The sequence below is a fragment of the Pan paniscus genome, chromosome 15 (assembly GCF_029289425.2).
Source record: "Pan paniscus chromosome 15, NHGRI_mPanPan1-v2.0_pri, whole genome shotgun sequence".
Lineage (NCBI taxonomy): Eukaryota > Metazoa > Chordata > Mammalia > Primates > Hominidae > Pan > Pan paniscus.
In genome coordinates, this window is record NC_073264.2 from 23,614,196 (window position 1) to 24,190,855 (window position 576,660).

Sequence of the window (576,660 nt, forward strand, 5' to 3'; positions counted from 1 at the left end):
GGAAAGCTGCCTACGGGAAGTAGTATCTAGGTTAAGATCTGTAAAACAGCTAGCCAAAAATGGAGTCAGAGACAGGGTATTACAGAAAAAGATAAATAGAATGTACAAAGACATGAAGTCAATATTTAGTTTAAGAGAATGACATTAAACTAATTCAGAATGGCCAGAGCATACAACTCAAAATGTATGTCAGTAAGTATAAAACTAAAGCAATAAGCAGAAACCACTTTGTGAAAATAATTAAAAGCCATTATAAGATGTTTGTACATTATATTATCTTGAAGACAATCATGAGCAGTGAAAGAAATCTGCACAAGTAAATAGTATAATGAAATGTCACTGTTTGAAAGATTACTATGAGTTCACATACTTATATATTATATCCATGTGTGGGCATGTATATAAAATACATATATGTAGTAAAACACATATAATACATTTTCCCTTGATACTTCTTTTTTCTCTTAATTCTGGAGTAATTCTTTCTGTAACACAGTATATTGATAGGCCCTTCTTATAGCAAGAAAAAAACCTATCCTGGATGAAAACTTACTCAAGAAAAGCCAAAATCCACAGTTTAATCAACATTCCTCAGTCTGGCCACAGGGGAGAGCTGTTTAAAAAGTATTCTAGGTAGATGCATTTAGTTCTCTGCAGTTAAACTGTTGTGATGTGTCTCTGATTGGTTGCCCCCAAAGTTGCAATATCCTGGAAGCAATTGCAACAGGCCTCATTCTGAGTTCAAAGCAACTCCTGTTAAGGAAGCCTATTCAGAAGCTGACTGGATATTCTGGCAGGCCAAGGATGGAGACTCTCCTGAAAGTGCTTTCAGGCACCTTGTTGTGGCAGTTGGCCTGTGAGTACACGATTCAGTCTGGGAGAGGTTGTGATATGACAGCATCTTAATGACAATAGCTTTCTGTCTTGGGAAGGGCCCTTTTAAGAACCAGACCTAAGAAGTGAGGAAAATGTACCGTAATTATGTGGTGATGCTTAATGTTTTAAATAAGGAAGGAAGGGAGAAAATCACCCTTCCCTTCACGAGATTGAGCATCTCATTCGATTGTCTTTCTGATCAGGGGTGAGAAGCCAACAACCAGTGCAGAGTCCTCAAGCCGTGATCCTCCGAGAAGGGGAAGATGCTGTCATCAACTGCAGTTCCTCCAAGGCTTTATATTCTGTACACTGGTACAGGCAGAAGCATGGTGAAGCACCCGTCTTCCTGATGATGTTACTGAAGGGTGGAGAACAGAAGGGTCATGACAAAATATCTGCTTCATTTAATGAAAAAAAGCAGCAAAGCTCCCTGTACCTTATGGCCTCCCAGCTCAGTTACTCAGGAACCTACTTCTGCGGCGCAGAGACACAGTGATACCCAGGCCTCCAAGACCTGTACTCAAACCTAAAGCTGAGCCACAGGTGCTCCCCTAGCACAGATGCCCACCACAGGAGTATGGGGAACTTACCAGAAGGTTCATCCATGATAAAAGAGAAACCTGAAGGAAATTCATTTGCTTCAACATACAACACAAAAAGTAAGCCATGGCCTTAAGACCATATCTAATTTGGCATTGTTTTCTTGATAATTATTTAATTGCTTGGTTGGTATTATATGATAGATAACTTAGATTCAGAGAAAATTACATAGATTTCAGTTTCAAAAACCGGAGTGAATTCCTATTTGACTGAAGCTATACATATAAACTTCTTTTGGATCTCTGCATTCCTATCTGAAAGTGAAAAGTAACCTCTCTTTCTTCTCCTAGGTACCCACAGCTTGACAATAGGACAGAAAAAAAAAAAAAATTGTCTGGTTCTTTCTTGGACGTGAGGATTGTACACAGTAGGTATTTAGATTGTTAATCTTGTTACCTATCTGGAAAGGTCACTAGCATTATTTTTTCCAAGGTTTTAAATATCTGTTTTGGGGAAATGGCATTTAGAAGTACTTCAATTTTATATTTGCCTTGCCTTCTCTTCTCATTGTGGTTTATTCTGATTGATTTCCAGCTTTGCCCAAGGGACCCTGAGTTATCTTACCAGTTAGCCCAATGGTCAAGATCCTTCCTCAATTGTTCCTTTCACATCAACCCAGCACAACACTGCATGTAGGAAACACTCAACAAGTTTTAATTGAGTCATATGTTGATAAGAATTGAGAATGGCCAGGTGTGGTGGCTCACGTCTATAATCCCAGCACTTTGGAAGGCTGAGGCGGGTGGATCACTTGAGGCCAGGAGTTCAAGACCAGCTTGGCCAACATGGCGAAAGCCTAACTCTACTAAAAATATAAAAATTAGCCAGATGTGGTGACACACACCTGTAATCCCAGCTACTTGAGAGATTGAGGCATGAGAATCACTTGAACCTGGGTGGTGGAGTTTGCAGTGAGCCGAGATCACGCCACTGCACTCCAGCCTGGGTGACAGAGTGAGACCCTGTCTCAAAAAAAAAAAAAAAAAGAAAAAAGAAAAAGAAAAAGAAAGAAAAAACAAACGAAATAATCACACACAGAATTCCTTCCACAAGATCAGTCTTCCACAAACATTCTACAACTTGCTTAAATCTTTAGTCTTGTCCTATCAGTCTACCCTAGAACAAAAATTTAATTTTTCAACTTTCTATATTCATTGAGTTTTATCCATCATTTTTTTACTCAGAAAACTTTAAAATTAACTTTTTACAAACTTAATTTTAAAAAATTAATTTAAAAATATCTCCATGCTGGGAAAAATTACTTTCTCTTTAACAGAAACCAGATTCCCATGCCTTCTTAGAAGCTTTTTATCAAAAACACAAAACAACTTTATACACTTTGCATATATAACTGTTTCTCTTATAGCTAGTAGTTTGTGGTTTTGTTTTGTCTTGTTTTGTTTTTGAGATGGAGTTTCGCTCTTGTCGCCCAGGCTGGAATGCAGTGACGCAATCTCAGCTCACTGCAACCCCCGCCTCCTGGGTTCAAGCAATTCTTGTGCCTCAGCCTCCCAAGCAGCTGGGATTACAGGCACACACTACCAAACTTGGCTAATTTTTTGTATTTTTAGTAGAGATGGGGTTTCACCATGTTGGGCAGGCTGGTCTTGAACTCCTGACCTCAGGTGATCCGGCCGCCTCAACCTCCCAAAGTAATGGGATTACAGGTGTGAGCCACTGCGCCCGGCCATAGCTAGTATAATTATGTACATAAATTGTAATGTTACTTCTTAGTAACTCTTATTCTTAGTGAAAAACTGAGGAAGTAAGTAATTCTAATTAAGCACCAGATACAGAGTCCAAGACAAAGGACAATCCCTGGAGCTAGGCTTCACAATCTCCTAAAGGCCCAAATCCAAAAACATAGTTTATAGACAAGTTAAGTGTCAAAAATTGTCATAAAAACACATTTTATGATTTTAAAACATCTAGCAGAGATAATATCTGAACAATAGGCCAATAGACAGACAAAATGTCTAAATTAAATTCTGAAGAGGTTTCTATTTTATTTTATTTCACCAATAATTTTTAAATTGTCTTTATTTGTTAAAGATTACTAAAGTCACATGAACTTAAAGGTGTTTGAGTTAAGGTTTCTATTTTTCTCGTAAAATATTTAAGTGTTTACTTTTTAAGCCAATTAATTAGAACTTTCACATATTTTGGTTGTGAAACATCACATACACATAACACATATAAATATATAGACACTAGACACGCAGACACACAGACGGAAGCAGATCTTGTAGAACTATATGATTTTTTATTTACCAATTTTAAGTAGTTGTTTTTATTCACAGTTTCAATTACCTATTTTATTGCTCTAGGCAACTGTTAGGCGACCCTAAATTTGCATTTCTAAAGTGATAACTCTCAGGTGAAACAAGATAAAGGATTTGCATCTCAAAATACAGACAGAGACAGGGAATTTAAGCTCTTTAAATTTGGTTGTGTTAGAGGAAGATTGAAAACATGGATGCCAAGTAACACAAAATTATATAAATTTATCACGGGCTTTTATAAGGTGACCAATTTCATTTAAATAGGTGCTTTTAATTTAGTCTCTTTTTTATCTGGACCATTGAATTCAAAGCATAACTCACACTAAATCTTGGGTCCCCCAAAAGAGGTAAACACCATGGGGATTAGGACACTCCATGTTTTCACTGTACATTTCACTGCAAATACATTTCCCCTGAGGCTGGTGGGCAACCCATTGCCAATCAGCCCACTCTGTGATCAGCCCATTCCTTCGCCATTATACACACCAAAGGCAAGCTTTTCACAATAAAAAGAAATTTCTAGTAACTCCAGAAGCAAAAATTTCTGGTAGTGCAATGCAAAGGAGAGAAGAGTTTTAGATCTGAGAAGACACTGTCCATTTTCAACTCTTGGGATTCCCTGAGGAAAAAAATAGCAGTTTCTCCCATAAATGGGTCTGTGGCACATTTTCTGTTTTTTCTTAAGGAATCCCAGGCTGTTAGAATTTGTTGTTGTTGTTTTTTGTTTGTTTGTTTGTTTTTGTCTTCTTATGTGGCACTGAGGGTGGCAAGAGGAAGGAAAGGGCAATAGAAACAGAGAGACAGAGGGAGTGCACATTCCTAGCAGCGGTTTAAGAAGAAATTCAGTTGCCTGAGAAATGTTTACAGAGAGAGAGAGAACAGAGGCCTTAAAGCAGTAAGTAAATACATACATAGCCTAAATATCAGTTTTAATTAAGTCAACTTTTGACTATAGAGCCCTTTAAATAAATCCTTTCAAATCTCTTATTATCAGATTTTAGCTGAGACAAACAGTTGATATTTCTGACTTTTGAACTTCTTTACCAAAAGATATACCCCCAGGTGCCTTAATCAAGGTTATTATATAACCGTGGGTACACAAGCTGTCTCCAAAGAGTTGGCAAGCATTTTTTAACAAGATCCAGAATCACCCCAAAGATCGCTCAGCGAAGGAAAGTTTCATTACCAATAAATGTGGTATAACCCATATTTCTGTCAGGCCATGTTTTTAGAGTCTTACCTTCTCAGCTGACCATATGCACACAAAGGCCCCAAAGCCTCATGTGCCCCCAACAGATGAAAAAAGACAGGAAACAAAAAGCTATGGAAATGGGAAAGGTCAATAATAAAGATCAATAATAAATTGATACCCAACAAAAAAGTCACACAAATATTAAATCAAGAGGGGCTGGATCCCTGACCAGTAATCAGACTCACCCTGTGGATGTGAAAGTGCAGAATTTTAACTATTAGGCCACAGGTGGAGTGGCCTTTGTTTTTCCTTGACCAGAAAGCAAACCCAAGCCTCTGCAGGAATTTTACCTACCAGAACTGTTTTAGGTCAGATTTTTCACTCTTAATTTAGTCAAGAGAATTTTTAAGGCTGGCCATGACACTATTATACGTCCTTTTTAAATGTGATCTCTTTGTTAATTGTTTAGAATAAGAGATCCCTAAAATCTTTAAATTAATTGTCCCGAAAGAAAGGATGGGAAAAGGGTCTTGTTGTGTAAATGAAACTTCTCAGGTAGTCAAATTGTTGACCTTTTTTACCCAGCCAGGGTTTTTAGAAGTGAAAATTGACTTTCTCCAGCTGCAGAGTTTCATTCAACATTAGAGGGGGCCAGGAGTTGGTAAAGTCTAACAGAAGGTGGACCAAAACTGAAAAGAAAAACCAGAAAAAGTGATCACAGAATTCACATATAATTGCGATCTCTCAGCATAAGGGTAAGTTATAGCCAACTGACAATAAACCTTGATTTTCAGCTACCAAATCCCAATATGAAACCAGCTCCTTACCTGGAGATGGACCCAAGCTGAAGACTGCTGTCTGCCATCATGGAAGCAGAAACTACCAGAAAAGGAGTTTTACAGCAGAATAAACCTCAGATCCCAATTGAAAATTTGGGGGAGATCAGGGATCTCTGGAGGGAGAAGTTCCCAGAACTTACATAGCAAATCATCCAATCTGTAAGAGTAATAAAGAGTTCCAGCTGGTACCAGGGCCCCAATAGGAGACTTGCTGGAGGCCAACAGCCAGACTCCACTCGGAGTTCCTTTATGGTCACCAACATGTAAACCAAAAAGTGACTGAGGCAGATCTCTATTGATTAGAGGTTTATTTTGCCAGTCGAGGATATGCCTGGGAAATAGAAACATAAGTCACAGTAGTATCCTTGACCTGTGTTTTTCCAAAGAGGGTTTTGGAAACTTAACTATTTAAGGGGTAAGAGCAAGCAGGAGGGAAAGGGGAAAAAAGGAGGGACAGTAGGCAATGAGACAAGTGGTTACATTCTTATAAGGCTTTGATTAACACTCAATGAATCCACATTTTGTGTGTGAAAAGAAGAGAGTAGAGGAAAAAATCAATTATGCATTCATCTCATCCTCAGTAAATCTACATTTTACATAAGATAGAGTAAGCATGTGAGATTAGAGTTACCTGTTTGGGAACAGAAGGAAGGCAGTGTTTTGTGTGACTCCGTTTCCAACCTTAATTTTCCCCTTGGCATAATAACTTTGTGGTTTTGAGATTTTATTTTTCTTTCCAGATTGAGATTCCCATGACCCCCCATTTGAGTTCAATTAATAATTAATTTGCTAGAACATCTCATAGAACTCAGAGAAACACTTACTTACATTTACTAGTTTATTATAAAGGCATACATATATTACAAAGCATAAGGATGAAGAGATGCAAAGGGCAAGCTATGGGGGAAAAGGGTGCAGAACTTCCTCACCGTCTTAGGGCACACCACTCTCAAGGAACCTCCATGTGTTCAGCTATCTGGAAGCTCTCTGAACCTAGCCCTTTTAGGTTTTTATGGAAGATTCATTAAATAGGCATAATTGATTAAATCATTGGCCATTGGTAGTCAACTTAACCTTCAGACTCTCTCCCCTTCCCAGATATTGGGGATGGAGCTGAAAGTCCCAACTCTCTAATCATGCCTTTGTCTCTCCCATCCCCCATCCTGAAGTTACCCAGGGGCTGCCAGCCGTCAGTTCAGTCAATCATTAGCAAAGACAAGACATCGCTTCAGAGTTTCTAAGTATTTTAGGAGTCGTATGTCAGGAAAAGGGGTCAAAGATTGAATACATACTTCATAATATCACAAGTCATAAAACTGAAGAGTACTTAGCAACCAAAAGAAATAAAGTACTGATTCTTCCATCAATATGGATACATTTTAAAGCATTATTCTGAAAGAAATAAGCTAGACACAAAAGAATACCTACCATATAATTTTATACATACGAAATTTTAGAAAAAAGCAAATCTGATCGATGGTGACAAAAATCAGATCAGTAGTTTCCAGGTATTGGGAATGGAAGAAGGACATTGACAACAGTAAGTCACAAGGGAACTTAAAAGGTGATAAAATATTCTATATGTTGATTAGGATAGTGGTTACACAGATGTAAATGAGGGAAGAGAGAGACCCTCTCGTATTGTTTTATATTGTTTTATACTCAGTACCTGTTTTAAGAAAAAACAACAAGGAAGTAAAATCAAAGACAGGCAGCCTGGCGCCAGGCCTGAAACCAGGTCTGGGCCTGCCTGGCCTAAACCCAGTAGTTAAAAATCAACTCATAACTTAGAAACCGATGTTATTCATAGATTCCAGACATTGTATAGAAGAACACTGTGAAACTCCCTGCCCTGTTCTGTTTCTCTCTGACCACCGGTGCACGCAGCCCCTGTCACATACCGCCTGCTTGCTCAAATCAATCACAACCCTTTCATGTGAAATCTTTAGTGTTGTGAGCCCTTAAAAGGGACAGAAATTGTGCACTCGGGGAGCTCGGATTTTAAGGCAGTAGTGTGCCGATGTTCCCAGCTGAATAAAGCCCTTCCTTCTACAACTTGGTGTCTGAGAGGTTTTGTCTGCAGCTCATCCTACTACATATACATTTTTCAAAAACAGCTTGACTGTTTTGCTTAAAATGTGATATATTATTTCATGTAATTTATATTCAATAAAATTAATCTAAAAAAGATTAATAAAAGGATTTAGATTCTAGATCTCATGATAATCTGTAACACTTCTTTTAACTCAATAGAAGTAATTCCTCTGTTTTAATTTTGGGCAAAAAATAAAAGAAAGAGATAAGATAACAAGAAGTAGGAAAAGGAAGGTAACAAGAGGTAGTATGCAGGAATTAAAATTCATTCTCTTAAATTAGAGGACGATTACATCCCAGGTTCTTCATTTACTGTATCCGTGATCTTGAGCATGTGTCTGAGCCTCTGTCTCCTCTCTGTAATAATTTCTCACAAGATTCAACTGTCTCCCAAGGGGAGGATTAAGTAATAATAAGTATATAATGTTCCTAGAACATGATAAATGTTCAGTGAATTTTATCTAGTATTTTTATTATTAACCAAAGGTGGTCATTTTAAGTAAGCCTAGGTTCTCTAAATCAAATTATGGGTGGTGATCAACATGGTATGGCAGCTCCAGAATATTTTTTTAATCTGGGCAACTTGAGGGGCTAGGGGTAAAAGTAGAGAAAAAAGATAATTGTATTCTTATCTCAGAAACTGTCCAGTAGCCTGGAATCCCAAGTGCTATAGTTTGAATGTTTGTCCCCTTCAAATCTCATGTTGAAATGTGATCCCCAGTGTCAGAATTAGGGTTGAATGGGAGGTGCTTGGGTCATGGAGGCAGATCCCTCTGAATAGATTAATGCTCTGGAGTGGAGAGAATGAGTAAGTTCTCACTCTGTTAGTTCCCAAGAGAACTGGTTGTTGAAAAGAGCCTGGTATGTCCCCCTCTCTATTGCTTCCTCTCTCACTTTGTGATCTCTGCAAACAACAGCTCCCCTTTGCCTTCCACCATGAGTGGAAGGAGCCGGAGGCCCTCACCAGAAGCAGATGCTGGTGCCATTCTTCTTGTATACTCTGCAAAATCATGAGCCAAATAAATTTATTTTCTTTATAAATTACCCAGTCTCAGTATTCCTTTATAGTAACATAAAATGGACTAAGATGATGGGAAATAATATTTTATCAATGGAAGTGATCTTCTATTATAACTGAGCCAAGAGAAATAAAATTGAATAGAATGGAAGTTTTCTTTTGTCTTAACAAAGTTACCAAAATCACACATTAGGAGGATAAGCAGAAGTCTAAGATAATCAGAAAACAGAGTAGACTGCAAAAGAATTGTTTGAAATCATGAATTAAGATGGAAAGGAGGCAGGGAAAATATCATAGTTTCTAGTATCACCCTGAAATTTTGTGTGTAACAATATATATATGCCTATCTACATCCGAGGATACAAAACCACATCTGTATTTCAAAGTAAAATATATTTTCTTCACTCAAAAAAATATATAGGTATCTTTTTAATCTCAGTCTAAATCTGGGAATAAAATTTTGTGGCCCCAAAATGTCTGGAGAATAACTAAGCAAACTTTGTTAGGGAAAGAGCTGTCTTAAACACATCTAGTGGCTCAATTTAGTCTGTGCAAGTATGAGCAGGATATGATTTAACAACTTGTCCCTGCCCCTGCCTTCCCCCCTGTACCACTTTCTTTCCTATTCTGAGACAGATGCATTGCTCACCTCCAATAATTCTAGGTGGAGCTTTTACACAAAACTGAATAAAGTAGGTCTCAGGCTCTGAGCAGGCAGTTTTTTTTCCCTAGAAATAGAGGTGCCAACATGACTCTTGGCAGCATATTACGGGCACTCATGGCCTCTGCCTTCCTTGGTAAGGACAGTAGCTGATAGGCTGAGGACAATCTAGGACTGGGAGAAGACAGTGGGGAGGGAAGAGGGGATGAACAACTGGTCATATGTGACAAACACTCAGGTGTAATAAGAAGGAAGAGGAAAGGAACCAGATTCTGTCTCCTGCCTTTACTGAAGATTTAACTCCTGCCCCAAAAGTTCTTGGAAGCTCTCTTACAGGTCAGCTCAGGGGACCAATCTTGTTATTTCTTCTCATCTACGGCATCCAGCATGTCACAGAGGGTCATTCAATCCCAACCAGCAATATCTACGCAGGAGGGTGAGACCGTGAAACTGGACTGTTCATACAAAACTAATATTGTATGTTACATATTGTATTGGTACAAAAGGTCTCCCAATGGGAAGATTATTTTCCTCATTTATCAGCAAACAGATGCAGAAACCAATGCGACACAGAGTCAATATTCTGTGAGCTTCCAGAAAGCAACTAAAACTATTCAGCTTATCATATCATCGTCACAGCCAGAAGACTCTGCAACATATTTCTGTTGTCTCAAAGAGCCCACTGTGAAGAACATGTTAGAAGAGCCTTACAAAAAGATCGGAACTCAACCTGAGGCAATTGCCTATTCCCACATTCTCAGGAAAAACTCACAAACCTTACCCAGGCATTTGTTAGCAGCTGGTGGTTAGGGTGCATAAGATAAGACCTAGAAAGGAAGTCATTGAGTTCATTCCAGGAAGCACACCCTCACAACTGCCTTAGAAACCACACAGGACCACATGTAAAAGCCATACTGCTCGGATGACGTCACATCTCTATTTCTTCCCATGGAGTATGCCGTTTAAAAAAGCAACATGTGAAACATGGAATTTTAAAGCTTAATTGATTGTACAGGACTTTATATCTGCTGAACCAAATCTCTTGAGGAAAATAGTATGGAAGACACTATGGGGAAAAAACATGCATACAAAATAAAGATTTTTATGGCAGGATCCCTGAAGACTGGCCAGAGAGATGCAATCTTGGTGAGACTATAGACTGGAGTACTTTGGACCATGTAGAACAGCAGCCTATTCTGGACCAGATGCATTTTTCTATCTCCTTGGCTACATTTCACTCTAATCCTGCCAACTCCAGTTTGGCTTACCATGCTTTTTGATTCTCATGTTCCTTGCAGCTGGATCTGCTAGTTGGGTCCTCCCTACAGTCACATGCCTATCACAAGGTTTGGTTAACCACAACAGAGAAAGGAGATATGTGGGGAGACACTGCTACAGATGCTAGGATCTGTAGTTAACCTTGTAGCCACCTAACTAATTCATGGAAACTCCAGAAATGAGACTGCAGTTTCTAAATCCCTATTTCTTTATTCAGTCCCCAAACCCAATTGTTTTGGTCAAGCACATAAGACTAGTCTTCTGACTCTGATGAGTCATTTTTCTTCCCTACAGATTTTCCTAAAAATCCTCTGCTAAGGATGCTAAGTGAACCCTATCACATATGCCTGCAGGCCTGACACAGTGCCTAAGCCTTAACCTTCCTCTTCTCTTAATTCTGTGCTCTCAGCTAAGGTTTTGACAACTTGCCAACACCAAAACTGGAATACACAAAGTATCTGCCCTTTCTTGGTTGTTACCTATTTCAGAGCAAACTGGACGTTCCTCCTCTAAAATTTTATCTATCTGAATTCAAAATAAGATTGCCATACTTGGATTCTCACTCTCATTGGTTCAGTCAATCACTTGTTCATTCAGGAAACGAAAATATGTCCTACGCAAAGCTCTTCAGTTGCTTCTAATTGTTTCAAGAGAAATATCCAAGTTCTCTTGTATGGATTAAAAATTGTTTCTCTCCATATTTTTTTTATTAAGCCCAAGGTAGATAAACATGTGGAGACTGCTCTGTAGATATTCATAATATCCATAATCGCATCTTCAAAATCTATGAAGAGCCCAGAGAAAACCCATCCGAACCAAAGTAAATTGTAATTATCTAATTCCTCAGCCTTGCTATGTTTCTTGGGATTTCTCCTTATTGAGTCCAAATTTACTACCATGACTCACAACCTAACTGAAGCCACAGAATAAATAACTCAGACACTTGCCAATTCTTCCATCAAGCGGCCCAATAAAGACTCTAGTCTCTATGAGACTTTTAACAATTAAATATAAAATTCTCTGAACATTTTTTGAGAAGAGACCTTAGTCTTCTTTTAAAAGAAAATGGAAGGGAAAATGGTGCAGCAGAAGGGAAAACAATGCCCTCCTTCTCAGACTGAATAGGAGGGAGGTATTTCAATTATGATCTGTGATGTACAATGATAATATGATTTGCAATGCTTCTTATGGTTCAGAGAGAATACTGACAAAGGTCTTGCATTTCTGATACCAATATTTCAATTTTAGATGCAATGGAAGATGGCTAGAGTTCCCATTCCTGCTAGAAAAGAGTGTTGCTTCTGCCTCAATAAGTAAAGCTGGATAAATAGAAAAATTGTAACTTTGCTTTAACCCATCAGAGACCTGAGATTACAGGGCAAACAAGTAGGCTGGACTCCAATGGGGAAAAGGCTCCTCCAAGGGAGACAGGCAGCTTATGGACTGGCACAACTGCAGCAGAGCATAGAAAAAGAAATGTTATCTGCCATACAAGCAAGAAAAAGAAACTGGGTAAAAGATTGAGTGAGAGCTATCATCAGAATATAGAACTGCTGGGAGTTGCAGACATAGAAGGAGTTTATATTCACTGGTAGGGCCATTTCACAGATGTTGGAAGAAGTAATTAGGGGCAGGGTGAGACACAGAGAGAGCCCCAGCAAAAGTGTAGGCTTACAAGACATGATCGGCAGTCACTGCAGGAAAGCACAAATCCCAGCATTCTTGCCTAAATCAGCCTCTTGCAGGAGGAAAAGCTTTAAGCTGTTGGGGATGGGGCTAAAGACCTGACAGCGCATTCTGTCACCCCCCAGAGCACAGGTTAAGATCCACAACAGCAAAGAAAAGAGTCAAGGAAAAAAAATCTCTACCTTTGGGTAGAGACAGGAAACCATTCTGAGCTGAAGACCCTATAACAATACCATTCTAATTTTGCCACCTGTAAGAAAGAAGCAGAAAACTCTCTCACACCACACCCACAGAGAAACACAGCAGTGTTTGGCTGCCACAGGGAGGAAAGGTATGAATGCTGAGAAAACCCTAAATCCAAGATCCAAGCACATGGGGCCAGTCTAAGATTGAAGCTGGACCAAGACAACAGAGAAGTCCACCTACCCACACAGCGAGCCTCGTAAGCACTAAATAACAAGCAACGACAAACTATTGCTAGAGGAGTGAGGGGTGAGGAACAGAAAGAGAGATCCTCTTTGTGCTGCAGGAATTCAGGGACAGCTAAAAGCTGAGGTAGAGTACTCTAAAAAATAGAGATTCATAAATCAATAGTAATTCAAGAAGCCAGCTTTTAAGTGGCTCACAAAGCAGTAAGATGGTTTTAGGAAAACTTATGTATTTAAGGATAGTATTCTAGACCTATTTTCAGATCCTTCTACTTCCTACTTTCTATTCCTGGAGACAACATGGTTGGATACCACTATTAGAGCCATATTAGGCTGACTGAACCACCATTGTGACTTGCATTATATTATCTTCTCTCAATTCTTTATCTCCGTGGAGTTTTACCTTAAAAGATGTTCATTCATATACTTTTATTCACTGGGTATAACTATGAGGAATGTTTCTCATTAGTCTTTTGTTTATCTAAAATTTGTTGTAGGTTCTGATACATTAGCAGAATAATATAATCATACTTTGATTCGTTTATCAAATCTATCCAGGTTCATATGCTACCTCTTTGTGTTCTTTAACTTCTTCGAGTCTTTGAGGATTAAATGAAAGAATTGATATCAAATTAAAAGCACAGTGATTGGCATGTGGTAGGCACCAATAAGCCACTTATAACAGCTCTTGAAATACGTCATATCCTTTCATTGCTCCTTTACAACATTGAGTTTATAACAGGGAAAAAAATAAATATTATTGCACAGACTCCAAGAGACTATGGACTGGGACTCGAGTGCATAACATTTTTTACTTGCAATGTACATTGCTGAAATCTAGACACCCCAAACTTCCTGCATCTGCTTAGGCTTTTCAATCATGGAAGACCACTGCACTCTGGCAGGAAAAATATCCAGATGCCTAATTTGGAAAATAAACTAAATTAGGCCATCTTGGGAAATGGCATATAGCCCTTTGGAGGGCAACTTTATATTTACCCTGTCTTCTGATATGTTGAATAAAAGAAGTTTAAATGAGACATCTGCTTTAGTATTTGGCATATTGATATAGGTGAGCTCTTACACTATGGAAGTATATTGGAAAGGATATGACGAAGAATATGCTGCTAAAATCCCTGAAACTCATTAACACTTAAAAGTGGTTGATTTCAATAATAAATTTCAGGCATCTCAGGAACTGATTTCCTCAAAAGTATGATTTATAGCCATCTGATTGTGAAGGCATGAACATCCTCATTCTTTGACATTAAAGGAGAAACTTGGCAATTAGAGGGAGATGCATGGGCTTGATTCTCGTCAGTAAATGGTTCAGGCAGAGACAATGACATTAATCTGGGGCTCTTTATATTGGAAAACACAAGCCAAGAAAGAAGGTGCAAATATCTTTGCCATAATAATGCTGGTGTTATGATTTCACAAGAAGTAGGTGTGAATATGTTTTACTAATGAAAAAAATGCATTCATTCCTCAGATAGACTACAATGATTGGATTATCAAAGGAAAATTAGCTTTTTAAATACTAAGTTGTGTGTTTTCATGTACACATATACACAAGTCCTGGCTGTAGCTTTACTGATACAGAGAAAACAAACTGAAATTGAAGCACTGACAATTTTCACCTACCCTCTACCTTTTTCATGGCAGCAGAGCTCACCGTGTCTTGCAAAGTTGTTAATAGCTCAAGCAAACAAAGACCCCATTGATATCCAATATATGTGCAAGATCCCATTGATATCCAATATATTAAAAAGGGACTTTGATCTGAGCTTTATTATCCTGTAGAATGGAGTGCTAATGTCTTGAAGTACAATGGAGCTAGTATACCAAATATCATGAGCTTAAGAACCAATAAAGAGAGGGAAAAAATGAGACAAGGAAACAAAAATTTTGATGTGTGATGGATTCTATTGGTCTATCCATTGAAGCCTTGCTATATCAAGATAACTTTTAAATTTATACTGTTCAGAACGCATATTGAAACTGTCAGTAAAAAAGATCTCTCTACTCTTCCAACAGAGTCCATTGTATATTTGGTACAAAAATAAAACATCTAAGGTTGTATTCCATTCTTTTGAATGGAAGCTCAGATTAAAGTCCCTTTTAATGTCTTGCACATATATTAGATATCAATGGAATCTTTCTGCCAGCCAGCAGATAATTCCCCAATGCAGATGAAACCTGTTTTAAATAGCACTTCTACTTCAGAAACTAGTTACTAAAAATCTCTTTGGGAAAAAGTCAGGCACATAATTGTGATGTGTGATGGATTTCCTTGTCTCCCAATTTTTTCCCTCCTTATTGGTTCTTAAACCGATGACATTTGGTATACCAGCTCCATGGTACTTCAGGACCATGTACATCAATCCTCTCTACAGGATAATAAAGCTCAGATTAAAGTCTTTTTAAATGTCTTGCACATATATCAGATATCAGTGGGATCTTTCTGCCAGTTAGCAGATAATTCCTCAATGTGGATGAAACCTGTTTTAAATAGCACTTCTACTTGAGCCTGAGAGGCAGAGGTTGCAGTGAGCTGAGATCACACCACTACACTCCAGTCTGGGTGACGGAGTGAGACTCAGTCTCAAAAAAATAAAAAATATATAGCACTCCTACTTCAGAAAGTAGTTATTAAAATCTCTTTGGGACAAAACTAGGCACACTGCTCTGAATACTTCATGAAATAATAATTTTTCCAATGCCTTTCTGAGTCAGGTGTTCCTGGTGTTACTAGAATGTTGGTCAGTTCTGCACAAATTTACCTAATTTACATCCTAAGATGCTCTACCTTTTCTTTGCAATAGCCATCAATTATGCCCCAACTTTTTAAAATAAATCTATTGATAATATCATGGAACTGGATGAGGAATTCTAATATTAAGTCTGCATACCAATTCGTCCAATTACTCAGTAGAGGAAAGCCTTCCAATTGAACTTCATTGTGTGCCTGCTTTTGTGCTTCTTTTATTTAAGCATTTTGAATATATGAGACTACTTTAGCCCTTCTATTCCATTCTCATTTCCTTTTCATCCAGTTAAACTTACTGAGAGCCTAAAATAGAAAATTCAACACAGGCAGTCCTAAATTTCCAAAAGAAGATTTGCAACTAATGGTAGAACAAAGAAGCAACAAATTTTTTTTAGACAGTTTTACATTATTGCCTGGGCTGGAGTGCAATGGCACAATCTTGTCTCACTGCCACTTCCACCTCCCAGGTTCAAGCGATTCTCCTGCCTCAGCCTCCCAAGTAGCTGGGATTACAGGCACCCGCCACCACTCCTGGCTTATTTTTTGTATTTTTTTAGCAGAGATGGGGTTTCACTATGTTGGCCAGGCTGGTCTCAAACTCCTGACCTTGTGATCTGCCCACCTTGGCCTCCCAAAGTGCTGGGAGTACAGGCGTGAGCCACTGCGCCCAGCTGGAAGAAACAATCTTTATAATGTTTCTTAGGAACACCATCTGGGCTGGTCGTGGTGGCTCACCTGTAATCCCAGCCCTTTAGGAGGCTGAGGTAGGTGGATCACTTGAGGTCAGGAGTTCGAAACCAGCCTGGCCAATATGGCGAAACCCCATCTCTACTAAAAAGAAAATAAAAAAATTAGCCAGGTGCGGTGGTGCATGCCTGTAATCCCAGCTACTTGGCAGGCTGAGGCAGAAGAATCGATCGAACCCGGGAAGTGGAGGTTGCGGTGAGCCAAGATCATGCTACTTCACTCCATCCACCCTGGGCAACAGAGCAAAACTCCATTAAAAAACAAAAAAAAACAAAAAAAAACAAAAAAAAAACACCACCATCTGTAAGACAAGGTTGACCAGAAACAGAATAATGCAAGGTTGGCCAACATAGCCAAACTCTTCTAAGCCATGAGCTCTGCCTCTGTCTCATTGATTGGTGCCTAGCTGCTAGAGTTCAGTGATAAAAGTGAAATCAAAGGCTGTACATTATTTATTTTCTTTGACTATGAGTTTATCTTTCCTGGCAGATCCAAAATGACTAATAAAATGAGAGATACAGTCAGTCTAGACTCGAACCAGGAAGAGTCTCTAAAATCCAAATGAGTAACTCTAATGGTCTCTCTGAAGACTCTGCACTGTTGCTTCTTTAAACATAAACATTAAAATAGAAACCCGCATCTCTAATAAAATATTTGTCTTTCCCAGACTTTCTTGAGAGTGAGTCTGGAGTGACCATTTTGTGGTAACAGATCATAATTTGGGGTTATTATTTAAGCACCAGTTCCCTCATATTTGCGCTGTCAGTCACTTCCTCAAACCTTCCCACTCAGTATGTTTTAACTTAAGACTCAGAAGGACACATTGATGATAAGAACTTTCTCAGTGGGTCTGAAGCTTAGCTCCAACACTGCTTGTCTTAGAATAGAGACTTTATCTTACTAGGACACCAAAGACTGTTACTACATGGCATGAATATCTGCTTCTTCTTTATTTAAAAAAAAGTGCAAAAGGCATCAATGGATAACATTCTCTATGTTTTCATTTGAGCCTAGTAGTCTTCTGTTCTTACTTTGTACCGTCAGGCATTTTTTTTTTCCCATATACCTACCTTAAACCCTATAAAGAACTACTACAGAACAGAAACTTTAAATGCAAGATCTGTAACTTAATCACCAGAAATATAAACCAGAAATATGACTTTCTACTAATTTCCTACTTGTGAAGTAAGATGTTCTAAGGGATAGGCAGACATGCCAGCTCTCCTTCTAAAGACAGAATGTGTGTTATACACGTGGCCTTGGCAATTAGAGGTCTGTACACAAGATGGCAGCACTTCATTTTCACATGCAGAGAAATGGAATGTTCAACTCTGTTGGGCAGAACATAGCTTGTCTCCTATTGGCTTATAGCCAGGTTAAGAAAGAGCAAGAACACACTGAGAATAGAATATGTTCTCCTTCCCAGATAGTATAGATCATTGATGATTCTAATGGCAAGAAGAATGGAAAAGTCCCTGGGAGCTTTATTCAAATTCAGCTGAAGCGTAAGTGCAGGGCTTCTGGAGGGGTCCATCACAAGTCTGGGGAAGGAGGGGGGTTCATTTTAGTTCTCCCCAAGTTTCCTGCAGATACTCTGCAAAGAAAACGTACATTCGGAAAATGACCCAGTAACCCATTTTCCTTGTTTCAACGGTGATGAGTGGCCAAGAAAAGGATGTGATACAGAGTTATTCAAATCTAAATGTCTAGGAGAGAGAAATGGCCGTTATTAATGACAGTTATACAGATGGGGCTTTGAATTATTTCTGTTGGTACAAGAAGAAAACGGGGAAGGCCCTAATCTCTTAATGGAGATTCATTCAAATGTGGATAGAAAACAGGACAGAAGGCTCACTGTACTGTTGAATAAAAATGCTAAACATGTCTCCCTGCATATTACAGCCACCCAACCAGGAGACTCATTCCTGTACTTCTGTGCAGTGAGAACACAGAACTCTTCAGGCACCTGCAACCTGTACTCAAACCTGCAACTGGGAGTCGAGTCACATTCTTTGTCTTCGAACAGGTTTTGGGTTAGAATGGTTTACCATAATGTGCTTGTTTCTAAATTGAAATGAATGCAGAAATCTAATAATTGTGATTACAAAATCATTACATTTAAAGTAACTCAAAATGAGCTGGTATACTTTGTACTAACTCCAATGTATTCAAGAGGAGAAGTGGTGTTGTTTTAAATAGATATGTAAATAATAAAGATAACCTCATTGGAATATCTGAGGTTCTTTCATTGAGATCCTACACTTCCATAATAAAACAAGGACACCTAAAACTCTTCTGGGTGGCAATCTGCTGGCCTTCAGAAAAAAAAAGAAGATTCATTTTTGAAAAAATTTAAAAAATTTTAAATCATCATATTTTAAAATCATCACACACTCATTATTTATTATAAGTATTTTCCTTCTAGGTGTGTCTCCATATGCCCTAATTCATACCAACTTAACATATCAAGTATATTTATCATATAACATTTATGTCCATTCTCCTCTGGACATCCACCTTCATAGTACGAGTATTCAGTCATAAAAGTTACAATTCAAATAGCCACCAGAAGAATTCCTGCAAAGATTTTTGTCTTGCAACTGTTCTACATTCAGAAAATATTTACCAACTGCCTACTCTGTGCCAGACATTGTTCTTGGTGTTGAGGATTGAGCAGGATGAACAGAAAGACATGACAAAATTAATTGTATTCTGCTTCTCTCCTCCAATGGATGTCTGCTCACCAGAAATTAACTGGGGAAACATTTTGATGACAGTGTATATCCAGGGATCAATGACACCACCTAGGAGTTTTAGGATTTTGCCCAAATTCACCAATTCCTTCATACCTCATAGGTCTGTATGTACAGTAGCAACAGTGTGATCTTTCTCTTTTTTCCAATGTTCCTTCAAGAAAGGAAGATAATAGTTATTTTAGTCAAACTGGTCAAAATAGAGAAAAAAACCTACCAACTCCCTCATGAGGCAAAAAACATAAACAAAATCTGTAGAGTTAAGAGTAGTGAGGCTGGGCACTGTGGCTCATGCCTTTAATCCTACCACTTTGGGAGGCCGAGGCGGGTAGATCACTTGAGGTCAGGAGTTCGAGACCAAACTTCCCAACATGGTGCAACCCCATCTCTACTGAAAATATAAAAATTAGCTGGGCGTAGTGGTGTGGACCTGTAATCTCAGCTACTCAGGAGGCTGAGGCAGGAGAATCGCTTGAATCTGGAAGGCAGAGGTTGCAGTGAGCCGAGATCCTGCCTCTGCACTCCAGACTGGGTGACAGTGCAAGATTCCATCTCAAAAAAAAAAAAAAAGAGAAAGTATTTTTCATATAAATTATTCTCGGATTTTTGAATAAGTAATAAGTATACATGGTATAAAATAAAAATTATACAAAAAGATATATAGTGAAAAGTAACTTTTCTCTTTACCTCTATCCCCACTATCCCCAACAGCCTAGTATAACCACTGTTACACTGAAATTTTCTTTGAACATTATACATATATACATATATATGATGTGTATATATATATGTATATATAAAAATGATGTATGTATATATGCTTGTGGGTATATATACAACATATATATTAATGTAGCATATCAGTCACACTGTTCTGTTACCATGCTTTCTTACTTAAACTATATCATGGGAAACCATCATTGTCAGTACATGAAGACAGCTACCTTATTATTTTTAATCTAAATTTTCAAACACACACAAACTAGGAAGAATTGTATAATGAACTCCTTTGTATCTTTCATTCAGCTTTAACAACCATCAACTGGCTATCTCCTTCCCTTTAAAGTTTCAAATTTTGTCATTGTGTGACTATACCACATTTTATTTAGTCAATCTCTTGTTGATGGACACAGATTGTGTTCAAATTATTAGTTTTGTTTGTATTGTAGCATAGTTTAGTAAGGTACACAGATCTCAAGAGTACAGTTCAATGAGTTTTGACAAATGTATATGCCATACAACCATCACTGAAACTAAAATATAGAACATTTCCCATAATCCTGAAAACTCTCTCATGATTCCCCCCCAGACAACACTTCCACTAAAGTAAGAATTGTTCTTATTTACATAAAACCACAGAATAGTTCTGTTTATTCTATTTTGATCAATTGAGATATAATTCACATAGCATAAAATCCATGCTTTTGAAGTATACCATTCAGTTATTTTTAATATCGTCACAAATCTGTGCAACCATCACAACTAATTCCTAAACTTTATCATCACTCGCCAAAAAAAAAAATCAAACCTATTATAAGTCACTCTCATCCCCTCCTCAGCACATCTGCCCCAACAACGCCTTAATCTGCTTTCTGTCTCTATGGCCTATCCTAGATATTTCAGACAAATGGAATTGTACAATATGTGACCTATCATGTCACATATTCACATATTTTACTGGCTTTTTCACTTACCATAATAATTTCAAGGCTGAACATTTGTGACCAAGTTTTTGTGTGGACATACATTTTTAGTATTTTGGGTATTATGCATACAAATGGAATTGTGGGTCATATGGTAATTTTATGTTTGACTTTCTGAGGAACTGCCAAACTATTTTTCAATGTGGCTTCACTACTTTACATTACTGTCAGCAGCAAGGGAGGATTCCAATTTTTCCACATTCTCATTTGTTATTGTCCGTCTTTTTAATTAGACCCATCTTAGTAGGCATAAAGTAGTATTGCTCTGTGGTTTTCACTTGCATTTCCCTAATGACTAATAAGGTTAAGCCTATCTTCATGTGCTTAATGGCCATTTGTGTACCTACTTTAGAAAATGTGTGCTCAAGTATTTGGGCTGTTTTTAATTGGGTTGTCTTCTTATTGTTGAGTTGTAAGAATTCTTTATATGTTCTGGATACTAGACTTTTATGAGACATATGATTGACAAATAGATGCTCCCATTCTATAGATTATGGTTTTTTTTGCTTTCTTAATATTGTTTTTTGAAGCAGAAGTGTTCTAAATTTTAATGAAGTCTAATTTATCTATTTTTTCTTTAGTTGCTGGTGCTTTATATGTCATATTTTTAAAAACATTGCCTAATCCAAGGTCACAGATAGTTATATCTATGTTTTCTAAGAGTTTCATAGTTTCAGTTTGTACATTGAGGTTATTGCTCCACTTCAAGTTAATTTTTGAATATGGTGAGAAGTAGGGATGAAAGTTCATACTTTTGCATGTGAATAATAAGACTTTTGGAGTCCCCAACCAAAAGAAAGCTGGGTAGCTATACTAATATCAGATAAAATTGACATTAAACCAGGAATTATTACTAGAGACACAGAGCAACACATCAAAATGATTGAGTACGATCTACCCAGAACAAATCTATTTTTATATATACCTAATGGCGTAGCTTCAAAATATATCAAACATAAATCAGTAGAGTTGACCAGTAGAATTAAATTGGTAGAATTTATTGATTAAAAGATCAATAAATAATTATACAACCATCATGTCAGGCATTAACACACATCTCTCAGTAGAAACGTATTGAAATTATGACCAACACAACTAATATCCTTTACCTCACATACATAGATTGAATACTTTACTTCAAAAGAACAGATTACAGGAGGAATATTTAGCAAAATTGACTATATTCTGAAACACAAAGTAAGCCTTAATCAATTTCAAAGAACTTAAATCATTCAGAATAGTCATAGTCTCTGACCATATGGTATTAAGCAAAAATTCAATAACAAAATGATTATTAAACTTTATTCCTGTACCTTGCTAGATATAAGGTTAATTTTTCAAATGTATTGCCACAGAAAACACCAAGACAAAACAGAGATTTGGGGTAGGGTAGATTTTTCAGTCTCTGAATAGAGCAATGTAACATACTACTTGCACACTTTATTTCCTGTTTGGGGGCAGAAACACTGAACTTCTCCAGGGACTTTGCACTCAGGCACTCAGAGAAGCATTTTGTTTCCAGACTTGAGTAAGGAAGCAAATTTCAACCATAAGAAGAAATTCTACCATGCTCTGCCCTGGCCTGCTGTGGGCATTCGTGGTCCCCTTTGGCTTCAGTACCTATGGGCGGCCCCAAACATGGGACTGCAGCTTCCTCGAGAGCTGGGCTGCACAAATTGGAACTGGTGGAGTATTAAGTAAGAGGTAAGGGAAATGGGGAAATGAAACACTATTTAATTATTTTCTTTGTCCTTTTGCCATAAATTAATCTAGTCCTCATGACCCATCTGAGACATTTAAGGGGACCAACTCTGTTTTCTCCTTTTTCCCACAGGATCCAGCATGGCTCAGAAAGTAACCCAAGTTCAGACCATAGTAACTAGGCAGAAAGGAGTAGCTGTGACCTTGGACTGCATGTATGAAACCAGATAGAATTCGTACACTTTATACTGGTACAAGCAACAAGCAACCTCCCAGTGAAGAGATGGTTTTCCTTATTCATCAGGGTTATTCTAAGTCAAATGCAAAGACTGTGAACTTTGAAAAAAAGAAAAAGTTCACCAACCTCACCATCAATTCCTTAAAACTGACTCAGCCAAGTACTTCTGTGCTCTCAGGAATCCCACAGAAGTAGAAATGACAGTGGAAGATAAACAAAAACCTTAGCACTCCATAAAGGAAGCCACCTGCTCAGGAGCTTAGGGAAAATGCATGAAGCACAGACAGGAAGAAGGCACATTAGTGGCACAGTTGAGACCTTATAATGTAAACATTCCTCTGTAAAAAAAAGTTTCCTTATTGAGTTTGTATATAAAGCAGCATTCTTTCTTGAGATTTCCAAGTATTATGTTTCTATCTTGAGTTAAAGTAAATCACAAAGTGTATTAGTCAGAGTTCTCTAGAGGGACAGAACTAATAGGAGAGTTGTATGTATGAAAGGGAGTTTATTAAGGAGTATTGACTCACACAATCGAAAGGTGAAGTCTCACATTAGGCTGTCTGCAAGCTGAGGAGCAACGAAGATAGTCGGAGTCCCAAAACCTCAAAAGTAGGGAAGCCGACAGTGCAGCCTTCCGTTTGCGGTCAAAGGTCCGAGAGCTCCTGGCAAACCACTGCTGTAAGCCCAAGAGTCCAAAAGCTGAAGAACTTGGAGCCTGATGCTTGAGGGCAAGAAGCATCTGGCATGGGAGAAAGCTGAAGGATGGAAGACTTAACCCGTCAAGTCCTTCCACATTCCTCTGCCTGCTTTTATCCTAGTCGAGTTGGCAACTGATTAGATGGTGCCCACCCAGATTAAGGATGGGTCAGCCTCTCCCAGTGCAGACTCAACTATTAATTTCCTTTGGCGACACCCTCACAGACACACCCAGGAACAATACTTTGCATCCTTCAATCCAACCAAGTTGACACTCAATATTAACTATCACACAAAGTGGTTTTTAAAATCGTTCCTGAACAATAAGATTAAATGAACCTATGTATTTCATGAAATTCAGAAGCAGTTTGCTGATTCTCATCTTAAACTGTTGAATTTTCAGATGTGAAGTAGCACTATAAACCATTTTATCTTCCAATCTCATGTTGATTTTAGCAGTTTTTATAAATATTATCATTTTATTTATTTATATAAACAAATTTCATAAATACATAAATTTACTTTTATGTATTTTAATATATAAATACATGGTTTTTATTGTATTCAGATAGATAAGAAGGCAATTAATGTTTTGAAAGAAATGGATGACCAAAAGAAGCTTTGACTAAAACAAACTATGATTGTTTGAGATACAAAATAATTCTTGGGTGCTTCATAAGCCCAGCAGAAGGTGGGCTGAGAAACCAACTTATCCACCAAGGCAGGCATATTCCTTAATATGTGGTCAAAGGACATAATAGAAAAAGAATATTCCAGAGGCCTGAGCCAGAGAATGTAAAAAACAATGGGCAAAATAACTCCCTGCATAGAGTGCAGTCAGAATCTCATCAAAACAGGGTACAGGTCTTCATAATAATCCAAAATGAACTAGGTGTGTGCAGAAAATAAGTAACAGTTTCGGTAACACACTGAGATTTTGAAGTTGATTATTGTAGCAGGATAACCTAGTTACTCAACTTATTTAAATACAGAGAAAAAATGAGAAAATGTTTTCCCAATTTATTTAACAAGGCCAGCATGATTTTGATACTAAACCTGAATAAAGAAATATTTTTGAAAAATTTATTATGGGATAATCTCACTCAATGAACATAAATTCAAAAATTCTAAACAAACTATTAGTAAAAAGAATTAGCAGCTTATAAAAAAGAGTAATATATCACAACCAAGTTGGGTTTTATATAATCTTTATATAACATCTTAAATGAGTTAAAGTAATAATTCTCATTAATAAAAACATGATTTAATAATCTCAACAGTTACACAAAAGTTTTTAATAAAAAGTAAATATTCCTTCATAATAAACAGATAAATTTATGGCAAATTAGGAATAGAAAAAAAAGTCCTCATTCTGCTAAATTATATGTATTACAACAAAGCAGACCTAAAACTTAATGAAAAATGTTGAATGCTTTATTTCAAGAAAGCCAAAAAAACACTATCCCTATTTAAAAAGTATACTGAAGGTCCTAACCAATATTTAAGAAAAATAAAGAAATAAAAGTTTTAATAATTAGAAACAAGACCATAAATAACATTAGCCGCAGATGGCATGAGTGTGATATATACAATTCCAAATCATTTGTGAATATATATTACATTACTGAGTTTAGCTACGTAGTATTTAAAATTATATTTTATATGAAAGCAATCGGAAATTTTAAATGCACTTTAAAAAAGTATCCTTAAAATAGGTGAGGATGGACTGGGGGTGGAGGGTTACGCCTGTAATCCCAGCACTTTGGGAGGCCGAGGTGGGAGGATCACGTGAGGTCAGGAGTTCAAGACCAGCCTGGCCAACATGGCGAAATCCCATCTCTACTAAAATTACAGAAATTAGCCAGGCATGATGGTGCATGCCTATAATTCTAGCTACTCAGGAGGCTGAGGCAGGAGAATCTCCTGAACCTGGGAGGCGGAGGCTACAGTGAGCTGAGATTATGCCACTGCACTCCAGCCTGGGTGACAGAGCAAGACTCCTTCTCAAAAAATAAAAATAAAAAAATAGGTGGGGGTGACTAATGGGTACAAAAAAACTGCAAAGAACGAATAGGACCTATCATTTGATAGCACAACAGCATGTCTATAGTTAATAATAATTTAATTGTACATTTTAAAATCACTAAAAGAGTACAGTTAGATTATTTGTAACACAAAAGATAAATGCTTGAGGGGATGGATATCTCACTCTCCATGATGTAAACTTTTTTTTTTAAGAAAGTCACACTGCATCACCCAGGCTGGAGTGCAGTGGTGCGACCTTGGCTCACTGCAACCTCCGCCTCCCAGGTTCAAGTGATTCTGGTGCCTGTCTCCTGAGTAGCTGAGATTACAGGCAAGTGCCACCATGCCCGGGTAATTTTTGTATTTTTAGTAGAGACAGGGTTTTATCATGTTGGCTAGGCTGGTCTTGAACTCTGACCTCAAGTGATCCTCCCGCCTCAGCCTCCCAAATTGCTAGGATTACAGGCGTGAGCCACATGCCTGACCTCTATGATGTAATTATGCATTGCATGCCTGTATCAAGACATCTCATGTACCTCATAAATATATACACCTACAATGTACCCACAAAAATTAAAAATTAAAAAATGTAACATGTATATATCCTTAAAATAGCATAAAAATACAAAATACTTAAAAATAAATTTTAAAAGATATTTGCAAGGCCTCAAGACAAAAGGCTATAAAACATTAAAAAAGGAAATTAAAGATCTAAATAAATGGGAGAATTCATCATGTTCATGAATTAGAAGATTTACAATGCAAAGGCATCAATTCTCGCATATTTGGTAAATACATTCAATGAAATCCCCATCAGTATCAAGAGTGTGTGTGTATACAAGTAGATTCTAAAATATATAATTTTTAAAAGTCAAGAATACTCAAAGCACTCCGAGAGAAGAAGAGCAATCGGAGGACTTCCTGTCCCTGACAATAAGCCTATGAAATTTAAAATATGGTATGAAGGAACAGGAGCACACTCAGTTACAGATCTCGTCAGCTGTGTGTGTTCCTTTTTCCTCTCATATCCACTCTCCACCTTTCTCTTCCTTGCTGTTTGTCTCAGGAGGCTGACCTGAATGAACCGCATCAACAAGGCTCCCGTGCCCTCTGGGTTCTAGTGGATTTTTGCCAGTGAGGTGCCCTTTGCCAAAATCTGAAAAAGGTAGCAGAGTAAGGTCAGGGTGTTTGTTCCTTGGTTCTCCTCCTGAGGAATCTCTTCTAGTGGGAAACATCATTTGTTCAAAGATCACAGCTCCTTTCAACTTGGCTCTCTCCACACACCCATCTCCATTCAGGTTTCGATATTCCTCTCTGCCCTCTGGACACAGGGATAGTAAAACTCCACTGGCCTAAAGATAATAAAATTAAAATGCAGATATTTCTCAAAAATCTCATAGAGAAAGAAGTCTGAGGATTCAGGTAAATGGGAATGTGGTAATGGAATTGTCTGATGCAATTTAATCAGATGCTTGCTAACCATACTTCCTGGGAATCCCAGAGGACCCTTCTTTCACCAAGGAATCAGGAAATTCATCATTGAGTGGGTCACCAGAATTCTTAAAATATTTCTTGGAGGCCATCCATCCTCCATACAGTGAAGACAATGGGGACGGGGTAGGCACATTGCCATGTAATTTGCTTTCCTGGATTTCAGTGGGTGTGACTGGATCCTGTTGTGATAGGTAGTGGAGTTTAACAGATAGAGACAAAGATAGAGTTTAACAGATAGAGAAAGAGTATTAATCAGAGTCTTTTAACATTCAGAGATTTTTGGAGAAAGCTAATTAATCATGGAATACCTAGGAAGGAAAGACAGAATCAGCTTCCTAAGGCTCTACTTTATATTATCTAGATTTTTTGAGGAAAAAAATACAGTTTTAGTAGCTATAATGGAGATTAATAGCCCCTTAATCAATCCCAATTGAGAGGCCTAAAACATCTGAACTGAAGGAATGGTTGCATCCATTTGAGAAAGATTATGCCAGACAATATCAAGCGTTGGCAAGGATATGGAACAACCGAAGCTCTTATATATTTATTATGTTGGCGCTAGGAATGTAAAATTGTGCCACCACTTTGAAAAATGGTTTAGCAATTTTTATAAAGTTAAGCATGCATATACTGTATGATCTAATAATTTGCACCCATAGATTGTTAACCAGAAGAAATAAAAAATATATATTCACAGAAGTATTTATGCAGAATATATTTGTGAATAGAAAATATTCACATAATATTGTTTATTTCTTTTGGATAAATATTCAGAGGTGCTTTATTCATTATAGGTCAGAACTGGAAAAAAATAAATAGGAATGAGCAATTTATATATACAATAACATGGATGCATTTTAAAAACATTACATGGAGAAAAATGTCAGATGAAAAGAGCTTATACTGTATGTATCCATTAATTTGAAACTCGAGGAACAGCAAATTTAATCCATATTGAGAGAAAACAGATCAGTGGTTGTCTGGATTCTGCAGTTGGGGAACCCAGACAACCACTGATTGACAGGTAGAGAACACAGAGGAACAATTTAGGGTGAAATAATTGTTCTGTGTCTTGATTTATACAACAGTTACATATTCTATAAATATTTCAAAACTTACCATATTTCAAAGCACTTAAAATGGGTTCATTTTACTGCATGTAATTCATACCTCAATAATGTTGATTTTTTTAAAAGAAATAATAAATATTGCTACATGCCAACCAAAATGTCTAAAATTAAAAAAGAAAGAGCTAAGTAATGAAGAAAATTTGAATCTACTCGAACAAGTAAGAGTGTAAATTGATACCAATACTTAGGAAAATTGTTTAACACTAATTTCTCAATTTGAATCATAACTGATGAAAATTATTTTTTAAAAAGCCAAAGTCTGGGAAATCGTCCTAAGGGCATACCAAAAATGGAGAAGCATTTATTCAAGAAAATCTACTGAATCTACTAAATGTCAGCAAGCAAAAATAAATAGGATGTGATACATATGTATACACACACACATATAATAGAATATTATTCAGCCTAAAAAGGCTGTTTTTATGGATACAGGTTCCTTTTTGGGATGAGGAAAATGTTCTAAAGTTGATTGTGGTGATGGTTGCATAACTCTGTGAATATACTGAAAAACATTGAGTTGTACACTTTAAATGGGTGAATTACATGGTATGTAAATTGTATCTTAATGAAGCTGTTACATAAAAATAAAAAAGCAAAGCAAAAGATACCACAATATTTATTGTTCTTTTCTAGACTCGGTCTGGATTCTCCATACCATTTGAATATTGCAGTAATGAACACTATATGTTTGACTTTTGTATAATATAACTAGATAACATAGAGACATCTACATTTCATATTTCTTTTCACAATCCCAATTTTTTAAACCTATATATTTATACCAGTACTGAATTATTAGTGTCATTTTTAATCTGACACATATATAACATGACACCGTGAATAGCTGTCAAGTGTCACTATATGACTATTGTGTCATATATGGCCATATTCTAATAACCAGTCTTTAGGTATTATAGATTTGTGAATTTTTCTTTTTTGGAGGATGGAGAATAAGGTTTGGTGTGCTATTTGAATTTTGCTCACTGATCTAATCTGGCATTTTCACTTTTACTTTTAGATACTTTTATTCAATTTGTTTTCAAAAAAATTAGAAGCTTTTTGGGGGAACAATTGCAAGAGTCATTCCATATAATTTCTCCCAATAATGTTATGAGTAAATAAAAATTAATATATGCACCCAACAAATTAAGTTCTCAATCCATGCCAAATCCTATGCTATACAATGAGTAACATGAGCTTTGGGAACTGCCTTCAAACATGTGAATAACAAGATACCACAGAAAACAAAAGGAATACATTAATTGAGAAAACATCACATAAATAATGTTTGGGGGGCTTCCTTTATTTTATTTTATTTAAACAATTTTAAATAGGTTTTTGGGGAACAGGTGCTGTTTGGTTACATGAATAAGTTCTTTAGTGGTGATTTCTGAGATTTTGGTGCACCCATCACCCAAGCAGTGTTCACTGTACCCAATGTGTTGTCTTTTATCCCTCACCACTCCCACACTTTCCCCCGAGTCCTCAAAGTCCAATGTACCATCCTCATGCCTTTGTGTCTTAGAGTTTAGCTCCCACATATGAGTGAGAATGTACGATGTTTGGTTTTCCATTCCTGAGCTACTTCATGATATGGTTTGGCTGTGTCCCCATCAAATTCTCATTTTGAATTCCCATGTGTTGTGGGAGAGACCTGGTGGGAGGTAATTGAATGATGCGGGCAGGGCTTTCCCATGCTGTTCTCATGATAGTAAATAAGTCTCATAAGATCTGATGGTTTTAAAAGGTGTTCCCCTGCACAAGCTCTCTCATTTTTTGCCTGCCACCATCCATGCAAGATGTGACTTGCTCTTCCTTGCCTTCTGCCATGATTGTGAGACTTCCCCAGTCAGGTGAAACTCTAAGTCCAATTAAACCTCTTTCTTTTGTAAATTGCCCAGTCTCTGGTATGTCTTTATCAGCAGCATGAAAATGGACTAACATAGCATATTGGTACCAGCAGAGTGGAGCGTTGAAGAAAAGATACCTGAAAATGTGGAAGTGACCTTGGAACTGGGTAACAGGTACAGGCTGGAACAGTTTGGAGGGCTCAGAAGAAGACAGAAAAATGTGGGAAAGTTTGGAGCTTCCTAGAGACTTGTTAAATGGCTTTGACAAACATGCTGATAGTGATATGAACAATATCATTTTCCAGGATGAGGTGGTCTCAGGTGGAGATAAGGAACTTGCTTGGAACTAGAGCAAAGGTGACTTTCTTATGTTTTAGCAAAGAGACTGGTGGCATTTTGCCCCTGCCCTGGAGATTTGTGGAACATTGAACTTGAGAGAGATGATTTACAGTATCTGGCAGAAGAAATTCCTAAGCACCAAAGCATTCAAGAGGTGACTTGGGTGCTGTTAAAAGCATTCAGTTTTATAAGGGAAGCAGAGCATAAAAGTTTGGAAAATTTGCAGCCTGACAATGCAATAGAAAAGGAAATCCCATTTTCTGAGGAGAAATTCAAGCCATAATGAAGAGCCAAATGTTAATCCTCAAGACAAATGGGGAAAACGTCTCCAGGTTATGCCAGAGGTCTTCACGGCAGCCCCTCCCATCACAGGCCTGAAGGCCTTGGAGGAAAACGTGGTTTCATGGGCTGGGCCCAGGGTCCTCATGCTGTGTGCAGCTTAGGAACTTGGTGCTCTGCATTCCAGCTGCTCCAGCCATGGCTGAAAGGGGCCAACATAGAGCTCAGGCCATGGCTTCAGAGGGTGCAAGCCTCAAGCCTTGGCAGCTTCCACTTGATGGTGAGCCTGCAAGTGCACAGAAGTCAAGAATTGAGGTTTGGGAACCTCCACCTAGATTTCAGAAGATGTATGGAAACGCCTGGATGTCCAGGCAGAAGTTTGCTGCAGGGGCAGGGCTCTCATGGAGAACCTCTGCTAGGGCAGTGTTGAAGGGAAATGTGGGATCAGACCCCCACATAGAGCTTCTACTGGAGCACTGCCTAGTGGAGCTGTTAGAAGAGGGCCACCATCCTCCAGACCCCAGAATGGTACATCCACTGACAGTTTACACCACACACTTAGAAAAGCTACAGATACTCTATGCCAGCCTATGAAGGCAGCCAGTAGGGAGGCTGTACCCTGCAAAGCCACAGGGGTGGAGCTGCCTAAGACCATGGGAGCCCACCTCTTACATCAGTGTGACTTGGATGTGAGACATGGAGTCAAGCGAGATCATTTTGGAGCTTTAAGATTTGACTGCATCGCTGGATTTTGGACTCGCATGGGGTCTATAGCCCCTTTGTTTTGGCCAATTTCTCCCATTTGGAATGGCTGTATTTACCCAATGTCTGTACCTTCACTGTATCTAGGAAGTAACAAACCTGCTTTTGATTTTACAGGCTCATAGGTGGAAGGGACTTGCCTTGTCTCGGATGAGACCTTAGACTGTGGACTTTTGAGTTAATGCTGAAATAAGTTAAGACTTTGGGGGACTGTTGGGAAGGTATGATTAATTTTGAAATGCAAGGAAGTGATATTTGGGAAGGGTCGGGGTGGAAGTATATGGTTTGGCTGTGTCCCCACCCAAATCTCATCTTGAATTCCTATGTGTTGTGGGAGGGACCCAGTGGGAGGTAATTGAATAATGCGGGCAAGTCTTTCCCATGCTGTTCTCATGATAGTGAATAAGTCTCACAAGATCTGATGGTTTTAAAAAGAGGCATTCCCCTGCACAAGCTCTCTCTCATTTTTTGCTTGCCACTATCCATGTAAGACATGACTTGCTCTTTCTTGCCTTACGCCATGATTGAGAGGCTTTCCCAGCCATATGGAACTATAAGTCCAATTAAACCTCTTTCTTTGTAAATTGCCCAGTCTCGGGTGTGTCTTTATCAGCACCGTGAAAACAGATGAATACACTTCACTTAGAATAATAATCTCCATTTCTATCTACGTTGCTGCAAATGCCATTATTTTGTTCTTTTTTATGGCTGGGTTGTATTCCATGGTATATATATACCACATTTTCTTTATTCTGTCGTTGATTGATGGGCATTTGGGCTGGTTCCATATTTTTGCAATTGCAAGTTGTGCTGCTATAAACATGCATGTGCAAGTATCTTTTTTGTACAATGACTTATTTTCCTCTGGGTAAATACCTAGTAGTGGGATTGCTGGATCAAACAGTAGATCTACTTTTAGTTCTTTAAGGAATCTCCACACTGTTTTTCATAGTGGTTGTACTAGATTACATTCCCATCAACAGTGTAAAAGTGTTCCCTTTTCACTGCATCCAAACCAATGGGTATTTTTTTAAATTTTTTTATTATGACCATTATTGCAGGAGTGAGGTGGTATCACATTGTGGTTTTGATTTGCATTTCCCTGATAAATAATGATGTTGAGCATTTCCAGATGCTTGTGGGCCATTGGTATATCTTTTCTGAGAATTGTCTAGTCATGCCCTTAGCTCACTTTTTGATGGGATTGTTTGTTTTTTCTTGCTGATTTGAGTCATTGAGTTAGATTCTCGATATTAGTCCTTCATCAGATGTATAGATTGTGAAGATTTTCTCCCACTCTGTGGGTTGTCTGTCAACTCTGCTGATTGTTTCTTTTGCTGTGCAGAAGCTTTTTAGTTTAATTAGGTCCCATCTATATATCTTTGTTCTTGTTACATTTGCGTTTGGGTTCTTGGTCATGAAGTCTTTGCCTAAGCCAGTGTCTAGAAGGGTTTTTCTGATGGTATCTTCTAGAATTTTTATGGTTTTAGGTCTTAGATTTAAGTCCTTGATTCATCTTGAGTTGATTTTTGCATAAGGTGAGAGATGAGGATCCAGTTTCATTCTTCTACATGTGGCTAGCCAATTATCCCAGAACCATTTATTGAATAGGGTGTCCCTTCCCCACATTATGTTTTTGTTTGGTTTGTCAAAGATCAGTTGGCTGTAAGAATTTGGCTTCATTTCTGGCTTCTCTATTCTGTTCCATTGGTCTAGGTGCCTATTTTTATACTAGTACCATGCTGTTTTGGTGACTATGGCATTAGAGCATAGCCTGAAGTCGGGTAATGTGATGCTTCCAGATTTGTTCTTTTTTGGTTAGTCTTGCTTTGGCAATGTGGGCTCTTTTTTGTTTCCTTATGAATTTTAGGAAATAATTCTAAAACCCCAAAGTGACTGAAAATAATTTGACCTTTCTTAGAGAATTATGGTAGGAAGCTCTTTGCTGAGCCTCGTCACTAGAGGGAGGTAGCACATCCAAAATAATCTATCTTTAGACCTGAAACAGAAACCCTGAAAGATTGCTAACTGACTTGGTTCCTAGTTCTATGTAAAGGAGTTCACATATACAGTCACAAGAGGGAGGTGTTACAGCTGCAAATCCAATCTCCTTCCAGGGTGAGCGAGGTTGTCATTGAGTTGTATAAGGAATTTATGTTCATTCTTTTTGCCACCTTGTGCTTTATTATCTCTTTTTGAGTGTGTGCACAGTTTCAAAGACATGGGTAAGCCCCTTCCCAAATGCAGAGCAGAAGTGACCCTGAATGGGAAAAACAGAGAAGTGATTAATACATAGCTCAATTTTAAATGGTGAAATATTTGTTGCTATAATGGACTGACAAGCTTAGTTATTGTAGCAGAGATAATGAGTAATTTTAATTTTATTCCTTCCCATTTCTTTAATAACCACTTTTGAAAATAACTAGAAAAACCCCTTCATAGTTACTTCTACCTCTCTTATCAAATGGCATCATTTGATTTCCCTCTCCAAACCTCTTCCCATTTCTTCCTTTCTCCTTCAATGTATGCCACTCCTAGGCATCATGAAGATGAGAAAGCATATGTTAAAGAGGAGTTCAAGTGGCATAGAAATAGGGGTCATTCAAGCCATTGGCTGCTGTCTCAAAACCAGAGGCACAGGCAATGTCTATCTAGAAGACACTTAGGACATTATTCCAGGAGCCAGTGTGGGAGACCTGAGTACCAGGAAACTTGGCTTTTAACCTGAGTTCTAAATTTTTCTTTCCTTTCACACTTAGCACAGCAATATTATAGAATTATGAAATTACTTTTGTTATATATGTTGCAAATACCTTCTTTCATTGTGTCATTTGATTTTCAATTTTGCTTATGGTAATTTTTTTTACCAAAAAGAAGTTTCTAACTGTTGAAATTAAATTATATGCTACTGCTTCTTCTAAGACTTACTCGCCCTGAAGATGTGGATAGAAATTCCCTTCTTTCCCTTACAGCACAGGGCTCGCATAGACTTCTTGGAATAAAGGGCAGTTCTTACCAGCTCAATGTGTTGTCAAACTACCAATTAATGGTGGGTTTTGTCCTTACCATAATAAGGGATGGGTAATCCCATTTACTTCTTTAGATGTAGCCTACTTGAGTTTCAGCCTTGAAAATGATCTTAATGGAAACTTTCTGAATTAAAGCTAGATTTAAAGAAAATATTCTTCCCCTCTTTTTAAAGTTTTATTTTTTTAATTAACAAATAATAATCGTATTTTATCTTCTTTTAAAATGTATGTTTAAACCTGGGGGTGGGCTAGACCTAACCAGGAAACTGCTCTATCTTTAGCTGACGATTTCTGGGGAGCACTCAAATTGAAACCTGCCTGGTGTGGGATGTGCTGTGGCTGCTGCTTTGTTGCTTGGGACCTCCTCTGACCTAGGATCAGACACAGAGTCTGAGTTCTGGGGCCTGGAACCTCAATGTGCACTTGAACAATGAAGTTGGTGACAAGCATTACTGTACTCCTATCTTTGGGTAAGTGTTCTGGGCCTAAGAAAGCATAGTTTTGTGGCTAATGACAAAAGAGAGTTATCTGCCGTCTCCATGTTTTCTACCATGATTTACCAATTGCGGGAAAGAATTTGTTTCTATGTGTTTCTCGAGGGTGTCTGAGCGTCAGTGTGAGGGGTTGGTCATATCCATTACTCAGAGAAGATTCTCCAGGTCTCACAGCTCTCAAGCTGTAAGGAGTTTTAGGTTCATTGAGCTCAAGGGTCATGGAAGATGGGAAATTTATTTTTGGCCTTGTGGCTCTGCATAGCTCAGGAACAAATAAATACCAGTAATATTTATCTTGTCCTGTGCAACACACATAAAAACACTCAAATATGGAGTAGGGCAGGGAGGACAGTTCTGGAGCAGTGGTGAACCTGACCTTCAGATGCACCAAGAGCTGATGATCCAGAGCTAATCTGCTGTTTTTCAACCCCATAGGTATTATGGGTGATGCTAAGACCACACAGCCAAATTCAATGGAGAGTAACGAAGAAGAGCCTGTTCACTTGCCTTGTAACCACTCCACAATCAGTGGAACTGATTACATACATTGGTATCGACAGCTTCCCTCTCAGCGTCCAGAGTACGTGATTCATGGTCTTACAAGCAATGTGAACAACAGAATGGCCTCTCTGACAATCGCTGAAGACAGAAAGTCCAGTACCTTGATCCTGCACCGTGCTACCTTGAGAGATGCTGCTGTGTACTACTGCATCCTGAGAGACCACAGTGGGACAGATGGTGCTGCAGCTGTGCAATATCTCCCTGGTGGTGAAAGGGAAGGCATCTAACGAGGCCACTGCACAAGAAGGAGCAGAAGTTTAATAGAGGAAGAAGAAAATTTAAAGAAGAAAAGGGAAAAGAAGTAAAGAGGAGGTGGTAAGGAAATCAATGAGAGGATGAGAGGATTAAAGGAATGAAGAAACTGAGAAAGAATAGCTAAGAAGTCCTGAAGAAAGGACTGAGAAGCTTGGCGAAGAGATGAAGAATCACAATTGGAATTCTGCAGTCAGGAAGAAAGGAAATAAGAATTTTCCCGGACGCTTTCTTTTAATCAACTCTTGCTTTCCATGTAGACCTCACTATAAAAGATGAGAACCATCATCTGGTAGTCCCAAAGCATTTCTTCATCTAGCCCCAGGCAAGTGCCTGGGCTTTGAATATTATATCACATTAGTCCTTCCAACCTCTCAATAATCGAAATGAATTTCAGAAATTGATTCATTTGCCCTTACGAAAAATTTGAAATTTTATTTGTTACTCATCCATAGCACATACTCTTGGGATATAGATGATTTCTGGAAGGGAGCAAGAAAGTGGTGGATATGTGAATATTGATTTCATTTTTTAAATCTATGTTGAAATATCTCTATTATTAAACAAAAATACACAAATCTTTTCTCACTCTAAAAGATTCAAACTATTAAGTATGCGAAGTAAAACCTTAGAGGCCCAAACTGACTGTCTCCATCTCCATCCCATTTTCTCTTCAATTCCTACAATAACCCATTTTGACAGTTTGGAGAGTGCCCTGATGATCATACTCCTCTTCATTTACGTGGATACTCCCGTAAATATCTACCCAATTTTATTACATAAGTTGGAACATACCATGTGTATTTGTCTGCAACTTGCTTTTATTTTTATTTAAAAATAGTTTTTTGAGGTGTGTTCATACCGAGATACATGTGTATGCATGTGTGTATAAACTGGCCTTATTCTTTTCAATATCTACAAATGTTCACAGTATGGTTGTATAATAATTTTACTTACCTCACCTATATCATCTCTACATATATAAATATATATGACATATGTGTATGTGTGTGTGTATGTGTGTGTGTGTGTGTGTACATATTCCTTATAGATTCCTAGAAGTGGAATTACTGGATCAAAAGATATGCCTATTTTATATTTTTCTAGATATTGAAAAGTTGCATTCCTAAATGGCTTTAACAGTCTAACCCAAGATCAGGAACATGGCAAAAATGTCTACTCTCACCGTTTCTATTCAACATTATCCTAGAGAATCTAACCAATGCAATGAGACAAAAAGAAAAAGGAAACCAGGCTTTACCTATTACAGATTTGTGAATTTTTCTTTTTTGGAGGATGGAGAATGAGGGCTGGTGTGCTATTTGAATTTTTCCCACAGATCTAATCTGGCATTTGCCTTTACTTTGGATACTTCTGTTCAATTTGTTTTCAAAAAATTGGAAGCTTTTTTGGAATAATTTCAAGAGTCGTTCCACATAACTTCTCCTAATAATGTTATGAGTAAATAGTAATTAATATATTCACCCAACAAATTAAATCTTTAATCTGTGCCAAATCCTATGCTGTACAATGAATGACATGGGCTTTGGGAACTGCCTTCAAACATGGGAAGAACAAGATACCACGGAAAACAAAAGGAATATAATAATTGAGAAAACAACACAGAAATAATTATAAAAGCTCCGAAGTGACTGAAAATAATTCTGTCTTTCTTAGAGAATTGTGGTAGCAAGCTCTTTGCTAAGCCTTGTTCCTAGAGGGAGGTAGCACATCCAAAATAATCTATCTTTAGACCTGAAACACAAAACCCTGAAAGATCGCTAACTGAATTTATGGTAAAGGAAACCATATTTAACTTTTTAAAACGTAACTATCATTTTGCAAACAATAGAATTGTCTGTTTAGCAAATCCTATAGACAAAAAAACTACTGTAACCAATAAATGAGTTAGATAAAATTGCAAGATACAACCTCAATATACAAAATAATGCTGCTTCCATACAGTAACACTAAACAAGCAGAATTGAAATTTATATAGATATGCATATGTATATTTATGCATTTATATATTTATGCATATATATGCATAAAAAACTTTTAACAAAATTTTAGCAGATTGAATCTAACAATATATAAAAAGGATAATACATAATAATGAAGTGGGGTTCGTCTCAAGAATGCAATTTATATGTATATGAATTTCAATTCTGGGCCAGGCACAGTGGCTCATGCCTGTAATCTTGGCACTTTGGGAGGCTGAGGCAGGCAGATAGCTTGAGGCCAGGAATTCAAGACTAGCGTGGCCAACATGGCAAAACCCTGTCTCGACTAAAATTGAAAAATTAGCCAGGTGTGGTGGCACACACCTGTAATCCCAGCTACTCAGGCGGCTGAGGCACGAGAATCACTGGAACCTGGGGGGCAGAGGTTGCAGTAAGCCAAGATTACACCACTGCATTCCAGCCTGGGCAACAGAGTGAGACTCTGTCTCAAATAAATAAATAAATAAATTTCAATTCTGGTGTGTGTGTGTGTGTGTGTGTGTATGAATACATTTGACAAAAGTTGTCTAAGGCCTGTACACTAAAAGATATAAAAAAATTCTGAGATACATTTAAGATCTAAATAAATGGAAAGAGTTATTGTGTTTGCAGATTAGAAGACTCATTAAAATTCTCTCCAAATTGACCTACAGATTCAATGTCATTCAAATCAAAATCCCAACAGAAATTTTCATAGAAATTGACAAGTGGGTCTAAGATTTATATGAAAATGCCAAGGGACTATAACAAAAAAATTCTTTTTAAAAAACACAAATTGAGGAACTTACACTACTGATATGAATACTTTTATAGTTACAATAATCAAGAGACTATGATATTGATATAAAGATAGACAAGTAGAACATTGGAACACAATAAAGGATCCAATAATAGGCCAGCATATACATAGTTGATTTTCAACAAAAATACCACAACAATTTGTTATGAACTGAATATTTGTGATCTCCCCTGCAAATTCATGTGTTGAAATCCTAACCCCCAGTGTAATGGTATTAGGAAGTAGGTCTTTGAGGACGTGATTAGGTCATAAAAGTGTAGCCGTCTTGAATGGGATTAGTTCCATTCAGTGAAACCCTGGAGAACTTTCTTGTTCTTTCTGTCATGTGAGGACACCACAAGAAGACTGCCATCTATGAACCAGGAAGCAGGCCCTCACCAGACATGAAATCTTCCAGCACCTCGATCTTAGACTTCCCAGCCTTCAGAACCATGAGAAATAAATTTCCATTGTTTTAGTCACACAGTCTATGGTATTTTGTTATGGCAGCCCAAGCTAACAAACACAATCTCAAAATAAATATGCTGAAAGAAACCGGACGACAGAAAGCAGATACGGTATGATTCTGTTTACATAAAACTCTAGAAAATCTATAGTAAGAGAAGGCAGACTAGAGATTGCCTGGGGTTGAATAGGCATTGGGATGATATATTGGAAAGGTATACAGAAAGGATTAACAAGGAACACAAGGAATAGAGACACAAGGAAACTTTGGGGAGTGGTGCATATGTTCTTTATCTTGATTGTGATGATGATTTCACATTTGTATGACCATGTCAAAAATTATCATATTGGACCTTGTAAACATGTAATTTATTATATGCAAAGTGTACCTCAGAAAAGTAGTTTTTAAGAAGGCTCAAAACAAAAGTAGACAGAGATAAATATTGAAAAATAATCACTCTGTACTATAGAGAACAGAATTTTTTACTTTCTCTTAATTATGGAGGGTAAACTTTCTCAAGCATGCAAGGGTAACATATGTTATGAGATTATATTTGCTTTATCTCATAAGTGGCATATTTTAATGCAATAAATAGATCTATGTCATATATAAATTAACTCCAGAAAACCTGTCCATTATTCAGCATTTCTCAGTCTGGCCAAAGAGTGGCAGTGTTAAAAAAGTATTTGAGTAAGATTGTACAGTGCTGAACAAACAGGAATCCAGGTATGGCTTCTGATTGGTGCAATCTCCTGCACCAATGAGCAAAGTAACTTCTGCTGGGGAAGCTCATTCAGTAAAATCTGATTTAACTGTGTTTTCTAAGTAGCTAAGGGATGGAGACTGTTCTGCAAGTACTCCTAGGGATATTGGGGTTCCAAGCAGCCTGTGAGTATGTGGTTAGTCTGGGAGAATTGTGAGATGGTGACAGCATCCTGAGGGCAAGAGTCGAGTCATCTTCTGTTCTGGGAAGGCCCATTTGAGAGCCAGATATGTGTTGGAAAAAAAATGACAATACTTTGTTTTAATGTGACAATTCTGCTGCCTAGGGGGAGTGGGGAGGGGGAGAAAAACATCATCCCTACCATGACCATGAAAATATTATGAGGGTCTTCTGTATTTTCTTTACATTGTCTTTTTGAACAGGGGTCAGTAGCCAAGAACTGGAGCAGAGTCCTCAGTCCTTGATCGTCCAAGAGGGAAAGAATCTCACCATAAACTGCACGTCATCAAAGACGTTATATGGCTTATACTGGTATAAGCAAAAGTATGGTGAAGGTCTTATCTTCTTGATGATGCTACAGAAAGGTGGGGAAGAGAAAAGTCATGAAAAGATAACTGCCAAGTTGGATGAGAAAAAGCAGCAAAGTTCCCTGCATATCACAGCCTCCCAGCCCAGCCATGCAGGCATCTACCTCTGTGGAGCAGACACACAGCGATCTTCAGGCCTCTATCAGCTGTCTCCAAACCTGCAGCTGGGCCACATATGCTCTTCTGACATGGGGCTCCTGAGATGTGGCTGGGACCTTTGCCAAGACATGAAGCCTCAGAACGTTGCAATTGTCTTATTGGAAAAATGGGGAGGAGAGTAGGAATGATACAAGGGGGAGCTATATCACTAATCCCAAATTTAATTTGACTTTATTGTCTGGTAGTTATGTTACTTTTTAGTAGATGGAACATCAAATTCGAATGAGAATAGCATGAATTTCAGTGATTTATGCAAGAACTATGCACGAATATTATCTCCCTGTTGTGCCAAGGAACTTCTTTCCCTTCGCTATTTACCCACCTTGTTAATAAAAAGAAATTGTGCATTGTTTGTCAGATTCTTTGTCACAGATTAACATTGTACCAAGAGTGTTAGAATATCCATACTGAGGAGTCATGGGCAATAGTTTTTTCTAAGTTTGTAGTATAGATATAGAAAAAGACAAATGTTTAGACAGATAAATAGGTGATAGATTATAGGAAGCTAGATTATTAGATAGATGATAGGTAGATAGATAGATAGATAATAGGTAGATTAGATAGAGTGAGCTAGAGAGAGGGGAATATATTAATAAATATCTAATGCAGTCTTAGACTGGCCTCCACTTCTCTTCTCATTGTGCTTTCATTCATATTCTAGTCTCAGTATTCTTCTGGCCACTCCAAATTATCAGCTTAAAGAATTGTTTCCCAGTTGTCTCAGTATGAAGTGGAGAAGATCTTACCTTCATCCTCCACTCCACATCAGAATAGTGCTGGCCTACAGTGGGTGTTTACAAGTATTAAACTGATACTGAATAACTGATAAGATCATAGGTTAGAGAGAAATAATTCACATGTTTCTTAAAAGCTATGTGATGTTGACCAACAACTTTAACTTTACAAGTCTTTATTTTCCCTCTGTAAAGTTGATACAATCATATTATTTTATTCATATGTTCTTGTTAGGATGAAGTAAGGTTATAGATTACATACATTAAGTATCTGGTGTATTGCAAGCCCTCAATATTTGAAATAGTGTTTTTACTATTAATCAAACAATGACAATTTCAAGTAAGTCAAAATTCTCAGATAAAAGTAGGGAAGTTGATCAACATGATATGGCTTCAACCTAACTAGGAGATGTTCTATTTTTTAAATTTAGAAAAGAAAGGAGGAATATAATGGTCTCCTGTCATCAGAAACTGCCTAGTGACCTGATTTCAAAAGAAATTGCGTGTAAAATGGGAATGATCATTTATGTTGGCCAAAGTCAGGGAAGATTTTTAAAAATCAAGTCGAATTAGATTATTTTCTGTTTTAAAGAAATGTTACCTATACCACCCACTGGGAGAAAAGTTTGCTAAAATAAACAGGAAAGAGAGAAAAGAGAGAAGCCCATGAAAGAAAACGTTTGGCAATGTGATAAGAGGAAAAGCAGGCAGGAAAGAAGAACATAAGTTTCTGATTTTCATGAAATGTTCCGAGTAAAGTGACACTTACCTATTTGTGTAAATATGCATATACATATACAAATCTCAAACTAAAGAATATTGCATTTTAACATATTTGCATTTTAACCTAAAATCAAATTTTTCTAATTGGGAAATAATATAAAGATATTGTCTCCAGTAGAATGCTGGGAATATTAAGGGTTGAAAGTATGAAGATAAGTAGTCATAAGGATGTTTAGAGATTAACCTGCCATGTCCCACAAGGCTGGTAAATCAATGTTATCAGGAGAAGGAAACTGTTAAATTCACATCAGCGTCTTAGGTCAGCCTAAGCAAATAGGTTATATGACATGCAACTTACCCTTCTCCTCTTTTTTTCTCCCCCATCAAAAGCCAATTTCCTATTCTGAGAAAATAATTCACCTTCTCCAGTGATTCTGCCTCAGAATGTCTAACAAACCGAACAAGGCTGAGCTCCAGACATTGGTTTTGATTCTGGGCAGCAGAAATTTCCCTATGGGACAAGATGCCAGCATGACTTTTCCTAGTGTGCAATGAGCAGTGACCAGCTCTGTCTACCTCCTTAGGGATAGCCCCTGATAGGAATGCTGGGATTGAGCAAGAGGAAGAGTGAGTGATTAGAAGAAAGAAGGCAGGAACCAAGTTTCTTTTCCTCCTGCCTTGAGTGCAAGGTTTAGTTCCTTTTCTAACAGCTCTTGGCAATTCCATTATAAATCAGGTGAAAGAATTAGTCTGATTTTTGTTTGTTTATAGGGTCTAGCATGTCCCAGAAAGCCACTAAATTCTAATCAGGAATATCTGGACAGTAAGGGAGATTGTGAACTTAGTTTTCTTACAGGACATAGGTATTATAATTATTATTGTGGTAAAAATGTCCTCCTAGCAGGAAGATAATTTTTTTGTGTGCTTTGGGAATCACCCGAAAGTTTTCCACTGCAAAAACCAATGGAATAAGAAACCGATATTTTCTAAACCTTCAGTAAGTGGCTAAATCTATCAGGCTTATCTATTCACCCCCATAGTGAGAATTCCTTGCAATATGTGTTTGTGGTATTCTTATAGATACCACAGTCAGAAAAAAAGAGGATGGATTAAAATAAGCAGAAAAAATTTGCTACATTCTGTGCTAACTTTAACCCCATATAAATGCTGTCTTATAAGTAGATCTATTAAATAGGGCCATCCATAGCCACAGCCTTTCATATTTTAAGTAAATATCACAACATAATATTTTCATCAGAAAACCTGTCTCCAATTTCTAGAGCCTTTTGTTACTCTTGGCACTACCTTAGTAGGACTTTAGTGTGCCAGATATGAGCCTGCTAGATTTAAGTCAAATAATTATTTATTCTTATGCCCTCTTCTCAACTGTGTTGATCAAATTCATAAAACAAATCTTAGCCTTAAATTCCTTACTTCACTTCGTTGTCTTCACTTCCTCTGGGACATAGTCTTGTCTAGTCTAGTCTTATGCTGCAGCCTTGACAACTTGCCAGACAAAAAGTTGAGAGTTACGATAGTAGGAAGAAGAGCTACAGAGAATAAACAGAATGAGAAAGTATAAAATATGATTAAATGGAGTTCCAGAAAGAGGAGAGAGGTGAATGAGGCAGAAACAATATATGAAGAGATAATGGATGAACAGTTTTTAAAAAATGGATGAAAGACATCAATTCACAATTCAAGAAGACAAAAACATTCCTGGGCAATTTATATAAAAAGAAGTGTAGTGTGTGTGCATGCATGCGTGCATGTGTGTGTGTGTGTGTGTTCAGAGTAAAACAGCAGAAAATCTTAAATCAAGAAGAAAATCTTAAAAATCAGAAGGGGAGGGTGAAAAAGACTGTTTTCAAAGAAGTAAACTGACAGCTGACTTCTCAAAAATAACAATGGAAACCAACTGAGATTTGAATTATTTTTCAATGTTCAGAAAGAAAATAACTAACATCAAATTTTGTATAAAGCAGAGCAATTCTTAAAATAAGAAATAAAAGCATTTAAAAGAAAATCTGCAGAATTTAACAGTATATTTTCTCTAAAGGAAACTCCACAAGTAGATGGAAAGGATGAGGGCCTGGATTATACGCACCTGCCACCTGTGTGGTTGTGCTCAAAGAACAGAACCTCTTTGGGATGGTTTCTAAATTTCAAAATAAAGATGATGTATTCTCAGCTAGTCTCACTGTATTTTATTAACTGAAACACCACATGTGAAACAGAAGACTCTAATGCAAACGTAAAGAGATTCGTTACTAAAACCTTAGGCCAAGCTTTGGATGTTCTTAAAAGGGCAATGGCAGGAATGAGAATGGGGAAAATGATCTATCCTCAGTGAGTTGTAGGACTTAGAGAAAGCCTCAAGGGCTGTCATGTGTTTTATCATGTCCTGAGAAACAGGTTTACAAATATTAGCACCTCCTTACTGTGCTGGATAATTCTATTCGGTTTCCTCCAGCAGTTTGTGATACCCCCTATGTGTAGAGTGGGTATGTAGGGGGCAAACAAAGGCCTCACCTGTTCTTGCTGCCGGCAAGCTGTAGCCACATCCAGTTGGCTCTCACCTCCCAAATAGCTTCAAAGAGAAGCAAATCATATTCAACAGTTTTTGTGGCAGAACTCATCCTGCAGAATTTTTTAAAAACTTGTTTTATCTTATGGCCTTTGATAAAAGTTCTGAACCCAGAGCCAGTTGTAGCAGAATATGGACATATGAAAAATCTGCCTTTAGTCTCTTGCCATTCCTTCACCATTGCCTCCCACCTATTCTACTGCTCCTGCTTTTTACCCAGCCCCTAGTAGTATTCTATGATGTTTTAATACTGTTAGCCTGCCCAAAGCCTGATATTTCTAGTCACTGAATTGCTCTCCAGAATCTTCTCCTACACTATTGCGTAGATATATATCTCTCTCCACTCAATCTCTAAAATAAAGTGGTTTATAGCCTAACTTACTCTCAATGTAATGTTCTAGGTTAGGTCTCCCTGGACTGTTTGTATTTGAAAAATAGATGTAGAGGAGATTCCAAGAAAGTCTCCTCAAAGATACATTCTCAGTTACGGTGGCAGTAGGATAGAAAAGATGTTTTTATTGTAAAATACTGTTTCCCACACTTCTCAGCCATAGTGTAGGCTGCCAGTGTTTGGTCAGTTCCCATCAGCAGGAACACAGGCAACATACTGTCAGCAATTTTTTTTTTTTTTTTGAGAAGGAGTCTCGCTCTGTCGCCAGGCTGGAGTGCAGTGGTGCCATCTCAGCTCACTGCAATCTCTGCCTCCTGGGTTCAAGCCATTCTCCTGCCTCAGCCTCCTGAGTAGCTGGGATTACAGGCATGTGCCACCACACCCAGCTAATTTTTGTATTTTTAGTAGAGACAGGGTTTCACCATATTGGCCAGGATGGTCTCGATCTCTGTGTCAGCAGTTTTTAAAACATATGTTTTTATTCCAATTATTTTAGAAAGATAACATAATTCAGAGGAAAAAATTAAAGATTCTATTGCTTGACAATACATAGAATAATATTCTATTAACTACACCTTGTCTATGTTTAGATACACAAAGACTCACCATTGTTACAATTACCTAGAGTATTCAGTACAATAACATCCTGTGCAGGTTTGTAGCCCAGGAGCAATAGGCTACACCACATAGCCTATCGTGTAGCAGGCTATACCATCTAGACCAGTATGCTCTTATAATGTTTGCACAATGGCAAAATTGCCTAACGATGGATTTCTCAGAACCCCTGTAGTTGAGCAAGGCATGACTATATCAGTAAAAGTTCTACATGAAAGAATAGGCAGGGGAACTAGTTTGTCTAAGAAGACATTGAAAATTTAACTGTTTCAGAGGCAGCACAGTCAAAAAAGTAAAAGTTTGTAATCTTAGATATCACTCAAATACTAGTCCTCCTACTTCCAAACTGGATAACCTTGGGCATGTGACTGAATCTTTCTGAACTTAGAGTCATCTGAAAAATGAATACCATCTATTTCCTAGAGTGGTAAAGAGTCCCATATGCTATGGGACTTAGGATTGCTTAGGATTGCTAAGGATTGCTTTGGCTATTAAAGCTCTTTTTTGGTCCCATGTTAATTTTAGAATTGTTTTTTCAAATTCTGTAAAAACGAAGTTGGAGATATATGAGATAAACAGTACACATTACCTGCCACATATTAACTAATATATATAACAAACATTACGTAAATGACAAAGAGTACTAGGTACTCCCAGGACCTTTTATGATCCTCAGAATATTTTTTTGAGGCAGGTATTATTATCTTCCTTTTAGTGATGAGTAAACTGATTTTCAGAGAAGTTAAGTAACTTGTTCAAAGTCATGCAATTAAGAAGTGGCAGAGATGTGGTAGTTTTTGTGATAGAATTCTTTTCCTTTCCCTGCCTGTTGAACGGTCTGCATTTAGGCATTTCTTTAAACTATTTTCAGTTTCTTTCCCTTCGTCCCCACAAAGAGCACTAAAGGTCATGGTAAGGTAGGATCATTTGAATCATGTTATGATCTTCCTAACATGAATGACTCCTGGCTTTTCCAGTTAACAGGTAGTGGTCCATTATGCTGTGGTTATATTTTCTGCATGTATGGTGATATAAAGTAACCGGCCAGGCACAGTGGCTCATGCCTGTAATCCCAGCACTTTTGGAGGCCGAGGCAGGCAGATCACCTGAGGTCTGGAGTTCAAGACCAGCCTGAACAACATGGAGAAATGCAGTCTCTACTAAAAATACAAAATTAGCTGGGTGTGGTGGCACATGCCTGTAATCCCAGCTACTTAGGAGGCTAAGGCAGAAGAATTACTTGAACCCTGGAGGTGGAGGTTGTGCTGAGCCAAGATCATACCATTTCACTCCAGCCTGGGCAACAAGGGCAAAACTCTGTCTCAAAAAAAAAAAAAAAGAAAGTAACCAAAAGACTGTCACTTATTTGCCTCATGACCCCTGTTACATAGCCTTTGAACCTCAGTTTCTCATAGAAAAATGAAGAATATAGTATCTTCCATCCTATTGCCCTTTACTGTATTAAATGTTAATGTATATGGTTCTTTAAATGTTATATATTGTTTACATTTACTACAATAATTGTTATGTAAATGAAATCTATCTGATAATAGACACAGCATATTATTCTATTAACTGCATATAGAGCAAAAATACAGTATAGAAGATTTTAAGATAATCTGTGTCTATTTTTGTATCGGTGACATGCTGTTTGGGTTACTATAGCCTTGTAGTACAGTTTGGAGTCAGGTAATGTGACAGCTTTGTTCTTTTTGCTTATGATTGCTTTGGCTATTTGTGCTTTTTTTGTCCCATATTAATTTTAGAATTGTTTTTTTCAAATTCTGTAAAAATGATGCTGGTAATTTGATAGGAATTACATTGTATCTGTATATTGCTTTGGGTAGTAATTTTAATGATATTGATTGTTCCAATCCTTGAGCATGAAACATTTTTTTTATTTGTTGTATCATCTATGATTCCTTTCATCAGTGCTTTGTAGTTCTCCCTGTAGACATCTTTCATCTCTTTGGTTAAATGTATTTTCTAAGTATTTTATTATTTGTATGTGTGGATATCATAAATGGAATTGAGTTCTTGATCTTTTTCTTAGCTTGGTTGTTATTGGTGTATAGAAATGCTACTAATTTTTGTATGTTGATTTTGTATCCTGAAAGTTTACTGAAGTCATTTATCAAGTCTAGGCATCTTTCAGAAGACTGTTTAGGGTTTTCTAGGCATAAGATCATGTCATCAGTGAATAGAGATAATTTTAGTTTCTCTTTTTTAATTTGGATGCCTTTTATTTCTTTCTCTTGCCTGATTGCTCTGCCTAGGACTTCTGATACTATGTTGAATAGAAGTGGTGAGAGTGGACATCCTTGTCTTGTTCCTGTTTAGAGGGAATGCTTTCAAATTTTCCTCATTGGGTATGTTGTCATGGATGACCCTTATTTGTCATAGTTTTTTTTATTATTTTGAGGTATGTTCCTTTGATGCCTAGTTTGTTGAGGGTTTCTATCATAAAAGGATGTTGGGTTTTATTGAATGCTTTTTCTGCATCTATTGAGATGATCACATGGTCTTTGTTTTTAATTCTGTTTACATGGTGAATCACATTTATTGATTTGCATATTTTGAACGTAGACCAATGGAACAAAATGGAGAACCCAGAAATAAAACCATACACCTACAACCAACTGATCTTTGACAAAGTCAACAAAAATACACAATGAGGAAAGGCCATCCAATTCAATAAATGGTGCTGGGAAAACTGGATAGCCATATACCGAAGAATAAAACTGAATGCATATCTCTCACCATATTCAAAAATTAAGTCCAGATAAAATAAAGACTTACATGGAAGACCTGAAACTACAAAAATCCTTGAAGAAAAACTAGGAAAAACTCTTCTAGACATTGACCTAGGCAAAAAAATTTATGACAAGATCTCAAAAGCAAATGCAACAGAAGCAAAAATAGACAAGCAGTACTTAATTAAACTAAATAGCTTCTATACGGCAAAAGAAATAATCAACGGCGTAAATAGACAACCTACAGGATGAGAGAAAATGTTTTCAAACTATCAACCAACAAAGGACTAATAACCTGAATCTATAAAAAAACTCAGACAACTCAACAAGAAAAAAACAAATAACCCCATTAAAAAATGGGCAAGGGACATGAACAGATATTTCTCATAAGAAGACATACAAGCAACCAGCAAACATGTGAGAAAATGCTCAACATCACTAATCATCAGAGAAATGTACATCAAAACCACAATGAGATACCTTCTCACACCAGTAAAAATGGCTATTATTAAAAAGTCAAAACACAAACAGATGTTGGCAAGAATATAGGGAAAAAAAGAATGCTTATACACTCTTGGTGGGAATGTAAATTAGTACATCTATGGAAAACAATATGGAGATTTCTCAAGGGATTACAAATAGAACTACTATTTGACCCAGCAACACCACTGCTACCCAAAGGACTACAAATAGAGCTACCATTCAACCCAGCAACAGCACTACTACCCAAAGGAAACAAAATTGTTAAGCAGAAAGACACCTGCTCTTGTGTATTTATCACAGCACTATTTACAATAGTAAAGTCATGAAATCAACCTAAGTGTCCATCAATGTATTATTGCATAAAGAAAATGTGGTATATATACACCGTGGACTACTACACAGCCATAAAAAAGAATAAAACCATATCTTTTGCAGCAACATGGATTTAGCTTGAGGCCATTATCCTAAGTGGAATCACTCAGAAACAGAAAATAACATACTGCATGGTCTCACTTATAACTGGGAGCTAAACAATGGGCAGTCATGGGCGTATAGAGGGAAATAATAGACAGTGGAAATTCCAAAAGGGGGAATGATGGGAGGGTTGAAAAATTACCTATTCAGTACAATGTTCACCATTCAGGTGATGGGTACACTAGAAGCCCAGACCTCACCATTATGCAACACATCCATATAACAAACCTGCACACAAATGCCCTGCATCTTAGTAACAGTAATAATAAATATCAAAATTATATGCTTGTCTAGGGCACTTACAATGAATGGGGCTTGCAGGACTGGAAGGTGCTCTGTGTAATTCAGCAAGTGAGTAAGAGGTCAGTGAATGTAAAAGCCTAGGACAATATTATACACTGCTGTAAACTTTATAAACACTATATACTTAGGCTACAGTAAATTTATTTAACAATAATTTCATTTTCTCAAGAATAAATTAACCTTACCTTACTGTAGCTTTTTTTACTTTATAAACTTTTAATTTTTTTAACTTTTTGTCTCTTTCATAATAGCTTGAAACACAAACACATTGTACAGCTATACAAAAGGATTTTCTTTTTTATATCCTTATTTATATCCTTTTTTATATCCTTATTCTTTTTTAATTTTTTTTCTATTATTTAAACTTCTGTACTAAAAACTAAGACACAAACACACACATTAGCCTAGGCCTACACAGAGTCAGGATCATCAGTATTGATGTCTTCCACCTGCACATCTTGTCCCACTGGAAGGTCTTCAGGGGCAATAACATGCATCAGCTGTCATCTTCTATGATAGCAATGTCTTTTTCTGGAATACCTCCTGAAGGACCTACCTGAGGCTGTTTTACGGTTCAGTTCTTTATAAGTAGAAGGAATATACTCTAAAATAACTATCAAAAGTATAGTATGGTAAACACACAAACAGGTATTACCGTTTATTATTATCAAGTACTATGAACTGCACATAATTGTATGTACTATACTTTTATATGATTAGCAGTGCAGTAGGTTTGTTTACACCAACAACACCACAAACTTGTGAGTAATGCATTTGTGCTACGATTTTACAATGGCTATAATGTCACTAGGTGATAGCAATTTTTCAGCTCCATTATAATATTATGGGAGCACTGTTATAAATTGTTGATGGAAATACCATTATATGGTGTGTGACTGTATAATAAAACCTGTTGCAGTTTGAACCATTGGCCAGAGACACCAACAGACACAATGTAATCAAGATGTAGACCCCAATGTCAGCCTTCTAGACACAAATGAAACAACACCCAACTTAGCTCAAGAACACTTTCTGAAAGCAGGAGGCTCCAGTTCCCCAATCTGTGGGAACAAGGAGAACCACAGTAAGTGAAGAGGAAAATCATTATCTCTGAACTTGTCAGAAGAAAAATCCCATCAAGGAATGCTTTTGAGAACTTGAATTCTAGGGAAGCCCACTGGAGGCCACAGCCACTACAGAAATATAGAGGCCACAGCTTCCTGACATGCGGTGAGGCCACATCTCCACTCACTTCCTGTCAGTAGGTGTCACTTGAACAAATTTTCTCATGTCCTGGCCAGTCACCTGGAGCCTGGAGGCATGTCTTACTTTGCATACACCTCTGTCAAAATGCGTATCAGACAATTATGTTATAAATTGAATGTCTTAGGTGTTACAGAGTAGGTGTTATGGAATGAATATTTGTGTATCCTCCAAAGCGCACTCTCTCTTTCTCTCACACACACACACATACATACCCCAAGGAAAGGCCATGTGATATCTCGATTTTAAACTTCCAGCCTCCAGAACTGTGAGATAACAAATTTCTCTTCATTAAGCCACCCAGTGAGTGGTATATTGTTATGGCAGCCCAAGTAGACTAATACATTAGGTTATTCTGCTACTGACCCACCTTACTGAGCTAGACGTACTTTGGTCCCCACATGTCTCCCCAGGGACACTGTACGAAGCCTGGAGCTATGTCAGTTTTTCTGTACTCAAAAGTAGTGCCCTCCTATATTTACCTCTTGTTTGTTTTATTGGAGTTCCTGGCAGGTATCTCCCTTCTCTTTGAACTGTAAATAGAAATAATCCTTCTTTTTGAAGTAGGATTTTCTTTCTGAACAAGCTTATTAGAATAATTTCCTACCATTGATCTTCTTGCATGGCAATTTCAATTAAAAAAATCATTTGAATAATTATGTTAGAATACACAACAACTATATTTCTTAGGTTAGTGTAGTTTGCAAACAAAAGGCATATATGTTTTCCTAGTAACCGCAATGTGTGTGTGTGTGTGTGTGTGTGTGTGTGTGTGTGTGTGTGTTTTAATTTCCCTACAAATCACTGCTAACAGCCAAGGAAAGCGAGGCTATATTCTGGAAGGCCTGGGAGATATAGTCCCCTGTATGTGTATGAAATCTGTTTGAAATCTCATGTACTATATTTAAAATTCATTTGTTACTTTCTATTATGTAATATATTCTCATTTGTTTCAACATACAAAAAATACTTTAAATCGATTATTTAAATGTATGTCATGTTCATCCCAGAGCTTAATGTCACCCTTCATACTAGTGTACATACATATTCATAGTAGTGTATGAATATACACTACTACTTGGCTTATTCTTCTTGAGGAGAGAGAAATGTACTGCCAGTATTCTCAATAGGTACACTTTCAAGGCTGAGACAGCAGGGCTCATGAAGAACTGGAACAATATAAACCATTGCCGAGACTGCAACAGCAACCATGATGATCGCAAGGAGGCAACAGATCTAATGGTAATGGGAAAACACACCCTTTAAGAATCAGTGAGCCCCTGCAGCTCCCTGTCATCTCTGTGCCTCCCACATGCCATTAAGAGAATATAGAAGGAATGCATTTTTCATCTGAATTAAGGTGTTTTGCTTTCTGTTTATTGTTTCTTTATTTTCCAAAAATATGTTTTTCAATAAAATCTGGCAGTGATTAAAAAGAAAAAAAGCAACATAAGATTGTATTTTTATTTGGTGGAAAGCAGCAATTCATTTTAGGTAACATGCCACCACATAACAGGAATAGAGAAGGTAAGAAAGGTAAATATACATACAGAAGTAAGTCATAGGCAAACCTAAACAACTAAGAAAAAATTAGCAATGAAATTAAAAGGAGAAAAATGCCCAGGGAGGCAGAAATAGATTTTCCTGCTCTCCTACGTCTAAAGAGCACAACGAGATACAAAACACAAATGCCAGTAGATGGCAGAAGCTATTTACCTAAATCAGGATTGAGGCTATGAGGCATAGCTTAGACACTCAGTCCAGATCCTAGGCATTGAAACTCCAAGTTGCAGAATCAATTTTAATCTTAAAAACCAAACTTCTTCAAAATTCCCTTCTGTAAAAGTGAGGTTTGCTACTATTCAAAGTTTTATTTGCTTCTTAAAGAATAGCCAGAATGTTCCTACCACTGTGTTGATAAGCAAAGGTAACATTGCCTCTATCAGGGGCTTTTTCTCTTTTATTTAAGTCTCTGCCTTTTATGTCAAGGGATTCTTTTAATGTCTAATGATCCTGGGATGCTCATTCATACTTAGTAGGATACAAATCTGAGATTCAAGCAAAGAAAAATGTCTCCAGTTCCTGTTTTTAAATACTTCTTCACTTCACTCTCAACTAAGCCTGATAGCCCAGAATTTCATGTTATTTATTCAATATCTTCAGAAAAATAGTCTTTTTTCCACAAAAGTGGTTGGAAAGGAGTGGACACCTGACTATTCCAGGTCAAATGGGAAATCTGAGAGTATAACTGCAATTTATTCAATTTTACTTTGCATTTTCTCTATAAAGTCTCCTACCCCTACCCTCTCTCTGATCTTCTGAGGTACCAGGTATCCTACTCACTAAGACTTCCGGTGCACCTGAATTTTTGTTGGCATTTGCCTCTGTGGGCCCTTAGAATTTGCCTTTCTTCAGTTCATTTAAGTCAGTTACCACTTGTTCATTCACCTGCATTTTCCAAAACATCTCACATGCTGTTATCCTTTGCCTGTTCTATGTGTCCTTTGGGGTTCATAACTTTTAAAAACATTTTTACTCTCATTTCACCAGGTACTCAGAAAGGAATAGAGAAGTATGTTTCCAATTCACCATACTTAATTATCAGTCTAGCCTTCACTGATATTTCAGAGCAATTATAAGGTGCCCAGGGGCAGAGTTTCCATCTGTCTTGTTCATGTCTCCATATTTCTCTAATATATAGTGAATACTCATTAAGTGTGTTCATCAAGTGAAACGGAGAAATAGGAAGAAACTGAAAAAGTGGCATGAAAGGACAAAAATTTAGCATTTCACCATACGGGGGCAGTGTCTCTATTCATAGCTAACCTTCAAGGTTAGCTCAAAACCCTGGGAAAACATCTGGTAAGAGATCCGATTGGCTGATATCTGGAACAGAGATTTAAATTTCGTGGTAGTGTTTTTAGTGTCACTCTAAGCCCGAGAGAGTTTCTTGAAGCAAAAAAAAAAAAAAAAAAAAAACCCATTCAGGAAATAATTCTTTGCTGATAAGGATGCTCCTTGAACATTTATTAATAATCTTGTGGATGCAGCTGATATGTGAGTCTTGAGAGTTTCTGACTCTTCCATAGTGAATTCTAAAGGGAAGGAAATTCTGTGAGGGCAGGAGGTGAGGCTTTATCAGAGACTATGAAAAGAGGAAAACAGAAGGAAAAAAGCTAGAGAAGGAGGGAGGAAAGGAAAGACACAGATGCAGGGCTGGGAAGTTTGGGGATATAGTGTCCAACACAGCTCTGAAAAAGGTGATCTAAAGATAACCTTAACCACCTTCTTTTCTCTTTCTAAACAGGGGTCAGTGGTCAACAGCTGAATCAGAGTCCTCAATCTATGTTTATCCAGGAAGGAGAGGATGTCTCCATGAACTGCACTTCTTCAAGCATATTTAACACCCGGCTATGGTACAAGCAGGACCCTGGGGAAGGTCCTGTCCTCTTGATAGCCTTATATAAGGCTGGTGAATTGACCTCAAATGGGAGACTGACTGCTCAGTTTGGTATAACCAGAAAGGACAGCTTCCTGAATATCTCAGCATCCATACCTAGTGATGTAGGCATCTACTTCTGTGCCGGGCAGCACAGTGCTCCCCAAACACCTGCAGCCTGTACTCAAACTTGCAGCTGGAACTCTAGTCTCTATGCTGCCTTCAGCTCTTAGTCCTCTTGGCATGAAATGTGATTATGCATGCCATCTTTGCCACTGCCATTCCAGCACCACAAACTCTCCTTTATCCAAGGATTTGTCCTCCAAAGATTGTGCTCTTTGCTTGATGAACTTGCCCCTCTCAATTCATTTTTAACATATGTAATGGATTTTCTTAGTTATTTCTGCCACGATATGAGGAGAATTGATCAACACACAATTACAGTAGAAGATTTTAATAAGTATCTCTTTTAAAATGGATGATATCAATAAAGTAAAAATGAGAGTCCAGAAATAAATCCATAAATCTATAGCCAATTTATTCCAACAAGATCATTCAATGGGAAAAGAACAGTCTTTTCGACAAGTGGTGCTGGGACCACTGGATAGCCACAGTTGGATCTCTACTTCACATATGTACAAAAGTTAACTCAAATGGATTAAAGACCTAAATGTAAGATCTAGAAGTACAAACACTTAGATGAAAACATAGTTGTAAATCTTGGCGACCTTGGACTACGCAACAATCTCTTATATACAACATCAAAAAAAGCAACTGAAGGAAAAATAGATAAATTGGGCATTATCAGAATTTAAATCTTTGTGCATCAAAATTCGCAAAATATTCCACAAAGGAAAATGAAAAGATAACCCACATAATAGAAGAATATATTTGCAAGTTGTGTTTATCTGATAAGGATCTAATATCAAGAATATATATTTTAAACTCTTACAATTTAATAGTAAGACAAATGCCAATTTTAAAACGGTCAAATGATTTAAACCATCATTGCTCCAAAGAAGACACACAAATGGCCAAAAAGCATGAAAAAAAAGATGCTCAACATTATTATTCACTGGGAAAATGCAAATTAAACCACAATGAGCTGCCACATCACACCCTCTAGGATGTTCATAATTTTTTAAAAAGGAAGAATAAGAAAGAGAAATGGAAAATTCTAAGTGTTGGTAAGGACGTGGGGAAATTGGAATCCTCATCCACCACTGGTAGGAGTGTAAAATAGTACAGACACATTAGAAAATAGTTTGGCAGTTTCTCAAATGACTAAACACAGAGTTACCATTTGACCCAGCAATAATAGTCCTAGATATCTACTTAAGAGGTCGAACATGTGATTTATTTCATTGGCCAGAACCACATGATATGGCCAGTACTAATTGCAAGGGAGGTAGAGAAAGGGAGCATTTAATTTGTCTAGCCTCTAAAAAAGACATGAGCATGAAAGATGTCAATTGCAGATAAAAGTGTTGGTTTAACTATCCAAAAACATCTGCCACATCATACTAGGTCCTCATTCCCCAGAAGAGACTCTGATGATACATCTTGATATTCTTATTACTGTTATTACCCTAACAGCATGTGCCAAAGGAAGCTGAAGTCTGTTAAGAGCTCTACAGAGCTCTTCAAATGTAGTATTGTTTTTGCTCCAAAAAATATACTGTAGGTTTTCTTCCTTGCAAGTGTCCCGTGGGAAATCAATATCTCTCAAGAGGCATCAGCTGATGTTTCAGAGGAATGATGGTCCACTGCCCCTGATACTGATATGGGCAGTTCCAGGCAGTTCTTAAAGCTAGTCGCTTTAATGCCTCACAGAGATCATCATGTTCTTAAACATCAATACGGAATTCACTTCCGTCTCCCTAAGAAGCAGTCCCCTGAAGACCCAGCACAATATTTCCGTGGGTCCCACATGTGCATATGACATAACCCTCAAAATCCCAGGGATGTTTTAATTGAGGTAATACTTTTACAGCTATTTATAAGATCTCTAGCACAATTCTTTTCTCAGGAACTTAAAAAATGGGTATTAGCTAACCATGAATAACCATGTTTTCTTCTCCCTTCCCCATTCCCATTCAGCTGTATGTAGGCAAATCTACCATCCCAACTTTCTCGATGTTGAAGTTATGATTTATTTTATAGCAGGCTTTCTATTTTATTTTATTTTTAAACTTTTATTTTAGGTTCAGGAGTACATATGCAAGTTTGTTATGTAGGTAACCTGCATGCCACGGGGGTTTGGTGTACGGATTATTTCATCACCCAGGTAATAAGCATAGTACCTGACATGTTTTTCAATTCTCACCTTCCTCCCACCCTTCATCCTCAAGAAAGCCTGGGTGTCTGTTGTTCCCTTCTTCGTGTCCATGTGTACTCAACGTTTAGCTCCCACATAGAAGTGAGAACATGTGATATTTGGTTTTCTTTCCCGTGTTAATTTGTTTAGAATAATGGCCTTCAGCTCCATCCATGTTGCTGCAAAGGACGTGATCTCATTCTTTCTTATGGCTGTGTAGCATTCCATGGTGTATATGTATCACATTTTCTTTATCCAGTCTACCATTGTTGGGCATTTAGGTTGACTCCATGTCTTCGTTAGTGTGAATAGTGCTGTGATGAACATAGCTGTGCATGTGTCTTTATGGTAGAAAAATTTATATTCCTTTAGGTATATACCCAATAATGAGATTGCTGGGTCAAATAATAATTCTATAGAAGGCTTTTTAAAGTGTGGGCTAGTATTGAAGGTAAAGATTGCCTTATTCAGTTCTGTATGCTCCTCTGTTCCTGGCATAAAGAAGACAGTCAATTAAAAATGTTTACATGAGAGGCCGGGCACAGTGGCTCATGCCTGTAATCCCAGCACTTTGGGAGGCCGAGGCGGGCAGATCACAAGGTCAGGAGTTCAAGACCATCCTGGCCAACATGGTGAAACCCCGTCTCTACTAAAAATATTTTTAAAAAAAATTAGCTGGGCGTGATGATGCGCACCTATAGTCCCAGCTACTTGGGAGACTGAGGCAGGAGAATCACTTGAATCCAGGAGGCAGAGATTGCAGTGAGCCGAGATCACACCACTGCACTCCAGCCTGGTGACAGAGCAAGACTCTGTCTCAAAAAAAAAAAAAAAAAAGTTACATCAATTAAGGGGCAAGATGCTAATTAATTCTCATATCTGTGCCTCTGTGCCACCCAGAAATGCAGAAGGAAGCTTATAAACAAAAAACAGTGGGTTAAATTATCTGACCTTCATGGGGACAGTACAAACTATATTCATAAGCAGTAATAGAACATGGCATTATTTACTTTATTGTGGTGTTGTCACATCATCAGTCTCTTACTTCATGTTTCTGGGTTTTGTTTCTTGCTTAAGATCTAGAGAATTAGGCCACTTTATCATTGTCACAAAAAAGTAGTCTTGGAAACCAAGCGATCCATCACTTCATCTCAACTGGGCAATTCAGCTTTTCTGGAATGCAAATATGTTTGTCTTCACCTTGAGATTTGAACTTTCTAATTAGTAATTCTTTTTCTTAGTGATCATAAAGATCAAGCAAGAAAGTACTAGTCTTCCTAGACTTGAACACTACCTACATAGGTTATATGTATTTTACTAAAAATAGACATTCCTAGACGATGACAAGAAAACTATGTAATAACATTTATGGAATGGAATGCAACCAAAGCTATACTCCAAGTATACTAGCGAAGGCCAAACTATTCTAACAAATATATGCCAAACGTTCAGAGGCTTAATGAACAAAGTTTGTCTTTCTTGTGAAAATCTGGAGCAGATATTCCAGGTCAGCAGATGACTCTGCCTTACATGATCTTTGAGGAACTGAGGTTATTCTCATTTGGGGACTCTGCTATTTCTCAGAGACTTACCATCATATGCAGGGTCATGGCCTGGCTATGCCAGGTTTCACTTAGCAAGGAGATGAACGAGTGGGTATGGAGCAGGCATGACCATTCCCTTAAGAATCATGGACAAGAAATAGTAGAATTACTGACTCCTAAGATTATGGACAGCTTTGGGTAGCCTGTCCTTCAATGGTAAGACAATTTTAGAAGTATCTACCATCTTTCATAAAACATGTGGACACTAGTTTTCAGCTATTCTGCACCAGCTCACAAGATGGCGGTGTTCTATTTTGAATGACTTCCGTGCGTGATTGAGTGGGAGGGATTTGAATTTAAATAGAACCAAATGACACTTTTTTTAATGGTTGGCTGAATTGCCAAATTGCTATTTCCCTTTTTCTGAGTGTGTGTCTGTGTCCGTGTGTGTGCATGTGTGTGTGTGCACGCACGCGCACACAGGCAGACTCTAGGGGTAGAGTGTGATGGTTCAAAAAGAAAAGGAAACGCTTAAAGGTAGTGAATCACGTTTTGCCCAGGAAAACACACTTGATAACTGAAGGATGATGAAGTGTCCACAGGCTTTACTAGCTATCTTTTGGCTTCTACTGAGCTGTAAGTAGGGTTACTACAAAGGGTCAGGGGCAACCTGATCCTCAGAACACTAAGAGGGTAAAGTAGACTTCGTTCTGACTTATTGTCTGGGAGCCCTATGGTTCCAATGGTGAATAATTATCACATTTTTCTACACAGGGGTGAGCAGTGAAGACAAGGTGGTACAAAGCCCTCTATCTCTGGTTGTCCACGAGGGAGACACTGTAACTCTCAACTGCAGTTATGAAGTGACTAACTTTCAAAGCCTACTATGGTACAAGCAGGAAAAGAAAGCTCCCACATTTCTATTTATGCTAACTTCAAGTGGAATTGAAAAGAAGTCAGGAAGACTAAGTAGCATATTAGATAAGAAAGAACTTTTCAGCATCCTGAACATCACAGCCACCCAGACCGGAGACTCGGCCATCTACCTCTGTGCTGTGGAGGCACAGTGCTCCCTAGTCACCTGCAGCCTGTACTCAAATTCTACAGCTGAGGCTCTGCAACTGTAAGATGGGGAACTTGCTATATTGAGCAAGCCCTCAAAAATAAACTATACGGAAAAGCAGTTATTGGTCAAAATCCTTGTGCCTATGTTGACAATTACTTTTGCAGTTTACTGAATCCTAACTCAGAGTCATATCACTGCATTCACCACTTTCTCTGTGAGTTTTCTATGGGATTCAGCATAGCTAATGTTTCTAGAGGGTCACTCAGGATACTAACTCCATTGCCACACCATTATGCTCTGTGGTAGAAAGCAAGCCCTTTTATCAGGATTGTACAGGCAACTGATATGTACACTACACATTAGGGAATCTGCCTAACAGCTATGGATGTTTTAGCTTCTTTCCCAGGACAGGCACATTTATAGGTAAAGTTCTGCCTATAACATTTTTTTTCTGGACCTACTAGCAAAGAACAAAGGGTAGGAACAAGCAGGTATCATTACCTGATTAAAACAAAAGGTTTTCATTCTCAATTGCATTATTCTTACTTACTATCTTCATTTTAGGATTGTTGCCTATGCTAGGTACTTCATTAAAGTGGTGATAGAATTTTTCAAGATATTACACATTAATTTGTATACTTAGAACCTTAAGCAGCCTATGAAAAGAAAGGAGTTAGTTGAAGTAAGTTATGTGAAGCTAACATAAACTTAGCCTACTTATGTTGTGATACACTCTTTCAATGAATTATGTAATCATATATATGGTATTTACAAAGAGCTTGAAATGGAAGCTACCATTTATTGAAAGCAAGTATTATGTACCTTGTATTTTGCAAATATCATCTCATTGAATTCTCAAAATCACTTTGATAAATCATCATTATTACTTTCTGTTAACATATTAGGAAATGCAGACTCAGAAAGATTAAGCCCCCTTCCCCACCTCCTACCCCAGACAAATAACTATAACAGAATCTGAAATCAGGTCTATCTGACTCCAAACTATACTTTGTCTATTACATGTCCCGATGTTAAACATCACTGAGGAAAAAATTTACCCACAGTGTGACCACAATTATGTGTAAAAAATGTACACAAAATATGAAAATCATGTGTTTAACATGTAAATAAAATAACATTTACAATAATATGTGAAGAAAATAACTCCAAAAGTTTGCAACAGTATTAGTTATCTTTGAATACTGGACTTAATACTGTTCATTGTTTTACTCCTTTACAATATTCTTTATTTTTCAAATTATCTACTATGAACTCAATACTATTATTATTTCAGAAAGAAAAATATACATTTTAAAATATCAAAATCCAAGTAGGCTGAACTGCATTATATGATTATTATCTGACACTCACAGTAGCTTAATTACAAAGAGGAATAGACATGACTTTACATAGTCAAATGATACAGCATTAAAATAAGATTTTTGATTGCTAGCTCTTCAAATCACTGTAGACTAGTGCTCTCTTCAATTGGGAATGTTTTAAAATTACAAGAAGACCTATTTCTCCTGAGAATTTATTTGAATGACTGTCCTATGGGTAGAATGCTTTAACATCCCATCTCTGTGTAGGGGAGGACAGGCAGTAAAGGCCACCCGTGCTTGTGAGTTCATTAGACAATTCATTGCAAATTGAGCATGGTTTAGGTTTCACTGTCTGGGAAATGGGGAGATAGCCTGAGAAAAGGGCAGGTAAACATTCAAAGAGGAGGGGAAGAAACAGTATAAAAACTAATAGAATGTATCCTGCCATTTTTAGCCTGCACAGTCTTCTGTCCATTTTCTTTTCTCCTCCTTTCTATCTACATCAAAACCCAGAAATCACACAGTGGATATAAGAGGAAACTCTGACAGTCATTTATTTAAGACTGAAAAATAGAGCGGGAAACCCTATGCAAGATGCCCAGTGTGTCTGGCTCTGCGGTATGAAGAGTTTATGATTTAGAAGCCAGAGATTTAGCTGTCTTTGACGGGAATGTGCAGTTGGAAGGGGGAAGTTTCTTTTTTCACTCTTTATTGTTTCCTATCCTAATGAGAACCAAACAATTTACATCTCAAAAGATCAACCTGTCACCAAAATAACATGTATTTTAATGCTAAGACTAAATATCCATTTGTTATAAAAGAAAAAACAAATTAAAAAAATTTATAACCTCAACCTACAGACATTACCACTATTAACTATTTAGCATTTTGCTTTCCATTTCACCTGTATCAATGAACATGAAAAAATAAGTCTGTAGAGATGTGGGGAATTCAACTTATTTCAAACAAAGAGTGTTTCTCAAAGTCACTGCAAAAATAGGTGTTTCTGTTCCTTAAAAAAATCTACATGGTTAAGATCCTCCCACTTTTGACCTGTGAGTTGTGATAAAAAGCTTCCAGAAAACTCATCTCAGTGACTTGATTATGAAATGCTACCAGTTTGAAGCAGTCACTGAAAAACATAAGGTCATAAATCAGGAATCCAGAAGAAACAATGAATAGCAACTTTATCTTCACTTCACTTCTAGCACTGGCTCTCCAAGGTAACAGCCCTATCCTGTACCCAGAGTGGCCCTTCTGGAGAAGGTGGCTGGTTTGACCTATGACTGTTGAGTGTTTTACATTGCAGGGTCTGGGAGAGCAGACTGGATCAAGCCCCAGGAGACAGAAGTATCTGGAACAGAAGGGAAGACTGTGAACCTACTTTGTAACTATGGTACATCATCGGGGAGCTATCTTGATCTCTACTGGTTTTGACAGTATCCGAGCCAGGCACCAGAATACATTCTCTACAGAGGGTGGGGATATTCTGGAAAAGGAGATGCCAGTTTTGCCATAGGAAAGTTTTATTCAAAGAGTACAGCAAATGCAATAAATGTGTACATTAGAAATCTGGTTCCTGCAGACACTGCCTTATATTACTGTGTACTGAGATGCACAAAAAGAACACTTCCTAGGGGTGTCATACAAAAACACCAGTGCACAGGAGGAAGGAGAGCATTTGTTATAACCACACTGATTTTTTTTTTTTTTTGCAAAGGCGTCATTGTAAGTGGAAGACACTGGATCAGGAGAATTCTGCTTTAATAATAGCTATATATAGTAATTTGTAGGCAAATAGCTTGAGCTTTTAGAGTTTCCATTTCCTGAAATTAGATAGCAATTCTAATTTGTAAGCTTTTATGAGACATGGTTTTAACACTTGGATTAAGTGCCTAGCATGTCCTACATGCTCAGCAAATGGCAAATATCTTTTCTTGCTCTCCCTCTCTGTCTAACTACTTTGACCTCAAAGGACCCTTCTTTCACTATCTGAGAATCTTCTATATACTCCTACTGATAAAATAACAACAACAATAATAATAATAATAATAATAACCCTAAAAACATCCATGCAAGACCTAGATAGAGAAGGCTTCTTTGCCCAGGGATCAATGGTCATTGTGCCAGGATTTTAAAAGTGTATGCTCAGCAAATCCAACAATCAGAGGACAAAAGGACCCCAAGACACTAGCTCCTGAGTTCATAGACCAGGGCAGTTGGGCATTTATCGTGATCTGAACAAGAACAGGAGAGAGTTCCTCACAAGACTAAAGAGAAGAGAAAGACATTTAGCATTAGGTGGGTGGTGGGAGAGAAGAGAGAAATTCTTGGGAAGACTACAGCCATGTTCTGGTGTCAGATCTGACCTCCCTAGATGGAGAAGAGAGGCCAAGTGAGGCAGTGGGTCCTCAGCCCACCTGGTAGAGGAAGAGGGCACCTGCCACTTCCTGCACTGGTTCAAACTACACTCCTAACAGAATCCTATCATTTAATCTGGATGTGAGCAAAGCCTAGCATCTTTGTTTGGACTGGTGATAGATGAAAGGTAAAAGAGGAAGGAAGATTTAATTTAGAGCCTTATTCAATAGTCTGCAGCAGCACTAGCACCTTACTGCTTGCAGGCCGGAAACCTCAAGGTCTAGCAGTTCACAGTGAAGCCTGCACCACACTGGCTGCTGAGTAACTGCCCCAGTCACTAGGAGGGCTTGGAAATCAGACAGCAAATGACACCTTAAACAATATGTATAAGGCCATTCTTGCACTGTTATAAAGAAATACCTGAGACTGTGTAATTTATAAAGAAAAGAGGTTTAATTGGCTCATGGTTCTGCAGGTTTTATAGGAAGCATGGTGCTGGCATCTGGTTGGCTTCTCAGAAGGCCCCAGGAAGCTTATAATCATGGTGGAAGGCAAAGGGGGAGCAGGCATGTCACATGGCCAGAGCAGGAGCAAATGAGGGAGAGTGAGGGGGAAGATGCAACACACTTTATTTAAACCAGATCTTGTGAAAACTCACTCACTAAAGCAAAGACAGCACCAAGCCATAAGGGATCCCACCTCCATGATACAAACACCTCCCCCCAGGCCCCACCTCTAGCACTGAGCAATACAATTCAACATGATTTGGGTGGGGACAAATATCCAAACTATATCATTCTACTCTTGATCCCTCCTAAGTCTCATCTCCTTCTCACATTGCAAAACACAATCATACCTTCCCAATAGTCCTCCAAAGTTTTAACAAATTCCAGAATTAACTCAAAGTCCCAAGTCTCATCTGAGACAAGTCAAGCTTTTCCACCTATGGGTCTGTAAAGTCAAAAACAAGTTATTTACTCCCAAGATATAATGTGAGTATACACAATGGGTGAGCACTCCCATTTCAAAAGGGAGAAATTGGCCAAAAGAAGGGGCTACAGGTCTCATACAAGTTCAAAACCCAGCAAGGCAGCCATTAAATCTTAAAGCTCCAAAATAATCTCCTTTGACTCCATGTCTCACATCCAGGACACACTGGTTCAAGAGGTGGGCTCCCAAGGCCTTGGGCAACTCCACCTCTGTGGCTTTGCAGGGTGCCACCCTCACAGCTTCTCTCATAGGTTGTTGAGTGTCTGGCTTTTCCAGACACAGGGTGCAAGCTGCCAGTGGATGTACTATTCTGGGATCTGGAAGATGGTGACCCCTTTCCCACAGCTCTACTAGGCAGTGCTTCAGTGAGGATTCTGTGTGGGGCCTCCAACTCCTATTTCTCCTCCACACTGCCCTAGTAGAGTTTATTTGTGGGGGCTCTCCCCCTGCAGCAGTCTTCTGCCTTGGCACCCAGGTTTTCTCATACATCCTTTGAATCTAGGTGGAGGCTGCCAAGCCTCTTTCACTCTTGCATTGTATGTGCCTGCAGGCTTAACACCACATGGAAGCTGCCCAGAGTTATGGCTTGCACCCTCCAAAGTGGCAGCCTGAGATGTACCTGGGCCCCTTTGAGTCATAGCCAGAGTGGCCAGGATGTGGGGAGCAGTGTCTTGAGGCTCTGCAGGGCAGCAGAGTCCTGGACCTGGCCCCTGAAACCATTCTCTCCTCCTAGGCCTCAAGGCCTGTGATGGGAGGGGCTGCTGCAAACATCTCTGAAATACCTTTGAAGCCTTTTCCCCATTGTCTTGGCTATTAGCATCTGGCTGTCTTTTAGTTATGCAAATATCTCTGGCAAGCAGTTGCTTTGTGGCTTGCTTGAATTCCTTTCCTAAAAAATCTTTTTCTTTCTCTGCCACATGGCTAGGCTACAAATTTTCCAAACTTTTACACTCTGCTTTTTAAAATACAAGCTCTAGCTTTAAGCCATTTCTTTGCTACTGCATCTGAGCATAGGTTATTAGAAGCAGCCAGGTCACCTCTTGAATGCTTCACTGCTTAGAAATTGCTTCCACCAGATATACTAAATTATCGCTCTGAAGTTCAAACTTCCACAAATCCCTAGGGCAGGGGCACAATGCAGCCAAGTTTGTTGCTAAGGAATAGCATGGGTGACATTCGCTCCAATTGCCAATAAGTTCCTCATTTCCATCTGAAATTTCATCAGCCTGGCCTTCATTGCCCATATCACTATCAGCATTTTGGTCATAATCATTTAACCAGTCTCTAAGAGGTTCCAAATTTTCACTCATCTTCCTGTCTTCTGAGCCCTCCAAATTTCTCAAAACTCTGCCTGTTACCTGGTTCCAAAGCTGCTTCCACATTTTCAGATATCTTTATAGTAATGCCTGACTTCTCAGTACCAATTTGCTTTATTAGGCCTTTCATGCACCACTATAAAGAAATACCTGAAACTGGGTAATTTATTAAAAAGAAAGGTTTAATTGGCTCATGGCTCTTCAGGCTTTACAGGAAGCATGGTGCTGGCATCTGGGGAGGCCTAAGGAAGCTTTCAATCATGACAGAAGGCAAAAGGGGAGCAGGCATGTCACATGGCCAGAGCAGATGCAAGACAGAGAGAGTGAGGGGGAGGAGCCACACGCTTTTAAATGACCAGATCTTGTGAGAACTCACTCACTATTGCAAAGACAGCACCAAGTCATGAGGGATCTGCCCTCATGATCCACATATTTTCCCCCAGGCCCCACCTCCACCATTGGGGATTATAATTCAACATAAGATGTGGGTTGGGACAAATATACAAATAATATCAGAATAATTTCTTTTATAAAAAAGTGAAAAATACTTTTATTAGAGAATAATTTTCAAAGATCTGTTTAAAACTAACTTTTAAAAACAATGACTATGGGAAACATTCACTAATGCATAAAATAAAATATGTAATCTTTTTCATTTTCAGTTTGTGCAAAGTCATTTTCACACCCTGTTGGTAGCAACACAATATATTGGTACAATCTTTTACACAGTGAATTACTTGGAAAGGGATTTTGAGATTCATTAAACAGTTCATGCCTTTGAACTGTTTGAAACTGAATGAACACCTTTGATCCATTTCTCAGAATTTATATTAAAGATGGATTTTAAGTAGAAAAAACCCTCTAGGCAAGAAAATAGTAAAAATTTCTCAACCAGTTAGAGGAATTTGGATGGCAACTTGACTGAATACTTTACAACTATTTAATGACCTAATAATACTAAAAACATAGTAATGCTCTTGACATACAGTTAGATAAAACATAGAGTTCATATAATAACCATATGCTCACACTAATATCGAATGAATGAAGCACATAGATAAAAACTGGAAGTTTTGATGCAAAACTGAAAGTATGAAATTTTTTAGTGTCTGTACTTGCAATATTTTAATTTTTATTTTTTCATGGAATAACTATGAACTTGTGCCTACAATAAATAACATTTTAAAAATTCTCTTGACTCCAAATGTTGTAGCTAGTGGAAAAACAAACAAACAAACAAGGATCTCAACCCCAGCTCTGTGCCCTTGGCTGTTTCTCCTTTCTTCAACTCTGGGGCATCACTTTTCTGGTTCCCTTCCCTTAACTAAGTCCTCTCCTTCATTATTCCCCAAGACCTGCTGACAGAAACTCCGCTGAAATATTATTTGTGTCTCAAACCTATCTTTGATATGGGCAAATAAGGAGAAAACTATTTTCAGTTCTTTTCTATTTTCTCTGCAGTAGACTCAGTAGCTAGAAGATTGAGCTGATTGTACCAAAAATTAAGAATTCTTCATTGACATCACATGGGAAAACCATCTCCGGTTTTCCAAAAAGGAAGATTAGGTAAGGCTATATACCATGTCATTTTTTTAAGTTGGAACATTAAAGATAAAGCTTAAGTCCTCTCTGCTCATGTTTTCATCTGTTCTCTTTTCCCAGAGCTAAATGTTGCTCTGGGTTTGTGAAAGGAAATTAAATCTTGGGACCCCAAACTCATTGAGCCAAAGGGAAAAGTTAAGCTGGGAACTGGGCCATGCAAACCTGCCTCGCCCTTTCAGTTCCTACATAAGATGGCTACAAGATGAAAAGCTACATGACTCCACCATATTTTGCCCACAAGGAAATTCCTAGTGAGCTGCAAGATCTTTACCCTATGGTGTCTCTGTTAAAATTTCACCTTGGAAGGCCAGGCGCGGTGGCTCACCCCTGTAATCCCAGCACTTTGGGAGGCCGAGGTGGGTGGATCACAAGGTCAGGAGACTGAGACCATCCTGGTTAACATGGTGAAACCCCATCTCTACTGGAAATACAAAAAATTAGCCAGGCATGTGGCGGGTGCCTGTAGTCCCAGCTACTCAGGGGCTGAGGCAGGAGAATGGTGTGAACCCGGGAGGCGGAGCTTGCAGTGAGCCAAGATCGCACCACTGCACTCCAGCCTGGGCAGCAGAGCGAGACTCTATCTCAAAAAAAAACAAAAAACAAAAAACAATTTCACCTTGGCAATGTAAACTGATAACTTATTATCTTTACAGGTGCAGTCAACCCCCTGTCCACCAGACATAAATACATATCTGATTGTTCCCCTGCCCCATTTTGCCTATGTTATCTTGTGTAAAAACGCAAATTCCCCGCATTTTTCCTCTGCCCCATTTGTCTATGTCATCTTATCCAAAAAAAAAAAAAAGCAGATTCACTAAGCCAGACAAAGGCATGAATAACTATTTTTCCCTAACCTTCTCTTACCTAAAAATTGTATACTTCTCAATATCCCACCCTTTCCCCTTTAAATCTGGAGCCCTCAAAATCATCTTCAGAGAAAGTCATAGACCTGTCTCCTGGGCACACATCCTTAAATTTGGCAAACAAACCTAAAATGATTGAGACTTGTCTCACCATTTTTCTCAATCGACAGGTTTATAATTTACATTTTAAACTCTTTATCATTATTAATATGCACATATAAATGTACATACTCATGGGAAATATAAACTATGATTTTATGGCATTTTTAACTAAATGTTACACATGATACGTTTTTCTCCACAATTTCCTTTCATTTTACTCAACAAAATAGACTTGAAGACTAGCCAGGTTGATAGATAGAGATCATCTCATTTCCTTTTAATTCATGTAAAGTAAATCATTCTATCAATACACTATATTTAATAATACTGATAGTAATAATATTATTTCTCCACAAAGTAGACAACTAAGGTTCAGAAAGATTAATTTGCCAAGGTCACATAATTAGTAAGTGGCAGAATGAAAGACAAATGAAATCTTCTGACTTTAGAAAGTTCTTCTGTCTTTCTCATTTCCAACATGTTTAGTGGCAAGAGAAGGGTTTTCTTCACAGAAACCTAATATCCCAAGCAAATTTGTATATAGGATTTCTCTTGCAAATTACCTCTCACTTGGCTCTGTTCTTATGGCTATTAGGCAATAAATAATAATAATAAAAATAAAAATAACAAAAACCCCTCTCTCCCATATTTTGAAAATTTTTCAATGCAACACAATGGTCAATGTTGTTCATTTTTTCCCTCATTTCTTTGTCTCCAACCAAAGAAGCATATCTCTATTTTAATTACTCTACAGTGGGGAATCAAACTGATTGGGATATAAACCTAGGCATTTGAGCTGGCAATGGCTACCCTCTTTGGGTCCCCTCCTTTTGTATGGGAGCTCTGTTTTTACTCTATTTCCCTTTATTAAATCTTGCAACTGCATTCTTCTGGTCCATGTTTGTTACGGCTGGAGCTGAGCTTTTGCTCGCCATCCACCACTGCTGTTTGCCACCATCACAGACCTGCTGCTGACTTCCATCCCTCCAGATCTGGCAGGGTGTCTGCTGTGCTCCTGATCCATCGAGGCACCCATTGCCACTCCCGATTGGGCTAAAGGCTTGCCATTGTTCCTGCACAGCTAAGTGTCTGGGTTCATCCTAATCGAGCTGAACAGTAGTCACTGGGTTCCACGGTTCTCTTCCATGACCCACGGCTTCTAATAGAGCTATAACACTCACTGCATGGCCCAAGATTCCATTCCTTGGAATCCGTGAGGCCAAGAACCCCAGGTCAGAGAACACGAGGCTTGCCACCATCTTGGAAGTGGCCCACGACCATCTTGGGAGCTCTAGAAGCAAGGACCCCCGGTAACATTTTGGTGACCATGAAGGGACCTCCAAAGTAGTGAGTAATATTGGACCACTTTCACTCACTGTTCTGTCCTATCCTTCCTTAGAATTGGAGGAAAATACTGTGCACCTGTCAGCCAGTTAAAAATGGTTAGCGTGGCCACTGGACTCAAGATTCAGGTGTGAGGCTCTCTGGGGAAGAGCTTTCTAACAACCCCCAACCCTTCTGGGTTGGGGACGTTGGTCTGCCTGGAGCCATCTTCCACTTTCAACTTTCTTGGGGAAGTGGAGGGCTGACTAGAGGCAGAAAGCTCTCATCCAGAACTCCCAGCAGTAGCCGGTTGAGACCATGGCACAGCCAGAAGTCTCTACTCAACAGTCGTCCATACCTCCTGGGTCCTGACCAAGACTTTCTTGAAAGTGTAGCCCCAAAATTCTCCTTACCTCTGAATCTACTTCCTCTGATCCCTGCCTCCTAGGTACTAATGGTTCAGACTTTCATTTCCTCTAGAAAGTTGTATCTCCAAAGGGATCTAAGGAAGCTCTACACTGTGTCCTTAGGCACTTAGGCTATAACCCAGGGAGTCTTATCCCTGGTGTCCCTCCCAATTTAGGTATACAGCTCTCAACATGGGCAGTTATGTGGGACCCATTCCCCACCACCCTTGCCAGGGCCCCAAGTTTGTAATGGCTAAGAGAGAGAGACAGAGAGAAGACACACACAGAGAGAGAGAGAGAGATGGAGAGAGAGAGAGAGATGGAGAGAGAGAGAGAGAGAGAGAGACGGAGAGAGAGGCAAAGAGGGAGTCAAAGAGAAAAAGATAGAAATAGAAAAAGAAAAGTGTGCCCTGTTCCTTTAAAAGCCAGGGTAAATTTAAAACCTGTAATTGATAATTGAAGGTCTTGTCCATGACCCTGTAACACTCCAATACTTTTTTATTTACACTTTGTTGTCAGTGTAAATAAGGGCTTAGCCCAAAAGCACTGAGGCCACTGACAACCCGTAGCTTTCCTATCAAAAATCCTTAGCCAGTAACCCACAGATGGGCCAAATGCATTCAGTCAGTACCGGCAACTGCTTTGCTAAAAGCAGAAAAGTAACTTTTAGAGGAAACCTCATTGTGAGCACACCTCAACAGTTCAGAATTATTCTAAGTCAAAAAAGTGAAAAGGTAGCTTACTAACTCAAAAATCTTAAAGTATGGGGCTATTCTGTTAGAAAAGGGTAATGTAACTCCAACCGCTGATAATTCCCTTAACCTAGCAGATTTCCTAACAGGGGATTTAAATCTTAATTACCATAGAAAGGTCCGACCAGACCTAGAAAGAACTCCCTTCAGGACAGGACGATAGATGGTTCCTCCCAAGTGACTGAGGAAAAAACCACAATAGGTATTCAGTAATTGATAAGGAGACTCTTGTGGAAGCAGAGTTAGAAAAATTGCCCAATAGTTGGTCTCCTCAAATGTGCGAGCTGTTTGCACTCAGCCAAGCCTTAAAGTACTTACAGAATCAAAAGACTATCTCAATCCTGACTCAAAAGGTTACCTACACCCTCTCTGAAATGAATTTGCATAAGAACTGTTGTTTATGGGAATGTATCTTGATGGGGCAACTGGGTTGTTATGAAATACTCAGGAAACCAGCCCAGATCTAGGACTCACCCCTGAGAGCAAAGGCAATGTTGGGCATGCTGGTAAAGGACCGCTAGAATCCAGCAGCCGGGACCCCTTTCTTTGTGGTCAAGAAAGGTGGGAAAACAGGTGCAGGACTGCTACATTGGTGAGCGTAACTAATTCGGTAAGCAGAGGTCCATGGGTGGTTACACACCCTGGAAAGGAATAAGCATTAGGACTATAAAGGACACTCTAGGACTAATGCTCATCGGAAAATGACTACGGGTACTGGCATCCCTATGTTCTATTTTCAGATGGGAAACGTTTCCCCCAAGGCAAAAATGCCCCTAAGATGTATTCTGGAGAAATGGGACCAATCTGACCATCAGACGCTAAGAAAGAAATGACTTATATTCTTCTGCAGTACCGCCTGGCCATGATATCTTCTTCAAGGGGGAGAAACCTGGCCTCCTAAGGGAAGTATAAATTATAACACCATCTTACAGCTAGACCTCTTTTGTAGAAAAGAAGGCAAATGGAGTGAAGTGCCATATGTACAAACTTTCTTTTCATTAAGAGACAGCTTGCAATTATGTAAAAAGTGTGATTTATGCCCTACAGGAAGCCCTCAGAGTCTACCTCCCTACCCCAGCAAGCCCCCAACTCCTTCTCCAACTAATAAGGACCCCCCTTCAACCCAAGTGGTCCAAAAGGAGATAGACAAAGGGGTAAACAATGAACCAAAGAGTGCCAATATTACCCGATTATGCCCGCTCTAAGCAGTGGGAGGAGAATTCGGCCCAGCCAGAGTGCATGTACCTTTTTCTCTCTCAGACTTAAAGCAAATTATAATAGACCTAGGTAAATTCTCAGATAACCCTGATGGCTATATTGATGTTTTACAAGGGTTAGGACAATCCTTTGATCTGACATGGAGAGATATAATGTTACTGCTAAATCAGACACTAACCCCAAATGAAAAAAGTGCCGCCATAATGGCAGCCTGAGAGTTTGGTGATCTCTGGTATCTCAGTCAGGTCAATGATAGGATGACAACAGATGAAAGAGAATGATTCCCCACAGGCCAGCAGGCAGCTCCCAGTGTAGACCCTCATTAGGACACAGAATCAGAACTTGGAGATTGGTGCCACAGACATTTGCTAACTTGCGTGCTAGAAGGACTAAGGAAAACTAGGAAGAAGCCCATGAATTATTCAATGATGTCCCCTATAACACAGGGAAAGGAAGAAAATCCTACTGCCTTTCTGGAGAGACTAAGGGAAGGATTGAGGAAGCATAACCTCCCTGTCACCTGACCCTATTAAAGGCCAACTAATCTTAAAGGATAAGTTTATCACTCAGTCAGCTGCAGACATTAAGAAAAAACTTCAAAAGTATGCCTTAGGCCCAGAGCAAAACTTAGAAACCCTATTGAACTTGGCAACCTCAGTTTTTCATAATAGAGATCAGGAAGAGCAGGTGGAACGGGACAAATGGGATAAAAAAAAAAAAGGTGACTGCTTTAGTCATGGCCCTCAGGCAAATGGACTTTGGAGACTCCAGAAAAGGGAAAAGCTGAGCAAATTGAATGCCTAATAGGGCTTGCTTCTAGTGTGGTCTACAAGGACACTTTAAAAAAGATTGTCCAGGTAGAAACAAGCTGCCCCCTTGTCCATGCCCCTTATGTCAAGGGAATCACTGGAAGGCCCACTGCCCCAGGAGATGAAGGTCCTCTGAGTCAGAAGCCACTAACCAGATAATCCAGCAGCAGGACTGAGGGTGCCCAGGGCAAGCGCCAGCCCATGCCATCACCCTCACAGAGCCCTGGGTATGTTTGACCATTGAGGGCCAGGAGGTTCACTGTCTCTTGGACACTGGTGTGGCCTTCTCAGTCTTACTCTCCTGTCCTGGACAACTGTCCTTCAGATCCGAGGGGTCCTAGGACAGCCAGTCACTAGATACTTCTCCTAGCCACTGAGTTGTGACTGGGGAACTTTACTCTTTTCACATGCTTTTCTAATTATGCGTGAAAGCCCCACTCCCTTGTTAGGGAGAGACATTCTAGCAAAAGCATGGGCCATTATACACCTGAACATAGCAGAAGGAACACCCATTTGTTGTCCCCTGCTTGAGAAAGGAATTAATCCTGAAGTCTAAGCAACAGAAGGACAATATAGATGACCAAAGAATGCCCATCCTGTTCAAGTTAAACTAAAGGATTCCACCTCCTTTCCCTACCAAAGGCAGTATCCCCTTAGACCCAAGGCCCAACAAGGACTCCAAAAAACTGTTAAGGACCTAAAAGCCCAAGGCCTAGTAAAACCATGCAGTAGCCCCTGCAATACTCCAATTTTAGGAGTACAGAAACCCAACGGACAGTGGAGGTTAGTGCAAGATCTCAGGATTGTCAATGAGACTGTTTTTCCTCTATACCCAGCTGTACCTAACCCTTATACTCTGCTTTCCCAAATACCAGAGGAAGCAGAGTGGTTTACAGTCCTGGACCTTAGGGATGCCTTTTTCTGCATCCCTGTACATCCTGATTCTCAATTCCTGTTTGCCTTTGAAGATCCTTCAAACTCAACGTCTCAACTCACCTGGGCTGTTTTACGCCAAGGGTTCAGGGATAGCCCCCATCTATTTGGCCAGGCATTAGCCCAAGATTTGAGCCAATTCTCACACCTGGACACTCTTGTCCTTTGGTACATGGATGATTTACTTTTAGCCACCTGTTCAGAAACATTGTGCCATCAAGCCACCCAAGTGCTCTTAAATTTCCTCACCACCGGTGGCTACAAGGTTTCCAAACCAAAGGCTCAGCTCTGCTCACAGCAGGTTAAATACTTAGGGCTAAAATTATCCAAAGACATGGGGGCCCTCAGTGAGGAACACATCCAGCCTATACTGGCTTATCCTCATCCCAAAACCCTAAAGGAACTAAGAGGGTTCCTTGGCATAACAGGTTTCTACCAAATGTGGATTCCCAGGTACAGCAAAATAGCCAGATCATTATATACACTAATTAAAGAAACTCAGAAAGCCAATACCCATTTAGTAAGATGGACACCTGAAGTGGAAGCAGCTTTCCAGGCCCTAAAGAGGGCCCTAACCCAAGCCCCAGTGTTAAGCTTGCCAAGGGGCAAGACTTTTCTTTATATGTCACAGAAAAAACAGGAATATCTCTAGGAGCCATTACACAAGTCTGAGGGACTAGCTTGCAACCCGTGGCATACCTGAGTAAAGAAATTGATGTAGTAGCAAAGGATTGGCCTCATTGTTTACAGGTAGTGGTGGCAGTAACAGTCTTAGTGTCTGAAGTGGTTAAAATGATACAGGGAAGAGATCTTACTGTGTGGACATCTCATGATGTGAATGCCATACTCACTGCTAAAGGAGACTTGTGGCTGTCAGACAACCGTTTACTTAAATATCAGGCTCTATTACTTGAAGGGCCAGTGCTGCAACTGCGCACTTGTGTAACTCTTAACCCAGTCACATTTCTTCCAGACAATGAAGAAAAGATAGAACATAACTGCCAACAAGTAATTGCTCAAACCTATGCCACTCGAGGGGACTTTTTAGAGGTTACCTTGACTGATCCCCACCTCAACATGTATACTGATGGAAGTTCCTCTGTAGAAAAATGACTTCAAAAAGTGAGGTATGCAGTGGTCAGTGATAATGGAATACTTGAAAGTAATCCCCTCAATCCAGGAACTAGTGCTCAGCTGGCAGAACTAATAGCCCTCACTCGGGCACTAGAATTAGGAGAAGGAAAAAGGGTAAATATATATACAGACTCTAAGTGTGCTTACCTAGTCCTCCATGCCCATGCAGCAATATGGAGAGAAAGGGAATTCCTAACTTCCGAGGGAACACCTATCAAACATCAGGAAGCCATTAGGAAATTATTATTGGCTGTACAGAAACCTAAAGAGGTGGCAGTTTTACACTGCCGGGGTCATCAGAAAGGAAAGGAAAGGGAAATAGAAGGGAGCCACCAAGTGGATATTGAAGTCAAAAGAGCCACAAGGCTGGACCCTCCATTAGAAATGCTTATAGGAGGACTCCTAGTATGGGGTAATCCCCTCCGGGAAACCAAGCCCCAGTACTCAGCAGGAGAAATAGAATAGGGAACCTCATGAGGACATACTTCATTCCCCTCCAGATGGCTAGCCACCGATAAAGGAAAAATACTTTTGCCTGCAGCTAACCAATAGAAATTACTTAAAACCCTTCATCAAACCTTCCACTTAGGCATTGATAGCACCCATCATATGGCCAAATTATTATTTACTGGACCAGGCCTTTTCAAAACTATCAAGCAGATAGTCAGGGCCTGTAAAGTGTGCCAAAGAAATAATCTCCTGCACTGCAGACCATACATTTCAATCCCTGTATCTTTAACCTCCTTGTTAAATTTGTCTCTTCCAGAATCAAAGCTGTAAAATTACAAATAGTTCTTCAAATGGAGCTGCAGATGCAGTCCATGACTAAGATCCACCACAGACCCCTGGACCAGCCTGCTAGCCCACGCTCCAATGTTAATGACATTGAAGGCACCCCTCCCGAGGAAATCTCAACTGCACAACCCCTACTATGCCCCAATTCAGCGGAAAGCAGTTAGAGTGGTCATCAGCCAACCTCCCCATCAGCACTTGGGTTTTCCTGAGAGAGAGGACTAGCTGGATTTCCTAGACTGACTAACAATCCCTAAGCCTAGCTGGGAAGGTGACCGCTTCCACCTTTAAACATGGGACTTGCAACTTAGCTCACACCTGACCAATCAGGTAGGAAAGAGAGCTCACTAAAATGCTAATTAGGCTAAAACAGGAGGTAAAGAAATAGCCAATCATCTATCACCTGAGAACACAATGGGAGGGACAATGATCAGGATATAAACCCAGGCATTCGAGCTGGCAACGGCTACCCTCTTTGGGTCCCCTCCCTTTGTATGGGAGCTCTGTTTTTACTCCATTTCACTCTATTAAATCTTGCAACTGCACTCTTCTGGTCCATGTTTGTTAGGGCTGGAGCTGAGCTTTCGCTCGCCATCCACCACTGCTGTTTGCCGCCGTCGCAGACCCGCCGCTGACTTCCATCCCTCCAGATCCGGCAGGGTGTCTGCTGTGCTCCTGATCTAGTGAGGCGCCCGTTGCTACTCCCGATCAGGCTAAAGGCTTGCCATTGTTCCTGCATGGCTAAGTGCCTGGGTTCATCCTAATCGAGCTGAACAGTAGTCACTGGGTTCCACGGTTCTCTTCCGTGACCCATGGCTTCTAATAGAGCTATAACACTCACCACATGGCCCAAGATTCCATTCCTTGGAATCCGTGAGGCCAAGAACCCCAGGTCAGAGAACACGAGGCTTACCACCATCTTGGAAGTGGCCCACCGCCATTTTGGAAGCGGCTTGCCACCATCTTCGGAGCTCTGGGAGCAAGGAACCCCTGGTAACAAAACCTGATGTTTGTTCTCTACTAAGGAATAAAACAGGCATACATGTCAGATAACTATAAAGAGTCAGGACATGATAGAGGTCTGCACACTATACCCAGAAGCCCTGTTTCCAGCTCTGTGGCTGCAGCATCACACAACTCCAGTGCTCTGCCTGAGGCTGGCTGTGCATGCAGGGCTGAGCCCTAGGTTTTGGCAGGACAGGACATGTTTTATTCAGGGAGATGAGAAGGCCTGTCAACATGTACTGCCCCACCTGCTGTGGCCAACTGTGGCCTCCATCTTCCCCAGTAGGCAGTGATGGACTGAGGGAGGAAAGACACCTGGGGCACATCTGAAAGATGCTTTGGGCCGGGGACAAAAAAGAAGTGATAGAAACCAGGCTGTGCTTTTTATTGCTGTCAGGACAATTTTCTTAGGACATGGGGGTTTCTTTTTTTTTTTTTGAGACGGAGTCTCACTCTGTCGCCCAGGCTGGAGTGCAGTGGCGCGATCTCGGCTAACTGCAAGCTCCACCTCCTGGGTTCACGCCATTCTCCTGGCTTAGCCTCCCGAGTAGCTGGGACTACAGGCGCCCACCACCATGCCCGGCTAGTTTTTTGTATTTTTTAGTAGAGATGGGGTTTCACTGTGTTAGCCAGGATGGTCTCGATCTCCTGACCTCATGATCCACCAACCTCGGCCTCCCAAAGTTCTGGGATTACAGGCATGAGCCACCGCGCCCGGACAGGACATGGGGGTTTCTAAACAAGGCTCTTCAGTATCAGCTCATTGTGAGTCACAGATCAGATCTGCCCAGTTCTCTTTTGCTGTTGACATTGTTGTTTCCTCTGCAGGATTCAGCAGTACTGAAAGTGTTATTCAGTCCCAACATGGGATCTTTACACAAGAAGGGGAGCTTGTGAAATGCAAGTACTTTGCAAATAGCTCAACTTATTTTCTTTCTTGTTTTGGGCAGCATTCCAGTGAGGAAATATTTCACCTGATTTCTCAGAGTTCAGGAGCATCCAGGAACACAAGGAATAAAAAATGTTCTGTGAACCTGCAAATAGCTGCCAACGCTGTCATTCTCACCATTTCAGTTATGAGACCAAAAGACTCAGGAAACAGTTTCTGTGCACTCAAGACATCTACAGTAAGAGGAACAATAAAAGTTGTAGTTAAAAAAAACAAAAAACAAAATACTCAGAGCTTGTACCCCAGACTCATCTGCCACAGGGACTGGGAGAGATCCACGGGCCCTAAACTGAAAAAATGTGAGCCTGTGGACAGCATTCATGAAGTATGGACAGGAAACAGGTAACTGTTGCAAGAAAAACCCTCTCAAACTGCATTCATTGAGCAGTGCTTTCAATCCACAGTCCTTAAATTGACTTTCTCCTTCAAATTTTAGCAGGTAACAAAACAGTACTTTATTTTAATCTAATTATTTTTTTTCTTTAACTTTTTATTTGATATATTTCAAAATATAAAATAATACTGCTTATTGTAATAGATGAATAAAAAGTTTTATAAAGAAAAAGTTAATTCTCACTCATCTGCTCCCTACTGAAGTAAATAACATTAATAACCTGATAAGTGTCCTTTCCCACTATTCTTTCTGCTTATATAAATATAGGCAAAAATCCCTCCTAGTGGAACAAATCTGTTTGGGGTTTTTTTTGTTTTGGTTTGGTTTGGTTTTCTGAGACGGAGTCTCGCTCTGTTGCCCAGGCTGGAGTGCAGTGGCATGATCTCGGCTCACTGCAACCTCTGCCTCCTGGGTTCCCACCATTCTCCTGCCTCAGCCTCCCAAGTAGCTGGGACTACAGGTGCCCGTCACCACGCTCAGCTAATTTTTTGTAGTTTTAGTAGAGACGGGGTTTCACCTTGTTAGCCAGGATGGTCTTGATCTCCTGACCTTGTGATCCGCCCGCCTTGGAGTCCCAAAGTGCTGGGATTACAGGCATGAGCCACCACTCCCGGCCACAAATCTGTTAATAAATGTGTGACCAATTGGAATTTTTCCTCTGAATCGCCTTTTACATATTTGTCCATTTTTCTTTTAGGTTATATATTTCTCACTTAAAAATGCATGCTAGAGATGTCAAAAACTTTTTTCATTTCTCCAGTCTATTGTTTGTCTTCTGATTTTGTTTATAGCACGTAGCATGGTATCCTTTGCCTCTAAATATACTCTAAACTGTATATAGTTAAATGTGCCTGTCTTCTTTATATCTTCTGCATTTCTACCATACTTAAAAATAGTACAGGTTTATATAAATATTCCCAGATTCTTAGACAACAGTTTTATCATTTTGCTTTTTACAATAAAATCTTTCAACCATCTGGAAATTGTTTTTATATATGAAATCTGTTTTCCATTATTGAAATGTCTTTGTCATATTTTATGTTTCTTAAACATAATCAAATTATATACATCCATATTAAGAACTTTACCAGTATCCAAACATTACAGAATAATGTAAGAATCACAGTGGAACTGGGTGCTGGTGAAAATAATCACTGAATTCTCCAGTGCCAGTTTGAAAGGAGAAATTATTAGCCATTCCACTGGGGTGAGAAAGGCCAATGAGTTTGACTGATGTTAACCAAAGAGAGATTAAAGGATGGACTAAAAGTATAAAGGGGTGACATCTTGGGGAAATGCAATTCTTGTGCACAGAGAGGAAGATGTTTAACTTATCCTACTCAACTCCTTTCCTATATGACCGGAGGTGCCTAGTCCAGCTTCCACCCACTCCACTAAGTTGAGGAATAGCTATCATCACATGTCTGGAAGATAATCAGCTTCTGAACTGGCAGAGCATCTCTGGTTCTTGTGGCAAAGACATAAAATGTGGGAGAAAGTAGAGAAAAAGAAGGTGTGGTAGCCTGCATTCCCATCTTTTATTGAGGCAATTTTTCATGTACTAGTGGTTTTAATGAATCTGTATAGGTCTGAACCAACTTGAACCTGAACCTACCCTGCCTCCAAACAGCTGTCACTTCGGGGAAGGCTCTAGCACAAGAGGCTGTGGATTGACCCATGTGTGAGCTGGAGGAGGAGGAGGTTGAGCTTGAGAACGATCACCACTCCAGGAAATCAAGCAGATGAAGGGCCCTGTAGCCCCCTGAAGAAAACACTAGCACACTGTTGTGAGAAAGCACACATTTGGATTTCTGCCACCAAGAGGGAATCCATGGCCAGGCAGAGATAAGAACCAACAGGAAGGAGAAGGAACCTCTCCATCAGAACCCTGAGAAATTCACATAAGGAAACAGCATCTGAGCAACCAAGAAGACAAGGCCCCTCAGCCCAGGAGAAGCTGAAAAGAGAGTCCTTTATTTCTCCCACCACTCTGCCCAACAGCTGAGGGTTGACATGGGGTGAAGTCTGAAAGAATAGCACATCTACCTGTCAGTGGAGCTCCCAGAGTCTTCCTGCTGGGTGTGGGTGGAGGGTAGAGCTTTGACTCTAAAATACTAATTAAGTTCAAAATGAATACACACATAGTTGGAACAAAACTGCTTTAGTAACTAAAAGAGAAAGGATAACCTGTTTCCCAGTGGAAAAGAGATGATTGATAAGTGAAAAAAAAATGAAAACAATTTCACACTCACATTTGTCTCATGACTTGAAATGCTCCAGTCAGCACAGTAATATCTGGATCTCTTTGGGTATTTTCTATTAAATGTTCTGCTTATTGGCTTAATCCTTCACTTATATCATATTGTTTTGTTTAGAGTAGTTTAGAGTAAGTTTTTATGTCATAAAAAAAACTGATCTTAATATTCCTTCTCAAGAATGCAGTTGAAAGTTCCTAGATATTTGTTCTCTCTTATGCATTTCATCTTGTTCAAACAAATGGCATTCTGATTGTAACTACTTTGGAAAGTTTAACATTTTCGGACATTATATTTTTCCACAAAAGAAAAATCCATCTATTTAGGTCTTATTTTAAAAGTAAATTTTGCATGTTTGTTTGTTTCTTACATACCTTCCACTTTCTTTTTTTTTTTTTTTTTTTTTTGAGACAGGATCTTGCTCTGCAGCCTAGGCTGGAGTGCAGTGGTACAATCGTGGCTCACTGCAGTGCAGACCTCCCAGGCTCAAATGATCCTCCCACTTCAGCCTCTAAAGTAGCTGGGATTATAGGCATCCACCATGCCTGACTAATTTTGTTTTTTAGAGATGGGGTCTCACTGTGTTGCCCAGGCTGGTCTTGAACTCCTGGCCTCAAGCAATTCTCCTGCCTTGACCTTCCAAAGTGCAGGGATTACAGGTGTGAGCCACTGCACCTGGCCAGATTTCTGCTTTTCTTATTAAATCAATTGCTAAATATTGTATCATCTGTGTTGCATTATTACTGAAATTTTTCTTCATTTAGAGAAATTTATTCCATATAGGGAAAAATTACTAATTTTTAACATTTGCTTAATAGCCAACAATTTTTGTTACTTGTTGATTTTTAGAAGTACTATGACCAAAGTGGCACATGTACATGTTTATTTTTTAAATTCCTAAATAGTACAGAAAAGTCTGTATTGCAAATCTGGTTTCTTATTTCTCTCCAACTTTCAATCCTTGTCCATAAATATTTACACTTTTAAGTCTGGATCTTCTAGCAGTGAGCTCCATATTTCTAAATAATATGTTTTAACTACTTGCAACATACATTTTATTCTTTTATTTTATTTACTTATTTTTTTAGATGGAGTCTCACACTTTCGCCCTGGCTGGAGTGCAATGGCATGATCTCAGCTCACTGCAATCTCTGTCTCCGGGGTTCAAGCGATTCTCCTGCCTCAGCCTCCCGAGTAGCTGGGATTATAGGCAGGTGCCGCCACATCCAGCTCATTTTTGTATTTTTAGTAGAGACGGGGTTTCGCCTCAATGGCCAGGTTTGTCTCGAACTCCTAGCCCCAACTGATCCACCCGCCTTGGCTGCCCAGAGTGTTGGGATTACAGGCATGAGCCACTGTGACTGGCTGCAACATGAAATATAGGTGTTACCTGTTGACTTTTGTTTTGTTTTTTTAAATAGACTTAATTTTTTAAAGCAATTTTAGGTTCACAGAAAAATTAAGCAGAAAGTAGAGAGTTTCCCGTACACTTCCAGGCCTCACATATACACAGGCTCCCATGCTATGGACATCTTCCTCCAGAGTGATAACATTTGTTCCACTGATGAAGCTACATTGACGTATTATTATTACCCACAGTCCATAGATTACATTAGGGTTCTCTAGTGGTGTTGTACATTACATGGGTCTGGACAAATATATAATGACGTGTAGCCGCCATTACAGTCTCATACAGGTTGTTTCACTGCCCCAAAATCCTCTGTGCTCTGCCCGTTCACTCCTCCCTCCCCCCAGCTCCTGACAACCACTGATCTTGTTACTGTTTCCATGGTGTTGACTATTCCAAAATGTCATATACTTAGAATCATAACAGTATATAGCCTTTTTAGATTGGCGTCTTTCACTTAGCAATAGGCATTTCAGATTTTTCCATGTGTTTCATGGCTTGATACCTCATGTCTTTTGAGTGCTAAATAATATTCTGTTGTCTGGATGTACCACAGTTTATTTACCTATTGAAGGACATCTTGGCCACTTCGAAGTTTGGGCAATTATGAAGGAAGCTGCTATAAATTCATGCACATTTTGAACTCATTTGCTTAAATAAGAAAGAGCATAATTTCTGGATCATATGCTAAGAATATGTTTAGCTTTGTGAGAAACTGCCAGTTTTCTTCCAAAATGGCTGTACCATTTTGCATTCCCACTAGCAAGGAATGAGAATTCCTGTTTCTCCACACCCTCACTGGCATTTGGTATCGTCCGTGCTTTGGATTTTTGCCATTCTATTAGGTGTGGAGAGGTCGCTCATTGTTGTAATTTGCAATTCCCTAGTGACATTTGCATGGAGGGTATCTTTTCATGTGCTTATTTGTCATTTATATACATTTTTAACACGTTTCACTTTGGGGGTCATTTAGCCTTCACCTGGCAAAACAAACAAATGAAAATTTACACATAATTCTGTGAATTAATTTTTAAAAACTTCATAAACCTCGCCTTTATCCACTTTTATTCTTACTTATATTTACCTAGTCAGACTTTTCAGAACTTTTTCCAAGTTGTCAGAACATATTTAAAATAATAAAATTAAAATAGGAGGAATTTTTGCCTGTCACCTTTGCTCTTCTCTCTTTTCCCTCATCCACTCCCACGCCTTTTCTTCTTTAGTTTCCTTCCCCAACCGTTCCAAACACTCATTATGCCCAAGCCTCTTTGGACACTTCGATCAAAATTTTCTCCTCTATATCATCCGGAGGAAATGCACTGTTTGCTCAGGGACACTTAGCTCACCTGCTTCCCACATTTTCTCTCGGTCTCCACTTGTGTCTGGACTGAGTGTTGCTGACCACCACAGCATCAAAGAGCCTGTGAGACCACTGGATGCAGTCTGGGGGTCAGTGACCTCAGAGGAAATACCTTCAGTGTCCCACGGGCTCTGCAGGTCCGTGCACTCAGAGTGAGCTTCCTCACACTTTGCTGGGGAAAGTGTCCAGTAGCTTCAATAATCTCATGACCAAAAGACTGAAGAGAGGGGAGAAGACATCCGAGTTCACATTTTCAGGCAATAGTAGCTGACATTTCCTGAATGATCACTGTGTGTCAGGCACCTTAGGTCCGTTCATGACTTACCACATGTTTCTGTATGACAGCACCATGGGGAAGCTTCTGTAATTAATTCCTATTGGATAGGTTGCTGCTGATGGAAGTGGGGTCTCCAAATCCTCTATCCCAGAGTCTGTGCTGTTCTGCAGACTGAATATGCTTTCTCCCCACCCCTTCCTCAGGCTTTGGCAAAGGAGACCTCTGAAAAATGGCACTCACTTAGTATATTATTGACTTTTGTTTTTTAATTGGCTTTTGGACTAATGAGGTCAGTAAAATGTGTGAAACCAAACTAGAAGGCAGTGCTGGTAAGTTTGTTGAGTCTCTGACAAATATTTGGATTCTAAGCAATCCAAACATCCAGGCAACTTTAAAAGGTCTTCTTCCTCTGAGACTCATAGTGACTTATACAAATAAAAATAAAAGATTAGTAATAATAGTAGTTCATCAAACACTGCATTTACTTATATTTTCTCAAATACTATTTTCTTTTTTTTGAGGCAGAGTCACTCTGTTGCCCAGGCTGGATTGCAGTGATGCAATCTTGACTCACTGCAACCTCTGCCTCTTGGGTTCAAGCGATTCTCCTGCCTCAATCTCCTGAGTAGCTGGGATTATAGGCATCCGCCACCAGGCCTGGCTAATTTTTGTATTTTTAGTAGAGACAGGGTTTCACCCTGTTGTCCAGGCTGGTCTTGAACTCCTGTGATCACCCACCTCAGCCTCCCAAAGTGCTCAAGTGATCACCCACCTCGGCCTCCCAAAGTGCTGGGATTTCAGGCGTCAGCCACCATGCCCAGCTTCGAATACTATTTTCTACCATACCATTTAAACGTCATTCAAATTTAATATTTTCAACAAATTTTGAAAGAAGGCAATCAGGCAAATTTCATCTCAGTCAAATAATCCCTAAGTTACACATGCTGTGGCTGTGCCTTTCTCAACTTTGTTTCCCTTCATCCAGTTAAGACTTGGTTGTGCAGAGTTAGGGGCTCCGCAGGTGATGACATGATCAAAGGCCCTGACCCTTGTCACAAGAGTACTCACTAAGAATAAAAGTGTTTGACATCCTCTCAGCAACTCTGATGTGTAATCCCACTAGCAATTAGTGTTTTTCTTTCTCCGCGTTGATTACAGATAGTTTGCTTTTCCCTGTATGACTGCAAAGGTGTGTACATTTGAATGTATGTCTGTATGTTGTTTGGGTTGCAGGGAAGGAAGGAGTAGAAAAAGGAATGAGAGGTGGCTGTGATTGGCTGGTCGTTCTGAATGCAAATAACTCTATGCTTTTCACCTTTAGTGAATATATAAATGTCTCAGGATGGGAGCGATAATAAATAATGCCAAAGATCTTCCTTAGTGGTCCTGTGGCTTCATTGAAGGCATACATTGAAATGTTTCTAGCCATGTGCGGTGGCTTACACCTGTAATCCCAGCACTTTGGGAGGCCGAGGCAGGTGGATCACAAGGTCAGGAGTTCAAGACCAGCCTGGCCAAGATGGTGAAACCCCAACTCTACTAAAAATACAAAAAATTAGCCGGGCAAGGTGGCACGTGCCTGTAATCCCAGCTACTCCAGAGGCTGAGACAGAGAATTGCTTAAACCTGGAGAGGCGGAGGTTGCAGTGAGCCGAGATCGTGCCACTGCACTCCAGCCTGGGTGACAGAGCGAGACTCCGTCTCAAAAAAAAGAAAGAAAGAAAGAAAGAAATGTTTCTGAACAGGGGAAAAGCCAAATGCAATGGGCATTCCCAAAAGACTGAAGAAAGAATACGTGCAAGTTGATTCTTCTGGGGTTTCCAGGAAAGTTGGGAAAAGAAAATGAATCATTTAAAAAGTGGAGAGCTGATGCCTGGCCCTCTGTACTTGTTTCTCTCAGGGAAGAAAGGCAGCAGAAAGTAGAGCAGTGTCCCAGTCCACACGTGTCCAGGGAAGAGAGGCTTCTATTTTTAACTGCAGTTACACAAGACTGTTGGCTTTTATGTTTCAGACGCAGTGCTGTGAAAGACCATGTCCTTGTAGTTTTCATTATTTCAGAGGTAAAAGGAAAGCAGGAGTAAGAGCCCCAATCATTAAGAACACGGCTTAGCTCTCTGCAGATCACAGACTCAGCCACCAACTCCTGCCCTGTAACCATGGAGATGCCCCCACTTCAGTCTGTACACAACCCCACAAGAGGAACCACTTACTCGCTTCCTTTTCTAATCAGCATGAAATAATATTTTTCATAATTATTATCTGAGGCTTTTCTATTTCCTCCTCTTTACCTACTTTGACAACATAAAAATATATTAGGGCCTGGTCGTGGTGGCTCACACCTGCAATCCCATCACTTTAGGAGGCTGAGGTGGGAGGATCACTTGAGCCCAGGAGGTCGAGGCTGCAGTGAGTCATGATCATGCCAATGCACTCAGCCTGGGCAACAGAGTGAGACCCTGTCTCAAAATATATATATATATATATATATACATATGTATTAGGTATTATGCTGTACACAAAGAGCTTATTATCTAATACACATGATAATATCTGTCACTAGATGTAAGCTTTATAGAGATACTAATTTTTTTATCCAATAACAACTAACCAAACAATGATCAAATAAATAAATGGCTGGTTATATTTATACCGATGTGTAAAGGCAAATTTATGGCCAATGGTTAAAATTTACTGAAAACAAATTTCAGCTCACTATAAAAAAGAACTAGCAATCAGAGTTTTCCCAAAAAGAAACAGACAGCTTTAAGGCATAAAATATTCCTTTCTACAGGAAATATTCAAAGAAAAGTAGAATGCCCATTTCCAGTGATGTTGCAGAATTACAAAATGATATGATTTTGTGCAAAACTAAAACATGTAAGTTTTGTATGGGGGAAAATAGCATCGAAGAACAGAACAACCAAACAGCTTGTAAAATGCATCATGAATAAAAAAGCTACTTCCAGCTTAATGGAAATTGGATTTTGGATTTGTATTTGAAGCATGTGTAGGATTTAAAATGAGAGAGATGGTAAGAGAATACATGCCAGGCAGGATAATCTTATCCAGGGCAATGATCAAGAAATAACAGAGAGAAAGGTTTAGGAAATTAGAAGTTTCCAAATATGACTGAAAGAACCAATTTTTATTGGAAAATGCTGTGAGATAAGAGGGAATCTTGGCTCGAGACAATTGTTAGTGTAAGAGGACTGCACACAGCCCAGAACTGTGTTTCTTTCCAGACAAAGAGAAAATGGGATGAGATTATCCATCCTTACCATAAACAACATTAAGGAATATCTTGAAATCGTTTTTCAGAAAGAGCTAATATTAACCTAAATTTAAACTGTTAAATAACATCAAAGATTTACTTTACAAGCACATTTCTAAATGTACTGAAAAACTATATTTCCATAATAATTGATTCAATGGACAGATAAATTTCCTTTTCCCTGAGTAGTTCTATCATCAACTAATAGCCCTTATTGCAGGAAACGAAAAATCTAAACACTTTTCCGAAAGTGTCGCGATTCCCCGATCACTTTCCAGCGTGAATTTTCTTAGGGGTGAGGATGGGAGCCCTAATAGTTTCTCTGCACTCAGGAACCTCATAAAGGACAAACGTTTAAATCAAATAATACAGACCAAATAAAACAGAGCTACATCTTGCTTTGCTTTACACTTCGTTCTCTTCCTTGTCTGTCTGCAAAAACCTTTGCATGATTTTCATTGAAAATAACTCCTGAATTGATGCGAGATTTTACTTACCCTGGGACCTACCCAGGCCTGGTTTAGATATGTTCCCATAGTCTTCCCTGCTTTTCGGGGTGCTGAGTTACCATAAGGATAAACCAGGCAGACAGTTCTTAGACATTAGGGCTAATTTCTAATTTACCCCCCTGTGTCTTTCTTTTATCATCACAAACATGTTTGGTGTCTAATTTGGTTTACTCTTAGGAAAGGATGGTTTGGAGTACATAAAACAGAATGGTTCTTCAGGCAGCAATATGCTACAGTTTTAGAGATCTTGTAGCTCTATTTTTCTATTAATTGATGCAGGTTTTGAGAATCAACAAGCACGTTAAAAATAGACATCAACACTACAGTAAAATTAAAACAGTTATTCTGTCTTTTGTTGTTTCCACATTATTCAGAAAGAGAAAAGTACTCTTTAAAATTAGAAATGGAGAACAACAAGGAAGAGAAATCTATTTTGTTGCAAAACAGCTTTTGGTAATATTATTCAGTGAAAGATGAAGTGACAGACGTGGAAACTTCTAGTCAAAGTTTGCAGCTTTTATTTGCATTGAATATCTATCCAAGATGAATCATCCTAGAAAAGCAGCCAGTGGACTTGGAATAATCTCACTCACCACGGTTTCTGCCAAGGAAGGATTTTCTTGGCGCAGAATGTTGGGTATTTATTTGGGGTCTTGAATGGGTGAAAGAGACAAAGAACAATTTAGGAGAAAGAAAGGAGAAGAAGGAATGGATCCATGGACAGAAAAGATTTGTCCTCAAGGGTACATCCAAGATTTGCTTTAATCTGTCATATAATGGAAATTTGAAACAGTTATTAGCACAGGTTCACAGCTTCTCAAAACTAAAAACCATTGTGGAAAAGAGGCTAAGCACAAAGATGTAAGCACTAAATGAGTATAACTGCTTTGCAGACAGTTTCATGTCAGTGGACATGTGCCATTTTTCTTCTTTTTTTTTTTTCTGCCCAGAGCAGCTGCCACATATTATTCAATGCACGACTTTACAGGGCATCATTCACATCTTAGTAAGACATGGAGAAAGACAATGCTGAGATAAAGAAAAGCAGATTTCCGAGAGCATCATCAGAGCCTATAAATTCAGCTCTGCCTGGAGCTGCAAAAGTCAAAATATTCTTTTTGGGGATCAAGCCAGCATGAACTGAGGTTCTGTCATTTACAGCCAATGGATTCATAATTCTCATAGCCAAAAGGGAGAGGTATACTTTTGGTTCTCTGCTATTTTATGAGCTGAATTTATGGTCCACAGAAGCATTTTCTACTCAAAATAACTAGAGTTATGTAAAGACAAATAATCATTGGTCTACTCTCATTATGGGAAATAAGAGCCATAATAACCCTATGTGTGTTTTATGAATTTCAAATGGGAAAAATTTTGAAAACTACTAAAAATTCATAACTCTACATTATAAACATAAGAACTCTTACTTTTTCTATTTTTACTTTTTAATTTCCACTTTTTTCTATTTTTACTTATTTTCCTTGTTTCCATTTTTGCACATGAGGAAATCATATTGTAAGAATAATTTTATGAAATTGTATTCTCATTTTTAGAATTAAAAATGCCTTGGATTTATAGTTTGAATTGGCCACTATTTCACACTGTAGATATACCATACTTTATAATTTTCCTGATAGGGGATATTTTTATTATTTATTTCCAATTTTTATTATTTTAAATAGCATTGTGGTAAACATCTTTAAATATACATTTTATTTTATTTTTTTTTATTATACTTTAAGTTCTAGGGTACATGTGCACACGTGCAGGTTTGTTACATATGTGTACATGTGCCATGTTGGTGTGCTGCACCCATTAACTCGTCATTTAACATTAGGTATATCTCCTAATGCTATCCCTCCCCCCTCCCCCCACCCCACAACAGGCCGCGGTGTGTGATCTTCCCCTTCCTGTGTCCAAGTGTTCTCATTGTTCAATTCCCACCTATGAGTGAGAATATGCGGTGTTTGGTTTTTTGTCCTTGTGATAGTTTGCTGAGAATGATGGTTTCCAGCTTCGTCCATGTCCCTACAAAGGACATGAACTCATCATTTTTTATGGCTGCATAGTATTCCATGGTGTATATGTGCCACATTTTCTTAATCCAGTCTATCATTGACGGACATTTGGGTTGGTTCCAAGTCTTTGCTATTGTGAATAGTGCCACAATAAACATACGTGTGCATGTGTCTTTATAGCAGCATGATTTATAATCCTTTGGGTACATACCCAGTAATGGGATGGCTGGGTCAAATGCTGTTGCTAGTTCTAGATCCCTGAGGAATTGCCACACTGTCTTCCACAATGGTTGAACTAGTTTACAGTCCCACCAACAGTGTAAAATCGTTCTTATTTCTCCACATCCTCTCTGGCATCTGTTGTTTCCTGACTTTTTAATGATCGTCATTCTAACTGGTGTGAGATGGTATCTCATTGTGGTTTTAATTTGCATTTCTCTGATGGCCAGTGATGAGCATTTTTTCATGTGTCTGTTGGCTGCATAAATGTCTTCTTTGGAGAAGCGTCTGTTCATATCCTTCGCCCACTTTTTGATGGGGTTCTTTGTTTTTTTCTTGTAAATTTGTTTGAGTTCTTTGTAGATTCTGGATATTAGCCCTTTGTCAGATGAGTAGGTTGCAAAAATTTTCTCCCATTCCGTAGGTTGCCTGTTCACTCTGATGGTAGTTTCTTTTGCTGTGCAGAAGCTCTTGAGTTTAATTAGATCCCATTTGTCAATTTTGGATTTTGTTGCCATTGCTTTTGGTGTTTTAGACATGAAGTCATTGCCCATGCCTATGTCCTGAATGGTATTGCCTAGGTTTTCTTCTACGGTTTTTATGGTTTTAGGTCTAACATTTACGTCTTTAATCCATCTTGAATTAATTTGTGTATAAGGTGTAAGGAAGGGATCCAGTTTCAGCTTTCTACATATGGCTAGCCAGTTTTCCCAGCACCATTTATTAAATAGGGAATCATTTCCCCATTGCTTGTTTTTGTCAGGTTTATCAAAGATCAGATGGTTGTAGATGTGTGGTATTATTTCTGAGGGCTCTGTTCTGTTCAATTGATCTATATCTCTGTTTTGGTACCAGTACCATGCTGTTTTGGTTACTGTAGCCTTGTAGTATAGTTTGAATACAGGTAGAGTGATGCCTCCAGCTTTGTTCTTTTGGTTTAGGATTGACTTGGCAATGTGGGCTCTTTTTTGGTTCCATATGAACTTTAAAGTAGTTTTTTCCAATTCTGTGAAGAAAGTCATTGGTAGCTTGATGGAGATGGCATTAAATCTATAAATTACCTTGGGCAGTATGGCCATTTTCATGATATTGATTATTCCTATCCATGAGCGTGGAACGTTCTTCCATTTGTTTGTATCCTCTTTTATTTCGTTGAGCAGTGGTTTGTAGGTCTCCTTGCAGAGGTCCTTCACATCCCTTATAAGTTGGATTCCTAGGTATTTTATTCTCTTTGAAGCAATTGTGAATGGGAGTTCACTCATGATTTGGTTCTCTGTTTGTCTGTTATTGGTGTATAGGAATGCTTGTGATTTTTGCACATTGATTTTGTATCCTGAGACTTTGCTGAAGTTGCTTATCAGCTTAAGGAGATTTTGGGCTGAGACAATGGGGTTTTCTAGATATACAATCATGTCATCTGCAAACAGGGACAATTTGACTTTCTCTTTTCCTAATTGAATACCCTTTATTTCTTTCTCCTGCCTGATTGTCCTGGCCAGAACTTCCAACACTATGTTGAATAGGAGTGGTGAGAGAGGGCATCCCTGTCTTGTGCCAGTTTTCAAAGGGAATGCTTCCAGTTTTTGCCCATTCAGTATGATATTGGCTGTGGGTTTGTCATAGATAGCTCTTATTATTTTGAGATATGTCCCATCGATACCTAATTTATTCAGAGGTTTTAGCAAGAAGGTTGTTGAATTTTGTCAAAGGCCTTTTCTGCATCTATTGAGGTAGTCATTGGTTTTTGTCTTTGGTTCTGTTTATATGTTGGATTATGTTTAATGATTTGCGTATATTGAACCAGCCTTGCATCCCAGGGATGAAGCCCACTTGATCATGGTGGATAAGCTTTTGGACGTGCTGCTGGATTCAGTTTGCCAGTATTTTATTGAGGATTTTTGCATTGATGTTCATCAGGGATATTGGACTAAGATTCTCTTTTTTTTGTTGTGTCTCTGCCAGGCTTTGGTATCAGGATGATGCTGGCCTCATAAAATGAGTTAGTGAGGATTCCCTCTTTTTCTATTTATTGGAATAGTTTCAGAAGGAATGGTACCAGTTCCTACTTGTACCTCTGGTAGAATTTGGCTGTGAATCGTCTGGTCCTGGACTTTTTTTGGTTGCTAAGCTATTAATTATTGCCTCAATTTCAGAGCCTGTTATTGGTCTATTCAGGGATTCAACTTCTTCCTGGTTTAGTCTCGGGAGGGTGTATGTGTCGAGGAATTTATCCATTTCTTCTAGATTTTCTAGTTTATTTGTGTAGAGGTGTTTATAATATTCTCTGATGGTAGTTTGTATTTCTGTGGGATCGGTGGTGAGATCCCCTTTATCATTTTTTATTGCGTCTATTTGATTCTTCTCTCTTTTCCTATTAGTCTTGCTAGCAGTCTATCCATTTTGTTGATCTTTTCAAAAAACCAGCTCCTGGATTCGTTCATTTTTTGAAGGGTTTTTTGTGTCTCTATCTCTTTCAGTTCTGCTCTGATCTTAGTTATTTCTTGCCTTCTGCTAGCTTTTGAATGTGTTTGCCCTGCTTCTCTAGTTCTTTTAATTGCGATGTCAGGGTGTCAATTTTAAATCTTTCCTGCTTTCTCTTGTGGGCATTTAGTGCTATAAATTTCCCTCTACACACTGCTTTAAATGTGTCCCAGAGATTCTGGTATGTTGTGTCTTTGTTCTCGTTGGTTTCAAAGAACATCTTCATTTCTGCCTTCATTTCATTATGTACCCAGGAGTCATTCAGGAGCAGGTTGTTGTTCAGTTTCCATGTAGCTGAGCAGTTTTGAATGAGTTTCTTAATCCTGAGTTCTAGTTTGATTGCTCTGTGGCCTAAGAGAAAGTTTGTTATAATTTCTGTTCTTTTACATTTGCTGAGGAGTGCTTTACTTCCAACTATGTGGTCAATTTTGGAATAAGTGCAATGTGTTGCTGAGAAGAATGTATATTCTGTTGATTTGGGGTGGAGAGTTCTGTAGATATCTATTAGGTCTCCTTGGTGCAGAGCTGAATTCAGTTCCTGGAAATCATTGTTAACTTTCTGTCTCATTGATCTGTCTAATGTTGACAGTGGGGTGTTAAAGTCTCCCATTATTATTGTGTGGGAGTCTAAGTCTCTTTGTAGGTCTCTAAGGACTTGCTTTATGAATCTGGGTGCTCCTGTATTGGGTGCATATATATTTAGGATAGGAGAATTGATCCCTTTACCATTATGTAATGGCCATCTTTGTCTCTTTTGATCTTTGTTGGTTTAAAGTCTGTTTTATCAGAGACTAGGATTGCAACCCCTGCCTTTTTTTGTTTTCCATTTACTTGGTAGATCTTACTCCATCCCTTTATTTTGAGCCTATGTGTGTCTCTGCATGTGACATGGGTTTCCTAAATACAGCACACTGATGGGTCTTGTCTCTTTGTCCAATTTGGCAGTCTATGTCTTTTAATTGGAGCATTTAGCCCATTTACATTTAAGGTTAATATTGTTATGTGTGAATTTGATCCTGTCATTATGATGTTAGCTGGTTATTTTGCTCGTTAGTTGATGCAGTTTCTTCCTAGCATCGATGGTCTTTACAATCTGGCATGTTTTTGCCACGGCTGGTGCTGGTTGTTCCTTTCCATGTTTAGTGCTTCCTTCAGGAGCTCTTTTAGGGCAGGCCTGGTGGTGACAAAATCTCTCAGCATTTGCTTGTCTGTAAAGGATTTTATTTCTCCTTCACTTATGAAACTTAGTTTGGCTGAATATGAAATTCTGGGTTGAAAATTCTTTTCTTTAAGAATGTTGAATATTGGCCCCCACTCTCTTCTGGCTTGTAGAGTTTCTGCCGAGAGATCCGCTGTTAGTCTGATGGGCTTCCCTTTGAGGGTAACCCGACCTTTTTCTCTGGCTGCCCTTAACATTTTTTCCTTCATTTCAACTTTGGTGAATCTGACAGTTACGTGTCTCGTCCACTCCAGACCCTGTTTTCCTGGGTATCAGCAGCAGAGGCTGCAGAACAGTGAATATTGCTGAACAGCAAATGTTGCTGCCTGATCATTCCTCTGGAAGTTTCATCTCAGAGGGATACCTGGCCGTGTGAGGTGTCAGTCTGTCCCTACTGGGGTTTGCCTCCCAGTTAGGCTACTTGGGGTCAGGGACCCACTTGAGGAGGCTGTCTGTCCATTCTCAGATCTCAAACTCTATGCTGGGAGAACCACTATTCTCTTCAAAGCTGTCAGACAGGGACATTGAAGTCTGCAGAGGTTTCTGCTGCCTTTTGTTCAGCTAGGCCCTGCCTCCCGAGGTGGAGTCTACAGAGGCAGGCAGGCCTCCTTGACCTTCGGTGGGCTCCACCCAGTTCGAGCTTCCCGGCTACTTTGTTTACCTACTCAAGCCTCAGCAATGGTGGGTGCCCTTCCCCCAGCCTTGCTGCTGCCTTGCAGTTCCATCTCAGACTGCTGTGCTGGCAATGAGCGAGGCTCCGTGGGTGTGGGACCCTCCAAGCCAGGCACAGGATATAATCTCCTGGTATGCCCTTTGCTAAGACCATTGGAAAAGTGCAGTATTAGGGTGGAAGTGTCCCGATTTTCCAGGTGCCATCTGACACAGCTTTGCTTGGCTAGGAAAGGGAATTTGCTGACCTCTTGCGCTTCCCGGATGAGGCGATGCCTCGCCCTGCTTCAGCTCATGCTCAGTGCACTGCACCTACTGTCCTGCACCCACTGTCCAACAAGCCCCAGTGAGATGAACCCAGTACCTCAGTTGGAAATGCAGAAATCACCCATCTTCTGCGTCGCTCATGCTGGGATCTGTAGACTGGAGCTCCTTCTATTTGGCCATCTTGGATCCACCCCTAAATATACATTTTAATTTAACTTTTTATCGTTTCATTAAGACAGCATCCTCAAACTGGAATTAGTGGTTCAATGGGCAAAACAGCTTTATAGCCTGTTGGTTCCTTGTCTGTCTTAATAGCATAACACCTTTTAAAAGCTTTCTAAATTCATTATCTCTACTCCCTAACCCCTTTCTTACTCAAAACCCAGTCCAGGCAGATTTTTATCCCTATCCTTGTATCAGAATTACTTTGTTAAGGTCACAATGGGTTTCATAGCCTCAAATCCAATGATCCATTACCATGTTTTATCTTACTGAATTTCTCAGAATAATTTGACAGTTTGGTTATTCTCTCCTTGAAACATTATCTTTGCTTGAATTTGGGGATTCCACACTTTCCTGGTTTGCTTTCAACCTCACAAGCCACTCCTCCTCAGCCTCCTTTTCTAGCTCACCTTCCTCTTGCTGACCTCTAGATACTGTGTTTTCTCAGGACTCAGTCCTCAAACATATATGCCGTCTACATGCACTCTCTAAGTGATTTCATCCAGGAATATGGCTTTAATTACCACCCATACATTGATGACTCCCAGGTTTATACCTCCATCCAACCCCTCTCTGTTGAAAGCCAGGCTCATATATACTATAATCTATATAACATCTATGCCAGATGTCTGTCTGGCATCTAAAATCTAAGATATCCACAACATGCCTTATTCCCTCCCTTACGCTCATCCCTCACTCTTCCCCATCTCAAGAAAACAGTGATGTAATTCACCCACTCGCTATAGCCAAAAATACTGGAATCTTCTTTAATTCTTCTCTTTCCCCCATACTCCACATTGTCAACAAACTGGCCACATAAGATGTATTTTCTGTCAGAAAAAAAAGCCTGACTTCATTTTTTAATTCGAATAAGAATGTTACATGATGGGTTCCAGTGACAACCCAGTCATTTCGTAATTCTAATTCTAAAGTAGGTAGATGAATATGGTAAGGAACCTTGCATTGAGGCTGTCGCCAGTTGAAATATATTCCTGTTTTGCAATATTTCTTGCTTAGCTTTTAAGGGCTCTCCCTCAGATTCCAGAAGCTAATAAATTGTCTCTTTATTTGGCAGCTTGGGAATTTTTTTTTAGCACCCTGGACCAATGCACCATTCCGGATGGTTGAGATGTATACTTTTTCTTTAAGGGGTAGGAGGTAAGGGTGATGTTGGAAAGAGAAATGGGAAAGAAGCAGCAGCTTAACATTTGGACCCTGAAGCATGTTCTAGAGCAGGCTGGTTTTAAGAAAGTCCTCATTTGCCTCAAGGTACATGACCCCAGTTTAATGACTATAGGCCTAAATGGGACAGAATCACAATCACATTTGTCACCAGCAGACTCATATCTAGGAGGCATACAAGTTGTTCCTGTTAGAACAGTGACTTACTGGAAAGTCATTTCCCACCACTGATTTGAGTCACTGTTATTATCATACATGAATTTCCATATACAATTAGGCCATATTACAGATTTGCTATTCCATTTAACTAACCTGTCTGCCTACCCTTAATTTTCACTTAAGAATTTTCTTTCTCTTTCTTTTCACTTCTGTGCAATAGAAAATGTGCTCTTTTCTTCTACATTTTCTTCTGTTTTTTTTTTGTTTTGGCATAAGAATGACAGGAATTTTTTAAATGTTTATATTGTAGCCAATCTTTTGCTAGTGGTCTTTGTTCTCCTTTAGGTTTTCTGATGTACAGTCGTTTTATCTACTTACATGTAGATGATGTTTTATCTCTTCCTTTCCAATTCTTATGCTTCTTATTGTTTCTCTGGGCTGACTGCATTAGCAAGTAGCTTCAACACAATCTTAGATAGCAGTAGTGGTAATGAACATCTTTTTCCTTCACCTACTTTAATAGGAAAGCCTCTAGCACTTTCCCATAAGTTGGTGCTGGTTTGGGATTATGGCGTGTGCAAGTTTTATGTGATATGTTAAAGAATTAGTTATTAGTTTTTATTTTTCAATGTTTTAACATGAATCTGTGTTGTATTTTGTCAAATTCCTTTTCTGCATCAATAAAGATAATCACATGATTTTTCTTCTTGGCTCTTGTATCAGTTATTAAGCTACTAACTCTTACCTACAATTGCTTAGCTCCTATACCTCGCTTCTAGAGTAGTAACTGCTGATGTCAATCATGCACTGGCCCCTAGAGCTAGTTGACTTTTTAGGTGTGTTTTTCTTCTCTCTCCAACTGGATAATTAGCATATTCTATTTTGTACATTTTATTAAATGTCTCCACAGGGTTAAGTGAATTTGTTGAGGTAGTGACACTCAACATTTATTGTTTACCTGCCACAACCCCTGTCCATCATTGCTCAGTAAAATTGTTAATCATCTATAGCTAGATATATACCTGCTGGTACCTACCTAGAATGTTGAAATCACATACCTGAGACAAGAGAGAAGAAAAATTCCAAGGAGAACTCTCATGTAAATGCTACTTCCTCCAAGCAACTAAAACAGCTCCTCTATTCTTTCTAGGAAAAAAAATCCCTTCTTTGAGGTCATTCCTGGTAAGTATCCTCATCAATAGAAAAAAAATTTTACAAAGAGAACTAAAGTTTTGCTAGCATTTCTGTGGTTTCAGACTTAATGTGATGTGGGGATGCTCTGATTGGGAAAAAGAAAGATCATAAGGTTTCTAGGGAAGTGTACCAGTTTACAAATAGCCAGATTCTCCAGTGACCACCTCATGTGTCTATTGTTTTTTTCTCAAGCAGAAATGTGAAAACAGGAGAAGGTAGAGTCCAGTCTTACCCAAACCCTGCATGTCCAGGAGAAAGCTAACTCTAGTCTAAGCTACAAAAAAAGAAAAAAAAAAGTCTCCTTGTTTTACATAATTTCATACACAAAAAAGAATGGAAGAGTAATATCCACAATTAACATCAAAGATCCTCTTATTCTTCATAGACTCAGTGTAGAGGCTCAGACACTTATGTCATGACCACAGAAAGAAATGAAGGAAGAAAAGAATGAGGATAGATTTGCTAGGGCCAGGGCTTTACCCAAGAAATATAGCTGAGAAAATGTGGGAGGGTAATAGGTAGGCACCTATGCTCCACAGGATGAGAACTGGATGCAAAGAACAGATGAGAGCTTTCTTCCCTATTCTCTCCTCATCTTGAGTCCCTAGTCATTGCTGCAAGTACAGGAAACCATAAAACAGAGTTTCAGAAAACTAATATGTAAAACATGAGAAATTACCAGTGTGCAGAGGTGCCCAGAGCTAAATATAAAGCACTTGGATATTTGCAAAAGCACTAGCATGCTCAGAGTTAGCCAGTTACTAGACTGCTTTCTCACACCTGAAAACATCCTAAAAGAAAGGATACTACATTTTCCTCCTTTGTCTTTTTAACGAGAATTTGGAAAAGGTCTAACTCTTTTAACTTATTTAAAGCTGCTGAGATTGAGACATACAATACAGCTCTGGTAGAAAAATAATCAATTAAGGGAAATAATCAGATCTTCTCTCAACCTATTCCTACCCCCCTCAAAATGTACTACAGTGCCATAGAGGCAAAGAACCTGCATATTTCTTTAAAGGTGAGGGGAGTGAGGAAGTTTCAGGTGTAAAGGATTTTCAGACAGTCATAACTGGAGAAACTTTCCTTTTAACACTGTTTGCTTTCTTTCTTTTTTGTTTGCTCCTCACCTCTCTGTATGTTCTGTCTACCTTTCATTTCAACATAATGAGTTACTTTATATTAAGGGGGAAATGAAAAAACAATTTTTTTGAGTTCAGACCACCTGGGGGCAGTGCTTCCTTTGACAGAGGCACTGCCAGAAACTAGAACAAGGGGAAGGGAACAGCAGGAGGAGGGCATTCAATGATGTGTGTGATGTAACAGTGAGGTTTTGATTGTCCGTAAAAACAGAATGAAGATTCCCCAAAGGCTACCCAACCAACAGAACCAGAAGACTCTAGAACAGTGAACTAGGCCCAGTGAACACGGCCAAATCTAGGTCTCCAAACTGAATCCACAGAGGCTCCAGGAAAAGGAAAGAATGGAAACTCCACTGAGCACTCTGCTGCTGCTCCTCTGTGTGCAGCTGACCTGTGAATCAGGGGAGTCATGAGGAGGGGAGGAATCAAGTAGGGGCAGCCAGGGCATTGAAATTTAGAAAGATCCCGGGGACAATCTTGGGTCTAGTCTCAGGAATGTAAAACAAATAATGAAACTGATGAACAAACACATTATATCTATGAAAATGTTTCATTCCTCCTAAGCAGGGTCAAATGGACAACTGCCGGTGGAACAGAATGCTCCTTCCCTGAAAGTCAAGGAAGGTGACAGCGTCACACTGAACTGCAGTTACAGAGACAGCCCTTCAGATTTCTTCAGTGGTTCAGGCAGGATCCTGAGGAAGGCCTCATTTCCCTGATACAAATGCTATCAACTGTGAGAGAGAAGATCAGTGGAAGATTCACAGCCAGGCTTAAAAAAGGAGACCAGCACATTTCCCTGCACATACAGGATTCCCAGCTCCATGACTCAACCACATTCTTCTGTGCAGCAAGCACACAGTGCCCACAGTCACCTGCACCCGGTACCTAAAGCTTGCTGAGGGGCCTGGGCACACCTCCTTTTATAAGGGCCCTGGGGCACTGACAGAGTTATAACTCTGCTGCATACAAAGGGAAATATGAGGGACTGTTTTATAACATAATATCAAACATTTCATTTGAAGACCATGTGAGGAAGGATAGTGTTTTCAAATACCACCTAAAGTACTTTGTTTCTCAGTGTGAGGCCCTTCCTTTGTGAAAACTAGCCCAAAAACTAGAGGCTAAATATCAAAAAGGAGAGAGCACTAAAGAACAAAGAAAGAACAGGGTAAAATTCTTGTCTTTGAGCTTCTTTGTAGACTTTTACAAAGATATAGAAAATACAAAATCTTGAAAGCCATGACCATCAAATTCAGTAGTGAAAGAAAAAATATTTTGACATGCCAAAAAGATTGGCTTAGAAGATCAAGTACCAAAATCTGAGGGAAAATTGTACAAAGCATTTAAAGGAAAAGAGAACACAACATGGTAGAAAAGCTGTCTTCTCCTTAAAAGGGATAAAATGCCAACCAGCTAGCTAGAAAGGAAGTCAATGATGTGAGGAGAGGTCATAAACAGTGAGTCCAGCATCCTGCTCTTTTCTAGGGTCAGAGCTCTGAGCAGGTAGGGTGGGAGGAGGGTGAGTCACATTTAGCAATGACTCTGAACTGAAGGAACAGTGAATTTTGGCAAAAACTGTTTTGATCATTGTGTCTTATATCAATACTCACAAGAAAACGCCCATTACAGAGGAAGCATTAAACAACCATGTGGACAAGACGGTCGGTCCAAAGCATGTCAGCCAGCCAGAGAATGTCTGTGCTTGTCAATTTCTTGAACAATAGACCCACGAATAGATTAGCTGAGGTGACAGATTGAGTTTCTTTATAAGCCCAGAAGCATGGGTTTTCTCCCACCAAGACAGATTTAGCTACTTCTGCTGCTGTCACAGGACTTTTCCTTAGTTCAAAGACAGGGTTCTTTTCCCATGGGCACGAAAATTCAGGCTCGCAAACAATTTGAATGGTGAGTAAGACACGGTTTTATTGGGTGAAGAGGAAGAAAAGGGGGAAACAGGGACTCTTACAAGGCCAGAGTCCCTGCTAGAGCACTTCCCACCCCGCAGTTCGAATCCCAGGTTCCACACAGGAAGAGGAGGAGCCTGGCTCCTCCCCACTGCAAAGGACGCCAACTTCTGCGGCTCCACCCCAGTGCACAGGCTGCTTGGAATTTCTCTAGGGACCCCCTCCCACCTGGCTGTCTCACTACCAAATGTCCACCCTGTCAGCAGTAAATACAACACTGAGCCTTCGATGTGGAATCATCCTTCAAAGGAACCAGCCACACACTAGTTGGCAAGTTGATTACATTGGACCACTTCCACCCTGGAGGTATCAGGAATTTTTTTTCTTCTTAATACATATTCTGGGTGTGAATCTGCGGTCTCCTCCAAAGTGCCACACATAGTTGCATGAACTGATGGCTCAGAGTGTCTCATTGATCATTCTGATCATCAAAGGATTTCACATCCCTTGCATCAACAGACCCACTTTATATCAAGGGCGTGTGACAGTAGTCATGTCATATAGCATATAGCTTCATCATACAGCATTAGCCATGAACCACTAGCCTGATAGAACTTTGGAATGACCACTTAAGGGCCCAGCTAAAGCACCAGCTTAGGGACAGCACCCTGAGGGGCTGAAAAGCTATTCTTTGAGATAGTGTTGTGTCCCTGTTACATAAAATACATGGACCTGGGTAGCAAGGGATGGAAGTAGGACTATCACCCCATCAACCACCACTTTCAGTAACCCACTTTTGTGCTTCCTGTTCTTATAACTATAGGTTCTGCTGGACTAGGGATTCTGGTTCCCTTTGAGGGGGAAAAGGGAGGATGCTGCTTCTACGAGGGAAATAGGATTTTACCAAACCCAAGATAACATATACTACCTCATAATTTGGGGATCTTCATGCCAGTCCTGGAGGCCAAGAAAGGAGTTACTACTGTCATGGACAAGTTGATCCTGATTATCATGAAGCTAAACCCCATGGCGGAACTGGGGATATATGTCTACAACTCAGGGAATTCACTGGGATGACTTTTAGCACTTTCATGTCAGTGATTATTGTAAATAGGCAACTGTAGCAACTACAGCCTGACAAGAGCAGACTAACCAGGGGCTTATACCCCTTGGTCATGAAGGTCTAGGTTACCTCCCTGGAAAAGAAATCTAGAGCAGTAGAAAAAAATGCTAGCCGAAGGTGGGGAGAATCAAGAATAAGTAGTATAGAAGGTAGATGGAGGAGATAATAAATATGAGTTGCAGTCATGCAACTAACTATAGCAAACGTAACTTGTCCCAGTAACCCTCTTGTTGTCAAAACAACAAAGAAAACAAAAACTGGTGATCTACATGGATTTAACACACAGCACAAGTGGATCTGAGCAAGGCAAGGAGTGAACTGTATAGATACTGTTGGTTCCCTACCCATATCTCCTAGGCAGTCACGCCAACATGCTGGACACCACTCGCTGAAAATCCCAGCAACCCTGAAGATGACTTTGACTTTCTGGCCATGAATGTGGAGGCTGTGGAGGACAAGCCAGAAATGCAAAAGAGTTAATGCCCCAAAAGCAGTTCTTAATCAGTGATAGACAGGGAGTTTAGGCATGATTACTCCAGTTTCTTCATGACTCATTTGGCATAGCTCCAAAGAGTATGCTATGCTGTCTCTTAGAGTTATTGTGACAGGTAGTTAGACAGGCATGAATGGGGCACAAGAGAGCTCTCCCCTCCACCCACCAGGAGTCATCAGGTGATTGTTCGGCAGTTATCACATTACCTCTCTAAAAATGATCATTGGCAGCAAATTATCACTGGCAACTTCCCCAACAGATAAAGACACTTAAGATTGGTAATCAGCTTCCAATAAAATCTCAGGAATTGGGTGAGTGAACCCAGCATGCACATTAAGAGACAAAACAGCAGAGTATGACCTTCTGTGGGCACTCCACCAGAAAAAGGAAGAAAGCCTCAGATGGGCATGAGTACAACTTCCTAAACACACTGCTCATGCCCATGTCCCAAGCAGGAAGGAGGGCACTGCACATGCAGGCAGCCCATCCTAAGAGAAGAATCATGGGAAAGGGGCACAAGATGCTGGAGGTAGGTCAGCGTATAAAATCTTAGGATTAAGGTTAAAGGCTGCACTTGTCCTTCCAGTTGTCCGCTTGGGTCTCTTCCAAGTGTACTTTCCTTTCTCTCCTGCTCTAAAGCTCTTTAATAAAATTCCACTCCTGTTCTGAAACTCGCCTTGGTCTTTCATTCTGCCTTATTTCCCTCAGTCAAATTCTTTCTGCTAAAGAGACAAGAATTGAGGTTGCTGCAGACCCATATGGATTCACCACCAGTAACTCAGAACCTTCTACCCCTAACATTATCCAGCTGCAGAAAGCTGCAATTGCCCATCATGGTAACTGCCTTGATGGCACATTCTGTATTGGCTTCCTTCCTTCCCTGATTTACCTCTTACCCATGTTTTGCCAACAAAAAAGAGTTAAACTCTGTAAAATAGTTAAAGAGGTTGATTCTGAGCCAAATATGAGTGACCATGGCCCATGACACAGCCCTCAGGAGGTTCCGAGAACATGTGCCCAAGGTGGTCGCAGTGCAGCTTGGCTTATACATTTTAGGGAGGCATGGGACTTCAATCAAATACATTTAAAAAATACATTGGTTTGATCCAGGAAGGTGGAACAACTCAAAGCAAGGGGCAAGGGGGTCAGTGGGAGTGAGGAGCTTCCAGTTTATAAGTAGATTTATTATTTTTCTGGTTGACAATTGGTTGAGTTTATCTAAAGACCTGGAATTAATAGGAAATGTCTGTATTGTGATAAGAGGTTATGAAGACCAGAGTTTGATCAGGCAGATGAAGCTTCCAAGTAGCAGGTTTCAGAGAGAATGGATTGTAAATGCTTCTTATCAGACTTAAGGTCTGTGTTGATGTTAATGCCACAGAGGTATGATGAAGCATGTCTGACCCCCACTTCCCATTCTGGCCTGAAACAATCTCTCAAGTTGAATTTTAAGAGAGCCCTGGCCAAGAAGGAAGTCCACTCAGATGGTTGCGGGGGGCTGGGGGGCCTTAGAATTTTATTTTTGATCTACAGTTTCCTAGAATCACCTACAATAAACTATTTACCCACAAATTATTGTGTCGAAGCTGACTTTTAGGGATCCAAAACCAAGATACTGGAATTCAAATCATGAGACAAGGGTGAAGATTGAAGAATCTAGAAGAAATGTTGGTGCCCCTTCTCTTATTGCTACCAAGCTGAGCTTTGCGGCACAAGGGATTTTAGCAGCCTCATTCAGGACGGGCCCCAGTGCTTACAAACTCCTTAAGCATCTCTCTGAGTGGGGACACTCAGCCACCTACCTCTGTGACAGAGAACTCATGCTCCTCACACAGCACCCAATACATAACAGGGCCCCCATTCATATGCCCAGTTTGGGGACCCCAACTCAGGAATTACATAAGGATCCCTGATGCTCCCTCTGGAAATGCAAAATTCTAAAGAATCAGAGTAAGGTATTTAAAAAGAGATTTTTTCACAATATTTTTTCAAAATGGAATGAAAATGATAAGAACAATTCTTGATATAAATATAAATTAAGCTGAGGCAATTTAGTGCTGATGAGAACTTCTGCAATAGTTATTTCAGAGCTTCTTGATATAGCATAAACAAGGTGGTTTTGTTTATTTGTTTGTTTGTGTTTGTTTTTTGAGATGGAGTTTCACTCTTGTCGCCCAGGCTGGAGTGTGGTGGCACAATCTCAGCTCACTGCAACCTTTGCCTCTCGGGTTCAAGCGATTCTCTGGCCTCAGCCTCCTAAGTAGCTGGGATTACAGGCATGTACTACCATGCCCAGCTAATTTTTGTATTTTTAATAGAGATGGAGTTTTACCATGTTGCCCAGGATGGTCTCGAACTCCTGACCTCAAGTGATCTGCCCACCTCGGCCTCCCAAAGTGCTGGGATTACAGGTGTGAGCCACCATGCCTGGCCAACAAGATTATTTTTTTAATCCATGTAAAATGTGAACACAATTACACACTACATATTCTGCTTTTACTTATCTCTGAATTTAGTCGATGCTCTTTTCAGCCACAAGCATATATCTTTTTTCTCATTCTTTATTTTGAGACATTATAAAAATGTAAAAAAAATTGAATATAAATAGGCATATTCTTATCACTCAAAATTAAGTGTCCTTATTTCATAAGATTTGCTTTGTAATTTTTTTTAATAAGAAGAAAAATAAAATCACAGTTTGCCATTTGTTATGAATGGAGTCAGAGGCTTCTGCTCACCATTCTGGATCACGCTCTCCTCTCCAAGGTTAGGTCGTATTAAAAACAAACTTGCCAGCTCCATTTTCTCTTTATTTTTCTTCTAGGCTAACTAAAAGCACTCCAGAAATATTTTTTATTTTCATTTGAAATTATAACCAGAGGCCTATTTTCTGAGAGACCAAAAAGTATTCAGAAATATTTCCCTCCTTGAAACCTAGTCACCCACCCACCTATCATAGCATTTCCTGCCCTGAAGGAGAATTCTCACCAAGCACAGAGGAGAACCCAGATCAGAGCAGGAGACTTTTCACTCTGCAGGGGAGCGCTGTCAGCATGACACCTGTTAGCTTGCTGTGGGCAGTCGTGGTCTCCACCTGTCTTGGTAAGGAAGATGTGGGTCTTTCTTTATAAAGGCATCTAATGGGGCTGTGAAGCAGGAGGGATTAACAGAACAGCAACTGCATTGCCTCTTAGAGCCCAGCTACCTGGAGGCAGAAATATGCTGCCTGAGGCTAGAATCACAAAGAAAGGTGTGTGGGAATGGGGAATGGGAATCAGCTTGTGAGTCTGTTTCTCACTCACACGTGATATCCCAGTGAAGTCCTTTCTCTCCTATTTCCCACAGAATCCGGCATGGCCCAGACAGTCACTCAGTCTCAACCAGAGATGTCTGTGCAGGAGGCAGAGACCGTGACCCTGAGCTGCACATATGACACCAGTGAGAGTAATTATTATTTGTTCTGGTACAAGCAGCCTCCCAGCAGGCAGATGATTCTCGTTATTCGCCAAGAAGCTTATAAGCAACAGAATGCAACAGAGAATCGTTTCTCTGTGAACTTCCAGAAAGCAGCCAAATCCTTCAGTCTCAAGATCTGACTCACAGCTGGGGGACACTGCGATGTATTTCTGTGCTTTCATGAAGCACACAATGAGATGAGCAGCAGGGAGAGGTTTACAGAAACGTCAGACCTCAGCATCTGTGCAAAGGTCACAGGGTGAGAGGGAAGTGGTGGGGTAATAGGTATAGAAAATCATTGACTTCTCTTGGAAATAAAAGCTTCTCCTATTTCTTCTCCTATAAGAAACTCAGAGAGATGGCTGTCTGCAAGCTTCAATCCTTAAAGTAACATAAAGATAATGACATGTGCAGTGCATTCCAGTTTTACAAGGTGCCTTCACTAAGGTACTTATTACAGGTCAGATTTCCTAAGCATTTTCTCTGTCCAGAAAATTTTTATAATTTGCCTGGGCATTCTTACCTCCAGGAATTTTAAACCTTTTCCATTTGTTAATTGTTGCTTGTCCTTTTATCTGTCCATCTGGTCCAAAACTGCATCTCCTCCGAATAAGGTACCCATTTTAGAACACAACAGGTGTGACAACGGTGGCATAACCACGAAGGGGACTTGCTGGGCCCACCAGACTTAAGAGATGACCTAGGTCCACTGCAGTAGAACCTAGAAGAATGATGAAAAGGCTTTAAAATGCTCCGCTGAAGGGCCAGCTCGTAGGCGACACCTCAGTGGTTGGAATGCTATGCTTCAGAAAATGATAATATTCGTTAAACCACTGGCTGATACACGGTGTCGTGGCAAAAGTTTAGAAACCAAGAAATAGACATAGAATAGAGTCTTCTCATATCACTCCCTATAACTCATTTTCAGAATTCGTGTTTCCCTTTCCCACAACCCTAGGTTCTGCTAGATTAGAGGTCCTAGTTCCCAAAGAAGGATGCTCCCTTCGGGGATTCAGTAACCTGCAGCTATGGCTGCCACTTTTAGGTCACTCTGAACTCTCTGTGCCAATAGCCCAGCAGGCAAAGAGAGGTAAGACCAGAAGGGGTAATTGACCCTGACTGTCATGAAGCACCAGGTTGTTGTGACACAAGGAGGGTGAGGAGGAATGTGGCTATAATGTAAGTATTTCACATTGGTGTCTCCTGATGTTTCCGTGCCCAATACAAACAGCAAGCGGCAGTTCTTGTAGCAGCAAGGCCTGAAAAGGGCAACGTGACCAAGAACTGAGACTCTTCAGCAATGAAGTTTTCAAGAACAGAAGCTCATGTCATGCAACCTTCCTGTATTAAGGGCGTTGAAGAAATTGCAGTCAGAGGCAACCTGGAAGACACAGTGACACAGTGGAAATAATATAGGGCAAGCATGCATCTGAGTAGTGCAAAGAAAGGACTGTAACTGATATATGTGCCTTGTTGCCCCATCCGAATGTCTGTCTGATTTTAGCTAGAGTTGTAGTAGACAATCACACTCACGTCATGCTGGTAACATCCAGCATTAAGCACACTCTGTGTTTTGTTATGTTTTGTTTTGTTTTGTTTTGTTTTGTTGCTTTCTATCCCAAAGTCTTCTCTAATGTCTCAGGAGATCCCTTAGTTTAAGGGCAAGCACAGCCTGAAATTATAGGGAAACTACCACCCCTGTTGGCAAACACCAACCAATGGGGAAAAAGAGCCAGGGAATAAACGCACTAGCTTTGCGTCCCTTAAATAGACAATTCTGAGCGGCAACCTGTGTGTTTCTTGGGAGATCCTACCAGAACCGAGTCCCACTTGAGTCAGTTATTGCTCCACCCACTTTCTTCTTTTATAACTTATTTTTATAGATCAAGGGAGTACAAGTGCCACTTTTGATACATGGATATATTGTGTAGTGGTGAAGTATGGGTTTTCAGTGTAACCATCACCTGAATAGTGTACATTGTACTCATTAGGTACTTTTCATTCCTCATTCTCCTCCCACACTCCCACCTTTTCAAGTCTCAATGTCTGTTATCTTTGTCCATGTCTATGCATTATTTAGCTCCCATTTATAAGTAAGAAATGTAGTATTTGAATTTCTGTTTCTGAGTTACTTCACTTAAGATAATGGCCTCCAGTTCCATCCGTGTTGCTATAAAAGACATGAGTTTATTCTTTTTATGGCTGAGTAGTATTCCATGGTGTGTGTGTGTGACATTTTCTTTATTTAATCATCCATCCATTGATGAACACTTAGGTTGATTCCATATCTTTTCTATTGTGAATAGTGCTGTGATAAACATAACAGTGAAGTTATATTTTTGATATAATAATTTCTTTTGGGGGGCGTAGATACCCAGTAGTGAGATGCTGGGTTGAAGAGTAGTTCTATTTTTAGTTCTTTGAGAAATCCCTATACTGTTTTCCACACAGGTTGTACTGATTTACATTCCCACCAACAGTGTATAAGTGTTACCAAACATCTGTTGTTTTCTGACTTCTTATTAATAGCCATTCTAACTGATGTGAGACGGTATCTCATTGTGCTTTTAATTTGCATTTATCTGATGATTAGCCATGTTGAGCATTTTCTCATGTTTGCTGACCATTTGTACGTCTTCTTTGAGAAATGTCTGTTCATGTCCTTTGCACACTTTTCAATGGGCTTGTTTCTTGCTTGTTGAGTTGTGTGAGTTCCTTGTAGATTCTGGATATTAGTCCTTTGTTGGATGCATGGTTTGCAAATATTTTCTCTCATTCTGTAGGTTGTCTCTTTACTCTCTTGATTATATATTTTGTGGTACAGAAGCTATTTAGTTTAATTAAGTCCCATTAGTCTATTTTTTGTTTCGTTGCATTTGTTTTAAGATCTCAGTCATAAATTCTTTGCCTAAGCTAAGATCCAGAAGAGTTTTTCCCAGGTTTTCTTACAGAATTTTTATAGTTTCAGGTTTTATATTTAAGTCTTTAATCCATCTTGACTTTATAGTAAGAGAAATGGATCCAGTTTCATTCTTCTGTGTATGGCTAATTTTCCCAGCACTATTTATTGAATAGGGTGTCCTTTCCCCAGTGTATGTCTTTGTCTACTTTGTCAAAGATCAGTTAGTTGTAGGTATGTGGCTTTATTTCTGGGTTCCATATTCTGTTCCATTGATCTGTGTGTCTATTTTTCATACAAGTACCATGCTATATTGATACTATAGCCTTGTAGTATCATTTGAAGTCAGGTGATATGATGCATCAAGATTTTTCTTTTTGCTTAGGATTGCTTTGGCATTCAGACTCTTTTTTTGTTTCATATTGATTTTAGCATTTTTTCCTAATTCTGTGAAAAATAATATTGGTATTTTGATAGGAATTGCATTGAATCCACATATTGCTTTGGGCAATATGGTCATTTTAATAATATTGCTTTTTCCAGTTTATAAGCATGAGATGTTTTTTCATTTATTTGGGTCATCCACAATTTCTTTCATCAGTGTTTTGTAGTTTTCCTACTAGAGATCTTTTACTTTTTTGTTTAAGTGTATTTCTAGGTATTATTTTGTGGCTATTATAAATGGGATTATTTATTTTGTGGCTATTATAAATTTAGTTTGTAGCTTGGTTGTTACTGATGTATAGAAATATTACTTATTCTGTACATTGATTTTGTATCTTGAAACTTTACTAAATTCACTTATCAAACCTGGGAGTCTTTTGGAGGAGCCTTGAGGGTTTTCCAGGTAAAAGACATATCATCAGCAAACAGATAGTTGGACTTTTTCTTTTCCAGTTTGGATGCCTTTTATTTCTTTCTCTTACCAATTGCTCTGGCTAGGACTTCCAGCACTATTTTGAATAAAAGTGGTGAGAGTGGGTATCCTGCTTTACCCATATTCTCACTCCTGCTTCCTGAGATCACTTCCTAAATAAACTACCTGCACCCAAGGTAGTTTCAGGCTCTGTCTTGGGGGGAAATCAAACTAATACAGGGAATCTTTGGAAATCCAAAGATTCTTTGAAAATTTAACAAAGAAAGAACAGAGGAGAGTTCAAGGTGAACCTTACTGGGCTGAGCTAATAAAGGTAAGTGAGTACTTGAGTGAGAAATTGTAAAAAAAAAAAGATGATGAGGCAGATCGCATTTACTAAACTCCAATCTCTGCAGTTATGTGATTACGTCTTTTCAGTGTTCAAAAACTTTACTTTCCAAGTTTAAGCTCTTTCAACTGTCTCTCATTTCCCCTTCCCAAATCTTCTGACCCTTTACTATTTAAACTTCATTCCTAGTTATTCCCAAAATACGTCTCTCTTCTAGTCAGTTTATTCCCCTTACTGGCTCATAAGGACTTAAAGCTCATTGCTGGCTCTAGTATTTCTCTACTGGTTGCTCCACCCACCCAAATTTCCCTTTTGTGTATATTTCAGACTGCTTAAACCATATTAATCTTATAATGACCACCAGAAATCTCTCTTCCCTCTAAGATTTCTTCTCTAATAATCAAAGAATCCTTTAATTCCTTCTCTTCCAAATGTCATACAGTACCAACTGTGGACCAAACAATCCGACCCTTGCTGACATACCTTCCTAAGACATTTGCTGTTGTTTCAAGGTACTCATCTTTCCTCCCCAAATACATTATATTCTCTATGTAGATAGAGTTTGCCTTGTACCCTTCACAATTCCTCACTGCTCTTAGCACAGTACTAAGCACATAATAAGTGCTGATAAGGCACAAATATACTTAAGGTCTAAATTATAATCATGCTATATTTCTGAAAGAATATGAAGGAAAAGAAACAGGTTTCTCTGAGGAGGTAAGATGTGATAGAAGGTGGAATTTAAGAAAGCAGTGATAAAGGAAAGGACAGATACATTTCAAACATCCAAGTCTTTTGATTTAGTGGGAACATAAATCTGAAACTGGTAAAAAGATTACTTTTAGAATACATTTCTTACTAAACCAAGTTCTTGCCATACAGAAAATCCTAGAAACTGCCTCTGTAATTATCTCTTTGATCTGAAGAGGGCACTGTTTGCTCCTGTTGATAGCAGTTACTTACAAAAAAACCGATCTCATTTTGAAGAATCTGCTATTCCTAATACGTACAAAATAACTAGAACAAATCCTATGTTATCCGTAGAGTCTAGGTCAGATTTCCACATTCTGGAATCAAATTTTCCACCAATTAAAAAGGTCAAACCATGGAGGAGCTTTTAGGAACTGTATTTGTGATCTGGTGGCTTTGGCCTGGGTGAGAGCTGAGTGAATTCATGTCATCAGGAACACAGAGGACTCAGAAGGTTCTGAGAACTAGTCTCTATGTTTTACAGAAGGGATTCAAAGAATAAATAAAACATTTAATTTACTCTTTATTTAATTTACCCTTAATTCATCTTTTTAAAGAAAATTTGCTATCAAATGAAGGAAGATGAATGCTCTTCCTGACCATCTGTCCAGAGAGACAGAACCAATCTCTGTTCTCCACAGAGACAGAACCAATAGGATGAATATATAGATATATGAGAGGGGATTTATTAGAAGAATTGGCTCATGCAATTATGGAGGCTGTGGAGTCCCATGACAGACTGTCTGCAAGCTGGAGAACCTGGGATGCTGGTAGTAGTGTGACTAGTCCAAATCCAAAAGCCTGAGAACCCAGGGGGCCACTGGCATAAATCCTACAGTCCATAGGCCAGAGATCCCAGAGTTCTTGTGTCTAAGGGCAAGAGAAAAAGAGTGTATCCCAGCTCCAGGCAAGAGAAAGACCAAGTTGCTTTTCCTAGGTTTCTGTTCTATCCAGGCCTCTAGCAGATTGGATGCCCACACTGAAGATGGATCTTCCCCAGGTATTCCACTAAGACTCACAAGCCAATGTCCTCTAGAAACACCCTCACAAACACACCCAAAAATAATGCTTTACCAGTTCTCTAGGTATTCCTTAATTCCGTCAAGTTGACGCCTAAAATTAACTATCACACCATCCATGAAGGAAAGATGTTTTGTCATCTACTATAATTATTTGAACAATGTTTCAGATCCATGGGACAGAATGAAAAAGATCTAGAATAAATCTGATGTCTTTGTTTCTGTTCTTGTTAACTAGGGTTTTGTAGTGCAGGGGAAGATAAGCAGTCTCCTTCAGTGCTAGTACCAGCTCCACCTCTCCCTGAACCGCAAGACCACCCAGTCGAGGGACTTAGCCATCTATGTCTGTGCTGCAGGGAACCTACATGCCCCTGAAAACACCTAAATGCACCACCCCCTCCACCCTGCATTGGGACCTCCACTCAGGGGTTAGTAAACCATCTTCATCACCTCCTCTGACCAAAAGAATATTGTAAATGAATGTAACAAATCAGAGAAAATCTTTTCTAAAAGACTTTTAGAAAGCTTTTTGTTCACTGTATTATCAGATAAGGAATTCAGAGTCATGAGAACCCTGATCATGAGCTGTCTGAGGTGATTAGGACCAGGGACCCTGAGTGTTCTTTCATCAAGACCCACTCATCTAAGAGGGGCTGTCTCAATGATTGGAGCGGCTTCTCCCACTTGTGCCATTAATTGCTGATATGCCTCAGTTTTTGCATCTGTAAAAATTCTCCCATGAGAACCTGAGAGTAGGCGTGTGATACTCACATATTTTTCTCCTACTTTTTACTTTTTATAGTCTAACTAGCTAACTCCAGTAAGAAATCCCATGATGGTAGTTGCCAGATAGGGTTGATATCCCAAGGGAGCACAGTAGAATTTCTCAGACTGCCCAGAAGGGGTTCTGCTTCCACAAAAAGGCAGCCGTCTGCCCACCCCACCCGTATTTGCCCACTTGCAAGTTCTTTTATATACATCGCTTTATTTGGTCTTCAATGTTCAATAATTTGATTAACTGTGGAAGTTGGAACTGATTGAATGATAAATACAAGATTCTGATTGCATAGGTCCCAGAGGATCACAAAAATGATCTAAAGTGGCAAGATCTATCTATGGCCACACCACCCCAAATGTGCCCAATCTCATCTAAAATGGCAAGATCCATTCAGCATTGCAGCACTGGAATCCCCAGTCAGCATTGCAATTGCAGGCCCAGTGAGCCCAGGCAAGAGGCGGAAAACATTTACTCTTGAGACCCTAATTAGTGAACTCATAGCTGCAGCTGGCCTGAGACTGGGAGAGAAGACAGCCCAATCATCTGGAGCTTCCTGTACAGACTAGAGAGTGGTGGCACACGCCTGTAGTCCCAGCTACTTGGAAAGCTGTGGTGGGAGCATCAGTTGAGCCCAGGAGGTTGAGGCTGCATAATTGCGCCACTGCACTCCAACCTGGGTGACAGAGTGAGACCCTGTCTCAAAAGAAAAAAAAAGAGAGGAGAAGGGGGTAAATTGTAAAATAATAGCATATTTACCAATTTCCTGTGAATTTGTCCAGAAAATAGTAGGTAGTGCAGAAATTTAACACCACGCAAACAAGAAAACTAGACCACCTATGGAAGAAACTCAACATGCTGTACTTTGAGAAGTCCTCTGGAGTTAAGAACAGCTGTGGCAAAATGCCCACTGTTAGCACCATTTCCAAGTGGAAATAATAAATGGGAAGGGAGAGTTAAGACCACCACTCCCTATACGGCAAGTCAGCTTTTAATTTAGTCTTTTATTCTCCTTCTTGTTTTACAGGGGGAAAAGTTTACATAAAGCTGAACTATACAGAAGCCTTATCTAAGATTGGATGACACAAATTAAATAGGGAGAGAAAATTAATGCAAATGAAACTAGTAGTTCTCTGTATTGTGAGTTTTCATTTTTGCTCTGTTGCCTCTTCTATAAAATGCAGACTAATTCCTGACCTTTCCTCCCTCAAAGAAGAATGTGTGCATGAGGAAAAAATCAGATGCCAATGAAAAGCTGTCAGATGTGCAACACAGAATGTTCCCAAATGAATTTTATGTTAATTGTTCTGAGTCTTCTTTCACAAAGCCATTAACAGAAGCTCACAAAAGCCCTTGCCACCAGTATTGTAGAGCTCCTTGACACAGCCAAAATCAGGTATTCTTTTTTTAAAAAAGAAAGTCTTCAGCAAATTACAGTATAATTAGATATCAAAATTCTGGTTTCAATTTTCTCTAGACTATCTGAATGTTATTGTTGTTGTCATTATTTTTCATCATTTCTCAAAGTATTAAAATACAATTTGGTCAAACAATAATATAACCAATACCTGTGTTATCATAACCCAGAGATAATTTTCTGATATTGGCTTCAAGACAGAGGAGGGAAAGAAAAAAAGGAAAGAAGGAAGGAAGAAAAAAAAAAAGGAAAAAAGAGGAGTAAGGGGAAGGGAAAGAGAAGGAAAGACAGGAAGGAAAGAGAGAGAAAGAGAGAGAGGAAAGACAATAAAAGCTTATAGAGAAAACTGAAGTCACAGCATTAGCTTTGCCTGTCTTTTCCCCACCCATCTCATTCTCCTATCCAAATTATGTCTTTAAAAAACAATGTATCAGTTCCCTTTCCTCTTCATGTTTATTCCCAAATAAATTACAGTTCCAACAACATCTTTTTTCGTTAAATATTATGGTCCAAGTTTTATTCTCTGAAGCAAAAGACAAAAAGTATCAAAGAGCTTTCCCTAAGGGAGACATCATAAACAGCCCACCTGACATCCCATTTCCTGTTCTGAAGCAGCTATGGCACCAGTGCAGCTGATACTCAAGGTTCAGATCAGAAGAGGAGGCTTCTCACCCTGCAGCAGGGACCTGTGAGCATGGCATGCCCTGGCTTCCTGTGGGCACTTGTGATCTCCACCTGTCTTGGTAAGGAAGGCGCATGTATTCACCTTAACTAGTATTCAATAGAACAGAGAAGTGGGAAGAAAGATTAATAGTGCAAGAATCTAATCTCTTCACTAGGCCCAGCTATTAGGGGCAAGAAAGCTGATGGATTTTGTCAGAGGTTTGGATCAAGAGGAAGAAAGGTGGGTGGCAATGGGAACAGGCTTGTGAGTCTGTTTCTCTCTCTCACATGGTATCCCAGTGAAGTCCTTTCTCTCCTCTTTCCCACAGAATTCAGCATGGCTCAGACAGTCACTCAGTCTCAACCAGAGATGTCTGTGCAGGAGGCAGAGACCGTGACCCTGAGCTGCACATATGACACCAGTGAGAGTGATTATTATTTATTCTGGTACAAGCAGCCTCCCAGCAGGCAGATGATTCTCGTTATTCGCCAAGAAGCTTATAAGCAACAGAATGCAACAGAGAATCGTTTCTCTGTGAACTTCCAGAAAGCAGCCAAATCCTTCAGTCTCAAGATCTCAGACTCACAGCTGGGGGATGCCGCGATGTATTTCTGTGCTTATAGGAGCGCACAGTGAGACAAGCAACAGGGAGAGGCTTACAGAAACCTCAGACCTCAGCATCTGTGCAAAGGTCAGGGGGAAGGGTTCAGGGTTATAGGAACATAAAGAGGAAATAATTGTCTTCCCTAAAGAAAAAAAAAATGTATCTGACTATAGGAAACACAGAGGGGATGTCTATAAGCTGTAATTTTTGAAACTAATAAAATAATGAATCCACACATGCCTTATAGATTTTCAAAGTACCTGCACATGTTAATCCATTAAACCTGCATAAGCCTGTGTGTTACATAGGTCAGATCAGATATTCTAAGCATCACTGCTATCCAGAGAATCTTAGAGCTTGACCTAAACCTATATTCTTTTAGAATTATATATTTTTGCTTTATTATTTTAATTACTATCTATCTGTACATCCCATGATCATATCAAAGTCAATATATCCAAAACTGAATTTCTTACCATCTCCACAAACCTTTATTTTTTCTTCATTTTTTTCTCCTCAGCCTTGCTCAAGATTCAGGAACACAATAAAAGTTTGCTATTGCTGGGTTTCCAGTTTGGGGAATTTCTTCACCTCGACTTTCCAGCCTGGGCTATCAGATTTTTATGCATACCTTATTACATTCTGATTATAAAATGGTGCAAAAAAACACTACATCATGTCAGTCTCACTGTTTCCCCTCTATCCGTCATTCTTTCTGACTTTAACCTGGCTTAATCCTGTATTTCTTAACGTTCTTTAAGGCATCATTTGTCTTGACATAAGAAAGTAAGGAAAGAAAGCAAACGACTGTCAAGTAGGATTTCATGTACTGCTAGTACTCACCAGCAAATGCTAAAAAAAAAAAAAAAAAAAAGAGGAAGTTAACTTCTGGTAATGCTATAATTGCTTCTGGTAAGGCAACCTAGCAGTTGGTGACAATTTTGATAAACCTGGTCCAACAGGGAGACCAAGCAGCTGCCATGGTCCAAGTCTCCACCCCTATGTCTTCTTAGAATTGGGAGCTGCCTGGACCGTGAGAGGATTCTCCCTTATGCTAAGGGAAAAATTAAAATAAATGAAAAAATAATGCCAACATTTCTTTTTATGCCCACAATTCCCCCAATACATCTCCTTCACTATTAAGCCCCTCGTGGAGCATTTTATTCCATCTGCTCACTGTGGGTGGCGAGAGGGAGTTTGGAATGACAAACAGCCGAAATAATTAAGTCCAATAAGCAGGCTCCAGAGCTTAGGCTGGGGGTCTGTTTGGAATCAGTGGTGAGAGTGACTGGATGTGGAAGAGGGTAAGGGGAGGCCAAGACCAAACTGCGGAATCATAATTCAGATTGCCGAGTCATTTCCCAAACACAGCAGCTTCAGTAACGCCACACCCTAGCCCAGCTTAGCACCCAGGCTTCTGCTTGTCTGAAAAAGTGGGGTAGGCACCAATCAAAATGAAAACCTTTCTCTCACACAAGGAAGACACCTTCAGGCTATTCAGGTTTTGCCCTCCCTTTTACCCCTGAGGCCCATGAGTCACCCAGACTTAGATTCAGGCTAGTTACCAAGTTTCATATCTAAGCTCACTTCTTTCCATCCTTGCTTCTAGTGCTTTCACGCAGCTCCTCTCATTTGAATTAATACATAATCATTAATCTACTCTCTCTACCTTCGATTGTGTCCTCCTTTAATATGGTTTAGCTGTGTCCCCACTCAAATCTCAACTTGAATTGTATCTCCCAGAATTCCCACATGTTGTGGGAGGGAACCAGGGGGAGGTAATGGAAACATGGGGGCTGGTCTTTCCCATGCTATTCTCGTGACAGTGAATTAAGTCTCACAAGATCTGATAGGTTTATCGTGGGTTTCTGCTTTTGCTTCTTCCTCATTTTTCTCTTGCCGCCGCCATGTAAGAAATGCCTTTCACCTCCCACCATGATTCTGAGGCCTCCCCAGCCATGTGTAACTCTAAGTCCAATTAAACCTCTTTTTCTTCCCAGTCTCAGGTATGTCTTTATTGGCAGGGTGAAAACAGACTAAAATACACCCTTCAAACATTGCTTCACATAGCTGTCCCAGTGAGCATCCTGTAATAAAAATCAGATCATGTACACACACCTCTGCCTCAATAAAGCCTCATTTCCCACAGAAAGGCCCAGTGATTATTTAGAATATAAGTCCATCAAAGCGGAGGCCACCACTGTATCTCCAGCACTTACCATGCCTGACAGGGTAAATGGTCAGGGTCATCTACTGATGGATTAATTAGTCTGTCCCCTGCTTAGCAACTCAGCCTCATTTGTTGCCATATTCCCATCCCCCCAAACTGTACACGCCCATCCGCTCGGCAAATGAAATTGTTTCCTGCATCTATGCCCTTGCCAGCATTGTCCCCTCAGCATGGAATGCCCATCCCCAATTAACCACTTGCCTATTATTTGAAAGGTTCGCAAGCCTCCCCTCTTCTCTGAATCCTTGTCCTGACCCTTTTGCACTGGTAGAACTGATCACTTTCTCCTTTATCTCCTAACTGAAACCCTAAGCATATTTCTAACGTGGCAAATCCAACACCTTATGGTGTTTACAGGTATTTTTCACTGTCTCCCCACTAAAATGCAAACTGTTAGTTACCAAGGACACAGTTTTACCCATTTCAATAGCAACTGTGCCTCCAACAATCTTTAATTCACAGAAATGATTTTTAAGTTTTTTGAATGAAGGTAATTAATTGATGGGCATTTTCTCATTAAACATTATAGAGTAAAAGTGGATAAATTTTCTATTTTGCTATCTCCTCCATAGTTGTGTTAACTCAGAATTCTGAGCTAACTCATAGGACTGTAAGGCATGTCAAAAATTAATAGTAACAACAGTATCGTGCTGATAATAAAAATATTAGTAGTAGCTAATAATTATTGAGTATATATATATGTGCCCCATATTCTGAGAGGTGCATGACATGCTTTATTTCATTTAGTAGTCCCAACAAATCCATGCTGTAGCTACTATTGATATCCCAGTTTTATATGAAGAATTAATATAGGTTCAAAGAGGCCAAAATGCCTAGAATCACACAATGTACGACTCCCTAACCACTGGACTTTTTCCCTTCCCAAAGGGTGGCAAACTGCTATAGCATCTCAGTCTTATTACTGTAATAGACACATAGAACATAAGACAGAAATTCATGAAAACAGTGTTGCACCATACATGCACTTGTAGTCCTCACTTTTTCTAGAGTAGTAATTGCAAGATGAGACTTATTTCAAGTACCCTTATTAATAGAAGTTAAATGTAAAAATAACACTATTACCATTATTGTTTACATAGGAAATTTTTGCCTTTTTAACATTAGTTTATAATTATTTGACTTGGGACTATACAATATTTTAAACTTCTTCAGTGCATTTTTCAATAGCGTTTAAGTTTAAAATGCAGTCTTTGGCAGGGGCATTAATAAATGTTTCAAATGTCATTTTGTATAACTCTATAAAGAATACAAGAGTTTAGAAGAAATTTCTAACCTTTCCAAGTTATCCGAATTTCCAAGTTATCATAGGAAGATCCTTCCTTTGTAACTTTTAAAACTTTTTTGTATATGGTTGGGTGTTTCTATGAATGCTGCTTTTCAATTTTTTTTGCTTCAGTGAAAAATTATATATTGTGAAAGCTTTCCCACATAAACAAGCAGTTTTTCTATAGCATGAGTTTCCCATGGCTACAGGATATTATATTTTTGAAATACACCTCATTTTACTCAATAACTTGAGGTTTGTTTTGTTTTTGTTTTTGTTTTTTCAGATGGCGTCTCACTCTGTCGCCCAGGCTGGAGCACAGTGGTGCAATCTCAGCTCACTGCAACCTCCGACACCCAGGTTCAGGTGATTCTCCTGCCTCAGCCTCCCGAGTAGCAGGGATTACAGGTGCGCACCACCATGCACAGCTAATTTTTGTATTTTTAGTGGGGGTTTCCTCATGTTGGCCAGGCTGGTCTCAAACTGCTGACCTCAAGTGATCCGCCCACCTCGGCCTCCTAAAGTGCTGGGTTTGCAGGCATGAGCCTCTGCGCCCGGCCTAACTTGAGTTATTGATCGAGTAAATCAATGAATACAGTAAGCATGATAAGTACATTGTTTCCAAATTGGAGCTATTATAAGTAAAACTGTAATTTTAAAAAGATACTTGTACATAAAATAGTATGCAAGTAAGAGAGAGCCCAGATCCAAGTAATTGAAGCAAAACAAAACAAAAATCTGTTGGCTAATAAAACTGAAAAATCTGGGTTAACTACTTTAGGAAGGACTGGACCAAATGCTCAAATAATGTCACCACAGCGTGTCTCTATCGTTTGGCTCTTGTTTATATTGGCTTTACTCTGAAGAAAGCTCAGGCCCACATGATGGCAAAGATGGCCGCCAGGAGCCTCAGACTTGTGTCCTACTGTGTTAGTTTCCTCCTGCTGTTGTAACAAATTACCACAACATGGTGGCTTAAACAATATTACTTTATTATCCTACAGTTTGGGAGCTCATAAGTCTCACTGCACTAACACAAAGGTGTTGGCAGGGCTGTGTTCCTTCTATAGGCTCTAGGGGAGACTGAGTGAAACCCTGAGCTTCCCTGGCTTCTAGAGGCTGCTGCGTGCCTTGGCTCATGGCCCTCTTCCATCTTCAAAATGAGAAATCGCAGCACTGTGACCTCTACCACCATTGTCACATCTCCTGTCACCCTCACAGCCCTCCTGAGCCTTGATCCTTGAGATTACATTGAGATCCCCCACATATTCCAGAATAATCTTCCTATCTTAAGATTCTTGGTGAATCCCATTTTCTAAATCACATTTTCAAGGACATTTGCCACATAAAGTAACATATTCACAGGTTCTGGGGATAGGTGGTGGACATTCCTATAGACTGAATGTTTGCATCCTCTCAAAATTTGTATGTTGAAGTCCTAATCCCCAAGGTCATGGTATTAAGTGGTAGGACCTCTGAAAGGTGATTAGGTCATCAGGGTGGAGTTCTCATGAGCGAGATTAGTGCTTTTATAAAAGAGGCCCCAGAGAGCTGCCTTGCTCTGTCCACCATGTGAGAGCACAGCAAGAAGGCACCATCTATGAACCAGGAAATGGCCCTCACCAGACATTGAGTCTGCTGCTATCTTGATCTTAGATTTCCCAGCCTTAATTGTCAGAAATAAATGTTGGTTGTTAAAGCCACCCAGTCTATAGCATTTGGAGTATAACTGCCCTAGCGGATGAGAGAGACATCTTTGGAAAGCTACTACTCTCCTTACCTTACTTGCCAAATTAACAACTCCAGCAGAAGAAACAGGCTTCTTTTGTGATATTTCCAGAAAATATCCTGGACTGACTTTGCTTAGACTGATTTCTTCAGATTTGGGAAACAGGCAGAGGTGGTTCCTCAAGGCAAAGCCAAGATGCTACTAGAAGAGGAATGAATAATGGATACGTAAAAATAACAGATGACCCCAATGCTATTAATTTCTTTCAAACTCCTTTTTGCCATCAGAAAGCAGTAATAAGCTCACATATCAATTCCAATAAAATAATTTTTTAAATCGCCCAAACTTACATTTCAACATAGCAAGCAAAAAGCAATGAATAAAATTGCTTCACCAAAATATAGAAGCTCTGTTGACCAGAAATTCAGCATAGACAGTTGTTCAAGATAATTTCAATGTGTTCTGCAGATAAAGGGACAAATAAGGACTCTTTAATGGCAAATTTAGCTAAGGGATGTGTTAAATTGTATATTTGGTAGACTGAAACTAAAGAATAAAAAAAGAGACAGCTTGATATAACTTTCTATGCCAAACCCAATGTTATACTCTAAATCTAAAACTCCAGAAAAAGTTTGAAAGCGACAAATATGAAGTCAGGAAAATCATTCTAAATTACCAACTATTTAGGTATAATCTTGAGTATTTCAGCTGTAGATGAAAGTCCTATTTATTCATATAGATTCTCATATGCTATGAATAATAGTTCATTTGGATGTCTCTTTAAATCAAGGAGGGATAAAGATAGGAAGGAAGAAAGCTGGCAGGCAATAAGAGCCAAAGTAAAGATATTATTTTGATTAAAATATACTCATTGTTGAGGTATTCACAAATATTTGAGAACACATTGAAGAAGTAAGACAGGTCAGAAAATATAAGTATATGATCAGCACTTAGTGAAAACAGTTAAAGAGAAAGAAAGAGCAAAAGAAAAATTGCTTAAAGCAACATAGATATTCAAAGATAAGGAATTAAAGCTGAGATAAATGTGACAGAAATGGAAAGGAAGGAAAATGAAGTTATGAAACATTGGCAAAAATAGCTAAAGAATGCAGAATAAAATGTCCTAGAAAACATTTATCAAAGGGTTATATTTTATTAGCATTCAGTAGTCACAAGGCAAGAAATATTATGATAGCTATAAATAAATACATGAGAATGTTTAAGGTTTTATGATGATCGCGGCTTTACTGTTCAATATATATTAAATAAACCACAAGTTATCTATAACTCAGTTCTGAATAAAATTTAGGAAACGTAGAGTCAGGTACCTCAATATAGAAAAATACAGAAATAATTAACCATAATGCAGACAAAATGACACCCAGTTGTAGAGAGCACTACAAGCATTGAAATATTCAGAATATTATTTGATTAAAAAAAAAACTCATGTAAAGATACCCTAAGCAATACCAAAGATACACACACACACACACACACACACACACACACACACACACACACGACACATACATGCTATATATAGGAAGGAAGAAAGCTTCTTTATTGGGGACACAGTTTACATATTACCTCTTGTTTCTATGAGATGCTATAAGAAAAAATCTCTTAAGATTTACTACATGGGTAATATATTTATATAGTGTCTGTGTGTATGTATAGCAAACTCATATATATATATGGATATCTTACAGTCTTATAGACTTATATGAGAGTGACAGTAAGAGAGAGAAGAGAGGAGTGTATACCTATTTCCTCTCAAAAAGGCCATATTCTGGCAACTCCCTTATTCCCCATTCCCTACTATGCAGTTTGATCTAGCCTTAGATTTCCCAGGAGGTTCTCTTCCAGAAAAATGCCTGTAGCTATAAAATAATCTTCATCCTGGCTGTTTCAATGCAGGATTCCTATTGAGCCAATACCTTACCATTTTCTTTCCTTTGTGGAACTGTGCTTTGTTATAATGCAATAAGTTTTCTATGAAGTATATCATAAACAACAGTCCTACAGAATTCATCATTGGACATAATACAGCTTCTTTATTGGGGACACAGTTTACATATTACCTCATGTTCTATGAGATGCTGTAAGAAAAATTTCTCTTAAGATTTCCTACATGGATAATTTGTACCTACACTTGTAGTTTGTTTTTATCATATGGATGGGGTAATTATCACAGGACTGATTGTTTTCCTTCTTTGCATTGACTGCTAATAAGTTCAGAGCCAATGTTAGCTTAACTCCAACTATAGAGGCTGATTGCATATATTTTAATTCCAAATCTAATTCAAGGTTTATGTTCCTGCCCTTATTTTTTTCTTCTTGATTTTTGTATTTCTTTGCTGTTGTTTTTGTAGATTTTTCTGTGCCTTATACTTTTTTCAAAGATAATTAAAACAGTGTGTGAATTCGGTGGGGTGGATGAATGAATAAGGCATAGAAAAAGGAAATTTACATGGTAGGATAACAAACTCACATAATATGTAGATACATATAAAAAGACACACAAAGAAAAAAATTTCTCTAATATATCTAATCTTCCTTATGAATGATCCCATCTACCAAATAGTCAAGAAACTTAAATTTTGTAAATTGCAATTAACAATGTCTCATTTTATTCAGGTTTAAAGAGTTCCTTTCACTTTAAATATTCAGTTCATTTAAGTTCAATTCCATGTTAAGTCTGATGTAAAGTCTTTCTTAGATGACTCAGTCTCTTTAGGTGATATGTTTGGAATTCAACCACCTTACCCTTTTCTTTCCATGATGAAATTTAGGTGATAAGGTGAGACAGTTGAGTGTCACCTGAGGCAAAAAAAAAAAAAAAAAAAAGGCTTAAATCCATGCATTGCCTTCTGGATCTCTTGGTCTGAGCAGCTGAGCAGCCAATCTACTCTGTTCCCTGTGTAGGTACCTAGTTATATATGGATTTTCCCACCTGGACTTTTGGGATTATGTGTTGACACCACTGCTGAAGCCAATTGTTTCAGCCGCTTGACTCCATCTCAAAGACCCTCATCATGGGCACTTCTTTGTACTTAGCCCAGGACTTTGCCAGGCCACTAGCTCTCTCAATTCTCTGCATCTACTTCCTGGACCCCTGGGGACTTCTGTATTCCCTGCACCTGTAAACAGACCATGGGGATTCTAGAAAGTAGCCTCTGACTCATGTAGCCAAGCCTTGATTTTTCTCCAGCGCCATCTTCCCACAATTTAAGTAAGACTTCCCCCAGAGACATGCAGCCTGCCCCTAGAACACTGTGAGAGGTGCTCTACTACCCAGTACTCTTGTGCTGTTCCCATACTTATCTAAATGCTTCTAGCATTTCCTAACCCAATCAGTGTCCGCCCTTAGCAGACCAGGGGAAAGACCAGAGTCCTGACACCTAAGTTCCTTGTTCTGCCTCCATTTTTCTTCATCCTCTAGGACCCAAAAAACTGACCTCCCTCTCTGTCCTGCACCTTTCTGTCAAACTGATGTAAAACTCTATGATCAAGTCCAGCTGGCCTTACATATAATATGGTAAAGAATACAATAAATAATTAAGAAAAAGTGTTACACCTGAAAAAAACCTTACTTTTAAGGCAGTTCTCTTGTTAAGTAATCAAAGATCCAAATTTAGATGTCAGAGCTGAATATTAATGCTTTCTATTTCCATTCCTCTCAGAATAATCTAATCTGTCCCCACTCAAGACAGATAGATTCCTCAGAAGAATATAGATAAGGTTATGTATCTGAAAATATAAAGGAGAAAAGAATATTAATACATTTCAAAAATATAATCTCAACTACAAGTAGAGGGAGGAAATATTTTATATCACCAAGGGCACTCATTGGAAAATCACCATAGATATTTTCAAAGAAAATAAAAGACTTCCAAAATCATAAGAAATTAAGAAAATGAAGAAAAGACAAGCCACAGACTGGGGGAAAATATTTGCAAAATGCATATGTATTTTTTTAAGTGGTATCCAAAATGTACAAAGTACTCTTAAAACTCAACAATAAGCCAGGCATGGTGGCTCACGCCTGTAATCCCAGCACTTTGGTAAGCCAAGGTAGGCAAATCACCTGAGATCAGGAGTTTGAGACTAGCCTGGCCAACATGGCGAAACCCTGTCTGTACTAAAAATAGAAAAATTATCCAGGCATGGTGGCGGGAGCCTGTAATCCCAGCTACTTGGGAGGCTGAGGCAGGAGAATCACTTGAACCTGGGAGGTGGAGGTTGCAGTGAGCCAAGATTGGGCCATTGCACTCCAGCCTGGGCAACAGAGCAAGACTCTGTCTCAAAAAATAAATAAATAAAATAAAATAAAATAAAATAATAAGAACATTTAAAACCCAATGAAAAAAATGGGCAAATATCTGAACAGACACCTCAGATCTGAACTATCTGAACTATCTGAACAGACTATAAACAAAGTATATAGATGGTAAAGAAGCACATGAAAAGATGCTTAACATCAAATATTACTAGGGACTTGCACATTAAAACAGTGACATATCACTACCTGCCTATCAGAATGACTAAAATCCAAAACACTGAAACCATCAAATTTTGTGAGAATATGGAGCAACAGGAACCCTTATTCATTGCTAGTAGGAATGCCACTTTGGAAGATAGTTTGGCAGTTACTCATAAAACTAAACATTCTCTTACCATATGATTCAGCAATCATGCTCCTTAGTTTTAACTCAAGTGAGTTGAAAACTTCTGTCCCCATAAAAATCTGCATGAAAATGTTTGAAGTAGCTTTATTTATAATTGCTAAATCTTGAAATCAACCAAGATGTCCTTCAACAGGTGAATCTATCAAAAAACTATGGTACATCCATACAATGAAATATTATTCAATGATAAAAAGACATGACCAGGCTGGGTGCAGTGGCTCATGTCTGTAATCCCAGCACTTCAGGAGGCCGAGGTGGGCAGATCACCTGCAGTCAGGAGTTCAAGATCACCCTGGGCAATACGGTGAAACTCCATCTCTACCAAAAATACAAAATTAGCTGGGCGTGGTGGCACATGCCTGTAATCCTAGCTACTCAGGAGGCTGAGGCAGGAGAATCGCTTGAACATGGGAGGCAGAGGATGCGGTGAGCCAAGATTGTGCCATTGCACTCCAGCCTGGGCAACAAGAGTAAATCTCCATCTCACCAAAAAAAAAAAAAAAAAAAAGACATGACCACAAAAAGATATGGAGGAACCGTAACTGTATATTGCTAAGTGAAAGAAACCAATCTGAAAAGACTATATACTGTATCATTCCAACTATATAACATTCTGAACAAAAACAAAACTATGGGGAGTGTACACTGATCAAAGTCTAATGTAAATTATGGGCTTTAGTTAATAATAATATATTAATATTGGCTTATCAATTGTAACACAAGTATGACATTAATGTAAGATGTCAATAATAGGGGAAATGGGGAGGATGAGGGTTGAGGGGGTGTATAAGAGCTCTGTATTTCCACTCAGTAGTAATACATCACATGCTAGTCTTAATCTTAAAAAGGAAAATTTATTCTAGTTGCTGTATTTCACAATGCTATGATCATTCCTTGTCTTACTTAGTTAATTAAAGCTGCCATAACAATCATAGACTAGGTAGCTTATGAACTACAGAAATTTATTCTCAGAGTCTGGAGGCTGGGAATCCCCAGGTCAAGACACCAATGGATTTGGTATCTGGTCTGGTAAAGGCCCATTTCCTGGCTCATAGGTGACATTTTCTCATCATGTCCTCACATAGTGGAAGGACAAGGCAGCTCTCTGGAGCCTCATTTATAAAGGCACCAATCTCATTCATGAGGGCTTTGCCCTCATGACATAGTCACTTCCCAATGGCACCACCTCCTAATATCATCACTTTGGCAATTAGGTTTCAACATATGAATTCCAAGGGGGAAGACAAACATTAAGATTGCAGCAGTCCTTTCCTCTCTATCAAATCCTTGCTTATCCATCTAGATCGCTAGCAAATACAACTTAGACTATATAGCCCATAATGATCTACTTTGCTAATCAACTCACATACAACTTCTTGAGTCTGCCATATGGGGGACTTTTTAAAACAGTGACTTATATTTCTACTTAATCGTGTACAGGTTTATATGTGTCAATATTCAGAACTATGATTTACACACATAGAAACATATAAATTAAGCCACCATCATCACTCCCAGTCATACACACACATGTTCATATACAGCATCCAATAAAGCATCCTATTCAAATTTGGTAATAAATAAATATTTACTTCTTCAAAGATCAACTGGCTAAAGAAAATAATGTATTCTGATTCATCCACTTTCCCAAAGGAGGGTTCTACACAACAATCACTAGTGTGTGCCTTTGGTCACACTTTTAAGTAACAGCAAACAATGAAAAAACAAATAGAAAATGCCAGGCTGCTCTCATCTGCACTCCTGCTTCAGATGTAAATGCTTTCAATTATTCATCTAGCAAACCACATCACAAATGCCTAAAATTTCCTTTTGCCAATTAGAGGTAAACGCAGTCCCCAATTTCTATCCATAGAAGAATTAAAGCAATTCTATTTGCATCCAATGTGACCAAAAGTTGCCTTTCTCAAAAGATACCTATGTGGCCTCAATAATCCAGACAAAAGGCTCACTCGCTCAGTGTGGCTGCTGTACTTCTTGCCTCTTGTCTGTATAATCTACTGAAATTAGGTACCACAGCACTTTCTCTCCAACAAATCCATGGAAAGTAGGAAAACATGTTGAACTACTCCAGGACTCCCAAATTCAGGTTGAAATTTTCTTTCAACATAGAAGTAGAAACTTCTGGTGAAAGATGGTAATAGCTCAGCAGGAAGTCAGCACAAACCTCTAAAGGCAAAGCAGGAGGCCGGAGTCCTCCCCTCTCTCCCTCCCTCATAAGGAGCCCTGCTCTGGAGACTTCCATGCGGACAAGAGAGGAGAAATCATTTTGCTGCTCAGATCCTAGGATTGAGTGACATAGGAATGGAGGGCCCAAAAATTTGAGTAAAATTCCTAGACTTGGTTTCTGAAACTATCCTGACTCTAAGATTAAGCAACTTCTCTTCTTCCATTTCTTCTTATAAATCTCTCCTTGGGGAACGTTCCTGGGTGGATAAAACCTATCGAAGAGGGGAAACAGAGTTGTGGAGATTAAAGTTAAAATAAAAAAATGTCTTTTTGTTTTGTTTTGTTTAATCCTATTTTCTCATTATTTATCTGAGGTAATCAAGATCCAGAGAAGTCCCTCCCTTGCCCTACATGGGATAGCAGGGGGTTCCACAAGGATTCTGTCCTCGCACTGACTCCCACCCCCAGTCTGTGTCTGCTCTTCATACCAAACACTAAATATGTTATTAAATAGGAGAATAAAAGTTGTGAATATCACCCTGGCCTAGACAGAAACACATAATATATACAATACCATACTATAACAGATATTCTACTAGATATGAGAGAGCCGATACAGGCTAATGAAGAAACAAGAGGAAAAGATGAAAAAAATGACATCTAGAGGTATTCATAAAATAAAAATCTAATAGGTAAGTAGGCATGAGTTAATCTGATCTTTCCTCTACCCCAAATTATTTTTCTGCCCCACCATCTAGGCTAGAATGTCTACTTCCTGCTTCTGCGCCTATAGTAATCTTAGTCTTTGTCTAAGAACTTGGTCAAACCAGAACCTTTAGGTATTGTGACTCCATCATTTAATCCCTATGGATATTTTCTTCTTAGTAACATTCTGGGCTAACATTTGTTGACTGCTTTGGTTATTAACAAAACCAACAACATGGAGCTTTAATGCACTCTCTAACTTGAGTTCTTTGTCTTGTCTCTTTTACAGCTGCATTCTCTCTGTGACACCAGGAATCAGCATTTCCATCAAATACAGCAAACTTTAAACTGCTTTTTGACAGGAGGAAACACTTTCTGCTTAATGAAGGGGATGAAGCAGGAAACCCAGAGAGTATCTGCCACACAGACCTCCTCTACAGTAGCTCAGAATTGCACTGTTTGATTATTTCTTACACGTGGCATCTGCAAATTCAGAAAGGTGAGTGATGTCAGATCTAAAGGTCCCTTGTTCCATCTTGGTTCATTCAAATTCAGGTCTAAGAGGAAACATTGAAGAAGCTATGTGAATTTCAACAGGACTGATTACTTTCCACCAAAGGCTGTAGGAGACACAGATTTAAAGAGTGACTAGGGGGTTAAACATAAACATATATTGACAGTAATTCCTGCATTGTCATCAAAGTGTGCTCATGTTTGTAGGCCAACTCTTAGTGGTATTCAGACATTGGAAAACTGTAAAACCTTCATGCATTTTTAAGATGACTTCTAAAATATTTTATTACTAGTTTAAATGTTTAAATAGCTACAAATGTTGTAAATTCCACTGTAATATAAACATTGACATTTTCAAATAAAACTCAGAATAGCTTTTAAACATATCCAGTGAAACCTTAATACCAAAGTGATTTGATACCCATCAACACCCAGTTAAAATTCACAACAAGCTCTTCATTGACAACTGAAGACCTTATATTGCTCTTTTCTTTCCTTGGAATCATATTTCCATTCAACTTCTCCTGCAGAACTTAATTTTAGTATATTTTTGTTTAAAGGCTTTTGTTGATCACCCAAAATGCCTGCAACAAAATCACGTAAAAAATTGAAATTGCTTTTAAATTTTCTCTGACCATACTGCTCTAATTGCTAAAAATTATCTTTCTAGATTGAGTTATAAATATAATTATTGTTGATGTACCTTTTATTAAAACAACAAAAATATATTTCAATTTTAGTTTTAAACTTACAGGCGAAAATTTTTTGGAAATGCATTTCTTAAGAAAATCACTGGGGTCGGCCCGGCACAGTGGCTCATGCCTGTAATCCCAGCACTTGGGGAGGCCAAGGCGGGTGGATCACGAGGTCGGGCGATTGAGACCATCCTGGCTAACACGGTGAAACCCCGTCTCTACTAAAAATACAAAAAATTAGTCGAGCGTGGTTGCACGCGCCTGTAGTCCCAGCTACTCGGGAAGCTGAGGCAGGAGAACGGCGTGAACCTGGGAGGCGGAGCTTGCAGTGAGCCATGATCGCGCCACTGCACTCTGGCCTGGGCGACAGAGCGAGACACTGTCTCAAAAAAAAAAAAAAAAAAAGAAAGTGACTGGGGTCATATTTATGGTTAATTAAAGGAGGCTTCCTTGACACCAATAAATTGTCCCTTTGTTTAATGTTCCAGGGGTGTTTAAACTGCAGGGCAATGCTGCAAAAGGAGATTCCGTCTTGAATAAGGTTGGGGAAGAGCAATTGTGAAATTTGAGATGGGAAACAAGAACCACAGTCAAGCTCTTGAACAGATCACTTTTAGGAAAGGTTACATACAGAAGTTGAAGATCTGGAAATTGATTCCCTTAAAATACATAACTGTTGCCTAGTTTGAAAATCACTGCATTAGATTGCTCTCCACATTACTGATTTCATTCTCAGCCAGACTGCATGAAGTGGTGAGGTTTGAGGAAAATCAGCAAGAGATTTTAATGACAGAGCCTTGAGTTTCAGTAAACCTGATAAATTTCCTAAAACTTATTTGACATTTCTGGCTTGAAAGAATAGCTCCTGATGAATTAGAAAATTATGGGAGATTGAGTTCTTGCATGACACAAAGTCATTTAAACATATATCTTTATCTTGGGAAAGACAGTTTAAATGTCATGGCCATTTATTAATAATATTGTGAAAAAAAGTTATCCCAATCCTGGAAAAAAGAAAAATGATGATTGCTAGTCTTTTTTTTTCTCTATCTGCAAGAGCATTTTCAAGTAAGCAATTATCTGGCATTCTTGGGGATCGTAACTTTGTTGTCAGAGCATATTTACCTAGCAATCCATAACTGAGAAAAGGCTCACATAGTTTACATTCCTGTGGGTTGGAGGTTAACCTACAGAAATGGAAGAGTTTTGCGTTCATAGCCTGGAAAAAAAATTAACCCCAGATTATCATGTCAACCCTAATAGCATTTTATTTTGCTATCTATATAGTTGTATCTTTTTCCTGTAAACATTTGTGGAATTAGCTTTTTTTAGTTAAAGATTAAGAATAGTAACAAAATGTGAACCCAGGCTCACTCCCTATTTGTATTAGTATTTTGTTTTTTGGCACATTTAAGGCCATCCTGGCACTAAATCAGAAAACTACTTCCTGATACCTAAACTATAAAATCCTGGTTTCATATACATCTGAATTAGGCAAAAATGTAGCTGGCTATTATTTATTTAATTTGATGTCTTAACATGTAAAGATTTTCTTTTCAGAAGAAATCTAATGGACCAGATGTCTTGAAACACTCTTAATTATTTTTCAGTAGTACGAATATAGCCATGAAGGCAAAGGAAGGTAGATGATTAATTCATGTTAAGAGTTTCAAATTCCATGGACTAATTTATATCTTTCTCCACAGCCACCTGGCACGTTCTGCCTCTGAACAGATGCTTTACAAAAACATAATCTGTGGACATGGAGATCTTGCATAAAGCAAATTCTCTCTGATCCACAGCTTCACTGAGGGGTTTCAGTTTTCTAGGCCAGAGTGACTGCTGGAGATGAAGAGATTCTATCAAATGTGTGTAAAATTGTCTCTTAGTTAAAATGCCCTCATTGATCTTATCCTGATACCCTTACTACAGAAGTTTATCATGACTCATCTAGGAGATACCAGAGAGTTCACTAGCCAATTCAAGAGCATGACTTCTCAAAATTCTCCACGTTTTCCTCCTTCCTTCCTAGCTAATCCCACTTTCTCCTGCCTTTGAAGGCTATAGCTTCTCTGCCAATTTCTTGAATTATGGGGTTCCTAAGCCCTCTTCTATGTTATCCACAGATTCTAGGCAATCTTACTGGCTCCTGAACCTCAAATACCATTTAACTGCTCTAGACTGACAAACCTGTATCTCTAGCCAAGACTCTCCTTGGCACAGACACACTATTGAGCTCCCTATCTCATCACCCCATAGGTCCACCTTCTCTGTGTCCCCATCCTAGTAAACGAAGCCATCAGTGCTTGTGTTGTTCTCTAAACAACAAACAAACTGTGTCAGAAAAATATAAAGCAAAATTTGTAGGAAATATAAAAATAACTTGATAACATATTCATTATGGGACACTTTAATATCTTTTTCTCAGAGAGAGAAAGAGAGAGAGGATGATGGAAAAAACTTTATATTAAACATATAGCTACAGAATATTTACAAAAAAATGAGCATATAATGTGACTCAAAAAATGAGAATAATATAAGCCACATTGTCTGAACCTAATGCAATAAAGCTAGAAATTAATAATTAAAAGATAGCAAATAAATGAGTAGAAAGAGAACCACTTATAATATTCTAAAACATTTTCAGGTCAAAGAACTAAGAATTAAAATTACACGCCACTAAAAATGAACCCTAATAATGGTACTACATAAAAAAACTATATATTTGTTCAAAGCAATATTCACAAGAAAATGCATCCATCTATTAATAAAAAGTAAAACAAAGGAGCCAAATCTGGCAATTCAAGAAATAAAAAAAGAAATGAGCAAAATAAGCCAAAACAGAGAAGGGGAAAGTTTAATGATAAAAGCAGGAATTAATTGAAATGCAAAGCAATAATTAGAATGTACAAATAAAGACAATATTTCTAGGAAAACTGATAATAAAAAAGAAAACACAAATGTGCAATGTTAAGAACGCGAAAAGTGCTATAACCCCACAAAAAAAAGCAATTTTTCAAATCACTGGTTAATGCCTTGTATACATAGATCTTGATGAAATTGGTGGTGTTTAGAAATATATAACTTTTTAATTTAAACTTCTCTACTTTCTAAAAATTTATACTATTTTACAATTCCAAAGCAATATCAAATTGTAAAGAAAAAAATCCTGAATTCTGCCTCTTCCTTCTTCACATACGCAGCAAATAAATGCTACACATATACCAACTACTATGTCTTGACTCTCCTATGTTTTCATCATTAAAGAAAAAAACATATTGCATTCCTACTATATGCCAATCATTGCACTACACACTGGGAAATCAAAAATGACTATGAGAAATTCCCTGCTTTCAAGGAGTTCATAGTCTAGTGCGAGAAACAGACAGATGTGCATACTGGTTATAATACTATGTGGTACCTGTGATAATGCATAATAATGATAGATGTCTTTATTGAGTTTCTGCTAAGTGTCAAGCACCTTCCATTCAGCTGAGATCTTGTCCTTTACCTCCAACTCTTACCCGGGCATTTTCACATAATAGCTCGTTATCATCTCAATTTCAAAACACTTTTTGTACTCAGATGCTTCTCCAATTTCCCAGTTTCTGTAAATGGCACCACAACCTTTCCTTATTCAGGCTTGAACCTTTTGAGTTTATAGTCAGGTACCAGTGCTTGTCAGTTTTTCCTTTGAAGTGCTATTGAATGTATATTTTGTTTAGAATTCCCATGACTACCACCTTATTCAAGTCCTTAGATTGTTCCCACCAAGTTGAAAGGGGTGTCCTCCTTCCTCTTCATTATTGAAGTCTCTTTCTTGCTCTTCTCCCCTATCCTACCAGCTCCCAACCACCCTCTGACCCTCTGCACCACTGCCACACCCTTCTTTTTAAGATATCTTTTCATCATATTCCTCCACTATTCACAGTCTTACAACAGTTTCTATTTTCTCATGAATATAAGCCCTTTGAAGTAGCTTTCAGTGACTTCCATTATCTGCTCCTCATTTCACCAATTTATCCTCATTCCCAGACACTATTACCCAGACTCTGTTTCCTCTGTTAGCTGGACCATTCTTCACACTTTCTCAAAGACTTGTCTTCCTCACTCCTACCTCTCTATATTTCCTGAAATAGCCTTTAGTGCGCGCTCTCTCTCTCTCTATCTAAACATTATGTGTTTTTTAGGCCTTAGCTCCTCCAAAGAGATTGTACTAAATTCCTATAGCCTTTCATAATTTCCCTCTCTTTTGACCTCACATACAGCATACACAAAAAAAATGCACCCAATGCTATGCTACTGTACAAAGCAGTGTACTGCTTTGCACTGTTAACTTTAACTCTATGTGCATTATTTTAATCTTTCTAACTATCTTACAACTCCATTAAAACCAAGACTAGATACTGTGGAATTATTTAATACCCCCACCCACCTCATCATTTATCACATTACTTGATACTTGGTGAGTACTTGCTGGGTACATTTGAACGTAATGTCTTTTATTTCTTAATGTCTTTCATTTTCTCAAGTGTTGTTAAAGGCAAAAAGCAATGTTGGATGGTTTTACCAGTTATGCAGAGTTCATGCAGGAAAAGAGATTTCAGTGGGACCTTGCTTAAGACAATAGAGAATTTAGTTTAGGATTTAACAGGTCTAGAAATTAATGTAGAAAGCTGTCCCACAAAGATCTATTATCCAGAATATGTAAGGAACCTAAACAATTGAACAAGCAAAAAACAAATAACTCCATTTAAAAATGGGCAAAAGACCTGAACAGACATTTCTCAAAAGAATACATGCAAGCGGCCAACCAACATATGAAAAAATGCTCCATATCACTAATCATCAGAGAAATGCCAATCAAAACCACAATGAGATATCATCTCACACCAGTCAGAATGGCTATTATTAAAAAGTCAAAAAACAACAGATGCTTTCAAGGCTGTGGAAAGAAGGGAAAACTTACACACTGTTGATGGGAAGGTAAATTAGTTCAGCCACTGTGAAAAGTAGTTTGGAGATCTCGCAAAGAACTTAAAACACAACTACTATTCAACCCAGCAATCCCATTATGGGGTAGATATCCAAAAGAAATCAAATAGTTCTACCCCCAAAAGACACATATACTCCCATGTTTATTGCAGCACTATTTACAATAGCAAAGAAATGGAATCAACTTAGGTGCCCAGCAATGGTGAATTGGATTTTAAAAATGTGGTACATGTACACCATGTCATACTATGTAGTCATAAAAAAGAACAAAACCATGTCCTTTGCAGCCGCGTGAATGCAGCTGGAGGCCATTATCCTAAGCAAATTAATGCAGGGACAGAAAAACAAATACCCTGTGTTCTCACTTAGAAGTGGGAGCTAAATATTGGGTAAACATGGTCATAAACATGGCAACAATAGAAACTGGGACTACTAGAGGAAGAAGGAAGGGAGTGGAGCAAGGGCTGAGAAACTAACTTTCAGGCGCTATGCTCGCTGTATTAGTCCCTTTTCATGCTGCTGATAAAAACATGCCAAGACTGGGTAATTTATAAAGAAAAAGAGGTTTAGTAGACTAACAGTTCCATGTGGCTGGGGAGGCTTCACAATCATGGCAGAAGGCAAAAGATACATCTTAAATGGTGGCAGGCAAGAGAGAAATGAGAGCCAAGGGAAAGTGGAAGCCTCTTATAAAACCATCAAATCTCTTAAGACGTATTCACTACCAGGAGAACAGTATGGGGGAAACTGCCCCTATGATTCAATTATCTCTTACTGGGTCTCTCCCACAACACATGGGAATTATAGGAGCTACAATTCGAGATATTTGGGTGGGGACACAGCCAAACCATATCACTCACTATCTGGGTGATGGGATCATTTGTGCCCCAATTGTCAGCATCATGCAATATACCCAGATAACAAACCTGCACTTTTTTACCCCCTGAATCTAAAATAAAAGTTGAAGGGAAAAAAAGAAAGCTGTCCCACATTGATTGCAGTGAGTATAATGGGCAAAAATTACTGCCCCCAACCCGCAGCCCCCAAATCCTAACAGAAATCTGTTACATACACACAGACAAGCACGGATTGAGCATTAGCTCAGTAGACAGGTCGGTTGAATCCCAACTCCATCCCTTTCCAGCTGCATGATCATAAACTTATTGTTTAACCTCTGTAAACCTGTTTATTCTTCTGTAAAATATAGATCTTGTGAGAATTAAATGAGATTATGCATTCACTTAGCATAGTGCCTGGCATACAGTACAGCTCAATACATGTTAGTTATTATTATCATCTTTTGTCCTTTCTTCCACAACTTTGTATAAGAAGTGTTGGAGGAACTGAAGAAACTGTGATGTGTTCAACATGGTACAGAAAAGGTACACCATGGGCAGATGGTCAAGGTGAGTCATAGACTAACCCAGTTCACAGGAGTAGCTACTCATGTTAGAGGAGTCCTAAAGAAATAAAAGCCTTCCTTCCCTCCCACTCTCCCTCCATCAATGGTCCACAGAGTTGAGAGAACACAACTGTGGTAGGCATCTACCATTTTGTTCACTTAGAATGGCAACTCATTCCTGGTAAAATATAAATTCTAACCATGTGTTATGAATGGAGACTGCTATCTTACTTATGAATGGGCTGATGAATCCACCCAGAGGTGGATGCCTGACCCAGCTGAACCAATCATATTATGTATACACCACTCTAGTCACAAATTGCCCCCCTGGAGGGGAACCTGGCTCAGACTGAAGCAATCAAAGCCTTACCTCAATATTTTAAAATCTGGGATCAGAAAGGATCCTCAGTACTTCTTTGGTGGCTACACTGTGAGATGAATCCCAACCAGAAAATGTTTACAATCATGCCTCCTGCTTTGTGGTGGAATCTGGTCTGAGGAATGAAACTAAGACACGAATGAAAGGAAAAGTCTTAAAGGATTAAGTTCCCTGGCACCCTGGATGCCTGAAGTCCAGATACACTTCTGCTCTTGCCAAGGTTATTGGAGTCAGTGCATTTCTCTTCTTGCCTAAGCACATTTGAGTTACATTTCTGTCACTTGTAACATCAATGAGACGTTAAAGAGTTAATTCACTAGGAAATGTTTAGGAACACCTTGCTGGCTTACAAGAAGCATCAATTCTACGAATTACTTTCTCAGGAATTTCTCTAAGTATCCTGAAGAGGGCACTGTTTCCATTCATAACTTCTGTCCAAACCCACCCCCATTCTTTTGTTTTTTTTTAATTTTTCTTTTTATTTCTTTTTTTTCTTTTTCTTTTTTTTTATGAAAGGGAGGGACTGAGTAAATTGCAGGATGTGATTCTAATTGGTTGGAACATCTTTTGAAATCGTGTTTCTGTAGAGAAAGAAAAACTACCATATTTGGATAGCCCTGGCCAACTTTCAAGGCTCCTAAATCTGAGTTTTCAGTGAACTGGACAGAAAAAAAAATGAAGAAGCTACTAGCAGTGATTCTGTGGCTTCAACTAGACCGTGAGCTGGGGGTTCATTGAAAAGGGAGCCATGGGAGGAAAGGAATTGTCCATACAATGTTTGAGGGTAGAGACAAGGTTCAATGCGACTCATTTGGGTTCCCTCGGGAGGAACAGGATTATTGGGGTAACCAGTGAATGCCTCCTTCTGAAATGTTCTCTTTGGACAGGGTTAAGTGGAGAGCTGAAAGTGGAACAAAACCCTCTGTTCCTGAGCACGCAGGAGGGAAAAAACTATACCATCTACTGCAATTATTCAACCACTTCAGACAGACTGTATTGGTACAGGCAGGATCCTGGGAAAAGTCTGGAATCTCTGTTTGTGTTGCTATCAAATGGAGCAGTGAAGCAGGAGGGACAATTAATGGCCTCACTTGATACCAAAGCCCGTCTCAGCACCCTCCACATCACAGCTGCCGTGCATGACCTCTCTGCCACCTACTTCTGTGCCGTGGACACACAGTGCTCCCCTGACGCCACCAGTCTGTACCCAAACCTGCAGCTGGTGGGCCCACTCCTCCTGCAGGAACTATGACTGTGAGGCTTCGTTCACTGTCTGTGCATTTCTTTCTGCAAGGAAAATTCTGAGATGGGTGAAAAAAGATGCTGTTTTATCTTCTTAACTGTGGAATACTTTTTAAAAGGAAAATGTATTCAGGCTGAGGGAAGATTCCTAACCATGTATTTCCTGAGAATATGAGGTCTCATTCTTTACTGCCTCACAGTCAGAATTTGTTAGTCTTCCATTATGGAATAATTTTACATGTAGTGCAACTGTCACAAATAATTCCTATGAAATATGGAATCATTATTTGTTTTATATGTGAATGTAACATATGGCATTTACCAATGAAAGAAAGAATAAATGCTTTATAAAAGAATGGTCTATGTGAGGTTCCTTACCTAGTGTTTCCTGCTAAAATATTGACTACAGTAGTCAGATAATATCCGTGTGATCTAAGTACCTGTTTATCTCAATGTGTGGAGAGTCTCTGGGAAATGTATCCTTTGGCTGGATTTACTCCAAAACTATCTGAGGGTCCTTGCCAACCAGAAGAATATTATATTTTTTCTTGTATTATTTGCCAGTTTCCTCTTCTCCTCCCTCCATCTTTTTTTTGTAATTGTTTTGCTACATGGTAGAATTTATATTAAACTTTATTTGCCCATTGCAGACTAGATAAAATGAATTTCACTTTCAGGAAAATTGTCTTATAAGAAATCCCCAATTTGAATGTTATACAAAAATAATTGAAAATAAGTTTTCCTGTCCCACTAATGAGATAAACAAGCCCTAATCAGTACCTTCAGATATCAATTGCATCATATTTTCATCCCAGACTTCTAGGAAAATCATAAACTTGATTCAGTCAGGCTTTTAAGTGACAATATTTCAGAAATTACCATTACAATGTAAAAGCTGACCTTAACATTTCAACATTTGTATCTTCCTAAGCAACAGCACCTTTAAAAACATTTAAAAACTAAAAACACTGATTTCTCTAAATTGCCCCTAGAGTCTTTACAAGCGAATCAGCTTCTGCAGCAATTTGTTGGCAGATTATGAAAAGTCAGCCACAGCAGTGTACAGACCAAAAGCTCCTGCTACCACTCAGAGCCTCCAGCAGGGACTATAATAACTTCCGTATTTAGATAACATAAAATTTGACATGAAAAACCGACTAGTTCCATCATCCTTTGAGTCAAGCAGAGGTTTCACTCTGACAGAGTAGGCTGAAAAAACTTTGACCTTGTATTTATAAATACTCACAACATATCTTAAATTTCAAGTTTCTTGATCTGTTACCAAAGCAAGTTTCCTTGTCAATGACTGATTGTCGGGAAATTTTTATTTTGCATTGATGATCTTATTTGTTGTGTTGTTACATAATCAGAAAACAGGATGTTACATCAGATTTTCTATAACCTTTCTGGAGCATTTAACAGCATGTCTTCACACACTCATTTCCATGCTGAAAACATTTTTACAAGGAAACTATTCATGACAGGGAAAAAAATATTGTTCAACCCAGTCTAATTAACTGAAGGAACGATATTCACTTAAGTCCCCAAATCTCTTCCTTCTTAGAGAGAACTCTTGGATTCTGAAGATGAACTTTTATATCTTCTTCAGATCAAGAATATAAACAAACCCTAAAACAAATGAATAGAACTGAGGATTTCATTAATTTGATCTTTAGAACATAAAGAACTAAGTTCTTTCCACTTCTCCTTCCCAATTTTCCTGACTCCTTCCCAACTTATAAGTATATAGATTTTTTGCTTTCTTTTCCTAGAATCACTTACTGTCACTGAAAATATATCATTAAACCTTATTCTCGAAGAAACAATACAGACATTCAAAATTGAACCAGTTGACTTTAAGGGTGTGATGGTGTAGTAAGAAAATACTATCGAAGGTGACAATCTCCAATACATTAGAGCATGCTAAGCCAAATATGTTTTCCCCCTGTAGGACCTTTAGGAATGTCTCAGGTAACTCCAAGCTTCCGGCACTTGCTGTCCATGACCAGAGCTTCTACTAACAAGAAGTTCCATAAAATACTTGGATCCATCCTAATCAGATACACCAGTTGCCAAGTCCACTTACCACAGAGATTAGGAAAGGAGACATTTTTCTCAGCTGTGCTATTCATGTCCCAGAAATGGCATTTAAGACAAATAATTCTTTGAATATTTCTTCCACCCTGTCTCATCTGTTTTGGTGTGAACTAGTCTCTTTTTTCACTGCTTTTAACACAGCTGGTTATTTTTTCTTTTAATAGTGTGTCTGCTTCAAGGTTTATCTAGAAGTTGTTTCTTAATATGAAAAAAGTTAACATTTTTTATTTTTACTGAATTATGATCAGAGAATGCACCTGTGTGAGCTGTACTTTTTAAAAACTTTCATTAAGATTTACTTGAAGGCCAAGTACATAATCATAATAATTTTATTGGAAAGCTATGAATTTATATATATGTGTGTATCTATGTATTCAACTTTTTTGATCATATCATTAAATCTTCCTATGTCCTTGTTTCCATTTTCTAAAATCTGTCACATTCTGAAAAAGACTATTGAAATCTTTCACTTATTTTGTCAAGTTCTTGCAAATTGCTTTTGCTTTATCTAGCTGCAATGTTTTTGGTGTATATGGTTTATGACTTACATCTCTTCAGAGAGTCTTTTTAGCATTAATAATGTCCAAGAAATTATCCATCTCTTCTAGATTTTCATCATTATATAAAGTCCCTCATCCTGTGTGGTGCAGCCTGATATTTTTTCCTCAATATCCATTCTGCTGTCTTCCCCTTTTTTACTCTGCCCCAGAATAAAATCTGTGTTGCCCAGACCTCCTTACAGCTAAGTATTGGCATGAACTAAATTCTGGTCCATGAAATCTAAGTGTAAATATGAGGTGCACCTTCCAGGAATTTATCTAAGACTCAGTATGCATGTTCTTCCATCTCTCCCAGCTACCTGGCCTCCCATCCCCTTTCCTGCTGGACTTGTTGATCCTCGGAGACTCAAGTACATCCTTCACTTAGTCTATGCACTATATACCTTCTTCAATGAGGTCCCTGTGTCAGGGACATGGTTCTCAGTTTCCAGCTACTTTCCATGAGCTCCCTCAAGCAAGCAAATATTTTTAGAAGGTATTTTTAGAAGACAACATTTTAAAAGACCATAGTGTCCTTTCTACTCTACTGTGTCTGCAATATGTTGCAGTAGAACATTTCACAAAGCTAGATCTTCTCAGAGCTCCAGATGGGAACCAGGCAAAAAGCTCTCTTTGCAGTGGACAGTCAACCTATCTTGTGGTTTCCATTGTCCGCATTCCTAGCTCAGGGTTTTAGATAGGATTTGTGATTTTTTAAAACTGCCCTGAAACCTCAGGCTCTGCTCTTGACATATAAATTATCAAAAAGAAAAATTACCAAGTACCTGTCTCTTGCAACTCAAAAAAATGCCTTATTTCAGGATACTTTTTCCTCCTAAGACTTTTTAAGTTCATTTTGAATACAAAATCAATAATTTGACCCTTTGATCTCACCGGATCCTTTCACAATCTCCCTTTACTGGACCAATAAGATTCATCCTCAAAATTTGTGGCAAGAGATTTACAGGGGAAAAAATGAATTTTAAAGAAGGAAATTATCATATTTGAAACTGTTAGTCCACTCCATTTAGACTCAGAGATTCTAATAACACAACAGCGTGAACACCAGATTTGGTTATCAGAAAGAATTCCTGAGTATTCAAACTCTTCTACTGTGAGCTCTATGCCCTTAGGCAAGTTTCATAACGTATTTAAGCCTCACTTTTCTCATCAAAAAAATATGGAAAAAATAATAACCACTTTCTAAAGTTTTTATGACATTTAAAATGAGATGGTGTATATGCAAACAGCACACATAACAGATCTTCTAGAACAGTGTTTACTAGAGAAAATTCATAAAGACAAGAGAAAGAGCAGGTGTGTGGTTTCCCCAGAGGCAGCACTCACCCTACATTCTGAAACAGCACACAGCAACCTAGCATGGCCAATGCGAGACCCTAAGAAAGAGAACCCAGTCTTGAGCCATGGAACTTTAAGGCTGCACTGGGGAAGCACCAGGCCTTACTGTAGCATGGGGGCTGGGCTCCAAATTATGTGATTATAGCAAAATCAAGGAAATCTGCAACCTCCAGTCCTGATCTGCCACCTCAGCTCTCTTACAAAATTTATTGCCTCAAGTGCTAGGCTGGGGCTCTATTAGAACCAGTTCCTTCTCTGGAAGGCCACTCTGCAGGGAATCCATTACCCTTACCTCTCAGTATGTGAAATTCACTAGCACAGAGCCTGGCATGTAGTTGGTATAAATGTGGAATGAATGTGTGCAGCCATGGAGGACAATGTCTTCGGTCCCTTTGTAATGCAGAAAGTGTGCTTGTTCTCGGATCAAATAATTAACTTATTGAACAAGTGTTTATGGGTATCTACTAGGTCCAGGCTGTCTTCTAGACACTTGAACTATCTTCTTTTAAAAAATGCACGAAGATATCAGATTTTACAGAAAATACATTCTAGTAAGCATTAACCATAAGTAAATTACTATATGGTTTATGACTTCAGAGAGTCTCTTTAGCGTTAATATATTTTGCATTACAATATATGAGAAGATAAGTCGGATGGGCGCGATAGTTCACGCCTGTCATCCCAGCACTTTGGGAGGCCAAGGCGGGTGGATCACAAGGTCAGGAGATCGAGACCATCATGGCTAACACGGTGAAACCCCGTCTCTACTAAAAAAAAAAAAATATATATATATATATAAATATATATATATATATATAATTAGCCGGGCGTGGTGGTGGGTGCCTATAGTCCCAGCTACTCGGGAGGCTAAGGCAGGAGAATGGTGTGAACCCGGGAGGCAGAGGTTGCAGTGAGCCAAGATTGCGCCACCGCACTCCAGCTTGGGTGACAGAGCGAGACTCAGTCTCAAAAAAAAAAAAAAAAAAAGAAGATAAGTCTATGGAGACAAGAATCAGAGCAAGTTAGGGGATAGGGAATTCTGGAGGGGGCCACAGAAGGGTGGTTCCCTTGTAATTTTAGGTAAAGTGTCAGAGTAGCCTCACTGGAAGGATAACATTTGAGCAAAATTGAAGAAGATGAGAGAGTGAATCTTGCATATACTTGGAGCAAGTTTTCCAATTAGAGGAGAGTCCGGTCCTAAATTAGGAAATGCCTACATGTTCTAGAACTAGGTGGAATGAGAAGCCATAGGAAGGCTTTGAGAAAGGAGTGATAAAATCTGACTTCCATGTAAAAGTCTTACTCTGGCTGCCGTGCTAAGAATAGACTGCAGGTCGTCAAGATGAAAGTGGGGAAAATTGTTGTATTAACATCAAAACCAAAGATATCTGGTGTTACTCTGAGCTCAGAGGCTTCTTCCACCAGAAAAGCTCATTCAAGAGCAGCTGTTGTTACTGCTCCTGCTGATGGAAGAGGGGCTAAAGATATATTTGATAGCCTTTCTGTAGATCGCTTGACTGCAGATGACCTGTGAGTTTAGGGGAAAATGACAGGAAGGAGTCTTAATTTCAGACACAAGAAGGTCTGTTGTGAAGGCATCTTCCAGAAGGCAATATTTGTGCTTTCTTCTGTTGTGTAAGACTCCCTACTCAAATTTAGGCAGTTTAAGGACCTTAGAAAATTGTGCTGTGGTGATAAAGGTAATGGAAGTCGGAGCAGAGGGATAATAAAAATCCATATGCCTCTTTGAAAGCCTGTGTAATAAAGATCTCTGCTGCCTCACCGATCTGAACAGGATTGAATAAGCAACAAATGGACAAGAATGCTCAGCCCCTGAGCTACCAGGAGACATAGGCCTTTAGTGGGGCTGCCTATATAATTTACGGGACCCAGTACAAAATGAAAATGCATAACTTCCTAAGAATTTGAAGACTGCAACAGCAGAGCATTAAAGCATGAGTTCTATGAGACTGTACAGGTCTCATACCCAGGAAGCTGGCCCTGATCACTAGTTTGGAATGCCATCATTATTCAGATATCGATGTTACAGGCAGGAGCATGGGAAAGACCTTACATTAATTTGATAACAATTCAACCTAGTGGCATACAGAATGAGGGCAAACTAACTGAGTAGTTTGGTGTAGAAAAGAAGCACCTCACTTCCTCAAATTACCTCTGAGATGGTGAGATGCCCTGTCCTTTTGACATCTACATATTTAATATAAACTCTTCACCTAGGACCACAGCAGTGGCAGAGATCCAGATGCTCGGAGAGATCTATTTGCACAGGAAAGAATATGCATAAAGAGGTTAGCAGTCAAACCAAATAAGGGGCTGAGTTGTACCGTGAGCTTTTTTACAACTTCAAAGTGGGAAACATTTATTGCCCTTACTCATGGTGCTATCTAAAGAATAACTTTGTACTCTTCTGAACATTTCAGGGTTCTACTCTCATTAGAGAAATTGTACTATTATCATTTTATTTTTAAAATATTTTTAGAAATGGGGGTCTCACTGTGTTGTTCAAACTCTTGAGCTCCAGCCATCCTCCTGCCTCAGCCTCCAGGGGAGCTGGGACTCCAGGTACGCATCACCCCACCCGGCCACTGAGTCACTATTAAAAATCATTTAGCATAGCCAGGCCTGGTGTGGTGGCTCACGCCTGTAATCCCAGCACTTTGGGAGGCTGAGGTGGGTGGATCACCTGAGGTCAGGAGTTCAAGACCAGCCTGACCAATATGGTGAAACCCCGTCTCTACTTAAAAAAAAAAAAAAATTAGCCTGGCATGGTGGCACCCGCCTGAAATCCCAGCTACTCAGGAAGCTAGGGCAGGAGAATCACTTGAACCCAGGAGGCAGAGGTTGCAGTGAGCCGAGATCACACCACTGCACTCTAGCCTGGGTGACAGAGTGAGACTCCATCTCAGAAAAAGAAAAAATCATTTAGCATACCCAGTCTGGGGCTTTCTACTGAGAGCCTTTGTTGACTTCTCTTCTAAGGCAAAGAGCAGGGATATAAAGAAGTAACACTTCGAAAGATGGATGTTCTAGTTACATTTCTAGGCTCTGAAATCAAATACTTAATCCACTTATTGACTGATTAATTTATCCAACAAATATTAAACTTGACCGACCCTTATAGTGTCTGGAGCCTAGTAAATAACTATCGAATAAGCTATGAACAGACAGCCAAGTCCTGCGGACTCAGAGAATAATGAGACAAATCAGATATTGAATCCTGGCTTCACCACTTTTGAGCAGTGTGACCTGGAGCAATTTGTTTATCCTCTCTGATCATCAATTTCCTCATCTATAAAATGGGAACAATAATATTAACACCTATTTTCACAATCGTGTGGATTAATGTATGCAAAGCCTCTGGTTCATCACTCAGCACTCAGTAAATATTAGCTATCATCATCATCATTACTAATTTCTATTGATTTAACTAGACACAGAAAGGGCAGCATGTGTCTCACAAGCCAGAGCTTCCCTCTTCTAACCACTAATTCAAAAAGAATTGTAAGTAATGTTTAGAGTTCACTCCCTAGCCCAAAATACGATGCCACTGTGTTGTGCTTTGTTTTCTTTCTTCCTCCAGTGCTGAAGCACTTGTGTGTTTTGGTTAATCTAAGATTTAAAAGATTCCTACATGTAGTCATGCCAAGTACTTGTATATACCTCTAAGGACCTAGCAGGTCTAGTGATCCTCGAGTCTCACATCTGAAAGAGGAACCAGTACTAAAAGACAAACTTCCCAAAATCTAAAGAAGGGAAGTGCAATCAATGGTATGAGTTAGAAGCCTCAAACCTGGGAGAGACAGCCTGTGCAAGCCAGGAGAAATCATGGGTTCTCCAGTCCCCAGCACTGGAGCAGCCATGATCAGTGCCTCCACTTCAACGCTTGTGAGGCTGTTACTCTCTGGTGAGCAAAATGACAGTTTAAAATTTTGGCTGTTTTATAATTTCTCTTATTTCTCATTTTATTACTTAGATTCAATGTCATTTCCATTCATTCTAATAAGAACCTTGGCTTTCCAGGAAGAACCACTAGAGACTCAGTGACTTAGACACAGGGCTATGTGACACTTTCTTCAGGGACACACCTGACATTGAACTGTACATAGAAAATGGATAGGTACCTTCCTCTTGTGGTATATCCAATATCCCAAAGAGATATCAAAATGCCTTGTCTCTGAGGCATCATGATAAGTGAAAAGGAAGATTTCAGGCCCATTAAGTTAAGATTAAAACCTCTTTCCACTTGCAGAAAACCTCTATCCAAGCACTAGGCACAACTGTGTACTTTTATGTTCCTAATGACACAGTAGGGGAGACTAACAGAGGAGTTGAGTGCAAATTGCAAGGGGCATGAGAGGGGCTGGGTGTGAGCAGTTTCTTTTTCCTATCCAGACAGGGCCCTGGAGTGCAGGAGTGTATGTGGGAAGTTGGACAGTTTCTTGATTTGCTATCCCAGGTTAAGAAGCACATGAGACTGCATCTTAGAAATAGGGAAAGGAAAGATTTGTCAAAACATTGCCCATATCTGTCCTCTAATTTTAGCTCACTGATCAAAACTACAAGCCTAGTAATGTAATGAAGGAAAGTTCTTTGACATCAGTTATTTAAAATATGTACAATGTGATTTTCTGAAATACCTTTGTATTTAAAATGTAATTTAAATTACCCTTAAAATTAAAATAAATCAATAACTGTTTTAGTCCATTTTGTGCTGCTATAATAGAATACCTGAGAATGCATAATTTATGAAGAACAGAGACTTATTTCTTACAGTTTTGGAAGATGGGAAATCCAAGGTCCAGGGGTCTGCATCTGGGGAGGGCCTTCTTGCTGCACCATACTATGGCCAAAGGAGTGCATGCAAGAGGGAGAAACGGATAAAGTGCCAAACTCATTCTTTTATCAGGAACCCACTCCCAAGATATCTAACCCACTCCCATGATAATGTCATTAATCTATTCATGAGGACAGAGCCCTCATGACCTTTTAAAGGTCCCACATCTCAACACTGTTGCATTGGGGATTAAATTTCCAACATATGAACTTTGGGGGGCACATTCAAACCATAACAATAATAAAACATTAATATTCCTGGGGAAAATGAGCAATTCACAAAAAGTAGTACAAATGGCCACTTTATAAAGAGGTATATAATTTCTTTAGTCATCAAAGAAACATTTAAAAAAGTGATTCATTTTTTCCAGCTATCAAAATAGTGAAGGTTACTGAGACACACACACACACACACACACACACACATATATCATGGAATTTTTTTCTGTTACTCCAAGAACCTCCTATGGCACCATGAGTCTTGAGCCATTTACTATGTAACCAGAAATAAAGACTGCAAATACTCAACTGTAAGCCAAGCCACTTCTAGTCTAAGTGCAAGATTGCATATTTGAAGAGAAATATTTCCATTTCTGAGAAACCAGATAAAATTATGCCAGGACTGAGGAAGAAAAAAAGAGAAAAAAAGAGCAGTCAGGAAAAAAAAAACCGTCAAAAAAAAAAAGAACAAAGTTAAGTAGACTTTGCAAAATGACTTCAATTGAATTGCACCATCATTATCAAATAAATCTTCAAGTCCAGATAAAAAAGGAATAAGTGTACCCTCAGCACTACCCTTTTCTAGAAGCGAGAACCAAAAATATCTTGATTCACTACCGTTTTCAGTGAAGAATTTTGCAAATGTGAAAAATGGTAATAACAGGAGCAATCAAACAATAGACAGTCCTGAGAGGTTACTGCTCTTTTACTGTAATGCTAAACTTTGAAATGTGAATGCTAAGTCTTTGTTAACACAATTATAGTAATAATTACATTTTAGATAGAATTTCATATTTATTCTTGTATTTTTGAAGTTAATTCTATTTTTTGATATTCAGATTCAGCTTTAGCTTCGCCCAGATATTGACTTTAACATCTCACCATTCGGCATTTGGTCACAATGTGTGTTCAGTGGACCATGTTTTAAGGAAATAATTAGACGTATGAAGAGGGTTTATGTAAGCATAGATTGATCACAATGTTGTTTGTAAAAACTGAAAATATTGAAACAACTGTCTAAAATACTGACATGTTGTGAGGTCTAAGTTCTAGTGGAAATTATTCTCCCTTAGAATAAGTGTTGTAGCGATAACAGACTTAGGAGTGTGGTGAGTCCCCTTTGCACAAAAAGGCCACCTCACACCCAACATGACTCTTAAGAATGAGGACAGTAGTGAGGACACACGGCAGAACATTGAGAGGCAGATGACGTCTTATAACCTGTTCATTAACTTGCCACGTGGGGGTGCTATTCACCAGTGAAATCATAATTTATGCATGAATTCTGAGTACAACTGTGAACCCTCACTTCAACAGTGATGCCCTCTGCTAGGCCAGAGACACTAACAATGAACTCCTCTCTGGACTTTCTAATTCTGATCTTAATGTTTGGTAAGTACATTTTATTAAAATTGTTTGTATTATTTCAAAATAATAAAAACTTCTCCAAAAGATACAACTCTGGCCAAACCCATAAAATCAGTACTTTTTCCCCCCTACAGGAGGAACCAGCAGCAATTCAGTCAAGCAGACGGGCCAAATAACCGTCTCGGAGGGAGCATCTGTGACTATGAACTGCACATCCGCATCCACGGGGTACCCTACCCCTTTCTGGTATGTCCAATACCCCAGCAAACCTCTGCAACTTCTTCAGAGAGAGACAATGGAAAACAGCAAAAACTTCGGAGGCGGAAATATTAAAGACAAAAACTCCCCCGTTGTGAAATATTCAGTCCAGGTATCAGACTCAGCCGTGTACTACTGTCTTCTGGGAGACACTGTGTTAAAAGCACAGCGGGAGCTATACAAAAACCTCAAAGGCCCAGAGGAAGTATGTAGTGAGGCTGGAAAACCCAGGTTGTAGACCCCTGTTCTCTCTTTCACAGACAGTCCTGTTAAGACATTATTAGAAGATAAGGAAAATCAAAATCAGACATAACTGCCTCTAATTCCAGGGGCACAGGGGTTTCTTTGACAGAAAATGGGGTCAGGGAAGAGGGTCTCAGATGATATCCCTGCTCTCAATTAGGTCAGTTCTCTCTTGTCCTTCAGGTTTTCTTGCATGATGTGTAGGAATTAGAATATGATGACTTGGATGTCAGTCCTGGCTCTACTACTTATTAGCTATGCAAATTTGCCAAGTTAATTGATGTCTCAGAGCTTTAGTTTTTTTCACTTGTGAAGTAGAAATAAAAATAATCACACAAATTTAGCATGGAGATAAAGTGGAAAAAAGGTAGGTTAGAAGGGGCAGATTAGTACTCAAAGCATTTCTGGAACTTGCAAGTCCCACCATAGCAGTTCTGCTCTCTCACAGCAATCTCTCTGCCTAGTGCTGACCATCCTAACACGGCTCGGCATGCCCACTGCTTTGTCACACCACACCACACCCCACGCCACGCCCAGCCCCAGGCCATTATGATCAACATATCATCTTTTCTCTCACAGGCTCCTACTCACATCACACACAAAAATTAACTCAAAGTGGATCATAGACCTAAATGTAAAAACTAAAATTGTAAAACCCTTAGAAGAAAACACAGGAGTAAATTTTCATGATCTTGGGTTAAGCACTGATTTCTTAGATGTGACACCAAAAGCACAAGCAATAAAATAGAACATTGATAAGTTGGACTTCATCAAAATTAAACTTGTTTATGCTTCAAAGGACACCATCAAGAAAATGAAATGATAACCCACAGAATGGGAGAAAACATTTGCAAATCATATGTACTATGTACCCGATGATAAGGGACTTGTATTTAGAAGATATAAGGAACTTTTACAACTCAATAATAAAAAGAAATATAACTCAAGCAGTGAGCACAATATTTAAATAGACATTTCTTCAACAAAGATACAAGAATGTCTAATATGCATATGAAAAGGTACTCATGATTAGTCATGAGACAAATGCAAATCAAAATCACAAGATACCACTTTGCAAAAGTAAAAGGCTATGACTTTTTAAAAAGGACAATAATGAGTCTTATCAAGGATGTGAGAAATTAGAACCCTCATACATTGTTGGTGGGGACGTAAAATGATGCTATCACTTTGGCAAACAGTTTGGCAGCACCTCAAAATGTGAAACATAGAATTACCATATGACCCAGCAATTCCAGCCCGATGTATCTACCCACAATGCATATGTCCCCACAAAAACCTGTGCATGAATGTTCATAACAGCATTGTTTATGGTAGTCAAAAGTGTAAGTAATCCAAATGGACAAACCAGATGTGGTATCTCTATACAATGGAATATTATTCAGCCATAAAAAGGAATAAAGTACTGACACCTACTACAACATGAAGAATCTTGAAAACATTATGCTAAGTGGAAAAATCCAGACACAAAATGGCCATATTGTATATTTCATTTATACGAAATTCCCAGAATAGGCAAATCCAAAGTCAGAAAGCAGTGTGGCTGCCAGAAGCTGAAAGAAGTGGGGAGTGGGGAGGGACTACTTAATAGATGTGTGGGGTTTCTTTTGGGGAAAATATTCTGAACTAGATACTGGTGATGGTTGCGCAACATTGTGAATACACTAAAAGCTACCGTATTATATACTCTAAAGTGATTAAAAGTATGAATTTTATGTTGTGTGACTTTTACCTCAATAAAAAAGAAGACAACCAAAAAATCTAAATGTGATTCTTAATGGGACAAGAAGCTCTAAAAAAATTAAATTCTTACTATTCCATTGCAAACAATTCCAATAAGTATGTGAAATATGGAGCCATCTGATAAAACCTATAGCAGTACGGGAAGGTATACTAACTCAGCTTTTAACTAAAAATTATTAAAATGTTGACTGACACAAAGGCAAAGGAGAATAGCAAAGATGGCATGAGCCTTGAAGGAAATCGTTAAAAAGTGGAAACCTTTTAATGAATACAGTTAAGGCTTAAAGAAAATGTGAAGTGGAACGTAAAAAGCGTTTTAGAACAGTTTGGAGAAATGAAGAGGGTGGGGTGGGGAGGAAGGTTAATTTACATATCGAGGAAAACAGAATAATTTTGGCAGAGAATAAAGAAGAGGTAGGGCACTTCGACCCCTGGTTTCATCCTCTATTCTTCATCAAATACAATAATTTTGGGCCGGGCACAGTGGCTCATCCCTGTAATCCTAGCACTTTGAGAGGCTGAGGCAGGCATATCACCCGAGGTCAGGAGTTTGAGACCAGCCTGGCCAACATGGCAAAAACCCCATCTCTACTAAAAATACACAAATTAGCTGGGGGTGGCAGTGAGCACCTGTAATCCCAGCTACTCTGGAGGCTGAGGCAGGAGAATTGCTTGAACCTGGGAGGCAGAGGTTGCAGTGAGCCAAGATCATGCCATTGTACACCAGCCTGGGCAACAAGAGCAAAACTCTATCTCAAAAAAAAAAAAGAAAAGAAAAGAATAATTTTCAAACTGGAAATGAAGAAATGAAAAATTATGACAGATAAAAAGATACTAAGAGAGAACTTAGATGCTTTGAAAATGATCAATTCTTCTGGGTCTTTTAAACTAATCCCCAACATACAAAAAGAGTTTGCAGGCATGGTTGGCAAGGCATTGGGAGAATTTTTTGAAAACCTATCGGGAATGAAGGAAATCCCCAACTCAGGAACACAGAAATAGTGGATTGATACCCAGCAAAATTCTAGAGCAGATTATTAACAGATAATGTGTGGGCTCTTAGAAAATAATGCAGTGATCAGTACCAAGCCAGAATGAGCTCACTAAAGACATTTTTAAAACAAGTCCTAAATTCAAAGGACTTCCATGGACTTCAAACGTGTCAAATATTTGCAAGACATTTAATAATTTGTTTTTCACTATATCAATGGGAAAAATATATATATATTATCATTTGTTGAGTGTTGTGTTTATCACAGGCCCTGTTGTACTACATATGTAATAAGAACTAACATTTATTTATCAAGGGCTTAATGTGCATGAAGTGTTGTTCTAAATGCTTTGCATACATTAATTCACTTAATCTTCACTACAACCTCATGAAGTAGGTGCAATCCTTATTATAGATAAGGAAACTATCTTTAATACAGAAGAATTAACTAACTTGCCCAAGAACACAGAGTTAGTAAGGGAAGACCTGGCATACAAATACAGTTTGACAAGCCCAAAGCCTGCATTCTTAAATTCTACACTTTGTTACCTCCCAATGTTATCTGTAATCCCCACCACAAAACTACAATTTTGGTATTGTTACACCCATTTTATGAATAAGGAGACTGAGGATTGGAGTATTGAATAGAAAAATCCAGTAGAATCTAGTAAGTAGTAAGACTAAGGCTCAAACCTAAGTTCATTTGGATCTAGATTGTATCCTCTATTCACTTTGTCATTCTGCGTAATGCTAGACTTGGTGAATCCTCAGCTGAAAGAACGGCCATGTATAAATATACAATTTAGAAAAATGTCCCTATTGTTACACCTCATGATTTTATCCTTCACTCTGACCTGTTCACATTGATCTTATGTAAATTCACACAAGGTATGCCCATTAAATGTACAAATAGCAAATTTTGAGACTGGTATATGATGATCATGTCCTAATGATATCCAGCTAATATGTTTATTTAGAGCATAAATTAAAGATTGAAAATCATCTGAACAAACTGGAAAGATAGACTGAAACTGTCAAAATAGAATTTAATGGAGATAACTATATATTTATACAGTAGTTTTATAAAAATGAGTTGTAATGTCTGGAAGAAGGGATCCTGAATTTTTAGTATTTGTTGTGTAACGCACTCAAAGTAATGAAGGAAAAGATTTTCTGAAAGGCTATTAGAGACTCTCATAAAATCAATTTGTGCAAAATACAGCTAGGACTCACAGAAAGAAGAAAATCACCAATTGGCTATGCTTTCTGAATCTACTTTTCTCTGGATGTATGATCTGTTCTCCTCCTGGGAAACCAGATTCCACTGTAAGCCTGTCATATTCTACTCCACAATAACTTCAGTTTGAACATACCCAGCTCTGTTTGCTAAGAGATGAGTCTGGTTTGAATCGCACAGGGCTTTAAAGCTCTAGTTACACTGTCTAACTGCTGTTTCTGTACCTCTAGTTCAAATTAATGAGCGTAGTATCTACCCAGATCCAATAAGCTATTGCCAGAAAAAGGAGGTTATTTGGTACAAGCATGACCTCTATGTCATCTCTTTAGAAAGGAATCCCAAAAGTGGAAAAGGATTACACGCTCAAAATAATTCACCAATGTGATAAACCAACTGAAACTATCATAGATAACAATAAAACAAGTGGAAACCAGATGAGTACAGTAATACTCTGACAGGGCAACAATATTTGAATCACATTTGAAGAGACATGAACAAACTGTAGCAAGTCTAAAAAAAAGAAAGATAAAACTAATAAAGTAGTCTGAAATAATACCATGTGCAGAAAGAAACAAGGATGTCACATAAAGAAACCAGAGATATTTATAAGGACATCTTTACAAAAAAGAACAGATCTGGCCTTGAGTTTTCAAAAGATATAATGTGAAATGCAGCTACTCTACTTCATCTATCATAGCTGGCTGAAGTCAAACAATCATCAAGCTTCTGTTCTCCCACACTACCCTCACCTTGCTTCTAGGACTCCTAATAGGAGGATGCTAAGTTTGGTTCTCTATCTGTATTGTGGGTGAGAGGGGCTGTTTGTTTCTTTGTTTGTTTGTTTGTTTTAGAGACAGGGTCTTGCTCTGTTGCCCAGGCTAGAGTGGAGTAACATGATCATATCTCACTGTATCCTCAAACTCCTGGGCTCAAGCATTTGACCTGCATAATAAATGTCTACGCCTCATGCCACTAGGTGGCAATGTGGGTGTTACACTGAAAAGATCACAGATGGTTCACTTTGCAGGTAAAACTGTAAATGTTCTTAAGTGTGCATTTCTGCTGCTTCTGATGGGCTGAGAATCCCCTTTGATTTCTAAAGTAAATGTAGAGATGTTTTAAAAATAAAGGACTCCTTTGTCCAAGATATATTCCGAAATCCTCCAACAGAGACCTGTGTGAGCTTCTGCTGCAGTAATAATGGTGAAGATCTGGCAATTTTTGTTGGCTATTTTGTGGCTTCAGCTAAGCTGTAAGTTGGGGAGTTTCAGGACATGAGATATTTTTCAAAATTCTGGGGAGGGGAGAGAAGGGACTCCAAGTGGCTAATCTGGAGTGCCCTCCTGAAAATGTGTAAAGAAATGTGTATAAATATTGCAATAATTGTAATATTCTGTATCTGATGATGTCTTTGAGAACAGGTGTAAGTGCCGCCAGAAATGAAGTGGAGCAGAGTCCTCAGGACCTGACTGCCCAGGAAGGAGAATTGATCACAATCAACTGCAGTTACTCGGTAGGAATAAATGCCTTACACTGGCTGCAACAGCATCCAGGAGGAGGCATTGTTTCCTTGTTTATGCTGAGCTCAGGGAAGAAGAAGCATGGAAGATTAATTGCCACAATAAACATACAGGAAAAGCACAGCTCCCTGCACATCACAGCCTCCCATCCCAGAGACTCTGCCATCTACATCTGTGCTGTCAGACACAGTGCTCCCCAGGCACCTGGAGCCCGTACCTAAACTCTAAAGTTCAGGCATCATTTCTTACTTCTGTCTTTCAGACTTGTCTGTCTCTATCCTTGGTCAGATGATGTAAAATGTTTAAGTTTTTAAAATATAATATTCTCCCCTTCTAGACCATCTCTCTTCTCTACAACATCATCACCAATTATGTTAACCAGACAGTATGTGATTTTTATCTTGGAAGTAAAATATACAGGGTATAAAAATCCCGATTCTGCTACTTATTAACTGGATGATCTTGACAAAGTTACTTAACTTCTCTGTGCTTCAGTTTTCCCTCAGCTATAAAAAGGAAACAGTGTTAGCCATAGTACGCAACCCCAATTGTGGGGATTACATGAGGTAATATACACAAAGGGCTTGACACATTTCCTGGCACGTAGTGTTACATAAGGGGTATCAATTATTAGTATTAGTTTTAGATGTACCATGAGTTTGCTAATATTCACTATGGATTAATACCACAGATCATTGAAGAAGTATGTGGAATATAAATAATAAGCACCTTATAATAATTTTAGTTTTTAGATTCTTTCCTAATGATGTCCAGCACTTGGCCTTTTTAATAGTGTTAAGAAAAACAGGGAGTAGCTGTAGAAAACGTAATAGAAGGATGACTCTATGGTTTGGTTTGTGGTGTGGAAATGAAAGACTGTTAAGAGATGTTTCTGAGGAAGCTCAGCTGCTTCTTTGGAAAAAAGGACAGGTTCTAAGTTTTCACGTGGAGATCTCTAATGGAAACTTGCATTTGTGGAAATTCATGAAGCACAATATCAAACCCAGTGTATCTAAATCAACGGTTCTGTATATCCCCCAAGGATTCTTTACATTATTATTCCCAATCCCAGTGGAATTCTTATATCAAAACAAGTTTTATGATTATAATTGTTCTTATTACTCAACAACATCAATCATATATATTAAATTACAGCTACATTCTTTTTTAAAATCAAAGGCTTTTTAAATCAAAATACTACCTGCACATATCTAAAAAGCCAATAGTATTATAAAGGTCTGTTCCTTCCTTAGCCCATCAAGAAAACAGAAATACCATGCTCTACCCCCACCTTCCAATTCAAATCCATTCTAGCAATTTCTAATTAATATGTATATACCCTTGATTTATCATTAAGCATTATCTATTGACTTCCTTCTATGGCAGCATGCAAATACTCTCACCTTCTCAACATAGTTATATATATATCATAAGCTGGGGTTAAATAGACAGTCAGTGCATATATGATTATGATCACATGAATATTGCCACTGTCCAACCAAAATGACAACTATGAGTATATTTCCTTTCTGGTACAACGTATTTTCTTAGTTAATAATTACATTTTTTTCATTTATTCTATGTCAATGTGCTATTCTTTCTAAGTTCTTCCACACAGTCTTAAAAATATTTATTAATAATTTCTCTCAAATGCTTCGAGCACCTTAATTTCTTTTTTTTCCCCTCAAGATTCCCTTTCCCTTGACCTCCATTGTTTCCCTATGTGAACTGATTGCTCTATAAGCATAAATGGGATTCTAGACATTTTAGCACCACTCTCCCAAGTTGGCATTCTTGCATTTTGGGTCTCATATCTTCATTTCCCAAAGACAAATACTAGAGAGAAAAAAGGGAGAGGAAGAAGAAGGAGAAAGAGAAAGGAGAGAGAAACACTCTTGGGCTCACTTTTGAACAATGAGAGAAAGAAATGAATAAATGGTTCCAGCCCTCCCCCATGCCCTGCAGGAGGAAAAGTCTGAGGCATTTTCCAAAAGACTCTTCAGAAGGTCATGTCAGGATCAGGCACCAGTCATGCACATGGTGGCCAGCTCCATTATGCACCATTGCATTGGCTTTCTCCACTACCCAAATTTGCTCCCTTGATCCCTCACTCCTGTTCCATGAGATCACTTCCCAAAAATGCCCTGCATGCAAACCTTTATCTCAGTCTCAACTTTTAAGGGAATATAAGCTAAGACATGCCTTTTCTCCCTGTGAATAGAGAGGACACGGAACCAGAAGACACAACCCTGCCCGTCTGCTCTCAGTAGTGCCTCATCCCCTTCAAAAGCCCTAGATACTGGCCTATGTAGCTGTCCCAGGGACTACTGACCACAGCTTCTCTATCAGTGATACATGTTCCTGGCTTCCTGTTTTTAAGAAGTACTGGACACACCTGTGTCGCTTTCCTGAAAGAAAGAGTGCTGAGATTGGAGGGTCCAAGTGGAATTACAGGCTGAGACAGAGAGAAGATACAGGAGATGCTGGCCCTAACAGAGAGGGAAAACAAAACAAAACAAAAAACTGTTCTTATGAAATAAAATCAAAGTCTTCTTCATCTGAGAGTCCACCAGTCTTTCCTGAAAGCCAAGTCATTTTTCCATCAAATAAATGCACAAGTAAAAATCAAGAAAACATAAACATGGATAAAAGTTTCCTCATAGAGTTGACAAGATTATTCACAGAGACAGACTTCTTGGTCTCAATTTTCTCAGCATCCTCAGAGTTTACTGTGTGGACACTATGATCACAGAAAGAATCTCAGGTGCCAAAGCTAGCAATTCAAGTTGTTTCTGGTGGAAGTCAGTGCCCTCCTGTAGTCAAATGAATGAACTAGTAGAAACCACTGCTTTGGTCAGTTTCCCCTCTCCTGTATCTGGCCTTCAGCACCTCAGTAGGTGCTTAGAGAGCACTTACCAGGCACCAGCTCCCAGTTGATATGGGAACCATTAGAACTCTCCAGAGAAACTCAGTCTGGCCCAGTGTTTCTGGCTTCAAGCCTCATTTCCATGAATCAGTTAGCTGGTGAAATTGATAGACTGCAAACTCCATGAGGGCAGGAACCATGCCTTGGTCATTACAGTGTCCCCAGTACTTAGCATAGTGCCTGGAGCCAGGAGCGTTCTCAATGATCTACGCTGCTTTGTCATCTGCTCTGATAATGAGAGTTTCTTGATGTCAAGGGCTGTGTTTTGTTCATTTTTGTATCCACAAAGGGATTAGCACTGTATTTAACAATAGTAGAAACTGAAGAAAAAAAAATTGTGTGGAATTACATTTCCTCTTTTTCATCAGAAGTGACTTAGTCTTGCTGACTTTCTTTCTATGCCCTTGTGTGTTGCCTCTTTGTTTGCTTACTTGATTTTTTTTGCCTCACGGAGAATGTAAGGTCTGTGAGGACATCAGCTTGTGTTTCTTCATCCCTGATATTTCTTTTGCAACCAGCCCAATTCTGATATCTAGAAGGAGGTCAAGAAGTGGTTTTTGGAAGAATAAGTGAATGCAATAGTTATTTCGGACTTGTGTTAAAAGGCCTCTTTGCACAATTTAGTAGAAAAAGCACTGGAGTCTTAGTCCCAGTTTTGCAGCTAACTGGGTAATGTAACTCTGAAGTCACATCCCCACTTTCGGCTTCAGTTTATAACCTGGAAAATTAGGATAATAATACACACTCTACCTTTATCAAAAAAAATCACGATCTAATCTGAATTAGATCATGAAAATGAATACCTTTTAAAAAGTGAAAAATTTTAAACAAACAAAAATTAATATTATTATCAAGGAATTTTATATGTATATATGGAATTAAATGGACAAGAAATATTATCCTAATATACTCCAAGACAATAGTTTTCACTCCCATACTTATCCGCACTGCTATACAATTCAGTCAGTGCCAAATCACTACCCACACACCTGGTTGTCCTTATTACTGTGGCTTTGCAACCTTCCCATCACTCAGCTTATCTAAATATTCTCCTGTATCTAAAACCAGTTTTTAGAATCTCCAAAGAGCTTGTTTTCCAACATCCCCCAGAAACATGCATTTCTCACCTTACTGAGCCAAACTATTCCCCAGTGTTCATCCTCTCTCCAAGAAAAGTTTTTATTCATTTGGTCATTTGTCAACATTTTTCTCAGCTGTCTATTTCTCAAAATGTATGTTCTATTCTACTATTTTCTTAAACTAATGCTATTTTCACCACTGGCCAAACTTTGTATTTGAATTTGAATCTTATTTGAATTTTACGTTCTACTTTGGCCATATCTTTGTAATCAGAAATACCAGTGATAGTACTCACCATTCGGTGTACAAAGTATATAAAATAGACATGCTCCATATCTATTAAGTGATGAAAATTTTCTAGGTGATTTTATTATAAAATTAAACATTTTTAGAAGAAAATCTTCTTTAGTAGATTGAGAAGAAAATATTCCAGGGAATGACCAACCCAGTGATGTCATCTTACTGTATATATAAATTTTCATACTTGATTACAACTATAATCAACCACAATGTGAACATTTCTTTTGAAGTGCTAATCAGTATGAAATATTCTCTTCAACCTCAGGTTAAATATTCACCCTCAGTCCCCCTCATTTCCCCTGAAATACAATGACATTAAATTGCCTGATCTTTGCATTTTCTGATTTATTTTATTTTTATTTATTTTCCTTTGAGGTGGGCTGGGTACTTGCAATGGCTAATAGTGCAGAGCTGCAATTCTAGGCACTATCAGCAGGTGTTTTAACTAACACATTATGTGGATTATTTAAAAACTTAATTTAAGGTATATGATAATATAGTACTGCTTTGTATTTTTACAAACTCATATTTTAAAGCTCCATTCTTAGCTCAGAGCTGAGCCATTAAAGTTCAATAATGTAAGACAGCAAGAATGCTAAAGCTTGATACTAAACCTATGCAGTAATATGGAACAGAATTTGAGATCAGGAAGGAGGTGGTCCCACAACTGGGAATTATAATCAAAATGGATTTGAGCAGATAAAGCTGCATGTCCAAAGGAAGTTGATGGGAAAACTTGAATCTGCCAGGAATTTTCTGCTAGATTTACTGCAGATCCTGCCAGATTCAAGCCAAGCATAGAAAAATAAGCAGAAAACCTCCTTCATCACTGCCTGTGAAAGAATGTTGAGTCCAAGAGACGAGCAGAGAAAGACCTCTATAGATTAGGACCCATTAATATACACTGACTTGGCAAACCGAGACCTAGAGGCAAGTACAGACCACAGGACCACCAGATGATTTACTCCCTTGGATCCTACTAGTGGCAAAAGCTGCTCCCAGGGTCCACTTCCCTGTACAGAAAACTACCTCATAGAAACTGAAAATTATATGGCAATATACATCAAAGAGTCCTTGCATTCTGAGCCTGTAATTTCACTTCTAGAAATTTCTTCTTTCTTAAAAAAACAATCAAGTATGTACAAAGATTCGTTTTTTAAATGTTGGTGAGAGCTTTATTTAAATGAGTGGAGAAGGAAAAGAAACCCCAATGTCTAACAAAGGAGTTGATTTAAAAACTGGGGGCACATTGGATATAACCATTAAAAATCATTTTATCTAAACTTCTGCTTCCAGCCACGCCGAAATAACAGGGACCAGATTTACCGTTCCACTTGAAACAACAGCAACTGAGAAGGCTGCAGACAAATGACATAAATCAACAATTTCCAAAACACAGTATACCAAGCAATAAATGACCATGATCCTGAGAGATGGGAAACAAATGAGGCGAGCCCTAACATTGCAATAGCTTATTGCCTTGAGAGAGTTTCTAGTCCACACACAAAGAGGGGAAACTAAGGCAGAACCTGGTAGGCTCCCTGAATTGAGGCAACAGAGCTGAGACAAAGACTAAGGCAGCTAAAGTTCATAAGACAGAATGCGCGAGAGGAGAGAGGGGCACAGAGAGGACCTAGAGATCTGCCGAGGGTGCCCTCAAGTATTCAGCAGAACGCTCATCTGCGCACGCGTGTGGAATCTACCCGAGGGTGGGTGGCGGCAGCAGGGAATAACCATTCAAAAAGATTAAAGGAAAGAGGACCTCTTCAAGTATGTCTAGAATTTAGAAAAGAGTTTATTGCTTGGCCATATATTTCTTAATTCTTTAATATTTCATACATTTCATTTTCTCTGGCTCTAGTCACTTATCATTGTTGTCCATTTTCAAACAAAGAATCATTTCACACATTGAGGAAACAATATATGAATAGCCTGTCTGGCTTAGATAAAGAGTAAAGGCAAGAGACCAGGTGTGGTGGCTCACATCTGTAATTCTGGTCCTTTAGGAGGCAGAGGCGGGCAGATTACCTGAGGTCAGGAGTTTGAGACCAGCTTGACCAACATGATGAAACCCTGTCTCTACTAAAACTACAAAAAAGTAGTTGGGTGTGGTGGCACATGCCTGTAATTGCAGCTATTCCAGAGGCTGAGGCGGGAGAATCACTTGAACATGGGAGGCGGAAGTTGCAGTGAGTGGAGATCACGTCACTGCACTCCAGCCTGAGCGACAGAGCAAGACTTCGTCTCAAAAAAAAAAGTAAACACAAGAATAAGTATCACCCATATGGCATGACCAAAGTTTTTGGTAAACCTAGGGTTTTTTTTCTGTTGTCAGTAATAAAATTGCCCTTAAAAACTAGTTTTTATTTCTCATTCCTGAACTCATTTACATATAATGTCAAAGTATGATAAATTCAAACTATGCTGACACCTGTACGAATGTGGCTTTGTATGATAAAAAGTCTTTATACTTTCACCAACTTCAAACCTCAGTTTCTACTGTTATAAAGTTCATTTCACTATCTCTTGTGACCATTTAAATACTTTCACATATTTCATTGCATTTTTCATCTTCTAGGGCTGAGGACTCCTAATTCTTAAGAACATTTCTGTTATCCCTATAATTACTGTCGTGTCTCTCCAGGCATTCTTTTTTAGTGAACAGGTGTCATTAATGACTTCCAGAAAGGATTCAAACACCATCTCTACATTTATCCTTCCAAGTGCTGTGACTACTGCCTTGCTAACTACATTTTCCAGGCTCCCTTGCAGCTAAGGTGCAGATCTGTATTCAGCCAAGTATTTGATTGGGAGATGAGCCATATGAGGAACAGGTTAGGCAGGGGCATCCCTTTTCTTGGTTTAGGGGCAGTGGAGGCCACGTGGTCTGGATTAGGCAGCAGCAGCATCTTCTTGATTGGGCCAGGAGCAGTAACTTCCTGTTTGGGCCCGTTTGGCTGCATATTCTGTTGCTGGCAGCACTGGAGGCAGCTGGCATAGGGATAGGACTGCAGCCTTCTTATGAGGCTGATGAATGGGTGGTTCTGGGCATCACTCCTGGAAGTCGAGCCTAGAATATTTTTCTCCAGTCTGCCCAATGATTCTATGAGCCTTCTGCCTCCCCAAATCCTGATCTGCTTACACTAGGTAAAGCGATTTCCTTTCTTTCTTGTCCATTAGCACACAGATATCTCACAGTGTTAAGTCTGAGACCCACCGCAGCTTTCATTCCAGCATCCTTTAAGCTGAGTATCAGACCTGGTTCACTTTTTCACTGCAGTACACTTGGCTCATTTCAATGAGGATGACTTCATGTTTATAGTGATTTCTGGTTCCTTTGCTTGGAAATCCTAAAAGATAGAAAAGAGCCTCCAGTTGCTGCAGACACAGGCATGAGATATACCGAAAACTCTCCAAAAGTGTCTCTTGGAATGTTTCTTCATTACTTCACTAGGTTTCTTTCTAACCTTCAGAGCTAGTAAGGACCTTGGATTAAAAGGGCCATTGAATTTCTAGTTTAGTTAAGAAATATTTTCCTCATTTCACGGGAGTGGGGAAGCAGTGCAGACTAAACTCAGAGCTCACATCATGTTGTTCTTACCAGTTCAAATCAAATCACGGTTTCCAGTCACTTGGCTAATATTTATCCTTCTTTAAATCTTGATGAAATGTCTCTTCCTCAATGAACACTTCTCTGCCCCTCAATCCAAATTTGTTCCCCTCGTGTTACTGTTTTAAAGAACCCTGTAATTTCTATGTATTTCTGTGTGATTATTTGTATAATATCTGTCCTTCCTATTAACGTCTAAGTTCCACTAAATGCTCTGTGTTCAGAATAGTGCCTGGCACAAAGGAGTATGACAAATAGTGATGAGTGAATGAATCTGAGCCATCAGACATGTATCTTACTTTGTGTTGGGCTGTCCCTCAAGTGTAGATGTTCCTAGTGACAATCCCATTAATTCAAACACTGACTGGAGAGGATTGAAAACATATGAAGCAGTGCTTTTGGAACTGAGGCTGTAGTCCAATACGACTGGAGATAAAAAATGAAGACTTTAAAAACAGAATTCACATAAAACCAGGTATCAACATGGAAAACTGCAGAGGATGCTGTGCCTGTATACACAGTGAGCACAGCAGCAGCATTAGACCAATCACCTCCAAACTTGAGGTTCCAGGCTGAGGTGACAGATCAGAGTGAACCAGGCACCATAAAACAATGGGAACACTTAGATTCCTGACACTGGAATTTGCGGATTCTTCTACTAATGTGTAGCAAGAAATTTAGCCTTACCCAAAGTCAGGTCTGGTCTTTGTCCCAGTTCCTGGGAGATAACCTCTGAAGGCTCGGAATTTCCTGAATTGTTGGCATGTCTTTATAATTGATGGTGGGGTCCTTGGACCACACTTAATAGTTTCTGCTATCAAGATGACTCATTGTGAGGCTGGCCACAATCAATGGTCTCAGGATGGGGGCTGGCCATGCCAGAAAGACCAACCATATAACATAGGGTGGAGGGTTTGTGTCACAACCTAGAGAGTGAGTTCAACCACACAGGCTATCAGTCATCCAATATAATGAAGCCCCAATAAAAACTCTGGACACCAAACCTCAGCTGAGTTTTCCAGACTGGCAATATTCCATGGGTATTGTCACGCCTTGATGCTGGGAGGGTAACTCATCCCTGAGGACAGTGGAAGTTTCACATTTGGAACCCTACCAGACTCTGCCCTATGCATCTCATCCCTTGGCTGCTTTTAATGTATCCTTTCTCTGTAATAAATGAATCACAAGTATACTAGGTTTCAATGAGTTCTATGAGTCTTTCTAGTGAATTATGGAACCTGATTTAGGAAATACCCAACCTTGCCATTGGTGCCAGTAGTGAGAGTGGTCTTGCATGAACTTATCTCCCCTTTGTAGTTGAGTCCTAGCGACTTACAGTTGGGGGCAGAAGTCTTATGTAGATTTAGTCTGGAGGTCTATGCCCTTAACCTTGCAGTTTGGCTAACTATGGGTAGCTACATTTTGTATTGAGCAACTCTATATGAATAAAAGAAGTTTTGTTCATATAATGCCTAAACAGTGAATCAAGTATATCAAGAAAGTTTTTTAAAAGTTAAAAGTAGGCAAGTCTACTGGTAATAAAGTAGGCAAGTCACAAGGTAATTAAATGCTTATGTTTCAATGATTACACGTGTTGCTTAGAACATACGCATATATGAGATCATCACGTTAAAATATTTCTAACACATGGGCTGGCAACACCTAACAATAATAATAATTAGTAATTGTCTGGTTCTTACTACTAACTGGTTTCTGTTCTGAGTGTTCTACATATATTAACTAATTTAATTCTCATAAGAACTCTGGTTATTAGCCAGGTTTGTAGAAGCTGAGGCACAAGGAGGTTAAATACTTTGCCCTATGGCACACTCCCAAAATTTGAATCCAAACCATCCAACTCCATAGCTCATGCTCTTAACCAACGCCCCATATAGCTTCTCAGAAGGCAATCACTTGAAATTTCTCTCTGATCTTATAGAAAGGTGTTAGTAGACTGGTTATCTTAACATCCAATCCTAATCATCTTTGTAGCAAAGTAATATTTTTATATGAATATGTCAGAGGCATTTGAACCAGAGCAACTCCATCTTGAATAGGGGCTGGGCAAAATGAGGCTGAGGCCTACTGGGCTGCATTCCCAGGAGGCTAATGCATTCTTGTTCACAGGATAAGATAGGAGATTGACACAAGATACAGGTAATAAAGACCTTGCTGATAAAACAGGTTGCAGTAAAGAAGCCTGCTAAAATCCACCAAAACCAAGATGGCGACAAGAGTGACCTCTGGTCATCCTTATTGCTACACTCCCACCAGTGCCACGACAGTTTACAAATGCCATGGCAATGTCAGGAAGTTACCCTATCTAAAAAGGGGAGGCATGAATAATCTACCCCTTGTTTAGCATATAATCAAGAAATAACCATAAAAATGGGCAATCAGCAGCCCTCAAGGATGCTCTGTCTATGGAGTAGCCACACTTTTATTCCTCTACTTTCTTAATAAACTTTCTTTCACTTTACTATATGGACTCATCCTGAATTCTTTCTTGCGTGAGATCCAAGAACCCTCTCTTAGGGTCTGGATTGGGACCCCTTTCCAGCAACAAAGAGATGTGTATTTTATTTCTGAAAATACTTTTTTGCTTTGTTATCGTTCTCATGTTAGGCCAGCAGCTCAAGAAGTCCTGGTCTCCTTCCTGTATTGGAAAGGGGAGTTCACAATGAACACAAAAGAAGAAAGGATAAATTTGAAAATTCCTCTGGAGACAATAGAATGGAAAAAAAGGGTTTTGAGTTTGGGTTACGACTTTTGAGTTTAAAAATAAATCTATGCCTCAAAAAGTTCTCTTAGAATATATCTGAATACAAAAACCAATTATGCAACCCTAGATTTAATGCAAATTTCTTAGTTTCTGGGAATTTCTGGGGTGATGGAGACAAAAGCAAGAAAGTAAGACATCAGTGAAGATCTCTGTGCCCATCTCCACATACCCTCCCAGCAGTGGGGTGTGAGGAGGCAATTTTTAGCCCCCAAATAGGATGTTAGGAATCTGAAACTAGAGGAGATTGACAACTAATTCCTCTCAGAAAGACTGAGTGACAATATCCTGCAAATTTCCACCAGGGCAGAGACAGCTGTGCAGTAGTGCCAATAGGCCCAGAGAGCCCAAGGCAGCCCCATTCTGCCAGATTGGAATTAGAGTAGTTGAATTTTTGCATGCACACAAAAAGCATAGAAATTAACAGAGAGAGACTTAGTGGACCTGGATGGGTGTCAATATTATAATAAAAAGGATGCAGAGCATGTAGATTAACAGCCAGAGACCTACAGGGACTCAGACATCAGGACATTAGAAACAATAATGTCCCAGACTGGACCCTAAGCACTGCACCCCAACAGATGCCAGTATGGGCCAGGTGTCCCCAATCAATGCCAGACCACCATTTAAGGCCTCTACATTCCACCCCAAGGATGGCGAGGAGGAAATCTGAACTGATGGAGGACATCCTGAATTGACTTAGAAAGTCATGATTTTACTGAGAAAACCCTGTATTTACTTAAAGCAAGCTTTCTGACACCACGCAAAGTGGTTACCAGAGTTAGAAATTAGGCTGTTATAGAAAATAAAGCTGTCCTGGATTGAACATCTGAGTAAATTACAAAACATTTACCCGCTACATCTCTATTCACCAGATAGCGAACTCAAGCATTCCTCTGCCCCTACATAAATGACAAATGACATTCACGTGTATTACATATCCCCTCAGGCCTAACTAGGGCTGTGTGCCATTTCCAAGACCAAAATGTCACAACTGTAAACCACTCACCTGGATACTTGCTATAAGAAATAGCTTGGATTAGTATGGAACTTGGTGTAACCCTCAAATATGCGAGTTTGTCACTAGAGGTACCAGAGGACCACATTCTCTGTTAGGGGACCTTGATGACAGTATATTACAATGAAGGCAGTGACTGGCAAACAGCAGCTTCAAATAGGCATGCAAACAAACATTGAGAAACAGTAAGCATATAAGATAACTCATTTAGGCACTTTTATATGCAGCATGTATAGGATTTAAAATAACATTCCCAAGTTAAACTGAAACCATTACTATGTAAATGCCACAGCCAAGTCAAATGAAATAGTAAATACCAGCCTTGCAAATTGGTCTCCCTCAAGGGCACTCAAAAGAGTTAGACTGCGTGCTGCTGTCTTAGGAAATGTCCTCCTTTCTATCAATCATTTCTGCTTTGACGTCAAACCCATTGACCAGCATATGTTTTGGAATTTCTGAACAACTGACTTTCAAGGACTCACATTCATTCTGCACTTTCTTAGAAACCTCACAGGAGCCACTGTTGCCAATAAAATAAAATAAAAAAACACAAACATTATACATCTAACCCCAAAATGGGATTGCTTCAAAAGAGAATGGACACCCCACTCCCTACATTGCTTGTACACATCTGTGTTGATTCTCTCGGTGAATTGGCCCATGCAAGCAGGAGATCATCAATCAGTAGGTGTCACCAAGTGCAAGTCAGAATTGCTCAACAGAAAAATTGAGTCTTTTTTTATTCCCTATTGTCACCTACTAAAATGTAAGTTGCTTGTTGATCTCATCATACTGAGCTATGTTTCAGGGAAGTGTTGAAAAGGCCCAGCCTGCACATATTCTTGAAATTTTGAAATAATGGCTCAGTGAACAGATGTATACTTTCTCCCAACAGCTCTTTGTGGAAATGAATTTTTTATGAGCCCAAAGTATCTTTGATTCATCCCTGATTAAAAGTCAAGTTAAAACTAAATACCATATACTTTTTGAAAGACATTTTAGGAAGTTATTGACACAAGGACTTTTGAGACTGAAAATCATGGGTTAACAATAAACCTTTGTTTGGTGAAACAAAAGAACAGTACAGGACAGAGGTGAAAAGCACAGGCTCCAGGGCCAGAGTCCCTGGGTTCAGATTCTTCACATTTCAGCTCTGTGACCTTGAACAAACTACTCCAGTTAATCATAACTTCAGTCTTTTTTAAAAAATGGGATATTAAATAATGGGTATTAAATAATAGGGTTGCCATAGAGGAAAATATAAGGTAATATTTATATGCACATAAAACAGTGCCTGGCACAGAGCCAGTGTTCAATTAGTACTAGCTATTTTTTGGATACATGTAGATAAAAGAAGCATTTAATGAATAGTTACATGCCCATTAACATAAAATGTAAGCCACATCCATATTCTGTAGCTTATGGTGACAAAGTTTTCTGCTCACGTATTAACTAAAAGGAGCGAAGAGCTTCCCTATAATATTGAAAATTTTATCCTAATGGTTCCAAAGGACTGTTTTCTAGGAATGTTTGCTACAGAAACCTCACTGGTTAGATGTTTGTTGGAGCACACTGTGATTATTCATTGTCATTGCGAACTGTGTTTACCACGGGAGGCTGTTCTGACTCACCACTCTGTGACTCACCAATTAGTAAACAGCTAAATGTCGCATTGCTGATTTAGGTGTAATTTACTGCGTCAATATAAAAGGACTCTGCAGATTCCACTAAAATCAAGAATATAGCTAAAGGCATTCTTCATTGTAAAAACGAATTTTAGAAAACAAGATGACTCTACCAGAGTTACTTTAAAATACAATGCAATATGTCTATTTTAAATGACAACAATATCTCCTGTCTGACAGCATGCAACTTACTTTCAGATTTATTCGGTGTTTTCTCAACTTCACAAGCACTTGAAAATCCATAAAGGAGGGAAATATGTCTTGTTTCATTTTCAATAGTTATATCAAGGATACTTTTCAAAAGTATTTCATATTTACCATGTTTTCAGCAAGTAACTCTTAACAATACTCTGACAGTACAATCGTGATGATAGGTAAAAATCAGGATCACTCCCTTTTCATCTTTACCTGTGTAGAGCAATGTAATGTGCCCTTTTCCCAAACCCTCTGACTCCATGAGGGATGAGACACAGAGGGTATGGCTGAGGGCTCCTAGGACCGGGACTCCTTGGCTGATGTCCTGTGGCCTGCAGTCCAAGGCTTGCAGGTGATCAAACAGGAAAGGAGAAATGAGGGAGGCACAGTGCTACGAGCAGGCCTGTGTTTTCACTGGGAATGGTGGTTAGCAGATGCTCAGATGTGTCTCTTCTCCCTCACACTCACCTTTGGCTTGGCTCTTAACTCCTGCCCACCCCTCCCTAAACCCTCTGTGGAGGTCCAGAAGAACTCACAAAGAACTGAGCGAGTCACAGACACCCAGCAAGCAGTCTCCAGAGAGGCCTCTGTGCACGAAGGATGCCCACTCTTCCTACCTGGCCTGGGAACTCAAAATGGGCACAAAAACTGAAGACTGTGAGAGAGGGTCAGCTTACAGGCCAGAAACTGACAATAAGATTGATGTTCAAATAGCTGAATTATTGATTCTTATCCTGAGATCCACTCCTCATTTTCAGTCTTGCGTTAAACCTTAGTGAGGGGTGTTTTGTCTTGTGTTCTATCTGTTGGTGGATGGATCCCAACTCTTCTGAATATGGGGACGTAATTTTTAAAGCCAAAAATTTTGCAGATAGTAATGGATTTTTAACATCCATTGATTAACAAAGTACTATGAAAACAGTAACACTTTTAAATAAATTTGCTTTCAGTTTTTTTCACTAAACATAATACATGCATGTACATATTTAAACCTATCACAGTGCCTGGCACAGTGAAAGCACTCAACAAATATTAGCTATAATTACTGCTATTGCTGTTGTTTACTCAATCTATAGGTAATGCCTGGTATACATGTGGATTCTCAGAGTCCTTATAGAACACAGCAGCACATAAACTATACTAGGCTCTAAATCTTCTCTCCCAGGAACTTCATCTGATGCATATTTCACCAGCAACGGCAGCATTTAGCACTGTCTTGCTGTAGAAAAATTCTTGATAAATTAATTGAATTAAATTTATGTCACGTAAAATGTCATGAAGAGATGGAAGTGTCTTGGTCCTGTATCTTAGCATTTTCAAACCTCTCCATTGTTTTTTTTTAATGTATAGATTTCACCTGTGTAAAAATTAAAAATAAGAAAACTGATCCTAATGCTCTTCATGAAAGGCAAGAAAAGCCTTCTTGGAAAGCAATAGTTATGGGACAGTTCTGCCAGAATTTGTTCTCAGTATGACATGAGAACAATTTTATTCTAGGAACTGGAGGTGCTGAGGACTCAGCTTCTGACCTACCCTAGATCATAAACATCACTGGACTAACGGCCAATTGAGAATAATCTAAGCTCTTGTCCTTTTATAACAGACCTGGTTATGTCCTAAAAAGTAAGAGCATTTATAAATAAATAAGAAAGTTTAACAGTTCAATAGAGCAACGTGAATTTCCATCTCCTCTCTGAACAGGTGACATCTATTTCCCCATCCCTTGAATCTCAGTTGGCCTTGTAACTTATGTGGATCAATAGAATGTGGCAGAAGTTACAGCTGTGCAAGTTCTGAGCCCTCACTTCAAGAGCCTTTGCACTCTGTCACCTGCTCTCTTGGACCTCGGCTTTTTTCCACGTGAATAAATCGAGGCTAACCTTCTGGAAGAAAAGAGACCATATGAAACAGAACCACATCAGCCTGAGGCCCTGGACATGTGAGAAAACTGAAGATCAGCAAAGCTGACCTGAAACTGAGTCACAGTTGACCTCAGATGCATGAGAATCTAACCAAGGCTGAAAACATTTGGTTGAATCCCACCTCAATTTCTGACCCAGAGATAGCAACTAATGTACAATATCATGATTGTTATGCAGTCATTAGAAAGAATATATTAGATAAATGTGTATTGGTCTGGAAAAGGTATCATCTAAGTATGCTTAATGATTATCCATCTTAAAAAAAAATACAGAAATAGGGTTGTAGAACAAGGGTCCTGGTCATACTGAGCTTACACTTCTGTTGATGAAATAAAACACATATGAGATGATGAGGAAATAATTCAACCAACAAGAAAATGCTTTACAATCAAGAGACTTATTAAATAAAATGGGTGCACCTTTTATAATACCAATAAGTATAATAGTACCCTAACACAGTAGACACATTTCTGTTGTCTGTAGTTATCTTTCAGAAAGCCGTCGTGGGAGAACCTTTAAATGACCTCAGAGAGCGAAGGTTTATGTAAATAAAGAATTAAGTCAGTGTGGGTAGAGGTTCAGCACCAGGGTGCAGGAAGTTATGTGAAGATTGTGGTATGAGGCTCATGTCTAGAAACAGAGAGTGGCCCCACGTCAGCCTATGAGGGAGGAGCCAGGCCCCACCTCAAGGGTCTCCTTCAGGAAGATCTCTGTGGGAAAGGAGCAGGGGTTCCAGGTTTTTGGCAAAGCCTGTGCTTGGGCAATCCATCAACACAGTTAGTCCAGGGCCCACAGATAACCTCTGACCCTTCTCACATTTATTTTCTCTGTCTGGTACTTCCTCTAAGGAGCATCCTGCCACTCACCAGCCCCTACCAAACACACACACACACACACACACACACACACACTCTCATACTCTATTTGCTCATAATCTCATAATCATCCATCAGGTTTTAACTTAGATAGTACTTCTTCTGGGAACTTTCTCTGGTGAGAGATCCTCTTATGTGGCTCTTGACCTACCAAACCAGAAGCAGTTGTGCAATTAGTGATCATTATTCTCTTATTTATTAGAGTATCTCCAGCACTTAGCACAATATCTGCAGACAGTGGGCACGCACTGAAAAAAAAATACTTTTTGAATCAATGAATTAAATAGCTAGTTTTCATTCACCCTAAGAAAATACCAAGCATTGGTCTTAATGTCACAGGCCTGAAGGTATAAAGGAGGAAGCAAGGAAACAAAATCAACAGACAGAGCCTTGGCAAAATCTTCTGTTCACCAGTCCTCCCAGAAAATCCATTTCCCATTCTGGGGAAGCAATGCCAAACAGCTCCAGGAACTCTGTACATGGTCTGTCAAGTATCCAAGACAGAAGGGAGACTTTTCAAGAGTGGAAGCCCAGCCTGCTTGCTCCAGTCTGGACTGTGCTGGTCTCTATTTTCCTAGTCAGGGATGGCCCCAACCTGGGACTGTGTCTCCTCTCAGGCTCTGAGGCCTTGGGAATGGAGGAATGTCATATCTGCCAGTGGTTTAGGTCTGTATTGTGAAGAATTAACTTTCCCAAACAGAGATCTGGCCTTCGCCCTCAGCTGCTGGGTGGTGATTCCTAGGCTCCTGGATTGTCCTGCCAGATAGGAGTATCTTTGTTTGCCTGAGGGCTTTGGCCACCAGTCAGTCTAATAACGTGATATATGATGGGGCTTTGGAACATGCCATGTGAATTCTGACCTCTGGAGGAACCAGAGATCATTAGCTAGAACCTCCAGGAGGGGCTGGAGGTTAAAGGTCAGCCACGTGGGCAGCGTGTGATAAAGCTCCAGGAAAAACTCTGGACACCAAAGGCTCAGTTGAGCTCCTATCCTCTGCAACACTCTGTGAGTTCTGTCACACAACATGGCTGGGAGGAGGTAACACACCCAGGTCTCCCTGGGAGAGGACAACCAGAAGCTTCACGTTTAGAACCCTCTCAGATTTCACCCAATGCTTCTCTCCCTTTGGTTGGTTCTGATTTGTACACTTTTGCTGTAATAAACTATGATCATGATCACTTTCCTGAGTTTTGTGTGTTGTTTCATGGAACTATCAAGCCTGAGGGAGCATGGGAACTCCCAGATTTGTAGCCAGCTAGTCAGGATTAAAGGCAGCCTGGGGACCCGGAATTGTGGCTGATGTTTGCACTGAGGGCAGTCCTGTGGAGGACTGTGCCCTTAACCTGTGAAGCATGGCCACCTCCCGGCAGTTGCTGTGAGAACTCATTGCAGGGCCACTCAGGGAAGTGTGGGAAATTGAACCAATGATGCCTGACACCACGGCTTCCTGACTATCCTCTAGGAAGTCTATCAGGAGATGCCCCTGTTCACTTCCCTGTAGGTTCCAGCGAGGCTCAGAGGGTCATCAGTTCTACCAACAATATCTGCGCAGAAGAGAGTAGCTGTGATTTTATTTTAGTCTGAAAGAACACTGTTTGTTGTTGATTAACACCTAAATATTACAAACAGTCTCTCAGTGTGAGAAGATTTATCTTATCCTCCTGTGGTAATTAGAATGATTATTCAACAAATGGATGTTATCTAGCGAACTTCCAGAAAGAAGCCAAATTTATCAACCTCACCAACTCACACATACAGCCAGGGATCTATATTCTTGTGCTCTCAGAGAAGGCATGGAGCTTGGACTGACAGCAAAAGACCAACAAAACACCCAGAAGCCAGTCAAAAATGGCCCAGGCTGCAGGATCCTTGAAAGACCTGAAAACACACGAGGAAAAGGCTGGGAAATAGGAATGGTGAGTGGACCTCTGCGGTCTGGAGAGGAAACTACTGGTTATTTTAGGAAAAACATTCCCATAACGGGGCTCAGGGAAAAAAGAAAGTAATGGTATCCAGGCCTTATTCTCAGAAGCATTCTCCTCCCTGAATCCAGTATCTGAGGTAACTGAGCAGCAGACAAAAATAGCATTTTCTCGAAACAAAGCAAAACATTAAAAAAAAAAAATAGCCTACTCTCTAAGCTTTGTCTCCCAGTGGAACTCAGGAACCAAGCCAGCTTCTCCAGCTGTGCACCTTGGCTGTGTGTCTCAGATGGAACATTTCTGACTTCATTCCCTCCTCCTCCCACGTCACTCGGTAAGGAGGGTGGGCCAGGAAAAGCAGCTCAGACAGCTGTTCCTACAGCTGGCCTTACCACAATCCCCCAGGCCTCACATACATGCACCTCTGGACCCTGCCTGCCTGCACTAAACCATCCGGCCCAGTGCAACAGACCATTCTTTCAAGCTGTGTCTCTCCTACTCACAACCATCCCAGGAGTCCTCTTAAAACTATTTTTTCTGAGAACACATTGTGCTTTGCCACACTGTTCCATTTATCTCTTGGTGGCCATTCCATTTGCCTCAGCAACTCTCTATCCCATTTTTTAGTACTACCCCTGAACGAGAAGGCAATCTTGTTCATCTTGCCAACTCTAAATCCTTATCGCAATTGTGTTGCTTTAGATTGCATTCATGTGTGAATAGGTGTGGATAGCTGTTTGGCACTGTGTTAGATGCCAAAGATACAGTGCTAAGGAAAAAACATACCTGACAACAGATTTTATTATATTCCAACGGGAAAGATAGGATAAACAGATACATAAACAATGTATATGCAGATTAGGATGAGTATCATGAAAGCAATAAATAAGAGGCTGACGGGTTCAATTTAAGCGGGGTGGCCAGAAAATGCTTTTCCTTCTTCTGAGAGAAGTGAGCGAGGGGCACAGAGAAGTCCGAATTGTTACACTAATGAATATTTCTGAGCTTGAAAACACAAAACAAGGGGAGACGAGGTTCCACTCAACAGAGTTATATACACATCAATTACATGACCCAGAAAACCTGATCTGAATCACACCTTGCTGACACTACTCCATAGGGAAGGTCATTTTCACTTGTCCACATCTACCACACCTCCATTTTCACTCTCCCTGAGATAAGAGGATGTGCATTTGCACTGTCTGCCTAGCGAAATTGTACTCTCTGCTGAATAAAGCACAGTTAGTTGATATTCACGAACACCAAGCCTCTCTTTATAATGACTTTAGAGAGCTGTGCTAACTGACCAGCACTCTGGATACTTATGAGCAGATGTCTGGTAGCAATGGAACCTCTCATGACCACCCAGGCTCTAAATGACTGTTCAGCTCAGCAGCTCATTATCACCTTCCTGGAGTTAGAGCTCCAACATAGGAATAAATATCTCCATCTAGAATTATCACTTTTTAAATCAAAATCTATATTCAGCTTGAGAGTATAAATATCAAAATTTCGGGGCATTTTTTCTAACTTTTCTTGGGAGATTTTAGTAAAATTCCAGGGCTGATTGCTGAAAGTACAATCTGGGAACAGAAACTAATATAGTGTCACATCATATGAAGTTAACCTCTTTTTCTTATGCAATTCTAACAAACTTCAAGGAAATTCTTTGGAAATCTGGGCACCACTACATTTAAAACAAAATAGGTCTATCATTAAATGCCTAATAAAGGTTGATCTTACAGTGTGATCGAGGTGCTATGCAGATCTGAGACAGGTGGATTATTCCAAAATGAGAAAGAAACACAGGATGAATAAGTCGCACTAATGGCAATAGCAACTTCTGGGAAACACCATTTTCTGGCAGCTGTTGCTTTCATCAACACTTTCTCAGCAAAATTGCCACAGCCATTTCTGAGAGCTTAGAAGCACTGCTAGGAATCTCTAATAGAAGTCTGTTTAATGGGAATTCCCATTGACTAGAGCCACTTTTGCATATAGGAGATAATGTTGAGCTAAGGGAATCTTTCAATGATTCATTCAAAACATGTTTATCTGCCATGGGATAAACATTATAGTCAGTGCCATAGTATAAACTTGAATAAGGCATAATCCCTGCCCCCAGGGAACTCACATCCTTCTCGACATGCCTAGCACAAAAACACAGAATTATAATAAAAGTTGTCGAGAAGAAGATATGGGTGGCGCATTATGCAAGCAGAGAAAAAGGGACTGCCTTATTCATTTAGAAGCTACTGGCCCTCTCTAGAGATTGTTGGTCCTCCAGTACATCTAAATATTCTTCAGTCATAGAATGCCATGAAGCTAGAAGTACAAAATGCTGTATTATCAGTTAAGCCCCCCTTTTTTTTCTTTTTTTTTTTTTTGAGACAGAGTCTCACTCTGTCACCCAGGCTGGAGTGCAGTGGCACAATCTCACCTCACTGCAACCTCCACCTCCCAGGTTCAAGCAATTCTCCTGTCTTAGCCTCCCGAGTAGCTAGGATTACAGGTGCGTGCCACCATACCCAGCTAATTTTTGTGTGATTAGCAGAGACCGGGTTTCACCATGTTGGCCAGGCTGGTCTTGAGGTCTTGAACTCCTGACCTCAGGTGATCCGCCCGCCTTGGCCTCCCAAAGTGCTGGGATTATGGGATTACAGGTGTGAGCCACCGTGCCCAGCCAGTTAAGCCTCTTAAAGAATGTCTTGAATTATAACAAACACGTGATGCCTATCTTCCCCCATATCTTTATACTGACAAAATTAGGTTCAAAATCAAGGCATGGTCACCAGAAATCAGGTCAGAGGGATCAAGAAAACATGGACAGTGAAGTGATTTCACTTCCATACAGGTGATAAATATTTCCTAAAATACAGGTAGATGTGTGGCACAAAACCTCCAGACTCTGAGCATCAAAGTCCCTCCTAATACCAGAAAGAAAGGACCCAGCATTTGTCATCTCAGTCTCAGACAAATACATACTCAGAGGGCCTCAGGAACATATGTAAACTAAAAAAAAAAAACATGAGAAATTGAGCAGGAGCCCGAGTTTGGGCTTCCTTGGGTGGGTACTGTATTAATTTCCCATAACAAAATACTATGGAATAGTACACAGATGTTTCTTTCCTCACATTTTTGGAGGCAGGAAGTCCATGATTGAGGTGTCAGCAGGCTTGGATTCTCCTGAGGCTTCTCTCCTTGGCTTGTGAATGGTCATCTTCTCTCTCTCTCTCTTCACTTGGTCTTTTCTCTGTGCACAGGCATCCTTTGTATTTCTCCCTCTTCTTATAAGGACATAAATCCTACTGGATTAAGACCTTACCCTTATGACCTCATTTAACCTCAGTTACCTCTTTAAAAGCCATATCTTCAAATACAGTCACATTGGGGGCTAGGGCTTCAGCATATGAATTTTAGGAGGACAGAATTCAATCCATAATAGATGGGGACAGGGCAATTCTCTTCCTAGGTAAGCCTTCCCTTAGGGCCATTTACGGGGAGATAAACAAACCCCAATTTCTACTGAGCAAAAGCTCAGAGACCCTGAAGTAACTGCAGTTAGTAAATGAGAAAGACAGAATATTTTCAAAATCTTCAAGTCTAATACCTAGAAGTGATAGAGGTTTATTCACATTTTCTCCCAGTCATTTTCTTATTCTGTGTTTATACAGCATTTCTGTTAATGACACCATTATTTTCAGAAATCAAAATGAAATCTTAATGTTATCATTGACTCTCCCCCCTTCCTTGCCTTCACTTCAATCATAATTTTCCATGTCTATGTAAGTATTCTTTTGGCTATTTACATATTCATCAGAAACCTATTTCAGCTCTTATTAATTTTCATGAAGATCACTAATGGAAGCCACCTATTGTTCATGCTTTTAGTTCAGGTGCTCCTAATATGGAAACTGTATAGTTTCAGTTGATCTATAACCTTTCACCCCCCCAGGTTTTGTGGTTGTTTTTATATACACTTTCACACATATAAGTGGTAATGTGTTCATTGCTATTATCAGTTGTTCAAAGTGGGTCCCTCACCCACGAACAGGTTAAAAGCCAGAGCTCTCCTCTCTCCTACTACACTTGCTCCTTGTAAAAAAAAATTTAATCTTTGTGATTAACACAATTGTTTATATTCTTCTCCCTACTCAAATACTCCCAGTTACAAACATTTTAACTTGTAGTTTAAAATGGTTCCTGGTCAGCAATCCCTTCTGTAGACTCTTCCAAAAATTACCATGGAATACTTCTTATAATCAATCTCACACCCAAAAGAGGAGATTTTAGAAAGGCATAGACACCAGAAGGCAGGAATATATCTGTCTACCACAGTCCACCGTCTGGCCACCAATGACTCACATTACCCTCACTTGCAAAAATACATTCACATACATCCCCAAAGGTCTCAAGAATCTTATCTCACAGAGCTTCAGCTCAAAGTCAAACTTTTATGCTTTAAATCATAGCTAAGTTCAAACACAGCTCCTGGGCATAATATATGAAGTACAGCTCCTGGGGTATAACTTCTCTCCTTCTGTCAACCTGTAAAACTAAAGAGGCAAGTGATCTGCCCCCAATACACCCGTCATACAATTTTGAAACAGGCATAACTGGTAGGCATGGGATAACAGCTATAGACATATTGGTTCAAAGGGAGGAGGGGAAAAAGATAACAAAGAGTCGTTGGTCCATAGCAGTTCTAAAATCTAGCTGGGCAAATGTTGGGAGTTCAATGCTTAGGTTTTAGAGCCTAAGATTAATCTCGGCTATTGGGGAAACCAGCCCCCAGTATTTCAACGTAGGTTCTTTTCTATTTTCCCTAAGTGTTGGCCAGTCTGAGAAATAAAGAGAAAGAGTACAAAAGAAAGAAATTTTACAGCTGGGTCTCCGGGGTTGACATCACATGTCGGCAGGTTCCGTGATGCCCCCTGAGCCTCAAAACCAGCACGTTTTTATTATGGATTTCAAAAGGAGGGGGGGTGTATGAATAGGGTGTGTGTCACAGAGATCACATATGATCACATGCTTCAAGGGCAATAAAATAGCACAAGGCAGATGGGCAGGGCAAGGTCACAAGGCCAGGGCAAAATTAGAATTACAGATGAGGTTCCCTGTCCCACTGTGCATGTATTGTCATTGATAAACATCTTAACAGGAAACGGGGTTCAAGAGCAGAGAACGGGTCTGACTAGAATTTCGTCAGGCTGGAATTTCCCAATCCTAACAAGCCTAGGGGCGCTGCAGGAGACCAGGGCTTATTTCATACCTTATCTACAACTGCATAAGACAGACACTCCCAGAGCAGCCATTTTAGAGGCCTCCCCCTGGGAGTGCATTCTTTTCCCAGGGCTGTTCCTTGCTGAGAAAAAGAATTCAGTGATATTTCTCTTATTTGCTTTTGCAAGAAGAGAAATATGACTCTGTTCCACCTGGCCCCGCAGGCAGTCAGACTTTATGGTTATCTTCCTTGTTTCCTGAAAATCACTGTTATCCTGTTCCTTTTCTAGGTGCCCAGATTTCATATTTTTCAAACACACATGCTCTACAAACAAGCTGGGCAGATAACACAATCATTACAGGATCCTGAGGCAACATACATCCTCAGTTTACGAAGATGATGGGATTAAGAGATTAAAGTAAAGACAGGCATAGGAAATTATAAGAGTATTGATTGGGGAAGTGAAAAATGTCCTTGAAATTGTCACAGTTTATGTTCTTCTGCCATGGCTTCAGCCGGTCCCTCCGTCCAGGGTCCCTGGCTTCCCACAACACTTGGCTCTACCCTCTTGCCTCTTAGCACCACCCTCTATCATCCTTCTTTTTTAATGTTTGCAGTTGAGTAGTTTTATCAGCCTGCTTCCTGCCAGTAGAAATGTTGGGGTCTGACAGCCTCCTTTCATTTCATTTTGTACTCTTTCTATCCCTTTCAGTCCAAGCCAGTAGTGTTTCTGCTGAAATAATTTTCTCAAGATCTTTGTGCATCTACCATGGATTTCAATGATGTTCTGACCATCAGAAAAAAACACACCCACAGATCTTTTCCAGACAGCACATATTTTTGGCTCCTGCTTGGATGGCTGAGGGGCAACACTCTTAAGCTTTCTGGAGGTCCTACAGTTTGATTGAGTGGATCTAAAAGGCACATTCTTAATCTCCTTGAGGAGTCCTTTGTGCCATTGAATATTCTCACCTTTTAGTCTTTGAGGTTTTTTTAACTTTTATTTTGAGTTCAGGAGTACATGTGTAGGTTTGTTATAAAGGTAAACTTGTGTCATGGGGTTTGTTGTTCAGATTATTTCATCACCCAGGTATTAAGCCTGGGTGTAGACATTAGTTATTTTTCATGATCCTCTCCCTCCTCTCACCCTCCACCCTCAAGTAGGCTCCAGTGTCTGTTGTTCCCCTCTATGTGTCCATGTGTTCTGTGTTATCATTTTGCTCCCACATATAAGTGAGAAAATGCTGAATTTGGTTTTCTCTTTCTGTGTTAATTTGCTAAGGATAACAACCTCCAGCTTCATCAATGTCCCTGCAAAGAGCATGATTTCATTATTTTGTATGGCTGCATAGTATTTCATGGTTTATATCTATCACATTTTCTTTATCCAATCTGCCATTCCTGGCCATTTAGGTTGATTCCATGTCTTTGCTATTGTGAATAGTGCTGCAATGAACATATGCATACATGTGTCTTTATGATAGAACGATTATTATTCCTTTGGGTATATACCCAGTAATGGGATTGCTAAGTCAAATGGTAGTTCTGTTTTTAGGTCTTTGAGGAACAGCCATGCTGTTGCTCCTAATGGTTGAACTAACTTACACTCCCACCAACAGTGTAAGTGTTCCTTTTTCTCCACAACCTCACCAGCACATTATTTTTTGACTTTTTAACAATAGCCATTCTGACTGGTGTGAGATGGTAGCTCGTTGTGGTTTTTATTTGCATTTCTCTAATAATCAGGAATGTTGAGCTTTTTTTCATATGCTTGGTGGCTGTATATGTGTCTTCTTTTGAAAAGTGTCTGTTCGTGTCCTTTGCCCACTTTTTAATGGATTTTTTTTCTTGTAAATTTGTTTAAGTTCCTTATAGATGCTGCATATTAGACCTTTGTCAGATGCATAGTTTGCAAATATTTTCTCCCATTCTGTAAGTTGTCTTTTTAGTCTGCTGATAGTTTCTTTTGCTGTGCAGAAGTTCTTTAGTTTAATTAGATCCCATTTGTCAAATTTTGCTTTTGTTGCAATTGCTTTTGATGTCTTTGCCATAAAATCTTTGCCTATTCCTATGTACAGAGTGGTATTGCCTAGGTTGTCTTCCAGGGTTTTTTTTATAATTTTGGGTCTTTAATCCAGCTTGAGTTGATTTTTTTTGTACATGATGTAAGGAAGGAGTCCAGTTTCAATCATCTGTATATGGCTAGCCAGTTATCCCAGCACCATTTATTGAATAGAGAGTCTTCCCCATTGCTTGTTTTTGCCAGCTTTGTTGAAGATCAGGTAGTTGTAGCCTTATTTCTGTGCTCTCTATTCTGTTTCATTGGTCTATGTGTCTGTTTCTGTACCAGTACCACGCTGTTTTTGTTAGTGTAGCCCTGCAGTATACTTTGAAGTCAGGTAGCATGATGCCTCCAGCTTTGTTCTTTTTGCTTAGGATTGCCTTGGCTATTTGGGCTCTTTTTTTTTTCCATATCAGTTTTAAAATAGTTTTTCTCTAATTCTATGAAGAGTGTCATTGGTAGTTTGATAGGAATAGCATTGAATCTATAAATTGCTTTGGGCAGTATGGCCATTTTAACAATATTGATTCTTCCTGTCCCTGAGCACGGGATATTTTTCCATTTGTCTGTGTCATCTCTCGTTTCTTTGAGCAGTGTTTTGCAGTTCTGCTTGTAGAGATCTTTCACCTCCCTGGTTAGTTGCATTCCTAGGTATTTTATTCTTTTTGTGGCCATTGTGAATGGGATTGGGTTCCTGATTTGGCTCTCGGCTTGACTGTTATTGCTGTATAGAAATGGCAGTGATTTTTTTATGTTGATTTTGTATCCTGAGATTTTGCTGAAGTTGTTTATCAGTTGAAGGAGCTTTGGGGCCAAGTCTAAGGGTTTTTCTAGATATAGAATCATGTCGTCTGCAAAGAAGGATAATTTGACTTTCTCTCTTCCTATTTGGATGCAATTTAATACTTTCTCTTGCTTGATTGCTCTAGCAATCCCTTTGGCCTGAAAGCCCCCTGAGGACAAATACATCAGTCAACTGTTTCTTTGTTTGTTGTTTGTTGTTTCTTTTAAATTATTCTCATTACTTAGCACAGATCATGTACACCATGAGTGTTTAATAATATCAATAGAATATTTGGGAGCAGGAGGTTGTTTTGCTTAGTTTTATGCTTTCACTGTTGTTGTAGAACAGCTGGGCTAGAAGACATTATTAAACATAAATACAACTGGTAAAATATCCCAGCAGAAGAAATGCTTTAAAAATATCTCCAATCACTACAGGAGTTCAGAGAGGCAACAACTCCTCCAGCTTTTGCACATCGAATAATTGGTTTAGTTCACTCCTTCCACATCACTTGGAGCAGTGGGGAGGGTGGGGAAAGCTTAATGACCAGGAAAGCCTTTCATAAAGTCATCATCAATGTTCTTTATAACCTAATGTCACTTCAATAGTCCATGGTTTTCAAATAAATGTCCTATCTGCCCACAGACTGAAATTTTCGCCAAATAAATCCATAAATTTAAACATATTGACAATCAAAATGGTAAAAAGAACTTTTATTTTTAACTTGTAAAAATGGTTTTAGAGGTCATCAGGAAGAATAAATGAGATACATAGCCAAAAAAAATTTAAATACTTGCCACATCAGATATTAGAATGTGTTCTAAAGCTACGCTAATTAAAATAATGAGGTACCAATACAGGAATAGGTAGGTAGAGCAATAGAAGCATTAAGTATAAACTTATAAGAGACTCAAGTTATAAGTTACAAGAATTTGACATATGTTAAAGTTAGCATCTCAAGCCAGAACAGCATGTCAATAAATTGTTGAAAGACACCTGGATAACCATCAGGAAAACAATTAAATTAGATCCCTACCTCAACAACTAAATTCCAAAGGAAAAAGACTCATAACATTTTTAATTAAAAAGCACTGGAAGAATATATAGATGACCTTTTACATAACTTTGAAAAAGGAGAATTATGTTATAAAAATCACAACAAAGGCAGAAATTATAAAAGATAAAATTGACAGATTTGACTAAATACATCTTTAAACATGTGAATATTAAAACACCGTAAAAAATTAAAAGACAAATAAAGTAGAAATTATCTAAAATATATATCAAAGCAAAAGCTGCATTTCTATATACCACTGGTATATAAAAATACTTCCAAATCAGTAAATACAAATTGCACACAAATAGAAAATGATAGAAGAAGCTAACAGGCATTTCACAAAAGAAGATTATAAATGACTGATAAACATATTAAAATGTCTATTACTACATAATTAAAGTAATTCTGAAACCAATAAAGTACTTTTTTCTGCATAATTCTAGGGATTTATGCTTAGGAAAGAATTTGTAATAAAGATCCACACACAAGGATATCTATCAGAATGTAGTATATAACACCACAAATCATAAATGAGTCAGGTATGGTGGCTCATGCCTGTAATCCTAGAACTTTGGGAGGCTGAGGTGGGAGGACCACTTGCAGACAGGAGCGCAAGACCTGCCTGGGCAACATAATGAGATGCTGTCTCAAAAATTTTTTAAAAAGAAACAATTTAGGGGGGCGGTTCCAAGATGGCCAAATAGGAACAGCTCCAGTCTGCAGCTCCCAGCATGAGCGATGCAGAAGACAGGTGATTTCTGCATTTCCAACTGAGGTATCGGGTTCATCTCACTGGGGCTTGTAGGACACTGGGTGCAGGACAGTGGGTGCAGCCTATCGAGCATGAGCCAAAGAAGGGCGAGGCATTGCCTCACCCAGGAAGTGCAAGGGGTCAGGGAATTCCCGTTCCTAGCCAAGGGAAGATGTGACAGATGGCACCTGGAAAATCGGGTCACTCCTACCCTAATACTGCACTTCTCCAATGGTCTCAGCAAATGGCACCCCAGGAGATTACATCCCGCACCTGGCTCGGAGGGTCCCACGCCCACGGAGCCTTGCTCATTGCTAGCACAGCAGTCTGAGATCAAACTGCAAGGCTGCAGCGAGGCTGGGGGAGGGGTGCCTGCCATTGCTGAGGCTTGAGTAGGTAAACAAAGCAGCCAGGAAGCTTGATCTGGGTGGAGCCCACCCCAGCTCAAGGAGGCCTGCCTGCCTCTGTAGACTCCACCTTGGGGGGCAGGGCATAGCAAAACAAAAGGCAGCAGAAACCTCTGCAGACTTAAATGTCCCTGTCTGACAGCTTTGAAGAGAATAGTGGTTCTCCCAGCAAGGAGTTTCAGATCCGAGAATGGACAGACTGCCTCCTCAAGTGGGTCCCTGAGCCCTGAGTAGCCTAACTGGGAGGCATCCACCAGTAGGGGCAGACTGACACCTCACATGGCCGGGTACCCCTCTGAGATGAAGCTTCCAGAGGAACGAGCAGCAGCAACATTCGCTGTTCAGCAATACTCACTGTTCTGCAGCCTCCGCTGCAGATACCCAGGCAAACAGGGTATGGAATGTACCTCCAGCAAAGTCCAACAGACCTGCAGCTGAGGATCCTCACGTTAGAAGGAAAACTAACAAACAGAAAGGACGTCCACACCAAAACCCCATCTGTACATCACCATCATCAAAGACCAAAGGTAGATAAAACCACAAAGATGGGGAAAAAACAGAGTAGAAAACCTGAAAATTCTAAAAATCAGAGGGCCTCTCCCCCTCCAAAGGAATGCAGCTCCTTGCCAGCAACAGAGCAAAGCTGGATGGAGAATGACTTTGACGAGTTGAGAGAAGAAGGTTTCAGATGATCAAACTTCTCTGAGCTAAAGGAGGAAGTTTGAACCCATTGCAAAGAAGCTAAAAACCTTGAAAAAAGATTAGATGAATGGCTAACTAGAATAACCAGTGTAGAGAAGTTCTTAAATGACCTCATGGAACTGAAAACGATAGCACGAGAACTACGTGACAAATGCACTAGCTTCAGTAGCCAATTTGATCAAGTGGAAGAAAGGGTATCAGTGATTGAAGATCATGAAATGAAGCAAGAAGAGAAGTTTAGAGAAAAAAGAGTAAAAAGAAATGAACAAAGCCTCCAAGAAATATGGGACTATGTGAAAAGACAAAATCTACGTCTGATTGGTGTACGTGAAAGTGACAGGGAGAATGGAACCAAGTTGGAAAACACTCTGCAGGATACTATCCAGGAGAACTTCCCCAACCTAGCAAGGCAGGCCAACATTCAAATTCAGGAAATACAGAGAATGCCACAGAGATACTCCTCAAGAAGAGCAACTCCAAGACACATAATTGTCAGATTCACCAAATTGAAATGAAGGAAAAAATGTTAAGGGCAGCCAGAGAGAAATGTCAGGTTACCTACAAAGGGAAGCCCGTCAGACTAACAGCAGATCTCTCAGCAGCAACTCTACAAGCCAGAAGAGAGTGGGGGCCAATATTCAACATTCTTAAAGAAAGGAATTTTCAACCCAGAATTTCATATCCAGACAAACTAAGATTCACAAGTGAAGGAGAAATAAAATCCTTTACAGACAAGCAAATGCTGAGAGATTTTGTCACCACTAGTCCTGCCCTACAAGAGCTCCTGAAGGAAGCACTAAACATGGAAAGGAACAACCAGTACCAGCCACTACAAAAACATGCCAAATCGTAAAGACCATCGATGCTAGGAAGAAACTGCATCAACTAATGAGCAAAATAACCAGCTAAGAACATAATGACAGGATCAAATTCACACAATATTAACCTTAAATGTAAATGGACTAAATGCTCCAATTAAAAGACACAGACTGTATTCAGGAGACCCATGTCACATGCAGAGACACATATAGGCTCAAAATAAAGGAATGGAGGAAGATCTACCAAGCAAATGGAAAACAAAAAAAGGCAGGGGTTGCAATCCTAGTCTCTGATAAAACAGACTTTAAACCAACAAAGATCAAAAGAGACAAAGAAGGCCATTACATAATGGTAAAGGGATCAATTCAACAAGAAGAGCTAACTATCCTAAATATATATGCACCCAATACAGGAGCAGCCAGATTCATAAAGCAAGTCCTTAGAGACCTACAAAGAGACTTAGATTCCCACCCAACAATAATGGGAGACTTTAACACCCCACTGTCAACATTAGACAGATCAACGAGACAGAAAGTTAACAAGGATATCCAGGAATTGAACTCAGCTCTGCACCAAGTGGACCTAATAGACATCTACAGAACTCTCCACCCCAAATCAACAGAATATACATTCTTCTCAGCAACACATTGCACTTATTCCAAAATTGACCACATAGTTGGAAGTAAAGCACTCCTCAGCAAATGTAAAAGAACAGAAATTATAGCAAACTGTCTCTTAGACCACAGTGCAATCAAACTAGAACTCAGGATTAAGAAACTCACTCAAAACCGCTCAACTACATGGAAACTGAACAACCTGCTCCTGAATGACTACTGGGTACATAACGAAATGAAGGCAGAAATAAAGATGTTCTTTGAAACCAACGAGAACAAAGACACAACATGCCAGAATCTTTGGGACACACTTAAAGCAGTGTAAAGCAGTGTGTAGAGGGAAATTTATAGCACTAAATGTCCACAAGAAAAAGCAGAAAGATCTAAAATTGACACCCTAACATCACAATTGAAATAACTAGAGAAGCAAGAGCAAACACATTCAAAAGCTAGCAGAAGGCAAGAAATAACTAAGATCAGAGCAGAAATGAAGGAGATAGAGACACAAAAAACCCTTCAAAAAATCAATGAATCCAGGAGCTGGTTTTTTGAAAAGATCAACACAATTGATAGACCGCTAGCAAGACTAATAAAGAAAAAAAGGAAGAAGAATCAAATAGATGCAATAAAAAATGATAAAGAGGATACCACCACCAATCCCACAGAAATACAAACTGCCATCAGAGAATACTATAAACACCTCTATGCAAATAAACTAGAAAATCTAGAAGAAATTGATAAATTCCTTGACACATACACCCTCCCAAGACTAAACCAGGAAGAAGTTGAATCCCTGAATAGACCAATAATAGGCTCTGAAATTGAGGCACTAATTAATAGCCTACCAACCAAAAAAAGTCCAGGACCAGATGGATTCACAGCCAAATTCTACCAGAGGCACAAGGAGGAACTGGTACCATTCCTTCTGAAACTATTCCAATCAATAGAAAAAGAAGGAATCCTCCCTAACTCATTTTATGAGGCCAGCATCATCCTGATACCAAAGCCTGACAGAGACACAACAAAAAAAGAGAATTTTAGACCAATATCCCTGATGAACATCGATGCAAAAATCCTCAATAAAATACTGGCAAACCGAATCCAGCAGCACATCAAAAGCTTATCCACCATGATCAAGTGGGCTTCATCCCTGGGATGCAAGGCTGGTTCAACATACGCAAATCAATAAATGTAATCCAGCATATAAACAGAACCAAAGACAAAAACCACATGACTTTTGTCTCAATAGATGCAGAAAAGGCCTTTGACAAAATTCAACAGCGCTTCATGCTAAAAACTCTCAGTAAATTAGGTATTGATGGGACATATCTCAAAATAATAAGAGCTATTTATGACAAACCCACAGCCAGTATCATACTGAATGGGCAAAAACTGGAAGCATTCCCTTTGAAAACTGGCACAAGACAGGGATGCCCTCTCTCACCACTCCTATTCAACACAGTGTTGGAAGTTCTGGCCAGGGCAATCAGGCAGGAGAAAGAAATAAAGGGTATTCAATTAGAACAAGAGGAAGTCAAATTGTCCCTGTTTGCAGACGACATGATTGTATATCTAGAAAACCCCATTGTCTCAGCCCAAAATCTCCTTAAGCTCATAAGCAACTTCAGCAAAGTCTCAGGATACAAAATCAATGTGCAAAAATCACAAACATTCTTATACACCAATAACAGACAAACAGAGAGCCAAATCATGAGCGGACTCCCATTCACAATTGCTTCAAAGAGAATAAAATACCTAGGAATCCAACTTACAAGGGATGTGAAGGACCTCTGCAAGGACAACTACCAACCACTGCTCAATGAAATAAAAGAGGACACAAACAAATGGAAGAACATTCCATGCTCATGGATAGGAATAATCAATATCATGAAAATGGCCATACTGCCCAAGGTAATTTATAGATATAATGCCATTCACATCAAGCTACCAATGACTTTCTTCACAGAATTGGAAAAAACTACTCTAAAGTTCATATGGAACCAAAAAAGAGCCCACATTGCCAAGACAATCCTAAGCCAAAAGAACAAAGCTGGAGGCATCACGCTACCTGACTTGAAACTATACTACAAGGCTACAGTAACCAAAACAGCATGGTACTGGTACCAAAACAGAGATATAGACCAATGAAACAGAACAGAGCCCTCAGAAATAATACCACATATCTACAACCATCTGATCTTTGACAAACTTGACAAAAACAAGAAATGGGGAAAGGATTCCCTATTTAATAAATGGTGCTGGGAAAACTGGCTAGCCATATGTAGAAAGCTGAAACTGGATCCCTTCCTTACACCTTATACAAAAATTAATTTAAGATGGATTAAAGACTTAAATATTAGACCTAAAACCATAAAAACCCTAGAAGAAAACCTAGGCAATACCATTCAGGACATAGGCATGGGCAAGGACTTCATGTCTAAAACACCAAAAGCAATGGCAACAAAAGACAAAATTGACAAATGGGATCTAATTAAACTCAAGAGCTTCTGCACAGCAAAAGAAACTACCATCAGAGTGAACAGGCAACCTACAGAATGGGAGAAAATTTTTGCAATCCACTCATCTGACAAGGTCTAATATCCAGAATCTACAATGAACTCAAACAAATTTACAAGAAAAAAGAACAAACAACCCCATCAAAAAGTGGGCAAAGGATATGAACAGACATTTCTCAAAAGAAGACATTTATGCAGCCAATAGACACATGAAAGAATGCTCATCATCACTGGACATCTGAGAAATGCAAATCAAAACCACAATGAGATACCATCTCACACCAGTTAGAATGGCGATCATTAAAAAGTCAGGAAACAACAGGTGCTGGAGAGGATGTGCACTGTTGGTGGGACTGTAAACTGATTCAACCATTGTGGAAGACAGTGTGGCGATTCCTCAAGGATCTAGAACTAGAAATACCATTTGACCCAGTCATCCCATTACTGGGTATATACCCAAAGCATTATAAATCATGATGCTATAAAGACACATGCACATGTATGTTTGTTGTGGCACTATTCACAATAGCAAAGGTTTGGAACCAACCCAAATGTCCATCAATGATAGACTGGATTAAGAAAATGTGGCACATATACACCATGGAATACTATGCAGCCATAAAAAACGATGAGTTCGTGTGCTTTGTAGGGACATGGATGAAGCTGGAAACCATCATTCTCAGCAAACTATCGCAGGGACAAAAAACCAAAGACCACATGTTCTCACTCATAGGTGGGAATTGAACAATGAGAACACTTGGACACAGGAAGGGGAACATCACACACTGTGGCCTGTTGTGGGGTGGGGGGAGGGGAGAGGGATAGCATTAGGAGATATACCTAATGTAAATGATGAGTTAATGGGTGCAGCACACCAACATGGCACATGTATTCATATGTAACAAACCTGCACATTGTGCACATGTACCCTAGAACTTAAAGTATAAAAAAAAATGAAGGAAGGAAAACAAAAAAAGCAAATAAATAAATAAATAAATAAACAGTTTAGGCCAGGCACAGTCGCTCACACCTGTAATCCCAGCACTCTGGGAGGCCGAGGTGGCCAGATCTCCTGAGGTCAAGAGTTGGAGACCAGCCTGGACAACATGGCGAAATGCTGTCTCTACTAAAAAATACAAAAATTAGCTGGGCATGGTGTCATGTGCCTGTAATCCCTGCTATTCAGGAGGCTGAGGCTGGAGAATCACTTGAACTCCGGAGGCAGATGTTGCAGTGAGCTGAGATCATGCCACTGCACTCCAGCTTGGGTGACAGAGCAGGAATCCATCTCAAAAAATAAAAATAGAAAAATTAAAATAAAATTAAAATTAAAAATAAACAGTTTAAACGTCCAACACTAGTGACTTGGTAAAATAAAATTTAGTACATCCACATAATGTAATGCTATTGTCAAATGAAGTTATTTATGGATATTTGTTGACATGAAGAAATGTTTGTGAATCATAATATATTAGTCAGTTGAAAGAAAGTTGCTGACATTGTAAACTGATGTTTGGCTAAATTATAAGTACAGATGCACGCATATAGTACTATGGGTATATACCAGGGTTAGTATATATATATGTATATATGTGTATGTGTGTGTGTGTATATATATATATATAGTGTGTGTGTATATGTATATATATAGTGTATATATACACACATATGTGTGTATATGTATATACATAGTGTATATATACACACATATGTGTGTATATGTATATACATAGTGTATATATACACACATATGTGTGTATATGTATATACATAGTGTATATATACACACATATGTGTGTATATGTATATACATAGTGTATATATACACACATATATGTGTGTATACATAGTGTATATATACACACATATATGTGTGTATACATAGTGTATATATACACACATATATGTGTGTATACATAGTGTATATATACACACATATGTGTGTATACATAGTGTATATATACACACATATATGTGTGTATACATAGTGTATATATACACACATATATGTGTGTATACATAGTGTATATATACACACATATATGTGTGTATACATAGTGTATATATACACACATATATGTGTGTATACATAGTGTATATATACACACATATATGTGTGTATACATAGTGTATATATACACACATATATGTGTGTATACATAGTGTATATATACACACATATGTGTGTATATATAGTGTATATATACACACATATATGTGTGTATATATAGTGTATATATACACACATATATGTGTGTATATATAGTGTATATATACACACATATGTGTGTATATATAGTGTATATACACACATATGTGTGTATATATGTGTATATATACACACATATGTGTGTATATATGTGTATATATACACACATATGTGTGTATATATGTGTATATATACACACATATGTGTGTATATATGTGTATATATACACACATATGTGTGTATATATGTGTATATATATACACACATATGTGTGTATATATAGTGTATATATATACACACATATGTGTGTATATATAGTGTATATATATACACACATATGTGTGTATATATAGTGTATATATATACACACATATGTGTGTATATATGTGTATATATAGTGTATATATATACACATATGTGTATATATAGTGTATATATATACACATATGTGTATATATGTGTATATATATACACACATATGTGTATATATGTGTATATATACACACATATATGAGTGTGTGTGTGTATATATATATATATATATATATGCTTTCTTGCTCTGCCAGCTGAAAAGCAATAACACCCCAGTAGCAACAAGCATGCCTAGGTCCCAGAACTCGCTTTGTAATCCCATTTTCCAAGAAAATAAATCAGAGCTCTCTGGAGAAATGTCTGATTCTAGGGCTGGGACAAGGAATATACAAGATAGGTCTGGAGAAAGTTACAGTGCCAGAAAGTAAGCAAGTGCTCAAAAACAAAGAAAAAAACTCACAATGATGGGAGTATGTAAAAAGGAGGTAAGAGCCAATTGGAAACGTTCCGTTTGGCTGGAGCAATAAAATAAAGTAGTATTGAGTAATAATCCAAGGTGTAAAACAAATATCGTGTGTCAATACTGATATAAATAAATGATTGAATAAATAAATGGGGAGAATAGACAAATCTCCCATGCAGAAGAATTCCAAATAATTTACTTGGAGCATAAAGTGATAGAATGTAACTCCCTCCTCAAGTGTGGGCCATACACAGTGATGTCCTTCCAAAGAGCACAGTATGGAAAGGGGTAAGAAAGAGCAACTTTACAGTGGTAAAATCTGACAAACATGGCCTCAGTCCAGTGATCAAGGTTGACGTCAACAGTAGTAAGTCACGTTGACAGTATGAACCTTGATATGGTGTGAGGAGAAATGGCATGCTACCTATGGCGTCTTCTTCCCAAAAATGTATAACCTCAGTGTAATCATGAGGACATCATCAGACAAATCCCAATTGAGGGAAATTCTACAAAATACTGAAAGGGATCTCTTTAAACTGTTAAGGTCATCAAAAACAAGGAAACTCTGAGAAATTGTCACAACCAAAAGGAGTCTAAAAAGACATAATTAAATGTAATGTGGTATCCTGGCTAGAATTCTGGAACAAAAAAAAAATTAGGTAAAATTGAAGTAAATCTAATATGAACTTTAGTTAATAACAATGTATCGATATTGGTCCATTAACTATGGCAAGTGCTGCTGTAAGAAGTTAATAAGAAGCCACACTGGATAGGGATTTATGAGAACTCTGTGTACTCTCTTCACAACCTGTCCACAAATCCAAACTATTCCAAAATTAAATTTCTTCTTTTAAAACTAAGTTTCATATGACTTGATTTTTGTTAAGGGAGGATTACAATTTTATGTATAGCTGTGTCATTATAGATATAGCTATAGACATAGATATAGATATATAGATATATAGAAATATAGAAAAGCATTTAGCTGTGCTGTCTAATACACAGCCATTACCTAGATATAGCTATTGAACACTTGGATTGTGGCTAATCCAAATTGAGATGTGCTGTAAGTGTGAAATGTACAACAGATTTCAAAGATGTAATATGAAGAAAAGAATATAAACAATATCATTAATGTTGTGTTTTGAGACAGGGTCTCATTCTGTTGTCCAGGCTGAAGTGAAGTAGTGCGATCACAGATCACTACAGCCTCGACCTCCCAGGCTCAAGCAATCCTCCCACCTCAGTCTCCCAAGTAGATGGAACTAAAAGTGTGCACTGCCACACCTAATTTTTCCATTTTTATTTATTTTTTATTTCTAGGTTTACTCAAAAACATTATTACTCAATTCATAAAATATTAATTCAGTTAGCTGGTGCCTAAAGACTGAAAAAATTGTAATTTTCCAGGCATTTACAGTTTGGGGAACAAAAAACATGAGACCTACTTGAAAAAATAGAGGCTAATAAATAATTAAGGATAAGGCTCTAAAAAATAACAGTATTGCAAGCTATTTTTAAAGAGAAAAATTTGATAGCAAAATGTTTCTCTGACTTTGTAAATGCACAAGAAAGATCAACAGTTTTATCACTTGCAGAAAAGGCAATTAATGTAATAGAAAATGTGATGATAAACTTCTAAGAAACTAAGTGTTTATGTCTATTTAACAATAGAAGTTTTACCTATTACCATTTACTATTCATATGTCGACAGCAATCCCCTTCTCTCCCAACTAGGCCTTTCACAATTATGGAATATAGACATAAAATATTATTCCTAGATACATTTTACAAAATAAAAATGAGTAAATGGAAAAAAGGCAAGTTAAAGTAGTTATATATATATATTGAAAAGTGGGTGAATAAACTGAATTACTTTCACTAAAATGACTATACAATAGTTAATGAATTTCTTATTTATACAAGGGGAAAACTGGATATAATATATCTTTAACATTACACAGTCATAGAAAAATGTTAACTTTAACCTGATAAAATCCTTTCCCCACATGTTTTACACTTTGGATTTTCTTTCAATGTTTATTTTGGATCCAGAGGGTACATGTTCATGTTTGTCACATGGGTGTATTGCACGGTGCTGAGGATTGGGGTATGGATAATCCCATCACCCAGGTAGTGAGCATAGTACCCAATGAGTAAATTGTTACCCCATGCCCCACCCCACCCTCTAGGAGTCCCCAATGTCTATTATTCCCATCTTTATGTCCATATGTACTCAGTGTGTAGCTCTCACTTGTAGGTGAGAACATGTGGTATTTGGTTTTCCATTCCTGCATATATTCACTTAGGATAATAACCTCCAGCTGCATCCATGTTACTGATTTTGTTCTTTTTAATAGATGTGTAGTATTCCATGGTGTATATGTACCACTTTTTTCTCTCCAGTGTACCATTGATGGGCCCCTAGGTTGATTCCATGTCTTAGCTATTGTGAATAGTGCTGCAATAAGCATATGAGTACATGTCTCTTTTTGGTATAATGGTTTCTTTTCCTTGGGGCATGTACCTAGGAATGGGACTGCTGGGTGGAATGGTAGTTCTGTTATAAATTATCCAAGCAGAGATCTCCAGACTGCTTTCCACAGTGGCTGAACTAACTTGCATTCCCACCAACAGTGTATAAACATACCATTTTCTATGCAGCCTTACCAGCAGTTGTTATTTCTTGACTTTTTAATAATAGCCATTCTGACTGGTGTGAGATGGTATCTCATTGTGGTTTTGATTTGTGTTTCTCTTACGATTAGCAATGATGGGCATTTTTTCACATGTTTGTTGACTGCTTGTATGTCTTCTTCTAAGAGGTGTCTGTTCATGTCTTTTGCCCATTTCTTAATTGGATTGTTTGGGTTTTTCTTGCTGATTTGTTTAAGTTATTTTTCCTATTCAGATGCCTTTTATTTCTTTCTCTAGCCTGATTGCTCTGGCTAAGACATTCAGTACTGAATGTTGAATAGGAGCGGCAAGAGTAGGCACCCTTATCTTGTTCCAGTTCTCAAGGGGAATGGTTCCAGCTTTTAAACATTGAGTATATTGCTGGCTATAAGTTTGTCATAGATGGCTCTTGTTATTTTGAAGTATGTACCTTCAACGCTTAGTTTTTTGAGGATTTTTATCATGAAGCAATGTTGGATTTTATCAAAAGCTTTTTCTGCATCAACTGAGATGACATATGGTTCTTGTTTTTAATTATGTTTATGTGGTGAATCACATTTATTATTTATATATGTTGAATGTTGAACCAACCTTGCAGCCCATCAATAAAGCCTACTTGATCATAGCGAATTAACTTTTTTATGTCACGCTGGATTCGGTTTGCTATTAACAGTATTTTTTTTTTAGATGGAGTCTCACTCTGTTGGCCAGGCTGGAGTGCAGTGTTGCAATCTCAGCTCACTACAACCTCAGCCTCCTGGGTTCAAGAGATTCTCCTGCCTCATGGAGTACAGTGGCGCAATCTCAGCTCACTACAACCTCTGCCTCCTGGGTTCAAGCAATTCTCCCACCTCAGCCTCCTGGGTAGCTGGGATTACAGGTGCGCACCACCCTGCATGGCTAACTTTTGTATTTTTAATAGAGACAGGGTTTCACCATGTTGGCCAGGCTAGTCTCGAACATCTGACCTCATATGATCCACCCATCTCAGCCTCCCAAAGTGCTGAGATTACAGGTGTGAGCCACCTCACCCAGCCAGCAGTTTGCTAGTATTTTGTTCAGGATTTTTGTGTCTATTTTCATCAGGGATATTGGCCCGAAGTTTTCTTTTTTTGTTATGTCTCTGCCAGATTTTGTTATCAAATTAATGCTACCTTCATAGAATGAGTTAAGGAGAAGCCCTTCCTCCTTGGTTTTTTGGAATAACTTCAGTGGGATTGGTACCAGTTCTTTATATGTCTGGTAGAATTCAGGTGTGAATCCATCTAATCAAGGGCTTTTTTTGTTGTTGGTGGTGGTTTTTTTTTATTACTAATTCAATTTTGGTACTTGTTATTGGTCTATTCAGGCTTTCACTTTCTTCCTGGTTCAATCTTGGGAGTTTGTGTGTTTCCAGGAATTTATCGATTTCCTCTAAATTTTCTAATTTGTGGGCATAGAGGTGTTTGTAATAGTCTCTAAAGATCTTTTGTATTTCTGTGGGATGAGCTGTAATGTCATCTTTGTCATTTCTGATTGCACTTATTTGGATCTTCACCCTTTTACAAATTTCTTAATCTACCTAGAAGTCTATCAATCTTTGTTTATTCTTTCAGAAAATCAACTCTCAGTTTCATTGTTCTTTTGTATAGATTGTATGTCTCAATTTCCTTACGTTCTTCTCGGATTTTAGTTATTTCTATTCTTCTGCTAGCTTTACTGTTGGTTTGTTCTTATTTTTCCAGTTCCTCTAGGTGCAATGTTAGATTGTAAATTTGGGATCTTTCTAGCTTCTTGATGAAGATGGTTAGCACTAGAAACTTTCCTCTTAACACTGCTTTAGCCGCATCCCAAAGATTTTGGTAAGTTGTATCTCTTATTTTCACTAATTTCAAAGATTTTTCAAATTTCTGTCTTAATTTCATTTTTCACCCAAGAGTTATTCAGGAAAAAGTTGTTTGATTTTCATGTTTATGTGTAGTTTTAAGAGATCTTCTTGGTATTGATTTCTATTTTTATTGCATTGCAATCTAAGAGTGTGCTCGGTATGATTTTGATTTTTTTTAATTTATTGAGACTCACTTTGCAACCAAGCATGTGGTTGATCTTAGAATATGTACCTGTGTGGATGAGAAGAATGTCTATTCTGTGGTTGTTAGGTGGAGCATTCTATAGATGTCTACTAGGTCCAATTGGTTTAGTGTCACGTTTACATCCAGAATTTCTTTATTAGTTTTCTGCCTTGATGATCTGTCTAGTGGTGTCAGTAAGGTGTTAAAATACCCCACTATTAGTGTGTAGCTGTCTAAATCTTTTCATAGATCAAGAAGAACTTGTTTTATGAATTTGGGTGCTCCAATGATGACTGCTTATATATATTTAAGATAGCTAAGTATTCTTGTTTAATTGAACCTTTTATCATTATGTAATGCCCTTCTTTATCTTTCCTGAATGTTTTTGGTTTAAACTCTGTTTTATCTGATATAAGAATAGTGACTCCTGCTCTTTTCTGTTCTCCATTTGTGTGGTACATTTTTTCCCATCCCTTTACTTTGAGCATGTGAGTGTAGTTACACGTGAGCTTGGTCTCTTGAAGACATCAGAAAATTGGGTCTTGTGTTTTTATCTAGCTTGTCACTCTGTGTCTATTAAGTGGGGCATTTAGACCATTTTACATACTGAATTAGTATTGATATGTGGGATTTTAATCCTGTCATTGGGTTGATAATTGGTTGTTTTATAAACTTGATTGTGTAATTCCTTTATATTGTCTGTGAGCTATGTGCTTAGTATGTTTTTGTCATAACAGGTATTAATCTCTCATTTCCATGTTTAGCATTCTCTTAAGGACTTCTCATAAGGTTGGTCTGGTGGTAACAAATTCCCTTAGAGTTTCCTTCTGTGTTAAGGATCTTACTTCTCCTTCACTTATGAAGCTTAGTTTGGTGAGATATGAAATTCTTGATTGGAATTTATTTGCTTTGAGGATGCTGAAAATAGGTCCCCAATTTCTTTTGGCTTGTAAACTTTCTGCTGAAAAGTCTGCTGATAGCGTTGTGGGATTCCGGTTATAAGTGACCTGACCTTTCTCTCTAGTTGTCTATAATATTTTTTCTTTTGCATTGACCTTGGTGAATCTGATGACTATGTGCCTTGGGGATGATCATCTTGTATAGTATTTTGCTGGGTTCTCTGTGTTTCTTGAATTTGTATGTCAATCTCTCTAACAAGATTGGGGAAATTTTCATAGATTATGTCCTCAAATATGTTTTCCAAGTTGCTTATTCTCTCTCTTTCTCTCTCAGGAATGCCAATAAATTGTAGACTTGATCTCTTTACACAATCCCATATCTCTCAGAGGTTTTGTTCTTTTTTTAACATTCTTTTTTCTTTATTTTTTTCTGACTGAGTTGATTTAAAGAACAAGTCTTCAAACTCTGAGATTCTCTACTCAGTTTGGTCTATTCTGCTGTTAATGCTTCTGATTGTATGTGGAAATTCTTGTAGTAAATTTTTCAATTCCAGGAGTTCAGTTTAGTTCTTTCTTAAAATGGCTATTTTGTCTTTCAGCTCTTAGATCATTTTACCAGATTCTTTGGATTTCTTGGATTGCATTTCAACTTTTTCCTGGATCTCAATGAGCTTCTCACCATCCAGGTTCTAAATTCTGTACCTATCACTTCAGTCATTTCGGTCTGGTTAAGAACCATTGCTGGGGGCTACTGTGCTCATTTGGAGGTAAGGAGACATCCTGGCTTTTTGAATTGCCAGAGTTCTTATGCTGATTCTTTCTCATCTGAGAGGGCTAGTGTTTCTTTAAGTTGAGTATAGTCAGTTGGCTTCATTTCTGGGTGCTTTCAGAGGGCCAAGGCTCTGTACAGGATCTTTATTTGTAGCTGAATTCTTGTCTTAGGTTTCACAGGCACTGTACATTGGCAAAATATTTTGGCAGTTGTAATTTGAACTGTGATGCAGTAGATGGTGTTTAAGAGTGATGACCAACAGATTCAGCCATGCAGCTCTTTTGTATTTCACCATGTTCTCAATAGTACTCTGTGGTGGGGTAAGGCAGAGAGATAACTCCCTCACCAGGTTCACTCCTGGGCCTTGGAGGAGCCCCCTCCAATCACTGGGGTCATGCCAAAGTTTCCTTTGTTAGGTGTTCTGGGCTGTGGGGCTCCCTCAGATAGAGGTCATGGCTGGCAGACAGGCCACTTCCTTCCCAGACCAGCCCTGTGGAGAGAGGCACACCCCACTTTCATGCTGGTCCATGAACCAGGGCATCTCAACCCTCTCAGTGTTTTGAGAGTGAGAACATTTCCCCCACTCAGGCACCACCAAGCCAGTGAGTCTTGCCTATCTAAGTACAGAAGGACCATGGAGGTCGCATGGTCAGCCATCAGGGTCTCCATTTTTTGTGGGGACAGAATCTTACTATGGTGCTCAGGCTGACTGTATGTTGAAATGATAATATTTTAGGTATATTGGGTTAAGTGAAAATAATTTTATATATTTATTTATGATTTCCTTTAATGTAGTCACTAAACATTGTTAAATTATATATGTGGTTCATATTGTACTTCTACTGATAGCAGTTGTTTAAAAGGATAGACATGAGAATGTTAACAATAGCTATTCCTAGTAGTAAAGTGTAATTTTCAGCTTTTCTTTTTTCTAATTTTTCTTGAATAAATGTGTTCCTTGTGTAATTTTAGAAGTAATAAAGGTAAAAATACACAATGAACTACTGCTGTGAAATATACCACTAACAGAAGTACTAAGCAGAAATGTCAAGTCTTAGAGTCCTAATTATTTATTCATTTAAATACATATATATTAAGTGTCTCATGTGCAAGGCATTTGGACAGTTGCTAGGAAAATAAACACAAAAAAAGATGAGCTATAATTATTTTCTTCAAGGGGTTCACAGTCCATTTTGGAAGTTAGGCTCATGAATAGAATATTAGAGCACAATGCGGTCAGTGATACTATGCTGATTTGTGTTAACTCTCCTCCCCTTCTGCTTTAAATGTTGCTGTTTTTCTGGCTCTAACCTTAGTCTACACAATTGCAACTAACACCTATATACTAATGGCTATGGCTTTAACTTTGACTTTGCTTCAGATCTCTACATCCAACTGTCTTTTGGTCAGATGGCCATTGGGCAACCTAAACTGTATGCCTAAAACCCATCATCTCTTCACCTCCCGTGCTCCAGACTCTTCTACCTCCATAATTCTTGTCTTTGTTAATGATGCCACCATTTAACCAGTTGCCTCATGACTCTGTAAAAAGGAAATTTAGTTACTTTACTTCACTTCTCAAAATTCTTCAGGCTTGGCAGTGCACAAGCCTACATATGCCCTTAGCTACCAATCCAACTTCATCTCCTGGAACACTTCTCATCAGCATTGACACTCTAGAAATACCAAACTACCAAACTCAGGAAACATCACAAGTTATCACCTCTCTTCCTTTCATTGTTGCATGTGTCCTTCCCTCTGCTTGAAGTGTCCAACCTCATCACCACCTCTTCTTCATGGTTCCTAGACATTCCTCTCTGATACCTCCCTTGATCTTCCAGGCAAATTAGGCTCTCTTCTCTCTGGCTCCCCTTGAACTTTGTACATACCTCCAACATAGTGATTTTCCCATTATATTATAATACCAACTTTCTGTATGATACTCTATTCCCTAAGGACAGAGATTGTATCTCATTAACCTTGGTATCCTCAGCGTCACACGGAATGTGACAGACAGAAAACTTTCAAGTTTACTGAATATTTCCTATCTTTCTTTACCTTTTCCACTCTATTGTGGTCACTCTTACCCTAGAATAATCTAGATGTTCCTTGAATACCAACCAGGCTTCACTTCTGGGTCTTTATTCTTGAATGGCCTTACCCCAGATGGTTCTCTCTGATAAATCAATTAGTCACTGCTCAGAAGTCACCTCATCAGAGAGGTTTTTCCTTCAATCCTGTGTAATATAGTGCCTGGCAAGAAAAGGATGCCCTGTCTCACCACTCCTATTCAACATAGTATTGGAAGTTCTCAATCAGGCAAGAGAAAGAATAAAGGGTATTCAAACAGGAAAAGAGTAAGTCAAATTGTCTCTGTTTGCAGATGACATGATTGTATATTTAGAAAACCCCATCGTCTCAGCCCAAAATCTCCTTAAGCTGATAAGCAACATCAGCAAAGTCTCAGGATAGAAAATCAATGTGCAAAAATCACAAGAATTCCTATACACCAATAATAGACAAACAGAGAGCCAAATCCTGAGTGAACTCCCATTCACAATTGCTACAAAGAGAATAAAATACCTAGGAATACAACTTACAAGGGATGTGAAGGACCTCTTCAAGGAGAACTACAAACCACTGCTCAAGGAAATAAGAGAGGACACAAACAAATGGAAAAACATTCCATGCTCATGGATAGGAAGAATCAATATCATAAAAATGAACATACTGCCCAAAGTAATTTATAGATTCAATGCTATTCCCATCAAGCTACCATTGACTTTCTTCACAGAATTAGAAAAAACTACTTTAAATTTCATATAGAACCAAAACAGAGCCCATATAGCCAAGACAATCCTAAGCAAAAAAAAAAAGAAAGAAAGAAACAAAGCTGGAGGCATCACACTACCTGACTTCAAACTACACTACAAGGCCACAGTTACCAAAACAGCATGGTACTGGTACAAAAACAGATATAGAGACCAATGGAACAGAACGGAGGCCTCAGAAATAACACCACACATCTGCAAACATCTTTGACAAACCTGACAAGAACAACCAATGGGGAAAGGATTCCCTATTTAATAAATGGTGTTGGGAAAACTGGCTAGCCATATGTAGAAAGCTGAAACTGGACCCCTTCCTTACAACTTATACAAAAATTAACTCAAGATGGATTAAAGACTTAAATGTAAGACCTAAAACCATAAAACCCTAGAAGAAAACCTAGGCAATACCATTCACGACATAGGCATGGGCAAAGTCTTCATGACTAAAACACCAAAAGCAAGGGCAACAGAAGCCAAAATTGACAAATGGGATCTAACTAAGCTAAAGAGCTTCTGCACAGCAAAAGAAACTATCATCAGAGTGAACAGGCAACCTACAGAATGGGAGAAAGTTTTTGCAATGTATCCATCTGACAAAGGGCTAATATCCAGAATCTACAAAGAACTTAAACAAATTTACAAGAAAAAAACAACCCCATCAAAAAGTGGACGAAGGATATAAACAGACACTTTTCAAAATAAGACATTTATGCAGCCAACAAACATGAAAAAAAGCTCATCATCTCTGGTCATTAGAGAAATACAAATCAGCCAGAGTGAGATACCATCTCCCACAAGTTAGAATGGTGATCATTAAAAAGTCAGGAAACAACAGATGCTGGAGAAGATGTGGAGAAACAGGAATGCTTTTACACTGTTGGTAGAAGTGTAAATTAGTTCAACCATTGCGGAAGACAGTGTGGCAACTCCTCAAGGATCTAGAACTAGAAGTACCATTTGACCCAGCAATCCCATTACTGGGTATATACCCAAAGGATTATAAATCATTCTACTATAAAGACACATGAACACATATGTTTATTGTGGCACTATTCACAATAGCAAAGATTTGGAACCAACCCAAATGTCCATCAATGATAGACTGGATAAAGAAAATTTGCACATATACACGATGGAATACTGTGCAGCTATAAAAAAGGATGAGATCATGTCCTTTGCAGGGACATGAATGAAGCTGGAAACCATCATTCCCAGCAAACTATCACAAGACCAGAAAACCAAATACTACATGTTCTCACTCATAAGTGGGAGTTGAACAAGGAGAACACATGGACACAGGGAGCGGAACATCACACACCGGGGCCTGTCTGGGGGTCAGTGGACTAGGCGAGGGATGGCATTAGGAGAAATACCTAATGTAGGTGACGGGTTGATGGATGCAGCAAACCATCATGGCACGTGTATACCTATGTAACAAAACTGCACGTTCTGCACACGTACCCCAGAACTTAAAGTATATATATATATATATATATATATATATATATGTGTGTGTGTGTGTGTGTGTGTGTGTGTGTGTATTTAAAAAAAAGATACTTTCCTAATTAAAGATAGTTTCCTACCTTGAAAAATCTCTAATGCCAGCTACTAAAGTAACAATTTCTCACTTATCCACAGGGGTTATTTCTGGCCAGTGAGATGATGAATAACTGTTTTATGTTAATTTTTAATTTTATAGTATTCTCATGGGATTAAAATAATTCCGCTAACCACAAAAAAAAAATCAGGAAACAACAGATGCTGGAGAGGATGTGGAGAAACAGGAACAGTTTTACACTGTTGGTGGGAGTGTAAATTAGTTCAACCATTGTGGAAGACGGTGTGGCAATTCTTCAAGGATCTAGAACCAGAAATACCATTTGACCCAGTTATCCCATTATTGGGTAGATATCCAAAGGATTATAAATCATTGTACTATAAAGACACATGCACACGTAAGTTTATTACAGCACTATTCACAATAGCAAAGACTTGGAACCAACTCAAATGCCCATCAGTGATAGACTGGATAAAGATAATGTGGCATATATACATCATGGAATACTATGCAGCCATAAAAAGGAATGAGTTAATGTCCTTTGCAGGGACATGGATGAAGCTGGAAACCATCATTCTCAGCAAACTAACACAAGAACAGAAAACCAAACACCACATGTTCTCACTCATAAGTGAGAGTTGAACAATGAGAATATATCGGCACACGGAGGGAATATCACACACCAGGGCCTGTCGGGGGGTTGGGGGCTGGGGAGGCATAGCATTAGGAGAAATACCTAATGTAGACAAGGGGTTGATGGGTGCAGCAAACCACCGTGGCACACCTATACCTATGTAACAAACCTGCATGTTCTGCACATGTATCCAATAACAAAGTATAATATAAAAATAAATTAAAATATATATTTTATATATAGAAATTATTTATATATTTTGAAATATATTATATATATTTATATATAAAATATATATTTTATATATTCCACCAGAATATAAGCATCAACTGGGATCTAATTAAACTAAAAACTTCTGCACAGCCAAAGAAATAATCAGCAGAGTAAACAGACAACCCACAGAGTGGGAGAAAATATTTACAAACTATGCATCTGACAAAGGACTAACATCCAAAATCTACAGGGAACTCAAACAAATCAGCAAGAAAAAACAAATAATTCCAACCAAAAGTGGGTTAAGGACATGAATAGACAATTCTCAAAAGAAGATATACAAATGGCCAACAAACATATGAAAAAAAATGCTCAATATAACTAATTATCAGGGAAATGCAAATCAAAACCATAATGTGATACCACCTTACTCCTCCTACAATATGGCTATAATTTTTTTTAAAATCCAAAAATCAAAGATGTTGGCATGGATATGGTGAAAGGGAACAATTTTACACTGTTGGTGGGAATGGAAACCTATGGAAAACAGTGTGGAGATTCCTCAAAGAACTAAAAGTAGATCTACCATTTGATCCAGCAAGCCTGCTCCTCAGTATCTACCCAGAGGAAAACAGGTCATTATACAAAAAATACACTTGCGCATGCATGTTTATAGCAGCACAATTCGCAACTGCAAAAATATGGGACCAGCCTAAATGCCCATCAACCAACGAGTGGATAAAGAAAATGTATACACACATATACCATGGAATACTACTCAGCCATAAAAAAGAACGAAATAATGGCATTCACAGCAACCTGGATGAAGCTGGAGACCATCATTCTAAGTGAATTAACTCAGGAATGGAAAACCAAATATTGTATATTCTCACCTATAAAAGTGGGATTTAAGCTATGAGGATACAAAGGCATAAAAATGATATAATGGACTCTGGAGACTCGGGGGAGAACGGGTGCACCAAAATCTCAGAAATCACCCTAAAGAATGGACCCATGTAACAAAAACCTCCTGTTCCCCAAAAAATTATTGAACTAAAATAAAATAAAAGTCATTTTTATAAAAGAATCTAAGTATCAAAAAGCCCAGGACTTTGTCTGAATTATTCAACAAATGAATAAAGATCTGATACATTTATATAAGTAAATGATGTTATTTATCACCTAAATATGACACTGTCTCTCTGACTTTAATTTTCCTTTCATCTGCTTATTTTTCTTCCCAAGCCATGAATATGGGACAAAAAAAAGGGATTAAGACACAAACACCAAGAATTGGCAAGTATAATGAGGCTGAACTTGAAAAATAACAATAGTTCAGGTAACCATATATTAAATTTGTCTCAAGAATTTATTTTATTTTCTCATTCATTTATTCAACAAATATTTACATCACGCCTATTATGAGTTCTTTTTGAAAATGCAATAACTGTCTCTTACATTTGTATCATTGTTTATAGTTTACAAGGTCCTTTCTGATACTTATTTTAACGTATCCTCATAAACAATTCTTTGAGGTAAGCAGGTCTTATGAGGAATGAGTCTTATGAGGAATGAGTTACCAGATTAAGGATCATTGGGTTGTAAAAATCTTGAGCTAGAAAGCATTCCATCGTTTTATTGTTGATACAGCTATATACAGAAGCCCATTATCAATCTATTTATTTCACCACAGAGAGCTATAATACACCCATTGACCATCAGTACCAGTATATTAATTTTCACTTCTGGGATTTCCAGCCTACTCTTAGCTTCAATGTTAGTGTGAATATTTCATGGTAGAATGCACAAACTTTGAGGAAGGTGCAATGCTTTCCCTGTTTCTTCCACTTATGTTCAGGTTCTGCACATACTGTATGTTCTCCATAAATATTTATTGGCAAAGAGAACAGTTATTAATGTAAGAATCTCTCTATTCAGAAAATATCCAAGGCAACTGTGATAGCTGCTGGTTTCCAAAGATGGTCTTCCAATGAACTATGTCTCTCAGTATTCGGAATTTTGCATAATTCCTTCCCCTTGATCTGGACTGGCTCGGTGACTTGATTATAACCAACAGAACATGGTGGTAGGTTAAGCAATACTCATTTCATAGGGGGCATTTCTGGTCACATGATACTTAATGGTCCATGGTCAAATACTAGGATCCAGCAAAGAGCCAAGAGCTGTTTCTCAAAAAAAAAAAGAAAAAGAAAAAGAAAAAAGAAAAAAAAGTTATCTGCAGAGTATGGCATGGCTTTGCTCCCAGATTCTAAAAGTCTGTTCTGGAATTTACCTAAGAGGCCTGCCAAAAGCTCAATAGGCACTTTAAGCACCACTGAATCAGATGTGTCATATGACCAAAGTGGCAGGGAAGCTTGCCACCCTCTCACAAGGGCTTGTCTTTCTCCAGGCCTTATTCAAAACTGGAAGCCTTTCAGATTACTCACTCAACATATAGGTTTAGACTATAACAACACACCCAAATAAGATATGTTGCCTCCAAAATCCAATGAGGCACACCAGAAATTGGGACTCTTTCTTTATGGTACGAGAGACCAGATATAGCATTGAACTTCACCTTGAAAGAGATATCTCAACTTTCCCCAGACCATGAAACCCCAAGAAAGTTCCTGAAGGAGCAAACTTCTAAATTTTTCTGGGATTTATTTCACAACCTCTTGCCTCTATGTGTCTTACCAAGGTGTCTAAAGTAGTTGCGATTTCCTGGTCCACCAGTGTAGAGGATCCATGTGGTGTGTTGTGAAATGAAGAGGCAATCAATTTCCTGTGGAATAGAATAGGCCAGGGTTGGAGAGTTGATATAACCCTGAGGTGAAACAAGGAGGGTACACTGCTAGCCCTTCCAGATGAAAGAAAAATGCTTCTGATAGTCTCTACTAACATGTATATGGAGGAAAAAATGACTTCCCATATCAGTATTCATATATTAGATGTACATATATTGATTTACTATAGCAATGAAACCACATCTGGAACAGCAGCTGTGATTGTACTCACCACCTGATTAAGTTTACAATAATCCTTTGTCATTCTTCAAGATCCATCTGTCTTCTGCACAGGCCAGATAGTTGAGTTGAATGGAGGTGTGGTGAAAATCACCAGCCCTGCATCTTTTAAATCTTTTATAGAGGGACTAATCTCTACAAGTCTCTATAGAATGCAGTGCTGCTGTGGATTTACTAGTTTGGAATACAAAGGCAGTTCTAATGCCTTCTACTTGTCCTCACTCCTCAGATCAGATAATCAATGTAGTTATTCTGCCTTTCCCGAGTGTGCCTCCTTCAGTTAAGCATTCTAGAACTTGGGAAATAACCATGGGGTAAGTTCAGAGCTAACTGGATGCAATATGAGATGGACCTGAGCCAAAATACTATTAATCATTCAGCTTCAATAAACCCCTACTCTGGTAAATAGGCAATAGTAGCATATTGTGTCTCCAAGGACTGGTATCATTTCAGAGCCAATGTCCAGAAATCCCCCAAAGGTCTGGTTATTTACCCTTCCCAAATGCACTATGACCTTGGCAAATGGCTTTAGGTCTTTTCAGGGAAGGAAAGAAAGAGAAATTACAGTCTAAACTTTTGGAATGTAAATATAAATTAGAAAAATCCTGCAGTCCTTTTGGCAGGCATGGTACCTCATCATTTTGTTCCTGCCCTGATACGGCCTGCCAGCTCTGTCCCAATCAAAGCCCTAATTTTAACTGTAAGACCTTGAATTGAATTGATGTTCTAATCTAGCTAGCTGCAGGATCAGTCTTTGGGCTTGGTTTTTTGAAATATCAGATCTTGCAGCTATGAGAGATAAGAGTTTCTTTCAGAGTAGTCACAAAGACTTTTCAGTCCCTTGCCTGCATCTTGAAGTGAACATTCAACACTCTGAGTTTATTTCTTTTTCGCCATATTCTCTGTGACACTTTGAAGCAACCCACAAACTCCAGTCCTCATACTCCCTACTTCCACTACATTGGTCTATGGCAGCAGCTACCTGGTAATCTAACACCTTGCCTTCTATAAGCACTTGATATCAAGGACAACTGTGTCCCATTTACCATTGGCAGTATAGTCACTAATGCTTCATCGAATCAGAGAATCAACACCAAATTCCCATCCTTAAAATTCTATCTCTGGATTCACTTCCAACACCAATAGTTGTATCAGTTAAGAGTCAGTCAGGGAAGCAGAACCACTGTGAATGATACAGAATATAGGAATAGTGGATTCATTGTGGAATCAGACCTTACAAATGTGGGAGAAGCTAGAGAAGGAAAGGTCTGGAAGAAGGAGTCAGAGGATCAGAAAAAGGGTCATTAACCTGTCTATCTTATGCAGTAGCACAGATGGACCAGACAGGCTGGGGCTTGAGGGAAAATCTAGGAAGCTAAACACTTTCAACCACCAAAGTGGGACTGTGAAGGGGAGCTCATGGAGAACTGTATGGAAAGTGGTTACCTGTCTGTAGCAACCACTTCTGTGGGTCCACAGCCAAGTAGTTGGTGATGGGTCTCGAGTCACTGTTGTTCAGCAGAGCCAAGAGTCAGAAAGATTCGCTGGATGCAGAGTGAAGGAAAGCAAGGACTATATGGGACCTACCAAGCATCTCTGCCTCTGTCCATCACTGTATGTGACCACAGTGACTTCCTAAGAGTAATAGTTACCACTTCTGTGTTCTAACTCTTTTCCCATTTCATCTCTTAGCCAATGCTAATACAGAGCGATACTTGAAAGGGGATTCTGAGAAATGCAGTTGTCTGCTTAAGCAAGTTGACCAGCATAATCCAGCACAACTTCTAAATCTCAGAAGATAGCAAATGTGGGCAGAAAGAAAAGTACAGATGCTCCACGGGTTCACTGGTGATCTTTATGGCTGCAACTGACCTAAGATTTGGGAGATGCTTGGAGAGGGACAGAGGGGCACACAGGAACTTTCCTCTCAAATATGAGGATATCAATCTAGATCTACGAGGAGTCCTTTTGGAGATAAAAAGAAATTTATAGGAGATGATGAACAAAAGGCCCAATTTCTATATTAGACTGTCTCCCTGAATGAGGGTGAATACCAAGAGGAGACTGAGCCAAGGCCTCAGCCCTCTGAATTCTAAAATGTAGAGAACTTCATTCTGATCTATTTTATACAAATGGTGCTGGTCTCTCAGACAGGACCTTTTCCGATGAAAGAAAGAGAGAAACGAAGTAGAAGATTCGTAATCCAGCTCAGTAAAGAGGCTTACCTTTGCTCTTTAATCACCATCATTCCCCCGCTCAAAGTCTCAGCTACCTGCCTCTGTGCAATAGCTACACAGTGCTCCTCAAGTATCTGCCTCCTGAACACAGAATTATAACTAACAAGTATTTAAAATTTATGTATTTGGTGCACATCTTTCAGTATGAGCTTTTTGGCACCAACTCTTACTGAATGCCAATATAAAAGTAAACAATTTGAAATTATTTTAAGTGATTATCAAAAATAACAGCATAAATTCTATGATGTGGACTTCAGCCACAGTCCCTTCCAGGGACTCTTCCAGGCAGACCAAAAGAGAAAAGCTGTCTGCAAAAGAAACTCAAAGTTCCCAGGACCAATAGCATACTTGAGTCAGATACAGCTCCTTAAAAGACAAGTAATTTTCAGAGGCCCTAGGGTAAACTAAATTAGTTTTAACATAATACTATTTAAACATGTAGAAACATAATATGATTTATAAACTCTATATGCTTATTGCTCTTATGCCAACAATTTAAAAATATAAATTAAACATTCACAAAGCTTCAAAACCACTACAACTTCAATAAATAATTTTAATTTAATGTAATGATAATACTTGGCTAAAACTAAATCACCAGGTTTTTTTCTTTCCACGTTTTATATTAGGTTTAGGTGGTACAGGTGCAGGTTTGTGGAATGGGTAAATATATGTCATGGGGGTTTGACAAGATACAGATTATTTCGTCACCCAAGTAATAAGCATAGTACCCAATAGGTAATTTTTCAATCTTCACTCTCCTCCTACCTTCCACCTTCAACTGGGCCCTGGTGTCTATTGTTCCCTTCTTTGTGTCCATGTGTACTCAATGTTTAACTCCCACTTATAAGTAAGAACATGCAGCCTTTGGTTTTCTGTTCCTGCATTAATTCACTTAGGATAAGAACTTCCAGCTCCACCCATGTTGCTGCAAAGGATGTGACTTTTTTCTTTTTTATGGCTGAGTAGTATTTCACGGCATATATGTATAAATATATGTACCACATTTTCTTTATCCAGTTCATCATTTAAGTCACCAGTTTTGAGTTTAATAGATGAAAGATATATACGTGGTGTTGAGTTTTGCTTATTAACTTGATTCTTCTCATTTTGTACATAATTTTCATCCTTGTTTTCCTTTATTTGAAACAAATTCATATTGAATTGTTAATTAATTCACTTCATGGGCCAATCAATTTACTGTGCACCAATAGTACAATACTGAAAGAAATATTTTTAACTTTTAATGAAGCATTCTTTACTATTGCTAGTCAACTGTAGCACAGTGATTTATACAAAAGATGAGCTCTACACAGTACAGCCATGTGAATGGGGAATTTAGCACCAATCATTCATTGAGTTCCCCATGCTTACAGCATCTAACTTGTTATGATTCTATTTTCCAATGACTGTTTTATATTCAAATTACTTGACATTATTAGGCCTTCACTTAGTATTAAAGTAACTATTAGTATTAGCAAAGCAGGGCATCAAAATCTTGTGACAGTGTTTGCTTATAGTTGTTCAGCCCCAACGTGAGTCAGTTGTGTTTTATGAGAGGTATGTACTCCTTATAATTTTGCATAATTTAAGGCTTATGTTTCCGTGGGGAACTGGTTCACAGAGCCCAAATACCTACAACTTTGTAGCACATTTCTGTTTTGATGCCGCTCTTTATTTTCTTAGCATTATCTACAATATTTAGCAACTGCTCTTTTCTAAATTAGTGGTAAAACACATCAAGGGAGTTGTTTGGCTTTTTCTGTGGGAGTGAATTATAGCTAACATCTGTGAAAAGTTATGTATCTGAATGCACATTTTCCAGCATGAGCTTTAGTACCAACTCCTAATGAATGCTAATATAAAAAGAAGTAAAACAATTTGAAATTATTTAAGTGATTATTAAACATAATAGCATAAAATAACCAAGATCTCTTATAGAAATTCTCATAAAGCAACAGGTGGAACATACCATACTAACAATGGCTGGTTCTTTTCCATTAAAGCTGAAGTAGCTCCACCATGTGGCAGGAGTAAAAACAATCTACGATTCCTTTAGCGTGTTCACCAACTGAAAGAAATTACGCAAATCTCATTTAAGTTTGGTGAGAACCACAAAATTACCCATTCTTCTCAGAATATATGGGCTATTAATTTTTATATCACATTACTTAAATTTCACATAATTTATGCTGCCCAACTACATGTTTTAGACTACCATTCCATTGAAAACACATTTTTAACTCCATAAAATTATGAAGACCCATGAAAATTCTAGAGATGCATATATTCCAAGTATAATAAATATCACAAATAACTTTTAAATTCAATTTTTAAATAATTCTTGTTACTATTACAATTTCCATACAGGTCTCAGAAGCATCTTAAAAGTAATGATAACTTTTTGTCTCTGTAAAAAGAATACTATTCAAAAAAGGACAAAAAGTTAATAAATGTGGAATACTAACTTTGTAACTAATATATAAAATACATGAGTTTTTTGATTCCTAAATTCTTCCAACAGAAATTCAAATAATGTAAAATATTGGCATCTTTAAGCCGTAACTTATTACCTTGTTAATTTCAAAACAGCATACTAGTAATCTGATCTTTAACATTAGTTGTTACCAAATTATAGTTTTTAAAAAATTTCCTAGGAAAGTATGCCATTTTTTGGGTATTGAACATCTCACCTCATAGGAATACGGTGATTGTTTTCCTTCCACTCTTTTGTATTTTCCAAATTTTCAATGTAATAAGCACATACTAATTTTATGATGAAATGAAATTTGTAAAAGAATAAATGTTAACGTTAGAAGATAATTAACAACTTATCTATCTCGAGTACAATATACAATACAAGGAAATTAATATACCATTTTACCCTGGTGGCGAGGAAAATAGGTGAGATATCTTTCCCATCACAACATAAAAGTATATGTTAGTAAATATTCATATTGGAAAGGAATGTATTCTATGACCTAGCAATTACTGCGTCCCAGTCTTGGCATTACTCTTATTGTAAAAGAAAGCATGAACAAGCAGCAATTTTGGGGCCATAAAAAGTTGGAAATAACATAATCATATAGTAAAAAGTGATATCACAGGTTATAATAAGTCTATGTTCCATATATTAAAAATAATGACATGAATCTATATATAATGAAAAGAGAAGGTTGCCAAAATGCATTATTGATTGAGAATGCAAGTTGCAGAATAATATATACAGTATTATGCTATTTATGTTGATAAAAATATTGTACAGTATAAACCCTAAATATTGCATAGCAAAAGGACTGTAAGTACATTAATGAATTCCCTGTTATTAGTACCTGTGGAAGAGGGAATTATATTGTGGGATAGGAGAACAGTCAGTGGAGAGTTTGGTTTTAATTGCAATGCTTTTATTTTTATAATAAGGATGTATTAGCATATTACTTGCATAATTAAACTTTGTTTTTTAGGTTTTCTTCTTCACCATCGTATATTTGCATGCATATACCTATGCAAATAACAAAGTCCACCTTTATTGGGGATTTGTGACTGGCATTTTTCTAAGCACTTTGTCATGTGTCATACATTGTATCATGTAAACTTATCATTAACCTTATGATGCTAATAATATTTTCCCCATTTCACAGATGACGAAACCAAGCCTCAGAGGAACTGAATACATTGCCCAAATTCACCAAGCCCGTAAGGGTTACAATCAAACTTTGAATTCAGATATCTGTCTCAGAGTCCACAATCTTAACCAAAATATTTTTTTACAAATTCCCTTGTAGAAGTGTGTACATCCACATACAGACGTGCACACACACACATCCCTGCTGTCCAGCCTCTTCTCCCCCTGACACTTGAGTGCACAGGTCATTGGTATCTTCTCTCCATAACTTTCCACCATTGACAGAAATGTGTTTGTTCAAGGGATGAATTGAGGTGAAAACCTTACAACATTAGCTGTTTTGTAAAAAATCTGAGCAGATTTTTTATTTTGTATTTTGTTTTCCTGGTTACGCCTCTCCTTTTAAAGTTTTGAAAGGTGGCATTAATATCTATTTCTTTCCTGACTGCTCCCTTTATTAGTTTCATTAGGATTAGTGAATTCTACTTGGTCTTTCCCCAATCCATTAATATTTTTTCCCTTCACTTAAAAAAAAAAAAAACAACACACACTTGTTTTCCAAATGGCTTTGGGGTGGTAGTAGGATTTGCTGATGGCTAGAGGAAACTCCTCATGGCAGTATCTTGGTTGAGTAATTGGTCCTCGTCTGTATGTTCAAGAAGGTGAATGTTCTTAGTAAACCCAGAGGTGATCAGCCCATCAGAGGTAAGCTTCTGCTATGTAAATTGAGACGAGATTCAGGCTTAACCTCAAATACCAATGCATTTGCTCTTCTGGTCTCTCCCTTCTCCTCCTTATTATCATGATACTTTAAAAGCCAAATTACTGATAAGAAATTTGCTTGCTGAGAACATAGAAAGTTAAATGGCTCGAGAAAGGGGGTTGTACATTTTTCTTTAAATCTAAAAAACCACTATGAAGAATCCCAACCTCCCAACAAAAATTGCCTCTCTGTTAACTGGATTTTACCTGCATCCAGTTTTAACACCTCTCTCCTCTGGACAGTGCTGACACTGTCCTCCTGGGAATTATGACTTCCTTAGACACATAATGCTAGAGTCAAGTTGGAACTTAGATTCTTTTTCTTGCGGAAGTGGGAGGCATTGTGTCTTCTCCCTTCATGCAGTAATTTAATTAGAAAAACATTCACTGTCTCTCACTATCAGCCTACAGATTCTCTATCTTCTCAGCCCTGTAAGAGCCTTATCACACTGAGATAAATGGTTCTCTTTGTTGTACCAAGGGGGTTCCTGAAGCATGGTAATGGGGAGGAGACACCTACAGATCAAAGCAACTAATACAATCAACTCCAATCCAGCCCCAAACCAAGTCTTTCCACCAGCTATTCCTTTCATATCTAAATGTTGTCCTCTTCCTCTACCGCAGGATAGAAAATCAATTTCTAAGTGTAAAGGCAGTAAGCAAAATTTCAGGGATATATATTATATGTAAGTTTGAGTGCATAAAGTTAAAAGATTCCCAAATATCTAAAAATGTTTGAATTAAAAAATCAGTATCAAATTAGTAAAAAAAAAAAAAAAAATTAAAAAGGTACGTGAGCTGTATAACAGTCAAATGTTAATATGCTTAATATATTAAAAGTGTATATAAAAGGATAAGGACAACACTAGCCTGATGGATATATAGGCAAAATTCAGATACAAAAATTGTATATAAATTACTAATGAATATTTGAAAAAAAACACTGAAAATTTTAAAATGCAATGAAGACAGCTATAATTCATATCAAGTTAACAATTATTTTTAAATAATCACAATCTAATGCTGATGAAATTGGGCATATTAAGAGCAATTACATTTATTACTGCTATGATTGCAAATTGATACAGTATAACAGTAGATTATTTGGCATTAGGTATCAACAGCTTTTAAAATAGTCACCCTCTTGACCCAAATATTGGAAATCTATCATTAAAAGGGTCTTCTGAGCAGATTTTATATAAGCAAAATGTTCATTAAATATTTTTCATACTTTCACGTAATTTGAAATAACATAACTATCCAACACTAGAGAAACAGTTAAGCAAATTGAGCAACGTCTACCCAGTAGAATACTATGCCACCATTAAAAATTAGATTTTCAAGAGTTTTAAATTACATGGGGGAAAATAAAGTTAACAGAAAATTGAATGTACAAAACGGCCTCAACAATGTCAGAAAATATACTTAAGACCAAAGACTAAAAGGAAATATGCCAAAATGATGTAGTTATTGTCTCTGGGTAGTGAGATAATAGATTATTTCCTTCTTCCTCTTCTTTTTATAATTGTATGTAAACCACAATTTCTTCTTCAATGACAACATATTTTTATAATGAGAAAAAATGATCTAATAACAGTATCTTTTAAATACAAGATTATGTGCCCTGAAAACATTCCTAGTTTCCCTTAAAGTCATTTGTCTAACATAAGTGAATTTGTCTAAATCTCTCTAGAATACACATTCACATGCTCTACCCCAGGAGCAAGGAGTTCCTAAAATCTACTCCCTGCTATGTAAAATAAAACTGCCTTTAATTTTTTCCTGAATTTGTTTCAGACTTCAAGTAGAGTTCTTTATTATTTCTGTTCAACAGCACAAACTACAAACATAATCTGTTTGGCAAACCATTTTTATTCAAAAGTATAATAATGCCTTGTTTTTAATCCTTCCAGAGGACCTAGTGGAAGAAAATGCCTAACATCAGGGAACAGTAGGAGCAGCCTAAATTGACCACAGAATTGTATTTGGCCACTGTCCTCAAAAAATTCAAGTGGATTCGGTAATCCTGAATACTTATTTACAACAAGCATTCCTACTATAATAGGTCATGAGGATTAAAATGAGGTGAGTTCATTGGTGAGCATGACATGTAGCCATAGCAATTAATCTTAGGTTCCTTCTCCCTTAAAAATGGCTAATAAAACAGAAGAAATGCTGTATGAATAATTTCAGAATAACATGGAATAATTGTAGATATTTCTATAAGATTTGTACCAGATCCACTAGAACAAATCTACCAGTAGCTAAACACTGTAGAGTCTCTAAAAATGTACAAGGAGGAGATGTGACAAAGATGCTCTTTAGGGGAATGAAGTCATCCTAAAAACTGAAGATATTTTCTGCTCTGCCAATCAAGGAATCACTGTTCTTTCCCCAGCAAGAAGGAGAGTGAAAAGGGGACCAAATTGGAGGCCCCAAATTTGCATTTTAATCATAACCCTTCATAGCTAATTATGAGATTTGAGCATTCTCTGGATCTCGGTTTGCCACCCATAAAATGATGGGTGGACTGAAAGATTTCTAAGTTTTCCAGTTCTGACATTGCATGGGTCTATAAGGAGCTCCATCTTGGTTGGCCCCTGAAGGCATCTGGAGACTTTGGTTTTAGGGAACCAAGGAGTCTCAGTGCTGAATGAGGATATAGTTCCCCGGTGTAGAATTTTAGAAACTATGCAAGCACTTGGATCTTTAAAAAAAATTAGTTGGTCCCTGGGCTGTCTCTTACAACTTTAATATTTACACTATGACCAAGTGAAAGTGCTCATTAGTGTTCGAGCCAAAGTAATACCATTCTCTTTATTCATTCCAATGAGCTAATTTTACATGAGCAAGAAAGCACTGGAGAGGTACAGACCCATGGGATATTTGCCTAGCCTAAGTGAGTCTCAGATGGAAATAAATATGAAAAGCGTTAGCATGGGACCTGTGAGAAATTGATTCTTACATCTGGCCTCCAAAGGGTCAAGTCACAAATAAGTGACCTTTGACATGCCCCTTCTCTAGTTCAGCCTGGAGCTGCCCACATTTCCCAGTGGTGCCCAGTCAACTCATTCTCCTGATGCAGGATCATCAGAGAGAATCTGGAGTAATGGCAGCTGCGGGTAAGGGGCTGCCAAATAATAGTGGAACAAAGATCTCTTCCAAGTTTCTATTTCCTCCGAATAGCTCAAATACTTCAACAGTCCAGGTCCCCCTAAAGACTGAATTTTCTTAGCTGCATTCTCTCTAGTTGTGATGAGTGTCTCAAAAAGGAACACCTCTCCTCCTGAGTTTATGATAGTTTATGACCTGCCACTTCATTTCCAGCAGTGTGTCCCAGTTCCTCTTGCAATCCACAAAGGACACTTTTTCTTTCAGTAGCCTGGTGTGAGCTCTTGCCTCTCAGGATTAGCTGTGATCTTACCACTGGGGTGGGAGCACACTTAGCCACAGGGCCCAAAAGAACTACTGTCACTGAAAAGAGCACTTTCCTGTATTTGAGGGCTCTTCCTCTCTTCTGGTACACCCGGGGAAAAACCTGGCAGAGTCCACCCACAGTCTTTGAGGATTAATTCTGTAAGAACTTCTTACACTGAAGGGAATCCTCCTCCAGGGGATGATTCTGCTCTGTGCTTCTGAGCTCTGATGGCAATCACATCAACATCGCCGGGGGCTGTGGCAGAAGAGGAACATCACCCGCTGGAAACCAGGGGCAAGTTGCTCCTCTGTAGTTCCAGGAAATGGCCAGAGACACAGCTCTGCTGTTCCAATTTGCAGTTTTCTCTAACATCAAAAATAAAATGGGATTTGCATTTGAAATTTTACAGAATTCCTCATTTTAGGTCAAGACTGGCCTTACCCATAGGTTAGTGACTTATGTGGTAGGATTTTACACACACACACATACACACACAAATATTATCCATAAAAAGAATTATATTCCCGCCAACCTGCTGTGGCATTCATCAGTGACCCTTTGAAGTTCAGCCATTGAAGGTGCAGGTTAAAATGCAAATTTGTTTCTTGGAGAGGTAGCACATAGAGCTATTATCAATTGTTAATGCTCCAGTATTGCTGGAATGTCAGACTAAGAAGTTTGGGTTAAAAATTAACATATCAGTAAGTGAAGACTGGCTTTATATATTACATATTTAATTTATAAAAATGGTAACATTAAAAGGTGGCACCAAAATGTAAATAGAATCAAGATCACTTTGGATAAATTAACGCATGACACAAGACTTTGATATGTTATTAGTGGAAATGAGTTTGGGGGATCTAATTTAGCCTTTGAGATTAGTGTCAACAAAGAAAGGTATCTCCTCTGGTGCCCATGGCAGAAGCAGAACATTAGTACAATTCACCATAGATCAGGTTCACTTTGTAATTCAGTGTAAGTGGTTTATATGATAGAGAGGGCAGGAAGATCTGGTTTTGACTCTGTCTCTACTACTTACAAGATGCATGAAGCTGCTCAAGTCACTTAAGCAAGGTGAGACTCAGGTTCTTCATCTACAAAAGTGGGATGTCGAAAAGAAGAGTAAATGTAAAATTCCTGTTCAGTAGTTGTCTATTAAAGAATCTCTCCTTCCTTCCTCTATTCACCATCAGGGAGAGGAGTAGGCTGATGGTGCCAGCTAAGGACCTCGGCACTCCTAGACCTATTCCTGAACCATTAATAGCTCTGAATTTGGGACAGGAATGTTACTCTCATGGTTAATTCCTTGCTCACTTGTCTGCTGGTGCTTGTTCACAATGTCAAAGATATGGCAACTTCATGGGAAGGCAGGGTTAACTTTTTGGTGTTTTTGCACTAGACCGTATATCTGTCTACCTTTCATATGAGAACCACCTTGTTGATTCAGACTGGAAGCTTCAAGAGAGAAGTTTCTTTCCATTTAATGCACTGGGGATGGTGCTCAACAGAGAACCACACTCAAATCGGGGCTAAATAATATGTCAATATCATGGTTACAAAAGAAACACCTCCCTCTCTCACCAAATCGCTGAATCCCTTATTCTATAAAAATGAAATTGAACTGCAAACATCACCACCATGACAAGAGGATTTAGGCACACTGATCAACTGATTAAATTCTATTTGTCATCCAGAGTGATCCTGGAGGCCTTCAGAGCCTGGAGGAAACCTCTCTATGACTCTACTCACATCTTTACACACGGAAAATCAAATTAGGCTGAGTATCTACAGCGGCTTCCAGAAGTAAACTGATTGCAGAAGGGCAGCCTGCTGCCTGAGGACTGCAGGGGACGAGGAAGAGGTGGGCCACCTGGAAGGGACCTCTGCCTTCTCAGCACCTGGAGTTGGTTTCCAGATGATCACATAGTTTAACCCTTTTCTTTTATAGACAAGGAAATTGAGGCCCAGAAAGGTTAACAGTCTTGCCCAAGACCTAAGATTAGAAGGCAGAGTCGGGGTTGAGAATTGCTTATGTGAGACTCAGACCCAAAGCAGACGACCATATTTTCAAATTCAGTGAAAACTGGAAAACTCGTATGGGCCTACCCAGCCCGGAAAATCCCCATGTATTACCAATACATAGTAAACGAATCAAAGATTGACAAGTTTACTTGAAAACGAATCAAAGATTGACAAGTTTACTTGAAAACCAATCAGAAGGCCTCTCCCACATGCAAAAATCCCACCCTAATAGAACACTCATCGCCTGTCAGACTGTCTTAACACTTCTTCCTTTTTCTTTCTTTGCAAACCCCTTTGAGCCTGTGCCAGAAGTGACAGTGCCTGCCACCCTCTCTGCAGTCAGTTCTGACCAGTTCTCTGGGGTTTACACCTGTCCTCTGGCCACTCGTCCACTGCACTTCCTGCATCTGCTTGTTTCACCCTGGCCCCAGCTTTACCTGAGGGGTGCTTGGCCTGTGCCTTGAGTTCCAGGGCCTATGTTTACTTCAAAAATATTAATGTCAATTCCTTCAACTTGTTCCAAAGACAACAGAGCCTCTCACAAGCAGGCAAGCCCCGCCACTTGTTACGTAGTTGAGGCTGAGGAGCCTGCAGGTCCCAGCCAACTTTATCACCTCCCTCTTCTGAGGGGTGGAAGTCCCCAACAGCTCAGGGTCCCCTGAGAGTACGGGGATTCCCACATCGGCAAGTACCTGCTTCAGAGAAGCCCATGAGAAACTGGCCCAGAGCAAGCGGGTCCACCCTCCCATTGTGGGAAAGCGAAGGGCAGAAGGAGTCTGGCTGGAGGTCACTCCTGCCACTGATCTTCCTCACTCGGGTCCAGCCTGTCAGAGGATAAAGCGCAGTGGTGGGTGGGGGTATCTGGCTCCCCCCCACCCTCCTTCTCAGGGGTTCAGTAGTCCCTGGGAACAAGATTCAGCTCAGGAATTTCTGGGATGCTGGTCAGTTCTGGCCCTAAGGACACTGGGAGTGACAGCGGGCTGCTGAGGATGTGACAGTGACTGGGCTGTTCCCTTCACATGACTACCAGGGCAAGCCCTGGCCAAATCCCAGCACCTGCTGAAGGTTGAAGCTGACCACTGGAGTGATTAGATTCATGACATGTGGTGGAGGCCTGGGGAGTGGGGCTCTTGGGAAAGGACACAGCTAAGGAATCTCCTCCCTCCCAGCATTGCTTGACCCTTTCACAAAGGCAGTGGTAGGTAGAGGAGGAAGGAGAATTGGCGTACTCCTTCCTTTTCACTGTATATGGTCATAGAAATTGTCAGAACTTTATATGTAGATTCAAGTTCTATCTCTAGTACAATTAGCTCTAAAACTTTGTGAACGTTACTTAACCTCCTAGGTCCTCTTTGTTCATAAAACGGGAACGTAATGCATACCTTGGTTGGCTGTGAAAGTTACATGAGTCAGTGTTGTGGGGAAGTTGAAGGCATGCAGTAGATGCACAAGGAAAATTAAATTCCGTTCCCCAGTTCCTGGCTTGCAAGTTGGGGGTTAAACTCAGTTAAGCTCAGAGAAGACATGACATGACGGGGGATCAAGGGAGATGTGGGAAGCTCACGGGCTGTGGTTCCCACTGATCCACATTAGACGCCAAATGACAACACCCTCACAATCCCATGAAATTGAGCAGAATTTCTCTTCTTTCTTGTGACGTTTCCAGAAATGAAGAGAGAGGGAAGGAAGACACAGACTCTGATCTTTGGCTTCACTTTGGTTCCAAGACCTGGAGCTGATAGTGTATGGAGGGTTGCCTGTTTGTCCAGGCAATATGAATAAGACCAAGGTAACCCAGCCCAACTCTAGGACACAGCTAAGCCAACAAGCAGCTGGATCTTGTGTCTCAGCACTCACAGAAATGTATAAATCATCTGATACCAACTGCTCCCCGGAAGCCTCTGTCTCCAGAATATAAATGCCCAACTACAGGACTGGCAAAGAAACCAAGCCCTGGGCAATACCTACTATGGACCCTTATTTCTTGTGGTTTCCTAAGAAAAAAGTAGGCCCAAGGGAGAGGAGGGGGAAAACCAGGAGGGTCTAAAGTTCTTCTGACTGAAAGAAAAGACCACATCAGAGAGAAAGAAAGGAATCAGTTAAGTGATACGAGGTTGTGAGTTGATTTATCACTCAACTAAACAAATTATCTTCCTACACAAACATTCTGAGGATTAAGTGAACAATATAATACTTTTCTGAGCTCTTTTTGATCAAATGCTTTGCTGTTAAAGGTTATATTCCTGGGGAGTTGATACTGAAGCTTCTTGTTCCTTGTCAGTAAACACAAGGAGAGGCCAACCCTCTGTAAATTTAAATTACATAAAACCTTTCCCCAAACTGTCTGGTCTCCTAACAGCCCCTTTTCACTGAACTCTGTGGTTATGGAACGTAAGTATCTTTATCACAGCAGCACAGACTTTTGAAAATTTGACATAATAGAATTTCTTCCTCACAAGGCATATCAAACACCATTGCAAACTAGTGGGATTTTTTAATCAAGACTAAAGCAGAGGTCTTTTATTTGTTTGTTTGTGCTTAGATTATTTCCACATGACCAATAAAATGTTCTCTCTGACCATCATCCCTGCTGACTAGAAGTACCAGGAACCTTCTCTCACCCTCACCTCCAGAGGTAAGGGTATGAACGGACTGTGAAAAAACACAGCAGAACACTGGGGTCAGCAGAGAGAAAGCGAAAGAACCCCATGGGCAGATAATCTAAAAGCAGCAAAGAATCAACGGGAAACTAACACAAGTGCCTGAAGATGGAGACAGCAATTTTTAGTGATTTTGGCTTGTCTCTGTTCTATGAAGCTCCAACTCAGTGGCAACCTAGTGTGAAAATTTACAAAATATTTTTGGATTTATCTCTGTAATTCCAGGTCTGGCACGGTATAGGTTTCTTGAATGAATAAATGAATGAACATGTCAATCAATGAATGAACAGTAATATTAAGGAGGGGAAGAAAACCATTACAGGTCAATGAATGGGTTCCTAGAAGATTCGCCTGTCTCCCATTGTCTTCCGACTCAGGGAGACAACAGCTGGAGCAGAGTCCCTAGACTTCGGGGGCTTAGGAGGCCACACATCTTAGAGAGCATTTCACCATCAACTGCAATTCCTTTGGCAGTTTGAATTATAATATTTACTTCCATGATACAGTCTTCAGCTGTTGTAACTGCTAGTGACCCTTCTCTGAATCCCTACTTCGTATGTTAGACATTTTTATATGGAGAATTAATACTGCCTTGACTGCTATGCTTCTTTTTTACTTCCATCTCTAATAATAAGATCCTCAAGGGTCGAGACTGTCATACTCTTGTTTTTTGTGTTTACTTCACTGCATATCCTAGAGCTGAGTACATATGGAAGAATGAATCAATTAATGAAATTTATGAACACATGCTGAGGTTTAAAGAGAATATCAACTGCTTGGTTTGATGACAAAAAGCAACATCACTCTGTGTCTAGCACCCAGCCCAGAGGTGCGGGCTCCATCCTCTCGTGTGAGGAGCCCACGGTGATGCATAGGCACCTGCACCCCGTGCCTAAACCCTGCAGCTGGCACGGGCCCTGTCTGCTCTTCATTCACCGTTCTCACGAGTTGCAATGACAAGTTCAGCCCTCCATGTCACACTGTGTTTTCCATCCTGGGGAGTGTTTCACAGCTATCCCAAGCCCCACGCTGACGAACCACGGCCGAAAACACACTCCGATGCCAGCACAGACCACGGAGCAAATGTCAGACAAGATCAGCCTCGGAAAAGTGAGTCCTGAATTGCGATGGAAGTGGGCTTCCTCTCACAAGGACTTTGTGTGGAGATGCGCAGGTGGGCTGTTGGAAAAGACCCATGGAATTCCCTTCCTCTGGGTGCCTTTTCCGTCCCAGCCTCTGGGGATTCCTCAAGAATCGGGGGGATTTCAGCACGGAGTGTGGGACTCTGTCTGCCCCAAGATCAGAGGATTCACCTTGGCTTTTGGAAAGAACTGCCCAGTGTATCAGGTTTTTATGAGTCAGTTTTAGAGTTGGGAATGCGGACAGATTTGTAAGAAAGTCCACAGAGCATATCTCTCCACAGCGGAGAAGGCTCTCGAGCCCCAGAAGGCAATCTCACGGTGGCCTAGGTGGATGTCACGGGGTGAGAATCAACCCTCAGTTACCACGAGGAATCTGAGGAGATCCAGGATTACGGTTTCTATGTAACTGTCTTACCTCTGTTTCACAAGGGCCAAAACTTCAGCCCCGTTATAAAATCAACAAATGCAGAAAAGAGACAAGTGGCCACTAGATGGCAGCAGATGGTAAGAAACGTGAGTTGCAGGCGGGCTGGGCAGAGTCAGGCTGGAAGCCCCTCCATTTTGCTTTACATCTTTAATGAGATATGTGAAGAAAATTAGTCCCTTACATGCCAGACGCAGATGCCACAGCATATGGAGAGATGCCGCACAGCAATATTTCTCTGGTTATTAAACAGGAGGCACCTAACCAGTCATTCACTGCATCATCATGCAGAGTTATCCTTTAGGTCTCCGGATACTGTTGTTGACAAGGTAATAACAGAAGAAAGCAGTTGAGAAGACTGATGTCGAGACGTGGGCCTCTGGGCTCGTGGGACTTCACCATGCCAGGGGATGGGGCACATTGCCAGAAAATGAGGAGCAGCCCACTGGGGCCACTTTTCCGTGGCCAGGGGGACACTGTGGCTTCTGCTGCCGGGCTTAGTCCCAGCAGGCGTCTGCTGCTCTCTGGTCCCCCTGGCAGCCCTCGGGGGCTCATTTATTCAGAAGCCCCATTACCACGAGACAATTCTGTGGTCTGACCTTTCACCACAAATCCCAAATGGGAAAGGGAGCTCTGGGAATTTTAAAGAGCAAACCACACTTGCTTCTCCAGCAAAATTGAAAAGATACAGCATAACTAGAGTGCATTCAGGTGCACATAGATAGGGAAACACGGTTTCCATGCTGCCCCAAACAAAAGGAGGGAGTCCAGTCCTGCCGACTGCAGGAAACAGCCTCACTCGGAAGACACACTTTTTCTTGGGAGAGTGTTCCCAGGTCCAGAGCAGGCAGGGATTGCGCTACTTTAAGACTATATTCTACCCACTTCCCCACTTCTCACACTTTTCTCCAACCCCACCACTCAGTCTGACTATTCCTTTATTTAATTCTTCCACACTCCCAAACCCAGGGGCTTCATAAGGCCTTCAGGGTAGCTGAGGAACAGAGAACAGATTATTCAGTCCAGGCAACTAGTCCCCGTCTCAGGCCCAACAAGAAACTGTTATCTTATTAACCTGAAAGCCCAGAACTCCCAGGACTTCTCAGAGTCACTCATGAAGCCCCTTAACAGTCCTGAAATGAAGATAAATAATACAGCCATTTTTCGTACAGAGAAACTGAGGTGTAAAACTGAGATCAGCTGCAGCTCTCCTGGTCCCCATTGCTTTCCCACAGATTCGACCCTCTGAAGCATCCTCCAGTGAAAATGTAGTAGCAAGATTCACCCTACCAGGATTTCTCTCCCCCTCTTAGAAAATTACTTCCTGCGCTAGAAATCCTCACTTGTCTGTGTGACTTTAGACAACTCGCTTAACCTCTCTGTGCCTCACTTATCATCTGTAATTTGAGGGACTAGAACCAGATGATGACTAAGGCCCATTCCAGCTCACAGTCTTGTGGCTAATATCCCAGTCCGCTGCCAGCCCTCAAAGAGAGTCGTATGGGACACTTTTTCCAGCAACAGCCAAACTCAACAGGAGCAAGCAGAATTTCCTTCTCCAATTGAGAAGCAATGGGGTGGTGGTTGGAGTCTTGTTGATGTCCTTTGTCCTCGGAGTGAGGCAAACAGTGAGGCTTCAGATGTTATTGGCACTAACAGCAGGGCCTGGAGGTGGCCACACTCTTGTGGAAGGACCATGCAGAGCTGTCCCTGTGGGCAGTGTAGGTGCATAGCCAAGACTGAGGGATGTTTTAATAACTACTTCTCAATAAGAAGACCTATTTTATTCTGCACAGGGATGTGGACCCAATCCAGGTCTCCCAGGAGGAATCTACTCTCACCCATAATAGGGGATTGGTTCAGCTCAGCTGCGCTCACAAAGGGCTATACAGCATGCAGCAGTACAGGCAGCTCCCCGCAGCTCCATGTGAAAATGACTCACAGCAGTTATGAACATCAAACCTCCTTTGATGTGTTCCCAGACATGAAGAACAGCCACGGGAGGAGGAGACGGACTCTGGTTGCTAGCTCTGTGGGGTGGTGCACAGAGGGCCTGGACACATCTGGTACCATCCTGAAGCTCCAGGAGAAATTCAGGCTGGGTGATTACCTAGGACTTCCCAGGATAACAGAGCTTCCTTTCATCTATCTCTCTCCCTCCCTCTCACTGTCTTTCTGTCTCCAGCTACAAGGGAATTAGATTCTCCAAGGAATTACAACCTGTTTCTGTACCTTCACCTTTCCCGAGGAGATAACAATTCACATCCCTGAATAAAAGTTGTTTTATTGAGCACAAAATGAATGCACCCCCCTAGCTCAGCATCTGTGCCAATTGCCTTAAAGCTATAGACCTGGCCTCCATCAGCCAAGTGAAAGGATTTTCCTCTGTCATGGCCATTTCCAGACTCTCAGCCTTTTGAGTAGCCACATGGTACCTTGTCCTCCTAATAGGCTCTCAATGATGATTGAATACAAAGGCTCTAATTCTCTGTTGCATTGGCAGCTCCCAAGACTGGGTCGATCACAATCGTCCACAGCAGAAGACAGCGGTGCTGACGGTCAAATGAGCATCAAGGCACACAGCAGAAGGGGAGGGTCAGCCACTGTCCCTTCATGCCCATTTCAACAGAAAGCTTATTTATATGCAAGGGGTGTTCCCCTTCCAGACAGGGTTCAAGAGCACATTGGTACCTGGAAACTTGAGCAAAGTCTTCACGGTTATAGAAGGGAGTGGCAAAGGACATGTAGGAGAGAATCAGTTCCACCCCATGCCTGCACATTTCATTTTCTGAAATGAAAAGCTCTCATACACTCACAGAGATCTGCACATACCCACACATGGAAATAGCATAAACAGCTACTCTTTACTGAGCAGTGACCACGTGTCAGGCACAATGCCTTGGGCTTCACATGCATCATCTCTAATCCTCATCGACGTTCTGGGTGTGGGAGTGAGGGCATCCCTGTTTTATGGATGAGGAACCTAAGGTCAGAAAGGCTAAGAAACTTTCTTAAGATTGAACAACTATGGTAGAAGAGCTAAAATTCTAGATGGTTGGATTCCAAAGCATCATCTCTTAACCACTGTACTATGGGGCAATATGCTTATTAGCAAGTGCTTACTCTGTTGGAGGCACTGGGGTTATGAGATAGTGCAGGAAAGACACAGTTATTCACTTCGCAAAGCTTCATTTTTACCGCACACTCATGCACACAGTGCTACACACACACATGCAGAGTTACTATAACTGTGGTGTCTTCCAAGAGCCCTGTCACTAAGGTATCCTCAGTGTCGTACTCTCAGTCCTCCTGCACTTGAACCACAGTTTGAATTGTGCATAGGGTAAAGACTGAGGTCTTCTACAGAAAGGCCTAAGCTGCTTGAACTTTACAGACAATTGTGTGAGCAATTCAACCTTTTATACATTATGCTGTAGTTACCCAGCTCCTGAACTAGTCATCGGGTATTTTGTTTGTTTTTTAACGTGATCAGGAAGTTTCTCTGACTCATTTCGCTATCTTTGCAGAGGAACAAGGTAGGAGAGCAACAGGGGCAGGAACAGAGAGGATTTCAAGCTTGATGAAGGTTCAGTAAGTCAAGTCATAGGTCAACTAGAAGAAATAAAGCAGGGGAAGATTTGGGGTGGGGCTGAAGCTCCATTGCTTCCATGACACCATAAGATAAGTGGTGATCTAGGTGATCTAGGTGATCTAGGTGTGCAAAGGTGAAACAAAACGAAAGACGCAAACATTGTACTAGTTTCAGGTTTTGCCAAGAGCAGATTGGCTGCCAAGGCTACTTCAGCCTTGACTTCGTATAGATCCATGATCTGGGAGGCAAGACAGCGTCCTGCTGTGCTGGACATCTCAGTGACATTGACCTAACTGGGGGAACTCCCAGAGGTTAAGAAAACCTCCCTCCAAGGCTGAGTTAATGAACTACCTAGATGTAAGACAGGAGACTGAAACCATTTAAGTCCCAGGAAAAATGCAGACTTACCTTCTTATGACCTAGATCTCTTTGCAAATCTAATGAAAAAGGTTTGTTATGCACAAATGTTTCCCTCCAATTTTATTTCAGGAGATTTGTGCTCTTTCCTGGACTGCCCCTGAACCTGGAGGTAATAATTCTAGATCAAAGTCTCCCTAGAACCTTGAAAAGGGTGGACTGAGAAGACTGGATATACAGCTCTAGGCAACCAGTCCTCCACTGCCACCACCATGCTTTCTAATCTCCAGGGGAGTCTGGTCATCTTGCTGGACAATTGCTGTTTCTCCTGACAAAATCCAAGTTAGGAAACTGACAGGGTCTTTGTTTCTATTTCTCTCTATGCCTATCTCTCAAGGTGCCCTGTCATTAATGAATCTTAATCCTCACTTTTATTTCTCAACTCTGGCTCCCAATTTCTGTTTTCCCACCCCTCATCTGGGGGAGCCATCCCGGAACCCCCTCATTAATCCACAGGCAGCCATCTCAGGACTTCATGCTAAGAATTCATTGTTTCCCACTTTCCTGCATTTGAACACTGGAGGGCAATGCTGGACCGGCCAAAGCACTCTAGGTGCTCCGCTCCATCTTTGTCTCAACCTTGCCTGTCATTTCAGGGAGCAGCCTCTGGTTGGAAGCCAAAACCAAGGACCAGTGGAGCGCCCATAGGCTAGCAGAACAGCTAGGTCTATTACAGCAGCTCCCCCACACGGGATCATAGGAATAAAAGGTAGCTCACGGAAAAGCACATCTGGTTTCATGGGTGACACAATCCCCTGGGAAAGAAACTGAGCGGGGTGCTTGCCTAACTGTGTCATTAACCAGAAACAATCTGTCTCTCTGACTAGGGGATGCAGATTCCTACCTGTCTTCACTCACTCAGATGTAAGCCCCTGGAGGGTAATGTCTTAGTAAGGTCTGCACTCCTGTAGCAAGCACAGTGTTTGGCAACAAATCCTTGCTGGATGAATAAATGGATGAATGCGTGTATGGATACATATGTATAAAATGGAACTGGCCATTTTCAGATTTGTTGTTGTTTTCTAGCTCTTATGACACCCAAAGTTTAAATCATTAATCAGTTGCTGAGCATTCTTAGTCTTAAAGACAGCTAAGGATGGTCAGGTGGTTAATTAAATCAGTGGTTGTCATTGTACAAATGTTATTTCAAACACCACTTCAAGAGTTTCAGGTCTCTTATTTTGAGGAAGTCCTTCATTATGTCATCCATGTGTCCTCAGACCTCACCAGCCTGTGGATTACAAAATACAGACACTATTTCATTAATGTTCAATTTACAAGAACCTGCGGGCTCATCATGTGGAATATTGAGTATCCGTGATGTCCCCAAGTGATTTGTGGGCATTTCATGTGCCACAGTGGGTCCCCACGGGGCTTGACAGTTCCACGGAGCCAGAGCTCTTCTTCAGGCCATCTTTCATCATCTTGTGAGACTTTTCTCCAGGCTGCTCTCCCCTCTACCTTCACCACAATGGATCCCATGTCAGGTGGACATGGTCTACTCTCTTAATCATTCAAAGCACTGCTAAATGTTTGAGGAAGAAAGAAGAGCACATTTTGAGACCCAAAACCCAACTTGAGACTCTTTCTACCTCCAGGCAGGCTTACGCATAGCAAAGACCAGCTCAAGGCGCCCGGTAGAAATCTGCAGGCATCTCCATATCTCCAAGTGCAGAGAGCAGAGGAGATTTTTTCTTCTCAGTCCAAGACTAGTTCTTTTCCTGCCCTGGGATGATTGACAGTGAGAAAAAACATTTCCTCCAGGGAAGCGCTCTACCTGCCCCTCCACCTTCTCAGACGGGGCCCGACCTTCATGACCCCGACAAAGCAAACCTGGTGCTCAACTGTCTTATTAGATCTTCTAACACTATGTGTGTGACATCAACAGCCCTAACTAAATTCACACTTGGGAAAAATATGCCCCTCATTCTAACTAAACAGACACCATTTAATTTTCCTAACAGAACACTTACTATTTTGATGCACGACACCTGTTTTCAGCTTTATGATAACTTCATAATCTCCAATACAATGAGTGAGTGTTTATTTGAAATGAGAATAACCTCATTCTCAACTAGTTTTCTCAACAGAAGAAGAGTGCTGAAAGTTCATCTAGGGTCTTTACCTACAGAAATTCAATGCTGTCAGCAATCTTCAAGGAGCAGCTCTGCCAAAGGAAAAAGAAAGAAAGAAAAAAGGAAATCCTGCTTTTATAAGTTATCCCTATTATTAAAATTTCTAACAAATCTCTCCCTACAGTTCAAACCTAGGTCCCCAGAGTATATGGTCCTCATCCTTCTCATAAAAATGCTGTTAAAAAAAAAAGGTGTCCTTTGACACCTTTCCTGAGTGCAAACAGAGATTGAAAAAAATCATTCTAAAATAACATTTTTCTGTCACTGCCCAATGGGAGGTGAGCTGATCATAGGTGAAGCATGTCCTATTAGTATATCTTGCTCAGGATGCCTTTGGTGTGAGTAAGGGATGGGTTTCTAGGGCAAAATCTCTGTTCTATACCCGCAAAAAACAATGTACAGAAATTTCCCTAAGAGAGGAGATTGGCAGTCAATACATAAGACTCCATAGGCAGGAAGTCTCCAGGGTCAGCTCCCTGCATTCAAACACAGACCTGCATCAGGGCTGTGATTTCCAGGTCCAAGGCTCGGTGAGTGGATAATGCCTAAGGCCTGATGCCAGGCCTGATGTCCAGGTTTAACACTGATGGCAGGCCACAGACCCTCCTGTCTTGGGATTCCAAAAAGCCCAGAATCTTTCCCAGTTCCTACTGACACTCACTTTTGCCTGGGCAAGAAGTGTCTGAGATTGCTTCCCTTGAGACCATAGTCCTTTCTTATAATTCCAAAACTAAGCAGCCCTGTTTATGCTGCTGTGGCAGAGCATGGAATCTTGGTTAGTCCTTCCAAACTGCACACATTCGGTTATCCCTGGGGAAATGATCACATTACGCTACTTTGTTGAACACTGAGGACTCCAATAAGGACTGTGAATCCCAACTATTTCTGGTGTGGGAGCCAGGTCTTTCAGGTCATTCACCAGAAATTATCCAACCAGAAAACTTTCTTTCAAGTTCTGTTCAAAGTCCAGCAGTTTGCATACAGGATTCAGATGAGACTTCTAAGAATCATCTGTGTCTTGGATAGAGCACCCTGGCAGCCTCTTGAAAATCAATTCCCTAAGAAACCTATCTTTTAGAAATGGACCTTCACAAAGCCAGTGAGAGAATGGGAGGAGTATGCGTTTTCCAATGGGAGACATATATAGACTTTTATGTCATGAATTTCTGAAGTCAGACCATGACAAATGTTGGTCAGAGTACAATGCACAGTTGCCCAAAGGAGGGGAAATTAGCTTGGTTCAGGAGGACTAGGAACCTCCCCATGGAAGTTTTAGTTAAAGTGACTTAAAGGATGAATGATTTTGACAAATAAGGGATTGGAGAAGGACATGGCGGGCAGAGGGAGTGCAGCTTGAGCAGTGTCCAGGAGGGATATAGAACTGTGCTTGGGGAACAGTGATCACTTGGTGAGAGTTGAGTCTGCCTGAGTTGGGGCAGTGGAGTGGTTGGAGTGGTGGGCTGTGGCTTGACTGAGAAAGCTTTTGTGAATCACACTAAGGGACTAGATTCTGTTATATGGGAAATGGGCAGAAATCACAGGCATATAAGAGGAAATGTGCTTCGAAGAGTGCTTGGAAAGATTACTATGGGTGGGAAGACTGGTTCCAAGACCGGAAACAATGAGATCAGATGTAAAGTTAATACGAAACTGAGGTAGACATTGAGAAGGATCAGAAGGACTTGGAAAGAGAAAACAGATTTAAGAAACACCTCAAAAATAGATAAATGATATGTGGGAATGAAAGAAAAGGGAGAGATTGTCTCTTCCCGACATCCTGGCTATGTACTGGAAGATTCCCTAGTTCCCAAGCCGCAAGGTCTTACCATTAGAAATCAGTCCTTACTCATTTGTCCATTAAGGCTTAAGGTGTCAATCCTTCCAGGAATGCTTTTATGTTTCTATGGTCCAAAGGCTTAATCTCCAGTGGCAGAATGCCAGGTACCAATAGAGGATATTTGGGGGCAGTGGTCTTCTCGGGACCCTCAAAAATCATTACATAGTTGCCCACTCCTCTTATTTATAAAGCTGTTCGTGTGAATAAGCACCCAACTACTTTGTCTGTGCCCATTTGATCACTGATTGAATAAGAAATAAAAGCCAAACATCTATATTCTTTTTCTTCTCTGAATAATCTTTTCCCCTGTCTTCAGATTTGGAACAAGGAAACCCAGATCCAGGGAAAATATTCTAAATCCTTGACCTCCCTATCCAGTTGGCACCCCAGCCCAGTAAAATGGCTTCAAGTACAACATTCCCCCAACAGCAAAGACAGCCTTCCTGGGAGTCTTGGGTAGGCCTGTCCAGGGCCACCATGCAGCACACATACATCTTCCCAACCAGCTCCACTGTCACAAACACCATCCACACTGCCATGGGCAAGCCTCTGGCCACCAATGCCACCCCACCTGCTCTGGTGTGGGCACACCTACAGCCATGCCACCAACACTCCTCGTGCACATGTCTATGGTGTATCTGTGCAGTCACAGTTGTCACCAACTCAATTCTGTGTAACCCTAAGTCCAGGCATCTTGGGGTGAATGTCTCCTTATTCCTTTGTCCATTGTCCTGCTCTCCCTTTAAAATTGTTCATGAGTGTATTTTGCAGAAAGATATGTGATCTTGAAAGACAGAGAAGGAAAGAGATGAAGTAGGAGAGTGGCAGGGGTGGGGGTACAGATTTTGAGAAAGGCAAGAAAAAAGAAAGGATCCTTGACCTCCATCAGTCCCAACTCCCAAAATAAGATTGGCCCTAAAGATAGCTTATTATTTATCCCAAATTAAAATTTTGTGGCTCTGCAATCATTGTGTACACAGTGAAAAGAAAACCATCACACAAAAGATGCAGTTATCCTCACAGTGGGAACAATAGCAGCCAAGCTGATTCTGCTCCAAGAATAGAATAACAGTGCTAAGTCAGGAACTCCAAAACTTTGTCAACAAATAGAATAATTTCTTGGTGGAAAATGGCTATAAAAGAAGGTGGGCAGGAAAGCAACCTTCTGACTCTTGAACTGGGCATGGGTTGCCAGGGAAAATTCCAGCCTGGGTCCCTCCATAGTGAGCTCACAACCAGCTCTGCTGACTGGGGAAAAGTCCTGCCTGAATATGCACAGACTCCAGAAGGCCCTCACCTTACCCTTGCCCAGCATCATATACAGAATCTAACAGGCTGTACCTGCTTCTCTTGCCTAAAGTTATGCATCATTACCAGATTTCCAGCTCCATGATGGCAGAAATTTCAGCTGATTTTTGTTTCCATTGTATCCTCAGCATTCAGCAGAAGGTTTGTATATACTTGGCACTCAATAAACACTTGCTGAATGAACGGTTGATTGATTAATCAATTAATTGATTAATTTAAAATGAGCAAAATACTTTCTCCCTGTCTGGCTTCTGAAGAGTGAGTCTGAGTACTAGAAACTGCCAGATAGGCAATAGAAGCCACAGTCCACTTGGAAAAATGACTGTTTCTACCTTTGCTCATCCTTCTGGGCATCTTAGATTCCTGAAATTCAGGAACAAGGATCCAAGAGATCATGACCCACCAAGTGTCTTTCAACAAAAGACTATTTTCCTGGCTGTTTCCTTTCAGAAAATAAGCCTCCTGGGGCTGATAAGCGAATGGCACCTTATGCTGAAAACACAGGCCCTGAGTGGCAGAGGGCACCAGAGCCTCCTCTGAGGAGCCTGTTGGATTGCAGCCTTTCAACAAATCTGAGTGTGTCTTTTGATAGCATCAGCATCAACCACCCCCAAGGAGCTCTTTCTTTTATTGCTTCAGCAATGAAGCAGCCACATGGCTGTTGTAGATAAGGTGGCCCAAGTGCATTGTGCATGCAATGTAGGCTGCTGGTGCACAGCACTGTGAATCGCAGACATGCCGTGTACCAGCTTCTCTACACTGCGTTGCCCTTCCTCTGTAAGTGGCCCCCAGGTAAACGGGTGTGATTCCCCACCACTTCTCATTTCTCATTTTCTATCATTTTTTCTTTGCCAGATGGCTCCTGCAAGACTGAAATCACACAGCCTTCCAACATGGCCACAATGATTGGGACAGATGTCAAGTTCCAACGCTAATATAACATTCCTGATGGGAATTATGATTCTTTGTGCTGGCATCTGCAGAGAGCTAACCAAAGGTTTACCTATATCTGCCATCCTTTGAAGGCACCCTGGAATCAGAGCATTGCTAGTTGTCTGTGGACAGAAAATTGTTCTCCAGAACCCTAATCCTTAAGCATGTGCAGCCAAGAGACAGAGCCATTTACTGCTGTGCACTGTGGGCACCATGATGCATGCTGGATATCACACTGAACAAACACTGTAAGCCTCAAGCAGCCTCAACACAGAAAATTCAAAAGATCCACCAACAACACACAGGGTGTTTAGAGTCATCTTAAACTTGCATCTTGAATGCATCATCGATTCATTCATTCCAAACTAAAAGTCCCTTAAGGCTTGCAAATTGATGTACTGAGTATTGTGAGGGATACCAACATATATAACAAACAGTTCTGAAATAATAAAATGCATTCAGCAGGTAGAATCTCACTTTTATGTTGCTAAACCATGAGAAATTAAAATTAAATCCTGTATAATTACTTGAATCTTCCAGCTGACAAATAAAAGTAGTCTTTGATACACAGAAGGACAAATGAATTGCACACACATACAAAATTAAGGCCAGCAATTAACATCTTAATGACATACCCTTAACTTACCAACATTTCTAAAAGCCTGAAAAAATATTAAATATCTATGTATACATGTATATGTACAGTAAATTTATAGATAGATGATAGATGAATGGATACATAGACAGGCATGCTGTAAGAAGCATCATAAAAGGACTGAGCTCAAGTTCAGACTTTAAAGCCAGACTTCTTGAGTTTTGAATTCCAGACCTTCCATTTACTGACTCAATAGCTATGTGATCTTGGGCAATTTACTTTTTGCCTTGCTTTCCTCATCTATAAAATAATGATTACAATAACACCTACCTCAGGGGATTGTTGCAGGAATTAAGTGAACTATAGCACATGTTACTGTATTCAGAGCAAAGCTTGGAACATGAAAAGCACTCAGTGAGTATTAACTACTTTTGCTTTTGAGTGTGATAATATCCTGATGATGATTACTAAATTTCCCCTGTGTTGGGCTGGGTTGAGCCTTTAGGAAGTTGTTGATAAGAAATGTCAGTCTCTTGAACAATTAAACATTATTTTCTACATTAGTATCCTATCTAGTAAGAAGTAAATATCAATGGAAATTCAGAGAAATACAATTCAAAAGGCCTTCAGGACCTTTTTCCTGGATGGCAATAAATTATTGAGGGCTTCCTACGTAGAAAAAAAAACAGAAGAAAGTAATTTCTGCTTGACCATCATAAAATAAGCAAATATAGGCTTTGCGAGATATTAAAATACAACAGTAACCCCACTCATTAAATGAATAGAATAGTGGAATAATGTATAAATTTAAAGCCAAAAGTAAAATTAAAGTTGTTTATGCACATATTTTTGAAGTAAAATATTTGTTCTATCAACATAAAAGGCATAGTAGATGACCTGAAAAAGTTCCCACCTCCAAGAAGATAACAAATCAAGTCACAGTATGCCTGACGTTGTGTCATCCTCAAAAACTGGGAAGTCAGGATCAGTCCAAGACTCCAGAAGTGAGGAGGTTCTAAAAGACACCTCCACTTCAGCCTCTGCTTATTCAAGGCCCCAGCCATGGAAACTCGACAGTGTGAACTGCTGAGCTGAGAACTGAGGGTAAATGAGGACTGTCTTCTCTATTTTCTTTTCTGAAGATGCAGGGTCTCCTGCTAATTCGGATTCTGTGTTTTATTCATTAGTGGGAACACAAATCCCCTGCTATCTTGCTAGCTTTCTCATTTGCAACTAACATATGGGTTTATCAGCACAGTTAGCCCCCCAAGAACAGCCCTTCAGGGACATGGGATAACACAAAATGGGAAATTTTTCTTGGAATAAAGAGTTGGGGAAGGATCCTTTGTAAAATTTGGTTTTGGGGTCAGATTTCAAAGTCTTAACCCTCATGGGACAGGCAGAGACTCGGGGATATTTGGTGAGTGACTGAGTCCCTATTCCTCCTGAGTTTGCCCTACCCCAGGGCACCTCAGAGCCAGAACTGCTGAATGTTAACATGGGGGACTCAGGTTTCCTACAGGACACTTACAACTCTGGTAACCCTGCTGTATGCTCTGCCAGTAAGGAACTACTTAGTAATTCCTCCCAGAGCCAACACTCAAAGACTAATGCCACATCACATGCAATAGGGAAATGCAGCTCTATCTGTCATTCACATCTCTGATTCTGTCATTCATTACTCCATGCTAAAAGTCCCAGTGGGAGAAATCGTCTTTCTTCTTTTTCAAAACCAGCTTCTACTGAAGGTAAAGAAAAGTTTAGGGGTAGAAGAACAAAGTCATTACAGAACCATGCATTGATTGGTGAGCCCTGCCCAGGGGCAGGTTTTGTGGTAATGATCCATAAGAAGCAAAGCAAAAATTATGGTGGAGTCGATGGAATATTTGAGAGTCTCTGCCCCAACCATCTCATAATCGAACTGGGAGCCCCCCAATCTCCCCATGCAATCCTTGGAGGACAGTCATAGAAGAAAAAGTGAGCAAGAAGGTTTAACTAGTTAACAAGTGTTCATCAAGTATCCATAAATCTCAGGGTACAGAAGTGGCATTTTTGTATTCAATCACGTATATTAGTGTTTGCTATGTGCTGTATCCCATGCCAAGATCCAAGCCTTCTCCCACTGTGTAACTCATACCATAGCAGGGCTTACAGTCTAATAGAGGACCCAAATCAGATGCTTGTGGAAACAAGAGAAATACTTGGTTGTAATAATTATGGGAGTGTTCCAGGAGGAAAGTACAGATTGAAATTAGAATATTTCAATTTCAGGATGAGTTAGGTGATGGGAGCCAAGAAGACATGCTAAAGGAATTAAATCCTGAGCTGAGACTAGATATGAAAAAGTTTGTTTATTTACATCCCAAGTTCCCAAGTCAGTAACAGAAGCAGAATTACAACTCGAGAAAGGCCCCACTTGCTTCTATGCTGTTTTGCTCAGCAGCTGCTTCCTTCAGTGGCACACAGCTGGGAAAATGAGTCACAGATGGACTATTGGCAGCCAAAATTTTTTTAGAGACAAATGACACTGTGATTTTTCCTGACACCCATTGAAATTCCTCACTAATTTCCAAAAATATCTTATGTTGTTTTAAAACAACCAGTGAGGCCCAGACATTTCAGTAGAACAAATCAGAGAAACAAAGTTAATTCCAGCCATCTGAGCATTCTGAGCCCAAATCAGCTAGACTGAGAAGAAGAATCGTTTACTTACCGAAGGCAGTCCCAGGACACCCAGCAGCTAAGGTCCTGACTCACAGCATTCTAACCAAGAGAAAACACAAACACAGCATCTTCTCTTTTCATTCACTTCTGTTCCTGTTCTTCAGTTGCTTGTCCAACCAGCTGGAGACACAGCAGAGAAACCAGAAAGCAAAGAAAGCAATTAGGAACAGGAGAAACAGCTGATAAGCACCCTGCCTAGGTAGAGGTGAATCCTGGGCACCCATCAGGGAAAGACTTTGCTGTTACTAAGGCTTTAGGTGAGGAGTTTGAGGGTTACGAATAAGAGATAAAGCAAGGAAAGGGCTTTTCTTTGCCAAATTTATCTTTTTTTCACCCATAAAACTCAAAGAGGATAGGGAAAGAATGGATGTATTCTCAAATCAAAGGAAAAATAGTTCTAAAACTTCCAATGAGTGAGAAAATCAGAAGTTCTGGCACTGACTCCCATTGATATTGAAGTAATACTATGGGTAAATATTTTATATCAAAGACCCCAGAGTGGCAGAGACCATCAGAGAATGGCATTAAGCTGGGCACGCATAGTAGCTGATATGGGGTTAATTTGATTTGACCTTGGCATCTTTTCTCTTCTTAAAGTCCTCCCATCCTTTCTTTATCCTGTATAGACAAAGAAGACTGGGGTCTAACTTTTATGTGTCTTCCATCCTAAGCTGCCAGAGATAGTCCTTTGCCAAAGGGCACAGTAGATTGATACTGCCCATATGTCTCTGACACGGCTCCACTCAGCTCATTCATTTATCTACCCAAGTCCTACGGCAGCCTAACATGGCTCAACAGACTGCTGTTTCCCTCAGAGGAATGTTCTGTGCCAGGCTTGAAATAACAAGCTCTGTGTCTCTCCTGGTAACTATGGCTCAGGCAGGGGGCTATGACCAGGTCACTAACCCCACCATGGCAAAGAAGAAGAGACAAGGCAAAGAAGCCAACATCTGTGGAGGGCTTACAAATGAGTACCTGGCACAGGAATAAGCCCTTCACAAGTGTTCTCTCATTTCAACCTCACAGCATCCCTGCAAGGTAACTATAATTACCCCATTTGCAAATAAGGAAATCAAGACTCAGAGTTGTAATTTGTCCCGCTACTGGTAAGTCACAAAGCAAGATTCAAAACCATGGGCTAGTAGACCTGCAAAGTCAGTGCTCCATTTACATGTAGGTAATATGGGCACTGATACCACCTAGGCAGTGAGCCACAAGCTATTACAAGCAGGTTCTATCCAAGTGGGAGGCACCTTGCTCTAGGTACCTAGCAGGTTCTATCCAAGTGGGAGGTACCACCTGCTGCAGAGTGCCCCACTTCTCCCTGCACCTAAAACAGTGGATGAAAGACCTGGATTTCCCATGTTTTATCCTGAGTTGCTGGCAAATTCTTTCCTAATCTCAGTCTTCACTAGATAAGCAACCAACCCTCTTGGTTCCTTGAGAGTTGGGGCATCTAGAAATCCTGCCTGGACTAGCAAATATCTGTGAGTTCCTAATATTGACCAGCTCTGCACTGGACATTAGGAATGCAATATAAATAAGGTACTGTTTATGTTCTAAGTACTCTTAAAGTTCAATGCAGGAAACAAACAGATTATCAGAGAATAGAGGTGATAAGTGCCATGGCCCAACATGGCAGGGGGCCAGGGGAACGCCTCCCTCAGGTGGAGTTAAAGAAGGGAGAAGAAGGATGGTATGGCTTTTCCAGGAAGAAGGAGAAGCCAGTGTAAAAACTGAGCATCTGGAAGTCTATGACACATCTTTGAACCTGCAAGTATTTTATGTGGCTAAAGTGTTGAACACAAGTAGGAAAGTGGCCAAATGTGAGACTGGAGAAGGTAACAGATCAGGGGGTCTTAGGGACCACACAGCGGATAATTGGAGGCAGAATGACCATATTTTACAGACTGCTTTGCGCCTTCATGCCCTCTTGCCTTTACTCAGACCATTCTCGCTCCTGGAAATGCCCTCTAGACTCAAAGGCTGACAACATCCTGCTGAACTTTCAGGGCTCAGTTCAGAGTTTTTCTTCGGAGTACTGGAAGCAGAAGCACTTCCTTCCACCATGCTCCCGGAACATGTTGTATCTACTTCTTTAATAGGACTTAGCACTCCACTGTATTTGCACTTAACATTTTGTCATTGTATGTCTGTCTTCCCAGAAAACTGAATTTTTTTTAAAGCAGAAACCCATGTTGTTTACCTTTATGTTTCCCAAATAGTATCTGGCCTGCAGTAGCCCATGTTTGTTGAACAAACAACTTACCTTGTGACCTTGCCAGCCTGCCACACCTCTCTCTGAGGAAGTGACTAACACCAAACCACCTATATAACGGACAAAACTTCTGGGCAGAGAGTTGCTGATCTGGGTTAGGACTGCCAGGAGAGCACCGGCCTACTGCAGGGTCACCCCCCTGTTGAAGCCATGATGAAGACCTGTCCCCTCTTCTTCCTCACCATCTTCTGTGCAGGTAACGACAGGTTGGGGCCTTTTGCTCTTAGGGATATGTGTCCCTGGGGCAATTTTCTAGGGGCCTAAAAGAGTGTATCATTGCAGAGCACTGCTGTAATACCCCGTCCCCTTGGGGAAGAGCAAGTTCTTCACAGTCTTTCTGACTTAGGGCTTTTCATTTCAGGGGTCTCATTGGATATAATTTTGGAACCAGATACCAAAGCGCTAACTGTTCTCATTGGGGAGGCTGCTACCCTCCGTTGCAGCATAACAGGAGGGGACCTGAAGAACTATCAAATGAGCTGGTATAAGAAGAGTGAAGATAACTCTCTGATTTTGGTCTCCAAACTAAGCAACAATTCTAATGACAATTTAGGGAATAATTTCAAGGTGAAAATTGATACTTTAAAAAGTCAATTGATGCTTGACATTCAAAAAGCAACAACACAAGATGTTAGGACTTACTACTGTGCGTCTGATATCCACAGTGCTGCAGCTCCGTTTCTGACCGCTTCAGAAACCCTAGGGCCAAACTGAAGTGGCAGATCCAATTCGAGACCACCCCGGGCTAAAATGTGCACCACACCTGAGATGAGACTGCCCGATCACTCCAACAGTAACATCTGATAAAAGAGGCCAGGAGTTGAAGTGGGGGCAAGGGGCTTATCTTTGCAGTTGGCTTAGAGGGGCCTTCTTTATCAGTTGAAGAGGGCAGGAAAGGCTGTTAGGATTTTTGTGGAGAGATGTCGGGGGTGGGGGGTGGGGTGATGCACCTGTCTCTCACAGGCTCCTGAGGAAAGGTTGAAAATAACAGCTTTCAATACTGAATAGGCCCTCTCATTGTGGAGGCAGGCTGAGATAAACAGAACTTTTACTATCATGAGTGCTGTAGCTCATTGCCGTCTTTATTGTGAAAGTGTTCATGTGCATAAGCCAGATAAAGCAAGGATGGTTTTCCATTACCATCCTAATCAAAATGTCCAAAGCTTTTAGAGATAGCTTTAATTCTTACTCTGTGAAGAAGGATGAATAGAGTCATTTTCTGAAATGTTTCCACAACTATTTCAGGTATTGAGTGTTTTATATCTTCCCTTAGCTGCCGAAGAGTCCTGGGGATCTGTAGGGGTGAGCAGGAAGGGGAAATGCACAGGCTTCCTTCATGCTGGTTGCTGAGCGAAAGCTTAGAGACAAATACTTGTGGCAATGTGGAATTTCTGAGTTGAGCATGGGTCAACTAAATTAAAAAAATTTTTTTTATTCCCAAGTCCCAAGTTGAAATGGGTAAGCCAAGAAGGTCTGAGACCGCAGGGAGAAAATTCCTGGAGGAATCCACTGAGCAGACAAGTAGGCAGAGGGGCTTAAAGATACAGACATTAAACACTCACCCAGGGAATGCCTTCATCCTGTTGGCTCTCTTTGTTCTGCTCAAATATCTGTCTGGAATCCTCTCTCCACCTAAGGTTAAAATTCGGGCATTAGGACACAGAGTAGACATAAACGTAAAAATTACAACTAAAAGTCAACCCTCCTGATACCTTCTATTCAACATTTCTTCCAGTGCACTATTATCTTCATCACATATTTTTTATAGGGTACTTACTGTTCATGGTATTGGAATGGGTCATGGGAATAGCAAAGTTCTAAGGCAAGTTCTATTCAAAGTTCTATTCTCAGCAATGTGTTTTCCATTTATTTTTAAAAGACAGGTCATTAGAAAGTACAATTAAAGATTACAAAGAATACAAAAATATAAGAGCACATATGATAATGAGGGTTAGTGATTTCATGTGCAGTGCTCTAGGAGTTTATGGAAGGACCAATCGCTATAAGAAAATTTCTTAGGTTCGAGACTGCAGTGAGCTATCGTCACATCACTGCACTCTAGCCTGGGTGAAAGAGTGAGATCCTGACTCAAAAAAAAAAGAAGAGAAATGTTTTTTAAAACCTTTTTTGCTTTTGTAAAAAAAAATTTATTTGTATATACTTAGTACAAGCGCAAATTTCTTACATGCATATGTTGCGTAGAGGTGAAGCTTGGGCTTTTAGTGTACCCATCACCCAAATAGTAACCATTGTACCCAATAGGTAATTTTTCAACCCTCACTCCCCTCCCACCTCCCAACCTGTTGGAGTTTTCCGTGTCTATTATTCTACTCTGCATGTCCATGTGTACACATCGTTTAGCCGCCACTTATAAGTGAGAACACACAGTATTTAACTTTACGTTTCTAGGAAATTTTACTTAGGATAATGACCTTCAGTTCCATCCATGTTGCTGCAAAATATATTATTTCATTCTTTTTCATGGCTGTTTAGCATATATACCACATTAAGAAAATTGTCTTAGAATAGCTGAGGCTTAAAAGAGGCAGGAGTTGGATAAGCAGGAAGGAAAAGGAAGGGTATTTCAGGGTGGGTATACTAGTTATCTATTGTCACATACAAATCACTTCAGAACTTAGAGGCTCAGAACAACATTTATTATCTCAGTTTCTGTGGGTCAAAAAATCCAAGTGTGGCTTAGCTGCATCCTCTGGCTCAAGGTCTCTCATCAGGCTGCCATCCAAGTGTTACCTAGGGCTGTAGTCAGCTAAAGGCTCAACCGGAATAAGATACACTTTGAGTTCACTCATGTGGATGTTGACAGGCTGATATGGTTTGGGTGTGCGTTCCCTCCAGATCTCATGTTTAAATGTAATTCCCAGTGTTGGAGGTGGGACCTAGTGGAAGGCACTGGTTCATGGGAGAAGATCCCTTATGAATGGTTTAGCTCCATCCCCTTGGTGATGAATGAGTTCTCGCTCTATTAGTTCATGAGCGAGCTGATCATTTAAAATGAGCCTGGTACCTCCTCCTCTCTCTCTCTTGCTCCCTCTCTCACCATGCGACATGTGCCCAGGCTCTCCTGCCCTGACTACAGAGAAATGGACATTAGATGTGGTCAAGGCATCTCTAAAGCAATGGTTCTCAACTCTATCCACATATTTGAATCACCTGGGGATATCCTTTGAAAATACTAGTGTCTGGGATACATCTCCAGAGATTTTGATTGATTTGGTGTGGGCTTGAAGCTCTGGCTTACCAGATGACTCAACCTCCTTCCCCTCCTCTTGCTCTTCCCTCCCCCTGGGGTTGAAAGAAACTGGCTTAAGACCTTGCTATTCCAAGTGTAGTCTAGAAAAACACAATCAGCATCACCTGGAAGGTTTTGAGAATGCAGAATCTCGTGCACCATCCCAGATCCACTGAATCAGAATCTGCATTTTAAACAAGGCTCCCCAGGTAAATTATATGCATATTAATGTTTGAGAAGCACTGGTCTAGGCATTCGTCATTATTGAAAACGTTCATGGAGGTAAAAAAATAAATAAATAAATCACTCTTTCCCAAATGTCACCCAAGAATCCATACTTGTAAAAAATCTCCTGAAGGGATACTGATGTGCCACCAGGGCTCACTGATAGGCAGTCAGTCATCCCCAGTTCAGTTTACAGATTATTTGTGTTACTACCAATATAATAAAAAAATTCTTATTGGGGTGATAGTGAGTCCTTGTATGCTTCTTAGAGGAAGGTATTACATAAATTCTAGGTTTTATCATTTCTCATTCATCCACAAGCAAATAAGGAAGTGGATTAATATTTACTGAGTCAATATACTTTTTACCACACCAAGAAGGATTATCCATGGAAACCCAGAATCTTGTGCCACATACCTTCAATTCAAGATCAAGCCAAAAAAAAGATCCACAAATTATTGGTGTCTGGTTAAGTCTGATTGGGAAGAAGAGGAACAGGAGACACAAGAATGTGTGCGTCCAGTAGTCCAATCCTGCAGGATGAATGAGGACATGAAGTTCTGGCCCATGATGGATTGGGGTAATGTAGAACTGGAGATTGGCCTGGGGTGAGCATGAAAAATAGCCTAGAGACAAGGAGGAGGGAATCCTGGGAGAAAATACCTGGACTGCCCAACAATCTGAGGGTCTGCGCACAATGAAAAAAGAAACCAGACAAAAATTAAAGTAAAAAACCTGGAGAAATTTAAATAATTCCTGTGCTTACTAGCAGGTAATTAAGGAAGCATTTTATGTAACATCTGAAGCCTCAGATTTAGGGGAAGACAGGACCACTGAAGGCCCTAGCATAGTAAGGGCATGGACCAAGTGTCTCTGCAGAAATCCCGAAGCCAAATGAGCGACAAGAACACCCATTATTATTTTTGTATTATTCATTTTCTTTTTTTCTTTCTTTCTTTTTTTTTTTTTTTTGAAACGGAGTCTCATTCTGTCACCCAGGCTGGAGTGCAGTGGCGTGATCTCAGCCTACCATAACCTCCTCCTTCCAGGTTCAAGCAATTCTTCTGAATCAGCCTCCTGAATAGCTGGAATTACAGGCACCCACTACCACGCCTGGCTAATTTTTGTATTTTTAGTAGAGATGGGGTTTCGCCATGTTGGCCAGTCTGGTCTCGAACTCCTGACCTCAGGCGAATCGCCTGCCTCAGCCTCCCAAAGTGCTGGGATAACAGGCGTGAGCCACCATGACCAGCCTGTATTGTTAATTTTCTTCCCCCTCCACTGGTAAGTACAATTGAGAGTTGACTAAATTCTTATTATTGTTGCCTCCACTGTTCTGCTTTCTGTGATTCTTATCCATCATGAGAAGGGCTGACTTGGAAGAATTCAGAGCAGTGAAGAGAAATCCCAGAGAGTGTCTGCCAACACTCAAAAAGACTTTGAACTTGACGTCAGAATAGGAATAGGCTTGCCACTCTCACCAGGCTCCCAAGAAGAGTCATTGGGCAGGCTGGATGGCTAGAAAAAGAAGATTCCTGTCTGATGCCCAAAGGCAGCTAGAAGGCATCCTGGCTTCAGGAACAGTGCCATCACCTGGCTGCCCTCACAAAGAGGTCATCCAACATTGTGAAACCATGACTATGAGTGAAAGGCAAGAGAAAATAAAGGAATCTGAAACCATGTGAATATGCCACTTCCTCTGCATCACGGGACACCAGAGACAGGCAACGAAGAGAATGTTACTTCTATCATATAACATATTCTCGATTCGGAAGGTGCCACAGCCTTGAGAAAGTCCTCATTACACCATCTTGAAAGCTCTCAGGGATGATATAGGTAGGGTCCAAATAAGAAAATGGACTCAAGGAAATCCAAATTGTGATCTTCACTTTGAACAATTAAGATTTTAAACAGAAAATTAGAATCGTTGAATTTGAAAGCCAGAAAGGATCTTAAAAACAAAGTAGGAATCCCCTCATTCAGTTTAAATGTTCACTAAATATTGAATGAGTAAGTGATCACCCAGCCTCAATTCAAATATTTTCAATGACAATTCTTGTTTCAAAAAATCTGTCCTATACCAAATCAAAATTTGCCTCCCATAACTTCATATCTTTATATTTGTTATGCCTTCCAGAGCAACGCAGACTAAGTTCACCTTCGCATATTCAAATATTTAAAGATAGCTATCCTGTATAACCATTCCTCATGACTGTCTAATAAATTTTAAACTCCTTGAGAGAAGCATCCAAGTTCAATATATTTTCCTGTACCATACAATTCTTAATAGAGTGACTAATCTGTAGTGGGTAGTCAGCAAATGTGAGTTGAATACATGAATTAATATCTATGTGTCCACCTGACCAACAGTTCTACTCAGGTGTCTCAAAGGCACTTCAGCTCAACTCCAAGACTTAAATCAAGATCTTCCTTGCAAATATGGCCCTAGTCTAAGATTCCCTATCTGAAGGAATAACACCATCATTTCAAACCCATCCACTGCTCTCCATCCACTGCCACCAGCCAGGTCAAAACTACCATTTTCTTCTTTGGATTGTTTCTATAGCCTTTTGAGTAAGTTAGCCGGCCTCTGGTACTATTCAGTATCTCCTCCCCACAGCAACCAGAGTGATCTCTCCAAAATACAAATATGATCACGTCATGCCCCTGATTAAAAATCCTTCAGTAACTTCCCATTGCAGATAGGCAAATGACCAAAATCCCTAAAAGTCCTCTAAGACCTTGCACAGTCTGACTCCTCACCTCCTCTGCCATACCTCTCACTCTTCTCTCCCTCATTTTCCAAACATGCCTTCTTCCAGCTATTAAATACTTGGATGTACCGGGTGCCTTCCCACCCCAGGGTCTTTGCAACACTTCTCCCACTCCTCATCCCCTGTTTAACTCCTATTGAAAGGAGTTAAACAAAAAAGATCAAAGCCTACGCATCTGCTTTTCAGAGGCATCTTGAGATCTCCTGACGAGTTCAGGTTGTTTATTCTTTAATGCTTTCATATATCAGTTTGTAATATTTTATTAATTTGATTATGCCTATTTTCTCATGAGTCTGTAAGCTCTGGAGATCAAGGACTATATCTGCATTTGCTTATTCAACCTGACAAATCGTATAAACATATCTGTGTGAATAAATGAATGAATTTCCCACATTCTGGGACTTCCCAGAATTTGATCATCATCACAGACTCTGGGTTGCAGTGGGGCCTCAAGCCTTGCCATATTCTCACTTTTTAGGGGTCTCGGAGACTCCAGTGTCATCCTGAGCTGGAGTCCAAGGCTTCTTAGAAACCACTGATTTCTACTCATTCTGTCTGGCATACTCAAGAGCCCATTCTTGGGCACACAGGACAACTGAACAGGATTGGAGGGTCCTCCATAGGTCTGAGCCAGCTCCCACATAGGGACCCTGAACAGGTAAGTAAAACCTGCCCAGAGAGTCTAGCTAGACATGAAGAAATCAGAGGGGCCCAAAATGATTATTATTTTCTCAGTGACTACTGGCTGGGCTTATGATGATCCCTCTTGGTGTTTTTCATTTTGCATGGCTATTTTCAGTAGCTGTATCATTAAAATACACAAGTCTATAATTATGGGGATGCATATCCCCATCCCTCAAATATGTACTGAGCACGCACAATATTCCTGGTCCTGTGCCACACGCTCGGTTACAAAGGCAGCCAAAGCTCAATTCCTGTCCTCAAGGTGCTCTTCCTAGTGGAAGAAACAGACATGAAAATAGAAACTTACTAACAGAGAAAGGAGCAAACAGAACACAGAGAAGGAAGTGATGGCTTAGAGATGGGGAGGGCTTCTCAGAGGAGGTGACACGGGCTCATAACAGAAAAAGCACTTGTTTCCCCGAGGTAAGGTGTGCTTGCAGGTTGCTTAAGATGACCCAGGAGGGAAGATGAGCATCCTCAACAGTTACACACAAACACACTCACCTTGGTCTCTGATGCTTGCAGTGAAAATAAATAACTGAAAACAGGCCCAGCGTGCTGGCTCATGCCTGTAATCCCAACACTTTTTTTCTTTGTTTGTTTGTTTGTTTGTTTGTTTTTAATCCCAACACTTTGAGATGCCAATATGGGAGGATTGCTTGGGCCCAGGAGTTCAAGACCAGCCTGGGCGACAAAGCAAGACCCCATCTCTATTAAAATAAAAAGAAAACATAAAATATTGAAAAACAGCCAAAAATATGCTGCAAACCACCATGGCACATGTATACCTATGTAACAAACCTGCACAGTCTGCACGTGTATCCTGGAACTTAAAGTAAATTTAAAAATTTTAAATTAAAAAAATGAAACTAAATAAACTGAAATTTTATGGAAAAACACAAAACCCCAGACTAGACACAATCAGTTTCTTTTTGTGGGAAAGTGAATTTATATCAAAGCTTTCATAGGGGTTCTATAACCACAGAATGTAGTTAATTCCCTGCCAAGTAAAACTAGATACTTCCAAAATGCTGCTATTGTACACACCGCAGAACAGAGAAGCCAAAATGGTAGTGGTATGGGTTGGGAAGATAAATAATTAAGAAAAGTAAAGAGGAAGGGGAGAGGAAAAGGAGAATATTATTTCCTTGAATGATGATCACTCCTTTTATTAATAACTTTCTGTTCTTATTAAAGAGATGTCCCAAACCTCTGGGCTTTCCCAGAATTTGGTACCACTGGTGCACTGACCTATCCTCATCCTGCCAATGTGAGGAAACCCAGAGAGACTAGCAAAATGCCCTGCAGAGCAGCAACCACGCCAGTGGGGCTGGCTGTGAACTTTCACTTTGATGTGTTCTTTGATTTCATTTGGTGTGAAATATTGAGATTTCTCCTCAGATATCCCAGCGCCTTGTAGCTGCACTGGATCTATAAATCTTTATCTGGGCTAGATTGAACCATTTTCATTTATGGAGTTGTTTTTAATCAGAGCAAGAGTAAAACTTTTGCCCTGTACAAAAGATTCAGCTGTAAACTGAGCCTTTCTGCTTCTCCTCTGAAGTTGTGTCTCTTCTGAGAGCTCTGGAATAAAACAGCTGCCATAGTCATCTCACCCTTCCATATTTTCCTCTTTGTATTAGTCAGCTCTGCTATGGTAACGAACGGTGCCAGGACCTCAGTGGCTTACAGCAATGAACATTTACTTTTTGTTCCCACTTTTACTACCAATTGGCTGCTGAGCTCTGCTCCCTGTGTCTTCCCATTCCAGAGCCCAAGATGAAAGATAAGCCACTATTTGGGACACACTTTTTTTTCTGACAGGATCTCACTCTGTTGCCGAGAGGCTAAAGTGCAATGGTGCGATCTCAGCTCACTGCAGCCTCAACCTCCTGGGCTCAAGCGATTCTCCCACCTCAGCCTCCCAAGTAGCTGGGACTACAGGTGTGCATGCCACCATACCTGGCTAATTTTTTATTTTATTTTATTTTATTTTGTAGAGATGGGGTTTTGCCATGTTGCCCAGGCCAGTCTCGAACTCCTGGGCTCAAGCAGTCTAGCTGCCTTAACCACCCAAAGTACTGAGATTATAGGCATGAGCCACCACGCCCCTCCACACTGTTTTTATGACAGAAGAAAAAGAACAAGAGAAATGCTAGCAGAAACTCCAGATACTTCTTAAAACTTCTGCTCAGACACAGCAGACATTATGTCCACTCACATTCATCGGCCAAAGCCCTTCCATGGTCAAGCACAAGATCAACTAGTCAGGGACTCACACCTTTCCCGCAGAAGGCACTGCAAGACACATAGCAATGGGTAGGAAGCAATAACCCTTTCTCATGGAAAGAAGGATCAAATACTTCAGAATAATAATTATAACCCACCATACCCTTTAACTCCACCCATGTAATTTGTCTCCATCCTGGGGAGTTTCTCCTGCTGTCAACTAAAAAGGAATTTAAAATGATTTTTTTTCTTCTTAGAATTCTTCTGGAGCAACATTTGCCCAATTATTCTTCAGAATGTCACCATCCCTCAAGATGTTAACAGTGGTTGCACAATTTAAAAGAATTCCACCATCAGATAATTTTGGCAAATGCTACATATTAATAGCCTCCTCTTAATATTTACAACTCTTATTACCATATTAAATGCTCTGAGAACCCCTGCTGTAAAGATACCTATTTAACGTGGGCTTGGAATCACAGAATTCTTTTTGTAATGGCACAGCCATTAAGACTCATGAAATTCTATAGGCAAATACTGTCCTAAAGGATTACGCAGGATTCAGTCAGATAGATTCTTGCTGTTTCCTCATTTCTGTGCATCCAGACTGAAGGATACCTAATGACATTGAGAGGAGCTATGCATAAGGCCAATGGGTCTGTACAGGCCTCAAAAAGAAGGCTTGCATTTTTTGCTAAGATCAAACTCAGTGTCAGAAACCTGAAAATGCTATTCAGATACTACTCTTTGTCTACTGAATTAAGTATAAACACTTCAGACTGTCTTTTGTTCCTTCCTTTCTTTCTGCAACAAATGTATCTTGAGTCCTACTAGGTGCCAAGTACTGTGCCAGGCATTGAGTACATGGTATGAGCAAAACAGACATGCACCCTGCCCTGTGGACTTACCAGTTTAAAATAAGAGGAGACAGACAGAAGACAGGCATATGAGTAAATAGCCAGTGATCATACAACCTCCCAGTGGTTAGCTACACCGTTGGCCACCCATTCCTCCTTGAAATGCTTTCCACACTTAGCTTCTGAGATGCCACTCTTGGCTGATTTTCCTCTTCATCACTGGCTTCTCCTCCTCAGTCCCCCTTGCTGGCTCTTCCTCCACTCTACAGCTTCTAAATACTAAAGCAGCCAGGGTCCTTGCCTGGGTCTATCTTCTCTTCTCTATCTCTCCCTAGATGATCTCATTCACCCTCGTAGCATTAATTTCACATATGTGCCCATGACTCCCAAATGTATATCTCCAGTGCAAAACTCTCCTCTGAGGATATAATCTTCCCCCAATTGAACCACCTTAGCACTTACCACTCTTGAGTTATTTCATGTGTTTTCTCTTTTGCCATGATTGTTTGCATACTTCCTTCATCCTCTTCCTAACTTATAAACCCCTCGAGGCGGGGATCCTTGGTCTGTTTCATCTTCAGTTTCCGTAGTGCATTGCAGAGTAACTGTTTAATGTATGATTATTGAATTTAATGTTTGAACTGAATTTCTGCTTTAGGGATCATTGAGACACAGATGTAATGAAAGGGAATATTTTATTTAAAGAAATAATGCCTCATCCTTCTGTATTTCCAAATGAACAACCTCAAATGAGAGAACACAGCTACATACATTAACATGAGGTGAATACTTAAGTTTAAAAATGCTAAATCAAGGCAGTATCATCCCTTGTGGTCACAGCAGCTGCTGCAAAGATTTTATAAATTGCCTACATTCCCGCACCCCATCTGGCGATGCTGGTGTGTTACAGCCATGGGTGACTTACTCTTCACAATAGCCTTCACTTGGCTCTATTCCCTACTTTAAAATAAAAAGACAAAAAGAAGGTGTCAAAGGGCTTGCCTAAAGTGCTCCCACCCAACAAGAGTACAATTCAACCACATAATGCTGCCTCCTCAGCATTTAGAGGATTAGATTCAGGGCCAAAGGGGAGGTCAGAAGAGGAAGGCCCCCTGGATTGCAGAAAGGTGTTTCACCATCCGTTCTAATAATAGCATGTGGCAGCTGCACTTCTGGTCCTTCCTCTGCATTTTAATCCCATTATTTTCTAAGCCTCTCCCAAGGCCTCCTTTACCAGACAAAATCAGCCACGGTTTCATATGCCCTTAGAAGAAAAGAGGACTGATAGAACCTAAGTATCAACTAGAGAAAAGCCAAGAGCTTTTCGTGCTGGATGATCCGTCTGAGTCCGGGTTCCTGATTGCCACACAGGGAGGCCCTGACTATAGTGTGGACGTTGGTTCCTTTGCATAGCTCCCTCTTGTGTATACACAGAGGCTGCTTTTTCTCATCTTGTTTGCCCTGAAACATTTTTTGACTTAGCCTCCACACACGTGAAACTTAGAGTTTAACCTGTCAAAATCAGAGGGAAATTGACTGAATTGCATCTCTTTCATGAAAACAAACATTTTCCAACTGCCATGGCATTTTAGACTGTATTTTCCCTTTCTGCTAGTGTTGCTTCCCTATTGCATTTCCCTGGATAAACATCTAGTTTGTGCCATAATATTTATTAACAAGGAGTCCTCTGGGCAGATGGTGGCATTAGGAATTTCTGCTTGGCATTTGGTATGCTGTCCAGCTGAGTCCCCAACCATGTTGTGAGTCAATGCGAGCACAGCAGGTTTCAATAAAGGCAACAGTTATCTGAGCAGGCTACAGCCGTGACTCTCAGCTCAGCCTCTGGGTCACCAATCTGGGACGTGAGCTGGCACCTCGTTAAAAAAGGTATTCTGACAGAGAGATGGCTGTCAGTGGACTCTTCCAAAAATTCTCTTTCCCTGGGTTCTTCTAGTCCATCTCCTTGGCATGTGCCATTCCCTATGCATCTTTTGTTAGACTACATCTCTGGTTTCTCACCACAGCCTGGACACTGCTGATGGGCTAGATTGATACCGTATGCTTTGTCATGCACCGTGATCCCACTCACAATGTTATTCCAGTGGGATAGATGCTGAGATGGTTCACCATGCAAGAGGAATCGTGCTGCACGTAGTATTTTCTTTGCCCTCCTTTGGTAACTTCGCAAGTTCCCACAGTCACTACTCAGTTATGCACATGTGCTAACTCAGGCTCAGACTACTTTGCGATTAGAGCCCTGCCAATTGGATAGCTTGTATTTCTATTCAATAATCTTTTCATTCACTCATACTAAACATTCGTTCCATAGCTCAATGTTAAGAGCCCTTTAACTTGTCATATACATGATGACTATAACAGCACTCGCATTCTAAGCTAGGCTTTAACACAGCGCTACAGTGGTGATTATAGAACAGCCACTCTGAACTGCGGCTTCTCTAGCTGTGGTGAATGTCATAAAGAAAGTGTATTTACTCTAGTCCTTGCCCTTTTACCAGTCCCCACACACTACCAAACTCAATATAAACCCCACATAACCAGCAAGAATATCTGAGGTGTGCCGGTTATGGCAATGGGACAGCAGCAGACGCACAGTGGGTGAGGTTCCCGGGACATGACCAGGACACTGGTTTATAGTGGCCCAAGCTGCTGTAAGTCTAAGATCCCCCTCAAATACTGTACTCACTTTCCCACTTGATGGTTTAGGAACTCTTTTCTAGCCCCCAAAGCTACATTCTGAGCCACTTTTTTTTTAAACCTACACAGCTGCCTTCCCAAAAGTATCCTGCAGTAATTCCATGTTCCTCCTCCATTGTTTCCTCGTTAGCTCTGACTCCATGTTCTGGCAATCTTTCAGCCTCATTCCTTTTTCCTCCCAATCTGTAATAAAACTAAGCAAAAGGTAGTAGGTATATTAGCTCAAGAATTGGGATGTACCTGTGGAACTGTTGCGTGATGCAAGTTTTTGTCAATGACTATGGGAGCCCCTGGCACGGAGGGCCGGGCCCACCACCCCTCTCCCAAGGGAAAGAGGACAAGTCCCCATCCATCTGTCTTCTCCCCTCCTCTGGCATCATAGACCCACCCCAGTAGATAGGGTCATCTCACTGTCTCCCATTGGAGGTGGAGTGGGGGAGGGTCTCACTCCCAGAGATGCTCCTACAGCTTTCTCCTCTCCCTTGGATTGAAGGATGAAGGGTAGTTATTTGCTTCCCCATAGGAGATGAAGCAGGGAGTTTCCCTAGGGTTCTGGGAGGGCCCACCCTTGTCACCACCCTGTGGTGCCCCAGGGGTAATCGGCCAACTGAAGGAATGTAAGATCTATATAATAAAATCTTAATTCCACGGAAGTATGCTTCCAGCCACAAAATTTAAGCTCTCTATAGACACTAAACACTCTACATTTCCATAAGTCCCACCACCAAAGGAGAAGAAAACAGCATTTATATTCTCTCTAACACTGAGCTATCCCCTCAGCCTACTCCCAACCAAGAATCTTGAGCAAAATGCTTTGCTCCATTTCAGAGGAGGAAAGTGGGAAATGTTTTTTCCTGTGTGCAGAGACTACTACAAAGAGGGAGGGGCTCCTGTTCAGGCCCATTTAAACTAATTTTCCATCTGCTCCCAATCCAGGTTTTTCCAGTTTTACCTCTTTATTGGGATATTGTTGAATGGAAGTACATAATTACCATTGTTTTATTTTTTATAAATGGGCTTCTACAAACAAAAACACAGGATTAGTCTATTACTAGCATGAAAACCTGTGCCGTGGCTTCTCCAAGTTCTACCTGAGGACCAGCACACCCCCACTGTCTTCCAGCGAGCAGAACAAATCAAAGAGGATTTCCAGAGACAGCAATAACTTTACATTCCACCCACTGCTCTCCCTGGGGCAGCAAATCTTCACTGTGAAATCTGCAATTCCAGGAGAGCAGAAAGCAATCTCTCTCCCTCCAAAAACAAGTTGCCATTTCAGGGAACTGGACACATTTTCACTCCTAATGGTAGGTCTCCTTGGATTACTATGGTCTGCCATGAGCCTGGGAATTGTAAGACAAAAACAGAGGAAGGAAGGAAGGAAGAAAGGAAGGGAGGGAGGGAGGGAGGGAGGGAGGGAGGGAGGGAGGGAGGGAGGGAGGGAAAAAGAATGCAAAGTTGAAATATAGCAAGAACCCATTACTCTATGAGTCCAGGGTGCTATAGGCTGGGTTCCATCTCACACACACACACAGTGATGTCCCAATGTAAGGAAACCCAGCTAGTGGGCTCCCCGGCTGAATTCTACCTCTCAGAAGGGAGCTGGATAGGACAAAATTTCTATCTGAAAGGTCAGGGCAGGATTAGGAGGAGAAACCAAGAACACATTAGCCCATTTCAACTAGCACAGAAGGACCCAGAACGCCAGGTATGATAGCACCTAGCAAATATTTACTAAGCACCCACTAAGTGCCCAGCACTGTTGAAAGAGATCAAGGGAACAGGGAGATGGTTGGTGCTGACCTAAGTTTGTAAGAAGTGAGCAATCACCAGGCAGCAAAGGTGTTGGGGGTCCGCGCTGGTCATAGAGAAAGGACAAGGAGCAGAAGACTGGCCGACCCCAATGCCACAGCAGGCCCTATGGTCACAGGTGACACCTCTTCCTTGTCCCCTCAGTACAGCAGTGTATAAGCCTTTACTGTCCTACAATTCTTCTTTTTGTTACACAGAGGCTTTCAACCCTGGCTGCACATCAGAATTATCTAAGGAAGTTATTAAAATCCTGTTGCCCAAAACCCACCCCAGACTAATGAAATCAGACTCCGTGGGGGTGGCACCTAGGCTTCAGTAGTTCTTAAAACTCCCCCGGTGGTCCCAGTGTGGGGCCAAGATTGAAAACCATTGCATGGAGGTAATTGTCCTAATTACCTCTCCAGCCTTTCTCTGCCTCTACATTCCTCTTATCTAAGCTGTTATATTGCCTTTTTATTTTTAGTTTGTTCTACTTTGTCCTTTCAGTAGATAATTCTATAATACTCCATTAAACCTTTTTTCATGCTTTAACTTTGTTTTTTCTCATTTAATTTTCATTGCCCACTCTACTTACTCCCTCTTCCCATTATGTTTGTTTTGTTTTGTGTTTTCTTTAATTCAGCATCAACATTTGCAGGGCACTTGATATGGACAGAGTATGACAGCAGGCACTTAACTGCTGCTAAAAATTACTTTTAACGCAGTAATATTTTTTGTTAGATCCTGTGCCGTGGCTACAGGCTCTTGTCTTATGGAAGATTGGCACTTTGGCTTCTTCCTTGGAAGGAGCTGCATTGCTGTATAAATTTAAGATCCAAAATAAGTATATTACAATAAAAAATAAAAGAAGCATCCACAAATATGAGGGAAAGAAGCATTAACAGCAGTCTGAAGCTAAATATCAACATCACCGCTGCCAAGCTATTGGCCTCATTGTAGGGGGAAGACGCTGCCATGTGCAGCAAAAAGAGAAAGGGCGCAGACTGCATGCACAGCTAACGAGGCTGTTCTCTGAGGACAGGGCATTTGCTGATTTAGACTCATTTCCTCAAGGTCCTCAAGCAAGCCCAAGAGTACATAGGCCAGTCGCTGAGACACTGAAAGTTGAGATGTGGAAGAAAGGGCCAACAGACTGTCCCAGAAGCAGAATGCTTCAGTCCTCCAGGGAAGCTTTGGGGGAGATCTGCCCTCGTGTCCTCCTACAGCTCAGCTGACAGCAGCCCTGGAGCCTCAGAACCACAGGCCCTGTAGTTCCCTGGGTCTGGCAAACCCCTGGGAGACCAAATCCCTGTCCTCCCCACAGAGCCAGCCCAGCACTGAGAACACCATACAAGCCAGAGGATGCTTGCCAAATAGATGCATGAACGAACGAATGAATGAATGAATGACTCCTCTGATGAAGATGTCCCAGGGAGAGTTTGTGGGAATACGGAAAAGGAGGGTGGTCCCCACGCTGGTACCCCAGTCCTTGATACTCTGATGTGGCTTTTTAATTTCTCTGTCTTCCTTTTACCTTGATGCATTTATTATCTATCAATCTATTTGTTTATTTATTTATTTACTTTAGGAATCAAGCCAGACACCTTGTTGGAGCAACAAGAGCTAGAGACATTTGTTCCTTTTAGAAGAAGCAAAATTTTCCAGTGCCAACTGACAAGGAAGAAGATGAATAATTACACTATGTCCTGGTAAAGAGGACCCGAGACGGCTTCCTGATTTTCATACATCAACAAGGAGACGTCTATGACCCTGGTCTCCAGCACACCTTTCTTGGTAGAGTTGAGAATTCAACCAGCCAATTCTTCCTGGAGATTCTCAGAGCCACATTGAGAGAGCAGGGGACTTACAAGTGCTGCCCTATCCATGGTGACTCCCCTTGGCCTCTAGGTAAGTCACACACTGAAGCCTGCCCCTCCCACCTTCCACCCTGGTCAGCTAATCTAGGTTAGTGCAGGTCTAACCTAGATTACAAGGCGTGCTCGTGTGCATAATTTCATGACCACCAACAACCACATGGGGCAACGTTATCCCCATTTTATTGTCCAAGAAACCGAGGCCTGGTGTGGTAAGTGACTTGCAAGTAAGAGGAGGAGTGAGATGTAAACCCAGATTCCTGAATCTAAATTCAGTGGTCTGTACTGCAGCATAGCTGCCTCTTGAGAACTAGAGTGGGCAGTGTGGAAGTGGGAATTCCCAAGTTCCCAGGCCTCTTCTAGCTCAGTCTTCTATGTAAAATTTTTCTTTTCCAGGCTTGTCTGAGCAGAGGTAGAGTGACCCTGCCGCCTGTTCCTCAACAGTCTGTGCAAATTCAAAGAAATAGAGTGTGAATTCAAGGAACTCATTTGAAGAACAGGAAAAGCAACTCTCTCCTTGAGGTTATGGGGAAATGAAGGCTGAAACATGGATCAGAAGACTTGCTGAGGTCCCTTCCACCCTCAACTCTTCCATTCTGTTCCCAAATGAGGCCCAAAACACAGCTTTCTCCATCACTCTTTAATCTGTTGGTTGATTTGTCTGGTGCACCCAACCAGCACCGTGGCGCTGAAAATAAAATATTAATTACATCAACCTTACAGCCATCCATCGCTAGCCATCTGACGCTGATAGAAAGGCAGGAAGCACTCGTGGCAGTTTGCATATCAGGGTCAGCAGTTCCTTTCTTAACCCTCTTCTGTCTGGCAAGGCTAAGGGAGCAGACGTTCCTGTAATGACCTGGCCTGTCTTTAGAGCTGCAGCCCTAAGAGCTGGTTTTCTTCCTGTGGCTATGGTCTTGGCACTGAGCTCCTTTCTGCTCTTCTTTTGCTCTTGTGTGTAGCGGACCACAACATGCTTTCAGATCAGACATCCTGTGGGCAGAAGAAATTATTTCACTTCAATAAGAATTTTTGAAGACCAGTATGGGTTCAACGGGTGCTTTTGGGGGATTACACCAGAGATAAGTACAGACTAAATCACACGCGTGAGGCAGCATTTACAAATCATACAACACAATATGCAATAGCAGTTTCCGAGTTTCTGCAGAGGAAAGGCTAAGGACAGCAACCTGGTTGGAAGATGCCTCAGGAACTTGCCTTGAGGCTGTATTTTCATAGCACATAAGATTGGGAAAGACATCAAAGAATGGGAAACCTTCCATTCTGGAGAGATGGAGATTATGGGAGAGAATGGATAAAGCCCCCAAAAACACTCTTGCCTCTCCTACTAACTGTTCAAGTCTCAGGTATCATTATTTGTATGACAAAGAGAAAATTAACATCGTTAAGCAATGAGCCAAGTGTTTACAAGTATAATTTCATTTATTTCTCACAGAAATCCTATGAGTTATCTTCTCCCATTTTACGGAGTATAAAAAAATTAGTTTTTTCTAGAAATCACATGGAGGGACAGACATCCCCTTGGCAGGACCAAGGAAGCTGTGGCCTAATTGCTGGCCTTGACACGAAGGAATGACTGAGCACAAAGAACACAGCCTGCACAGGGCCGGAGGAGGGTTGGGTCCGAGGGCAGAGCCCTGGTGGATGTTTCTGCCTTCCACCTGGGCACCCTGAGACAGGCTGTGTTCTTGTTGAAGTTCCATCTTGTCCTGCCACAGGCCCAGGCCAAGCTGACTGCTCCTGACCTGGTGAAGCACTAGCCACACTCTGCCCCAAGCTCCCGCCGCATCATCACCTGTCCTCTCCTGTACTGTCTTCTACCTCTGGCTTTGATTTATTGTTCATACCAGCTTTCTCTCTTAGTCAGGCCTAGAGGAAGGTTGTTTTTGGCCATTAACAATAAATTCTTAAAATTCCCTCTAACCGGTGGAAGATATAAATCACAGTCATAAACATAATACACATTCTTGGGACTTTTCAAAATGACTTCCTGAATAATTTGAGATAGTTCAACAATAATTTTCTAGAAAGACAGGCTTATTTGAGCCCTGCTAACTACTCTTTTGATATTAATACAGCTTTAAACCCTCTATACTTCTTTCTGCCTCAAGGCTTTTTTAATACATGTCCTCATTTGTTACATAGAATGTTATTTCCCTACCCATGCCCCATACCTGTTTCAGGCAGGGTCCAAGCAGGAGACAGGGCACTCTCGGAGTGATTAGAGAGAGTTTAATGAAAGGGACTTTTACAAAGCTGTGGACAGGTGTTATGGATTGAAATGTGTCCCCCAAGGGACACATTAACTCTCAGTACCTTAGAATGTGACCTTATTTGGAAATAGGGTCACTGCAGATGTAGTTACCTTAAATGAGTTCATACTGGAGTATGGTGGGCCCCTAATGCAATATGACTGGCATTCTATACGACAGCCAAGTGAAGACAAAGACACGCAGGGAGAGAAAACCATGAGACAGTGCAGGCGGAGACTGGAGTGATGCAGGTGCGAGCCAAGCCAAAGACCATCAGAGTTTCCAGCAAAACACCAAAATCTAGGAAGAGGTGAGGAAGGATTCCCCTACAGGTTTCAGAGGGTGCATGGCCCTGCTGACACCTTGATTTCAAACTTTCAGCTTCCAGAACTATGAAACAATACGTTTATATTGTTTTAACTACCCAGTTTGTGGTACTTTGTTAAGGCAGCTACAGGAAATTAATACAGAAGGGTTATGGGAAACCAAAAAGAAGGTGGTGAAACACCCAGGGCTGGCAACAAAGAACCGCTGCCATGCCAGGCCTGAAGCATGTAGGGGAGGAGCCTTTACTGAAACCTGCAGCTGTGGAAGAGGAGCTATAGCTTCCAGTGAAGGAAGGCACTCTCCTCCTTCCCTCCAGTCTCCTGAAGGTGTCTCCATTGGCCAAACCAAATGGGATGGAGAGCCGGTGGATGCTGCCAATTAAGGTCAGGCTCTTAGAGTAAGAAGTAGAGTGGATGTGCAGAGGCAAACAGACTCAGTCTCAACTGCAATGCCACTTCCTCTTCAGGGAAGCCTTCCCTGACCTCCTGACCAAACCTGGCCTCTGTAACATGCTCCCATAGTCCTTCTGCTTCTGCAGAATACTTATAGCTGCAATGGAGAGATAAATTATGCAAATTATTAAGTGATGACTGGCTCTCATGCTAGAACATAAGCTCCATGAAAGAAAATACTGTGTCTGCCATTCATCAACGGCAGACCCTGAATCCTCAGGGCCTGGCATATAGTAAGAATGACTAGGTTTTATAGGATGTGCCAAGAACTAAGCAGCCTGATAGAAAAAGGTCAAGTATTTAAGTCCAAACAGATTGACCTTGGCAACTTTCAAAGAGCTATAGACAGCAGACAGCATTATGTTCTGCTGGGGGACAGGGTTGCTGATGATATAATGTATAACATCAAAGAATGTGACCACCTTGAGTACTTGCTAATAGTCCTCTAAGAGCAGTAGGCAGGATGGACAGTTGTGCAAAGTGAGGCGAGGCAGAGGTGGGTGGGGAGAGCAACTACTATGGGGTCAAGAAACTTCATCTGCTCCTATCTGAATTTTTTTCGGGGCAGTCTGTTCCCAGTCACACTGGGGAACTTAAGAAAGCTTAGATGAGTCTTTCCTCCACTAACCTGGGAATGTAAGTCCTGCATCCACCCTCCAATATGGAAGCCACCTTTGCGCTTGCCTTTTTGCTTACCAAGTGACTCTCTTCCCAGCTTCTGCTGCACTCTCTAGTTCCCATTATTAATTTACCTGTTTGATTTCAAAATTTCAAAGATTGACCTTTAAACTCAAAAGTGGAGGTCCCAAAAATCCTAACCTCCCCTCTTTTGAAGTCCATGTAAATCTAGCCCATCATAAGTTGGGATGTAGTGGTGGTTTCTAAGTTTTTTACAATGTTTGGCTTTGTGTAATTTAACACAGGTAACCTAAGAACCCTTCAGAAAAGAAGCTAGATGAGCTCAATAAAGATCAGGAAACTCTGGCTCACATTTGGAAGACGATGTTTCATTGGATTGCTCTTTAACACATGGGTGAATCACCCTTATCCAACTTTGCCTAGAGGGAGTTTGCAGTGAACACAACAATCATTACAACATCTTCAGTCTTTGTGCACATACTATTGATCTCCTCATTTGGTGGTTCTTTTGATTACAGCTGTAAATGCCAATAATTCTTCTTGGTATGAACTATGAACATCACCACATAGTGTCTAACATGTACATCTAACCTGAAACTGGAACAACAATATCAAATTTAACGTCTAGGGCAGGAAGCAGAAACCCTATCACCAATTAAATAAGCTGCCTTAATCTCCTCTCAGTTGGCCTAACTTACCTAAACCGTACTATTGGTCTTGAAGGTGGCACTGTCATCCCATTAGCAGGCAGCAGGCCCTGCGAGCTTCCTGTGATCAGCTAGATTTCTCTGGGGAATGAAACAGCTGCTGATAGGGACTGACTTCCTCAGTCACAAGTGTTTCACAAGTGTGTTGGTTCAGAGGAGGGACCAGGCAGAAGGTGGTTGAGAGGCAGAGCTGCCCCTGAGTGAGCCATGCAGAGGATCTCCTCCCTCATCCATCTCTCCCTCTTCTGGGCAGGTAAGGCAGACCCCAGAACTTGGGCCAAGCAAGACTCAGCAGCAAAGAAACATCAAGTCTCCCAGGACCTTGTACTCATGGACTGTGCTCCTTACTCAATGACCTCAGCCCCTAGCCCTCACTGAGCCCCTCTCTTGTGTCTTTTCTCTCAGGAGTCATGTCAGCCATTGAGTTGGTGCCTGAACACCAAACAGTGACTGTGTCAATGGGGGTCCCTGCCACCCTCAGTTGCTCCATGAAAGGAGAAGCGATCAGTAACTACTATATCAACTGGTACAGGAAGACCCAAGGTAACACAATGACTTTCATATACCGAGAAAGGGACATCTATGGCCCTGGTTTCAAGGACAATTTCCAAGGTGACATTGATATTGCAAAGAACCTGGCTGTACTTAAGATCCTTGCACCATCAGAGAGAGATGAAGGGTCTTACTACTGTGCCTGTGACACCCACCCTGCTGCAGCTCTACTTCTGAGCAGCTCAAAAACCACTGACCAGGCGCAGTGGCTCACACCTGTAATCCCAGCACTTTGGGAGGCCGAGGTAGGTGGATCACGAGGTCAGGAGATCGAGACCATCCTGGCTAACACGGTGAAACCCCGTCTCTACTAAAAATATATAAAAAAAAAAATTAGCTGGGCGTGGTGGTGGGCACCTGTAGCCCGAGCTACTCAGGAGGCTGAGGCAGGAGAATGGCGTGAACATGGGAGGCGGAGCTTGCAGTGAGCCGAGGTCGTGCCACTGCACTCCAGCCTGGGAGACAGAGCAAGAGTCCATCTCAAAAAAAAAAAAAAAATTGCCATCCATGTAGAGCAGCAGTTCCAACAAGATCATGATTTTCTCTTGAATAAATAATTTAGGAAATAGGAACCAGAGAAAGCTAGTGTTCCTACCTTTCTTTCAGGCTCAGCCACTCAGCTTGCTCGTGCCCTCCCATGGTGCTCAGATAGGCAGCCCCCAGTGGGACAGAAGAGAGGAGAGATGGAGCCAAAGGAATGAACTGTAGCATCTACTGTGACAGTTTTCTTGGAGGCTCATAAAAGGTATGACCACAGAGCCACAGTGCTTAGAGTATAGCATAGATTAAGGAGGCACCTTACAATTTACAACTATGGGTGACATCCAGTTTTTCCCCAGCCACATGCCTCTGAATTTACATGTTCTAGAGGAAAAGGACTGGCAATGGGGGGAGGCTCCTCTCCCTCCTTCAGATCAAATATGTACACTACCTGTCATTTTGCCCAACATGGAAGGAAAGGCTGCATCTCTAGCATGCTCTATTGTTTTGATGATTACTGACTGGATATTTTGTTTTGCTTTGTTTTGTTTTCTTCATGAGACGGGGTCTTGCTGTGTCCCCCAGGCTAGAGTGCAGTGGCGTGATCATAGCTCACTGCAGCCTCGCACTCCTGGGCCCAAGCTGGATATGGTGTTTTGCTCTCCCTTTCTTCTCTATCTCTTTACTTCCACATGTGCTAGAAACAAAACGTTGAAAAATTGCTTCCACTGGCACTTCCTTATCCTTCTTTGGACAGCTCAATTTAACACTGCTCTTTTATCTTGAACAATGTGTTTTTCCAGATTTAGATGATTGACGGGGCTCTCTACTCCAAGGCTGAACCTGTGGCAGAAATCAGCCTTCCTTCTGTCCTCATCTAGAAAATCTACCACTTACCTTGTTAAATAACCTCATAAGAACTTGTGGTGATAGACATGGTCAGTGACTTGATTGCGGTGATAGTTTCACAGATGTACAGGCATATCAAATTCATCAGATTAGGCACTCTAAATGTGTACAGTTTATTTCACATCAAGTATACCTCAATACACTTGTAAAAATATTTGTTTAAACCCAAAATGGGTTTTTTAGGCTTCTTTGGACTACTTCAGGCAACGTCTACACAAAATGTTCTTCAACAAACCCCTCTAGTCAAATACCCTCTAGTCAAATATCTTCCACAGAAGTACAAAGAGGCTGACAGGGCTTGCCACACCTTATTTGGTTTCAGTCAGGGCTTTTCACTGTTTTGCCAAGTGTCTTCCCAATCCTCTCTCCTCTCATGATTCTGCCTGACCTTTCATATATATAATACATGTTATATATATATATGTTATAATGTGTCGTTGTTCCATGCATTTTAGTCATGACTGCCCCCATGAGCTCTTATCATTTATCTCCCCAAACAGCTATATTCTAAACCTTCAGAAAATCTCTCTTCTCTACTCTTCATCCCAAACTCACTCACTCTGACCTGATGCATGATCCCAACATAGGCCTGGAACCTGCCTTCTACTTTTCTGCCCCACCCCATTGGGCAGCTTCTTTGGTTGAATGGTCTGCAAGGCCCTGGATATTGGCTCTGCCCTTGGACAAAATCGGGTTCCCAAATCCCCATCCAGATACAGCACTCTGAGCTCCATGATCTTGGAAGGGGCTTGGACCCAGTCTTCCCCAGATGTATTTAAACAGAGGGCCTGTCATGATTCATCAAGCCCACTGCCAGCCACTCAGATCTAATTCTCCTTCTTTGAACAAACGATAGGCAAGAAGGTGGAGTGCATCTCCAACATGGAGAGGACACAATTATTCTCCCAGTTTGAAATCATGATTTGGAAAAAGAATGACATCTGGAAAACTGGTTATGCAGATGTCAAAGTTGTGGAGCCATGGTTTTATAATGCCTGCAAGATGGATTCCTAGTAAGACCCCCAGTGACTCCCTCTAACAGAGACTGGGAAGAGTGTCTCTAAGGAGAAGGAGGGGAAAAAATATCTGGACAAATCCATAAGACTGTATGTCTTCCGTATTAGTAACTAATATCTGTTGAGTGCTTACTGTGTGCCAGGCAGCATTCTAAGCACTTAACATGTGTTATATGATTAATCTTCACAACAACCTTAGTATTTACTTTCTATTCTTGTCCTCATTTTACAAATGAGAACCCCAAGGCACAGAAAACGTAAAATACTTGCCCAAAGTAGCATAGCTAGTAAGGGAGGGTGACAGATTTCAGACTCTTGATGCTGCACCAGAGGACACAGCATGTAATTTGGGGAGATGGGGGACCCATAGAGAAAGCCACCTTCAGGATGTGTCAGAACCAAGGGACAACAGGGGCTGTGCCCTCACCACCAAACCTGTTCCAACCATCTGTCAAAAAACCGGGACAACAGAACAATGGTCCCAAATGACCTCTCAAGTGTTTTCTAATTCTGAGATTTTGTGATCCTGACACAAGCTTCACACTGTCTTCTAAAATCATCTGCATCTCTTCATCTGTGAAATGGGGATAATAAGAGTTCTACCTTCACTGTGTTATAAAATATATAATTATAGAAAGTAAATAAATTGCATAGCATATAGTAGCTATTTAATAAATGTTACTTATTATAAGAAAAAGCAAACTGCAAGGAAGAATAATTAAGAAGAATGTGAACTAAATTACTGAGCACCAACAAAATGCAGCCACTTTACAGGTACGGACTCACTTATCCTATGACAACTCAGTGAGGTCATTATCATCCTTTCTGTTTTGCAAGTGAGGATACTGAGCCTCAGAGAGGCTGGACAGCTTGCTTACAGAAGCAGAGCCAGGGTCCGGATCTGACTTGAAGCCTGATTGTCCTGGCTGGGATCCTGGGCCGGGAGATGCGGAATTTCCTAAAGAAATACCTTACCTATAGAACATCTCAAGTAAAGGATGGCTGGGAACAGGTATGTGAAGTCTGGTCATCTTTGCTCATGCAAACATTGCTCTTGACTCCTTGGCCAGTTTCCAGAAGAAGGGATAGTAAGTGAGGTCTTCAACTCCTTCCCCCTGCCTCCTCTCCCCTGCTTTAAAACACCAATTGTAATTTCGGCTTCCAGGCTGTTCTCCCGAGATGGCTCACTCCCCTGACTGAAGGAAGACAGCTACTCCCCAGCCCATTGCCACTCACACTCCTGAGCACCACCCCTAGGTCAGCAGCTTTTCTCCCAGGGTACACCATGAGAAACATGAGAGACTGGCCCACATATTCCCTCCTTCTGATGCTTGTCAAAGGTAGTCTCTTGTTGGACTCCCTTAGATCCTCGGAGTGCTCATGGATTCACTGCCTTTTCCTCTCCTTTTCAGGGGCTTGCCTGGAGTGGAAACCATAGGGGTCCAAGGCCGGCATAATGAGAGCTAGAAAAATTCCCTGGGTTTCTGTCAGGTCCATAGAGTTGGTGACTTTACCACCCACATATATCTTTGCTGTCAAGCAAAGTGTGCAAGTTTGTCTCTTCCATTGTCATCGACTTATCACTTATACAGAGGCAGCAATGGGGCTTGAGATCTGACAACCACAATTCTCTGCATTCAAAAGTGAGCACACGGGTACCAGAAAACACTGCAGTGGATTAAGGTGCAGGAGCCACCGTGTAAAGAATAGAAATTAATTTCTAACTAAATGTCTCTGCTTTAGTTAGGGTCTTAGTCCACTGCAGTATCTTAAACAATACGTATTCAATGATAAATTTTCCATAATGACAAGGTGAACAAACTCAGAATCAAAGCTCCTTTCCTACTCTTCAATTCAACACATTACCCTAAAATATTAATTGAAATGATAGGATTATACAGCTTTTTTTTTGTCAGAGCACTTTATTCATTCTTTCAGTAAATACCATCTCTCATATCTGCTTAATTTTTCTCCACAGCATTTATCACTATTTGGCATGCCACATATTTTACTTGTTTATATTTTGTTGTCTGGCTCTCCACTGGAATACAAGGTCCTTGATGGCAGAGATGAGTTTTTGTCTGTTTTGTTCACTGCTTTAACTCCAGCACTTAGAATAACTTTGGCCCATAACAGACACTCAATAAATGTATTAAATGAATGAGGGAATGAAATACATATGAGTGAGTGCTACGTACCCTGCACTGAGCTGGATGCCAGGGACACAGTGGTGCACAAGGCTGGTGCGGACTCTGCCCTCTGAGATGTTCTCTCCAAGCCTCATCTACCCACTAAAAAAATGCTACTGACTGTAACAAGAGTTGATTATAGAGTACTCTGGAACACCAAATAACTTACTCTTGGAGAGCAGACATCGAGGCTCCTAAGTGCATTGGATGTTAGCAGGGGCAAAATGAAGAAAATAGTAGGCTTTCTCTTTTCTCCACCTTTTCTCTTTTGAGTCCCAAGGGCCCCAGCCCTGAGTCTGAGGCTGTCAAAGAAAAAGCGAAACACTTCTGTTTTATTTCACAAAGGAATTTCGCAACTCTTCTCTCCAAACAGACTGGCTGGGGCATGCTATTTCACAATGAAAAGCCACGATAACACAGTTTCCTAAACAAAGGAGCGATTCCTAACTCCCTCTCACTTTATCACCACTGCCACCAAATGATTTTGGTATTCTTCAAGAATACAGAATCCACTGGGTCTTTTTGGGCTTTTTAGCAATTTACACATCCACAAACACATAGGTTTATGAGTGGTAACAGCGTACATTCCAGTGCATGAAACACTGCAGGGATTCTCTGAAGGCGTGCCCTGGATGCTACAAGGCTCCAAGGCAACAGTCAGCCAGTGGAACAGTGTGCCACCCAGCATGCTCGACTTGATAGAAAAAAGACCCAGTGACAGGGCAAAGGAAGTCAAGCCAACATGCAATTGCTTGTATTAATTTAAATAAAGCCAGGTTCTCAAACTCCATGTTTAAATAAGAAATCTAACAGTCATAAGTTTTCTTTTTACCTGCATGCATATGGGAGAATAGGGAAAGTTTAAATTATCTTTCTGGCTTAAGGACAAAATTGCATGAGTATTTATAACTTTCAGAAAAAGAAATGTCAGTCTAAATATATTACTAGGGCAACAAATTATTAAGAAAAAAAAACCCAAAGTACAGTCTTTTGGAAATTAAAGTTGCTTTCATAGAATATAGCAGCATTCGCTCAGTAACAATTCATTAAGTACCTCGTATGTGCCAGACGCTTTTCTAGACACAATGGAAGCACAGCTCTCAGAATCTCAGGAGCTTATATTTCAGTGGAAATAAACACAAAATAAAATAAGTAAAATATATGTCAGATGGAGATAATTGCCATGGAGAGGAGTAAAACAGGCGGGGAGAGAGAGAGTGTTGTCAGCAGGCTTGCAGAAATTACAATTTTAAATCAGGTTGTCAAGAAGGGATACAATGAGAAGGTGACATTTCAGCAAAGGCCTGCGTGTAGGCAGGGAGCCCAATATTTGGAGTGTGGATGTTTGCTGGACTCCCTCTGTTAGAAATAACATTTTCATGCACATTCTTAAGACATAATCATACCAGCTTTTCTGTAGGTTAGGGAGATAAGGAGTCATTTTTTCTTTCTTATCTTGCTAAGAGCTCTTTCACAAGTAGTTCACACTTTCATTTTTCAAAATCAAGCGATGAAATGCCATTAATTAGCACAAAGTGTGTTGGGGAGTGGACGCGAGGGTTTGGCAAGGAAGCAGTCCTGAAAAGATCAAAACTTACAACATGAACAGGAAGATGACAGCACTGATTATTGACAAACGGAAAATGGGGCATGGCATTTTGAGCCCTTTGCCTTGATTCTCTCCCTAGTCACATGACCACATTCTGTGGACTGGTGAGTGTTTCTTCCCCAACCACAGGGATAAGAATACAAAGTGAGTGATGCATTTCTCTCACTGGTCCCCAGATGACTCCACTCTAGCAGCCCCGGAAAAGAACCTGCAGCCTCATCTATACCTGCAGGTTGATGTGCCTCCCAAAAACTGTCTCACTCAGTTGTGAAGCTGAAATCAATCATGTGTTCACCTCAGTGGGGTTCTTGGTTTTTCTTTTCTGGCTTCTCCAAAAAGCCAATCATAGAGAAACCTGAGGACTGTGGAGCCACTATGGAGAAGGCTGGAGTGCCTTTACCATCCCTAGCTCAGCTTTAGGGATTCACCCTCCAGGACCTCTGAGTGTGCTGGGATCACACGGCCTAAGGTAGGCCCTAGAGTCAGTTTCTGTCTTTACCTGCCACCTGACAGGAGTGAGAAGTTTTACTTAGAGGCAGTGAGAAGGGAAGTCAGCAGCCCCAGGGACAGTACGAAGGAGACACAGCCTGAGCGTGTGTTGTCAGAAGCTCTGTCACAGCGAAGGCCTCCTCGGGCATAAAGACCTCACTGTGTTTGCATAACACCTGTGTTATAATCGTGAGTGATCAATAAAGGATTAACTGCCTCAGTCGTCTAAGGAAATGAAGAAGGGTTTTATGCACCAAGTTCATAAATAAGGACACAGAAAAAAACCACGAAGGCCAGTGTAGCTGTCTCTGTACGTTGAAATTAGAGAACTGGTACAATAACAATAACCCACCTCTGTAGTAAGAATCAATGTAAAATCTTTGAGTTCATAGCTAGTCCATTTCTCAGCATCAAAACCATCATTTTGCTTTCTGTATGGAGGATGTCCACCCCCACATATGCACACTCAGAGTGTCAGAGCAATGAGAAACCAATTACCATCAGGCTCCACCTCTTTGGTTGAAGACGTAGAAACTGATGAATGAAGAAATTAAGTGACTTTTCCAACATCACACATATAGTGCAGACAGGTAAAGTGATATACTGTACTTCTGTCTCTTTCCTCCAATATCCTAGAAGTCAAGGGCTAAGAAAAGACAGAAAGGGTAAACCATGTGATCATGCCAAAGTGAAAGAAAAATGGCAGTGGAGTGTTCTCCACATTCCAGACAACTACCTTCTGCCACCTTCTAGGTGGCAGTGCAGTCCAGGTAGGTAAAGCGATATACAAAAATAAATAGCCTTAATCATTCACAAAAATATTAATGTGTGTCAAATTTAAAAACAATGAATTGCAAATTGCCCCTAACTTTGGCAAGATCCTTTCACCTACCTTAAAATGGACAAGTTTACAAATTTGGGCTATAAACTGCATATAAGTTTTTGTTGGTTTTTTTTCTTCCTTGAGACGGAGTATCACTCTTGTTGCCCAGGCTGGAGTGCAATGGCGCAATCTCAGCTCACTGCAACCTCCGCCTCCCAGGTTCAAGTGATTCTCCTGCCTCAGCCTCCCGAGTAGCTGGGATTACAGGCATGCACGACCACGCTCAGCTATTTTTTGTATTTTTAGTAGAGACGAGGTTTCACCACATTGGCCAGGCTGGTCTCGAACTCCTGACCTCAGGTGATCCACCTGCCTTGGCCTTCCAAAGTGCTACGATTACAGATGTGAGCCACCGTGCCCGGACACATATGAGTTTTTATAAGTAAGTTCTTTTAGTAGTCAAAAAAGCATAGGCTCTGGAATCAGAGAAAAATAGAATCACAACCCCTCACTTCATAGTTCTGTGACCTTGAAAAATGTTACTTTAACTTTTCTAACCCTCTATTCCCTCATCCATAAAATAAGGATAATAATTGCATAGAGTTATTATAATGATCAAATTAAATAATTGCTAGTAAGTACCTGAGTGACTACAAAGCAGAGGTGCTCAATAATACTAACTCCATTCCTTTCAGCACCCGATGGTCTGCAGTAGAGTGGTTTCACCCTCTACTCCAGACAGAAGGAGACAGAAAAGACAGAAAAGCTAGAATGGGAGAGAACATGGCCAATGACCACTAGCATTTTTCCAAACCAAGAAATCTAAAGTGCCTATCAGCACATTTTTTATAAAAATACCTCCTCAGGAATGTTCTTCCCACACAACCTCTCTAAATCCTTTCCCTGCGCTAATGATAGTGAAGGTCCCAAAGGCAAGACCATCACTGGGAGGTTCTAGCTCCCCAACAAGAGATGATGCCCTCATTGCCCTTCATTTGCAGAGATGAAGGTGACACAGGTCAATGTCAGCTTTACCAATAGTAACAGGGAGAGTAATTTTTTTTTTTGAGACCGGGTCTCGCTCTATTGCCCAGGTCGGAGTGCAGAGGCATGACCATGGCTCATTGCAGCCTCAACCTCCCGGGCTGAAGTGATCCTCTCGCCTCAGCCTCCTAAGTAGCTGGGACTACAGGTGTGCAGCACCATGCCTGGGTCATTTTTTAATTTTTTGTAGAGACAAGGTCTTCCTATATTACTCAGGCTGGTCTTAAATTCTTGAGCTCAAGTGATGCCCCTGCCTCAGCCCCCCAGAGTGCCAGGATTACAGGCATGAGACCTCACGCCCTGCATGAATGAATTTTTTACATCAAACCTTCTCCAACAAACTTGGTTCAGATGTCTGAGACAAGAGTTGCACAAAGGAGTCTCAGTCTTCAGAAAGTGCAGCCTTACCCAGCTTTATGGATGCTCTAGGACACATTTAATTCATGCATCCATTTAGGAATAGAGATCTTCTCCCATCCTTAAAAGGGAACCTATAATATTAATTACTGACCTGTGATGAGTCAGCTGTCCATCCTCATTTGGCCCATGCTGTCTACATGAAGTTAGTTTTCACTGTAGTGCTTGGCCAAGAAAAACCAAGTTTTTCTAAATGAATTCCAAGGATAAATAGCCTAATTCCTGTTCTTTGGCTTCTTCCACTAAAGAATTATAGGGACCTGATCTAGGGAAACTGGGGGGAAAAGCCAGGGAATGAGAGCCACTGTCTTGCCAGAAATGCATGTTCTGATGGGGAAAGATAGTTCAGGATATCTGCGCCAAATCACACATTGGAAAGAAGCTTTCTGAGATCTGAGGAAACTTCCACCTGCTAAAAAGAGCTAGCAGTCTGCTGGAAAGAAAAAAATTCATTCAGGTGTCAGAACTCTTACTCTTCACTTTGTGTGTGACTGTAGACAAGTCAGTTAACCTCTTTGCACCTCAGATTCTCATCTGTACAGTAAAGAGTTCACATTAGATTGTCTCTAAGTTTCCTTCAGCACTAACAAGCTGTGGGACATAGGAGATCAAATTTGAAAGATTCCTGAGATACAGGAGTATGGATTCCTGCAGCTGATTCCTTTATGTGACCCAGTAAGGATAAAATCGAAAAAAGGAACTAAACGAAATACACTCCTGATTAATCAAAGGGGATTGAAAGTCGTGGCTAACCTCACACCTACCTTGCATCACCTCCAGCTCACCTCCCTTGAGACACTCCTCCTCTTCTTTAATGCCTCATCATGATTCTCAAAAACTGTGATCACTCAAGGTTGAAGCTTTTAATCTCCCATGTATAAAAGGATATGCAAATAGAGTTCAGTTTCCTGTTGAGTCTCTGCCAAGGTCTTAGCCTGGCAGTTCTGGGAAAAGAGCCAAAGACCTCATATTTCTTGGCTGTTAACATTCTCCCATCTGTGCTCAAGTCAGCAGCCTAGGCTTCAGGCTGTGGTTTGTCTTTAGTCTTACACTTTCCCAAGTTTTCTGAAGGAACCCTTTAGAATGTTCCTGCAAGAAAGTAAGATAGAAGTGGCTCCCAAGAAACCAGACAGAGGATTATCTGGTTATATTTGGAGGCAGTAAGAAAAAGACCAGGAAGTCTATATTCCTATAGTATATAGCCACAGAATCCAATCTTGCAAGCTACTTGAAATGCTGATATTAATTAAGTCTTAGGCAGGGCTTTCAATAAGTCATCTGTGTCTCCAATATGGGATGTCCCACATCATGCATATGCACAGTGAAAAAAAGTGAGGTCCTTGGGTACAGTACAGCATTCAAAAATTAAAGATCTGAAAAACACAAGACATCTCAGTGTGCTTCCGGGCTGGAGGCTCTGCTAAACAACAGAAGCAGAGACCGGACTAATTGTCCCCCATGTCTCTTTGACTGAACTCACACAAAATAGAATCTACCATTTTTACTCAGTGCGGGGTACCCAGACTCAAGTTTACTGCAATGTTGTTACCAATATTCTAATGGAAAATTTTATATTCAGAGCTATGTTAAATTTGACCATTTATTGAACATGGAATTTCTACTTTTTCTGTAAGTGCCTTGTCTTACTTGTATTTCCCGGTATTTCCCTTCTAAAGCTAACTCCCCAAAGGGCTTTCCTGTATGTTCTCACTTCCATTACAAAGTCAATGTACAAGTTAATTTTTTAAATTTCTTTAGAAACCTTTATAAAGAGATTTCCTCCTTCATTTCTCTGTTATCCCAGGCAGCTGTCAGGAGCAAAGAGCTCAAGCCTGCACTGCCTTGGAACAGGACATCAGTAAAAGACACTCTCAATCTACTCAGAAGGCTGAGGTGGGAGGATTGCTTGAGCCAGGGGTTCAAGACCAGCCTGGACAACTAAGTGAGGCTCAGTCTCAAAAAAAAAAAAAAGATCTCAATATTATTGTTCCATACCCAGTCATTCACTTGGTGTTTTCTGCAGCATTTATTTATAAATATCTCAGTCTGTTCTTAATCCTTGAGCCTATATTTTTTAAAATCATACTTTGATATCTACTCAGAGTATTGATTCTCTTCAAATTTCCCACCTCTTAGTTCTCCTCCCACTCTCTCCCACCCTGAGCCTTACACCTCCAACAATGATGATTCTAAGACCATTTATATCTCAACAGGAAAGTGATGTAAAACGGGTCTCCTTACTCTGTTTTGGAGGGTTTTTTTGTTGTTGCTGTTGCTTGCTTCTCTGTCCCACCCCAAACTCATGTGTGTCTGAAATTTAGCACCACCTTGCGACGTTTGTGAGCATTTTTCTCAGAGCAGCATTTTGAGACTGAGCCTGAACTCCACTGATGTTATGACCCTTAAAAGTGTCTGGCTCCAAAAGACTCAGGAGTTCCTGCATAAATCCAGGTCCAGCTACTTCATCACTGTGACTTGTTATTGGAAAAGGTTGAGCTATCAACATATTGCTCCTGTAAAGGCTCAGAACTGAATCTTAGATTCTTCAGGATATTTGAGTCCTCTGAGGCTCCTGGGCAAAGACTCCAATGTAGCAGTTCTGTGAGCTATAAATGGGAGATATCCAGATCATACACCTTCAATGGAAGAAAAAGCACTGTCACCTTAGATGACTCCAACTCTGTAGTCTACTTTTGTCTTCCTAATATCATACCTCATTCTCCAGTGGGTTTATGGCAAGCCTCATCTACTCAGAAGTAACCAAGTACAAGCCAACACACTCTTGTGTTAGTGTGGAGGCCCAAAATGGCATAAGTGAATGTGACTCCAGATGAAAACCTTCCCCTCTCCAACACAAAGATGCCAAAGACTATGTATAAAGCAAGTCTTAAATCACTCTATATTTCCATTTGAATATATTTCCCCAGTTCCTATGCATTGCTTCTGCATACACAGAATTCAATGATAAAAATTGAGACTGTCTCCTAGATACAGTAATTAACTCAGCTATCAATGCCAATTGACTGTGTAGAGGGGAGACAATTTTGTACCAAGATTTACTAACCTCTATTTTAATGGAAAAACAATGGAAAAGCTTTCTTCCTACTATGACTCTCTCTGGATAAATTGCTTGCCAGGAAGCGTTAGGATAATTCTGCCATGACTCTTTGTCTTCCACACCCAAAGACATTTGGTCTCCATCACATATGGAGGAAGGATCTCCTTGTTCAGCAGTAGTTACACCATCACCCTGACACCCGCAGTCAGATCTAACTATACGGCTTGGCTAATAAACCTGGAGAAGCTCATATTCTAAGAAAAAAGTGGAGAGTGGTGGGACAGATGGGGCCTGAGTGCTGGGAAACTGCCCGTGCCCACTGCTGACTTGGTCTTCTCACCAGCTGCTTGATCTAACAGATGCATCTTCCTTATGAGGCACCAGAGAACCAGAATGTCCACATCCTGTGGTCCCCTGTACCCTTAACACCCCACATTTGAGTTCCTTTCCAATTCAGAAAACAAAACCTGCAGGCTTTGAGCCAATTTACAACAGATGTGGGTCACAACAACCAACTACCCAGGAAGCCTCCACCAGAACACAGCGTGAGAATCAGCTTCTTAGATATTCCCATACATGTGATCCCATCAATCATTTAACAACTGTCAAAGAGAAAGACTAGGAGACTTTCTCCAGAGCATCTCCAGGGATTTAATTCACTATGTTGGAAATTAAGAGATTACTACTAAGCCATAAGAAGGCTAAGACAGAGTTAAAGGAATTATTGGAAGGTTGGCATTACAACTTTACGTGTACACTAGGAAAATCTGCAGCTCTACCTGTAGCTTTGACATAATACCTTCCTATACCCTGTCCTTGCCCAACTGTGACTCCCATATCATGGTCATACCCTGGATAGGCCCCTCTCTGCATGTAGAGCAATGTGAATGGGGATTCTGCTTATCAGGATATCATCACTAGTCTGTGCCAGGCCTTGCAAGAATGTCCTTGTACTGCAACTATTTGTACCAGATGGTACCCTGGCCACCCCTAAGTGTGCAGACTTTTTAACTTTTTTCCCCCAAGAAAATGGTCCCTGATGTGCACTGCCTACTGAGTAAGGCTAAGAAAGATAGGAAGGAAGAGGACAAAGTGCAAGGAGAGAAACATTTTTGCAAGGAGAAAAATAATGATGTGGATGCAGAATATTTATCATGTGAATTCATATTAACCTGACTTCCTCAGAAAATGTCAGCGTTAGTATTAGAATGTGTATTTGCTTCGGAGCTCTGAAAGAAAATATGAGAATTCAAGGGGTGCTAGTGCAGAATACACACACACACACACACACACACACACACACACACTGTGCTTCGCTGTGGCTGGAATGATGCAGAGTCTTGGCAATAGTTCGGGAAGCTGCCAGCTGTCCGCCCATTGTAAACAGTGAAGTAGGTCATCTGTGGCTCCCCATCCTCATCTGTCTGGGCCATTTTCTTGGGCCCTCCTCCACATCCCATTCCTCATATGTTCTCATTCTATTTCCATCAAACCTCAATCTCAAGAAATGACCTGAAATCAATTCGTACTAATGTTTGAGTCATGAAAACAGAGAAAGGCTTTAGCTTCTCTGAGATTGGCAGGGAGGGTCGCTAGTGAGCATTGTATTTTCATAAAGATAATAGCCATAAGCTAAACACTGCAGCAACCACAGCAGAATTTTCCAAGCCTGAGGAACACTGCCCAAAATGAAAGACAGAGGTTTGTTCTCTCTTTGTTTGGAGGTTCAGTGTGGATCATACACAGAGAGTCTGGAGCCTCCCACAGTGGGCACTTCTTTTCCCCTGTCCAGGGAGAAGTCTAGCTGGAGCAGACAACCAGAGAGAACATTAGCCTGACCATGGGGAAAGGCATTGCGGCAGAATTAGGCCCAATAAAGGAAAAAAGATGCCTGGAAAGAAATTTCATTTCAATAGCAGGAATAGCTTTGTAAGAGCTGATAGCCATTCAACAGTGAAACAAGCATCCTTGTCAGTGGATGAGTTCGGTGGATGACTACACTGGGAAGGTTGTCTACATTGGTTGGGAGCTAAACTCAGTGAGCTCTTTCCCTCCTAGAATTCATTATATACTGTATGTATATGATTATATATACTCTGTGTATGTAATCGTGTATTACATATACTCCATATATGTATATTACATATACATATATTACATATACTCTGTATATGTAATCATACTCCATATACACATTTGTATCATTACATATTCAATTTTCCATGCTATTGGATATTTTTCCTAATCAATAATTTTAATAAGCTATGTTAATATTGTATCTAGAGCTACATTATAGTTTACTCAATCAGTCCTCTTCATGGTTGAGCATTTAGGCAACTTCTAAATTTTTCCTACTATGAAAATTATTATGATGAACACACCTGTACTTACAACTTTTTCATTATTTAAAGTCATCATATATGTATATGATGATTTGGACCCTCTTCCACGTCCCATTCCTTATATGCCCTCATTCTATTTCCATCAAAACTCAATCTCAAGAATATTTCAGTATATGACCTGAAATCAATGCATTCTAAAGTTTAAGTAATGAAAACGGAGGAAGGCTTTAGCTTTTCTGAGGTTGGCAGGGAGGGTCACAGGTGAGCATTGTATTTTAATAGCAATAATAGCCATAAGCTAAACACTGCAGCAACCACAGCAGATATACAAATGGTATATATACAAATATACAATTATACTTGTATAAATATATATAAACATATAATAAAGTAAGCTCCTATTTTCTTAATTAGAAGATTCAAAATTAAGAATTTTGTCCAACTTGAATATATAAAACTTTAGGGCTATAGAGAAATTAGCCAATTCTACTTTAGATGTTTTAATGTATTAATACAGTTAAACATACATATTTTAAAATTACATATTATATAAAATAATATATCAATTTTGAATACTGCTATTTCCTTTTAATAATTCATAAAATAACTTTAAATTCTTCATAGGCATTTCAAATCAATGTATTTGTCACCACTAGAGCCACTTTTTTATCCTCAAATATTTTTCCAGAGTATATGAAACTCACTTTGCTAAATTGAAAATTTAGAAGCACATTAGATTTAGAAACATAATTTTAAATTTTTCAATGATAGCACATTATTAATACCTACTTTGAGACACAATACATACTCACATAATATTAGAATCATTGTTTTGCCATTTATCCTGTAAGTGAATATTCATGATCTCCACAACAAAACATTTACTTTGATAGATTTGTTTAAACAATATCAAACACTTGCAGTCTTGAAGGCACTGGAAGACCCAAAAAATAGTTACTATGTTTCTGTTAAACTACTTAGTCATCTTTTTAACTAATTCTATCAGCTGACTGCCATAAGCATCCATGAGCTAGCATTGATTGAGATCATTCCAATGTGTCCTCACTAAACTGTACTTAACTGTTCAAAGCCAAATAATTAAGTGAAAGTATGGTAATATTGTTTTTCATAATTATTGTAAGGAATCAAATATAAGGGATTTCTTCTTCTCTGAGGATCATGAACCTTACTCCATGTTCAAATAGATATAGTATTTTTTCACAGTAAATTCCCCAAAGTGGAAATAGTCACTCAAACGAATATTTTTACTCTTTTGACATTAACCAAATGGCTTCCAATAAAAATCAAACAATCTATATTTTTACCAACATCTTGCCCACATTGGGAATGTCACCGTTTTAAGCAAAAGCTTTAATTAAATATCCATCCAAAAAATGGTTTGTTAATACTTTCCGGTTTTATTACTAGAGGGTTAAAACCCTCTTTCAAGTCTGATAATCAATGATTAACTTTCTTCATTTGTCCTTCACCCATCTGTTTTTTAGGTTGATGGTGTTTTACTTATTGACTTGTGTGATTATAATAATTTTGTGCCTGAGTTTTACAGCATTTAACCACAAAAACAGCATTGGTGAAAGGAGTTTCAGGGGTATTGTGGATGGCAGCGGGTGGTGATGGCAAAGTGCCAAGGAAAGGGAAAAAGGAAGAAGAGGGTTTTTATACTGATGTGTTTCATTGTGCCTTCCTACCACACAGGTTGGAGTGCATTAAGCCTTTGTCCAAAAACACCCGGCTGTGACCCGCTATGTATGTCTCGGCATTGGGAAGAGTCCTCTGAGTGTCATGGGAAAATAATATATGAGTTTTATTGCCCCTGTGTCCCAATTATTTTCTGTTTACTCCATGTTGGTCTACTGCAATAGCTTCAGAACATAAACAAATATCACCAAAAACGTCAGTGATGAACAATTCCAACCACACATTTCAATGTTTACTAAATATACCCATGGCACTGTAAAAAAGAATATAATGGAAGAGTAAAGGAATTGGGACTAATTGTGACTGAGTACCTGTATAGTAGGCTACACACTAGCTATATGATGAACCAAGAAGTTGAACCCAAATCTAACTAACTTACATAATCCCTTCCTTTAAAGAACTTAATGTCCAGTACAAAGCAAGTGTTCAAAAAAGTGTTTGTTGTGAATTGAATTCATTTCATTGGAATACAGCATGCTTGCAAAGTCCCAACTTCTTAAAATAATGTGTTTCTAAAGACCACTGGTCTAAAGAAAGACCAATGACCAAAGACCTTAGACCATTGGTCTAAGGACCATCTGGAAGCAGATCCCCAAGGTGAAATTCTGACGTTGAATTCCCAAATCTAACAGGTCATGTGCCTTGTTCTGATGAGAAAACTGTCGAATAAGGGAGTAGCAGTGGCATGAAGGTTGTTAGTAGGTAGCATAGGCCAAATGGCCCAGTGATGTGATGAAAAGTGCACTCCTCCAAATAAGACCCTAGTTACTAGAAAGTCACAAGTAGGTAAACAGATGCCGGGAGGGACAGTTTTTGTTGGATAAAGTCAGCAGAGAAAGGCTTTTGGAGGAGATGAATCCTGAGCTGGTGTCTACAGATAGTGACAGACTTAGTGCGACTAGGAATATTATGGAGAATGAAAGAATCTCCCTCTCCAACTAATGCCACCAAGCAGTCCCTTCACCCCAGAGCAAAGACATAACCTATCTCCACCCAAGTGAACTATGTATTCTTGAAATATATCTCCTTGGAACTAAACCATTTTTCTGTTCACTTCAAATCAACCAGTGTTAATACCATAGATCTGACAGCTTAGAAGGCCTGTGTTCTCCTTCACTCTTCTCTTGACCCTATGTGAGTTTGATTCAAGAGCATGGGGATCAGTCCCTTCTCTTGAATTACAATCACCAATCAGCATACCACGTCCAGTTGCTCTTTTTAAGTCTAGGAGAGCAAAAACAATGCACAGGTGAAGAAAACTATGCCTAGGCCTCATCCCTAGGTTGTACAAAGTAACTGAATTTATGGCTTCAAGGACAGAATAAATCAAATAAAATCAAAGAAGCCCATTTTCAGGGAATAGAAACAATTCACAGAAATAACACCTTGAATGAAATTCTCATTTTTAGTGCAGAAATGGAACATAACATTCTTAGATTACTTGCTTTCTAAAAGTGAATATTCTTTAGGTATTACTTTTTCAACATTGATGAGTTTACAACATTTCTTTTTGCATAGCAGACAAAACTGTGTAGGCATTCACAGTTACAGAAAGAAAAAATATGACTAGCTTCCTGCTTCACACAAAGAAATCATGCAAAAAAAAAAATTTCAAGCCAAAAGAAAAAAAAAGTTTTAAAACATTTTAAAGTCTCATATTACTTGCTGGCTATAATGGGAATGTGTAACTTTGTGAAGATGTCTGTAGCCATCTTATTCTAATGATCACTTATCTTTATCAAGCCATTATGTCCATCTTGACATGATGCAATACACAGGGCATAACATTACCTACACAGTATTTCTGACATAAAATAAATAAATAAACTAAAACTAATCAAACTTTTAGTTCTAACAGGAGACAGGAAGCTAGAAAAGCAAATTAAAAGATTCTACAAAGAAACATCTAGACAAATCCAGCAGGTGAGACATTCCACTGGACAACAGGTTCAGTCCCACCAATAATCAATGTCATGAAAAGGCAGGAAAAAAGTGCAGTAGAGGGGAAGCAGTGGAAGGAGAACTATTAAAGATTAAAGAGATTTTAAAGATTTAACAACAATGAAATGCACAGTCTTTGAATGGATCCTTGTTTAAAAAAAAAAAAAAATCTGTAACAGAGGCCAGGCATGGTGGCTCACGCCTGTAATCCCAGCACTTTGGGAGGCAGAGACTGGAGGACCACTTGAGCCCAGGAGTTTAAGACCCTGTGTCTGAAAAAAAAAAAAAAAAAGAAAGAAAGAAAGAAAAAGGAAAAAATAATCTATAAAAGACATTTGGAGCATTTGGAGGAAACCTAGGAAAACTTGACTATGGGTTGGCTATTAAGTTATTTTCGGGAATTTCTGTTAACTTTGTTAGGTGGAAAATGGTATTGTGGTTGAGTAGAAAAATATCCTTTTTTGTAATATATACTGAAGTGAATTGTCATTTTATCTGTAATTTTTTTAAATACTCGAGCAAAACAAATAGAAAATGTGACAAATGTTAACAATTGTTAAATCTAAGTGATCATTCTATAGATACTTATTTTATTAATCTCTTCTTTTTGGATTGTTTCAAAAATTTTATAATAAAATCCTTTTTTAAAGTCTTCATTTTGTGGGTGGGCATGGTGGTTCACTCCTGTAATCCCAGCACTTTGGGGAGCCAGGGCAGGTGATTGCTTGAGCCCAAGAGTTCTAAACCAGCCTGGGCAACATAGCAAAACTCTGTCTCTACAAAAGAATATGAAAATGTCACCAGGCGAAGTGGGCATGCCTGCAGTCCCAGCTACTAGAGAGGCTGAGGTGGGAGGATCACCTGAACCTGGGAGGTCAAGGCTCCCAGTGAGCCATGAGCATGCCTCTGCACTCCAGCCTGGATAATGGAGTGAGAACCTGTCTCAAAAAAATAAATAATAAAGTTTTCATTTCTAAATGGCCAACAAGTCTACAGCAAATTTAAACAATGAAAATATGAAATACAATATCTTCCTTAAAAATTAGCATATTTTCTTAAGGAATACTGCTCTGCTCGAAGAATTCCCTAGTTCTGTAAGCGTTTGAACAAATTAAAATCTTGTATTTATATAACACATTTCTAAGACAACAATGAATTCTGTCACTAACTATATGAGTAAAATGAACAAGAAAACCACTAATAATGATGGTGCACATTTTAGATTCCTTTTATTCTTTTTCAAGACAGAGGCATAACTGAGATATCTTAAAATCACTGACTTTCAAGATTTGAGATAATGATAATAACTCAAGATCAAGTCTTCCCCTTGTGTTAGAAGTGGGGATGGAACAGTTCCAGACTTCCACAGTTGTACCAATGAACCCCAATCAGATGATTTTCAAGTTACTTCTCCTTCAGGTGGGTGGGCATCAGAGAGAAGCTAAGAGAAGGTTTTGACAAAATCCAAAGTGTGTCCAGACCCCTCAAATAAGGTAACCTGACCAAGTTTAATACATTCTTAGAGCCTAATATGGATCTCAGTTAAAAATCCTGGTCTCTTTTAATTCTTGTCCAGTTGCTAAGTGTATTATTTGACCCATTAACTCTGCAAGTCATGTTGGTCCATTCTTCTTCTTTACGGTTTTGCAAAATACATCAGGTTACAGTTTCAAGTATCTGTCACTTAAACAAGTAAGCATTTATTATTTTTAATGGGAGGGCTAACATATTGCCACAGAAATATAGTATGGGTACTGAAGAAAATATACACAGACTCTCAGGTCATCACTGAGCCTTCCCACCATCATCATAGATCCAGCATCTGACTTCCAGAGTACCACCAAGAAGAAATCAGAGGCAGATGACATACATATCCATGGTCCTTGACTCTAGAGAGTCCAGCCAAAATGTGTGGGTCCATTTAATCATTTTTACAGAAATGGGAGGCTATTGCTCCAAATGACTTCTAACCACTCACTCATCCATCACTCAAAGCATATGATACAATTGATTTACCAGTCATTAGTAGGCAGGTAGAGAGTGGTGAAGCAGTGGAGAGAGCTTGGTATTTACTGCTGCTATTGCAACTTTGGTAGCACAAACAACATGGAATTAGGACAAGGATTTTCAAAGTATTGCCCACGGACTTCTGAGCACCTCAAGATCTTTTCAGGGAGTCCATGAGGTCAGAATTTTTTTCATAATAACAGCAAAACATTACTTGCCTTTTTCGTTGTGTTGATATTTACACTGATGGTGGAAAAACAATGATGGATAAAACTGCTGGTGCCTTAGCATGAATCAAGGCGGGGGCATCAAATCTGTATTAATAATCATGATATTCTTCACTGCCACATATTTTCAGGGGAAAAAAGTTAGTTTCACTTAAAAATGATACTGACTGTATTACCTTGCTAGGGCTGCCATAACAAAATACCACAGACTAGGCAACTTAAACAACAGAAATTTATTTTCTCATAGTTCTACAGGATAGAAGTCCAAGATCAAAGTGCTGGCAGAGTTGGTTTCTTCTAAGGACCCCTCCTCCATCTCCAGGCAGACAGCAGGCTTCCCGCTGTGCCCTCCAGAAAGGATGGTCTTTCCTCTTTGTGTGGGGAACACTGGTGTCTCTTCTCACAGTGTGTCCAAATTTCCTCCTCTTATAAGGACATCAGTCAGATTGAATTAGGGCCAACTTTAATGACCTCATTTTAACTTAATAACTTCTCAAAAGGCCCTTTCTGCAAATATAGTCACATTCTGAGGTTATGGGATTTAGGGTTTCAACATGAATTTGGTGGAAAACAATTCAACCCATAATACTGACAAAGCAATAACAATTATTAATTTTATTAAATCTCAACTTTCGAGTACATGTCTTTTTAGTATTCTATGTGACAAAATGATAAGTACACATAAAGCACTTCTGTTACATTCCAAATTATGATTGTTATCTAAGAGGAAACACTTGTGCGGTTGTTTGAGTTGCAAGCTGAACTAGCTACTTTTTCCATGAAACACACATTTTTGCTTGAAAGAACAATTGACAGGCAACTATGGTTATTCAGACTTGTAGATTTGCCAGGCATTTTCTTAAAAACAAATGAACAGAGCCTGTCATATTAAAATAAACAACTTATAGTTGTTGCTAATTATAAAATCTTTTTTTTTTTTTTTTGACAGAGTCTCACTCTGTCACCCAGGGGGGAGTGCAGTGGTGCAATCTCAGATCACTGCAACCTCCACCTCCCGGGTTCAAGTGATTCTACTGCTTCAGCCTCTCAAGTAGCTGGGATTACAGGTGCTCGCCACCACGCCCAGCTAATTTTTGTACTTTTAGTAGAGACAGGGGTTCACCATGTTGGTCAGGCTGGTCTCGAACTCCTGACCTTGTTATCTGCCCACCTTGGCCTCCCAAAGTACTGAGATTACAGGCATGAGACACTGCGCCTGGCCTCCACCAGTACTCTTTAGCCTCTGTCCTTTGAGATGAAAGGCATATATCCAGGGAGTCATTGCCGCTTCACCCTGACATCTAGAATGAAGACACATAAAACAGACCTAAATCCAACTCACATCTTGAAGCCAAGTCCAGGTGGCCTGCAGACCAGTGAGCAAAAGTGATACATGTTTGTTGCTGTAAGCAATTGAAATTTTGGGGTTGTTATAGATCACAATTACAACAAAAATAGCTGATTAATACAGATGGTGGGTCTTGAGAGGATTCTACCTTCATATGCTTTTAACTCTATGCCTTATGAAATGGCATACCTAAAATTTTTGGTGGTTTCCTATTATCCTCAGGACAAAACAGTATAAAACACAAGACCTTAGCTTACTTGCTCCCTTAAATGCAGTTGCATTGAACTACTTACTTCCTGAATGCTCTGTGTTCTTTCATATTTCTTTGCTTGAGATGCCCTTTCCTTCTTCTATCCCCTAATTGATCCGTAGCCCCTCCGCATTTTCAGGGTCTTAGCTCAGTTGTTTGCTTCCCTGCGAATTCCTAAATGACTACCCCAATGATCTGGGTTAAGTGCTCACCCTTTCCAGAATTTTCATAGCATCCAGTACTTATCTCTATTTTCGCACTCAAAACCCTTTTTCTTTCTTCTTCATTAGGTTGGGACCCTTGAGAGAAGTGATCTGTCTTGTTCATCCCTGTATACCATGTACCAGCACAGAGCCTGACCCAGTGAGTGCTCAGAAAGTGCCTTCTGAACCCATTTTAAGGATGAGGTATTTCAGGTTCAGGGAAGATAAGCTAGTAAGTGACAGAGCCATGGCCAGATCTTCCCAACTCCCAGGCTCTGGCTCAGTGCCTGGCACCAGACTGCCTTATGGAATACTACCTTAACATTTGTTTAGTGGTATATGGCACCACTACTTAAAACACATTGGTTTTTAATATTAGCCTGAGTTAAACATTGTTGGTAAGTTTAATTTGTTGTGATTTACTCCATACCATATACTATATTCTAAAGCCGTATAGAAATGAGTTTCACATTGTCTACATATTTGGAGTATTCAAGTCATGTTCTCTTCCACTAAGATCAATTGCACCTCTGGAGAGGAATCCTCGAATGCCACAGCTGGGAGATGTTTCAAAGATCATGTATTCACTCTCCTAGGTTTTCAGATGAGAGAGTCTAGAAAGATCCAGAGAGGTTTCACAACTTGGCCAAGTCACCCAATTTCAAAAGAACTTACAAGAAATTGGGTATCTCTATCCCAGTGCAGTGATCTTTTTGGTACACTAGGCGAATGTCTTCTTTGGTCTTTCATTCTGGCATTTATGGTTTGAGACTGTTTCAGCCTCTCAGTGGATACCCTTCCCTGGAGTGGCCGTAGGATAGTCTGGGCAACCTGGTCCTTTCTTTCTCTGTGTAGATTTTAATCGTTATGTGAGATGCTCTTCTGCAGGAATGGGGAAGAGCAGGCACAAGGTGGATGAATCCTGAAGTTCAACTATTCCTGGAAGGAGCCTGTGTCATATACTTTTTGCCAGGCAAACTCATTTTCAGAGGAAAGGGACAGTGTTGGAGGCTGAGTTGACTGTGGTACAGTTCAGTCCTGGCTAGGTTGAGGTCTCATGCTTGGGAGCAAATATATGGGATATTAAGCCAAGAAATGAAACAGGGATTAAACAGGGGCATCCTCCAGGCTTAGAATATTTGGGATTGTGAACTTTGAGCTAGTGTTATTTATCTCTACCCCCTGCTTCTGGTATTAACACACACGGTTTGAGAGTTGTAGACAGACTACGGCGTGTTTTAAAAAGGATACCAGGTTGTTTAACAGACTTCAAACCATGTCCTGGGAGGAATAGCTAAAACATATGGGAGACTGTAGACCAAAGGAAGGGAGGTATCATAGTGATCACAGTCTTCAGATATCTGTCAGAGAAGAGCTGGCATATCAGAAGACAGTTGGATTCTCATGTCTGCTTATGCACTCTACCTATTGCAGTATGTTGGTTTGGTTGAAATATATGAGAAAAATCTGGCCTCACATAGATACGTAGTATGAAAACAAAGGAGTATTTTAATAGCTTGTTCAAAATATTGTGGACATGATATTCTTTATATTGCACCATAATTATTTGACAAGAGGTAGTTACTTTGAAGGTTAGTTGCAATGTGAAATCTGATACCATGTTAGTGAACTTATCATATTCTGTTACATTAAAACATTGGTTTATCCTGAAATTTGGATAGAACGTTCACCCATGCATGCTTCTTAACCCATCCATTAGTCACCTGAGAAAATTGGTTCGCTGTTAAGCAGCTTCCACCTGTTAGCACACATTTTATTATTCAATACCAAAATATTACAGTAGCTAACATCATCACTGGTCTCTTTAAGTCAGGAAAAATTTTTAAATATTGGTGAGCTATCTACTTCACAGTGACAAACATAAATTTCCTAAAACTCTAATTTTTTCTGGAAGCTTAGATTTTCTAATTAGCAGGCTGGGCACGGTGGCACATACCTGTAATCCCAGCACTTTGGGAGGCCAAGGTGGGCAGATCACTTGAGGTCGGGCGTTCGAGACCAGCCTGACCAACATGGTGAAACCCCGTCTCTACTAAAAATACAAAAATTATCTGGGTGTGGTGGGAGTGGCTATAATCCCAGCTACTTGTGAGGCTGAAGCAGTAGAATCACTTGAACCCAGGAGGTAGAGGTTGCAGTGATCTGAGATCGCACCACTGCACTCCAGTCTGGGCAACAGAGTGAGACTCTGTCAAAAAAAAAAAAAAAGATTTTATAATTAGCAACAACTTAGCTTAGGAGGCTGAGGCAGGAGAATTGTTTGAACCTGGGAGACAAAGGTTGCAGTGAGATGAGATCGCACCACTGCATTCCAGCCTGGGCAACAGGGCAAGACTCCGTCTCAAAAAAAAAAAAAAAAAAAAAGAGAGAGTGCTGGTGGAAACCCATTATGTGACGTGTCTTGAAGCCTCAGCTTAGAACTGGCACACCGTCACTTCCACTCATATTCTATGAATCAAAACATAATGAAGCCCCAATGTCAATAGAGCCTGTAGTAGGAAGCCCTGCAAAGTCCCATGGCAAAGAACCTGAAGGTACACTTCTATTACAGGGAGGAAGTGAAGAGTTGGGAAGCTGCATTCTCATCAGGATTCCCAACTTCTGTTTCCTCTAACTAATTCTATTCACACCAGTTTCTGACGGCTGCTTCTTGGGAAAGTCACCAGCACTAGAAGGAGCTCAATGAGTCTCATATGGGTGAGTCAGAAGCTTATTTCATCAATCAGCTACCTCTTGCCATTTCAAAGACTAGTACCTAAGGCCAGCTACACTCAAGAGTCCAAGTGACAGTTCTTTATTCTCACCTGGTTCTCCCCATGAGGCCTTTTGCTGTATGCCATCCCATTACATCGTCTGTTATTGAAGCCATAACATTTCTTATTTTTCTCTTTTCCTATTTGCTTTTTTTTAATCAGCAAAAGAATGTTAGACTTTATATAGAGAGATAACGTTCCTTGGAGTTTATGGGGCAGGCATGCAGCTGTATGTAGGGTGGAAAGTCATTACAAAGGTCATAGGTAAAATAGTCATAATTAAATCAAACCATGGATTTGGATAAAACTCCAGGGAAAGTGTGAAGAGTAACCTTTTTAAATTCCTGCTCCCTGTTGATAAATAGCAACAACAACAAAATTCATACTCTTCTTTCATGGTTAAAGTTTAATAAGGTCACTTTCGATGAGCCTATCACCTATCATATTGCTTTGTTTTGACAGCACTAGAACAGAGATCAAAGGCAAACAAGACCAGTGTCTTGTGAGCCCTGAGGAGAGGTTTTGAGAAGGCAATGACTGGGTCAAAACTCTGAAGTCAAACAAGATTAAAACTGAAAATCATCTGTTGAATTTGGCCAGAGCTGCTGCCTCTGATTGCTCAGGTAGTGCCTTCACAAGGGCATCTGGCAGAGAGGAGAAGTGGGGCTAAAATTCAATGCGTGCTCTGCTGCCAGCCAAGGCCCTGATGTGGGGTTGCATCTTCCGGAAAGGGAAGGCCTTTTATAAACCACACAAAAGTGCAATCTGTTCGCCAAGCTTGAACCCAAGGGGCTATCTCTACATTCACCCAGCAGGGCTGCCTTTTCTAAATCGCACAAAGCACCATATGGGCTACTGGCCTGAATTTAGCAACTGGGAGGAGGTCAATGGAGAGGACACAATTTTTAATTTACATGAAAACCCTTTGTAAACTGTATAACACTATTCAAGCGTAAAGCAGGAAGAGGTGATTCTGAAGCTTAGCAGGTGACAGGAGAAATTACACTGACCACAAGCCTTTTCTGCCTAACCCACAGCATGTAGAATCTCCATGAGACGTTTAAGTACCCGACAAACTCCTCAGTGGGAAACCGTTTGAGGGCAGACTGGCCAGAAAGCACAGATGGGAATGGATGTGATTATACCTAAAAGTCCGTTCTAGTCAGAAACCCCAAGGCAGATCTAGCCAGTGGGGCAGAAGAGCCCCAGACAGAAGCACCTGAGCCAGCTTGGCCTGACCTAACTGTCAGGACCCTTTGATCTTGCTGGAGCTTGACTTGGAGAAAACATCTGGTTCTGGGGATTCTCAGGGGCCATATAGTGTGAAACCGAGGGGAAGTTTTTGTAAAGCTCTGTAGCACTGTGACTGGGGGATACGCACAGTGCTACAAAACCTACAGAGACCTGTACAAAAACTGCAGGGGCAAAAGAGCCATTTCCCTGGGATATCCTCACCCTGGGTCCCATGCCTCAGGAGACAAACACAGCAAGCAGCTTCCCTCCCTGCTTTGGGGCCTGGAAGGGATAGCAGGAAGTTGACTGGACCAGGGAGATGACCACAGCTGCTGACCTCTCACTCACTGCTGTTCTTCCTTGGGTGAAACTGGCATTTCTACATTTTCTTACAGCACATTTGGGGAATACAAAAAGACCTTTCTTAAAAACTATTCTTGTCTTGTTTTCATGTTGATTCCATTGCAAAAGAGAGTTATATGAGCCACCTCATACGGAATTTCTAAATTGAAACCTCTAGAGAGATTTACCCAAGTGCTTTGCTTTGCAGTTTGGGAGGATGGATTTGAAGAGAGATTGATTTGTTTGTAGGCAATCACCAGCCACAGTTGCTCATTCTAAAGCTGACTGCTCTGTAAATCACCCAGTGCTTCATGCCACCCTTTCTCCTCTTGCTGTGCCACACATTATCTGCCTTTAAAGCAGCACTGGTGTCTGTAAAGGCCTTAACCCTGGAGTAGTCATGGAGCCAAGACCCACCCCTTTGACAGTGCCAGCTTTCCAACACAGAGAGCTGAGTGTGGGTCTAGGAAGTGAGAGCAATGTAAAACAATAGAAAGCAACAGTTCAGAGCACTGCATCAAGTGTACTGTGCTGGAAAGGTCCGCCATAGGAAATATGCTCCTCCATACTCCTCAGACAACAGCCTTCCGAAAGCAAACCTGTCCCTACCTGCAGATGATTAACCATCTATGAACCGGCTGGGTAAGCAACAAATGCCATCTTTCATGGAGCTGAGCCTTAAAGATCCTCCAGTCCTAAAGCTAATGGGAAGAAGGTAGGTGGGAGCAGCGCTGAGGTTTTTGGAATGTCCTCAAGTGCTGTGACACCGATAAACTCATCTTTGGAAAAGGAACCCGTGTGACTGTGGAACCAAGTAAGTAACTCATTTACTTATCTGAAGTTTAAGGTTAAGGCATCCTCCATCTAAGGAGGCAGAAATAATCCTGAAATGGGAAATGGGTGAAATAGCTAGCATTTAGGAGGACTCCTGGGAAGAGGTGAAATATGGTTAATCCTTTCCATAGGAGAGGAGCAGAAGGTGTCTGTAAAAAAAGAGTTTGCGGCATATGAAGGGACCCATCTGGCTCAGAGGAAACAGAGAACTCTGCCCAGTCCATCGAATTTGGGTCAGGCTGTAGAAACCACAGAGTCATTGGCCCAACTCCCTGAGCAGAGTCAGAATGGACACAGAATGAAGCTGACTTGAGTCCAGGTGGTTTTACCAATGTGATTCCAAACGTTCTGACCTCCCTTATGCCAAACACATCCTCCTGGAAGAGCTCAGAACTGAATCCGTCTCCTGGGCATGGAGGGTGAGGCGAGCGCAAGTAGTCCCTGGTGTTGCGATATTTCTCTTTAGAAGAAAATAACCTGTTTCAGACATTTGTCTCTAATTGTTTGAGCTGCAAATGAAAACTAGGTTACTAGTGAGAAATATGGGACATTCTGGTTCCCACTGAGACCAGATTCCAAGCAGGACAAAGTGAATGTGTAGTGCTTCCAACTAAGAAATGCTTTGAAGTCTCCAGGACACAGCCAGGAGAGTTCCCTACCACTCACCAGTGTTCATCGTTTTTGCAAAGAGTATATGGTACCAGTCACTTATTAACAGTTATGCAAGAATCAATGCTAAGGTTGTTGAAGGATTGTGCTCAACACAGAAGGCATCTTTGGTGTCCTTTCAATGACATTTGAATTCGACCGTGTCTTGCTAAAAAATAAAATAAAATAAGACAGTGGTCTCCACCTGGCAGCAGATTCCAGTTAGATAGTACATATTAATCTTAAGTAAGAAAATGTAATAAACCAATACAAAAACCCAATTCGAAGGTCCTAGGGAAGTCTAGCAATAGGGGTCCGTGGTCCCAAATCTGCCCAACCAGCTGTTGGAAAAGAAACAGCATGCCCTGCCCTGGCTGAGACTTTGGCACTCAGCTCAGGTTTTTCAAGGTAAAAGAAGGCTCTAGAGAGATAGGGTGGTGATGGTGGGCTCTTCTCAGAGACCAACTGGGGACAAAGCAGTTCCAGGCATATGCAGGCAAGGAGGCTGAGGAAGGGGAAGGACAGGCATGAGCAACCCAAGACCTCACACACTGCAGGGAGAAAAGGGGCAGGGGCCCTGCCGTCAGGGAGAAAGACACCCAAAGTTGTGCTAGTAGAGTCAGTGCAGAGATGTTCAGACTTTTTTAAAAAATCAAAATCTTAGTAAGATTTTGAAATTTTAACTAATTTGGGCCTTTGCCTTTAGACCTTATTTTCTTAAAATTTTCACTAAAATAAATTTATCCACAATTCCAACAAAGCTAAAGACTGATTATCCTAATTTCCCTTTGTTTGCCAAGTAAGGGATGAATTAAGTTCCTCTGTTTACCCATTTACTTGGTCCATATTTCCCTAACTGTGGAGTGCATAGCACATATTTTCAGATGGAGAGACGTTCTTTTTATTTGCATGGATCTATCTTTTAATGGCTATCAGAATAGTACAACTAGGCTATCAAACCCATGTGATTTCAAGTTTCCTTTTAATTATATTTTAAGTTAAAAAGTGAGTAAATTTTTTTAAATTATTAAGCAAACTATGACAGATGACTATGACCAAAAAAGCGGGGGAGATGTGCTTAATTGAAGTTTGGGAAATGCTGAACTTCATATTGGTGCATTTCATCAGCCTTTGAAGTGAAAAAGTAAGGGGTATCCAGAGGGGGCACAACCTAGAATATCTTTGAATGGCAACTTCTATTTTTAAGCTACCAACATTGGATTAAAGAGACAGCACTGCAAACCCAGGGCCTTTATCTTCTCAGAAGCCTTTTGATGCTTTTTTTTCCTTGGGAGCTTCTTTCAAGTTCTTACTTACGGAGCTCCTGGGTAGCACAAAACTAACAGAACAGGTCTATACAAACCCACAGCTGTAGATCCCACACTTTAGTCCTCTGGATAGAGTAAACCTGGAGAGACCACTTAGCTTCATAAAACAGAACAGAGAAACAGGACAAAACAGCATGGGATAAAGTAAGTAAACGTGTACTTCTATGGTAACAACAGCGGCAGCGGGGAAAAGAGGCATGGTGGTTGGGAACATCTGCGTGGAAGTGGGCCATATGATGGACTTTGAATGCGATCTACTATTGTATGTCACAATTATGTAACTACCACTTTTTGAGTGCCTACCATTTATTAGGCCACTGGGCTAAGTCCTTTAATGATTGTCATTTCACTCAGTCCTCACTATGATCATGTGGAATTGAGGTACCATGACTTGCGTTTTATGGATCAGGAAACTGAATCTCAAAGGGGTTCCTCAAGATCACACAGCTTAGTAAAGTCATCATTTGAATCACCTGCTTGGTGCCAGAATCTGTGCTCTTAAGAACTCTGCTCTTCCATCAGGGCTGCAGCTAGACTAGGGCATGTGTGGAGGTTTTTCCTGCCTGGCCCAGCCTCTGCCTCAGGTCTCTAATGAGCTCCTTTTCAAGCTGAATCAGAAACAACAGTTATGCCACTTCCCTTCCAGTGCCATCCCCATCACTTCTCTCACCAAGGAAGAACTTCTGAATCCCCGCCAAAACCAGTTACCCAAAGCAGCATTCCCCTTCCCCAGGAGGAGCCAGGTGAGGCCCATCTCTCACATTACACCCCTGGAGACCCAGGGTCCCTAAATACAGAAAGGTCCAGACGATGATCAGAGCATCACTCTTTCCCTCAAGAAAAGGAGTCCACATAATTCTGGCCTCATCAAAACGTTTCCCAGATTCCAGAAGATGACCTTCCCATTCCTCCAGGCCCACTAGCCCTTGACCTGGCATCTGGCACTCCCTCTCACTCCCAGTCAGCATCTCCCAGAACAGAGCCTTTGCACCTGCAAGTCCTTCCACCTGGAGCCATTTTCTCCCAGGGACTCACACAGTTTTCTCCCTCCCCTCCTCCAGGTCTCCACTCAAATGTCATTTCCAGTGAATCCTTTCCCTACCACCTCATGTCACTCTGAAGACCCCTTTCCCTGCTTTATTTATAGACCTCATGTCTACCTGAATCTTTATATGCTCGTTTACTGTCTGTTTCCCTTGCTCTGTGAGAGAAAGGACTTTGAGTTGTTTCTTACTGCATCTATGAGTACACTGAAAGCACTAAACAAACATTTGTTGAATGAGTGAATGAATAAATAAAGGAATGAATGAATCAGAGAAAAAGTCAGCTATGGTATAAAGCAAAAGAAAAGAAAAATGAAGGGAAGCTGGTAACCTACAGAGCCAAGCCTGAGTCCTGGCTCTGCAACCCATCACAGGTCTCTGCCACGAAGTGCCAGGCACTGTTCTGGGTGCCAGGGAATCGACATGAACAAAGCAGGCATGAATTTCTGCCATACTGGAGCTTATTTTCTAATGGCAAAAGACAGATGGTAAACTAAATAAATAAATAAAATATACAGTGCGTTAGGGTGGTAATAAGCCCTGAGAAGAAAAAGCCGGGAAGGAGAATAAAGAGGACTAGTGGGAGGGAGCAGCATGCAGTTTTAAACAGAAGAGTCACAGAAGGTCTCACTGGAAAGGTGACAGTGGAGCAGAGACCCGAGGAGGTGGTAAAGTGAGCCATGCAGACCTCTGGAGGGAGAGCACTTCCAGGCAGAGGGGACACAGGGCTGCCTGGGGTGTGTGGCTGGAGGAGGAGAGGGAGTGATGGGGAGAGAATGTGAAAATGAGGTCAGATTGGTGATGGGTTGGGGAGAGGGTGGCTTCTAGGCCACTGTAAGGACTACTGCTTTTGGATTCGAAAGGGAAGATTGGGGAGTAGAATGGAAGTCACACGTAACCTAGAGAAAAGATCTAGAGAGACAGAAACCTGAATACCAGTCCTAACCCACGGCCCTAAGAAGTGGGCACCCTCTTCATATCACATAACACCAAAAAATAGCTTCTGTTCTTTTTCAGCGACCTGTCCCAACAATCCTTTCTGCTTGGGAGCTCTGTTCTTAGTGCAATTACATTCTCCATGCTTCAAGTAAAATGTATCTTCTCTGAGTTTAGCCCTAATAAACATTCTAATAATTACATCTAGTCTCTCTAGTTCACAGATGCTGTATCTAATCTTATAACCTATAATACGGAAGATGTTATCCTCACTTCGTAGAGAAGCCAGATAAAGCTCAGTGAGTTTAAGGAACTTGGCCAAGATTACACACTTGGAAAGGGACAGAGTCAAAACTAGGTTTTGGATCTTCTGACATCTTTCTACTTTACAACGACTAGGAACCACCCTTCATGTTAGTGATTCTCCAACTATCATCTACAGTCTTTTAAGGATTGTAAACTGATCCGAAAAATCCATATTCCCTCCTTGGTTTTTATGGGTGACATACAGGCAATCTCATAGATTCTAATGTTCACGTATGACAGAAATTAATTTAACTGTCACTTCTAAGTGTGAAAGTGTCATTGAAGCTTGCTAAAATTTGATATGCATGAATGTGTTATTAAAATGGATGGAAAAACTTAATTCTATTTTGTACTAAGCAGTCTGGCTGCTGCACAATACTTGGCAATGATGCAAAACTCTCAGATATGAAATAAATTTCCCCTAAAATGTTGGAATGCATGGTATATATAACCTGCTAGGTCCCTGCCTCACCTAAGTGTAGCCCAAAGGTGGAGAACCGCTACTCTACGACCAACGTTCCACCCTTCTTTCCTCTTGATCAAACCAAAAAACATCTTTCCAGTCTATATTCATTCTCTCTTATTTGAGCACAAATTCTGTCAGATTGTAATACGGGCAAAAGCTTGGATTTCTATCTGATGCTAGAGTCACCTCTTGTTCCATCCTGAAGGACAACCTCTAAGACTGAGGAGAAGAGGCTAGGCCAGATGGGACAGAAAATCGCATGGGATGAATATCACGTGACTTGGCAACTGGGGCTAGGGTTGCCGTAAAGGGAAAAGCAAGGTAGTTTTTGGATTAGGTATGTCAGCTGTGCCAGACCCCTGATCTTTGGCAAAGGAACCTATCTGGAGGTACAACAACGTAAGTAACGTACTTTTCCTTCTTATGACCACTATGTTTGGCAATTACATTTGTTAAATATTTTTCTAAGTCACCAGGTTAGGAAGCAGTGCTCCAGTAGGTAATATAGCAAGGGATGGCTTGAGGAACAGGAACTGAGTTTCCGATAAAATCCAGGATGGCGTCTGTGCCTCAGTGAGCCGTCTTGATCCATTGTCCTTCCTAGAGAGCTTCTATTCCCTCTACCTGGCTCCAGAAAGCTAGCCTCCTCAGCATCTATGCATCCACCATGTACAGATCTAGGCCACCACTGTGATCAGACTCACATGACAGCACTTCGGGGGGTGGACACAAGGTGAAATGAGGAGCACGCTGAACCAGTAAATCAGAGGCCAAGTTCCAATCTGTCCAATGCATTAACTGACAATGCATTAGCTGACAAACTCTGTGACTTAACTGCACTGAACTATAGTTTCCCTATAGTTAGATGAAGGATTTCCAAGCTGTCTTCCAGCCCTTGCCCACTATGATCCTGATTATCCCCAGACCAATTCTTATGAACAATTGGGAGGAAAAGCAAGGAAGCCCAATGGTGTGACTGTCCTATTACCCAGTAGGAATTCTGTGATTTAATGGAAAAAAAAAAAAAAGGCACTGGAAAGGGAGTGAAAACTCTCCCTATGCATCCCTTAATTAGCCCTTGTGTGATCACAGAGGTTTGGAAAAATGATGCCTTGAGGCTCCTTTCAGTCCTACCATCTATTACTCTGGTTCAGGGGCTGGAAACTGGAAATTGAGTGAAGCCCAACTCAGCCACTCACTTAACCACCTTTACAGTGCCTTTGTCTGTGAGATGGATCTAAAAATATCACCTCATAGAGTTTATTTCAATAACTTTGTTGAAGTAGTATAAACACCAGCTGTTTAAGTAGGAAAGTATTTATACAAATCATAGTCATCTGTGATTATTATAGTCCTTTGGATAGACCCCAAGTCTTTTGCATCAATGGCTCTTGCTCCAACCATTGTGTCCTTCCACCTCTCACTGAGGCACAGTCCTGTTGTGATTGATTTAGTTGAGGCTTATTGTTACGTTTCTGCCTACAACGGCCATTTGGCAATTCTCAGCAAAATATGTGAAAATGTTATCCTGAAGCAAGATCTGGGAGTAAGAGATGGGAGGTTGAGGAGATAATAGCAGAAAATCTAAGGACTTGCCTAAGTGTCAAAACTCAGAAGATAGCAGACATCAAAAAAGCTGCCAAAATATAATGCTCAGATCTCAGAAACCCTTGCAAAGCTCTGTCTCCAGCTACACCCATTCTGCTCCACCCACCCACTTCTAAACACATGAATTAGACTGACAGGGAGCAAATAGGTAGCAAGGTTTTTTGTAATGATGCCTGCGGTAGTGCTTTGACAGCACAACTCTTCTTTGGAAAGGGAACACAACTCATCGTGGAACCAGGTAAGTTATGCATTTTACTACAGCTCAGTGTGTATATTTCTTTAGGGTTGTTGTAGCATAGTCCTGAATGAATGGGGCTTCTTGGGAAGTAAAGAGTTCCAAATTAGAAACCCATTGTTTGTTGCAAACAGTAGGGGTAAAATTTGGGAGCAAATGCATTCGATTTCTCTTAAGAAAATATTCTGTATATGCTTGGAAACTCCATTCTGAGGCTTGGTATTCATAAGTTTTTTACAACTACTGAAAAAAAGCCCTAGGTCAGGCTTTTAGTTTTGGGCTCCCTAGAACCAGGAAAAAGGCAAGCTGTGGTTGAGGAGGGTCTCTCCAGTATTTATGAGGGATAAAAGTCATGGTCACAGTGTAGGAAGAGGGAAGTTTAGAAAGAAAAAAGTATTACAAAAGAAGGAGTTTTAAAAAGAGGATCTTTCTCTCTCTCTCTCTCTCTCTCTCTCTCTCTGGATAAGAAGCCAATCTTGCCCTTGTCACTTTTTTCTGAGAACTTGCATTAAACCAACATAACTGGTTCAGATTAAATGGTTCTCAAGGTCACATCCTGGCCTGGGTCTGCTGAGAGCAGTTATGTGCTCACCTCTCCTGTTAGCCCTGAAACTGGGGACTTTGCACAATGGTTCAGGAGCCTGTATCCAATGTAGAAACACAGCCACCAACTCCAGGACAATAGAGAAGTCGTGGTCCTCTACTGGAGACATTGTCTACTGGTAGCCTACTCCAGTGTTTGGAAATCCAGGGGCTATATTCTGGTAGTTTGGGTAGCTGCCAACAGTCAATCACTAAGACCAGTCCAGAGAATAGCCTTCAGACACCTTCCAAAATGCCAAGTCCATTGGGAGAGCCATTACCTCTTACATGATTAGGTACTGATTTTGTTTATTCAGAGGAAATAAATAAGTAGGGAATGGTACATGAATGTGGCTAGGCTATCTGACCAAAAGTCCAAAAAGTGACTGGTGCTGTCAACATGGTCTCTGCCTCTCAAGAATAATATAAACTTATAGGGATTCTCCACTGCCTGTTGCCTCCAGGGAAATGGTAGAAATTGGTGAGTTTTCTTATCTTTGAGGGGAGACAGACTAGAGCACTAAAAAGAAGGGAAACAGAATCATGTCATAGCTGATTGTAGTCTGATTGATGTTTAGCAAATTGCATCTGAGCAAAAAATACTGTTTCATTTTCCCCTAAAATCATTTCCACTTGAAATTTGGAATTATCTGCAGTGTTAGAATCAAATCTTTGAGGCTGTGCCTTTGGGAGTCTTAGGGAAGAAGGAAATTGATGAAACTGATGCTTAGCCCCTCTGCCAGGATGCTGACCATGCTCCCCGATGACACTCCATTCGCTTCTCTGGTTTTCTTCTCCTGCAGTGGCGAAATGTAATATGATGATGTGAAGCTCAGGTAGGGGATGTGAAAATTTTCAAATCAAACCCCAAGTCCTTAAAGCTTTGACAGTGAATAATGGCCCTACACAACTGTCATTCTCTTTTGCCTGGCTCTAGCCCAAGGATCTTGATTTTTGGTGATGAGGCAGAGTAATTCACATGGTCTTTACGTTACATTGCACATCATGACTATATACTCCTGAAACTTATATCTGGATCCAGAGTCAGGAGAAATTATAAAACAAAAATAAGCAATGCAAAGCAAGCACTGGCTTCTCTGAACTGTGTCCGTGATACACAGCACCAGTGAGCTCCCCGAGCAGTGACCAATTTCTTGTTCAACCCTCAGGTCCTTAGAAAGGCTTTCGCCAAGCTCAGGGAATTAGAAAGCAGGTTCGTTATTATTGTGAGACTCAGTCTGAGTGATGGGGGAAATTAGGTTTCTAATCAAAATTCTGTACTTGTGACCCAAGAGAATGGAACCAGAGTATAATAAGAACGGAAACTGTTTCTATAACCCTCCTCTCCTCAACATAACATTTGTTGTAAGAAAGGTCAAGTTAAGTGCCCCATCCCTACCCTCAAGCTATTGTGTTCTTCTTGGATGCCCCTCTCAAAAAACTGGGAGTTAGATTTTCCATCATGAAGGCAGCTATTTGTCACCTGCCAGCCTCTTCTCTTGCTCTGTCTCAGCCCTGCCCTAGTATCTCTTGGATGGGGATTTCACCATCACATCTCTATCAAGCAGTTCAACTATTATTAGCTTCAAAGGGAACTGAGACTCTGTGTACTCAGCCCCTTGGTCTCATCAAGAGCAGCTTTGTAGTTCTCTGAGCTGTGGGGTCTCTAGGCTGAGATCTGAGGCTGGGGAGGCAGGGCACAGATGTTACAGCTCAGGCCCCAGGGCCAGCTCCAGGCACCTGTGAGGCACTGTCATAATGTGCTCCTGGGACACCCGACAGATATTTTTCAGAACTGGCATCAAACTCTTCATGGAGCCCCGTGAATTGATCTTTTTCCTATATTTCTGGGATAATTTGAGTCCTGGCACTGGGGCTGCAATCCAGTTTGCATTATAAATTATAACTAGTAAATGAAATTATAACAAGGAGACAGAGTATTACAGATGTGAAATAGGCCAGAGTGAACACACCAGACTGAGTCACTTAAGTAGCTCTGTAACTCTATTTATTTTAATATGTATATTCTATATTAAAACAATAGCTCCCATTTATTTCTGAAATCTTCAGAGCAGCCCAAAAAACACAAAGAAATCTAGAAGAACTACACTAAGAGTTGGAGCATTCAGGTGCAAGGGAGACAGTGGGAGGGATACTTCAGCCCCAATTCCTCAGGAAGCTGCTTCATCTCTGCACATCCCTTTGGCTAAGCTAACTAGTATGCATGCCTCCTTGCAAACTGAAAACAAGTGTCCTACAGCTTGGAAGATTCTGGAGAAAGGTAGTTAGCATGGTCAGAGTAATTAGGTAGAACAAACTTTTATTTCAGGGTTTAAGTTAAATCCCATATTGGCAGAAAGTCTTGAAATTCTGAGTGACATTTATTACAGTTGTTGCAATTCTTAGGGAATCAGTAGGACTAGCTATGAGAATCTAAAACATAGGTGACTTCTAAGTTTATAAATTAAGAAAGACTGTTCAGGAATGGTATACACTTTTTTGGTATTGTTTACCAACACATAAACTTAGCAATGTATTGGTGTTCATAAAAAGAGAAAGTCTGACAATAAAGCAATTTTCCAAAGAAATAACACTTGAAACACATGTTGCAATGTAATTATATTTGTGGACTAAGAAAAAAAGACTACAAGTCCTTCAAAGATAAACGATTAAATCTTTAATCTAAATTTTGGACTACAATTTCATACAGCTTCACGTTTGGGTTTAAGTCAAATACAAAATAGACTAGGATGCATATGGCAACTATATTGAGTGCATTCCAGTTTTTAAAAAGGTTTAATTCAGTCAGACACCCATTTCTTTGGTTACCAAGATGCCAAACAATGGATTCTATAAGACACTTTCTTTCAAACAATCGTTTTGAAAATATAAACATTAATGTAGAAAGAGGGATTCAGAAAAATGTTTTATCAAATCAATGTATTATGCTCTATCTGAAATGCCGACTAATAGAGTCAGAGCACAATATCATAAGTGCATGACCTTCTTCAGACATCTGTCTTTTCAGTTATATTGTATTATTCAAATTACTCAAACCCAATCTCCCCAGCCCAAAGTGATGATTTGACAACTGCCTGATGAATTTAGATTTTAAAATTCTAGCAAGCCTTAATTATCCAACTAAATCAGACTTGGATTAAGAGATACTCTTAAATAAACAAGGAGATAGGGTGTTTATTTTATGGACAAGTTTCTTTTGTAACTTGTAACTCCCTTGAAAGTCAGCCAGAGTACATCTCAAACCAAAGTCAAGATAGTGAGCAAGAAGTGTTGCACTTATGAAGGGAGGTGAGTGAGCAATGCATGTGGTTTCCAACCGTTAACGCTAGAGTTATCACTTTCTGTTATCAGGTGGCTTCAGCTATGCAAGGAAACCAAACAGGGGAAGTTTTCTCAAGCAGGTTGAAAGCAGGTTCCAAGAAAGCCCTTTGAAAAATTTCTAATCCTTTCAATTGTCTAGAACTAAAGCCAAAAACATAAGGAACCAGATTCTTAGGAATAAGTTTCCTGCCCTGAGTGACTGAAACAGAATCAGTCTTTTAGTTGAGCTTCTCAGCAGAGGAAACGGGGAGAATGATGATGGTAGTGATGGGGGGTTTCTCTGAATAGTTGATTTTCTAGGAAAACCATGATCAACTTTGGTCCATTTACAAAGCCGTGATCAGCAGAAACTTCCTGACTAGCAATCGCTCCCTCTCAACCAGATATAACCAGTTGATCTGGCAGTAGCTCTACTGCTGTGAACCTCACAGCTGAAGCCCAAATTCAGATTCAGGATAAAGCATTAGAAAAATTATTTATTTTTATACAAAAAATTAGCCAGGTGTGGTGGTGTGCACCTGTGGTCCCAGCTACTTGGAAGACTGAGGCTGGAGGAGAGTCTGAGCCAGGAGGCAGAGGTTGCAATGAGTTGATATTGGGCCACTTCACTCCAACCTGGGTGAAAAAGACCCTGTCTCAAAAAAAAAAAAAAAAAAAAGGAAAAGGAAAATTACTTATTTTCCATTTACACATTCATTACCAACTTTCTGTTCAGCAACACCTAATGTCTTGATTATAGACCATAGTAGGTAAAAGTACACTGGAATTCAACATATTTTTCATTTGATATCAAGAAGCAAAATTCACCTAAGTTTCAAATACTAAGGGCCAAATTTACAGGAGCAATTAATATTAAAAGTCAGCATTAAATTTAGGATTGAAAAATGTATCTAGATCATCATTCACAGGTTGGTTGTGTTTCTTGATTTCAGCTATTAACAGGGCTCTTTCTTTAACAGTTATTTGAAGATAGCCTAAGAATTTAAGTCCCCATGGACACAACATTTATCACAATTCAAAAACTTCAGTGAGGCACTGTGTGAAAGAATCATCACTACCTCTCTCAAAGCTTCAAGACTTGTGGTCTTAAGGAAAGAAAAGTATGCATGTACAGGGTGGTAGTCCAAAGTGAGGCACAAAAGAAGAGAAGGCTAGGAGGGAACTCAATCCTGGGACCAACATTCCACAGTTCCTCTTAGATTAAAACAAGAATGAACGGGCTTCAATTGGTTTTATTTCTTTAAGGACTTCCTGAAAATGATCATTGTTATCCTCTGATTAAAGACTCAAAGGAAACTATACAGTAGTCAGTCCCCTACAGAAGAATGAGTATTCACCTAAAGGCAGAAACATATACCACCTACCTTCAGCAGATCCCTTTCCACCCTTTCCAGCAGATCTGGAAGGGATGGCGCCCTTCCGGGACCCCAACACTGCCATCCTCAGAACCTCTGAGCCAGTTATGCAGTGCTTCTCAGACCCTCGATTCTTTAAGTGACAGAATGCATAGTATGAGCACCTGCCCTGATCTACCATCCAAGGGCCCATGCATTTACAAAAAACCAACTGGTGCAGAGAGATATTCAGCCTGACCTAGATTGTCCAGAGGATTGATTAATAAAACACAGATAATCGGCTGGATGCGGTGGTTCACGCCTGTAATTCCAGCACTTTGGGAGGCCAAGGTGGGCGGATCACCTGAGGTCGGGAGTTCGAGACCAGCCTGACCAACATGGAGAAACCCCATCTCTACTAAAAATACAAAAATTTAGCTGGGCATGGTGGTGCATGCCTGTAATCCCAGCTACTCGGGAGGCTGAGGCGGAGAATCACTTGAACCCGGGAGGCGGAGGTTGCAGTGAGCCGAGATTGCACCATTGCACTCCAGCCTGGGCAACAAGAGTGAAACTCTATCTCAAAAAAAAAGAAAAAGAAAAAAAAGAAAGAAAAAGAAAAAAGCCACAGATAATCGAAACCCAGATGATCCAGAAACTTCTTTGTAGTTGTCATTTTCCATCTGTGCTTCCAGCCCTATCTCCTAGCAGCTCCTAACTGGAAGTCAAACTTACTGCCTTTCATTTCTGCTCCCCTTGCCTGTCCTTTCACAGAGGTGGTAATAAGCCCAGGTCACTAACAGGATGCATGGAGGTCTGGATTATAGTGTTTGGCTCCAGGGTAATCGAGGTAATCACCACTGTTTAACCCCCACAAAGTTGTGAATAATCATCTCACCTAATAAGTTGATTATATTTGCAGGAAGTCAGCCTCATACCACACCATCCGTTTTTGTCATGAAAAATGGAACAAATGTCGCTTGTCTGGTGAAGGAATTCTACCCCAAGGATATAAGAATAAATCTCGAGTCATCCAAGAAGATAACAGAGTTTGATCCTGCTATTGTCATCTCTCCCAGTGGGAAGTACAATGCTGTCAAGCTTGGTAAATACGAAGATTCAAATTCAGTGACATGTTCAGTTCAACACGACAAGAAAACTGTGCACTCCACTGACTTTGACGTGAAGACAGATTCTACAGGTAGGCCATTTCTAGCTTCAAGGAGCTGGAGATTATGGGGAACAAGAATTGGGTGAAAGGGAAGTTAGAGATGTAACTGTGGACAAATCATTCTCAGTATAGCATCATGCTGGAAATAAGACTTAGGCCCAACTATAGCCTGCCATTGGCAGGGGAGGGAAATGCTTGTCATCCCTAAGATGGAATCTAAAATAAAGCCCATCTTATTTCATCCTCATCTCTCCTCTTTACCTACCACTGTCCCCTTCATACTAGACTCTGGGATTGAAAGTCCACGTGCATTCTAATCCAGTGCTAAATTCCAACAAAGGGCAATGTGGCCTATCGTGGGGCTAAGAATCCTAGTTCTTCCTGCATATTGGTGTGCCTGGATGTTGACCTCATGGTACAATGAAAAAGGCTAGAATGGGAAGCATGTTGTATAATTAGCTATGTGATCTTCACCAAGTCACATCCTCTGGTCCTCAGTTCACTCACCCAAAGTCTCCTCCAGTTTTAAAAGCCTACAATCCTGTGAGCCTCTTCATTCCCAATGTAACCCTGACCACTGCTGTTTGTTCCAGATCACCTAAAACCAAAGGAAACTGAAAACATAAAGCAACCTTCAAAGAGCTGCCATAAACTCAAAGGTTAGTTCAAATCAAAGGGCCAACTTCAGAATCAAGGGTTAAAGCAAACTCTGTAATTGTCCACTGGGGCCAAAATGTATCAGATTTCAAAAGAAAACACAAACCATGCTGAGCCCAGTTGGTTCTGCAGAGTGGCTGGGTGTCAGCAGCAGCCTAAGGTCTCTGACGGCTATCTGGCACCATGCTGGGCTTGCAGGCCAGAAAGAACTAGGCAGACTTGGGGCAGGCTGATATCGGTGTTGCAGGCCCAATTTCTGGAAGGGAATTTAATTTCTCCCTGAAGCCACCCTCTTCACTCTTTTTCAGCCATAGTTCATACCGAGAAGGTGAACATGATGTCCCTCACAGTGCTTGGGCTACGAATGCTGTTTGCAAAGAGTGTTGCCATCAATTTTCTCTTGACTGCCAAGTTATTTTTCTTGTAAGGTAAGAATTAGCTGCTTCTTATTCCTATCTCTACCCACACCATGCTGCACATGGGGAAAGGGGATTTAGAAATGGTAAGAAACCAAGAAGCATTGGAAAGGGAAAATAGAGACATACTTAGAATTAATAAGGTAGGCTATCTCAGCTACTCAGCAAAACAGCACCCCATTTCCTGTTATCCTTTCATTTTAAGTCAGACTGAAACCCCTTAGGTAGTATAATGTACTATTTTTCTAATATACCAGACAATAACCCTCACTTTCACTCCAGGGAGAAAACTGAAGATAAATAAGGAGAATTCATCCTCTTTACTGCTATTTTGTTCATTGACCAAGAGACCATGGGTTATTTGCAAGGCCATAAGTAAAGCTTTGCCTGAAGAATATCCAGAGGAAGCAGAACCTATCTTTGTCCTGATAAAGGGAATGCCAGCTCACACTCCTTAATCATAGGACCAGCCTGTCTATGTGTGAATCAGCCTGTCTTTGGGATGAACCTACACACAGCATTAGTAGTGAACAGCTCACTATTAGCTACTCAGGATGCATACACAGTTAGGTCTGAGATGTCAATTATTTGCCTGTTACTTGCATTCCGTTCTCAGGTAATCTCATACACGAAATTGAAACCAGGGCCTGAGTTTGCGTGTGAGGCTCCTCCCCCTCACTCCTTCTCCAATACTCACAAATGCTCATCAACCCCAGCTCCTGTTCTAGGAACAACCCTAGACTCAGAGTACTTGACTGATCTGACCCAGACAGTAAACATACCCAGTCATCTCAAAAAAGGGGTCCAGCTCACCTGTTATTTTACTAACAGTCCCAGGGACACAGGCAGTGTGGCTGGGTAAAAAGAGGGCTACACTAAGAGTCAGAAGATCTGGGTTTTATCCTGATTTTGACACTAACTTACATGTTACCTTAGCCAGGTTTCTTCATCTCTCTGGGCCTGGGTTTTTGCATCTGCAAAACAAATGAGTTAAAAAAAAATAATAACCAAAGGAGAACAAAAGAGTCTCATGACTTGTGCCAACACTGATAGCTGAACTAGCTGAGCTATTGCCATGTGTAGATGGAAAGTGAGCCACAATAGATTAGTGATGTCTGCAATGGTACAGTATAGCAAGTACCGGCCAACCCCAGACTACATGACCCCTACGATTCCTTCTAGCCCTGGCAGTCTATTCTATAACAACTTTCTTCACTGCAGGCTGACTGGCATGAGGAAGCTACACTCCTGAAGAAACCAAAGGCTTACAAAAATGCATCTCCTTGGCTTCTGACTTCTTTGTGATTCAAGTTGACCTGTCATAGCCTTGTTAAAATGGCTGCCAGCCAAACCAATTTTTCTTCAAAGACAACAAACCCAGCTCATCCTCCAGCTTGATGGGAAGACAAAAGTCCTGGGGAAGGGGGGTTTATGTCCTAACTGCTTTGTATGCTGTTTTATAAAGGGATAGAAGGATATAAAAAGATATAGGACTCTTTTTTTACTCCTACAACTGATACACTTTGAAAATGATGTTTTGTTCCTTTTGACTTTCTTTACCTTTTGAAGTAGAAAGTGAGAACCAACAGGTTCACAGCTTCATTTCTTATGAGGAAACTAGGCCTTGGGAGAAGAAGAGCGGGTGCCCTTTTATCTAAACATGGAAGGCTCTGCTCAACTGAGCACTAGATTTGCTACAAACCAGCATCATCTTCTTCCTCCTGTCCTCACGGCTTGTCCCACCCTCTATGTTCACTTCAGGAGCCACACTAGAGATTCTGCATGGCGTGGAGGAGGACAAAGTTTCAGCACTTTCTGCCTCTCCTAGTACTTTACAAATGAGATTACACATTTGAATTTGCTAATACTTTATGAGCAGGCAATGAGGTTTCCAAAATCTCATCTAAATACTCTCCAATCTATTAGCAAAAATCAGAGTAAAATACAGAGGAAAGGCACTGCTTTCTGTTAATTGATTTAACATGCATGAATTAGCTCCCTCTGAGTTCCAGACACTATACTGAGAGTACAAAGAAGACACAAGTCTGCTTTCAAGCAACTCACTGTGAAAGTGTTTTTGAAGGGAGGAACAGAAATGAGACCCCTATCTTTCCCTATAAAAACAACATTTTTACTGTCTTTTGCCTGCCAATCTGTGTTTGAAACCATTGGACACTGATTCTCTGGCCTGGGACTTTGGCATTGATGGTTTTCTGCCTTTCTTCTCAGCCCCTGCCTCTATTGCATTTATTAAACTGCATTGTGTGCACCTCACCTCTGGCTTTACTCTTTGCAGATCACCACAGGGGGAAACTCAGCTCTGTGAGCTCACTATTAGTCAGCCAAAAGCCAAATTGAACTTATGGGTCACACTGCAGTTTCCTGAGCCCCAAGCCTACAGAGGCCCTGCCTTGGAGACCCAGCCTCGGGTTTCCTGCTGCCTCTGCTGATGCCGCTGTTACAGCAAGAGCAACAGCAGCACCTGCCGTGTGGCCAGTGACCTCTGCTACTGCCACCCAGGAGGGCCACAGCCTTTTCCAGGAGCACTGCTATTGTGGTTCCTCAGCACCTATGGGGAGCATCAAGTGGGGGTTTATGAGGTTACAAGTGAAAGAGTGACTGTCGCCAACAACTCCCCTTGCCATCACCGACAGCAAACTCCCCCATCTTTTCTACTATGCCTTGTATGTGTAAGGAATGCTGATTTCCAAAACATTCACGAGTTACCTTGTGTAATATTAGGGTGTTTCCTCTGAAGTTGTTAGGAATAAAAAGATCATATTCTCATTTTTCAGATAAAACAAAAATGCCCTTTCCTCAAAAAAGTATGTATCATGTCCAGAGTCATTCAGTGAGGCAGGGATATTGCTGGGAGCAGAACCAAGGTCTCAAGATTTTCAGCCCAAAGTTCCTGCTATAAGAGCACACTGCATCCCCAAATGAGGGCAAGATGTCAAAGTGAGTATCAGCTAGAATGAACTTCAGGATTGTCCCATATTTAGCATATAAATGAGCCACCCTCTAGCCCACTATGCCAGAAACAAAAAAAATCCTGGCATATCACAGGACCATGAATTTCTCACACCAAAAGGATCCTCCAGAGAAGATTTAAGGCAAGAGCCAGGAGGGATTATGGCTGCCTTCTGATCTGGGGCCATGATATGTGAATTGTGAGACGGACATGTGTCACACTCAGTAGGCATTAGAACAGAAGCCCCAGAAAGCCAAGCCACATGCCCAAGGTCTTTGGCTCCCTCATCCCCTGTTCTTTCCATTGCTCCATATAGTGGCTACTCTTGTCCACTGTTTCTGAAGAGCACATAAACTGCTGCCCAAACCACTCACTGATAGAGCCACCTAGGGTACAGCTGCAGAAGAGAGCCCTGGAAGTGTAACGCTGCATCTCTGGGCCTGTCATTATCCAGGTATACGACTTTGAGAATGTCCACCATGTCTCTGGACTGCAGTGTAGTTTCTATCAAATAACGTGTAAGGCCTCTTCCATTTCTAAGATTACATCTAATAACTCTAATAGTTCTATTAAGGCAGATAATTCAAGAGAAGAGGAAGGAGGGACTGATTCCCAGGGACTGAGGGTGTGTATCTATTTCAACATCACATAGTCAGTTTGCCCCAGAGGAAATTTTCTCTGCCGGAGACACCACTGAGCTTCAAACTCAGGGACTTGGCAGCTGGAATTCTGGAAGTCACAACTTTCCAGGAGTGCCTCAGTGCTCTGCAGTGAAAAAAAAGAAAATGTTCTCCAAATAAAATAAGTAAAATGGAGGTGTCAAAGAACATCAAGGAGAAGGTGGCTGGATATAAAAAGATGCGGGGAAAAAAAAGTAAATTGGTGAAAAGTCTTTTAAGTAAATAACTTTGTGTCTAACTTAATTTTTTTTTTTTTTTTGAGACAGAATCTCGCTCTGTCACCCAGGCTGGAATGCAGTGGCACCACCTCGGCTCACTGCAACCTCTGCCTCCTGGGTTCAAGCGATTCTTGTGCCTCAGCCTCCCGAGTAGCTGGGACTACAGGCGCGAGCCACCACGCCCGGCTAATTCTTGTATTTTTAGAGACGGGTCTTCGCCATGTCTTGAACTGGTCTTGAACTCCTGGCCTCAAGTGATCTGCCCGCCTCAGCCTCCCAAAGTGTTGTGATTATTGGCATGAGCCACCACATCTGGCCCTAATTTAATTCTGAAATGAAAACAGATCAATTCATAATAATGGATAAATGGTGGTGGTGACTAAAATAAAGACACTGCTGACGGCCTCACCTTAGATGGGCCCTTTACCTGTACCTGAACCTGCATTCTGAAACCCTCACAGAAAATGCAGCACAGGCTTGTCAAGCCCCATTCTGTATCAGGGGCGACCAGGGCACCAGGGGCACAAAGACAGTGCTCCGTAAACATGCAGTTCTCCTTTGCCTACCAGGAGTCATTCAGGTGGCAAGGGCCCAGTGAGTCAGAAGTGGGGAGATACTCTGCTTCTCTGAAGCCAGGGTGCTCCCCTGGATCTGACCAGGCCATTTATTTCTCAGAAGACACTTTAGGTCACTTCTAAAGGCCAGGCTGGAACACAAAATGGCTAAGAGAAGGATGCCAAGTCCCAGACATGACCTGCCCTAAGAGGCAGCTCTGCTGAGCTGTGCCCCAGGAGTTTGTGTTATGACTTCCTGGGCACCTGCATCATAGTGCTAAAGGCACAGTAGTAAGTGGCACTGTCTTCAGTCCTTACTGGAGAGATCACCAAGTGAAAGGCTTTCTGGGTCAGAATGTGTTTCACAGAAAACCGTCCTTGAGTAAAATCTGCAGCTTGAGATCTGCTGTTATCCCCATAAAAGACAAACTGAAAGGAATAATCTGGCCTTATCCGGTACCAGAATAAATCTGGATTTGAATATACAGCGTCGTAAGTGCAGAGCAGTACCACCTCACTGCCACTCGCCACCGTCTGGTCCGGGGAACTCTGGGTTACTTTGTCACACAGCATGCCCCTGTCTGGGAAAAAGACAATGAGGAAATAGTGAATTCTGCACCCCCCAGACAGTGAGTACAGCACATGCCTAGCCCAGAAGAACTCAATGAGCAGAAGCAAGAGAAGGACACAGAAATAAAGCCAAAGGCAGCAAATAACCAAAAACCAAGAGTGCAAGAGAAAAAGCCTTCAAGAGTCAGATAAGGAGAAATGGGGTTATAGAGCAAGTGGAATGTAAACAAATGAATCTACTTACAGAAAAACAAAAAGCTAAAGCCCACAGTAAGAATCATCTTTTCTTCATATCAGGGCAGAGGATATACAACAAAACAGGGTTCCTAAGATCTCAGAGACTATCTGACGGTTCTAATGAAAGAAGACGGGAGGAAAACAAGAGGAGACTGGCAGCGCTGACGGTCATGTGACTGATTCAGCCGTGACTTCTAGAGGCAAATGCACTCAGCCAAGGAAACTGCTATTGCTATTATGATTTTGGCCCCAATCCATCTTGAACTAATACATATGACAATGAAAAATGGATTACTTTTAAAAAAGAAAAGAAAAGAAAAACAAAGGAAGGGAGAGAGAGAGGAAGTGAGGGAGGAAAGAAAACTGCAAGACTAATGATGGCGTTCTTGGATATCCAACTGCTACAAAAGTAGTTCACTCTCCATTTCTGTATCCTCTGGTCACAGACTGGTGTACTAGTCCATTAATCACATGTCGTACTTTGAGTGACACTGTCTCATAGCATCTAGCACGGCTCCACACACTTTGTTCTATTCAATAAATGGAATAAGTGAAAGAGTACCTTGGACAACTCCCTTACTCCTCTGTATAAAGAGGAAGGAAAGGGGGTTGGACCAGATTCTTTCTAAAATCTGTCCTAGACCTGAATTCCAGAAATCTTTGATTTCAGATGCTTGAGGGAGTGTCCTGATCCTAAGTGCTTCTTGCACTTCACCAGCTTGACTTTCCATCTCTCACTGGGCCCACTGCAGCACACACTTGGCTCCAGCTGGAAAATCCTGAACAGAGCTTCCCGGCAGGTGAACTGCCATAAGTGGGTTATAAGCTTGCTGAGATAGTGTTCAGAGTGCCCATGTACCTGGGGTAGCTGGAGCCCCTGAGCCAGCCCCTCCCAGTCAGGAGCCCTACAAATACAGTTTTCCATGTAAGCCATCAATATGACAACAGCTGGGAGGCACTGCTGTGAAAAACAGAACACTGACTAACTCCCCAAAATGCAGGAGTGTTCCTAGGAGTATTTCTAGAAGGTCCTTCATTTCCCTTTTTCCCTACATCCACTTCATCAGTAAGACTTGTCAGTTCTACCATGAAAATATATCTCCAATCCATCTACTTCTTCCATCTCCACTGCAACCACCTTCTATAAACACCATCATCTCTTACAGGGACTGCTTCAATAACCCACTAACTGGCCCCCTTGCTTCTGTTCTTGTCCCTGGACAATCCATTCTCCAGTTCTTCATAAAATGTACATCAGATGATGACAGCTGGACCTCCTTCCCAGGCCTGTAACATCTGCAAACGATCTGGCCCTTGCTTCCTCCCCAGCCTCACCTCACATCTGCTCCTTCTCTTTCTTCCCTTCAGCTGCAGTGGCCTTCCTTCTCGTCATTTCTATGTCTCTCTTTTCTAGCTACCTGAAACTCTGTCTCCAATTTTTCACAGTTCTCAGCTCCAACTAAATTAGTCACCCATGCCACCCATAACCAACCTCAATTACATCTCTGTTCTTATTTTCCCTCACATCACTATCTGAAATCATCAGATTCATACATGTTTATTTTATATCTCTCCCCTCTCCCCTCTCCCCTACACACACACACACACACACACACACACACACACACACACACACACACACACACACACACGATAATATAAACTATATGAGGGCAGGGAGCTTATCTTTTCACTGATATATCTCCAGCCCCTGGGCTTGTGTTGACCGCATCACAGACAATCAGTAAATATCTGTGTAAAAAAAAGGAATGCAATTTCTTCACTTAAAAACTCACCATTCACCTAGATTTAGGAAATAAAAATACAAGACACCCAGTTAAATGTGCATTTCAAATAAACAACAAAAATTTCAGTAATACGGGTAGCTGGGACATGCCATATTTGGAACACATTTATACTAAAAAAGTATTCATTGTTTATCTGAAATTCAAATTCCACTGGGCATCCTGTGTTTTATCTGGCAATGCTAGGCATGCAGAATACCAAAAGTAAGCACCAGGCAGGCCAGAGTCCCACCATGAGCACCTTCAGGGCCCCTGGCTGTGGAAGAGGGATGTTGAGGGCCCAGGGGCTGCCTTACCGGTGCATTGGCTGCCCAGGCCTGCACTGCCGCCTGCCGGCAGGGGTCCAGTCCACGAGACCCAGCTCCCTGCTGGCGGAAGTCCATTTCAGAGCTTCCGGTTCTCCCAAGTCCAAGGATTATGCTCACTCCCCACCCACAGTCTCTTAGTGTCTGTCCCTGCTGTAAAGATGTTGTCTGGGCTTGATATTTATATGAGAGCTGACTGCTCCGTTCCTGATCTAGACCATAACCATCTTCAAGTTAAATTGCTCCTCCTCTTCTAACTGCCCAACCTCAGCCACGTCTGACCATACCCAAGCACAGAGAAGTGGGTTTAATGGACCTTCACACAGAAGGACACATCCTCTCCTATAATGCTTTACATGGAAGGTTCAGACATAACCTGAGTCCTGCTTGGGGTAGCATTATCAGACTCTCTTGCCCTGGTGTCCTTGCAATATTCCTTGAAAGGCATCCCTCCCCCAAGGAAGGGCAGGCACTGAGCACAGCAGTGCAGTATAACGGCTAAGAGTGGGATCCTGGAGCCAGCCTGCTTGGGTTCATATCAGCTCCGGCTTTTACCAGTTGTGTGACCTTAAGCATGCCCTAACTCTCCAAGTCTCAATTGCTCCATCTGCAAAATGGAGATAGTAATAGCTTTTCTCACAGGACTATTGGAAAATTTAGTGAGGTCACACATGCAATACACCCAGCAGATAAATGATCTATGAATGTCAGGTATTGCTGTTGCATATTTAATTTAAATGCTGCCATTTTTATTAAATAGACATATGAATAGAGTTCCTAAGAGTGTTACTCTCATCAATGCTGTTCAGGGAAAAGATGCTGAGTAAATCTAAATTTTAAAGTTGCAAAATCTAGCAAAAGATTGTTGATATGTTGTATCAATCAATGGTTAAAAAAAAAAAAAAGACTGACATCTTTAATTTGCTTTCAGTGCTGCAAGCATGTCCTAGAGCTCCGTGATCCCCTGAGACCTGTGATCCTCTGAGACATGAACCAGCTGTGCTCTCCCCAAGTCCCTAAGAGCATTAGGAGCATGAGAAGTGAGCATTCCAGCCCCTTGTTCTTATGTCTTCCAAACGTTGTAACAGGCTTGTTCATGAGAGGCCACAATGCATGATCAAGTGACCCCACCACTGAGGAATAGGAGAAAGCCTCAAGATTCAGTGGCCCACTAAGGACGTATTGCCCTAAGTTTCTCCAACCCATCTTCCTATTGGCATCTGGAGCCTGTGCCTCTTCCCAAGGTGCTGAGGGTGCTGCAGGCCCCACTTGCCCTGCAGGCCCCACCCACCCACCAGCGAAGCAGGGCTGCCTTTCATTAGCCCAAAACTGCCACTCAAGAGGGGTTCTCAGACAAGGTGGGAGCCAAGAGATTTGGCGAACGTCACCCTTGTCCCACAGCTTGGATCTTGATCACTCATATCACTCAGAAGAGGGACTTTTCTCTCTTGTTTCCTTTGAGGTGGGCGGCTTTGTTTTTGACCTTGTAGCGCCCTCTGCTGCTACTAATTATCCCGTCTCCATAAATAGGTCATACTGGAGGTTGATAGATCAGGGAAGGAAAACATTCTTTGTTTACAATTCAAGTCAAAGCTGCTGCTTCTGTCTCCATTCCCTTTTCAACTCTGAGACTGGCAGCTGCTTCTCTGTTGGCCCAAAGGGACTATCCTCCACCAGTCACCCAAAGAGGACTGTCTTTAAGGATATGAGATAGCACCCTAAGAGGATAAATGGACATTTTCTTGTCTACAAAAAGCCTAATGCAACAGTAGAGGACATAGGGAAATTTCTTTGGATGGATAGAGACAAGTGCATCTCTTTCTTATGAAAGAATAGAAATGTGATTAAAAAGGAAAAGCCTAGAAACATCTGAACGTGTGGAAATGGGGGTAAGTGGGCTAGAGAAAGGATTTCTGCATCACTTTCTTCCTGTAGCAATTCCATCCGAGATCCCTGGGACAGACCTGGCCTGATGAATAGCAGGAAGCACACCAGGGAGGGACAAGGTCCTGCAGACAACCTTCACCCCCAGGCTGGGACAGCGCCATGGGGACCCAGGGCCTCTGCTTTGGGGAAAGACCTTGCTGAGAGCCCCATGGGCAAGAACAAGTGTGAAGAACCCTACCATGGTTTTTTGCCCAATGCCCTCCACAAAGCCAGCGTTTGAAGGAAAACTGAGGAAGAAGGGACACTCTATGGTGTTGTTGTTGCCATCTCTGGAGCAGCCTGTGGCAAGAACAGTCTTGGTCCAACCAGGTCAGTGATACTTTTTATGATGGGGCTGTGTGGGACCTGACCTGACTCTTGCTAACCAGATTTCTAAAGCCATCTGCAAGGTCTTTTCTCCTATTATTCCCCAGGGCAGGGAGGGCAAACAGATTATATCTCCATTATCAAGAGCTAACAATTGGTAGAGACTATCTGGAGCATGCTGGTAAGAAGGATTCTGAGGCCACATCTATACTCAGAGGAAGAGAGTGATGTGTCTATTAGCGATATTTACCACGGGAGCAGAAGCAGGAGGCAACCCCACACCATTTTGTATTTCCCATTCCTGCTCTCGATGTCATTCCCTGAAATGAGTCCTGCAGAGAAAGAATAATCAGAGCCAATTATCCATTGGATTGTCCTTTTGGTAAAGGGCAAATTTTTCCATTTCTGTCTTTTCCATGGCTTCCCTGGGATCTCATGGACCATTTCCCCTGCTATCAATTGCTGTTGCCTGCAGCCTAAGAAATAAAATTTTTAAATAAATTAGAAGGTTCTATAATTCTCTCTAAAATCATAAACAATGTGTCAAGGCCAAACACTTCCCTGGTGTGATTTATTCATATGTGGACTCATCCTTATATAATTAGCAGGAATAATCACACCCTGAGCCAGCTAGCAGAGCCCCTGGGGACAGAGACCACCCAGAGAAGGTCCTTGTTCTCCTGAGTCACATAAAGGGAGTCACACAAGGCGGGAGTGGAACTCAGGTGTCCTGAGTTCTAGTCCCAGCTCTGCTTCTACCTATCTACATGACCTTGAGCAAATTTATCCTGCAGAGCTTCAGCATTTTCATCTCTAAAATGAGGGCATTGGCCCAGGCAGCTGTTAAATTTCCTTCCAAGTCTCACATTCTAGGATGCTAATGTGTAAAATTATAGAACTGACCCAAGAGTTATTAGTTCATATCCCCCTGTGCATGTTGCTTGAACTCTTCATTGCCCAGCAAGAGGAAAAGGGAAAACATGCTTCTTCATTGGGGGGTAGCATAATTTCCTGGTTTACTATGTGTGACTCATCAGAGCCTGGCGGTCCAAGCCCATATGCCATTTGAAATCCAGTTATTATTACATCTGGGAGAGAGAAAAGTGCTGAAAACAGCCTTTGGGACACTATCGATTTGGCCAAAAAAAAAGAAGAAGAAGAAGAAGAAGGCTCTGTCTAGTGTGATAACATTTTGTTATCTTATTTATTATCTTCATCCCTGAAATGCACTCTGCTCTCTCCTATCTCTGCTCTGAAAGACAGAAAGAGGGCAGCCCTCTCCAAGGCAAAATGGGGCTCCTGTGGGGAACAGAGGGGTGCCTCTGTCAACAAAGGTGATGCCACATCCCTTTCAACCATGCTGACACCTCTGGTTTTTGTAAAGGTGCTCACTCCTGTGGGTACCGGGTTAATAGGAAATTGACATTTGGAGCCAACACTAGAGGAATCATGAAACTCAGCAAGTAATATTTGGCAGAATTTTTTTTTCTATCTGAAAATTATCAGTGAGAGATTCTAATGTGCCTTAACAAACAGGAACAAAAGATGAGTGTTTAATACAATTCAATTTAACAAATATTTATTAAGAGCCTACAGTTATTCCTATGGATCATCTGAGTCAGTTTCTGAGGAAACATTATCGTTGCCTTAAGGGAGCTGGGGGGTTGTCAATGGGCCACAGATGGGATGAAAAATGACAACAGATTTACCTCTGGGACCGGGACATGGTTAACCACAGCAGCCCTGGGTAAGTAGCTTAGCTTCACAAGAAAATGTGCACAACAGCAATGGGTAACCTAAAACACCGGGCAATCAAATATTCTTTTATGATTGGCTTTAGCATGTATTTTATTCTTTTGTAGGGCAGGTTTATCTCACCAATTATATATTTTCTTAACTGATCTGTAAAATCTACAGGGGAAAAGTATTTTAAGAATTATATGTTTCTGCAATTAGGCTCCCAGCAGTCAACAAAGAAGTGGTACTTTTTGTCTTTCCAGTGATGAAAAAGGGAACCTGGCATCCCTGGTGGCCCACCAGCGTCTCCTTCCTTGGCCTAGGTCAGAACAAGCCGTAAATCAGCAGGCCGTTATCTTCTTATAAATCTGTAGAGCAGGGTGGACAACAAAAGGCAGCCTGCTAGGTTTTCAGGACATGAGTTCCTTGTGTAGCCAGAGAACCGGGGACCATCCTGACGTGGTTGGTCCTGCTGTCCTCACAGCCTGAATCCCGGGCTGTATGAATAGGAGAGGTTCAAGCCCAGATGACTGTTCACGATGCTGGTCCCCCTTGCATCCCTAATCATGCTAGAGACATGACCAGGGTCTGAGAGGAGGAAGTTACAGCACAGCACCAACAGGGTCTTTTGGTAAAGGGCCTGGGCACTGTGTGAAGATCACCTAGATGCTCAACTTTGGGAAGGGGACTGAGTTAATTGTGAGCCTGGGTGAGTACCTCAACTCCAGAGGTAGCTTTAGCAGAACCCCTTTATACCTAACACCTGGCAATCAGAGGGCTGAAACACTTGGCCAGATAATGAATTCTCTTATCCGGTGGGAAAAGGCTGTAAAGATCAAATCACCTTTCCTATGGGTAAGCAAGAGTCTGTAGTTTATGTAAAGGCAGCAGCTCCTGTGGGAAGGAAGGAAACAGGAAATTTACATTTGGAATGGGGACGCGAGTGAGAGTGAAGCTATCTTTAAACCAAAGGTGTCAGGTTATTTGGTTTGGTTTTTGAATTATCTGGAAGTTCCAAAGAAAGAACACTTCTCCCTGAGGATTCGATTGCAAAATTCTGACTTCAAACTTCTAAAAAGATGAAATGTTAAATCAGATAGTAGGCTTGGAAAACTCTATTTCTCTATGTAAAAAGTAGAGAACTACTTTTCTTTTGTTTGCTCATTTTATTTTGTTTAGGAAATAAGAGGATTAGATGCCCTGGTGGTGAGTGGGGAGGGCAGGGACATTTGCACAGCATTTCTGGATAAATTAGATCCAAATAATCAAATCAAAGACTCTCAGCTCAGAAAGTAATTAAAGATCTCCTCACCCACCTCTTTAATTTTGCAAATGAAGACAGTGAAACTCAGAGAGGTTGTGAACTTGCTCAAGGTCACACAACTGATCCTGATATCAAGGTCCAGGGCAAAGCCAAGACAGCTCATAGTTCTCACCAGCCCAGACCCAAGGGAGAAAAAAACATCATAGTCCTTGGCCACGGCAGCATCATTTGCATCCCAAGCATTCTTTACCCAAGCCTTAATGAACTCAAAAAGAAATCCTGAGTTCCAAAGGGAGATAAAATCATTCTGCGCCTGTTGAAAAAACAAGCAAGCTAAAGTGGAACAATAATTGAACTTGATATTAGGGGAAAGGTGCAGCCATCTGCAGACTGAGAGAGGGGTGAAAAAAACAAAATGAAAATGCTAGTCTTGTGTTCAGACAATGATTATGACCATAGAACACTACCTATAAGTTCTGTAGAGCTAATTTCTTTCCCAGTGGGGTTGATATTCTATGATAGATTGCATCAGCGGTGTGATTGTTTTGGACCATAGAATACGTATACACAATTGGCTTGTTGAGCCTTCTGGTGTCTTGAAGTGAAAATCATATCTCTGGACATATCTGTCAGGCCTGAAGCCCTAGGCTACTGGAAAGAAAGATACCATGACTTATCCTTCCTCTAAAGCTTAGAAGTTGGAGAAAAATTCTAGTTCTTGGGAAGCTCTGCAAAGCTGGGTTCGTTAAGCTGATGCCACAGGTTTTTGCAAAGCCCCTCAGCACAGTGTTTAAGAAACCAGTGGCTCTAGGTTGACCTTTGGGGAAGGAACACAGCTCACAGTGAATCCTGGTAAGTGGAGGGGAGCATCGAATCCTCTGCCTGAATGTATCCATTTTATGCCAATGAATTGAGATATGGCTTCTTGCCCCATCTCTGCCACATTCAAGTCCTGCTTGGCTAAACAATGCTCATGGATGTGCACGTGTGCAGTGGGATGCAGCTTTTTCTAACCTCTCACAAAATCACGCAACCCCTTCACCAAACTGCTTGGTGGCTCTTCTGTGCCCTCACAGCCCTTCTAGTTTAGCAGTTAGAGGAAGACAAGTGCCCAAGGGCTTTCTCATTTTTAGGTCATTGTGAAAAGAGGAACGTTGGTGATGTGTTTGCCTGCTTGGGAGGAAAATAATAATGATGATTTACTCATTGGTTTCTATATGCTAGTTGATGTGCTGCATTCTTTCTCTTATCACATTTAATCCTTATACCAGGTCTGTGAGTTAGGTGCTATTATTATCCTCATTTTATAGAAGAGATATATTTATATTTTATATTTCTATAGAAGCACAGAGATGTTGAATAACTTGTTCAAGCCGATGAAGTAAGAAAGAGAACCTGGAGTTTAATTCTTGGCACTCAGATTCCAGAGCTAAAAGCTTTTCAGTGAGGGGATTATGTCTAGAGGGAATGTCCCTGATGCTCTAGTCTCTAAGGTTGCTAAGATAATCGCTAAAGAACTGCGCTCTCAGCAAGTAAAGCCAGGGGTTGATCAACAGGACCACGGTGACCCAGTTACATATTCTTAATCCTTACAACATCATCAAGCAGTTGCTGTTTTCCCCACTTTACAAGTGAGGAAACTGAGGTGTAGCAAGTTAGGAAACTTGTCCTGAGTTTTAAACTCAAGCCTACCTGCCCCAAAGCCTGAGCTCTTTTAAATTAACTGCAACTGCTGACCAGTTAGATTAACTAATTACTTAATTAATAAGATAACAACCTAACAGGCTGTAAGGTAAAAAACTAATCAGATTTGATCTATAGGTCCCCTCCCTTTTCGGGAATAGCTATACAATTGTATAATTTTATGCTTCCCCTGGGAGAGTGGGTGGAGCCCTGGCTCCCAGCCTGTGGTGGAAGGGTCTTGGCAGTATTTGTAAAGCAGTCTGTGGGGGTGTAACTCAGGGTGGATCTGAAAAGCTGGTCTTTGGAAAGGGAACGAAACTGACAGTAAACCCATGTAAGTCTGAATAATGCTTCCAAATTTCTCCCTGGAACCCTGATTTCCAAATTTTCCATTCTGTTTTATAACCCAGGTCCAAACCACAGCAGTCCCATTAATGGATTCCAGTGCAAAACAACTGCTGGTGTATTCCTACTACACGCAGGTCTCTGCTGTTTGCCCTCATGTGCTATTTTATCTAATAGCTGAGAATGACAGTACCAATGGAGCACTGAGTTAAGGAGTCAGACTGTTCAAAGGCTTCATTCTTCATTATAATTGGTGAGATTTTCCATGGGACTAAGAGAAAATCGATTAACTCTCTGAGCCTCTATTTTCCTCCTCTGTAGAATGGGGGAGGCAGTTCCTGTTCCCATTTTACCACAGCCGGCGTGCTGTGAGGGGATGTTGGTACATTTCCAATAAGGGGACAATGAGTGTGAAGAGAAAGGAAGGCCCCAGGTGGTCCGTAAACTCTTCCACCAGTCCCACACTATAAACAGCTGGTTTTATCAGGGGGATTCTTGGATGACAAGTAAGCACTTAAGTAAATATCAAAGGGAGTTTCGGCAACTGAGTTTTTGTAGATCCTCGTGTCATTGTGTTATACTGGAGCCAATAATAAGCTGACATTTGGAAAAGGAATAACTGTGAGTGTTAGACCAGGTATGTTTTAATGAATGTTATTTGTTTCCAAACATAAGCCACCATCCTTAGAAATTCAGTGAAAGATAACCGAATCTCCTGCCCAGTTATTAGCATCTTTCACCATGGGTCTTTCTGGAGAAAATGACAATGTGGGCAGCCCCTGACTGCAGCCCCTTTGGGACTGTTTCTTTAACACCTTTAAGTACTTGGGAATGTTGAGTGTGTTTTTGTTAATGTTGGAGATATGTGTCTGACAAATGGAATCTGAATTGAAGTTTTAGTGTGTAGGGGCAGAAAGCATTTAGAAAGGACAAAAGAAGGACAGATTAGACTAAAATACATACCAATGGCTGGGAGTATGCAATGCAACCTAATCCAAAAGGAAACAGTGAGATGTAGCCTGCTGATTAAACAACTGAGCCAGCACTCCGTGTCAGCTGACTTGTCTTCCCAAAGCTTCCATGTTGGTGCAATTAGGAAAAGAATTGTCTAATCCCCATAACTCAACATCTTGGAGCCAAGCTAAATTGGGTAAAGCCGTGTAAGATTTTCTGGTACTGACACTGACTACAAGCTGATATTTAGGGAAAAGTTAAGATTGAAAGCAAATATTCAAATTAGTCAGAAAGACCATGAACTTCTGAAAACAAGCCCCAGGGTGCTGTTAACTGCTGCATTTCTAATTGGGTCCTCATGGAACATTTTCATCTCTGCCTTGTCTGAGCTTTCTGCACCAGAGAAGCCCCTTTAGATACCCACTCACTTCTGAGTCCCTCATTGAAAAGGTGGCAACTAAGCTTAGAGAAGGATTCCCTAATCCAAATGCAATACTCGGGGGAATATTTTGAGTATTGCTCCACCATTCTCAAAACAAACCTAATTTCAATTAACTTGAATGTAGCTGAAATTTTGTTCCATGAGGGAATCTCTGCTTTCTATGATAATGCAAGCTCATTTCAAACTATTGTTTGGGATTTAACTTTTGCTCATAATTCCCAAAAGATACCAACTATTCAATGAGTATCTTAAAATAAAACTACTTTCATGACTAAATTATTGTCCCCATTAGAAAGGCTAGAATCAGAATGTCCTAGTATGTATTATGTGAACCCCATGCGACCTTCCTAAAGTTTCTTATGCCTAAAACAGCATAAGAGAGAAAAGCATTTCCACGCTAACCTGTGTGTTCACTGGTTAACAAAAGTCTAAAGAGCAGGTGAGTCAGCTGCTCCGTTTCCAAACTGGACTGGACATTTACAGTCCTGCAGATACTAAAAATGATAATCAGGAAAAGCACACACAATTCTACTTTTACTTATAATTCCCATCTTTCCCAAAGAACTGTTATAAATTCTCTCCCAAAGGTGTTATATTCATCCTTCTTTTGTTGCCTCTATTTGTGATGTGTACTGAGATGAAATATTTGTTGAGATTCAAAAACCCCATGAGATTTAACTTAAGCTTTCCCTGTCAGAGAGATTCTAAGAGCTAAAAGATGGGAAGCTGGTATTTGGGAACTAGATTAAAAAGAAAATCCAAATTAATCCCAAGGAGCAAGGCTCAATAGATAGTTATTTAGACATAACATGTCCACCCTGCAAGCCTAGTTGCTCAGTTGACTGGGCTGCCCCTATCTTAGTCTTGCCTGGAAGAGAAATAAGTTGTTTGCCCCATACCTGGCTTGAGAAATGTCAGCCTCCAGACCTGAAAGCTTCTTGTGATTTGGTTTATTTCTGTAGAGTTTATTATTATACACAGTGTTCTTGAAGTAATAGAAAAGTGCATTAGAAGCTCCTGCAAATGGAAATGAAATGTAAATTTAGATTGTAAACACATGACTGCAGTAAATAGATAGCAAGAAAAAGGATGAAGAGATTAGAAATTTGCCACATTTCTCTAACCCTAAAGGGATGTTTCTATAAATAGTTTAAAACTGTTGAAGACAAAGGGGGAGAAGGAAGGAGAACAGAGGCAAACAGATTTTCTCCTAATCCTTTCCATTTGGCAAAATTAGAAATGGTTTTTCAATTAAATTTCCCTGAGCAGAGGAAGAAACCATGTCTGTTTCCACACTAAAATTCCTGTGGGTGGGAGTCTCTAGAGTTGATTTTGAGGATGGATCCCTGTTAGTGACAAGTGCTGGTAATGCTCCTGTTGGGGAAAGGGGATGAGCACAAAAATAAATCCAAGTAAGTGTGGAGGGACAAGAAGATCTCACAGTGCAGGATTTCCCCTGGATTTTCTGCATTGCCTTTTCACCTTTCCTGTCTTAGCACGACAAATTAGGTCCCAGATGAGCAGGCCCTCGCATTCAAACCGGAAATTTTAAGGAGGAAGCCAGATTAACTTTACTCGGGAGACCTAGTAGACTCTGACTTTAAAGATTCTTTTAATCCAGCTGTTTTTAGGGAGAGCTCTGTAAAAGATGAAAGAAATGTTTTTAAAAAAAATTAAAATTCTATGGGGTGAAAACAGAGATGTTAAATATTTGATTGGCAAGGCAACTGGAAAATCTGGACCATGTCTACAACTGCTAAAGGAGGCTTTGTGAAAGAGAAAATGAGCAGCCCAAGGAGATCCTGTCCTAAACTTCTCTGGCCAGTGAAATTCGGGCCATTCTCTACCACAGCCTTGGACTGCTAGGAGGGCAGATCAGATGTCTTCCTCAGTGGGGAGAGGTGGGCCCTTGCTGGCAGTTTCTGTAAAGCCTTGTGCTGTGGTGTAACTCAGGGATCCCAGCAGCTGGTATTTGGCCAAGGAACCAGGCTGACTATCAACCCAAGTAAGTATGACAGGGTGAAGCTACATGCAGCTGAGTACAGTCTTTTCCTTTCTAGACCATGTCCTGCAAGCTCTCCTTGAGGGACGTATACTCATTTTGCATTGTCCTTTGTAGAGAAGCAGACCAGGAAAGACAGGAAAGCCCTCAAATTTCCACTTTTAAACACATCCCTGTAAAAACTGTCTTGCTTCCCTCCCCTTCCACAATCAGTTTCTAGTAAATCAGAATCCGGTGAATTGATATGCAATTTCAATGAAAAAAAAAGCAGAGAAATAGTTACCCCAACAAGTGCAAAAAGTAGAAACTATCTGAGCACCAGCCAAGGGAAGATAATTAGGAAAGAAAAAAAAAAGAAAGAAATGGATTACTGGAACCGTGATGGCAGCTTAGTCACAAAGAAAATGATAAAAAAAATTAAAATTAAATTTTAAAAAACTTTAAAGATATATACATATATATATATCATATATATATGATATATTGTCCTCTGGAACTCCAGCACTCACCTACAGCAGCTGCATTCTGGACTTATTATCAAATAACCTATAAACCTGTAGTTTAATGAAGAGTTGAGCAATCGAGACCACATTGACCCCCAGGATCCTTCTGCAAAGAGCAGCTTCTGTTCCTGTTTCTGTAAAGCCTTCTGTGGCTGTGAGAATAGTGGAGGTAGCAACTATAAACTGACATTTGGAAAAGGAACTCTCTTAACCGTGAATCCAAGTAAGTTTGAAGGGAGTGGGGGAAGGGGGGATTCAAACACTTCTGATTTAATTACTTGCCCCTCCAAAACATTCCAGCTTAGGTTCCAAATCTAATGTTTGTGCTGGGGGGATATGGTGCCCATCAGAGGGATTAGAACTCCACTGTACAAAGACTAAATTACTTTCAGCCCAAAACATTCCTATCATTCATCTTAAACAAGATTATTGGTGCAAGGAGAAAAAATGAATACAGAATCCTGAGGGATCCAGCTAAGGGTCAGGAAATGTTTGCCAAAAAGATAAAGAGGAAATTGGCATATCGTGACTACGCAAATGCAGTAGACCAAATATAAATTGTCCTGACTTAGATACTAACACTCCTCTTAAATTTATCGCCTGAAATAATGGGACCCTGCAACTTCATTAACTAATGCTGAAAATTCTGTAAGCAGGCTCCTTTTCTTCTTTTACCTTCACTTTATCTCTCTGAAAAGAACTGTTCTCAATCCCCAGTCTGGTAACTGAGGTCCCGTGGGTGGAACTGTCTGGTTAACTCAGGCAGAGCATTTAACCCCACTTTTTCCTTGGTTACCAAAATAATGGATTCAGCCTCCACTTTACTTAGTTCACCTGAGAAGGGGAAAATTCATCTGTCCTCTGAGTCGTGAGAATACAGCAGTACATTCTCTCCTTCAAATATACACCCACCCTTCCCTAAAGGTAATGTGTGAGTACTTAGAAAAGTTTTTAAATGTTAGATATAAAAGTAAGGCACTGTGGTTGCTAATGGCACTTCTTGAAAATCTGTGCTGCTGGTGGACTTCTGAAAGTGGTGCTTATAAACTAAGGCTGGAGAAGACTGACTTGTAAAATTCAGATAAAATGAAAATGGGAAAAACTTCTCAAAGGGCTCCAGTCTCCTAAGTGCCCTGATGTTGAGTAAAGGCCAAATGCCCCAGCTTTACTTACTCAGATCTGCTTTCTGTGATTAAGAAGAGATGCACACTAGAGAGAGGCACTTTGAAAAACACAGCCCAGGCAAAATTCTTAAAAAGACTGGCTCTGGTGGCGGGGCGGGTGGTGAAGGACTCAGGGACACCGTGCATGCAGCATTGAGGGAGTTAATGCAGACTTGCTAGCAGACAGCTTGGAATGTTCTGGGATAGGCCCTGCCTGAAGAACATGCAGTGTGGTTAGCCATCAAGTTCCCGTGTGCAGAAGTGCCTTGCTCAGCAGGGGCAAAATCAGCACGTCTGTGGCAACAGCAACAATGAATAATATATGATGTTAAATCCCAGGCGTTCAGCAGTCTCCGCTGAGGTCTTATCAAATTAAAGCTTCAAGGGGATTCATATGAACATCCTAGGAGACTCAAGGACTCAGTCGCTTTTCAGAGGGTGGGCAGCCAATGCTAGGGACCAGACAGTAGGCTTTTTTCTTTGGTTTCTTACCGGAAACACACTAGGGCGGGGCTCTGCGGTGGGTTTTCCAGAATGCAGAGAAGCTGGGAGCCCCTCTCAGCACTTGGTCAGCCTCTTAGGGGACTGAGAACTGTAACAACTCCTACCCTTTGAAACGCTGACGAGGTCAGGGTGGTTGACAGCCTAACCAGGCAAAGAAAATATCTGTGCAAGGCTAGCATTCTTCCAGAGCTCTGGACAGTAATTGTGTGCCAGATTTTCCATGCAGTGGACTCTTTAGCTGCAGGAACTATATGGCAAGGCTGGAGCCCAAGGAACCCATGATTAAATTCTGTTTTCCTGCAGTAAGTGGAACACAGAGATTATTGCCACAGCAACACTTTGGGTGCCTGTCTGTTTGAGGGCCTCAGCTGAGGGCAGGCATCTGGTTTTGCTTATCTCCTGAGGAGGCTGAAGAGAGGGTGGGAAGCCCTTTAGACAGTGAATACTGTGAAATAGTGAAGAGATGGGAAGGGTCATTTGAATCCCTGACTGCTGTCCTTAAAAAAAATGGATACGTCTTCTTAGCTAAATAATAGCCTTTTTCTCTCACCCTTTTCATGATAGTAAGCAAGCTAAAACTTTAACCCTTTGTAATAAGTGGTTGCTTGAAGACATGACTAAAGAGGCTAGCATAAATTCAGCCCAAAAAAGTCTGAGTTAAGAAAACTAAATTCGATTAAAGAGGTGTCTGTTTTTCATACCCCTGGGGGACAGGGTTTGATCATCACCACATCATGAAACTGCCTGGATTTTGCTCTTCACATTTTTTGTGACATCCAGACACAGCCAGGGTGACTCCCAGGATTCCTGTGGTTGTGTCTGTTGGCAACAGAAGCATTGTTTGGTCAAGGGATGAAATTCACAGGAACCCCAAGTAAATGTGCAAAAGCCTGCCTCTAACAGAGACCTCACTTAACCCTACCACTGTGGCCACCGGGCTGCTCTGTGAAGTCAGAACACCTCAGGTGAGACTGTGAAGTAACCAGATGTCCTGGTTTTCCTGGGATTCAGGGGTTTTCCAGGACAAAGGTCTTTCTTTGCTAAGCCCAGAATGATCCCCAGGATAGTTAATCACCATAACAAGGCACAGATAAAAACTTTTTTCTGTGAGCTACTACTTACATTTCACCAAATTCAAGACTGACAAAAAAGCTAGGTTGTGTGAAAGCTCAGTTAAGTGTGCCCATCATTTTTATTTCTTATGCTAGGGCATGAAGGGAAGCTCAGGAGATCCTGTTTCATGAGGCTACAGTCTAAATCTCATCTAATTCTAGTCAGTCTCCAAAAAGCTGAACACTCTCCTCTTGTCTCCTTGTAATCAATTCATTGTCATCAGAAATGTGTGACACCTCGAGGGGAGGGGAGGACGTGTCTTGAAAACTGATCAGAGAAATTGTCCTGAAAATGATGCTGTAAAATGGAAATGAGACCTTTAGAAAGAGAGATGCTGAACATGAGAAATCAGTAAGCCTCAAGACAAAAACCAGAGGAAATGGAGAGAGACGGGAGGCGGGAAGCCGGACCTCCAGGGACGCAGCAGATCAGTGTCCCAGGACCAGAGGTGGAAACGGTCTTCCTGCCTTTGGTGGGATGAAACTGAGCCTCACAGACCCAGGCCCCTTTGGGTGAGTTTATTCTCCCCAGAATAAAAAGAAGAGGAAGTCTGCGAGCTTCAGAAGTCCCCCTAGGGTTCTTGTAAAGGCCTCCAGTGCAGTGCTAATACTGGTGGTACTAGCTATGGAAAGCTGACATTTGGACAAGGGACCATCTTGACTGTCCATCCAAGTAAGTGTAACAAGACACAGCAGTATACTGGAAATTCTGGAATGTCACCCCAGTGTCAGGTTTTAAAGAACCAGATATTGCTTAAAGTTAAGTGGTGTCCTCTGAGGTCCTTTCTCTTCTTTAACCTCAATATTCACAGATTTTCTTTTGGACCCTGAGTTGTTAGGTCTGTCTCCCTGCTGCGTGTACAGCTGACCTTGACCCTGGAAAGTCAGAATCTTTCCTGCTTTCAGTGTCTTCTCTGGAGGTGATGCCCTAACTTTTTTGAGGGGAGGTCATCCTTTCCAAATGACTCCCCTGAGTAACCTGTTCTAATGTTTAGTAGCATTCCCTGTCAGAAAGTCCTTCCTTACCTCAATCTTAAATTATTCTTGGTATAGCCGAGGCCGTTTCCACCAGCGTCATCCACAATAAAGAGGAAAATTGAGAGCGGAGTTTGAATAGGTATGTGGTATTTGGTTCAGAATGGGTTTTAAATGAAAGTGGAGAGGGAAAAAATGAAACCTGAATGGGAATCTGAGGTCTTATTTCAAATCCCTCTCTGTTTCCTGTCTGTCATCTCCTTTTGCTTCTATAGATGCAAAACTACAGAGAGAGAGGCGGGGAGAGAAAGGATAGACAGAAATAAACATCCACTGTGTCCATTCCCTGTCACTGAAACCACCAGGCAAGGGATTACAATTAATTCCAAAGAGTTTCAGATACACGGCTTAATACCTTTCTCCTTGTGGTGACTTGTATCCTGGCTGATAATTAGAGCAGATAGAAAGATTTGGCTTTGGTGTGTTTGCCGCTGCACCCCACTGGGAAGAGACAGAAATTTGACTGTTTTTTAAGATTCATAAAGTTCCTTCTGTCAGTCGTTGTAAAACTCCCTGAAGCAGAGAGATGCGTGACAGCTATGAGAAGCTGATATTTGGAAAGGAGACATGACTAACCGTGAAGCCAAACAAGCTGGAAAGACCTAAACTCACAGTGTTCCTTATGTACTTTTGCTCCCTTCCCCGTTTCAGGCCTTTTGGCTGTTTCCTGTAGGGATTCTAAGAGAGTCAAATGGAAATGGATTAAAGAGAGTCTGAAGCCCCGTGGGTGCTCAGAAATGATAAATGAAAGGAATAAGAGACAGAAAGGGAAACAAAGTTGAAAAGCAGGAATATGTCTTTCACTGCAGCTTGATAAGACTGAGATGTGAGGTGGGTGTCAGAGAAGGGCGTGATCGCTCCAGCTGCTATTGCAGAACACTCTGTTTTCCTAGGATCCCTATCAAGGGCAGTGTCCTCTTATGCCAAAGGGATGAGTCAAGTCCCTATATTTCTGGAGTAGCTGCCCTTGTGCAGGCATAGTTGGTCAGGCAGATAGCACAATCCCAGCTCAGTGTGTATGGAGGAGGCCACCTGACATTGCCAGCTGTATCTGCTCCATTCAGTGGCAGCATAAATCCATACCAGGTGGGTGTGGATTTGGAATATGCCAGTGCCACTACAAGGCTGAATGTTGAGTTGTTGTGATCATCTTGAATGTGTGAGATGCCTCCAAGTGAAGTCTGGTTCTAATGAGCAGGGTGCAGGTTGGACCAATATTGCCCATTTTCTGTTGAGTTTCTCCAAGCCCAGTAGTGTGGGAGCCAACATTGAGAGACTGACATTTGAGCTAGGGATCCTATTGACTGAAATATGCCAAAGGGATCTGAAAGGTCAAAACTGCCTTCAGAGCTCAGCCTTTGTTGTTATCTCTCTGGCAGTTGTCATTTCAGCAAAATGCATCCACTTAGAAAGCTCAGCTCTTCATTAGGCAGACAAATGAGAACAACATATTGACCAGAGATAAGGAGTTGGGAGCCCAGATCTCAGCCTCTGAGAGCCTAGCATTTCCAGTTCTTTAATCACGTGAGCCGGTGAGCATATGCTATCTCAGAGAAAGCAGATCAATGATGCCTGAGGACCTGGTGTCACCAAGCTAGGGCTTAGAGATAGAAATGAGATGCAGATGGGGATGTTGTGTGAATTGGGGAATAATAGAGAAGGGAGGAGGAGACAGGGAGTTCAATGATGCTTTTTAAAACCAGCAGCATGTGAGAAATTATAATGACACAAAGGTGAAGAAGTATGTATTGCATATAATCCTAGCAAGTTTCCTACCATTCCCAACAGAATCTAGCCTCACTGTGGCTCCAACTCACAGATCCTATAGGTAATGCTGAATCGTACCTGAGATGCCTTTTGAAATGGCATCAAGACTGGGCTCTAAAATCTTTTAAGAGTCACCTGTCAGTTATTGTAAAGGTTTGGATGGCTGTGTGAAAACCTCCTACGACAAGGTGATGTTTGGGCCAGGGACAAGCTTATCAGTCATTCCAAGTAAGTCTCCCTGGGATGCTGCCTGTGGAGTGCGCTGGGGCTAACAGTCTCATACATTAGGGCTTAAATGACTGTGCAGATGGCATTGTGGTTGAGGACACAAAACTGAGAGAATCGAGATACATTGACTCTGATCAGAGAAAAAGGTCACGGAATAGCAAATATAGGTTTAGTCCTTAAAAGGTAGCATAGATAACATGGGACTTGAACGTGGCAATTTGAAAAACAACCTGTGGTCTATCAGCACGTTCTCACTGCACACGGGGGATAAACAGGGGTGGGGGAATAAGCAATGGACATTGCATGATAGGGGTGCTAGGGAAATGAGGCAGGTCAGGAAGAAGGAAGGTGATCAGAGCCTCATACGGGGTTAATCTAGAGAAGATGAATTGTTCCATAAGTTTCACAAAGAAGTAAAGTCCAAAGATATAATAAGAAGTCCTGATTAAAATCCACTTCAGAATCATATGATCATCAGGAGAGAAATTAAGTCTTAAAAGAAAAAGAAGTTTTTAAACGTGGGTCCATAAAACAAATGGACCTACACCTTTAATTAGACAGCAAGCAGCACAAGATGCACGTTAGCCTTCCTTTTAATCCCCTCTCAGGAGGAATCAGTCCCTCCAGCTGCACATGGTCACAGCTGCTCTAAGCCCTGGAGCTCCTTCCCGGTAATACCCTTGCTCCTGTGCCTGCACAGGGAAAGGAGATGCCTGCCTGCCTGCCTGCCTACCGGTCTGCCTTTTGGTCCGCCGCTTGGTGGGGCCCCAGGTGTAACCTCTGACTGTCTCTTCTGCCTGGTTTTTGTTGAGCTTCCTATCACAGTGGAACACCGGTAACCGGTTCTATTTTGGGACAGGGACAAGTTTGACGGTCATTCCAAGTAAGTCAAAGAAAATTTTCCATCACCATTGTGTTGAGCAAACCCTTTAAACTGCAGAAAGAGCTGTCAAAGTCTGCTACTCTATTTCTCTGCTTCTAGGTATAACTTTATCTGGACCAGAGTAAAGAGGCCCCCCGACCCACCCCGAGAATGATTTATGCTTGGACAGGTCTTTATTTCATTCATTGAACTATCTATCTGTCTATCTATCTATCCAGCTATCTATGTGTCTATCTATCTATCATCTATCTCAGAAATAGTTGTTTTTAACAGTTGATTCTGTGCCTCACCCAAATTGTCATTAACTAAATGCAGATGTGCTGCCACACTGATAAACTTCATTGGAAAAAAAGAAAAAACCAAACCCAGAGAATGTTCCTTGAACATTCCTGAAGTGGGGGGGGCAGGCGATGTCACTTGCAGTGACAGCTGGCCTCTCTAGCTCACCCCCACATCTGTGCCAACCAGAGAAGCTGGGCCCTTTGTGGCACAAGCCTCAGGAGCAGAGAATGGAGGGACATTCTCAACTGAGAGGAGAGGAACTAGGAGGCTAGATGGGAAATGAGGTGACTCTACAGAAAATCGAATATGGGATGGTATAAAAGGATGAGAAAGATGGCAGGGGGTCCACGATCACTCTTGTATTTAGACCTGGGGGATGCACTGATAGATACCACCTGGAGAGAGAAAGAGGCTTTCTGTTTCCCTCTGAAGAAAAATGTGGCAGAAAAATCAAAACAGATCGCACATGTCAAGCCTCTCCTAATTACAGCCTTTCATTCTGGTTTCTCTCAGCTGTTCCAGCAGGAAATGGTAGGAAAGGGTCATTGGTGCCTTTGATGTTGTGGAAGCATTGCAGGAAGGAGATTTGCAAGAAACGGGGCAGGGACTTGCAGTAGAGTTTGGAGAGTTTAGAATGATGGTTTTTGCAATGACTTAGAACACTGTGTATCTAACTTTGGAAATGAGAAATTAACCTTTGGGACCGGAACAAGACTCACCATCATACCCAGTAAGTTCTTCATCCTTGGTCAGGAAATCAGCCTGCATAAGATTCTGGGGGTCATAGCAGACATGCAGGCTTAGAGAATTTTCATCTGTCCTTGTTCATAACTGGTAGAGACAGGTGGCAGCCAAATATCTGAGTTTTCCGGGGGAACTCCAGTCCTGACTATTTAATTCAAAACTAAAAAATATGATTCACAATTCTGTTTTTGCTGCTGCCATCAAGTGCTAATGTGGCATGTGAAGAAAATTCAGGCAGAATGACTGCATCTTCACTTTCATCTTGTGTGATAATTTTAGCTTTGAGTACTGCAAGTGTTTGGGAGAAACGGTAGAAACATAGAATATCAAAGAGACAAGCAAACCAAGAGACCCAGAGAGGCAGGCAGACGGGACGTCAGGCAGTATAATTTTACAAAACTAATTCAGTGTTGTGTCTCTCTCTGCAAATGGCAAGGTATCGGGAAAGGTGCTAAGAGCTAGTGCTCCGGGTGGGGCAGGATTATCTAAATAGAAAACTAAGCACTGATCTCAGGGGGAAAGTTTAAACTTGGAAATCTCTGGGCTTGGTTTTTGGTTTTTTTCCAATGAAGTTTATCTATGTGGCAGCACATCTGCATTTAATTAATGACAATTTGGGTGAGGCACAGAATTAACTGTTAAAAACAACTATTTCTATGCAGCCATAAAAAATGATGAGTTCATGTCCTTTGTAGGGACATGGATGAAATTGGAAATCATCATTCTCAGTAAACTATCGCAAGAACAAAAAACCAGACACCGCATATTCTCACTCATAGGTGGGAACTGAACAATGAGATCACATGGACACAGGAAGGGGAATATCACACTCTGGGGACTGTTGTGGGGTGGGGGGAGGGGGGAGGGATAGCATTGGGAGACATACCTAATGCTAGATGACGAGTTAATGGGTTCAGCACACCAACATGGCACATGTATACATATGTAGCTAACCTGCATGATGTGCATAAGTACCCTAAAACTTAAAGTATAATAATAAAAAAAACAACTATTTCTGAGATAGATAAATGATAGAGAGAGATACTGGATATATATACACAGTTAATGACAATTTGGGTGAGGCACGGAATTAACTGTTAAAAACAACTATTTCTGAGATAGAGAGAGAGAAAGAGAGAGATACTGGATATATATACACAGGGTAGAAGAATGTGAGAAACATGGGCAAATATATTCTTTTGCACCTACAATTAAAAGCTGTGGAAAATTTGAATATGTTCACTTTGTAACCAAAGACAACCACACAAAATGGAACGGAAAGCATGCTTGCAACAGCAAGAACTGGAAGTATGGAACCTTTCTGTCTTAACCACTCAGTTGCCTAGAAGAATCTTTTTTCTATTTTGCTGCATTAGAAATTAAAGGCATGAGTATTGAGGATTTGGGTAGGTCAGACTTTTATAGTGACAATCACATTACAAAGCACCTCTCAGCTAGGTTGGATAAAGCACCTTTAAACATCAAAGTCTTTTTCTTCTTTCTGGATGAGATAGAAAAATGGTCTCTCCTCACTCTGTATCTAAGGACAGGGGGCTCAGAGAGTTCCAGACTTACAAAGTGAGACTGCAGCAGAGCTGAGCCATGGGACCTGGAGGGACCCAGTGACGGTTAGTCTGCTCCCTCCCACAGGTGCTATAGTAGCCACAACCGTTCAGGGAACTGTCCCCAGGTGAGAACGTAAGGAAAATCCCACTGCTACTAAGAGCAACTCAGCATAAGAATGCCTTACCCAGCAAGGGACAGTCAGAGGGGCTCTAAACCAGAGCCCCAAATATTTGAAAACTTTATGTGGAAGCCAGCTATAACAAGTTCGTTTTCCAAGCCGTGCTTCCAGAAGCTGTTAGTGGTTGGTAGTTGCTAAGGGTTTTGAAACTGGAGGACATCACAGCAGAGTGGAATTATTTGGAACAAGGGGCTATGATTAGAATTAATGAGATGAAAGAAAATTCTGGCTAGAAGACTAGAAAAATCCGGAAAGAAAAGATACAGTAAACCTTGGGGGAGTTGTAGCATTTATCCTAGTCCAAGCAGCAAAGAGCAGACAGAAGCCAAATTCCAATAAACAATTGGCCTTTTTACTTTTACAAGTTTCTGCAATTATCACAATGTCCTCAGCTTCTTGGGCAAATATCAACAGGTCCTAAATGCAAAGTGGAACAGTCCTCTGTTTCCAGAACCGAGTAGCTTAGCCCCGCCCCACACACCACCCATGCTCAACCACTGTTTTTGTAGAGGAGTTTGACGCTGTGTGGAATATGGAAACAAGCTGGTCTTTGGCGCAGGAACCATTCTGAGAGTCAAGCCCTGTGAGTATAAAACACACTCAAGTCCCAACCTGGGTTTCATTGCATATTAAATAAACTTTTTCTGGCTGGGAAGTATTTGATTCTAAAGAAAGGAAAAGTGAAATTCCAAGCGCAACGCAAGCATTTCGTTAGTGTGATTCATTAAGAATTTCCATGTGTTGCCTTCGAGAGCGTTAATCACATCCATTCACTGGTGAGACCCACAGTTTGAAAATTGAGTTAAATTTGAAAAAAAAAGAAATTGTCACCATCTCTGTGGACCACAGTGCTTGCTGTTTGGGTGTCTAGACTTCCAAAATGGAACCTCAATCTGTAGTTTCGAGCTTGGAGATTTATCCCGAGCCCGTGACTTAGAGATGTGTAAGAAAAGCTGCACACTGCTGGGCTTTGTAGGGCATTTGTGGGATCAGTGTCATGAAAAAGCCTGGGTAGACAGGTTGGTGAGGAGACAGTGGTGACAGGCGTCTGCCCTGTTTCTGTAAAGCTGCTGACAGCCGTGAGAAGAAAAGCAGCGGAGACAAGCGGACTTTTGGGACCGGGACTCGTTTAGCAGTTAGGCCCAGTAAGTCTGAGCAGAAAGTAAGATATTTATGCCTTTTCCTATTATTGGTTCTAGCCTGACATTTGAGTTGTCCTCCTTTGGATTCCAGATCAACAAACCATAGTGTCTTTTCATACTCCTTTTAATATTTGTGGCTAAGGGCCCTCCATTCTTCCCATCTGTCCTACATGAGGGTCCTGTGGCCAGGTCCACATTCATAAAGAAGCCAACAGTGATGCAGTTGGTTGGCAGTGTGTCAAGAAACTGCAGTCATCATCTCCAGGGCCCTTACTCTGGTTATGTGTGTTTCAAGCTTTTATGCCAGCAACAGAGGAGAGGGAGAAGTGACCAGTAGCAATGACCAGGGCTATTAGCTGTACCTGGTGTCTGTGGGTTTCAGAGCAGCTGTGGAGGTTACGGGAGGTTCAGGGCATGAGTTTTTCTGGCAGAGGGGTTTATGTAAAGGGTTGGCCCAGAGTGTGTATTCAGGAGGAGGTGCTGACAGACTCACCTTTGGCAAAGGGACTCATCTAATCGTCCAGCCCTGTAAGTGCTTTTGCCTGGGAGGTGGGGTTCAAAATGCAGTCCTCATGGGGACATTTCTAAACCTTGGCTCATGTGCTTCTGGTGCCACTACCATTGTTGGCACTATCCTACTTACATGGGAGGTTTTGAGCCATGTAGACAAGGAGGTGATGCAGTTTGTGCTTTGGAGGACTCCTGAGATCTGCCCTTTGGCAACTGTGTTTGAGTAGGAGTCCCTCATTGGAAAATCTGGATGCCAGCAGACAAAAGATATGAGCTTAGGATGGGTCACAAACAAATGGAGGCCACTTTGCCAGCAGCACCTTTGCAACGAAAATTGCTTTCATAGGAAATGTGGAAATGGCTGTGTAGATAGAGATTTGGCCATTTCTCCTTTTCTGTCTTTATACCCTCTTCTCTGCCTGACTTAGGGACCTTAAATTAGAGCAGTTATTAATCATTTGATTTCTCGGCCCCATCACTCATCAAGTATGACAAGAGGGATTCATTAAGATAAAACCCAGAAACAGAAAGGACAAAGAATTCAATTCTCAATGTCTTCAGAGTTGAACTTGACAACTCCTCAGCCTTAACCATGTAGTCAGCACCCCATGACCAACTGAGGTCAAAGAGGGCAACCAGCAGGTAATGTTAGTCAAGTGAGTATCTGGCCAGAGCCCGGCTGCCCTCATAGGAATTAATACTGTGGAGTTTGGGAAAGGGAAATGAATCTGTGAGGGCTCACCCAGGCTGCCCATCTGGGAGAGATCATGGGGAGAGTTCTGAGTGAGGGAGTGAACACCAGATGGAAAGTCAAGCAACAGGTTTCTGTTATGAAGCATCTCACAGTGTAAATACCAGCACTGCCAGTAAACTCACCTTTGGGACTGGAACAAGACTTCAGGTCACGCTTGGTAGGTAACAGAAACCGTGAGGTAACTTAACTGTGTGTTCCTTTAAAACAGGGGATACTGCAGAGGGGATATCCTGGCTGGATGTAGTCCTGCCTTCCTTCCAGTGGGAGGTGATCTCACTGAGGATACATACCTGCATTCAGTCAGTTCTTGTGCTATTTTTATACCTGTTACGGAGGCTTTCCTTTCCACCTGTGAAAACAGAACCTCTCTGCTCCAAGCTTCTTCAGTCTTTATTACCCTATGTATTTCCTTTAGAACAGTGGTTTGGGAATTAATTTATCATCAGGACTTTGTCTCTGATGATATCACTCTGGGCAACAAAATGAAAGGGCTCTCAAATAGAGAACAGAGAGTCCTGAATACTCGGATAACTTTTCCAGAGTGATATGTGTTATGCGTAATGGGATGAAGTGGGCTAGAATGACCTTCCAATGACTGTTTTGGAGACACACTAAGGAAACTTGCTTAACATCCTATATCCTTAACTTGTTAGAACATTGGTGAAGTAAAGCAAAACCTTGACCCTCTAAGAACATAAACAAATGCCAACTCCTCTCCCCCAAAGCACTGCCATGTTTCATTATGTGCAATTATGAAACAAATACATGATAATTTATATGAAATTACATAGATGAGTAGTTTGAGTATTTTGACCCATGAGTAAGATGCAAATTGTAGAAATTCTCAGGCAGTTCTTCATACAAAGTGGTCCCTGAAGACAAATAGTGTAGCTGGGCATAATTTGTTTGCAGTGTTGGTTTATGCACCATTTGGGGACCTGTTTGAAAGCTGATTATGTCCCAGTGTGCCAATTTGGGGTCTCAATTAACTGTGCTCAATGCACTGATAAGTGCCCATATCTACAGTCTAGAAGCATGACAAAATGACTCCATTTCTGTAGGAAAAGGAGAATGGAACTGTGTGTGGTGTGGTACTTGTCAATGCTGCTCCCCCTTGTCCCTGCCATGCTGGGAGGTGGCTGCAAGTTTTCCCCAGGAGGTTTTTGTTAGAGCATGTATTACTGTGACAATAACAATGACATGCGCTTTGGAGCAGGGACCAGACTGACAGTAAAACCAAGTAAGTTGGGGGAATGGGTCAATCTTAAAAGCTGACCTGAGTGAGCGATGGGGCTGTTCTGGGCAGTTTCTGTGGGGTTAAGACACTGCCACTCCCAAGAGGATCTAAGTACCTGGTTTCTTTGTGCCTGAGACCCTGAGCTGGTTGGAAGTCTGTTAGTTGATGAATTCTGGCAATCTTAAGGATTAGGTCAAGAAGAAGTAGAAAATTTCACTGGTTTCTTCACTGGCTCTGGATATATAAAAATGCTAAATATAAGCCGGCTGCAGTAGCTCACTCCTGTAATCTCAGCACTTTGGGAGGCCGAGGCGGGCAGATCATGAGGTCAAGAGATGGAGACCATCCTGGCCAACATGGTGAAACCCCATCTCTACTAAAAATACAAAAAATTAGCTGGGCATGGTGGCATGCGCCGGTAGTCCCAGCTACTCAGGAGGCTGAGGCAGGAGAATCACTTGAACCCGGAAGGCGGAGGTTGCCGTGGGCCGAGATCGTGCCACTGCACTCCAGCCTGGCGACAGAGCAAGACTACATCTCAAAAAAAGAAAGAAAAAGAAATATGGCTGAGAAAGTTGCATGGTGCTCCTGGTCCCTAAAGTAGCCCCTGGGACCTCGATGTTGACCTCCTGTGCTGGGTGGGATGGTTCTGCCCAACCTTGCTATTGTCCTCCTGTGCCTCTGGCACAAGCATTCTGTCAGAACCCAGTGTCCTAGGAACAAAACAGGGGATTTAAGATCAAGTTCAGATCTATCTGCACAGCCAGCTGTTAATTTTAGAGAACTGTCCTGACCTTGCAAAGGAACTGGAAACAGAGGCTGCAAGGTGGGGAGACTTCCACTAGAGGGGAAGGTGATCTCACTTGCTCAGCCTTCCCCTCCATCCTTCCCACCTGTTGATTATTGTAAAGCCCCATAGGACTGTGTGAATTATGGAGGAAGCCAAGGAAATCTCATCTTTGGAAAAGGCACTAAACTCTCTGTTAAACCAAGTAAGTGTTGGGGATTCAAAGTCCTGATTTATCATCAGTACTTTGTCACTCTGGGCAACAGAATGAAAGGGCTCTCAAATAGAGAACAGAGAGTCCTGAATACTCAGATAACTTTTCCAGAGTGATATGTGTTATGTGTAATGGGATGAAGTGGGCTAGAATGACCTTCCAATGACTGTTTTGGAGACACACTAAGGAAACTTGCTTAACATCCTATACCCTTAACTTGTTAGAACATTGGTGAAGTAAAGCAAAAGCAGTAAGTGCAACTAAAGTACAATGCAGAGTGAGGGAGAAGAGACTTACCAACTCCTTTCTCTGTGATATCTTCCCCCCACCTTCACCCTTGAACCCCACAGAATTGTTTCTGTCCATACCCCTGGCTGTTCCCAGTCCAGATCAGCACGTGCTTCTGCTGGACATAGGAAAACTCCAGACTTCATGACATGTCACAGGGCCCCCTCCCTCAGATGGCAGATCTCAATATTGATCACCCACATCACTGTGGGGAGTGGTGACCTTGTCAGCAATGGTCTCATGGAAGAGGGAAGCTTTATTTACACCATCAAGGGCCCATGGATGACCCACAGTCTGTGTGACTGCTCTGTGATTGGCTTTCAGACATTAGCTTTAATAGGAATCATAGGAGAAGGGACATGGTGGCTACTGCAAGGGGTTTTTTGTTTAGGCAGAATGCACTGTGGAACTCAAACTCCGGGTATGCAGTCAGCTTCGGCAAAGGCACCTCGCTGTTGGTCACACCCCGTGAGTTCTTGTGGTTTACTAATTGTCCTCTCTGCAAAGAAATCCAATGGGACCTGTTGAAACACAGCTGAATTTAATTGCTATGCTTAGCATGCAGTTGTTAACTATGTCTGATGTGTGAGCAAGATATGAATACATGTTTCCCTGGAGGCTGGATTTGGTTATCAGGTCTCGGGGCAGTTTGATAAATTGTACTAATGCTGCAATCACTGTTTTTCAAAGGTCCACAAAGCACGTTGTGGCTTTGGGAAAGGCAGAAATAAGAAGCAAAGCTTTGTGATAGAGACAGAAACAAGCCCATGAAAAGGGAAGCTACCAAAGCAATGGCATAGCCAAGGAAGTGTGTCCTCAACAGATAAGTGGCAAGGACCTTGTTGAGTTGATGCTTGTGTTGTCTGGTAGAATTAAAATATAAGACGAGTGGGCTGGGCGCAGTGGCTCATGCCTGTAATTCTAGCACTTTGGGAGGCTGAGGCAGGTGGATAGCTTGAGGTCAAGAGTTCAAGACCAGCCTGATCAACATAATGAAACCCCATCTCTACTAAAAATACAAAAATTAGCCGGGCTTGGTGGCGGGCACCTGTAATTCCAGCTACTTGGGAAGCTAAGGCAAGAGAATCGCTTGAACCCGGGAGGCAGAGATTGCAGTGAGCCTAGATCGTGGCACTGCATTCCAGCCTGGGTGATAGAGCGAGACTCCGTCTCAAAAACAAAAAGAAAGAAAAACAGAAAAATAAGGCGAGTGGACTGAGGACTCCAGTGAAGGGAGGGCAGCAGGAGTTCCAAGCTTGGCATGGCTTTCTTCCTCTACGAGAATAGCAGAGCAATGTAACTTTCTCTAGAGAGAGAACAGAGCCCTTGATTTATCACATCGATGCTTCTGTTTAGGTAGCCCCCTTCCTCACCGTAGGGACAAAGCAGGTGCCCACATGGACTTCACCCCCTTAACTAGGCTGGCCGAGCCAACCCTATGGGAGAGGCAGAGAATCCCAGGACTGTGGAGGGCCTCCCCACGTCCACTAGATTATCTGTAATAAAACAGAATATTTATCCAAGTTGTGAAGCTGTGAGGGAGAGGGTAATTGTGATAGATTATAAAAAGCAATATTGAAAATTTTACAAGCTGTCTCCACACTTGCAGAATTCAGTGTGTTTTTTGTTGTTATTGGGTTTTTTTCTGTTAGAATTACAGAAACAGGGGTGCTTTCCTGCAGGCACCCTGTTTGCAAAAATGTCTGCCATCTCACATTTCAGTAGTATTTCATCAACAATCTTCTGCACACGAACCAGCTGTGACAATAATGTAATGGGGCTGATTTGTTAACAAATCGAGTTTATACATTTCAATGAGTGGCCTAGTCAAAACACTCAGCTTGAAGCATCCAACACTGTCCATTGCTTGCCCCCTCCCTGAAACCACCCTCAAAGGCCAAAACACTTTCTTTTTGTAGCATCCATGATGGCTTTATCTTTTAAAGGTGGATTTTACTATTGATAATCAAAATCCTTTCAGAACCAAGGCTATTAAATAGAGGAGAGAATCGACTAGTTACTGATACTGTTTTGGATCCAAAAATAGATGTAACTATAAAATAATGTCATGGGTTTGTTTATGTGGCTCATTAACTGGCTCTCAGGGGGAACCCTAGATGGAATATTTCAGAGGGTTCAACAGTCATTTAGATGCTTAAGTCCTCATATGTTCACTAAATCAGACTCTTTAATTAATAAACATGCATAAAGATAGCATGAGATTGAAGAACTTTTGCAAACTCGGACCCAATAGAAGCAGTGAAGACTTTCTGTATGAATTAAGATATAATCTGAAATGAATTACTTGTAGAAAAATATGAGGTCAAGGCCTTTCAATGGGGAAAGTGCATGTAATGCCCCTTTTATTCATGGAGAGTAAAGCTGCTTCCATAAATGGTAACGTTATCTTGGTTTATGTAGAGACACATAACACTGTGACTACCTCAGGAAACTACAAATACATCTTTGGAACAGGCACCAGGCTGAAGGTTTTAGCAAGTGAGTATTACAGACAAGACAGGCTGTATTTTAAAGGTTGTTGGTGTTCATGTTTGAGGGACAAGGGAAGGTAGGACAAGGGAAGTACCCATGTAAACTGTGCAAGCTAAAATCACTGCTACCTGAAGCGGCAATTCTGGGTCCCTCTACTCTGGACAGGAGGGGTGAAGGAGAGCTCTGAGGCTTACCATGATGGACTTACTGCCGATTTCATAAGAATTGTATCCATCATTAGCAAAATGTTTATGACTTGAAGGCCTCAAGAAACTCCTGTAAACACAACAGGAGTTCTGTGTTCTTTATTCTTTTAAAACTATATTCTCACTTTACATTTTTCACTCATTTTTCTGCCTTTTTTTATGCGTCTCTCCTCTGTGCAACTCAATGCTTCATCTGGCCATTCATATTTTGAGAAATCATCTCAAGAGGAAATCATGTCCAGATCCTCGCATGTCACTCAAAGCTCTCTGAAATCTGGGCCCTTTCTATTCTCCAAATTTATTCCCACTGATTCCCTTTCATGAATGCTCCGCTCCAGGAAAACTAGGCATCTCCCTCCCTTGAATATTTACACATGCCCACACCTGTACCCTGTGTCCATACATCAGACATCCTGGACCCACCACCTAAAACAGGCTTGCACAGGTGACAAAATTTGGCCTCACCATCTCTCAGCCTTGAGACCCAGCACAGGCATCACCAGATTTAGTTTCATAGGAAGAGCATGAAAAATCATATCATTTTTTAATTAAGCAGGCCAAGGTAAGAGATCCATCAGACAAAGAAGCAAAGTAGGAAGGAGAGAGATGGCTTCTGTAATGGGTTTGGAAAGGAGAGCTCTGTCCCTGAAATAGCACTAATATAATCCAAGTAGGAGATTTACAGGCTGCATGTTTCTTGGTTTCCCTTTGGAGTGCTCCATTCCTAACACCAGTTGTTAAGCCCCTGGTCCTGAATGTGGCCGGGGGTGAGGAAGTGGGAGGAGACCATGCTGGCCACTCAGTGGTGGTGCCCATGGAGTTTCGGGCTCAGACTTTCTGTGAGATACCTCAAAATTGAGAGAAGCTCAAAAGGATCATGCAGCAAAAATGGGAGAAGTCACCTTCTTAGTCATAAGAGGATTATTTCTGATTAGTCCTTGAGCTGTGTTATGTCCTGGGGAAGGGACAGTAAGAGTAGAAAAGTCTCTCCTAGGACAAGGATAGGAAGTGGTGAAAAGTCCTTTTCCTGGTGACTAGCAAAGCAGGGGATGAAAAGATCTGGAGTTGGAGTCCAGGGTGGATTCCAGGGCAGACAACTGCATAGGGCTGTCTCGAGTTCTGTGGATTGAAAAGGTTGGGCATCCCTTCAGATGTTCCTGAGCTGACCTCAGTCAGAGGTGCCTGGCTCCAGCACCCAGAAGGTGTGACCAGCATGCCAACCCCTCCTCCCAGGTGGGCCATGACAGCTTCCCTCAATCCCTCCCACTCTGACAACAGTCTCTCTGATTGCTTTTGCTTTGGTGCTCTGGACATAAACTGTTCCTACTTTGTCCAAGTGAGGTATATAATTTTCAGAAGGCTGGAGAATTATTATCTAAAACACCAGTGGATACGCTACAATTTTGGCATTCAGTATTCTGGGCTTGTGCAGGAAAACTCTTTCTTTAGAACGTGTAGAAAGACTATCCTTTAGTTATCCAGTGTGGAAACAGTCCTGAAATCCAAACTGATACTGCGATCCTGTGCCAGGTTATTACTGTGACAATTACTTAATATTCTCTGTGCTCACGATATCACTCCTTCCAGAAGATCTTTAGGGAAAACTTAGTTCAGTTTCTAGGAGGTTTTTGCTCAGCCGAAGATCACTGTGTGAATAATAATGCAGGCAACGTGCTCACCTTTGGAGGGGGAACAAGGTTAATGGTCAAACCCCGTGAGTATCTCTGCTGAATCCATAATGAATGCTCTAATTTCAAAAGGAAGCCGTAGCACTGAGCTCTGTTTTCTGTTTTCTCTACTTAATTTTATCTTTTATATTAATTCTAATGGTTACATGTTATCGATACATGGCATATGTATATATGAAAATGGACATACATGTAACTGTCTGGCGTGGGAACAAATGTGCTGGAGAAAAACAGATTTCTTGTCCTTTTTGTCTTAACCATTTGGGTCAGAAAGTCTGACTGAGTAGAACACGGGCTGGGTGAGCACTGCAGTGGGGGAATGCTTCTCCAGCAGCTTTGTGAGAATTATGCTCTTTGCTGGCCTGGTCAGAAGGCAGCTTTGTCAGGAGGTGGAAGGATGAACTAGTTAACCTCAGAAGAGCCTTTCCACTCCGACCATGCTGTGAATAGACCGCCATAATAAACAGTCTTTTCCGCTGCCTCTTTGGCCAAGGTCCCAGCTGGAGGAGCACGCCGGCCAGATTTGGGGATTGAAAGGGATTTCCTGATACACATTGGCCTGGTCGGTTTTGGTAAAGCTTTCTATGACTGTGTAATGCTGGCAACAACCGTAAGCTGATTTGGGGATTGGGAACAAGCCTGGCAGTAAATCCGAGTGAGTCTTCGTGTTAACTCTGTCAAACCTGTCTGTGCAGTTTGAAATATCTCAGAAACTGCCTCCTTCTTTCTTAGCCCCGACGTTTAAGATATCTAGTTATGGCTAGTGTTTTCTTCCTGTCCACCAAAGCTGAACCCTTGCCTACCCCTCAATCAAAATAACTAGATAGAGGGATCCATATGAGCAGGGTAGGAAGGCCATTGGAGTGTTCAGCTGTTTTCTTAGAGAGCAAATACATTCGTGCATTCCAAAAAGGCCTGTGTGGGAGCACTGAATATTACAGAAGGTGAGTGTGTAGCACATTTCATGGCCGCTTTAGTCTGCACTATGCCAACCTCACCGTGGGCCATCGGTAAATACTGTTGCTTTCCGGCCAAAGACAGGTCAAGTGCTGGGAACTCTCGGGACTCACAGTCACTCTAGTGACCGTGCTAGAGCACATCTCCCCACTGTGGATTATCCAGAATCACTCAAACTTGCGATATAACTCCTGCATCTCTCAGTTCTCTTTGGCTTAGAGCCTTATTGTGGATTTGCTAGAGGTAACAGGAAAGGAACTGATTTCATCCTAATTCTGGCCTCTTCTGAGAAGTTATTCTCTGCAAGAGTCTTCAGAAGCATCTTACAGACCACCTACACTGTTCAGAATTTTGTTCCACACACCACATTGTGTTCCCAGCAGTGTTTGCTGTGGCTTTGGCTGGGGCCAGGTCCTGAGTCAGTTCTGGAGCTCCAGGCTTGGCAAAGCTGGATAAGGGCAAGGGGAGTTGTACAGCAGAACCAAAGGGCTTCAGGAAAGACATCTTTGATATAGACATTAATGAATTTCTAAATGGGCTTCTATATGCTAACCTGATAAGACTCTCTGGGGAGAAGGTCATCCTTTCCTTTGCAGCTCTAAATATAAGACATATGCAGGAAAAAAAAAAAGAATGGGAAATGTCTGTTACAGTGCCAAAATGAAGATAATTGGTATAAATATTGGATTTGTCTTAATATTAAGTTTATGAAATGTAAGTCTTTCAGAAGAACTATCTCAGGATATATTTATTAGGTCAATGAACTATTTTATCAATGTGACTGGTATACACACTTCAAAGGAGAACCCAAAATGGCATGCGGGGGAGGGTGGCTAATGAACGGTATGGCATAGTGGTTAAGAATATGAATTTTGGAATCAAACTGTTCGGGCAAATCCTAATTCTGTAGGTTACTTAATCTCTTTATGCCTCTTTTTTCTCATCTGTAAAATGGGGATGGCAATAGTACCTAGCTCACTGAGATGTTATGAGATTTAAAGAGCTAATACCTATAATGGACTTTGCATAATGGCAGCCCAATTGAAAGTTTTCAGTTAATATGTTTTTATTGCTACTATGTCAGGTTGCTGGAGGGAAGGAAGAAAAATGGAAATGATCCCCATTTATAGTTTTTGTAAAGTGCAGCATTAGAGTGTGGCTCTAGCAACACAGGCAAACTAATCTTTGGGCAAGGGACAACTTTACAAGTAAAACCAGGTAGGTCTGGATGTTTCTAAGTGAAGTGCAGTTATCCACTCTGTTCGTTTTTTGTTTAATCTTCTCTGTCTCAACTTCTAACCAAAAACTCTTACTCTTAGGTTATATTTTCCTTTTATAAAAGTAAGTAGAATGTGTGTATAAAAGTAAGTAGAATGTGTGAGTTCAAGACCACCCTGGGCAACACAGTGAGACCCCCATCTCTACAAAAAATAAATAAATAAAATTTTTTTAAAAATAGCCAGGCATGGTAGCATGCACCTGTCATCCTAGCTACTGAAGAGGTTGAGGCAGGAAGATCACTTGTGCCCAGGAGGTCAAGGCTACAGTGAGCCAAGAACACACCACTGCACTCCAGCCTGGACAACAAAGTAAGATCCTGTCTCTAAAAATATATATTTAAAAATATAAAATAAATAAGTTAAAGAAGGAGGAAGGAGAGGAAGAAAATTTGGCTTAGTAGGAAAGTGTTTTTGTACTGGGCAGAAACACTGTGTCAAACTGGGGCAAACAACCTCTTCTTTGGGACTGGAACGAGACTCACCGTTATTCCCTGTAAGTCCTTACCACTTGACAAAAAAGCTCTTAGTCTGTAATGACAAGTTCTCACATCCCAGACACCTAATGAATTTCTAAATGAGCTTCCATGTGTTAACCTGATAAAACTCTCTAGGGAGAAGGTCACCCTTACCTTTGCGGCTGTAAATATAAGACATGTTGTAAGAAAAATTGGGAACTGTTAATTGCAGTGCCAAAATGAAGACAGTGATTACAAATATTGGGCTAGTTTTAATGTTAGATTTATAAAATATAAGCCTTTCCGAAGAAACATCTCAGGGTACATTTATTAGTTTGTGTCTATACAGCCCAATTGTCCAGTTACTTTGATTAATGTTGGTAGCTGATGCAGATATTTAGGGACTTTCTTGAGAAAACTTCTTTGTGCTCAAAATCGCATGAATTGAATGGCACATTACCTAAATAATTGCCAAATCTGTTTCAGTTTGTGCTGTATAGACTCAGCCTAATAAAAACAAATGCTGTTGTGCTTTTTCCCAGTCTGTCTCCTCTCCACACAGAAAGTTTCCCTTCTACTAAACAGCATCTCTTCACACGAAGAAAAGATGCCCAGCAAGCCATTTGACTTATTGCTGCTGCTATTTTGCATTTATATGACTCCTTTCCTTAGAAGGGATGAAGACACTTTATACGACTTATTAGCTAAACAGATTGACAGCCTAATTAGGAAGAGAGAAACAGATTCTGAGTATCTTTTTGTGGCTGCTGTTCCTACCCCCTCGTGTAGAACATTTGGTCAGATGGCTCTTTGAGACAGAAATAAGACAGGGACATGGTCTCTGCTTGTAGTGTGGGACGTCTCAGCTGCACCTAAGAGGTTGTCACAGGAGTACTAAATAGGTCAGGGCAACTGACACAGCCAGGAAAATTTCTTTCCCCTAGAACTTGTGTGTGCTCACCAAGCAAAGCGTGACTAATTTTGACATCCGTTGTTAGTGTATGTCTACCCTTCTTGCCTTTGTTTTCAGACCCTTCCTCTCTAGATCCTATTCCTTCCATCTCCAACTCCTGTATGTAAATCCCTGCTCTCTCCTTTGAATTCCTGACTGCTATGCCCATGCCCAGCACCGGCACCCCCACGCACACTGCTGCCTGCCTCTGTAACCATCAGCTGTATTTCTGAGGACTTTCCTAGCTCCTTGAGTGATCCTCAAATGGCTCAGGGCCCTGAGGGAATCTTTGCTGAGGGTTGGCCCCAGCAGAGCCGCTGCAGAGGTAGAGGTGGCCACCAAGGGACACAGACTGCCTGCATGAAGGCTGGAGCTGGGCCCAGGATGAGGAAAAGCCTCAGGAAGGAAGGGCTGACACGAAATAAGGAATACCATGGCATTCATGAGGTGTGCGTCTGAATCCTCTCTCATGCCTGAGAAGCTTTAGCTTCCACCTTGGGACACAAAACATGTGGTTATGAAGAGATGACAAGGTTTTTGTAAAAGAATGAGCCATTGTGGATAGGCTTTGGGAATGTGCTGCATTGCGGGTCCGGCACTCAAGTGATTGTTTTACCACGTAAGTATATCTTTTCTCATTTCTGTGGGCTGTTATGTCCGTAAATCATATAGAACAGTTCTTCTTACGCGCGCGCGCGCACACACACACACACACACCCATTTTCCAGTCACTGAGGAGAAACAGTCTCTGGGTCTACCTACACAGCCAGTTTGACCATTAAGATGGTCAAATTCATTTTTTAAGATAATTTTAACTGGTTCCATTTAATGCTGCCAACAGTCAAGGGCATTAGCATGTCGTGGGAACCTAATCTATGTTCACTCACTGCTGTGGGAGGACAGTCATTTCTTGTTCTCCCCTGGCAGTCAGACTTCAGAATCCAGCTGACCTTTTCCATGCCTGTCTCTTCTGGCAGATTAAGTGGTTATTTCCACTAACTTTCTTGTGGAAAAACACACAAGACAGATATATTCTCCTTCAGTTTTTACTAAGAAAGCTTTGTGGTTATCATTTCGACAATAAACTTCAGCTAGGATAGTCCCTACTATTCATGTTAATAATATCTTGACTTGAACCATCATATTTTCCCCACATCATTCACAATGCATTTCAATGCTGTAACCCACTGCACCATCCCCAGCCCTTTTATCTTCACAACGTTCTCTAATAAGGTAAACAGGATCATACATCATCAAACATATGTCACAGACAGAAAAGCTGACACACAGACAAGTTAAATAATTTAAGTCAAACCAAAAAAAAATCATAACTGGGATTAGAGCTGGAGATTCCCTATTTTCTTATAGTGAACTGTCTTGAGCTGTCACTTAATGCATGGAAAACATAATAAGCACAGGCCATAGGCATTTTCAGAACATGAAACTTGACTGAAACAAAAACTGACTGTTTGATTGCTTTGTGTTTTAAATGTATCCCCAAATCTCCTTTGCTATTGATAGTCATTTGGTGCCAGTGACAGGGAAGAGCAGAGGGGCTTAGGAGGTTTTTGTAGATCTCAGTATCACTGTGTCTTATAACACCGACAAGCTCATCTTTGGGACTGGGACCAGATTACAAGTCTTTCCAAGTAAGTACTAGAAACCAAGGAGCCATTTTGAAAAGGTGTTTTCTTTTTCTTTTTCTTTTTTTTTTAAATGAAGTTTTGCTCTTTGTTGCGCAGGCTGGAGTGCAGTGGCATGATCTCGGCTCACTACAACCTCCACCTCCCGGGTTCAAGCGATTCTCCTGTCTCAGCCTCCCGAGTAGCTGGGATTACAGGCACCTGCCACCACGCCTGGCTAATTTTTGTATTTTTAGTAGAAACAGTGTTTCACCATGTTGGCCAGGCTGGTCTTGAACTCCTGACCTCAAGTGATCTGCCCGCCTCGGCCTGCCAAAGATTACAGGCTACTGCGCCCAGCCTTAAAAGGCGCTTTCTATAAACATGAATGTTCTCACAGCACTGCAGGCCACCCTTACCAACTCTGAGCTCTGTAGGGGCCTTTAGCACCTATAGCTGCAGAACCTTCTATAAACCAATTAATCTATATGTGAACAATTTAACCTATATGTGAACTTAACCTATATGTGAACACCATGGTGCTGACTAAAATCTTATCAGCAGTGAAAAGAAGGCACTAGAGCGTCAGATGCATTATGACTCTAAACAAATGATCTGCTTCCCTCTTTTGCATTTTTATTTAAAATATCAGGGAAGGTGAAGCAAGTTCAACTTCTCCAATTTGAAAACTGTTTCTGAATTATGCTTCCCTTGTATGCAGAGAGACCTAGATTGACTTTGGATGTTTAGTCATTCGATTTAATCAAATGTAATTAAATGAGCAAATAATCTCCAATAGCCAATATTCCTATGTTGTTTCATTGTTTTATGTGCTTTGCTCTAGACTTTTTATCTGGGCTTTATCTCTAATAGGATCCCCGGAAGGACAGTGAAGGTTTTTGTTAAGGTTTTTGTGTCTGTGTGGATAGCAACTATCAGTTAATCTGGGGCGCTGGGACCAAGCTAATTATAAAGCCAGGTAAGTCTCAGAGATGTGACTGTAAGGGAGAGGAGATACTAGTTGAATAATGCACAAAGTGTAGCATGCAGATTATATTTTTAAGAACAAGTCAGCCTGCTGGAGACAATGCACTCAACCCAAATGGGGTCTCCACTCCCAGTGAGAAGCATGTCAGCCACTAACTCTTTTGTTTGGTCTAGGAGCTTCCGGAATGAGTAATGCTTAAGTAGCCCTCTAAGAGAGCAGAGCCAGGTTGTTAGGGAATATCTAATTCCCTCTGATATGGTTAAAACTCTTTCCCAAGGGCAGAACCAGCCTCATTCCATTGGAAGAGCAAATTCAGAGAAAAAGGAAAGGGTCACAGCCAAAGATGGTAAAATGTTCAAAGGTGAAAAATAGCAAGTCTGCAGCTCTCCTGACATCCTTGCCTCAGGCTGCTGTCCCACGTGGAGAGCAGATGCCTGCAAAGCTCTCGGTCACTTGCTGGAGTCACTCAGGGTTCTGGGCCTTGGGATGTAACTTAAATGACAGTGTCAGGGCATGTCAGGGGAATATGAAGGCTGCAGCGATGCCTGCAAGTCAGCTTTTGCTGCACTGGGACTGAGGTGTTCTAAGCCGGGAAAGACACAAAGCTGTCCTCACCCCATCCTGCCGTGCCCCTCCTTGAGGGTTAGCGTAAGGCTCTGAAGGACTGTGTGAATTATGGCGGTGCTGCAAACAAGCTCATCTTTGGAACTGGCACTCTGCTTGCTGTCCAGCCAAGTACGTAAGTAGTGGCATGTGTCAGGTGGATTCTGTGTCCATGGCAAGTAGGAAGCGACAGCCACCCTTAGGTGGAAAGGATGGCTGAAGGTTGACTTTGTTCACTGCTGTCATCTCTTATCTGCCATGATATAGCAGGCTGTCAAAATTCCCATTCTCCTGGATGGCACACCACAGTCAGGGGAGGGGAAACATACTAATTTTATGATAAACCCCAGGGGAGAAAAAGACTACTGTGGGAAAATTTAGTTGAGAAAATCAAATTGTTCTCAACTAAATGCTGCAGGCTTTATGCTTCTGTGAACCCAATTTCCCAGTTATTCATTGACCCTGAGCATACCTTTACCTGTGCAAATACAATCTCTCCTAACCTATTTCAGACAATTCTGTGTCTGCTGGTCCAAATGCCTTCTTCTATAGGCCATGTTTTTATTTCTCTTCCAAAAGAGACTCCAGAGCCATCTTGGGAAGAGTGCTGAGAAGTCAGGCAGGCCTAACTCCCAGGGGTCAGGGAGGGGAAAGAGAAGGCTAAGAGTAGCTTAGCTCAGTACTAGAACTGTGATCCACGTATCTGTCACTCTATTTCCTATGTTTGCTTCCCTTTTGTTTTCTCTAGAATAAGTTCTTTTTGTTTGCTCTGGACACCCACTGCTCCCAGGATGAAAGGAGAGAAATGAGATCAGTTTTGAACACTTCCTCTTGAAATATAAAGAATCAACAAGTTACAGTCATGTTGGGGACTTCTTCTCTCTCCAAGCTTAAATTTCTATTACGTAAGCCTTACTTTTAACCAAGAAAGTTAGTGACATGGTATCACTGTCTGGGATGCTCACCCCTCTCTCTTTTCTCCAGATACTCCGTGTATACTAAAGCTCAGCCAATGCTCAGCTTCGTGATAAAGGAGGTGTTGTGTGTCTTTATCTCTGCCTTTAGGATACAGTCTTTTTTATAACAGAAAATGTTCACTTCTCCCATTTATTTCATGGCTAGACTCTCTACCCCTTCCTGGCTGAAACAGCATATGGGTCCATGGTGGAACTTCTTTGGGAAAATAAAAAAAAATAGAACTGTTTGACTTTTGCCACTCTTCCCTCATGAAATGTTTTTTAGGCTATCAAATAAGCATTATTATACATTGAGAAGGCTTTGAAAAAACTTGATCACTGAGTCTGTAGGTGAGCTGGGATGGCTCTGTAGCTGGAAAATATCCCTGTGGGTGTAGGAATGTACCGTCCCTTCAAACTTGTGTGTTTAGGGCTGAGCTCACACATACGACAGCAAGAGTTGTTAACAAATTAGATTCAGCTTTGGCAGTTTTATGCCTAGAAATGCAAAAGAATTTTAAAAGCTCATAAGTTTGGCATTTTTAAAGAGACGTTGTTTGCTTTATGTTGCAGAGCCAATTTTTCTTCCTATCATAAAAGGCCAGAAACACAGAGAAAGCAAAAAAAAAAAAAGGAAAAAAAAAAAAAACAAGGAGAGTCTAACTGCCCCCTCACCACAGTGCTATGTGTTTGGTAGGGTTTTACTATAGGTTTCAGTAAAGGCAGGAAGTGCTGTGGGAATAACAATGCCAGACTCATGTTTGGAGATGGAACTCAGCTGGTGGTGAAGCCCAGTAAGTGGCCATGTTTTATTGATATTTGACCAAACAAATAAATCCCGTGAAGTTAGTGGAGATTTAATTTAATGTGTAAACAAATGTACTTCTTGAAAAATGACTTTTGTGAATACATGAAACATTCGTGATTATTGAGACTAGAGCAATAATGATAAATAAAGGCAAAATGAGACCACCCCAAATCACCTTTAACATTGTGGCTTAGCCCTCTTTCTTCTAAAGAGATATGGGGCCATGAGCTATTTACAGCCGCAGTATCTCTTAAACTATGTTCTGCAATGATTTGTGTGTTTACTCTGATTTTAGCCACAGAATTTGTTTTCCATTCTATTAAAAATGAGAATCTATCTCATTTTAAATGCTACTAATATTTATAAGGTACCTTCTTTGTCTCTTGTGCCTGCATATATATTCATTTCAAAAAGATCTAATAAGAAACCCAAACATTGTCACATTTTGACAAATGTCCACATCTAGTCCCGTAATGTCAAATTTCACTAAAAACACAGCCTGACTATGCAAATGCAGTGGAAGAAAAAAACAATTCAGAAATGGATTGACACTCCCAGGTGGCTTTATAAACACCTAAAAGGAAATTCAGAGTGAAATAAAATGGCAGGTATGATAACACGATTTTTTTTTAATGATCAATTCCTCCATGGGGAATAAAACTTTTTAAACTTACCTCCTTGAAAAGGAGGGAAATAGGCGTTCAGGAGCCTGGCATTCCCGGGTGTGCTCCTGGGGTGCCTGTTTCTCCACATTGCCATTTTGGAGACAATAGGACCCATCCAAATGTCCAACCAAAAAACTAATATTAAGAGGCTGGAGTCACCACATTGACTGTCTGTTATTAAACCCTACAACAGGTTATAATTAAGATTATGGAATGACTAACCCAAGGAGCTTTAAAATAGGATAGCCTAGTTTTAAACGGTTCAGCCTTGGGAAATGCTGGAAGACAAGGAAATGAGATAGATGACTCCATAGGTTTGTTTTACGTCTAGTGAACATATCCATCCCGTGTTAATTTTTTTTAACGACTATGATAAAGAGCTTCTTTGGGGTCAGGTAGACCCCAAAGGAGGAAGAGAAAATGGGACTTGGTTCTTTAAGTGTCAAACAAGGATCCAGCCAGGGTTGAGGGCAATGGCATAAGGCTTCCCTCTCTTGGCGGTGAGAGACCACATCCATGGACTGTGGAAGGAGAACATTTTCTAAAAGACGGGGATCCCTCTGGGCTAAAATGAATGATGCTCATGACCCCCAGCTAGGGCAGGGCTATAATGAGTACAGCAAACATAAGGCAAGGTATCCTCAGAATTTGGTGACAGGGCAAATTCTAGAACTTAAGGCTTAGAGCCAGGGTGAAGGGAAGACTGTGTAATGCAGTTCCTTCTCAGGTGGAAATCCAGATATGCGCCCTAAGTGACCCATTCCTGCCCCATTTTTGTTTGGGCTCTGAAAAGTGGATTCCTAGCTCAGTGGCTGTCTGCCAGGTATCTTTTGCCTTCAGTAACAGAATTATGTTTGATATTGGAAAGGAGTTTGTTGTATTGTTGGTTTTATAATTCACTCTCGGTATCAAATGAGGTCATTCAATTTCCTCCCGCACATTTGCAATAAGCAGCATGAAATTCAAGCAGAACAACTAGAAGACACAGAGAAAGATGGCTGAGCCGATAATGAGGCCTGTTTATTACAGGAGAAGAGACAATATAGGAATCTGTTAAGTCCCATGAGGGTGAAATATCCATCAAAAAATATGCAGCTTTCCCCCCAAAAAAAATCACTAGGAGTTTTTGTTATGGTCCCAATCACAGTGTGAACAGAGATGACAAAATCATCTTTGGAAAAGGGACACGACTTCATATTCTCCCCAGTAAGTGCTGTTTATGTGATTTTCTGACATTGACTCCCACTGAGTTCAAACTGCTGTGAGTGTTGAGTAGGAAAGTTTCTAAGACGTGTGGGTGGCCTGTGGGTCCTGGGCTCTTCTCTTGCAGAGGCCCAGTCCTCAGCCTTTCCGCAGCTGAGCCAAATACCAAATTCTCCCTCCAGGGCTGGAAAAGTTGCTACCAGTCCTCTGCTACCCAAATATAAACTTTTTTTTTTACTGTTTATTAAGAAGAGTAAAAGAATCGTGACACTTTGTCCAGAACCTATTTTCCAGTCTTTCCCCCAGGCTTGTCCCCGGTAACCTCTGTTTGGACTCATTGTTAAGCCCAGCGTGATTTTTGGCTCCAACTAAATTGATTTTGGAAATGACTCCAGCATACCTATGACCCCTCTCCTTCCACCCTCCATAAAAGATATATTTTTCTTTATTTGGCCTCTGCTGAGATTCCTGGCTTTGATGCCCCAGGATCTCTCATTTCCCTTGTTCCAGGGATAAGTGAGAGATGACTTTTTAAAGAGCTACTTTCATCTTAGAGACAACAAAGAGAGTATGCCAGCAAGAGCAACATCTTGCATTGAGCCTTCTCACTCTATGCCATTTTCCAAATCTTTTTCTTTATTTAGGATAAGTGGCCACTCCTTTTTATTTCTAGTACAGCAAAGAGTACATCATGATGTCAGAAACAGGGATTTCCTTTGGAATGTTTTTCACAGGCTAACAATAAGCTAGAAGTCTGCAAGCAATTCAGAAATGCATCCCTGAGCTACAACTCCATGTATGGAAGCTCATCAGCAGGGTAGACAGGCAAAGCAGAAACGTTTTAATTATACCATACTTTGTAGAGATTGGGGGAGAAGTGGGCAAATGCGTGCTAAGGAAAAACAAAACCTATGCTTAAGTGGGGAGATTTCTAGATGGTTCTAACAGGCAGGAAGACCAACAAGAGGAAACTTCCAGGAAAACCACCAAGGCCAGGCATTCAGGGTTTTTGTTATGGAAGAAATCACTGTGGGAATTCAGGAAACACACCTCTTGTCTTTGGAAAGGGCACAAGACTTTCTGTGATTGCAAGTAAGTGTTTCTAGCCATCCTTGATTTTGATCAGCAATGGCTTCTTTCCTTGAATTATTTTTCAGTGTACCTAGAATGCTTTTGCCCCCAAGAAAGGTTTGGAAGGAGCTGGGTCATTAGCATTGCGCAGGAAAATTACAGGTTATTCTAATTCGAAAGCCAACTGGACAGTCATGAATGCACACAGAACTGGGCCCTGCATTGCACCCTGGCCTAGTTGCCTCCAGCTTGTTCTGACTGTAGTCCTGGCCCAGTTTCCTCCTCTGATCCCAGGAGACAAAAGCCCTGGGCAGAGAACCAGACTACTTAGCCTGGGGGAAGCACAAAAAGGCTTCTCTGAGATCCATAAGCCTTTTTTTTTTTTCTTTTTCTTTTTTTTTTTTTTTGAGACAGAGTCTCGCTCTGTCGCCCAGGCTGGAGTGCAGTAGTGCGATCTCGGCTCACTGCAAGCTCTGCCTCCGGGGTTCACGCCATTCTCCTGCCTCAGCCTCCCTAGTAGCTGGGACTACAGGTGCTCACCACCACGTCCGGCTAATTTTTTGTATTTTTTTTAAGCAGAGACAGGGTTTCACTGTGTTGGCCAGGATGGTCTCGATCTCCCGACCTCGTGATCCACCCGCCTCAGCCTCCCAAAGTGCTGGGATTACAGGTGTGAGCCACCGTGCCCAGCCCCAAAAGCCATTTTTTAATACATTGCAGGTTTCTATTTAATGTTGTTATTCATTTCCATTTGCCCAAGTAACACATTAAAATTTCTCATTGTAAACCATTCAAATTACAGATAAAGTCCAGGCGCGGTGGCTCACACCTGTAATCCCAGCACTTTAGAAGGCTGAGGTGGGCAAATCACCTGAGGTCAGGAGTTTGAGACCAGCCTGGCCAACATGATGAAATCCCATCTCTACTAAAAATACGAAAAGTAGTCAGTCGTGGTGGCAGGCACCTATAATCCCAGCTACTCAGGAGGCTGAGGCAGGAGAATCACTTGAACCCGGGAGGTTGAGGTTGCCATGAGCTGAGATCGTGCCACTGCACTCCAGCCTGGGCGACAGAGTGAGACTCCATCTCAAAAAAAAAAAAAAAAAAATTACAGATAAAGCCAGCATTCACCTTGGCCACTTCCTTCAGTATCAGTTTCCTCCTCCCCAAAAGTGACCACTGAGACCAGCTTGGTGTGTTGTGATGAGTTTCTCTGTGGAATACATTTATGTGAAATCCCATCTTCAACCAGGGAAGCTTGAGAGGGAAAGGGCTCAGACTGCAGTTTGCAGGATTTCAATTAGATATAAGGAACAGTTGATTAGATGTAAGGGCTGTTAGCAAAGGAAAGCCTTATAAAAACTAGGAGCTCTTAATAACTAGACAGGTCTTTGGTCAGACAACACACTGACTGAGGACAGGAGGATGGATTCGATGACCTCTGAAAGTCCAGCCAGGACTCTGGAGGACTCTGAGGAATGGTCTGTTCCATAGCCCGCCTCTGTAATGCCCTTCTTTCTTGCCTATTGTCTGGTTGTTGTTACAGTCTGAGCTTTTGTCAGAGCTGCTCTTATGCTGTGAGTGGTCTGATTTTCTCAGCATCTCTGGGGTTTTTGCAAAGAAAGGAAACTCTGTGCATACTCTGGGGCTGGGAGTTACCAACTCACTTTCGGGAAGGGGACCAAACTCTCGGTCATACCAAGTAAGTTCTTCTTTCTGGCTAATTATTCTTCCCAAGAAGCCTGTCTTCCATCATGCAGAAGCTGTCAAAACACAGGTGGTGTTTTCTTTGCTTGGTTTGTGTTGGGTGGTTAGTAATATCAGTTGGAAAACAAGGTTATTAATGCACATATTCCCTGGGGCATTGTATTTGGACATTTAATATCCATGTAGTCTCTCCCTGTGAAAATATGTGAACCTCCACGAAAAGAAAGGTCCAAGGAAAGTAGCAGGGAAAAGGCAGGAATTGGATGAAAATAGCCAAAGAGCCTGCAGGAATAGAAACAAGGCAGGATCCCAGGAGACAGAGCAGTAGCCACTTTGAGTGAATTTCCCAGGAGGTGCTCCTGCCAAGGCCCATACCTTCAAGGAAAATTAAGGCAAATAGAATTGGGCTGGGGAGTTGCTACTTATTAGTATTCCTCCCACGTTCTAACCTAATTATAAGGAGGTTGTTTTGGCCATGGGCAGTCATCTCAGGTTTTGTTTTCCTGCTTTCCTCCCCAACCTCCACCTGTCTTCCTAGAGGCCTGAGTCAAGGTTATTGCAATAGCACTAAAGACTGTGTAACACCAATGCAGGCAAATCAACCTTTGGGGATGGGACTACGCTCATGGTGAAGCCAAGTAAGTTGTGTTCTTCTTTGCCTAGGCCTTCAGGGGCAATCAATCAAATCATTAGTTTGAAAAGACTTTAATCCTATGCATCTGGTTGGGCTCTTTATTAATGTTCTTTCCCCAGGCCAAAGAGAGTTGGTTCTCTTCCCTGCTTTAAAATGAGATATGAGTGCATGTATGCACACACGCATGCCCACATGCAGACTCTTGCTCTAGCTCATGGTAAGGGCTTCTCAGGAGCATATACAACATTTTGAAAGAAATAGAGAAACAAACAATAATGAGCCAATGGAGCTGTCAGGAAGGTTCTCCACCACCCCTGACCAGGCTTCCCAGCAGGATCTCTGGCCATATAGGATGTGCTTGCACTATATCGGATGGTCTAGGATGGGAAATATCTCTCTGTAATTAATTCCAAAATTTGGCAACCCTTATTGCCAGAAAGTACTTCTCATATCTAAGTTTGATCTCCCTGCTGCGATTTAAATATCTACTTGAAAAGAACCACTAGAACTCTGTACATCTGGATTGAGAATCAAGTAACTGCCATAGAATATGAGGCTCAGCACTAAGCCCACCTCTGCAGCACCTCTGACGTGTCGTGGGTCCCCTCTGGACATTTTGAGCTCAAGTAATAATGGATTAAGCAGGATAGCACGAGCTTTGGAAACAGAAAAACCTGAATTCAAGTCCTTGCTCCACTACTTACCTACCTGTGTGACCTTGAACAAGTTACTTAATCTCTCTGAGCCTCAGTTTCCCCATCCACAAAATGAAGATAAAAATATTCCTACCTCGTTGAGTCATCGTAAAGATGAAATAATACAGCTAAAGTAGTTAGCATAGTGCTCAGAACATAGAAAAAGCTCATTAAACCCTCGCTATTAATAATAATGATAAACATCATCTCTAACCCACTGCAGAGCCTTTGTTTGGCCCCTGGGGCTCTTCTGTCAAGGTTCTGTTGTGCATCGGCAGCATAACTGGAATTGGGGGGAGGGTGGAGAATGTCAGTCTGTTCTATGAAATTCTTCACCTGGGATTTGAAAGTGGAAATAGAAAGAATCCTGACTAATTTAAATACAAAATCATCCAAGTGTCAGAGGCAGGGGAGAGGTTTCTGCAGAGAGCTGCATCGCTGGGATCCTCAAGGCTACACACACACGCTTGGAGCAGGGATGCGGTTCACAGGATGGCAGGGCAAGGGTTGCAGAACTGAAACCTTGTACTTCCCCATCACCAAAATGACCCCAGCATGATTTCCTTTAAGGTGTCCCGAGCCCCTTCCCAAAAGACAGGCTCCCCATGTGGAGGGGTAATGACAGAGGGAAGATGGAAACTTTATGGGAACGGCGATCTATCCCAAGGTTGTCCTTCTCCTCTTCAGGGTAGTGAAGCTCATGAGAAATATGGCTCCTGAAAATAGCCACTAAATGAAACTCTCCAACCTGGAGGTAGAGGATCAGTAAAGTCTGCAGAGGCAAAATGAGGCAGTTTATTTCAAAGAAAAGAGGTTGAGGGCAAGGTGGGAGTTAAGTCACACATCTAAATCTGGGAAAGGAAGCATTAAACAGAAGACGGAGGGGCTCGGCTCTCCACCTCCACCAGGATTCAGACCACAGGACATGGCTAATACTGCAAGAAGGGAGTTAGGGTAGTGGTAAAACCTTTCTAATAGGTTTTTGAACAGTGAAAATGAGCTGTCAGGAGTAGTTGCCAGGGCACTTTCTCTAGAGGGTTTTTGAAAGGAGATAGACACCCTGCTATCAGAGGTGATTGGAGTGCAGCCCTGCCTCGAGGCAGGAGGAGAAATGAGAGAACCTCTTTAAGACTCTTTCCAGCCCCCAGAGCCTGTCTCCATGAAAAAGACCCAGGCTCATTAATGCAGAGCTGCATCCTCCAGGACACAGGGGGTTGCTGGGTTGTTAAGTTTGGAACCTTTGCCGGCTTAGTGGTTACCAAACTCCCTTTGTTCTCAAGACTTGACTTGACAAATGGGCTGGCTTTATCACTTTAAAGCCAAAAACACAGGTTCTGAGTGCTGTGTTGTTTGTGGTGTTGAGATGCCCAGGCTGGAGGGAGGAAGCTCTAGGGGGTTTTTGCTGAGCCCAGAAACACTGTGGGGATAACTATGGTCAGAATTTTGTCTTTGGTCCCGGAACCAGATTGTCCGTGCTGCCCTGTAAGTACAGTTAAGTCGAGATAGAAAATGAGTCCAGTGCTTGATGTGGGGAGAAGCTGCAGGGGCTTGAGGCCAGGAGTCCACTGTGACCTCAGGAGTGGTGATGGAGAAGAAGGTTAAAAAAGGAGTGAGAAACAGAACCATAAGGACAATACAGAGGAAGCGTTCATTTTCGGGAAGGAAAATCACAAGGCCGTGTGATTAACGCTGCAGGAAATGCACTCCTTTGGAGGGTCCCTTCTCAGGAGGGCTTTGTGTCGGGGAAAGCTGAGCTGTTAGGTTTTTGATGCTGAGATAATCACTGTGCAGAAGGACAAGGCTTCTCCTTTATCTTTGGGAAGGGGACAAGGCTGCTTGTCAAGCCAAGTAAGTGACATATAATTTATATGTGCTGAATATGATTATTTCCAAGAGGAAAACTTGCCCTCTTTTCCACGGGTGCCTCCTTGGGTCAGAAGGACATTAAAGGTGTTGAGCAGACCAAGGCCCAGTACCTCGTCACCTTCTTCATCCTTGAAGGAGCTTTCAGAGGTGTGGAGGGGAAGAAGCCCACCAGGACCCCACCAATAAGCCCAGCCTTGAGACCCCTCTACTCTGTCAGCCTTGAATAAGAACCATCTGATAACAAGGTCTTCCTCAGAAGGGGACTCCAGCATAGTCATCCCCATTTGATAGATTTTGAAACTCAGGGCCGGGCAGAGTGGCTCATGCCTGTAATCCCAGCACTTTGGGAGGCTGAGGCAGGTGGATCACCTGAAGGTCAGGAGTTTGAGACCTGCCTGGCCAACATAGTGAAAGCCCGTCTCTACTAAAAATAAAAAAAATTAGCTGGGTGTGGTGGCAAGCACCTGTAATCCCAGCTACTCAGAAGGCTGAGGCAGGAGAATCGCTTGAACCCGGGAGGCGGAGGTTGCAGTGAGCCGAGATCATGCCATTGCACTCCAGCCTGGGCAACAAAAGCGAAACTTCATCTCAAACAAACAAACAAGCTCAGGCAAGTAGAGGCCAGTGAATAACACTCTTCCAATAGGAACAGATCCCAAGCAACCTGAAGTAGTTTTTCCAGTAGGCTCGTGAACTCAAAACATCAAGTTATTTAAATGACAGGGCAACCGTTGTGATCAGCTGTCATTTGAGTAGTGCTGAGGACTGGGTCTGACCTTGGGTAAACTCCTAGGCTGGTGGGTTTCTATCCCTGCAGCATCTAAAGCGGACGCCCAGGCTTCACTGACCCCAGCAGTCTGGCTTTCTGCCCTTGCCGCCCAGGAGGTGCAGCTCTTGGCACACACCATCCTTAGTGTCTTGAAAGAAGAGAAATTAAAAGAGAAAGGGGGAAAAGCTTATATCTCATATCATGCAGTTGCCTCATTTTGTAGCAAGATTGTTTCCCCATGAGCAGTTTGTCTTCATTTAGCAGCTGTCTTCTCTGGGGAAGCCATTTTGTAGAGGTGTTTGTCACAGTGTGACAACTGACGGCTGGGGGAAATTGCAGTTTGGAGCAGGGACCCAGGTTGTGGTCACCCCAGGTAAGCCCCATTCCCTGGAGCCTCACCTGCCCTTAGTATTTGGCATGCCCTGCATGCCAAATATTTCTAGCCGAGACTATGAGAAACACGTCTGAAAGGAAGCCATTTCCCTGAACAGCAGTACCCAAAGCCATTAAGCAAAAATGAGAGATCAGACTGGTGTTAAATAGAAACGTTTTTGGATAAATAGTAATTCTCATTATTCTCTATCAGTCTCCTGTGTGAATACCCTTATTTCCCTTATAAGGAAAAAAGTTACAATAAGCAGGATAGCCATGATTCATGCTGTGGTGTGGGAGCAATCTGCTGTGGATTTGGGGGTGGAGGATTAGAAATGTGTTCAGGCAGATTGGATGTGTTTTTGACAGGATATGTAACACAGTGTGAATTATAACCAGGGAAGAAAGCTTATCTTCGGACAGGGAACCGAGTTATCTGTGAAACCCAGTAAGTATAAAATTGTATCCCTGGATTAAGCAATGTCTGTGGATTAAGGGCTGATTTAGACTCAATTATACACTATATGAAGAATGTTTAGAGAGGGGGATGAGCATCAGATAGGAAGCCAATCGTCGTCCTGGCTGGGATCTAGCATCTCAGTGCAAAATGGGCTATGTAAATGTGCCTCTGGGAATTGCTCCTGAATACATGGGTTGGGACTGGCTACTTGGTGTATTGGCTGGGATCATATCCCTGGATTTGTGCAGTAATTGGTGACAAGATTTCTAATTCCTTAACAAACCTTCTAAGGCACTATTCTATTTGGCTAAGATTATGTCAATTTATAGAAGGAAAGAACCTTGTAAATAATGATCATTAACCAAAAGTAATGTGATTAGTCTCTCTCAAAGTCTGAAAAACCACTTTTTTTAAAAAAGTTTACTCATGACTACTGAGGGACACTTCCTGTTTCTGAGACTTTCAGCCTAAAATTCATACAGCGTAGCCTCACGGAGCAGAGAGAACCTTGACAACATTCCTTTTTGACTTTCTCCATGGATGAGAAAACTGAGGCTCACGGAAGAGACAGATCCCGGCCCCACAGCCAGTCTATGGCTGAGCTAGAACTAGATTTTAGGTCTCTAATTTGCCAAACCTGTCAGTTGGCTCAAACTTGAAGTTTGAGGAGTCCGCAAGATTCATCTGACAAATATTTTCGTTTACTTGCCCTCTGCCAGGCTTGTTGCTGAAACCAGGGATCCAACAGGAAGCAAACTCAGTGTGATATTGCTCTCATGCAACTTACATTCTGGAGGTGGATTCCATGTTTCTTCCCAGATATGACAATGCTTACCCTGATTTCTCTTGGGCATGACTCTCTTATACTATCATCACTTCCTTAGGAAATACTAAAACTAATTTTTGCTGCAGTTTAAAGTCCTTGAGCAGATAACTAACACACATACCACTTTAGTCAGGAGAAGGGAAATGCCCAAAAGTGAAGTAGAAAACTAGGAATTTGTCTGATAATTGATTATTATAAAGTTATTTTATCGATGTGAAATGAGTGGCCAAATTAACTGGACAATGCCAGCTCTGTACCTACCTCACTTTGATTCTATAGACTCAGTCTCAGGAGGATTCAAGAATTCAGACAGTTCTCTGATGACATAATCCAGTGATGCCCACAACAGAGGAGGCGTATTCTCTATTCTGGACTTTGTGAGTCTCCTTGGATGAAAAGATTCAAGTGCTGTTTTGACACCTAAAATCAGAGAGTATTTGCTCTATACATATATCAAAAATACACAGTTGATGTTTAGAACTTTGTAGTGGAAAGTGGAAAGCAAAGGTCCCCTAAAAGAAAATGGGATTGTAAAGACGAAGGAGGGTTAGTTTAGGATTTGTAGACAGTCAGTTTGGCTACTCCAGACCAAACCTAGATTAACAGTGATGCAGGGCTAATTCATAAAGGAACCACTGCCAGCTCTTTATTCAGTGCTTTGCCAACCTGGCCTGTTTGATCTGGTTTTTGTTGTTGAGCAAATCATAGTGTTTCTTCTGGTTCTGCAAGGCAACTGACCTTTGGATCTGGGACACAATTGACTGTTTTACCTGGTAGGCTGCCTCAATTAAATACTATTTGCACTGATTTACTAATCTACAGATGTATTCTGTACATATAACTTAATGGGCCTGAGGTTGAAGATGGGGAGAGACAGCAACAATGCATACTAGAAAGGGTAATGCGAGCAGAGAATTATTTATCAGAGACCAAGAAGAGAAAGAGAAGCCTTTTTGCTAAGGCTTTTAGTAATAGGAGTTGATGAAGATGAATAGAAAAAAATTTCATTTTAACTTAGAAGAATTGCTGAATAGTGGGAACAGATTCCATAAGGGGAACCTCTGTTTCTGAAAATATTTGCACTAGGAGCAGCCTACGTGCTACAAAAACTGTCTCACACCAAGTCTAGTTGGTCACTTACATTTTTAGCCTATTCTAGTAGCTATTTCTAAATAAGTCTTTAGACATAGAGGTGCCTATATTTAAGATATTTAAATGAGGCTCTATTTCTATAGCTCTCTGGTGCCCTTCCAGCAAAGCATTGCTGTAACACATTGCTTATCATTTCTACAAGTGAGAACAAGTAAGCCCCTTGCCCTCCAAAACTGCATGAGTATTATAATTACTTGGCTTAGATTGAAGTCACTTCTGTGTTACTTCTCATAACTGTGTTCATTTGTTGAGATCCGTTTAACTCCAAACTGTGTGGGCGTCTAACTGTTGGCACTAAGGTTTCTTTTCTCTTGAAATTGCCAGCAAAATATTTTACCCATAAATAATGTTTCATCTAGACTTGCAAATGACAACCAACACTGCAGCCTCTTTTTTTTCTCTTGCTTTGTTTCTTTTTTTCTGAAGGGAATATGCAAGCAGGAAGCAAAAAAAAAAAAAAAAGCCAAAATGTACAGTTTGACTGTGGGGTCTGGGAGGAGAGTGTCAATGTGGATGCTAAAATATACATGGTTGTATAATGTAGGTACTGTGACAGAGAGGCTATAGTGATCTTATTAGGTCATACATACAGAGCACCACTGGTCAGCTGGCGTTGCTCAGGGTGTCCTTAAGAAAAGCTCAGGTCTAGTTGTCAAGTGCAACCCAGATTCAGATACAGAGTCTCAGAGAGAAGCTTCCAGATCACCCTGGAGCTAAATGCAGAATATGAATTTTCTTTCCCCTTAGTTAAGTCTGCCTGAGGGGAATTTTCATTTATAATTAGGAAAAGAGAAAGGTAAAGAACATTTACTTGCAGTGTCCTGTTTCAAATATTGTGTGCATTGAACACAGAGGACACAAGAATGAACCCAAGCAGAAAACTAAAGAAAAGAAATCAATAAAACCACTGAAGAAAGCCAGTTGCCCTTATCTTGCCTGTCTCTGATAATGAATGTGCCTTCCCTGCTCATTCCTCACTTTGGTTCTCAAATTTTCCAGGGAATTAGCAAAGAACTGGTAGGGTTGGGTTAGTCTTGGTCTAATTTGGTTAGTCATCTCTGGATAACAAGTCTCCCTTTTAGGAAGTGCCAGGGGATTTTTTGTAATGCCAATAAACATGGTGTACAACTTCAACAAATTTTACTTTGGATCTGGGACCAAACTCAATGTAAAACCAAGTAAGTTATAGTTGCCTAGAAGAAAAAGTTACCAACACATTATGCTAAATGCTTCTTTTCAGTCTGTATTTCAGTTCTTTTATTCTGCATTTTGGGTCCCCACCCATGATATTTTATTAGTCCTTATTCATATGTCACTTGAACAGATATGTAGTAAACAAATCTCATGATCGAGTAGACATGCTGAAACTGCCAATGTTCTCAAGGTGCTATTCTTTATAAGGAAAATGCCCAAATTTTAACTGTTGCTACTGAACAAAACAGCATTTGGATATAATTTAAAGCACCCCTGAATGTCCAGGATTTCAGAGAGGAGACATGACAAATTAAAATTATATGTATTATTTAAAGATGAAAAGAATTAGATCCTCTTGAAAATACTCTAATAACTAACATTTCTTCAACATTCGCAATATGCAAAGCACCTTTCATACCTTGACTCATCTGACCCTCCTAACAACCCTCTGGGATAGATATTACCTATCTCCGCTTCCACAGATGAGGAAACAGTGTGAAAGTTAAAACTAAAGCAAAGAGGTTGAAATAGTTACCCAAGGGCTCACCGCAGATGAGGGGCAGAGCTAGATTAAGAGCCCGGCCTGCCTGTCCCCTAGCCCACTCTCTTAACCATGGTCTTGGTGAGGTTTGTGTAGGGCGACCTCACACTGTGGTTCTAACGACTACAAGCTCAGCTTTGGAGCCGGAACCACAGTAACTGTAAGAGCAAGTAAGTAAGAAAGAAAAGTCCAGAATAATTTTAAGCAAAATGGTGGGTAGGTTTTTCAGCAATTTCACCTAGGAAGTGCAATGTCAAGAACTAAATTCTAAGAGCTTTCCCAGTTTGTGTTAGAACCATAATTTTTCTACCTCACACATCTCCCTCGCCTTCTCTGTCACCTCAGAACAGCTCCTCCTAAGGCATGCCTTCACAATGGTACATTTGTTGGTGGTGCAGTCTTTGTGGTCAGATAAAAACTGAGCTAATTATCTGAAATTATCTCAGGTCTCTAAGTGAGAGAGTTAACTCCTTTCAAATATTTGAAGAACTACGATGTAGACCAGGTAAGGGGTGAGTGTGGAGGCCAAATCAAAACGAGCAGGTGCAAGATGTGCCCCAACCTCCTCTCAAACATTGTTGAACAAGTGGAACTGCCCTGCAGTGGAAAGGCTGCTTTGTGAAGTATGGAACTTTTCTTCCTTAGATACCTTCATGCCAGACCCCTAAGGTTAACCATGAGATGTTGCAGAAGGCACTTCTATGCCATTTTAGCTATTAGACTGAATCACCTCTGGGCTCCCTTTCAACTCTAAATGCTAAGATCCCATGACTCAAGCCTGGAGGATTAATAGGTGAGCTCAGACTTGTTTCTTCTATTTTTACTATTTTGATAGCCAAAGAAATAATTCATCAAATTATTCATAAGCTAAAGCCTACTTGAGATTTTTACACCTAGAAGATGGTGGGGTATGATTTCCCAGTGCAGTAAATGAGAAAACAATAGGAGATATCAAGGAGGAAAAAAAGAAGGAAGAGATAAAGGGAATGTCTTAAGGGAGGCTCAGAGGTTGAATGAAGGAAATGAGGTGATTTTGCAGAGGACACATGTGGCTATCAAAGATTTTACAATTTCACCTTTGGAAAGGGATCCAAACATAATGTCACTCCAAGTAAGTGAGCAGCCTTTTGTACTCGAAAATAGGGCCAGGGGAGCAAAGTTTCTTCCCATTTAAACACACTCAAAAGGATGTGTAATTGCTTTCTGATGGGAGGGAACTCTGAAGGTAGAAAGACTATTGTTACCACAGATCACTTGTCCCTGGAGATATAGCATCTGAGGACTGACTGTCTAGCTTAGACTGCTGTCTGCACAGGAAGATTTACAGATGCTTAAGGAGGATGGAGGCAAATTTTCAACCCTGTACTCCAAAGCTGAGGGGAGAGGGGATGGGAAACATTAGGGCTGGGTTCATGTAAAGGGGACCAGCATTGTGCCGACAGAGGCTCAACCCTGGGGAGGCTATACTTTGGAAGAGGAACTCAGTTGACTGTCTGGCCTGGTGAGTGAGTCGCTTTCTATTCCAGGAAAATATTACTGTGGAGAAATTAAAAGGGGAGATGAATTAACTCCTTTAGTCTTGAAACTAAAGAGATATGTGTACTTCCCCTCCTGGAGGACCCCAGTCCCTAGGTAGATTAGGACGAGGAAGCAGAGGGAGGCGAAGGTGATGGAAAGTCCCTTTTAGGAACCCAGGAATCGGAGACAACTTGATGGTCCCCACCAAAGGCAAAGTAGGGAGGTCCCACTAAAACATGTGAGCATCCCAAAACACCTGCTGTGGTCCACCCACAATATTTGGCGAAGGACATGGCCCTCCACCCAGAATGGGCAAGCAAACTAGACCAGCTTTCTAAGGTGTGTTTTTCTTGGGTCCTGTGACTCTTGGCCGTCTCCCTGTCAGAGGATCCATCTGTCGCTGCACTCTTTCTTATTGAGAATGGCCTCTCCGTGGTTCTCTGTAAACTTTCCCCCAAGAAGCCTGTTTCCCTGCTTCCTCAGCACTTAGCCTCACCGATGGATGGGCTCTAGAGCAGCTGGAGGGAGTCTGGGTCTGAAACTTTCACTGAGAAAGTAAAGTTGGTCTGCAGTATCCAGTGGATATGGCAGCTGGGAGGACCTAGGACTGAAGTACTCGTCCTCTCTTTGGGGCCTTTCCTGGGCACTCGATTGAATACAGAAACCCTGTTAGCAAGTGCATGCATGTATATGAGTGTGTTCATTCAGCATTTCCATTCTGAATGTATGAATAGCCTTACCCTGAAGACTCCCTGGAGCTTACAGGGCTTTCTGTTTTCAGAGAAAATTGCCTTTGTGAGACAAAAATGGCCAAGTGGGCCCCTGAATGAGGTTATGGTTGAGAGCTATTAATATTATCCTTATTCACAGAGCAAGATCCGAATTCCCAAAGCGGAGTAGACAATAACTATGTGAAGGGCTTAGACCCAAATATGTGCCCACTTGCAAGCATTCCAGCTCTATGAAGAGGATACAGTGCTAGGAGATAGGATTACCCCGCACATTGCAAACCCTCCACTTTTCCAAGACCATAGAAAATGTCCTTTGTTGAGCACCAACTGAGTGTTATTTTCTTGGTCCCTGTGGTTTTTGCTGGGCCTCGAATCATTGTGTGATCAATGCTGCAGGCAACAAGCTAACTTTTGGAGGAGGAACCAGGGTGCTAGTTAAACCAAGTGAGTACTGGGGCTTGACCCATAATTGAGCCTTGTCATCAATTTGCAATTCAATGTGCCGTATTGGCCCAAATTAATGTCTCAAACTTGTCTTTAAAATGTTTCATGTTGCTCTTATGCATAAACATGCACTTATGTACAAATTCAGCATGGATAAAGGATATTGTCATCTTGACATTTTCTAGAATCTATTTTCTTAAGAGAAGGCACATATTAAAAGGTACTTTTCTTATTTCTTCACATTTCTTAACTGATTTTCCCAAGAGGCAGAGGAAGTTGGACGTGGCGTTTCTGTCTATTCAGAGTAGTTGATTTGAATATGGTCACAATAGCAGAGCAAGGACTTACAATTTCTAAGTTTCAAAATATTGCTGTCTGTACCAGCCTGCAGCCTCTATAACCATTATTCTGATTTATTTCCTCTGGCCCTCATTTTTCCCAATTAATGTAACTGAAATATTGGTAACCATTATCTTCTGGTTCGCAGAAAGTGTGTGAGGATTAAAAAGTCGCTGCTCTGAAAAGGAATTGAGCTGGAGGGTTTTCTTTTCGGGGGGTATTGTTTTGTTGATGGTATTGTCTCTTTCACTGAGGGAGAGAATAAGAAAGGAGGCATAGTTGAAAGGCAAGGTAATATGATCAATACATGAACGTGTGCAAAATAAATCATTAAGGCATTCAACTAGAAGCCAAAAAACAGTATGGACCCCGGCTCAGCCACTCACTCGCTAGGCAGCCATGAGAAGATCACCAAGCTCTCCCAGCCTCAGTTAATCTAAAATGTGGAGATTATTATTCCAGCCTTGACTACTTCAAAGGATTCCATGAAATTCAGATGAGATAATATATGTGAAATCTCTTTGAAAAGGATGGGTGGTCAAATGATTCATGATTTTTAATAGTTAGATTTTATGCAAAATTTCATTTGAGGGTAAACTTAAAGGTGAACAAGTTTAATGGACTTTGGCCATGGCAGAGAAATGGTTAGGTTTGGATATAAGGTGGATCTCTCTAATTATAAGAAAAAAAGGAACATGAGAATTGGTGAACAAGACCTTCCCTGGAGATCTTCAGAAACCTGAGGTCACTCAGGAGAGAAATGTGTGAGGTTGAGAGCTTACAGTAAATGGTGTCTGAAGTTTCCCACCATTCCAAAGAATGCGCGAGCTTAAAATTTTTCGTGAGTTTAGCTAAATATGTGCTTAGTGTGAGATTAGGTTTTAACCAAGCAAAAGAACCCTGGGAGAAGTACTGTGCTTGGAAATGAAGCATCCTTTGGTTTTTGTGGTACAATAGATCACTGTGGGTTTTCAGATGGCCAGAAGCTGCTATTTGCAAGGGGGACCATGTTAAAGGTGGATCTTAGTAAGTATTATTACTAATGAATTCTTAATTGATTAGTTATTGAGACAATAATAAGCTTTTTTGGAAATCTAAGTAGACTGCCAAATGTTCTCGATTTATCCATATTTCGTGGGGAGCAGAGCATTCTTCATGCCTTCTCCATCCTCACTTCTGCCAGGTAGCAGTTTGCATTGTTAACAGGGAAGCAGAATGGAAGCTTAACAGATAAGCAGTATGGAAGACGTCTCCTTAGCCCAGTGGTCAGTTGCATCAGAGAAGTCTGCTCTGAAATGCAAACACTTTCTCTTGCAGCTGGCAGCCCCTTGCAACCTTAGCGCCCTCCATGGCCAGGGCCAAAGCTTCCAGGTGCCCAGATAACATCCCAAAGTCACTCTGAGAGAAAATCGATCTTACTTTACCTTTTCTAACCAGGAATTTACATGGTTAGATTTACATCTAACACTTCAGCAGGGAGAAGACATGATCTAAGTGTCCATGTGGACACTCTGTGTGACTTGGATCCAGGATCTGCTGTTTCAGCCCCTCCATTTATCGCAAAAGGGATGATGATTAACTCCTCCATGCCTAGACTTCACTTTAGACATCACCTCAGAGAGGCCTTTCTTACCCAGCCAATCTAACAAGCCATCAAACACAGCCACTGCCTGGCTGCTCTCTACCCTCTTATTTAGCCTGATTTTAATTCACACACTTTCATCACTTAACATTATACTATCTGTGTATTTATTGTTTGCCTTCTTCTAGACCGTAGACACCATGAGGACAGGGACAGTGTCTAAGTGGCTCTCACTGTATCCCTAGTGCCGGCACAATGTCTTTACACATCGGAGGTGTTCAGTGAACAGTTACTGAGTGAATAAAGGACTTAGCACCAACTGCCCCTCTTTTTCATGAAATTACAGAGCTTTGCTATTTCATACTCAAATACTAAAACCCACTGAGATTTTTGCAAATTTCCATCATTTATAGTTATATCCAAGGTGGATTTGAGTGAGCAGGTACATGAGGTATTTGCAGGGCCTCATTTCACTGTGCCAACCAGGCAGGAACTGCACTGATCTTTGGGAAGGGAACCACCTTATCAGTGAGTTCCAGTAAGTACCTGATAATTATTGATCATAGTGCTTGTACTTATCCTGTAGTCATATATTGCACAGGTGACCAAAGGCCTCCTATTTCTTTGAGTTAAGGAATATTGACATTTGATGAGGAAAGCCATTTAAACGCATGGGAAAATTGGATGTTGTCTCTCACCCCTAATACTCCAACCATAGCCCCTGTCCTATTCCATGCTCTTAAAAAAATTTTAATTGATAGAAGAAAGATTATCTACAAGGATATGAGCAGTTTGCTAAACAGTGGCAAAATGAGATTATGTACAGGTGTTGATTCTCAGGTAAAAATGGGGGTCAGAGCTGCTATCCTTTGGCTAGTAAAACAAGATTACTTGGTGAAATTATGTAAATCTCCTTGAAAGAAATAAGTTTCAGAGTTGTCTAGAGAATATCACTTGGACTCTTCTCAGGCTTTCCACCACATCTATTGTACCACTATGGTGCCCTGAAAAGAGGCTTTCTCAGGCTTAATTCCATGGCTTAGTCTTTATTCCAGTATCAAAAAGGGGGAATCCCAGCCAGGGCTCCCATGAGGGAGGATAGCTGCATGCTAATCACATTAATCTATTATCAAGGTAACTCGGTCGTTTTTGTCAGGCAGCACAGTGCTGTGATTTATAGCACATTCGTCTTTGGGAGTGGGACAAGATTATCAGTAAAACCTGGTAAGTAGGCAATATGTCACTAAAGTAGGAGGCTTAATGTGGCTACTGAGACCCACTAAACTTACTGCAGTATTTGGAAGGCCCAAGTGTCAAGAAATTAATGGTTTATGCAGACTTAAGTGGATTCCAATGAAGGAAGAAATGTTAAAGTAATGGCACAGAGGATAGAAGAGCTAGCTGTGAAAAAAAATAGCCATGTGGATGAACCAAACGCAACAGACTGAAAGAGCCTAGAGAGTTGATCCTAAAGAAAAAGGCAGAAAGTCTGGCTGAGCACTTCCAGTTCTTCTGACCTGGCTTGATTAGTGAATCTGGGCCACAGCATCTTTATCTATAAAATGAAAACATTTAATATCACCTCAGTTTTTTTGTTTTAATTTTGTGGGTACATAATAGGTATATATATTTATTTTAAAGATAAGCTAATATATGTGAAAGTATTTTGTAAATTCTTAAATGCTATCCACATGTAAAATATTATTTGTTTATAGAATAAAAAAAACTATGTCAGATTGTAGAATTCTTTTAACATGAGAATCTGTAGGTTCTTGGTGAAATAGCCATTTACATGTAATCTGTAGCCCTAGGCATTGGTAAAAAGCACTTTCTCTTCTACTGAAATATAGTGGCTCAAATGCTACCCAAATGAAAAGGGCAGGGGAAGGGAAGTCATTATGTAAAGGCAGGCATTACAGTGTGAATTCTGGGGGTTACCAGAAAGTTACCTTTGGAACTGGAACAAAGCTCCAAGTCATCCCAAGTGAGTCCAATTTCCTATGCTTTCCTCTTCCTTGTGTTGTCTTCTCTCAGACCGTAACATTTGGAGCACATAAAGAGATCTTATGGGCCTGCTCTTTTCTGGCTGTTTCAGGAGACTGAAAAGGATTGTATAAGAACATCCCTTAGCATGTTCTTAGTATTGTTTTGTCCAGTTTGTGTTTCTTCTTAATATCAAAAAAAACTAAGACATTGCCTGTGAAGCCAATGGAAAACAGTAGATTTGCAAAGAAAAGAACTAAAGAGAAGACAAGTGGTACTTTTTACCAAGCTTAAAGCAGAGTGGGTGTCCTTTAATCAGAGGGATGCTTGGTTCTGGGGGCTGCATAGGACTCAGGTAAGTAACAAGGCTACCACTGAGTCACTGAGCTTCTAAAATGAGTTGACTCGGGGGAGCAGGAAGCTGCCACTCATGATGATTTGAATGCTATTCCGTGAAGTTTCAGATTGATTGAAGTTAAAATTAGGGGTGACACTATGTCAGGAATCTAAAAATTGATAACTGTAATGGAAATGAAAGAAGGGCTAGCTACATCTGTTGGATAAATGGAGTTCAAAATCATGAATTTGATGGGGACAGACCCAGAGAGTTGGGCAGGTAGAAACTTCATTTCAAGTGATATGCAGTAAATACCCCAAATTTGAGTCAAATGGCCTGTGTAAAAAGGAAGTGAAAATGTAACCCGTATCTCCTTGTAGGTGAAAAGGCCATATCTCTAGGTCTTAGGTATGAAAAGGATGTGTGGGCTTCTGGGTGTTTTTGACTGACTAAGAAACACTGTGGGATGGATAGCAGCTATAAATTGATCTTTGGGAGTGGGACCAAACTGCTGGTCAGGCCTGGTAAGTAAGGTGTCAGAGAGGCAACAGAAAGATTGAGGGTAAAATGTCTTCATGTCTCAGGAAATGATTGTATAATGCAAAATGAGCTGGAGTTTTTTAGGAGCACTGTTACTAGAGTTCTGATGTCTGGTTCTAGCAAAAGAATCCTAATATAGCTGTAATCCCTCTCTAGAAGGAACAAGGAAGAGGATAAAGCTCCTCCTAAGATTTATCCATCCTCTGCCAAAGTGTCTTGTGGATCCAGGATACTTACATCTTTGTTAGCAGTGCTGGCCCAACCTGCTCAGCCTCAGATCACCTATCCCTCATTTGTAAAATGAGGATAATATTTAAGCTCATGGCACAGTTGAAGCCCAAATGAGGTAGTGGAATATATGCAGATTATTAATCCAATTGGCTCATAAATGAAGGTTTTCTTTCCTTTTCCCTAAGTAGATCATGGGTTGAAATACCTAACACTGCAAATCATTTTTGTATGGGGATTTGCTATAGTGTGAATTCAGGATACAGCACACTCACCTTTGGGAAGGGGACTATGCTTCTAGTCTCTCCAGGTACATGTTGACCCCATCCCACCCATGTTTTCCCCTTATCTGGTTTAAGGCTTCCATATGTATTGCGTATTATCCTCATGGATTTCATCATCCTTGTTTTATTATCAATGTTCTGCGAATTTAAGATTGAGCCTCCATGGACTCTTCATTTAAAAATGAAAATAGCTAATAGAAGAGTTGGAAATAACAGTAGAACTAATTCACTAGGTCAGGATGGAGAAGGGAGTAATACCCTAGACAATTAGGACAAACATGGTTTTTCCAGAAACAGACTCACTTCCTGTTTAAAGCCTAGACTGTGGTCTCTCCCCGGGCACCCTTCACATTCCTCTAACCCTCCATATCCCAAATTTAGCTGTGGAATCTCAGACAATCTGTGACCTATGCAGCTACAGAAATCTTTTCTTACTGAGAATATCCGCCTATTTGAACCAAAAGATCCTTGAGAATAGACAGTCTCTAATATTCCATGAAGTGTCTGATATGGTCCTTTTACAAAAGTAAATACTTGATAAATTCTTGCTTAATTGAAGTTAAACACCCAAAGAAATCAGGTTTCCAGGCCAAAGGGAAGAAGAAAATTAAGCAAATGACAGAGTACATTTGAGCGTGTAGTGGGGAGGAAGAAATGCTAGATTGGGTTTCAAATAGAGCCATGTTTTGGTCTCTGCTGCCAACTAGCAATGTAACTTAGACCAGATCTCTTGCCTCTAAGCCTCAGTTTCTTTATCTGTAGATGGGGAAGTGGGTCCAATGGCCTCTCTGGCCTCTTAGTACAAAAAGTCTATGAATGTATCGCATTTGGGGCACTTTTTTCTCCTAGGAGTAACTCAATAGCTATTTTAAAGCTTGAGTGTTTTCTAACTCATTAGAGCACATCAAGAAAAGGGGTGAAGTGGCAAAAGGGAGTTTATTGTGAGGCATCAAACACTGTGATACTCACGGGAGGAGGAAACAAACTCACCTTTGGGACAGGCACTCAGCTAAAAGTGGAACTCAGTAAGTATGAGATTCTACGGTAATTACAAAATGTATTCTGGTGACAATAAGCGGAAGAAAAGGTGACGTTATTTTTGTCATTGTATCTTATTTTTAATCTATTACTGAAGCATTAAGAATTGTGACATCCAGATAAATTAGTGAAAGTATTCAAAGGCTATATAAGCATGCTTTCTTTAGGGTGGAATTTAGCTAACCACTAAGACTTTTTCCAAGATACGAGATTTTCAGCTCTCTTCAACGTGAGAGTTTTTAATACTAGTATTAAGCTAAATGATGCTCAATGGAAGAAAAGAGCTAGAAGAGCAGAAAATTGCACTGTCATGATCAAATAGATCCTTTCTACTTCCACTGCCATGGACTCAGTGGTGCATTTAGAAGAGGGTATTTAAGGTCATTTTACCCATGCCCCAAAAAAACCACTCCCAATTCATTCCAGAGATTGGGCCCCCTTATGCTAAACATCATCCAAGAAGAGTCAGTGAAGTACAGAGAAAGGAACCCAGGGCTTCTTGTTTCGGTCCAGAGTTCTAGGTTTGATTTGGTCCCAACTGGATGTGTGATATTGGAACGAGTCATTGCCCCTCTCTGCACCTCAGACTCCTCCAGTGGATGAGGGGGTCAAAGCCCTCAAAATCTGTTGTTCTGGGATTTCGCTATTATACCACCCGAGAGTTTATAGGACTCGAGAGTATGGAATCTTGTGAGTATTTCATAAACAAATTCTATGACCCTCAGGAAATAGCCCTGTTAATCAACAACCTAACTTAACATAGAAATAATAACCACCATCTCAGTCCCTACCAGGTTTAGATACGATGCTAGATGCATGACATGTAGAACTGTTCATCTGAAATAACTCTGTCAGGTAAGGGGAAGTATCCTATTTTACAAAAGAAGAAACTGAGGATCAGAGAAGGAAGTGCCCATGATCCCAAAGCTAGTAAGTAAAGGGCCTAAATTTAAACTTGGGTCTGCCTGCCTGACTAAAAAGCCCTGCTCTTTCTTTCTTTTTTTTTATTTTATTTATTTATTTATTTATTTCTGAGACAGAGTCTTGCTCTGTCACCCAGGCTGGAGTGCAGTGCAGTCTCAGCTCACTGCAGCCTCTGCCTCCCAGGTTCAAGCGATTCGATTCTCCTGCCTCAGCCTCCCAAGTAGCTGGGGTTACAGGCATGCGCCACCACACCTGAAAGCCCTGCTCTTTCTACTGCATGATGTTGTAGAGCTTGTGCTCTAGTTTACTTAGAAATGAGAGGTGATGCCAATCACAGTGACTGGTGAAATGCTTGGAATTTATCTTTTCTACTTTAGATATTGCTGTGAGTTAGACAGGGTGCTTCGGGAAATCTTGACATGGATGCCCCAAGTGTCTAAAGAGTTCTCTTCCCCTTTCAATGACAAAACAGAAAGTACAGAGTTGCTGGGAGCATTTACCCCAATAGGGAGAAGAGAGAGGGGAGCTGGCTGCAGCCACTCCCTTGTTCTGACTGTCCCTTTCCTTCGCTGTTTCTTGTATTTTCCCCAGGCAGACCAGCCGCCAATACAACTGATCTACAAGAGCCTGACTCCTTTGTGAGTTATAGAGAAATGCAGGGTGAAGGCCCTTTGCACATAGAAGTTTAGCTCTGAGAGACAGCCTCAAAATATCTAGTTCACCCCTCTTTATTTTCCCAATAAGGAAATTAAGACCCAGAGAGGTTGGCTGAATTGTGTAATGTCAGTGCAAACTAGGGCTGGGACTAGAACCTGGAGATCCTGGTCCTGGGGCCATATTCTGTGACTGCTGTTTGGTGAACTAAACTTCTGATAGGTAGGAAGTGTGAGTTATGCTCATAAACAGGAAAAACAAATAGGTTTTACAAGGGGAGTACAAAAATGTCCTCCTTATTACTAGCACCTTAGTATAGGCTCCCTAGACCTGCTCCCCAGCTGTAGTGTAAAAATGGAAGGAGAAGGAAATGGCCCATTTTGTCGCAGTGCAAATCACTGTGGGAAATACTGGAGGCTTCAAAACTATCTTTGGAGCAGGAACAAGACTATTTGTTAAAGCAAGTAAGTTCCATGAAATAACCTGATTTATATTACAGTTGAAGAACATCTGTTTTCATTGATTTTTTTCTTTTTGGGGGGAAGGGGACATAGTTTTGTCTGCTAGTTAAATTAGAAGACACATTGGCAATAATAATGTTGCACTCTACAGTATCCATGGGCATCACTCTTGCAAGAAACACATATAATAACAAACAGTTAAGTGTGGATGGATGAAACTTCCCTAGGTCCTATCTAGAACTGAAACTCTGTAATTATATTAATAACTTTTTTAACTTGAATATTAGTGACATTTTTATATAACCCACGGTATACAAAGCAGAATCTTCAGTTGGGTTCTATCTGATTTGTTGTCATCTTCCAATGGTCTTAGGAAAATTAAGGTTAAATAGTAAGATTAGATGCCTCCTACCACTTTGGTACATGCATGCAGACGTAGAAACACCCTTAGTAACTAACTTGCATGTGACTTGGCAATCCTAGGCTATGGCCCGGTGACAGGGTCCCATTTTGTACAGAGTTATGTCAGAGTGTGAACACAGGCTTTCAGAAACTCGTATTTGGAACTGGCACCCGACTTCTGGTCAGTCCAAGTAAGTCAAATCTGCAGAAATGTGTAGCCCTATCCTCAATATTGGGCATATATGGATATAATTATTCTGGTCTATAATAGATTATTATTACTACTATTTTGTTCTTATTAATCATAACAATGCTGCTAATTTCAAATATACATTTTCTGCCATATTATTATTTTTACCTTTAAGGAGAATTATTGTCAAGATATCAGGAGAGAAATCTTTGAATTTCCTTTGAGTCAAGTTTCTTATTTGTTCGTCAGTTCCCACCTCTCTGCTGAGGGTCATATGCACCTCACGATGTTTTGGTTTTTATACCGCCTTCTTATTATCTCTCTTAGAAATGCTTCCTTGGTTTTTCCTTGCCTAAGCACTTAGATTTTGCAGCTCACATTTACCCAGAGTATACTTAGCTTTTAACCTCTCCCAAAACTGGCCTCCCTGTCCCAATAATTATGCACAGTAAAAGTCAGTTCAATTCAGTAAATGATTATTGAGTATCATCAACAAATCAGGGAATCATCATTGGTTTTAAAAGAAAGAAACAAAGAAAAGAATTTTTAAAACCCTAAGCTATCTTAGGCTTCTGACCTCAAGAACTTCCAGTCTTATCAGAGAAACTAAGCACTCATAATAAAAAGTCTAACAACAATTTATATGTGTATGTGCCAAGATAGGGGGGTGGGTTTCCTGATGGCTGGAGACAGGACAGGTATGACCATGCACAGCCGCATTCTTTGGCAGAGAACACACATGATTCTCCCAAATATGTTTCTGGAAACGGAATTGAGTCTGTTCTGTGCTGAGATCTTTGACTTTCTTGAGGACAAAAGCCCCCTTGGCAGTTAGCATCCTTGAGCGGGGTGAGGACAGAAACAGGAATGAGTCAGGCGTGAGTCACCCAAGACTCTCACTCAGCCCCGAGAGGATGCAGTGACTCTGAGTCATGCCGAGGCATGTCTTTAGCATGTGCCTCAGCACAGTGTGCATTTATGGCAAGGTGAAAAATACATTTTTGCACATGTCCCTAGGAAAATGGTACCTTCTTCTCAGGCATGGCAGATGAAGTAGGAAAATGCCCGCCTGCTCTCTGGTATCTTTAGAAATATTCACACCCACCCAGCCTATGTAGGATACAATGTTTTCCATGAAGTTTTATGAAGATTCTGTTTTTCCCAAAGGAGAAATAGCCAAAGCTGTGTTTATTGATAGCTGTGATGAGGAAAATGAAGGCCAACAGGTAGCAGTGGGGTCTGGTGCTGTTTATACCCTTTAGGGAGGTTCCTTCAAGTCTTCAAACCACCCATTACAAGGAAAACTTTAGCATCCGCCTTTCAGGGTTTCCAGATCTTAGAGCTACTGTGAAGGGGATGTGTCTTCAGAGAAGGGGTGGGCAAAACCAGGACGTTTTTGTAATACACTTACACAGTGTGACTATGGGAACAACAGACTCGCTTTTGGGAAGGGAACTCAAGTGGTGGTCATACCAAGTAAGTGAGCTGGGATCCTCCTGCACACATGGCCACAGCCACCCCCATCCCTACCCTGTGCTGGAGAGCCTCTTATCATATTTCCATGGGAGCGGGGGAAGGACATGCCATTCATCAGTGCTATATCGAAGAATCTTAGGCAGCCACTGTCCCAAATCTTTGCCTGTCCCTGGTTTCTTTCACTCTCCCCTTCTCTGCATCTCCACTGACCACACTCCCATTCTCATATAAGCTGCCCCTGATCTTCCCTGAGGCTGGATTTCAGATTGAACAAAGGACCACAGAAGTGAGAGCTGGAGGGGACCATGGGGACATCTTGCTCATGTTGCAGAGGGGCCTGATGCCAGGGTCTAGCATCTGTCCAAGACCGTGCTGATGGTCAGTGCACAGCAGTGGAGGGGCCCCAGCCCTTTACTCCCACCCTGAGTTTGGTGGAGCCACACAGCTCTTTGCTAAGTGACCCTCAAACCCAGTGTGAGATAAGCTGAGTGTTGACAGTGCCCACCTGCTAGGGAACCAAGTACTGAGTTCCTGCCCCAGCTCAGGACTGTGGCGCAGGCCATGACCTCCCTGAGCCTCAGTTTTCATATCTCTGAAGTAGACAGCATGGTCTCTGTTTCCTCCCATCTTTCAAAAATTCTATGGAAATTATTGTGACTTTTTTCTCTGTAATTGTAGGGTTTCACAGAGGCAGGGCCTTGTCTGAGTCAAGGTCATTAGAAATAAAGGAATCCAAGGGCTTTGGATGCCTTGGCCTAATTCCAGGTGGTAAAGAGGGAAGGATGAAAGCACAAATCACAGGAAGTGCCTAAATCCTGCTTGGATTTAGTGTTGCCTCAAACAGGGATATGCAGAAATCCAACCCCAGGGTCTCCCATAGGAAGAAGAGTAGGAGTGGGAAGTGCCAAAGAGCTCTGGAAAGGAAAAGAGAACAAGGAGCACTCTGAGAAAAGGAGGGCAGAACAGCTTCAGGAAAAACGTCACATAAAATTTCCTTTGCTCTCTGTCCTCGCAGCACTTTCAGAAACTCCTTGCATCTGACTAAAGAGTAGCAGAGCCAGACCCTCAGAATGTCTGCCCCAAGCAAGCAGAGTGTGGTGTTTGTATTGGGGTGCTGGGAGCAGACATGGGGAGTTGCTGCCCTGCTTCTCTGCTGATGGGAAGGTGGTATTTTCCCCGGGGTACACGGGGGCCAAAGAGCTCTCCAGTCCCCAGCCCCTGGCTCCCGCCCCTAGGCTCCAGCACTCGGGGGCTCTAAGGACAGCAGTAGGAGACTTTCTACAACTCAGAGAGTATTCAGGAGGGTTTCCCAGGATGTTGCCCAATACCATGGGGCAATTGGTAGAGGGAGGTCACATGAAATGGGTTTTATCAAAGGCTGTCCTCACTGTGTGCATCAGGAGGAAGCTACATACCTACATTTGGAAGAGGAACCAGCCTTATTGTTCAACCGTGTAAGTATTATAGAAATGATCAAGGGAAATTTTGCAGACAGATTATATTACGGAAGGATACTGTAGTAGTGAGAGTTTGTGTTGTGATCTGTTCCATCATTAAAGGAGTCCTTTGTTGCCTGGGAGTAACTATCAGTGTCAGGTCTGATGAGATGATTGAGGCTGTGCCGGACAAGGGTTTTGCACAATGATTTCAGAGGACAAATCCCCAAGTTGTGAAAAAAGACTTCACTCTTGGTTAAGTTTCTAAAACAGAATTTTCTTCTTGGCAACCAAGGGGTCTACTCTGCCCCCTCACTCCTATGTCTCTTATGCCTGAGACTCTGTCACCACCTCCCCTAGAATCCGTGAGATACCTTCCCCTAAATTAGAGCATACCAGCCAGGGTGCTGAGGCACTCTGTGGTACTGGAATGGATGGTACAGGGATGCATTTCTGGGCTTCTGGCTGCAAGAAGCCTCATCCTTTCCCCCAGTGTAAAGCATTGCTGGGAATCATCCCATTATGAGCTACTATTTACTGAATGCCTGACATGTGCCAGTGGCCATTCTCTTGTCTTTTATGTAATTCTCATTCAGTGATTACACACATCCTAATAATAGGTAGCCGATATTTTGCCCATTTTACAGGTGAGGAAACAGAGGCTTGGGATAAGTAACTTATCCAAGATTATATAGCCACGAATGACAGAGCTAGAGTTTAACTCAAATCTGTTTGACTCTAGGGCCTTGTTATTAACCATGCCACCACCATGCCTCCTGCATTCTGTGAAGGAAGACTTCACACCTCAAAGGCCATCTGTTTGGCCTTTGGTTTGCCCATCCTGAGCCTTCTTACCATAGTGACCATGGCATGGTGACTCAGCACTTCTGAAGAGATCAGCAGAGTCATTGGGTTGGGTGGCAGAATACAAGTATGGCAGGGAGGGAAGGAGAAACTTAGGGGGACTGTTTATTGGGCATAAAGTTAGAGAGAAAGAAAAATTTATCATCAAACCATAGAATAGGCTGCTTAAAAGTTTTTCTCCCAAGAAACTGTGAGTGTATGAGGGTCATGGGCAGCTGCCCCCAGCTGGCAGAGGGCAGGATTTTGTACTGTGATGTACCAGGGTGTGGACACGGGCGGGAGAGCACTTACTTTTGGGAGTGGAACAAGACTCCAAGTGCAACCAAGTAAGTACCCAAACTTAGGCTCTGGCCAAAGACACAGAAAGCCCCTACTCTGCTTTCTTAGATGATGAATCTGTACTTCCTGAACTAATTTTTCATGTTTCTTTATGAGGCTTGAATATCTTGAAATTTTAATTCCTAGCCACTAGCTTAATAGCCTGTTTTCTAATGGTAGTATTTGCCAACGGGAATTGGCCATTTCATCATTGCAGAGACAGATTCCTTTGAGACAAAAGATCTTTATCAGAAATGAAACTGTGACTGATTATGCCAAAAGATTTATTTTTGTTCCATTTAGTTTTCATGAAAGGTGATGAATTATGCTTCCCAAAGACTCTGGGCATTGGACACACTTTCTCAAAACTGCACATCCAATTGAGAGATACAGGAAGAACTTAGAGCCTAAATAATGCCATAAAAATAACAAAAAGTTTGTAAAAAGGAACCATATAGAAATTAAAGAAGAAATGAAATAGTCTTAATAAAAGAAGATAACAGAACTGCATTAGAAACGAATGGAAATATTTAGAGGGTTTATGTATTCAACAAATATTTATTGGACAATTATTTTATTCCAAGCACTATGTTAAGTGTGAGGAAGGGAATGGGAGGGAAGGGAAGGGAAGGAAAGGAAAGAAAGGAGAGGAAGTAGAGGAAGGACTGGGAGGGAGGGAAGAAGGAAGAAAAGGAGGAAAGGAGGGAAGGAGGGAGGGTCTCTGCCATCCAGGGAAGGAGGGAGAGTCTCTGCCATCCGGGAGCTCAGAGTGCAAACAGACAACTATAGCCCATTGTCACCATGTCATAGTGGAGGTACATGCAAGTTGCAATGGAAGCACAACAGAAGACATGACTAGCCTCCAATTCTCATTGCCTGGTACATACACACATCCTCCACTATACCTTAAGCTCCATGAGGGCAGGACCCTTTTTCATCCTCACAGCTCTACAGCTCAGCACAATGCCTGGCACATAGGTGTCACCAAACAAATGATTGTGGGGAAAAAAATGCCTTCTGGCTAGATGAGTTATGATTTATACATTAACAAATATTCTCTAACAGAGAGAGTTGTTAGACCTCAAAACCAGGAGATTGCAGAATCCATCCAGATGTCTGTGGTGGGAGAAGGCCCATCTCTCAGGGAAGAGCACCTCTGTATTTATCTGTTCATATGTGTGCTTCATCAAAGCCTCTTCTCAGCCATGGTTCAGGCTGAATTTATAAAGCTTGAAACCTATCATATTTCTCAAGAACCAGAGATCAGAGGTGGAAGGTTTACAGTATCTCGATAAGTAAGCAGTACAAATGAGTTCTAGCAGCAAAAAAGAAAGAGGTCTAATGATACATATATGAAGTCTGTCTCCACTTGAGAGACCTCCTAGAAAAGATTTGTTCTAAGGAAACTTTTCTCCATTAGGAGCAGAATCATCTTGGAAATATACAGCTCCAAGTTGTGTTAGAAAGGTGTGTACAAAGAAGACCAAAAATTCACATTTGGAATAAGGCGTTAAAGTTGCCATTGTTTCTAGTAGGGAAACCCTGCAAAGTGTTGGGGCATCGTAGATCCTGCATGTTGACGCCTGCAACTTATCTGCCCCGGAGCTGTTCCGACAGTGGCTGGAGCATTTGCTGCACAGTTGCATAGGTGTTCAACAATTGCCGAAATAAAATGAAGCTATTTCATGAGGATTAGAAAGAAATAATCAGCATCAATGAGGCCTCTGATGCATCTTCAGGAGTGAGTAGGAGGAATGAAGACCTGGTAGGTGAGACTTTTCTCTCTTGTCAGAGAAAGTTTGACTTGGGGGAGCCTGGAAAACAGGGGCAGGAGATGGAGTGCCCCAGCCAGGCTTGCCCTGCCCAGGTCAGAGTTCTTGTAAAGCACCATCTGATTGTGTGTTTTCTGGTGGCTACAATAAGCTGATTTTTGGAGCAGGGACCAGGCTGGCTGTACACCCATGTGAGTATGACCAGTGCAAAAAGAACTGACCACTTGTCTATGAGAAAACAGGTGATGATTTATAGCAAACTTGGGGATATATTGAGAAGCACTCATTTTCCATTCCTACAAGCTCTCTTGGTGACTTAAAATGTTCCCATTTCTCATATGAAACACAGAAGTGCCAAGAGCCAATTGCGTAAATGAAAATCTGAGCAGAATAATTTATAGAAACATAAAAAGAGTTCCAAATAATGAGTGCTTTCAAGCGAAGCTGATAATATCGGCACCAGATAATCTGAACATTCAGGAAATTAGCTAAGTGCCCTTGGGGGAAAGAGATGAGTTAATGGCAAACACAAATTCTCTTTTATTGCAGCATGTAGCTAAATTCCCTGGATTGGCTAATAAACATGGTATGGGGATCCCTACTCATAGAATCTTCCTCTCTGGAGTTAGGAGAGTTTTCAGCTTCCTCCTAAGGGTAAAAGTGGCCCAGACCCCTAACTGAACGGCAAGTATACCACATGCAATTACAAGGTATAGAGGCAGCAATGCAGAGGGAGGCCCACAGACCTGGGGAAAATCTGGGCTCTACTCTCACTGGCTGTTTTCAATAAAGCCTCCACTTTCTCAACAGCAAAATGACTATAACTACATCATAATAATATGAGATAATGGCCAGAATGTAAAAAGTGATCAATAAGTAGTAGCTTTTCTAAAATATTATTATAATTATTATTATTGAGGCTTTGCTTATACTAAGGTTTACACTATCGTAAAGGGAAAGGAGAATCGCTTCTTGGGAAATAAAAAATGTAAGCAACAAAGACCCAAGGAGCCTGTTAGAATCTTGCTCTGGGACCCCAGTGGCTTCCAGCAGATTAGCATCAAGAAGGTTATCTCAAAGACCTTACCCACAGTGGGGGTACAGCAGTGCTTCCAAGATAATCTTTGGATCAGGGACCAGACTGAGCATCCGGCCAAGTAAGTAGAATGAAGCAGGAGAGCAAGGGAGGATGGACAACTATTTCTTCTTTGTCCAAAATGCCAACTTGAACCCAGGTATTTTCCTCTGTGGGCTCCAAAATGGTTTCTTCCACCCATCCCCAGAAAATCCTCCCATCCAGCACTCAGTGCTCTGCAGACATCATCCTTAGGCTGGGACCTTAGGAACCATGAGGCAGGCAATGAGCGAGTACTCCTGAACCTTCCACAAACGTATCCAAGATACTGCTGCCTGGAATTGAGGTTTTTGTTCTACTGAATTATTGGTTTATTGAAATCATATGAAGTCACAACCTCAGCCCAGGGAACCACAGCAGAATGGAACAGGAGGAGAACTTTCGTATCAGAAGCAAAATTTCAGTGCAAAAGAGCAGAAGGTTTAGGCCTGGCGTGGTGGCTCACGTCTGTAATCCTAGCACTTTGGGAGGCCGAGGCGGGGGGATCACAAGGTCAGGAGATCAAGACCATCCTGGCTAACACAGTGAAACCCTATCTTTACTAAAAATACAAAAATTAGCCGGGCATGATGGCACGCGCCTGTAGTCTCAGCTACTCGGGAGACTGAGGCAGGAGAATTGCTTGAACCCGGGAGGCAGAGATTGCAGTGAGCTGAGGTCGCATCATTGCACTCCAGCCTGGGCGACAGAGCAAGACTCCTTCTCAAAAAAACAAAAAAAAAAAAAAAGAAGAAGAAGGTCTAACTCTTAGGAGTATGATTCTCCTGCTCTCCTGCCTTGTGGGGGAGATCAGTGTTTCTCTTATTTAAGTAATAGGTAGGTCCTGTGAGTTTCTGCAATGGTGTCACCTATGGTGTGAATACTGGAGGAACAACTGATAAACTCACATTTGGGAAAGGGACTCATGTATTCATTATATCTGGTGAGTCATCCCAGGTGGCACCACGTGCAACCCCATGGGCCAGTGTCACTAATCCTTTCTCTGGAGATATCACTTATTACTATGGTGAGGCTTGCTGTAGATGTTGTAACTAATTTTCTTACAGAGGTCTGGGAAGGGAAAAGCATCACTATCTATCTTGAATATTCATGTTTCTCTAGGTCAAACACATTAAAATTTGACTTTAATCATTCAATGGGTATTGTAAAATGCCTTCTATGTGACTATCACTCTATAAAATGTTAGACTGAGTATGAAATGTGAGATAGATTCCTGTCCTGTCCTCAAGTGGTATAAAAACTAGACAAAGGTACTGAACTATTGTAAATTAAGCAGCCAGAAAACTATTTTAGTATTGACCAGTTGATGATGTCAATGGACACAATAGAGATTCAGAGGGGATAGGGTGCTGGCTGAGAAGTTGGCCTAGACTGAGAAGTTTCCTGTGGTACAAAGGATTCATTGAGCCCTGAAGGATGGATAAGATCTGTATGGGCAGAGAAAGGAGAGAAGGGAAGTTCTGGGCATAGGGAACAACAAGAAAGAAGGCATGATCTTGGGAATAATCAAGGCACATGCAAAGTAGCCTAAGTATACATCTGATAATAAAATTGGTTGAAAAGTAATCAGAGAAGATGTCTTTTTAGGCATGGAAAAAGGAAATATTAGAGCATTCAACAGAATACAGAAATTAGGGCCAGGGCCAGCCGTTGGGAAACTGAGAATCCGATTTAGAGATGCAGACTAGAAGTGAAGGTGAGAGCAGCCAGCTATGGTGCCGCAGACCTCCCCTCTCCTTCCTCAGTGGGCTCTGAGAGGGGTCATCCCACACCTTAGAGGAGGAGAAACCTAAGGGATTCTGTAATAGAGACACTGGGCATGGTATGAAAGTATTACCTCCCAGTTGCAATTTGGCAAAGCAACCAGAGTTTCCATTTCTCCCCGTACGTCTGCCCATGCCCACAGTTTCCTGATGCTCACTAAAGCCTCAGTGGGACCCAGAGTGAGTGTCACTAATTCTGATTTCTGGATCCCTAGTGCCCAAATACAGGGGACAGATTTAATGGTAAGGAAGCTTTAAATCACTGCTGTGTCCCTAGGGACCTAAAGCACTAGAGCACATGTGCTTCTGCAGTTCATTTTAAATTTAAAGGACAGCTTAGGATCTAGAATAGCTGAACTTCCACATCAAAAAATTGGTTCCGTCTTGCCAAGCCTACCTTCTGATATCATCAGTGATGGGATGTGTTTTTCTTACTAGGGTAGAATAGGATGTCTCTCCCCAAAGGACTCTGGCAGACAGACCCTAAACACCTCCAAATTAAAAGTGGCAAAGAGATAAGGTTGAACTAGACATACATGGGGATAAAAAGTATAAAAGGTACATGGGATGAAAGGATAAAAAGGCTAAAAAAAATTAAGTACCTCTAATTCAGCCCCTGTTGCCATTTCTCAGAGTCTTGTGTTCTGTGGCATTGCGCTTTCTAGACCAACGGTGTCCAGTAGAACTTTCTGTGGCAATGGAAATGTTCTGTCAATCTGCACTGTCCCATACAATAGCCACCAGCTACATGTGGCTATTGAGCTCTTGAAATGAAGTTTCCATTTTTAATTGAAAACATTTTATTTCACATTGACTAATTTTTATTTCAACAGCCACAGGTAGCTAGAGACTATTATACTAGTCAGAGCAGCCTAGATCTTCTCCAGTCTGACACCCACCAGCCCCAGGACTTGAGTGAGTGTTTAACCAGGACTCAAAGTTGGGTTTCTGCCCCACAAGGCCACCCCCTTTCCTCTTTAAAGCCAACCTGCATCTGGTGGCCCCTGATCCCCTGCCTTGAGGATCGGCACTTCCAGACTCCTCTCCCCCTCTGCAGTGCTGTCCAGTACCCCCACTGATGACTAACAATCAGGGGGACGTGTTGGTAGAGCTAATGGCTTTCTGTCTGTCCCTTCCCAGCAAAGGAACTATGCCTTAGGGCCTTCACCCAGAGTGATGTCAGGCTGCCCAAGTATGAGGAGGGAAGTAGGCAGAATCCTCTGGAGCCAAAGCTCTGGGTGTCTCTCCCCTCTGACCATGGAGCCCACCCCTGCTCCACTGCTCCAGGGACAGCCCTATGCTGCAGGCAGCTCTGCCCCCACTCAGCATCCCAGGGGCTGATTTCTTTGGTTTTGGATCCAGCTGGATGTCTGCATTGCCGAGGCCACCATGGCTGGCTCAGCAACTGTCGGGGAATCACCAGGGTCTGAGAAATCTTGTGCGCATGTGAGGGGCTGTGGGAGCAGAGAACCACTGGGTGGGAAATTCTAATCCCCACCCTGCTGGAAACTCTCTGGGTGGCCCCAACATGCTAATCCTCCAGCAAACCCTCTGTTTCCTCCTCAAAAGGCAGGAGGTCGGAAAGAATAAACAATGAGAGTCACATTAAAAACACAAAATCCTACGGAAATACTAAAGAATGAGTCTCAGCACTAAGGAAAAGCCTCCAGCAGCTCCTGCTTTCTGAGGGTGAAGGATAGACGCTGTGGCTCTGCATGACTCACTAGCACTCTATCACGGCCATATTCTGGCAGGGTCAATGGCTCCAACTAACATTTGTTTGGTACTTTACAGTTTGTTAAATAGATGTTTATATGGAGAAGCTCTCATTTCTTTCTCAGAGGAGCCTGGCTAGGAAGGTGGATGAGGCACCATATTCATTTTGCAGGTGAAATTCCTGAGATATAAGGAGCTGCTGTGACTTGCTCAAGGCCTTATATCGAGTAAACGGTAGCGCTGGGGCTTAGACGCAGGTGTTCTGATTTATAGTTCAAAACCTCTATCAATGAGAGAGCAATCTCCTGGTGATGTGATAGATTTCCCAACTTAATGCCAACATACCATAAACCTCCCATTCTGCTAATGCCCAGCCTAAGTTGGGGAGACCACTCCAGATTCCAAGATGTACAGTTTGCTTTGCTGGGCCTTTTTCCCATGCCTGCCTTTGCTCTGCCAGAGTTATATTGCTGGGGTTTTGAAGAAGATCCTATTAAATAGAAGAATAAGCAGTATTATTAAGTAGCCCTGCATTTCAGGTTTCCTTGAGTGGCAGGCCAGGCCTGGCCATGAACGTTCACTGAAATCATGGCCTCTTGGCCAAGATTGATAGCTTGTGCCTGTCCCTGAGTCCCAGTCCATCACGAGCAGCTGGTTTCTAAGATGCTATTTCCCATATAAAGCATGAGACCGTGACTTGCCAGCCCCACAGAGCCCCGCCCTTGTCCATCACTGGCATCTGGACTCCAGCCTGGGTTGGGGCAAAGAGGGAAATGAGATCATGTCCTAACCCTGATCCTCTCGTCCCACAGATATCCAGAACCCTGACCCTGCCGTGTACCAGCTGAGAGACTCTAAATCCAGTGACAAGTCTGTCTGCCTATTCACCGATTTTGATTCTCAAACAAATGTGTCACAAAGTAAGAATTCTGATGTGTATATCACAGACAAAACTGTGCTAGACATGAGGTCTATGGACTTCAAGAGCAACAGTGCTGTGGCCTGGAGCAACAAATCTGATTTTGCATGTGCAAACGCCTTCAACGACAGCATTATTCCAGCAGACACCTTCTTCCCCAGCCCAGGTAAGGGCAGCTTTGGTGCCTTCGCAGGCTGTTTCCTTGCTTCAGGAATGGCCTGGTTCTGCCCAGAGCTCTGGTCAATGATGTCTAAAACTCCTCTGATTGGTGGTCTCGGCCTTATCCATTGCCACCAAAACCCTCTTTTTACTAAGAAACAGTAAGCCTTGTTCTGGCAGTCCAGAGAATGACACGGGAAAAAAGCAGATGAAGAGAAGGTGGCAGGAGAGGGCACTTGGCCCAGCCTCAGTCTCTCCAACTGAGTTCCTGCCTGCCTGCCTTTGCTCAGACTGTTTGCCCCTTACTGCTCTTCTAGGCCTCATTCTAAGCCCCTTCTCCAAGTTGCCTCTCCTTATTTCTCCCTGTCTGCCAAAAAATCTTTCCCAGCTCACTAAGTCAGTCTCACGCAGTCACTCATTAACCCACCAACCACTGATTGTGCCGGCACATGAATGCACCAGGTGTTGAAGTGGAGGAATAAAAAGTCAGATGAGGGGTGTGCCCAGAGGAAGCACCATTCTAGTTGGGGGAGCCCATCTGTCAGCTGGGAAAAGTCCAAATAACTTCAGATTGGAATGTGTTTTAACTCAGGGTTGAGAAAACAGCCACCTTCAGGACAAAAGTCAGGGAAGGGCTCTCTGAAGAAATGCTACTTGAAGATACCAGCCCTACCAAGGGCAGGGAGAGGACCCTGTAGAGGCCTGGGACAGGAGCTCAATGAGAAAGGAGAAGAGCAGCAGGCATGAGTTGAATGAAGGAGGCAGGGCCGGGTCACAGGGCCTTCTAGGCCATGAGAGGGCAGACAGTATTCTAAGTACGCCAGAAAGCTGTTGATCGGCTTCAAGCAGGGGAGGGACACCTAATTTGCTTTTCTTTTCTTTTTTTTTTTTTTTTTTTTTTGAGATGGAGTTTTGCTCTTGTTGCCCAGGCTGGAGTGCAATGGTGCATCTCGGCTCACTAAAACCTCCGCCTCCCAGGTTCAAGTGATTCTCCTGCCTCAGCCTCCCGAGTAGCTGGGATTACAGGCACCCGCCACCATGCCCAGCTAATTTTTTGTATTTTTAGTAGAGACAGGGTTTCACTATGTTGGCCAGGCTGGTCTCGAACTCCTGACCTCAGGTGATCCACCCGCTTCAGCCTCCCAAAGTGCTGGGATTACAGGCGTGAGCCACCACACCCGGCCTGCTTTTCTTAAAGATCAATCTGAGTGCTGTACGGAGAGTGGGTTGTAAGCCAAGAGTAGAAGCAGAAAGGGAGCAGTTGCAGCAGAGAGATGATGGAGGCCTGGGCAGGGTGGTGGCAGGGAGGTAACCAACACCATTCAGGTTTCAAAGGTAGAACCATGCAGGGATGAGAAAGCAAAGAGGGGATCAAGGAAGGCAGCTGGATTTTGGCCTGAGCAGCTGAGTCAATGATAGTGCCGTTTACTAAGAAGAAACTAAGGAAAAAAATTTGGGGTGCAGGGATCAAAACTTTTTGGAACACATGAAAGTACCTGTTTATACTCTTTATGGCCCTTGTCACTGTGTATGCCTCGCTGCCTCCATTGGACTCCAGAATGAAGCCAGGCAAGAGCAGGGTCTATGTGTGATGGCACATGTGGCCAGGGTCATGCAACATGTACTTTGTACAAACAGTGTATATTGAGTAAATAGAAATGGTGTCCAGGAGCCGAGGTATCAGTCCTGCCAGGGCCAGGGGCTCTCCCTAGCAGGTGCCCATATGCTGTAAGTTCCCTCCAGATCTCTCCACAAGGAGGCATGGAAAGGCTGTAGTTGTTCACCTGCCCAAGAACTAGGAGGTCTGGGGTGGGAGAGTCAGCCTGCTCTGGATGCTGAAAGAATGTCTGTTTTTCCTTTTAGAAAGTCTCTGTGATGTCAAGCTGGTCGAGAAAAGCTTTGAAACAGGTAAGACAGGGGTCTAGCCTGGGTTTGCACAGGATTGCGGAAGTGATGAACCCGCAATAACCCTGCCTGGATGAGGGAGTGAGAAGAAATTAGTAGATGTGGGAATGAATGATGAGGAATGGAAACAGCGGTTCAAGACCTGCCCAGAGCTGGGTGGGGTCTCTCCTGAATCCCTCTCACCATCTCTGACTTTCCATTCTAAGCACTTTGAGGATGAGTTTCTAGCTTCAATAGACCAAGGACTCTCTCCTAGGCCTCTGTATTCCTTTCAACAGCTCCACTGTCAAGAGAGCCAGAGAGAGCTTCTGGGTGGCCCAGCTGTGAAATTTCTGAGTCCCTTAGGGATAGCCCTAAACTAACCAGATCATCCTGAGGACAGCCAAGAGGTTTTGCCTTCTTTCAAGACAAGCAACAGTACTCACATAGGCTGTGGGCAATGGTCCTGTCTCTCAAGAATCCCCTGCCACTCCTCACACCCACCCTGGGCCCATATTCATTTCCATTTGAGTTGTTCTTATTGAGTCATCCTTCCTGTGGTAGCGGAACTCACTAAGGGGCCCATCTGGACCCAAGGGATTGTGATGATAAATTCTGAGCACCTACCCCATCCCCAGAAGGGCTCAGAAATAAAATAAGAGCCAAGTCTAGTCGGTGTTTCTGTCTTGAAACACAATACTGTTGGCCGTGGAAGAATGCACAGAATCTGTTTGTAGGGGGATATGCACAGAAGCTGCAACGGATAGGAGGTGCAGGAGCCGCAGGCCTCCCCCACCCAGCCTGCTCTGCCTTGGGGAAAACCGTGGGTGTGTCCTGCAGGCCATGCAGGCCTGGGACATGCAAGCCCATAACCGCTGTGGCCTCTTGGTTTTACAGATACGAACCTAAACTTTCAAAACCTGTCAGTGATTGGGTTCCGAATCCTCCTCCTGAAAGTGGCCGGGTTTAATCTGCTCATGACGTTGCGGCTGTGGTCCAGCTGAGGTGAGGGGCCTTGAAGCTGGGAGCGGGGTTTAGGGACGCGGGTCTCTGGGTGCATCCTAAGCTCTGAGAGCAAACCTCCCTGCAGGGTCTTGCTTTTAAGTCCAAAGCCTGAGCCCACCAAACTCTCCTACTTCTTCCTGTTACAAATTCCTCTTGTGCAATCATAATGGCCTGAAACGCTGTAAAATATCCTCATTTCAGCCGCCTCAGTTGAACTTCTCCCCTATGAGGTAGGAAGAACAGTTGTTTAGAAACAAAGAAACTGAGGCCACACAGCTAATGAGGGGAAGAAGAGAGACACTTGTGTACACCACATGCCTTGTGTTGTACTTCTCTCACCGTGTAACCTCCTCATGTCCTCTCTCCCCAGTACGGCTCTCTTAGCTCAGTAGAAAGAAGACATTACACTCATATTACACCCTAATCCTGGCTAGAGTCTCCACACCCTCCTCCCCCAGGGTCCCCAGTCGTCTTGCTGACAACTGCATCCTGTTCCATCACCATCAAAAAAAACTCCAGGCTGGGTGCGGGGGCTCACACCTGTAATCCCAGCACTTTGGGAGGCAGAGGCAGGAGGAGCACAGGAGCTGGAGACCAGCCTGGGCAACACAGGGAGACCCCGCCTCTACAAAAAGTGAAAAAATTAGCCAGGTGTGGTGGTGCACACCTGTAGTCCCAGCTACTGAAGAGGCTGAGACGGGAGGATCGCTTGAGCCCTGGAATGTTGAGGCTACAATGAGCTGTGATTGTGCCACTGCACTCCAGCCTGGAAGACAAAGCAAGATCCTGTCTCAAATAATAAAAAAAATAAGAACTCCAGGGTCCATTTGCTCCTAGAACTCTACCACATAGCCCCAAACAGAGCCATCACCATCACACCCCTAACAGTCCTGGGTCTTCCTCAGTGTCCAGCCTGACTTCTGTTCTTCCTCATTCCAGATCTGCAAGATTGTAAGAGCCTGTGCTCCCTCGCTCCTTCCTCTGCATTGCCCCTCTTCTCCCTCTCCAAACAGAGGGAACTCTCCCACCCCCAAGGAGGAGAAAGCTGCTGCCAACTCTGTGCCCCCCCTGGCAATGCCACCAACTGGATCCTACCCGAATTTATGATTAAGATTGCTGAAGAGCTGCCAAACACTGCTGCCACCCGCTCTGTTCCCTTATTGCTGCTTGTCACTGCCTGACATTCATGGCAGAGGCAAGGCTGCTGCAGCCTCCCCTGGCTGTGCACATTCCCTCCTGCTCCCCAGAGACTGCCTCCGCCATCCCACAGATGATGGATATTCAGTGGGTTCTCTTGGGCTCTAGGTCCTGGAGAATGTTGTGAGGGGTTTATTTTTTTTAAATAGTGTTCATAAAGAAATACATAGTATTCTTCTTCTCAAGACGTGGGGGGAAATTATCTCATTATCGAGGCCCTGCTATGCTGTGTATCTGGGCGTGTTGTATGTCCTGCTGCCGATGCCTTCATTAAAATGATTTGGAAGAGCAGAGACTGTGCCTCTGTTTGACTGGGTTTGGTAGGAGTCATTTTCTGCTTGCTGGTGATCACTAGCTGGGCAGAGAAAAACCAAGGCATTTGTCTATGATGCTGTCCAGGAAGCCTCATTCAACAAGCTGCCTAAGTCAACCTCTTCTTGGAATAACCTCTAAAAGCTTCCGCTTAGCAGGCTATGCTGAGGGCCAGGAAAACCCACCTACCAGCTTGGACCCCTCCTCTCCCACTCTCATGCCACGCCACGGGACCACCCATAACAGGAGCCCACACACGTGGGTGGCAGAGACCTGCGGCAGACAGGGACCACACAGCAAGTGTCCCCAAAATGCCACCGACTGTCTCCTGCCCTCCAGGAGCATTTCCTTTGCCTCTCCTCTCAGACTGGGTTTCCACTGAAACTGTGCATTGTCTCACAAATTCGTGGCTGGGGACCACCCACCACTCTGCTGCCTGATCCAGCCCCACGCCAGCCCTTTGAGGTGCCCAAGCTGACACCAGGAGCAAGGTTGAGAGGAAGCTGTGACCCCAGCAGGACTTTATGTTCCCACCATCCCGGATGTGAGAATGAGGAAAAAAGGAGATGAGCTGTCTCCCCACAAGCCCAGAGATTTGACCGAGGAGAGTAGAGGCCTCGAGCTCTCACCTAAAAGACATGGGGCTCCCTGGGGTCCACAGCTCACTGCGCTCTCCCTCCTGAGACTCCTGCTGCCAGAGCACCTTTCCCCAGGGTCATGGATGCTGAGGGGAACACAACTTAGAGACCACTCCACCATCCACCCAGCAAGCACAGCTACCAAGACCCAAAGCTGAGGCTTACCAATGCTCAGGGTGGGAGGGGATTCCATCCCTGAATAACTCCATGGTTCCCCTATGCGTCTGACCATCCCAGCCAGAAATACATAAATCCTCTCAGCTACAATTCAGGCCTGCTTCTTTTCATAGGGATGAAGCTACAGGTTGAGTATCCCTTATCTGAAATGCTTGGTACTAGATGTGTTCAGGTTTTGGATTTTTTTTTTTTTTTTTTTGAGGCTGGGGGTGGAATATTAGCATTATACTTACCAATTCGGCATCCCTAATCTAAAAATCTGAAATCCAAGATGCCCCAGTGAGCATTTCCTTTGAGCATCATGTTGGCATTTAAAAAGTTTCAGATTTTGGAGCATTTCAAATTTCAGATTTTTGAATTAGGGATGCTTAACCTGTACCAGCTTTAATAGGTGACCTACAGCACGTCCCTCCCCTCTACAGGCTTATGTGTTGACACTTAATGAAATGTCGGGTAGGACTGGAGGCTACCTCCCACTCCCTGCACCTCTGATTCTGTGGCCCCTGTAGAATTAAGAACCAGTGTCCCTTCTCCTGGTCAGCCCTACTGAGGGGAGTCACAGAATCCCCAGTTCTTTCTAAGCTGCCCCATCTCTCACCTAAATACAATCCCCTTAAAGAACACCAAAGGGAAAGGGCTCAGACCTCCATCACAGCAGGGTCACTCTCACACGTGGTAGGACCATACCACCTTCACAAAAGCGGGGTTTGCCACCTTCGGGGAGCTCTGGGGGGCCTCTACCTCCTCACCAGTCTGACACAATGCCAGAGATTCCACCACTGGGAATTTCTTATAATTAAAGCATTCTCTTCCCTGTATTAAATGAAAATGCCCCTGGGAGAGTTAATAGAGCAAGCCTTTATCAACCATTAAAAACTGAGGGCCAGTTAGTTTCTCTTTCTTTTCCCCCTGAAGTGGTACTTCATTTTGTTTTATAGAAAAAAGATTCAGGCAAGGGAAGTGTGGGTGGCTGGGGAGGCAGGTCTGCTCCTTTGAGTTGGCTGCAGTGACATGGAAGTCACAGGGCTGAGGGAAGGAGACAAGAGCCTGGACGGCAGTGAAGGGGTCAAAGATAGACACCTCCAAGAACCTCAGAGGAGACCCGGACTGCAGGAGACCTGCAGGAGGCCTGCGGGAGCCTGTGGAGGCCTGTGGAGGCCTGTGGAGGCCTGTGGAGGCCTGCGGGAGCCTGTGGAGGCCTGCGGGAGCCTGTGGAGGCCTGTGGAGGCCTGCGGGAGCCTGTGGAGGCCTGTGGGAGCCTGTGGAGGCCTAGAGGCCTGCGGGAGCCTGTGGAGGCCTGTGGAGGCCTGCGGGAGCCTGTGGAGGCCTGTGGAGGCCTGCGGGAGCCTGTGGAGGCCTGCGGGAGCCTGTGGAGGCCTGTGGAGGCCTGCGGGAGCCTGTGGAGGCCTGTGGAGGCCTGCGGAGCCTGTGGAGGCCTGTGGAGGCCTGCGGGAGCCTGTGGAGGCCTGTGGGAGCCTGTGGAGGCCTAGAGGCCTGCGGGAGCCTGTGGAGGCCTGTGGAGGCCTGCGGGAGCCTGTGGAGGCCTGTGGAGGCCTGCGGGAGCCTGTGGAGGCCTGCGGGAGCCTGTGGAGGCCTGTGGAGGCCTGCGGGAGCCTGTGGAGGCCTGTGGAGGCCTGCGGAGCCTGTGGAGGCCTGTGGAGGTCTGCGGGAGCCTGTGGAGGCCTGTGGGAGCCTGTGGAGGCCTGTGGAGGCCTGCGGGAGGCTGTGGAGGCCTGTGGGAGCCTGTGGAGGCCTGTGGAGGCCTGTGGAGGCCTGCGGGAGGCTGTGGAGGCCTGTGGAGGCCTGTGGAGGCCTGCGGGAGGCTGTGGAGGCCTGTGGAGGCCTGTGGAGGCCTGCGGGAGCCTGTGGAGGCCTGTGGAGGCCTGCGGGAGCCTGTGGAGGCCTGTGGAGGCCTGTGGAGGCCTGCGGGAGGCTGTGGAGGCCTGTGGAGGCCTGCGGGAGCCTGTGGAGGCCTGTGGAGGCCTGTGGAGGCCTGCGGGAGCCTGTGGAGGCCTGTGGAGGCCTGCGGGAGCCTGTGGAGGCCTGTGGAGGCCTGCGGGAGCCTGTGGAGGCCTGCGGGAGCCTGTGGAGGCCTGTGGAGGCCTGCGGGAGCCTGTGGAGGCCTGTGGAGGCCTGCGGAGCCTGTGGAGGCCTGTGGAGGTCTGCGGGAGCCTGTGGAGGCCTGTGGGAGCCTGTGGAGGCCTGTGGAGGCCTGCGGGAGGCTGTGGAGGCCTGTGGGAGCCTGTGGAGGCCTGTGGAGGCCTGTGGAGGCCTGCGGGAGGCTGTGGAGGCCTGTGGAGGCCTGTGGAGGTCTGCGGGAGCCTGTGGAGGCCTGTGGGAGCCTGTGGAGGCCTGTGGAGGCCTGCGGGAGGCTGTGGAGGCCTGTGGAGGCCTGCGGGAGCCTGTGGAGGCCTGTGGAGGCCTGCGGGAGGCTGTGGAGGCCTGTGGAGGCCTGTGGAGGCCTGCGGGAGGCTGTGGAGGCCTGTGGAGGCCTGCGGGAGCCTGTGGAGGCCTGTGGAGGCCTGTGGAGGCCTGCGGGAGGCTGTGGAGGCCTGTGGAGGCCTGCGGGAGCCTGTGGAGGCCTGTGGAGGCCTGTGGAGGCCTGCGGGAGCCTGTGGAGGCCTGTGGAGGCCTGCGGGAGCCTGTGGAGGCCTGCGGGAGCCTGTGGAGGCCTGTGGAGGCCTGCGGGAGCCTGTGGAGGCCTGTGGAGGCCTGCGGAGCCTGTGGAGGCCTGTGGAGGTCTGCGGGAGCCTGTGGAGGCCTGTGGGAGCCTGTGGAGGCCTGTGGAGGCCTGCGGGAGGCTGTGGAGGCCTGTGGGAGCCTGTGGAGGCCTGTGGAGGCCTGTGGAGGCCTGCGGGAGGCTGTGGAGGCCTGTGGAGGCCTGTGGAGGTCTGCGGGAGCCTGTGGAGGCCTGTGGGAGCCTGTGGAGGCCTGTGGAGGCCTGCGGGAGGCTGTGGAGGCCTGTGGAGGCCTGCGGGAGCCTGTGGAGGCCTGTGGAGGCCTGCGGGAGGCTGTGGAGGCCTGTGGAGGCCTGTGGAGGCCTGCGGGAGGCTGTGGAGGCCTGTGGAGGCCTGTGGAGGCCTGCGGGAGGCTGTGGAGGCCTGTGGAGGCCTGCGGGATGCTGTGGAGGCCTGTGGAGGCCTGTGGAGGCCTGCGGGATGCTGTGGAGGCCTGTGGAGGCCTGTGGAGGCCTGCCAGCCCAGTGCCCTCAGGCAGCAAAGCCCAGCAGTCACTGGTCCCCCAAGGCCGCCCGCAGATCTATGCAAGGTGATACAGCAGGGGCTATGGACCCACCCACACCCAAGCAGGGAGGCAGGATGACAAGGCCCGGGCAGGTAGGGGGCTATCCGGAGAGCAGGCTCAGCTCCACCCCTGAGAAATTTCCATCTAAATCCAGGAGATCCTCGATTCAGCAAGAACCTTCCCTCATGTTTGAGGCTGTTAAACCTAAAGCCAGTTAGGGCAGAGGTCAGAGGGGTGGACCAGGAGCAAGTGGGTCGAGGGTGAGCAAGTGTTGGGAGTGGGGATAGAAACTCCATCCATCTCCGACTGCTCTGCTCGCATGTCTGGCTCCAGGGCCCACCTGGGATGTCAGAGGGAATTAGAACGGCCTTGTGAGGAGGCTCAGGAGAAGGGCTCCTATGCCCACCGGGCAGGGCAGCACTGGGCCTAGCGCCACCACCGCAAAGCCCCTCAGTGCAGAGGGCCCAGCTATACGGAACTGGGCATTGCTTAGCCTGGAGGGAATAGGCAGCTGAGGAGACCTGGAAAACACAGTCATGAAGAGACTGGCCATGAAGACCCACAGACCCTGCGAGCCAAGGCCTTGGGCTGCAGCTGCAGCTCTACCAGCCTGGACCCAACCTCAGGCCGACATCCCAGCGGGGAACATGTTACTAAGGCCAGTTGTAGAAGGGACTTCTCTGGACACATGCCCTACTCTCCCAAAAGACTTAAGCACAGGCCAGTCCCAAAGGCAGAAGAATGGACTAAATGAGCTCTTGTGGCCCCAGCCCTAAGATTCTAGAGGACTCTCTGAAACTTCACTTGAAGACTTGACCTCTGAGTGCAACTGGAGTCACCGCCACTCAGGAGAAAGGGCAGGCTGTGCAAGCACGTGCTTCAGGAGCATCCTGGTGGGGTCTTCAGCTCTGACAGAGCAACCCCTCTGCTGCTACCCTCACTGGGGGCAGCCATCTGAGTCTTAAGGAGTTGCTTATTTTTTAGGTCCAAACATAAAATTCAACTCCCCTGGGATCACGTATACAGACAGGCCTATAGCACCTTATTATCAGGTACCATCCTGGTGTGGAAGTCCCCTGGCCTGTGTGCTCTGTGGGATGGGAATGTCCCTTGTCATCAATGTGTCCCCAGGAACTAGAACAGTGCCTGGCACACAACAGATGCCGTTAAATGAATAAGTGAATGACTCCTGCAGTTAGGCTCTGGGTAGGGGGAGCTGAGTGTGAGGAGTGGGGAGTACAGGAGAAAGGAAAGTGGGGATTAGTAGAGGAAGTGGTCAGGTGAGTCAATGTTTCACAGTTTTGCCAAGAGCTAAAGTAACTTGTCAAGAACTTCAGAGCAAGGAAAGCCTGAGTGGTGGCCCCTTGCTCAGGGCAGCCCCCAGGCAGGCACACATCTATCCAACAAAGCCTGGAGGACAGGGACTGTGGGAAATCACGCAGGGTACCTGGGAGTCTGACCTCACTGTGTGACCACACTGAGGTCCAGAGCCAACAGTCACTTTATGTGGGTTCGCCTCAGTTTCTCCATGAGTCCTACTCTAAAACCCATCTACCTCCGTGAGCCATGTGTGGGAAGACGAGCTTCTGACTGGGATGAGTCTGGGGAGCAAGCACATGGAGACCCAGTGCTGTCATTCTGGCTGCCGGTAGGCTGCAGGACCACCAGCGCCCTGCGTCTGTGTCAAGGCCACCTGGGCAACGCGGCGAGGGGTGGGGAGTGCAGGCCTCCTTTCACACAGAGACACACAGGCCTGAGGCCTCTCTGGGTAGCACACATAGAGCTATATTTTGCAATTAATAAACAGGTCAGACATTGAGTCAGTAGCCACAAGTAGAACAGGAAGTGGAAAAAGTCTCCCACTTCCCTCCAGGTGTTTGGGGGCTGGGGCGGTCCCCTCCCATTTCCATGACGTCATGGTTACCAAGAGGGGCAAGTAGGGCACCCTTTGAAGCTCTCCCACAGAAGCCACATCCTCTGGAAAGAAGAGTTTAAAATACTGAGTTAGAGATAGCATCGCCCCAGGCCACGTGCCGAGGGGAGCAGGCTGGGCCGTTACACCACCCCCCAACCGCAGGTGCAGCAAGGCCAACATGCCAGGCTGGGAGGGGCTGCCGGCCCCTCGGTGACTTGCACCGGGCCCGCAGCAGGCTGGGGAGGTGCTGCTGGCCCCACCGCTGAGCCGCCTCCCTCACCGCACCTCTGCTGCCCCTCCAAACCAGCCAAGATCAGACCTTGATCTCACCTGATTAAGCGCTTGCTTAGTACAGGGCAGACCCTCAAGACGTATGCTCAGGCCAGTGTCTCCGGGGAGGGAGGGATGTGGGGAGGCCGTATCTGCCCCCACACAGAGCTAGGGCTGATTCTCTGAGGGACCCCCCTCAATAGCACCTCCCCCCTTACCCTGATGCTTGTCCATTAGGTGATGGCCCTAATGGACGCCTTGATGGACACGTCCGGGACCCAGGGACCCGGAGACCAGGAATCTGCAGGTCTCGGGGAGCCGCAGAACCTGAAACCCAAAAATACCAGGCTTGATCTCCTGCTCTTCGGTAGTATCGCCATCCACCCGCATGGGGGCAGCAGCGCTCCACCAAAAAGACCTCTTCTCCCTCTGTCTGTTAATTCTGGAGAGAGAAAGCCCCCAAAGTTTAGGAAAAGCTCTTTTCCGAGGAAAATAAAAGGGCAGGTGACTTTTATCCCACAAGTCCGTGCCCTGTGCCCGTCACTGCGCTGGGGGCAAGGCCTGTGTCATCCTGTCACATCCCCCCCAAAGGAGAGGAGGGGCTGGGGGCTGGGCCGGCAGCAGGGGGCGCTGTTCGTCCGGGATCGTCAGACCCGCTCCACCCGGAGCCCCGGAGGAAGTGCCCAGGGAGGGCTGGGGCCCCGGAGGAGGCCTTGGGTTCGGAATTAGGCTGGCTGGAGTCCGGGATCCACCACATCATACACTCGTGCCTTTGGCAGGTCACTAACCGCCCATCGCCTCAGTTTCCCGGTGGGACGAACTCTGTCTCACAGGTAGTTTAAGAACCAGGCTTTCTTTGGCATTGTATACCTGCCATGTGCCAGGCTGTGTCGTGCTCTGGGGATTCAGTCTCTGTGCAAACTATGACTCCATACAGATGAAGTCCAAGAACAGGCAAAACGCATCACAGGTGATAGAAATTAGGGCACTGTTTGCCTCTGGGGTAGAAGGATGGATTGAAAAGGGGCACAAGGAAACCTTCAGGGGTGGTGGAAATGTTCCATATCTTTATCTTGGGTGATGGCTATATATATATCAAATGCATCATTAGTGTATTTTCATGTAATTATGCCTCAAGAAAGTACTGCTCCCATTAAATACACACACACACACACACACACACACACACACACACACAGAGTTTCTGTCTTCAAGGAGTTAACAATCCAGTGAGTAGTGGGTATGAAAGAGATGTGTTAATGGCTGCAATTGCAAGACAGAGGCTTTTGTTACTATATTCTCCTCAGGCAGGAGTCCTCAGGCAGGAGGCAGGAGAACCAGTTGTTTGTCCCTAAGCGTCACTGCCCCTCACTAGCCTTCTGTCCTGGGGCCTTTAATTTTTCTGAGTCCCCATGTGTTATTATTCACATAGAGATAAAAATACCTGCCCACCTATTCTCAGTGTTGTTGAAGGGATTGAAAGCAGTAATGGGTGTGGAATGCTTAGTAAACTGAAATCCCAGTGCAAATATGAAGTGGGAATGCATCAGAATGCCCAGAAAGACGAAGCATGACCCGAACAAGATGGGCTGGGCCAGGTCAGATGGCACTGCCATACTGAGAAAAAAGTGGGCTGGCTGCGGCTTCACACAGCCCGGGAGAGCTCAGAACTCCCCAGGCCCTGCCGGTGCGCTGGTGTTTCTCATAGTGTGTGGCCACCTCTCCAGTCACTTCGGCCCTAGGAGCTTCTTGTTACACCATGATTTTGTCACTACCTCCGCAGCTTCCCACCTCCTGCTTCCGGCTTCCAGAAGGAAGCGCGTGATGGAGGGGAAATGACAGGGCCAGGAGGCAGCGGTCAGGCTGGGCCGAGTTTCTGACAGAAGCCAACACTTCTGGCCCCACAGTGCTCACGGCCTCCCTGACTCTTCTCACCACATCACAGCTGAAAAGGCTCACGTCTTATCTCCCCTCTCAACCTCTGGGGGCTTCTCTGCTTTCAGAAGGACCCCCTGGAGCCCCTGGCCGAACACATCTGAAAGCACGGAGCCAGACCTCTGCAGCGCCCTCCAGCGGGCAGGTTCTGCGGGCAGCCATCTCCTCGCAGGCCAGAACACCCCACATCACTCCAGGACGGTTCGCCACCTTTGAGAAGAGAGGACTCCAGCGTCTGTTCGCTCTGGAAATGTGGGCATGTTCCCATTCCAAAGGTGATAGGATCTGAGGGGAGGATCCTTCCCATTTTCAAAGCCTTCCTAAAATCCCACTGAGTAGTGGGGAGGAGTGCAAGTCTACCCTTTCCCCGAACCACCCACATGAAATTTAGCAACAACAACAACAAAAAAGGAAAATATTAGAGGAAGATCATATAAGTGTAAGAAGACAAGGCTGGCAGGACCTAAGAGAGTCTAGGTAGATGAAGGAATATGGTTTACATAATGGGGAGCACCTGGTCTCTATTTCATGCTTCCAGCCTTGATGGGAGGAAAGTAGGTAAACCTTAAAAGGGACTTCTTTCCAGTGGAGGCTGCAAGATTCTATTTTTACCAACCTCTAAGGTGTCCACCTTATCCTTGCTGACCCAAGTTATTCCAGTGATTTACCAAGGGAAATGGGTGGAACGACATCCTTATCTGGACTCCTTATTAACAATATCCTACATCTGTACAACACCAAAGCAAACATCAACTCTTTCGATCAAAATGATAAACCCAAGTGGTAAACAGAGTATTCTCTCCCCTTTTACAAATCAGAAGGCACATGGAGCGGCTTGCACAGGATCACGGTGAACTAGGCCCTGATCCTCACCAGACTCGGATCCCAGGCTTTCCACCAAGCTCTGTGGACTCAGAAATACCAAGTGGTTCCAGATTCAGCCATCAGAGGAAGGAGCATGAATTGACTGGCATTCCCAGGCCCCCTAAGACTAAGTGTCTTGTTTCCTGCCTCCGTGGCCCTTCCCTCTTCCTGACTCTGCCTGCATGGATTTGATCCCCCTTCAGGATGAGATCAGAATGGCAAGGCAGAGCTCTGTACCTTTAGGAGGCACTCCCTCAATAAATATTTGATGTTGTCGGGCACGGTGGCTCACGCCTGTAATCCCAGCACTTTGGGAAGCCAAGGCGGGCAGATCACTTGAGGTCAGGAGTTCAAGACTAGCCTGGCAAACATGGTGAAACCCCATCTCTACTAAAAATACAAAAAATTAGCCGGGCATGGTGGCGGGCGCCTGTAATCCCAGCTACTAGGGAGGCTGAGGCAGGAGAATTGCTTGAACCCAGGAAGTGGAGATTGCAGTGAGCCGAGATCGCGCCATTGCACTCCAGCCTGGGCAACAGAGCAAGACTCCATCTAAAAAAAAAAAAATTGATGTTTGTGGCCTCAAGGCAATACTTATCCACTACTCAAGCATATGCCAATGGGGATAACTAATATCCAGATACACTCCCCATGGCTGGTCCCTTCGCTGACTCTTTCTTAGCTGTCAGATCTCAGCCTAAAGGTCACCTGGTCAGAGAGGTCCTTCCTAACCACTCTAAGCAGCTCCCTCCCCAGCCCCATTTACTGTCACATTATATTGTTTACTGTTTCTTTCCTTCACTCCACTCACAACAAAATTATTTCATTTATGTAATAATTTGGCTCTCTTCCCTACTGGAATTTAAGGCTCAGAAAGTGAGGCACCTTGTCCGTTCTGATCATTTCTGTAGCACTTAACTCATGGTAAGCAAAAATTTAAAGGAAGGAGTAATAACAGAAAGAATGAGCTCTGCCATCAGATGTCTCTTATTTATACCCTGACACTAGATTGGGGTTAAATTTTGACAATCATTGAAGCTGTTAGACATACGGGAGCTTGCTGGCCTCTTGACGTGCGTGTATACGCACGCATGAGGGAAATTTTCAATTAAAAGTTAAAAACAAAGTTGTTTATCCCTGGGATTTAACAGGCCTGAATAGCAGGTCTCAAAGGGGGCTCCTAGGGAGGTCTCTCCGCTTCTCCCAGGAAGAGCCAGGCCTGCCATTGGCCACCACAGTGCTTTAGCTGAAAGTCAGTGAAATGGATGTGCAGCTGAGGGAGAAAAGCAGTATGTCATGGAATCCTCAGAGCTTCTGGTGAGCACTGAAAGGAATGATACATTTGTAGAGCAATTACATTCAGATATTTTCACTTACGTTTTGTTGGGATAACCACAGTATGAAGTATTATTATCCCCATGCTTATTTTATGATTTATCTCATTCAAAGCCTAACCCAAACGCTTTCAGCTAGACAGAAATAAGATTCAAACCTAACACTTGCTGAGTCTCCATTTCCTCATCAGGAAAATAAGAATGCCACCCACCTCCTTTATGCGATGATAGGGAAACCTAAGTAACAGGAGGGCGCTTAACAGTTTGCCAGACATGTGGCCCACGCTCACTCACTCCTGGACAGGAAGGGCTGTGTCTTATCTTTTCTAATGCCATGCACTACCTAGCACAGAGCCTAAGTGTGTAATTATTTGCTAAATTTTAGCAACAAAAGGTCAACAGACAGTAAGTGGCAGAACAAGTCCTTGAATCAACACTTTCAGATCAAAGTGTTTTCCGCAACACCAGGCTGCCTCTCTGGTGGTTTGAAAATACTTTTTTAAAATCCCATTGACAGAACTTGGACCTACCTATAAAATCAATGTAAGCAAATAAAATACTTTTAGTCCTTCATAAGCTTCCTCCCACTTTTTTCCTACTCTCTCCTCTAAGATCCTTGTTCTAGAAAGTGTTTTCTCCCACAGGAGAAATCTATTTTTTATATTTGTTAAAAACTTTTAAATTAACCGTAGTTATTAAGTCATTTCACACACAAACTTTTATTACAGATGCCCAGAGCTGAGCTGCAACCCAACAAGATAGGAGAGCAGCAGAGTCTCCCGCTAAGTTTGCAAACAAGCTCCCTGGCCTCTATAACCTCCAACACCAGGGAGCACGCCTCTGTGACCTCCCCAAGTATTTTCTAGCCATCGCAACAAAAGTGTTTTGAAGCCCAAGATGAAAGGATGTGATCACAAGAGGCCGAAGGTATAGGCTGCTAAGAGAAGAAAACAAGAGAGATGGTTTCCATGTGATAGGGGCCAGGAAATGTGTGGGCAGGAGGTGCTCAGGGCTGGGCTTCCCACCACTGCAAAGAATGGCAGGGAATAGACTTTCCACAGTGTTTGTGGTGAATGGCTTCCGGCCCCATAAAAGAGCACAGAAAATAAAAATAAACCACCCCATAGAGGTGTTGAGCAAGGGGGAGCAGGAAATGCTAGGGTCTACCTCACTCTCCATGCAGTAGTACTCAAAATCAACTCCTTCAACATACTTCAGCTGAAAAAACACCTAAGAATCAGAAACGCAATGGGGCTTGGGGGTGTGTCTTTAAGTTCAAGACAGGGTCTTGTTCTGTTGTCCAGACTGAAGCGCAGTGGTGCAATCATGCAGTCTCTACCTCCTGGGATCAAGTGACTCTCCAAACTCAGCCTCCCGAGTAGCTGGGACTACAGAGGTGCACTGCCACGCCCAGCTAATTTTTTTAATTTTTGTAGAGACAGGGACTCACTGTGTTGCCCAGGCTGGTCTTGAACTCCTGGGTTCAAGCCATTCTTCCACCTTGGCCTCCCAAAGTTCTGGGATTACAGGTGTAAGCCACTGAGCACCTGGCGCTTTTTCAGTGTTGTCTTTTTTTTTTTTTTTTTTGGTGACGAAGTTTCGCTTCTGTTGCCCAGGGTGGAGTGCAATGGCACAATCTCGGCTCACTGCAACCTCCGCCTACCAGGTTCTAGCAATTCTCCTGTCTCAGACTCCTGAGTAGCTGGGATTACAGGCTCATGCCACCACGCCTGGCTAATTTTTGTATTTTTAGTAGAGACGGGGTTTCATCATATTGGTCAGGCTGGTCTCCTGACCTCAGGTGATCCACCCACCTCGGCCTCCCAAAGTGCTGGGATTACAGGCATGAATCACCATGCCTGGCCTCTTTTAAGAACAGGGTCTTACATTGTTGCCCAGGCTGGAGTGCAGCGGCTACTCACAGGTCCACAGCTAATTCTTCAGTACATGTCAAATTGAGAACCATAAAGCAAATCAACAGAAGCATAAAAACAAGAGTTACCTATAATGAGCCTTTAACTAAATCTAATCCCAACACTCCGAAAGCAGTCTGTAGGTTTTAGCCCCGAAGCAAATATTGAAAAGACACACCAAAGAAGAATGTTTCCTGTTGATGGTAACTGGCTTGGGTAAATCACAACCTCTGAGACAACAGCTGACCTGGTAAATGGGAATTTAATACCTGTCCCATGTATCTCAAGATCATTATGAAAAATTAAACAAAACCTATGTATTAAAGACTGCAATTACAGTGTCTTCCTTCATAAAATTACTATTATTCCCAGTTTTCAACCCGTGTCTCAAAGTCCAGATGCTTTTCTTATTCAAAATTCCAATTTCTCTAGACTAAAAATTATCCAGAAGCCTCCTGATAGGGTCTGTGACATCTGTATATAAGTTTTAAAACAGATTAGGCCAGGCACAGTGGCTCACGCCTATAATCCCAGCACTTTGGGAGGCTGAGGCGGGCAGATCACCTGAGGTCAGGAGTTTGAGACCAGCCTGACCAACATGGAGAAACCCTGTCTCTACTAAAAATACAAAAATTAGCCGGGCATGTTGGTGTGCACCCAAAATCCCAGCTACTCGGGAGGCTGGGGTGGGAGAATTGCTTGAACCCAGGAGGCGGAGGTTGCAGTGAGCCGAGATCGCACCATTGCACTCCAGCCTGGGTAACGAGAGCAAAACTCCATCTCACAAAAACAAAAAAGAAAAAAAAAAGTGCAGATTAAACTGCTCAGTCATAATCTCAATGAACTAGTATCACTTAAGAATGGCAAACCATGACCCACATAGCCACAACCAATTTTTATAAATAAAGTGATAGTGGAATATAGCCATGCCCATTTGTTTAAGGAAAAGCTTGCGGACTCCTGACTCAGTGTGTTATCAGTTAGGCAGAGAGCTAATAAGAAACATACAGGCCCAAGCTTTTCACCAAGTTCCTAGGTAATCTTGAGACATGCCAAAATTTGAGAACCACTTTTGTAGATGAGGGATTCTCAGATCTTATTGTGCACATAAATCACCTGAGGACCTTGTTAAAATGAAGATGTTGCTTCTGTAGGTTTGGGGTGAGGCCTGTGCTCCCAGGCGATGCCAATACTGGTAGTCAATGACTACATTTTGAGTAGCAAGAATCCAGAGCAGTGTTTCTCCAATTTGCTGTGCTCTGGAATCACCTGGGTAGCTTTACAAACTACAGAAGCCACCCCAAGAGATTTTTACTTAATTGGTGTGGGTTGTGGCCTGGACGTTGGGATTTTCTTTTTACATTACCCAAGTCATGCTAACGTGCAGCCAAGTTGGAGAAGCTCGAAACTCATCATTCTCGGTAGTTGGCTAAATTTAAGTAGTGGCATTCTCAACATAGCTTCCGCCCCATATATAGCAACCCAACAGCACCCAAGATGAAAACAGGGCTGCGAACATGACACACGTCGATATGCCCAGACTTCAGCCAGCAGACCTACGTTCCACCCAAGCTTTGTCATGAACTCTGATCTTAAGCAAGTCACAAATCTGAGTTTCAATTTCTTCACCTAACTAATGAGGACAGGAACCCCTAAGATAATTGCAAGAATAAAATGAGAGAATATTTGTGAAGGTGCTTTGGAAAATATTGTATCTTATAAGTCAACACATACATAACCCCCATTTTTCACTCTGTCTACATTGCCTAAGAGAAATATATTTCACTTTTATCACTAAAACATGTTGAAACAGATGTAAATGTGGAAGCACACACTTAGTTCAATTTCTAGCAGAGTGCATAATGATGCAGTTCCAGGAATGCACTGTCATAAGAGTGGAAGCACCTGTAACAATTGAAGGATTAGTAAAGGATTACCTGCTCCAGGAAGAAGACAAAGGACTGCCATTTCCCAGGGTTGTCAGCACTGCCTTTTGCCATTAACTTCAAATATACTTAATGAAAACAAGGAGGCAGGTTCACAGCTGTAAGTTACCAACTCATAAAGAGTTCAGCACAGAGGACTGAAGAGAAAAAAAGGATTCTGATACCACTAAAGAATAAAAACAGAGCCAGAGGCATATGCAGGAGTGGCATGGAGTTCTTTAATTTGGAAGGCAAAAGGCTACATTTAATGAAAGGCAGAGGCTGGATTAATAAATGTTTGTTAGAAAGTTGTTCTGACACACAGTGAACTCTGGGCTTTTCTCCTGCATAAAAAGCAGAGCTAGCAGTAAGTGCAAATCTGAAGAAAATCCATGTGTCCAACAAGCTGCCATCTCCAGAACTCTTATCCAGGAAATTCAAAGAGTGAACCTAGAAGAAAAAAGCAGCAAGGTTAAATGTCTTATGATACTAGAGACAGGGCCCCAAATCCTTCCATCTAAATTCTAACCCACAAGACAGTTATGGGGTTCCCACACTCAGGACAATATTTAAACCAGGCGAGAAAAACTAGAAAGAAGCAAGTATTTTTCAAAGAACATTTTATGGGAGTAGTATCCAGAAAAATTAATGTCAAAACTGAATTTCAAGCACATCAAGGCAAAACCAACTAGGAACTGTGAGACATGTGTCCTAACTCCAGCTCTACCATTAATTAGCCGCAAGACTTCACATAAGTCACTCTGACTTCCCTGGCCCACAAATTCTTTGAGGTGAGAGGGTTGTAGTTTAACCTAAAGAGCTTTCTGGAATCTAAAATGCTTATAAAGCACAGATTTCCATTGGTGGGGAGGCAGGGTAGGGAAGTAAGGATTCAAGAAAGAAAGAAAAATTCCCAATCTCAGCTATAACAAAGGACCAAAATATAAGAAATAATTTAGTTTTCATTTAAAGATAAGTTTATTTTTGGCAAGAAAAAGGTGAAGAAAGAGTAACCGCAACAGAAGTGGCCACATTGCTGCTAGAGCCAAATGGAACTGAGATCTGTAACTTGTGAGGTGGAACCCTCACCACAAGTGGCCACATTGCTGCTAGAGCCAAATGGAACTGAGATCTGTAACTTGTGAGGTGGAACCCTCACCACAAGATACAGGCTTCCTTTAGTCCCTCAAAGCACAGCCTCCCAGCTACTGGACTCCAGCACAGCTCTGGTTGGAAAGTGACCTCCAGCCCTAGGGGCTCCAATGTCTCCAGCTATAAGCAACTGATTTTCCCAGTGTGCCATAAAAATACTGCAATCTCCTACGTGTACCATGACTCAAAAGAGGCTGGGAAATACTACCTTTCAGAAGAACCGGGCTGCCCCAGGAGGAAAAAGGGCACTACCTTATTTGGTATATTGGGTCAAGTAAGTAACCTGGAGATTCTGGCATCAGAGCTTAAAGGAGAGATTTTGGACTTTCAGCCAGAATGCTTTTATTTCACTAACAATGGTATTTACAGAAATGCTACATAATTGCAGAACATTCCTGAATCAGTGGTATTATAAGAAATGTATAAAAGAAAGAGCAGTAACAGGAAGCAAAAGCTGTTCATAGTGCCAAACAAAACCAAACAGACCTATTCAAACTCACCTATTCATTCCATCAAATTTCTTAAAGCAAACTCTCTGGCAATAGACTATCAGCCAATATAACATTACAGCTTTTTTTTTTTCAAGACAGAGTTTTGTGCTTGTTGTCCAGGCTGGAGTGCAATGGTGTGATCTCGGTTCACCGCAACCTCCGCCGCCCGGGTTCAGGCGATTCTCTGCTTCAACCTGCTGAGTAGCTGGGATTACAGGCGTGTGCCACCACGCCCAGCTAATTTTTGCATTTTTAGTAGAGATGGGGTTTCACCATGTTGGTCAGGCTGGTCTCGAACTCCTGACCTCAGGTGATCCACCCACCCCAGCCTCCCAAAGTGCTGGGATCACAGGCCACCATGCCTGGCTACATTACAGTTCTAATGGCCAAGGTGAGAGAGGACTAGATCATAATGCCATTTTCAGTGAACAAAGCCTCGACACTTTTAGAAATATAAAAGAAATCCTAGTTTAGTACAAAATCAAAGTTTCAAGATTTTATTATATTAAAACATTTAAATCTAAGATGCTGAGGCCAGTCCACGTGAAAGGCAAAAACTGACTCATGAGAGTAAGTCTCTTTGATAGTGGTTTTCAGAAAATTCTGTTTACAAAGATCTGCTTCCCCTCTTTTAAAGCAGATCTATTTACCAGACACTATTCTAAAAGCAGAGGTTCTAGGATTCTTTGAAATATTAGCTCACACAATTGACTACTCAACAGCTAAGAAGAATGGTTTCAACTGTTAACCAGGGCATAAAGGTTTCAGGAAACTGACTAATAAAATCTCCTCCCCTGATATCAAGACATGCAAAATGAAGACACCTACTGAGAAAAGTTAGCGTGACTTCAGTCTATTTCACCTGGGCAGAAGACAGTGCCATTTAATCAGTTTGTTCTAATCATCTTAAAAGAAAGCAAGGCATAACACAAAGAACTGTTAAAAATGATGCTGTAGAGATAGAAAAGATAATGCCAGCCAGGGTCATTTCTATTTGGAATCTGTATTCTTCTCCAGCAATATCTCTATTCAGACACTAGCACTGGGCAGATATGTTCAAATACTGATTTTCCTTCAAATTCATCTCATCCTGGATTCTAGTCACCCAATTAAAACTGAAATTAGAAATAATGTGAATCAAAGACCATTCTGCAGAAATTCTAGGTTTACAGCTCAATTTGAATCACCAGTTTTAGAAGGCACAGACTGTATATTTCTAAAAAATGAAAGGAGCTTTAGAGATCAGCTTCTTTAATCCTTTCATTACAGAGATGAGAAAACTGTAACCTGATAGTGTTGACAAATCTGTCCAGAGCTGTGCTGTCCAACACCACAGCTACTAGACACAGGTGACTATTTAAACTTAGTCAAAGTTAAATTAAAAATTCAGTTCTTCAGTCTGTTAGCCACATTTCAAATGTTCAATAACCACATGTGGCTAGTGGTTACCATAATGGGCGGTGCAGACCCTGAATGCTTCCCCACTGCAGAAAGCTGTATTGGACAGTGCTGGTCCAGGATCACCCTCCCTAGCCAAAGTCAGGTCTCCTGACCTGCATTCTCCTCCATTTCTCCTGGACCATATTAAGTATGGCCAACTATGCAGAAACATTTGAGATAGCCGGCCTTCATCCTTTCCTATCAATCTCTGCCAAATTTTTCCCATTTAAAAAAGAAAAGCATCCAGTCTGATGGCTCTGATGAAAATTTAAAATAAATAAAAATTTCTTAAAAAGAAAAGTAAGTTTAATATTTTTAATGAAAACCCTCTAACATGACATATATATAAAGCCATCATCTGAGAGTCCTAAACCTAACAGGAAGGAATATAAAGGTTTAGAGTCCAAATGTCTGTTATCCAGTTCCCCCTCAGTCACTTATTAGTTCCAGGGCCTGGATACATCAACTAAAGTTTCACCAAGGTGTAATTACCTCAAGTGTAAAATAGGAATACTACTATTTGTCTGTCTCCACATCACTGGGTAGGAAGGAAGGATCACATGAGCTGATCTATGTAAAAGTATATGTGGAATGTATGTGAATCCTACAAGCCTGTTAACGTGGGAACTAGAAGGCATTTTACAAATGTTTATTTTTTGTAAAAGGCTTCATACAAATATGTGCATCTTGTTATAATCACATTTAACTTTCTACCTCCTATAAATGGATAATGGGAATCTGAAAATATGAATAAAAAGCAACAATTAAGGAGAAAACAGAAAGCAAAGCCCAAATGAGGATCCACAAAAACAGTACAATCCTCCTCAAACATAAAAGAACCATCAAGAATCCTGCTGAGAGGCATTAACAGTGGCAAGAGACTTTGATGAACATCCAGACCAATCCTCTCACAACACAGACAGAGAAACTGAGGCTCAGAGGTTAAGTTTATTTGTCCATTCAACTAGTTAACAGAGCAAAGCCTACAATACAAGTCTTCTGATTTTTTTTTTTTTTTTTTTTTTTTGAGACAGGGTCTCACTCTGTCACTCAGGCTGGAGTGCAAGTGGCATGATCACAGTTCACTGCAGCCTTGACCTCCCACGCTCAAGCAATCCTTCCACCTCAGCCTTCTGAGTAGCAGGGACCACAGGCACACGCCACCACGTCCCTCTAATTCTTTTGATTTTTGGTAGAGACAAGGTCTTGCTATATCGCCCATGCTGGTCTCAAACTCCTGGCCTCAAGCGATCCTCCCACCTTGGCCTCCCCAAGTGCTGGGATTACAGGCCTAAGCCACCGCACCAGCCCCTCCTCTGACTTCTTGTCTCATGTTCTTCCCCACCCCACAGCCTCTCCTATGAATCTTTGCCTTGGCTTTTTTTCTTTCGTACCACTTTCCATGTTTTAGCATCCAAGTAACTTAATAACATAACTTTTTCTTGCAGTTAAAAATTGTTTATTTGGCCGGGCACAGTGGCTCATGCCTGTAATTCCAGCACTTTGGGAGGCTAAGGTAGGCAGATCACAAAGTCAAAAGATAGAGACCATACTGGCCAACATGGTGAAACCATGTCTCTCCTAAAAATACAAAAATTAGCCAGGCTTGGGAGCACACACTTGTAGTCCCAGCTACTCGAGAGGCTGAGGCAGGAGAACTGCTTGAACCCGGGAGGCGGAGGCTGTAGTGAGCCAAGATCATGCCACTGCACTACAGCCTGGACAACAAAGCGAGACTCCGTCTCAAAAAAAAAAAAAAGGTTTATTCATTCATACACTCATTCAACAAACACACACTGTTACTGTTCACAATTGAGTCCAGTGGGAGAGAGAAGAAAGTGAATGAATAGTTTCATAACAATGTGATAAGTGCAGCACTGGAGGAATGCAGTAGACTAAGGGCTCCTATGCAACCTGAGGGGTGGGAATGACTTGGAATAGGAGTCATCCAAGCTGGGGGGATGGAGAAAATAAGGCAGTGAGTTAGGGCAGCAATGAAATTCATAAATATAAATCTATTTCGATATTCTTTTTTCTTTGGTAGCCTTAAATACACCAAATATAAAATAGAGTTCAATAAACAAGTAGAGTCATCAATTAGCACTTTTTAGCAAATAAAATAAGTAGATTCAAAGTTTTAAGAATGAAAGGTAAAGAACTAATCTCAGAGCCAGGCACTGTGACACACCTGTAGGTCCAGCTACACAGAAGCCTCAGGCAGGAGGAGCACTTGACCCCAGGGAGTTCCCAGCTTGGGCAACGTAGCAAGACCCCAGCACATAAAAAAATATATAATTAATCTCACCTTCTAAACAGAGAAAAATGAGTTGAAAAAAGTTATGATGTGACTACCTCAGATTTCCTACAAATGTAGGACAGTTCCCTCTGAGAGAGCTTATTTGGTGGCAGGACCTAATTCAATATGAGGTGGAAATATCAAAGAGAAAATGAAATAAAAACTAAATGGGCCCCTCCACCAACAAAAAATTAAAGATTATTGCCAGTGGGAGGTCACCATTGAGAATAAAAGACGTAGAACAAACCAAAAAAAGAAGCTCTCAAACTAAGGAGGTGAAAAAAAGAAATCAAACGGGAAACCTGAGGGTCTATGTGCACAGTCTTGGTCTTCCCCCACACAACAAAATCTAGGGCCACTTTAGGGTTCTATGCCCTTTTGTTCCTAACTCGACATTGCCCACTTCTGGCCAGAATGTAAAGCAACCCCCAACCCAGCATCTAAACCTACCTGGACCTCTGCTGCCCCCCAATGACTGGAAAGAAACTAGGTTTTTAAACACAGGTATCAGTAGCTTCTTCCCCCAAACTCAACTCCTTATGTTTTGTAGTAGTCTCTCAACACATGAAACATACAATCCACTAGGTGGCAGCAAAGCCCACAGAATAACATCAAGATCCCCTTCCCGAGGAAATTTTCTAGATTACTATACTTTAACTGAATTCGAAAAGCCAACACAATTTCAAGTTTGTAAATAGTGCTGCCAGTCAGAGTATAAAATGTTCTGCCCAACCCTGTAGCCCCCTTGTTCCAGCTAGGATCAAACACTGAATTTTTTAAGACTTGTGAGAGAATGGTCTCCATTATAAAAACAAAACAATGCTAACAAGGCACAGGCATTTGGCAACTATCTCCCTGGGAGCTGAGCACATTTTCAAGCAAGGTTTTGTCCCTTTGGGCCCAGTTCACCCTTCCTTCTGATCCAGGGCCCAATTCATCAGGAACTTTAATTCTCAAACTGTGATCCAATACCGTTCTGTCCTTCTTTTCCTCACTACCCTTCAGAACACCTGAGATGGACTGAGATTTTTTTTTTAAAAAAAAAAGAGTTTCACAGGCCAGGTGCAGTGGCTCACGCCTGTAATCCTAGCACTTTGGGAGGCCAAGGCGAGTGGATCACAAGGTCAGGAGTTCAACACCAGCCTGGCCAACAGAGTGAAACCCCATCTCTACTAAAAATACAAAAACTAGCCGGGCAAGTGCCTGTAGTCCCAGCTACTCGGGGAGGCTGAGGCAGGAGAATTGCTTGAACCCGGGAGGCAGGGTTGCAGTGAGCCAAAACTGCACCACTGCACTCTAGCCTGGGCAAGAGAGTAAGACTCTGTCTCAAAAAAAAAAAAAAAAAAAGAATTTCACAAAGAAACACAGAAGAACAAACATGGAAAAAACTAAAGTATATACATTATTAAATACTGAAATCCACTGAGCTTCTTTCTGTCATGGATTCATTCAAAAATATGCCGCCACCTACACATCAAAAACTGATCATTTCAGGTGTGCATGGATTTCTGGGGGTCAGAAGCTCACTGGGAGCATTTTTGCTTTTGTATTTTCATTTGTATAGTCTAAAAAATAAAAAATATTGAGTCTTTCTTGATCACCTGGATAGATACATTAGTTATAAGATTTCTAGCAAGGGGCTCTTTTTTTTTTTTTTTTTTAGAAAACAGAGTCTTACTCTTGCCAGGCTGGAGTGCAATGGTGCAATTTGGGCTCACTGCAACCTCCGCCTCATGGGTTCAAACGATTCTCCTGCCTCAGCCTCCCGAGTAGCTGGGATTACAGGCACCGGCCACCACGTCCAGCTAATTTTTGTCTTTTTAGTAGAGATGAGGTTTCACCATGTTGGCCAGGCTGGTCTCGAACTCCTGACCTCAGGTGATCCACCCGCCTCGGCCTCCCAAAGTGCTGGGATTACAGGCGTGAGCCACCGCGCTCAGCCATCCTAGCCAGGCTCTCTCAACTTCAGTTCCTCATCTGTAAATGAGAACAGCAAGCCTATCCTCATGAAATTATTCTGAAAATAAAATGATATAGAACAAGAAGTACTTAAAGCACAGCACACACTGAGCACTCATTATCTGTCAACTTCCTTACTTCCCCTTGAATTATTTATTTTTTTAACCCAATGCCATTTTCTTTTGACCTGCTTCTTTCAGAGTAGTTTAGAGTTTGTCACCCCCAAATTCATGTAAGATCAGCTATATTACAGAATTTTTTTTAAATATCAAACTCTCAACTTAGTTGGAAAATATAAAGACATTCAATCTGTTTTGTTCTACCTTCTGAGCTGGTATAAATATTGAGAATTTACTTGGAACTATTTTTAAAGTGCTGTGGCACAGTGCACATATAGCTGAGTTAGAAGCACATAAAAGGAGCAAATAAATGTATATTTTTAAAAACTGAGAGCAGGACAGTATAGTATAATTCAAATGAAGGATCTCTATGAAAAACAATCTGGGCAATCCCCCAGAGAGAAAGATTTTTCTATGAACATACTCTCCATAGAAAAATTTAACACTACAATCTGGGATTGAGGATTTTGCTGTGCTTTGGGCCCATAATTCCCAGCTGAGCAGGTGGTCCTAGGTTGTTAATATGGTCTGCAGTACACAGTTTCTGCTGAGACTGCTTTTTTGTCTCTGCTTTTGTCATAATTTTGAAATACTAAGCTCTCTGCAGTAGAGTCCTCCTCCAATCATGACAGCCCTAAGAAATAATTTTCCATGATTTGGTATCTCCCTGAGCCTAGAAAACATCCTTGAAATGTTTGCTGTTGTCCCCTTCCTAAGTACACACCATGACTCATCTAGAAAAAAAGAACTTCAGAAATCTAGAGTAAGCAATCAGAAGACATGACCTTTCCAGAAGGCTCTATCAGGAAGCCCAAGGGTTACTCATATTTGCAAGCGTGAGAAGATCAATGTTGGTGGGTCAGTTTTCTACCTGCATTCAAGGTTATCCACTGGTAACAGTTCATTGTAACTGGCAATAGCTGTTATCCATTGCTCAGATAACTCATCTGCTGTCCCTGCTCCCAGATGGTACAGCTGCTCTCTTCTCTGGATTTTCGCAGCACTTTGTTCAAACCTATAGCGAGGCCCTAACTGGGCTGTATTTTAACTGTTATGTTTACGTATTCTCCCCTACTAGACTGTACATGTCTTGAAGGCAGAAGCCACACTTTTGGGTTTTTTTTTTTTTTTTAATTGAGATAGGGTCTTGCTATGTTGCCCATGCTGGTCTCAAATTCTTGAGCTCAAGCAATCCGCCCACCTCGCCTTCCCAAAGTCCTGGGATTACAGGCATGAACCACCACGCCCAGCCAACAACATTGTTTATATTCCCAACAACAAGACATTGGCTGGCACATAGAAGGGGAGGGAGGAAGAGAGGAAGAGGATAACTCCAGTCTTAATCAGGTCTTTAAGGAGTTAAATCGTATTAAAATAACAGAACAAAGTGGTTCTTAAAAGTTTTTCACTGTTGGGAGGCCAAGGCGGGCGGATCACCAGGTCAGGAGATCGAGATCATCCTAACTCGGTGAAACCCCGTCTCTACTAAAAATACAAAAAATTAGCAGGGCGTGGTGGCGGGCGCCTGTAGTCCCAGCTACTCGGGAGGCTGAGGCAGGAGAATGGCGTGAACTCGGGAGGCAGAGTTGCAGTGAGCCGAGATCGCACCACTGCACTCCAGCCTGGGTAACAGAGTGAGACTCCATCTCAAGAAAAAAAAAAAAAAAAAAAGAGAGAAAAAAAAGTTTTTCACTGAAATAAACCTCACTGTCAACTTACCACTACCAAAATGATACCTTACCTGAAATAACAGAACTGTTTTTGAGGCAGTATCAAAGGAAAGGATTTATGTAACATATTATAAGTAAATGACTAATTCATGTCAGAAAAGGAAGTATAGTCACTGTCACATTATTGCATCCACTTTGCACATAGATGCTCTAACTCTTGTACTAGATTTCTGCTGATTAGTATAAAAATGACAGCTTTCCAAGTGGTGACAGGAAGAGGCTGGTCCTAGGATATCCTTCCCCCAAATAGGATGAGCTCTCCTAAGGTTCTCTTTTCTCTACCACCCAGAACATTACATTTTGCAATGCAAAGGCAAAGATTGCATGCATTCATCAGTAAGCTACATGGGATACCAGAAGGAGTACGGGGCCAAGAACACCGCTAGACTAGGGCACTTCACTGCAAACACTTAACTATGTGGCCAGGGAAGGCCAATGGATTGTTCTAGGCCTCTGTTTTCTCATATATAAAGTAACAGTGTTGACATACGATATGGAAAACAGCCATATATTTATTAAAGCTTTAGAACTCTGCTTGGGAGGGAGCAATGCAGGGGAGAGCATACCATATGTGATGAAGGCCAAGCAGAGAGGCCTTTTCAACTTCTGTCCATCAAAAAAAACTCCAATTCTACTTCTGCTTTATATACCAAGATTCTTTTTGTAAGAGTTTGTTTGGGAGAAGGGAGAAAGAACTCTACTGCTAAAAAAGCGAAAATGGCAAACGAACCAAGCAGCATCCCATCTTATATTTTAAAGTCTTCTCCCAAGTTAACCCAATTTCCCCATTTATTTCTACCTTAAGGCACATATTAGCAAATGCCCACAGTCATTCATTCAACATACACTGGATGCTATCAAATTTAAGTGCTATGAAAACAATGGTCCAGCATTTAAAGTCATCCGAGATCAAAATCAGAAAAAAATTAACTAACAAATCTAAAGGCAAAACCTACCATTTATGTCTCTTCCAAAATCTCCGAGTTATTTTCATGGAGTTATTGGTACAGAAATTATTGTACTAGCTACAAACATTAATTTTCTGTTACCTTAATGATTTGAAGAACAGAAAGACAAGGCAATGACCAAGAGCAGTAGCACTGATGAATTATGATGATATTAATGCATACTTTGCAGACCAATGGAAAATTCTGCAAATGTCAATAGCAGTATGGGAGCCTGGCCAACCATGATCAAAACCAGTCCCATCCAATTTCTCTTCCTAAAATCAACATTATAGGACAAGGACTATGATCATCACTTACATTCTTTTAGTCTCCTACTCCTCAATTAAGTAAATGAGAATGATTCAGCCAACAAAGTTCATGACAACAAGGTGCAGGATGGTGCTGGCAAAGAGAAAATCAGCAAAGGCTCGCTCTGGGGAGATGCCTTGGAAATCCGCTTTGTTCTGTGGGTTGATCTGTATTCTCAGGCAAACTGCACAAGAAGCAAAACACAAAAAAATGATTATATAGAAGTATAAAATAAATATGCTAATGAACACAGACATACCCGAGGACCCAACAATTCTACTGTAACAGAAATGAATGCATACATACATCAAAGGGCATACACAGAAATGATACCCAGATAGCCCCAAACTGGAAACAATCTAATGTCTATCAACAGTAAAATGGATAAATTATGGCATATACAAACAATAGAATATTATACTGCAATGAAAAAGAACTTCTGCTATACACAAAAATGGATGAATTGCACAAGTAAGTTGGGCAACACAATCAAAACTTTATTTTTTGGGGAGTCGGGGACAGAGTCTCGCTCTGTCACCCAGGCTGGAATGCAGTGGCATGATCTTGGCTCACTGCAATCTCCACCTGCCGGGTTCAAGCAATTCTCCTGCCTCAGCCTCCCAAGTAGCCGGGACTACAGGCATGCGCCACCATGCCCGGCTAATTTTTTGTATTTTTAGTAGCGACGGGGTTTCACCATGCTGACCAGGCTGGTCTCGAACTCCTGACCTTGTGATCCACCTGCCTCGGCTTCCCAAAGTGCTGGGATTACAGGCATGAGCCACCGTGCCCGGACAAAACTTAAAAAATACACACTGGCTAGCCAAACCAGCTGGAACCTGGCAGGTACCCAGAGGAAGCCAAAGACAGAAAAGCCCAGCTCCCACACAGAGACCACAGGGCAGAGCCTAAGTGTATATGCTGGGGGAACAAATGTACCCCCTCAATTAGATGAGGAATATTCTGGGATGCAGCCACACAGAGCCACTGAGAACTCGGCAGGAGACAGGGTCTGGTTGTGCTGCCCAGGCTGGACTGGAACCCAAGCGATCCTCCCACCTCAGCCTCCTGAGCAGCTGGGACCACAGGCACGGGTGAACACATCTGCCTAGCTCCATGGTATTTTTAGTGTGACCTTCTATTTATGGATAATGATTCAGGTTTTCCATTATAAGTTTATTTTAAAAATACATTTACTACAGTTAAAAAATGAATCAATTTAATTGCTTTGTTTTCTAAGAAACACACAAAAACCCTCGTATACAAAATCAAATGATTTTCAAAGTGACAAAACCACTCAATGGGGAAACAGTCTTCTCAACCAACGATGCTGGGAAAACTGGATATCCACAGGCAAAAGAATGCAGCTGGACCCTTACCTTATACCATATACTACAAAAATTAACTCGAAACGGATCAAAGACCTAAATCCGAAACGGATAAAGACCAAAAACTAAAAAACTCTTAGAAGAAAACAGAGCAAAAGTTTTATGGCATTGGATTTAGCAATGATTTATTGGATATGACACCAAAAGTACAGTCAACAAAGTAAAAATAGATAAATTGGACTATATCAAAGTTTAAAACTTCTGTGATAAAGGTACAATAAAGGGCACAATAGTGAAAAGGCACCTACGGAATGGGGAAAAATATTTGCAAATCACATATCTGATAAAGGGTTAATATCAGAATATATTAAAGTACCCCTACAATGCAATTAACAACAAAATAATAACCAGATTTTAAAATGGGCAAAGGACTTGAATAGACATTTCCCCAAAGAAGATATAGGAATGGCCAACAAGCATATGAAAAGATGCTCAACGTCACTAATCACTAGGGCAATACAAATCAAAATTACAATGAGATATCACCTCACATCTATTAGGATGTCTAGTATCAAAAAAACAAGAGTTGGCAAGAATGCAGAGAAACTGAAACCCTTGTGCACTAACGAGTGGGAAAATCAAATAGGGTAGCCAGTGTGAAAAACAGTATTGCGTTTCCTCAAAAAAATTAAAAACAGAATTGCCATATCATATAATCCAGCAATTCCACTTCTGGGTACGTATCCAAAAGAAGTGAAAGCAGGATCTCGGCCAGGCACGGTGGTTCACACCTGCAATCCCAACACTTTGGGAGGCTGAACCAGGCGGATCACCCGAGGTCAGGAGTTCGAGACCAGCCTGGCCAACATGGTGAAACTCCGTCTCTACTAAAAATACAAAAATTAGCTGGGCGTGGTGGTAGGCGCCTGTAATCCCAGCTACTCGAGAAGCTGAGGCAGGAGAATCGCTTGAACCCAGGAGGTGGAGGCTGCAGTGAGCCGACATCACTCCGTCGCACTCCAGCCTAGGTGACAAGAGAGAAACTCCATCTGGGAGGTTGGGAGGGTGGGGGATGGAACCAGGCTCTCAAGCAATATTTGCACACCCATGTTCATAGCAGCATTAGTCACAATAGCCAAAAGGTGAGAGCAGCCCAAGTGTCAGCAGAAGAATGGATAAGCAAAGTGTGATGTATACATACAATGGAATACTCAGCCTTAAAAGGAAGGAAATTCTGATACCTGCTACAACATGGCTGAATCTTGAGGGCATTATTTTAAGTGACATAAGCCATGACAAAGGGACAAATACCATGTGGTTTCACTTATATGACATCAAGAGTAGTCAAACTCCTAGAAACAGAAAGTGGAATGGTAGATGCCAGGGACTGACAGAGAGGAGGATGAGGAGTTATTGTTTAATGGGAACTGAATTTCAGTTGCGGAAGACAAAAAAGTTCTGGATATGGATAGTGATGATGATTTTACAGCAATGTACATGTACTCAATGCCACAGAACTATACACTTAAAAATGGTTAAAATGGTAAATTTTGTCATGTTTTATCTTGACTAAAAACAAACAAACAAAAGGCCAGGCATGGTGGCTCACGCCTGTAATCCCAGCACTTTGGGAGGCCGAGGCAGGCAGATCACCTGAGGTCGGGAGTTCAAGACCAGCCTGACCAACATGGAGAAACCCCTTGTCTACTAAAAATACAAAATTAGCCGGGCATGGTGGCGCATGCCTGTGATCCCAGCTGCTTGGGAGGCTGAGGCAATGAGGCAGGAGAATCAGTGGAGGTGGAGGTGGAGGTGAGCCAAGATCGTGCCATTGCACTCCAGCATGGGCAACAAGAGCGATACTCCATCTAAAAAAAAAAAAAATTAAAAAATAAAACAAGGGCCAGGCACGGTGGCTCACTCCTGTAATCCCCACACTTTGGGAGGCCAAGGTGAGCGGATCACCTAAGGTCAGGAGTTCAAGACCAGCCTGGCCAACATGGTGAAACCCCATCCCTAATAAAAACTACAGAAATTAGCTGGGCATGGTGGCACGCACCTGTAATCCCAGCTACTCAGGAGGCTGAGGCAGGAGAATTTGCTTAAACTCAGGGGGTGGAGGTTGCAGTGAGCCGAGATTGCGCCACTGCACTCCATCCTGGGCAAGAGAGACTCCGTCTCAAAACAAAAAAGTATATGCTATATGATTCCATGTACAAAAAGCTTAAAACTTGGTAAAACCAATCTATGGCAAGATAGTGGTTTTTATCTTTCACAGGGAGAGGATAACTGGGAAGATGCAAGGAGGCGCCTATGGTGCTGGTAATGTCCTGCATCTTGATCTGGATAGTGGTTAGACAGGTAAATTTAAAAATTCATCAAGTTGTACAATTAAATTTCGCACTCTGTTAAAGGAAAAAAAATATTACTTCTCAGAGTTACACTGAAACCTAGAGGCTTTCTCAGAGAAAAAAAATATATAACAAAAAAACCCACAAAGCTCTCTTATCTGCTGATTTAAAGGTTTCTAATTATACCTAGATGGGGATGCACTTGAGGCAACAACAAAGGGTCCGGGCTGAATGATAAAAAGTTATAAAAATGTGAATTATTTTCTAATAGAATATTCATTTAATGGGTAGCAGAGTTTATAAAGACAGCACGCTCATTCTTGAGAACCTCACAGTTGTCGATAAACTATCTTTGATCTCGAAGTTCTAGCAGCTGCTTATTTGTCTCAAAAAAGGCAGAAGACCTAAGAGAGATAATTCATGAGAACTCTCCACTGCCACACTCTATCCCCTTGAAGATTCTTACAGTCACCATTGACAAAAAAAAAAAAAAAAAAAAAAACAGGCAGTTCCAGGAATACACTCTTCCAAAGTATCTTTATGCTTGTGATAAATTATTACACTGCTTAAGAAAACCTAAACTCGCTTCAGGCTAGCATCATCGCATCATTAACTAAGAAAAACCAACAAACAAATCTAATCCAAAGGCCAGAAAACTATCAGACTAGTTCTCCAGAGCCTGTCACCATGGCAACAGTTTTCATTATGCTTAAACATGTAAACACCATGGAAGCACCATTGATCCTTTCAGGTATCCAGACCCTTAAAAATATTAAAGACAATGACTGAAGCAAGGGTAACCAGTAAACCCCTGCTGTAGAAAGTACAGATTCATTCATCCACTTGGGAGAGCAACTAGCAATATCCATTAATATTTAAAATGATTTTACCTTTTGACAAAGGAATTTATCTTACAGAACAAAGACATTCTGAAAGTATGTTTGTAAAGTTGAAAAAAAAATTAAAACAGTCTAAACATCAAGGGGATTAAACTATACAACTGACATGCAATGCAATCCCATGCAATTATTCAAAAGAATAAGGTAAATTCTCTGTACATTGACAGCAAACATATCTAAGACTTATTAAGTGAAAAAAAGCCAATTCTTTTTTTTTTTTGAGACAGGGTCTCACTCCATCGCCCAGGCTGGAGTGCAGTGGTGCAATCATGGCTCCCTGCAGCCTCGACCTCCTGGGCTCAAACAATCCTCCCACCTCAGCCCCCTGAGTAGCTGAGACAACAGTCATGCACCACCATGCCTAGCTAATTTTTTTGTTTGTTTGTTTTTGGTAAAGACAAGGTCTCCCTATGTTGCCCAGCAATCCTCCCGCCTCTGCTTGCCTAAGGGTAGGGATTACAGACATGAGGCCCCACACCCAGCCCATTTCTAATTTCACTTGGCCAGGGGATGGTGGCTCACAACTGTAACCCCAGCATGTTGTGAAACCAAGGTGGGAGGATCGCTTGAGCCCAAGAGCTTGAGACCAGCCTGGGAAAGATAGGGAGACCCTGTCTCTACAAAAAAAAACGTTTTAATTAGCCACGTGTGGTAGCACACACCTATGGCCCCAGCTACTCGGGAGGCTGAGATGGGAAGATTGCTTGAGCCCAGGAGGTACAGGTTGCAGGCTGCAGTGAGCCACAGTCATGCCACCGCACTCTGGCCTGGGAGACAAATCAAGACCGTCTCAAAAAAAAAGTAAAATATTTTATTTACATATAATGATATACATAATTATCTTGTCATTTCAGTTAGAATCTAGAAAAAAATCTGAAGAAATAGAAAACTATTAATAGTGGTCATTGGAGTAAAGAACACGGTGTTGAGTTTTGAGGAAATATGAGGGAAAAAAAGAAAAATTATCCATGAAGGTGGATAAGGTAATAAATTGATGTTATTATTATTGTGATCATGGTAACCAGATTATTTCAATGAAAACATATGAATCAGAGTCCCACAAAGTTGGAAAGGACCTCAGAGGTCATAAACACCAACACCCCATTTGATGTATACAATGCCCAAGAGGTGGTAGCGGGTGGCCATGCTTGGGGAGGCGTACTAATCACGTGGGAAGCTTTCCAAAGTATACTCACCACTTACAGAATCTGGTAAGCCACCTCCAGATGGAGAATTATCAACTTTCCAGAGCCTGTGTTACTGATAAGGATATCACATCTCTCAGATGCATTGGAAACAAAAAAGGCAAAAAAAAAAGCCTGTTCAAAATGCTCCACTACCAATGATCCTTCAGTCTCTCCCTGGGCACTTCCAAAGATGGAAATTTACTACCTCTTCAAGCAGTCTGTTCCATTTTAGCAATTCTGATTTACTCTATCCCCTTAAATGTCCATTTATTCCATAAAATATTTACTAAACATCTACTACATGACAAGCATCATTTCAGGTGCTAGGAATATGGCACAGAACAAAACAGTCTGGCTCTCAAGGAACTTACACTCCTATGGAGAGAAACATATAATCAATAAGTTAACAAATAAACCAGGAACTACTAGATAGAGATATGTACTATGAAGAAAATAAAACAGGATAATAAAGAGTGACTGGGAAGCTTTTCTTAAATTCAATCATAACAGAAGGTCTCTTTAAGAGCTTGCTATTTAAGACCAATATTTGAAAGATAAGGACAACCATGTAAAAATCTGGGGGCAGAGCATTCTAGACAGTAAGAACAATCTTGACATGTTATAAACACAAGGACAGACACCAGGCATGGTGTCTCACACCCGTAATCCCAGCACTTTGGGAGGTCGAAGCGGGTGGATAACCTGAGGTCGGGAGTTCGAGACCAGCCTGACCAACATGGAGAAACCCCGTCTCTACTAAAAATACAAAAAATTAGCCGGGCTTGGTGGTGCATGCCTGTAATCCCAGCTACTCGGGAGGCTGAGGCAGAAGAACCGCTTGAACCCGGGAGGCGGAAGTTGCAGTAAGCCGAGATCGTGCCACTGCACTCCAGCCTGGGCAACAAGAGCGAAACTCCACCTCAAAAAAAAAAAAAAATCAAGGACAGACCAACAAGACTATAGTGATCAAGGGGAAGGACACAAGGGCCAAATCCTGAGGGGCATGGTAAGCCTCAGAAAACAGTATGGATTCAGTTATAAGAGCGGTGGAACAGTATAATGGTTCGCAAGGTTAAAAAGATGCAGAAGGCCGGGCGCAGTGGCTCACGCCTGTAATCCCAGCACTTTGGGAGGCCGAGGTGGGTGGATCACGAGGTCAGGAATTCAAGACCAGCCTGGTCAAGAAGGTGAAACCCCATCTCTACTAAAAATAAAATACAAAAAATTAGCCGGGTGCAGTGGCAGGCTCCTGGAATCCCAGCTACTAGGGAGGCTGAGGCAGGAGAATCGCTTGAACTCCGAGGGCGGAGGTTGCAGTGAGCTGAGATCGCGCCACTGCACTCCAGCCTGGCGACAGAGTGAGGCTGCGTCTCAAAAAAATAAAAATAGGCCGGGCACAGTGGCTCACACCTGTAATCCCAGCACTTTGGGAAGCCAAGGCGGGCGGATCACGAGGTCAGGAGATCGAGACCATCCTGGCTAACATGGTGAAACCCATCTCCACTAAAAAATACAAAAAAAAAAAAATTAGCCAGTCATTGTGGCGGGTGCCTGTAGTCCCAGCTACTCGGGAGGCTGAGGCAGGAGAATGGCGTGAACCCGGGAGACGGAGCTTGCAGTGAGCCGAGATCGCACCACTGCACTCCAGCCTGGGCGACAGAGCGAGACTCCGTCTCTAAAATATAAAAAATAAAAAGAAGCAGAAGAATTACTTAGGACCCAAAGAGCTCAGGGGAATGGTAGTAAAAATGGACAGAAATAAAGACATACAGGCTATATTTTGGAGAAGACAGAGCTTGCTGATGAAACAGATGCAGGAGATAAGAGAAATCAAGGGACCCAGGAAACTTAAATTTCTTCATTTAAAAACACAACCGGCCGGGCGTGGTGGCTCACGCCTGTAATCCCAGCACCTTGGGAGGCCGAGGTGGGTGAATCACCTGAGGTCAGGAGTTCGTGACCAGCCTGGCCAACATGGCGAAACCTCGTCTCTACTAAAAATACAAAAATTAGCCGGGCATTGGGGAGCGTGCCTGTAATCCCAGCTACTCAGGAGGCTGAGGCAGGAGAATCGCTTAAACCCGAGAGATGGAGGTTGCAGTGAGCCGAGATTGTGCCACTGCACTCCAGCCTGGGTGACAGAGTCAGACTATGTCTCAAAAAAAAAAAAAAAACCACAACCAACGCTGACACCACGTACTAACTGGTGAAGAGGCAGATGGCTGGATGAGCAGGTTTGATCTTGGACATGTTAAGTTCAAGGTACATATCAGACATCAAGTGAAGACATCAAGTTGGCAACTGGATTTACTAATTTGGAATTCGGGGGACAGTTCAAAACTAAAAATATAAAGCAGTAGTTGTAGGTATACAGGTGTTATTTATCTATTTAAAAAAAAATACAAAGTGAAGGTATCTACAACCATGCTCTCAGTCAGAGAAGCGCCCAGCACAAAACAGCAGAAAGGAAAAAGCAGTGAGGTGAGACAGAACAAGCAGGAGAGTGTGGTATTCAAGAAGAAACTTTCCTTTTACACAGAAGCCAATACCTACATTAAATGCTAAACGTTGCAACATGGCAAGAGTAGTTTCAGTGAAGTAGTTCAGTGAAGTAGTGAGGACAGACCAATACCAAGAGTGGGTTAAGGAATGAATAGTTAAGGGAGTAAGTAGGAACTTTAATTATTCTTTCAAGAAATTCTGTAATGATGGAAAGGAAATGGGATGGTAGCTAGAAGATTATCTGTGGTCAAACGGATTTTGTTAAAATAGACAATATTAGAACATGTTTGTATGATGGGAATGATCCAGGAGAGAAACAGAAATTAATGACACAGAACAGAGGAATAATTGCAGAAGCGGAGTCCCTGAGTGAGCAAGGGAAGACTGGATCCTCTGCACAAGCAGAGCTTTCACAGGAAAGAGACACATCATCCACCATGAGAAGTCAGAGAGTATGGGTATAAAAGTAGGTGATCTGTTATGATTCAGTGGTGAAAAGATGAAGGAATTCTTATCTACTTCTTTTTTTTAGTGAAAAAATAAAAGCAAGATCATCTACTAAGAATAAAGGAAAAGAGGAAAAATAGAGTGATTTATGAAGCCTACTTTGGGAAGGTGAATATATAAGAGAAATATTATTGCAGGACCACTAGGCAGGGTTGGATGCACATTGTGTTCCCATTCTCACCAATAATTCTCCATCAGCACCATATCCATATTTACTTGTCTGTATTTCCCACTAATTACAAACTCTCTGAGAGTAGAAGCCACGTCTGCGTGCTTCACAGTTGAATTCCCAGCACCTTGGCAGAGAACCTAGCGTATCATTGCTCAGTATTCCTGACATGACTATAGGCCTGCTCACCATTTAACATATACAGTGTTCAGCACTGAGGATGAAGAGATGAGAAGACAGCCCCGGCCCTCAAGGGCTCACCTTCCAGAGAGAAGGCAGACACCCAAATACAGCACAATGCCATATCTCTCTCACACACACACATACAAGGTGAAAAAGGAATACAGAGGAAAGACCTCAATCTGCTGGAGAGTCAGGGAAGGGTTCCAAAGGCCAATAAGCCAGGCATAGTGGTGTGTGCCTATAGTCCTAGCTACTCAGGAGGCTGAGGCAGGACTGCTTGAGCCAAGGAGTTTGAGGCCAGCCTGGGCAACATAGCAAGACCTTGTTCTCTTTAAAAACAGTAACAAAATAAAAGGAAATTGCACTTGAGCTGAGAAGTCTAAAAAGTGAAGGAATTTTGAAGGCAGTCAAGCAAAGGCAAATAGTTTGACACATGAGAGTGTTCAGAGAATGACAAGTAGCTCAATACTGTTGGAGCAGAGTATAGAGGAGGCAGAGGCAAGAGATGAAGCTGCAGACAGCGAGGAAGCCAGATCATGAAAGAGCCTGTGTGTCAAAAAGAAAGTTTTAATTTTACTTTGGGAAACACAAACTGTACATGGGAGTGACACAATCAGATTTGCAAGTCAAATCAAGCCTGCAAACACAGTAGAAGATGGACTGGAAACCAGAGGCCGGAAGGCCAGTAAGGAGGATTACAGTAGTCTTCATAAGAGATATTGAGAGGCTAAAACAGAGGATGAAAAAGTAGCAATGATATGAAAGATATTTAGAAACAAGACTATCAGGCACATGGGTGGTAAACTTCTAATCTCTTGGATAACAGTTATGAGAGATAATATTAGGATCCACAGATCTGATGGATAATTCCAAAAGAAATGCTGGACCCCAGTCCACAACAGCCTAATAGCTCCCGTGAGACAGAAAACTCTAGGCCTCCTTGCCTTACAGATTCAAACCGGTTTTGAATTTGTAAACTAGGAAAAACAAAACTATTTTTTAAGACAAAATTACCTCATATAGATTAGAGAACAGAACAGATGAAAGTTGGGAAATGACTTAAAACTTGTTTCAAGACCAAAGACTTATTTTGAGGACAGTCTTAATGTTTTCTACTTATCCCTCCTAAATAGCACTTTAAATGAGCACAGCTTTCAGTTGGGCAAAAAAGGAAACTAAAGGGTTGCCAACCCTGGAATATAACTCTAAAAAAGGGACAGATGTCGTCTTCTAGAGATATTTAACTACAAGATAAACAGTCAGCTACTGAGGATGTTTGAAATCTGTCTCAAATAAGAAAAATATTCAACCTCTGAGGTCCTTTTAAAGCCAATATATTATGCTCTGATGATCCAAAACACACACAAAAAAAGATCTCTCAATGGCAACTTTCTACCTCTGGTTCCTTCTTGAAACCATGGTTAAGTCTCTCAGCTATGAGGGAATAGAAGAAAACAGACTATTTTCATACCATTAGGCCCAATAACAACAGGTTTTTTAAAGGTTTGGTAGCATTCTGAATTGGTTTAAAATGTACTGGTCAATTTCCAAAGAGCATATGCTAAACTAACACATGCAGAGGGAATAGAAGAGAATAGACTGCCAAAAAAAAAAAATAGAGAAGATTAAAGAACATTTCCCTCCAATTCATTCTACATGCTAACACCAATTTTAAATCTTTTCCTTTCTTTAAAAAAGCACCGTCAGGGCCGGGTGTGGTGGCTCACGCCTGTAATCCCAGCACTTTAGGAGGCCGAGGTGGGCGAATCACAAGGTCAGGAGATCAAGACCATCCTGGCTAACACGATGAAACCCTGTCTCCACTAAAAATACAAAAACTTAGCTGGACGTGGTGGCAGGCGCCTGCAGTCCCAGCTACTCAGGAGGCTGAGGCAGGAGAATGACGTGAACCCAGGAGGCGGAGCTTGCAGTGAGCTGAGATGGCGCACTCCAGCCTGGGGGACAGAGCGAGACTCCGTCTCAAAAAAAAAAAAAAAAGCATCTTCAGAAGCTTTACTATTACCTACAGGATAAAGTCCAAATTCCTGGCCGGGCACAGTGACTCACACCTGTAATCCCAGCACTTTGGGAGGCAGAGGCAGGCGGATCACCTGAGGTCAGGAGTTTGAGACCAGCCTGACCAACATGGAGAAACTCCGTCTCTACTAAAAATACAAAATTCGCCGGGCGTGGTGGCACATGCCTGTAATCCCAGCTACTTGGGAGGCTGAGGCAGGAGAATTGCTTAAACCTGGGAGACAGAGGTTGCAGTGAACCAAGATCGCCATTGCACTCCAGCCTGAGAAAAAAGAGCAAAACTCCATCTCAAAAAAAGTCCAAATTCCTTGGCCTGGCATTCAAACATCTAGCACCCAGCACTACCTAATCCTTCAACAGTATCTCCTACATTTCCCTCTCCCAGCTCACTGGACTCCTCCATTCTCTTGCAACAGGAAACTCCACAGGAAAGTTAGAAACCCCAGCACCATAAAAAGGAACAAGGCTACCTTTGCCAACAATCAAAACAAAGGATAAGCGTCCAAATTTCCCATTAAAACCAGTCTCCAGTTGATGATCTAGGCTAACAAATGGCAGAAGAGGCAGGATTTAGGAAAGTCAATGCTGTCAAAAGAAGGGTAAATCATACCCTTCTGTGGCAACTAAGAATTATCATGAATCCCTTCTTTTCCTGAAGTTGCTTTCATTTCTATAGCTCTATTATCTGTTATCTAACAGATCTGGAAATCCTAATCCCCCTTATTGGCCCCATTACTAATATGCCCTTTTACTAGGTTTTTCTTCAATGACAAGCCACCTAGTTCCCATTGGAGAGGAGAAAGGCAGTCCAGTCTGCCAATTCAATTTCAGCCACAACGGGCTCAAAAACAGATCTTGGCATAAGCGAAAGTCATTTGCTCAAAAAACCTTCTGGCTTTATTACACTGATAATCTATAACTCTAGTCCATGCCCACTCTTCAGCAAACCACATTCTTCAAAGCATCCATGAAAAATCATTCTAAACCCTAGAGGCTTATGAAGGCAGGGTGACTTCTACATGGAGAAGGCATCTTTTTTAAAATCAGCTTTCAGACCCTGCCTTGCTCCTACTCTTCCAGACCTGGAAACAAAAACATCAAACAAAATTAAATCAAAAGTTCTCATCAAGGTTCCTTCTCCGGGCTGGCTAATAAAAACATTTAGTACCGTGGCAGAGGGCGGTGGGTGGGTGGTGGAGAATACTTAGAGCAAAGGGGTAGTGTATCTGGTCGGATGATGGTTAACACATCCTGAAGGCAAGGACGCCACCACTGACAACTAGGTCTTGGTCATCTAGGACAAAAGTCAAAGATGGTAACTAAATATCCAATCAAAAGGCTAATCTGCAACTTCAGTACACAAGTCATTAGATCCTCAGGCCTGTTTTAAATTCTAAGAAATATCTCTGGTGTGTCAGAACAATGTAAATGTATAATAAGCATTCTATAGGTCTGTAAGCACAGCACCACTGTCTCCAGACTTTTTTTTTTTTTTTGAGGCTGAGTCTCACTCTCACCCAAGCTGAGGTGCAATGGCACGATCTCGGCTCACTACAACCTCCACCTCCCGGGTTCAAGCGATTCTGCCTCAGCCTCCCGAGTAGCTGGGATTACAGGTGTGCGCCACCATGCCTGGCTAATTTATGTATTTTCAGTAGAGATGGGGTTTCACCACGTTGGCCAGGCTGGTTTTGAACTCCTGACCTCAAGTGATCTGCCTACCTCGGCCTCCCAAAGTACTGGGATTACAGGCATGAGCCACTGTGCCAGGCCTCCAGACAATTCCAATGCTGTATTTTGTCTGTACCCCAACTAGACCATAAACTCTTTACGGATAAAGAACATGTGCCTGATGTATCCCCAAAGCTTTTACCATAATGCCTCATATTGGACTGAAAATACAACTGATGACCTGACTGATGATCACACTGAAAAGAAACCATGAATGCTGGCATGTTTTCAAAGTCAAAGTAGCAGGTAATACCAGTGATAGAGGCCACGCCTGTTTTCAGCATTCACTGAATCCCCGTTGGGCAAGAAAAGTCAGATTTTAACAAAAATTGATGGAGACAGTTCTCGCTAAATATAGCAGTCTACAAGGTTACCAAATCCTGGAATCAAAAGGAAAAATAAGGCTAAAATAGAGTTATGTGAACAAAAATTGGGTTCAGGACAGTGAAATAACAGCTTCCTCAACAAGAAAAAAAGTAGTAGCAGCTAAAAGGCAAAATCAAGTAAAGGACGATTCAACAAGAAAAGCACCAGTATTTATATTCTTTGCACTTTCATTGAAACGTTTCACCGGAGATTGGTAGTGATTAGGCCAAGATGACAGAGATGATTCAAGGTTGGGTTTTTCATTTGAAAAGTCTACTAATTTTAGAGTTGTGTTAAACCTAAGTTAAAGTTGGAATAGGGTTTTCCCCGGACCAATATTAAGTGAAGTGGATCACCAAGTGGAGTAGCAGCACGAAGGCGGTTTCTTTAGACTTTTAAGTCCAACTCCTACGCAGCCGTTTGGTATTAGGCATATAATCTAAGCTTTCTGAGCCTCAATTTCCCCATTCACAACAAAAGGGCAATGCAGGCTCTTCTCATAACTTCAAGGGGCGGTGGTCTGATATAGAGTACTATGAAAACAAAAGCAGCACACCAAAGTAACACATTATTATGATGATCACTTATAGAACCATTACCCGCTAGGATGAAACTCCCCACACAAGAGATGAAGCCCGAGAGAAAAGAGTTGAAGGGGAAGGTCCCCACGAGGAGACAGTAACCGAACTGCAGCGCCCCGGTCAGCAATATATACAGCAGGTACGCGTCCAGCAACTTCAGACGCTGCGGAGTGGAGCTCAAGTACTCTTCTAAGAACCGCGAAATGACAGACACTACCGACGCCGACATATCTGCACGCAAGGTACTCCGGTCCGCGCGCCCCAAACTCTTAGAGGACCCGTCGACCACACCGGATGTGCTGTTTGCGCATGCGCACCCTCGTGACCTAACTCCGCCCTCCCCGGTGTGCCAATTTGCGCAGGCGCTGAGGCCGGCCAGGGCGCGTAACAACTAATGCGCAGACGCGGACTGCATCAACAGACTCAACTACAACTCAGAAAAGTTAATGCGTCTGCGCAATGGTCCTATCAATGAGCTGGGGACGTGTACTCTTTCTGTTCTGTTTCCGCCCGTCAGCTCGGTGACGCCCACAGTTGCTTTGGCAACGAGACACACTGGGAGGAAGAGGGGAATAAAGCTTTACTGGGGACCGCGTAGCTAACCAGAGGTATCCGGCTCTCTCTGGTCCTTCTGAGTCCTGGAAGATTTAACGGTTTGCATCTACTATGAGACAATGCCTGGCGTTCCTGGGGTTTGATACCAGCCTGACCCTAATTCTGTTAAGGGCGCTGTCTGCAGATGTCTGTCACAGATCATTGGAACAAGTCAAGTTCATCCGCAGTGAGACCCGGCGCGGCCAATCACTGCGCAGGCCCCAGTTTAGACTTAATTACTTGGGGGAGTGAGTGGGTGTGGTGAGGGGCGGGAGGCAGGGAGGAATCCTGACCTCTGCGGGGTTCTGAACTGGAACTCGGGATCTGGTCCTGCAATGCCGACATTTATTGGGCGCCTCCTTGGGGCCTGACGTTGTACCAACTTGTAGGGACTCTCACGTGAATCAGATATATTTGCAGCCTTAAAAGAGCTGGTGAAGGGAGGGACAGCTGTCGAATATCGTGCAAAAAGCATATGGTCAAGTTTAGCAGCTCTCTTTCCGCAAGCTGGTATCTTGAACCTGGTGTAATATCCCGGGATGTCAGCGTCGAAAGGCCCGAAAGAGCATGGCTGGTTCAACCCTACTCTCTCCAACTCATTTTGCAGAAGAAACTGAAATGGTTTCAGGTTTTGTATTTTAACAAGTGGGATTATTTTGAGGGTTTTAACTTTTTTTTTCTTTTTTGAGACGGAGCCTTGCTCTGTCGGCCAGGCCGGAGTGCAGTGGCGCGATCTCGGCCCACTGCAACCTCCGCCTCCCTAGTAGCTGGGACTACAGGCACGCGCCACCACGCCCGGCTAATTTTTGTATTTTTAGTAGAGACGGAGTTTCACCATGTTAGCCAGGCTGGTCCCGAACTCCTGACCTTGTGATCCACCAGCCTCGGCCTCCCAAAGTGCTGGGATTACAGGCATGAGCCACTGCGCCCGGCCTGTTTTAACTTTTTTTAAGAAACTAAGTTCTGGCTTTCATTGCCCTTTTAATTTCACGTGAATCCGACCTTCTAGACCTAGTTCATCTCACCTTTTAGCTGTAAGTTTTTCCACACATGACCAGGTACTTTATTTTCAGCTTCTTAATAATTTGTACGTGAGCAAAATTCCTAAAACAGCAGGTGAACAACAGCGTTCCTACCTTTTCACTTTTTTTTTTTTTTTTTTTTGAGATGAAGTTTTGCTCTTGTCACCCAGGCTGGAGTGCAATGAATGGTGCAATCTCAGCTCACTGCAACCTCCGCCTCCTGGGTTCAAGCCATTCTCCTGCCTCAGCCTCCCGAGTAGCTGGGATTAGAGGCACCTGCCATCACGCCCGGCTAATTTTTGTATTTTTAGTAGAAACGGGGTTTCGCCATGTTGGCCAGGCTGGTCTTGAACTCCTGACCTCAGGTGATCTCCCTGCTTCAGCCTCCCAAAGTGCTGGGATTACAGGAGTGAGCCACTGCGCCGGCCCCTTTTCACTTTTTATTTGCCTTTAGACTGGAAACTCTACACGAACTATTAACTATTAACTAACGAACGTATTATCAGTGGTGATCAAAGCCTTACTTAAGTTCTAGAAAGAAGAGAAATAACCTAAGAAACCTTTACAGTCTATTTGAATAGATAGATTTATATTCATACCCGTGGAGATTTGTGCAGCTATATGAACATAAGTTCAGCCTAAACCTGTGTTGCTGAGAAAGAAAAAAAAAAAAAGAGTGGATAACAAGCTGGTTCTTATTTCAATATAATATGGCAGGAAGCATCAATTTCTCTGACAAGTTGAACCTTTCTCTCTGCCTCATCAACAAGTAGGAGGGTAGCTTCCTCACGAATATTAAACTTCAAACTTTACAGGCTAGGCTGATGCTTTTTAATCACTCAGGTGTGGATTCTTCAGGGAGTTTCTGTTCCATCAGCCAGGCTCCTTCCAGTATTTTCTCCCTTATGTTTTGTCTGCCTTTGATCCATGTCAACTATCATCATTAAGATCTCCCCAGGAACTCTCACAGGAGAGAAGAAGAGATGAAAAACACCAAATGGACTTATTGAATGCATTTGTTTCTGAGACCTGCTAGTCACACCAATCAATATACTACACTAGGGCTTTTCTGAACTACTTAAAACAGCAAGAAAAGGCCTACTTCTCTATTCGGTTTATGATTCTATAATCATTGAAACATTTTTAACTGATCTGTCAATAGGAAATTGCTAACACTAGTGTTGATTTCAATTAGTTTAAATCAGAATATTAATATAGTTTAAAATTCTTGTCCACAGTAGTGGATAAGAGTGCAAGCTCTAGAATCAGACAGTCCTAGGTTTGAACCTTGATTCTACTGTTTACTAGTTGTCTAATTTGGAACAAGTTACTCAGTCTGACAGTCTCATTTTCCTTTTCTATAAAACAGAAATAACAATACCTGGCTCATTGAAATTATGTGAGGATTAAATGAGATAATGTTAAGCATTAAGCTGTTAGCATAGTGTTTGGCAGACAGTAAATGTTCAGTAAATGTTTGCTCTTATTAACTATCATTAATCCTAGTAATTAACCATGTCTGCTTCTCCTAGTTCTCTGAATGATTAAAAGTTAGCCAAACTACAGCGCCCCCAATAATTTGGGTATGCAAAAGATAGCACTGGAGGGACTGCAACTCAAATGGCTCTGAAAGGGCAGATCTAATTTATAAGCTGAAACTGAAGTCAGAGTATACTTTAGGGGTTTCATTACATAAAACAATGGAAGAGTGGAGGAGCAAGAGGGTTCCCTTAAGGGCAAAGTCCATGATTTTACACCATACATCCTCTACAAAAAGAAATCACATTATTTACCAAAAGAAACACAAATCCTCCAAAGTTTGAGTAGACAATAACTCTTCTAAAGGAAATCTCCGCATGGAAAAGAATGTCTTTTCCATTTCCTTTCCCTTGCATTGTCACGTTTGCCTTAAGATTCCCCTTTGCTTCTGTTAACTGCTATTGCATATATCATCTCTACCTTCTAAACTTTGGCCCCAGTGTGACCAAAACCCCCTCTCCTTGTTTCCTAATAGAACAGATAAAACAGGTTATTATTTTCAGAAATAAAAATTTAAGGAGAATCAAGTTGCAAACAGCACAAAGTCAAATTTTTAAAGTATCAAGTTTCTGATCAAGTCCTAGTAAAGCAGTAAATATCTTCAGTGAAACCATATCCCTTCATCCTTTCAGTTTCTGATGAAGTGGAACAACTTTTCAGCTCCTTTTTCTGGTTTCCCTCCCTCCTAGCTGTTTGGGAGTCTCAAAAAAGCCTCAGTTTTGCCCCCTTGCTGGCACCCAAAAGTGAGTCCACTATATTGTCCTTTCCAAGAGCAGATCACTCACCACAACGTGGGGCTGAAATCATCAGTGCCTGAGCAACAGTGTGCAATAGAATTTTCTGTGATAATGTCTCTGCACTGCCCAGTATAGTAACTGCTAGACATATGTGGCTATTGAGCACTTAAACTAGTTAGTGTTGTAACCCAAATGCAGGTTCACTCTCTCGCTGCTTGCAGAGTCCACTTAACAAGAGTGAGATCTGGTATAAAGAAAATGATATTTTATTCCAAAGCTACCTTAGGGGAGGAAGTACAGGTTTTCTGCCTTAAGGGTACCATTTCACTTTTGGAGCAGAAAGAGGGTGCTTTTGAAATGGGGCATGGAATGCTGGCATGAATGGCACGAGGGGAGGAAGCGAGTGGTTGGGGGGTCTGCATACTACCTTCAGTGCCTTATCTACTGGACAGTGACTGCTGGTGCCTTTTGTGGGCAGGACTGGGTTGTAAAAGTGGCCAAAGAGAAAGCTTTGTAGCAGGCATACTTTGGGTTGTAGATAGGCTGTTGTCTCTCAACGCAACCTCCCGGTGGGTGAGAGTTCCTCTCTGGAGCTTCTAAGCACATAGTTAGATGAACCTGCCCCATAGGGAGTGTCTGATGAAGAGGAGGTAAAAGGCTACAATTGCATTTCTAAAGAGCTAAGGAGGAAGTGAGGAGAAGGGGGAAAAGAAGACAGATTTTTTAAAAATCATTAAACTATCTCTTAGAAAAATGGGGATACTTGGTTACAGTGTGACTAAGAAAATTTTATTTGGCTTTTATTTAAATCTAAGTAGCCACTTGTGGCTAGTGGCTGTCATTGGACAGAACAACTTATGAGCTATTCCACTCATTTCTATGTTCAGTCAAAGAGATATACCTTGTTCACAGTGTATTCAAATGGCAGTGATACCCATTTGAAACAAGAATAATCTATAGCTGCCAGGCCTGAGCTATCAGTTTATCAGCTCCACCTACTTTTGGAATACTCAGTGATGACTTACAGTCATAGAAAGAGGGTTTGTAACCTCCCAAGGAGTTCACCTTGCCCGCTGCCTAGACAGAGCTGGTTCATCAAGACTGGGCAATTAGAATGGAGAAAGAGTAATTCATACAGAGCCAGCTGTGCAGGAGAACGGAATTTTATTATTACTCAAATCAGTCTCCCCAAGCATTCGAGGATCAGAGTTTTTAAGGACAACTTGGTTGGGGAAGCCAGTGAGCCACGAGTCCTGATGGTCAGGGATGAAATAATAAGGAGTCAAAGCTGTCTGCTTGCCCTGAGTTCCTGGGTGGGGGGCGCTACAAGATCAGATGAGCCAGTTCATCAATCTGAGTGGTACCAGCTGATCCATCAAGTGCAGGGGTCACCAAATATCTCAAGCACTGATCTTAGGAGCAGTCTAGGGAGGTTCAGAATCTTGTAGCCTCCAGCTGCATGACTCCCAAACCATAATTTCCAATCTTATGGCTAATGTTAGTGTTACAAAGGCAATCTAGTCTCCAGGCAACAAGGAAGTCAGCCCCGGGAAAGGGCTGTTATCTGTCACAAACCACAAACTATAAACTAAGTTTCTCCCAAAGTTAGTTCAGCCTATGCCCAGGAATGAACAAGGACAACCTGGTTAGAAGCAAGATGGAGTCAGTTAAGTTAGATCTCTTTCACTGTCTCAGTCATAATTTTGCAAAGATGGTTTCAGATTTGTCAAATTAATTTCCATCCACACTTGTTGGAGTCTCATACTTGCTCATGGTGTGCTTTGTCCTGATGATAAGGAGAAAAAAAATAACTTACATTTTCTCCCCAGAGGCCTGCCTTAGAGTAGGCTCCAAGAGTCCTCTTTACTCTGTGTAATTCTAGCAGATCCATCCTGATCCTGAGATATATCAGCACTGGGGATACCTTAAAAACTGTGGTAACTTTGGTTATTAAAGGCATTTTCCATCCATTCAAGTTTCCTACTTCCAAGAAACCTCTACTTTAAAGCTGATTTCGCACATGAAAACAAAATACAAACACTTCTCTGCACTCCTGAGAAATGGTCTAGAGAGATCTAATACCAGTTCATGTGTAGTCGTCCTTGCCTAAAAAAATCTCACAACTTACAGGTTTTCAGAAAAGTGGGAGATTTTATTGTCCTGTCTGGGAGTGATACAGTATGGAATTTTCTATTTGGTACAATTTAGAATGTAGCTCCCAAAGCCTTTGACACTTAGTATATTGTTTCATAGGTAATTGTTTATGCTTCTGCCTCTTCACTAGACTTTTCTTCATTTACCCAACAAATATTGAGTGCCTACTCTGCCACACTTTGTTCTAGGTGTTGGGAGCACAGCAGATAACAAGACAGAGAGGGTCCCCCAGGAAATTTATTCTCTAGTGGAAGGAAACTGATAATAAATGAGTAAAAACAATGCAAGATAATTTCAGATAATGTTATGTGTTATGAAGAAAATAAAAATAGGGTAATGTGACAGAGTGATGGGGGGCTCTCTTTAGATCCTGTGGTCAAGAAATGCCTCAGATGAGGGGAAGTTTGAGCTGAGCTCTGAATACAAAGTTATCAGCTCTGCAAAGCCAAGAACAGCCTAGGGTAGCAACAGATAGAAAGTCTGTGTTTACCACTAGAGCAGGTTGTTTATTTCCTTTTGATAATTGCTTTTATTTATTTTTTCTTTTTTTAGAGACAGAGTCTGACTCTCATCTAGGCTGGAGTGCAGTGGTGGGATTATAGCTCACTCTAACCTCTGACTCCTAGACTCAGGTGATCCTCCTGCCTCACCCTTCTGAGTAGCTGTTACTTTTGGTGTGCATTACCGTGCCCAGCTAATTTTTTTCATTTTTGTAGAGACAGAGTCTTGCTATGATGCCCAGGCTGGATAATTGTATTTTTAGTGCTCAACATAATTCTTGGCATTGAATAATAGCAACAACAAAAATAAGTAATATTCGTATCACAAATCAGTGTACCACATGTTTATTTGAATTATCTTGGTTAGTTCTCACAAGATACAAGCCAGAGGAAGAAATTAAGAGATGCTAAATAACTTGGCCAAGGATTTACAGTGGATAAGTGGCAAAGCAAATACTGAACTTAATCAGGCTTCATAACTCCAGAATCTATACTTCTAACTAACCAGTGAGTCTCATGGAGCACCAGTATCTGTGGTGCTTCCTAAAAATGCAGCTTTCTAGCATCAAGCCAAACCAGCTGAATCCGAATCTCAGAGGGTAGGCGCTAGAAATCTGAATTTTTTTTTTCCAAGATGGAGTCTTGCTCTGTCCCCCAGGCTGGAGTGCAATGGCACGATCTCAGCTCACTGCAACCTCCTCCTCCCGTGTTCAAGCAATTCTCCTGCCTCAGCCTCCTGAGTAGCTGGGATTACAGGCACGCACGACCACACCTGGCTAATTTTTGTATTCTTAGTAGAGATGGGGTTTCACCATGTTGGCCAGACTGGTCTCAAACTCTTGACCTCGTGATCCATCTGCCTCGGCCTCCCAAAGTGATGGGATTACAGGCGTGAGCCACCATGCCCAGCCCAGAAATCTGAATTTCTAATAAATCCACCAGATGATTCTATGCATACTGAAGTTTAGAACCACTGTGCTTTGTTGAAAGATTGAATGAAGCCAAGTTTGTTGGCTCACCCCTGTAATCCCAGCACTTTGAGAGCCCAAGGCGGAAAGATAGCTTGAGCCAAGGAGTTTGAGACCAGCCTGGGCAAAATAACAAGACCCCATCTTTACAAAAACTAAAAAGAAAATTAGCTGGGCACATGTAGTCCTAGCTACTTAGAAGACTGAGGCAAGAGGACCCCTTGAGCCCAGGAGTTCAAGGCTGCAGTGAGCCATGATCATGGCACTGCATTCCAGCTTAGGTGACAGTGAGAATCAGTCTCAAAAAAAAAAAAAAGGTTGCACGAAAGAGACAAGTCCTCTGCTAGTTGAACTACTTTGTACCACATCTGGCAAATTCCTAAGCCCCTAAACTCTATAAATGCTGGTTCTCCTAAACATCAAGTCTTTATAATGATCAGCTTAACACTGTGTTGCTACAAAGAAGAAATCTCAGAATCATCTGGGTCCTGCAGGAAGGCTAAAGAAAAATGCTTTGATAAACCCCTGTGCACCAGCATTCTCTCACCCATCCTCCACCACTCCCCAGTCTGGTTTTTTTTGTTTGTTTGCTTGTTTGTTTTTGTTTTTTGAGATGGAGTCTCACTCTGTCTCCCAGGCTGGAGTGCAGTGTCACAATTTTGGCTCACTGCAACCTCCGCCTCCTGGGTTCAAGCAATTCTCCTGCCGCAGCCTCCCCAGTAGCTAGGATTACAGGTACCTGCTACCACACCTGGCTAATTTTTTGTATTTTTAGTAAGAGATAGGGTTTCACCATGTTGGCCAGACTGGTCTCGAACTACTGACCGCAAGTGATCCACCCACTTTGGCCTCCCAAGGTGCAGGGATTACAGGCGTGAGCCACCGCGCCCCACCCCTAGTCTGGTTTTAACTAAGGGGATGATCTGAAATCTGACAGTTCCAGGGAGGTCAGGCCCTGTTTACCAGTACAAGCAAATTCAGCAGCCAGCCTCAAGATTTAGCTCCTCTGCTGAGCAAACTGAAGTGCACTCAGGACCTCTGGGCCAAGCCAGCCTTATCTCCCTGTCCCCGCATTTACATACCGAAAGGAGACCTAGCCTTATTGGTGAGTCCTTCAACTGTTATCCTCCAAACTGAGGGTGACCTGGAGTTGAGCTATATTTTCCCTGGAAAATAGGTTGGGGTCAGAGTCAACATCAGAGCAGAGATATGCCCATTTTGGCAGATGTCATATAGGTTTAGGTTTGCCAGAGAAAATACAGGATGCCTACTTATGTCCCAAATACTGCATGGCCCATACTTATTCTAAAAAAGTATTTGCTTTATTTAAATCTGGAATTTACATTTAACTAGGTGTCCTGTATTTTAGTTCCGAAATCTGGCATCCAGGCCCTTTGTAGGAGCATTCAACCAATGGTGTTGTCTCCACAAACATTTAAGCCTCTTACTAGAAGGAACATTAACAAGGGTCGATTTCAGGAGGACACAGTTACAATGGGAAGCCCAAAGAGTGGGTGCGAGCGTGCAGGCGTAGTTCTACCACTTTTTAGTTATGAGAGAAGGGAGGGCTGTCGGAGCTCCTGCAAGGACTCCCCCAAATGTGTGACCAGGATTACTGTCCTATTCTGAGACCGTCAGAGACATCTCTGCCGGGACACATGCCAGTGGTTGAAAACACAGCAAGGGCCCCACTAGCTGAAACCAAGTTGCAGAGTTTTGAGAGTCCCACCGCCGACCGCCGGCCCGCCGCGAGCCCTGCCCCCTGCGCGGCCACGCCCCCTTGTTCCCCGCGGCCTCCCGGGTCAGCTGGTGCTGGCGTCAGGCGCTGGGCGGGCTCGCCAGGACCTGGCAAGGCTTGTTTACTATGGCCGATGATCTGGAGCAGCAGTGAGTTAATCCTGTCCCTTTCTCTCTTTCTCTGTCTCTCTCTGGGCCATGATCCTGGGACTGTCTGTGGCTGAGGAACAGTTGTAGACACCGTCCCGCTCTTCCTTTTCCAGGTCGGCCTCCGGGGAGGGCGGGGGGTGGGTGCGTTGCTTGCTTTGCATTTGCCCAGAAGAGGCAGCGGCTGAGCCTGGGGAGCCATGGGAGACGCGCTCGCCCGCAGCCCGGGGATCCTGGCTTTCTACCTTAGTCCTCGCGAGTGCCCCTCATTCTCCTCTGGCCTCTGGAGAGATTCCATGTTGATGTGTGAGATCCCCGAAAGCAAGCTTGTGGGACGCGGGTGCGGAGGTAGCAGCCAGGCGTGCTCGTCTCGACTTGCCCCAGGACGCAGTCGTGGGGATGGAGAGAGCCTCCTCCCTCCGCCCGGCAAAGAGAAGATGTGGAGAGACTGGAGAGGTCTCCATCGCGCTGAAATTGGTGTGGAACAACGGGCTTGCGAGTTTCTTTAGCTGTCGCCCACCGAGACACGTAGCCGCATGTGATCCTAGTTGATAATGCTTTTAATAATCATAACAACATCTTTAATGCAATGGTTTCAGATTTAGAGCTATTGGGATTTGCTACCACTCTTTCAAGGGCATCAGGTTTGGGATACCACCTGTAGGTGGTGTGACTAGCAGTTCGCAATCTGATAGGAGTAAGAAAAAGTTGCTACGAGAAGAATGACTCAGCTCCCAGCCGAGCCTTGGTTTCACCAGAACCGGGCCTTTCCTGGACCCAGTAATCCTGTTTTTCAGACCTGTAGAACTGGAAGTCCGGGAAACTAATTAACTTTATGACCATAATTAATAGCTTGCTGGGCTTGAAAGAAATGTCCAGGGGAATGTTTTACTTTCTAAGATGACTTTTCCAAGAGGAAATTTGCGATGCTTTAAAGGACTTAGGGAGGCAGAATATTAGAGCTGGAGGACATGCAGGTAGTTCAGCTCCTTTTTAAAAATGAAGAAGCTGGTGTCCATAGAAATTAGGAGACTTGCCCAAGATCACAGAGGTCTAGAACAGAATTTTCTCCCAGCACAGAACCCCTTGTGTTTCTCCCGCATCAAGTTGACAGAGACCATCCTAGCCAGGTTAAGTTCACGGCTGAATGTCTTTTCTGCTCCTTGCCTCAATTTCCCACCCCAGCCCTTACCTCCCGCATAGTTTTGAGCACATACAGTGTGCCAGGCACCATTTCCAGAGTTTACCTGTAACATTTTTGGTGAAGAAGGAAAGCAAAGTAATTCTCCCACCAAGAACTCTCTGCTGAGCAGTCTATGATGCTGTTCCTTGGGTAGCGTTTCTCCTGAACTCTGCTTTGTACAGTAACAGGACAATGTGGGATCCAGGTGTTATGATCTGACTTGTCACAGTCTGTGATTTAGAGAGAAAATTTGTCTCTTAAGGCTGACAAAATCCTGTGGTCTTGGTCCCCGTGCTTCAAGCCTACAGGGAATTCCAGTAGAATATTAAAAGGATTCTGAGTCTCCCTAGGATTAGATCGATTGATATTGACAACTCTCATCTGGCTAAAACCATTGATGTATCACTCCCAGCTGCAACCCCAGTTTTTCTTTCAAACTTCGAACATCCACTGAGAGTTGCTACTTGCAAAACACTGGGAATGTAGACAACTTATGATTTAGCTGGGGGGAAAGAAAGTTGATTGGGAGTTTGTGCTAGGCAATATTCTATATGCTTTAGATGCATTAACACTTTTAATCTTTATAGCAACCCTATGAGGTAGATATTATTACCTCCCTTTTAAAGATGAGGAAGCTCTGACACAGAAAAGCTAAATAATGTGCCCATAGTCACATTGCTGGTAAGTGACAGTGCTAAAATTGGAACTCTGGCCTTCAGAGTTTAGATCACACCTCCCTTGAGAAAACAGACATAAATGTAAAAATGTGGTTATGTTCTGTGAATATTTGTATATGACCTTGAAAAGCTGAGGCTGGAAGGTTCAGGGAGAGAAACCTGGATTTGAGATAAGGGGTTCTAGTTCTGGTTCTTTTTTTCTAACTTGTATGACCTCTTTGGGCATCAGTTTGCTCATCTGTAAAATACAGAGGCTAGACTAGTTGATTCCTAAGGAAACATCCTAATCTAAAATTCTGTGCTTCAAATGATGTATCAGGATGCCCAGTGTGGGCCAAGGGGATTTGGTAATGGTTCCCCTCACTCCCCCTTAGAGTGCCCTACCTTGAATACGCCAGTGTTCACAGGCCCTTCCTATAGCTGTAGATATCTGTCCTGTAACTCAGGCAGAGTTCAAGAAAAGAGAAATATCATATGGGGTTAACAAGGAATAATACAAACTGTCATTCATTGAGCATCTCATTTGTACTGGGCATCTTACAAGTGTCCTTACATATACAGATGCTCAAAGACAGGTTATTTAATGGGCCAAAACCATTCTGCTCATCAATGATAACACCATGATTCAGGTCCAGCAGGGGTGTGTGTGTGTGCGTGCGTGTGTGTGTGTAATTCCAAAGCTGGTGCTTTTAACCTCTACCTTGCAATGACTTAAGGTCCCTGGGTGTGAAGGAGAAAACAGGATGAGTTATCTGTGTTACCGCATGTCATTAGAGGTGAGGACATAGGTGAGCTTTCTACTCATTTTACAATCTAGAAAACAAGACCAGAGGGAACCTGTGTCCTGTCAGTGAACCATAACAGAACTTGAATCCAGGTCTCTCACCTCCTCCTCCCTGCCTACCCCATCTCCATGGGTTGGACTGATTGATTACCCGAGAGATCAGTTGGGCACAACACAGTATTCCACACTTCTAGGGGCTTGGAAGAGGGCATACATAAACACCAACCAGTGCCCTGCCAGTAGGGCAGACGGCATGGGAATTTGTCCTACTGTTAAGGAACAGCTAGTACTGGGGACAGCAAAGGATAACTGAAACATTAGTTAAAAGATGCCTCTCCCTTTAATCTCCTTGAACATAAATTATGATAATCAGTAACAAAGAGAAATTAGAAAGCTGAAGTGAGATAATAAATACGACAGAGCTTTGTAAACTCTAAAGTACTATATACAGGATGTTCTGAATATCTACTGAAACAAGGGGCATGTTGTTAATACCCATTTACCAAAAAGAAACAGTCTATCAGGTAGCTAGGGAACTGCTGCCTGCCATGGGGGGCAGGTCTCTCAAGGCTAGGAAACACCCTGCTTCCTGAGAACTCTTTTGTAACTCTCAGCAAGGCTAAGAGCATCAATGTTTCTTTCCAATGTTGCCAATGAGTGTCTCTGTCTCCTCCTCCCAGGTCTCAAGGCTGGCTGAGTAGCTGGCTGCCCACGTGGCGCCCCACTTCCATGTCTCAGCTGAAGAATGTGGAAGCCAGGATCCTCCAGTGTAAGTAGAATGGACAGCTTGTCCCACCTCCCTCATGGAGCCCAAGAAGGATTCAGGATCTTCCCAGAGCCTGCTACATTGAGCCCACTGATTCCTAATTAACAGTGTGTACGGGGTGGGAGGAAAGGATGTCAGTTGTGTGAGGGAAGAGGTGCATACAGACGGCACCATACCTGATAATAGTGCTTCCTCACCATCTCCCTAGCCATGTGGATAGTTCCTGCCACTTCCTGCAACTTCACCTCAAACCCTATGCCAGTGCCGGCTAACACACACAAACACGTACATTCTCCCCTTCCTCCTTCCTTCTCCCCCATTTCTCTCTTCCTCCCCTCCTCTCTTCTCACCACACAAGTACTTCTTAGATTTACCACCTGCAGACCCTTGGCCAGCAATCTTGCATTCTCTGATGTTACTATTCCTGTGTTCTACCTGGTTTTGGCCCCCCACCTATCTGGTTACCACAGTAGTTTGTGGTTTGCAGACCAGCTGTCATCGGCACTGTTACATTGCAGCAGGGCATCCCACCAGCAGCAGCAGCCACTCGCTCAAACAAGCCCCTTAAGCCACTTCTTCCCATATTTCCCATATGATCTTCACCACACCCCTACTGCCCCAGCCACAGCTACCCTTTCTCTTCTGGGCCTGAGTAAGTGCAGACAAACAGCAGCCAGAGCTCTCAGGCCTCTGTCCAGGATCCAGGCTGCTTCACCCAGGCAGCTCTTCCCGGGAGACTGCTGTCACACCAGCAGAACAAGCACTGCCCCACCTCAGTCTCTCACCCGAGGCTCAGTCCACACCCACCACTCCCTCCAACTGGCTGGACCACAGTTCTGTCCATCCATCAAGCCCCAAGCACACACAGGTTCAAGAGCAATAGATGCAAGAGCTCTGTGGGGTTGGTGGTGTCACTGCCACCTGGGCCTAAAGGGAGCTGGGCACACTGTTTCAAGGGATAAGACGGTCCCGCTTATTATGTACAGACTACATGGTCTATAAATTGGAGTTGAATTCTTTAGAGTGTGTAGTGTTAAAAAGTGATTCTGACAGATTAAATTGGTAAAGATCATTCAAAACTACTGCAATAGGGGAGAGAGATCAGGCTCAACTCTTGAATACAGTAAGGACTAGTGGGGATTTATAACCAAGCAGCATGGTGAGGGGGGTCAGTGGATAGAAAATTGCTGAGGAGATATCAAAGATAAAAGGAGATATCAAAGATAAAGGGAGTTCTTTTCAAACCAGTTTAACAGGATCATTGCTGAAGGAAGGTCAAAGGTGAGGGATGAGGAACTTGATCAAATATGAAGGAATTCTTACTAACTGATGTATGACTTACTCATCCTGACTTTGCAGGATTCTTGCTAAGACTGAGCTAGACATTTGGAAGACAGGCCAGGGGCCAAGGTCAAAGCCTAGTCAAGAAGAGGGCTCAGAAGGGCTTGCCTAAAGTTTGGTTAAGGAGAGAGTTGTTTTCAGTGGTCAGAGGGTTGTGAGAGGAAGGAGCTGAGGGAAGTTGGGGAGGGTTGGGGAATGGAGAGAATGTGAAGAGTGGTAGTCCAGGCAAAATGATGATGCCGTCAGGAAACACTTATTGACTTACCATGGGATTCTTTCCTCCCCAGGTCTCCAGAATAAGTTCCTGGCCAGATATGTATCCCTCCCAAACCAGAATAAGATCTGGACGGTGACTGTGAGCCCCGAGCAAAACGACCGCACCCCCTTGGTGATGGTGCATGGTTTTGGGGGCGGCGTGGGTCTCTGGATCCTCAACATGGACTCACTGAGTGCCCGCCGCACACTGCACACCTTCGATCTGCTTGGCTTCGGGCGAAGCTCAAGGCCAGCATTCCCAAGGGACCCGGAGGGGGCTGAGGATGAGTTTGTGACATCGATAGAGACATGGCGGGAGACCATGGGGATCCCCAGCATGATCCTCCTGGGGCACAGTTTGGGAGGATTCCTGGCCACTTCTTACTCAATCAAGTACCCTGATAGGTAATAAGGAGATGGCTCTATCCCTCGTGACCTAATTCCTGGCCTTACTGGGAACTTTCCAGTATTCATTTCCAAACTTCTCTCATTCCCAGGCGATTTAAGGGGCTATGGCAACTACCAGAGAATATAATGTGTCTTCTCCTGTTTCCGCCTTTAACATAGAGTTAAACACCTCATCCTGGTGGACCCATGGGGCTTTCCCCTCCGACCAACTAACCCCAGTGAGATCCGTGCACCCCCAGCCTGGGTCAAAGCCGTGGCATCTGTCCTAGGACGTTCCAATCCATTGGCTGTTCTTCGAGTAGCTGGGCCCTGGGGTGAGTAGCCTGTAGTATCTCCTTAAAGGAAGGCTATAATGTTCTAGAAGGCCCACAGTGTCTTTCCCACTTATTCCTAAAAAGTGGAAATTGGCCTAGCCTTGTTATTTAAAGCTGTTAATCTGAACCAGATCACTTTGTTCAAGGTTTGAGAAGGTTTTTCGTTTTTTTGTTTTATTTTGTTTTTTTTGAGACAAAGTCTCGCTCTGTCGCCCAGGCTGGAGTGCAGTGGTACGATCTCGGCTCACTGCAAGCTCTGCCTCCCAGGTTCATGCCATTCTCCTGCCTCAGCCTCCCAAGTAACTGGGACTACAGGCACCTGCCACCATGCCTGGCTAATTTTTTGTGTTTTTAGTACAGACGGGGTTTCATCGTGTTAACCAGGCTTGTCTCGATCTGACCTCATGATCCGCCTGCCTCGGCCTCCCGAAGTGCTGGGATTACAGGCGTGAGCCACCGCGCCTGGCCTGTTTTTTGTTTTTTGTATTTTTTCTCTTCATCGGCATGGGAAAAGCTTTTCCTATGCCAGGAACAGGTGGAGCAGAATAGCTACCAGAGTCTCACTCTATCTCCCAGGCTGATGTGCAGTGGTGTGATCTCAGCTCACTGCAACCTCCGCCTCCCAGGTTCAAGCCATTCCCCTGCCTGAGCCTCCTGAGTAGCTGGGACTGCAGGTGTACCCCACCACACCTGGCTAATTTTTGTATTTTCAGTAGAGACGGGGGTTTCACCATGTTGGCTAGGCTGGTCTTGAACTCCTAGCCTCTAGTGATCCATCCGCATCAGCCTCCCAAAGTGCTGGGATTACAGGCATGAGCCACCACACCCAATGTGTGTGAAATTTTATGAAAACCTGCTGGTGATTCATGCCCAGTAACCACTGGATCCCATCCCTGTGGTTCACCCAACACCCGCAGCAGGGAGAGGTCAGAACCAAAGCCTCCAACATAACCCACAGTGGCAGGCAAGCCCCTCTGAACCATGCACTTGTCCAGGCAAGCACCACATCTTCACCTGCTCTGTGTCGCCTAGCACTTGGTAGCTGTCAGCAAATTCTGTGGGTAAAAGGGAGAAAAGGAGGTGGAGGACCATGGGGAGCTAGCCATAATGAATAGTATCAATATCTCCAGCCTTCTGACCTCACACTGCCAGCACCCTTCTCCGCTGGGGAGCTTTTTACTCTGATGAAGTGCAAAGCAGAAAAGTGCAATCTTTTCCAATGGAAAAGATTGGTGATGCCTGTCTTGTACTGATGGTTGTGCTTACAGAGTAATATTCAATAGCCAATTATTATGAGTTAATTGCTGATGGCTAAGTAAGAGTTATCTCTCTAGGTCCTTCAAGAAAAACAGAATGATTCCAGATAAAGAAAAAAAGCATTTGATTAGAAGATAGGAGTTTAGGAGTTCTGAGAGAGAGGAAGGATACCAAGACACGGGTGCCAAAGGACAGTAAGTGGGCAGAGGCTCCCAGCACCGTGGTCTCCAACAGAGTCTATAGTCCTTTGCCAAAAAGAAGGTCTGCTCGAGCTACTCTCCCCTATTCTCACCTCTGGCCAGGCTCATGCAGGAGCATCAGAGCTATCATAGTTGGGGAAGTTGGCCAGCAGCCATGAAGGACTATGCAGGAGGGAGGGCCAGGCCCATACAGATCCTCATGGCACCCCCAACCCAGCCCCTTCTTACCTCCCTCTTGCTTCTCATAAACAGAGAGAAGACCAGAGAGAAAGAGAGAGATCAGGGATCAGAAGTTGATCAGTAGACCTCATTTTTACAGTCTGTTGTTGCATGTATGTATACCATAATGAGGTGAAACGAACAGATTGTTGTAAAACAGTGCCCTGAGTCTGAGACACGATTGTGTTTAGTTCACCTCTCCACATATTCTAATACAGGCCTGAAAATGAGAGCGCTGTCGGGAGGTGGTCTAGTTCCATCCGCTACCATCAGAAGATTAAAAGGCCATAAGGGTGTCTGGGAGAAGGAGAACATAGCTCAGGCTATAAGAGAAGAGCATCTCAGCCATGGATTCTGATGGGGAGGGCTTGTGATTCTTGCAGGGAAAGATCTCGGGGCTTCATTGAGCTGAAAATAACCTGGCTCCTCAGTGTTGTTAGATTGTCTCTAAATTCTTTGGTAATGAGCTGACTTTGTGATTTGAAGTCACCTGGACCTTCCCAGTAGATTCCTGCACTCTTTCTGCCGCTGTAGTGTTAAATGAATAAAGCAAACAAACCCTTAGGAGAAATAAGGTTTAGTTAAAGTTCTCAAAACATACACAGGCAGGAGTCTTCCCTGCCCCACCTCCCAAATTGGCCTCTCTGTGTTTTTCTATCCCCTCCCAGGGCCTGGTCTGGTGCAGCGATTCCGGCCGGACTTCAAACGCAAGTTTGCAGACTTCTTCGAAGATGATACCATATCAGAGTATATCTACCACTGCAACGCACAGAATCCCAGGTGAGGGCCGCTCCCCAGGCCAGCTTGGGGCAGACAGTTGTTAGGAGATAAAACTCTTAGCTGCTGGAGTTCTGGGCTTTATTTCTTCTTCAACAAAGCTCTGACTCAGTTAGGTAAACACAGGCACTAGCAAGCCTGATCATTTCCAGAGAGTTCCCCAGGGACAGACACAAAGGAATACAGAAGATAATAGATTAATTAAACATGCTGCCCATCTCTAGAGGAAGGCCCTCCCTGTTCCCTACAGGTATGCAATTGGCCTGATGAGCAAGAGTCTGGAAAATGTTAATATTTTAGAAGATTTTTTTAACTGAAAAATTGATACAAACATGGTATTTTTTTTCTTTTTTTAGGTCAAAAATAATTAGCAAAAACATGATATTTTTCAAAAGGAAAGGAAGTCTTCTCCTGTCCCGGGCCTGTAGTCCCTACATTTGCTTATTATTTCCAGTCTAAAATAGCACATGTACCATTTCTTCAGAGGGCCTCCATGTACATGTGCCTTTGTACACACATGTGACTGTATCTGTTGAACACATTACTACCAATAGAATTTCTCAATGAAAGAGCATGCATTTTAAAATTTAATTATGTGCATTTGAAATGCCTTATCATTGAGACAGAAATTTATTTGCATCTTTGGGAGATTTGGGGGTGTCTCGAGAACTTTGAAAAGTTCCTATCTGGGGCTGCTTATTTACACAGCAGGCCCCACAAGCCTACCTACCTGCAGTTTGGGCACCGTGGATGGCAGGGCAGTCAGGGAGGTAATCCTTTTATGTGGAAGTGCCCTGCGACTGGCTGATACCACGAGGCCATGTTGGTGACAACCCGAGCTGCTGGGAGGTATCTCAGCAAAGGCAAGCTTACTGCCCTACTCCTTTCTAGGGCTGTCCAAGTCACTTGTTGGGAGCCCAAAGCCATGAGAAAGGCAGAGATTTGCATTCCAGCAATACTGTCTGAACATTAACCTCAAACCCCAACAGCTGTTGGGCAGTGTGTGAGCTGTCTGTCCAGCATTCCACATGAGCTCAGCTAATTGAAGAACCCTGATCAAACAGTAGTATAGAAACTCCCAGCTCAGCAGTCAAATCAGGTTCCCCTGTCTTCCTGCCGTTGGCCCTTCTCTCAGCCCCCATGGGCTCAGTGCCTGTCTCATACCCACCTGAGGCCCCACAGGCCCAGCCCTAGCCCTTTCCCCAGAACTTTCCCCATCCCAGACCTAGTTCTGTACAATGTCCTCCCAACCTAAGCCACAGAGTATATAAGTTTATAATTCATTCACATCCCAGAGGAAGCAAAGGTGACATCAGTGACAACCAGCTCCCTCACCCCCAAACACCATCACTCAATTTTGTAACTCCCTGAGTTTTTTGACTTTGTAACCCTGACAAGCTCATGGTAACTCTTATCATTTCCTTGGAAAACATGAAATTTGACCAATATGTTTGAGGGTATCTACTTCACCTCACCTAAACTTAGGGGCTTTGTATATATTTTTATTTTCCTAATGATGTCCTAGTGAAGTAGGTATAATACTCTACATTTATAGATGAGGAAACTAAAGTATATTCTGGTTACATGACTTGCTAAGAAAACACAGCTGAGGATTTGAATTCATTTGACTCCAAATTCCACGCTTTTTCTGCCGTGCTGCAGTATCTTAAGGAAAAATTTATTTCTGATGGCCTGGGCAGAACTCAGGTTCCCTTTCATCTGTACATGTAAAAGAGAATGGAGATCTGATGGTACTAAACAGGCCAAGCCTAGGAGGCAGCAGTGTCCCCAACCTGCCCTATCTCTAGCAGAAGCTGCAGACCAGCCCCAGAAAGCTGGCTCTGCCCCAGCCTTGTGGACACCTCATGTTACGGCCTCAATTCATTCTACCTGAGCAAATGACCGGGGAGTGAAATAGATTACATTGGCATTTGTTGTTTCTTGCTTAACAGAAACTGCTGCTCCCCCAGCCCTTGGAAGACTGATTTTTAATTCCAGAGTCTTCTCAGGAAGCCCTTTTTACTACTATAGTACTCACTTTTAAGCGTTCACCTCAGATGAACTTCTGACCATGTCTCTAGACCCCCAACAGGCTAAATCCTCAGTCTGTGTTTTCATAGCACTCGACCACCTTTTCATCCTTCTTGGGAAATTTTAAGTTGTTTTTTGTTTGTTTGTTTGTTTGTTTGTTTTTGAGATAGAGGTTTGCTCATTGCCCAGGCTGGAGTGCAATGGCACTATCTCGGCTCACTGCAACCTCTGCCTCCCAGGTTCAAGCGATTCTCCTGCCTCAGCCTCCCAAGTAGCTGGGATTGCTGGCATGCACCACCATGCCTGGCTAATTTTGTATTTTTAGTAGAGACGGGTTTCACCATGTTGGCCAGGCTGGTCTCGAACTCCCGACCTCAGGTGATCTGCCCGCATCAGCCTCCCAAAGTGCTGGGATTATAGGCATGAGCCTCCGTGCCCGGCTGTTCGTTTGTTTTTTTGAGACAGAGTCTCTCTCTGTCGCCCAGGCTAGAGTGCAGTGGCGTGATCTTGGCTCACTGCAACCTCTGTCTCCCAGGCTCAAGCAATTCTCCTACCTCAGCCTCCTGAGTAGCTGGGATTACAGAAGCGTGCCACCACGCCCCGCTAATTTTTGTATTTTTAGTAGAGACAGGGTCTCACCATGTTGGCCAGGCTGGTCTTAAACCCCTGACCTCAAATGATCCGCCCGCCTCGGCCTCCCAAAGTGCTGGGATTACAGGTGTGAGCCACCGTGCCCAGCCCAAGAAATGTTAAATTAAATAACAATTAATCATATGATTAGTTACTTAATGCCTACCTCCCTAACACATGAGCTAAAGTGTGTGAGCTCCAGGAGGGACAGCACCCTGCCTTTCTTGTTCATATGTCCCCTTTCCCAGTCCAGGGCATGACAGAATATTTGTTGAGTCAATAATAACCCATTTCATTCTCAGATTCTTGGACAGTTCGTACTGCCATGGGGTTTTTCACAAGTGTTCCTCCGCACTCTTCTGTGATGGGAGGCCTCTGGAATTTTGGTCATCCCCTAATCTTACCAATATTTAATGAGCCCAGTGTGGGGCTTTGACAGGAATACAAAGATGACTAAGATTCTGCCTCAGTCTCTGAAGAGACCAACAAGTTGACATATTCTGCTGTGAAGTTTATTGCTGTTTTGCTTTTGACAGTGGTGAGACAGCATTCAAAGCCATGATGGAGTCCTTTGGCTGGGCCCGGCGCCCTATGCTGGAGCGAATTCACTTGATTCGAAAAGATGTGCCTATCACCATGATCTACGGGTCCGACACCTGGATAGATACCAGTACGGGAAAAAAGGTGAAGATGCAGCGGCCAGATTCTTATGTCCGAGACATGGTATGTTGCACCACCCAAGGAGTGGAAATGATGACTGAGAGTCAATCACCTCTCAGCCTTGGGGTAGGGAAGGGTGATCAAGGAGAAAGAGGAATGGACAGACTGAGATAGAGCAGTAGATTTCAGAAGTTTGGAAACTCTCTTTGGAATATCTTTTTTTCTTCTTTTTTTTTTTTGTGATGGAGTCTCGCTATTGTTGCCCAGGCTGGAGGGCAATGGTACAATCTCGGCTCACTGCAACCTCTGCCTCCCGGGTTCAAGCGATTCTCCTGCCTCAGCCTCCCGAGTAGCTGGGATTATAGGCATGCGCCACCACGCCCAGCTAATTTTGTATTTTTAGTAGAGACGAGGTTTCTCCATGTTGGTCAGGCTGGTCTCGAACTCCTGACCTCAGGTGATCCGCCCGCCTCGGCCTCCCAAAGTGCTGGTATTGTAATGTCTTCATTAGGGGGCTTCCTGCTTTTAGCCCAGTTCAGCTAAAAGGCTGGTTCTTGTCTAGCAGCCAGGCACCTGCTGCTACTCCAGCCCCCATGTAGTTTCTACCCCAAAACCAGAGCCATGGGCAGTAGAGTGAATAGTAGAGGCTGCCATGAAGCCTCCCCACCACACCTCCTCCCCTTTTTTCTTACCCCTCTCCACCATGTGCCAATGAGTGTGCTTAATGAGGCTGGGTGCCAACCATGGGCCCAGGTTTACTGGACCTTTGAATTAAATGAGCAGATCAGTGGTGGGGCTAACACGGAAGGAAAGACAGAGTGACTGTTCATCAAGTAAGTAGAATGGGAAAGCATTGGCTGTCAAAGGAAAATACCAAGATCCAAGCGAGAAAGGTGGAGCATTATCTCTGATAAGAGCTCGTGGGTGGCAGGCAAGCAAGTCTAAGGGGAAAAGAAATAGCGTGAAGGCTTTTCAGCACCAGGAATAAAGGGCCATCCCGTCCCTGCGGGTTCTCTCTCCACAGGAGATTAAGGGTGCCTCTCACCATGTCTATGCTGACCAGCCACACATCTTCAATGCTGTGGTGGAGGAGATCTGTGACTCAGTTGATTGAGCCGCTCTCTGAAGAGGAAGAGGAGAAAGCCAGAGAGTCACTCTTACCTCCCTGTCTGCTTACTCACCCACTCTGTCCTTTCCTCACAAACTAACATGTGCCAGCCAGGCAGAGTCTTGTGCTGTTCCCAGAACAGGACGACAGTGAAAAGAACACTCTTGACCCTACACTGAAGGCTGAAGGCAGAAGCCACAAGAGGCCTTGAGTGCCACCCCCAGGGAAGAACATAAAGGGTTGCACAATGCCACCCATCCACTCCTTGCCAAGTGTTACCCAGATGGTGGAGGATGTGAAGGGATTGCACCAAGCCACATTCACTCTCTCTGCGGCCTTTCTTCCTCTGGGCAAAGAAGGGCTTCCAGTGGCCTTTCCTCGCCCTGTAGTGTTTGTGGGGATAGGTTCCATGCAAGAACACCTTCCTCCTCCATCCCCCACTTCACCCCATCCCATACCAGTTCCATCCAGGGTCTGCTTAACTGCCAAGAGCAGGTCCTGGAGTTCCCTTCACCTGCAGAGTCCTTTTCATGACCTAGAAGGTCTTATTCAAAGCCCTCATTGACAGAGGAGGAAACAGGCCAAGGCAGGACATGGCTGGACCATGGTGATACAGCTCTGTGTGATTCAAGTTCTGGCGGAGCTTGTAAGGCTAGAGCCCAGGTCTGCTGACACCCTGTGCTTGTTGCACACTTGATTTGCTAAGGCTGGAGACAGGCACCATTGCCATGGGGCTGGTCCTAGTCACTGGCCGAGGATAAGCCCGTCCCTGTCCCACATTCTAGCCCCACTATGCGGGGGTGCTGTTGTCCTGCCTGTGTCTCATCCCTGGCTGCCTAAGCTAGGGACACTCAAGTGCTTCCTTCCTTGCCCCATCTTCCTCCCAACTGGAGGCCTCTGAGCCTCCCCTGTGCCTTGGGCCCTGAAGCCCCATATGTAGTATAGAGCAAAGGTGGCTCCTGGTGAAGAGAGGGTGGAAAGGCCCTTCAGCCCCAGGGCCATGTCTGGGTTCTCCATGCCCATCAGTCTCTGCAGTTTCTCTACCTGCCCCCAGAGCTGAGGCCATCTGCAAGCCCCTGCCCATGGCCCAATGGGGAGCCTCCAGCCACAAGTTCCCTGTCCTTATCAGCCACTGGGTGGTTCCCACTGCATGACCCTCTATCCCTGCCATCTGTCCCCATGGTTTCCAGCTCAATCCATCCCTGACCCATCTGTCAGCTTTTTCCCAGGGAGCCGTTTCAGGGGTTCTGGGCAGTAGGCTGGGCCTGGCCTCAGAACCTGGCGGCTCCTGCCTGCTCCTTCACTTTTGTAAAACCATCCCCTTCACCAGAATGGTATTAACTCCTGGTGCTTTGTACTACTGGTCCAGCTGCCCTGGGCTCCTTTTCTATATTAATAAAGAAACAAGTAAAAATTACCGGTGGGGATGATGTTTAAAATTGCTCTGACGAGCGCTGGTGGTGCTGAATTCGCAACAGCCTGTGTGATGCCTGAGAGAAGGGAGTCCTGAGGGTTGCCTGCCTACCCACGATTCCTTGTCCTTTTAGTATGGCGTTTGCCCGCTATACCCAGCCCAGAGTCCAGGTCAGCACAGGCCCTCTCAGCCAACCACTCATGACAAATGAGGAGTCGAGATCCACAGTGTGGATGGGGCAAGCCCCAGTTCACAGTAAGAGGTGGAGCTTAGTACTTCCTGCTGCCCATTAGACACCCTTTCTTCCTAAGTTCAAGGGAAGCCCACACATGTACTGCTCCCTGCATCCTGCTCTAACTTCCTCTCATCCTCTGGATCTCAGCTCAAATATTCCTTATGCAGAGATGCCTTCCCCTGATTCCCTAAACTAGACTCGGACCCCTCTGTTCTGCATCTCTGTGGCATATCATCTGCCCCTTTTGTAAAACTTATAAACTTGTGGTTACTTGTTTAGCGTCTCTTTCCTCCCCAGACCATAAGCAACATAAAGACAAAGGGTACATCTAGCACATAGTTCGTGTTCAATAAATGTTTGTTTTCATCAAGCCACGGGAAGTGAGATATACCAAGTATTCAAAAAAGTGTTCAAATCATTACTAACAGTGCTTTCTCTGTGCTGGCTGAGTCCAGCTGGGCCCAGAATTCCACGGTTCTAAATGGCGCATATTCCATGTGCATAGGCTGATTGAAAATGTATTAAAACTAAATTTTTTTAAAAAAGCACATGATACTACACATGTCATGATGAATGAACAGACAGAACTCCTCCTGAATATAATTACAAAGTTCTGATCCATCTCAGGACCCTGTGTCTTCTCTGAGGATTGTTATAGGGAGGAGAAGGCAGGTATTTAGAGCTTACTACATGCCAACCACTAGGGCTATAATAGTGAAGAAACAGATAGTGTCTGCCTTTGTGAGAAATTCCAGTTCACTCAGAGACATGCACCTAGTCAAAATATTATGTAAATCAATGTAAAATTGCTAAAGTGCTACCCGTGAGAATTGAGAAAACCTCCTGCAGAAGTGATGGCAGCTGTGCCTGAAGGCAGGACCAGGGAAAGGGGAAGGACTGTCTGGAGAGAGGGGCGACTGCACAGGCAGGTGGCTGGGAGAGAAGTCTGGTGAGATCAGTAGGGACCAGCTCAGCAGATCCTCTGGCCACATGAAGAATGTTGTGTTCATTCTAAAAAGCAATGGAAGGAAATGAATGGGGGTCAGGGTGGGGTAGGGAGTGTGACAAAATCAGCCTGAGATTGAAAGAGCCATTCTGGCTGCTCTGTGGAGTTCAGATGAGAGGGGGATGAGAACTTTGAAGCTGCTGCAGTGGTCCAGGCCAGAGCTGATGGTAGTTTGGACTTGGCTAGGGGCCAATGGACACAGAGAGGGGAAAAATGCAAAAGATGCTTAGAAGGTAAAATCTAAAAGACTTAATATCAACACTTCATGACCCTACCACCCTCTTGAAGAACGGGCCAAGTGAGGCAGTGGTTACCAAACGCAGTCACATAACAAAACAACCTGGGGGTATTTTTTTTTAAATATAGATTCCTGAGCTGTATTCCCTAGAGTTTGATCTGGTTAACCTGAATGGAGTCCGACCGTGAAATCTACATTTAAACACATTCCTAGGAGATTCTGGTGCCCTGTGTCTGCAAGAACTGGTCTAAGGGACTCTGTCTCTGACATTTGACCCAGAAGGCTGGGTAGAGTAGGGCCTGTGCCCCTGAGAGTTCATTCTGCTTGCTCCAGAATCACTTTTTTTTTTGGAGGTAGCACAACATGCTGATCTGCTTTTTCCAACTCAACACGAGGCAAACACATTCTTCAGGAACAGATGCAAGAAGAGTCTGAGAAAGGTCACCCAGAGTCCCCTGTTTATACTACATGGTCTGCACACATGGGCACAAGCCAGCATGCAGACACACACCCCATCTGACAGGAACATTCCTAACATTCCACTAGGTGGGACTAAGAAATTACTATGAACATTCTACCCAATCAGCACAGTTTCTGGGTGGGCACTAAGGATTTATGGTGACAGTTCGAACCATAAATCCAGGCTCCTCAAATGCCTAGCAGTTTAAAAGGAGAGATTCCACAGATAGATATTAAGGACTGTGACTCAACTTAAGACCCAGGAGGTACTGCAGTATTCAGCGACTAGCAGAAAATGTGCTAAATTTAACTTCCTCCTCGGTATAGACACCAAAGTGTGTGTGCTAAAAATGTAGTCTGGTTTCATTGCCAAAAGGGTGGTGAAATCTTGATGAGTACCTCTTTCCATTCTGATCCATGACCCTGCAGGTACAGTTCATGGTCAGGGAGAAAAGACTCCTACTTTTTTTTTTTCACTCTGTTGCCAGGCTGGAATGCAATAGTATAGTCTCGGCTCACTGCAACCTCTGCCTCACAGGTTCAAGCAATTATCCTGCCTCAGCCTTCTGAGTAGCTGGGACCACAGGTGCCTGCCACCATGCCCGGCTAATTTTTGTATTTTTAGTAGAGACGGGGTTTCACCATATTGGTCAGGCTGGTCTCGAACTCCTGACCTCTGGTGGTCCACCCACCTTGGCCTCCCAAAGTGCTAGGATTACAGATGTGAGCCACCGCGCCCAGCCTAAGACTCCTACTCTTAACTGATAACAAACACAATGTCCAGTGAATGGTGCACAACATTTTTTCTCATTTTGTGACTTTTCAATTCATACAGAGTCCTCGGATGAGGTCTGGAGGGTCCTTTCTCTCAGTCTCCCTTCCTTTTCTGTCCTTCCTCAGGGTCCTGGTCCATCTGGCAGAAGCAAGAAAGCCACTTGAGATTCTGAGGGTCTGTCTCAACCCCATCCTGGTGAAATATCTCAAGATAAACATTCTCCTCTTGCTATTATAATATTGACGGTTTTTTGCTGGGCGCGGTGGCTCACGCCTGTAATCCCAACACTTTGGGAGGCCAAGGCGGGCAGGTCACTAAGTCAGGAGTTCAAGACCGGCCTAGCCAACATGGTGAAACTCCATCACTAATAAAAATACAAAAATTAGCTGGGCATGTTGGCAGGCACCTGTAATCCCAGCTACTCGGGAGGCTGAGGCAGGAGAATCACTTGAACCCGAGAGGCCGAGGCTGCAGTGAGCCAAGATCACACCACTGCACTCCAGCCTGGGTGACAGAGCGAGACTCTGTCTCAAAATAATAATAATAATAATATTGACTTTTTTTTTATACTTTAAGTTTTAGGGTACATGTGCACAACGTGCAGGTTTGTTACATATGTATACATGTGCCATGTTGGTGTGCTGCACCCATTAACTTGTCATTTAACATTAGGTATATCTCCTAATGCTATCCCTCCCCCCTACCCCCACCCCACAACAGTCCCTAGTGTGTGATGTTCCCCTTCCTGTGTCCATGTGTTCTCATTGTTCAATGCCCACCTATGAGTGAGAACATGCAGTGTTTGGTTTTTTGTCCTTGCGATAGTTTGCTGAGAATGATGGTTTCCAGCTTCATCCATGTCCCTGCAAACGACATGAACTCATCATTTTTCATGGCTGCATAGTACTCCGTTGTGTATTATGCGCCACATTTTCTTAATCCAGTCTGTCATTGTTGGACATTTGGGTTGGTTCCAAGTCTTTGCTATTGTGAATAGTGCCACAATAAACATACGTGTGCATGTGTCTTTATAGCAGCATGTTTTATAATCCTTTGGGTATATACCCAGTAATGGGATGGCTGGGTCAAATGGTATTTCTAGTTCTAGATCCCTGAGGAATCGCCACACTAACTTCCACAATGCTTGAACTAGTTTACAGTCCCACCAACAGTGTAAAAGCATTCCTATTTCTCCACATCCTCTCCAGCACCTGTTGTTTCCTGACTTTTTAATGATCGCCATTCTAACTGGTGTGAGATGGTATCTCACTGTGGTTTTGATTTGCATTTCTCTGATGGCCAGTGATGATGAGCATTTTTTCACGTGTCTTTTGGCTGCATGAATTGTCTTCTTTTGAGAAGTTCATATCCTTCACCCACTTTTTGATGGGGTTGTTTGTTTTTTTCTTGTAAATTTGTTTGAGTTCATTGTAGATTCTGGATATTAGCCCTTTGTCAGATGAGTAGATTGCAAAAATTTTCTCCAATTCTGTAGGTTGCCTGTTCACTCTGATGATAGTTTCTTTTGCTGTGCAGAAGCTCTTTAGTTTAATTACATCCCATTTGTCAATTTTGGCTTTTGTTGCCATTGCTTTTGGTGTTTTAGACATGAAGTCCTTGCCCAGGCCTATGTCCTGAATGGTGTTGCCTAGGTTTTCTTCTAGGGTTTTTATGGTTTTAGGTCTTAACATTTAAGTCTTTAATCCATCTTGAATTAATTTTTGTATAAGGTGTAAGGAAGGGATCTGGTTTCAGCTTTCTACATATGGCTAGCCAGTTTTCCCAGCACCATTTATTAAATAGGGAATCCTTTCCCCATTTCTTGTTTTTGTCAGGTTTGTCAAAGATCAGATGGTTGTAGATATGCGGCATTATTTCTGAGGGCTGTATTCTGTTACATTGGTCTATGTCTCTATTTTGGTACCAGTACCGTGCTGTTTTGGTTACTGTAGCCTTGTAGTATAGTTTGAAGTCAGGTAGCATGATGCCTCCAGCTTTGTTCTTTTGGCTTAGGATTGACTTGACAATGAGGGCTCTTTTTTGGTTCCATATGAACTTTAAGGTAGTTTTTTCCAGTTCTGTGAAGAAAGTCATTGGTAGCTTGATGGGGATGGCATTGAATCTATAAATTACCTTGGGCAGTATTCTTCCTACCCATGAGCATGGAATGTTCTTACATTTGTTTGTATCCTCTTTTATTTCATTGAGCAATGGTTTATAGTTCTGCTTGAAGAGGTCCTTCATGTCCCTTGTAAGCTGGATTCCTAGGTATTTTATTCTCTTTGAAGCAATTGTGAATGGCAGTTCACTCATGATTTGGCTTTCTGTCTGTTATTGGTGTATAGGAATGCTTGTGATTTTTGCACATTGATTTTGTATCCTGAGACTTTGCTGAAGTTGCCTATCAGCTTAAGGAGATTTTGGGCTGAGACGATGGGGTTTTCTAGATATACAATCATGTCATCTGCAAACAGGGACAATTTGACTTCCTCCTTTCCTAACTGAATACCCTTTATTTCCTTCTCCTGCCTGATTGCCCTGGCCAGAACTTCCAACACTCTGTTGAATAGGAGTGGTGAGAGAGGGCATCCCTGTCTTGTGCCAGTTTTCAAAGGGAATGCTTCCAGTTTTTGCCCATTCAGTATGATATTGGCTGTGGGTTTGTCATAGATAGCTCTTATTATTTTGAGATACGTCCCATCAATACCTAATTTATTGAGAGTTTTTAGCATGAAGTATTGTTGAATTTTGTCAAAGGCCTTTTCTGCATCTATTGAGATAATCAAGTGGTTTTTGTCGTTGGTTCTCTTTATATGCTGGATTATATTTATTGATTTGTGTATGTTGAACCAACCTTGCATCCCAGGGATGAAGCCACCTTGATCATGGTGGATAAGCTTTTTGATGTGCTGCTGGATTCGGTTTGCCAGGATTTTATTGAGGATTTTTGCATCGATGTTCATCAGGGATGTTGGTCTAAAATTCTCTTTTTTTGTTGTGTCTCTGCCAGGCTTTGGTATCAGGATGATGCTGGCCTCATAAAATGAGTTAGGGAGGATTCCCTCTTTTTCTATTCATTGGAATAGTTTCAGAAGGAATGGTACCAGCTCCTCCTTGTACCTCTGGTAGAATTCGGCTGTGAATCCATCTGGTCCTGGACTTTTTTGGTTGGTAAGCTATTATTGCCTCAATTTCAGAGCCTGTTATTGGTGTATCAGAGATTCAACTTCTTCCTGGTTTAGTCTTGGGAGGGTGTATGTGTCCAGGAATTTATCCATTTCTTCTAGATTTTCTAGTTTATTTGCGTAGAGGTGTTTCTAGTATTCTCCGATGGTAGTTTGTATTTCTGTGGGATCACTGGTGATATCCCCTTTATCATTTTTTATTGTGTCTATTTAATTCTTCTCTCTTTTCTTCTTTATTAGTCTTGCTAGTGGTCTATCAATTTTATTGATCTTTTCAAAAAACCAGCTCCTGGATTCATTGATTTTTTGAAGGGTTTTTGTGTCTCTATTTCCTTCAGTTCTGCTCTGATCTTAATTATTTCTTACCTTCTGCTAGCTTTTGAATGTGTTTGCTCTGCTTCTCTAGTTCTTTTAATTGTGATGTTAGGGTGTCAATTTTAGATCTTTCCTGCTTTCTCTTGTGGGCATTTAGTGCTATAAATTTCCCTCTACACACTGCTTTGAATGTGTCCCAGAGATTCTGGTATGTTGTGTCTTTGTTCTTGTTGGTTTCAAAGAACATCTTTATTTCTGCCTTCATTTCATTATGTACCCAGTAGTCATTCAGGAGCAGGTTGTTCAGTTTCCATGTAGTTGAGCGGTTTTGAGTGAGTTTCTTAATCCTGAGTTCTAGTTTGATTGCACTGTGGTATGAGAGACAGTTTGTTATAATTTCTATTCTTTTACATTTGCTGAGGAGTGCTTTACTTCCAACTATGTGGTCAGTTTTGGAATAGGTGTGATGTGGTGCTGAAAAGAATGTATTTTCTGTTGATTTGGGGTGGAGAGTTCTGTAGATATCTATTAGGTCCACTTGGTGCAGAGCTGAGTTCAATTCCTGGATATCCTTGTTAACTTTCTGTCTCATTGATCTGTCTAATGTTGACAGTGGGGTGTTAAAGTCTCCCATTATTATTGTGTGGGAGTCTAGGTCTCTTTGTAGGTCTCTAAGGACTTGCTTTATGAATCTGGGTGCTCTTGTATTGGGTGCATATATATTTAGGATAGTTAGCTCTTCTTGTTGAATTGATCCCTTTACCACTATGTAATGGCTTTCTTTGTCTCTTTTGATCTTTGTTGGTTTAAAGTCTGTTTTATCAGAGACTAGGATTGCAACCCCTGCCTTTTTTTGTTTTCCGTTTGCTTGGTAGATCTTCCTCCATCCCTTTATTTCGAGCCTATGTATGTCTCTGCACATGAGATGGGTTTCCTGAATACAGCACACTGGTGGGTCTTGACTCTTTATCCAATTCACCAGTCTGTGTCTTTTAGTTGTAGCATTTAGCCCATTTACATTTAAGGTTAATATTTTTATGTGTGAATTTCATCTGTCATTATGATGTTAGCTGATTATTTTGCTCATTAGTTGATGCAGTATCTTCCTAGCCTCAATGGTCTTTACAATTTGGCATGTTTTTGCAGTGGCTGGTACCGGTTGTTCCTTTCCATGTTTAGTGCTTCCTTCAGGAGCTCTTTTAAGGCAGGCCTGGTGGTGATAAAATCTCTCAACATTTGCTTGTCTGTAAAGGATTTTATTTCTCCTTCACTTATGAAGCTTAGTTTGGCCGGATATGAAATTCTGGATTGAAAATTCTTTTCTTTAAGAATGTTGAATATTGGCCCCCACTCTCTTCTGGCTTGTAGAGTTTCTGCCAAGAGATCAGCTGTTAGTCTGATGGGCTTCCCTTTGTGGGTAATCCGACCTTTGTCGCTGGCTGCCCTTAACATTTTTTCCTTCATTTCAACTTTGGTGAATCTGACAATTATGTGTCTTGGAGTTGCTCTTCTCAAGGAGTATCTTTGTGGCATTCTCTGTATTTCCTGAATTTGAATGTTGGCCTGCCTTGCTAGATTGGGGAAGTTCTCCTGGATAATATCCTGCAGAGTGTTTTCCAACTTGGTTCCATTCTCCCCATCACTTTCAGGTACACCAATCAGACGTAGATTTGGTCTTTTCACATAGTCCCATATTTCTTGGAGGCTTTGTTCATTTTTTTTTTTTTTTTTTATTCTTTTTTCTCTAAACTTCTCTTCTTGCATCATTTCATTCGTTTCATCTTCCATCACTGATACCCTTTCTTCCAGTTGATCGAATCGGCTAATGAGGCTTGTGCATTCATCACGTAGTTCTCGTGCTGTGGTTTTCAGCTCCATCAGGTCCTTTAAGGAATTCTCTGCATTGGTCATTCTAGTTAGCAATTCATCTAATTTTTTTTCATGGTTTTTAACTTCTTTGTGATGGATTCGAACTTCCTCCTTTAGCTTGGAGTAGTTTGATCATCTGAAGCCTTCTTCTCTCAACTTGTCAAAGTCATTCTCCATCCAGCTTTGTTCTGTTGCTGGTGAGGAGCTCCATTCCTTTGGAGGAGGAGAGGCACTCTGATTTTTAGAGTTTCCAGTTTTTCTCCCATCTTTGTGGTTTTATCTACCTTTGGTCTTTGATGATGGTGATGTACAGATGGGGTTTTGGTGTGGATGTCCTTTCTGTTTGTTAGTTTTCCTTCTAACAGTCAGGACCCTCAGCTGCATGTCTGTTGGAGTATGCTGGAGGTCCACTCCAGACCCTGTTTGCCTGGGTATCAGCAGAGGAGGCTGCAGATCATATTGGTGAACAGCAAATGTTGCTGCCTGATCGTTCCTCTGGAAGTTTTGTCTCAGAGGAGTAACCGGCCGTGTGAGGTGTCAGTCTGCCCCTACTGGGGGGTGCCTCCCAGTTAGGCTACTCAGGGGTCAAGGACCCACTTGAAGAGGCAGTCTGTCTGTTCTCAGATCTCCAGCTGCGTGCTGGGAGAACCACTACTCTCTTCAAAGCTGTCAGACAGGGACATTTAAGTCTGCAGAGATTTCTGCTGCCTTTTGTTTGGCTATGCCTTGCCCTCAGAGGTGGAGTCTACAGAGGCAGGCAGGCCTCCTTGAGCTGTGGTGGGCTCCACCCAGATCGAGCTTCCCGGCCACTTTGTTTACCTACTCAAGCCTTGGCAATGGCGGGCGCCCCTTCCCCAGCCTCACTGCCACCTTGCAGTTTGATCTCAGACTGCTGTGCTAGCAATGAGCGAGGCTCCATGGGCATAGGACCCTCCGAGCCAGGCACGGGATATAATCTCCTGGGGTGCAGTTTGCTAAGACCATTGGAAAAGCACAGTTTTAGGGTGGGAGTGACCCAATTTCCCAGGTGCCGTCTGTCACCTCTTTCTTTGACTAGGAAAGGGAATTCCCTGACCCCTTGCGCTTCCCGAGTGAAGTGATGGCTTGCCCTGCTTCGGCTCATGCTCGGTGCGCTGCACCCACTCTCCTGCACCCACTATCCGATACTCCCCAGTGAGATGAACCTGGTACCTCAGTTGGAAATGCGGAAATCACCTGTCTTCTGTGTCGCTCACGCTGGGAGCTGTAGACTGGAGCTGTTCGTATTCAGCCATCTTGGCTCCACCCCAAGTGTTTTTCATAGTATAAGTTCAGCATTGTTATGCTAGACAGATCTTTGTCGTCATCCTGCTAAATACCACTCTTCACTAGGGTTAAGGAGGAAAGACAATCCTCATTCCTGGAGAGAATACTAAGGAGGATTAACAGACGTCAGCAGGTGCACAGAGTCTGTTCCCCAACCCACAAGGACCCCATTCTCTTGGTTGGTGACTCTGCTAAAGGCCTAGGAGATCTGTGGACTTCACCTTACTGATGGCTGATGCTCCTTCTTCCTGGAGTATTCTGAGGCCTAATGGAGAGTTTGTGATAATTCAGCAACCACATATTTTAGTTGGTATATATGTGTCTTAGTCTGTTTCTTCTGCTATAAAGGAATACCTGAGGCCGGGTAATTTATAAAGAAAAGAAAACCTGTCAGTTCTGCAGGCTGTACAAGAAGCATGGCATCAGCATCTGCTTCTGGTGAGGGCCTCAGGAAGCTTCCACTCATGCTGGAAGGGTGAGGGGAGCTGGAGTGTGCAGAGATCACATGACAAGACAGCACAGGCCAGAGAGAAACAAGTGAGGTGCCAGGCTTGTTTTAACAATCTCTCCCAGGCACTGCTAGAGCAAGAACTCACTCATAACCACACAGACAGCACCAAGCCATTCATGAGGAATCTGCCCCATGACCCAGACACCTCCCATTAGGCCCCATCTCAACATTGGGGATCAAATTTCAACATGAGATTTGAAGAGTCAGGTATCCAAACTATAACAATATGAGATCAAATCATACACAACCAGAAGAAACCTGGGACATGCTAGCGGATGAAAAGGATTCTGAAGGTTATGGCGTTAGAGGTGATATTTTCATCTTCTCAGTTTGACCAGCTGACACCATGTGTTGTGTCTGGGAAAAGAATTTTTGAGAGGGCTCACAACTTATGATAGATTTATGGGCCTCTGATAAATTATGAGGTAACTAACACAAAAACTGGGCATCATGTACTTTCTAAAATGTTCAAGGAAAGTGTCCAAATGTAACTGCAAAACCATATATTATAGCAGTGGCTTCCTACATAGATCCACAGACTGGAGCTGGTCCATGATAAAGTATTTCTGGTTCATAACAAAATAGTGCCTTTTTTTTTTTAGTATTTTTAAATTCTGAAATTATATCCTTTCTAACCCTTTCAGGATTAAACTATTGTTATTTTATAAAAAGATGCTGATATTCTACGATTGTTTGGGGGTGAGAGGGAATGTCATTTTTTGCTTCCAAACATATCAATTTTAGAATTTTTTCCTGTATTTGTAATTAATATTATTAAAATCCTAAAGTCTGGGGAGTGCTGGCTGTATTACAGAAGACCAGAGTGGGAGAGGAACTTGAATTTTATGACAAGAAGATAGATAAGTCAATCATGTGGATCCCCTGACTGGAGGGGACCGTGGAAAGATAACGCTGTTCAGAGGAAGTGAATCTAATTGAAGGGACTCAACAATAGCATGTATGCCAAAAAGGAAACCACAGAACTGAAGGTGGAAATGTTTGGATGGGGATAAAAGGAGAAACAAACAGGAATAGATACTAAGATAATTGGAGGACACAGATGCTGCTTTCTTAGTTCAGACTGCCAAACATCAAAAGCAAGTTACAGTAGTGCCAGAGGTCTCCATGAATCAGGACACTAACATGAGTCTCTTTCTGCCAGAAGCAGAGCACCTAGTAAATTCTTGCTCTACTCACAATTGCGTTTACTAGAATGTTGAAAAAAGATTGTCAGATGTAATTTTTATAGATTTCAGGAAGTCAGATTTCAGAATGTTCCAAGGGAAATTATCTATAGTGCTTAAAAGGGACAGGGCATTCTCAAACATGAAGTTTCAATTGTATCTCAAAGGGTCCTGCTGAGGAAGAATGAAGAGGCTTCAGCAATCAGAAAGCGGCTGCACAGGTTGTTTTCTGATATGATCAAACTGTGGGCAGAGATGAATGTCAAGTCTTTCACATGAAAAAAATGAACCTCGGCCAAGTGTGGTGGCTCACACCTGTAATCCCAGCACTTTAGGGGACTGAGGCAGGAGGATCACTTGAGCCCAGGAGTTCAAGACCAGCCTGGGCAATATGGCAAGACTCCATAGCTAAAAATAAAAATAAAAATAAAAAATTTAATTAGCTGGGCATGGTGGCATGTGACTGTAGTCCTAGCTACTCGGGAGGCTGAGGCAGAAGGATTGCTTGAGCCCAGAAGTTCAAGGCTGCAGTGAGCTATGAAGCTATGGAGTGCCACTGCACTCCAGTCTGAGCAGCAGAGTAAGACCGTCTCTACAAAAAAAGAAAGAAAAAGAACCTCGCCCAGCATGGTGGAGTGCACTTTCAGTCCCGGCTACTTGGCAGGCGGAAGCAGGAGGATTCCTTGAGCCCAAGAGTTCAAGGCTGCAGTGCTCTGCGATTGTGCCTGTGCCTGTGAATAGCCACTGCACCACAGCCTGGGCAACACAGTCAGACCATGTCTCCAAAAAAAAAAAAAAAAAAAGATAGAAAAAAATGAACCAAACTAGTAAAGCAATGGCAGTTCATGTGAAAAGATTAAACCGATGTGAAGGTTTTAGTGGGCTAGAAGCTCTGTTTATGGCAGTAAAGGAATGAAGCTGCCCCAAAAGCTAATGGAAAGCTAGGTCTCATTCCCTGCATTGATTGGGGGACTCAATGGTTTCACTGTAACCTGATTTGAGTGTTGGGTTCAATTCTGAGAACATTTTTCCTTTTTTTAAATGTAAACAAAAATTTTTAATTGTACAAAAATAAGACAAAATTAAAAACACTTTTTAAAAAATCTATAATTATACTACCCACAAATAACCATGTTAAATACATTGGAATATATTCTTTCAGATGATATATATGTTATTATATACATAAATGTATATTTACTAGAATGAGAGCATACTAACAAAGTGCTTTACAAAAATTTTTAACCTTATTGTTATAAATCTCTTTCTATACCAATAAATATAGAATCCATAGAAATATATCATCATTTTCAATTGTTGCATCTTCTTCCACTGTCTGGATTTACTATAATTCATTTATCTGCTTCTCTATTCTTGGATTTTAAATTGCTTCCAAATATTTGTATGTTATAAACAATGTGCGCTAAGTCCCTTGTACGTACATATTTGCATATTTGACCAATTATTTCCTTCCTTGAGGTAAGATTGCAGGATTGAAGGTTTTGCAAAATGAAGCTTTTTTTTTTTTTGAGACAGAGTCTCACTCTGTCACCCAGGCTGGAGTGCAGCGGCGCGCTCTCGGCTCAGTGCAATCTCCACCTCCTAGGTTCAAGCAATTATCTTGCCTCAGCCTCTTGAGTAGCTGGGATTACAGGCACACGTGACCCTGCATGGCTAATTTTTTTGTATTTTTAGTAGAGACAGGGTTTTGCCATGTCGGCGCTGGTCTCGAACTCCTGACCTCAGGCAATCCACCCTCCTCGGCCTCCCAAAGTGCTGGGATTACAGGCATGAGCCACCACGCCCGGCAAAATAAAGCTTTTTGATAAGCAATGAGAATAGTTTATAACAAGTGATCAGAAAAGGAAAAGCAACCCAGCAGAAAAATTAATGTTTTATTTTTGTGTACATGGCAAGAAATATGAATAAGTAATTTACAGAAGAAGATATGCAAATGACCAATGAATGATCGCTTCTCAGCGTTTTGGCTCTGATAAAGTGTACAAATGACCAATGAAGCCGGAACCAGTGGCTCATGCCTGTAATCCCAGCACTTTGGGAGGCCCAGGTGGGTGGATCACCTGAGGTCAGGAGTTCGAGACCAGCCTGGCCAACATGGTGAAACCTCGTCTCTACTAAAAATACAAAAATTAGCCGGGTGTGGTAGCAGGTTCCTATAATCCCAGCTACTTGGGAAACTGAGGTAGAAGAATCGCTTGAACCCGGGATGCAGAGGTTGCAGTGAGCCGAGATCATGCCATTGCATTCCAGCCTGAATGACAAGAGCAAAACTCCATCTCAAAAAAAAAGAAAAAAAGAGGCCAGGTGTGTTGGCTCATGCCTGTAATCCCAGCACTTTGAGAGGCCAAGGGGTGGATCACCTGAGGTCAGGAGTTCAAGACCAGCCTGGCCAACATGGAGAAACCCCGTCTCTACTAAAAATACAAAAATTAGCCGAGCATGGTGGTTCACACCTGTAATCCCAGCTACTTGGGTGGCTAAGGCAGGAGAATTGCTTGAACCAGGGAGGCAGAGGTTGCAGTGAGCCGAGATCCTGCCATTGTACTCCAGCCTGGGTGACAAGAGCAAACCTCTGTCTCAAAAAAAAAAAAAAAAAAGACCAATGAACATATGAGAAGATACTCAACCTCACTAGCAATAGAAGAAATACATAACAGTAAGATACTATTTTTTACATGCAGGTTGACAAAAATTTTAAAGATTGACAATAGCTAGTAATGGCAAAAAGTGAAGAATTTGGATTTTTTATACAATGTTGGTGGGAGAGGAAATTGTTACCACATTTTTGGAGGCAACTTGGCAGAATTTATCAAAATAATTACTGAAATTTAAAATGGTCATACACTATTAGCCATAAGTCCTAATAGCAGGAATTTATGCCAAAAAAATTTAGCACCAGTAACAAAATAGAAGAAATGTGTGTTCATTGGTTATAAATGTGACATCTAAAAATGAATTATGGAATTTTATGATTACTATAAGCCAAAAATAAAATTCTAAGCACCCTGAACCAACTAAATGGGCCCCTCCTCTCGACCAAGGGCATTCTAAAGTAAACTTGAAACACTAGTTCAGGCCATGATGAGAATGGGTGGTCAGACATGCCTCCTTAAACCTTCCTCCCTTTGGAATTCAGGCACAGCTGACCAGCATTAACATTAAAACAGTCTTATACCTTAAGACAGGCAGCACAGATTCTTGGTAGCAATAAGATAACAATATGCAGACCAAGATAGCAGGCCCTGAAAGAAACCGAGTATTTTGCTCCAAAATATATTGCTTTGACATATTTTGAAATGGTCCTGCAAAGCTGTCTCTTTAAGTCTGATGTTCTCTCTGAAGCCTGCTACCTGAAGACTTCATCTGCATAATGAGAACCTCAGTCTCCACAACCCATCTGAACCCAGACACTCCCTTTTATTAATTCCAGGGCTTTAGATAAACTCTCGGCCAATTGCTAATCAGAAAATCTTTGAATTCACCTTTGACACGGAAGCCCTTCTTCGTCCCCACCCTCCTCAATGCCTCCACCCTCAACCGCCTCCCTGCTTTCAGTTGTCCCACCTTTCCAGATCAAACCAAGGCACATCTTACATGTACTGGTTGATGTCTTATGTCTCCCTAAAATGTATAAAAACAAGCTGTAGCCCGACCACCTTGGGCATATGTCATCAGGATCTCCTGGGGCTGTGTCACAGGCCGTGGTCACTCACATTTGGCTCAGAATAAATCTCTTCAATTATTCTACAGTTTGACTCTTTCTGTTGACAGTATTGACATGGGAAGATTTTAAAAATCAAGTTGCAGACAATTCATATAATGCTTTCTTTTTTGTAAAACAAAAGTTACATGTGTGAATATGAATGAATATATACATATATATTATAAGCATACTAGGCTGGGCAAGGTGGCTCACACCTATAATCCCAGCTACTCAGGAGGCTGAGACAGGAGAATTGCTTGAACCCAGGAGGCGGAGATTGCAGTGAGCCGAGATCATGCCACTGCACTCCAGCCTGGGCGACCGAGCGAGACTCCGTCTCAAAAAAAAAAAAAAAAAAAAAAAAAAATATATATATATATATATATATATATATATATATATGTTTAACTAACAATGTTGACTGCTACAGAATGGAATCGGCTGGCAGGACTTTTCATGTTTTACTTTATACACTTCTGTACTGGCTAAAATTTTACAGTGAATGTGGATTTTCATAATTAAAAATATTAAAAACAAAAAAGTTTTCCAAAATTGATTCTAACTTTGGTTTACACCTATGATGTCAGTTTCGGGAATGAGGCCCCTCAGACGGGAATCAGGTCTGCTCACCTTGTTTTGTAGGGATCCTGAACAAACATACACCAAAATTGGCAAAGCAGGCGGACGCAAAGAGCATTGGCAGAATGTCTCCCGCCCCTCCTCCAAGCCTCAGGGCTGTGTAATGGCAAGTGCAAATTCAAAATAAGTGGCTTGTTTCTCTCTGCTGAAAATAAAGGAAGAAACTTCTCCCTCTTCCCTTTCCTTACACATTTACCTCAAAAACTATATGAGTTCTTTCTCTGTCTCTTTGAACTGTAAATAAAACTTTTTAAATGTTAACTAATCCCCTGAACAGCATTACAACCCAGGAATGTCTTTCTTAAGGACCTGGGAAATATCTCTTTGAAATCATCAAGGAAGATAGCACCTGTATGTCCCAGTCCTGGTGGGAGGGGAGGAACCTCTTGCTCCTAAACTACCTCCTGTTATAAAGATATGTAAAGTTTATTTTTCCTTGTCATAAAGCCAATTAGATAGAACAGATGATTCACCCCAATTACCAAGTGAACTGAGGACAAACTGTGTGTGACAAGTGGGGTTGTCAAGTCCTTTTACTTGAGGACTAGTTGTTGTTTATCTTGAGAAAATGTATGGAATTAATTTTATTAATATGTCTTTATAAAAGGGTGAGATTTCTTTCCGTCTTTGCAATCTTTTTAGAAAATTGCGTGTGATGAGCATTATATTCTGGTTTAATGCTTATTCAATAATAAAACTTTTATTTGTTTTCTTTTTTTATTATTATTATACTTTAAGTTTTAGGGTACATGTGCACAACCTTTGTGGGGCAGTTTTCTGGGCTGGGAATAGATTTTGTTTTTAATTCTATTTCCCAACAGCTACAGAGTGTCAGACCCCCTTGTACACCTTCAGAAGCCAAGGCCACCCCCGGCCCCCTAGGTTCTGCCAGCTGCATCCTGGAGAAACTCTCTGGAGCTACTGGGAGAGTAAATGGAGGCCACAGGCAGATGCAGGCTGTGGATGCCACAGATATATTAAAGAATAAAAATCATGTCATAGACTAGAGAGGTCTGTGACACTTTGACATGCTCCCCCAATCCCCAGACTTTCTGGGACTGGACCACTGGCCATCTCTAAGGCTCTGTTTTCTAAGGAGTTTACAGCAGAAGCTACCTCCCACTTGGTCTTGGAACTAGAATGAGTGTAGAAGTGGGAGCAAGTATAGACAGCTAAGGCAAAGTGTGCAAGCAGATGAACTTTTCCCTCATGCCCCTTTCCCTGTATCTGAACCCATTACCATTTCCTGATACTCACTGCCCCTCAGGGGGTCCTCCTAGTGCCTGCAGGCTTCTTCCTCCTTTCTAAGGGGCTGGACTGCTTTATTTAGTGGGAATACTCCAACCCAAATCCAAGCTAAAATTTACATTTTCAAAAAGGACTTTTGCTAAACTGCACATATTTTCACTTTATTTAGTAAATACTTACTGAGCATATCTGGTGTGTGAAACACTGATGTAGGTTTCTGGGAGAAAGGGTAGGAGACCCCCAAATTAATATCAACCAATCTTCTGCACTGAAGGGGATTTGCTATTTCTTGGGGAAGATGTTACAGGTAGTCAGGCATGAGCGGGGCAGGAGAGGGCTATCCCCCACCAACTAGGAATGTCAGGTGATGGTTCGGGATTTGTCATATTGCCTCTCTAAAAGTGATAAATTGGCAGCCAGGGAGAGGCCATTATCCTGAGGGTCCACACCTGTTGCACTGAAGTGTTAATTGAATACAGATGCCAGGAAGAAGCAACTTTTTGGGCATGCACATTAAGAGACAAAATGGCGGAGTATGACCTTCCAGGGGCACTCCACCGGAAAAGGGAAGAAAGCCTCAGTTGGGCATGGGTACAACTTCCTAAACACAACGTGTGTGCTCACTTCCCAAGGGTAAGGGGGGCACTGCACGTGCAGGCAGCACACCCTAAGGGAAGAATCATGGGAAAGGGGCCAGCCTATAGAGTCCTAGGATCAAGGTTAAACACTGCACTTTACCTCGGTGCCCACTTGGATCTCTTCCAAGCGTACTTTCCTTTCTTTGCTGTTCTAAAGCCTTTTTAAATAAACTTCCACCCCTGCTCTGAAACTTCCCATGGTCTCTTTTTCCATCTTATGCCCCTCAGTCAAATTCTTTCTTCTGAGGAGACAAGGATTGAGGTTGCTGCAGACCCGTATGGATTCGCCTCTGGTAGCCTGGATGCCTTCCACTGCTAACATATTTGGTGCTGTGAGACTCAAATATTTGCCACCCCTAACAAAGACAGACAAACAAACACATCAACCCCACAAAGCATGAAAAGGTCTATAAGAAGGAAGTGTTTGCTGTGGGCTGAGAATGGAACTGCTAGGCTAAGGGTTCACCAGTGGAAACTTGGACGTATGTTGCTGGTTTTAAATCCAAGCTTAGAAGCTTTTGGTCAGTGGTTTGAAAGACTTCTGAGACAGTCTATGAGTTCTCAAATGTTTTAAGTGAAACACTTCTGGTAGAAAGAGCATGGGTTCTGAGGCCATCTCAGAGTCTTACACAGGGAATCACAGAGGTCTAGCTTCTTCCTCTCCACTAATCTGATCCTGGAGACTCACAGAAATCTCCATAGAAGACTGAGCCTCACAGTCTAACTGCTTTGCCAGATGTACAGTAACAGTGGGCTTCCTCTAGAGGCACAAGGTGTCCTCACAAGCCCTACTAGCCAAAGAGTCTACATCTTGGGGCTTCGGGTCCATTCAAAGAAGCAGAGTCTTTGGCACATGCAAGACATCCTCAGTTTCTACAGCTCCCATTCCTGACCTGCAAATCCCCAACAACGCTCCGTTTACCTGAGCTCACCTTTCATCATCTGTTCTCATGGGATCTGGTTTTCCACTTTGGGAGGATTGTCCTTCTGCTTAGACTTAAAAATGTTATATGAAATTTCAAGGTTGAAAGAACTGAGAGACTGAATATAAAAGTGGACAACAGCCAGACCATATATAACAACAGAACACTGACTCAGAAACTCCAAAGGGACCCTCAAGGGAAGCCAAACCACAACCAAACCTCTGAAGCACTTGGCCCAGAATGGCCAAGACTTGTTCGTGACTGCCCACTTTCCTGTTTTCTGAAGCCCCCCTCCCCTTCCACACTTCTTTCAAACTCAAGACCAATCACAGAACGTCAAATATGCTTCCCAAACCAATCCCCTAAGATGTCCTGCTTCTAGTTTATCGGAGAACCTGCCCCATTAGTCACATAGGTTCTTTTCTATTTTCCCTAAGCATCGGCCGGTTTGAGAAATAAAGGGACAGAGTACAAAAGAGAGAAATTTTAAAGCTGGGCAGCCGGGGGAGACATCACATGTCAGTAGGTTCCGTGATGCCCCCCAAGCCACAAAAACCAGCAAGTTTTTATTAGGGACTTTCAAAAGGGGAGGGAGTGTACGAATAGGTGTGGGTCACAGAGGTCACGTACTTTACAAAGTAATAGAATATCACAAGGCAAAGGGAGGCAGGGCGAGATCACAGGACCACAGGACCAGGGCGAAATTAAAATTGCTAATGAAGTTTCGGGCACCATTGTCATTGATAACATCTTATCAGGAGACAGGGTTTTGAGAGCAACCGGTCTGACCAAAATTTATTAGGTGGAAATTTCCTCTTCCTAATAAGCCTGGGAGTGCTATGGGAGACTGGAGTCTATTTGACCCCTACAGTCTACAGACCATAAAAGATGGGCGTGCCCAGGGGGGCCGTCTATAGGACTACACTCCCAGGCGCGTACTCTCTTTCCCCGGGGTGTTCCTTGCTGAGAAAAAGAATTCAGTGATATTTCTCCCATTTGCTTTTGAAAGAAGAGAAATATGGCTCTGTTCCCCCCGGCTCACCAGCGGTCAGAGTTTAAGGTTATCTCTCTTATTCCCTGAACAATTGCTGTTATCCTGTTCTTTTTCCAAGGTGCCCAGATTTCATATTTGTTCAAACACACATGCTCTACAATTTGTGCAGTTAACGCAATTATCACATGGTCCTGAGGTGACATACATCTTCCTCAGCTGACAGAATTAAGAGATTAAAGACAGGCATAGGAAATCACAAGGGTATGGATTGGGGAAGTGATAAGTGTCCATGAAATCTTCACAATCCACATTCTTCTGCCATGGCTTCAGCCGGTCCCTCCGTTTGGGGTCCCTGACTTCCTGCAACGCTAGTTAGCTCACCTCCAGCTTCCCCATGCCAAAATCCTCCAGTCAGGGGATACTCGGGCCTTTCCCTTTTTTTCTACTATGAAGCTTTCCACTCCCCTGCCTGCCTTTGACTCTCTGCCAAATGCAAGTGATGGTGGCTGACTCCCCTGATATAGCTAGCTCTGAATAAGTGGCATCTGTGCTCATTTAAGTGGTCTTCATTTATGTCCACAGAACTCTGCAGCAGTTCCTTAGGTATGCATGTGTCCTTCTGACCAGTTCCACGCAGAGCATAGGGGTTAATTTAGCAAAGTGGATGCTGCAGCACTGGCGGCCAAGCAAGACAAGAAATTAAACCTCAGAGATTCTGATGACATTGAAAAGCTGGTTTGCACTGAGCTGAACCACAGGCCCAGAGTGGGGCCAAGTAAGCATCCCAGACAGTGTTTGGGCACCAAGAATTCAGACTAGGAGTGCAGTTAAAAACAGATTCTTGGCTGGGCGCAGTGGCTCATGCCTCTAATCCCAGCGTTTTGGGAGGCCGATGTGGGCAGATCACGAGTTCAGGAGATCGAGACCATCCTGGCTAACACAGTGAAACCCCATCTCTACTAAAAATACAAAAATTAGCCAGGCATGGTGGCACACGCCTGTGGTCCCAGCTACTCAGGAGGCTGAGGCAGGAGAATCACTTGAACCCAGGAGGCGGAGGTTGCAGTGAGCTGAGATTGCACCACTGCACTCCATCCTGGGCGACAGAGCGAGACTCTGTCTCAAAACAAAAACAAAACAGATTCTTTCCAGGTGTATGGAGCCAGAAAAGGGGAGAAGCTATGCCTTGTGGAGAGATAATGAACTTTGTAGTCAAGCTGCTTTTTGGTCACAAGAATCTAAGACCTTCTCAAGATAGCTCAATAAAAAGGGATTTGATTTACAGGTACAGGCAAAACACATCAAATCCAGGAATAGGAATCAAAACTCTACCAGCTCCAGGTCTAGGAAGTCATGAGAGAAGAGGGCTCTTTGTGTTGTGCCTTTGTGTTGTGAGTGGGCTATCATCTGTCTCTTCTCTGTTTTTCTCTATACATCAACTGCATTCTCTCTGAGGGGCAGACCTGTTTCCTCTAATTATTCATCAGCTTGCACCTGGCACCCAAAGTGGCCACTCCAGCCACCAAGCCTATTTCTGCTTCCAGGGGAAGCATCGCACTTGTGTGGAATAATCTCTGTGTTTTTTGCTTCAATTTCTCAAAAAAGTGGTATCTGTTTGCACAGCTCCTCCGGTCCAGCCAAGCCACACAGGTCATAGGTCACTGGCGAGTCTCTTAGGTGTGCAAGTGTCCCTGCAGGTGATGGGTTATGCCTTCAGTCAGATTATCCATCCATGGATCAATCATTAGTGGCTAGGGGAACAGGGCCATGTCTTACATAAGGACATGAGCATATTGGATATTATGAACATGTTCTATTACAGAAAGCAATATTATTAAATAACACAGATGACATGCACCCAACACAATCATTGCAAATGCCCGAAAAAAAAAAATGGATTACAGGATATGATAGTGGATTAGAGAATAATGAAGGTTATTTCTAAAAAGATCCTGCAGAGGATGGAAAGAAAGAGGGTTCGTGCAGAGAAGTTCAGGAAGGACTTCGTGTCAAGCCGATAGAACAGTTTGTGTTCGGGATCCATAAAGAAATGGGGCCAAACATGTTAGGACTTTAGGAGGAAATAGGCTGCATGGCCCTTCCATTCTTACAATATTCAGTGTGGATGGGGCTTAGAGATCATCAAGTCCAGCCCTGTTGCACTTCAGCTGAGAGTACTGAGAGTCAGAATGGCTGGTGACACAGCTGCGGTCACAGATTAAAGTGAAAACCAAGGCCAGAGTTCAAGTCTCTGTCTCCGCAGTCAGTCTTTCCACTATAGACTATTCAGAATTCCTTAGCCAGCTCACTCTTTCACTAAGGCAGCTCCTCTCTTTCTAACACTGGAGCTTTACAGAATAGATACATGGTGGAGAAGAGCAAGCCCTTCCTTGGCGGTCTTTGTTGGAGGATAATCTGCTTCTCAGCACTGCCCTCATCCTCTTTTCGAAAACTCCTCGAACCCTGACCCACACATCCCTGAGGACTCCCTGCACTGTGTCATTCCTCAGAGTATATATAAAGGGGTTGAGGAATGGAGTCACCACACTGCTCAGAACCGAAGGGATCTTGTTGATCTCCAGATATTCTTTCTGGGAGGGAGACACATAGATAAACACAGTGATGCCACTAGAAATGATGACTATGGTCAGGTGGGAAGCACAGGTATTAAAGGCCTTCTTCCTTCCACTTGCAGAAGGAATGCGCACTATGGTCAAGATGATGTACATATAGGAATAGGCCACGAGGACTATGCAGCAGAGGATGACCATGGAAGAAAGCATAAAATCCATCAGCTCGATGGCAGTGGTGTCTGCACAGGCCAGGGCCAGCAAGGGTCCACTGTCACAGAAGAAGTGGTTAATGATATTGGAGCCACAGAAGGGCAGCTGGGAGATGAGGATGGTTGGAAAGAGCACAGACAGGAAGCCTCCCACCCAAGAGAACACAACGGTCCCAATGCAGACAGAAGGTCTCATGATGGTGGTGTACCGCAGGGGGCAGCAGATGGCGGCATAGCGGTCATAGGACATGACCGTCAGCAGGAGGAACTCAACTGTGCCCAAGAAAAAGTAGAAATAGCACTGGGTGATACATCCGGCAAAGGAGATGGTTTTATCCCTAGATCCTAAGTTGGCCAACACTTTTGGAGAGATGACTGAGGTAAAGAGGATGTCCAGGATAGAGAGGTTGCACAAGAAGAAGTACATGGGGGTGTGGAGGCGGGAGCAGGACAGCACAGTGCAGATGATGAGCAGGTTCCCCAGAAGAGTCAGCAGGAACGTGGGCAGCAGGAGCACCAGGAGCAGCAGCTCCACCTCCCTGCTCAGGGAAAACCCCAGCAGAACAAACTCAGTCACCACTGCAGTCCAGTTACCCATGGGCCTGGTGGGCCTGGCTCAATTCTTTTAACAGAACAAAGGGAGATAACACTTAAGAGAGTGTTCAGTGGATGAAACCCCATGGCTGCTCACTAGAAAAATATGAACATAGAACATGATGACTGCCAGCTAGACGTGTAATCCAAGTTTAGCTTGGCTTTCAATTATTTGCCTATCAAAATGGACAAGGTTTTTGAAAATAATAATGTACACTGTCAGCAAGGGTGTCCTGAGACCTACACTGTCATACAGTTCATATGAACTTTCTAAAAGATAATTTAGCGATGTGTATCAAAAACCTTAAAATTAAGCAAATTCTTAGATTCGGAAATTGTACTTCCATCCTGAGGAAGTTGTCACGGATATGTTAAAAAAATTTTGCCACAAGAATATTCACCACAGAATTTTTTACAATAATGAAAATTTGGCAACAACTTTAATATCCAGAAATGGGAGATGAAATAAACAAATTATGGTACCTTTAAGAAATAACACATTATGTAGCCATTAAAAATTATATTTTACAGTAACATATAAATGACAAAACATTCAAAATGTATTATTAAGTTTTAAAGCGTTATTTTAAGCATTATTTAAGTATTTATTATTATTAGGTTTTAAAAGTGTTTTTAAAGCAAGTTACAAACTTGTAATGACATTGTGATGCCATTTTGGGGGACAGATGTAAATTAGCAAAGGTCCTAGAGTAGCCAAGAAGACATTGCTGAAGAAGAAAGTCAGGGAAGGGGCTTGCATTGGCAGATATTGAGACTTATAAAATTGGAATGATTAAGGCAAGATGGCATTGGCACAAATATACATAAAAATGACCAATGGAACAAAATACAGAGCCAAGAAACAGACCCACACAGATGTGGAACAGTGATATGTGTCAGAAGTGAAAGAAGCTGGTACTGCTGCTTGTCCATAGGGGAAAAAGTAAAATTGATTCCCAATCTCATATCAGACACTAACATCCACTCCAGATGGACAAAAAACTTTTGTGTAAAGATCAAAACTTTTAGAAGAAAAGATAGAAGAATGTTGTTTTTGGCCTCAGAGTAGGAAAGAACCTACTAAATAAGACCCCAAAAAAGTGCTAAACAGAAAAGAAAATATTAATAAATTAAGCTACATTAAAATGAAGAATTTCTATTTATTAAAAGATCCTTCAAATAAAGTTAAAGGCAAATCACAAACAGGAAGAACATATTTATGCCACAGATAATGGACAAACTTTAGTACTCATGTAATTAACATTTTGATTCATACAAAGCAGTAAGAAATAGATAAGCAATCCAATAGAAAGATGGGCCAAACATGCTACCTGAACTCCATTAAAGAGGAAAAATAAATGTACAAAAAGATGCTTGATCTCATTAGTAATTAAGGAAATATAAATTAAGACACTAGCAAGATACCATTTTATACCCACTATATTGTCAAGAAGCAAAAATATGACAATAACAAGTGTTGACGAGGATGTGGAGAGTTAAAAAATTTACACTGCTGGTGGGAGCGTAAATTTATATAATTGCTTTGGAAAATAATTTGTCATGACCTTGTAAAGATGAACATTCACATACTCTGTGACCCAATAATTCTACTCCTAGGTAGAGAAACTTGCACATATGCCCCAGGAGACAAACAAGAATATGTATAGGGAAGGGGGAGAGGGGGAGGGAGGGAAAAGAGAGAGGGAGGGAGGGAAGGAAGCAAGCAAGGAAGGAAGGAAGGAAAGGGGGAAGGGAGGGGAGGAGAGGGGAGGAGAGGAGAGGAGGGTAGAGGGGGTGGGAGGAAAGGAGGAAGGAAGGGGAAAAAAGAGAAGGAGGGAACAATGTCCAAAGACAGGAGAATAAATCATGATATGCTCACAGAGTTGAATATTATACAATAAAGAAATGAATAAACTGCAGCTCAACCAACAGTGAGAATGAATTTTTTTTTTTTTTTTTGGAGACAAAGTCTTACTCTGTCACCCAGGCTGGAGTGCAGTAGTGGTAGCATACAGCCCACTTCAGACTCAGCCTCCCTGGATCAAGTGATCCTCCCACCTCAGCCTCCCAAGAATCTGGGATCACAGGTGCATGCCACCATGCCCAGCTATTAGGTTGTTGCAAAAGTAATTGCGGTTTTGCCATTACTTTTCACAGCTATGGGATCTCACTATGTTGCCCAGGCTGGTCTCAAACTCCTGGGCTCAAGCGATCCTCCTGCCTCTACTTCCCAAAGTGTTGGGATCATAGGCATGAGCCACCACACCCGGCCTCTTCTTGATATTTTCAGTATTTTTTTTTTACAATGAACAAATATTCCTTTTATATAAAAGAAGTTAAGCTGGGCATGGTGGCTAACGCGTGTAATCCCAGCACTATGGAAGGCCGAGATGGGAGGATGACTCAAGGTCAGGAGTTTGAGACTAGCCTGGGCAACATGGTGAAACTCTGCCTCTAATGAAAAATACAAAAATTAGCCAGGCATGGTGCCATGCAGCTGTTGTCCCAGCTACTTGTGAAGCGAAGGTGGGAGAATCACCTGAGCCCAGGAGCTTCAGTGAGCCATGATCACACAGCACTGCACTCCAGCCTAGGTGACAGAGTGAGACTCTGAAGAAAGAAAGAGAGAGAGAGAGAAAGAGAGACAGAGAGAGAAAGATGAAAGAAAGAAGGAAAGAAAATTATTCTAAAAGGATATATATATATACATAGTTGGATTGAAAATGTATATTAGCAAACACATATTGAGTGCCAACTATGTTGTGGGGCCTGCGATTGATGAAAGTTTGCAGAGATGGTAAAAAAATTGCATGCCCTTGCACAGCTTTCAGTCTAAAAGAGATGTGAAGAAACCTGATTTCAGAAAAATCACAGAAACAGAGGAAAAATTAAGGGACGGCAAAGTTTTTTCATGGATATTTGTCCTGGGCCATTAGTCTGGAAAGCAAACCAACTACCAGGAAAACTGATAGATTCCAGGGACAAGGTCAAATAGGGCTTCTATACCTAGGAGGGACTCTGGATAGCAGAGGCCACGCAATTACCAGTGACGAAGAAGAATACGGATTGGACTAGGAAAAACAAGAATAATCTAGTAAAGGAAGAGGACCGCAGAAATCCCGAGGACTGAGTTGACCTCTGTCCATCTAACCTGAGTCAGAACATCAGCCACTCCTGCACAGAACCTGTCCTCACGACCTGCCCTACCTTCCTGTAGCCTTGGCACATGGACGGTCTCTCCAGACAACTCACCACATTTGCATTGCCAAGGATCTTTTCTTTCTTAACAGCTTTATTGATATATAACTCAAGTACCATACATTCCACCCATTTAAAGTATACAATTCAATAGCTTTTAGTGTATTCACAAAACTGTGTGTCCATCACCACAATCAACTTAAGAATATATATATATATATATTTTTGAGATGGAGTCTCGCTCTGTCACCCAGGCTGGAGTGCAGTGGCACGAGCTCAGCTCACTGCAACCTCCACCTCCAGGGTTCAAGCGATTCTCCTGCCTCAGCCTCCTGAGTAAGCTGGGATTACAGGCGTGTGCCACCATGCCCAGCTAATTTTTGTATTTGTAGTAGAGATGAGGTTTCACCGTGTTGGTCAGGCTGGTCTCCAGCTCCTGACCTCGTGATCTTCCCGCCTTGACCTCCCAAAGTGCTGGGATTACAGGCGTGAGCCACCATGCCCGGCAGATTTAAGGATATTTTAATGATCCCTCCTCCATTCCCTGGAAACTATTTTTCTACTTTCTGACTATGGATTTGCCTATTCTGGACATTTCATATAAATGAATCATACCATATGTGGTCCTTTGTGTCTAGCTTCTTTCACTTACTATAATATTTTCTATATTTTTATTTTTAAATTTTTTTTAGAGACAGGGTCCTGCTCTGTCAGTGAGGCTGGAGTGCAGTGGCATGAAGATAGCTCACTGCAGCCCCAAACTCCTGGGCTCAAGTGATCCTCCTGCCTCAGCCTCCCAAGTAGCTAGGACTACAGGTGCACACCATCACACCTGGATAATTTTTTTTTTTTTTTTTTTTTTGAGATGGAGTTTTACTCCTGTCACCCAGGCTGGAGTGCAATGGTGCAATCTCTGGTCACTGCAACCTCCGCCTCCCCGGTTCAAGCAATTCTCCAGCCTCAGCCTCCCAAGTAGCTGGGATTACAGGCGTCTGCCACCACGCTCAGCAGATTTTTGTATTTTTAGTAGAGACAGGGTTTCCCCATGTTGGCCAGGCTGGTCTCGAACTCCTGACTTCAAGTGATCCATCCACCTCGGCCTCCCAAAGTGCTGGGATTACAGGCGTGAGCCACCGTGCCTAGCCTAATTTTTTTTTTAATTAGAAAATAATTTTACTTTTTTTATTTTTTGAGACAGGGTCTCACTCTGTCACCCAGGCTGGAGTGCAGTGGTGCAATCATAACTCACTACATCCTCGACCTCCCAGGCTCAAGTGATTCTCCCACCTCAGACTCCCAAGTAACTGGGACTACAGGCACACACCACCATGCCCGGCCAATTTTTGTATTTTTTGTAGTGATAGGGGTTTTGCCATATTGCCCAGGCTGGTCTCGAACTCCTGCGCTCAACCAATCTTCCTGTCTTAGCATCCCAAAGTGCTGAGATTACAGGTGTAGGCCACTTACTATAATATTTTTAAAGGTTCATCTATGTTATAGCATGGATCATTGCCAAGGATCTTAAAGAACCAATGCAGCAGGAGGAAAGGCCACAGCCCCAAGAAGAAGCCCTGACCCCTGGCATGGCAGAAACACACACACACACACACACACACACACACACAGAAAGACAGCAGTTACTAAATGTAGATATATGCACAGTCTGTAAAATCTAGAAGAGTAGTATGGAGGATGAATTTGGACTTGGTCACCAAATCTGGACATGGTAAGATGAGGGATCAAGACTTAATTCATTTAACTCTCAAAATACATCTTTGCATAAGGTGCCACTGCACCCACTGGAAAATCATTTCCTCACATCAGAAATATTAAGAAGCTTAATGAAGGCAAAGATACACACCTGAGATTATAACAGGAACTGCTGCTCCCAGCCAGCCCCCAAATGCCAAACGATTGGTCTGCACTCACCTCGGCTAGGGTTGCCTTATGCCACCTCCACGGCTCAGTCTGTTCACCTGGGATTTGCTGCCACCTAGGATCTTCCACAGTAATTATCTTGACCAAAAAGCCACAGTGCATTCCACATGAGAGCCGCAGTGTTTGACAGGTGAAATGAGCCCTTCCCAACTCATGTGGATTGTTGCCCTAGCTGTGACCTCTTGTCGGACGAGCATGCACTCGTGTTGTAGACAGCTGGAAGGTACATGTTGGATGTTTTACACTGCTGAGGAAGTTACAAGGTATGACATCCATTCCAGCATAGAGAGGTCTACAAATCCTCCGGCCCTAATCCTGAGTGTGTGAGGAAGTCACCTTCGGTTAAGCATTGACCAGCTGCACCTCCCACACTGTCTACACAATCTGATCCAGTTGGGGAGAGAAAAGGGGCACTATCCACTAAGCTCCTGGATGGTGCTTTATTCTCCTCTCCTGCTACCATCTTTCCTGCACCCTCTCCAGTCTTCTGCTCAGCCCAGTCTTCTGGTTGCTTCTTGATTCCAGAGAAAAGGGGAAAAGAAACACTGTGTTACCTGATGGACAACAACCATCAACCTGCTTCTTCCTCTGTCCCCTCAACCCAGCATGCACTACCACCACCACCATCCCCATCATATTTTTTTCAGAGACTGGCAGGCCAAGCGTCCCAAGGACTAAACTTCCTCTAGGGTTACTGCAGGATAGTCAAATCCTGTTGAGGGGTAGCCGGTGCATGAGAAAACTCTGGACTTGAAGCCAAGAGTCTGGGTTCAAGTCCCACCTGTGCCTTTTACCATTCTTGAGACTGGAAAAATTGCCTCCATTTTCATACTATCTGCAAATGAATCCTCATGTGACAAACAGCGGTAATGCTCTTTTCCTCATCTTCCTCATGAGGTTGAGAAGCACAAAACGGAAAATAAGATAACTCATATGATAGATCATTGCCAAGGATCGTGAAGAACAAATGTATGATAATTCATATGATGTGTGAAATCATAAAACACCATATTGCTTTATTTTCTAGAACCCCTCCTATTCTGCAATACTGGAAAAGAACAAACCTTATCTTCCCTGTCCCTACTGAGATATTGATCATCCCACCCTAGAGGGAAGAATACTGTCCCTTCTGGCTCTGGAATACATCTCATCAGGACCATGCTTCTGCCTTAATCAACTATTCTCTCCTTGGACAGCATATCTGGTTGGCTACAAAGTGTGAAGACAAAGGGAAGATGCTTCTCTACATGGGAATTTCGGTTGCCCAGGATTCCTGGAAATGAAGAAACTACTTCCTGTCCTCCACCATCTGCACTCTATAGAGGAGTCAGTAAGCTGGAAGGGATTCAGCGGGAGGATTCAGAAATACTCACATTTGCCTAAATAAGGTAGAGGGGGCTGGCCCCCAGCATATCCTGCCCACACAGCTGCCCCAGGCTTCCGTGCTGGGCGCTGAGGCTTGCGTTGCTGCAAACAGACTCTGCACTGTCAGGGCTGAAGGGGGCATACTCTAGAAGGGTCCCATGTTTGGACCCCACTTGGGAGGGTTGGGGTGGGATTGGCTCAGGTGAGAGCATGCACTTTCTGAGAAACATCCAAACATGGGGCACTCCTCAGGGGCACATTACGAAGCTGTCCCTGAACACCAAGCCTGAGTCTGATGCCCCTGAGGCCCACTTAGGAAAGGATGCAAACCTAAACATCTACACTAACAAGAACTGGGAACAGAACACTAGCCAAGATCAACACCCCCAGGCCTTTCTCAGAGAGCCTCACAGCATACAGTCCTCCATCCACCCCCTCTCCAGCCCCACTGTGACAGTTCCATCCATCCCTACCACTCCATTTACCCAGGACCCTCCTCTTCAACATCCTAATACACTGTGATCAATATGCCAAAGCTTCAGTAACCTTGCACTATGTGAAACAAAAGGTCCCACACTGCATAGCCTGGCATTCAAGGCCCCCTAATCCCAGTCTCCCTTGAATTACCGCCCAGACTCAGCTCCTGTCTGACACATCACCTTGTGCATCTTTTACTTCGGTTGAGCCACTCTATTCACTGTGCCCCACGCTGGCCCTCACTTTCTTACTGCACACTCGGGCCCCAAGTGTCCTACCATTGGGACCATCTTCTCCACCGCCTAGTCTCTAGGCCCTACTCTTGTCCCTTTTCCTAGCCTAAGCTAGGTTCTCCCTCTTTAGATATCCTTTTCTTGCACTTGGAATCAGGAATCCACAGTGTAGAACTGGAGTGTTTTTAACCTTTTTTAATTTAAATATAACACATGTACAGAAAAGTATACAAATCATAAGCTCAATGAATTATCAATAAAGTGAACACATTCATGTAACCACCACCCTGGTGAAGAAATAGAATGGTACTAGCACCCCAGAAATCCTTCTCAAGCTCCCTCCCCACATCCCAGCTGTAACCATTATCTTGATTTCTAACACCATGGATTAGTTTTGCCTGTTTTGGAAATTCATATAAATGAAATCATCTAATAGGTCTTGTTTTGGGTCTGACATCTTTTTCTCAACCTTATAGTTTTGAAATCCAATCATGTTGTGGTGTGTGACTCATTTTTATTGCCATATATTTCATCATTTCATTTGTGGTTATTTAGCCTCTGGGCAGATTTTTAAGTTCCTTGGGAACAGGGATTTTTTTCATAAAATTATTTTTGAATCCCCATAATGCCTAACTGGAAAAGCAAAAGTTGCTCAGTATACATGAATTTTAGTCCAAAAAGCTCCTAATTTCAATCTCACATCATATACCCCTATGAACAGGCAATAGTATCTAACAATTTCAGCAATTTCTTTTTCTCACATCTCATACCCAATTCATTAGCAAATCCCACTGGCTCTACCTTTATATATATGTCAAATCCAACCACTTATCACCATCCCCATTACCCTAGTTCAAGTCACAAACATTGTAGAAGAATAGATAATGAAGTAAAAAGAGTGTTGCAAAATAGTATAAATGACATCATCCTTTTTTTTTTTTTTTGAGACAGAGTTTAATTCTTGTTGCCCAGGCTGGAGTGCAATGGCATGATCACGGCTCACCGCAGGCTCTGCCACCTGGGTTCAAGTGATTCTTCTGCCTCAGCCTCCCGAGTAGTGGAATTACGGGCATGTGCCACCATGCCTGACTAATTTTGTATTTTTAGTAGAGACAGGGTTCTCCATCTCTGGAGAACTGGTCTCGAACTCCCAACCTCAGATAATGCACCCACCTTGGCCTCCCAAAGTGCTGGGATTACAGGTGTGAGCCACCGCGCCCAGCCTCTCTTTTTTTTGAGACCAAGTGTCGTTCTGTCACCCAGGCTGGAGTGCAGTGGTGCCATCTCAGCTCACTGCAACCTCTGCCTCCCAGGGTCAAGTGATTCTCATGCATCAGACTCTTGAGTTGCTGGGAGCACAGGCGTGCACCACCATGCCCAGCTAATTTTTGTATTTTTAGTAGAGAGGAGGCTTAGCCATTTGGCCAGGCTGGTCTCAAACTCCTGACCTCAAGTGATCCACCCGCCTCTGCCTCCCAAAGTGCTGGGATTATAGGTGTGAGCCACCACACCCAGCTGATTCCATTTTTTAAAGACATATATTAATGCATAGATAAAAGAATATAAGTATATTAACTAAAATATTAATTGTGGTTATTTCTGCATGCCGGGATCTATTCTTTCTTTTTTTTTTTTTTTTTTTTGAGACAGAGTCTTGCTCTTTCACCCAGGCTGGAGTGCAGTGGCGCGATCTCGGCTCACTGCAAGCTCCGCCTCCCAGGTTCACGCCATTCTCCTGCCTCAGCCTCCCGAGTAGCTGGGACTACAGGCACCCGCCACCACCCCCGGCTAATTTTTTGTATTTTTAGTAGAGACGGGGTTTCACTGTGTTAGCCAGGATGGTCTTGATCTCCTGACCTCGTGATCTGCCCACCTCAGCCTCCCAAAGTGCTGGGATTACAGGCGTGAGCCACCGCGCCCAGACTATTCTTTCTTATTTTTATATTATTGTGGTAGATAGGTCAATCATTGTGTTCCCCACCCAGAGCCCTAGCTGCAGCGTTCCTACATATGAGTTGGCCACCCATCCGATTGGGTCACAGGTAGGCAAACAACCCAGGAGAAACTAAGCCAAAGGTGGGGATAAATGCAGCAGATTTCCTCAAGAAATTGAACCAAGAGGCACAGAAACTATGGTAGACACCTGTTGTTTTTAACATTCTTTCTTATTTTCTTCTATTAACCACTACCTCATTCCCTTTTGGGAAGCAGCTCCTTCCCCATTACACAAACCATGTGATTCTAATGGGACTATATAATATCACAATATAAAGCCAAAGTTCATGAAAGGGAACACGATCTATTATAATATCCATCACCCAACCACAGTGACTGATCCAAAGAGTGACCATCCAACCCAAGGCAGGCCAGGAATCCCTCCTTTAGAATCCATATGCTGGAGCAGAGTTAGGAAGAGCTCTCTCCTCTGGGCTCAAAAGCTGTGATGATGTAACCCTGAGCTGCCAGTAGACACACCCAGCCTCACCCTTCCGCTGTTGCACGGAGAGAGCCTTTCTGCTGTCTGGATTCATGAGGACAACACACCAATGGAAATGCAGCTAAGAGACAGAGATAAAATTTGGACACTGTTGTGTATGACTGGATCAGTCATGCCTGAGGCCTGCCAACAATATCCTTTCTGATTGTACAAGCCAAAAAGTCCTCCGTTTTTCTTAAGTTCATTTGAATTATGGTCTTCTGCAGTCATAAGAGCTCTAACAAACACAGAGACTAATTAGTAAGACGCTGGTGGGTACTTTTCTGAAAAGTTGTGTAGAGTTGGGGCTGGAGTAGGTGCCATAGCAAACCAAAGTGATTCCTAAGCTGAAGTCATAGGGGAGCAAATAAACCATCAGTGATAGTAGAGACCTTGTTTCAAAGAGAAGTGTAACAGTAGCTTAGACTCAGAGACAAGTAATGACTGAGGGAACACGGGCCCACCGGAAAGGATGGTGGCAGCCTGAGCTGCTGACTTTCTTGTTCCAATCCCTGTGTGCCTTGTTCCTACTCTTGGATGCCCATGAGAGACTGCCTGATGTATTCTTTCTACAATCTTACACATACACACACACTCACATACACACAAGACTTTAGTCAACTAGCTTGAGTAAGCCTCTGTTTTTTAAATTCAAAGTATCAATGAGTAAGAAAATAGTGTTCATACATCACATTTCTAATCAGAAAGTTATTTTTAAGATCCAAACAAACTTTTGCTCTACAGAAATTTATTTAACATAAATGACATTTATAAATTTATAGATTAAGGCAAAAATTCACTTTAAAGGTCAATGACCTTTGGACAATTTCTGTACAGGGACAATACTTCCAGAGAGTTTAAGGCTGTCAACCTTATTCTGCTTTAACTCCAGCCACTCCCATGTCTGCCTTCCCTTACTTGAGCATGGTAATGGGTCTGGCAACTGGCTAATTATAATAGGCGACAAGGATGACTATTTTTTAGGCCCAACCAACAACTTTATGATGTACTAGCAACTCTCATGAGGATGTCATTCATAAGTTGGTTTTTTTTTAAGTACTAGTTCCACTATATAATTGATGTTTTATATTAGCCATCTCCCCCTCCCCACAATTGTATATGATCATAGGAATAGAATTTTGAAGATGGAAGGACCCTAGTTCTATAACCTCCTCATGTCACAGAAGGGTGTTAAGTCTAACACGGGTCAAATGAATCACCCAAGGTAACAAAACTTTGAAGGCAAAAACTCCAGCTTTCTTGACCAGAGCAGTATAGAGAAGAAAATCAATGAAAGCTAGTGGTACAGGCACAGGATTCATGGAAGATGTGAGATTAAAATCAAGCCTTAGCCTTTCAATAGAGGGCAATGAGTACCACCAGACTATGAGTAGAAAGAGCCAGGTATTGGGTCAGGCTATGCCTTATCCATTTATATGACTCCCTGAAGGTAGAAACTAGGTTTTATTCATTGTGGTATTCCCTACGCCCAATATCATAACAAAGACATGAGAGAAACTCAGTAAAAAAGTGAATAAGGAGTGGGTAAGTAAGCAAATAGATAGGAAACCTAATACTCTGGAGAAGTCTATGTAGAAAAGGAAAAAAAGGGCCGGGTGCTGTGGTTCATGCCTGTTATCCCAGCTACTGAGGAGACTGTGCCCGGAGGATCCCTTGAGCCCAGGAGTTTGAGACCAGCCTGGGCAACATAGTGAGCCCTCATCTCAGAAATTGGGAATAGAGCCTCGGTGAAAGCCTTCAGTTAAAAGGCAGGAGAAGGAGTCACCACTGGGAACAAGAGAAAGAGTAGTGAGAAAGCAAACCAACAGAAAGCCAGTGGTACAGGATTAGCAAGCAGGGGAGGAGAAATCCAAGTCGTAGGTATGTCAGCAGTGCCAAAAACTAGGAAAAGGTTATGAAACATGAGAGTGAAGGAAAAGTCATTGGATAAAAAATTTTTAAGGCTAAGTGTCTATTGCTAAGCAAGACTAGCAGCATATTTTGACTAGGCAAGAACTGGGGTTCCAGTGTGGCTGAGAAGAGCAGAAAACATCCATCCCCAGCCTCACACTACTGGCATGCTTCCTGAACCCACCCCTCAGAATATCTGCTTACATTAGTGCCTCTATTTCCACAGCAAATAGAGATAAGAAGAGTCCCTTTGTATCTATTTGCATATATCAAATTATGTTAAAAATCAGGATTCTCCCAGGGGTAAAAATGGACTGGAAAAAAAAAGGACTGGAACTTTGATCCTCAGATTTTTATAATAGGTCTGATGTATGCAAGTGCCTGTAGTCTGAGGTTAGGTTACAGGAAAGGATTATGGAGCCCCTAAGAAGGAACTCACCACAAGGGAAAAAGGACTCTGAACTGGTGAGCTGTGTTCAGACACAGCTCCTTAAGTATATTGCATGTCCGCCATCCTGACAGTGTAGAGAATCAGTAAGCATGTGGGTATGTAATACTGGTGGACCTCTTCCATGAATGTCTCTAATACTTTGAAACACAGTTCATTTTATTCTAAGGTCCCATACCTGTGGGAACTCACAGCATAGTTAACAGCAGGTCTGTGGTTTCTAGAAGTGGTAATGGCAACAATGGCCCCTGGCTCCTTCACTGGTGGTGGCAGAGACCCTTGAGGTGACCGAGACCACCTGTTGTAGTGACTCAGCCCACAACATCCATCAAGCACCCTCCTGGAACACGGTAGACCAAAGATGCTCAGTAAAAGCAGCACAGCTGAATGACTGAATTCAGAGAGGCATTTAGGAGCAATTGGTATCAAAGTCACTGCAAATATTGAGTAGCAATGCAAGAACCTTCCAAGTGTCATTCCTCATCTCTTCCCTGTGAGAAAAGAAAAATAGCTGAAGGCAGCCTGAGCTCTGTGAGGCATGCAAAATTTATCAGGCCCAGGGACACATGAGTGTGGGACCTCGGTCACGCCCACTGTCCCCCACCATCCCCATGACCAGGGGCAAGTGTTTAAAGGTGTTTTGGTCTCGACTAGCTGCCTTGCCTATTATCTTCATGTTCCTGGCATTTGTGATACAAAGCACAATGCATAGCTAATTAATAGCTTATGTTATTTTGATGCAACTTCTTGGCAAACAACTTAGGAACTGCCTCTTTAAAAACTCACATGTAACTGCTGCTAACTAATCTCAGCACATAGTCAGAGCAAACTGAATCTATGCACCCAAATTGTAGTCCTCAAATCTGGCCCAAGTAAACTCCCTACTTTTATTAATTTTGTCTCAGTTTTTGTCCTTTAGGTTGACACCTGTGTCCTGGATCTCAGTTCACTAGATTAGGTCAGGACCAGTGGGTTAGGAGAGTGAAGGTTCACATTCCATCAGCCCTGGTCCTAAATGTCAAGAAGAATAGTGCCGGGCTGGGCGCAGTGGCTCATGCCTGTAATCCCAGCACTTTGGGAGGCCAAGGAGGGTGGATCACTTGAGGTCAGAAGTTCAAGACCAGCCTGGCCAACAAGGTGAAACTCCGTCTCTACTAAAAACACAAAAATTAGCCAGGCATGGTGGTGGGTGCCTGTAATCCCAGCTACTCAGGAGGCTGATGCAGGAGAATCGCTTGAACCCGGGAGGCGGAGGTTGCAGTGAGCCGATATCGTGTCATTGTTCTCCAGCCTGGGCAACAACAGCGAAATGTCATCTCAAAAAAAAATTTTTTTTAATTGAAAAGAAAAAGAAAAATAGTGCCAGGGATGCAAGTACTGCCAGCCTCAAAGCACCTCGAGGCACTGATGCCACTGGCATTTGCACACCTCAGCCTGGATTCTGCAGCGGCTGACAGGCACGTCTGCATCTTATCACTTAATAAACATTCATTGACACCTCCTATATCTTAGGCACTTTTGGTAGATGCTGGAACACATTAGAGAACAAATCCAGTCCTTCCCCTCCAGGTATTTATAGTCTAGAGCAGAAGCTTCAGAGTGTTCTAGCTTCAGAATTGTTCTTCAATTATACAAAAAAGGCCGGGCACGGTGGCTCATGCCTGTAATGGGAGGCCAAGGCGGGCGGATCACCTGAGGTCGGGAGTTTGAGACCAGCCTGACCAACATGGAGAAACCGCATGTCTACTAAAAATACAAAATTAGCCCAGCTTGGTGGCACACGCCTGTAATCCCGGCTACTCGGGAGGCTGAGGCAGGAGAATCGCTTGAACCAGGGAGGTGGAGGTTGCAGTGAGCTGAGGTCACGCCATTGCACTCCAGCCTGGGCAAGAAGAGCAAAACTCCATCTAAATAAATAAGTAAATGAATAAATAAAATTATACAAAAAATTGTGTGTTTATATAGATTGAGAGGGAGGTGAGAACAGTCAAATTCTCAAATGGCTTTTTGACCCAGAAAAGGTTAAGAGCCTCCTAGTTGGGACCATCCATATCCCTCATTTCTAAATTCTTAGCAACTACCCCAGCACTTACTGACAGCACCTCTTGGGCATCTCTAACCTTTTGCAGTGTTCACAGTGCCTTCCTCACCAGCTCGTGGCAGACTCCTGGTGGAAGAGGAGGGAAGCACACCTCATTGTTGACATTGCCTCCTAGTTCCTGGGGAGCTCCATTCCAGGAAGGAATTTAACCAGGGAGTGGCTGTCCCTCTCTTTTGGATAACTTTGGGCTTATCCAGCGGACAAACCACTGCCTATTCCCTGACAGGCAGACTGACTGGGGGACATTTTTTCCCTGCCAAAGTACTGCTTGCTTCCCAAGACTTCTCCAGACTAAACATCCATTGACTGAGATGAAATATTACACTTTTCTTTTCCAAAGGGTCAAAGGGATCTCAGCAAGGTTCAGACTAAGGAAAAGAGGGTTGATTTGTGAATACACTGGGAAGAGCATTTTGGTCTAATGGTCTTATTTCTCATCCAAATTAATAACATGTCACTCTTGAGAACATTTTTGTTAATGACGCCTCAAAACACAACCCACCCAGCCCCAGACTGTGAGCCTTCAAAGACAAAGACAGGTCCCCGGCCTTCCCTTGGATGGCACTACCGTTCTCTTCCCAGATGTTTTACGAGCCTGCTAATTTTTGTAAGATGTAATAAAATATATTTAAGGGAGAAAAAATGTACTAGACTGTTTTAATGAGCTTGAGCATCTATAGTTTTGAAAATGTAATGTCAAGAAGCCAGGGAAAGTTGTTTTTTAAATTACCAGCAATTTTCTGATTCCACTTTTGGAGGAGACTTTGTTTGTTTGTTTGTTTGTTTGTTTTTGAAAAACACTTCAATGGCTTTATGGCAGTAAAGCCAAAATCATATTCTCAGTAGCTTAAGACCGTGCTGAGCTACACAGCTCACCTTCATGACGCTGAGATGGCCTGCACTGTGGGAAGAGATCCCTCTCTACAGGTTAGGATGTGTCTTCAGAAGTGAGTCTGGGGCCACCATGGGGTTTTCCCTTCTCACTGGGCCTCCTGATCAGGGTCCAGCACCTGGCAGGGGAGTCATAGCAAATGGACCAGTGACAGACATGAGCAAAGACACTCCACGGCAGAAGATAAGTCTCATGATAATGTGGCAGCAGGAAGAGAGATGAGCCGTGGGAGAGAAAAAACAAAATACCCTGTCCAGATGAATGGCTGGTGGACTTTAAGAACAATAATCTCCTATATCTCATTCAATGGATTTTTTCCCTCTTTCCTACACAATCCCCTCCTGTTATTCCAAAGCTTTCAATGAAACAGGCGTTACAATGGGCCTGACATACTCGGCAGATAATGTCATGGCATGTAGTAGTCAGGATGATCAGAGGTCATTCTCATCGTCATCTTGGTTTTGGTGGGTCCGCACTTGGTATGAGGAGGGGCGGGGAAAACAGGAGCAGTTGGAGAAACTCATCACAAGGTAGCCAGAAGTGACCAGCAGAACCCCAGAAGCAGCAGGGATCTGCAGGAAACGTAAGCATTCACTGATGGTTACATGTGAGGGGAACCAGAAAACTGCTAAAGTTGCAGTGGCTGATCACGACGAGGGCTTAGACTAGTAATTGTAAGCACTAAAGGAAAGGGTGGCTTTTGTAGACCAAAGAAATCAGACTTTGGAGTTAGTTTCTTAAATTGTATCAAAACAATTCATGGCCAAATGTTGTGAATGTTATGAACAGTAAGATGCAAAGGAGTTTAGAAGAAGGAGGGAGACTTAAAGGAGTTCTTCCCCATGATGGCTGGGAAGGCTTCACAAAAGAAGAATTTGAACTAGATCTTGAAAAGGGGGATCTTAGAAAGGGGGAGGAGGAGAAGAGGACTCCTTGTAGGAGAAATGGAAAGAGCTAAAGCATGAAGATACCCAAGTGGAAGGTGTGCTTTAAGCAGGGAATGGCCCTGTCTGACTGAAGTCAAATCTATATTCTTGAGCATCCATCCTTCATACTTCATCTTGTCAGAGGCGTTTGAACCAGAGCAACTCCACCTTGAGTAAGGGCTGGATAAAATAAGGCTGAGATCTGCTGGGCTGCATTCCCAGGAGGTTAAGACCTTCTTAGTCACAGGATGAGAGGAGGTCAGCACAAGATACCAGTCATAAAGACCTTGCTGATAAAATAGGTTGCAGTAAAGACGCCGGTCAAAACCCACCAAAACCAAGATGGCAATGAGAGTGACCTCTGATCATCCTCACTCTGATCATCCTCACTACTACACTCCTACCAGTGCCATGACGGTTTACAAATGAGATGGCAACGTCAGGAAGTTACCCTAAGCGACCTAAAATGGGGAGGCATGAGATCCTCCTCTTGTTTAGCATATAATCAAGAAATAACCATAAAAATGGGCAACCAGCAGCCCTTCGCTCTATCTATGGAGTAGCCATTCTTTTATTCCTTTACTTTCCTAATAAACTTGCCTTCACTTTATAGACTTACCCTGAATTCTTTCTTGCGTGAGATCCAAAAACCCTCTCTTTAGGGTCTGGATCTGGACTCCTTTCTGGTAACAAACTCACTTTAGGACCCTTTTTTTTTTTTTTTTTTTTTTTTTTGAGACAGAGTCTCTTTCAGCCACCCAAGCTGGAGTGCATTGGTGCAATCTCCGCTCACTGCAATCACTGTCTCCCATGTTCAAGCGATTCTCCCATTCTCAGTCTCCCAAGTAGCTGGGATTACAGGCAACTGCCATCATGCCCAGCTAATTTTTGTATTTTTAGTAGAGACGCGGTTTTACCATGTTGGCCAGGCTTGTCTTGAACTCCTGACCTCAGGTAATCCACTGGCCTCGGCCTCCCAAAGTGCTAGGATTATAAGCATGAGCCACCACACCCGGCCTGTTCTTTTTCTTTTTCTTTCTTTCTTTTTTTTTTTTTTTGAGACAGAGTCTCGCTCTTGTCACTCAGGCTAGAGTGCAGTGGCAGGATCTCAGCTCACTGCAAACTCTGCCTCCCAGGTTCAAGCCATTCTCCTGTCTCAGCCTCCCGAGTAGCTGGGATTACAGGCACCTGCCACCACGCCCAGCTAATTTTTGTATTTTTAATAAAGACCAGTGGCCATGTTGGCCAAGCTGGTCTTAAACTCCTGACATCAGGTGACCCACCCACCTTGGCCTCCCAATGTGCTGGGATTACAGACGTGAGCCACCACGCCAGGCATTTAGGGCCCATTCTTGAGGCCCAGGGATGGAAACATATTAAGCTAGTCTTCACAGAACAATCAAAGTTGTTGACAACATCTTAAGTTAGCCGGTGCTAGCACTCAGAGAGAGGCCAGTCATCCCAGAAGGACAGGAAGTGGCCTAGAATTCACCCTTGGTTTTCTCATGCCTCCCTTCTTAGAAGGTTCTCCTGTTTAGAATGCCCCAATCCCCTGCAAAGTGCTGCAAAAAGTGCCCATGTCTTTATCAGCCCTACGCCACAGGCTACTTGATTTGTGACAGACTCCACTGGGCAAGAGGCATGTTGCCTTTTTAAACTGATCAAAAAACGTTCATTCAGCACCTACTTTATGTCAAGCACTCTTCTGGGCACAAGGGCACAGCAATAAATAGGTCAAAGTCTCTGCCCTCAAGGAGTTTTCTTTCTAGTAGGGAAGACAAATACAAATATGTAAATAAAACATCAGGTAGTGCTATGAATAAAAGTAGAGCAAGGTAAGGGAAGAGAGAATAACAAGGAGGGGGATCTTTTTAACAGAAGACAGGAAAAGTTCATCTATGGAGGTGACACTGAGCAGAGGCCACAGGGCTGGGGGCCCAGGCTCTGAGATGGGCGCTAGTGATGTGCTTGAAGAACAAGAAGGCGTCTATGGCTGGATCAAGCTCAATGAGCATGGGGGATAAAGAGGTGGAGGGGCAGAGGAGGAATTACCCTGCAGCTCCTGGCCCAGCATGGCCACACGGTGCACACGGCTCCTGCCCATAGCCATAACCCCAGTGGCCCCAGCCCTTGCCTGCCATATTTTCCTCAGGCCTTCAACAAGACTCATTAAACTTTATCTAAAGTTACTGTGCTCTGCAGCTGGGGGAAAAGGGCAAACTGCCAGTCCTAAAGTTAGAGCAATCAACAGCCAAGGGATTTGGAAGTGGCTGGGGCCTTGTTATCTTAAGGTTGTAATGAGCCTCATGAGAATACCCACAACTTCGCTCCGGAGAGGGGGAGCTTCCCTCAGCAGATCCACACTCAGGACTCCAAGTTTCAAAATTCCGTAGAAACTGGGAAGCAATCCAAATACACCAGGCCTGCACTAGATGCACATAGAGTCACAAAGTCTCCCCAGAATGGCTTGTACCAAGGCTTTGTCGGGGATGTTGCTCTAATAATCCAGCAGGCCCCCTGGGGCTGCCTGTGGCTGCGCTTGATGAATCTCATTATCCACAGTTACGCTTTTACCTCAAGAGGAAAGGACAGGAAGAGAGACTCCAAGGCCACATCCATGGGATGATTCACTAGCTGCTACCTCACCAACACAACCCAAAAGCAAGGGTCAGAGTCCTCTCATCTAAGAATTTAATATTTTGGTGGGGCTAGAGAAGCAGGAAGCTCCTGGGAGCCTGGAAACCCCCTCCAGCTGGGTGACCAGGAAAATCCAAGAGTAAGTAACTGCTTCTCAGCCCCAAGGTAAGTTGGGGCCTGTTTAAGGTAGCTGAGCTATTGGAAAATAAGGAGTGTGTGGGGCATATCAAAGAGGATACAATATAAACATGCTAATAAATAATAATACCTTGGAATGGTGGCTCACACTTGTAATCCCAGCTACTTAGGAGGCTGAAGCAGGCAGATCACCTGAGCACAGGAGTTTGAGGCCAGCCTGGGCAACAAAGAAAGACTCCATCTCTAAAAATAAAAACAAAAACCAAAAAGAAAAATAATAATAGTCAACACTTACTGAACACTTACTGTGTACCATTCCAAGCATTTTACATATGTTATTTCAACCTCCAAGCAAACTCTAGGAGCTAGGTGGTGCTATTGTAATACCCAGTCCACCAAGAAGGAAGCTGAGGCACAGAGACATTAAGGTACTTGCTTCCACACTTACACAACTAATTAATGGGAGAGTCAGGATTTAAATTAAGGTCAGAATCCAGAAGTGGTATCCATAGGTGCTGTGCGTGTGGCACTCTGGAAACTATCCCATTGCCTAAATATCCTGGATATAGTCAGCAACAACTAATCTTTTGCACAAATTATTTTTCAATGGAAATGTGCCTGCCCAATGTCTTGAAGACTGCATCTCTTGGAAAAGCCCATGATTTTTTTTTTTTTTTTTTTTTTTGAGATAGAGTTTCACTCTTGTTGCCCACGCTGGAGGTCAATGACACAATCTCGGCTCACCGCAACCTTTACCTCCCGGGTTCAAGAGATTCTCCTGCCTCAGCCTCCCGAGTAGCTGGGATTACAGTCATGCACCACCACGGCTAATTTTTTGCATTTTTAGTAGAGACGGGGTTTCTCCATGTTGGTCAGGCTGGTCTCAAACTCGCGACCTCAGGTGATCCGCCTGCCTCAGCCTCCAAAAGTGCTGGGATTACAGGCATGAGCCACCACTCCCGGCCAAGCCCATGCTTTTATAAGTGCCAGATTGGTGCGAACTCTGTTCCCAGAAGAATAAAGAGCTGGGCTCTGTAAACTCCAGAGTCCCTCCCTGCCTTGTGCTCAGAGTCCGATGGAATGGCTCTGGGTGAGATGCAAGGCAAAGACTAATTCACAGAGAGAACCTGTGGAGGCCAACAGGTCCACTGCAAACAGAACTTAATCTACATCCCCACATGGTACTGTCTGTTGTTTTCAGGGCAGCTGGACACTGTCCAGCTAACTCTATAGGGTCTTGTGAGTTGCGCTGCCCTGGGTCTATCTGAGGAACCATTCTGCTGCCTCCTCTCTCCAATCAAAGGAATAGCCACCCTCCATAGGTGGCCTCCACCATCCTAGACAGAGAGCACCTATGGAGCTTTTAAGTACAATCAAGGACAAGAAGATGCATGGTCTCCTACGGAAGGACATTCCTTATTATATCTAAGCTAAGTATTTCCTGCCACCTCCAACCCCTCCAGCATCTCTGCTCTCCCTAAGGAAAAACAACAGAGGGCAATGACTGTTTGCTTATAACCCAATCAGTCATGACAGACCCTCTGCCTTCTCTTAACATTTTTGTAACATTTTTTCTTCTTTTTTTAATAGTTAAATGGATCATTTATCCTACAGTGACAAACTGTAACCAAAACAAATTGTGAGGCTCCTGACAGCACCAAAAAATCAAATTGCATTTTTGTAGCATTTCTTGATGTCCTTTGTAATTATAGAAATCTAATTTTTTCCAGCTTTTAATTGCAAAATATTCAGATGTACAGAAAATCTTTAAAAATAGTACAAGGAACAACGAAGACCCATCACCTAATTTCATTTTAAAACTTTAAGTAAGCTAAGGATGGGGCATAGTGGCTCACACCTGTAGTCCCGGCATTTTGGGAGGCTGAAGCAGGAGGATCTCTCAAGCCTAGGAGTTCGAGACCAGCTTGGACAATATAATGAGACCTTGTCGCTACAAAAAAATACAAGAATTAGCTCATGCCTATAGTCCCAGCTACTAAGGAGGCTGAGGTGGGGGGTAGGAGGATCTGCTTGAGCCAGGGAGATCAAGGTGCAGAGAGCCATGATCATGCCACTGCATTCCAGCCTGGGCAACAGAGACTCTGTCTCAAAAATAAATAAATAAAACTGTTAGTAAGCTAAGGATAGGAGGAAATTTCAAACATTCATAAGAAGCCTAATTAATAATTATATTCAATGTTGAAATATTAAAATAATTCTAACTACAAAATCAGAAAAATATAAGCTCCATATTTTTTCATTTCATCTTGGTTAGAAACTGTAACTGAAGAGAAAAGCTATAAGCCTTAGTTAACAAACAACATTTGGCCTGCGCAGTGGCTCACATCTGTAATCCCAGCACTTTGGGAGGCCAAGGTGGGTGGATCACCTGAGATCAGGAGTTCGAGACCAGCCTAGCCAACATGGTGAAACCCCGTGTCTACTAAAAATACCAAAATTAGCCGGGCGTGGTGGCAGGTGTCTGTAATTCCTAGCTACACGGGAGGCTGAAGCAGGAGAATGGCTTGAACCCTGGAGGTGGAGGTTGCAGTGAGCTGAGATTGGGCCACTGCTCTCCAGCCTGGATGACAAGAGCAAGACTCCGTCTCAAAAAACAAAAACAAAAACAAAAAATAGATCCCATTATGTATGAGACTCAATCTTAGTTTATTAGGTTGGGAAGTCCAAGATCAAGGTGCTAGCAGCGTTCGTGTCTGGTGAGGGCCTAGTCTCTGCTTCCAAGATGGCACCTTAAAAGGCTGTGTTCTCACATGGCGGAAGGGATGAAAGAGCAAAAAGGGACTAACTAGTTCCCTCCAGCCCTTTTATAAGGTTGCTAATTCCATTCGTGAGGGCTCTGTTCTCATTATTTAATCACCTCCTAAAGGCCCTACCTCTTAATACTGTAGCACTGGGGATTGAGTTTCAGCTTGAATTTTGGAGGGGACACAAATATTCAAACCATAGCACAGGGTTACAACTATCCTTGGGACTATTAAAAAAAATTTTAATATTGTAGGAAAGCTCTTTGACCTTTTAGTTGGCTGATTTAGACAAATGCTCAATTCTTTAAGCACAGTATACAAAATAAAACATAGATTTAAATTTTTGAGTAACTGACACGTAAATGTTTTTGCTGACTGTCCTTATCTACCTAATAATATGAAATGATTGGTTTAGGACTTTCGTTTCTAAAAGCATCTGTGTCAATCCCCTTTCTTTCAAGGCATATTGTTTAATTTTCTTTTTCTTTTTTTTTTTTTTTTTTTTTTTTGAGATGGAGTCTCGCTCTTTGTCGCCCAGGCTGGAGTACAGTGACGCAATCTCGGCTCACTGCAACCTCCACCTCCCGGGTTCAAGTGATTCTCCTGCCTCAGCCTCCTGAGTAGCTGGGATTACAGGCGCCTGCCACCACGCCTGGCTAATTTTTGTATTTTTAGTAGAGACGAGGTTTCACCATGTTGGCTAGGCTGATCTTGAACTCCAAAGTGCTGAGATTACAGGTGTGAGCCACCGCACGTGGCCCATAATGGGATCCATTGTGGATCCTCCATTCTACTCTACCAATTTACTGGCTATTTTCATGTCAATACCATCCTGATTTGCTATGTAGTTTTTGATATGTGGCAAGCATGTCATTGCTATTTGTTAATTTTTACACACACACACACACACATGCACACACACACAAAATCCTTGACTACTTTGAAGCACTTATCTTTTATTTAAACTGTGTTCTATACATACACACACACACACATACACACACACAGGTTACTATTCTAATTGTAATTGCATTGGATTTAATTTTGAAGGAATCAGTTTTCTAATATGAAGACTTCCCAAGAAGAGGTATGTCTTTTTTGTTCAGTTTTTGTGTCAAATTCTGTTCTTAGGCTGGGCATGGTGGCTCATGCCTATAATCCCAGCACTTTGGGAGGCTGAGGTGGGAGTATCAACTGAGCCTAGGAGGTTGAGGCTGTAGTGAGCCATAATTGTCCCACTGCACTCCAGCCTGGGTGACAGAGCAAGACCTTGTCTCAAATAAATAAATAAATAAATAAATAAATCTGCTATTTGTAAAGATGTTATCTTTCTTGTTAAACTTATACATAAGCATTTTACAGTTCTTATTGCTATCATTCCATTCTGAATACATTCTTTTCCCCATTTGCTTATTTCCTTATTAATTCTAGAGGTATCTTACTAAATCTCTCAAATTTTCTACATTTATATTGCCAGCTTGAAGGAATATGTTTGTCTTCTTTTTCAATGATTCAACCACCTATTTAATTTTGTGATGTTATAATTTGCTAGAAAGTCTAGAAGATAATGTCAAATAACAGTGTTGATAGCAAGCGTCCTTATCTGGTTCCTAATTTTAATTAAACCATATTTCAATTAGTCTTATTAGCATATTTGGTAATTAGTTAAAAAATTAAAATTAGTTTAAAAATTAATTAAAATTAGTTAAAAATAATTAATTAAAAAATTCTCTCTATTTTAAATTAAGAATAGCTGCCAAATTTTATCAAATACTTTTTAGCATCTATTGATATGATTATATTATTTTCTATTTAACCTGTTGTTGTCAAGGATTATATGGCCACCACTTCCACCTAATTTTTAAAATTTTTTCGTAGAGACAGGGTTTCACTTTGTTGCCCAGGCTGGTCTTGAACTCCTGGGCTCAAGCAGTCCTCTCACCTCAGCCTCCGAAAGTGCTGGGATTATAGGTGTGAGCCACTGCATTCGGCATGATCCATTCTTAAAAAATCTGTGTTGTGTATATATGTGTATTTGCCAAAAATACATATTCTAAAATGTTAATTATGATATCCAGGTGATAAGCATGAGGGTGATTTTTTTTTTCCTTTCTGGTTTTTTAGAGACAGGGTCTCCTTCTGTCCCCAGGCTGGAGTGCAGTGGCATGATCACAGCTTAGTGTTACCTCAGACTCCTGGGCTCAAGTGATCCTCCCACCTCAACCTCCCAAGTAGCTGGGACTACTGGCACTCGCCACCGTGATGCCTGGCTAAGTTTTCGCTTTTTCTTTTTTTGTAAAGACAGGGTCTTGGTGTTACCCAGTCTGGTTTCAAACTCCTGATCTCAAGAGATCCTCCTGCCTTGGCCTCCCAAAGTGCTGGGATCACAGGTATGAGCCACCATGCCCAGCCTTATTTTTTTTCCTTTTCACTTGTCTAGACTTTCTTTCTTTTCTTTTTTTTGAGATGGAGTCTCCCTCTGTCGCCCAGGCTGGAGTACAGTAGCATGATCTTGGCTCACTGCAACCTCCGCCTCCTGGGTTTAAGCAATTCTCCTGCCTCAGCCTCCCTGAGTAGCTGGGACTACACGCCACCACGCCCAGCTACTTTTTTTTGTATTTTTAGTAGAGACTAGGTTTCACCATGTTGGCCAGGCCGGTCTCGGACCCTTGACCTCAGGTGATCCACCAGCCTTGGCCTCCCAAAATGCTAGGATTACAACCATGAACCACCATGCCCAGCCGCTTGTCTAGACTTTCTAAAATTTTCTATGCAGAACATAAATTATTTTGCATCAAAAAGAAAAAAAAAGTTATTTTAATATATTTTTCCATACTAATGCATTCCTCATTGCTCCGAATTGAAACAAGGCCACAAAGATTCTATTTGTCATTCTTGCCACAACTGAATATTTATTTGGTGAAAATCTGTTTGACATCACCCTCAAATCAAAGTGGTCAGGTGCAAAGATGTCCTTCAACGCACAGTGATAAGAACACGATTTCACAGCAAAAGACAGATAAAGAGAACATCATTTGCCAGCTACCTGGGGCAGCAGTGACATAGATTTCTGAAGTCAAGGAGAGGAGGATCTAAATCATCACAGCTTGACAACAAAGCACAAGCTGAGTTTGTCAGAGGCATTTTCATTGTCTGGGATGCTCATTTCAAATTCCTCTGGGAAGGCAAAGTTACTGCTGCTAAATTTTGTAACATCTGAAAATCTGTGACTTTTACAACCATAAAGAACAGTCCTGCAAACCTTGATAAGAAAGTTTGCATCGACTTCATCATTACAACAGATTTAAAGGTGAGAAAACAAAGGCAAACGATAGGTACTAACCGTCTAGTGGAAGTTCCAATCCAAAGCGTGTTCATTATCATTACCAAAGCATGTAGCAAGAGGGCCACAGAGAATTTTCCTCTCATTTAGAACATTTTGCCTTCACACAAAAGGCTGCTGTGTATTTCAGAATTCAAAAAGACACTTTACAGGTAACCACAATACACTTCCATCCAATTTCACTTATTTTTTTTAGCCTTGACCTGCCTAAACTTAATCAGATATTTCTGAGAACTGGAAGCAATTTAGAAACTCAAAATAGTGTTTACTCCAAACTGAAAAATTCTGCAAAGGGAAGTGTTGAAATAATAAGAAGAATGGTAACATTTATTGAACTTTTCCAGTGTGCCAGACACTGTATTAAGTATTCCACACATACTTTTCACAGATCCTCACAAAACCTCATGAAATAGTAATATTATCTATATGCAGAAGATTGTATTTTCTAAATATGGCCGCAACAGTGTCTCTCATCCCAAATACTTTCCCACAATGTGATCTTGCCACTCCTCCCATCAACAAGCTGGACCTTTGGTCTCCGCCCTTTTAATCCCAGTAGGCTTTAACCACTTGAGTATAGCAGAATGAGGTCATTAACTTTCAAGGCTAGCTCAGAAAATGTCATGCAACTTCTACGAGGCCCTCTTGTGATGTTTGTTCAGGGAGAAACCAGACACCACGCCACTTAAGAAGCTCTACTACCAGGATGTGGTGGCTCACACCTGTAATCCCAGCACTTTTGGAAGCCAAGGCAGGAGGATCGCTTGAGGCCAGGAGTTCAAGGCTGCAGTGAGCTATGATCATGCCACTGAACTCTAGCCTGGGCAATAGAGTGAGAATGTGTCTCTAAAATAAATAAATAAATTTTTAAAAACGAAGTTCTACTACCATTAGGCCACATGCTGGAGAGGCCACATGTATGTGTTTCCAACCAATGGTGTCAGCCTAGTCACCAGCCAACAGCCAGCCTCCACTGCAAACCACGGAACATCCATATTGGATTCCCAGGCCAGTCAAGCCTCCAGATGCCTGTATCCCAGTTGGCATCTGAATGCAACTGTATGGGCGAGTTGCAAGAATTTCCCACCTAAGTCCTTTCTGAAGTCCTGACCCATGTTTTATGCTTGTTCGAGTCCGTTCTTACATTGCTATAAAGAAAATCTGAGGCTGGGTAATTTATAAAGAAAAGAGGTGGCTGGGCACTGTGGCTCACACCTGTAATCCCAGCACTTTGGGAGGCCAAGGTGGGTGGATCATTTGAGGTCAGGAGTTCAAGACCAGCCTGGCCAACATGGTGAAACCCCGCATCTACTAAAAATACAAAAATAAGCCAGGCATGGTGGTGGGTGCCTGCAGTCCCAGCTACTCGGGAGGCTGAAGCAAGATAATCGCTTGAACCCAGGAGGTGGAGGTTGCAGTGAACCAAGATCATGTGACGGCATGCCAGCCTGGGCAACAGAGCAAGACTCTGTCAAAAAAAAGAAAAGAAAAGAGGTTTGATTTGGCTCACAGTGTTGCAGGCTGTACAAGAAGCATAGTGCTGGCATCTGCTTCTGCTGAGGCTTCAAGGAGCTTACGATATGATGGAAGGTGATGGGGAGCCAGCATGACACATGTCCCATGAGAATGGGAGCAAGAGAGAGAGAGGAAGGAGGTGCCATACTCTTTTAAACAACCATATCTTGCATGAACTCAGAGTGAGAACTCACTCATTACTGTGAAGAGGGCACCAAGACATTCATGAGGGATCTGCTCCCATGACCCAAACGCTTCCCGCCAAGCTCTACCTCCAACACTGGGGATTACATTTTAACATGAGATTTGGAGGAGATGAAGCATCCAAACCATATCATTCTGCCCTTGCTCACCCCTCACAAAATTCTCATGTTCTTCTCACATTGCAACACTAATCATCCCTTCCCAATAGTCCTACAAAGTCTTAACTCATTCTAGAGTCAACTCAGTCAAAAGTCCAAAAGCTCATTTGAGATTTTCCACCTATGAACCTGTAAAATTAAAAACCAGTTATTTACTTCCAAGATACAATCGTGATACAGGCATTGGGCAAACATTACCATTATGAAAGGGAGAAACTGGACAAAAGAAAGGGGCTACAGGTCCCCACACAAGTCTGAAACCCAGCAGGGCAGTAATTAAACCTTAACTCTCCAAAATTATCTTTTTTGACTCCATGTCCTGCATCCAAGGCACACTGGTGCAAGCGGTGGGCTTCCAAGGCCTTCTGCTGTGGCTTTGCAGGGTTCAGCCCCTGTGACTGCTCACAAGTTGAAGTCTGGTGCCTGCAGCTTCTCCAGGCTGAGAGTGCAAGCTGCTGGTGGCTCTACCATTCTGGAGTCTGGAAGACAGTGGCCCCCTTCCCACAGCTCCGCTAGGCAGTGCCCCAGTGGGGACTATGGTGGGGTGGGGATGCTGCAACTTCACATTTCCCCTTGGCACTGCCCTTGTAGAGTCTCTGTGTCAGGGATCTGGCCCCGTGGCAGGCTTCTGCCTGAGCACCCAGGCTTTCTGATACATCCTTTGGAATCTAGGAGGGAAGCTGCCAAGCCTCCTTTACTCTTGCATTCTGTGCACCTGCCGACTTAGCATCAGGTGGAAGCTTCCCAAGCTTACAGCTTCTGCCCTCCAGAGTGGTGGCTCAGGCTGTACTTGAGGCCCTTTGAGCCACAGCTGTAGCCGGAACATCTGGGATACAGGGATTAGTGTCCCTAGGCTGAGCAGGGCAATGAAGCCCTGGGCCTGGCCCCTGAAATTGTTCTTTATTCCTAGGCTTCTGGGCCTGTGATGGAAGGAACTGTCTCCAAGGTCTCTGAAATGCCTTCAAGGCCCTTTTTCCATTGTATTGGATATTAGCACTTGGCTGCCTTTCAGTCACACTAATCTCTCCAGCAAGTGGTTGCTCCACAGCCTGCTTTTTCTATCACCGGGATAGGCTGCACATTTTCCAAATTTTTATGCTCTGCTTCCCTTCTAAATGTAAGTTCCAACTTTAAGTCATTTCTTTGCTCCTGTATCTGATCGTAGATTTTTAGAAACAGGCCACCTCTTGAAGGTTTTGCTGCTTAGACATTTCTCCCACCAAATACCCTAGGTCAGCAGTCCCTACCTTTTTGGCAACAGGGACCAGTTTTGTGGAAGACAATTTTTCCACATATTAGGGAGGGGGGATGGTTTCAGGATGAAACTGTTCCACCTCAGATCATCAAGCATTAGATTCTAATAAGGAGTATGCAACCTAGATCCCTCACATGTGCAGTTCACAGTAGGGGTCATGTTCCTATGAGAATCTAATACCACCCAGGAGGCGGCGCTCAGGTGGTAATGCTTGCTTGCTCACCACTCACCTCCTACTGTGGAGCCCAGTTTCCAACAGGCCACGGACCAGTACTGGGGTCTCACTTTGTTGCCTAGGCTGGTCTCAAACTCCTGGGATCAAGCAGTCCTTCGTCCTTGGCCTCCCAAAGTGCTAGTATTACAGACATGAACCATTATACCCTGTCAGTCATCACTCTTAAATTCAAACTTCTACAGATCCCTAGGGCATGAACACAACGGAGCCAAGTTCTTTGCTGGGGCATAACACAGGTGACCTTCACTCCAGTTCCTAATAACTTCAACACTTCCATCTGAGACTTCCTCAGCCTGGTCTACACTATTCATATTTCTATCAGCATTTTGGTCATAGCCATTTAGCCAGTCTTAAGAAGTTCCAAACTTTCCTTTACCTTTCTGTCTTCTTTTGACCCCTTCAAACTCATCCAAACTCTGTCTGTTACCCAGTTCCAAAGCCACTTCCACATTTTCAGGTATCTTTGTAGCAACGCTTTACTCCTCAGTACCAATTTTCTGTGTTAGTCCATTCTTGTGTTGCTATAGGGAAATATCAGAGACTGGATAATTTATGAAGAAAAGAGGTTTAATTGGCTCACAGTTCTACAGGCTGTACAGGAAGCATGATGCCAGCAAGCTGCTCCTGGTGAGGGCCTCAGGAAGCTTACAGTCATGGTGGCAGATGACAGGGGGCCAGCATGAAGCGTGTCCCACAAGAACAGGAGCAAGAGAGAGAAAGGGAGGAGGTGTCACACTCTTTTAAACAACAAGATCTCATGTAAACTCAGAGTGAGAACTCACTTATTACTGCAAGGACGGCACCAAGCCATCCATTAGGGATCTGCCCCATGACCCAAACAACTCCTGCCAAGCACCACCTCCAGCACTGGGGATTACATTTCAACATGAGATTTGGAACACACGAAACATCCAAACCATATCAACACCAGTAAGTTTATGGTGATTTGCTACATAACAACTGTACCAAGAACACCCCATTTTGCAAATAAAGAAACTGAAGCTTAAAGAGTGACTTGCCCAAGGCTTAATCATCATTTTATTCTGCTCCAAATGTGCTAACAAATTTTATACCATGCAGAAGAAATCCTTCTCAAGGTTCATGTCCATTTCAGCATATCCATCAGCAGAACACACTGTCAAAGGAAATGGACTTCAGTGAGGTGGAAGCAATCTATTTTACTTGCATTTTGGATGAGGCCATTTTCTATGTTTCCACCTATCGATCCGTTAACTAAAATATTTAAAACTGCTTACAAATTACTTGCAGTATTACAACAAGGATAAGTGCCTCCAAACTACTGTAGGCAAGCATTCTAATAAGAGAAAGTCCCAGGAGATGACTTAGTCATCTTTCTTTCTCTAAAATCACTTCTAGCTGGCTGGGTTGAAGTTTCAAAGGTCAGTTCTTTCAGAATGTTCTCAAAGCATGAGCTATATGACTAATATCTTGTGAAATTTTAGAGATAAGTTTAAAACAAATTTTATAGAACTTGGTTTGAAGAATAAAGTGTATGTGAAACATAAGTGAGAAATGAGTAAAACTTAAAGTTTTTGTGAAGTTTTAAAATGCTTGTGTGGATGTATGAGGCCCCAGATTTGATCCCCAGCACCTCCACAAAAAAATAGAAAAGAAAAAAAGATAAGTTAAAAAAATAAAGAAAAAATAAAATGTTCGTGTGAAAGATGTATAAGAGAATGTACAGTAAATTAACCCTTCTAAGAGCTGAATCTTTAAATAACTTTTTAATGCAATTCAGCTTTATGCTCTTGAGAAGATGTCATTTTGGTTTATCATCAAAATAACAGACACTTAAAGATGTTTTCCAGTTCACAGTCCACTCCCCATTCTCTGGGCTGCTGTGGTCACATTTTTACTTCACGCCTCTTGACCCCCTTTCCTCAGTTAATCAAACCAGGATAGACAACAGATTCTATCTCTTGAGAATCTGGAATTGGGACTCACTGATCCTAGTCATTCTATGCTCTTCACTTCAATAGATATGAAAACCCAGGAAATGTGGCTGCCATTGTGCAGCAGCCATGTTTGCTGAGGTCTAGCTAAGACAGCAAATGGTGGTTCACAGATAGATGTTCACAGATATAGAGTTCATAGAGCAAAGTGGAAGGAAGCATAAACAAGGTACCAAAAAAATCAAAGGGGGAGAGATAGAAAGGCAAAGAGAGAGAGAGAAGGACACAGAGAGAAAAGAAGGCACAAAGAAAGGCAGGCTTCTTGTCCTCCTTCCTTTCAGGTCCAGGACTTCGTATGAAACCAGATGCACCTCCTGCCCATGGAATCCAGGATACACTCTGGTATCCTGTGGTGGCCAGCCTCCAAGATGGCCTCCAATGATGCTAACCACTGGTATTCCTGCCCTTGTACAGTGCCTACCACATTGAACAGCCTGGGTAACCAATAGAATACAGTCTTGCAGAAATGACAATGCATGACTTCCAAGGCTAGGTCATAAAACCAACAGCAGTTTCCACCTTGCTGACTCCTTGCTCATTCTGCGCATATCCCACCTGGAAAGAACTGGGGCTTCTTGCCAACGGCCAACACCATCTTCCCAGGTGCATGAGTAAGCCATCTTGGAAGCTTTCAGCCCCAATCAAGCTTCCAGATGACTACAGCCACAACCAACATCTTAACTGCAACCTCATGAAATGCCCTGGGCCAGAACCACCTAGTTAAACCTCTTCTGAATCCTTAACCCACAGAAACTATGAGATAAGTGTTTATTATTTTAAAACACTAATTTCATATATTGAAGTCCTAACCCCCAAAGTGACTGACTCTATGTGGAGACAGGGCCTTTATGGAGGTGATTAAGGTTAAATGAGGTCATGGGGGTGGGGCCCTAATTCAATAGGACTGGTGTCCTTGTAAGAAAAGAAGACACACCAGAGCTGTATCTCTTCACACATACACAGAAAACGGGTCATATGGAGAAGGACGGGACAAGATGGCAGAAAAGAAGTCTCCACCAATTATACCCTGTGCAAGGATATCAATTTAACAACTATCTACACAGAAAGAGCACCTTCATAAGAACCAGAAATCAGGTGAGCACTCATAGTACCTGGTTTTAATTAACTTCATTTTACTGAAAGAGGCACTCAAGAAATAGGAAAAACAGTCTGGAATTGCTGGTGCCACTCCTCTCCCATCCCCTAGCAGTGATTGCATGGTGCAAAGCACTTCTGTGCCATGGGGAGAGGGAGAGCCAGCAATTGTGAGGCATTGAACTCAGTGCTGCCCTTGTTATAGCAGAAAGCAAAACCGAACCAAACTCAGCTGACACCCACCCACAGTGGGAGTATTTAAACCAGCCCTTGCCAGAGGAGAATCACCGATTCCAGTGGTTGTAACTTGCGTTTCTGCAAGCCTCACTACTGCCGGCTAAAGTGCTCTGGCACCCCAGACCAATGTGAAAGGCAGTCTAGGCCACAAGGACTGCAACACTTAGGGGAATCTTAGTGCTGAACTGGGCCCGGAGAGAGTGGACTGGGGAGGACATGCGACCTAGTGAGACACCAGCCAGGGCAGCCAAGGGAGTGCTGGCATTGCCCCTCCTCTAAACCCAGGCTGCTTAGCTTGCAGCTCCGAAAGAGACATCTTCCTTTCACTTAAGTAGAGGAGAGGGAAGAGTGGGGAGGACTTTGTCTTGCATCTTGGATACCAGATCACCCACAGCAGGATAGGAGAGCAGTAAGAGTTATGAGGCCCCCTTTCCAGGCCCTAGATCCCAGACATTTCTAGATATACCCTGGGCCAGGAAAGAATCCACCACCTTAAAGGGAAGGGCCCAGTCCTGGTAGGATTCATGACCTGCTAACTGAAGAGCCCTTAGACCCTGAATAACCAGCAGCAATACCCAGGTACTATGTCAAGGGCCTTGAATGAGACACTGAGACTTGCTAGCTTTAGGTGAAACTCAGCACATCACAGCTGTGGTGGCTATGGGGCAAAACTTCTGCTTGAGAAAAGCGAAGGGAAAAGTAAAAAAGACTTTGTCTCACATCTTAGGTACCAGCTCAGCCACAAGAAGGTGGAGAACCAAGTGGGTTCTTGGGGCCCCCAATTCTAGGACTTGGCTCTTGGATGGCATTTCTGGACCTGCCCTGGGCCAGAGGGGAGCCCATTCCCCTGAAGAGTGAGTCTCAGGCCAGGCTGACTGAAGATACTTCAGGTCTTAAGGGAATATTGGCAGTAGTCTGGCAGTACACCCCATGGGCCTGAGGTGGGAGTGTCCACAGGGTAAGACTCCTCTGCCTTTGGGAATGAGTGGGAAGCACTCCATCTTGTGGTTTGAGTGCCAGTTCAACCACAGTACAATAGAACACAAAGTAGACTTCTAAAGTTTTTGACTGTAGCCACTGGCTCCCAGGCAGCATCTCTGGACCCACCCTGGGGCTAGAGGAAATCAGGAAATTTCCTGAAGGGAAAGACATAGGCCTGGCTGGCTTTGACACTTGTGGACTGTAGAGCCCCAGGGTTTTTAGTGAAATAGGTGGTAGCCAGGGATTAGTTATAGCAGGCCTTGGGTGAGACCCAGTGCTGTGCTGGCTTCAGGTCTGACTCAGCACAGTCCTGATGGTGGTGGCCACAGGAGTGACTGTGTCATTCCACTCCCAGCTCCCAGTGGCTCAGAACAGACAGAGTCTCTGTTTGTTTGGGAGAAAGTAAGGGAAGACAACAAGAGTCTCTGCCTGGTTATCTAGAGAATACTTCTGGATCTTGTCTAAGATGATCAAAGCAGTATCTCTACAAGTCTGCAATAACCACAGTATTACTGGGCTTGGTGTAGCCCCCTAAAACAGATACAGCCTAGATCACAACTCCCAAGTTCTTTTTTTTTTAAAATTATACTTTACGTTCTAGGGTACATGTGCACAATGTGCAGGTTTGTTACATATGCATACATGTGCCATATTGGTGTGCTGCACCCATTAACTCGTCATTTACATGAGATATATCTCCTAATGCTATCCCTCCCCCCTCCCCCGATCCCACAACAGGCCCTAGTGTGTGATGTTCCCCTTCCTGTGTCCAAGTGTTCTCATTGTTCAATCCCCACCTATGAGTGAGAACATGCAGTGTTTGGTTTTTTGTCCTTGCGATAGTTTGCTGAGAATGATGGTTTCCAGCTTCATCCATGTCCCTACAAAGGACATGAACTCATCCTTTTTTATGGCTGCATAGTATTTCATGGTGTATATGTGCCACATTTTCTTAATCCAGTCTATCATTGTTGGACATTTAGGTTGGTTCCAAGTCTTTACTATTGTGAATAGTGCCCCAATAAACATACGTGTGCATGTGTCTTTATAGTAGCATGACTTATAATCCTTTGGGTATATACCCAGTAATGGAATGGCTGGGTCAAATGGTATTTCTAGTTCTAGATCCCTGAGGAATCGCCACACTGTCTTCCAAAATGGTTGAACTAGTTTACAGTCCCACCAACAGTGTAAAAGCATTCCTATTTCTCCACATCCTCTCCAGCACCTGTTGTTTCCTGACTTTTTAATGATCACCATTCTAACTGGTGTGAGATGGTATCTCACTGTGGTTTTGATTTGCATTTCTCTGATGGCCAGTGATGATGAGCATTTAATTTTCATGTGTTTGTTGGCTGCATGAATGTCTTCTTTTGAGAAGTGTCTGTTCATATCCTTCACCCACTTGTTGATGGGGTTGTTTGTTTTTTCTTGTAAATTTGTTTGAGCTCTTTGTACATTCTGGATATTAGCCCTTTGACACACCAGTAGATTGCAAAAATTTTCTCCCATTCTGTAGGTTGCCTGTTCACTCTGATGGTAGTTTATTTTGCTGTGCAGAAGCTCTTTAGTTTAATTAGATCTCATTTGTCAATTTTGGCTTTTGTTACCATTGCTTTTGGTGTTTTAGACATGAAGTCCCACCTATGTCCTGAATGGTATTGCCTAGGTTTTCTTCTAGGGTTTTTATGGTTTTAGATCTAGTGAGAAATAAAATCCTTTACAGACAAGCGAATGTTGAGAGATTTTGTCACCACCAGGCCTGCCTTACAAGAGCTCCTGAAGGAAGCACTAAACGTGGAAAGGAACAACTGGTACCAGCCACTGCAAAAACATACTAGATTGTAAAGAACATTGGCACAATGAAGAAACTGCATCAACTAATGGGCAAAACAACTAGCTAGCCTCATAATGACAGGATCAAATTCACACGCAACAATTTTAACCTTAAACGTAAATGGGCTAAATGTGCCAATTAAAAGACACAGACTGGCAAATTGGATAAAGAGTCAAGACCCATTAGAGTGCCGTATTCAGGAGACCCATCTCATGTGCAAAGATACACATAGGCTCAAAATAAAGGGATGGAGGAATATTTACCAAACAAATGGAAAGCAAAAAAAAGCACAAGTTGCAATCCTAATCTCTGATAAAACAGACTTTAAACCAACAAAGATCAAAAGAGACAAAGAAGGGCATTACATAATGGTAAAGGGATCAATGCAGCAAGAAGAGGTAACTATCCTAAATATATATGCACCCAATACAGAAGCACCTAGATTCATAAAGCAAGTTCTTAGAGACCTACAAAGAGACTTAGACTCCCACACAATAGTAATAGGAGACTTTAACACCCTACTGTCAATATTAGACAGGTTAACGAGACAGAAAATTAACAAGGATATTCAGGACTAGAACTCAACTCTGGACCAAGCGGACCTATTAGACATCTCTAGAACTCTCCACCCCAAATCAACAGAATATACATTCTGCTCAGCACCTCATTGCATTTATTCTAAAACTGATGACATAATTGGAAGTAAAACACTCTTCAGCAAGTGTGAAAGAACAGAAATCACAACAAACTGTCTCTCAGACCACAGTGCAATCAAATTAGAACTCAGGATTAAGAAACTCACTCAAAACCACTCAACTACATGGAAACTGAGCAACCTGCTCCTGAATGACTACTGGGTAAATAATGAAATGAAGGCAGAAATAAAGATGTTCTTTGAAACCAATGAGAGCAAAGACACAGCATGCCAGAATCTCTGGGACACATTTAAAGCAGCGTGTAGGGGGAAATTTATAGCACTAAATGCCCACAAGAGAAAGCAGGAAAGATCTAAAATTGACACCCTAACAACAAAGTTAAAAGAACTAGAGAAGCAACAGCAAACAAATTCAAAATCTAGCAGAAGACAAGACATAACTAAGACCACAGCAGAACTGAAGGAGAGAGAGACACAAAAAACCCTTCAAAAAAATCAATGAATCCAGGAGCTGGTTTTTTGAAGAGATCAACAAATAGGTAGACCACTAGCCAGACCATGCATTCAGACCATACCAACAGCTTTATAGTTCTCTGGTACAGTCTTGCCTGGTATGCATGCCCTTGAGTAATCCCTTTCACACTGAGTAGGGCTGACTCATATAAGCAACAGGATATTGAGGATATGATGGTGTGTGCATTTCAAAGTTAGGTCATAAAAGTCATTGCACCTTCCAACTTGCTGTCTCTCAGATCACTCGCTCTGAAGGAAGCCAGCTGCCATTTCATGAGTCATGTAAGCAGCCCTGTGGAGAGTATTACTGTAAGTGAGCAAAATTCCTCACCTGTTATTTAAAGTAGATAAATCAAATTGCTTAAAGTAGATAAATCAAGGAACAGTAGTATAAACATATTATTTTGGAATAGTAGATATAACCACCTGTAATCCCAGCACTTTGAGAAGCTGAGGTGAGCAGATTGCTTGAGGTCAGGAGTTTGAGACTGGCCTGGGCAACATGACAAAACCCTGTCTCTCCAAAAAAAAAAAAAAATTAGATGGGTGTGGGTGCATGCACCTGTAATCCTAGCTATTTGGGAGACTGAGGTGGGAGGATCACTTGAGCCCACCAAGTCGGGGCTGCAGTGTGCTGAGATCACACCACTGCACTGCAGCCTGCGTGACAGAGCAAGACCCTGTCTCAAAAAAAAAAAGAATAGTACACATAACTAACACATGAATTTAAAACAAAATGGTGAAAAAATGATAATTTAACAATAATTTATTTAATTGATATAATCAATACAAATTCCATTTGATATTAATAGTAATGGCAGCTCTACAGGTGAGACTATCAGAGATATCGTGGGACAAAATAGAAGGTAAAGGAAGGAAACTAACTATATTAAGCACCTATTTTGTGAGTAAAATGAGGTTCTGAGAGAAAGGGTAACCCAGCCAGCAGATTGCAGAGCCAGTGTATACATCCATATTTATCTGACTGTAAGGTCAAAGTCTTTTCCACTGTATCAAGTAATTGACCAAGAGACACTAGCTCTCAGAGCAGCAGAATGTTGCCACATTTTTATTGACAAAGAATTAATAACATAAATTATGTTTATATTGCAAAGTTTATTTATGGAAATTTGATACTCCTTTTTACATTTTACATAAATTTATTGAGTTATAACACTGCCTGATGCCAGGTAAAGCAAATACAAATCTGGGTTCAGAAACTCACATGTGCAACAAATTTAACTTTCTGGATATTTTTAAAACTCAGCTTAATTTCCCTAGGTGCCCCATTAGCCTGATGGCAGAAATTAAATCTCAGGCAATTCTGGGTTCTCCCACAAGTACACTTTTCTTCAGAGTTGTGCTGAAGTTCTGAGGAGGATGGGAAGGGGCTAGGAAATGGCCAGTCCTTTGCCCATCTATCCTCTGGCATTCTCCCACCCTGTCCCAGGTTGTCAGTCCACACAGGTGGCTGGTGCATCACTCCTCATTCTTCTCAGTGAGGTCCTTGAAGCTTGGGCAGCTCTCCCTGCTACTTCTTTACCTCTCTCAGGCACTCTATACCTCATTACTCTATTTCTGCACCTCTGAGCTGCAGAAAACTCCTTGATGCTCTTGAAAATCCCACCTGCCTAGAAACTTTATGTAGCCTCTTCTCCTCTGTGGTATTGTCATTGCCTGAAGGCCCTTTCCAGAAAGCAAATCACAAGTTTTTTCTGTTCTCAGACCCACAACTCTATGTGTGGTTCTATCATTTCCCCTTTCAGACTCGGCCAGGAATTGGGAAAGGCAAAGCACTATGCCCCTTTCTGGAGCCCCATTAGCTCTGAACTGTCCTTTCTTCTCTTTCAAGTCTCCTCTTTCTCCCTAGTGTGCAGAATCTGAGGAAGTAAAAAGGCATGTTCTGACCCATCAGCTTTTTTCCACTCCATGAGTCTTAAATTTCAGAAAGGCTTTACTCTTCCTTCTGCATCATTTCTTTCCCAGTCTACCTACCCAAATTGAGAGGAATAAGAAATACTCATAAAAAATCATGGTTTTCCACACAGTGGCTTATCAAAAAAAAATCATGGTTAACATTTCAACCTATATGATGTCACCATATAAGTTCTTGTGCCAGATGCTGGAAATACAAAGAAAAATGTGATTAAATTCCTGCTGTCAGGATGTGTCCAGGGTCACATTGTTAGTAGGCGGATACAAAGAAAAAAACAGAAGTGATGGTACAGTATTTAGTGCAATATCAGAACTATTTATAGACAAGAGAAGTATGATTGGGTGGAGGGAAGGGGGAAGTACTTAGAAAAGTTTTCCAATGGAAAACTCAACCTGCTTTTGGCCAAGGTCGGGAAGACATTTCAAGTAGGAAGAACAGCATATGCAAAGGCGTGGGAGCCCAAGAGAATGTGATAACTTTCAAGAGAAACAGGTGGTGTGGTTGGAGACTAGGTTGTGTAAGGAAGAGGCTGGGAGAACAGAGTGGAGAAGTAGGTGACCCAAGATTGAAAGGATGCCATACTAGAAAGCTACATTGCACCCTGAAGAGTATTTACAGGCATCATATAATTTTAGGCTGGAAAATAGTATAATCTGTTTTGTGTTTTTAAAGATCACTCTAGCAGAATGTGAAGAACTAAAGTGAGAAGAATATTAAAATCCAGATAAGAGATAAAAGAGCCCAAGTTAAGGCGATGACAGTGGGGATGGGAAAAAAGGAAGAAGTTCATTCACAAGATATTTTTAAGGTAAAATTATAGAACTTGGGGTAACAGAGTGAAAGAGAAAAAGGAATTTAGGATAACTCCCAAAATCCTGGGTTAAGTGACCAAGGAAATGATGATACAATTCATATAGAAAGGAACACATGAGGAAGGGCAATGTGGGCAGAAGTGGTCAGGGCTGGGGTGGACAGGAGATTGATACATTCACATTTTTTTCATTCATCAGTCATTTCATTTTAATAGTTCACTTGGTTCAGATTTTGAATTTTTATTATTTATTATTTTTTAAATAATTTCTATTTTTATTTTAGATTCAGGAGATAACACATGCAGGTTTCTTACACGGGTGAATTGTATGGTGCTAAGGTTTGGGGTATGACTGAACCCAGCACCCAGGTAGTGAGCATAGTACCTGATAGGTAGTTTTTCCACCCTCTCCCCAACTCCCTACCTCCCCTATCTTGTAGTCCCCAGTGTCTATTTTTTCCATCTTTTTGTCCATGTGTACCCAATATTTAGCTTCTACTTATAAGCGAGATCATGCGATATTTGGTTTTCTGTTTCTGCTTTAATTCACTTAGGATAATGCCCTTCAGTTGCATACATGTTGCTGCAGAAAACTATGATTTCATTCTTTTTAATGGCTGCATAGCATTCTTTGGTATATAGGTACCATATTTTCTTTATCCAATCCACTGTCAGTGGGCACCTAGGTTGACTCCATGTCCTTGCTATTGTGAGTAGTGCTGCAATGAACATGGAAGCACATGTCTTTTTGGTAAAACAGTTTATTTTCTCTTGGATATATACCCAGTAATGGGATTGCTGTGTTGAATGGTAGTTCTGTTATAAGTTCTTTGAGAAATCTTTAAAAAACTTTCCACAGTGACTGAACTAATTTACATTCTTACCAACAGTGTGTAAGTGTTCCATTTTCTCTGCAGCCTCACCAGCATCTGTTGTTTTTTGGCTTTTTAATATAGCCTTTCTGACTGGTATGAGATAGTATCTCTTTGTGGTTTTGATCTGAATTTCTCTGATAATTAGTGATATTGAGCATTTTTTCATGTTTGTTGGCTGCTTGAAAGTCTTCTTTTGAGAAGTGACTGTTCATGTCTTTTGCCCATTTTTTAATTGGGTTATTTATTTTTTGCTTGTTGAATTAAGTTTCTTATAGATTCTGGATATTAGATCTTTGTTGGCTGCACAGTTTGTGAATAGTTTCTCCCATTCTGTAGGTTGTCTGTTTAGTCTGTTGATAGTTTCTTTTGCTGTGCAGAAGCTCTATAGTTTAATTGATCCCACCTGTCAATTTTTGTTTTTGTTGCAATTGCTTTTGAGGACTTAGTAATAAATTCATTCCCAAGGCTGATGTCCAGAATGATGTTTCCTAGGTTTTCTTTTAGAATTGTTACAGTTTGAGCTCTTATATTTAAATATTTAATCCATCTTGAGTTAATTTTGTACATGGTAAAAGGTAGGAGTCCAGTTTCATTCTTCTGCATATAGCTAGCCAGTTATCCCAGCATCCTTTATTGAATAGAGAGTCTCTTCCCCCATTGCTTATTTTTGTCAACTTTGTTGAAGATCAGATGGATGTAGGGGTGTGGCTTTACTTATGGTTCTCTATTCTGTTCCATTGGTCTATGTGTCTGTTTTTGTACTGTACCATGCTGTTTTGCTTACTGTAGCTTTATAGTATATTTTGAAGTCAGGTAATGTGGTGCTGACAGCTTTGTTCCTTTTGCTTAGGATTGCTTTGGCTATTTGGGCCCTTTTTGCTTCCATATGAATTTTAGAATAGCTTTTTCTAGTTCTGTGAGAAATGACATTGACCAGAATAGCATTGAACCTATAGATTACTTTGGGTTCTATGGTCATTTTAATGATATTTATTCTTCCAATCCATGAGTGTGGAACGTTTTGCCATTTGTTTGTGCCATCAGTGATTTTTTTGAGCAGTGTTTTGTAGTTCTCCTTGTAGAGACCTTTCACCTCCTTGGTTAGATGTATTCCTAGGTATTTTATTTTTTGTGTGGCTATTGTAAATGGGACTGTGTTCTGATTTGGCTCTCAGCTTGAACATTATTGGTATATAGAAATGCAACCGATTTTTGTACATTGATTTTGTGTCCTGAAACATTACTGAAGTCATTTATCAGTTCCATTAGCCTTTTGGCAGAGTCTGTAGGGTTTTCTAGATGGAGAATAACATCATCTGAGGAAAGATAATTTGACTTCTTTTCCTGTTTGGATGTCTATTTATTTCCCTTGCCTAATTGATCTGTCTAGGATTTCCCAGATTTTTTTTTTCTCCTCCGAGACGGAGTCATGCTCTGTCACCCAGGCTGGAGTGCAGTGGCATGATCTCAGCTCACTGCAACCTCTGCCTCCCGGGTTCAAGAAATTCTCCTGCCTCAGCCTCCCGAATAGCTGGGATTACAGACACCCTCCACCACGCCCGACTAATTTTTGTATTTTTAGTAGAGATGGGGTTTCACCATGTTAGCGAGGCTTGTCTCAAACTCCTGACCTCGAGATCTGCCTGCCTCAGCCTCCCAAAGTGCTGGGATTACAGGCATGAGCCACTGTGCCTGGCCCCCAGATTTTTTAAATACATGAAAAGATACATATTAAGGAATCATGCTGTCCACCCTGACTCTATCCACCCCAAACTACCACCTACAAGTATTACTTTTATTGGTTTCTGGTACATTCTTCAATTACTTTCAACATATTGGCTTTTTTTTTCTTTTTCATTTCAAGTTTTAATGAAAGCTTGTATATAAGATTATTTCATTCCTGCATCTTCTCTATTGTTTCTTCCTTGTATTTGCCCTTTTCCTTTCCTACTTGGTGAGATTTTCCTTTCCATTCAAGGACATTTTTGCAGTCTTTGTCCAGTTTTAGCCTAGTGGTAACCACTTTGCTGGGGTGAATGCTTACATGGATAGTTGTGCCATTAGCCTTTTCCCACTGCACCCATTCAATGTAGATGACATATTTCTTCCTGTAAACCTGGAGTACTTTGCCAGTTTGCTGACCTTTATGGAGTCCTTATACAACCTGAACTTCATCATCCTTTCAGATGGGCATGGATCAAACGTTGTACTTCTATCTCAGCTCTGTGGAAAGAGAGGAAGACATTATCTTCCTGCAAATGTGGGAAGGTTCACTGAAATGCCTTTTGCAGTTCTTGCTTTGGTCAGAAGTCACAAAGGGATTGAACTTCATTATGGCTTTTCCCACTTCAGTGATGGTCGCAAAAGGGAAGAGCACTTTCAACATATTGGCTTTAATGCACACAGGTGGATACCTTTAGTAAATAGTTGGATAGATGTTTCTGGGGCTTAAGAGAGATGCCTGTGTTCATTATATACATTGAATCACCAATGCAGGAGTAAGTAAGAGTTGAAGATGTAAGCACAGATGAGATCACCAAGAGAGAATGGGAAACCTAAGGACAAAACTCTGTAGGACACCAGGGATGAATAACAAATACAAGGTGAAAGGGTGAAGACAGTAAACTTAAAAGTCTCTTTCCAAGAAGTAAACTATGTGCTCCACAGAAGAGCCTATGTTCAATCACCACTGTTTTTGTGGTGCCTAGCCCAGTGCCTGAAACCTAGTAAGTACGAAATAACCATTGAATAAAGTCTAGCTTTCAAAGAGAGAAGAAGTAAACTTTAGAAGATTCAGGATAAGAGGAAGATTGTTTAAAATAGAAAACTACTTTTTCATATTTATGTGCATGTGAAAAGCAGCAAGAAGAAGAAAGCATTTGAAGGTTCAGCATCTAAGACCACTAAAGAATGATGTCAGGAAGTGAATGAACTCAGTCCTTGTGATGTCCCTTCCTTATAGCTTCTCTTTGCTTCCCTGGAAATGGAAAGGGTGGTCTATCATTAATAATGAAGTTGCCTAATGTCACAGGACTCATTACTCCAAATATATTTGATTTTTTTTTTTTTTGAGACAGAGTCTTGCTCTGTTGCCCAGGCTGGAGTGCAGTGGAGTGATCTCGGCTCACTGCAGCTTCCATTTCCCAGGTTCAAGCAATTATTCTGCCTCAATCTCCCAAGTAGCTGGGATTACAGGCACCTGCCACCACGCCTGGCTAAGTTTTGTATTTTTAGTAGAGATAGGGTTTCGCTAAGTTGGTCAGGCTGTTCTCGAACTTCTGAACTCAGGTAATCCGCCTGCCTCAGCCCCCCAAAGTGCTGGAATTACAGGTGTGAGCCACTGCAGCTGGCCTATTTGATTTGAATTGGATACAAGAGTCCATATGAGGTCATTCCTTGAAAGCCTCTGACAGTCTCAGGCACACCCTGTGAATTTGCTCCACTTGCTTGTACCAAAATGTTTTCACTACTCATAGAGATATTGCTAGGCTTTTCTGCCAAATTTGAGACCTATATTGGTAAAATATAAAATATAGGTTTAAAAACTTGTGTATTGTTTTATATAAATGCATTTCCTAATACCACTAATGTCATCAATTGACTACTGAATATTGATGATAGCTATAAGTTAGAACACAGCTATAATTCTGTTCTAGTGTTGTCTACACCAATAAGGCAATGGAGAATGTAGGCTCACCTAAGAGACATAAATACATCCTAGCAGTGCTTAGTCAAGTCAATGCATACAACTTATAGCCCAGCTATCCTACTCACATGTACGTATCCCAGGAAATTGCCACACATCCATAAGGCTACTTCTATAAAGACGCTTGTCACAGGATATTGTTGGCAATCCAGATGACCATCATTGGGAAAATGGATCAATAAAATGTGGTAATGCACACTATGGAATAAAATGCAGCAATTAGAAACATTAAACTAAAAGTATACATATCAATAAGTCTTCATAGTACACTGCAGAGTAAAAAGAGTAAGAAAAAGAACAAGAACTATATAATATTTACATAAAATAAAAATACACTTTATATGTTTTACGTAGACACGTGCAAATTCAATTACAGTGACCTCTTACAGGGCAAAAGAATGAGAGCTTGGAAAGTGGGTGGAAGGCAATGAATAAATACATACATACAAACATACAAACATACATGTAAGAGACATAATGGCATGCCATCCCATGCATTGAGAGTGTGTTGATTGTATGCTGGAGTCAGCTCCCATCAGCTTTTGAGAGCTGATTATGCACATTTCTTGCCAGGTCTGCATTTAGTAACATCACATTGGTACTTAAAATCAGCCAGAGTGGGGCGCAGTGGCTCATGCCTGTAATCCCAGCACTTTGGGAGGCCGAGGCAGGTGGATCACCTGAGGTCAGGAGTTCAAGACCAGCCTGGCCAACATGGCAAAACCCCATCTCTACTAAAAATGCAAAAATTAGCTGGGCGTGGTGGCAGGCACCTGTAATCCCAGCTGCTTGGGAAGTTGAGGCAGGAGAATCACTTGAACCCAGGAGGCAGATGTTGCAGTGAGCCGAGAGTGTACCACTGCACTCCAGCCTGGGCAACAAGAGTGAAACTCAATCTCAGGAAAAAAATAAGTAAATAAAATTAGCCAGAATGAAAGTATTTACACCATAGAAATCGCAAATACTACAAATCAAGGCACCTTTTGTTTTCCTGAGGGCCTGTTGTTAGACATTTGCCAGCCTCTAGTCCTCTGGACTAGTAATTCCAGTTCTAAGAATTTGTTTTCAGGAAATATCTCAAATATGGAAAATGTTTTATATACAAAGATATTTATCCAAGTCCTACTTTAATAATGACAAATTGGAAACAAATGTGAAAAGGGAATGGTTATGTAAACTAATGATAAATCCAGCATTTAAAATTATATTTATGCAAAATCTTTAATTACATGAAAAACACCTCTATTGCTGGTTTAAATGAAAAAAAAAGCAGAATAAAAATATATATGTAAATATAATGTGATACTAAGCAATCACCCAGGGTTCTTATTAAAATAGAGATTCTGATTCAGGAGGACTAAAGTGATGCCTGGGATTCTGCTTTTTTAACAGAAATAATGCCAATGCTGCTGGTGTACATACCACTTTTTGAGTAGTAAAGGCATGTAGAATACAATCACACTCATGTAAAAAATGTATCAGAAAAATAATCTGATGGAAAATTAAAGTGTTAAATGTATTGAGCTGGGGTCATGAATGAGGGATTTTTAAAAATATGTATTTAACTAGAGTTTCCAAACTTTCTATATTATAGGATTACTTGCTTCTATAGTGTGGTAAAATGACATTAAAAATAATCTGCTTAGGAGGACTGGGCGTGGTGGCTCACACCTGTAATCCCAGCACTTTGGGAGGCCAATGTGGGCAGGTTTCTTGAGGTCAGGAGTTCAAGACCAGCCTGACTAACATGGTGGAACCCCATCTCTACTAAAAATACAAAAATTAGCCAGGTGTAGTGGCGCACGCCTGTACTCAGGAGGCTGGGGCAGGAGAATTGCTTAAACCCAGGAGGTGGAGGTTGCAGTGAGCAGAGATCGCACCACTGCACTTCAGCCTAGGTGACAGAGTGAGATTCCGTCTCAAAAGATAATAATAATAATCTGCTTAGCCAAGTGTGGTGGCTCACGCCTGTAATCCCAGCTACTTGGGAGGCTGAGGCAGGAGGATCACTGGAGCCTAGGAGTTCAAGGCTGCAATGAGCTATGATTGCACCACTGCACTCCAGCCTAGGTGACAGTGACACCCTGTCTCTAAAATAAATAAATAAGTATAATTTTTAAAATAAAAATATATATATTTATGCTTATGCATGTGTAGGTGTAGGGAATATATGGGAAATCTCTATAACTTCCATTCAATTTCTCTGTGACCCTAAAACTGATCTAAAACATAAATCTATCTTTAAAAATCTGCTTTAATTTTCTCATAAACAGCATTAAAAATTGAATAACCAAGACCTTGTCGAAGAGCCCAATTGTACAGCCTGGTTGAGAATCAAGCCTATGTATGTTTCATTCTTTTTTCCCACTTTCTTAACGATGCCTTGAACGTGGGTTTCTGATCCTTTTTACCAAATGCTTTTATATTTTTAACCAAAGGAAAAAGACATTTAATCGCAGCTTTTTCGTTTTCTTGCATTTTGTCCCTCTCTCCAGTACTCCGTCTTCAACCATGTCCCAGCCCTGGGAGGAAAGGGATCCTGCAGGACAGGACTGGCCAGAGTTCTACATTACTTGTGATGGTTCCTTATATCCCCAGAACAATAAGACTGACTAGTGTTACACAGGAGTCCCCTATTTTGGAGGCATAATGTGATTTTTTTTTTTTTAATTTTAGTAGAGACAGAGTCTCTCTATGTTGCCAGTGTGGTCTCAAACTCGTGGCCTCCAGTGAGTCCCCCTGCCTCAGCCTCCCAAAGTGCTGGATGACAGGCATGAGCCACCACACCCAGCCTGGATTTATTACTTTAACTAAAAGTAGTTGTTATTCTCGATCTGAACAAACAACAGAAAGTTTTGTTTGCAAAGTTGTAGTAAGTAACAGCCAAGAGACTTGGAAAGAGGCTGAGTGGGGCTCATTAGACTAACTCTCTGGGGATCCCAAGTCCCATCAAACTAGGGAGATGAATAGATCCCTTAAGAAAACAAAACTGCAACCCAAATCTTCCAGCCCTGATATTACCTTCACAAAAGATGTTAACTTCAGAAGGAGCTTGCTGAAAATTGAAGATTTTGAAACACTCTATACTCTTCAGACCCTTTGAGCTGAATGATGGCTCCAAAGAAGCTATTCTTCTCTGAGTGACCAGGGAATGCAACTGCCCATTCAGGAAGCTTTGTAAGAGAACAGGTGTTCTTAGAAAATACCATCAAATTCATGAGAGATACAGAACTCACACCAACAGTATAGGACCAGCATTTAGAGCCAACAGACAATATTGCAACCTCAGGAAATAACCGTGAGAAGCAGATATCTCCTGTAGTCCTGCGAGTAGTGTGTTTGGAATGGCCTGATTGGGAGTCTCCCGGAGGACTGGTAGACACCTGACCCTGGACCTGCCAAGTAATCTCCACCTTGGCACTTCAGGGGCTGGCAGAGCAGCAGTTGCTTCCTCAAACCCTCCTCTTGCTGGCACTTGTTTTTATATTTTGTCAGAAGGTCTGGCACATCAAGGACAGGCACTGGGTCTCATTTGTAACTTTAGCCCCACCCAAGTCAATGCTGGAACACAGCAGTGGGTAAGCCAATGTTTATTCAGTCAGAGCCATTACATTACTCACTTGCACTGAGGGACTTTGCCTGGCCTGATCTGCCCAATGTTGTGCCACGCTGTGCTCTGTGTAACTGTCCTCTTGGAAGACACAAAGCTCTGGACAACATGGAATCTGGGTGAAACTCCAAATGCTTTTGCTTTGAAGGGGAATATCTCATCCTCCTTCTAAGTGTAGTGGAGCTGTTCAAAAGAGCATGAAATCCAGGCACAATGGCTCACGCCTGTAATCCCAGCACTTTGGGAGGCTGAGGAGGGTGGATCACCTGAGGCCAGGAGTTCTAGACCAGCCTGGCCAACATAGTGAAACCTTGTCTCTACTAAAAATACAAAAATTAGGCGGGCATGGTGGGGCACGCCTGCAGTCCCAGCTACTTGGGAGGCTGAGGCAGGAGAATCACTTGAACCCAGGAGGCAGATGTTGCAGTAAGCCGAGATTGTGCCACTGCACTCCAGCCTGGGCAAAAAAAAAAAAAAAAAGAGCCTGAGTTCCTACCGTGGCAGGACACACCTCCAGGTCGTGCATACTTTTCCATGGGGCACTGCACAACTGACCCTAAAAACAATGAATGGTCTGAGGTAGATGGTGCAGCCACGTCCAGGCTCTCAGCCTGCTGGGCAAGTCTCCCCTTCACTCATCAAGCATGTAGGATAAAGGAGGAAATGCCTGGGATTCAGGAAGTGGCCTAATTTACTTTGTATCTGGAAGGCCAAGAACTAGTGACCTCTGCTTTGAAATGGGAAGAAAAAAAGTTCATCAGCGGCCCTGGCTAGATGCTATCTCCTTAGCTGGTCACAATGCCTTCATTTATCTGTGCTAAGCTCATGACTCAGCATGAACCTGGAGCTTTTTCTTCTAATCCCATTCACAGCTGGCTCTTTATCACCTTAATCTCTGTTCCTGTGTTTCTCCCAATGTGTACCACCCAGGACTTGCCTAAAAAATACTCTAATACTCATCCTATTTGTTCCTGATGATGTTTCTGGGCATCATGTTCATGTTGGATTCTGCTTTTGTCATGGGCCACCTGGGGTCATCTTTGAACAAAATGATGAGGCTACAAAAACCTATTTTTCCAATTGTTGATGGATCTAGACAATGTGAAGCCTAGAATTAGCCCATGAGAAATAGCCCTAGTTATATCCTCAAAGGCTGGTCAACTATTTTGTGTTCTTTAATAACTGTCAGCAAAAGTTAGAGATAAGGGTAGTTTATGGAATGACCTAGAATAATGTAGCCTGTGCTAAAAAGAAGGCAAAACCTTTCTAAGGTTTTTGTTTTTTGGGTTTTCTGCTGCTGGAAGCTCCCCAGCAAACCCAACCAGACCTCTGTCTACTCACTCACTCAAACTCCAGACCGTCTCAAAGATGTAGACTCTCCCTTCAGAGAATGATTGTGGAGCAATGCCTCCACCTTGTCGTGAGGAAAAGCAAACTCTCTTCAGATGGACCAATTTCAGATGAGTTGGCATGCTGCTGGCAAGGTTGCTGACCCCTAGGAAATGCTACATAAATTACATGTCCTCAACCACTTGTGTGTCAAACACCCACCGAATCCATCTCTCAGACATTTGAGATGTGACTTACTCATTCAATAAATGTTGTTAAAGCTGATTATTTCAAGAAACTTGTTCTAAGTACTACAGAAAATACAAAGGTTAATAGAGAAATTTTTGACTCAGTGAGCAAGAAGTGAAAAAATTATAACAATACAATAAAAAGATGATATATAATAAAATTATGGGAGGTACAGAGGAAAGACACATTTATTTGGAAGAGAAGTCTTTATAGAAAAGATAGCATTTATTGAGGAAAGACTTAAAGGATAAATAGGACTTGAAAGGCTGATGATTCCAAACTGAAAGAGTGACATGAGCAAACACAGAGTTGTGTGAAAATGGATAAAGAATCAAAATATTGCAAAGAATCTATTATATCCAAAGCTCAGAGTTTGTGGAAGGATATAATGAAAGGAGAACCTTGGAAACAGGTCATTAAGAATGTTGAATATCAAACTCCCATTAAGGAGTGTTGATTTATGTGGATACTACTTGGATTTTTCCTTATTTGATTTGTGAGAGGTGTGCTTTTCTCTCACAGATTTCCTCTACTCTTTTTATCAATCCAAAAACTAATGAAAGGTATCAAAGATTCTGGCAATGTTTAAACAGCAACACCCTCGAATATGAACTCTTTATGGATGAAGACCCAATATTGGTATAAACACAAGAACAAAAGTTATTGAAAGCAGGTAATATTAGTATAGGCAAAGGGATTCATTGAGAAATTAGGAGTAAAAGTTTTGGTTAAGAAAAGTAAGAAAGGATAAATTTTGGTTCTGAGCCTTTCTTGGGCCACCTTGCACATCACCACACTCTTGTCTAACACACAGATGCACCAGAAACCACACGTGAAACAGGTAACCCCAGAGGTTCTGCAGACAAGCCTGAGTACTCAGTGGTGGGAAGATACATCCTTCACAGAAATAAAGTACACCTTCAGCCCTCTCTCCTTTCAGTTCCAGGTTGTTCTCAGGTCCCCAACATCACGATTCTTGATGCTGAACACCTTTGATCAGCCCTCCCCAGCAAAGGTCAGAGGAGCCATGGGGAACCCCACCACCGTCACCGAGTTTGTCCTGCTGGGGCTCTCAGAGACGTGTGAGCTGCAGATGCTCATCTTCCTGGGGCTCCTCCTGACCTACCTCCTCACACTGCTGGGGAACCTGGTCATCGTGGTCATCACCCTCATGGACAGGCGCCTCCACACCACCATGTACTACTTCCTCCGCAACTTTGCTGTCCCAGAGATCTGGTTCACCTCAGTCATCTTTCCCAAGGTGCTGGCCAGCATCCTCACAGGATACAAGACCATTTCCCTCCCAGGCTGCTTCCTGCAAAGTTTCCTCTATTTTTTCTTGGGCACCACAGAGTTCTTCCTCCTGGCGGTGATGTCCTTTGACAGGTACGTGGCCATATGTAACCCTTTGCATTATGCCACCATCATGAGCAAAAGGGTCTGTGTCCAGCTAGTCCTCTGTTAGTGGATGACAGGATTCCTTCTCATCATTGTTCCAAGTTTTCTTGTCCTTCAGCAGCCATTCTGTGGCCCCAACATCATTAACCATTTCTTCTGTGACAACTTTCCCCTCTTGAAACTCATTTGTGCAGACATGACTCTGATAGAGCTCCTGGGTTTTGTTATAGCCAACATCAGCTTACTGGGCACTCTGTCTGTGACGGCCACTTGCTATGGCCACATCCTCCACGCCATTCTGCACATCCCCTCAGCCAAAGAGAAGCAGAAAGCCTTCTCCACCTGCTCCTCCCACATCATTGTCGTGTCTCTCTTCTATGGCAGCTGCATCTTCATGTACATTCAGTCAGGCAAAAGTGACCAGAAGGAAGACAGGAACAAGGTGATAGCATTGCTTAACACCGTGGTGACCCCAATGCTCAACCCCTTCATCTACACCCTGAGGAACAAACAGGTGAAACAGGTGTTTAGGGAGCAGGTGAGCAAACTCCTCATATAAAGCTGTGTAACAAAAAAACTGAAGCTCAGCATCCCCAGACAAGCTAAGAGAATATAGGCCCCTTGAAACAACTGAGCCTTTCCGATTCAGAAAAAGCTCTGATGATATGTTTGTACATGATGTGTTTCTATGGGATCAGTCACTATGCAATTCAGCATAAACTCTTTGGACCCTCTGGCACTATTAATTAGTGGATTTGAATATTTCTGTTCATTCCATCTGCATCTGCCTGGCTTCCAACAAAATACAAGTTCTTTGAAAGCAGAAACTAGCTCTATAACTCACTATAAGCCTCAAGTGTCAATCCATTGTCATAGACCATATAGATTCTTAAAAAATACTTGTGTGCTGATTGATCACTCTGTGTCTGTTTCTCCAACATCCTCAGGGGAAAAAACAGTTATCTACTAGTACTGTCCTTATTTAACACTGACAATCCTGTTACGGAAATATATCAGCAAGACATCGAAAATGCTAAAGCTAATTGCTTATCATTTTGCGTATAAGCTATTTATGCTCTTTTAGTATTTAAATTCCTAGAAATTCCTCATTCTTACTGATAAAGGCTCTTTCATCTACTAGTTATATTACCTCTCTGAGCCCCAGTTTTCTCATCTATGAAATGAGGATGACAATGGCCATTTCAAAGAATTGTAATAAAAGTCAAATGAGATTTTCTATGTAAAATTGCTTAAATAGAGTCTGGTCCTCAATAAATATTCCTTCCTTTCTTCCAATTATAATCCTACTTTCCCACTCCCTTTTTTATTTTATTTTATACCAGTTATCGACAAAAGCATCTTTGAAGATTTTATATTCAAAATGTTATTTTAAATTTTAAAGTTAAATACAGTGTTTAACTTATTGCAATTTATTACCAAGATATTCGCTATTGCTGAAAACAAAGATAAAGTCATATCTGTAAATGAACAAATATTAAATAAGTAACCAAATCAATTAACATTAATTCTTCCAAAGTGATTGTTACACAGAAGTCATGTTCAAGTAAATGTGTGGTCTGGTAGATAATAATCTATGCCTTTGAAGAATTTGAAATCAAACAAAGACAATATGAAGTATGCAAATACTATAATTCAGGGTAGAAAATGATAATGTGTAAGAAAATATCTCCCTCTCCCTCTCCCTCTCCCTCTCCCCACAGTCTCCCTCTCCCTCTCTTTCCACGGTCTCCCTCTGATGCTGAGCCGAAGCTGGACTGTACTGCTGCCATCTCCGCTCACTGCAACCTCCCTGCCTGATTGTCCTGCCTCAGCCTGCCTAGTGCCTGCGATTGCAGGCGTGCGCTGCCACGCCTGACTGGTTTTCGTATTTTTTTGGTGGAGACGGGGTTTGGCTGTGTTGGCCGGGCTGGTCTCCAGCTCCTAACCGCGAGTGATCCGCCAGCCTCGGCCTCCCGAGGTGCCGGGATTGCAGACGGAGTCTCGTTCACTCAGTGCTCAATGGTGCCCAGGCTGGAGTGCAGTGGCGTGATCTCGGCTCGCTACAACCACCTCCCAGCCGCCTGCCTTGGCCTCCCAAAGAGCCGAGATTGCAGCCTCTGCCCGGCCGCCACCCCGTCTGGGAAGTGAGGAGCGTCTCCGCCTGACCGCCCATCGTCTGGGATGTGAGGAGCCCCTCTGCCTGGCTGCCCAGTCTGGAAAGTGAGGAGCGTCTCTGCCCAGCCGCCATCCCATCTAGGAAGTGAGGAGCGCCTCTTCCCGGCCGCCATCCCATCTAGGAAGTGAGGAGCGTCTCTGCCCGGCCGCCCATCGTCTGAGATGTGGGGAGCGCCTCTGCCCCGCCGCCCCGTCTGGGATGTGAGGAGCGTCTCCGCCCGGCAGCCACCCCGTCTGGGAAGTGAGGAGCGTCTCTGCCCCGCCTCCCCATCTGAGAAGTGAGGAGACCCTCCGTCCGGCAGCCACCCCGTCTGGGAAGTGAGGAGCGTCTCCGCCCGGCAGCCACCCCGTCCGGGAGGGAGGTGGGGGTCAGCCCCCCACCCGGCCAGCCGCCCCGTCCGGGAGGGAGGTGGGGGGGGTCAGCCCCCCGCCCGGCCAGCCGCCCCGTCCGGGAGGGAGGTGGGGGGGTCAGCCCCCCGCCCGGCCAGCCGCCCCGACCGGGAGGTGAGGGGCACCTCTGCCCGGCCGCCCCTACTGGGAAGTGAGGAGCCCCTCGGCCCGGCCAGCCGCCCCGTCCGGGAGGGAGGTGGGGGTGTCAGCCCCCCGCCCGGCCAGCCTCCCCGTCCGGGAGGTGAGGGGCGCCTCTGCCCGGCCACCACCCCATCTGGGAGGTGTACCCAACAGCTCATTGAGAACGGGCCATGATGACAATGGCGGTTTTGTGGAATGGAAAGGGGGGAAAGGTGGGGAAAAGATTGAGAAATCGGATGGTTGCCGTGTCTGTGTAGAAAGAAGTAGACATGGGAGACTTTTCATTTTGTTCTGTACTAAGAAAAATTCTTCTGCCTTGGGATCCTGTTGATCTGTGACCTTACCCCCAACCCTGTGCTCTCTGAAACATGTGCTGTGTCCACTCAGGGTTAAATGGATTAAGGGCGGTGCAAGATGTGCTTTGTTAAACAGATGCTTGAAGGCAGCATGCTCGTTAAGAGTCATCACCACTCCCTAATCTTAAGTACCCAGGGACACAAACACTGCGGAAGGCCGCAGGGTCCTCTGCCTAGGAAAACCAGAGACCTTTGTTCACTTATCTGCTGACCTTCCCTCCACTATTGTCCTATGACCCTGCCAAATCCCCCTCTGCGAGAAACACCCAAGAATGATCAATAAAAAAATAAATTAATTAATTAATTAAAAAAAAAAGAAAATATCACATGTAACTCTTCAACAACCAATTTGAAAACCAAGAGGAAATGGATGATTTTCCAGAAAAGAAATTTTTTTTCAACTGACCTAAGGAGAAATAGAAAACTTGATTAGACATATTACTATAGAAAAACCTCAAAATCGGATTACATATCTACTATAACTCAAAAACAAAAAGCAAACAACCCAATTCTACAAATGATCAATAAATACACAAAAAGTGTTACATCACTTAATCATTAGGGCAATGCAAATCAAAACCACAATGAGATACCACTTCACACCAATTAGGAAGTCTATTTTTTTAATTAAAAAAATAGAAAATAACAAGTGTTGTCAAGAATGTGGAGTGGCCACTTCCAAGGAGTTAGGATTACAGTGGCTCATCCCTGTAATCCTAACTCCTTGGAAGGCAAAGACAGGAGGATCATTTGAGTCCAGGAATTCAAGACCAGCCTGGACAACTGGGCAACATAGTAAGACCCCATCTCTACAAAAAAAACTACAAAAATTAGCTGGCCGTGGTGGTGTGTACCTGTAGTCCCAGCTACTCAGGAAGCTGAGGTGAGAGAATCGCTCGAGCCCAGGAGTTTGAGGCTACAGTGAGCCATGATTGCACCACTGCACTCTAGCCTGGGTGACAGAGCAAGACCCTGTCTCAAAAAAAAAAAAGAGACAGAGAGACAGAAAGAGAAAGAAAGAAGAAAAGAAGGTACAGAAGTCATCTAGACTTTCTCATAAGACTGGAAAAAAGTGTAAAGAAATTAGAACTCTTGCATATACACATTGCTAGTGGAAATGTAAAGTGGTACAGTCACTGTGGAAAACAGGATGGTGGTTCCTAAAACAATTAAACATAGATGTGCCATAAAATCCAGCAGTTTTACTTCTGTGAATATACCCAAAAGAATGGAAGGCAGGGAGTTGAACAGATCTTTGTACACCCATGTTCACAGCATGATTATTCACAATAGCCAAAAGGTGGTTTAAAAAAATGTCCGACAACAGATGAATGGAAAAATAAAATGTGGCATATACATACAATGGAATATTACTTAGCCTTAAAAGCAATGAAATTTTGATGCACACTATCTGTAATAAACAAATATTAAATCATAGATGAGCCTAGAAAACATTATGCTATGTGAAATAAGCCAATCACAGAAGGACAAATAATGTATAACTATACTTATATGAAGTACCTAGAATAGTCAAATTCAGAGATAGAAAGTAGAACGGTGGTTACCAGGGCCCAGGCCAAGGAGGAATGGAGGATTTATTGTTTAATGGGTGTAGAGTTTCAGTTTGGTCTCAATTTATTATTATTTTTTTAAGATACAGTCTCACTCTATCTCCCAGGCTGGAGTGCATGGGAGAAGAAAAGATCTCGGCTCACTGCAACCTCTGCTTCTCGGGGTCAAGAGATTCTTGTGCCTCAGCCTCCTGAGTAGCTGAAATTACAGGCACCTACCACCATGCCCGGCTAATTTTTGTAGTTTTAGTAGAGACGTGGTTTCACCATGATGGCCAGGCTGGTCTTGAACTCCTGACCTCAGGTGATCTGCACATGCCCAGAGTTTCAGTTTTGGATGATAAAAAAGTTCTGGAGATAGATACTGGTGATGATTGCTCAACAATGTGAATTTACTTAGTGCCATTTAACTGAATAATTAAAAATGCTTAATATAATACATTTTATGTCATATATTTTTCACCACAATAAAAAATACAGATCTCAGATCAATAAAAACCCAAAACTATGTAATCTTTGACTCCCTTCTTTCTCCAATATCCTACAACCAATCCATTAGCAAATTCTGTGGGTTATACCTTCAAAATATATACAGAACCCTACTATTTCTTACCACTACCACTGTTACCACCTTTGTCTGTGCAACCTTCCATTTCCTCTTGGTTCTCCATCTCCTACCTGTCACCTCTCCCACATCCACATAGCCCTGAGGGAGGGAGGAGCCACAGGTAAGGGGTAGATGTGCTTGCAGAGTCAAGACAGATAAAGCCAACAACACACACCATTTCTGTCTGATGTCTTGCCTGAAACAAGCTCTAGGTGGAGGAAAGAGTAAGTTTTAACTTTAAATGATGTTCCAAATTTTAATAATTACATAGAATTGGACAGTTTACTAACACTATTCTATGGACTGATAGTTAATAGAGGACTTTTAAAATTATGTAGGAGTGACCAGAAAAATCACTAGACTTGTCCTGGATTTCATCAGGGATCAAGGAAAAATAACTACATGAACAGGTTTGAATGAGTATATAGGAAGAGGGTGGAGTGGAGAATATGTATTACAAATAAAGGGTTATTATCCACAATTTACAAAGACAATCTAATAGATAAATGAGATAAAGATATACATAGACACTTCAGAAAAAAGCAAATTTAAAGAGCCAATAAATAAATTAAGATGTCCAATCATGTTAATAGTTAAAACAATAAAAATAAAAATAACAGCTCTTAATAATTAATGAAGCATTTTCAGTTTTTAAAAGTAAATTTATACTTTAAAAATTACTCTTGTTTTAATACATGCTAAAATATTTACAGAGAAAATGATATGATGTCTGGGATTTGCTTCAGAATAATAAAAGGAGGAGGGGAGCTGGTGGTGGTCTAGGTGAAACCGGTATGACTTGGTCATTGTTAAAGCTAGATGATGACTACATTGATACATGGAGGTTTATTATAAAATCTGTCGTTGTTGTTGTTGTTGTTGTTGTTGTTGTTGTTGTTGTTGAGACAGAGTCTTGCTCTGTCGCCCAGGCTGCAGTGCAGTGGCATGATCGCGGCTCACTGCAACCTCCACCTCCCGGGTTCAAGTGATACTCTTGCCTCAGCCTCCCGAGTAGCTGGGATTACAGGCACGTGCCAGCACGCCTGGCTAATTTTTGTATTTTTGGTAGAGACAGGGTTTCACCATGTTGGCCAGGATGGTGTCAAACTCCCAACCTCAGGCGATCCTGGAGGTAATATCATCCTCTCCCCCGATGGATATTAGGAACTATATCACAAGGGAATGTACACTCCCAGCGATATGGAGAGTAATATCATTCTCTCCCCTTCTGGATATTACAAACAATATCACAAGGGGGTCCACACCCCCTGTGATACAGGGAGAACTATCATCCTCTCTTCCCCTGGATATTACGAACAATATCACAAGGGGACACCCCATGCGATATGGGGAGTAATATCATCCTCTCCCTCCCTAGATATTAAGAACAATATCACAAGGGGGTGTACACCCCATGTGATATGGGCAGAAATATCATCCTCTCCCTCCCTGGATATTATGAACAATATCACAGGGAAGTGTGCACCCCCTGTGATATGGGGAGTAATGTCATCCTCTCCTCCCCTAAATATTACAAACAATATCACAGGGGATGTACACACGCTGCAATGTGGGAAGTAGTATTATCCTCTCGCCCCCTGGAAATTAGGAACAATATCACAGGTGGGTGTACACCTCCTGCGCTATGGGGAGTAATATCATCCTCTCCCCCACTGAACATTATAAACAATATCACAGGTGGATGTATACCTCCTGCGATATGGGGAGTAATATCATTTTCTTCACCCCTGGATATTACGAGCAACATCACAAGGGGTAGCACACTGCCTGAGATATGGAAAGTAATATTATCCTTTCCCCGCCCTGGATATTATGAACAGTATCACAGCGGGGTATGAATTACACTTTCTGCGACATATGAAGTAATATCATCCTCTCCCAACCCCGGATATTACAAACAATATCACAAGAGGGTGTACATCCTTTGCGATATGGGGAGTAATATTATCTTCTCCCTCACTGGATATTATGATAATATCATAAGTGGCTGTACACATTCTGCGACATGCAGAGTAATATCATCCTCTCCCCCCCTGGATATTATGAACAATACCTACAATAATACTACAAGGTTTACACCTTCTGTGATATAAGGAGAAATATTATTTCACCCTCCTTGAAATACTATGAACAATATCACAGGAAGGCGTACACCCACTGCGATATGAGGAGTAGTATCATCCTCTCTTCCCCTAGATATTACGAACAATATCACAGGGTGGTTTACACCCCCTGCAATATTGGGAGTAATATTATCCTCTTTCCCCTGGATATTACAAACAATATATCACATGGGGGTGTACACCCCCTGTGATATTGGGAGTACATCTTCTTCTTTTTGGATATTACGAACCATTTGGTGGGTGATGCACACTCCCTGCAATATTGGGAGTAATATTATCCTCTCCTTCCCTGAATATTACGAACAATATCACAGAAGGGTGTACACCCTCTTCGATATTGGGAGTAACATCACCCTCTCCCTCTTGGATATCACAATGTCACACGGCGGTGTGCACTCCCTGTGATATGGGGAGTAATATCATCCTCTCCCCCTATAGATATTATGAACAATATTACAGGAAGGTGTACAACATTCGCGATATGGGGAGTAATACCATCCTCTCTCTCCCGGATATGACGAACAATATCACAGGCGAATGTACACCCCTGCGATATAAGAAGTAATATCATTCTCTCCCTCCCTGGATACTATGAACAATATCACAGCGGGACATGCACCCCTTGCGATATGGGGAATAATATCATTCTCTCAACCCCTAAATATTACAAACAATATCACAGGGGAGTGTATATTATCCTCTCCCCCCATGAACTCCCCATATCACAGGGAGTGTACACCCCCGTGTGACATTGTGATATCCAAGAGGGAAGTGGACGAACATTATCACAGGAAAAGTGTACATCCTCTGCAATATGGGGAGTAATATTATCCTTTCCCCCATTGAATGTTTTGGAGAATATCACAGGTGGGTGTACACATTTTCCGATATGGGGAGTAATAATGGGGAGTAATATTGTCCTTTCCTTCCCTGGATATTACAAACAATATCACACGGGGGTGTACACCCTTTGCAATATGGGGTATAATATTATCCTCCCCCCACCCAAATATTATGGACAATATTACAAAGGAGTGTACACCTCCTGCGATATGGGGTGTAATATTATCCTCCCCCCACCCAAATATTATGAACAATATTACAAGGGAGTGTACACCTCCTGAGATATGGGGAGTAATATCATCCTCTTTCTCACTGGATATTATGAAAAATATCACACGGGGGTGTACAAGCCCTGCAATATGGGGAGTAATATTATCTTCTCATTCCCTGGATATTACGAACAGTATCACAGAAGAGAGTACACCTCTTGCGATATTGGAAGAAATATAACCCGCTTTTCTTCTGGATATTATGAATAATATCACAGGGGGTTCTATACTTCCTGTAATATCATTTTCTCCCCACCTGGATATTACAAACAATATTACAGAGGGGTATACACCTCCTGCGATATTGGGAGTAATATCATCCTCTCCCTCTCTGGATATTACAAAATATCATGGGAAGGTGTACACCCCTGCGATATAGGGAGTCATGTCATCCTCACCCCCCCCAATATTACAAACAATATCACAGAATGGTGTACACCCTCTGCAATATTGACTGTAATATCATCCTCTCCCCACCTGAATATTATGAACAGTATCACAGAAGGGTGTTAACCCCTTGAGATATGGGAAGTAATATCATCCTCTCCCCTCCTGGGTATTACAAATAATATCACAGGAAGTTCTACAGCTGCTGCGATGTAGAAAGTAATATTATCCTCCCCCTCCCTGGATATTGTGAACAATATCACAGGAGGGTGTACACCCCCTGCAATATTGAGGTTAATATCATTTTCTTTCCACCAGATTACTACGAACAATATGACAGAACGGTGTACACCCCCTGCGATATTGGGAATAATATCATCCTTTCCCCGCCTTGATATTACAAGCAATATCACAAGGGAGTGTACACCCCCTGCGATATTAAGAGTAAGAACATACTCTTACCCCTGGATATCATGAACAATATTACAAAGGGGTGTACACGCCCTGCAGTGTTAAAAGTAATATCATCCTCTTTCCCCCTGGATCTTATGAACAATATCACGAGGGGTATACAATCTTTGCGACATTGGGAGTAATATCATTTTCTCCCCCAGTGCATATTACAAACAATATCACAGAAGGATGTACACCCTCTGCGATATTGGGAATACTTTTATGCTCCCCCCCCCCGAAAATTAGAACAATATCACAGGTGAGTGTACACTCCATGCTATATTGGAAGTAATGCCATCCTCTCCCCCTCTGGATATTATGAACAATATCACAGGAAGGTGTACACTCTGCTATATTGGGAGTAATACCACCCTCTCCTCCCCCGGATATTACGAACAATATCATAGGATGGGGTACACACCCTGTGATATTGGGAGAAATATCACCCTCTGCCACCCTGGATATGACGAACGTTATCACCGAGAATGTACACACAGGGTGTTCATGATATTGCGAGTAATATCAACTCCCCTCTAAATATTACAAACAATATCACAGGGGGGTGTACACCCCCAAAATCCATGGGGGAAGAGAATAACATTACCCCCAATATCTCAGGGGGAGTACACCACCTCCCCCCGTGATATTGTACCTAATATCCAGGAAGGGAGAGGATGATATTACTCCGAATATCGCAGCGGGTGTACATTCCCCTTGGGATATTGTTCCAATATCCAGGGTGGGGAAGGATGATATTACTCCCAATATCGCAGCAAGTGTACACCTTCCCTGTGAGATTGTTCCTAATGTCCAGTTATGGAGGGGATGATATTTCTCCCCACATCGCAGAGCGTGTACACCCTCCTGTGATATAGTTTCTAATATCCAGAGGCGGAGAGGATGATATTACTTCCAGTGTCGCTTGGGGTGTACACTCCTTCTGTGATATTGTTCCTAATATCCAAAAGGAGACAGGATAATGTTATTCCCAGTATCGCAGGAGGTGTACGTCCCCTCTGTTATATTGTTCCTAATATTCAGAAGGGGAGAAGATGATATCACTCCAAATATTGCAGGGAGAGAACACCTCCTGGGTGATATTGTTCCTAATATCCTGGGAAAAACAGAATGATGTTACTCCCAATATTCAGAGAAAGAGAGAGAGAGGATGATATTACGCCCAATATTACAGGGGATGAACCATCCCCTGTGATATTGCTTCTAATATTCAGGGTGGGAGAGGATGAGATTCCTCCCAATATCGCAGGGGTTGTACACCCTTCCTGTGATATTGTTCCTAATATTCAGGGGTGCAGAGGATGATATTATTTTCAATGTCGCAGGGGGTGAACGCCTCTTCCGTGATATCCGGGGGAAGACAGCATGAATATTGGGAACAATATCACAGGTGTTATATACACCTCCTGCGATATTGGTAGTGATATCATCCTCTCCCCACCTGGATATTATAAACAACATCACAGAAGGGTGTTAAGTCCTTGAGATATGGGAAGTAATATCATCCTCTCCCCTCCTGGGTATTACAAATAATATCACAGAGGGTTCTACACCTGCTGCGATATAGAAAGTAATATCATCCTCCTCCTCCCTGGATATTATGAACAATATCATAGGAGGGTGTACACCCCCTGAGATATTGAGATTAATATTTTCTTTCCACTTGGTTACTACAAACAATATAACAGAAAAGTGTACACCCCCTGCGATACTGGGGGTAATGTCATGCTCTCCGCGCCTGGATAATGGCAAAAATATCACAGGTGGGTGTACACCCCCTGCGAAATTGGGAGAAATATCATCCTCTCCCCGCCTTGATATTACAAGCAATATCACAAGGGAGTGTACACCCCCTGCGATATTAAGAGTAAGAACATACTCCCACCGCTGGATATCATGAACAATATTACAAAGGGGTGTACACACCCAGTAATATTAAGAGTAATATTATTCTCTTTCCCCCTGGTTATTATGAACAATATCACGGAGGGTGTACAATTTTTGCGACATTGGGAGTAATATCATTTTCTCCCCCAGTGGATATTACAAACAATATCACAGGGGGATGTACACCCTCTGTGATATTGGGAATACTTTTATGCTCCCCCCTGAAAAACTATAAACAATATCATAGGGGAGTGTATACTCCATGCGATATTGGAAGTAATACCATCCTCTCCCCCTCTGAATATTACGAACAATATCACAGGAAGGTGTACACTCGGCGATACTGGGAGTAATACCACCCTCTCCTCCCCTGGATATTAAAAACACTGTCATAGGATGGTGTACACACCCTGTGATATTGGGAGTAATATCATCCTCTGCCACCCTGGATATTACGAACGTTATCACCGAGAATGTACACACAGGGTGTTTACGATATTGGGAGTAATATCAACTCCCCCCTAAATATTACAAACAATATAACAAGGGGGTGTATACCCCCAATATCCACAGGGGAAGAGAATAATATTACTCCCAATATCGCAGGGGGAGTACAATCCCCCTGTGATATTGTACCTAATATCAAGGAAGAGAGAGGATTACATTACTTCCAGTGTCGCAGGGGGTGTACACCCCTCTGTGATATTGTTCCTAATATCCAAGAGGAGACAGGATAATATTATTCCCAATATCGCGAGAGGTGTGCATCCCCTCTGGGATATTGTTCCTAATATTCAGTGGAGGAGATGATATCACTCCCAATATTGTAGACAGTGTACACCCCCTTTGTGATATTGTTCCTAATATCCTGGGAAAAAGAGAATGATGTTACTCCCAATATCGCAGAAAGTGTACACGCCCCCTGTGATATTATTCCTAATATTAGGGGGGGAGAGGATTATATTACTCCCAATATCGCAGGGGGTGTACACTTTTCCTGTGATATTATTCCTAATATCACAAGGGTGAGAAAAGGAAAAGTCCCAATACTGCAGGGGGTGTACACCCCCACTGTGATATTGTTCCTAATATTCATGAGGGGAGAGGATGATATTACTTCCAATATCGCTAGGGGTGTACACCCCCACGTTATATTTCCCGAATATCCAAAGGGGGAGAGGATGATATTACTCCAAATATTGCAGAGGGTGTACACTCCTTCTGTAACATTGTTGCTAATATCCAAAAAGGGAAGGGATGATATTACCCTCAATATTGCACAGGGCATACACCTCTTCTGTGATACTGTTCGTCATATCCACAGTTGAAAATAATGATATTATGCCCAATTTCACAGGGGGTGTACAACCCCCAGGTGACAATGTTTCTAATATCCAGGTGGAGTGAGGATGATATTACTCCCAATATCGCAGGGGGTGTATGCACCTTCTTTCATATTGTTCCTAATATCCAAAGTGAGAGAGGATAATATTACACCCAATATCACCGGGGCTGTACACCTCCCTTGTGATATTGTTGCCAATATTTAGAGAGAGAGAGAGAGGATATTATGCCCAATATTACAGGGGGGTGAACCACTGTTCCTAATATTCAGGGACGCAGAGGATGATATTATTCCCAATGTCTCAGGGGGTGTACACCCCTTCTGTGATATTGTTTCTAATATCCAGGGGAAGAGAGCATAATATTTCTCCCAATATTGCAGGGGGTGTACACCCACCTTGTGCTATTGTTTTTAATATCCAGGACAGAAGAGGATACTATTAGTACAAATATCAGAGGGGGTGTAAAACCAGGGGTAAAGAGAATGATATTACTCCCAACATCGCAGGGAATGTACATTCACCTTGTGATATGGTTTCTCATATCTAGAGAGGGAGAGGATAATATTACTCTCAATATCGAAGGGGGTGTACACCCCTCCTGTGATGTTAATATCCGGGTTAGGAGAGGATAATATTACTCCCAGTAATGCAAGGGGTGTACACCCCTCCTGTGATATTTTTCCTAATATCCAGGGTGGCAGAGGTTGATATTACTTTCAATATTGCAGGGATGTACACATCCCTTGTAGTATTGTTCCTAATATCCAGAAGAAAAAAGATGACATTACTCCCAATATTGCAGCAGTTGTACACCCCCTTTGTGATATTGTTCTTAATATATAGCAGGGAGAAAATGATATTACTCTCAATATCGCGGAGAGTGTAAACTCCCCGTGATATTGTTCCTAATATCCAGGTTCGGAAAGGGTGATATTACTTTCAGTATCTCAAGAGGTGTACACCTTGCCTGTGATATTGTTCCTAATTTCCATGGGCGAAGAGGATAATATTACTCGCAATATTGCAGGGAGTGTACAGCCCTCCTGTGATATTGTTCTGAATATCCAGAAAGGAAGAAAATGATATTACTTCCAATAACGCAGGGGATGTACACCCCCACTGTGATATTGTTTCTAATATGCGGAAGTGGGGAGGATTATATTACTCCCAATATCGAGATGTTGTACAACCTTTCTGTGATATTGTTCCTAATATCCAGGGGGTAAAGGATAATATTACTCCTAAGATCACAGTTGGTATACACCTCTCTGTAATGTTGTTTCTAATATCCAGGGAAGGAGAGGATGATATTACTCTTTTTTTTTTTTTGAGAGGGAGTCTCGCTCTGTCGCCCAGGCTGGAGTGCAGTGGCGCGATCTCGGCTCACTGCAAGCTCCGCCTCCCGGGTTCACGCCATTCTCCTGCCTCAGCCTCCCGAGTAGCTGGGACTACAGGCGCCCGCCACTACGCCCTGCTAATTTTTGTATTTTTTTTTTTTTTAGTAGAGACAGGGTTTCACCGTGTTAGGCAGGATAGTCTCGATCTCCTGACCTCGTGATCCGCCCGCCTCGGCCTCCCAAAGTGCTGGGATAACAAGCGTGAGCCACCGCGCCCAGCCTTGATATTACTCTTAACATCGCAGGGGGTGTACACTTTCCCTGTGATATTGTTTCTAAATCCAGAGGGGAAGTGGATGATATTACTCCTAATATCGCACGGCGTGTACACCTTTCCCACCGTGATATTGTTCCTAATATCCAGGGCGGGAGAGGATGATATTACTCCCACTATCGCAGGGGTTGTACACCCCCTCTGTGATATTGTTTTTAATATCCAGGGGGGAGAAGATGATATTACTCCCAATATTGCAGAGGGCGTACAAACCCCCGCCCCGTGATATTCTTCCTAATATCCAGGAGGGGAGAGGATGAAATTACTTTTTATATTGCAGGAGGCATACACATCCGTGTGATAATGTTTTTAGTATCAGTTGGGGAGAAGATGATATTACTTTCAAAATCGTGGGGGTGTACACCCCCCGTTATGATATCGTTTATAATATCCAGGAGGGGAGAGGATGATATTACTCCCAATATCGCAGGGGGTGTGCACCCTCCCTGTGATTTTATTCCTAATATTCAGGTGGGAAGGGGATGATATTACTCCCAATATCGCAGGTGGGGAAAACACCCCGCCTGTGATATTGTTCTTAATATCCATTAAGGGAGCAGATGATATTACTCCCAAAATTGCAGTGAGTGTACACCCACTGTGTAATATTGTTCCTAATATCCCGGGAGGGAGAGTATGTTGTTACTACCAATTTCTAAGGGGGCGTATACCCCCTCTGTGATACTGTTTTTAATATCCAAGGGGAAAGAGGATTATATTACTCCCAATATCACAGGGGGTGTACACTCCTATGTGATATTGTTCCTAATATCTAGTGGGGGTAGAGGATAATATTACTCCAAATATCGCAGGGAATGTACACGTTCTCTGGGATATTGTTTTTAATATTTGAGGATGGAGGATGATATTACTTCCAATATTGCAGGGAGTGTACACCCACCCTCTCATGTTTTTCCTAATATCCAGGGGAAAAACTATTACTCTTAATATCACAGAAGGTGTACACACCCCAGCCCCGTGATATTGTTCCTAATACCAGGGGGGGAGGGGAGAAGATAATATTACTCCCAATATCAGAGAAAGTGTACATTCCTTCTGTGACATCGTTTCTAATATCCATGGAAGAAGAAGATTATATTACTTTCAAATTTGCAGATGGTGTACACCCCTCCCCCCCATGATATAGTTCCTAATATCCAGGAGGAGAGAAGATGATATTACTCTCAATACCTCAATATCGCAGGGAATGTAAACACCCCTGTGATATTGTTCCTACTACCCAGGAGGATGGGATAAAATTATATTACTCCCAATATCGCAGGGGCTGTACACCCCACTCTAATATTGTTCCTAATATCCAGAGCGAGAGAGGATATTACTACTCCCAATATGGCGGGAGGCATACACCTTCCCTGTGATACTGTTCCTAATATCCAGGGGGAAAGAGTATGATATTACTCCCAATATTGTAGGAGGTGTACACACCCCAGTGATATTTTTCTCTAATATCCAGAAGGGGAGAGGGTGATATTACTCCCAATTTCGCAGGTGCTGTACACCCCCTGTGATATTGCTCGTAATTTCCAAAGAGGGAGATGATATTACTCCCAATAACATAAACACACTGTGTTGACAACTCCTTGCCATGTGGCTCATAATGTGGGAGAAGGGGGTGACATTACTCCCCATATGGTGGGGGTGGACACCCTCCCACCATGTGGCTCATAACCTCCAGGGCGAATGGGGGGAGTGATATTACTCCCCATATGGTGGGGGTGGACACCCCCCTGCCATGTGGCTCATAACCTCCAGGGGGGTAGAGGGGGGTGATATCACTTCCCATATGGTGGGGGTGGACACCCTCCCACCATGTGGCTCGTAACCTCCAGGGCGAATGGGGGGAGTGATATTACTCCCCATATGGTGGGGATGGACTCCCCTTGCCATGTGGCTCGTAATATCCAGGGGGGAAGAAGGGGGTGATATTACTCCCCATATGGTGGGGGTGGACGCCCTCCCGCCATGTGACTCGTAACCTCCAGGGTGAATGGGGTCAGTGACATTACTCCCCATATGGTGGGGGTGGACACCCCCCTGCCATGTGGCTCGTAACCTCCAGGTGGGGAGAGGGGGGTGATATTACTTTCCATATGGCAGGAGGTGGACATTATCATTATTAATTCATTTTTATATTATTATTAAGACTAATAAACATATTAAAGCAATGACTCAACAAATCTAGCTTTATATTATTTCACTTACCACTTCTATTTTTCCAAAACAACTTTTTAATTAAAATTATAAAATTAAATTAATAAAAAATATTAAATTATTTTATTTAATTAAATTAATTAAAAATTAATAGAAATTTTTTAAATTTTGTAGTTGCCTTTTTGAGAGTATTTTTTTTAGAATAGCTTTCTCTTTGGAGAATATAAAGTACATAGAATTTTCATACTCATAGTTTCTATCTTCTTATCATTCTTGTTTATATTATGCAATAATTTACCATGTAGATCTTCACTGCCTCTGTAAAGTATTGTTTGCATAATTCCATTGAGTTTTTCTGCTCAGCAATTATGTTTTTAAGCTATGATTTTTCTCACTTTTCTCAGTATTTTTTCTATAATTTCTAAATTAATTTTATATAATTTATATTAGTGCAATTATCTTTCAAATCACATTTTAAAATGTAAACATTAGGGAAGATTTTTCACAGCTTTGGGTTAGTTCTTTTCAGAGAAAGGTATTTGTTAAGATTTCACATATTAGGCTCTCTCTTTAAATTCCCAAATCAACCCACTTTCTCTGTTAGAAAAGGGTCTACAATTGCAAAGAATTTGGAAGTGATGTGGTTTTTGTCCGTCTTAATCTTGCACAAGCAACAGAAAATATTGAATGATTTTTCATCTGTCTATGGATTTCGTAGTCTGCACTGAGTAAGACAGGACATACATAGGCAGGGCGAATACTTGAAAAATATTTTGTCTTGCAAGCACTATAGAAAGTCAAACTAAATAATGCAAAAATCCATCTCTAATTGTCTTTAAAGGAAGCATCCTTGGTAAGGCTGAAGATTTACTCAGAATCTTGTTTACAGTAAGTGCAAACTGTAAGTGCTACATATAGTAGAATTCAGTCTATCCAAATGAATGCTTGGTACAATTGTTATAAATTCAGATGCAACAGATTTAAACACATATACCTTAATATCCAACTTCTCAAGCCCTGTTCTGAAGGACATGAGCTTCTATCATTATCTTAACAAATAGCAGAAAAACAACTTTATCAATGCTAAGAAAAGATACTCTGGGTGACTTTACTCTGAGATGGAAAGGCCCTCCTTCTAAGGAATTAGTGTTCTGGAGTAAAACTTGGATTTCAAAAACCTAAATTTTAGTAGCACACACCACCCTCCCCCCTCAACTCTGCCACACACACACCCTTAGCTTGAGTTGGCATTTTATCTAAGGTACACTATGAACAATCATTAGTTATGCCCTCGCATTTTATCCTTACTTTCAAAACTCATTTTTAGGCAGGTTTCTTATTCTCCTCACTGGATTGTTTCATATCTCACTTTGGTTTCATTTACATCCGGTTTCTTGAAATGTCAATATTTAGATGATATTCTCTGGCTTCTGCTGAAATAGATAATTTTTCCTATTGAATTTATTTGATCATTTACATGGATTTTAAGTATATAAGCTCAAATTTTTATTTTTAACAGAATATACTTTAGTAATATGCATGGGTCATTTTATAAAATGGTTTTTAGCAATAATTATATTTCAGAAATATATTTTTTATTTAAAAATTTCACTTTCTGTGAACTGCCATATTTTCCCATGAAAGTAATGATTTTTCACGTTTAGCAATTCCTTGCATAAGGTAGGTTGTGCTTGCCTAATTTTGGCATGCATTCAAGAATGGATAAATCAAGACTGGCTACAACAAATGTTAGTGAGGATGTGGAATGACCTCCTATATTGATAATGAAAAGGTAAAGTGGTATAATGAAATTTGAAAAATTTTTTGCAATTTCTTATAAAATTAAACATGCATCTATTCTACAACCACACAATTCTATTCCTAGTTACTTTTCCAAGGAAAATTAAGATGTATGCCTACAAAAGACTTATAAAAATATGTTCACAGCAACTTCATTTACAACAGAAAAACTGAAAATAACCCAGAATTCAATCAGCAGTACATACACATATTTTAGTATATTTGTTTAATAGAATACCACTTAATGATTAAAAAAAAGAAACACACAACATGGATGAATTTCAAAAACATTCTAAGGAGAAGAAAAAGCTGGGCACAAAAAAATACATACTGTGTAATTCCAAATACATGAAGTTCTAGAACAGATAAATGGTTGTTCTGTGCAGGAAGAGGCAGTAAGAAACTTTTGGGTGTAATAAACATGCTTTTATCTTGAAAAGGGTGGGGCTTATACTTGTGTATGCATTTGTGAAATGTATTAAGTTGTAAACCTAAGATTGGTCCATTTCACTGTATGTAAATGTAAGTTTAAAAAAAGCAAATAAGTGATAAGTTTGATGTTTTGAAATAAACATTAAACTCCATTGAGTTGGTTTTCTTTTATAGTGGTGTATTAGTCCATTCTCATGCTGCTATGGAGAAACACCCGAGACTGGGTAATTTATGAAGAAAAGAGGTTTAATTGACTCACGGTTCTGCATGGCTGGGGAAGCCTCAGGAAACTTACAGTCATGGTGGTGGAAGGCACCTCTTCACAGGGTGGCAGGAGAGAGAAATGCCAGGCAAAGGCGGGGAAAGCCCCTTATAAAACCATCAGATCTGAGGAGAACTCACTCACTATCATGAGAACAGCATAGGGATAATCGTCGCCATAATTTGATTATCTCCCAAAACACATGGGAATTATGGAAACTACAATTCAAGATGAGATTTGGGTGTGGACACAGCCAAACCATATCAAGTGGTATCTTTTAAAATTCTGAAACTATTTTTTATCAACTTAAGCAAATAAATAAGCTTTTGAGAATTACAGGAACCAGATTTCTCACAGTTCGAACACAATGTTACCAATGGAAAGGCAGAAGACTAGAATGTACCCTGTGGTGTTTTGTTTTGTTTTGTTTTTTTGACATCAGAAATGATGTATCAATATGCAATCATGGTTTCAACATATGTAAACTATGTGTCTATATCGTAGCTCTCTGCAGAAAGGGTCTAGAAATAATAACACACAAGTACCACTAAACTTATCTACTATTTGATTATTAAATGCCACGTTTCATTAATACGAACAAGAATTCCTTAAAGAAATTGCTGATCTCAGAGTTGGAAGTGAGAGCAAGTAGAAGATGGGCCTGAAGTAACTTTTTGCATCAGAAAATAAGAAAGTGCTAGGTCTTAGTCTGTTCAGGCTGCTATAACAAAATACCGTGGACTGGGTGTAACAACAGACACTTATTTCTTCTACTTCTGGAGGTGAAGAAGTCCAAGTTAGAGGTGCCATCCAATTTGGATCTTGGTGAGGGTCCTCTTCCGTCTCTTTCCTCTCTGGTGTCTTCAGTGATGGAGAGAGAGAGAGTTCTAGTTTGTCTTCCACTTCCAGTAAGGACACTAATCACATCATGAGGCCCCACCTCATGACCCAAACCAAATTACCTTCCAAATGCCCCTGGCTCCAAATGGCATACCCCTGGGAGTTAAAACTTTAACATATAAATTTGGGGGTGAGGACACAAACTTTCAGTTCTTAATAACATGACAAAAAATTGTTATAGTGATAAGCAGGAAGGAAAGGGATACAAAGTACATAATCTATGAGCATAGCTATATAAACTAATAAACAATAAATAAAAATTTAAAAATACAACAGAAGTACATCGAAATCAGGCCTGGAGCAGTGGCTCACACTTGTAATCCTAGCACTTTGGGAGGCTGAGGCTGGAGGACAGCTTGAGCCCAGGAGTTTGAGACCAGTCTGGGCAACATGGCAAAACCCTGTCTCTAAAAAAAAAAAAAAAAGAATCAGCCAGGAGTGGTGGTGCATGCCTGTAGTCCCAGCTACTTGGGAGGTGAAGGTGGGAAGATCAATTGAGCCCAGGAGGTTGAGACTACAGTGAGCTAGGATTACACCACTGCACTCCAGCCTGGGTGACAGAGTGACATACTATCTCAAAAAAAAAAAAAGTACATCAAAAATAATTTTTTGTTTTGTTTTTATTTTTGTTTGTTTGTTTGGAGATGGAGTCTTGCTCTGTCACCCAGGCTGGAGTGCAGTGACACAATCTCAGCTCACTGCAACCTCCTCCTCCGGGTTCAAGTGATTCTCATGCCTCAGCCTCCCGTGTAGCTGGGATTGGAGGATTTATTGTTCAATGGGTATAGAGTTTCAGTTTGGTCTCGAATTTTTTTTTCAAGACCTTGGCCTCCCAAAGTGTTGGGACTGCAGGTGTTCGGCCAGTAGTACAAAAATTTTAAAGACGCTGAGTAACTGTGAGCAAAATTGTGAGATTTTTACTCTGTTTGCCAGTCTTCATAGCCCCTGCCACACCTAATTCAACATTTTGTTGTTGTTGTTGTTGTTGCCTGTCTTTATGGAACCTATTTAAAGAAATCAACTTGATTTTTACACTTGTATTTCATTGGTTTATTTTTAGTTAGTTAAAATACGTAATTACAATAACTAGTCCATTTATGAAAGGAGGAGTTTGGAAACAACTGATTCTTGGTATAAGTCAACTGGTGGAACAAAAGTGTGTGTGTACAGAAGCCTACTAGCTGCAAAGGCTCAGCATGCTGTGGACATCAATCATTTGGGAGCACACAGATGGAGAACAGAGCTATTGGAAGCATACTATTTGCATTCATATCCCAGCTCAGCTACCTTTTAGCCATTAAATCTTGAACAAGAAAGATTTCTCTGTATCTCAGTTATACACATGGCAATATAGTATCTACCTTATAAAATCCTTATGAACATTAAATAGGTAAATATTTTGTTAGAATGCTGAACACAGGGCTTGGTACAGAGTAAGTACCATGTTAAGTGAAGGTATTATCTTTTAGAGAAGGAATCAGTTGAATAAATAAAGCTGAATTAAGAGATCTCAGCCAGGCACAGCGGCTCACGCCTGTAATCCCAACACTTTGGGAGGCCAAGGCGGGCGGATCAAAAGGTCAAGAGATTGAGACCATCCTGGCCAACATGGTGAAACCCCGTCTCTACTAAAAATACAAAAATTAGCTGGGCGTTGTGGCACACACCTGTAGTCCCAGCTACTTGGGAGGCTGAGGCAGGAGAATCGCTTGAACACGGGAGGCGGAGGTTGCAGCAAGCCGAGATTACGCCACTGCACTCCAGCCTGGGTGACAAAGAGAGACTCCATCTCAAAAAAAAGAAAAAAAAAAGAAAAAAGAGAGAGAGAGATCTATCTTAGGGAAAAAATAAGTTAGATACTTCATATTTTAAACTGAAATTAATTCAAAATGAATTAAACAGATAAACATAAAACATGAAAGAGAAGAAAAGTTTAGGTAGAAAATTATCTTATTTAAGGTGTGTAGAGTTGTTTTAATGGAAAAAATATGAAAAAATAAATGTAAATTTGGCTATGTAAAGTTTTTAAAGTTCTTTAAGTCAGAGAAAAATAAATAATGTAATGGCCATATGCAGTTTCTACCTGCCTAGCATCCGTTACCCATTCTTACCCTAATAGGATCCTGATTTTTCTCAAGAAAGCCCCTTTCCATTCTCAGTCTATGTAGCCCAGGTAGCACTGACTTCATTCTCAATGAATCAGAGCACGACCATGGTTATTGGCTTAGGGATGGCCTCACAACCATCTAATCAGGCCAATGAGACGAAATGAGTCAATTCAGAGACACTTATGAGAACTGATGGGAGAGAGGCTCTCTCTCTCTCTGAACTTGAAACTGGGAGAATGTAGACCTGAAAAAAGTAAAAACCACTTTCCAAATCATTTTAAGAGGCTAACAAAACCTTGATATCAAAACTGAAAAGGACATGACAGTAAAGAAAAATTACAAACGAATCTTTCTCACAAACATAGCTACAAAAATCCTAAATATCAGCATACTGAATGAAATGATACACACAAAAAAATGCATCTTGCAGGCATGGTGGCTCACGCCTGTAATCCCAGCACTATGGGAGGCTGAGGCAGGTGGATCATGAGGTCAGGAGATCGAGACCATCCTGGCCAACATGGTGAAACCCTGTCTCTACTACAAATACAAAAATTAGCCTTCCGCAGTGTTTGTGTCCCTGAGTACTTGAGATTAGGGAGTGGTGTTGACTCTTAACGAGCCTGCTGCCTTCAAGCATCTGTTTAACAAAGCGCATCTTGCACCGCCCTTAATCCATTTAACCCTGAGTGGACACAGCACATGTTTCAGAGAGCACCGGGTTGGGGGTAAGGTCATAGATTAACAGAACCTCAAGGCAGAAGAATTTTTCTTAGTACAGAACAAAATGGAGTCTCCTATGTCTACTTCTTTTCTACACAGACACAGCAACAATCTGATCTCTCTTGCTTTTCCCCACATTGCTTAATGACATAAAGTTCCAGCACTGAATAACATAGCTGCAAAAAATATAAAGCAAGGATTAACATGATGAAAAGGAAATATTTATAAAACCATCATCATAGTAGAATATTTCACACAATTATTTTAGTTATTGATAGTTGAGGCAGATAAAAAATAAATCTTTTGTGATCAAGACAAGGTATAGAGAGTGATCAAACACACAGACCTATACCTCTGCCACTTTTTGCTCATGCCCTTGGGCCCTGACTGGACCCACAAGCAATTCACCCTGGTCAGCTGTGGTCTCTGCCCTTCCTCGGAGAGTTAGCTGCTCATTATCCCAGTCCACAGAGGCTGCTGTCAGCTGGTAGAGTACTTGGTCCCAAGCAGCTTCTCTTACAGGAGCTGATGCAGGCTGTGAGCCATCTCCACTCCCCCATGGTGTCTCCAGCACAGCATCCTCCTCCCAACACATAGGCTGCTCCCCACACAGGACCCACATCACCACATGGCAGTGTGGAGCCTGGGGAGGCAGTGGCACTGCTGGAGGGGCTGACTCCCCATTGGGAGTCACAGCCATGAATAAGAGGAGTAGTTCCATCAGCATCTCCCAGTCCATGGGGGTTGAGGGGAGCAGGTTTCCTGTGGGGGAAGACAGCAGGGGCATGGGCAGTGTAGTACTCTGGACTTCACCTCCCCAGGGCCTCCTTGGTGTCAGGGAAACCAGCTCCCCATTCAAACCTTACTTGAATCATCCAGGCCCTGTTCCAATTGTTGGCCTGGCTCAAGGTCTGGCCCATCTGCTGCTGAGCCCAGAGAGGGGTGCCGGGGTTAGCTGGGGACTGGGTTCGCCTGGCCTGGAGGGTATGAGAGGCTTCAGCCAGCCAGAGCCACTCTGTGCCGACAGTCCAGCATCTCAGTACTCAAAGCCCCCACATGCTTGTGAGATAGGGTTGGGGGGTCAATGATTAAGGAATGCAGAGCCCTTGACAATCATACACGCATGCGCAGCTGGCCCATGCCCCTTGTCTGAAACCTTGGCTGCCTGCTCACCACCTTGAGCAAGAAGGCCAAGCTCCTTATGGCCTACAATGTCCTCTCTGGCCCTGGGCCCCTCCCAGCGTCATCCCACTCCACTCCCTATTCCCACTTGTAGTTGTTGCTTGTCTCTGTGTTTTCATTAATGTCTTCTCTCTCTGCATGGCTGCCTCCTGCTTATTCTTCCAGATACGGCTCTTACTTTCCTGACTACCTCAGGCAGACTTAATCACCCTGACTCTAATCACCCATAATACATGTCCTTGTGCTCATCACTGGTTGTTTCATGGTCTTATCATTATAGATTTACCCACTTATCTCTCTAGCTAAACTTAATAGTAAACTCTGCATAATGTCTGGCACACAACAGGTGGTAAATAAATATTTGCTGGATACAAGTCTCCCCAGTAGCTGGGATTACAGGCGTGTGCCACCACGTCTGGCTAATTTTTATATTTTTAGTAGAGATGGGGTTTCACTGTGTTGGTCAGGCTGGTCTCAGACTCCTGACCTCGTGACCTGCTTGCCTCAGCCTCCCAAAGTCCTGGGATTACAGGTGTGAGCCACCGCGCCCGGCCTGTTTGGTTCTTTATTCTTGGGAACTGAAGGTCCCTGTCTGTTACAGTGTAACCACCCAATGGGTTCAGCTTGCCTGCTGCCTCAACAGAGCCGACTTATCAAGAGAGGAACTGCAATAGAGAAAGAGTAATTTACACAGAGCCAGCTGTGCAGGAGACTGGAGTTCTATTATTACTCAAATCAGTCTCTCTGGGAGCAGATTTTTTAAGGACAACTTCGTGGATGGAGGGAAGCCAGTGATCCAGGAGTGCTAATTGGCCAGGTAGGAGATGCAATCATAGTGAATTGAAACTGTCCTCTTGCATTGAGTCAGTTCCTGGGTGGGGGCCACATGAGACTGCCAGATGAGCCAGTTAATCGATCTGGATGGTGCCAGTTGATCTGTCAAGTGCAGGGTCTGCAAAATATCTCAAGCACTGATCTTAGGAGCATTTTGGGAGGTCAGAATCTTGTAGCCTCTAGCTGCATGACTCCTAAGCCATAATTTCTAATCTTGTGACTAATTTGTTAGTCCTACAAAGGCAGTCTAGTCTCCAGGCAAGAAGGATGATTGTTTTGGAAACGGGCTGTTATTGTCTTTGTTTTAAACGATAAACTAAGGCCAGTCCCGGTGGCTCACACCTGTAATCCCACCACTTTGTGGGGAGGAGGCAGGCACATCATGAGGTCAGGAGTTCGAGACCAGCCTGGCCAATATGGTGAAACCCTGTCTCTATTAAAAATACAAAAATTAACCGGGCGTGGTGGTGGGTTCCTGTAGTCCCAGCTATTCAGAAGGCTGAGGCAGAAGAATTGCTTGAACCCGGGAGGCAGAGGTTGCAGTGAGCCGAGATCACACCACTGCACTCCAGCCTGGGCGACAGAGCGAGACTCTGTCTCAAAACAAACAAACAAAAAAAAACAAAAAAAAAACTATAAACTAAGTTACTCTCAAAGTTAGTTCAACATACCCCCAGGAATGAACAAGGACAGCTTTGAGGTTAAAAGCAAGATGGAGCTGGCTAGGTCAAATCTCTTTCATTATCTCAGTTACAATTTTGCAATGGCAGGTTTCTACAGTAGGTGGCTAGTCAGGCATAAGCGGGGCAGGAGAGGGTTTCCCCCACCCACCGGAAATGTCAGGCCACCATCAGATTATGGTCTGACAGCTGTCACACTAAAATGATAATTGGTCACAGCACCAGGGAGAGGCAATTTCCCAACAGATAAAAATGCGCTGGGCACGGTGGCTCATGCCTATAATCCCAGCACTTTAGGAAGCCAAGGTGGGTGGATTGCCTGAGGTCAGGAGTTCGAAACCAGCCTGGCCAACATGGTGAAACCTTGTCTCTACCAAAAATAGAAAAATTAGCCAGGCATGGTGGCTCACGCCTGTAATCCCGGCACTTTGGGAAGCTGAGGCGGGTGGATCACTTGAGGTCAGAAGTTTGAGACCAGCCTGGCCAACATGGTGAAACCCTGTCTCTACTAAAAATACAAAAATTAGCTGGGTGTGGTGGCACGTGCCTGTGATCCCAGCTACTCAGGAGGCTGAAGCAGGAGAATCACTTGAACCCACGAGGCAGAGGTTGCAGTAAGCCGAGATCATGCCATTGCACTCCAGCCTGGGCGACAGAGCGAGACTCCATCTCAAAAAAAAAGAAAAGAAATTCAAAAATTAGCTGAGCGTGATGGCAGACACCTGTAATCCCAGCTACTCAGGAGGCTGAGGCAGGAGAATGGCTTGAACCCGGGAGGTGGAGGTTGCAGTGAGCCAAGCCAAGATCACACCACTGCACTCCAGCCTGGGCGATGGAGTGAGGCTCCATCTAAAAAAAAAAACAAACCAAAAAACACTTGAAGTCAGCAGCTTCCAGTAAAATCTCAGGTAGTGAGTGAGTGGGCATGAGCATGCACAGTAAAACCCATTAATGCCTAGTGTTCCATTATTGGAACTCTAAGCATGTGGGAGTTATTTATATCCTACTGCTCAATGTCATCGCGAAGGTCTGATTGCAAAAATTCAAAAAATTGCAACCTCAGGCATAAATGGGTTAAGAGACAAAATGGCAGAGTATGACCTTTCAGGGGGCATTCCACCAGAAAAGGGAAGAAAGTCTCAGGTGAGCATGCCTACAGCTTCTTTTTGTTTTGTTTTTTGTTTGTTGTTTTTTTTTGTTTTGTTTTGTTTTTGACAGGGAGTCTTACCCTGTTGTCCAGGCTGGAGTGCAGTGGTGCAATCTTGGCTCATTGCAACCTCCACCTCCCAGGTTCAAGCGATTCTCCTGCCTCAGCCTCCCCAGTAGCTGGGACTACAGGCGTGCGCCACCATGCCCAGCTAACTTTTGTATTTTTAGTAGAGACAGGGTTTCACTATGTTGGCCAGGCTGGTCTCAAACTCCTGACCTCATGATCCACCCACCTTGGCCTCCCAAAGTCCTGGGATTACAGGCATGAGCCACCGTACCCGGCCTAGAACTTTTTTTTTTTAGATGGAGTTTCACTTTTTTTGCCCAGCCTGGAATGCAATGGTGCAATCTTGGCTCACTGCAACGTCCACCTCCCGGGTTCAAGCAATTCTCCTACCTCGGCCCCAGTAGCTGGGATTATAGGCGCCCACCACCACGCCCAGCTAATTTTGTATTTTTAGTAGAGATGGGGTTTCACACTGTTGGCCAGGCTGGTCTCGAACTCCTAACCTCAGGTGATCCACCCACCTCAGCCTCCCAAAGTGCTGGGATTACAGGTGTGAGCCACCGCACCTGGCCTACAACTTCTTAAATACACTGGCCATGCTTACTTCTCAAGCACAAGGAAAGCACCATGCATATGGGCAGGTCACCCCAAGGGAAGAATCAGGAGAAAAGGGCCACAAGACCCCAGAAGTATGCCAACATATAAAATCCCAAGTCAAAAGGTCAAACACCACACTTGACCTCCACGGTCCCCTCTTGGGTCTTTTCCAAGTGTATTGTCTTTTCTTTCCTGCTCTAAAGCTTTTTAATAAACTTCCACTCCTGCTCTGAAACTTGCCGTGGTCTCTTTTTTCTGCTTATGCCCCTCAGTCAAATTCTTTCTTCTGAGGAGGCAAGAATTGAAGTTGCTGCAGACGCATATGGATTCACTGTCGGTAACTCAGATATTCGCCGCCCCTAATAGGCTGAGGCCACTCTTTGGTGGGATCCTGAAGCCCTAGAGAAGGGATACCTGTCCGTCATTGCCCAGAGGGGTGAGGGAATAGCCAGGGTTCTTTTCTATTTTCAGACTGCCAGTGAACCAGCTTGAGTACACTTTGGCAATTGAGGGTGTCTGACCGAGGGCACTCCCTGGTGTTACCCAAAGCCAAGATAAAAGAGTGAATTTGCTATTGCTCATCAGGGTGGCAAGCCCACTTTTACTTTAACACTCTGTAAATTGTGCCTTGGAAACGAGCAGCAGCGATTTCAACTCAACTCTGCGCAGACATATGCTACTAGTTGCAGACCTAATTTTGGATTCAATTTCATCACAAGCACTGCATCCCAAGTTATGGGTGAGTTCTCCTTCACATTAGGTTGGAGCTGACCACTCAAACAAGGGCACGCCTGGACTGGTCCTCCAGGCAAGGGCAGGCCCTCTATCCGTGGTGGGATGCCCCCAAGTAGAGTGAGCCAAAGGGAAAAGGAAGGTCCAAATCCCTCAGGGACACCTCAGGGATCTTGTAGGCCCTTATCTAAATCCAACACGGGTTCAATTCATTCTTCAATTCATTCCAATTCACCCTTGGGTTGCATTCTTAAAAATTCATCCCATTTTAACCCACAAACTCTCAAAAAGAAGTGTGTAATTTTCTTTTGTATTTAGAGGTCCCATATGTTCAGGTCTTTTTGGCTTTATCCCAAAACCCAAAATTACATAAAAATTGTCACACATGCTTCCAAGGAACTTCCTCTCTCCCCAATTCTTTTTTTTTTTTTTTTTTTTTTTTTTTTTTTTTTTTGAGACCGAGTCTGGAGTGCCGTGGCACAATCTCGGCTCACTGCAACCTCTGCCTCCCACTCTCTCACCAATTCTGATGCCGTAGATGATCTTTCCTTTTGCCTGTCACACTCTCCTCAGCCTGCACCTGCTTCACCTATACCCTCTCCATTTGCTCCATCCCCAAGTCAACGCCCCTCCATATCCAGACACTTCATCCCCCTCACATACTCTCATGGGAGTCACATATGCCACTAGTACAGAGTCCTCAGAATATCCCAATAATGTTTTGCCTTTCCATGAGGTGACAAATGGAAACTTGGGAACAATTCAAGTCATGTCCCTTTCACAAATTTAATCCAAGTTGGGTTCATTTAGCCAGGATCCCTTTAAGCTCATTCAAGAATTGTGGGCTTTTGACTATTGCCTTTGATTTAACCTGGCAAGACATGTTTGTGGTATTAACTACTTGTTGTTCCCACAAAGAAAAATCATGCATATGGTCTTTAGCTTGAGTTTTTGGGCAGATGAAGCTCATGCTCATAATCTTAATGGTAATAGAGCCAGGGCAGTAGGTGACCACAACACAGAAACCAGTTGGCAATATCAGGCTGCTGATGCCGGCCCAAACAGAGGCGGGATTACATGATAGCTTGCTTGTTGGAAGGAATGAAAAAGGCTGTAATAAAACCTATTAATTTTTCTTTTTTCTTTTTCTTTTTTTCTTTTTTTGAGATGGAGTCTCACTCTGTCGCCCAGGCTGGAGTGCAGTGGCGCAACCTCGGCTCACTGCAACCTCCACCTCCTGGGTTTAAGCAATTCTCTGCCTCAGCCTCCAGAATAGCTGGCATTACAGGTGCATGCCACCACACCCAGCTAATTTTTTTGTATTTTTAATAGAGACGGGGTTTCACCGTCTTGGCCAAGCTGGTCTTGAACTCCTGACCTCATGATCCACCCGTCTCGGCCTCCTAAAGTCCTGGAATTACAGGCGTGAGCCACTGCACTGGGCCAATTTTTCTAAATTACCGGAAATTACCCAGCAGCCATCTGAGAACCCCACCCTTTTCCAAATTAGACTGGTGGAGGCCATACATAGATATACAAATTTAGATCCTGAAAGCCCTGAGGGCCAGTTCACTCTGGCCGTACATTTTATAAGTCAGGCTTCTCCAGACATCAGACAAAAACTCCAAAAATTAGAGCAAGGCCCACAGATTCCCTTTCCTACTTTATTAAATACAGCCTTTAAGGTTTTCAATAACTGGGAGGAAACCTCAAAAATAAAAAAGACTCAATTGGAGGAAGAACAATGCCATCGCCAAGCTAATTACGTGGTAACACAGCATTGACACATTCTTTTTCGTTAGTTAATAACCCCAAGGCATGTCCCTATAATACTAACAGAATGGGGGCCTGTCATCACTGCAGAAATCCAGGATATTGGCGTAGAGAACATTCCAAACCTCCGGGTTACAAAGCTGCCCCCAGGATCCTGTCCTCATTGTAAACAAGAGGGTCATTGGAACAGCGAGTGTCCTTCTCTCCCTCATAAGGAGGGGCCACCTCCTCCTTCTGGGCCATCGCAGCCACAACCTCACCAACCTACCCAACAAGGGGGTCCTGCAGAAAGAGGACAAGGGCAAGGGCAAGCACAAGCACCTCTAACTCTATTCCTGGATTATGATCGAGCCTCTGAAAGTCATTCCCTAGATGACTGATGGGGCCTTGAGGCCATCCAGGCCCTTACCTTTTCCAACTCTATGGAGGAGCCTCAGTCAATCCAGCTGTGGCTGAACAAGAAATAATGTTCCTCATAGATACAGGGTTCAGCTTCAAATGTTGACCAAATGTGCCAGTCCTCCATATTCCTCACGGGCATTGACGAAAAACCCCAACGAGGCTGTTTCACACAGCCACTCCCTTGAAAAATGGAAGGCTATTTCTTTACCCACTCCTTTTTAGTCCTACCAAGCTGCTCTGTTTTTTTTTTTTGTTGTTGTTGTTGTTGTTTTTTGAGACAGAGTCTTGCTCTGCCACTCAGGCTGGAGTCCAGTGACGTGATCTTGGCTCACTGCAGCCTCCACCTGCCGAGTTTAAGCGATTCTCCTGCCTCAGCCTCCTGAGTAGCTGGGATTACAGGTGTGGGCCACTGACACCCAGCTAATTTTTGTATTTTTAGTAGAGATGGGGTTTCACCATGTTGGCCAGGATGATCTTGATCTCCTGACCTTGTGATCTGCCCTCCTCGGCCTCCCTAAGTGCTGGGCTTAGAGGGGTGAGTCACCGCCCCTGGCCTAGAATTATTATTATTATTATTATTATTATTACTATTACTATTTTTGAGACAGAGTTTCGCTCTTGTTGCCCAGGCTGGAGGGCAATGGCTTGATCTCGGCTCACCGCAACCTCCGCCTCCCAGGTTCAAGAGATTCTTCTGCCTCAGCCTCTCGAGTAGCTGGGATTACAGGCATGCGCCACCACGCCTGGCTAATTTTGTATTTTTAGTAGAGATGGGGTTTCTCCATGTTGGTCAGGCTGGTCTCAAACTCCTGACCTCAGGTGATCCGCCTGCCTCAGCCTCCCAAAGTGCTGGGATTACAGGCATGGGCCACCACACCCAGCCCCTAGAATCACTGATGAAGCTGTAATTTCTATTCATCCTATTGTCCCAAATTCTTACACACTTTTTGGACAAACTCCCACCACCACAGCTTGGTTTATCATACTTGATCTTAAGGATGACTTTTTTGCATTCCTGTACACCAAGATAGCCAAATTTCATTCACTTTTGAATGGCAATATCCACATACACAAATAACTCAACCATTAACTCATGCAGTTCTGCCCCAGGGATTCAGAGATAGCCTCCACCTTTTTGGACAGGCTCTAGCTAGGGACTTGTCCACCCTGCAGCTTCTCCCATATAGCAATCTGCTCCAGTATGTGGATGACCTACTAATCTGTAGTCCTAACGAGGCTGTTTCAGACCAAAATACACTATTAGTACTAAACAAACTTGCTGACTGTGAATACAAATTATCTTCTTCTAAGGCCAAAACACCCACACAAAGGGTTCAATTTTGGGGTCTTATCTTAACCCTTGGTACAAAGAGCCTCTCTAGTGCTCGTAAAGATCTTAAACATGACAACTCTAGTAAATAAACAACAGCTTTTGTCCTTTCTGGGTAAAGTCAGGTTTAATATGGATTCCTTCCTTCAGATTAATAGCAAAATCTTTATATGAAGCTTTCAAGGGAACTGAGGAACAGCCTCTAACATGGACTAATGATATGAAACATGCTCTAAACACTTTTAAACAGGCTTTAATCTCAGCCCCAGCCCTAGCCTTACCAGATCTGACTAAGCCTTTCTTTTTGTATGTACACAAACAAAAGGGAATCGCTTTGGAAGTCTTAGACCAAGATCTGGAGCCCTCTAAGTGCCCTACAGAATATTTTTCAAAAACTTTAGACTTGGTACCCCAGGGATGGCACCCCTACTTAAAAATAGCAGTGGTCCAAGCACGGTGGCTCTCGCCTATAATCCCAGCACTTTGAGAGACTGAGGCGGGAGGATCACAAGGTCAGGAGTTCGAGACCAGCCTGGCCAACATGGTGAAACCCCGTCTCTACTAAAAAAATATATAAAAATTAGCTGGGTGTGGTGCGCACCTGTAATCCCAGCTACTTGGGGGGCTGAGGCAGGAGAATTGCTTGAACCTGGGAGGCGGAGGTTGCAGTGAGCCAAGATTGTGCCATTGCACTCCAGCCTGGGCAACAGACAAAAACTCCATATGGGGAGGGAAAAAAAAAAAGCTGCAGTGGCCCTCTTAGTCCAAAAAGCCTCAAACTATATTACCTGCTCCTCCTGGGCTCTTAGGGCTTTGTGGCACTGCCAATAATTATTTAAACCCTTTTCAAGCTTTGGCCCTATCCCACCTTGATAATTCTCTTCATTATGGTGATTGTACTCTGAGAACAATAGTTCCCATCCAAATCACTGTCTTGAATATAACTTCCAATTCAGAATTCCATTCTAGAAGAAAGGGAGCCCTAAGACTTATTATGGCTGGAGTTGTGGGAACGATTGCAACACTCACCCCTTGAGGGGGTTTTGCTTACCATGAAATCACACTACAAGGACATACTGTCTCCCTTGAAATAGCCTTAGCAAAAACTGGTGCAAGTCTATCAGCAATAGAAAAGTCTTTAGACTCACTAGCAGGAATGGTGTTTGATAACAGATGAGCTCTGGATTATCTAACAGCTGAACAAGGAGGAGTCTGTGCTGTCATCAACAAAACCTGTTGCACCTACATTAATGTGTATGGAGAAGTGGAACTTCCAATGTCCAAAAAATTTTTTAACAAGTTAAGTGGCTACACACACCTTCCCAAAGTAGCCAAGACTGGGCCAGAACCTTTACTGATTGCTCTCCAAAAATCAGTTGGCTTCTCCCATTCTGGACCTTTATTCCTTGTCATTCTTTTAATATTTGGTCCCTGCCTTTTTAATGCTCTCGTTAAGTTTACATCTTTGATATTAAAACAATTCCACCTACAGATGGCTATGCAATCCCAATACCAGCCTGCAACAGCAACTTCCATTCACATGGGGTCTCTTGATGGAATTCAGTCTTCCCCACAAGTCTTTCATGACCCTTCATTCCCTTCATGACAGAGAACAAGAAAGGGAAAAACTCAGCCTAACCCCTTAACACCCCTTTTCAGCAGGAAATAGCCAGACGTACTTGTCACCCCTCTTCACTGTGCCATTTTCCCTTTCTTGAGACCCCAATAGGCAGCAGGTAGCCATGATCATGAGGGAACATAAAGGGCCAAAGATTTGACCAAAATGTCTGTCAGGGAAAAAATGAAAACAGCAAATCACCTGGTGACCATCTAGCAGGCCCTGGAGACAAAAACTCCTTATCTGAGGAATTTAGAAGTAATTAAACTTCCCTGTTATCTAAAGGCATAAAGGCATCTGGTTCCAGGCCTTTTCTCAACTTAAAATTTGTAAGTAACTAGAATTTCTTTTCTTTTTTTTTTTTTTTTTTTTTGAGACGGAGTCTCGCTGTGTCTCCCAGGTTGGAGTGCAGTGGCGCGATCTCGGCTCACTGCAAGCTCCGCCTCCCAGGTTCATGCCATTCTCCTGCCTCAGCCTCCCAAGTAGCTGGGACTACAGGCGCCCGCCAACACGCCCGGCTAATTTTTTGTATTTTTAGTAGAAACGGGGTTTCACAGTGTTAGCCAAGATGGTCTCGATCTCCTGACCTCGTGATCCGCCCGTCTCGGCCTCCCAAAGTGCTAGGATTACAGGCGTGAGCACCGCGCCCGGCCAGTAACTAGAATTTCTATACATCTCCAGAATGCATGCATGTTGAAACTCATTGTGCAACCCTTGCTGACATTAAGGCACCAAAATATCTGTAAATGTAATCATTTATTGTGCAAATTTCCCTTCAGCTCCTGCATTAAGGTCCATAAATACCCCTAAGGAAAAATCCACTGTTGCTTTCACTCCTCTAGTGCGCACTGCCGTCTTCTGTAGCATTCTTTCTTTCTAATAAAACGTTCCTTTTTCTTTTTTTGTGTGTGTGAGACGGAGTCTCACTCTCCCAGCCTGGAGTGCAATGGCATGGTCTTGGTTTACTGCAACCTCCGCCTACAGGGTTCAAGTGATTCTCCTGCCTCAGTCTCCCAAGCAGCTGGGATTACAGGTGCATGCCAACACACCCAGCTAATTTTTGTATTTTTGTAGAGATGGGGATTTACTATGTTGGCCAGGCCAGTCTTGAACTCCTGACCTCAGGTGATCCACCCACCTCAGCCTCCCAGAGTGCTGGGATTACAGGCATGAGCCACCGTACCCGGCCCAAAACTTTCCTTTTTCAAACCTATACTATAGTCGGTAGATTCTTCTTACCAACCTGCAAGTCCATCACTGCCCAATGCTGATGCCAGGGCTCTGACACCACACCCGGCAGTTTTCTAGCAGTGGAATCTGTTATACTAACTCTTTGAATGAGTAACTGAAACAGATTCTGAAACTGAAACTGCCTCTGCAAGGATTATGACAGTGGGAGAAATGGCTGTCATGACTGCCTCCATGACTGCTTCTAATCATGCCTCCATGCCTCCATGACTGCCTCCATGACTGACTCCATCTTACTTCTAAGCCTCACAGGCTGACTGTCCTCACTCATGCCTGGGTGTGGCCAAACTAACCATGGGAGGAATTCAATTTATAGTTTAACTTGCAGGCAAGAATGATAATAATCCTTACCTAACACTAACCCCCTCCTTCCTTGCTCAGGGACTAAAAATGAATGATAGGCCATGAGATTAGGATTATGGGAGGAGCCTGAATTCTGCTAAGGATGTAAAGATAGTTTCTATAACCACTTACTGCTCAGGAGTCATGTTGCCAGAGGTCACAATATTTGTGATTTCCCCAACTGCCCCATAACCATACAATATAGGCCAGACAATATAGGTGGTGGCTCACGCCTGTAATCCCAACACTTTGGGAGGCTGAGGTGGGAGGATCATGAGGTCAAGAGATCGAGACCATCCTGGCCAACATGGTGAAACCCCGTCTCTACTAAAAATACAAAAATTAGCTGGGTGTGATGGTGTGTGCCTATCGTCCCAGCTACTCTGGAGGCTGAGGCAGGGGAATCGCTTGAACCCAAGAGGCAGAGGTTGCAGTGAGCGGAGATCTTGCCATTGCACTCCAGCCTGGCAACAGAGTGAGACTCTGTCTCAAAAGAAAAAAAAAGGCCAGGCGCAGTGGCTCACGCCTGTAATCCCAGCACTTTGGGAGGCCAAGGCAGGCAAATCACCTGAGGTTGGGAGTTCCACACTAGCCTGATCAACATGGAGAAACTCCATCTCTACTAAAAATACAAAATTAGCCGGGTGTGGTGGCACATGCTTGTAATCCCAGCTACTCGGAAGGCTGAGGCAGGGGAATCGCTTGAACCCGGGAGGTGGAGGTTGCAGTGAGCTGAGATCGCATGACTGCACTCCAGCCTGGGCAACAAGAGTGAAACTCCATCTGAAAAAAAAAAAAAATTACAATGTAATAGTGATGCTAGGACCTAAGATTGGTCTTTTAAGATGTTTTCCAGACTTTTGTATTCTATCTCATGACTCAACTGATCCTGCAGCCCCGACCCAGAGGTAGATTCAGCACACAAGGATTGTTTTCTGCATTCCTATGATTTTATCCCCAACCAGTCAGCAGCACCCACTCCTTAGCCCCTGCTCACCAAATTATCTACAAAAACCCTAGCCTCTGAGTTCTCAGGGAGGCTGATTTCAGTAGTAATTCTGTTTTCCACATGCCTAGCCAAGTTTTAATTAAACTCTTTCTTTACTGCAACGCCATGGTCTCTGTGAATTGGTTTTGTCTGTATAGTAGGCAGGAGAAACCTGTTGGGCAATTACAAAACTTTTTCTGGAGTTTCACGGTAAAAAAAAAAAAAAAAAAAAAAAAGGCCCTTTCAAAATCCATTAATGGTAGGAAAAGTAGAGTCTATGTATGTGAGGGATCCTATAAAGAGTTATCAAACTGAACTTGGGTTCGCTCACCCAGCACAGTAAAGTCAAACATCCACACCAAGTTTTTTGCAGTGGGAGAAAGGAGGCCATTTATTTGCAGGGCACCCAACAAGGAGAATCAGGCAGCTCACACTTAAGACCCAACCTCCCCAGTGGCTTACAGTTAACGGTTTTTTAAGGCAAGAAAACAGCGGTTATGGGCAAAAATCATAAATTGGGCCAGGTGCTGTGGCTCACACTTGTAATCCCAGCACTTTGGAATGCCGAGGCAGGTAGATCACCTGAGGTCAGGAGTTCAAGACCACCCTGGCCAACGTGGAAAAAACCCCATCTCTACTAAAAGTACAAAAATTAGCCAGGTGTGGTGGCGGGCGCCTGTAATCCCCAGCTACTTGGAAGGCTGAGGCAGGAGAATCACTTGAACCAGGGAGGCAGAGGTTGCAGTGAGCCAAGATTGTGCCACTGCACTCCAGCCTGGGTGACAGAGCGAGACTCTGTCTCAAAAAAAAAAAAATCATAAATCAATACATGGAGGCCATACAGGACATCTCAAATCGGGGCCCACAGGCCACAGGTGAATTCAAAGATTTTTCTGATTTGCAATTGGTTAAGGAGGGAAAACTTTGTAAAAAATTTAGGATCAGCAGAAAAGAATGTTAGCTCTGGTTTATGGGCATGCTCCCTCCACACCCTTCAGGAAGAAATTTATAACAAAGAATGGTGGCCAGCATTCATTCCTCAGTTTCCCCCTTATCTGAGGTCTGCGTGCCAGAGGAGCCATTTGATGGAGGTCTGGGTTTCTGAAAAACAACTCAGGGATATATGTTAAGATGTTATCTTCAGTTTCTAAAGGAAACCAAACATCCTGTGACTTCAACTTCCTTGGCTATTGTTTTAAGCTACCATTCCCTTCTTGCTTATCAAGTTGTTCATTTACTTCTCAAGGCTAGCTAGGTGCCTGGAATTTCTCTTGAAGGAATTCAAGATTTTTCTTTATTTCCATGCTTTGTGGGGAAGGTCATCCCTGGCAGGCCCCCAAGAGGGGTCTTTGCTCCATCTCAGAGTCTATGTGTGACTGGAACTCTAATACATTGCTAGTGGGAGTGCAAAATGATATAATCACTTTAGAAAATACTCTAACCTTCTCTTATAAAGTTTAACATATACTTACCATACAAACCATCAAATCCCTTTTTAGATGTGTACCCAAAGAAAATGAAAATAGAGATCTACTCAAAGACTTGTATGCAGCTTTATTAATGATAGCCAAAAACTAGAAACAGCCCACATGTGCATCAACTAGTGAATATAGATAAGCGTATGGTGGAAGACCCATACTATGGAATGCTCCTCAGCCATAAAAAGGAACAAATTAACATATAATCTAGGTAAACTGACACCATTTTACTTGAGAGGAATATGGCCTTCTAGTGAGAATGAGTAATGAAGGTGTGATATTGAAGAGTTGGCCCAGCTGTACTCATGCACTGCTGTCCACTCTGTCTATCATCCATAGCCTTCTTCAGCCTCAGTTCCTGTTTTTTTAAAATAAGAACAACGTTCATCTCAACACATAAAATTGGCAAAATAATAATAACTATGTTGTAGAGAATTCAGAAAACTGATGCTCTCCAACAGCTAGTGTGATCCTCAGGAGCGCAGTCTAGGAATGGGAAAAAAAGCCTTAAAATGTGCAGACCTCCTGACCCAGCCATTCCACTTTTAGGCAATTTCCCTAAGACTATAATCACTTATGATGAAAATATTGGTCCTAGTGACATTGACAAAGTTACTCATTTTATGTGATGTATATTTGTTTCAGAAAAATAATGCCAATATTATTAGTAATAATAAAACTATGACCTACATAAACAAAAAAACTTTGTGTTATCTCACTTAAACCTCAAAACAGCCTGATGTGATACTTACAGATTTCACAGGTGAGGAAAATGTTGTGCCTAATGAAACATATCTGGTAAGTATATCCTTAGTCATCAGGATGCAAACCTCGACTGTCTGAGACAATCCTCACTGTTAGCCACTGTCTTACATAGCCAGATACACAAGGCCTGGGCAATTGTACCCACTGTTAGAAATTCAAATAACTATGTTTTAGAGACTGCTAGTAATGACTACATCAAACAAATCAATACATTGAACATTAATTTTTTTTTTTTTTTTTTTTTTTTTTGAGATGGAGTCTCGCTCTGTCGCCCAGGCTAGAGTGCAGTGGTGCGATCTTGGCTCACTGCAAGCTCCGCCTCTCGGGTTCACGCCATTCTCCTGCCTCAGCCTCCCAAGTAGCTGGGACTACAGGCGCCCGCCACCACGCCCGGCTAATTTTTTGTATTTTTAGTAGAGACGGGGTTTCACCGTGTTAGCCAGGATAGTCTTGATCTCCTGACCTCGTGATCCGCCCGCCTCGGCCTCCCAAAGTGCTGGGATTACAGCCGTGAGCCACCGTGCCTGGCCGAACATTAATTCTTGAATTTGCTCATTGCTGTTCCCTATTTACAGATATGAGCCAAAATGTAACTTTATAACAGACAAGTGTCACCTAACTCTTGTGAGTTTGATCCCAGGTTATCAATCTCCTATTCCTTCTAGTTTACTAGACAAAATATAAAGAACAGTTGGTCTGTCAAGGAGTTCTGGAAGTTTATTAACAAATTAACAGGGCAATAGAAGTTATTAGATTAGATTCGAGCTGAGGACTGATGGCAGGGTGTTCCCCTGCCCTACAAAGACCATTTTGACTTCTAACCTGGGGACAGAGTCCTGGTTATGACTTTAAAGGAACCTAAACGCCGGGCGTGGTGGCTGACGCCTGTAATCCCAGCACTTTGGGAGGCTGAGGGGGATGAATCACTTGAGGTCAGGAGTTAGAGACCAGCCTGGCCAACACGGTGAAACCTCATCTCTACTAAAAATACAAAAATTAGCCGGGCGTGGTGGTGGGCACCTGTAATCCAGCTACTTGGCGGGCAGACACAGGAGAATCGCTTGAATCCGGGAGGCGGAGGCTGCAGTAAGCTGAGATCACGCCACTGCATTCCAGCCTGGGCTACAGAGTGAGACTCTGTCAAAAAAAGAAAGAAAGAAAGAGAGAAAGAGATAAAGAGAGAGAAAGAGAGAAAGAAAGAGACAAAGAAAGAAAGAGAGAGAGAGAAAGGAAGGAAGGAAGGAAGGAAGGAAGGAAGGGAGGGAAAGAAAGGAAAGAAACAAAGAAAGGAAAGAAAGAAAGAAAGAGAAAGGAAGGAAGGAAGAAAGAAAGAAAGAAAAAAAAGAAAAGAAAAAGAAAAAAAGAGAATAAAGGTCCTAAAAAGTCTAGCCTGACCACAGGTCATCTGGAAAGGCCAAGTTGATTCCACAGCCATTCTAAAATGTGCATTCTCTCCTTGATGGATCTGAAAACCTACTTTCCATCCCCACTCCAACCAACCCAGCCTTTCTATGGCAAGCGCATGCTCTGGGGCATGAGCACTGGTGAGAATCATTGCCCCTATAAAACTAAGACTAGAGTTAAGTTCTGTCCATCCCCAACTAGAAGGGAGATTATTTATCCTTTCCATTATTTTCTCCCCTCTGTCTACTCCTTTCCCCTATTCTCACTAAACACTAACTCATCTTGCAAATATTAGTCACTTTAAGTCATAAAACAACCCATCACACTGGAATATCTTGAGGTGTCAAACTCTCAGTGTGTATCAATTCCTGAAAAGTGTTGGGTTCTAACTAAAGAGTCAGGGAAGGCCTGGTGCAGTGGCTCATGCCTGTAATCCTAACACTTTGGGAGGCAGAGGCTGGCAGATGGCCTGAGCTCGGATGTTCAAGACCAGCCTGGACAACATGGTGAAACCCCGTCTCCATTTAAAAGAAAAAAAAAGAGCTAGGGGGATATCAGAATGGCTCTTCCTCTTCCCTCTTCCCTGCCCTTCCTGTCTATCCCATGAAGGAGGCAGAATGCCCACGAAAGAGGCAGCCACAGGGAGGCAGAGAACCAAAGAAGATGCTGGCAAAGGAGGTGTCACCAGAGCTGGGACTGAGAAGCTGAGAGGGTCAAGAAAAATGGAGTGACCTTCTCCCACATGGAATGGAAGAAAGCTAGAAAAAAATTGAGATATTGGATTGGAATTGGAGATACTGGTGTGAATTTATATTTGCTAGATGATGATTAGATAGATATAGATAATCAATGTGTGCATGTGAACCCTAGTTCCAATGAGCCTACTAAGCACCCAGATCTTGGTTTCTAAATACCATCCTCCACTAAAAGGAGCCAGGAATCCTTGGAGAAATGACAGATTCCAGTGCTGGGGTATAAGTTGAGTTTGGAATACTCTATAATAGCAGAAAATAAGGAAGTACTCAAAGAATGATGGAGATATATCCAAAGGAAATGGGACTCAGCTTTGAGAGGGTTTTCACTGACCAAAACTGGGACAATCTGAGCATTGTAATAAATGATGATAACAGATCCTAATCTATTGACTAACATAAGAGTCCATGAGTTCACATTGACATGAATAAATGAATGAATGAATGAATGAATGAATAAGGAAGAAGGAAAAGTTTTTCTTTTTCTTTTCTTTTTTTTTTTTTTTTTTGAGATGGAGTTTCACTCTTGTTACCCAGGCTGGAGTGCAACGGTGCAATCTCGGCTCACCGCAACCTTTGCCTCCCAGGTTCAAGTGATTCTCCTGCCTCAGCCTCCCAAGTAGCTGGGATTACAGGCATACACCACCATGCCCAGCTAATTTTGTATTTTCAGTAGAGATGGGGTTTCTCCATGTTGGTCAAGCTGGTCTCGATCTCCCAACCTCAGGTGATCCACCCGCCTTGACCTCCCAAAGTGCTGGGATTACAGGCGTGAGCCACCACACCCAGCCAGCTTAGTATTATTTTGGGGGCCACTCCTGCCAAAAATTCATGACCTGAGTATGGACAAGAGAAAGCATCAGACAAACCCCAACTGAGAGTACTTAGAGAATGAAATAGAATATACTGTTTAAACTGTAAAGGTCATGAAAGACAAGGAAACATTAAGAAACAATTCTAGATGGAAGAAGACTAAAAAGACACAACAACTAATGCAATGTGATACTGGATCACATTCTAGACTACAAAGAGAGAACGGAACAGTTGGCAAAATTTGAACAGGGTCTGTTAATTGTGTAGTAGCGTTATATCAATGTTGACTTCCTGAATTGGGATAGTTGTATCATACAGGAAAAATGTCCTTGTTCAGGGGAAATTCACTGTAGTATTTAAGGGTTGGATCATCGTGTTTGCAACTTGTTCTTCAATGGTTTGGAAAAAGAATCATCATATACGTTAAAGAGAGAGAGAAATATGGCAAAATGTTAACAACCGGGAAATCTGAGTAGAGAACATGGAAGTTTTGTGTTTGAAATCCTGGATTGTGATTACGTGGGGGGTTCATTTCATAAACTGTATCAAGCTGTACACTTTTGGTTTGTGCACTCTTCTGTATACTTATTATACTTTTAAAAATAATTTACTTAAAAAAATTAACCCTCCCCAAAAAATTAAGAATTGGGCTTATTTGGTAACTTTTTATTTTGATATAATTTCAAATTTACAGAGAAGTTGAAGAATCATACAAAGCATTCCTGTATACTCTTTCTCTAGATTCATTAATTGTTTACATTTGTCCCACATTTTGTCATTCTCTCTCTGCAGATATATGTGTATACATTTTTCCTGAACACTTTGAGACTATTAAGTGGCAAACATCATGCCTATTTGTCCCTAAATTCTTTAATGTGCATTTCCTATGAACAAGGACATTCTCTTACATAACCACAGTACCATTATCAAAATCAGGAAATTTAACATTGATACAATACCATTATTTCTTTTTTCTTTTTTTTTTTTTTTTGAGACAGAGTCTCACTCTGTTGCCCAGACTGAAGTGCAATGGTGCGATCTCGGCTCACTGCAACCTCCGCCTCCAGGGTTCAAGTGATTCTTCTGTCTCAGCCTCCCGAGTAGCTGGGATTACAGGCATGAGCCACCACACCCAGCTATTTTTTGTATTTTTAGTAGAGATGGGGTTTCACCATGTTAGTCAGGCTGGTCTGGAATTCCTGACTTCAGGTGATCCACCTGTCTCAGCCTCCCAAAGTACTGGGATTACAGGCGTGAGCCACCGCGCCCGGCCTACAATACCATTTTCTAATCCAGTACGTAGTCAGTCACCTGTCATCAGTTATGCCAACACGTCTTTTTTTTTTTAAGTCCAGTCTCCAATTCCAGGATTATGTTACATCCAGTTGTCATGTCTCTTTAGTCTCCTTTAACCTGAAACAGATCATCAGTCTTTCATGACCTTGACTTTTTTGAAGACTGGAGGCCAGTTTGTAGAATATCCCTCAATTGGAGTTTGTCTGATATTTCCTCATGATTAGATTCAGCATATGCATTTTTGGCAGGAATACCACTAAAATGATGTTGTGTCCTTGTTAATACATCACATCAGAAGGCCAGGTACTGTGGCTCACGCCTGCAATCTCAGCACTTTGGGAGGCCGAGGCGGGCGGATCACCTGAGGTCAGGAGTTCAAGACCAGCCTGGCCAACATGGTGAAACCCAGTATCTACTCAAAATACAAAAATTAGCCGGGCGTGGTGGCAGGTGCCTCTAATCCCAGCTACTCAGGAGGCTGAGGTGGGAGAATCACTGGAACCCGGGAGGTGAAGGTTGCAGTGAGCCAACATCTTGCCACTGCACTCCAGCCTGGGTGACAGATGGAGACTCTGTCTCAAAAAAAAAAAAAAAAAAATACATCACATGAGAAATGCATGTTACTTGGTCCCATCATTAGTGATATAACTTTGATTACTTGGTTAAAGCAGTGTTTACCAGACAGCACCACTGTAAAGTTACTATTTTTCCCTTTGTAATGACTAGGTAACCTTAAGGGAGATTATTCAAGACTAGTAAATACCATGTTCCTCATCAAACTTGCCGGCTAACTTTAGCTACCATTGATGATTCTTGTCTGAAGCAATTACTAATATGGTAGTTATCAAATGGTGATTTTCTCATTCCATCATTCTATCTACATTTATCACACTTATTAGTTGGCATTCTGCTGTAAAGAGAAGGTGTTCTGTTGTCTTCCTTTTATAGGCTATTCATTTCTTCACGTACATCAGTTTGGACTCTTGGATTTCTATTTTGGTCAGTAAGTTATTATGTGTTAACTATCATTGTAACTTTGAGGCTCAAATTGTCCCAGAATTGGCTAGTGGGGAATCCAAGATGCATTCTCGCCCTGACTTCCTCATTACTAGCCAAGTCACGTTGTACTCTCAACTTCTTCACACCAAAGTAAAATTAAATTGTGCATTTGAGTTGCACAGTGTACCCAACTACAACATATGTATAGGAGAAAAAATACAACATAAAAGAATAAAAAGGGGAAAGCAGGGAAATTCTATGATCTATAAGTAGCAAAATCTCCCTACTTTCAGCAATGTAAGTTAACTTATGGTAAATGACAGCAGCAGGGATAAGTGTTAAGGCTCTACTAAAATCTGCCATGTTTGAAGGCCAGGTGTAGTGGCTCACACCTGTAGTCCCCGCACTTTGGGAGGCCAAGGTGGGCTGATCATCTGAGGTCAGGAGTTCGGGACCAACCTGACCAACATGGAGAAACTCCATCGCTACTAAAAATACAAAATTAGCCAGGTGTGGTGGCACATGCCTATAATCCCAGCTATTCAGGAGGCTGAGGCAGGAGAATCGCTTGAACTCAGAAGGCAGAGGTTGCAGTCAGCCAAGATACTGCCATTGCACTCCAGCCTGAGCAACAAGAGCAAAACTCTGTCTCAAAAAAAAGAAAAAAAAATCTGCCATGTTCAAATCAGGAATAAGTAACAGTTAAAGTTCAAAAAACTGTAGTCTTCTTTTTTCTTTGTTGTAGAGGCCTCTTTTTCCCACAACTCACAATGCTCAGTTCTCTTTCTATTTGGTCTAAAGCGCCATGATAGATATCAGCTAACAACACTGAGAACTAGAAGTTCCTCTATAACTTTGCACAATACCCAAAACATTGTTTATAAGACCAGGTTATCCTTTCTTATTTTTATCCAGTCTCATAGGATGATGACATTTTTCAAATTAGCATTTTTAATTTATGAATAGAATTATTCTCATACAATAATAAACCCTATTTTCTTCATCTTGAATAACAAACATAAAATCTCCGAGAGGCATTCTACTTTTCAAAATCAGGATCATGTTAAACAACTTCTACATTTAAGGAGAGAGAAAAGCCCAGCCTAGGCAACACAGTGATGTTGCAGGACTTTCCTTAGTTCAGCTAAAGACGGGGTTCTTGTCCGTCCCACTGCCACGAAAATTTAGGCTCACAGACAGTTTAAAGGGTGAGTGAAGTAGGGTTTTACTGAATGAAAAGGGAAATAAAAGGGGGAAACAAGGATCCTCCGCAAGGCCAGAGCCCCCTGCTAGAGCACATCCCACCCACCCTTTGAATCTCAGGTTCCACACAGGAAGAGGGGCCAGGCTCCTCCCCGCTGCGAAAGTCATGAACTTCCCCAGGCTCCACCTCAGCTGGCAGGCTGGTTGGAGTTTCTCCAGGGACCACCTCCCACCTGGCTGTCTCAGTGAGACCCCATTTCTTTTTTTTTTTTAATTTTTAATTAGCTGTGTGTGGTGGTGCACCCCTGTAGTCCCAGCTACTTGGGAGGCTGAGGAGGGAGGATGGCTTGAGCCTAGGAAGTCGAGGCTGTGGTGGGCCATGATCGCACCACTGCACTCCAGACTGGGCAACAAAGCAAGGCCTCATCTCAAAAAAAAAAAAAAAAATTAAAAATTAAAAAAAGAAAGAAGAGAGAAAAGCCTGTCAAATGAAGTGGGTTTGTATTTGTTGTTGTTGTTGTTCTTATATAGAGCACTGTGAGTTACACTTAGGGCAGAAAAACCTCCAGAACTCTAAGTTTAATGAATAAAACCAATACATGCCACTGGGACATAAACATAAAAAGTCAGAAGATAGAACTTGATCGTATCCTAAACAATGAATTAATGTATCTAGATCAGAAACTGGAAGGTTAAAACGTGGAGAAATGAAAGGGATTGGAAGGGCAAAATGTGTTAGGGATTAGCTAGCTAGCATGGTTCAAGGGAGAGACTATACAATAAGCACTATTCTCTGATGAGACTGGTTACTTTAGCCAACTTCTGACACAATCAAATAGTAAGACCTCTCAAGCTGAAGACAGACCCCTAGTTGATTTTATCATTGGACAAAATTATACAAAGCCTATCTTAGCAGCAATCAGTTTTCGGTGACACCACTATTTCTTCATGCCCCCATCAAACTGCAGTAGATATGTTGGAATTTAAGCTCAGCACATATAGTCATCCAAATTGTCTCGAAAGGTTACAAAAGATGGGAAGAAAATTATATGTTGTTCTATGAAAACTATGAAAGGAGAGAGTTAGAAAGAAAGATAATCAACAGTGTCAAATACCACTAAGAAATCTAAGACAATGAGGGATGAGAAAAATCCGCCACGCCTCAGGATGAGGAACCCAGGGTTGCCTTCAGCAATCAGTTTGAGTGGCAGAGATGAGGGCTGAGGGAGCAGCAGACGTCAAGAGGGCAGAACAAGGAGTGACTCTGCATTGAGAAAATGGAATTCTGTCCTCAAAACATGTAACAACAAAAGGATGAGGAAATTAGGATAAAAATTGCAGCAAGGTCAAATGAAGGCTTTGGGGTTTGGGGGTTTTGTTTGTTTTTTTCAGCAAGGAGGAAAAAGGATTATGTCTGCAGGCAGAGGAGAGAAGAAGAAATTAAAGGTGCTTAAGCTAGACAAAAAGAAGATAATTAAGACAGAAAATCTTTGATTTCAGATGTTATAGCACCCACCATGGAGAAAAGGGAGAGAACAGAGAGGACTGAAAACATAAGGTTAGTTTAAACTTAGAAAGAGGAAGTTCAGTTCCTCACCTAAGATGGGGAAGAGAAAGAAATTGCCACAGAGTTGTTTTGGAATGGATTAAAAGGCTTATCTCTCATGGTCTTTATTTTGCCAGCAAAGTAACAGATAGCCCCTGTCAAAGGAGAAGGGGCACGGAGGGGCACCAAGAGGAGGGTACAGGAGAGAAAAGTCTTAGAACAGTGGTGGGCAGGAAACTGCAAAGAAATGGACACCTGACACCAGGTGTCAGTACCTACTCGGTAGATGTTTGAATAAATTGATAAGACATTTTAAAAGGCCAGACTCGGTGGCTCATGCCTGTAATCTTAGCACTTTGGGAGGCTGAGGAGGGATGATAACTTTGGGCCAGGAGTTCAAGACCAGCCTAGGCAACATAGTGAGACCCCCGTCTTTACAAAAAAGTAAAATAAAATAAAAGTTTTTTAAAAGACATTTTAAAAAATAGCTGGTTAGTAATGGGGAGCGCCCCACTGATCAGATGATAAAATTTTCTTATAACTTTTATATCTTTCTGCAGTACCACTATAGTGTTGATAGTAGACTCGCAGAATCAAAGAAGGAAGGATAAATTACTGTCTTCACTGTGACCTGGTGGCTTTCCCTAGTGGTGCTAGAGGAAAAGTAAGAGCTCCAGGGTACCTAGGCTTTTGCTCTGTAAGGATAGCCTCAATATTGGTACACACTTTGAAACACGGGCTGGGTAAGAATTTAAGTGTAGCCAGAAAAAAAATCTTGGTATGAGCTTCATTTATCAACACTTTATCATAAATTCATCATTGTATCTTCAAATTTGTGATTTTTAAAAATGTTGCCACCTTTTCTTTGTGAGGCTGTTCTCAGCCATCTGCTCTTGGCACTTCACACCACTCACCCGAAGAGCTCAAGCAATCATAGTTACTGTGACCACATCAGTGCTGACGAGAACAAAACGTTTTCAGATCCTGTCTCTCCCACAAATTCCAGGGCCATAGTTGATCTATGTACAAGTTATCTCCACTTGAATAGCCCGCTGTCATTGCAAATTCAATATTCTCAAAACCAAACCTGACACCTTTCAAAAAAAACCCAGCTGCACTTCTGTAACTGGCAAGACCCAGTCAGGAGACAGAAACCACACCAGTGTATGGAAAGAATTAAATATAAAGGATTTTTAAGTAATTATAAAGTTGTTAATTAGGTAACTAAAAGAGCAAAAAGAGAACTCTAAAGGACCACAGAGGTAGCAATTGCAGAATGCAGTTGCCACCCCTACAGCTGAGGGAACAAAGGGAAGAGGCCAGGGTGATTAAAACTTTGAAGCTCAGGCTGGGCACGGTGGCTCAAGCCTGTAATCCCAGCACTTTCGGAGGCCGAGGTGGGTGGATCACGAGGTCAGGAGATCAAGACCATCCTGGCCAACATTGTGAAACCCCGTCTGTACTAAAAATACAAAAATTAGCTGGGTGTGCTGGCACACGCCTGTAGTCCCAGCTACTTGGGAGGCTGAGGCAGGAGAATCGCTTGAACCTGGGAGGCAAAGCTTGCAGTAAGCCAAGATTGCACCACTGCACTCCAGCCTGGTGACACAGCGAGACTCCATCTTAAATAAATAAATAAATAAATAAATAAATAAATAAATAACAAACTTTGAAGCTTAAACAAAGGCTCCCACAGAACTGAAATTCATACATCTGAGGAGAGAGCACCACTGATGTTCCTGAGTGGGCATGATAAGACGGGCTCTGCAAGTGTTAGAAAGACTGGAAACTGGATGCAGCTCCTGGATGAGAGGCACTGCCGGAATGAAGAAGCGCCGCTTGATGGTGCTCACAGGATGCAATTAGATAGGAAACCCACATGGAACAAACTAGAGATAACAATTCATTCTCCCACGTCCAGCCTTCTAGCCCTGCTCTAGCATCCCTCATTGGCAGAGTGGAACAGGGAGCCAGTTGGAGAAGCAGAAAAGCAGTTTGTGGAATACCAGCCCCAGAATCACAAAGCAGTGGGTTTGGAGCTAAGAGATAATAATAACTGATGCAGCTTCTGAACTACATTAGTTAGGGTCCAGCCAGAAAGCAGAAACCACTCTAAGTATTTCAGAAGGATTTTACCACAGGGAATTGGTACATGGGTAAGAGAAGAGCTAAGAAGCCAAAAGGGGCACAACGAAGCAATCTGGAAATGCAACAGCATGCACCTGCCGCCCCCTCCTAGGCTGGAGGGACAATGGGAGTTAGTGGAGTTAGTGGAGCCCAGAATCTAAGGGCATCCAGAGGTCAGAAGAATCATGGCAAGGTCTGCGTGGAGGGAACTAGAATAGCAGAGAGAAAGGCTGTCTGGCCAAGGAGGAAGAGATGTTGCTGCTAGGAATAATACAGGAAGCAGAGACAGCAGGAGAGAACTACCCTGGGTTCTCTTCCCCCCGTCTACACTCTTGTGCCAGTGACTTTTGTGAACTTAAAAGTATCTGAGATAGGTCTCAATCAATTTAGAAAGTTTATTTTGCCAAGGCTAAAGACGCGCCTGTGACACAGCCTCAGGAGGCCCTGACAACATGCGACCAAAGTGGTTGGGGTACAGCTTGCTTTTATAAATTTTAGAGAGACATAAGGCATCAATCAATACATGTAAGATTTACGTTGGTTTGATCTGGAAGGGTGGAACAACTCAAAGGAGGGAGGTGGGGGATGGGCCTTCCAGGTCATAGGTAGATTTAACAATTCTCTGCCCAGCACCATGGCTCACGCCTATAATCCCAGCACTTTGGAAGGCCAAGGCAGATAACCTGAGGTTGGGAGTTCGAGACCAGCCTGAGCAACATGGGGAAACCCTGTCTCTACTTATTTATTTATTTATTTATTTTGAAACGGAGTCTCGCTCTGTTGTCCAAGCTGGATTGCAGTGGCTTGATCTCGGCTCACCGCAACCTCCGCCCCCCGGGTTCAAGCTATTCTTCTGCCTCAGCCTCCCGAGTAGCTGGGACTACAGGCGTGTGCCACCACACCTGGCTAAGTTTTGTATTTTTAGTAGAGGCGGGGTTTCACCATACTGGCCAGGCTGATCTCGAACTCCTGAGCTCAGGTGATCCGCCTGCCTCGGCCTCCCAAAGTGCTGGGATTACAGGCATGAGCCACCATGCCCAGCCCATTTTTTTTTTTTTTTTTTTTTTTTTGGAGATGGCAGGTCTCACTCTGTTGTTCCCCAAGCCAGAGTGCAATGGAGAAATCATAGCTCACTGCAGCATCAAACTTCTGAGCTCAAGGGACTCTCCCACCTCAGCCACCCTAGTAGCTGGGACCAAAGGTGTACACCACCATGCGCGGCTAATTTTTTTAGTTATTATTTTTTTTTTTTCTTGAGATGGAGTCTCACTCTGTCACCCAGGCTGGAGTGCAGTGGCATGATCTCGGCTCACTGCAACCTCCACCTCCCAGGTTCAAGCAGTTCTCCTGCCTCAGCCTCCTGAGTAGCTGGGACTACAGGCACACACCACCATGCCTGGCTAATTTTTGTATTTTTAGTAGAGACGGGGTTTCACCATGTTGGTCAGGCTGGTCTCAAACTCCTGATCCACCCGCCTCAGTCTTGCCAAGTGCTGGGATTACAGGTGTGAGCCACCGTGCCCAGCCTGTCTCTACTAAAAATACAAAATTAGCCAGGCATCGTGGTGCATGCCTGTAAACCCAGCTACCCAGGAGGCTGAGGCAGGAGAATCGCTCAAACCCGCGAAGCAGAGGTTGTGGTAAGCCAAGATCACGCCACTGCACTCCAGCTTGGGCAACAAGAGTGAAACTCTGCTTCAAAAAAAGAAAAAAAAAAAGAAAAAAGAAACCATTATCTGATTGGCATCAGGTTGAAAGTGTTACTATCAGTAGAAAGGAATGTCTGGGTTACAGTGAGGGGTTGTGTAAACCAAGGTTTTATCCTGCACTTGAAGCATCCAGGTAGCAGGCTTCTGAGAGAGTAGATTGTAAATGTTTCTGATCAGACTTAAGATCTGTGTTGGTCAATGCTGGTCGGGCTTTTCCTGAATTCCAAAAGGGAAGAGGGTATAATGAGGCATTTCCAACCCTCTCTTCCATCATGGCCTGAGCTGGTTTTTCAGGTTAATTCTGGAATGCCCTTGGCCAAGAGGAGGGGTCTTAGAATTTTATTTTTGGTTTACACTTCCATTGCCAGAACCCACTCAGAAGCCAGGGGCAAGTAGTTTCATGTGATATGAGTTAGAGAGGGTAAGAGCAGAAAAGGATTTGGGAGCATCCAGGCAAATGGCCAGTTCATGGATGTATCCATTTATGTCGGTGGCACTGCCCTGCCCTTTCCCCACTTCCCTGCTCAGAATCCCCAGAATCTTTTGTTTTCTCCACTTTAAGTTCTGCATTCCAGTCATCACCTGGTCTGCAGTCCTTTTCCCCTAAAAGGGCTCCAATATATCTCCATTTCCATCACATTGGCCCAGCTTAATTCTGGCCCTCCTCACTGCAGATATTAATTATTGCCGTATTCTCTTCCTAACTTGGCTTGAACCTCCAGTTTTTATCTGCTACTGTCCCTTCTACGTGGTCTATTCCAGGAGTCACCACACAATGGCCAATCAGCCAAATCTAGCCCACCACCTGTTCTTGTACATCAAGGGTTTTTTAATTGATATATAATAGTCGTTCCTATTTGGGGGGTATGTGTGTTATTTTAATACCTGTATACAATGTGTAATGATCAAATCAGTATAATTTGGATATCCTTCACCTCAAACATTTATCTTTTCTTTGTGTTGGGAACATTGCAATTTTCCTTGTACATAAGTTTTATTGGTACACTGAGTTAAAAGAAAAACTTCAGCCGAATTAAATTTAAAACAGTTAATTGAGCAAAAAAATGATTCACGAATCAGACAGCCTCCTGAGCTAGAGTATCCTCAGAGAATCTAGAGCAGCCACGTGGTGGAAGATTTATGGGCAGAAAAAGGAAAGTGACATACAGAAAATGGAAATGAGGTACAGAAACAGCCGGATTGGTTGTAGCCCGGCATTTGCCCTATTTGAACACAGTTTGAACAGTTGGCCATGTTTGATTGGCCGAAACAGTGATTGGCACAAGAGTAGGCTACAGTCTGTTTACAATTCCATTTAGGTTGTAGTTCACAATGTACAAAGAAACCTTTAGGCTGAACTTAAAATATGTAAGAAGGTAGCTTTAGCTTAAACCTGAGATTTAGCAGCTGCCATGCTCATTCATTTAGTTATTGTCTGTCACTGCTTTCACATTATAATGACAGAGTTCAGTATTTGCAACAGAGACCATATGTATGCCCCAAAATATTTACTTTCTAGTCCTTCACAGAGAAGTTTGCTGATCCCTGAAATTAAACTGACACTAATCCATTCTTTTTTTTTTTTTTTTTGAGACAGAGTTTCACTGTTATCTTCCAGACTGGAGTGCAATGGCGAGGCTCATTGCAACCTCCGCCTCCCAGGTTCAAGCGATTCTCCTACCTCAGCCTCCCGAGTAGCTGGGATTACAGGCACCCATTATCATGCCCAGCTAATTTTTGTATTTTTAGTAGAGACAGGGTTTCACCATGTTAGCCAGGCTGATCTCGAACTCCTGACCTCAAGTGATCCATCCGCCTCGGCCTCCCGAAGTGCTGGGATTACAGGCATGAGCCACTGTGCCTGGCCCACTAATCCATTCTGTTACCAAACTAATCTTCCTAAAATACCCTTCCTGTGGCCGGGCACAGTGGCTCATGCATCTAATCCTAGCACTTTGGGAGGCCGAGGCAAGCAGATTACAGTTCAGGAGTTTGAGACCAGCCTGGCCAACATGGTGAAACCCATCTCTATTAAAAATACAAAAATTAGCCAGGCGTGGTGCTGCATGTCTGTAGTCCCAGCTACTCAGGAGGCTGAGGCAAGAGAATCACTTGAACCCGGGAGGCAGAGGTTGCAGTGAGTCGAGATCATGCCACTGCACTCTAGCCTGAGTGACAGAGTCAGACTCCGTCTCAAAAAAAATAATAAAAATAAATGGCCAGGCGCTGTGCCTCACGCCTGTAATCCCAGCACTTTGGGAGGCCGAGGCCAGTGGATCATCTGACGTCAGCAGTTTGACACCAGCCTGGCCAACATGGGGAAACCCCGTCTCCACTAAAAATACAAAATTAGCCGGGCATGGTGGTGCACACCTGTAATCCCAGCTACTCGGGAGGCTGAGGCAGGAGAATCACTTGAACCCAAGAGGCGGAGGTCGCAGTGAGCCGAGATTGTGCCACTGCACTCCAGCCTGGGCAACAGAGCGAGACTCCATCTCAAAATAATAATAATAAGAAGAAGAAGAAGAAGAAGAAGAAGAAAATACTCTTCCTCATGTCATTTTCCTACCTTCAAATCATTCCTTATGTCTACCCAAAGTCCGCAGCTTGTCATGATTCAATGTTTTCCCAAACTTGATGCAATATTAAATCAATATTTAAATCAATGATTTCATGAGACAGTCAAGATATCTTAATACAATGCCCAGTACACAGTGAACAATCAATAATTAAGGTATCATTGAAGTTATTTCACCTACCCTCCTATTGCTATTTGCCACATATCTTTCTACTCTAGTCAGGCTTGCCCCAGTTTTTGTGTCTGTATTACCAATAATATACCAATTACTTTTTAAATTAGTGTATAGGTTGAATTGTGTCTTCCCAAAATTTGTGTAAGTCCTAAGCCCCAGTACTTGAGAATGTGACTATATTTGAAGATAAGGTCTTTAAAGCATTGCTTAGGTTAAAATGAGGTGCTCTGTTTTTTTTTCAGGGTGGGCCCTAATCCAATATGACTGGTGTCCTTGTAAGAAGGAGAAATTTAGGCATACCAGGAGACACCAGAAACATGTGCAGACAGAGGGAAAACCATATGAAGACAGAGTGGGAAAGCAGCCACCTGCAAACCAAGGAATCAGGCCTCAGAAGAAACCAGGCCTACTGGTACCTTGATCATGGACTTCTAGCCTCCAGAACTATGAGAAAATGAATTTCTGTTGTGTAAGCAACCAAGTGCATGGTATTTTGGTATGGCAGCTCTAGCAAACTAATACAAATATTATCTAAGAGCATAAACAAAATATGTAATCATTACAATAAATGTTAAAATTACAGAAAAATATAAAGATGGAAATAAAAATCACCTATAATTCCATCAACAAGTGATAACCATCATAAAATATTTGGAGGCCAGGCATGGTGGCTCATGCCTGTAATCCCAGAAATTTGGGAGGCTGAGGCAGAAGGATCACTTGAGCCCAGGAGTTCGAGACCAGCCTGGGCAACATAGGGAGAACCTGTCTCTATAAAATAAATACATAAATTATATTAAAGTAAATGTTTGGAGCATTTTGTTCCAGGCTTTTTTCTAAGATATACATATTTTTTCATTTTCATAAAATTACCATCATAATGTACTTACAGTTTTATATTCTGCTTCTTTTACATAATTATGAACATTTTTCTTTTTTTTTTTTGAGACGGAGTCTTGCTCAGTCACCCAGGCTGGAGTGCAGTGGCATGATCTCGGCTCACTGCAACCTCCTCTGCCTCCCGGGTTCACACCATTCTCCTGCCTCAGCCTCCCAAGTAGCTGGGACTACCGACGCCCGCCACGACACCCGGCTAATTTTTTTGTGTGTTTTTAGTAGAGATGGGGTTTCATCATGTTAGCCAGGATGGTCTCGATCTCCTGACCTCGTGATCCACCCACCTCGGCCTCCCAAAGTGCTGGGATTACAGGCATGAGCCACCGTGCCTGGCCTGAACATTTTTATTTCATCATGGACATTTTACCACCTTGTTATCAAAAACATGTTTTGAAATGGCTACATATTGCTCTATTGAATGAATACAGTCTAAGTCATTTCTATTCCCCTATTGATTAAAATGTCAGTTGTTTCCATTTTTTAATCATTTTATTTTTCTTTATTTTTATACATTTTTGTCTTTTTTTGACTCACCTCAGGATCAGCCAGTACAAATATGAGAGAAATCAGTGTCACACAACAGTCACAGTTGTCATCACTTCCCTCCAATTTTCATCTTTTTTGGAGTTTTGTTTGTTTGTTTGAGACAGAGTCTCCCTCTATTGCCCAGGCTGGAGTGCAGTGGTGTGATCTAGGCTCACTGCAACCTCTGCCTCCTGGGTTCAAGCGATTATCCTGTCTCAGCCTCCTGAGTAGCTGGGACTACAGGCACATGCCACCACACCCAGCTAATTTTTGTATTTTCAGTAGAGACGGGGTTTCACCATATTGGTCAGGCTGGTCTCAAACTCCTGACCTCGTGATCCACCTGCCTCGGCCTCCCAAAGTGCTGGGATTACAAGCATGAGCCACCACGTCTGGCCAATTTTCATCATTTTAAATAACACTGTAATGAACCTCTATGAATATAACTGTGATTAATTTCCTACGTGGAAATCTTTATCAAGGAATTACAGGTTAAACTTTATTACAGGCCAGTCTTCACAGTGTCCTCCACATACCCCACTCATCACTGCTTCCAGGCCTGCTGTCTTGTTCCCTCTGCCTGGAAGCACCAACTAAAATCTCACCAACACTCCTTCATAAATGTCCCCTGAATGTTGTGACCCCATGTCAATTTCACCCTCACAGTTACCCTGTATTTTGTTACCTCAAACTTCATTACACACTCTACTTAAAAGTACTTTAATCATGTCATGTATAGGTATTTTCTCCATATCTAGACTATAAATTCCCCAGGTTTTTTTTTTTTTTTTTTTTTTGGTATCCTGGAGTATTAAACACATTGCTGAAAATTTAACCAAAAAAAAATCATGAAAAACCCATGTTTTAAAATAAATATATATTTGTTTAAAAGGAAGATTAAATAGAACTACTGGTATCATACTCTCTACCCAAAGTGGTTTTACATTCATTACAGAGTGATTTCTTAGAATGTTTGATATTAAATATAATTTAAGAATATTAGCAATGGCCACAAAAGCCAAAATAGACAAATGGGGTCTAATTAAACTAAAGAGCTTCTGCACAGCAAAAGAAACTACCATCAGAGTGAACAGGCAACCTACAGAATGGGAGAAAATTTTTGCAATCTACCCATCTGACAAAGGGCTAATATCCAAAATCTACAAAGAACTCAAACAAATTTACAAGAAAAAAATCAAACAACCCCATTGAAAAGTGGGCAAAGGATATGAACAGACACTTCTCAAAAGAAGACATTTATGCAGCCAACAGACACATGAAAAAATGCTCATCATCACTGGTCATCAAAGAAATGCAAATCAAAACCACAGTGAGATACCATCTCACACCAGTCAGAATGGCAATTATTAAAAAGTCAGGAAACAACAGGTGCTGGAGAGGATGTGGAGAAATAGGAAGACTTTGACACTGTTGGTGGGACTGTAAACTAGTTCAACCATTGTGGAAGACAGTGTGGCGATTCCTCAGGGATCTAGAACTAGAAATACCATTTGACCCAGCCATCCCATTACTGGGTATATACCCAAAGGATTATAAATCATGATACTATAAAGACACATGCACACATATGTTTATTGCGGCATTATTCACAATAGCAAAGACTTGGAACCAACCTAAATGTCCATTGATGATAGACTGGATTAAGAAAATGTAGCATATATACCATGGAATACTATGCAGCCATAAAAAAGGATGAGTTCATGTCCTTTGTAGCGACACGGATGAAGCTGGAAACCATCATTCTGAGCAAACTATCACAAGGACAGAAAACTGAACACCGCATGTTCTCACTCATAGGTGGGAATTGAACAATGAGAACACTTGGACACAGGGCGGGGAACATCACACACCGGGGCCTGTCGTGGGGTGGGGGGATGGGGGAAGGATAGCATTAGGAGAAATACCCAATGTAAATGACGAGTTAACGGGTGCAGCAAACCAACATGGCACATGTATACATATGTAACAAACCTGCATGTTATGCACATGTACCCTAGAACTTAAAGTATAATAATAAGAAAAAAACAAAAAAAGAATATTAGGCCCCATGAGGGATAAATATTGACTTATGTGTATTTCTATTGCCTAGAATAGTACCAGATATATAATGGGCACTCAATAAATATTTTGTAGAATAAATAAATGTTAAATGATGAATGACCTTTTACATGGTACTGTAGCAGGAATTATTTAATTATAACATAGCTAGTTCCACTTCTTAAATAGCAAATCCCTAGAGACTACATCTTTTAAAAGACTGCCTGATTAAGCCCAAACAGCATTCTGCATAGGGAGAAATCATCCGTGCATAATTAATGACTGAAAATTACACACAGGTCTTTAACACGGAGACGTGATATTACAAACAATGAAAACACAGAGTCCCTCAAAAAAAAACAGTGTATTTTTGCAAAAGGCAATATTGTTTTCCTTTATTGTTCATTCTGCCTGGAATGCCATGCTATTTTCTTTATTTTTATCTTTCTTTCTCTGTATCTATTAATTAAGGCCAAGATTAAAAATGGTTTCCTCCATGAAGCCATCCCTGATGTATTCTTAGACATAATCTCTCTCATCAGAACTACCCAAGCACTTTATTCATTTATCTCATAAGGCACCAAAGACTAAATGTCCATACCAGGTGACAAAGCAAAGTAATTATCCAGAGAATAAACTTTTTAAAATTTTTCACTCAAAATATATGAATTAATCGAGACAAATGTACTATTTTGACAGGGAAGTGTCCTCTGTAAACTGTTTTTTTACTTACGAATAAAATTTATTCATGTATAACTTACATAAAATTTGCCCATTTAAATGAATAGTTTGCTGAATTTTGATAAATGTATTCACCTATGTAACCACCACAATAATCGAAATATAGATTATTTCTTTTATTTTTTTTTGTTTTTTGAGACAGTCTTGCTCTTGTCGCCCCAGCTGGAGTGCAAGGCACGATCTCAGCTCACTGCAACCTCTGCCCACTGGGTTCAAGAAATTCTCCTGCCTCAGCCTCCCAAGTAGCTGGGATTACAGGCGCCAGCCATCGTGCCTAGCTAATTTTTGTATTTTTAGTAGAGATGGGGTTTCGCCATGTTAGCCAGGCTGCTCTCAAACTTCTGACCTTGTGATCCTCCTGCCTCAGCCTCTCAAAGTGCTGGATTACAGGTGTGAGCCACCGGCCCTGAATTTTTTTAGAGATGAGATCTCACTATGTTGCTCAGGCTAGTCTTGAACTCCTGATTTTTTTTTTTTCTTTTGAGATTAAGTTTCACTCCTGTTGCCCAGGCTGGAGTGCTCACTGTAACCTCCATCTCCCGGGTTCAAGCGATTCTCCTGCCTCAGCCTCCCGAGTAGCTGGGATTACATGCATGTGCCACCATGCCCAGCTAATTTTGTATTTTTGGTAGAGACGGGGTTTCTCCATGTTGGTCAGGATGGTCTTGAACTCCCGACCTCCGGTGATCCGCCCACCTCAGCCTCCCAAAGTGCTGGGATTACAGGTGTGAGCCACCATGCCTGGCCTCTTCTCTTAACTTTCTATTTCTTTTCTTACACTTACTTAAGGTCCAATGTGCTCTTTTCTTCTATTTTATTAAAATGGATGCTCATGTGATATCAGCAAAATGGTGGACGACAAAGCTCCAAGCTTTCATTATCCAACAGAAACTTCATAAAACAACCAGAAATGAGCTGAACTAACCTGTAAGAGCTCCAAAAAACAGTTAAAGGTTTACAGTAACCAAGTGAATGCCCACCTTCCAAATGTTAAGAAAGTTTTGTGGTGTCTTTATTTGCCCTCGTCCCCTCCTCCTCCCTGATGTGGCAGTGCTCTTAATCTGGAAGAGGCAGCAGCCTAATTCCAAGTTCCCTCCCTTAAATGGAAGGGAGAAGAGCAAAGCTTTTTGCAAATTATTGTGCGCATATGGGGGTTACCTAAAGGACTGGCCTCAGGTCTCAGAAAAGCGGTAGTCATTGCTCATGAAAGCTGCAAGGAGACTACAGACCCACTGACATGTGGAGTAAAAGACTATGGGTGGATACATACAGTAGACCATGTAAGGCCCCAGGAGAAACCGGACTGAGACTCTTTAGGAAATAAGACATTCAAAAGCAGCCATGTATATGGGGAAATTGGGAAGTTACACATGCCCAGGTAAGACACTTGGTCAGAAAAGCCCTGAAAAGACCTTAAGCCTTCACCTCAGCTGATCCCTAGGCTCAAAGCAAGCCTTGCTCAGTGCTGAAGAACTGTACCAGTATAGAGCCAATCTGCAAAGACTAGGGGAGTTAGCTGTTTTTTCAAATGTCTACTTTTCAACAAA

The 576,660-nt window shown here is 41.8% G+C and overlaps 4 protein-coding genes, 1 long non-coding RNA gene, 1 other non-coding gene, 1 pseudogene and 7 gene segments (V, D, J or C); 8 read left to right on the top strand and 6 right to left on the bottom strand.

Annotated features, from left to right (window-relative positions):
* Positions 1-2,496, top strand: part of LOC134729016 (T cell receptor alpha variable 30-like) — a 3,617-nt gene extending 1,121 nt beyond the window's left edge. Inside the window, 2 exon segments of the V gene segment in view lie at positions 1-856; positions 1,080-2,496. The exon segment at positions 1-856 is cut by the window's left edge and continues 1,121 nt beyond it. Coding sequence covers positions 805-856; positions 1,080-1,372 — 345 coding nt within the window.
* Positions 2,497-34,900: 32,404 nt separating this feature from the next.
* LOC100994878 (T cell receptor alpha chain constant-like) lies at positions 34,901-384,462 on the top strand. The segment is given in 7 exon segments: positions 34,901-34,940; positions 35,400-35,690; positions 319,687-319,770; positions 379,823-380,095; positions 381,952-381,996; positions 382,870-382,977; positions 383,917-384,462. Coding segments are annotated over 6 exon segments (840 nt in total).
* LOC134728997 (T cell receptor alpha variable 34-like) lies at positions 39,861-40,616 on the top strand. The segment is given in 2 exon segments: positions 39,861-39,912; positions 40,171-40,616. Coding segments are annotated over 2 exon segments (498 nt in total).
* On the top strand, positions 58,705-59,247 carry LOC129393762 (T cell receptor alpha variable 36/delta variable 7-like). The segment is given in 2 exon segments: positions 58,705-58,756; positions 58,895-59,247. Coding segments are annotated over 2 exon segments (405 nt in total).
* Positions 103,887-104,474, top strand: LOC100968178 (T cell receptor alpha variable 38-1-like). The segment is given in 2 exon segments: positions 103,887-103,935; positions 104,179-104,474. Coding segments are annotated over 2 exon segments (300 nt in total).
* Positions 211,149-316,597, bottom strand: LOC130540797 (uncharacterized). Its single transcript, XR_008954792.1, has 5 exons — positions 316,325-316,597; positions 314,713-314,830; positions 214,093-214,147; positions 213,586-213,722; positions 211,149-213,418 (listed from the first exon to the last, which is right to left on the bottom strand). It is a non-coding gene; the product is annotated as an uncharacterized LOC130540797 (long non-coding RNA).
* Positions 255,981-300,059, top strand: LOC100995219 (T cell receptor delta constant-like). The segment is given in 7 exon segments: positions 255,981-256,633; positions 279,098-279,106; positions 283,646-283,703; positions 296,474-296,752; positions 297,316-297,381; positions 297,688-297,807; positions 299,017-300,059. Coding segments are annotated over 6 exon segments (837 nt in total).
* LOC117975767 (T cell receptor delta variable 3-like) lies at positions 302,304-303,766 on the bottom strand. The segment is given in 2 exon segments: positions 302,304-302,799; positions 303,033-303,766. Coding segments are annotated over 2 exon segments (372 nt in total).
* A 14,457-nt stretch (positions 384,463-398,919) lies between the features above and the next one.
* Positions 398,920-430,795, bottom strand: DAD1 (defender against cell death 1). Its single transcript, XM_003808132.5, has 3 exons — positions 423,003-430,795; positions 409,153-409,327; positions 398,920-399,150 (listed from the first exon to the last, which is right to left on the bottom strand). The coding sequence occupies exons 1-2, from the start codon at positions 423,211-423,213 to the stop codon at positions 409,197-409,199; spliced, it is 342 nt and encodes a 113-aa protein (XP_003808180.1). The 5' UTR covers positions 423,214-430,795; the 3' UTR covers positions 398,920-399,150; positions 409,153-409,196.
* A 1,491-nt stretch (positions 430,796-432,286) lies between these two features.
* ABHD4 (abhydrolase domain containing 4, N-acyl phospholipase B) lies at positions 432,287-446,409 on the top strand. Of its 2 annotated transcripts, XM_003808131.4 has the most exons (7): positions 432,287-432,385; positions 435,707-435,795; positions 437,421-437,793; positions 437,956-438,110; positions 440,455-440,566; positions 443,761-443,947; positions 444,909-446,409. In XM_003808131.4, the coding sequence occupies exons 1-7, from the start codon at positions 432,363-432,365 to the stop codon at positions 444,996-444,998; spliced, it is 1,029 nt and encodes a 342-aa protein (XP_003808179.1). In that variant the 5' UTR covers positions 432,287-432,362; the 3' UTR covers positions 444,999-446,409. The 2 variants fall into 2 exon arrangements, with proteins under 2 accessions (XP_003808179.1, XP_063452236.1); XM_063596166.1 differs by having other exon boundaries at positions 432,377-432,498; positions 443,761-446,409.
* A 21,581-nt stretch (positions 446,410-467,990) lies between these two features.
* LOC100994199 (olfactory receptor 6J1) lies at positions 467,991-469,034 on the bottom strand. The gene has a single exon (XM_003808133.4). The coding sequence runs from the start codon at positions 469,032-469,034 to the stop codon at positions 467,991-467,993; it is 1,044 nt and encodes a 347-aa protein (XP_003808181.2).
* Positions 469,035-509,187: 40,153 nt separating this feature from the next.
* LOC106635464 (large ribosomal subunit protein uL24-like) lies at positions 509,188-510,965 on the bottom strand (annotated as a pseudogene).
* Positions 510,966-518,068: 7,103 nt separating this feature from the next.
* On the top strand, positions 518,069-519,009 carry LOC100970843 (olfactory receptor 6E1-like). The gene is given in 1 exon segment (XM_008960231.2): positions 518,069-519,009. A coding segment is annotated over 1 exon segment (930 nt). The 5' UTR covers positions 518,069-518,079.
* Positions 519,010-572,325: 53,316 nt separating this feature from the next.
* On the bottom strand, positions 572,326-572,394 carry LOC112437104 (small nucleolar RNA SNORD41). Its single transcript, XR_003025766.2, has one exon. It is a non-coding gene; the product is annotated as a small nucleolar RNA SNORD41 (small nucleolar RNA).
* Between the last annotated feature and the right edge of the window lie 4,266 nt (positions 572,395-576,660).

Coding starts and splice junctions, on each gene's coding strand:
- DAD1 (XM_003808132.5), bottom strand. CDS start 423,213: ATGTCGGCGTCGGTAGTGTCTGTCATTTCGCGGTTCTTAGAAGAGTAC. Junction 409,328..423,002: donor GGGGAGTTTCATCCTAGCGG/GTAATGGTTCTA, acceptor CTTCTTGTGCAG/TTTGCCTGAGAATACAGATC.
- ABHD4 (XM_003808131.4), top strand. CDS start 432,363: ATGGCCGATGATCTGGAGCAGCA. Junction 438,111..440,454: donor TCGAGTAGCTGGGCCCTGGG/GTGAGTAGCCTG, acceptor ATCCCCTCCCAG/GGCCTGGTCTGGTGCAGCGA. Junction 443,948..444,908: donor ATTCTTATGTCCGAGACATG/GTATGTTGCACC, acceptor CTCTCTCCACAG/GAGATTAAGGGTGCCTCTCA.
- LOC100994199 (XM_003808133.4), bottom strand. CDS start 469,034: ATGGGTAACTGGACTGCAGTGGTGACTGAGTTTGTTCTGCTGGGGTTT.